The sequence below is a fragment of the Perca fluviatilis genome, chromosome 16 (genome assembly GCF_010015445.1).
Source record: "Perca fluviatilis chromosome 16, GENO_Pfluv_1.0, whole genome shotgun sequence".
In the NCBI taxonomy this organism is placed as follows: domain Eukaryota; kingdom Metazoa; phylum Chordata; class Actinopteri; order Perciformes; family Percidae; genus Perca; species Perca fluviatilis.
Genome location: NC_053127.1, coordinates 13,262,571 through 13,779,746, shown reverse-complemented (window position 1 = coordinate 13,779,746; position 517,176 = coordinate 13,262,571). Strand labels below are relative to the sequence as shown.

At 39.3% G+C, this 517,176-nt stretch overlaps 3 protein-coding genes and 1 long non-coding RNA gene across 6 annotated transcripts; all 4 read right to left on the bottom strand.

Annotated features, from left to right (window-relative positions):
• Window positions 1-36,997: 36,997 nt before the first annotated feature.
• Window positions 36,998-280,669, bottom strand: fstl4 (follistatin-like 4). 3 transcript variants are annotated; one of them, XM_039778070.1, is made up of 16 exons: window positions 280,375-280,669; window positions 265,653-265,812; window positions 241,463-241,496; window positions 181,904-182,146; window positions 120,774-120,964; window positions 116,650-116,770; window positions 77,210-77,376; window positions 72,724-72,844; window positions 65,900-66,061; window positions 59,960-60,094; window positions 59,210-59,236; window positions 57,824-57,942; window positions 55,710-55,859; window positions 47,399-47,506; window positions 40,856-40,965; window positions 36,998-40,680 (listed from the first exon to the last, which is right to left on the bottom strand). In XM_039778070.1, exons 2-16 carry the CDS (start codon window positions 265,800-265,802, stop codon window positions 39,978-39,980), a joined length of 2,541 nt encoding a protein of 846 aa, XP_039634004.1. In that variant the 5' UTR covers window positions 265,803-265,812; window positions 280,375-280,669; the 3' UTR covers window positions 36,998-39,977. The 3 variants fall into 3 exon arrangements, with proteins under 3 accessions (XP_039634004.1, XP_039634005.1, XP_039634006.1); XM_039778071.1 differs by having other exon boundaries at window positions 265,653-265,808; XM_039778072.1 differs by lacking the exon at window positions 59,210-59,236.
• A 111,987-nt stretch (window positions 280,670-392,656) lies between these two features.
• LOC120544692 lies at window positions 392,657-458,805 on the bottom strand. Its single transcript, XR_005636538.1, has 3 exons — window positions 458,642-458,805; window positions 409,107-409,232; window positions 392,657-392,912 (listed from the first exon to the last, which is right to left on the bottom strand). It is a non-coding gene; the product is annotated as an uncharacterized LOC120544692 (long non-coding RNA).
• A 17,562-nt stretch (window positions 458,806-476,367) lies between these two features.
• On the bottom strand, window positions 476,368-485,457 carry c16h5orf15 (chromosome 16 C5orf15 homolog). The gene is made up of 3 exons (XM_039777825.1): window positions 485,301-485,457; window positions 480,351-481,186; window positions 476,368-478,174 (listed from the first exon to the last, which is right to left on the bottom strand). Exons 1-3 carry the CDS (start codon window positions 485,419-485,421, stop codon window positions 478,040-478,042), a joined length of 1,092 nt encoding a protein of 363 aa, XP_039633759.1. The 5' UTR covers window positions 485,422-485,457; the 3' UTR covers window positions 476,368-478,039.
• A 1,279-nt stretch (window positions 485,458-486,736) lies between these two features.
• vdac1 (voltage-dependent anion channel 1) lies at window positions 486,737-497,852 on the bottom strand. The gene is made up of 9 exons (XM_039777981.1): window positions 497,729-497,852; window positions 494,614-494,683; window positions 492,672-492,721; window positions 492,217-492,369; window positions 491,922-491,974; window positions 490,172-490,399; window positions 489,115-489,265; window positions 488,385-488,442; window positions 486,737-487,813 (listed from the first exon to the last, which is right to left on the bottom strand). The coding sequence occupies exons 2-9, from the start codon at window positions 494,678-494,680 to the stop codon at window positions 487,722-487,724; spliced, it is 852 nt and encodes a 283-aa protein (XP_039633915.1). The 5' UTR covers window positions 494,681-494,683; window positions 497,729-497,852; the 3' UTR covers window positions 486,737-487,721.
• Window positions 497,853-517,176: the final 19,324 nt, after the last annotated feature.

The following is a 517,176-nucleotide window of genomic DNA, read 5'->3' as shown; positions in this document are numbered from 1 at the left end:
TCTGAAAATTTCAATGCTGTAATTTGATTGGTGTGTTATGTGTGTTACATCACTTCATTGTTAGCTGTTAGCTGTTGCTTAATCTCATCTGTTGTTTGAGCGCTAACTACATTACCCCGCAACTCTGCACATAACTCTGTGTAGTGATTCAAATGATGTGTAAGTAAAAGTACTAATACAACACTGTAAAAATACTCTTGTTACAAGTAAAAGTCCTGCATCGAAAATGTTGCTTAAGTAAAAGTATGTCAGTATCATCAGGAAAATGTACTTAAATTATTAGAAGTAAAAGAAAAAGTAAAAGAAAAATCCTCACATTTTAGAAACTGGAAACAATCAAAACAGTTATGTCAATCAACTAAGTGTTTATTCGGCTAATCATTTCAGCTGGACTTGTAGGCCTCTATATTGTTGGGTAGTTTAATTTATAATAAAACATTGTATTTTATAAACTACTACTGTGTTTTGTGAGCAAAAATCTTAATTTTTAAAGTAACAAGTAACTAAAACTGTCAGATTAATGTTGTGGAGTAAAAAGTACAATATTTCCTTCTGAAATGTAGCAGAGTAGAAGTAGAAAAGAAAAGGACTCAAGTAAAGTAAATGTACTTGGTTACATTCCACCACTGCCTGTTGCTGTGAATTTTGACAGCCTGATCATTTGCCATCACCTCAACGACGGCTAATACCAGAAAGACATACATCTTTTAATGACAATGGTGTTGAAATACAATGAACAAAAAATATTGTAGTGGGAATCAGTGCTATATACAAACGGCACAGTCCTCCAAATATTGAATGTTATAAGCTGATAGTTCCACTCCATTGATGGGCTCTCTAAAAATAAAAATAAAATTCCTTTTATAACTGTAGGATATAGAGATATGGTAATGCCAGCTTTTAGATGTCAACCACAATGGAAACATCCACCCAAAAGCATGAAACATGTTTAAACATTCGTCATGAAAATTTAAATTTCACTTTGACTTTAAAACAATGAGATTTGTTACCCTTTACCTTGACCCCTTGGGCATTTTTACAGCCTTAATTTAATTACAAAGGAAGATGCACTGTATTCTGTTATTTAATTAACAAATTACTAATTACAGTTTGTATTGTAAGTAAAAAAAAAACAAAAAAAAGATTGCGATTGCTCATGTTGTTTCTTTTACTTGTCCACATGAGTAAGTAATTACGAATTATTATTAGCCATAATTGTTTAATCATTAATCTTATTTTTCTATACAGAACATCTGGCCCACTGACATCTAATCTAATCTTTTTCCTCGTGTAGACACCATGTTTTCCAGAACGAGAAGAGTGATTTATAATGTTTCCTATCATCTCCTGACTCCAAAAACTATTCTAAGAATCAATACCGGACTAAATGACTGACGATGGTGCGGTGTAGTGAAGTGGCGGGTGCACTTGTTTTTTTGTATTTTTTTGTGTGAAGTGATGCCTCATCAACTGTCCTGACCTTATCCTACGTGCTGATTTGACATTTCCTCTTAAAAGGCCACAGATAGATCATGTGTTTGTTGACTGTTGCATGAAGACTCTGCTATACAAAGAGTAATGAGCATTGTCATACTGGGAGGCAAGCTGCTGCAGGTCTGTTTGTGTTCTAGTTTAGGAGCAAGCTGATGTGGGAGTGCTAGATATTACTTGTGATATTATGGTTTGCAAAAAAATAAATTCATGGTAGGGGTGAAATAGATTAGACACTACAATGGCATGTTTATGATATCTGTTGCATTTATTGTGTTAGATAGTAAAAAAAACAGGATGTCGAAATTAGTGAATAAATGGGATGTCATTCTGTTTTTATTTAATCATTTCTGACAATATTTATTTTATTAATGTTATTTTTGTTCAAATGGAAATACATTTACTTCATGCTTTGTAAAAGTAATTACAGGATCTCATAGATTACATTTCTACTACAGACAAAGTAAATTAATTTCTTTAAACAACAGGCAGTAATAATTATCAGTAATCAGTAAGTGATTGCATTTTGAAGATAACCTCCACCACTCTGGAAAACACAGATTTTCATGATACTGGAAGTGTTTTCACGCACAGTAGGGAAGGCATATAAACTTTTGAAGCCTGCAGAGATTCCATTCAATTTTCTCAATTCCGTTAGCTCTAATCTCATAGACTGCAATCTTTTCTATAATAAGCACCCCCCCCCACCACCACCACCACCACCACCAAACAAAACAGGGGAGAGCTCTGTTTAAGATCAAAGCAAAGATTAACCACTGCAGCTTTGTTGATTTTTATACCAGTAACGTCGAATCATTTGGTTTAAAAAATGAAAAAAAACACCATCTACAGATGCACATCTCTGTATTGACCTTGGCTCCAGTGGAGTGTGTACCAGTGTGAGAGAGAGTGGAGGAGTAATGAGGGTGAAACGGCAACTGTAAGAGAGTGGTGAAGTAGACTGTAACATAGCAAAACTGACTCTCTCTCAAACCAAACATGAATTGAGTTTTACTGGTTTGGTTCTGAACTTTAAACAGATAAGCCATTAACTAAGCTAAACTAGCACCTCACCGTTACAAAAGAGAAAACCAAAAAGCAGCAAACATAAAAAAGGCGTTCGTGATAAATTGGAAATACCCCAGACTCAATCAAAGATGTCAGGGCTAACCCCCTGATCTCCACTAACCCTAGAACCGCCCAGGATAAAATGAAACTACAATAATATAGCAATTATTTTTTAAGCCTAAAATTCTATTAAGGTTTTCCTCAGTAGATTCCGAATCTGAAAAAAGACCAATTAGTTGATTGAGCTACAAACTGAAAATGTGTTTAAAATATAAACGTATACAAAAATAAACAGAAATCTTCTATCCCTATACATCCCCCAGTGAGAAATGTTTATGGCCAGGGAGCTTATAACTTTGGTCAATCAGGGCCATCATTTAAAATCCCTAATTTTCAACAGTGCCTATACATGTATATTTTTCCATTAATTAAAGGAACTGCATGCATGACCCATCTATCAACGCTGGAAAAATGTAAATTGTCACTTGCCTCGCTGCTTGTTACAGGCAACAGGTCTAATTGCTGGTGTTGGAGACTGTAGGTGCTTTATTGGGTTATGATTATTTATTTGATAAACTTCTTAGCATGTCCTGTTAGCACAGGTCTGTCTCATCTATCAATTCTACTTAAAAAAAAAAAAAACTCTTCTTGTAGTGTTATTTTTGTAATTTTAGGTTTTAATTTGTAATGTGATCTCTCTTCTGTGTGATGTAAAGCACTTTGTAGATGTGCTGAATGAATAATCACTGTTTTAATTAGATAACAAGAGCAACTGCAGCCGGCTAAAAGATAGAATATGTCCCATGCTGTTTTAATGTGTCCTATTATTTTAAGGTCTTATTATTAGTTTTTAACAATTGTGGTAATTGTTTTCATGATTTCATAATTGCTTGACATCACTGTGGACTCACCTGCCAAAAAAGGTAGGGAACCACTAAAGAAACCATGCAGAGGTCTGCACAGAGGCAGACTTGGCCCTGCGGCTCAGAGCATCTACCAATGCACACACACACACACACACACACACACACACACACACACACACACACACACACACACACACACACACACACACACATACACACACACACACTGGCGCACACACACACACTGGCACACACCCTGGCACACAAGTGAGGCAGGCTGTCTGCCTGTGAGTTCAGTTCAGCCCCCTCCCTTCAGCCTCTCCAGCTCTCTGCTCTCTTATACAGCTATGCCACCTTAAAAGAAAGTGGGATATAGTGGGGAAGACAAAAACATCATCGGACGAAAAGTGAAAGACTACTCTTAAGTGGCACACTGATTGAAAAATCTGAGAAAGGGTTAGAATTAAAAAGAGAAATTAAAGATGGAGTCAGATAAAGTGACAGAGGAAGAGGGAAACCTGTCTGTTTGCTTGGTTCAATTGGAGCGGATGAGGGATTTTGAGTTTTGGGGAAGTGCTGGGGATTTGGACACAGACCATGGATCGTCCCTCACAGATTTCTCAATCATGCTGCGGCTGACAGATTTCAACAGATGCTTTTATATAGAAAATAAATCGACCCAGAAAATGCTCAGATTTGGGGTTTTGCCTGCTCACGACGCAATACTTAAAATGCATGGAGGAAGTAGCTTTGTGCCTCGCACACCTCAAGAGACCTGTGAGCTTTGGATTGGTATCTAAATTTATACAGTGGAAGTTCTGTCTGTTACATCAGTATGCCAATTAAGGTTAAGCTTGCGAGGATGCCAGCGATAACAATAAGGAAGACGGCTTTTTCAAACTTCCGATGTGTTAATCCAAAAGATTTGCCCTCAAGGCCTCAAACAGGAATCTTGTGATGGGAAAGAAAAACGTCCCAATCAATCCATCTTGTGCTTTTACAGAAGTGCATTCTTACTTTATGTCTTTGACTTTTAAGAACATTATTTGCCATTCAAAGATTGTGTCATTCATTAACTGATGTTCTCACAGTATTCATTATTCTGCAGTATAATTGTTATAGGCTGATTGTAATTAGCAGCCTTTGTGAGGGCTTTTCAAAGGAAAGAAAACTCAGTTTTGAATGATTGAAATCTCATTAGATATGGTGTGACTATGAACATATCCTGTTAAATCCATAACACACATGCTATCGATGTGTCATGTGTATGTAATACATATAATTATATTTCTGCATGTGTTTTGTTATGTTGCTTTTATAATTAAATTTTTTTCATCGAGGAAAATTACATTCCTTTTCAAGTCATGGTCGTTAAAGCCTGCCATTATGACATTCCTGGAGTGTCTACTTCCATATAACACTTGCTGACATAGTTCTGTTCGAGGTCGGTAAATATTATGTATATTATTTGGAGAGATGGGTTTAATCCCATCTTTTCAACATCTGCGTAGAATGTCTCTCAAACCACTATTTGAGATGCATTAGAAATGAAAGCTATTCATTTCTAAAAACATCTTGGTCACATTTCCATTTTACTTTTTCAACGGGTGTCCGATCTGCCCAAGACAGAAAGTTACCAAGTGCAAATGGAAATTAAATAGACATCAAGTAATTTATGGACTATACATGATCACTGGGTAGGCTGTTAATTCTTGTCATTTTGTGCTTTGCGGCAGTAAAAAGCTAACATGTCTCCCCTTTAACAGGAACACAGGCAGACAAATGTTGGTGAATAATATCCAAGGAATCTGTGCTTGTGAAGATAACATACATACTTGCATTGACACAGTTACATCAATCTCTGTCTCTGTTTGTGTGTTTTACAACTTCCTCTTTGACGTGTGGCGAATTGTTTCTTTCCCATCATCTTTGCCTTTTGATAACTAAATGGCATTAGCTTGTCTTGACAACACCCAGAGCGTCGGCACGGATTGTTGTGATGCAGTCTCAACATACATCATTCAGTAAAACCTGTTAAAGGCCCAAAGAAATCATCAGGGGAAGGAAATCGGATAACAGGCACATAACTACATTCATCATTCAGCCCCCCAGACAAGGCAGATGACATCTGTTTTATACCTTGTTGTGAGAAGCCATACAACTACGGAATGTTTTTCTAGCCATATGGGTTTGACGATATCAAACCTTTCCCTGTCGCTGAGTAAAACAGTGATTCAAGGTAATATGGCAAGCCTTGTCTCAAGGCCAGAAATCGCCGTCCACCTGCGGAGGGTGTGGACAGGCTTTCCACCAGGCAGGATCATTTAAAAGGCAACCAGGACTACTGTACCTTGTGCGTCTGCCCTATTTCTGATACCATGGCGGCAGAAATCTTGCCATGGCGGGCCGCCATTTTCAAATCAACATAGAGGAAACACTGCAATCAATGAATTGTTCAGTCTATAATAACATGTCAACAAAATAATAAAAATAGGCCCTTCACAATTTATTAAGAGCCTATGGTGACATCTGTAAATAGTTTGTTTTGTCTGACCAACAGTCCACAACACAAAGATACACAGCAAAATGATTTAAAACAGAGAGAAGCAGCAAGTCCTCAAAATTTGAAACAACAAATGTTTTCCTTTTATAAAGTATTCAACAAATGTCAACAAATGTAACATTTAAACTGTACTCCAGCACTAAAGTGAGTAATTTTTTATAGAAATATAATAGTTTAAAGGTGGCAATATGTAATACTGACAGCTAGTGTTTAAAATAGTTACTGCAGTACAAATTCAAAATATTGGAGAGAGTCATCTTCCCCCGCCTCCTCCTCCCCAGACTCAAAGTTCACGGCGGTTGCCAGGCTGAGACCGCAGCATCCACAACAATGTTGCTAGACGCTTGTTTCACATAGCCAGACATTACTTAACAGCACAGTGGAGTAGCTAACGTTAAATGCTGGCTATATTGACAGTCATAAAAGCCCGTGCTCACGCGGAGCTCTGTACCCAACTGACAGAAACATTTTTTTCGGCTTAGAATTACGGTATGAGTATGGAGCTAGATTTGCGCCTTTATTACATGCAAGAAAATAAATGATCTGAGACACAAAAAAAAAAGTTATCACACTAATAGCAAAACAGCATTTTATGAAAGAAAAAAAAAATATTTGATAGAAAAAGTTTTCATACCAACATCCATCCATCCATCTTCCTCCGCTTATCCGGTGTCGGGTCGTGGGGGGAGCAGCTCCAGCAGGGGACCCCAAACTTCCCTTTCCCGAGCAACATTAACCAGCTCCGACTGGGGGATCCCGAGGCGTTCCCAGGCCAGGTTGGAGATATAATCCCTCCACCTAGTCCTGGGTCTTCCCCGAGGCCTCCTCCCAGCTGGACGTGCCTGGAACACCTCCCTAGGGAGGCGCCCAGGGGGCATCCTTACCAGATGCCCGAACATACCAACAGCAAAAAATAATATTTGAGACTTAAAAAAGTTTTGAGAAAAAGTATTTTCTCATAGAACATAAAATATAAATTTGAAATTTTTTAAATTATTTCTGAGAAAAAAAATCTCTCTCAAAATTCTTTTTTAAACTCTCAAATCAGTGTGAAAACATTTTCTCTCAAAAAAATGTGTTTCTCTCAAAATGTTTTTCTTCTCGCTCTCAAAACCTAAGTCTGATGCAATTTCTTGTTCTCGTGTCAGGATTTTGCTCTCGCTGTGAAAATAATGTTATGGGCGGGGCCACGTTCCTATTGGCCAGTCGGGTGAGTTATAATACACATTCGTGAATATGAGTGCTCATCATACAACGTGCCAAACATAACGTGCCTCCTCACACAAACTTCCTTCTCCCAATCTCTCTCTTTACTACCACACACACACACACACACACACACACACACACACACACACACACACGGCACCGAGTGGGGCTCTCCGATGCTCGGAGGCGAGCCGTAGCTGGCTCGGAGCCCTGCCGCTGGAGGAGATGCGACAGCGAGGACCGGTTCAACGGCTTGGTCAGCGACATGAACTCGTAGCGGCCGTTGGAGCTTCCGAGCACCGGGCTTCCGCCACTGCAAACAGGGTTTTTAGCTTTAGGAGAAGGCATTTTATCTGTTAATCCTACCGACATAGACACTTTGGCGTTATGTAGTTGACCCGCGGTGAATTGTCCGCAGTTCTGGGCAGGTTGTTGCCGTGTTCTGATTGTTCTCATCTCAGCTCCGCCGAGACAAAATAGACATGCCATTTCAAACATCTTTCATTTATTGTCAGAAATATCATGTTTTCAAAAGTATCACTTTCATCAAATTGTATGTGACATATTTAGACTGCAAGCAGGCACATCCGGACAAACGAGCAGGCTTATGTGCCGGGGCTGAGCCCTGGAGAGCCCCGGCCCAATTTAACCCCTGCATGTGATAGATAATTAATGACGGCACTTCCCAGAGTTGGGATGCGTTCAGGCATCCATTAGGAAGTTGCATTGGCACACCCAGTGAACAATGGTATGTGAGTAGCCACGACCGACCATGTCCTCTAAAAACATGGGCTACATGTAAACCTTTACTTAAGTAAAGAATAGATGTTAATACAAAATAAACCCTAGATTGATGTCTTACATTTGCCTTTATGAGGTACCTCCCCTCGCGGTTAGCGTAACATCGCGTACCTGTAACCCAGGCAGCCACAAAGATCTGGTAAGCATCCAGACTTTTAAAAGCTTTGAGATCAGCACCAGTATATGGGGATACCCCGTTTACCACATAGTGGTACAGATTGTGTGACTGAAGTCAGGCAGACTCTGCAATTTAATGAGGTCCGTGAAAACGGAGGAGAATTAAGGGTCAGTATCCAATCCTGCTATCTCCACCTTCTCCAAATACTGCTCTTTGTGAGCACCTACCAGATGCCCTACCTTGACCGATAACGGCACGACAACTTGTTGTTCAATAGAAGAAGTCATTAAGCCATAAATACAGTTTATTTAGTGTTATGTATTTCAAACTGATTGACACTATGAAACTTTCCGCTCGTCTACTACGCTGTTTAGCTTGTTGTCGGTGATTTTGCCATCCATCATGGTGTCGTCACGTCGTCGTGGTCACGTGTTTGCAAAGGGTGAATTCCCCCAACGGACAGACGCACTTCCTAGGCTTAGAATTACGGTAGGAACTGCTAAAAACACAACAATCTCGCTATCCTCTCCATCCGACGGACAGGCACACTTCCTCGGCTTAGAATTAGCTACACTACTCAGTTGGATAAACCTACAACCAGTCAGAGCAATGGAACTCAACTGTCAACAGAACTCAACACCAATGAGATGAGACGGTGTATCGTCTCCATAGCAACCACTCTTTGCACTTCCATCTTAACCTCAGACTTTTAGACTTTTTTTGTAGCTGGATATATCATTTGTTGCATCTAAATATGAATGTGGATAACGTTAGTGATAGTGAGATGCTTGCTACAGTTGCATTTCTAGTGATGAATCAGCGAAAACACGTTTTATTTCTCTGATTCACGGCTTTGTTCTAACGCCGCTGGGTGATCTCTCTCTTCAGTCACTCTCTATCTCTCTCCACCATATAACTTTACCGTGCTTTCGGGCGGTCATTGATAGCCTGGTCCTACCAGACTCTGGTACATTTCATTTGTACAGAGAGTCTGGCCTCTCTCCATTGACAAGTGTTAACTTCCTTGAAGGAGGGTACTTTGTTGAAGTTTTTAAACTATTGGATCTGCCCAGAGCCACTCTGGATCTGCCATAACCAATCGCTAACGTTTGGTCGTGACGTACTGTATGTCATGCGCATGTGCAACAAGAGGGGAGACCGTCAAGGCTATTAGCATTAGCATCGCTAGCGTTAGCCTTAGCCAACTCCGTCACCACTAACCGAGCGAGCTGGAAAATCAAACTTTTCTCGAACCCCGTGGGGAGGAGGACATCATGCCCACCAACAAAACTCAACAAAGATTGTTCTTGCTCGGGCTTTAAATTCTGGATCTTCGGCGGCGTTTCCACAACGGACCGAATGGCTCACTCGCATCTTTCTCCGCCGCAACTCTAGCGCACCTCCTCAACGTCATCATTCTCAGCCACTCCCTCTGTTCACTGATTGGACTGCCAAAAATTTTGAAGGAGAAAACCCAAGAATATACCGCAAACCCAGATGTAGTACTGAAGGGAAATGATAATTGAGCGTAAGTACATAGGAGGGCGGAGCCAGGCTAGGTCATTGAGGCTCCGTCTAAAACTCTGCCATCTCAGTCGAGCTGAGACGGGCTGGTTGAGGATAAAATGAATGCGCTGTCAATATCTTCTACAACAGACGCGATGGCGGAATCTACACATCTCAATTCTCCAGCGGCAGCCACCTTTGTTGTAAATAAATTCAACCCAAGCGCTCTTTGGTGACGTGGTTGATTACGTTACTGTTGATCATCTGTCCATCATCGTATATATAAAGCCCGCCCTGACAATTTGATTGGTCCGAACACCTCTGGTTGGAGCATAGTTGCTCCACAACGGATCAAGTCCAGACCGAACTTCCCAACCTCAAATGTTGTGGGTGGGGTTAAGTTCGAGGATTTAAGTGGTATATGTGGCCATGTGTATCTACTGTAGGTTTGTGTGTGTGTGAGAAGGTGTGTAATTATCAGAGGTGTCAAAAGTATTCACATTCATTACTCAAGTAGATGTATAGATACTAGGGTTTGAAAAGACTTTTGTAGAAGTTGAAGTATCAACTCAAGCTTTTTACTTAAGTAAAAGTGTAAAAGTACTGGTTTCAAAACTACTTAAAGTATAAAAGTAATTTAAGGCAGAGATCTTCGACAGGGGGTCCTCAGAGTCATTGCAGGGGGGCCTCCAAATTATTGTAAATTTTTGAGTCTTTAAAAAAAAAAAATTAAAATGCCTTAACATAATTCCAACATATTATTAGCAAATATAAATTCCCACTGATGATAGGCTTACTGGCCTATAGGTAAGGTAGTCACTAAGATACCAGCCCACAGATACAGTTAATCCTAGATTTACTGTGCCACATATGTAACATTAAAATATGATTTATAAAATCATGCCAACAATTAATATTTTAATAGCTTATGAATAAAGGGTATGTAAGAAGGCTTTAGGTTGCCCTAACAGTTATGGTAGGCACAGTTTAATATGCAACTTAATTTCATACAGTATGTAGTAGGGGGTCCCTGCTACATCTCACTTTAAGTTAAGGGGTCTAAAAAACGTTGAAGACGAAGATGAAAACAAGCCGAACTGAAATATGAGTAACGAGGCTATTTTTAAAATGTAAGGAGTAGAAAGTACAGATAATTGCGTGAAAATGTAAGGAGTAGAAGTAAAAAGTATGCTGTAAAATAATTACTCCAGTAAAGTATAGATACCCCAAATTTCTACTTAAGTAAATCAAATCAAATCAAATCAAACTTTATTTCTATAGCACATTTCATATAAGTTAATATAACACAATGTGCTTCGTACAAAAAAGTACACTTACAAATAAAACACTTTATACATAGTATACAGAGGATATTAGGCACACGCACACAAACACACACACTTAAAGTGATGGTTCGGAGTAATTCACCCTAGGGTCCTTTGCACCATGACCTCGAGCCAAACACCCCCCCAGAAGCTTTTTTCACCTGGGTCTAACATTAGGAGAGTTAGCTAGAGTAGCGTTATCAGCTGAATAGATTAGCGCAGGGGCTAATGGACCCACGTTTGTATCTTGTAAGTTACCCCACTAATAATGCCCGAAATGATACCAAACGTCTACAAGTAGTACAAATAGGTTATGCTCTCATAAAAGGATGGATTGGAAAGTTTGTAAGTACACCAGAAGTTTATGAACACTTGCCTGCTCTCTTCAGCTCTCTGTTGCTGCTGCTGCTACCTGCAGTTAGACGAGTGCTTAGGGCCGTCTACAAATTACTACACCGAAAAGAGTTACAACAAAAATATTTATTAATTCAATGATTAAATAAGGTAATGTCTCCAAACTTACCTCAATTATTACTTGTCTCCTGCTAGTTATACTACAGCACTTATACTACAAATTTTTTTAATTAATAAATATTTTTGTTGCATCTCTTTTCGGTGTTGTAATTTGTAGACAGCCCTAAGCACTCGTCTTACAGCGTAACAACAACAACAGAAGCAAGAGCCAGCAGCCAAGTGTTATATACATAAACTTCTGGTGTACTAACTTTATGAAATAACTCTACTTGTAGAAGTTTGGTATCATTTCGGTTATTAGTGGGGATAATCTGAATATAAAGTGGTCCATTAGCCCATTCAGCTGATACACGCTACTCTACTAACTCTATCCGACCAGGTGAAAACACTCTGGAGTGTTGTTCATCTGAGACTGGTCAAAGGACTCAGTACCCCACTTAAAAAGATCAACATTGAACAGCGACAAGTAAGGTAACAAAGTATTTGTACTTCGTTACTTGACACCTCTGGTAATTATATTGGGAGGTAAGGTGTGTGTCACTGTGAAAGGGTGTGCAGCTGTGCTCCTGTTTACAGATGACTGCCTGTTTGTGTTTGTGCTCTTGTCATTGCTGATGAGTTATTGACTGCTGTATTCAAAGCCATATAAGCTGACACATCCTCTCTCTGGAAAGCACCCAGGATCATAAGCCCTTGTAATTACAAGGCAGGCCGGACAACATGGATTGTCTTTGCTCTAATTAAATCACAGAGGTCAATTCTGAAGAAAAGGTACATTAAACACGGCCAACACACTTTGTAGTCAACTCAATGCATTTTGCTCCTGTTCTGTTTAGGTACGTTGTCTTTTTTCTTTCTTCTTTCTCATCAAGCACTTTTGACTCCTTGTTCTCACATCAATAAACCAATAAGGGCAATTTAGGGTTTTTCTGGTCACGTAAGTTTTTCCATTTTCTCCCTGGACTTGTAGAGAAGTGACAGATGGGCTGATTGTTCAAAACGATCAAGGATGAATGTAGGTAATTATACAGACACCCTGGTCAAATTTGCAATAACAGATGTTTTTATTTTTTGCTTGTTATTTGTTCCACCCTGGGAGTGTGTCGAGGTTTACTTCCTCCTCAGATATCAGCACACAAATTATTTTCACTGCTAAAACCTGAGAGACACAACATTTGGGCCAAACAGCAATTATTGAAAAACAGTAACATAACATCAGCTTTACTGGTATAGTCTGTAAAAGACAAAATGTACATTTTAAGTAGTAAATAACTTGGTTTTAGAGTTACATCAATGGTAATAGTCTACAGTCGATCAGATGATTTGCTGCAACTACCCGATCGTGTAGATACATGCTGCATAACATCAGAAGGATACGTCCCCTTCTAACGCAGAAGCGGCTAAGGTTCTGGTTCAGGCTCTAGTCATCTCACGTCTAGACTACTGCAACTCCCTCCTGATTGGCCTGCCTGCATGTGCCATCCGACCCCTACAGCTCATTCAGAACGCAGCCGCTCGGCTTGTCTTCAACCTCCCCAAGTTCTCTCACACTACACCGCTCCTCCGCTCTCTTCACTGGTTACCAATTGCTGCCCACATCCGCTTCAAGACACTAATACTTACATACAGGGCCACGAACGGATCAGCCCCAGCTTACATCCAGGACATGGTCAAACCATATACCCCAGCCCGCCCACTTCGCTCTGCATCAGCCAAACTGCTTGCTGCCCCCTCACAGCGAGGGACAACTAATCACTCAACGAAATCCCGACTGTTCACTGTCCTGGCTCCCAAATGGTGGAACGAGCTCCTTATCGACATCAGGATGGCCGAAAGCCTACGCATCTTCCGCCGAAGGCTAAAAACACATCTCTTCCGACTACACCTCGGATAAAAAAAAAAAAATAAGTTGTAGCTTTGCTTATTTAAAGCTAATGTACTTGCACTTACTACTTTTTGTCTGGAGTTTGAACCTTCACAGTTGAAAGCACTTAATTGTAAGTCGCTTTGGATAAAAGCGTCAGCTAAATGACATGTAATGTAATGGCGCTAGATTAGAGGCCGTAAAGGGTTCACCAAAGTTATTACAATTCATTGTGAGATTTCAAGGCAATCCATCCGATAGTTGTTGAAATCTTTCACTCAAAACCACAAATATGGATCTAATGGTGGCGCTAGAAGAGAAGTCAGGGGAGCACCGAAGTCAGTATCCTTTAGTAGCCATTCATTTTCAAAATATTCAACCCATGGCCACTGCAGTTGAGAGGGCAGCACATGTCTGGTGTACCTAAGCAGTCTCTTCCTTTTTTCCCAGATGTGTTGTTCACTTTTTGTGCCGCTGATATCAGGCAACTCCTGGTCTGGACCACTGAGTGAAGAAGGAAGCTTGAGACACAGAACCAACTGTGCCTGTTCAGGGTAAATAATGCACACAGTCAGTGTGATTTCTTGACTAAGCTCTTGGAGTACATTGCCACAGCCGTCTCCTCAGGCTCTTCCCTGCCTGGTCACCTCGGCTAGTGACAGATTCAATCTATCCTCACACTGTGCTGTCCTGGCAGACCAGTACTCTTGGCTTGCTTTTTATCTTGTCAGCACACATTCTTCACTTTTCTCCCATCTTTAACTGGCGTGGTTCTGTCTTCCCATCCTCCATAACACATTCTTGGGGTGGACATCGCCCTCTCGTTGTCCCACTTTATTGTGCCCACAATTGTTGTCGTCATTGTCGTGCTCCATCAGTGTGGCACTCAACTGTTAGGCCTACGGCATTCTCATTGGCCTCAGCCTTGTTGTCCTTTCCCGCTTTCTTAGTTCCCTTTCTTCCACTCACAGGTCCTCAGGCATTTATGGGAGGGTTATGGCCAAATAATACAGGGGGTGGGTTGACCTTTAGTTGAAAGCTGGTGTAAGCAATAGGAAAACATACAGTACAATGACTTAACAACTTAACAGGACATAACAGAAACACATGACACACAGCTTAAAAAGAACTAAATAACAACAACATGCAAAGCAAAATAAGTTAATTATGAACCTATTGAAGTCACACACAGGATCAGGTCTTCATATTCATTGTTGTACAAGACACTTATAAAATAAACTATAATTAATTCCTGTCGTCAGCTAACTGTTTAGCAGCTGTGTATTATTAGATTGTTTCGCAGTAACCCCTAGAAAATACTATATGACAGGTTTATTAAAAATGTCAGTTTTGTCACGAATAGTACATTAAGAACACGGGAGAGATTAAAACATATTCTGGGGATAGAAATCACTGAGAAGAATGCACACTTGTGGAATAACCCATCCATCACCATACAGAAGGAGGAACTGAAGTGGAGATCATGGAGTGACAAAGGAATAACAACTATTGGAGATATTATTTCTCATACCAGTATAAAGCCATTTGAACAATTAGTAATAGAATTCAATTTAACTAATAAGGAACTTTTTAGATATCTTCAATTAAAGAGCTGGATAACGGATAACTTTGACTTGAACTATAATAGGTCTACAGAACTCTCAGCTACTCAGAGGCTATTCCTAAACTCAGGAGAAAATAAGATTAATAAGAATTAATAGGGAAAGTGTACAACACCTTATAGAAGCACAGGCAGATAATTATTCACTCCAAAATATATGAGGGTTGGAACAAAGATCTTAAAATAAATAACTCTGATATAAACTGGAAAGATTGCCTAAATATAACCAACGCCATTACCACCAATGATAATCTGCGTCTTATACAATACAAGCTCATGACAAGAATATACTACACTAAATCAAAAATAAATAAATTTGTGTTTGTGTAAAATGTGGTATACACAAGGAGACAATAATACATGCTTTCTGGGAATGTGAGAAGGTTCGTAAGGGTTGGTTAGAGATCCAAAAATGGATGACCAACACTTGTAAAATCTAAATTGAATTCAAAGTCTTGAGCAGTATATTTCAAAACACAGACCAGCTAAAGTACCCCATTGGATGGATGGTCCTTTTCTCCTTTTTGGTATATACATTTTTTTTTTTACAATACTGGAAGGATACAGAGGCCCCATCGCTACAGCAATGGAAGGGACTAATGAAATATTTTTTAAGTATAGAAAAATCAATGTTTGAAGACTGGAACAAAAGACAACAATTCAACAAGGTGTGACAGGACATATATGAAGCCCTGTAAATGAAATGGCTAAGAAATAAGGACTAGGTATGTTGACTGAGAGCTGGAAACCGTGTGTGTGTGTGTGTGTGTGTGTGTGTGTGTGTGTGTGTGTGTGTGTGTGTGTGTGTGTGTGTGTGTGTGTGTGTGTGCGTGGGTGGGTGGGTGGGTGGCTGGGTTTGTGTGGCAAACTGTGTGGGGTGGTTTGTATGTAAAAGTGGAGTAGAGGAATACTGTTACTAGTAGATGTATTCTGATTGGAGTATGAAATTACACAGTTTGCTTATATGTATTACTTGTTGATGGAAATAATAAAAAGAATTATAAAAAGAATAAAAAATATGAGAGATTGTTCTATTAGAGATCTCCAAATGAATCATGGCTATACTGTATTTTACTGTATGAAGTCATTCCATGCAGATATGATGAGATGTCCTTCAGCTGAGGAAAACCTGCAGTAAAAAGCAAACTATTGGAAGCAGAAATGGGAAACACCTGTCTAGTTGTGAATAGATAACTGTTGAAGAACAGGTTAATGTGACAACACACTCTTCAACACACCTGTCAAGCAGATAGACTCGAGGCTAATTGATTGTCAGTGGCACTGAATAGGCACTATAAGACCTTAAAAATTAACATAAGCTGACAGTGATAGCTTACTGGACCAGTCTAACTCTGTGCAACAAGAAAATGAACCTGTCAATATAATAACTCGTCGTTCTTCCAATATCGTGCAAACATGAAATACCTGCCCCTCCGTAACAAATTATACTCTTGGCAGCAACATAGCACAGGAAGGATGCACTTTCTACCCATTAATTAATTCCTGTTGTCAGCTAACTGTTTAGCAGCTGTTTATTATTAGATTTTTTCGCAGTAACCCCTAGAAAATGCCACATCTGTGGCTCGTTTTTTGTACGTGTAAGGTAATAATACGCTTCTTTCTGAGAAACGTTCAAGTCTTTAAATACCTGTCAGAGCTGAATGTGGGCAGGTGAGGGTTTCAGTGCTACAAAGTGAAGTTAACTCTTTACCATAAGATGAGCACAGAGCTCTATTGTTACCAGGAGACTGTTTGACAGAGTAATTATCATTTTTCACGTGTCTGACATCTATTTCTGGCCCACATACTGTATGTGTTCAAGTGATTGAATAGTGTTAGGTCCACTACATTGAATAGACACGAACATGCTAAACCATTTGGCCATCACTATACTGATGCTTTGAAACCAATATCAAGTTGTTGCACATTTGTAGTAAAGACCTACGAATCAATTACTCGCGATAGCTGAGGCTAAAAGTGATACATTTTCATTTTCTTTTCTGAGATTTTGTGTAAAAAAAAAGACTTGGGGGTGCAATTGCAGAAGGATTCACTTTGGAGATTACGCATGCTTATGCAGAGATGTCTGAACAGAAACATGTGGAGTAGATGATCTTGACAGGGAGATGCACCACAGCTTTTCTTGGCTGCTAATTCTGCCGGGGAGATGGAACACAATGTTTCTATTTGGCAGCTTTGAGTGTTTTTGTTGCAGAGCTTCTGACAAACTCAGGGGTGCTTAAGCACCACTTTATCCTCACTATTTTAGACGTTTTTCCAGCTGCTGTGGAGAGTCCCTGTCTAGGGACTACATCATAATCTATTAACTACAGTTTTTTTTTTCAGTATAACTCTTTGAGGAATCTTATCTGGTACACTTCAGCATATCCTTTTGAGCATCCTGGTACTGAGTGTGGAGAACAAATATGAAATATGAAATATGGAATGTTGTGTGTAAGAATATATTAAACATCATGCACTTACTTGCACCCAATTAAGTACTTCTAATTCAAATAATTTTATTTTACACAGTTCATCAAATGTGGGCTAAATTTCAAATTACACCTGGTTTTACCTTTCATGCATCTCATTATATCCCTAACTTGGGTCTGATTTCCCTAATGCCACATGTAATTGATCATGACAATGTTCCTCAAATGGATTTCAGACTTGTGTCTATACACCATTTGAGAATAATTTCTTTAATTTCCTTTCTTGACAACACTCATACATGACTAAAATTTCCAGCCTCAGTAGAAAGCGAGAGTAGGTCAAGGTTTTCAATTGTTGTGCAGACCTTCTGAGCTTACCTGCATCAACCTGCTCAAGCATACACCTCAGCGGGCCCAAAATGCAATTCTTTACACAAAATTCATTAGTGGACAGCGCTCTCCCCTGCCTCCCTCTTCTCAGCTCTCCCCTCTTTTGCTGTTGTGCCTTGTTCCTCTCTCAGAACTGGTGAGATTAAATTTGAAAATGCATTTTTCAATTTCTTTAACTCTCAAATGGTGTCAAAGAATTTGAAAGTTGTTTGACAAAATCTATGTGACCAAAAACGTGTGACATTGATTACTTCTGCCATGTGTAGCTTTTTTCTACTCATTCTGTTTTATTCCACTGTGTATCAGATTTCTCTTTATCTTACTTCCTTTGCTTCTACCACATCTACCTCAGATGTATTTTTTATCTCAAATTACCGCTTTAGTCTCTTCATTACCCGCTAACATTTTAGCCAGTTCCATTATAGATACTCTGCAGGTGTATTACCAATCAGCAATTCCTAGTGCCATCACATAGTTCTTATAGAGAACTAGAAGCTGTGTACAAGAGGTTAATACTGTAAATAACAACCACTGTAAAAACAGCATGATGGAGTGCAATTATAGGACTGAATAGCTGAAAAAAGTATTTAAACTATTGACTTGTAGTCCCTTTGTGGTCATGTTTAAGATCCAACAAACAGATTTTTAGAGATTGTCCCCATATCACGATCTTTCTGTAACTTTATTCAGGTAGAATTAATTTTCTAAACCATATAATCTCTCCCCATTTAGACAAAGGCTATTTTTGTGCAATTTATATTCCCCCCCATCGGTCCATGTCTTCAAATCGCTTCCCCTTCTGTTTTCTCTTTTACTCATCCCATGAGGCTAAGACAGGAGGTACAGCTGGGAGAATGCCATGCTGTCAGCACATCAGCAAAAACATTACTTTCATTAGGCCCCATTATATCACCACAGACATCCTTGTTAAAATGTCATTTGCTAATTCCTTTCGATACTCATTTCCACCCGGCTGTCCCAGCAGGATTAACGTTGTCATTTCTTGGGATGTGGAAAAAAACAAGCTGAAAGTTGATTAGCAAAAGTAAAGAGAGAGAGAGAGAGAGAGAGAGAGAGAGAGAGAGAGAGAGAGAGAAAGAGAGAGATTCTTCATTGATTATATCCATGACAGCCATATCTTGTTAAGCTGTCAATACATGACACACTAAAATGCCAACCCCTGTTTTTGTTTATTCATATTATTCAGACATGCTTTGTTTTTTTTATCCAACATGATGAATTGTTTCAGTCACAGTTAAGTAATCACATGAATTTGAGTAATCAGAATCATTCTAATTAAATCATTTAAATTAATTTAAATTAGAGTTTTATTCATTGTGAAGGCATATTGACAAGTGGGATAAGATGAGCTTGTCAAAAGCATTCATCATGTTGACAAAAGTTGTGTTCCGTGTTTTGTCTTTGGTATGTGAAGTAGGTGGGTTGTGTTCAGTTATGATAAACATGCACTGTATGGCATCCGCTAGGAGCTATTACGAATATGAGTATTTCTGCTACCAACTAAAGAGTGTTGGAAGTGTCAAAACCACCAATACATAGCACATTAAAATGTATGATTTTCTGCTCTAAAAATAATGTAATATTCAATTGTTCACATCCCACTGCAACTCACAGAACAGACATCATCAAAGTCAGTCGGATTCATCCTAAGGGCACTGTGGATATCTGGACCAAACTTAATGTTAATCCATTGGGTAGCTGTTGAGATATTTTGGTCTGGAGCATGTGGTGAACCCATAAAAAGTATAAACTCAGACTTAAAAAAAAAAAATCTAATCAAACACCACATATTTTAAAAGCTAAAGAAGGAAGTGAAATTGCCTTAATATTTTTGCTTTGATAGCAAGGAGGTGTTACAGGAGAATATGAGAATATTTTTAAACACAGTGCTGTTTTGAAACGCAGCAGCACCGAAAAACTTGTGAAGTCTGGATTTGAATGAAGAATAATTTAATTGACTTAAGTACTGGGTTAAAATATGGAAACCGCTCTAAATTCAAATCAACACCATTAATTCCTTCTTTAAAACTATAGCGGACTAGATTTGTCTATTCTGGGTTTTAGGATGCTTCTCATGGATCTACCAGTTTTTCAAGTAGCTCTGTGTGTATGCATTAAGCCCAATGTGTCTACTCTTTCCTGCCTACGAAGCACATAGTAGACTGCTGTGTAAAAAGAAGCCCTCCTTCTGGATGGCTGCTTATTGAAGTGGGATAAGCCAGAAGCCTCAGTAGTTCTAAATAGGTTTGGGCCCCAGCGACAGCAAAGTACATTTCTGTGTCTGCAGGAGACTGTATTGTTACAGTTCTATGGGACTGTTTTGCATCATCTGCAGAACACATGGGAAGACGTTTCTTTCTCAGAAAATAAATCAATCAAACACATTTCAGTTGAAATGAATAAAGTGCATTGGCTTGTTTTGGTGACAAGCCATAGATTATATGTACCTGCATAATACTTTATAACATAATGCATAAAAAGAGTATTTTTAAACCTTAATAATACGTGTCAATTCTTGTAACAACGGTCGTAAGGTATGATAATAATGCTTTACAAGATCAAGTGTAACAATTGATCACATTTTTTTCCACTTATTTTGCATGTGATGAGTGTCCTGGTTGCTTAGAGCATAAGACATTGTCAGTGTAATGTAATTGGTTCAAGTCTGGCTGGGGATGTTTGTTGCATGTTGTACCAACAGACACTACATTCTTATGTGCCTCAGACAGTGGCAAGTGATGTAACAATTTGTTGTAGGACAATATATTGTGTTGCTGTGAGTACACCTAATAAATAAGTCATTTTGTACTATTATGTCCCTATTGTGTCTAGGGGCAGAGGACAAACAATTAAACAAAACCCGGGGGAAAACCAAGGGGAAGACAGAAACAGTTCAAGGATAAATCAAATAATTTATTGTTAAACTGAACACAAACAACTAAAAGGGATCTTCAAATAGAAGACGGGTAGTTAGTTACCACAAAAATTAAAACTAAACAGCTAAGTCTTCAAACTAAGACACAACACAAAAGAGGCGGTTCACACAACCACAATCGCAGTATTGCTTCACACAGCAACTCCCACATGGCTTCCTCAGTGAATTTCAGAACCTTTCTGGCTACATTAGAGCTGTTTAGTACGTGCACAGTACGAACAAATCTTCAACACAGAGCCTTCAAAGTGAACTGACTGAACTGAACTGAATCACCTTTGTCACTGACTGACTGAATCAGTAGCTTTTAGAGCTCCACTTCCCGGTGACTTAGCACTGTTGTCAGCTGTGATACTTTGCTTTGTGTTACTTCCTTGGTAAAAGCTTATTAAAAGACTGCGAAAACCAAAAAAACAACCATGATGTGATAACAGTCAGCAGCTAAGCTATAAATCACATAAACAATGCTAATAGAGCCCTGGCTTTGTACTGAAATTATTGTAAAAGCTTGAATAACTGAACTTACACCGGACTGAAGACAGTCTGAATCAGCGCCGAATGTCGCAGCGGTATGAACGTTGATCAGATCGCTTATTAGCTTAAAAAAATTGACATACGGTATAGTTATTGATTATGAATCTTTGATCTGAACAACTTGAATCATCTCTTTATCCATTATGGTTACAGAAAGCAACCTAATGCTCATAATAAAACCTCATAACGTTTTTAATGTAACTCAATGAATGATTACAAGAATTTGTAAAATTCATTATGCATGTATTTGTGTGTAGGTATCTACAGTACGGCCCTCATGGAAATGTAAATAGGCTATAAAGCCTTGCTTTACACTACATTTACATTGTGTCACTTAGATATTGTCCCACTAGCTATTGACATAATGGAAAGAAATTAGTTTTAGATGTAAGGCTGTGAGGGAATAATGGATGCAATTTAGTTTGCAATTATTGTAAATGGTTCTTGACAAGAACATTAGGTACATGCCTAAAAAGTAAATGCAATGTTTTCATCATAACCCCACTTCAGCTCCAAGTGCTGAAACATGCAGTTAAGTAATCTGTGCTATTGTGAAACAGAATCAAGGCGTTGGATTTGACAAAAAACCTCTCTGCCTCTACTGCAAAAAGGGAAAAAGCATGCTGTTTTCCTGTAATTTAACAGCTATTAGTTATTGTTGCCTCTGAAGACAGACTTAAAGATAAACATAACGCTGCAATCCACCACTATAAAAACGTGTGTTATCATGTAGGGAAAAGGAATTGCAGTTTCAGTGGTTGCACAGGTTCATCGGTGCAAATTTCATCTGTATTCCCTTCAGTCGGCTCGAGGGCCCAGCACAAGGAGGTTGGCTTCTGCCTGCTGCTGCTGCTGAATGATTTCTAACTGAAGTCAAGTGTTGCATGTATTCACATGGAGACACACACAATGGCACAAGATAACATATCAATTATCCATGTCCCCCTCTGGAATATCAGACTCAGGAGATCTGAAAAATCTGAAAGGAGGAGAAGTTACATGCTAAAGCGGTCTTAAAAGGCACCAAATGTTCAAACACAGAAAATGGTGGTATTGTTTTAGAAAGGTGGAAAATTAAAATTACAGTTAGAGTTTAAAGATACAAATGTCTAGCCACATGAGCTTGAATTTTCATATATATATATATATATATATATATATTTATGTATATGTATATCTTTTTTTTCAGTTTTGGAGGATTTTGTCTCACTCCACGAATCATGTATGTCCAGCACATTAGTGACTGAACACACTCTCTTCATCATAACCATCATCACATCGAGCACTAATACCTGTCATTATTACTAACATCTCTGCTGTAATGATAGTGATTCGGTCTCACGGTGTCACATCAGCCATAAACAGACACCGACCACACTGCACTATAGACTTCCCTGTGACATTTCATATTTATGGCCATTGTTACTTTTTACTTCAGCTCTAATGGCTGACATATTCTTGACAAATTCCTGTCAGAAGATACCTGGTTTTGTTATAAGCACCAGCCCCTGTGATGAAGGCATCACCGCTGTATCTTATAATGATTTGATGTCACATCAGCAACCAACAGAAACAAAACTATCCCGATGTGTTGGATTTCTTTTTCTACTACAATGAAATATACATTCATCACAGACTCCTGTGAGAATCTGTCTGAATTTTGATCCTGACTGTATTAGAGGTAAAACTTGTCCTACTTTATTCCTGGATCAACCACAAACTCAACGTGACTTTACAGAAGATGTTTTGTGCTTTCATTTGTGCTCAATGTTGTGCTGTTATTCGGTCAAGACTGAAATAGCTCAACAGATATTGGATGGATTGCCATGAAATGTTGAACAGAGATGTATGGGGGATGAATCCTACTGACTGACTGACTGGTGATCCCCTGACTTTTCTAGTGCCACCATAAGGTTCACATTTGTTGCTTTGAGTGAAATGTATATTGGATGGATTGTTATGAAATTTGGTACAAACATTCATTCATTATACTGTTGACACCCCACTTATAATGGACGCCAGTGTTTGGTTTTGGCCCCTGCACACCTGGGAGGAGAGTCAGTTTCCGTTAATGCTAAGCCTTGTCTGGACAAGCGACTGTCCTCTCCAGATAAAAGACAGCTCGTTTGCTTGTTCAAACAGCTTACTGTCTTGATAGTTGAGTGTGTCCAACTTAGATAATGAAAAACAGTTGCATCTTGTCTTGTACAAATAGTCAATGTCGATCTTTGTTTAACACAATCATGATCTTTGCTGACATGCCTATTTATATGCATTGCTGTTTGGTCATTTTTGTAGTCTGGTTTTCTAATACAAATATTCCTGGTAGACTTTGAATAGAATATACTGTACCTGGATATGTGACACTCAGTAAATGAAATCCATACAGGCACATTAATTATTAACTATTTTTGCATCTGCTCTAATCATTGTGGCTATGTCTTTATATCTGTCATCACTTCTTTTTTTTTCAGTCGCAATAAATGATGCATTGGTGACAGATTCCTGGCAGAACATGCCTGGATTTTTGATGCTCTGCACTGTGAGAGGAAGCCCTAATGATGAAAACATCACTCTTGTTTTTCTTTCGGAATGTTTCCAGTGTGTCCACATACCACAGCATCAGCGCACAGAAACTGACTGTGACGCAGCTCCCCTTGTCCTTACTTGTTACTGTACCATGGTTTTTCTTCTGGATGCTGTGAATGATACTTGACAAGGTATTCTGGTTATGTGTTTACAACAGTCAGTCTGAAGTATCAGACTTGATGCTGAGGACACCGTCTCCTCTACTTTATTCTTGGTCGGTTTGCTCACTGCTTTCATCAAGACTAAAATATCTCAACACTATTGGATGGATTACAATGGCATGTGGTACAGATATGGATGATGCCTGAAGGACCCTAAGTTTTCACTTATCCATTAGAATAATTCAACATCCAGTATTTTGTATGGACATTCATCGGTCAAACTTAAAATTTGTCCCGTATATACATTCCCATTAGCCTCTGTCACACTTTATGTTTAGTGTTAATTACACGATGTCAGCAAGCATGCTAACATGCTAAAGTGAGATGGTAAACATGGTCAACAAAACCTGCCTCAAATCAGCATGTTAACATTGCATGCAGACATTGGCATTTAGCTCAAAGCACTGTTGTCTTTAATTACAGCCTCACACAGCTACCAGCATGGCTGTAAGACTCTATTTTAACGACCTAAGCGCACATCGTGAAGCGCCTGGCGCAGGTGCGTTTAGGGCGTGTACAAATCCACTTTTGCTAGTTTAATGGCGGAAAAAAGGGTCTGTGCGCCAGGCGCATGGTTCAAAAGGGTTGTACTTAGTGTCTTAATTAATCATAGGTGTGTTTTGGGCGTAACATGCAATAAACCAATCAGAGTGTCATCTCCCATTCCCTTTAAGCCAGGCATGTTTGTACCTTGGCACATTGCTTTTATGATGGCGGATTTCCTAAGCAGGAAGGAGAGATTTTCAGGAGAAGAAACTGATCTGCTCATGCGTGAAGTGAAAGCACATGAGCAGATCATAATACTATTTCACATTGTAATATTTTTATTTTTTATCTTCTGCATGTTTGTGTGCTGCTGCGCGTCCCCGTGTGTGTAACAAGCATAGTGTGCGCGCGCTGTGCACGAGCCTAGGTGCATTTTACTAATGTGCTGTTAAAATAACAATGAAATGCTGCGTTATTGACTTTAGATCAGGTTTTTGTTGGTCAGTGCTGCGATCACTTTCCGCTGCCTCAAGATAGCAATACACCAAGAATGCACCTGACAACTGCGTCAGTCTTAAACTAGCAAAGACACTTGCGTCGGGCTTTGCGATGAGCCGGGTGCAAGATACGGCCCTTAGTCTTGGCTAAGGGCCGTATAAGGTTGGCTCTTGGTCTGCTTAAATGTCATTAAAGAAATTGTTAAGAAAAGATCCCACACACCTGTCGATACTAACTGCAGATAATTCTGCAGGTAGTATCAGGTAGTATTCTATTGATAATCAGAAGTTTAGATTTTTCTCATGTCTTTTGAGCTATTCATACATAGTGCAACAATAAATCTTGTATGTATTTTAGTCCTCCAGTTTTTTTCTTTAAAAGTATCTTTAACAATCACAGATGGTCTTGATAAAATGAAAACATTATCTGTGCAGTGAGAGAGCTGTTCTTCCACCACAACCAAACAAGCAGCTGATTATGATCCGCATTGCCAATGTATGTTTTAGTCGTTTGATTCTTAGCTAATACCAAGACAATTTCTCCTCTGGGTAAAATAAGCATTTTAGAGCTTCTTTATTTAACCAAAACCAAAGCCTTTCCACATTAGTTGCCCAACTGTAATCCAGACTTTAATCCTGTTTTCACTAAAACCATTTACTTGCCTAAACTTCACGGAATCTTTTATGCCTTACTTCAAGGAAATTTTGATGTGCCAAACAAGTGACAGTGGCACGTCCAGCTTGCTGTTATCCCATTTGTTGAGTAATTTAATTATTATTTAATCCACAACACATAATCCCTCTCTGGATTTGTGTTTATTTACTGGTAATGTAGGACAGTTGTGGTACACAAAACTGAGTTTTGAAATAAAACGTGTAAAAATGGTTAAACAGTCAACACTTACATTTTTATTACATATTATAATATGACTTTGTTATGACATTTTAAACTAACATGACTTTTTATGACTTTTTTATGACATATTAAACTATGACTTTTATGACATATTTATGACATACTATACTATGACTTTTTATGACATACTATACTATGACTTTTTATGACATTTTTATGACATACTATACTATGACTTTTTGCAACATATTTATGACATATTATACTATGACTTTTTATGACTTATTATACTAGCCCTTTTCAAATTTTTATGACATTCTCTGTATACTATGATGTTCTTATGACATACTATACTATAACTTTTAGATTTTTTTATGACATACTATGCTATGACTTTTTGCAACATATTTATGACATATTATACTATGACTTTTTATGACATACTATATGACTTTTTTATCACAATCATCACTATGACGTTTTTGACATTTTTATTACATACTATACTATGACTTTTTGCAACATATTTATGACATATTATACTATGACTTTTTATGACATACTATATGACTTTTTATCACAATCATCACTATGATGTTTTTGACATTTTTATTACATACTATGACTTTGTATGAAATTTTTATGACATACTACACAATAACTTTTTATGACATTTCTATGACATACTAGACTTTTCATGACATATTTATGGCATACTATACTATGACTTTTTATGACAACTATTGATATTGATTACGTGTCTATCGCGATACATATCGTTATCGTTTTATCGCCCAGCCCTACATACTATATGACTTTTTTTATCACATACTATACTATGACTTTTTATGACATACTATACTATGACTTTTTATGACATATTTATGACATACTATACTATGACTTTTTTTTACTTTTTATGACATACTATACTATGACTTTTTATGACATAATATAGTTTGACTTTTTGAACTTTTTATGACATGTTATACTATGACTTTTTATGAAATACTATACTATGACTTTTTATGACATATTTATGACATACTATACTATGACTTTTTTACTTTTTATGACATACTATACTATGACTTTTTATGACATAATATAGTTTGACTTTTTGAACTTTTTATGACATATATACTATGACTTTTTATGACATACTATACTATGACTTTTTGCAACGTATTTATGACATATTATACTGACTTTTTATGTTATATATGACTTTTTTATCATAATCATCACTATGACGTTTTTGACATTTTTATTACATACTATGACTTTGTATGAAATTTTTATGACATACTACACAATAACTTTTTATGACATTTCTATGACATACTAGACTTTTCATGACATATTTATGGCATACTATACTATGACTTTTTATGACATACTTTACTATGACTTTTTGACATTTTATGACATACTATACTATGACTTTTTATGACATACTATATGACTTTTTTTATCACATACTATAATATGACTTTTTTGATATTTTTATGACATATTATACAATGACTTTTTATGGCATTTCTATGACATACTAAACTTTTTATGACATACTATACTATGACTTTTTATGACATACTATACTATGACTTTTTATGACATATTTATGACATACTATACTATGACTTTTTTAAAGTTTTTATGACATACTATACTATGACTTTTTATGACATAATATAGTTTGACTTTTTGAACTTTTATGACATTCTCTGTATACTATGATGTTCTTATGACATACTATACTATGACTTTTGGAATTTTTTATGACATACTATACTATGACTTTTTGCAACATATTTATGACATATTATACTATGACCTTTTATGACATACTATGACTTTTTTATCACAAATATCACTATGACGTTTTTGACATTTTTATTACATACTATTACTTTTTCTGACATTTTTCTGACACATTATACTATGACTTTATGACACTTTACTATGACTTTTTGACATTTTATGACATACTATACTATGACTTTTTATGACATACTATACTATGACTTTTTATGACATATTTATGACATACTATACTATGACTTTTTATGACATAATATAGTTTGACTTTTTTAACTTTTTATGACATGTTATACTATGACTTTTTATGACTTATTATATTAGCCCTTTTCACATTTTTATGACATTCTATACCATGATGTTCTTATGACATACTATACAATGACTTTTGGACATTTTTTATGACATACTATACTATGACTTTTGCAACGTATTTATGACATATTATACTATGACTTTTTATGACATACTATATGACTTTATCACAATCATCACTATGACGTTTTTGACATTTTTATGACATACTATGACTTTGTATGACATTTTTATGACATACTACACAATTACTTTTTATGACATTTCTATGACATACTAGACTTTTCATGACATATTTATGGCATACTATACTAAGACTTTTTATGACATACTTTACTATGACTTTTTGACATTTTATGACATACTATACTATGACTTTTTATGACATACTATACTATGATTTTTTATGACATATTTATGACATACTATACTATCACTTTTTATGACATACTATATGACTTTTTTTATCACATACTATACTATGACTTTTTTGATATTTTTATGACATATTATACAATGACTTTTTATGGCATTTCTATGACATACTAGACTTTTTATGACATACTATACTATGACTTTTTATGACATATTTATGACATACTATACTATGACTTTTTTAACTTTTTATGACATACTATACTATGAGTTTTTATAACATATTTATGACATACTATACTATGACTTTTTTAACTTTTTATGACATACTATACTATGACTTTTTATGACAATATAGTTTGACTTTTTTAACTTTTTATGACATTCTCTGTATACTATGATGTTCTTATGACATACTATACTATGACTTTTGGATTTTTTTATGACATACTATGCTATGACTTTTTGCAACATATTTATGACATATTATATGACTTTTTTATCACAATCATCACTATGACGTTTTTGACATTTTTATTACATACTATGACTTTGTATGAAATTTTTACTACACAATAACTTTTTATGACATTTCTATGACATACTAGACTTTTCATGACATATTTATGGCATACTATACTATGACTTTTTATGACATACTTTACTATGACTTTTTTACATTTTATGACATACTATACTATGACTTTTTATGACATACTATACTATGACTTTTTATGACATATTTATGACATACTATACTATGACTTTTTATGACATACTTTACTATGACTTTTTTACATTTTATGACATACTATACTATGACTTTTTATGACATATTTATGACATACTATACTATGACTTTTTATGACATATTTATGACATACTATACTATGACTTTTTATGACATACTATTAGGGCTGGGCGATATGGCTGAAAACTATATCACGATATAAGTGTTTCATATCGGTCGATATCGATAATTATTGATATTTTTTATGACCTATTTAAAATAAGGACCAGGAGAAAAATATATTAAATTTAAACATTTTTATTTTAAACTTAACCTTCCTCTGTAAAAGCAGAAATGTCAACACAACCATGGAAACCACTCAAATAATTAAAATGTAAACATAAGTCTAAAATCACAGTGAAGCAAGAATAAGTAAGAACTGCTTAATAAGGTGTAATAAACTATTTGCTGCAGGTTTAGTGCTAGGTTGGTAACCTGGCTTCTGGACAGTGCTCAGCACGTCTGCCTCCGTTATTTCTTTGTAGCGTTTAGTAAGGCGCTGATGCAGAGTACCTCTCCATGGCGGTCTGCTGCTTGTGCGGTGTAGCAGCTGCAGATGTTGTTGGACGTTACTGGCGAATACGGCTGTGCTCCAAAGTGTGAGCGCGGCTAAGGTGGTAAAACAAGTTTGCGGTAGTGTTGGTGGGAACGACGGTCAGACTTATAAAATCCCCAAAACTGCCATACTGACTTTTCCTGTTTTATCAACAATTTCCTCGCTCGCTGCGGCACTCACTTTCCACTTATCGCTCCACGCCGCCGGTTCTGTTATTGTAGAATGGTAGAATCCAACACGAGACAGCGATGTGGCGCAAACCAAACTTGATACTGTTACATGATTGGCTGTTAGAGTGTCACTCCACGTTGCTAGGTTACCAGAGAGTGAGTGCCTTTGTTCATGCAACCAAACTTGCTTCGCAACTTCTGGTTTCTTCCGAAGAAGAAAAACAAGTTATCGAACGTTTTATCGAACGCATTTTCTATTGATATTGATTACATGTCTATCGCGATACATATCGTTATCGTTTTATCGCCCAGCGATATGACTTTTTTTATCATATACTATACTATGACTTTTTATGACATACTATACTATGACTTTTTATGACATATTTATGACATACTATACTATGACTTTTTTAACTTTTTATGACATACTATACTATGACTTTTTATGACATAATATAGTTTGACTTTTTGAACTTTTTATGACATAATATAGTTTGACTTTTTGAACTTTTTATGACATGTTATACTATGACTTTTTATGACTTATTATATTAGCCCTTTTCACATTTTTATGACATTCTATACCATGATGTTCTTATGACATACTATACTATGACTTTTGGACATTTTTATGACATACTATACTATGACTTTTTGCAACGTATTTATGACATATTATACTATGACTTTTTATGACATACTATACTATGACTTTTTATGACATATTTATGACATACTATACTATGACTTTTTTAACCTTTTATGACATACTATACTATGACTTTTTATGACATAATATAGTTTGACTTTTTTCAACATACTATACTATTACTTTTTTATGACTTTTTCGACATACTATACTATGATTTTTTAATGACATACTATGACACTTTTTTATGAAATTTTTATGACATACTAGACTATGACCTTTTTCAACATACTATACTATGACTTTTTTAAGACTTTTTTCAACATACTATACTATGACTTTTTTAAGACCTTTTTCGACATACTATACTATGACTTTTTTGACATTTTTATGACATACTATACTATGACCTTTTTCAACATACTATACTATTACTTTTTTAAGACTTTTTTCGACATACTATACTATGACTTGTTTACGAAGTTTTTTCGACATATTATACTATGACTTTTGGACATTTTTATGACATACTATACTATGACTTTTTGCAACGTATTTATGACATATTATACTATGACTTTTTATAACATACTATACTATGACTTTTTTTGACATATTTATGACATACTATACTATGACTTTTTTAAGACTTTTTTTCAACATACTATACTATGACTTTTTTAAGACTTTTTTCAACATACTATACTATGACTTTTTTGACATTTTTATGACATACTATACTATGACCTTTTTCAACATACTATACTATGACTTTTTTAAGACTTTTTTCAACATACTATACTATGACGTTTTTAAGACTTTTTTCGACATACTATACTATGACTTTTTATGACTTTTTTCGACATACTATACTATGATTTTTTAATGACATACTATACTATGACTTTTTTATGACATTTTTATGACATAGTATACTATGACCTTTTTCAACATACTATACTATGACTTTTTTAAGACTTTTTTCGACATACTATATTATGACATTTTTATGAATTACTATACCATAGGCTACTAGTAACGCTGCTGGCGGAGCAGGCTGGGTAGCGGTATGTCGGCAATGGCAGGCCCGCTAGCTGAGAAAGCTAAAGTTAATGTTTGGGCATTCCAGCTCTCATGGACAGAAGAGGGGGGGTTGTGCTTCAGAAGGACCATGCTTTGTGCACTTTGTCTTGAAAATGTTGTTTGCCGAACATCGAGTGTTAAACTCCATTTTGTACCAGAGACGTTTTGCTGTCTCAGGAACATCGCATTGGCTTTGCTGACAGTCTTTGGATCAACATATCTCCGTGAGCAGATATTCTCACATACGAAGAGTGTGCTCAGCCCCTCCCGCAGTCGTTTGACAACTGACCACTCCTAAGCTTTGTTCAACTTAAAGTTTCTAAGTACGAAGCCCAGATTATGGATCTCAGCAAAGAAAAGCAGGGACAGGGATCACATTGACTGGTAGGCATCTGTTTAATGTAGAACATATGACTTTACATACAAGGGCTCTGTCCCAGTCTCTTTTTTAATCTCAGATCTGGATGTTTTTCTGGCAGCATTCTTGTATAGTGTTTGTTACACTTAATTCTCCCTTTATGACATTTGCTGCCATTGCAACCTTTTTTGAAATGAGGGAATATCATTGCAAGCAGTATGCGAAATGGGAACTGTGCATATAAATCTGTAAAAAATAAAAGTATTAAGTGTATTGCTGACTAAAGATTAATGATTTCAACTCAGATGTGGATGTTTCATAAGGATGGCAGCATTATTGTATAGTTCTCATATTTCTGTTTGTTACTCTTAATTCTCCTGTTTTGACATTTACTGCCATTATAACTGAGTTAATTATAAGATGATAAACAAGATTGTTGTAATGTTGGTAAGGTTAACAATCCATAAGGATGTATCAGCCTTGTATCATACTCCAGATATAATTACAATGTTCTGATTATGGAAAATAAATGTTATCAAATGTTGCTATGGAATAAAATTACAGATTTCCTGGATATTACATTTTGATGTGATGTCATAATTAAACTTAATGTTGACATGGCACACTAATAAACAAGAAATTTTGAAAAGGGCACCGCATATCAAAAAGGTTGCTGACCTCTGTAGTATGACTTTTTTTTAACATACTATGCTATGACTTTTTTCGACACGCTATACTATGGCTTTTTTATGACTTTTTTCAACGTATTCTACTATGACTTTTTTAAGTCTTTTTTCAACATACTATATTATGACTTTTTTATGACTATTTTCGAATACTGTACTATGACTATTTTCGAATACTATACTATGACGTTTTACGACTTTTTTCGACATACTATACTATGCCATTTTATGACTTTTTCTGACATACTATACTATTACTTTTTTTGACATACTGTACTAAGACATTTTTGGGCATACTATATTATGACTTTCTATTACTTTTTTATGACTTTTTCGATATACACTATATGATTTTTTTCATCATACTATACTATGACTTTTTTCGACACAGTATACTATATTTTTACGACTTTTTCGACACACTATACAATGACTTTTTTACGACTTTTTTCAACATATACTATGACTTTTGAATGACTTTTTTCAATATACTATACTATGACGTTTTATGACTTTTTCTGACATACTATATTATTACTTTTTTCGATATACTATACTCTGACTTTTTTAAGACATATTATGTTATGACTTTTTCATGACATACTATACCAGGACTTTTTATGAAATTTTTATGACATACTATAATATGACTTTTTTACGCCATACTATACTATGACTTTTTTCTACCTACTATACTATGACTTTTCTATGACTTCTTTTACATACTATACTATGGCATTTTTCCGACATACTATACTATAACTTTTTTCATCATACTATACTATGACCCTTTTCGACACATTATACTATATTTTTACAACTTTTTCGACACACTATACAATTACTTTTTTACGACTTTTTTCAATATACTATACTATGACTTTTTACGACATACTATACTATGACGTTTTATGATTTTTTACGACATTCTATGACTTTTTTGACATAATATATGATTACTTTTTTAACATACTGTACTAAGACATTTTTTGACATACTATACTATGACTTTTGTAGTACTTTTTTCAACATACTATATTATGACTATTTTCGAATACTGTTCTATGACTTTTTATGACTTTTTTCAGCATACTATACTATGAGGTTTATGACTTTTTTATGACATACTATACTATTACTTTTTTGACATACTATACTAAGACATTTTTTGACATACTATAACATTTGTACGACTTTTTTTCGACATACTATACTATGATTTTTTTGTGTCTTTTTTCGTTTATTATCCAATAGTACAATATTATAACAAAGAAAGTAGCTATTCTGCATTAGTTCTAAGTACTTTTACTTTTGATACTTTCACTACATTTTGTTCCTCATACTTTCTTACTTTTACTGAAGTGAAATTCTGAATGCAGGACCTTTACTTGCAATTTTACTTGATTTCAATACTTCGTCCACCACTGCAAAGGTCAAACTAGCCCCGATGATGAAAATATCACAGGTGTGTCTCTGCTTAAACATGGCTGGTTTAGCTCCAGTCATGCTCTACATAGATATTGTTCATTAGAGGTATAAAGTAGCAAATGCACAGCAGTACTGCAGTATGAATGGCAGTCAGATAGTATGTAGCTGCACATGTCTGAGTATTACATTAATGCAGTATAAATTAATATACAGTTTTTTTCATACTGAATTTCTTACATTTCTTGGATTTCCTGTTAATTTCTAACATTGGCAGATATAGTCAAACTCCACATCTGTTCCACAAGAGTAAGAAAAAAAAAACACATTTGCAAGTAATATTTGACCCAGGTCTGCTTTCCAGTGGGTTTGGGGCTGGATGTTAGCAACCTTGTTAGTCAGAGAGTAAGATTTACCCAAATGAGCCTGCTGAGGCAATTTAAGCCTCATTGGCACTCACATGCTGGTGAGGGTGCACTGTGGATTCACACTCTGCCACACAGAAGAACACAACAAGGCTTTCTCTTTTTTCTCTTTAGCTAAAGTGACAGTGAATGAGATGCATCATGGCAATAAATAACTGCAGTACAATTTCAACATCTGCATGAGGTTGACTTGATTTGTGGCTTTCAGAACTCACTTTCTAGTTTGTTTTTGCCAATATTAACGATAAACTCTTTCTGCGCCAGTAACAATTCACTTTCTAGCACCATAATTATCCCTTTTTGTTATACTGAAGAGGGAAGTGATATTTTAAGGCTGATTTAGTTCCAATTACAGCCTATTGGATGGTACATGAATATAATTAAAATTATTTAATTACTGTTTTCCCCTGTTAGTGTGGCAAAAGAAACTGTCGAATGAAAAAAATAAAACCTGATGGTAACAGATGCAGCCTTTGTTGTTGAAGCTCTTTTTCATCCCAACATGGACAGTTTCCCAGAATGCTCCATCTGATCAGAATGGCATTCCATCTCATTGTCTTGTTCCCTATTGTGATTATCAACGCACTTATGTTTTTTTTAAGTCAGAAGTGACCTATATGTGATGAGGTTTTATACCATGGTGATGGAAAATACTTGTTTGTCTGATTGACTGGCAAATGTCCCTTCAGTTGTACTGTATAACTTAATGCCTCAGTCAAACGTCTCTCCACCTTTGTTAAAAAACCTCTGACATACCTATTTCTTGGTCGTTTGATGACCATGTAAGATTTCTTTAGAAGTGTTAGTCGCTTGTGTAATCAGGCACATGAAAAACCCCATTTAAACTTGCGTTTCAGGTGAATTATGTATATATCGGATTTTAAAAAGCAAAGTGTGACGGATTAAAATGTATTTGTTCAATGCTCTAGTTTAGCACACTAGTTTATTATGTTTTTCTTTTTTCAGGCACCATGTACAAAAAAAACATGACTCTCAGACTGTGATTCATTGGTAGCTACTTGCTAATTTTCATCTGCAGGACAGATAGACACAAACACTACTTTTGTACTGCATCCATATACGTGGCTTTGTGTAGACAAAAATGTATTTAATCTCATCTGGACTGTATCTAAATATGAGACACTTGTAAAGATGTGTAAATGGGGCCAATGTGAGTATTTCTCCTCAAAGTTTGAGTTCTGAATGAACTGTTGTCAGTACAAGAATGCAAGGAAAAGCAGCAACAAACTTGATTTGTTTTAGGGAGGTAGGCTACATTCATTCATGGTTAGAATTAAAATGTAGTGAAGATATATATGATGACTTGAAGTTCGATGAACGCTGATGTCTTCCCTTCTCTACTCCGTTCTGATTCATAGGAAATTGAAGAAGGTGTAGACAGGACGGTGTGATCAGATTTCCCTACCTCACTAATGTCTGGCTCCAGGAAGTCTTCTATTCTGCATTTCACCCCTTTCTGTCACTCTGACACTGACGGATATTGTATTGACTGCGTCCCTCAGTCGAGCAAGTAATGGTCATGGATTGTCGGAGCGTGTTGAGCACAGAAAGACAATAGATTACATTAACTTATACAGGAGTGAAGGCCAGCTCATCAGTGGACTGGGACCATAGATGACAATGTCTGCCAGGTGGGCAGGGACAGGGGATGGATGTCACATCGCGTAATGTCCAGTAATTCTCGAGATGCTGAAATTGTTACTTTGTCTCACCTTGTCAGCTATAACACCTCCAAGGTGGATTGACAAGTGGTAAGTGTGTGTTTTTGGAGGTCTTGTTGGAAGAATGTGATTAAATACCATGAACTCTAGTCGTCTGCGAGGTGGGCAGACGGGGACTTGTCACAAATGTCCAGTAAATGTCCTACGGTTTTCTATTTTTTAAAATTAAAAACTACACATTTTGCCTGTTTTTTACATATAGGTCAGGTTTTGTTCCTAGTTTCTTTTCAGTAATGTCTTGGAGACAGGCTTTCTGAGCACAGTAGCCTAGCTACTGTTTTGAAACTGAATGGTAGGTTGTCTACTTGTGATATTTTTGGATGTTTAAGTTATCGAATAACCTGCCAATTATTTTTTTGATTGGTCTTATATAATGTCAGAAAATAGTCACAATTTTCTAAAGCTCAAGTCGATGTCTTGTTTTGTCCAACTAGCAGTCTAAAGCCCAAAGATATTCAGTTTACGATCATATAAGAAATATAAACAAAAAAAAAGATAATCGGTTATCAAAATTGTTGCTGATTATTTTTCTGTCAAGTTGTTTCAGCACGAGAGAATTGTTTCAGTTTTCAAGCAAAATTGCCAAAGTTTCTCTGTTTCTGTTTCTCAAATGTGAGGATTTGTTGCATTTCTTTGGGTTTGGACTGAGAAATTGTTAAAAGCATTTAATTTTTAGACTTTTTTGTGACATTTAAATACAAAACTATAATTCAAGAAGGTAATTCACAGATTAAATCGATATTGAAAACAATCTTTAGTTGCAATCAATACATTTTAAAGACAGGAAACGACTGATTTTTACAATATATTTAATTCAATTTTTTCTTACAAAACAATTCCCTCATAAACCAGAACACACAAAATGCATAAAGAAAACTGTACAGTCAGTTTTGTCATGTCAGAACATGTTCTAAACATGAACAATGTTATCTACAACAGTGTTTCCTATCAATGTCTATCATACCAAGCAGTTCAGCTCTGCAGCCCCCTTACTTGAGGAGAGGTACGGATGTGACACTGACGGTAGATCCAAACAAACAACATGAGCTAGCCAATAACATAGTTCTATCAGCAAGCGCAGGTGCAGTCTCTTTATTCGTGCTCTCCTTGGCTCTAGTAGCAATGTCACACTGCTGAATCAACCTTAAGAGATAAGCTGACGGACGTGACGATGAGAGGGCGGAAAAGTGACTTTTTTCACAAGCAACTGTAAACTGTGTGTGACTGTGAGAGATCAATGATGATCTGGTCAAAGGTCTATTTTCATTACATGCATGTCTCAGAGCTGTCCGACACTGTAGATGACTCAGTTCGAGCCACTGGGGAGTGACTTTGGATTGGATAGTGACTTTAGGAAGCATCAGAGCCTATTTAATATTATTTTTTTCATTGATACAGTGAGAAAACTGGGCTACCAATTTGACAAATTTCCATTCAGTAATCATACATCTGATAGTACATTTCTCTCCTCAGTGCAACAGTGGTCTATCATTAAGCCATTGCTTTCAAAAAGTTCAAACGGGCTTTCTTGCCAGAACATATTTTCATGGCAGATTAGCAGCAAATACCTAAATCACAAACAAGAACAACAAATTTGCTTCACTCCTGTATTTACTTTATTCTTTTCTCACACAGCTTGGTTTCTACCCTACACATTGTATTGAGGGAGTTACAGGCACAACTACGTATTAGGAGATGATGATTAATATTTATTTTGGGCTGCTGTTTGTTTCTGGGAAAAACAGATATACTTCATTCACAAGACTCCAGTTGGATCTGCAGTTATTTCTGATCTGTGTATGGCCTTCAGAGATAAGTATGAGTTTAATCTCACATCTTTCGAACATGTTTGGCGCGGCAAAAAAGGTCAACAACTGCAAAATCCTAAAGGCTGTGAGTATTTGTACAAGAGAGCTTCCCAAGATCATCCTCGTTCCATGAAGGGACTGAGCGTTAGTGCTAATGTTTCTGTAGTCTGCTGTTTTAGTTGATTTCATTTAACAGTAAATTGACATTGTTTTTGTTTTGGTATACTTCTTTGCTTCTAGCTAATTTGTGCTGGCTACAAAAAAACATTTTAACCCAATATCTATGAGCCATTAAGTGTGACATCCGAGCTAAGTATTCACTACTGTCAACAAGCAGAGATGTTAAAAAGACTATGATTCCAGTAATTTCCATATTGCTGCTATGATTCCAGTAATTTCCATATTGCTGCTATGATTCCAGTAATTTCCATATTGCTGCTATGATTCCAGTAATTTCCATCTTGCTGCTATGATTCCAGTAATTCCCATCTTGCTGCTAATGGATCATCATGATGATTTGTGTAAATGGCAAAAGCAAATTACACAGAAGACAAGTCAACCACAGAGTGACCATATCTGTTATTTTGAAAGACAGAGTTGCTGGTGTTTATTAGGTTAATGCCTTAAGACTGGACTATTACTGGGTTTTTCAAAGGTAGGTATACAATTTAGAATAATAATGACAAAGAAACCTCTTTTTTAGTAATTTAACAATCAATACGTATTCCTGAAAAAGGAATAATGTTTAAAATAGCACCTATTGCTTAATATCTGTATAAAGTATCCCTAGTTTTGAAACAGGCTGCTAGGTTTAAAGATACAGCATATTCATTTCCTGTGCATATGTGGTTCTTATGCAGATACATATGACAAATCCGGAAAAAAAAACAAGTTTTGTTCGCCGACTAGACAGAAACCAATAAAAATATATTGTGTTACGGTCCTTTAAGTGGAGCTGAATAACTACCACGTGGTAAGTATAGTCTACCTGCCTTGGAGTTTGATCTTGATGCATGGCTCTCTGGGAGGAAGTATAAATGCTCACAGCCAGTCAGATAGTGGAGTTGATGACACGTTGGCACAGCCTCAGCATATGGGGTCAGCGTCAACCGGAGTTATAACCCTGAGGGAATCTACTAAGTGGCATTTTCAGGCTCTGCAGCACAGAGGTGTGCTGCAGGTACAGAATGAATGTGAGAGACAGCGGGGGATAGATTATACCATCGCAAGAGACCACAAGATGTACTGGGCATTTCTGTTTAGGCTTCCTCTGTGAGCGAAACATCCATTGACGACTAATGGACCAATCAGGCTCTTTGGATAGACAATGTTAAACAGAGGGTAACACACTTATGCATAAAGCCAACCTCTGCCGGCATGAGGAGAATGAAAGCTTTCAAAGGGAGGATACAGTACAATACCATCACAAAGGCGAATAAACGGATGGGTTGGTTGGTAGCTTTTAAAAGGACTCAGATCACACAACACTAAGGACAGACGGACAGTTTGTGGTGATTATATGCAGCACTGGTGAAAACGACAAACATTGTTGAGATGAACAAAATCGGAAAGCTTTTTACTCTAAAAAAAGTGAGCATTGTGCATAGTTCATAGTTCGTTAATAACCCCTCTTCAGGTACCTATTTGCTGTGATAACATGGAAGGAAGTGCAATAATGTACAATTCTGTATAGTTAAGTGCACATAGATCACTGTTGCACTGAACGGCATTGACACTTTCTCCCAACAGAAATATCACAACAGGGTTTCTTTATGTTTTCTCAATTACTCTATTTTTAAGTGTACTTTTGTTACAATAAACCCAGGCATGTATCCCTCTCGCTCAGTCCCAGGGTTGAGTCCACAACTTATGTTCACATAAATCTTTATATTAGGTAATTTAGCCTGATCTTTCATTTCCGTCTGGCCCTAATCCTACGTCTCCGGCTTTCTTTTTTTCTAGTTTACTCATACCTCACCGACCCAGACAACTGTGTTACCTCTCTTGATGTCTGACACCTCGCAGTGCGGCGTTCTCTGTTTGCCGTTCAGGACAAACAGGGACTCGGCTGACGGTGTCACCAGGTACTGTCCGAACAAACCGCTGGAGACCACTACTCTGTTGGGGCCTCCCCAGGGCCAGGCTTGGGGGTCCAGGGGCTCCTTGAGGCTCCGGAGAACCTCAGTGACGCCTGAGGACAGATCGGCAAATAGCAGGTCCGTGCCTGAGCCTGAGGTGGCGACTACCACGTGCTGGTTGGACTCTGTAAAGGAAGGCTGGAAAGCCAGATCAGAGACAGCTACAGGCTCGCCCAGTTCCTGGTTCAGACCCAGCTCTCCCTGGAATGACACTGTCTGTACTATCAGCTTTGAGCTCTGCTGGTCAGGTGTCACAATGTAGCGGCCATCCGGCGACACAAACGGCTGCCCTGTGATGTTTAGATTTGGACCAATCACTGCGTCCGTCACGCTGTCGATGAGGAGCTGGGGCGGGGCTTGCAGGTGACTCTTGCTCTGGCACTGGACGAAGTAGAAGCCGCTCAGATGTGTGTAGGCCATGCTGACCGGTATGCAGCTGTAGTTCTTCAGGCTGATGGTCTTGACGCGGTGGAGGGTCTCCAGGTCAATCTTGTGTACCGCAGGTTCGTTTTTGAGGAAGACGAAGGCAAACCTAAATCGACAAAGTTCAAAGGAAAGGTTAATAGCCTTTCTAGTTTTGAGGGGGGCAGTGATTAACACACATTGAGATTCTCATTAGGGATTCTCATTTGCTCTTTACTCCTTCACTGCAGAAGGTTTTGAGGTTGGAGGTGGCCGAATGTGTGCAGGTGTGTGTGCTCTTTTACCTAACGTGGGTGATGATGAGGTTGGTTGGAGGAATGAAGAAATCGTTGACCCTCTGGAAAGTTGTGCGGATAGCATGATGTACTTCTCCCACACTGGCTTGAGGAATGACCTGGTAACAATGTATAGAGCAGAATGAATACTAAATACCTATGAAAAAGATTATAACCATGATATAGATAGCGACGTCTGTTGGCAGCAGAGACCGTCAATACAATTAACTATATACAGGGAACATTTCTACCAAAAAAGAATTTTTGTCTCCATTGACCACTTTTTAGAAAACAATTACAGATTATTATGAAAATAGTTACTACAATTTTGGCCATTTTAGAATAAATGTAGCACTGAACTATGAATCTCAGAGTTAAAGTTAAATTGTGCTGTCCCAATGCTGTAATATTGTCTCAGAGCTCTTCTGCCTGCATAGAGAATAAAAGTCATTCTACCACAATACTAAAGCCAGACCGATACTGGATTAAGTCAGATATTTTTGAGACTTTTAAAAATTTGATGATATTGTTACATAAACAGATAATAAACAACAAAATATGTTATAGAAATGTGACCAAGATATATACCGATTTTACAGTTGGAAAATGAACTCTCTAGTACTTTCCGCTATGTAACAGTAACATTGTTTCTGAATAACCTCATACAAGTCTTTGGCATCTAGTTACTTATAAGCTAATTTAACCACACATTTGTTGTCAATAGGAAAATACAGAGGAAGAATCTACACTTTAGCTGCATTGAATGTAGTGCCTCTTATTAATAGGACCAATATAATAGATTGGATGAATCTTAAGGGGTTCAATTATAAGGATACAGTCTTTGTTATAACAGTGAGTTTATATATCTGAATATTTATTATCTGAACAATGCACAATCCTTTCCTTCATTCTAATCAATAAATGAGACATACTTTCTGTACATTGTGAGAACCACTGTTACATAAGGATTAAAGTTTAGTGTATAAAGCTAGACTGATCAGTCGGCCAGGCTGACATTTATCCGCAATGAATTGTATTGGTGAATATGCCAATATGAAGTAAGAAATTACAGTGCATAAATGTCAAAGAAATGTTAATTGAATGTTAATTTAGAAAAAAGGTATCTCAACTATATGGTCTGTCCATCACAGAGTACTGACAAATTAATGTTTCAGCTGTTCAACAATTAATTATAGGGATCCTTATGAAAAACTCTTAATTTTTAAATTCTCAACTATCAATATCGGTATCAGTGTCAAAACTCCAGTATTGGTTAGGCTATAGTTAAGTGTCCTGCTCAAATTAAATCTGACTGTTGTGTTAAACCTGTGACCTTTTTTGCTTCATCAGAATAAAGGCTCATATCTCAGGTCTTAACAGCCGGAGCTTGTGCAAGTGACATGCCCATATATCCTAGAACAGATAAACATCTACAGTATATGACTTGAGCTGATGAAACGTGGCCCCGCCTCAGTTCTCTGATAAAGCATCTTATTCAAAGATGGTTGTCTTAGAAGCACACAGCACAATATAAGCCCCATCTCTCATGGCATACACCTGGCACTGAATCAGCAGGTTTGTAAAGTGCAAGTGGGGAGTGCATATACTTTTGATGGACTCCCGATGCACCGCCTCGTCCATGACACATGCTTCATCAGGCATGCCTGCATGATCAGGTCACAGTCAAGGACAAGTGGTGTTGTTTATGGGACCGACACATGTAAGGGAAGCATTTATTGAAAGCAACCAGTCAACTTCTGCTCCTGCTTCCAGAGTAAAACTAGCTCTTTTCCTTCTGATTTTACAGACTTTATAATCTCAGAGGAACTTGGCTTATTGAAGCGGCTCTACGTTTAGACACCTAGACAAATGTTGCTGGAGAGCATATAGAATATTATTTTAAAAAGGAAGGAACTAAGCATAAAATCTATTTTGATGTCTACGCCTACACCACTAAAGCTGAACCTCTACCTGATGCCCAGTGGGGGGGCCAGACTCCACACTCCTTCCTCAGAACTATCAAATGCAAGGAAATAAAAATAGCAGTTTAAGTTGCAGAGTTGTTGTGTTGCTACACCACTGCAATACTCCTCAAAAGCACCCTCTCTTTCTCCATCTTCCTGACTATCTCATCCATTTTTTAACAAAATAGATCTGCCAGTTTTTCACTGCTCGTCAGACATGAAAAGAATCCTCATTAAAAAAAACAAGTCATTACAACAGAATACAATGACGGCAGTTAATGAGGTTCAATGTAGTATCGCTCATGTATTATTAGGCAGCTGCTGTGGTCTCCAGGGCTGCAGGTGCTCTCAACTTAATGCCACTGGCTTCTCTTTGTCATCGCTCATGCTTGGATTTCATATCCACACACTCAGCAACGAGGCCCAATTGAGTTTTACTTGCCCTTGCCTCGCTGGCTGCCCTAATACCTGAGGGGGATTTGGTTCTGACTGAGTAGCTTTTGCTTTTCAACAACATTCACTCTACAGAAGCCTTGAGTAGCTTTTTCTTTTTTTTTTTTGCTTTCCCATCTAACTACAGAGCACCCATATAAAATGAGACTCCTCAAATGCTCCAGTGTATTTGTGTAATTTAGGAAATTCAATAAATCTTACAAGGCACACACGTATTCTTTTTTATTTTATTTTCATACACTGTCAGAATTACTCATCTTGTTGCTCCTGGTGGAGCAATAAAACACATTATGGATTCCCTGGAAGACTGATCAATGTTAAGATCAATGCAGAATTTAAAAACCTAAACTAATACTTTGTGTTTTACTCCTCCATGTTTATGTCACAAGATTATTGATGGCATGAATAAGAAATACAGGAGGAGACAGATGTTTGCTGACATGCAGATCAGCTATTCATGTATTATACTCTAACACTAAATACTTTATTAGTTGCCATCCAATGTCTGCAGATTCATAGTCTTGTTAACTTGTTCTTTCATCAGATATTTATTGTTTTAAGTCATGTTATTTTTTTATATTCTTGCTTTATTGAACAGCTTACAGTACAGATGCAACAAAGGACCAGGGAGATTGCAGTTATATGGTCTTATCAGATGCCCCTGATCTGTAAAATACATTTGCTATTATTAGACTGTTTATTAAGGTAAAGTTATAGCAGAAAAAAAAATTAATTGGAGAAGTTCATTTGTTTTAAGTTTTTGTAGAAAAACATGTTTAAATTTCTCAAAGTAAAACAAAACTGTTTTGTATCAGTCCAGATATTCAGGTATTGCATAACCGCTCATTTCAACTTCAACTAAAATAATGTGTAAATAATATGGCATTTTGCAAAACAAAGTAACAATGTCTTTCACACAAAAGAGAGATAAGACTGACAAGTGACAGGTCAATGAAATGGAAAAACCCCAAAAAACATGAGGAAATAGGGATAAACCAATTTTTTTTTAAAAAGACTGAATTTGACAACATAAATGTATTATTATAATCAGCCTTAAACATATTTAGCAAACCTCATAGAGAGATAAATGGGGAGAAAACAGATGGGAAATACTGTGTCCTTGTGTGCACAAAAAAAGAAAAGAAAAAGAAAAACAAAGTGCCCGTGAGTTAAATGTCTTCTTGGCACGTAGAAGCAGACTGGACTGACAGTCTGAAAGGCCACGCTTCTCTCTGCCCGGCAGAGATTCCTCCATTTGTCTTCTCTAATGAATTGACAATCACACTCCCTCCGATGTTTACACAAAGATATTGAGCCATCCTAAAACTTAGCTGCTTAAAAATACCACAAACACCAAGGTGATCACACACGCACACACAAACGCACACATCATGAGCACACAAATTGAAATGCGCAAACATAGACACACACACACACACACACACACACTCATACACATACACATGCGATTTGCTGAAGCGAAGCCGTGCTGCTGGTAGTGACAGGCTGGTGCTGAACAGGTCAATTACTTTCAGTCCAAATGATAATGACATGATCAGACCATTTATTTGTGGTGTGATCCACATGGCCTCCAATCCATTATGCGGTTTCCCCGCAATTGCATTTTTGAGTGATTCATCCCCTGCTCACTAATTATTCATTACTCCCGAAGAACTGCAGGAAGTGGGGAAATGAATAAAATGAAAAAACACAAAAATGTGTTTTCTGCAGTTCAAGCAGCAACCACAAAATGGAGAAATGTTATGCAAAGCTGCTCTCTGCTACTCTGATTGTTTTAAATTATATGAGGAGTGAATGTTTTTGCCTGTGATGAAAAAAATGTTTTTTATGGAATTTTCTGCTTCATTTAAGACAATAACCTCTGAGAGAAGTTTAAAAAAACAACTCCAACATAAACACCATGAGTGTGCACCTTAACTGAGACAGCTACACAGAAAGAAATCCCCTGCTAGTACATTTACACTCCATAAAGAAAAGGTGCAAAACTGAATGCACACACACATGCGGTCCACTTGGCCATATAGATTGTAAATCCGTAAAAAACTGTTAAAACCCACACACACAGGTGGTTATCTTTTCACTACTTTTTGTTCCCACACCATAGTGGCACCATGAGATCCAAAACAATCTATAATTAGTCTCTTAAAACTCTGGAAATAACAGTACAAACTTAAAGCTATAGTGCATAGTTTCTGTCGCCCCCATGAGGAATTCTAAGTGAAGACAACAACACTGTTGGCGCCTCCACATGATACAAGCCTTTTAGTGACCGTGCGCCCCCCCCTCCAAGCAGTTGCTACGTAGCCAAGGAGGACACGGTGGATTAAAAAAACATGACGGACTCTTCAGAAGAGGTAATTATCTTTACTCGAGTTTCTGCACACAGCCATACTGGGTCGAGCTGATAGTCTTAATTAGCTTTGTAGCAACTCATTTAGCAATGGCTTGAATGTAACGGACGTTCATTAATATCAAAAATGTACTCACTAAAGCTTTAAGCGTTACATAGGACCATTTGACAAACAACTACAGTACCGCAAAACAACTACAGTAATGCAAAACAACTACAGTAATGCAAACAGCACCAGAAGAATAATCATTTATGCATACAAGTGATTTTCTGAATTTAAAATGAGTAATTTCACTCCAAAGAGCCTCTGAATAATCAGACATTTGAGAGTGTTTCATCCCTCTGAAATCCCCATAATGAATAGACACTGCACATCCCCAAACAGTAAAGACTGAACACAACACCTCATATGATTATAAGGGGATTCGTCGCTCCAATGGGACAAAGCAGAACAATAAACATGTTTGTGTCTATTACAGAGATTACAATGGGATCCCTTGGTGACTTCACTCATGGCACTGTCCACACACACACACACACACACACACACACACACACACACACACACACACACACACACACACACACACACACACACACACACACACACACACACACACACACACACACACACACACACACACACACAGTTCTCTTTCCCCTCCACCTCCTCGACCCTCTCTGCATCCTCCTCTCTCTTGCCTCGCCTCACCCAATCCCCCCGAGGTGGATTAAATACAACCACACCTGTGATCATTTCTCATTTGTGAAGCCTCCAACACCAGTGGTCCAAAGGGACACCAGGTACAAGCAGACAGCATCGCAGCTGTGAATTGCTGTTTTGCTTGCTTGGAAAATGCTCTAAAACATACATAGATTAGCTGTTGTCACACAAATACTTATCACATAAACAGGGAACGCTGGTACACAACGGAGCTCAATTAATTATGGGGCTCCGTTTTCCTCGCTTGGTGAACTTTCGACAGTTTAGATAGATTATATTCTTCCAGGAATATAATCGCTCATCAGAGTTCACAAATACACACAGCAAAAGTAGGTGTGAGGTGATTTAGTAATAAAAGATTAATAAATAAGAGTTTTTTGTACTTTAAAAGCTGCACTGAATTTTATGTAAATAATCACCAGTTTGATTTTAAATTGAGGCTACAATAGCGATTAACTTCCTGTACTTTAATAAACTGTTTCATTATGGTTCACGGTTTCACATGTTTTGTGTACGGGAAGGGACAAAACAAAACTCAAGACATAGGATACAAAAGTATATCCTAAACAGTAGGGGTGGGGGGAAAAATGTATACAGCATAGTATCGCAATGTTTTCTGTGGCAATACTGTATCGATAAACAGGCGCCAAGTATCAATCTTTTATTAAACTGTATGTGTTGGTCAGTTTGTCTGCTTGACAATCCCATTTTGCTGCAATAAAATTGAAGTGAGATGAACAAACACAGAAATGTATCTTTTTAGATAAAACAGATGTTGCCAAAGTTTCCTTTTGGGGACATCATTTGAAATTAGGGAAAATTTGAAGTTGGGAAAAAAATATTGCAATATGTTAAAAATTGCAATAATATCCTATCGTGACATAAGTATCGTGATGATATCGTATCATGAGGCATCTGGTGATTCCCGCCCCTACTAAACAGCCTACTAAACACGTAAGCACTCAACAAAAACTACAGCAAAACTAAAACTGCTATTAGCTGAGAGAGCTCTTAGCATTACACAGACAAAACATTCTTACCTGTAGGGTTGGGTGTGTTCTGTCCATATCCCCCCATGTTAGGACCCACACCTGGTCATGCGACTTGTCATAGAGCATCTTAACTGGAAATGGATCTGTTGTTACTGCCTAGAAGAGATGGACAGAGCAAGGAAATGTTTAAATTAATTGTTCTTTGGTCAAAATAATTGAAGTTCTGTCTATTGGTGCTAAAAAGTCACAAAAGCCCAGTTGATATTTATGTAAAAGTCACAGAAACATGTCCACTACTCATTAAAATACCAAAGGCATAGTGGAATCGGGCAAAATTTGCTTATCACAGATACTGTGTACTGTATTTCTATTGCCGGCCATGTTGGCCAATAAATGCCATTAAATATATGTCTTCCACCAGAGGTCCCTGACAAGTTTATTTTTAAACTGTAAAATATTCTGCTCAGTACATATATCAGTCACAATTCCTTGATAACAAAACTTCAGCAATCCTAGTTAACAATAAGAAAAAAAACTGCTAATTTCTCATTCATCTTTTTAAACTCTTTGTGCTGGCCTCAAAAATCCAATATCAGTTGGGGTGTAGTCCCTAATACCTTAATACCATTGCTAACCTAAGGCTTGGCAACTGGGAGACCAGGGTTTGCGTCATCGTCGGACTACCCCACCAGTAAGAGTCCTTTTGCAAGACCCGTAATGCTTTGTTTGCCTACCACAAATATAAAAAAGAGGTAAATGCAAAAAACTCATGTAAGGACTGCAGATATGTAAAAGACCACAGACCAGTTTCCCAATATCTATTTGCGAATGCTGCTTACACACAGATTTTAAAACGGTGCCATTTCACAACTCGGAAATGTATCTGCAATTTGCTACAGTCCTCGTGCATGCTCACAAATGGTTCGCAAGTATGGTGCTTGTTTTAATTAGTTAAATGTGTCAAAATTAAGAGGAAGTTGAAAGTTGTTGCAAATTTGGTGAAACAGGCCCCAGCACACTACCTATCAATCCTTTACCCAACAATGAAAAATACTCAGTACTTTCAAGATGTGATAACAGCTCACCCCTAAGTAGGTGTAAATGCCAGAAAGTGAAGGAAAAAGTTGACAGCATGTGCACTTTTACAGACTTACTGCTGGAGAGCTTTTTTTAGTGAGGATATCTGACACACATCAGGTGAAATAACAGAAAGAATACAGAATAACTTGCAGAAATAGTAAAAGGAAAGAATAGAACAGGCAGACAAGAACAAAGGACAGATGTGGGGGTGGGGTGTATTCAACCTCAGGACTGCTGCAATGTCAACAACACGGAATAACACAATCCATTACCCTGCTTCTGGCTGGATGAACAGGGAGCTGCTGACACCCTCACCAGTGGAGCGAGACCACGAGCTCTGTGTTCAGTAATGGGAGGTCCAGCCCTCTACTCTGCACTGGTCAGCTAAGTGTCAACTCAGCATGTGTGTATGTACAGTAAGTGGAGATGGTGGACTGCATGTCTGAATTTGCCTTTGCGTGCATTTAGCTTCCTACATGATGGGAGCAGAGGTAAAGCTGAGGTCAGGCTGCTATGCAGCAGACTGGGAGGCAATGGGCTAGATGTTCACCTCTAAAAGTCCAAGTTGGAATTAAGGATATATTTGTAACGAATAAATGTTGATGTGATATTAGACAATATGAGCAACCTTTAGGTTTCATAAACGGTTTTGACGAGAGTTGTGTGTTTGCTTGTTTGCAGTAAACTGAGCAGCTATCAAGAGAAGTGATGGCTAGAATGATGTCTTAATAGCTGGTTTAATTTTAAATCTGGTTTGTTGTTGGTAAATATACCCACATTAGCAAAATTCTAACACATACAAATCTGTTATCCAACTTTTTTTTCAAAGCTCACTGCGGGAAGACTTCGTTTTTAGCTGGTGCTGACCGTCGCTTTTGCCTGTTACAATGACAAACCTCATCAGTGGCAGATAACATCAGCTGTAGCACTGATTCTGTAAAGGCGGAGGTTTAACTTTTGGTGTTGTCTGGTTAATGTGCTCTTTGCAAAGCAGGCAGGTGTCTGTACTCAACCAAGCAATGTTTTTTGTGAAGTAAAAGAATCATCTTTCTCTAACACCAATGAATGGTGTTTTTGATACAGAGTAACTCAATCCATTGCAAATACATCCTTAAAAGAAAAAAAAAAAAGACTCCATTTAACACATTTAGCCTATCTCACTTAATCCATGATGACATTATAATTCCTGTTGACATTCCCCAAAGCCTTTTGGAAACTGTAGTTACAAAACTACAAAGTAAGACAAGAAACAATAATAAATGGCATTTCCGAGGAACTCATTCTAAAAATAACAATATATAAGACATATAGTGACTCTGCTAACAGTCTGCAACTAAATACAAGAAAAAACAAAAGCCTAGGTTTCAAAGGGTTAACATGATCAACAGAGAAACAATCTAGCTCATTGTGTCCCATCAATTTCAGGGGAATCTCCAAATATAAACATTCACGCAGACGATCGTATCAATGATTTAAGCCCATCAACTTCTGAATCAGGACTTTGTTTTACTTTACCGACTTGCAAATGTTAAAAGCTTTATGAGATTTGATTAAGGATTTGAGAAGTTTCAGATTCAATAAAATGCTATCAAACCTCAACTCTTGTGACTGTTCATAGGTTAACTGATAAAGTAAAACTCCAGCTACAGAAACTCAACAGAAAATCCAATGTGATAGATGTTAAAGTTTGCTTGTCAGGAGGTCCGGAACAGAAAACTCCCAGCAATAAGGGTATTACCAAAACAGAAGTTAGTACACAGGGGTGCCACACATTAACAATTTCATCCTTCAGGAAACCAGAATATCTTTTTACTTCAAAGAACGCGTTTCTGAAACTGTTTGCAACAACATGCTCATTTGGGCTAAGAGGAGAAAAAAAAAAAAGCACAACTGAAACCTAGGTGAAAACTGCATGCCGCCTCCCACCGATTTACAAAAGAAACTGCCATAGTGTGTTGAAGTGACTATATAACCATAGGTCATTACCATCTGGCTTTCTTTTCAATTAGCCAATGTGCCATTTGTTTTCATACCCAGTGGGAGGTTTAGCTGGCACAGGTCTGACACATCAGAGTCAAGGTTAAATCCCTTTGTTGAAAAAGATAACAAAAGGTGCCATTTACTTTCGTGCAACACCATGAAAGCCTTTATTAGTGCAGCTTCTCCACATATTTACGGCTGCAAACAAAGACAAGTTTTCACTATAGTGAGCAAAAGCATGTTGATAAAGGACCCAAGAGTAGTAATGGATCAGCAATCTGTGCTCCTCTAGGATCTAAATTTCTGCTTTTTTCTAGATTGAGTTACTATTTAGGAGACATATATTGGGTTTTACACCAGCAGCAACACTTTCTACTTTGTTACAGTCCAAGTTTATGAGTACAGACACTTAAGTTGTGTGTATTTCTAGGAATAAATAGTGCTGCTTTAATCTCACACTTGTAAAGGAAAGTGTTGATCACCGTCTTTTTTTGTAAATATGGCAATCTCGTGTTCGTACATGATTGTGCTTCCTGATTACTGTGTTTTGTCAAATCTGTGAGGATAATAAATGCACCATTCTGACGTGACCATTAAAAAAATTAAAGCGATTGTTTTGTTCCTGCATTCCTTCTGTCAGTAGATACAGTACATTCATTGTTATCTGTTATCTTCTCTCTTGCTTTGAAGGCCATTGTTGAAAGCAAGCTACCAATGTGCACTGGAAGATGCACTAACCTTCTGCACCCAGGGCAGGGAGGGTCTTCAAGAAAGAGAGAGGGGCAATATTGAGCCTCGACGCAGAAAAAGCCTTTGATAGGCTAGAATGGGATTACCTGTGGATGGTTTTACAGCGCTTTAAATTGGGTTCAACTTTTATTAATTTAACTAAAATACTATACAATAACCCATCTGCAATGATAAACACGAATGGCATCATATCGAACAAGTCTAATTTATCACGCTCGTGCCGACAGGGATGCCCATTAAGCCCTTTTCTTTTTATTTTGTCATTAGAACTCCTCGCCCAGAAAATTCGTCAACACCCGATTATTTCCCCCATAACTTTTAACAACACCTCTCACTCTGTATCGCTGTATGCTGATGATATTTTACTATTTTTTGACAGAGCAGCCATATCATTACTGCATATTTTGGATACTTTTCACGAATTTAGCTCTCTATCTGGTTATAAAATCAATTGGACCAAATCGGCGCTTCTCCCTTTAAACTCTAAATTGAACCTGAGCTCATTACCTCAGCACATCCCAGTGGTCAAACACTTTAAATACTTGGGGGTGGACATTTTTCCTTCATTACCCAGTATTGCCAATAAGAATTTCGAGGGCATCTATAATAAAGTTGAGGCGGATCTTAGTAGATGGTCTCACTTGCCAAATTCATTACAAGCTTGTGTGTCAATTGTTAAAATGGATATTTTACCACGCATACATTTCTTTTCCTCAATGTTGCCCTTACCACCCCCAATTGATTACTGGAAAAGAATCCACTCTTTGGTCTCTAAATTTATTTGGGAGGGAAACAGCCACGGGTGAAATTAGCAACACTTCAATGGCTTAAAACAAAGGGTGGTCTTTCTGTGCCTAACTTTAAATATTACTTTTGGTCATTTGTACTGAGACCACTCTCAGATTGGCTTAACTCTAATTCTGATCCCTGTTGGAAATCTATAGAAAAGAACCTAGCATCCCCACACAGACTGGAGGATCTGATTTACTCCGCTGTCCCTTTGAAGCGTGCTAAACTGCGGCTTGGTCACGTATTGAGTTTCCTCTTATCAACATGGGTTATTGCTGAGAAGGAATCTAAGAGCACATGTAAATGGCACCTAAATAGTCCACTCTTCAATAACTATTCCCTTCTAACTAGGGGGGTCCCATTCTCATCCCCGGATTGGAGGTCTAGGGGTATTTATGTTTTAGCTGATGTATATAACGAGAGCGGGCTACGTGACTGATCTGAGGCTGTCTTACCAATTGCCTGGAACATCTTTATTTCTGTACCTTCAACTACGGTCATCTATGAAAGCATATGGAGTACCATGGAGTTCTCCTCTTACTACCCACCCTTTGCACTCCATTCTGTACAATAAAGGCCGAAAAAGAGGTTTGGTCTCTCGAATATATTCACTTATCCGAGATGCCTCTTATAAAACCCTCCCCATCTTAAGTGTATGGTCTAGTGATCTGGAGCACTACATCGGAGGTGATTCACTGGACTGGGAAAAGATTTGGTCCTCGATTGTCTTTGCTTCTAAAAACCCGGACCATCAACAGATTCATTTCAATTATTTTCACAGGACTTACCTCACTCCTAGGAGGAACTTTCTCATGAAACGTTTAACATCTCAAGTCTGCACCCTGTGCTCTGATGGACTTATAGGCTCATTCATGCATATGTATTGGGAATGCAAGGATGTGAGGCTTTTTTGGGGTGAAGTCTGTGCTACCTTATCTAATGTTCTGGATGTCACTGTACCATGTTCTCCCGCTGTGCTACTCTTAAATGATACCTCCCCACTAAAGTTGACATGTGGGAAGAGACGTATGCTCTTAACAGGCATTACTGCTGCCAAGAAGTTGCTGGCTTTACGCTGGAAACCTCCACATACAATCACTAAGTCCCACTGGATTAACACATACATTGACATAGTTAATATGGAGCTATCAGTGGCAAGAATGCACAGTGCTGGAGTTGATACTATTCTAGCGTGGCAAACAATGGCAGATAAGATTAAGGAATTGCTATAATCAATACCTGTAGGTTCCTCTTTCTTTTCTTTTTTGTTACGTGGTCTCTCGTGTCCTGTAAGAGTTTTACAGAGATCCAGGGTTAAGTGGGTGGGAGGGGGATGGGAGGTCGCCACATTACCCTTTTTTTTTTTTTCTCTCCTCTTCTTTCTTTTTGTTTTTGTTTACTACTTGCCTGTACTGCTGTTTGAAGGATATATATGTTTACTTTCAAAATAATAAAAACTTGTTCACAAAAAAAAAGAAAGAGAGAGGGGGAGAGGCAAGCGAGCGACAGGGTGATCGAGGGAGGCAAAGACATTTTACAGTGTTGGAGGGAGAAAGAGAGAAAAGGGGCAACTGGTGAACCTGAACTTTAAATGTTGTGAGAACATCTTATGCGCAAAAACACACCTCCGTTTTTCCTCTTATTAAGCCTATATCACATCACATTCTTTTCCTTTGCTTGTGATTATATTTTTGACTGGAAAAAAAAGAACTATTATCAGTCCTAGTGCATTTGGTCTGGTTGTAATTAAAACAAGTGGAGCTGATCTTGTCATTTTTAAAACAAAACCTCTCAAATAAGTGGCATTATTGATAAAAGTGGAGTGTTAAATAACATCACTTTTTGGGGCGCCCTGGTAGCTCACCTGGTTGAGCGTGCACCCAATGTACCAAGGCTCAGTCCTTACCGCAGTGGCCCAGGTTTGAGTCTGACCCGCAATCCTTTGCTGCATGTCATCCCCCATCTCTCTAACCCTCTTTCCTGTCTTCATCTTTCCTATGAATTAAAGGCCAAAAAGCCCCCCAAAAAAATCAACAAAAAAAAAATATATATATCACTTTAAACCTTAAACTGATAACAAGGTCAAGTCACAGGTTTATAATGACAGTTTTCCCCTGCTACCTGGTGTCTCTCTCATTCTCTCTACTCAAACTTTCACTTATCTCCATTCTTCCCTCCCACCTCCTTCTCCTTGAGTTAGGCCTATTTCCTCTCATCCCGTACCTCAATATAAATGATGTTGACCCTGGGAAGAACCCCTTAGGGGTTCAGTCTCTAAACAGCCGTTACAGACAAGATGAATGGCGAGGCAGCGAGCACCCACCTGGGCACCATATTGTATCAGGCGCTTGAGGTGCATTTGATTTATTTTACCTTGCATGTGGTCTTCTTACATTGGTGGCAGTTCAATAGCGTGGCAAGTTAAATCGAATGCACCTCACACTGGTGATGCTGTTTGAAATGTAGCCAAACATTGGCTGCATGGATGTATATCGACTGGATGTGTATACTTCGAGTTTCGAATGTATGCTTTGTGTAGAAAAACAAACTTGGACCAGTAACGCAGAAGTCACATTCATGCCTCACTGTTTCGATCTTCAAATAATATGTTTCACTTTTACCAGAAAAAGACGGAGGATGAGAACCAACTAATGTGTAAACATAATCCTGTCCCAGATAAAGAGTTTGGCTGCAGTTGCAAGAGTGTAAACCTCCCAAAATCCAATAAAGAGCAGAACAGAGCCACTAATGTTACCCTAAAGCCTGGTATAGTAGCATCCATGACAAGCTTTCACAGTAAGGGAAAACTACACAGTGGATGTGCACCAGCACACTCGTCCAATACCATTGTCAAATTCGCGGATGACACAACCATCATCGGGCTTATCTCGGGGGGAGATGAGTCTGCGTATAGGGACGAGGTACAGAGGCTATGTGAATAACCTTACACTGAGTAATCACTGCCATACTGCAATCCACTAAGCACTTGCTGCCCTTTAAATACTTTTATATTTATCTATTTCTTGTATTTGTATACCACTGAATGTCCTTTTTCTTATTGTTTTGTTAAAAACTTTTTTTTTTTTATGTTTGATGCATCACCTGAGTGCCACAACTAATTTCGTTGCATTCCTATGCAAGGACAATAAAAGCTTTCTGATTCTGATGTGCCAGTTTGAGCAGAGTTTTTTCTAATGTAACCTATAATCTGATAACGCTCACGTAGTTTTTTTGGAGATAGTCAAAAAAAAATTAATACTGGGTATCTGCCAATACAGGGTACATAAATAGCACTTATTTACGTTATGTTAATTAAATTTGTATCTACTGAATTAACAACTGTAGCCTACTTCAACATATTGTTCATTAGCTACTTGATAAAAAGCTCAAATTATTGATATGATATGAATGAAAGTTTAACTGGGAGAATGAGACTCCTGAAACTGATGTAAAACTGCTAGAGTGGAGGTTCTTCCCTCAAATGATCTTTGGATGAGCACAGACACCGGCAGCAGAGAGCACTTTAAACAGACAACAGACACGTGTAACGTCCTGTCATCAAGTTACTCGCAGAACTGATGGTTGATATGGTTTCTCATTTTAACCAGTGAAAGCTACTTCTGTCAACACTTAACTTTGCCAGTATACAAAGTTTTCTACATAAGTTTCATAGCATCAGTCATTAATTTAAAGATTAATAATTTCTCAGATGTTCTGGGACTTTGGTGTGTTTGACAGGCCTGATATCTGCTCCACCCACCTGCACCACCTTCTGTGCTTGAATATCGACAACCAGCAGTCGGCTCAGGAGGGGCTGCGTCACGTAGATGTACTTATCCCTGATGTTAACTGCTGAGGACCACACGCAGTGCTGAGGTGACACCCCCTCACCTTTAGGGCACATCTCCTCCTGAGAAGAACCAACAGAGAACAGAGAGGATGATGGGAGGAGGATGAGAGCAACCGAGGGAGGAAGAGGTTGGCAAGATTTCCTGGTGTGTCATAGATCAGCAGTATGATGCGTTTTACTCTGGGCAATGATTCAAAAATGTTGGGTTATCTACGTTCATTTGAATCGCATTGTGATGATGAAATCATCGTCTCAGTTTACAAAATGCTTCAACATGGTATGTGGGTAACAGCTGGAAGTCGCAGCTTTTTTCATTATTGCTTTATCTGTTAACTATGTATTCAATTAAAGATTAATTGTTTAGTCCATATAATTCAAAACAAAAAAATAGAATTTCTTGTTTTGTAAAACCAACAGTCCAAAAGCCAAAGATGAATAATATAAATAATAGTATAAAACAAAAACAAAAAAACTACAAATCCTCACCTTTACTTGATAAATGACAAAAAAAAAACTTTCAAATCTTTCAAAATTGTTGATTAATTTTCTGTCAATAGACTAATTTGATTACTAAATGCACTTATTGTGATATATATTTATATTGGAAAAATATTCTTGTTAATGCAAGGCAAGTTTATTTGTACCTTTCAACAACAAGGCAATTCAAAGGGCAGAAAAGAAAGACAAGATAATGTAAAGTGACATATATATAGGATTTAAAAATAGCAAAGTAAAGTAGAAGATACAAATAAGATGAAAAAGAATAAGACAGGTTAAGCAGGAGAATAAAAAATACAGCGCAGCTACAGTGCAGTGCACGATATGAATAAATAGTCCCAATTACATTTAATAAAAGTTTTAAGTTCATGTGTTAAGCCTTGATTTAAAAGAACTTAACTATTGATACAATAATATTGATTTCAACAATACAACGCAGTCGTACCAAAGGTGCGTACAGATGTCTTTAGCACTGTATGCCTCATTCCAATGATACTGTTCTTATAGATGCTACTAATAATAAGTCATAATGAGATTTTGCATCAGTTTGAAAACCACCAAATTCATAAACCACAACTGACTCAAGTTACAAATCACTTCTACAGGCCCTGCAGCCTGCCGTCTTTGCTGACAACACATTTATGCACACTCCCTCACACACACTACATATACTGGTGTGTTATTACCAATACACGAACGCGCGCGCACACACACACACACACACACGTACACAGGTTATGTTAGAGTTTCCACCTCACAAAAGTGGAGAAAGTGCTGTTTACAGCAGGAACTGGCTAACACATGGCTTATTGAGTTTGTATTGATCTCTAATACAATTACAGGGCCCTGTAAAACCCAAATCCCTCAGAGAAACAAGCAACTTTTACAATCCAAAGCCCATTGCTCTGTGAGGGGGATGTTCTCCAGTGGATTAAAAACCTCAGGGTCTGTAGTATAGACTCTATACAGTCTATTGGTCCGAGCTGTTGACTAATGGACACAAGTAATCCCATTACATTAGTAAGGTGAGGAGCACCATTATGAGAATTCCACACTGAAATTCTACTGAATAACTATAGAATATAATAAGATAGGAAAAAGCCTTAAGATTCTAATGGATAATTGTCCCATTGAGGAACACAACACCTGGTACCTAACAGTGCTTGTTTGGATTATGGTACAACAACCTAATTAAGACTTGTTACTGAATGGGGAGTAAGATGCTCTTTGCGGTGTACCTGATGTGTCATGACTGTGTGAGTGCCTGCCTTAATGTAAAAACTAAGTGACATCATTCTGCCTTGCACATAATTTGATTTTGAAATGCATCAGCTTAGCAGTTACAAACGCTGCCATCCTGAAATGTATTTAGTAATATATGGAGGAAATTTGAAACTAAAATATAGGCTACTCTTTACCTGACATGGCCATTTTTTTATGTACTTTAATCGTGTTAAATCTATTACATCATTAAATCACGAGAGCAAAAAAAAAAAATAATAAAAATAAAGACAAAGTGCACTTACATAGGTAGCAACAATTCTCTCTGTCCGCTTCATGTGTCTGCGTATCTCACATTCACTTGGCTGAAGAACAGTGATGCCCTCATCAGAAAACACATAGAACATATTCCCCACACTCAACCCTGGAAGAAAAGACAGGAAGACAGAAAAGGGTTGACAAACGTGCTTTAAAAAACAAAAACAATTAAAAACAATTAAAAACAGCAGAAAATCCTGCTCCCATTTTATCTGACATTTGTGATGGCCATTTCAATTTTCCTGCTGGAGGACTCCTGTTAGCATGCTATTGCTTTGTGTGTGGATATGGGTAGTGTGTGGCTGCGAGCCTTTTTGACAATGCCTACAAAGAGCCCTGTCAGCAACATATCCACAACATACAGTCGCAAGAAGCATCACATTAAAGGCACTGTCTGTAAGAAGAAACATTTCACATCTTGTCATGTAAACAGCTGCTGATGAGTTAGCAAGTACCTGCCTGACGTTGAGCCATTTGGATAAATAACAAGCTATTACTGCTGTCAGGAATACATCACATGAGCAGAGATGATAAGCATAGGCACATAAACACACTTGCAGTATGCACAAAATATGATAATGATTGATTTGTCAGGCTGGTGGGACATCAGTTTTGCACTTAATGCTGTGAGACAAACATAGTCCACCAGAGAAACACACTGTCAGAAAAACACAAAACATACTGTATATATGCATGCAATCCATGTATGAACACAGACACACAAACATACACTTGCTCACACACAAAACACACTGTGTTAATGATGCAACTATGCTGTTATCTTTTGGTTCTGTGGTAAACCTGATGTGGTGATGATGTATATATAACAGATTGTGTTTGTATTGCACTCTAAACCACAGCAGGTTTCCCAGTGCAGTAGTACAACTGTACTTGTGGCCGTGCTGATGTGGTTATAAAAATATATATATATATATATATATATATATATATATATATATATATATATATATATATATATATATATATTATAAAGACAGGATGGATTTGTATACTGCTGAAAACCACAATGTTGTTTTCCTTGTAGCCACCACACTGGGTTTGGGGTATTATCTGCAAAATGCATAAAAATGCATGCTTCTGTGTAAGTGTTTACTCCCCAGGTGATCTAAGAAACAGATTAGAAAGCACTCCAACAAAAGGATAAAACACCTTGGGCATGCATGGAAGAAAGCAAGATTTTTAAATTAAAGTTTTGCTGGCGAGAAAACAACTTTGTGATTCTTCTAGACAGTACCACAAACATCTTGGAAAGTGTAGTAATCCAGCTACAGGCCCCGAAGAGCTACATAACATGCCCCCCATTTCCTTATTCACAAGAGCACAACAGCCTTTTGAGTAATGTCATGTATTACCTTCTTCTCTCCACAGAATGTTTGCAACTGCAGATTCAGCCAACGAGCAATAGAAAGGAAAAAAAGGGGGAGGGGGTGGGGGGGTGTAACAGGGGTAAAACATTAAATCACCTTGTGAAAAAAAGATAAATATCTTTCAAGAAACAGAAGCGGTGATTTCTCTCATGCCATGCCAAGACAAAACAAAACTAAACATATTTGACAGGTACAAAGTGTTCCTCACTGCTGTTGACAGGAGCATATTTCCTCCTAAATCAAGAGATTACTCAGAAGTAATTGATTATTCTGTTTAATTTCAACTGGTCCAAAAAGCTCTTCCTAGGTGGCGATGGTTAACTCTTCACAATGATGCAATCTAATGAAAGACCAAATATCAAAGAAACCTAAAATATGTGATTTTAGTGCTTGTCCCCCCGCTATAAAATATGGCATAAAATGAGCAACTGTGCTGCCTGACTTTCATTTTTGGTTCTGAACTGCCCACCTCAGTTGGGATGGGACAATATCAAGCTGATATTGTGTCCTCTGATCTCAGCATTACTATAAAAGAGTTATGTCTTTGCGAACTTATATCACTTAAATACTGCTTACAATTGTGTCTAACAGGCAGCCATGCCATTAGGATTTACGCCAGCATACAAAATGTCTTTCTGCAAACAGAGGTGTGAGGACTTCTTTTTGGCATAATCTTTGACAAGGATTTTTGTTAAAACTTTGTGCAGTAAAAGTTGAAATTTGACAATGACTTACGGGTCTTCTTGGCCGAGTCTTCAACAAACAGAGAGGAAATATCCTCGTCCACTCCCACCTCGTTCTTGGCAATGCAGGTATAGGCTCCGGTGTCCTCGTACCGGACGCTGCCAAGAAAGAGCTCACTACCATTTGCTACAGGAAGAGAGGAAACAAAAGGAAAGTTTGTTGTTGCATTGAATTCTTTTAAATCTTTATGGAGTACACTACATATACATTTGGAAAAAATGCATTAATAATACAAAGCTTCCCAACAACCATTTCTGGTGTGGATTCTTCCAGACTCTAGACTGATAAACGTATTATCACCCTCAGATGCACACGAAATATCTGGACTAGACTAACTGAAAATTGAATTGAGAATTGGTGTGGGAGAAAATTGCTGCTTGAGTCTATGCGTAAGCTCTAATATGGTGTATTAATTTGATATTTAATCACTGGTAGCTTATAATATTACTGGAGAAAACTGGAATGGTATTACACCTATAATTTCATTTTGGTGCAATCCTGCTGGCGACAAAGTAAGCTACTACTAATCCCATTCTGAGGTTGCAGCACCATCATTAAAAGAATTATGATTTACAATCATTTATTTCTTTTGAATGTCTCTTACTGGTTTGTGTCCAGGGAACTCTACAAAAACGTTTAAAAAAAAGTTTCAGAGCGAGTCACACTCTTCTGATGGCGCTTTGCCACAGTGGCTTTATATGCTACAGTGGCTTTATATGCTCCGCATCACCAATGCTGTAAAGAAAACTGCCATTTGCAAAAAAAACGTAATGTGACACAAAGAATGTGCTGGGATGTAAGACCATGTCCACGATGGGTGACGTTATATATGAGGACAGGTAAGGTTATGTAGGCTACATAACTGAGAGACTGTGAAGAAAAACGATACCGTTCAAATAGGTAGGCTAGTATCTGGTAATGAAAATACATCTATAGTCGGGGACTCAATATCATCTCCCGACTTATGTTTAACTAACAAAGAAATACAGCTTCTTCATCAATGGGATCATTGACAAAAGGAAATGCCATGTTCGGAACAAAAACGTTTCAAGCCTAACATGGTTAATAAACCAACACGTTTTTTTATTCATGCAGATAAACTGCACTAAAATGCGCCTGATACAGAATGAATGAATGAATGAATGAATGAGGAAATGAAAGTGTTGTGTTGTGTTGAGTGCTGTGTCAGAGGGAGGAGACTGAGAGAAATTCAAGGTTTATGGAAGAAAACCTGCTCCCGACCAGGTTAGGTTCACAGACTCGGTTACCATAGTAACTGACTGAGGTTAAGTTATCTCTCTTTCTCAAACAGAAAACTCTGAGTTTCCCTCATCTCAGGGTTAACAAACTCAGAGTTTTCACTACACCTGCTTTCTGAAACGGACCCCAGTTAAGCAAAGCATAAGAGGTTACAACACAGCTGTGGGTTCATAGACAGAGACTAAGTTTCCCTAGCAATCAGACATCAAGTCAGAGCTGGTCCACCAAGATGTCCTCCGAATTATGAGCTCTGATCTGTTCTCTCCCTCAAGCTTTTATCCATTCCTCATAGGGGGGGGGTCTTCTTGTTTCTAGACAGAAACTGGTATCTCCACAGACACACATGCCAAGGTCGGGGCCTCGTGTGGTGCAACTTCCTCTTCCGTTCTCACAACCTTCAAACAATGCACCTCTATGCCATAAAAGCCTCAACTATTTTTATGACTTAAGCTTAACTTTCTGTGCATCAGAGGTCATCTGGAATACTTCTAACCACTTCCTCAATGACTAACACAGCTCTTTTGCAATGAGCACATACACACATTTTGTTAATAAAATATTTCTACAAACCCCAGTCCTGTATGTGTGTAGGAGTAATCTGACAGAAACTGCTAAATGTATGCCAAACTGTGTTTGTATATCCATAGGATGCCACACACAAAACAACAAAAACATTTCATAACAAAACCAAGCAATGTAAAAAGCTTGTGTGGATATGTTATAAACATCTGAGAAAGTAAAAAACGGCAAGGGCACACGCACATGTTTTGCTTAAGGTACATTTCAGATTGGTTTTGGGTGCAAATAATGCTTAATCTTGTGTCATCAAGTATCAACATCTTTTACTTCAACATGACAATTAATGCTTTAAATGTCTTACATTCTACTTCAATAGCCTTGCTTCACACATATTTCCCCCACATACTATTCAATGCTACATTGTTTGCCTCAAGTGGCAGCTGCAAGTGACATAAGATGGAAGTGACAGGTGATGTCGGATGTTAAGACACAGAGGTTATCGTTGGAGGCAGACTCTTTGATGTTTGCTGCAGCATCAAGCTCTGTGATGTACAGCTGCACTCTGATCCTTCCTGTACTGTATAGAGCTCTAGATTGAACAACACACACTCTACAGTATGGGGGGAGTGAATGATGTTGGGTGTCACAGTGGTGCTCTAACAGGCCATGTTGTGCAAGAACATAAAAGGAAGCTTCAGATTGTATCCCTTTCTGTACATCTCTTGAAGTATCAATAGCAGCTATGAACTTCTAGAACATTCACACTCTGCCACTCTCAGTCTTTTCATCCTGTTAAATGTCTTCTTTCCTACCTGTTAAAACTTAAAGCTAACATACTGTAATTGATTGTCGTCCTGCAGGAACAATAATTATAAAACAGCAATAAAACCGAAGCTTGCAAAAAACAACAACAGGTTGTTCCCTTTTTTATGTTTAAAATGATCTCTAACTTCTAATTAATGACTACTGGGTTGTAAAATAACAAGACTTTAAAAGGAGTTGACGCAAAGCTTTTCACATAAATGTCTTTTGGATTCTGATAATAATTCTCTTTTATCAGGGAAAACTGTGAAACTCTTTCAAGTGAAAAGTGCCTTAAAGCAGGCCTTCATAGAATGAGACACCACTTTAATTACTTCTAATTCATAATTATGTTCTGATCAATTCTTATTAAAAACCACTGAATCAACCACTCATTAAATTAGCTTTTTTATCCTTATTTTTGCAAGCTTCTAGCAGTTTGTGATGATAGGGATTTTGAATGTTTTTTTTCCCCTCATTGAGGACTTTAAGTCTTCCTAACTCCTACCCATGGGCTTATTACTGCAAGGGCAAATGTAGCATGTGCCTGTGCCCAGGAGTCAATGGGGCTATAATCAATATTTTTTTATTAACAATGGATCACAAGACTATTTGCATGTGAAAAGGATTAAACCAGCAGGTAATTTACTTTCATTTAAAACTATAAAGTTTGTCATAGCACTACAACGGTTTATAGCATCTTTCAGCTAATTGTTTTAGTTTTTCGGCCTGCAAGTGTTTGGTTCACACACAGTTCACACTCAGCATTGTTTTTGGCTACAACAGGCAGCTGTTTTCAGCTCTAAAAGCTTTGTGCACGCACTGTAGACTACCTGCTTTACACCAAACAAAGACAGATTTAGCAACTAGCTGGTGAATGTAGTGGGGCATTTAGCAGCTACAGTGAAGAGCCAGATATTTAGAAGAATTAGAAGAATCTATCTAATCTATTATTGCAGCCTAAACGTTAGCCAATGAAATTGTGTGGAGATGAAGTAACATGGAGTCAAGTTTCAACAAACATCCTGAGCAGCTTAGCTAAAAAGTGATTTGACTTTTACATTATTTGATGCTTCATGTCAGCAATGCAATGCACCAAAATAATCATCAAATGTGTACTATTATATACATGGTGTGTGTAGGTTACTGGAACCTGTGCTATTGTGCGCCCAATTCCTTTGTGCTGGCAGAGACTGCTCACCGCACCCTGGGGCCATAGTCATGACAATCCGTCTATGATCCTATTTGACATGTTGTAAGTTGCCTTCATGACACTTCATATGTTTTCCTCTGTGGCCTACTAAACCAGTCAAAATGCATTTAGCTCACAGTTTTCACTCAACACAGCCACAAATGTAGCTTGCACCCATTGCCCTTGATTAACAAGGTATTTGATTCTAGTGATAAGGAAAATGTGTCGAGCTTCCTTCCCACAATGCATCTGGGTCAGAAAAATGATCTATAATGTCACATGTCAAGGTACAGTATCCCTGTAGCTGTGTTAAGAGGTTTGTTCTATGACAATCTAAACAACGGAATATCAAGCAGAGAACAGGCTTGAGTGGTTTAACGGTCAGTGTAACGCTTATCAGTTAAATTTCAGTTCAAATATCATATTTTTCACCTTCACCTTTTCCACCTTGACAAATTAAAAAATTTGATCTTTAACATGTTTTTCCAATTTTCTGTTTTTATTCAGAGGATCAGAAATTTAGAAAATTACAAAATTGATTCTGGGCTCCAATTATTCAATACTGCAATGGTATTCTCTTCCTCTACTTTGTGGAATATGCAGGTTATTAACTGCATATGGACCAAAAAAAACTAAAACTGATAGACTTTGTGGTCAGAGGTGCTTGCAACTGATGGTTTCGAGTGGGGGGCGGGGCGTAGCTAGGCGGAACGAGGGAGAGAATACCATTGCAGTATTGAATAATTGGATCTCAGATGCAATTTTGTAATTTTCTAAATTTCTGATCCTCTGAATAAAAACTGAAAATTGGAAAAACAGTTTAAAGATCCAATTTTTTAATTTGTCAAGGCAGAAAAAAAATGAAAAATTGGATATTGGAACCCATTTTTCTGTTTTTCCAAATGTCCGTTTGTGCTTAGAAAATTGAACTGATAAGCGTTACACTGACCGTTAAGCACCGTGGACAGCTTCAGTTTCATTCACTCAGCAAAAAAAAGCAGTTTCTCCTTTTACTGTCCAACTGTGGATTACAATCAATACTTCTATCCTATCAACGGTCAGTGTGTGGTTCAAATTTTACAGAAGCCAAATATAAGAATAGAGGAAACACTTTTACAGTGTCTTTATTACACTGACATTACATGTGAATGGAAATGAAATAGCAAATCACATCTTCTTTGTGCTTTGATCCCTTTTTTGAAGCATGGCTAGATAAAAATGGTAACTACTTAATCTACTTTTGTCTTTTCACTTAACGAAATGTTTTTAATAAAACGCAAATAACTGTAAATAGGACTCTTGCCCCTTGCGATTGCCCAAATTAGGCAAATCTGAAACCGTAACCTCTGTAGTGTTTATATGTTGGTGAACCTTGCAGAACCTCCCATGTTTGAGTGTCTGAGGGCTATTACTACAGGTAATGACCCACACACAGCCAATAAACTCTTCCTTAATGAGAACTAGGCCATAAAAAGAAAAGTCATGCTCCACTCTGCTCCTTCTTTCTTATATTGAGTGGGTCTTTAAAAAAAACCTTCTAGACAGGATAAGTAGCTGCCATCTCCTCACACAGTCAATTTCATTTTATTTTCTTAATCTCCCTTTTCATTCACTTCTAAAGAATAACATTTATTTTGTCAAAGTGCAAAAAAAAGGTTACAGTCTGCAATCTTGGTTTTATCACCTTGGTATGGAATGCAAATGAATGGAAAGCACAACAAAACATTACAGCTGAGGTTTTAATAAAAAATGTGTGTGTTTGCGTGGCCGGGTTGGCTTAGTGGGTAGAGTAGGCACACATTTACTTTGAGGTTTATGCCTCGACGCAGAGGTCCAGCGTTCAAATCCGACCTGTGATGTTTTCCTGCATGTCTTCCCCATCTCTCTCCCCTTTCTCACCTAGCTATCCTGTCCTGTCAATTAAAGGCGGAAAAGCCCCCCCCCCAAGAAATGACTGAGTTTGACAGAATGTGTTTTTCATTGTCTAACATGCATTGTCTTGGTTTAAAAAGGTTTCCTGCAGTGCTGGTATACTGCAGTGCTGTTGGTACATAACACTGCAATTAAAAAACACTGCACCAATGAGATGTAACATAACACAATATTTGCTAAAACGCATACTATGCTGACAACACCCAAAATAATGAAAAACTCCTCACCTATGAGAGAGAGCTGTTTGGAGGATCTGGGCAGCAGGTCCATGCCATTCTTCAGCCAGAGGAGTTTGGGATTTGGGATGCCGTCAGCGTGGCAGTGGAGGCTGGCAGATACGCCGGGCTCCTGGGCCTGCGTCTCTGGATAGACCAGGATCACTGGAGGGACTGGACGCACAAACACAAACAAAACCGAAGACACAAACAGGGAGAGGGGCGAGTGAAAACCTAATTACACACTGTTTCATGGTAACTCCTGGGGGAATATAGCACAAACACCCACACATGCAGTGGGCAGAGAGGAATTTGTCTCACCCCAGCATGGAATATATTCACACATAACAAGAATGAAAGCGCTCTGGGGCTGCTTTATTACAGTTTGAGACGAGTCCTGCATGAAATAGATGTTGGACGTATCTACCACTTACCACCTCCTCTGGGGAGAAGACCGCAAATTAATGTGAAGGAATCGAAGGGGGAAAATGAAGTATGAGGTAATAGTTTACAGGAACAGGTAAGATGTCATTTTCTGATTTCGATGCTTGGCAGCCCCTCCCTTCAGGAGTTCAATCACATCTCGCATTTAATTTACAACCCTCCCCCTAAACCCTAATTAATTTGGCATCTGTTGCTTACTACCTACTTATTTTTGTTTTTCCTAATGTTTCTCTTTCATCTTATTATATAGTTTTATTATATTTTTAAGTACTATCAGTGGTGCAATTTGAGTGGAGTGTATTTACTCAAATACTGTCCTTGAATACAATTAAGAGGTACTCTTACTTTACCTAAGTAATTCCATTTCATCTTACTTTATACTTCTACTCTCTACATTTCACAGATATATTTATTTTTACTCCATAACATACAGCTATATTTATGGGTTAACATTAAAATCATGTTAAGTTCATATAATATAATGTATTGTTAAAGATTAATCAGAATCAGAATACTTCATTGATCCCCTCAGGGAAATTATTTAATTGCAGTTGCTCACAGTCAAATTCAAGCTAAAATAAGAGTAAGAAAAGTCAATAAGTGTATAGGGTAACTTATTGACTTTTCTTACTCTTATTTTAAGAATAAACAGTGGTTTCCAACCTGTATGACCTACTCTTACAAACAGCAGCTGGGGGCCTTATCAGGTTTCAGATATCTGAGTTGTAAGCAGTTTCACCAAAGAGTAGGGCTGGGCAATATATCGATATTATATCGATATCGTGATATGACATTGTCTTTTCCTGGTTTTAAAGGCTGCATTACAGTAAAGCGATGTACTTTCTGAACTTACCAGACTGTTCTAGCTGTTCTATTATTTGCCTTTACCCACTTAGTCATTATATCCACATTACTGATGATTATTTATCAAAAATCTAAGTGTGAAGATATTTTGTGAAAGCATCAATTGTCAACCCTAGAATATCACCGCAATATTGATATCGAGGTATTTGGTCAAGAATATCGTGATATCTGATTTTCTCCATATCGCCCAGCCCTACCAAAGAGACATTTCTCCTGTAAACGTCTCACATGCTTTCATAACTGTTTGAGGCTCATAGAGTTCAAGTTATCCAATATTTCACAGAGAAGCAAAGATTAGCAAGAAGTCAAAAACATGAAAACAAATTTGTGTACCAGTACTTACTTTTTCTTCTCTCTTTTCCCCATTAAACATCTCACAACCTCCCAGATTTAGAATATTTGGAGGGGCTTGACCCCTACGTTTGGAACCACTGGACAAACTACCTTACTGTAGAGTAGTTAAAACTAGCTCCACCTCCACAAGCTAAAGTAGATATAGATAATACTTTTGCACTTTTACTTAAGTAAATTTTGAATTTTTGAAACACAAGTACTTCTACTCGCACCTACAGTATGCCTCACCTTTGGCCTGTCTGTATTGGAATCTGTGTTCTGTCAAGTCTGTTATCATCTGATCTTTTTTCTATCAAAACAGTACAGCAACTCTTATTTTCTTCCATTTTTTAATAAGTACATACTAGACAGAAACATTCTTCAACAGCATTGATACCATTATCTAGGGTATGATAATACCTTTAAAAAAAAAAAAAAAAAAGAGTACTAGACTGCGACTATGGGTACTGCAGTGCTGTCATTTCTCTCATAAGCATGTGTGTTATCCCTTTAATACAACAATGCAAAACATCCACTTAGTTTAATGTGGCACTTGGCTCCCTTCCATTCCACCTTAACGCACCTTGTCCTATCTCGCTTGAATTACCTTGAATCCCCCACACAAACATTTGGTAATTGCCCTCTCCTGATAACTTGCCCTTCAGACTCCCTTCCAATCAACCCCTCTCCCTCTTTAGTTAAAGGTCTAAAATTCAGCTGCATTTCTTTTCAATTAGCATCTTAGAAAAACAAAACAATCACCCCTATTGTCTCTCTTAAAAAAGATTTACTTGACTACATTATCCTCCTCCTTTGAGAAATAAGCGCAGAAATTAGGAAGGCTGTAGTTGCTGCTGTCTTTGAATTGTTAAGTTACAGGTAGGGGTACCTCCCTTGATGTTTTTTGGAGCCATGCCTAGTAATAACTCTCAAGTCTAAAGTTAGGGGAGAGGAAGACCCTTAAGCAGATAATTAATATGAGCAAGACAATGCTTTAATATGGTCAGCCTGCCAAAATCAGTGTGAGTGTAGTTTTCAGATGTATTTTAGCTCAAGTAGCTTGTCCCCACTGCATTGGATCAAGTGAATGTGCTGCATGCACGCATATTTAGTTTACAGCCTCAGGTATGATTTTCTTTTTCATGGCAAAAGAGTCACTTTGATTCAATACTTGACAGTTGTGATCGTGTGAGCCTTGTGTATGAACACCACAGCTGCATTGGGGTTTTTTTACCTGTAGGGAACCTAATCATTTTTACAACCAACTTCTCATATACTAAAGCATAGCTTCATTATAGAGGAACATCTACATAACATGGTGAAACTGTGTAATAATAATAAAACAAGTGCTGAATTGATTAATCAATTAGTTGATTGACAGAAAAAAATGAATCTGCAACCATTTTGATAATCGAATAAAAATAGATTTTCAAGCAAAAATGCTCAAGATTCACTGGTTCAAGCTTTTCAAATGTGAGAATTTGATGCTTTTCTTTGTCATGTATGATAGTTTACTTAATATCTTTGTTTTTTTTAGTGTTGGTCAAACAAAACAAGACTTTTAAGACATCATCTGTCGGGTTTACATGGACTTTCAGTTGGTTTTCATGGACTTTCAGTTGGTTGTCATGGACTTTCAGTTTCTTTTCCCATTCACCGTCATCAGCCCTCATCATTTACACCTGCACTCCATCAGACCACTGATCACTCACACCTGCACTTCATTATGCCATGTCATCAGTTCACCACCTGCACCTCATCAGTCCACCTTCTTTATAAGTAGCACAGGCACATTCACTCTTTGTCTGGTCTTGTATGTTAATGTCATGACAATAAGACTCGCTCTCAGTAACTACTTGTTATACCTGTCGGAGTGCTGCCTGTAGACCTGCTCTCTGTTCCTCTTGTTGGATTTTGTGTAATAAAGTTCAGCTTCACTTACCTCCATCCTGACTCCTGTGCCTTCCATGACATCATCTCAATATAATGGGCATTAAAAAAAAAAAAATTCTGACATTATATAGGCAAAACCAATAATCAATTATTCAGGAAAATATTGGGAAATGAATAAAGTAAAAGTAAACCTGACTAATCAAAGACTCAAGAATAAAAGTCAACTCTCATAATCTTTGAGTTAAGACACAAGACAATATCTGCTACTAATTGTAAACCAGTATTTTGTTTACTTACTTTCTATGTTAATGTCCATACAATGCATTAACACTGCAGTTCATTTGACAGCCCCAGTAAGTCCGTTCACTGCATGAAGGGTAACAAATAGTGTTTTCATGGTAACATGTAATAGCTGAAGAAGTGTAGCAGAGAGACAGATTATCGTCCCTGGCCGATTATCGGGCTGTTTTTTGGCAGTTTACAGATTATGTGAATCGGCTTTTTATTAGCCTGATAACCAATAAAGTTAAATAATTAAAAGTGCGCTACTTTGGCTCCGGTACAGCTCTTTTTCTGTCCCTCTGCTTCAGTTTCAGTCACCACTGAGTCTGACTTAATGTCTTACAACACTATCTGACTCTCTTTTACTGTGTATTAGGTTGAAAGTTTCTAATTTATTAAATAATTGCTTAAAGCATTTGAACAAAGTTTTGTGTTGGAGTTTCTAACATTCCAAAATCTTAATTTTGACTTCATTTTTACTGTAAATGCAGTTTGGTTCCAAATATTGGTTATAGGTTTCATTAACTACTAATAATCTGTATCGGCCTTGAAAAACCAGTATCGGTCAATCCCTAATCTGTAGTGGTCGAGAAGCCCGTTTGATCCATTTGCTTTGGTTGCTCTTTGTCTTCAAAAAAAAGTCTCCCAGGAAGTCTCAAAGAAGCTAAATTCAAACTTGTCTGTGTATTCTTAATGTTATGACCTTTTATTTTGTGGTTTGTCTTTTACTTATCAGTTGTTTTGTCTGTCTCATTTTTTTTCTTCTCTTTTCTCCCTGCTGTAAACAACTTTGTAACTACTGTGTTAACAAGTGCTTTTTAAAGATAGTTTACTTACTTAACTTATTATTAGAAAATACAAAATAGAAATTATTTTTTGGTAATTTGTGTTTAGGAAGAAAACAAACAAATAGGATTACACATTTATTTGAGACTGATCTTTAGTACTTTTACTGTCTTCAAGATAAAATGTGTAACTTTTTTATAATAATGAACGTCCGTTACATTCAAGCCCTTGCCAAATGAGTTGATACAAAGCTAATTAAGACTATCAGCTCCACACAACACTCTCTGTATTTGTCAGTATGGCTATGTATAGAAATTGGTATTGTCCAGCAACTTTCGCACGCAGAACTCGAGTAAAGATAATTACCTCTTCTGAAGATCCCATCATGTTTTTTCAATCCTCCTTGTCCTCCTTGGCTATGTAGCAACTGTGTGGCGGAGGGGTGGGGGTGAAGCGCGTTCATGGAAGGCTTGTGTCGTGGATGCACCGACAGAATTGTCATTACTTAGAATTCCTCATGGGGGAGACAGAAACTACGCACTATAGCTTAAAGCTACATTGTGTCAGAATTCCTCCCATCTAGCGGTGAAATTGTATATGACAACCAACTGAATATTACTTTCTAGCTCCTCCCATTCCGAGTGCGTTTTAACTCCTATGGTGGCCATATTATTCCAAGAAGTACGACTTCGTCCGTGAGTGTTCCTTCCAGTGTAATAATAGTTTTACGTTATTTTGGAACCATTTCATTGCTAACATCAGCTATCAGGTTCCCAAACGTATGCAAGCTACTGTTAGTAAAGTATCAGTGCTATTGTTATTCTGTATATTGTACGATATTAATAGTGTAAGGCAATGTTTACAGCGTAGGAGAGAAGCAATGGAGGTTTGTGTTTTTAATATATTTCTCTGAGCAGTATGAACAATGTCAATAAAACCGAAATTAGATCTTAGTAGCTCCATCATTTACACGCAGCTGTTCTAGCTGTAGCTAGTCTGTGTTACTACTGCACATGACGTGAGTTGTCTGCCAGGGAAATCACGACACATATGATTAGGTTTATGTTACAAGGTAGACAATCCTTTAGCATCATTGACACGAGGAAAAGTATCCTAGACGTCGTTCTAGCGTTATGCACAACCATGCTATAGTTAGCCAAGCAACTATAAAACTTTGAATTTACACAAATAGGCAGAAATACCTTTTGAGAAGAAAGCAGGCAACCTTTTTAAAAAACCTTTAAAATCCTTGCTCCTTATGAGCTCTTTCCATCCTGGAAAAGCCACTTCAATATTAACTTTGCTCTTGTTGCTTTGCCTGTCGCGTTGATGTTTTAATTCTCTTTTTAACTTCCTTGGCAACTCCGTTACACTTCCTCCATCTTCAACAGGCTTTCAAATCTGCTGGCAGTGAGTTGCGAGTAATCTTCTCCCCCTCCCTGGCATTCGTCACAGTGCCACTGAGTGTAAAAGCGTGAAAGGCGGAGGTATGTCCCTCTTTGGGTAATGTATTTTAAAGATAGAGGTGCAACATGGCGGCCGTCATTCAAGTGAGTCGCTCGTATGTATTCTGAATGATTCAAAATGGCAAATTCTACGCTTACGAGAATACTTTGATTAGTTGGTGGAAGTAATTACACATGAATGAGCACTTATTTGTGAAAGAACAAAGTTTTTTTTGCTAAGAATCAACTCAAAAAATTACACAATGGAGCTTTAAATAACTAATATGAAACGCGGATAAATGGTAAAATGTCCAGCTTTTGCCACTCAAAGTGGTAGTAATACGAAGGCACAATCTACTGAAAAAAGACAAAGACCAAGCCTAAACATTGCCATTTACAGAACCACTTTGTGTGGGTGTAACATGTGTCAAGAATCCACCACAGCGACTGTGTTCTCTTGCTTCTTGTCTTTTAAATATGGATAGGGCACACTGAGGGGTACTTGAGACCTTATGAAAAGGCTGTGGGAGTATACTGGACAAAAAAGGTTGGCAACCACATACAGTATGACAATGCTGCACTCAATGTGCTGTATCTATGGTATCCTTTGTTTCCAGACATTTCAATCAACAGCATGTTGGCTTAATTGTCTTTGAGACTGTTCTTAAACTGTAAGCAGGGAAAGCAATACTGAAATTCCTCTCACTGGGTAACCACAGAGTTGCACAAACAAAATTAAAGCATTAAGTCCACCACTGTACTGTAAGTAAGAAATGAGCCACTACTGACCATTCACCTGCAGCACATGTGTCTGATAGAGGTCTTCATAGCCGTAGGCATGGCAACTGTAGTTCCCCATGTGGATGGTTGTCACCTTGGTGATGTATAGGGAGCCATCATCCCCAAAGTCCTGTAATACAGGAAATAGATGTAAGAGGAACATTAACTAAAGAAAGAACAGGCGGGGGTTGTGGTGAAAAAGCACAACATAGGAAGAAGAAGAGGATGAGGGAGGGAGGAAGAACTTGAGGAAAGAAGGGAGAGGAAGAACAGGAGGTGTAGGAGAGGGAATAGTGGTGAAGAATGGGGTGCAGGAAATAGCCACAGGGAGTGAGGGGGAAATGAAGGTAGCTTGATAGAATACATAAGGATGCTTGGAGAGAGCAGGGAGAGGAGAGATAAGGCAGTCAACAGCAGGGAGTGATGGGAAAAGACAAGAGAGAAAAAGAGTGATGTGAAAGGGAAGAGAGACCATGAATCAATGGTTTCCCTGTTGAGTTGAAGCAGGCATTTGGGAATTTGATCCTCCTCTCTCCCCTCATCACAGTGCCTCAGCCTGATAAATGGCAAGGGTTAAAAATATAAAGCCCATTAGGTTGATGAATGGAGCTGGTTGTTGTTGGTGCAGTATGCAGCAGTCATCAGGGGGTTCCAGCCACAGCTTAGGGCGGATTAAGGCATTAAATAGTTTGCTGTCCCACCAAGTGGCAGAGCAGATGCCCTGATGCAGCTCTGTAGTGACATGTAAACCACAAACGGCTGCTTTCGTTCTCAGGGCTTTAGAAATGAATGTGACCTGACAGAGGGTTGCTTTGTGACACGGAAATGTGAAATGACTTTGTTGTACTGTCAGATAGATGGGGGAGTTTAGGCAGCCTTTAAAGTTCCAAATTTACAATTAAGGTGAGAGATACAACTACACCAGTGAGAGCAATAAAACTGAATGGGCCATTTGGGTTAAAAAGTATAACTTTAATATATCTGGCAGGTTATGCCAAATATCTTTTAGTTTAAATTTCTAAGTTTCAGTTGTGGTTCCTGTGAGAAAAGGGGCATCGAGTAGGGCTGCCTCCTGAAAAGCAATTATTCGATCAATCAATCGAGGTACCCCTGAATCCAACTTCCTATTGTGAGCTGAATCACTAGACTTTGTTGTTAACTAAATTAAACTCTATGTTAAAATGTCTCGGACTGTCTCTCTGCTCACTCGCTTGAGTTGAATTGTGGAGTTGTCGTTGCCTACGAAATTGTAAGTTATTAAGCTTTTGGTAGCTAAGATGTCTAGGAATAGTAGTAGCTAATGTTGCAAGAGGTTTGTGTGTGGCCCTGTTATCATTTTAGATTGAATTGTAGTAGGACTCAACTGACCCAACTTAATGATACTAGAGACTAGCGATTCATGAGTCAATTTAAAGACTCTGGTGAAAGACTGAAAAACTCTGAGTAAATCACGACTCAAACATGTTTACTAACAATAGGTGTAACACTAACGTTAATTAGAAATAGAGTTTGCTAACGCCAACAAACGGCCGCGGCCCCAGCCACAAAGAGTCCACATATGCTTTGGACCTTCAGCAGCAGCTGCAGCAACTCAAACCCAGCCAGACCGGGGCTGCTGCTGCCCGTTCTCCTCCTTCGCCAGGAGCTAGCTAGTAATATTGGCGTAAAAATGAAAACCGGAAATGACGAACGCATCACGTTGTTCTGGCTTCTCCAACCGATAGTAATGGCGGCGTGTTTGAAATACGATCTCTTATTTTTACGAAAATTGTTCACTGAAACGTGTTTCTGAAAACATTTTAAGCTAGAAATAAGCCATACAGTTGCTGAACCTGTCTTCATTTCAGATCAACAAAAGTCAGTTAAAAAGATTTCCGTCAGATTCTGAGAGACGTTCGTCACTCATCCCGCTCGTTATTTTCTGGTTAGCACTCCACCAATCAGATTGGTGGAGTGAATCCAAATGCCCGCCCTCTGACCCAGCATAAACATGGCTTTTGTTTGAATAGAATAAGTTTAATTTAAATATCTGATATTTGCCTGATCAGCATGTCTTGTCTTTATAACATTTCGGCAAATTAGCTATGTTGCATAATTTAAGAACAATAATTAATATAAAGCCTACCAAAACCATATCAAAAAAGTTTCTCTTTGAAAAATGATTGCTCTTTTTTACCCAAAATACACACTATTGATTGATGATAACAATCATCCATACTGGGAGTTTACAAAGAGGGATGGAAGGCAGCAGTGAAACTATAGCATCACTCTAGCCTTTCAAAGTAAATTAAAACAAGCATTACTGTAGGATAACTACAGTCCATTCCAACTAAATAGACTGAACTCATATTTGTAGATGCATTGGCACTGGCATTACAACTGGAGTTGGTCCACGAGCATTAGACTATGGCTGCCTGCTTGGTTAGGATGGGTAAAATGCAGACAAATTATATAGGACGATGGCCTGTGGCTACATTAAATTTAATAAAATTCAAGTCACTCATAGAAGTTTTGCATTTCAGATGCAGCACTCTCCAATGGGGACGCAATAAACATCAGCTTGCAAATGAAGAGCCACATTCAGTTTATGTTTACCAAGTGATAGCAATGTACATGCAAATAAAAGTAGCTTTGTGGTAATTGTTTTTAATAAAAGAAAAATACATTATTCATTTTATTTCTGAAGAATTAGTTTCCAATCTCACTTTTGTCTTTTTGCTTTCATGCAATCAAATGTGAAACAGGTCTAAACTCAATATACACAGTGCAGTTACTTTTTGGAGAACACAGCTCTACTGAAAATGTAAAATACCTATTTTTGATTTAGAGTAAAAAAAAAAGAAAGAAAAACAATACAGTGGATAGGAAGGTGGGCAGAGAGACCGACGGAGAACAAAGACCTGAAAGAGACAGAGAGCAGACAAATGACACTGATTGTAATGGAAGCTCAGCTCTCCGGTTTTTCGAGGGTTATATGCCAGAATGCAAAAAGATGTCCATCACTGTTGAATTACACTTCTGAAGACAAGCCTGTTTGCTTCAACACAATTCAACAGAGGAAAATTGTGGGCTGAAAGGACTTTGACAGGAAAGTAAGAAAAGCTCATAAAGAAAAACAAAACATTTCTCCTTCACTGTTTTTTGTCATTTCTTTCTGTCACCCTCTTCCTTCTCTTATTGCGCTAAGCTTTTACTATTCTAACAGATGAGTTTTCAAAGATTCGTCATATTAATGTAGTGTAGTAGTGTATGTGAGTGAGAACGCTGTCAACTGTATAATTTGCTGTCTGGTCAACTTCTCTGTTAAGTTCATATATATATATATATATATATATATATATATATATATATATATATCATTCATGTGCTATAGATCCAGTGCTTCATATTAACATGACATATGCTTCATGACAAATTATTAATGTACTGTATATATGGAATGCACATTAACACCTTTCTAAAATTAAACTTCCTTCCTTCATCCATATGAAATACAGATCCAAGCACCCCCTTGGATGTTTAACTTTTCCCCTTCACAGAGTTTGGGTAATTTATTTGGATGTCTACATTCTCATTAGTTAATGGCTTATTTATCTTTATTTAGCCAGAAAGTCTATTAAAATACAATATCCTTTGTACAAGAGAAAGCTGGCTAAATTGACCAACTGGCCACAAAAACTTGACATATTCCTTTAAATATGTTTTTCCTCTTGCACACATAAAAGTACTGAGGTTATCTCTCTCATTTAATTTAGGGATTTTTGTTTATTTTTTGATTTAGAAAGTCAAACACAGATGGGGCTCCTCTCTCCCTCCTCCACACAAATCACTGTGCTCTGTAAAAATTCATTATGCACGGTCAAGGGCCTCAAGGACCTCTGTTGCCATCACCTCAGCTCCAGTCTCCACCTTAACACTTGACATTGTTTATCGGCTCATCATCACAGCAGACCAACAAGGCCGCTCATTAACATGCAATTAGTGAATTGTGATGTGGTGGTGAGTAAAGCAACGCCAGCGCTGTGCTGTCACCTGTGCAGATGTGTCTAAACAGGAGCATGGCCACATAGTTCATTAAGCACTGAGCAAGCTATAATTCTATTGTTTCATGGAGAGAGCCGGGGAGTAAAACTGTTCTTTTTTTGTCTGATTTCCTTCTTTGAATTTAGATTTTTTTTTGTTCTCTTGTTACTATTTTCCTTCTTCATGGTTTCTGTGCAGCACATTTTTTTATCTGCCCAAGTCCATGAAGAATCGTGCGGACATCTGTGTGGACGTCCATGTGCAGCCCAAAATTTTTTATTTTCAATCGCACAGACTGCGTGTGTGCTAGAAGAGCAAACTGGCCACGGGCGCTTCTTTGGTGCACTTTATGTTCAACTGTGTTCCCTGTCGAATTCTGTAGCCATCGCCATCAACTCCAGTCCCACCATCATCACAACAGTGACAAACTACAGCATCAACCAAGATAAAGAAAACAACAATATGCACTCACGTTAATATCCTCCAGGTCCAAGAAGTTAAGTATGATGCCGTTCCTCTTCCAGATGATTGGTGGGCGCAGCGTACCCTGGATGGCACAGGTAAGGACGGCACTGAGGCCCACTGTTACCGTGGAGACACTGATCCACTGGTCCTCTGCCAGGCTCAACTGGACAACCTCTGTTAGAATAGTAAAGAGTATGAAGGATAGTGAATGTTGGAGAGAGAAAAATGGATGACAGAGAGGCAAAAAAGAGAGGATAGTAAGAAGAAAAGATTTTGAAAAATTTGAAGATGTAAAAAAGAAGGAGAAAAAAAGGAAGCAGAGAAAATCACAAATCAGAACGAGTGTGCTGATGTAGTGGAACTGTAGCCAAGCTGCAAGCATCCATCTCATTACTAGTGGACCAGGGAGGATAAACAGCTGTCCGGGAGTGAAGGATATTCAGTATGAAAAAAGACCACGTGTCAGAGGACTCAGGCTAGCCAAATATCATTCTTCTCATTAAGGGAAATTTATGTTCATTGAAATGGCCATCCAATTCAATTCACCTTTACGGCAAATTAAGAATTATTTTTCACTGGTTCCCCTTGGAGACATAAATAGTGACTGTCGCCAAGCTGTGTGGCCGGGCACAAAATCTACAGTCACGGTTACAGTCTGGAAACTTTGTCAGCTGCTGAACATTTATTATTGTGAGTTTTAAGTAGACATAAAACTGTTTGAAAAGTTTTGCAAACTGGATTATGCAAGATATACAGTATGTGCAATCTATTCTAACAGTTAAATCTTTTCTCATGACCTTGCATTGCATTACAACACCAACTAATTCTTTGTCTTCTTCTCATTTTTCCTTTCATTTTCTCTGTACACTCTATGCCAAAAAAGGTGACAAAATATGTTCAATAGTTTTTGTCTTAATTTAGTAAAAAAAACTAATTGGTACAGTATACAATTGGGAAAGGAGCATACATATGCTGATGACAGTGAGATATTATATGAATGTGGAGTTCAGGTACGCCAACACTGACATTACATATGTCAGTGTGTGACCCTGGGGCAATATTGGCTGGGGACAGGATATACTTGGCTCAATAAATAAAGAGACACAGTCACCTGATAGAAATCTAAATGGAGCCATCCAAGTAAACAGGGCATTTACTGGACTGATACTATAAACTGCCCTTGCTGCATGACTTTTCAGTACATTTAGAGAAGAAAAAGAGAATGTACTGATCATTATGGTTTTTCAAAAGAATGTAGTCATTCCATTCTAAATAAAATTAGCTTCTACTCAACAATATAAAATCTGCATGGAGTATGGTCATTGTGATGGAATCATTTTACTGATGTGGTTTCAGATGTTGTAAAGAAATATAGCATAATTATACCACATTTCCTGCGCTTTAAACTCAATCAGCTTATTAGGGTGCTCCTGCTATTTTCTGAAATCAATCGTTTTTCCAAAAACTAATCATCTTGTTACCATCTGACTTAAAAACTGTCCTTCCACAGCGTGGGTTGTTTATTACTTTTAGCTCCTATGATTAACAAAGCAGTGGACAATGAGCTGCTCTTACAGTAGATCACAAATTAAGTTGCAGAGTTGTTTCAGAATAAACTACACTAAATTTACATTAATCTACCCTGGTGGTGTTTGTGCTGAAAACATTTGACAACTCTATCAAATCTAACCTATAATGACACAAGATCTATAAGTACAAATAAAATCTAAACATAAAGATTGGCCTTGAAGAGTTGACGACTGAAAGGCAGTGATAAAGCCAGTATCACAACAAGGTTTCATTTCAACACCCACATACAGTAGAAAACTATTTCACTGTCCTTTGAAATGTTTGTGAGGAACTTCCTGTCCAGATCCGGACTTTGACAAACGCTGTTGTGAAAGACCCCTTGCTATTAGCTGTCTGTTTCACATAGCTCTCCAGGTGATAGATATATCCGGGTTGACAGCTCGGTCTGTCAGTGATATTTCAGAATGCCTTGGGTACAGTACACTGCCAGGTCCAACAAAGTTATAATTCAGCAGAGCAGTAATTTGGGTGGCAGAACAGGCTTTGAGTGCCATGTTGACAGATGAGGGATGAAGCACATTGATCTGACATGGCTTGGAGGGGTGGTTCCAGGGTGGTACTGTGCATTGCGACTAGACCACATCTCACGTTAAATTGAATAATACAGTACAATGGAAGCAAGACGTCAGGTTTGCTATGTATTTCTGCAGCAGTTCACTGTTCAGATGGACATCTAGTATGACTTAATATTGATTCTTTTTAGGTATAAAAGTAGGTATACAGCTTTAAAGGTTTGCTGGCGAGAACTGTCTTCAAATTTCAGTCAAAGCAGAAGTAGAAACAGAAGCTAATTAATAGATTTTGGCAGATAAAACACTGACTACTGTGAAGGATGGTGGTGCTTTTAACAGCTACAGCAAATAAGCAAGTGTTAAAGTTGGGATGTTTATCTTGAGCAAAAATATTGTTTTTTTTATTTATCTAAAACCTTTATTTTACTACATTGACAACAGTGAAAAGATTACATCAGCTCAAAGCCCCCAATGCAGGGCTGTAACACTGCTGTACATACCAAATTTAAATAGGAAATGTTCCATCAATTCAAAATGGGCAGCTGTGTTTAAATATTTTCTGCAACAGTCTGCCAACCATTCACATGAGGTCAGTCTAAACTTTTTGCTGATGTATTAGTCCTCACTTTTAAAGCTTGGCAGAAAGGCCATAGTTATAATAAAAAAACAACCTTCATGAAAGATGGACTAGTACTGAAATGAATACTGACACCATGAAATTAATCTTGATGCCATCCAAACGTAACCCACTGAGGTACGAGACCAAGAAAAGAGAGAAAAATGTGATGAAAAATAAGCTTGTTATATTAGTTAGAAAATGTGTTGATTGCTGTTCATGGTCACTTTTCTTGGTCTATGTCATTAAGGGATGTTTCAAATGTTAAGACTTCCAGTTGTATAATTCAGAGGGCTCTAGAGTGCGACAAATTTGGTCGCAAAATTTGTAAGGGTGCGACAAAAATTTTTTTGTTCTCCTTTGACAGAACTAACACTCATGGTTGGATCTGTAGGCCTACACTGCTCTGTGCTGTGTGATTGAAATTGCCTGTGTTGTTTATATCGATATGGTTTAATGTTGCGTTACATGACCCATTTCTTCTGTAAAGTCGGGCCTGTGATTTGATCTCTCCTCCGCTCAGCCCTGCCCCCATTCACTCACACATGGCTCCCCTGCAACATGAGAGACACAGCGCCGGTCCACTGCTGACATTTGTCTACAGTTTTAATTGTTATTAACACAGCTGTATATTGTTAATATTTACAATTTTACTGTTTTATATACAGTATAATTGTGCTTCAAATAAAAAAAAAGTATTTACCTACACCTTAAGGAAAAATTTGGGTGCACCTAAATTTTGTGCTGGTGCACCTAAATAAAAAAGGTTTAATAAGGTTTAGGAGGCTTTAATGAGGCTTAGTTTTAAGTTCACAGACAGAGCAGACTATTCAACACTCCTTTTAAAAAGAGGCAACAATGTTTTCTCGTTTTTTTTTTTTTTTAGGTTGTAGGAATTTTAAGTCAGATGTGCACTCCCATGCCTGTAACCTTTTAAGGTATTCTTTTTAGATTTGGGTTTTAGAATCTTAATAATTTTAAGACCGTGTTTGCAAATGTGTTTTTATTTATTAAGTCTAATTTTATTGTGACACGTCTGCAGCAATCCTGTTGGTGCAGGAGAATTTTCTTTTACAATGAGCCTAACTTTTCAAATGCATCAGAGTTGAATCTTGTCTTAACAAGCCAAAGAAGAACATTGCCTACATAAAATACTGATCAAAATTGGCAAAGTCAGGCAGTCATCACTGAATGAATAAAGACGACTATGAATCTGACCAAGCATTCAGATTTTGTTACTTAGTACTATAAACACATTTTAGGCGGTTCTCAAAAAGTAGCAACAACCACAAAGATTACTTCCAGTTCATGTGAGAGCAACTCTAAATATGTTCAAACATCCTCCCATGTTCTGTGCCATTCTCAGATGACCCAGACTAATTGCATATCCACAGGCAGGGCGTGCTCTGCTCTGGCTGGCTGGGGAAGGTTGTCATGACATTATCTAGTTAATGATTCCTACAGTTCCCCCCCCTTTCCCAAAATAGCTCCAATGTGTAAGTTAGTAATTGACTTTCAGGGGAATTCAGGAGCTCCAATGATCGATCAGCCCTGCTAAGTGAGCTATGGGCGGGCTGACAGGGCCAACACGGAGGTTTCTGTATCCAGCTCTGAAGGGATTTACAGTACAGTGTGAGTAAAGAGAGGAAGAGAGATGAAGAAAGAGAAATGAAATTAATCTTGATGCCATCCAAACGTAACCCACTGAGGTACGAGACCAAGAAAAGAGAGAAAAATGTGATGAAAAATAAGCTTGTTATATTAGTTAGAAAATGTGTTGATTGCTGTTCATGGTCACTTTTCTTGGTCTATGTCATTAAGGGATGTTTCAAATGTTAAGATTTTCCAGTTGTATAATTCAGAGGGCTCTAGAGTGCGACAAATTTGGTCTCAAAATTTGTAAGGGTGCGACAAAAAAATGTTTTGTTCTCCTTTGACAGAACTAACACTCATGGTTGGATCTGTAGGCCTACACTGCTCTGTGCTGTGTGATTGAAATTGCCTGTGTGTGAAAAGAGAGGGAGCAAGGTAAATATTGGTAGAAGGATATGAAGACAGAGAAAAAAAGTTATATAAAAAAAGTACTTCATAAAGTAAAGTAAAATAGGATGAATAAAACCAGTGCATGCAAGGAGAAAAGAAAGACAAAAAGGGAAAAGAGGAACACAACATCAGATGGAGGAAAAAAAGAGAGCAAATTAGCAGACGAAAGAAAGAAAGACATGCCGAAAGATGGACGAGAAGACACAGGGGCATAAGAGAAGGAGTAAAAATGTGTGTGCATGTGGGACAGGAAGAGAGACAAAATTGATGCAGAGCACGTAGAAGATCTCCCAGGGAATAACTAAAGCCTGGTTCACACGGGACGATTTTAAAATTGTCGGCCGATTTTCCAATCCTGAGAGACCCCACACGGCGATAAAAAATCACGGGTCTAACAGTTTTGATTGTACAGTGTGTGGTGCGCAGCACACGGCAAAATCAACACATCACACACGAACCAATTTGACTGCCGAGCATTCCCAGGTCAGACGGGAAATCTCGCAAAATCCCTCGAGATCAAACGCGACTTCAGAGTAAACAATCATGGCGGATGCAGTGGCGATAGTTTGTAGTTTGTTTTTAACCGAAAAAAAAAACGTTACCAAAAGAAAAGGCGATGGTCAAAGAAGTGGAGACAACGCGAGCATGGACTATACTCAGCTACATCATGATATGGAGGTGAGTTGTTGTTTTTTCTCATAGAAATGTCGTTACGTACTACACAGATTAATTACCGTTGAAATACACGTTCATATATTCGTTTCCATGTACTCTGGTGGACTGCAGTTGTGGATGTAGTTATGCCCATCGACTTTATTGTATGCCACAGTCCACAGGCTGCGTGCTCGTTTGTCCCCGGGGGACACCACACACGAGGAGAAATCAGGCCAAAAAAATCCAACATGTTGGATATCCCCGATTTGAGATCGGAGCGGTCCCGACGTCCTTCCGAGCAGACGAGAGCAGTCTTAACACACCACACACGGCAGGAATATCTGATCAGATTATTTTACGATAATCAGAGCATCCATAAGATTGTCGGGAGGGGTGAATCGGGGCTAAAATCGGCCTAATTATCCTGCCGTCTGAACCAGGCTTATTATGCGGTGAGCTCAGGACTGCAGCTAAGAGAGTTGTCCCTTTCCACTTTCATGAGACCAGCCCCTCGCGAGCTGGAGTAAGACATCAAGCCACAAAGCAGAGGAGCAGAACACCATGACTTTTTTTTTAGAGGGTAGGACAGATAACATCCTGACTGTAGACTAGAAGAGAGAAAGAAATATGTAGGAAGAAGAGGGGCAGAGAGTGAGGAGGAGCTAGAGAGAGAAATACAGATGGAAAGAGAGGAGTAGTGAGGGGCAGAGAGCGAGGACGAGCATCAAGCATCGAGAATGCTTGATTGAGGAATGGTAAAACTGAAAATCATTTACTCTTTTGATTGAATCTCCCTGTATGGGTTCTTCGCAAACTTTAAGATAATATCCGATATGACACATAGAAATTGTGATGCAAATTGAAATGAAAAATGAAAGTGCCTTTACATTTTACCAGAAATACAGGAAAGGTGTGCAACTGGTTATGACGAGCTTTGGGAGAAAAATACTTGTTAACATTTGATAGAATATGATTGCTAGTCAACAAATTTGCAATTCATGACTTATGTATTTTTTAACAACTGAAACCCACAATTTAATAAAAATCGGAACCATATAAAATTGTTAAAGACGCTCTTCTTTGTGCCTGTAGTCTATGTAGAGTATGATTTCAGACAGAACATGAGGATTTCATGGAGCCAAGGCCTGCAGATTTTGCATCCCCTTTTTAGTGTTTCAAAAGTTAATGTTTGCCACTAATTGGAGCTACTTATATTAGGGATGCACCGATCCGATACTGATATTGGGCCATACAGAACTTAACAGCTGGATTGGCTATGGTGACAATATAGTGACAATCTATTTTATTCAATTCTGTTTATGTATTTTTTTTTTCACCCCCACCTCCTTCTGCACACACGCGAAGAAAAAAAAAAAACACACAGACGAGCATAGCATGCACCTTAACTTACCAGTAGCCTGCAGCTGCATGGTTCAAGACACCATGGCTACTGTCGGAGATGACGGATAAACAGCATGACTAGGGATTTCCACCTGCTTCCCTAAAGTCACTGGCGTGGCAACATTTTGCCTTCCCCATGAGTTATGTAACGTTAGGGCTAAACCAGTGTTTCTCAACGGGGGCGGTACCGCCCCCAAGGGGGCGTTCAGAAGATGATGGGGGGCGTTAGAAGCAATATTTTGGAAAGGGGGGCGTTGAGGTGCCCTTGGGGGGCGTTTGTTTGAAAGCTAGTTTAAACCAAAGATTCACAATAACAATACATGTTTACACTTAAACTACTTGCAAAAAACAGTTTTCTGCAACATTAAAAACCTGCCAGTTCACGGCACTGCAACTGGACGAGACGGTGGATCATTGTTCGGCGCAGCTCCGTGCTGCCTTCATGGAAACGGGAAGTCAGAGCATCGTCTTAAATGAGCTCCGTATTTCAGCGTGAAGCTGCGTTCAGAAAAAATAGCAATCGCCGCAGGGTGGTGCGACGTCCTGATGTATTCTTTAATCCCCCCAATGTAGCACAAGTAGACTTTATATTTCACAGTAACAGTTTTTCGTCAGATCTTTTATAGAACCCAACGTTTCCTACTGTACCTGAAGGCAGCTTAATTTCACGAAGAAAAAGAGAAAAGAGACGAGCGAGAGATTTTTTTTTTTTTTTTTACGAGCGAGAGATATCGACTGTGCTTTGTTGTTTGGCAAACATTTAGCTGTCCCCCAAACTCCCGGGCAATTCAGGGCTTGTGTTTGCTGTTTTAAAACTTTCTTGTTGAAGCGATAGAGGAAGAGATGTCGCTGTTTACTGTACGGGACTCCACCTCCTCAAAACGCAGCGCGATGTGGGGTTGCGCTTCTCCAAACGTTTTTTTCTGCTATTTACTCGCAAGACAGGCGATAGCAAACCTAGACTTTCAAACCTAGACTCTTCAAACCTAGACTCTTCAAACCTAGACTCTTCAAACCTAGACTCTTCAATCCTAGACTCTTCAATCCTAGACTCTTCTAACCTAGACTCTTCTAACTTATACTCTTCTAAGCATCAACAAAGGGCTCTCACTAACTTTCAAAGGTTGTAAACTTATTTCCATTCGGCAGTAGGTGTCGTTCTTCAAGTCGTTTGTCATCACCAAAATGAAAACCTTGTTTCTGTGTGTGTGTGTGTGTGTGTGTGTGTGTGTGTGTGTGTGTGTGTGTGTGTGTGTGTGTGTGTGTGTGTGTGTGTGTGTAATCCTGCTTTTACCCCATGATAAGTGCAAGCTTGTTTTCCGTTGGAACAATTTAAATGAAAAATAGATTTGAATGTTAAATTGCTAGCTGTTTCTGATTGGCTACTGTTAGTGTTTGTAATAATAATAATAATAATAATAATAATAATACATTTTATTTAAAGCGCCTTTCATGACACCCAAGGTCACTTCACAACCAAAAAAGGACATTCAAATTATAGTCATCTTATAAAGGTGCTGAGGTTCACACCATGCAGCAGGCCTTTTGATAATACCTAATTATAGTTTGAATGTTACATATCTAGTAGTTCTGATTGGCTGCTGTTATTTAATTTGAATGTCAAATGGTTGCATTTAAAAAAAAAACTGTAAATATTTCTATTCACATGGCTTTTTTGATACCTGGGAAAACTAATACATGTGTTGTTTGTCATTCAATGATTTGATTTATTGATTATTTTTAATAACAATAGTAACGACAATAATAGGCCTATATTAGGGCGTAATCATTAATATCCAGGGCAATTAGCCTACATAATATTTGATGGGGGTGTAGGGACCTGGATAATGGATAGGGGCGCTGGCACAAAAAAGGTTGAGAACCACTGGGCTAAACAAACAAAAGCTCCAACTGGAGTTTGCGGTGCTTTCAGGCGACGCTCGTAAACTGATGCTGCATTCAGGTGCTTCACGTAATGATGGTGTCTTACACATAAAAGAATGATCCCAGTCACTTCCACACAGTGAGTCATACAGCTTATTAATTAAACAATAGTATTGGATCGGTACTCATAATTGGTCGATGCAACAATGTTTCATCAGCATTTTAGTGACTACATATCAACATGCAACAGGTTCTACAGGAAGACTTGGACATATTGTCAATTAGTGAAAGCAGTGGAAATGCAAAATACACACGTTTACAAGAGAAATGCCACCAAAGCAGTGAATGCTTGTCAACTTCCACCTTCTTGTCTGGATTAGTCTGTAAATTCATCAGAATGCTAGATGAGTGATTCAGCCCAACTGATGCTTCTTACTACAACTGAAAGGACGCACACACCCAAACATGTACGCACAGATATACATACAGAAAGAGCCACACACATACATCCCACATTACAAAACAACAGTGCTCTCTCTCTCCTTTTGTTTCTTGTTCTCTCTCTCTCTCATTGTATGTAGAGGGGTTGTGTGTCACTCACACGACAAGCACATTCTCCTCCCTTCATGTGTCATGTATGCAAATATATGCACGGCACACTTGATTATTCATATTTGACCCTCATGAAAAACAATGTCCTCATTTGGTTTTGTTTGGTAAATTAAGATTCAGGCATTAATCATTAAGTTCATCACTGAGTGAAAAGCATCTGCTACAGTAAATGGCCTTCATTTGCTAGCCTGGCAAACTACTTAGCAATTGAGACTTGTAGGATTCAGAGTAGTCTATATCCTTGACGTTCCACTTCTGGGATTGCTCCGTTGCTGCCGGAAAATCCGCAGGATTTCACTCATTTAGGCCGGATATCTGCTGCCTTGGACTTCCTTTGTGTTGGCATTTTAAACTCAGGTCGAGGACTATGGTTAACATTTTCTCAGATCTCTGCAGAGTAAATCCAGAAAGCTAGCTAGAGTATCTGTCCAATCAGAGTTGCATGACTAAAACAACTTTTAAACTTACACATTCAATCAAAACAAGTTCCTTCGGAGCCTATTTTGCAGCGGCACCGTGGCTTTTCTCCGATGCTTAGCACCGCCCAAGACGATTGTGATTGGTTTAAAGAAATGGCAATAAACGAGAGCACGTTTTCCTCCCATCCCCGTATGCTGTGTGGACTAGACAGACTCCCCTCCAGCACGCTTTGGAGGAGGGTCTGGCAAAGCGAGACTAGATTCAGAGTAACCTCATGCTGGTGTCATGCTTGCACTTGGGTTAGCCCTCAACTAAAGGCACGTTTTAACAGGCAGCAAAATGGATTTTCTCATTGTTGCTATGCAACCACCAAAAAGTCATAACAACAGGCAATCTTAGACCACCAGGCAATGTAGCACAAAATAGTACTGTGTGTCAGGCTGTGGTTAAACACAGGTTCCTCACCACAGAGTGCACTTCCAATCACAGGGACACATGCTGGCTCCTGTCATCACCTTTCTCTGTGTTGTAACATCAGGAAAAGTGCTTGGAAGCCAAAAGCAATAAATGCAACAAGGTAGTATACAGTGAAACATGGTGATGCTTAAAGAATGTAGGTTGTGTTTGTGCACTAAAGGTGTGCTTATATATGTGCACCAATGTATCTTTGACATGTGCACAACATAAAGAAAAATAAAGCAGGTATACATGTGCATACATAATGGAAAACCTTGTCCAACATGTCCAACAAAAAAAATTTGGTTATTTATGAATGCATCATGGTACATGTCTTTTGTGTAGAGAAGGCCGAGGGAGTTAGCCTCGTGAGACCGTCCTGATCTCTCGAGCTCCAGTTTCTACTCGCAGATCAGTCTGGCATCTTGAGATAGAGAAAATTTGGAGCCATTCGCCAAACGACCGACCAATCAGCGTTGGTTTTGAGGCGGGTTTAGGTGTGACGCAACGAGAAGCGACTATTAGTCTAAACAACATGGCAGCTATCACGGATGAGATGAGTGTAGCTATCGCGCAAGTTTAGAAAGTATTCCTTCACTGAAAGAGGAGCAAAAAACGGCACTGGAGGCTTTTCTTTGAGGAAAAGATGTTTTTGCTCTTCTCCCGACTGGTTTCGGCAAGAGTTTGATCTGATTGGTTGAGTTGGCCCATCTATCACCAACATAGGTGGTGATAGACAGATGGTTTATCCAATCAGCTAAGCAGTATTTTTGCCCCTTCCCAAAAGTTCTCCAACAGAAAGTTCCCAGATGGATATGCCGAGCAAATGCAAAGCAATCCATCTGGTGGAGTAAGGTTATGAGGGAGTAGGTAATATGTATAAAATCTTATGGTAAACTGACTGCACTTATACGGTATGGTGCTTTTAATGGACAAAGTGCTTTACAATTTGCAACTTTCTCACACACACACACACACACACACACACACACACACACACACACACACACACACACACACACACACACACACACACACACACACACACACACACACACACACTTCATCACATTGAGCAAAAATCCTCAAAATCCAATAATACCATTAGGCAGTCCAGTTTACTGATTTGCAACATTGTTCATATTGGTCTAATACAATCACATATATTAAAAGGTTAGCAACCTCAAAAGTAAAACAAAATCTTTGCCGTTCTGCTCAGAAAGAGGCCAACTCAATCTAAAGATGCTCTGTTTACACATTGTTTTACTGATTTATGCTGAGAATGTAATCTCTTTGAAATGGTAGAAACTACTGCATGTCTTACTACACGACTGCTTGTGATAATGTCCTCTGTGAACACACTGACACTGGTGAGTTTGTAAAGTACATGTAGGGAGTCAGGACTCCCACTGGGAGCTCACAGTTAGTACAAATGATCTTGGTGTGTCACTGTGCATTCAGTAAGAGGACTGCTCTCTGCAGGTGGGCTGCAGCTATTAGGAAATATATCATCCATGTTTCAAACACACTGACATGTTAAACATATTCATATTCATATATATATACTGTATAGAACAATATTTATGGTGTCTTGTTGTCTTCTGTCTGTAAAGTTTAATCTTTACTGCTATGCTGTTTCCTGTTGCTCTGGTTTGAAAATATCTTGCAAAAGGTTAGAAATTAGCAGGCTGTGTAACACTGACATATTTACAGTAAATGTTAAAAACATGTGCATTGTCCTAAATAAATAAATTAAATACAATGTTATGTTGTATATCATACTGTATACGCACACCCATTTTCTAAGTAAATCAATAACTATGTACTCTCGGGCAGTTATTTCTATGCATACACTGTATATCACATTACATATTTTATTTACTGTCTCTCACACACACACACACACACACAAAAACACAACGCACACACATACACACACACAAAAACACAACGCACACACACACACACACACACACACACACACACAAACTTGAGCTGTCTGCTCTCTCTTTGACAGTGCAGGGGTGGTGATTATTCATGGGAGGGAGATGGGGATGAGCAATCAGCGGCCAGCTCATTAATCACACTGGATGCAGACCCTTAATCTCCTCCACAGGTACAGATGAATCCTCTGCTGCCGCTCCTCATTGCTTCTCAAACTTCGCTCCTTCTCTCTTTCACCCACCGTATCATTTTCTCTTTGATGCTTTGTTTGCATCCTTGGCTATTTCTCTCTGTGTTTGTCCTTCACAGAGTCTCTCACCATCTTTTCTTTATTTCTGTGACTCAATGACTGCCTATAAAGTCTTTTTTTGTCTCACACTTTCCTTTTCTTTCTGGTTTTAATCTGCCTCTCTCTCTTCCCTGTCATGCTACTTAAAGTGCCTCCTTGCGTGGCTGCCTCTCAACTTGCCAGCAAAGCCGCAATGGTGCTTTTTCTCCAGTAGGGCCCCTTAACTAGGCAGTGAACAAGACTTGTTAGGATCACAAAAAGAAGCCAAAGAGTGAGCCAGTGGAGGAAGTGTATAGTAGGAGTGTGTGCAGAAAGGAGTATTTTAAAAAGTGTTCCATGCTGTATTAATCAGCCAGGAGCACCAGTTTGGCAGGAGATCTGGCTCTGCTTGCTCTCCTTCTGCTGCCGAAAAAGCATTTATAAAATAAGGTTGAGAATACTTCCCTTCACAGCAGCTAGATGCATATTTTTGAAACAATGGGTGAATTGTTTTGGTTAAAAGTTGGTTAGAAGCACTGCTGTTCTACCACTAAATAAAAATAACTGTGATTGCATGATAATATAAAAAAATTGCCACCTCATTTTATGAAAAACAACTTCAAACATTTCCCAAAACAGAACCCACAAGGACCCACAAGGACCCCCAACAGCTACATTATATTATACTTTTCTTTAAGATATATATAAGATACTTCAGCACACTGATGTGAGAGTCACTAGTGGAGTTAATGCTTACAAAAAAAACATTAAAGGGTTATATTATACTCCTGTTAAGATATACATATATATTTTATATAATAAGATACTTCTCCAGCACACTGATGTGAGAGCTACTAGTGGAGTTAATACTTATAAAAAAACCCACTAAAACTTCTGTTGTCAACAATATGTATTACTGAAGATATCTACCACAGTTGTCCTGGAACTGCAGAGTTCCCAGGTCATTCAAAGGGAACAATTGTCTCCCTCGCATTACTTTATGACAGGAACAGGCTGCTGACAACAGAGCCCATTTCTAAGCTGGGTGTTGCTGCTAAGGACCGGACCTCATTGCAAGGTGGATTTACAGAGGATGAGGCTAAAAAATGAACCGGCATCAGCTGGGTAATGACAGGACAGAACACTATTTACTGTGTCATTCAATCCCTAAGGGCAGGAGTAACCTGTCAGGAAAATGAACAGATTAATTGCCTATCTGGAGGGTTCACAGACCAGTAGTACACCTTCAAATTTTGCAAATACTAACTTTTATCTCGTTACTATACACTGAGTGTCATTTTGCAGCTTAGAGCCAGGTTCGTCATTTGAAACAATCATTAACCTTTTCTTCAAAGTCCCTTAAATGCCAAGCCTGTAAATGACCACATGCTAATACAGTTAAAAGGAAAATTACACCAATATTGGCTTCTAAGCATGTCACTCTCTGGCAATATTAAATTGCATTGACTGAGATGAAAGAAATCTTCAGTCTTCTCTCTTTTCTGACCCTTAAATGTTGTTATGATGTTGTATAGTTATGTTAAACAATACCAAAGTGTCAACTAATGAAGTAAATGCATTAAGCCGTGAGCCCTGCAGGCAGCTTGGGTTACATCCATCCATCCATCTTCGTCCGCTTATCCGGTGTCGGGTCGCGGGGGGAGCAGCTCCAGCAGGGGACCCCAAACTTCCCTTTCCCGAGCAACATTAACCAGCTCCGACTGGGGGATCCCGAGGCGTTCCCAGGCCAGGTTGGAGATATAATCCCTCCACCTAGTCCTGGGTCTTCCCCCGGCGGCCTCCTCCCAGCTGGACGTGCCTGGAACACCTCCCTCAGGGAGGCGCCCAGGGGCATCCTCACCAGATGCCCGAACCACCTCAACTGGCTCCTTTTTTTCGGCGCGCAGCAGGTGGCGTCTACTCCCGAGCTCCTCACGGATGACTGAGCTTCTCACCCTATCTCTAAGGGAGACGCCAGCCACCCTGCGGAAAACCCATTTCGGCGCTTGCACCCTGGATCTCGTTCTTTCGGTCATGACCCAGCCTTCATGACCATAGGTGAGGGTAGGAACGAAAACTGACCGGTAGATCGAGAGCTTTGCCTTCTGGCTCAGCTCTCTTTCGCCACAACGGTCGCGATAGATGGAATGTAATACCGCAATTCTCCGACCAATCTCCCGCTCCATTGTCCCCTCACTTCGCGAACAAAACCCCCAAGGTACTTGAACTCCTTCACTTGGGGTATAGGGACTCATTCCCTACCTGGAGAAGGCATTCCATCGGTTTCCTGCTGAGAACCATGGCCTCCGATTTAGAGGTGCTGATCCTCATCCCAACCGCTTCACACCGGCTGCGAAACCGATCCAGTGAGTGCTGAAGGTCGTAGGCCGATGATGCCATCAGGACCACATCATCTGCAAAAGCAGCGATGAGATCCCCAGCCCACAGAACCGCAACCCCTCCCCACCCCGAATTACTCGATATCCTGTCCATAAATATTACAAACAGGATTGAAAACTGGGGCGGCCCTGGCGGAGGCCAACCCTCACCTGAAACGAGTCCGACTTACTGCCGGAACCCGGACACAGCTCTCACTTTGGTCGCAGAGATTGGATGGCCCTGAGTAGAACCCCCTCACCCCATACTCCCGCGCACACCTCCCACAGTAGCTCCCGGGGACCCGGTCATAGCCTTCTCCAAATCCACAAAACACATGTAGACCGGTTGGGCATACTCCCAGGCCCCCTCCAGGATCCTTGCGAGAGTGAAGAGCTGGTCCGTTGTTCCACCGACCAGGACGGAATCCGCATTGTTCCTCCTCAACCTGAGGTTCGACTATCGGCCGAACCCTCCTTTCCAGCACCTTGGAGTAGACTTTACCAGGGAGGCTGAGAAGTGTGATACCCCTGTAATTGGCACACACCCTCTGGTCCCCCTTTTTTTAAAGGGGAACCACCACCCCAGTCTGCCACTCCTTTGGCACTGTTCCAGACTTCCACGCAATGTTGAAGAGACGTGTCAACCAGGACAGCCCCTCCACACCCAGAGCCTTGAGCATTTCTGGACGGGATCTCATCAATCCCCGGGCTTTGCCACTGTGGAGTTGTTTGACTACATCAGTGACTTCCGCCCGGAAATCGACGACAACCCCCGTCATCCTCCAGCTCTGCCTCTAACATAGAGGGCGTATTAGTCGGATTCAGGAGTTCCTCAAAATGCTCCTTCCACCGCCCTTATTACCTCCTCAGTTGAGGTCAACAGTGTCCCATCCTTACTGTACACAGCTTGGATGGTTCCCCCCCCCTCCTGAGGTGGCGAACAGTTTTCCAGAAGCGCTGTTCCTTGGGCCGACAAGTCCTTCTCCATGTCTTCTCCAAACTTCTCCCACACCCGCTGCTTTGCCTCTTTCACGGCAGAGGCTGCAGCCCTTCGGGCCCTTCGGTACTCCCTGCAACTGCCTCCGGAGTCCTCTGGGATAACATATCCCGGAAAGACTCCTTCTTTTCAGTCGGACGGCTTCCCTGACCGCCCGGTGTCCACCACGGTTTTGTGTGTTACCGCGCGCCTTGAGGCACCTTAAGACCCTAAGACCACAGCTCCTCGCCCCCGCGCCGCTTCAGCAATGGAAACTTTGAACATTGTCCACTCTGGTTCAATGCCCCCAGCCTCCACAGGGATGCACGAAAAAGCTCCGCCGGAGGCGCAAGTTGAAAGTCCGTTGGACAGGGGCCTCCTCCAGACGTTCCCAATTTACCCGCACCACACGTTTGGGCTTACCAGGTCTGTCCAGAGTCTTCCCCACCCCTGACCCAACTCACCACCAGATGGTGATCGGTTGACAGCTCTGCCCCTCTCTTCACCCGAAGTGTCCAAAACATACGGCCCTCAGATCAGATGAAACGATTATAAAATTGATCATTGACCTCGGCCTAGGGTGCTCTGGTACCAGGTACACTTATGAGCATCCTTTTTCGAACATGGTGTTCGTATAGACAATCCATGACTACCACAGAAGTCCAACAACAAACAACCACTCTGGTTTTGATTCAGGGAGGCCGTTCCTCCCAATCACGCCCTCCAGGTGTCTCCATCATTGCCCACGTGCGTTGAAGTCCCCCGCAGCAGAACAATGGATTCCCCCACTGGTGCCCCCTGCAGGACTCCACTCAAGGTCTCCAAGAAGGCGCCGAATACTCCGAACTCCTGTTTGGTGCATATGCACAAACAACAGTCAGAGTTTTCCCCCCCACAACCCGCAGGCGTAGGGAGGCGACCCTCTCGTCCACCGGGGTAAACTCCAATGCAGCGGCGCTCAGCAGGGGGCTTGTTAGTATCCCCACACCCGCCCGGGCGCCGCACCCTGAGCAACTCCCGAGAAGAAAAGAGTCCAACCCCTATCCAGGAGTACAGTTCCAGAACCGAGACTGTGCGTAGAGGTAAGCCCCACCAGATCTAACCGGTAGCGCTCCACCTCCCGCACCAGTTCCGGCTCCTTCCCCCACAGAGAGGTGACGTTCCACGTCCCCAGAGCCAGCGTCTGCTGCCCGGGTCTGGTCCGTCGAGGCCCCTGACCTTCACTGCCACCCATGTGGCAGTGAAGCTTGGGTTACAGTGCCTTGCAAAAGTATTCACCCCCCTTTTTACCTATTTTGTTACAAAATGAAGCCCATAAAAAGCTGTGGTGCAACCAATTACCTTCAGAAGTCACATAATTAGTGAAATGATGTCCACCTGTGTGCAATCTAAGTGTCACATGATCTGTCGTTACATAAACACACCTTTTATTTTTATTTTTTTTAAAGGCCCCAGAGGCTGCAACACCTAAGCAAGAGGCACCACTAACCAAACACTGCAATGAAGACCAAGGAACTCTCCAAACAAGTAAGGGACAATGTTGTTGAGAAGTACAAGTCAGGGTTAGGTTATAAAAAAATATGCAAATCTTTAATGATCCCCAGGAGCACCATCAAATCTATCATAACCAAATGGAAAGAACGTGGCACAACAGCAAACCTGCCAAGAGACAGCCGCCCACCAAAACTCACGGACCGGGCAAGGAGGGCATTAATCAGAGACGCAGCACAGAGACCTAAGGTAACCCTGGAGGAGCTGCAGAGTTCCACAGCAGAGACTGGAGTATCTGTACATAGGATGACAATAAGCCGTATGCTCCATAGAGTTGGGCTTTATGGCAGAGTGGCCAGAAGAAAGCCATTACTTTCAGCAAAAAACAAAACGGCACGTTTTGAGTTTGCGAAAAGGCATGTGGGAGACTCCCAAAATGTATGGTGGAAAGTGCTCTGGTCTGATGAGACTAAAATTGAACTTTTCGGCCATCCAAGAAAACGCTATGTCTGGCGCAAACCCATCACATCACCCAAAGAACACCATGTTTTTCAGCAGCCGGGACTGGGAAACCGGTCACAGTTGGGGGAACATGGATGGTGCAAAATACAGGGATATTCTTGAGCAAAACATGTACCACTCTGTGCGTGATTTGAGGCTAGGATGGAGGTTCACCTTCCAGCAGGACAATGACCCCAAACACACTGCTAAAGCAACACTTGAGTTGTTTAAGGGGAAACATGTAAAGGTGTTGGAATGGCCTAGTCAAAGCCCAGACCTCAATCCAATAGAAAATCTGTGGTCAGACTTAAAGATTGCTGTTCACAAGCGTAAACCATCCAACTGGAAGGAGCTGGAGCAGTTTTGCAAGTAGGAATGGGTAAAAACCCCAGTGGTAAGATGTGGCAAGCTCATAGAGACTTATCCAAAGCGACTTGGAGCTATGATTGCCGCAAAAGGTGGCTCTACAAAGTATTGACTTTAGGGGGGTGAATAGTTATGCACATTAACTTTTTATGTTATTTTTGTCCTATTTGTTGTTTGCTTCACAATTTATAAAAAAAAACTCCTCAAAGTTGTGGGCATGTTCTGTAAATTAAATGATGCAAATCCTCAAGCAATCCATGTTGTTTCCAGGTTGTGAGGCAACAAAACACAAAAAATGCCAAGGGGGGTGGATACTTTTGCAAGGCACTGTAGCTCTGCCCAGCTCTGAATGCTCGGATGTCATTGGGTCTCCGTGGGGTCTTTGAATTTCCTGGATTTGAGAAAGAACCTAAATCAAGCTTTCAGAGGAGCTGCAGAAAGTGCACCGATAACTGTAAGTTTCTCAACGATCTACATAGTTTATTGTGCGGTAACTCATGTCAGGCTGCTCTATAGGTGTCCTGAATCAAAAACTAAGGTGTGTGTGTGTGTGTGTGTGTGTGTGTGTATGTGTGTGTGTGTGTGTGTGTGTGTGTGTGTGTGTGTGTGTGTGTGTGTGTGTGTGTGTGTGTGTGTCCAAAATGAAGTAAATTTCATATACTGTAACACAAAAAATAAATGAAATGTATAACAATGACCTTCCTTTCATTTTAATCTGTATTAGCTTTTAAAATAAATAAATCTGACTACGAGCTTCCTGGGAACTTGTCCATGCTCCAACCTAATACATATAATTATTCTAAATGCAGTCTGGGACGCGGGCTACGAGTGGCAGTTGTTTAGCCGCCAATAGGTTTCTGCGAGCCTGCTACAGGCACTGCCAGATGAGGGTCCTTTCAGAGGCCATGGAAGTTGAGCACCACGTCGTGCTATTTCATTTTGAGATTATTTTCCATTGGATATTGAAGTTCATAAGTGTTTTGGCATGGCCTGCCGAGTGGCATTATCTCCATGGTATTGAAAATGGGATTTAATTCTTGCACATTTTATTTTTGTTGTGCATGATCAACTCTCCCCCCCCACCACACATATACACACACACACACACACAGCTTGGATAACATTTTATCTTCACAGCCTTGGGTTTAATAAAACTGACATTTTAAGTCTCAAAGGCCAAAAGAGTCATCCTGCTCTGAGAGGCTTAATGGTAACAAGCTGACAGTCTGGAGCTAATCTCCCATACTTCATTTGGCCGGATGGGACCCAATTCATTAAAGCGATACTCTCATCTGATAGCAGCATAAGATCTCTGACAATCTGAATAATCTTTCATCTTTATGGAAACAAAAAAAAAACACCCTCCTCTCTCTCTCTCCCTAGCTAAATCTCCTACTGTAAACTGCAAAGGCATTTCCTGACAGGGTTGGCTAAGTGGACTTTCTCGTTTCAAAGCCCTTACAGCCTTGGGGAGGATGAGGGTAAAAGAGATTAGTGGCCTGTAGCAGAACTCTGCACTGCAGGAGCCACAACTTGACCTGACCTGAGGGTCCACCTCAATGAAGACAGAATGCACAAAGAGATGTACCGAGAGCTGTATGTGTGTGTTTGGGTCGATGCATCTGAACAGGATTGTATGTGTTAACATGCAAGCAGCTCGATTTATGTGCGGGGAAGAATACAATCTATCTAGGTTTTTTTGATGCAGACACATGCACACATTAACCAACAATAATCTAATTGGAGCTGCAGGACAGAGGAATAGAAAGACATTTTTTTTTTCTTCAAAAAAGCACCCCAAGAGGTCAATAGACTCTTATATTCCAAACTGGTAAAGTGGTGAGAGCAAAACACTTGATACTGTATTTTAAATGTGTTAGAGTACAATTTAGAAAGGGTTACGTTTTTTGTTCTTCAGAGAGAAAGAGCCTAAATGTGAGGAAAAAACAGAAGCTAATGAGACTACATCAACAGACACAAAGGAAACATAAATTGTTTCTCTTTTATTTACTCTCAAATAAAATACTCGAACAAAGTTATATGCTCTGTTTTTGCATTGATAATACACCATTGTATTCTGTCAGAACAAAAGAGTGCTATTTTACACAGTGATAAATTAAAAACACTTTTTGAGCATTAGACTTTACATTAATTGTTATTAGACTTTTTAAGATCACTAAGCAGGTTTTCTATAAAGTATAGACACTAGGTTGTCCATGTTTCAACATAGGATTCCAATGGTTCTTAACCCTTGTGTGGTCCTTTGGGTCACTGGGACCCGAAGGACCACACAAGGATGATGTACTTCCGTTTTATTTTGTTGAGAATTGCTCTCTAAACCCTGTCTCTTGTAAAGTAAGTAAGTAAAGTTTGTTTCCTAGCACATTTAAACACCGTTTAAGCTGACCAAAATGCTGTACAAACGAGCACCAAGGTGCTGCATTAACTTTTGTTTTGTCCTTGGGGTCACCGGGACCCGAAGGACCACACAAGGGTTAAAGAAGTGACCAAAGTCCTACAAAGTCCTATTCTGCATGGGATAGGACAGGAACTGCCCTACCAAAACAGATGTGATAAATAAATGGAGTGATAAGTAAAACCGGCATATTTGCCGCAATCTACTGAGCAGCTTCACAGGATCAGTTGGGTAAAGACACCCCACTGAATGGCATCTTGCCAAATTCAGGTAGATTTTTGATTATACAAATTTGCTTTCTAAACATTGAGGAGATGCCTGTGGCAAGCAAGTATATCTGAGTCACTTATGATCAAAACTAAAGGATCTCTGATATAACCACCTTTGCAACTTAGTAGTGTTGGGTGATATAATATATACTGTGAGACGATAAGACATTTGTCAACCAAGCTATCATGTGGATGTACTAGGTTATTATGGGTAAGGTTACAATATTTGATTTTCAATAGCAAAACCAATCTAATTAGACCCTTCCTGCCTTATAAAATACTCATATATTTTCTATTCCACACTCTTAGTTTGAAACACAGACTTTCTATTAAGAATTTATAGTCTTCAAGCCAAGATACTCAACTGATATTCACACTATTTTCTCAAGAATTGACAAACCTGATCTAAAGGCATGGATTGTTCAACTATTTTCATAGGAAGCAACAACAGCTTTTAGGAGTGTAACTTAAAGTGGCAACATTTAAAAGTTAATATAAGCCAAACTTTTGAGCATGGACCAGATCGAGCAGTTACAAATAATTACAACTGACTTATGTTAAAACCTCTGAATACATACAGTACACCAGTAGGTATGATGTAAAACATCACCAATGTGGCCTTGTTCTTGCTTTCAAATGCTGGCCCACATTACATCCGTTCATAAAGTCTGTGTCTCTGAACTAATTTAATTAAACTAATTCTCTCATAACAGAAACCTTCATTAAATCTTAAAAGACATTTTATCTGATAAAGATCAGTGTATTGAAACAACCCGATTTGGAAAAATAAATATTCTTTTTTTTTTGTATCTCCACACTCCTTTTCTCCACACTCTCACATTATCAATAGATCAGTGTAAAATAAATTTTCGTCTTTCTTTTACACCTTGGTAAAATGTAGGCTAATTAATTAGCAGAAACGTGAACTAAATGGGCATTGTAACAAGGCACCATTATAACCACTAGCAGGGTATTAAAAAAAGATGCTGATGAGATGATGAAGTTGATTAATTGCTCCATATTTTCCCCTAGAGTCTCGCTCTACTGTGCAATAAATTATGCGAGAATAAAGTTTTTCTACATCATGCATGCACCACACTACCAAATTATTATGGATCCTCCAAGCATGACAGCACTTTTATAAATAATTATGAAAGTTTCAGGCAAATGCATGCTTAATGATTAAACTATGCAGCACAGAGGCTGAAGGGCAGAACTGTCGGCTTAAAAAGTGATTTGATCCCCAACTGGACTCTGTCCATACGGATCTGACCTCAAGTAACAAGTAACCTGTGTGTTCACAGAAGATAGTATATGCTAATGTTTGTCATACACTGGCTGTCACATGCATGTGTGAGAAAATTGACCAAAGGTACAGTACAGGCCAAAAGTTTGGACACACCTTCTCATTCAAATGTGTTTCCTTTTATTTTCATGACTATTTACATTGTAGATTCTCACTGAAGGCATCAAAACTATGAATGAACACATATGGAATTATGTACTTAACAAAAACGTGTGAAATAACTGAAAACATGTCTTATATTTTAGATTCTTCAAAGTAGCCACCCTTTGCTTTTTTATTAATAAGGGAAAAAATTCCACTAATTAACACTGACAAGGCACACCTGTGAAGTGAAAACCATTTCAGGTGACTACCTCATGAAGCTCATCGAGAGAACACCAAGGGTTTGCAGAGTTATCAAAAAAGCAAAGGGTGGCTACTTTGAGGAATCTAAAATATAAGACATGTTTTCAGTTATTTCACACTTTTTTGTTAAGTACATAATTCCATATGTGTTAATTCATAGTTTTGATGCCTTCAGTGAGAATCTACAATGTAAATAGTCATGAAAATAAAGAAACACATTGAATGAGAAGGTGTGTCCAAACTTTTGGACTGTACTGTATATTTTCTGCATGCAGCTGTAAACAAAGTTTTTGAGAAGGCATGACACGTCCAAATGGTGATATTCTCTTTCTGGCTCTTCTTTATGGTTTTAGGCCTCTGCTCTTTGTTTGAATGAGTGGAAGAAGTGGTTGACCCACATGTTTTCAACACATCATGTACTAAAGAAGCAGCTTAGTTTTTGTCAAAGACCTTTATCAGACAATCAACAATGCAATAAGCAGCATCTTTATATAAAATCCCAGGCTGCAATAGCTAATCACATTGTTATTGTGTTCATTGTCTGGCCACACAGGTATACATGTGCCCCCCTTCTGTCTCTTTGTCAGCCATCTCAGTGTGTTCACTGCTCATGCGTGTAGCATAATTTCTGATTTGGACCTTAGTTTATAGGAGCTGCATTATTTTGCCCAGTTAACTATTAAAATGTGTTCATATTCAAGTGACTTGTTTTACACAGACATTGAAATTTGGGTAAATTAAACCCTTAATCCCACTCTCTTGTGCCTAATTTTCTAGGTCCCTCACAGGGGGGAATCACAAAAATGTGTGAAGTAGCAAAGGTGAAAATACAACCATCTCAGGGAGTCCACCATCATTAGGCCGGCAAAATAGGCTACAGAATATTTCGTTTTGTATTGACAGCTGCAATATTTGAAAATCAATTTTATTTTTTATTATTACATTTATATATCTGCATTTATGTCAAAACCTAGAGACTTTCAAACATCAAAATGTCATTTATTAATATGTAATTTTGTCCAAATGACATATAAACATCTTTTCCTATTCTATTTTGCCTGGGAATGCTTCCAACACGCTCGCGTGTCGCGTGAAAAATAGGCGTCGGTTCTATTTCTAGCATGCACGCGTTTTCGGCGCCTGAGACGTGGCAGTGTGTAAGCTCTAACCTGTTAATATGGGAGCCGAAATAAAAACCGACACGCCACGCAGCTGACATGCTCAGTGTGTAGCCGGCCTTAGATGTCAACATCTTGCACACGTTTAACAGAATCACATTAGATTATGTGCAATTTATTCAGAAATGTTTGTCAGACCAAGACGTGGCTGTCTCTCTGCCTCCAAACCAGTGTAGTCTACAGCCCACTGCAATCCTGATTGTCATAGCTGTGTTCAAGACATCGGGGCATTAAACTTAAAACGCTTCTGAATTGTTTTCTAGATTTTTGATGTGTAGTACACCATCACATTGAGGTGTTCCACATGCATGTAGCTCGTTACTGGGATTTAGCCTGGCAGAAAAACTAAAAACTGCATTATCTTGGTACCAAAAAAAAAAAGCCTCTGAGCTTTTAACCTTCAAGCCAGCTCAGCAACTGTTGTTTTAGAAGGCTGGGTTGAATAGAAGCTTGTTGCCAAAGGAGATAGGGAGTAACAATAACACGCTGCTGGGAGCGTGCAACATTGAGCTGAGCCGCAGAATCAGACCTCACCTCTGAGAATGAAGACTTTAGAGATTTGGGATTAGCTGCTCTATCATCACCTTCTCTCTCTCTCTCTCTCTCTCTCTCTCTCTCTCTCTCTGTCTGTCTGTCTCTCTCTCTCTCTCTCTCGTACACACTCGCACTTCAAAATGTTTGACTGTCAGCTTCTGACGCTGTCAATGCACTTTCAAGGTCTACTAAACAAAAAACTGTCTATTGAAATTCTTGCAGTATATATATATGATATACAGTAATTCTAAGATGGAAGGCTCAAGCTTACTGTATGGAAACTGTAAGAAAACCAATCGAAACTTCTCTCTCAAATGAAAAACTAATCTGTCAGGTTGATATTTAGTTTGGTTTTCCACGAAATCACCTTTAACTCAAAGGATCTTACACACAAGCGTTCTGTTTTCACTTCAGATCCATCTCAATGACAAAGATGATATGCATAAATAAGATCAATAAAAAATGTTATCAGTAAATCTTTGCTTTTTGCAGTTTATTTGTGCTTGGTGTTGTGTCATGCTGCGCAGCTGTTTTTTGTGGATTTATTTCCCTAAAAATGACACATTTGGATACCTGCAGTGCGCCACAGATGCGACTACAAATTATTGGCTTTTGTTATAGCATCTGGAACCTTAGTGATCAAGATAAACATGACTAAAAGGCCTTCCTGCATGCTTTTTGGAGTGCAAAATGTACTAAATTACCTAAATTCACAACAGCCCAAAGCTGCCAAACTCTTGTAACTCTTGTACCCTTCATCCTTCCTCTTCCCCTCCCAGTACCAGCTTTGTGTTTCAGCCTTACCCACTCTTCATCCTCACTTCTACCTTCCTCTGTCCTTGTCATCTCTCATACCCTCCACATCTCCCCCCACAGTCTTTACTGCTGCACCAAACTACACATGCAACTGTGTATTACCTACTCTTGTTTTCTCCTCCCTTTTCGCTCCACCCTCCTTCTCTTCCTCAGAGTCCCTGATTACTCCTTACCCTGCTGCTCTACCCCACCACTGTAGTCCTCTTTACCTTGACAAACATGTGGAAACATGTCATTATGCATCACCTGCTGTTTTAAATCCATTCCATCTCTCGGTCTGTCTCCTTTCTCCACACTTTTGGCCCCATCCCAAATCCCTTTCTCTCATTCCTCTCTGGTAAACACATGAAAACAGGCAGCATCAACAGGAAACCATGAGAGTCTTTTTGCAACTCCTCCGCATTTGTAGTCCTTATTCTGATGAAACACGGTTTCGTCCTTTTGAATATGGAGGAACTGAAATGAATAGCCCCTAAGGTGCTTGTTTGGGTTTTGGATGTGTGCTATTGAGCTATTTGCAAAATAAGCGTTTCAGCTGAGAGCCACCACATCTACTCACTTGTGCTCTCTCATTCTTTTCCTCCTTTACCCAGTTCCACTCTCTTTCAACCAATTATGAGATCTGAGTGTTTGTTGTCTTGTTTGTCTAGTTCAGCTTAGCGAAGTCAGGGCTGGCCTCTGTTCAGTTCCACCGTACAAACAGTGGAGAAAACAACTCCTATTAAAACATAACCATATCACTATAACCAAGCCATCTGGACCAACTCGCTGATGATTTACACAGAACAGATGTTTGCCTGAAGAAAACAACACTCCTTCTGAGTGCATCTATGGGAAACATTTCTTACTTTCTCACACAGAAATGTTGCAACAGCAGCGTACCCAAAACAACTGAGGTTATCCAGCCATAACGGATTATGTGGTTGTTCTCTAACATTGTTGGGATGTTTTGTTTTTATGAATCTGCAGCTATATTCTTTTTTCCCCTTTTGCTTTCCATTTTTCTGCTGTTTATCTCCTTTGTTCTGAAAGAACATTTTCAAAGCTGATGAAGGTGAATGCTGGAGGGGATTTTGTTGAGGAGATGAGAGAAGAAAAAGGAGGAAGAGTACCACTCACATTCAAGCACACACACGTGCGCGCGCACACGCGCACACACACACACACACACACACACACACACACACACAGAAGCAAACTCACATCCATATGGACACACACTTGTTTGAAATTGCAATAAGAAAAAAAGAGGGAGAAAGGGGGGATTGTTCCACCAAAGAGGCAAGAGAAAGAGCAAATCAATGGAGGCATGATAATGAATTATTTCCACGCCAGAGAGGGAGTTAGAGGAGAGAGATAAAAGAAGACCACATGCTGCGCCACTAACAGCCTGGGGGCTGCTGCCTGTGAATTATTGCTGCCCTCGGGACCAGTCGGTTGCAAAGGAAAGAGGAAGGGGAAAAATAGAAATAAGAAAGCTGCAAAGAGATGGGGACCAGAAAAGAAATGTCGGAAAGGGGAATAGGTCAAAGCAAAGCCCCTCAAGTCCCTGCAAAGCATGGATTTACATCTCTATTGCTAATTAGAGACGTAAAGATGAAATTAAAGTGGTGGAAATGAAAGAAGGATAGATAGATGAGGATAATGGAGAAGCAAGGGTATTGGGGGGCAGTGTTGGATGGGATTATTCAGCATGTGTTATTATGAGAGATATTAGATATCTGGTGAAACAGTAAGTGTGTCACCAATGAGAAGTCATGTCTTAATGAGCCTTATATGATGTTCCAGATGTAGCGTGACATTTTCCCCCATTACAAAATGATCTGCACTTAGAAGGCCCAGATTACTCAGCTACTGTGAGTCTTAGGGACGAATGAATTAGAAGTGCAATTTGTACTTTATTGCACCATGTTTAACATGCCCAAGGCAGACATTTGTCTAACTCCTCTCTTTGTTCTTCCTCAACAAAGACATCCTGCTGAGATTGTCCCAATTTAAGTGCTTGATTCAGATTAAGCCTTTACAACTTAATACAAAAGTTGTGGGAAGTATATCAATATATACTTGAGATATTCAAACACAATGTTGGTGACTACATAATGGTTAAAATATAAATATGGGATACATTAAGACCCAATCCGTGGATATAATCTGCTGATAATTTTAATGTTACCAAACTTCTTATTTAATTAATATACTTTTTAAAAAGGGAACATTTGTCTGCAACTGTTACAGTTTCATCCATCATCCATCTGTGACGTTAAATACTTTTTGCTTTACTCACTGTTGTAATTTATATTAAGGGTGCACTGACTTTGCTTCAACTTGCCTCATCTACTTCATTTATTAATTCACTGTTTCCTAAAATTAGTTTTAATATCGCTCAGAGAACATGTCTAAATTCAACACATTTAGCGGTTGTTTTTTAGGTCTAGGTGGAGAGAGCAAATGCAATAGTGCAGTAAGAGCAACAGAAGTAAGTACTTTTTACCAATTTAGCAGATATCAGGCTATAATTGCCCCCTGATTGTATTTGGTTTTGTTAGGCTGACACAAAAACCTTTATGTTGACAGCTAGCTAGTTTGTTTTTTTCTGCTATAAAACTCAAAATGTAAGTCTAAAGAAGTTGACCATGCAACAACAGAATCAGAAATCACACCTTTAAAAGGCAAGGTACATCACCAAAAGTGTTTCATTTCTTACTAAGATGATGTGTTCAAGGAGTATTTTCAGTACCTGCGAGTTTTGTGTAATTGGTCACTGGGAGAGCTCTCTCTGTATTACATGCTAATTAACAGATCCATATTAGCGCTAGCACAAACAAGTGTATACTAGTTAGTAGTGTGGTAGTGTGGTTTGAGGTACTGTCCCCTCACAGGTTTGGCTGATGTATGTCTAGCAGCAGCTATTTTCAAATGTTACTGAGCAAGACTTTGAATCACTGACTGCTAACAAACAATTAGTAGAAACAATTCGACTATCAAGGAACATCAGCTCAATGGTATAAATATAAATGCCATGGTGTGGACTAGGGATTTGTTGAGATTCTGAACTGAGGAGTGTCCACTCCTTCAGTTTTTAAAAACATAATCACAAAAAAGCACAATATTTTTTGGGTATAAGGATAGCCGGTCCGGGCCGCTCATACATGTGGCCGTGAAAAAAAAGTAGATATTTCATGTATTGTGGAACGGTCTGTGAGAGCTGTGTGGAGGCAATCCCAGCCCACTGTTCTTTTCAGTAATTCGAGTAAAGCCCCATTAACGACTCTATATTTCTCTGTTTTTAGTTATTTATTTATTTTGTTGTTGTCAGTAAACTTTAAAAAAACAAGGAATAAACGCCATGTAGGAAAATTAGTTAATTTATTTACTTGCGAGAGTTAGATGAGAAGTTTGATATTGCTGTGTGTTACCACTAAGCACAGAGATGGAGCCAGAGGGGATTAGATCAACTCAAGAGTTTCTGCTGGTTGCCTGGCAACCTCACAGTGATGACGAGATTTCAGGGAGTAGCTGCCCTGTAATTCCACGTAAAATTACATATGTTGTGTTTACATTTCTGTTTGTGTACAAATTAAACAAACAAAATATTCATTAATAAGCTTTAGAGGTAGTAGTTATACTTTTTTTTTTTTACCTTAGAGTGAACCAGGCTGGCTATGCTAAGCTAAATTAAATCAATCGACTCCTTTCGCCAGCTCCATAGTGAATGCACAGACATGAGTGTGGCATTGATCTCCTCCTCTAACTCATGGAAAGCAAGCAAATAAGCGTGTTTCCCAAACTATTGCTTTACTAATATAAAAACCCAAGGATCACATTTATTTTCCACGTTAACTGAGACTAAAGGCCTGTTCACACCGGGACGAATTTCGCGTGCGATATTCGCCGATGTTTAACGTCTTGTTAAACAAAGGGCGCCAATGTGAGTGTGCACACAGACGCGAAAAAAAATGCCACGTGTAAAAGCGTCATTTTTTTAAAAACGCCTTGGGTTTGTTTTTTTGGTTTGACGCGCCGCGTCAAAAACTATCTGACCAATGAGATTGGCGCTTTTGCTCACGTGTGTGGAGCTTCTGAAGTTACAGTAAACACAACTTGGCGGAGCTCAAACACAAAACGGTCTTGCCGAGCACACATACGTAACGGCGAAGAAGATATACGCCAAGTAGCGTCTACACTGCCGGGAAGAAATAAGACGAGGAAGATGCAAGGCAAGATGAATGTAGAGCTGCTGGTCTCGTTGGGGTCGGAACATAAAGCACTTTATGACAAACGCAACAGCGACTACAAAAATCTTGACAAAAGAGAACTGCTATGGAGTGGTATTGCAGAGCAAATGGGCCTTGATGGTGAGTTTCATTTCACTTAATTGTCTTTCATGTACATAGGCTTGTAACTTTTTCCCACAAACGTTTGACAATCGCCATCGTTTGTGTGCTGTAGTGGAGGAGGTAAAACAGAAATGGAAAAGCCTGCGAGATACATATACAAGAAAAAGCGCCATGTAATGTCAGGGAATGAATTTGCATGTTTACTTGGCTCATCGTCTGCGAAAATCGCTTGGGTGTGAACACAAAAAACGCGTTGGAAAAACGCTGGCGAATAACGCGCGCCGATATTCGTCCCGGTGTGTACGGGCTTTAAGACTCCAATAATGACTGCAACAAAGTAAACCTTTCCTCTGCAGTTTCTGGGACTACACCCAGACATACTACACTTTGTTGTTCTATCACTTTGTTGCACACACAATAAGTCTAGCATGACAGAGGTTTACAAAGCATGGATGTCTCAGTTGAGGGTTTCACTTAACAGTGCTTCATAGTACCTCTGATGCTGGACACATTAAGTGTATTTGTAATATAAAATACATTTATGGCCCACTGTCTCTTGATATCCTTTAAGGAGCACTTATGGTTTGTCATTTAGATGCAGACAGTAAATCATTGCTTCGTTGCTTATCAAGGGCTAGACACTGTCCGAATGTCCTCTTATCTTTTCATTTTTGCTTTCCCTTTCTTTATATAGTTCCCCCTTGTACGTACTAAAGATTTCCATCTGACTGCAGTGTTTACCCTCCAGGATAATAAAGTCTATATCTCACACCACACTAATACATCATCAATTGTTGATTGTGTGCAGGGTTCATATGGCTTCCTTTACTCTACCTCTTATTTACCATTACTGTTCTGTACCTCCTCTCCTCTCCTTTCTGGCTTTATGCTCCTCTCCTCTACTTCAGGGAATTAGATGGATCAGCTAAGTGTTGTACTAAATGAATGATTCAGACATTAAAGAGACAGCCACAGTTGCCATGACGACTCACTGGGCATCTCTCACTATTGTATTCAGAACCGATATCTGGATGACTACTGGCTGTAAGGTGTTATGTGAGTATGTGAAATGCATGCATACATAAGTGAGTGCATAAGTGCCTGTATATGTGAGGTATGCAGTACTGGCAAGATACAGAACAGGAAGTGGCTAAACATAAATGATGAAAGCTGAGAGATGAAGCCATAACACATATATCATAATACAGTTCTCCAATTATAAGTAATAATCCAATATATCAGCATATGAAATAAGTGTACATTGTGCCACTTTCTACTGATTGATGTAACCTTGAATTGATTCAAACTATAATGAAAACTGTTTATTTGCTGCTTTACACAGATGGCAAAAAACTATTCATTTTGATTAATGTGTTCCTAAAGGGCAGGTTCTTTTTCACTTTCTCTGATCGAAAATAGCTTTACTTTTATTTCCTTTAAAACAATAATGCAAACAATGCTGCCCCTCTGACTCAACCGACTAAAATCTGCCTAACTGATATGTTACTGGTTTGCAGTTTGCTTTATGTGCCATCAGAATATCTAATTTCCACAGGAAATCGATCTAGTTAAAGATGCAAGATACTGTTAATATGCTGATTCATTACAACTTTGATGAGCATAGGCAAACCAACCATAGATCTCATGAAACATGGGTCACTTAATTTAACAACAAACAGCAGTACACCTTATCAGATACACAACATTTGGTAAAAAAACAATCCCTCTCATAAAGCAGAATGGGAAAGTGCGACCAAAGCTTCAACAGTCCCTTACCTGTTACTGCAGCTACCTGACACTGGGTAATTACCCAGGAGCAGAGACGACACTGGTGGCAGGAAGTCCCATACTCACACGCACACACACACACACACGCACGCCGGCAATTAGCTGTAAAGGTCCATTGAACAGTAATGAGGCATCAGACACTATCTAGGGGAGAGTGGGCAGGGGGGAGAAAAGGAAATGAAATAAAGGAAAATGAAAAGTAAAAAGAGTCGGTTGAGGAAATGTTACTGTGTGGGTGCAGAGGGAACCTCTAAGACCTCCAGTTCAAGTCACTTTGTTGTTAAGAGCTTAGCTGGAGGTCTCTCACCCACTTGGCTGTCAGAGAACGACAGGCTCCCCTTGTAAAAACGATATCTGATCTCAGCAAGATCATTTGTGCAGATTAAGGGCAAACTTGAGAAACATGAAAGATCAAACCTTGACAGGAGCTGCCAGGCAGCAAGCATCAGGGCTCTCTTAGAGCTTCATTGGATGCATGCAAGGTGTAAAATGGAGACAGAGCTCAACGGGAATAATATTTATCCAGCTGCATTTCTGCATTGTGCGTAATGCGCAGTGTTATACAATTCAAATGAAATGTTTCAAATGTGATTTCAGTTTTTCTGCAAGTGTGTTGCTGAAATGACAACCCCTGCCTTCTACAAATGTATGTACAAATGTTTTATATGCAGTTAATTTGCAACAGTAACCACATTTGTGTACTAAACGGAATGCCGTCCGGATTTCTTAATACAAAAAAGTCTGCAGTGACTTGAAGCATGAGCTTTACTTTATTAACATTTTAAAGAAACCACAATCTTTTCTTTACATTAACCAAAGTGCTATTATTGCCTAAACCTAACCACACAAGGGATTCAGAATGTGAACCCTGGTATTTCAGGAGCACCCAACTCCCTGCAACTTCTATGCGAACTAAATCGTTGCACTGCCTGTGAACATAATTGAGGCGGCAATTATGTTTCTTTCCACAATTGTTTTGGTAAAACAGATTAGTACTATATGATTTCTATGAGACAGGGTTGGAAGTGAATAAGTGATTAGTTGATTCAACGAAACAATACAACTCAAAAATGGAAAACTAAATAGAAGAAGTTCCCCTCTGCCATAGCAACTCTGAATACCCCACTAATTACAGGGATGCACTTACCCATAAGTCCATCTATCATATGTACTTTATATGTAAGGATGTTGAGGGGTGCTTTTACATGGGTGTCTCTAAGTGTAGTGTTCAGGTACATATGATCCTGAGGCATGAGTAATGCATGCAAATGTCCCCCTTGGGATTAATACACTTTAACTATGACAATATTATCTATTATTGTCCTTAGTCTGTTAATACCATGCCATGTGTGAATAAAATAATTTGCTCATAATGTGGTCACAGTTCCATTAATCTATATCGACAATGTTTCACTTCCGGGATTGTCCCTCATTTCGGCCGGGTGTTCGTCACCTTCCACTTTCTTTGTGTTGTCATTTTAAACTCTGGTGGATTAATGAGGACTATGGTTAACTGCTCCTCAGATCTCTGCAGGGTAAATCCAGACAGCTACATAGACTATCTGTCCAATCAGAGTTTTCACTTAAACAACTAAAACAACCTTTGAACGTGCACGTTCCACCAAAACAAGTTCCTGCCCAAGGTTATTTTGCAGAGGCACCGTTGCTCCGACCGTCCCTTAACGCTGCCCCAGAGATTGGGATTGGTTTAAAGAAATGCCAATAAACCAGAGCAGGTTTTTCTGCCATCCCAGAATGCTGTGTGGACTAGCCAGTCCCTCCTCCCCAGTGCTGTAGAGGTAGGTCTGGCAATGAGAGACTACAGTTCCATAAATGCAAAGATTTGCTTGCTTTTCTCTGTTCATTTTTGATGGCTTTGTGTTAAGCATTACCGGTGCACCTCGAAAAACTGTATTGGCCCCATACAGTGTTGGGGAAGTTACTTTTAAAAAGTAGTGTTTGCTCGTTACTCCTTAAAAAGTAATGTTACTTTACTTAGTTACCCCCTACGGAGTTTTTACTTTACTTGTTACTTTTATGTTACTTTTAAAAGCAGGCGCCTCTGGCAGAGACTGAAGTTAACTGTATAAAAACTATCTTTGACCATAAAGCCAATCTATGGTTTATCAGTGAAGTGTCTGAACTACACTGCAGACTGGATTCTCTACTCACAGAGTGACGGCTGATTGATTATGAACGAGTCCAGGGTGGGTTGAATGCACATCAGCAGGTCATCGGCGTTACACGGTGTTAGTGTATGTAGGCTAATGCCTGTGCCGGTCGCGCAACCACGATGGTCCGTGCATTGTCGTAGACACATGCAGCCTCTTTTCTGGAAATCCTTGCATGTCCGTGCAACCGACACAAGTCCACAGCGGTCCGCTGCGTGTATGTATGAGGCCATCTCCACCGCATCCATCTGTGAGGTACTCAGCTTTGTGTCTGCCTGGCTCAGAGCCCCGTCCAGCAAAAAGCCACAAAGCTTAAAAGGCTCTCAAAAGTTAGCTTTGTTTGCCAGCCTCTGTCACGTCCCGTGTGGATCTTGTGAGCTGAGAAGGCAGTGTCGCTGTCAAATCTGTCCCTGGGAAAAGTAACGTTGCGCCGAATTGAAAAAGGAAATACGTTTCATTACGAAAATTTGCAGTAGTAGCGCGTTACACTACTTTTTACCCGAAAAAAAAGTAGTTACGTTACTGTAACACGTTACACCCAACACTGGCCCCATAACACTTCACTCTCTACACCTCTTCCGGTTCGTAAAATTACGAATCCCACTATGGCCATGCCAAGACCCGCCCTACGAAGCAGCTCGATTGGTTGGGGTTAGGCATTTGACCTATTTACCATTTACCATTACCATTTGAGTAAAGTTTTCCCATAGATGTATATATCTATGAAGTTTTCCAATGACTTCTCAGGAGAACTATAAAGGACTGATAAGATTGCTTTGTCGCATGGTACAACAACAATCACCTGAAGCTCAATATCAGCAGGATCAAAAAGCTGGCATTGGACTACTAGAGGAACAGGAGGTCCTGGTTACCATCCAGGGAGATGAAGTGGAGAGGTTGGACTCATATACAGGTACCTTGGGGTCCAAATCAACAAAAAGCCAGCTCTGTGGTCAGGCTGGAACTGGATAGTCTAGAATCAGCGGCAGAGAGGAGGCTGAAGGACAAAATCAAAGCCATCCTGGATAACCCCTCCATGACGAGCTGTAGCAGATGGGCAGCTCATTCAGCCACTGCATCATCCGACTCAGGTCCAAAACGGAGTGCTTCAGGCACTCCTTTGTGCCCACTCCCATCAGATTATACAACAGCAGTGGAAACCACAGACTGCCATCACTCTGAAAATTAATGATTTAAATAGAAAGAAAATAACTCATAGTTGTGGATAGATTAAATGTTTTTCTGATTCAGACATTTCCTGATGTTATAGAGCCATGCTTCATTTTAAACAAAAGTGTACTACTCAGCATTTCTATGTACAGTAGTTTCATGTAATTTTTTTTTTTACATGTAAAATCCCAATTCCATGTGTGATGTTCAAGTGATTATATATTCACATCACCAATACCATCAACATTATCCAGAATTGGTGGTGTGAATATATAATTACTTAAAAATAATTACTCCTTCAATAGATTGTTTTATTGATCCCAACCCATTTCTTCAACTACTTGTCAAACATAAAATGCATTGAGAAACACGGCCCAGAACCCCGCAGGCAGGCCTGTACACTGTAGGTAGCCAAAGACTCATACACACCTGTATACATCCTTCTCTTCAAACAACAAACCTGTTGACCTCTATCTGACACTGGTTGCTCTTTGTCTCTCACCAGCAGACCAATTAAAACCATCTCATTTTCTTTCCTCCATTTCCACTTTCTCTCAGAGAGGCAGAAAAGTATCTTCTCCCTTCTTCCACCACTGGCTTTTATCTAATCTTCCTCCATTTTATTCACTCTCCTCCTCCTCCTCCTCCTCCTCTTTCCTGACCACTCTACTTCACTCTCTTGATTAATCAGACCTGCTGAGTGGCCCTGCTAGTGCAGCCCAGCATCTCCATATAATTCCACTATTAATAGGACTCATGGAAAACAAATAAGACTCACAGTGGGAGGGGGAAGATAAAGAGAACAAGCTTGGAAGGGGAGAACTGCATGTGGGAGAAAGATGGAGGAACAGGAACAAGAAAGAACTAGCCTGGTCCAAATTAGATGCTCACCAGCTGTGTGTTTTTGCAGGTAATTAAAAGCAGGACCACTGGCTCATTGCGCGCCACCTTAACAACTAATAGTTCTGTTAACATACACTAACAAGGTCTGCAACTGTATAGTTAGGTGCTCAAGTAAATCGCTATTAGTCCAATAAACATGGTTAACTTTAGAAATCACTCTGAGGAGGATATCAGCAATCGACATCAATTTTAAAGCTATCAAAATACAATTTTGTTTTTTAGAGAAAACTTGCAGTTGTAAGATCGGTTTTTTGACTATAATAACAAAATGAGGCCTCTAGTTTCATAGCGATAAAATTGAAGGGTAACAGCCGATAACGCTGCTTTGGTGTATCGATCCTTACATTGGTGTGTAATGACTTCACTTAAAGTGTTTAGACTTGTGTAGTCGCACCTGCGGTACACAACTACTGTAGCAGACAAAATCTCTTCCCAATTCTTCTGAAGAGCCTCTAGATAGGGCACACAGACTAACATATAAATATGTTATCTATATAACATTAAACCTGTATCATATCAGAAAGATATGAGCACATGGTTGTGCAGCTACAACAGTAGTACTGCACTGTCAGCCCATGTGTGCTATAACATGTAATTAAAACTATTAATTCATTCATACAGTCATGTATTCAAGTTTCACATCAGATACAAAAATATAAAAAACAAAACTTCCAATAAGAGATTCTTCTAGTTTGTAATTGAATTTGTCTAGGTATCTTTTCATTTGAACAGCTAAATGTTGTACAATTATACAAACATATCATCGCAATACAATACCACAGAAAGTCAATTAGCAACCCTGAATTATCACCCTGCTCTACGACCAGTGTTTTCCCGTTTCTAACTGTATAATCTGTATTGCTTTCCAATTGGACTGGCACCATCCACTTTGTAGCCATAAGGATGTTTCCATGATGTGCTAAACATTTATTCAATAAATACACAAACACAGAACAACTCCAGATATGGTGTAAAAGCCAATATTATGAAGTCTAGCGCTGATATGTCAGACTTCACATTTACAAGAGGTTACTTGCCATACATAATGCATGCGCAGTCCATGTATCACAACAGGGCACCTTTATATATACGACACTTGTATCCACAAAGGAGCTCTGACCTTGTGTGACCGTATATATTATATCTGCAGGCTTGAGACATATCTTAATGTGCATGCTCACCTATCAGCTTCAGTGCTAATGCACTGTTGTCTTTTACCAAATGGTTAATGTGAATCATCTCGGCTCTGGCATCAGTGCCAACGTCCGCGAGGCAAATTCCTGCACATTTATTATAGTGTAATTACAGTGGTTCTAATTCGGCTACAAAGGGCACATGTACAAGCCATGCACTCCTACACAATGCTGACACTGTAATAAATATTAGGAAACAGAGCCCTGTGAAACCATACACCAGGACACTACAGAGCTGATTTAAAGTCATTATGGTTTTATCTCTGTCCTGCAATATGCTCTATGGCCGAGAGAAGGTTGATTATTGTCATAGAGCATAGAACACGAGGTAATTCTCTCTGGGGGTTTTTAAATCACTGTAAACCAAATACCATTTGGGTCTGGTAGGACAAAACTAGCAATCACAGGATGTTACATTATGTTCTGGAAACTTGTGATGGACATTTGTCACTAATTTCTAACAAAATAAAAGATAAAAAAAAAACAACAACAAATTAATCGATAATATAATCATTGGTTGCAGCTCAAGTAGAATTCGAATTTTAGCGTTATATATTGTGAATTTAATTGTGAAGTCACTTTAGCACTCTGACAAGCACTATTAAGAAACGATTTATCAATACACGGTTTAGTAGTTAGTGGTTAGTAGTAATGTGAGTCATCAGTGTTTTTTTCAAGACTTATGAATTATGAATTAATATGAATTAAACACACTGTAAAGTCATACAATGGTTAGTTTTTTCTTCAGTGTACTCCAATTAGCCTCAAGAGCTGATCTGATAACTGCTGCTAATTAGTTGGCTGAGCACAACTATGATTCGCTTATTAGGATAGGGAAATCAACTCACCAGTCTCCTGCTCACTCTGCTAGTCTGGCCGGTCAAGGTTTTTCAAATGTAAACATCAGAGATAACACAGAGGAAAGGTGAAGATGGCTATCGGCTACGATCCCGACTACGTGGGCAAGCAAGACCATCTATGGTCCATCTCCATCTCTACAAAGGGGCACCGAGGCAAGCATGGAGGAATTGAGCATCGACTGTGGCTTCTCTGCTGCGCATCCTGATAGCCAGACACTTTTTCAGTGTGCTGATCTGACGCCCATATTCTGCTTTAAGATGAATCATGCACAAGCTGAAGGAGTTGATGGGATAACATTTCACTGGGAGTGTACCTTGTACGATTTATGTGACAAATAAAAATTGATTGATAGATTTGGGTGGCAACAGAACAGACCTTGAGCGTTGTGGTTGTTAAGGTGTATACATTAAATAAAGCAAAGACAACAAAGCGAACAAGACAACACAATCACCGTTTCTTAACAGCACAAGTTCAGTGACTAGGAGCAACAATGAAGCTGGAGTTGTCTTTTGGGGTTTTGTTTCTTACATCAAAGCCGCCGAAAAGAAAGAAAGTATCAACAGAGGAGGATTCCTTTTTTTTTTCTCCAACATATTATAGGGTCTCCAAAACATGGCCAAAGCTTACATTTCAAATGCATTTCACCTCAGATCAGACAATTGGCCTGACAATAGAATATCAACCAGGGAAAAATACCTTATCACATCATTAAGGTCTATTGTTATTAGTATTCTATTTTCCAAGCTGATGAACATATTGTAAATTTCCACCCTGCTAAACACACCTGTGATTCCTGGCTGGCTGCTCGGAGAGCACCAACTGCATCCCAGGAACGAACACACACACACACACACACACACACACACAAACACACACACACACACACACACACACACACAAACACACACACACACACACATAATCAACATTATCCAGAACACCAGATGCGCCACTCAAAAATAACTACTCCCAATTGGTGTTGCCTTTCTCCAGCCTAATAGTTAACCTTGAGGGTCATCTGATCAATAGCTTGTTTTATTGGTCCCAACCCATTTCTTCAACTGCTTGTCAAACATAAAATGCATTGACAAACACGGCCCAGAACCCTGCAGGCAGGCCTGTAACCTGTAGGTAGATAAATACCATGCAATGTCTGCTCACTGCCCATCTGGAAGGTGAGGGGAGTGTAACGGAATAATAACAGGATGGTTCCCACTAAAACCAGTCATTAGGAGGCTAAATTAGTGGTGGGGCTTAATGGACCCACACAAGCTGAAGGTAGCATCTTAGAAATGGCCACCTGCCACAGCTAACTGCTGGATTCATCAACTTTACTGGATTTTATCACCGCTTTGGATTCAGATCTAGGTTTATTTTACTGCAGTTTAATGTGAGATATGGAAGAGAAAAAGAAGAAAATACAAAGTGTGAGTTTGAAAGAAGCAGCTGAAGCAGGTTGCCATTGCGCAATTTTGATGCTGATGCTACGGTAAAATTTGTGGTGGAATTGCGATTATTGGTCTTAATAAGGTGGAACCTGCCTGTGCTCTCAGCTGCTGCTCCGCCCAAACCCCAAAGGCTATTATGGCTTTTCCAGATGCTATAGTCATGGCTGGGTCTGGGCACATGGGCTATTGTGCAATTATCAATTTATCTGTGGCTGAAACACTTTTATCCTGATGGCTGCTGTGGAGAGGCTGACTGGATGGGAGGTCATCAGGTTGTAAACAGTGGTAACAGGAAGCTGTGTGTTTTGAGTTGTTAAAAGCATGGGTGACATATGTATTGCAGGGTTTTTCAACTAAAGCTAACTAATTTACTACAGTGTGCAAACTGGCCATGTAGCTTAAGCAGAAAATGTACATAGGCAGATAGGATTTAAGTATGTACAATTATAAGGAAATGTATTGGCAAACTGCACCATTTTCCATTTTTCAAGCAGACAGATTTTAAAGACAGGATAACATGGTCTCTGGGACAAATACTTTGTATCTCTGTTTTCTCACAGTAAAGAAAAATTGAAGAAAATAAGAATGATAAAGACTCACGGAAAGCTGTGTAGAACTCATGCAGACTGAGGTGTGCATCGTTGTTGTAGTCGTCGTAGCGCAGCAGGTCCTGCATTGTGCACTCCAGCAGGCTGTCCTCCAGGTGCTCTTTCATAGAGATCTACACACACAAACATGCATGCTGTGTTCAATCATACAGCTGAAGAAAAAAAACTGTACGGAGAACTTGTGGGAAAGTGAGGTGACATAGGTAACTATCATTCACAGCTACACAATTCTCACACCTTATCATAGCCTTTACTTATCTATTCTCTCTTGCTTTCATTTTTATTCTAAGCTATCTGCTGTGAGATAGAACCACATCATGCACATTCGGTATAAATGTAAATCTGACATTTTTAAAGGGAGAGATACTACACACATTTAAAATGTCAGTGTTATTCTAATAGGGTTGCCATGACGTTTTGTATGAATATAAACAGCTGCGCTCAGCCTGTTTCTTAAATTACCGAAGTGAAGAATAATTGAATCGGCCTGTAATGAAAACCTCACATTTGCCTACATTCTGCGTTTAACATATTTTAGTTATTGTATTTTATCTAAATTGTGACTTTGCTGTTTTCTTTTAGAAAACAATACAACATAATAGTGATTAAACCTACAGCTCAACTGTAGGTTTAATCACCTTCTCATGAAAGCTTTCAAATGTTGCGGCTCCAAGTGCTACAAGAAGAGATCATTTGCGTTTCCAGCAGAAGCAGTAGTGATTTGAAATAAACGCCAACCTGAATACCCCAATAATCAGAATAAGATTTCCATCAGATGGAAAATGCCTTATTGTACATAAACAACCAAATCACAGAAACAGACTCATTCTGAGAATAATTGTATTCTGTTTGAAAGTTAAATATGCAATATGTCATGAAAGTGCTGTTTCTGATTGCATTCCATTTTAAGAAAATCTCTACTTTTACTGCTTACACACATGTATACACTGCACTTGAGTTAATTCAAAGATTTTTCTCTGGGAAGACGCACCACTTACTCCTCCATGGTTTGTCATTTACGAGCCATCTCTTCCACTGTAGCGGTGCGTCCTTCTCAGGGGAACCATCTTTGAATAGGTGATGTGAAGCAGTTTTAGGGAGATAAACAAAAGGCTCAGCTTCTGCTCAATAACACCAGTAGCACTTTATTCTATTAAAGCTGCTGCTTTTGTAAAAAAAAAAAAAGATTCCTCGTGCTGGAAAGCTGAATGTCCTTACTGAGGATCATTTTATTAAAGTGCTCAGCCTGGGGAATTTTCCAATCCAGCTCATTACATTTGCAGGTAAAAAAAAACCTGAACAAAAACAGAAGAGATCTCTGCAAAGTTAATGAATGTGTTTGTACAGCAAAGATACAGACTGATGTTACTATATAAAAGCAAAAGACAATAAATGTGTTTGGCCTTCACGAAAGGAAATTTGGGGAATACTGTACTATCCCAGTAAACCATTTAGGGATTTGCAGGTCAAAATACTTTTAGTCATCTTTAAACAGAGCTTCATTTGTTTATAAAGGAGAAGAGCGAGGGAGCTGTTTGTGTTCATTTGAATTTGTGAATCATTATATTGACCTAATATTGTTAACTATGGTACATTTAGTTGAGGCTTGATTGATTCATATATATTTAGCAACATGTGCTGAAAGTGAACTTATAGCTGTACTGAGCTTGACTTTTGGAAAACAGTTTTTTTTCCCCCTACTGATGTTTTTAGTAAGCCATAGATACGGATTTAGTTTCAGGGTTATTTGATTGATTGATTTAATTGATTTGGTGATTGTTTGCCTTTGACCTATTTTCTCAATATTTCCCATTTTCTTTCTACTCTCTAAACAAAGGCTAAATCTCAGGAAGAAAACAGTTCTGAGTCAGCAGTTGAGTCACTAAGGAGTTTTGCAAGCAGACAGCAAACAAGGCAGGTGTATCGAAATTAAATGCACAAACTAGACCAGTGGTAACTCATCTGAGACACGAGATGCTGACTTGTATGACTAGTGATGCCACACTACAAAGCTGTTTTTATTACTTTAAGATTTTTTTATTTTAAGAAATGCAATTAAATAATTTTCTGTTACTTTTTTATTTTTTTTAACATAATGGGTCATTTTACACCAAAATGCTAATAAGACTTTCACAACGTGCTGTTAGTTCAATGTTTAATTCCTTCGGCTATGATTTCAAAGCCTTAAAAAGTAGCCTGCGTGCTTGTTCATCTCCTCCAATTGATTCTAAATGGTGCTGCATATGTGACATGGCAGATTAAGGGATGTGACAAACTTTTTCTCCTCTTGCTGCCTACAGCAGACTGCAGTCATGTGTTCACTGACAGACTGATCTGACCTTAAGCATTTGGTAAAATATTTCAAACCCAAAGTACAGAACTTTACCCTCTAAGACCATCTGTGACAATAGATGAATCCCAAAATGGAGACAGTCTGGATGGATGACTGAAATCCGGCTTTGAATTAATTTGGTTCTTAAAAGCATTATCTCTGTGAAACTGTATTTATGAATTCCTACAGCATAAGAATGTGATATCTAAAGATTTCCTGGCAACATGTCAGCATTAGTAATTTGCCAGCTGTGATTGATCAAAATCATTTGCTTGATCTTTTAGTGCAGCTCTGCCAGAGAGAGATTTTATTATGTATTTATGCCGCTAGAACTAGGCCAGAAATCACTCAAATCTTTTAATTTTAAAAGGGGACAAAGCATGTTGTCATTTACAACCGCAGAGAGATGACACATGATTAATTACTGTGGCATTTTTGAGACTACATTTAGTTGCACTTATTAATCTTCAGCTTCTAATAAGCTTGTTTTTCGGTGTCATCATAGAGCCATTCTCTTTCAATTTCTATGTAACGAGGAAAAGCTACAGCACATTTTAAATGTTAGACATTAAGAATGTTAAAGCATTTGACAATGTATTAATCCGGTTGCAGTCTGCAGTCAGCATTGACTGTAACATGGTTCACTGCATTCTGGCAGAAGTCGCTGAGATCATAGCATTGGTTGGGAGGAGTCTAATTAACACCCATCTCTGATGGCCATTTCCTGACACCAGATGATGCCCACACTAATTTAATTTTTCTCACCCTCCAAATATCAATGCCAATCCTGTCTAATGTTCCCCCACTGTCACAGACCCTTGTGGGAAGCCCACCTCAGTAAACATTTTTCATTGTTAAACAGGATGATTAAATGTTCCAGACACATGTCACTCACTCCATAGTCTGCCAAAACCACATGGTCAGACTATTGGTTGCAAAGCCAATCTAGCGCTCCATAAACCACTGTCTGATCATGTGCCTCCATGAGCCAATCAGAGTTGTTCCCTGCACCGCGCAGCTTAGTTTCTAGATGTAGACAGTCACAGAGGACAGAGTAACGTGAGGAAAATTCCACAACAGGTAGCAGTCGGTCATCATAAGCCGGTCACAATGTTTACCAGTTTACCAGTAAACGCAACATTTTGTCCCGTCTGTGTTGTTTTTCATACAACAGCAGTGACCAGTGCTAGTTTGTGTCTTTTAGCTCATAGCTTTAGCAGCAGACTGTTTGATGTCCTGCTGTTGGAATCCTGTCACACTACACCGTTTAGCTGTCAGCATTTTAGCCGCGTTTAATCCAGTTACTACTGTGGCTAACGGTAGGCTAACGTTACCTGCTGTGTAACGTGTTATTAGGGTTTACTAGCGTGACATGCAGCGATGTTTATGTTGCCTCTAATGTGGGTTTCGGAGCATCAGAGCGCAACGCAGACATGTTAGTAGCAGTGTAATGAGCCACCGCTAATTATAACTGTAAAAGCAGTTATAATTAGCCTATGTGACAATAACATTTGTTTTGGTTAAAATCTACAAATAATCGTGATAATTAATCGTGATCTCAATATTGATCAAAATAATCGTGATTATCATTTTGGCCATAATCGTGCAGCCCTACTCTTATGTTCAGAAAAACTGACAAACATTGATGGAAGACAGCAACCATCCCACAGTCCAGGCATATACCTCCCTTATTCAAATGCATTCTTTCTCAATCAGTCCTAAACATTTCTTTGTCAATCCATACAGCTATCCCATTAATCAGGCCATCTCAGCTTGATGCCCACCTTTTCCAGCTCATCACTGACCAGCCGGCCGTCCTGGTCCACATCCAGGTATTTAAACATGGTGTCCACAAGTGCTCTCTTCTCCTCCATATTTCTCTGCTGGCTCTGCTCTCCCGATTTCAGCACTTTTGGTTGCATATCCAGCAGCATGCTCTTCAGCCGGTTGTACTCTGACATGGTGCACGCATTGCCTGCAAGAGCAAACACACAGATATAAAAGAAAAGAAATTTGATTAACCTCAATTATACAAGCTGAAGCCTTTGGATTGTAGCTGTAAATTGGATTGAATGTGTTTGTGTGTTTTATAGAGGGAGGAGAAGAAAGAGGGCAAGAGGGATAGATAATAGGTGTAATTGTACATACAGTATATGCATGTGTGTGTGTGTGTGTGTGTGTGTGTGTGTGTGTGTGTGTGTGTGTGTTTACTCATTTAAAAAAAAAAAAAGTTTTTTGTTTGCATAATTTGTCTGACAGCTTTTTTTGGTGCAGGGGGTCCAATTAATTACAAGTAATCCTTGAATCCACATGAAAACAAAAGGTAAACATCCTCATTTAGACCCTATCAAGCTTCTGTTCCTCCTTTGCTAAGGGATTAGAGCTCATGTTTCATACCAGACTGGTCCTCTAGCTCCTGAGTCTCTGCAAGGCTTTGCCAGATGAGGATGTGAGGGGAAATGAGAGACCACAAATTAATCACGGGCCAATAATAATGCAAAACACATCTGTGCCATGCAGTGAGGGACTTGATACCAATGGAGAGCAGGGAATCAGGTTTTCCTTTGCTTTTTTCTACAGTGTCCTTCTTCTGCTTTAGTCTGATAACAGCACGAGGAACACTGACAGGATGGTTGGAGGTTGCGAGGCCTACGTGCAAGTCAGATGCATAAGAGCGAAAATGTGAAAAAAAACTCTCCCATATGAATAAATCATTAGGTGATGTCCTTGCCCAATCACTGCAGAGCAGGACACCCCCCTCTGAGAGTACACAGGAATGGATCTTATTGTCTAATCTCCTCCGACTACACAACTATCAAAGCTAATGAATGCAAAATGAGGAAACAGAATGCACCTAAAAGAAAGACTGTTCCTAACTTCTGGTTCACCAACTCTAGTAGCAATGTGGAGTGCTGGCAAAGCAGATCTACAGTTGTTAGTACAACTGTCACTGCAGCAAAGTCAACAAGGGTTCAACTAGACTACAGCAGAAAGGAAATATCTCCTGCTGTGGTACTCTATGTTAAAGTGCATATTAAAGATGAACATATGTTCATACTTATGCATATGTAAACACACACACACACACACACACACACACACACACACACACACACACACACACACACACACACACACACACACACACACACAGTTTCCTTCTTATCTCATAAAAAAGCTCAGGGTGACCCATGATTAAGTCCTCATGCTGCTCTCCATCTATGAAAATTGGCTGTCTAAAGTCTAAAATAATTTCACTAACTTCTAATTCACTGTTTTTATTCTGACTTGATATTTTTATGTATATGTTGTTTTTGTGTATTTGGGTATGCACGTATTTTTGTGTTAGCACTTTGGGGAACAACCTTTTTTTTTTCAAAATACTTGGTATAAATACTTGGTATGGTTTTTGTCATTGGAAATGACAAAAACTACTTAACTTGATATTAAAGGAAAACCCAACATAAAGCAACATAAAGCCGCCAGAACCCGTTTAATGTGCCTTATTCCCTAACTTTGACCAAGTGGTTCACCAGAACTTAGCCTCAGTGGTGGACGATTACAAACTCATGTGGGTCATTTTGGAAGGTAGTGACATACAGTACGACCTACTTTGTTGACTTAGTGAGATCTCTGCCATCAAGCTCCTTTTCAGCTTTAAGGAGGAGGATGGCATTGTTCCACATTTTTCTTATTGTCAAATACCATGAAAAGAACCAACAAATTAGTTCATCTCTAAACGTTTTCTGAATTCTCTACAGTCTGCGACACTGAGCCCCGAGCCTATTGGTTACTACTAAAGACAAAAATTTGGGTCACAAATATATAGTTTAATTTTTAATACAGGCAGAATGATTTCCGAAAACAGTTGGGCACTGTGATTTCTAGGGAAATGTCACTCAAACAGGAGTAAATAATGACTTTGTTGGGGACTATTTTGAGCTTTGGATTAATATACATTGGTCCACAGCAGCTTTCCATTGGTTCATGATGGGTTTAAAAGAAAATTTCAAGGCCGTTGGGAAAAAAAAAAAATTTGCGTTGATGAATTGCATACAGGAGTGAATGACAGCATATATGTAATTATGAAACTGGAGCTCCTTTAGTTTAGGTTAGGACAGCCTCTAATTTGTCGTACTGAGACTTGGTAATGAAGTACATCTATCAAAGTGTTGTGTGATATTTTGCTTGGTTGTGGAGTTCAAAACAGCAAGTTATAAAAGGTAGTCATCAATCCAATAAATCTCAGTTATCTCCTGTTTATTTCTGGGAGGATTACATGAACTTTGACATGTATTCACAGTCACACATGAATACACAAGCAAAGACAAAAGCCAAAGAAACACACAATGACACACACAGGTCTCACTAATGGCTACCCTTCTACTTATTACAACACACTTACAAACCCACACAACAAAGACGAAGTGCACTCTTCTCTGCAAACAGGCAGTCAAGTCAAGGTCTTGGCTAAATCCCTGTTCAATGTTATTACTGCAGGAGGAATGAGGCATGAGATGGATCAGACATGAGGGATCATCACCTAGCTTTCATCCCTGAACCTTCTCTGGAAGGACAGAAACAAATTAACAACCCCACGCTGTTTTACATCTTGTCATATATGGAGAGAACAATCCCCTCTTTGCTCAGACTTACTCTTCCCCTACAACAATTTCTATACAAAGTGAAAAATATCATGAAAAGATATTTAAAAGCTAAATCTACCTTCAAAGAAAATAATATTTTAAAAGGCAATTAAGACTTGTGTTAGAGGAGACATGTTCCTCCAATGTTGACGCAATGACAGAGGTTGATAAATAATGCCCTAATGACCTCCTTACCACTCCATGTACACTTTCTATCCTTTGGCCATGGTGAGAAAGTTATGTTACAAATGTTGCAGTGGATGTTATAGTGAATCACACTCTCTTTCTTTGCTGGTGTGAATGTCCTTTGTGTCAGTCTCTCTTATACTGCTGAGTGCAGCAGCTGCAGCAGTGGCAGAGAAATATCTGTCTGTATTACAGTGCATCCACCCCTGACTCTAACACTGTTTTATTGTTCTAGAGGGACCAGGACTCTCTTTATTGCCAGTTTGAAATGTTAGCTGCTTAAGTGAGTGATCCGAAGCTGCTCGCACCATGGATGCCCAATGTCCCGGAGACGGAGCTCCTCTTCACCACTCAGAGCTTCCTTCAAGCTCACACTTTATAAATGTCAGGTAGGGGGAAACAAACAGAAGGAGGGAGAACCAGAGAAGAAGTCCCTGTCATGCTAAAGGAAATTAAATGTATGAGAGGACAAAACGTCATGGACATTAAAGAGGTTCAAGTCTCTCAATGGTGAAACATCTCACTTAGAAATTTCCATTCCACTCCATTACAGACAGAATACCAGCTGAGATCATTTGCATTGTTTTTTTTAATCAGGGCAGCAATTTTCAGATTACATGATGTGCTTACATAATTGCAAAAGGGTTCTCAACTGTTGTAGAAAGAAGCGGCTGATCTTTAATGCAATATCTACATTGCCCATTATCAGCAACCATTCATCCAATGTTCCAAAGGCACATTCTTACTAATCTGATTTTAAAGGGCTAACTGAGAAAACATTGGAGAACCCTTTTAGCAATTATGTAAACACATAATGTAATCTGAAAACTGCTGCCCTGGTTAAAAAACAACTGCAACTGATCTCAGCTGGTATTCTGAAATTTCAAAGTGACCCCAAACTTTTGACCAGTAGTATATGTATATATATATATATTAATTTATTTAAAGACAATGTGAGCAACACATTGTGAGTAGGAAATACAGTAGGAGGCAGGAAATACGACATTTTTTCATTCAAATTGTTAAATAAACAAAAATAATGAGCCTTTAAAACATGTTTTTTTTTTTTCTTACTGAAAATCATATGGGTGCACCAAAAAGGCATTTCTTAATAGCAGAGCATGGTGCAAGTAAGGCATCAAAGCTGATTTGTTGCTGGTCAGCTGTAAATTGTTGCCCGCCAGAACAATTTCTTAAGAATCCAAGTATAGAAATTAAAACGGTACAAAGCAGTCATACATCTTCTAGAATTCAGATGTGTACTTATTGGATAAGTTCTTGGCTATGGCTAATAGACAGAGGGAGGACAAGGGGAATCAAAGGCACCAATCCATCAGATGATGAAACCTCCCTACAATGCCCTCCAGGATGTAAAAGTGTTCTGTGTTAAATTTATGTCTGCCTGAACTCCTCTGGCTGAAATGATGGGATTATTTACTGCCATGGTGTCTGTGTGCTGCTAATATGCGATGGTGATGGACCTCCCTTACAGATAATTATGAATATGATGGACACTCTTTGCTCCTGAGGGCAGCAAGGTCTAAGAGAGCTGAACCAATCTGGGAAGGGTGACACAAGTCACAGGAGAACCTCATATTGCATAATCGCTGTTGGCAGCTGTTTTAATCGGCTTACTGTGGGCTTCATTGTCTATCCCGAATTTCTTCTGTGACTGAAAACACTTTAACTTTATCATTTCAATATTTAGCATACTGTATATTCAGTATGGTTAACTTGTAGGGGAAATTCCTGCATGTTACAGTCTTTTGTATGACAAGTGAGAAAGACAAGTCACTGAAAATACTAAAGGTTAATGATGAATAAAATCGCATTACCCTCCAACATTAGCAGGCAATGAGTAAATTCAGATAATGCTGAAACAATTATGATGATCGATCAACTGGTCAAGTGATTTAGAAAGCAGAAATGCCAAACAATTGTCGGTTCAAGCTTCTCAAGTGTGAGGATTTGCTGCTTTATTCTTTTTTATATCACTGAAATAAATAATAAATGTAATACTTTTGGATTTCAGGCTACTGGTTAGGCAAAATAAATTAAATTAATTTTGAGTTCGGTGATCTTCTGTGACATTTTATAGACTAAATTAGTAATCAAAAAACATGAACTGCAGATGCAGTTTAAGTGATCGATGGCAGTTAGGGTTACCTTTGTTATTTTCATGTCTTAAGGCTGCTTCACAATGAAAGCCACCTCATGGTTCATGAATGTCTTTAATGTGGAGCAACAGCAGTAACATAACACAGCTTTGATACGACTGTATGACTGATATCAATGATCAGGGAAGCTTCTATCAGTGAGATAAAACTAGAAACAGTAACTGGAACTTGAATCATGCAAAGGAAAGGCGGACTCTTTCAGTAACAATGAAAGATAATTGCAGGAAATATGCCAACCATAACCAACTTTAAGTTAATCTTTAGTTGCATCCTAAAATTCAAAAGTAGTAGTACTGTACTGTAGTAGCATTTATTACAGCAGTATTGCACAGAAAAGACTGATGACACATCCCAGATGAATCCAAGTAGCATTTGAGATATTCTGCAGGAAGTGCAATAAAAAAAAAAACATAGATATACTGTATATTTTCATAAATATGAAACCATGGCACAAAACCAACCAACCAGCCATTATCCAAAAAAAGCTTGCACAGCATCCATCTACAAAGAACAGCAGGAGGAGGCTGGGGAGGTGGAGGGAATTTGCAGCAACCTGGGTCAACAGCAGCAGTAGCAGCGGTGGCATGAATGATCAGCAGAGTAAGAGTATGAGCTGTCAAGTTATTAAGACCTCAATGGCTGTGGGAATGTGGTTAGGGAATAGAGGAGTCAGCTGATAGGACCAGCTGTAAGCTGTCAAAGCTGACCATGAGTGAAATACCATGGTCAGAATGATGGGTTAAACAACATTCTCGCTTTCTAAATTAATATCCCACATGAAACTGTTCTTGGGAGCTTGTTATCTGTAGTGTGAGCAATAATTCCATGTCATCAAAGCATGATGATGATTCATAGTTTAAAAGAGACTCCCACATTTCTAAGCTAATACATAACTCCCAGTGATTTAAAATGACGTCTCTAGATTTCCTGAGTACAGGCAAAGCTGTCTGCCAGTTTGCCTCACCATACATTCAGCAGAGTGGATCAGTGTGTGCTCGGGAAGCCTTATCAGAGTCTGTGCAGCTTGGCACTGACTAAATGAGAAACTCATTGCAACACCAAAGCTATTGGCAAAGCAGTAAAGGAGAAATACGTAGTACAGTAGCATTCACTCCCCGCCTGCCTGTCTGTCTGCAAGCCTATCGTTTAGAACTGACTTCTCAAACTGCACATCAGCACTATGCGCATCAGCCATATATCTCTCTCTCTCTCTCTCTCTCTCTCACACTTGCTCTAACAGAGAATCCAGTCAGTCTGACGAGAAGTGTAACTTACAGGGACATGCAAAGTTTAGTAGCTACTGTACACAAGCTCCAGTGACTGCCCTGTTGCCTTCTTTGGATGAAGTTCCCATCTGAACCAAGTAAATATTTACTATTGTAAAAATGACTAGAATTATTGTTATTGTTAAAACTGCTGCTGCTGTTCTTTTGATAATTAGTGCTGTAAAAACACTGTTTACAGTGTCAATACATTTTACACCTTTTTTTCCACTGCTTTTCTTGTTCCTAATCATTTCTAATGAATCACTTAATTATCATAAATTGCACAGCATGGAGGCTGTATTGGTGTTGGTTATGTGTTATGTGAGTTGTACCTGTTTGTTTTAAAGAATTTCAGTGATTATTTCAATAGAGGTATTCATGCCCATGATGTAGAAATGCTTTAATACTGATTTCAACTCATTGTATTAGATATCTTGAAGCTCATAGATCAGGCTTCATATTTGGTTTTGCATATTGTTGACAGTAACAGTGGCCTCTAAAAAGAGATGGCAGAAGCTGGGACAGAAAGAGCTGAGAGAGCCGATTTGAAAGCAGCAAGCACCCACAGCTGAATCACTAGGATTGTAATATCAGCATCACACTTTCTTTTCAATAACTGTTTTAGTCTCCATGCATGAAGGGGTTATTTGCCTCTATAAAAATTAGGGAACACACACCTCAAAACCAAAATCAAAAGTGTATATCTATAGTATAGTTTGTGGATTGGCTCTCATAACAGGCCGGATGGGTGGTGCAGGGCACACTGCCATGAGTCTATGAATGAGACAAATGTCTGTGATTACAGATTACAGTGATTAGCAGCAGGACAGTTGAGTGTTTAGTGTTATCTAAACTGCTAAAGTCAGTTGTGAATTGAGGATAAAGTTAACAGTAGACACCTGTGTGTGATGAAAGATATATCAGATAAAACCTTATGTGAAATAAGTTTCACTAAAATGAAACAATTATTGGTTTTTGGTAGCCTAGATCAGCTGAAATGTTCAATATAATTATATATAATGATTTGGGGGCCCCAGGAAAGAGCTTCTTGATTTACTTTTCACCCTTTCTCTAACTGGCAATGTTGGTATTGGCAGTAAAACTATTAATACCGCACAGTACAAGTCCTGCATTCAAATGTTTACTTTAAGTGAAAGTCAAGGTGGAGCTTCCAACTTTGATATAATGCTGGACAGTTTAATGAATAAAAATGTATTATATTTTACTTTTTTTTTTTTTTACTTACTTTATTTTGTAAGTATAATCTGAATCTGCAACGTAACCAGTAACATGTCTGTCAGGTAAATGTAGTAGTACAATGTTTTCCTCTGAAGTACACAGTCAGTCAGTAGTATTATGTATAGTTGTGCATATTAAATGCTTTGGGGGCCTTCTGTAAGTTATTTTGGGGTACAATGGTTCTGGAGAAAGTTGCCAGCAACAATACCAGAGGCCAAGCAATCGTTCCTTTCCGAACAGGCATGTTTTCAACTGGCACTGAACTAGTACATTTAATTAAATAAAAACCAATTTAAAACAAGTAAACACTCCAAACATGCTTAGTGCAAATGAACCTTAGTTTAAAAACAAACAAACAAACAAAAAAAAAACTGATTTCCTCTCATTTCCACCAGACTTTTAGCAGTACTGGAGAATGAAGAATATACAGTCCCATCCAACAGCCTCCATTAGCTTCATCCTGGACATTTTGCAAGCTATTTCCTGCAGAAATGTACAATACTATATATACAGTCAATGTAATTTATTTTTTCCTGCTATACATTTTTCATGCTCACTAATACAATATGTGGTTTCTAACAAATTGCAGTCCGGTAAAAAAGCAAATCACCTCCTACCTGCATGTGGTTTTGGCAGTAATAGCAACAGAGTACTGACTAATGGAGATTCAAGTGGCTCTCAGAGTTGTGGACTATATGACGACCTTAAAGACCCATAAAGCAAATAATAACAGGGTTTATTCTGTGCAGGGTCAACAAAAATAAAAAAATAAAAATCTGACCCAGAATATAAATACAGTTGCACTTGCACCCTCAGCTCTAGCGAAGCGGATTTACAGAAAGAAAATAATTACCAAGCGTGCACTCCCGCTAACAGATTGAGACTTGGAACTAGCTCAGGCGTTGATTACATTTTTAGCATCCATCCTCCTCTCTCCCCTACACCTGCAGTGTAAGTTACAGCAATCTCATAGCCTTTCACAGCCCTTGCTGAGGCCTGCAAGCTGCTGCCTGATGATCCCAAGAGTATACAGCTTTTAAATTGCCTGGGTGTGGGGACCGAAGGAGACGGCTACCTCGGGCTGTATGTGGCCTAACTGAACCCCACTGACGACCGAGAAACCTGGACTAACATCCAACATTACCCTGCCCAAATACCGCAGTGACCTTGCGGGGAAAGTTTCAGAGACAAAGAAAGAATGGCCGATTTTAAGTAACTCAAAGTGGGAGGTAGACTAAAACAAGTAAACTCTTTCTGTTCGTCTCAATTGGCAGATATATTTTTCGATTTAAGGTTAGGCTTTGGCTTTAGGTAAGAAAGTGTAAATATTTCTGTCAATGCCCTTCATACATGAAAGTTTCAAGTCAGTTTCACCTCTGACCACTGGTCAGAAGTGTGTAACCACACCCACACGACATCTCATGCTTTGCTAAGGTTAGGAAAAGTTAAGCTTAGGCACAAAACTCGATTGGTTAGGGTTAGGGAAAGGCCACAATCATGGTTAAAAGAAAACAACTTTGATTATAAGAAACAGGAAATAGTGATCTCCTGTGTCCAAGACACGTTTAAGCACTTAAAGGTTTGCGAGAATAGTAACACCATCACGCTACTTTATCCTTTATTCCTGAAAGACAGAAGTCATAATTTCACATGGCTGCTGGGAATTCTTGTCAGGGGAACATCCATGTGTTTCAGGCATCTAAAAAATGCTGTTTGTGGTTTTTCTTGTGAGGAAAGTAGCTGAATTTGACAGACATAGAGCTCTCTTAACCACTACACCATAATGTTTGATTCTAGTGATGGGGTTGGGAAAGTTGAGCTGTTATTACTTAAGTCATATTTTATATATGTATACTGCATGTTGTGTTGAAAAGTAATGTACATATGGTGTTTCCTTTATATGGATGTGTGTAGTTCAATGCATGGCTGGATTAACCTGCGAGTTGCCCCCAGAGCAAATATTTGCTGTTGAGCCCCTACTGACCTCCCCACCCGCACCTGCAATGTGTCTGTATCCTGTCACCTCAAGTTCCCTTAAGTCCAATGCAACCAGTACGCTGGAATAATATTTTAAACTTTGTTTGAATACAACTTTATTAGGAATATGGTCTATTTGAGCATAAATACAAACTCTTACAACTAGATTTTGACACAGGGTCCCTCTACATAACACAGCAACAGAAATACCTAATAATGTGAGCTCAACTGTAGTAGGTTATTAGTACTTTAGTAATGAAAATTCCCTGTCACATTTTCAATTAATTAAATTATCAAAACCAACTGCCATTGAGCAAACTTTTGGGGAGCTCCAGGGCTCTGACAAAACTCTTCTAAACTCCAAGATGGTATCTCAGCCTTGGCTCCATAGATACATATTTGCATTAATAAAAGTAATTAAAAACAAGTCATGTCTCTACTAAACTTGGACACTGATATCACTTGACCTCATTACAAAGATCTGAAAACATTTCCAAGACAATTCTTGAAATGACAAATCATGTTGGGCAGTTAAGGGATAATTAGGTATTAAGTACAAGAAACTAGAAACACTTCCACATAAATCTGAGGACCACGGAGGACTAAAAACCTGCAGCAAGTAGAAAGTAGAAACCCTTCAAATGACAATCACCATGAGTAAAATAATGATGATGTATGCGGTCCTCACAGTTTCACTGAGAATGATCACATAGTTCGAACGTGTGAGGATTTTTTTTCCCACATATGTATGTGGAGATCAATAATGCAGAGTACCGACACTTGAAAAACAACAAAAAAGGAACAAGAGGAAGACAGGGATGTAGGCTGAGAACACTTTTATTCCTTCTCCTCAGTGAAAGGTTCATCCCTTTTATCTGAGAGTTTTATCTTTCATCTAAATTATGTCTGTGAACGTATGCCTTAAGAAGACTCTTCATCTTTCATTCTTTTTTTTCTGAATAGGTCACAACTTTGCTTTAGTGGCAAAGGCTATGAGTAAGTATTTTGCGTGGGAGTCTCGTTCAACAGGGGAGATTCTTTTTCTTTGCATAAAAGTAGCAGCTTCAACATCTAACTACACAACCAATGCTGAAAGTGCAACTAACCCTGGACACCGACGTGTGATGTCATTCATACATGTAGTTTACCAGACTTTTTTTTTTAGATGTCTCTTTGTCAAAGCAAGGGAAGCTCTTAATTGGTGGGGGTTTGCAAGGGGTTCCAGTTTTGGGTTAATACAAAAATGTATATTGTTGCCAGGGGCTGGAGGCAGGCACATAATGCCAGGCAAAACATTGAAAAGAGAGATAGATGAGACAGCAAGCTTGATGAACAAGAATAATGCAATCAAATATTTCAAACAGAAAAAGCATACAGGAAGTCTGCTATTTTTCTTTAATTTTGACCTCATTTTCATTGTACCACTGCTTAAAAAGGGAAATTAATTTGGTCTCTGATGATTCTCAAGAGATGAGATGAATTGGTCTGCATTTTTTGAGTCGCTACAATCATGCAATAGCAATGGTGTTTTCATTACCATTAGACGGAGTAAACATAGGAAGCTAATTTCAAATTTGATGACAGCTCTCAATTATAATGAGTATGTTTTCCCCCTGAGCTAATGAGCGGCAATGCAATCAGTTGATAATGTGATCATTAATTTCCCTCCCAATAATTACAGTAGATGTATTTACTTGGTGGTACATAAAGGTTAATTAATTTTGTCCCCTCTTTTCATTCTTTAAGTTCATTATTCGGTCATTGGGGACAGGTGATTGCATGTTCAATTGAGAGACAAATGGTTGTAGGTTAGACATTGTTCAGTTTATCTGTGTTGCAAAATGAAGGTACTTATGAATATGTTGGTGTGTTGCATTTTATTGTTTGATGTGCTGTCATATTGTACTTTATTGAATGTTAAGTTTTAAATGTATATTTGGTTAAGGTTAGGGAAAGCTTGTGGTCTTGCTTGAATATTGAAAAAATTCAGTGCAGACCCTAAATGGTGTTTTAGTAGCTGAAGGGACTGTGGGGTGCAGTAGGTGCATACAAAAGTCCCGTCAAAGTTGTGTGTTTTGTATGCCTTACCATCCAACCTCAACTTCCTACCTAGGACTTCTGTGCTGTATAAGGAAACATTCTCTGGACTGTAAAACTGTTGCCAATGAATGTAATCCAGGCAAAATTTACATTCCTAAATTAGTCAATTAGTAGAATATAAAAAAAATATTTGTAGACGACATGGTTAGCCGAAAAAAAAAAGACTGTAAAGAAACACATTTGCAATATTGCTACCATGAGGTTACAGGCTTTTCTGCGACCAGTGCAGTTGAGTTTAGCTGACAAAAGATGACTGTGAGCCGGGTACAGGGCACCGTTGGGGTCGCAGTTAAGTTTAGCCGGCAAACGGTGACTGTCCTGCGGGGACGACAGTTCAGTTTAGACACCAAATCAACTTCTTATAGTTAAGATTAGAAAAAATATTGTGGATTGGGTTAAAAGACCAATCCCCTTAACCCTTGTGTTATTCTCGGGTCAAATTTGACCCGTTTTTGAAGTTTTTTATATCAGAAATATGGGTTTCTTTCAACCAAATTGCCCCAAATTAACATGGATGCATGGCTGTACGTTATATAGATACAACTTTCTTCGCATTTGAATTTTTTTTTTTAAATGGTTTCAAAACAGTATCCTGACCTTAAACTTTGACATATACCAGTCTGTGATCCATTCAAAATCCTCTGATCTTAAATATTAGTCAAAATAATAAATTTCTGTTTTTTTAAACTCAAAAATTAGGTTGATTGACCATTAATAAAAAAAAGCGTTGAAAAAAGTGACAAAACATTGTTAAAGTGATGGTTCGGAGTAATTCACCCAAGGGTCCTTTGCACCATGACCTCGAGCCAAACACCCCCCCAGAAGCTTTTTTCACCTGGGTCGAACATTGGGAGAGTTAGCTAGAGTAGCGTTATCAGCTGAATAGCTTAGCGCAGGGGCTAATGGACCCATGTTTGTATCTTGTAAGTTACCCCACTAATAATGCCCGAAATGATACCAAACGTCTACAAGTAGTACAAATAGGTTATGCTCTCATAAAACGATGGATTGCAAAGTTTGTAAGTACACAAGAAGTTTATGAACACTTGCCTGCTCTCTTCAGCTCTCTGTTGCTGCTGCTGCTACCTGCAGTTAGACGAGTGCTTAGGGACGTCTACAAATTACTACACCGAAAAGAGATACAACAAAAATACTTATTAATTTAATGATTAAATAAGGTAATGTCTCCAAACTTACCTCAATTATTACTTGTCTCCTGCTAGTTATACTACAGCACTTACTTTAAAAAAAAAGTTAAATAAAAAAATATTTTTGTTGCATCTCTTTTCGGTGTTGTAATTTGTAGACGGCCCTAAGCACTCCTCTTACAGCAGCAACAACAGCAGAGAGCAGAAGCCAGCAGGCAAGTGTTACTTACATAAACTTCTGGTGTACTTACAAACTTTCCAATCCATCGTTTTATGAGAGCATAACCTTACTCCGAACCATCACTTTAAGTAGTACTTCCAGGGGCCGTTTCAGATAGCAGGTTTAGTGAAAACTCTGAGTTTGTTAAACCTGAGATGAGGGAAACTGAGTTTTCTGTTTCAGAAAGGCAGGTTAACCAAACCTGAGAGAGAGGGGTAACTCCAGCCCATTTTAGAAAGAGAGGTAACTCATGCTGCGTTCCAGACACAGTTTTTAGCCCGTAAGTTACGGCTTCAAGTCACGACTCACGACTTGGTAGCGTTCCAAGCAAAGTCACAACAAACCCTTCTAGCTAGCGTTAGATAGTGGCTCCCTAACGTTGACGTTAGCTATCTAGGTTACTTTACGTTGCCTATTTATGTCTATTTATTTCTACTTATCACTGTTAATAAACGGCGTCTGTACAGCATCAAATTGTTGTTTATGTGTGTGTGACGTCAAAAACTGTAACTGGGAGTACAACGATCTGGTACGAGTTCACGGGTAGTATGTTACAGGTTTGACTGCCGTTCCAGGGTTCTTTCACGAGTAGAAGGTTGTGAAAACACGAGCTACGGGTTGCCTGGAACGCAGCATTAACCTTAGAGTCAGTTACTATGGTAACAGAGTCTGTGAACCTAACCTGGGGTCTCATTTATAAAACTGTGCGTAGGATCCTTACTATAAGTGTACGTACGCCAAAAAAAAGTCAGATTTATAAAACCGTGTGTACACACACCTGTAAGCAATGTTCCCTTTATAAATCAGAGATTACTGACAAGCGTGCGTACGTGGATCAGCCTCTTATCCTGCCCTGTACACGCCCATTTTTAACAATAAATAGTCAATGCAAAGCACCTCGTGAATGTTGATCAGTATATGAATGACACTGGCAGTTGTTACACCGAATCATGATGAGTGGCGGAGAAAAAGCAAAAAACTTCTCAGACTTTCAGGAATTGCTGCAAATTGAATTATAATTTCGGCCTGTTCTTGCACAGAGTAGGAACCCTGATCTATAACTACATGTATTAATAATACGTCCAAAACGGCACGCATTACGGCACTCGGGGACAGCTTCGATATACCAGACGTATTAACAGAACTATACATTATATCCAAACAAGCCTTAGTGATAAAATTGAAGATTATATATATATATATTTTTTAAAACACTTAGCTGTCTGACATTTCCCTCTGGAAACAGCCGGTTGCCCCCAGAGTGGCGATGGGTATTTGGACCGGGATGGCATGGTTCCGGCGCGTTGCCCTCTCCACTGGATCCAATTCAGTACATAGATCCAAGAGCTCAGCTTTAGAAAATCTAAATCGGCATATTAGCCAGTCATCGTCATGGTCCCTGAAGTCTCTTTCTCTCCTGATTCTTCCATTGGGGGTTAGTCCTCCTGCAGGGCCAGCAGTGCCATCATGCAGCATTACGCACGGGGGTCACCGCAGTATTTATATGTTTACAACATATTGTGATTGTTAACACCTTGCCAACACAGCATCAACTAGTGGTATCCCTCACCCCGAGATACAATTTGAAGACGAAATAAAGTCTAATAGGCAAACACACTTTTCTTCATGCAGGTTTTGTCACAAACAGTAGTTCGGACTGATAACAAGGGCATTAAGGGTAACGATTGCGCGATTGTACTCCCTCAGAGCCCTACGGGATCGTCCACGACGTCACACGGCACCTCCGATTACTATTTAGATTATTTAATGAAACTTTTATCAATCTTCTTACCGTTTTTTCCAGTTAGAAGCTAAGAAGCTAGCCGTCATGGGGCTGTCTTTGTTGTCTTCATAGCCTTTCCAGAAGGTTTTCTATCCAGCCTGGAACTTGTGCCTCTTTTCGGAGTTGTTCAGCAATAAATCCAAACGCTTACATCCAAGATTTATCCACTCGATGTCTGTAATTTATAAATTTTCCGTCATTTCTGCAGCTAGCTCTGTGCTACCGGCTGTTACAGTCTAGTATAAATCTCCCATGATGCTTTGCAAGACTGTTTTGACGTTTTTCAACCAATGGGAAGGCAGGTCCATCACACAAAGAGTATATAGTCGAAAAAAGAGTTCACTCCAGGAAATAGGAGCGAGAACAAAGAGTAAAGTGAAAAAGAGAGATAACTACGGTCTATGACCGTTCTACAGAGAAGAATGGCATCACTGTTTAGATATTTGGGATACATTTGGGCCTTTTTTTGAAGAAATGTAAATAGTTTGCCATTTATATGAGTTATAATGTTCATTATGTTTATTTTTGCACTGGATGACTCCAAATATATAGGATAACTGTTTTAGACAACACAAATGCTTGCTCTGTGTGTGATATCAATACATTTGAACATTATTATTTTGATTATTGGCAAAAGCGTCTGGACCTTTTTTGAAAAATTGTATATATTTTGTCAACTATATAAGTTATAATGTTTATTTCTTCACAGTTTGACACCCAAGACATATGGGAACTGATTTGGACAGGAGATTGGCTTAGCTTTTATTGTTCTGTGTGTGATATCAATAAATATCTGTGAGATTAATTTTCCGTTTTATTTATTTATTTGTTTTTAAGGTCATACAACCTTTTTTCTACCGTCAAGTTTGTTTTTTATAAATCACAACCTTTGCGTGGGAAGTGGCATACGCACATTTTCAGCCCCGTTTTGTGCGTACGGCACATTTATAAATGAGAACCCAGGTCGGGAGCAGGTTTTCTTCAATAAACCTTGAGTTTCTCTAGGTCTCCTCCCATCATTCATTCAGTCTGTAGCAGGCATGTTTTAGTGCAGATTTGTCATCTGCATGAATACAAAAATCAGGGTTGGTTTATTAACTATGTAAGACAGACTATAAAACGTTTTTTTTTCTTTACAACATTGGTGATGCAGAGCATATTAGTAAAGCCACTGTATGCAGAGCCGTCAGAAAAGTGTGCCTTGCTCTGAAACGTTTTTAAAATGTTTTGTAGTGTTCCCTGGACACAAACCAGTGAGATCCATTAAAAAGAAATAAAGGCTTATAAATTATAATTCTGTTAATGACATGGTGCTGCAACCTCAGAATGGGATTAGTAGTAGCTTACTTTTTCGCCAGCAGGATTGCACCTAAATAAAATTATAGGTGTAATACCATTCCAGTTTTCACCAGTAATATTATAGGCTACCTGTGATTAAATATCAAATTAATACACCATACTAGAGCTTACGCATTGACTCAAGCAGCAATTTTCTCCCACACCAATTCTCGCTCTTTTGCAGCAGCAGCCGTGTTGCTTTTTTAACAAAATATATATGTTCAAACTCGCTGTATGTGCGCATGAGTAGTTCCAGTTCCAGAGGGGTAAAGTATGCTGACCGATTTGTTTGTGGTTGTTGCCATGGTGAATCGTAGTATCATGGCTTCATTCAGGCTGCCTTTTTATAGTGGTGGTGCACGTGCTTAACTCTGAGTCAACCTACTCTGAGTTGAACCAACTCAAATCAGCTGTTCTGGAACCAAAAAATCTGAGTTTCCCATCTCAGGGTAAATCAACTCAAACCTCCATCTTGAAACGGGCCCCAGGATACAAACACACATTTTGTGGGTGAAAGTCTTGTGTTTTCCCCTCAACTTCTTCCGGGACACAAACTCCACTCCCCATCTTGAAAGCCCTGTTTTAGGACACATCCAACTACCCCGACTTCCTCCATACGCCTTTGCACTCTTATACAGAGACAGTCAATGTGGTGCATACAGTGATAAATACGTGGAATACATGGATTACAGTGCATTACTTTTCGTAGTTGCAAAAATGAGAACAGCCTGCTATTTTTTCAGTGTTTCACAGTATTTTACAATGGCCATTGGAACGTTTTCTGTGTTGTAATACTACCCAAAACTGTTGGGATGAGCGTTGAGATTGTTAGATTTTCACAAATCAAATTCCTTTCTTTTTAATGACTTAGTGTTTTGACCAAATTGTGTTCCATGTCCTGTTTTTTTTTTTTTTTTTTTTTTTAGGAAAAAGAAAATGAATAAATCAAATGGAACAAGAAGTCAGAGTGCCTTTGATTGCACTGCATACCACATTGCCCCAAGGTACATTGACAGCAGTGGACTGATATTGACTCAGAGGTTTACAACTGAAGTCCTTCTCTCTGCCATCAGGTAGAAATAGTAGCAGAGCAGGCCATTAACCAGAAAACAGAACTAATGAAGGGGGAAATTAACAAAACTACAAATAACACATGTATTTCTGAATTCCCTGCCTGGCTTCTGTCGATATGGCTTTCCTGTTTGAACGTCGTCTCCTCAGTTCATTATGTGACACTATCTGGGTCACACACATCTGCCACCGTTGTGGAAAAAATATACAAGAAATGTGTTTTGTCAAAGTAGCAGTTTACCATTAATAATGAGGTGACCTGGATGGACAATGAGTTATTTGGACCTTTCTGCCTTCAGGTTATTTATAGAAATGACCACAGTACAAACGCAGAACAGGTACATTTATCATTGGGGCTGGGCGATTAAGAAACCCATTTCAACTCTGTGTGCCTTCAGAGAATTGCTTCTAAAAAGAATTGTTGACTTTTGGTCTGGTTGTGATATTTCTTTCGTTTTTCCCCCCCATTCAACCCTTTCTTTACTGTACTCTTTATGAATTCGTACTGTATCCCTATCAGGGATGCAGGGCTTTCCGACAAAACAATTTCATTACGGTGGGAGCCAGTCCTTCAGTCAGCAGCTTGTCAATAGGAATGACATGTTTCAAAGCCTTGGATCTACAGCTATTTAAATACCAATTGGCTTTCTGCCTCCTCAGGATCCTGGACCAAGTCTCCATATCCCTCCGCTCATGCCAGAGACTCACTCACTGCACAGAAATCCAAGACAAGCTGTCTTTGAGATCCGCTGTGTTGATTTATTTCATGGCATACCATGCAATTCTCTATATAAATTGCTACAGTACTCCAGTCCAGTGATGTTGTGTTTTTTTTTCTGTTACACCTAACTGAATACATGATAATATATTTGAGACAGAGGGACAGAAAGAGAGAGAGGGTTAAGATTTGCTCATAATATAGGCATTCATGTTCACTGCTACTTACGGCCCAAGGACTGAAAATGTAATATATATACAGGCTTTTGCTTCTCACATTGATAAGGAAAAAACAATGACAGTTTAGAAGGCACCTACAGTAGGACATTCATTAGTGCAGTGGTGAGTGAGTGACATGCTCTTAATGGCTACTAAACAACAGACGACTTAAGCTTCATGGTGTTATTAAATTAATGTATATGTATGTAAGTACTTTTCCAAATCCATGCGTCATCTGTAAAATAGAGTTGCGAGTTCATGTTAATTGTGAAAAAATAGCTTAAGAGAGAAATGGGAGAATTAACTGGCAGGGTATATTAAAATATGGGGAAGCAGTGGAGCAGATTTAGGCCAGTCGGTCACATGTACAGTACAGTATAGTGTAACACAATGTACCCTGGAGTACTCCTGCTTGCAGCAGTGACTAATTTGAGAGCATGAGGGAAACACAGTTCAGCACTGTACTTTTTTAATTATCAAAGCCCGTGTGCAGGATGAAAGATGGTGGGTAAGCTCAATTTCTTTATTCTCATGTTGGCGTTTACATTGAATAACTTTGGTCGGACAAAACAAGCAATTTGAAGACATGCAGCATCATGCTACTTTTTCGGTTTCATTCTTCCTTCATTGTATTTCCTTCCTTCTGTTCTTTCCTTCCTTCGTTCCTTCCTTCCTATATCCTTCCGTTCTTACGTCATCTTTTTTTTCTTCTCTCATTTGTCTTTCTTCCGTGCCTTCCTTATCCTTCTTTCTTTCCGTTTTCTTCCTTTTCTTACCCTCTCTCTTTCATTTCTTTAACCAATCTGAACGAATGAAAATGCTAAAACTAAACACTTTTTCACAATGAATACTTTCACTTTGGATACCTACACACATTTTGCTATCTACTTTACGTCTGCTTAATCAAAACTTTTCTTGTATTGGAGGGTTTTTACATCATGGTAGTCATCCTTTAGTGAAGGATCTGAGTACTCCCTCTACCACCATGTGCAGAATTTCAGGGATAGTTATTTTGGTGTTTAATTTGGCATATTATACCAGCAGACACACTAATCGTAATTATACCATAAAATCAACTCTCTCTGAACCTAAACTAGGACTACAGGCAGAGAGACATTATGAAAAGAGGTCTCATTAAAAATGGTTAGTGGCACTCTGGCACTTACAGTAACTCACACTGCAGCAGCAGGGAGCTGTCTTTGTTTTGGGAGCTGCTTTGGTGTCTGTATAGAGAGGCAAGATGTGTGTTCACAGCAAATTCTTGTGTCTCTGGAGCTTTTTCATCATCTGGAATAATTAATCGACAGGGAGCAATTAATGAATAATGAAGAAGGAAAATCTGAGCAATTACTATCCCAAACAGTGGATTAACTACTATTGTCTCTAGGGGTGGAAGACAGAAGTAACTTAACTTAATCCTCTTGCTCCCGGATGGGACATAAAGCTTTGACGATCTGCCTCCATCGAGACATGTCTTGTGCTGCATGCTGTGCCTCGCCCCGTGTTAGGTCCATCTCCTTTAACTCAGCTGTCACAGTTCCCCACCATGTGGTTTTGGGCAGACCTTGCTTCCTTTTCCCTTCCTTGTCCATCCTAATGCAACCTTTGGGATTCAGTCATGGGCCAATCTGAAGACATGCCCTAGCAATCGAATTTGGCGGTTTCATTGTTGCACTTAGTCATCTTGTATAGCTGTTTATTTGAGATGTTCTCAGGCCAGAAGATGCGGCAGATTTTCCTGAGACATCTATTGTGAAAAGCATTGATCTTTTTCATGTCAAATGTCGTCACTCTTGTGAACACACTTTGGGGCCATTATTTCAGAGAAAATAGAGCCAACAGGTAAATGTTGCCACATTTAGTTTCCCTTCTAATTAAAACAAATTGAAGGTATCTGTCAGCTTTTCTTTCTTAGCAGCATCCATCTTGATATTGCTTTAATTAGGTACCCAAAATTGCATTAAAGTGCTGCTCCAATTTTGATCTAATTTCGACCGTATCCTAAACAGACATACATTTATAGATTATGCTAATCCAACGCTCAGGGCGATACTTAGGTGTTCTCAGCCGCTCTAATCAAATTAGTCTTATCAGACAAGCTTTAATTGCCAGTGTCAATACAAATTAAGTCTACAGCTTAGAAGTTATGATATTTTGGTTCAAGACAAATGTTATTAATTTATTCATGCTCTCAATTGAATGAACTGATTAATTCAATGATACTATAAAGAAACAATGAATTCTACTCTGTATCCAATCTTTGTTTAATAACAATGTTGTGGGAGGTTTGGCTTTCATTTTCTTAAATCAGATTTAAAATGCCTCAGCAGATGAGTGTCAGGCATTTTTTTATGCTAGATAAATTAAAGAAGTGAAGTTCACAGTTGGACAGACTTAATATTTTAAGATTAGAGCAAAATACTTTTTAGATGAGACAGAGGAGGAAGTGAGAAAAGTTAAAAGAACGTGAGAAAATCTTATTTCCTAAGATCACAAAAAAACTAGCTGACACCAGTTAAAACCTAATTGGCTGTACTCTGCCTCCCGAACCATATTTTACACAAGATGTGAAGTCAAATGTGTAATTTAGTTGCATATCAATTTAGCTTCCTGTTGAGAAGCTTCTCATCCTTCTAAATGAGTGGAACAGTGGTAACTAAAGGATAGCACAGTAACAACACTGAATAATGTACTGTAGTCTAACCTCAGTAAAAATCACACAGACACACACAGACAGACACACAGACACACAGACACACACACACACACACACACACACACAGTCAGGGCTGAGATCAAGAGGAGGTAATATTGTAAGTGCCATGAAACAGATGTTTTCAGAACAGGGAGGGTTAGATCGGGACAACCAATAGGTGACCACATGAGACTAATGTACAAACTAGACCTCTTAACATAACTGTCAGTAACATTTTCACATAAAAAAACATAACATTTGCTGGCATGGTCTCTGGTGTACACTCACCTAAAGGATTATTAGGAACAGGTTAAATTTCACGTTAATGAAATGATCTAATCAACCAATCACATGACAGCTGCTTTAATGCATTTAGGGGTGTGGTCCAAGTCTAGACAATCTCCTGAACTCCAAACTGAATGTCAGAATGGGAAAGAAAGGTGATCTAAGCAACTTTGAGCGTGGCATGGTTGTTGGTGCCAGACGGGCTGGTTTGAGTATTTCACAATCTGCTCAGTTACTGGGATTTTCACGCACAACCATTTCTAGGGTTTACAAAGAATGGTCTGAAAAAGGAAAAACATCCAGTATGCTGCAGTCCTGGGGGGTCGAAAATGCCTTGTTGATGCTAGAGGTCAGAGGAGAATGGGCCGACTGATTCACGCTGATAGAAGATCAACTTTGACTCAAATAACCACTCGTTACAACCGAGGTATGCAGCAAAGCATTTGTGAAACCACAACACGCACAACCTTGAGGCGGATGGGCTACACCAGCAGAAGACCCCACCGGGTACCACTCATCTCCACAAAAAATTGGAAAATGAGGCTACAATTTGCACGAGCTCATCAAAATTGGACAGTTGAAGACTGGAAAAATTTTGCCTGGTCTGATGAGCCTCGATTTCTGTTGAGACATTCAGATGGTAGAGTCAGAATTTGGCATAAACAGAATGAGAACATGGATCCATTATGCCTTGGTACCCCTAGGCAGGCTGGTGCTGGTGCTGGTGTAATGGTGTGGGTGATCCCTTTTGCCTTCAGAACTGCCTTACTTATTTGTGTCATTGATTCAACAAGGTGCTGGAAGCTTTCTTTATAAATGTTGGCCCATATTGATAGGATAGGGTCAAACACGGTATTAGTATGGTGTTCCTAATAATCCTTTAGGTGAGTGTATATAGTAAGGGAGAAGTATGTTACCATTGCTAATCTCCATCATCCTTTGACACAGTAGTTATTCAGCCTGCACCCAGCCATCACGCTTTTGCATTTGTTTTTGCGCACCTTCTGAGGAATCTGCCACAGGAAATGATGCATTTAATAGTTTTTTCTGCAGCGTTTTGTTTGGAATGAATACAAAAACTGGTTGCTAGCAAGAGCAGAGAGAGCCATCGCTGTTAGCATGACACAGATTGGGAGTGGAGAACCCCATAAACAGAAAAAACAAACAAAAAAACATGTCACAGTACTGCACGACCAAATTATTTGACAAAAATAATAAATAAAAAAAAGAAGTAATCTGAAAGGTGCAGTGCAACAATAATGTGGCAATTCTGGATTAATCGGTGCTGTAATCCTCTACTAATAATTCATTGTAAACTGTGCTATATAACATTTTAGTAACATTAAATCTGTTTGATGCCATATGAAGTTAGAAATAACTAAATCTGGGTTTAATGCAAAACTACAGAAGTTGAAATGGAGCCATTTGTATTTCCTGAATTAAGTCCAGTATGACAAATGAAAACTGCTTTGTTTTATATAAATTGGGCAGACAAAAGCTCCTTAGAAAACAGATGGGTGATGTTTGAGGATTACAACTGTAACAGGATGAGATCTGCATGTCAGCCTGTCTGTGTTGCTGGCCACCGCTATCATGGGTCATTTATAAACTGCTTCTGGGGATGCAGTCTGTAAAACTTGCAGTATAGCCTGCTGCTAATTTCGCAGCAGTGAGAAATTTGCTTGATCCTGGGTTTGCATGGAGAGTTTTAGTCCCTGTGATAGTTTATATGCAGTTCTTATCTGACCAAACAGGAGGGATAAAAAGAGAGACATAGATGGCTTTATAAAATATTGCCAGGTTTAACAAAAATAAAAAAATGATTAAAAAAAATTAAAAATACTATCTATATCCTTCAAAAACACAGTGGTTCAAACTAATTTGTAGCAGAGTTAAGAAGTTGACGGAACTCACTAAACTACGATATATTGTTAATACTGTACTGTAAAACTGTGGACTAAATAGACGGATGTTTTGGCAACAACCTGAGTCGACCCGCTAGAACAACATTGACGCGTGATGCCTACAATAAACTTCATCAAATGCTCTTCAGTTTACTTTTCCTTGAATATACTGAAACCTCAAATGACCTTTGCATTCCCTACACACGCTCTCTCACAAGTTTAAAACTGTATCCACACCAAATGCTTTCTACCATCAAAACAAACTGAAACGTCAGTCATCGTCAACAGTTCACAGCCATTTTTTTCGGTTTCATCAAGCCTGTAGACCTGTGTTTTAGCTCATTAACTACAAATCAAGTATGTTTCGCATTACCTCTGGCTGTTTTTTTCAAAATAAGCCTTTTGTTTTTTCAGATTGGTTTCCTTCCTTCCAGGCAGAGTATTGGTTTCAGTACGTTGCAGTACAGTGCAGTATGACAATCAACTTGCAGTTACTCCATTTTGTTGATTTAATTTTTTTCAAAAGTACATAATCATTGTCTATTTATGCTGTTGATGCATTCAACGGAAGAATCATACACAAAAAAACAAAAACAAACAACCTATAACATAGTTTGCTGTTCCGCAGCACACTCCCAAGGCTCTGGTTCCATAGTGTCCTTGATTGCACCAACAAGGACAGTTTGTTTACTACAGGATCAAGGACAGGACTTTTAAACACCTGTTGCCATTTTCAGCACCCTCCTCCCCATAACCAGCAGGAGGGTAAACATATGTCTGGTTAATATGTGTTTCAAGTTGGGGCCAGATGATGTATTGCTGTGGTACTTGCAGCATTAGCAGAGTTAGAGTTACCTTGGTTTTTATAAGCACACTGTCCTCACATGGGCAAAGCGGCAGGAGAATTAAGGTTATAGAAACATGGCTGCTGGTGCAAATCCCCAATGTGGCTAGGAAAATCTGAAGAGGAGACCAAATGATAAACATTGTGACAAGAAGGTTTTCAGTTTAAATTCCCTTGACAGAGCAGGAAAGAAACACTCTCCCCTTTCTTCAACCAGTGCTGTGAAGGTGTCCTTTTGCAAGGCGCCAAACCACCAACCTGTTGCCGAATGCTGCTCCTTCCTGAAACAATCTCCTGAATGAATCTCATCTTTCCCACCTGCCGGTTAGGCCGGGTTAAAACAGCATCACACAAACACGCACCCCTAATGTGTCACGTGTCAGTACTGACCATACTGGCACTAACTACATTCACTGAAAGACCTGTCGTAACATGACAAATAAACAATAAAAAGAAAATGTGTCCATGTTCAAAGGGCCACAAAGTCCAGAGATGTGAGCTAATAAAGACGCATCGTTATTAGTGCATCCTCACTATTCTGTCACTAATCCCTCAAAATCAATTTCTTCTATGCCAATTTCTTTGTTAAAGGTTTAGCTGAAAAGTTCACTGTGTGAGGACAATCTATCGGAAAAATGATTCAGGATCCCTCTGAATAATACAAAAGGTACACAACCTTTTTAAACTACGCCCAGATTCAATTACCACCACAAAAACTAAAAGTGTAATTCAATTACAGGAGTAGAGGACAAAATAAAACTGTGATTTTTATTAAATGTCTAGTCAAAATGGAAATGTGCAACAGTGTGTACAGGTTTTGGGACGCGTGTGAGATGAGATAGATAATAAATCAGCTTTTGTTTGTTTGCTTTTGATGGAGTGCAACTTGAACAGATGAGAGACTGAATATGGTAGAAATCACACGTATAAAAAAACACAAACACAAACACACACACACACACACACACACACACACACACACACACACACACACACACACACACACACACACACACACACACAAATCTCTCTATTTATCGGTCTACCTCCCACCTCTAATTTCAATTATGTGTGATTTCTTTCCTCTCAGAGTGTTGCATGAGTTGGCATATGACTGTGACTGCCGCTGCTACTGCAGCCACTTCATGATTTAATCAGGATGAGACAAACTTCGACTTTGCCATTGTTTCTCTGTGTGGTCCTCCCTTGCTGCTTTCCTTCCTGCACTTCCCTCCCCTCTGTTATTTCTTCATCCTAACGCCCCCTCCCCAAATTCCATCTGTGTGCTTTAGTACTGAGGCTACTGGCAGAACCATTCTCAGTGGGATCATGTAAACAACACAAGTCACTCAAGTAGGGGCGCACGCACACACACACACACACACACACACACACACACACACACACACACACACACACACACACACACACACACACACACACACACACACACACACACACACACACACACACAGTTGTAATCCGTAAGGGAATCACACAGATGTCTAGGCACCTGGTGATCCATTCTGAATGTTGCCAGTTGTCATGCCCAAGATCTAATTTATAGCCCAGGTAAACACTTTAAAACCCACTTTGTTGGGCGGAACTGACATCAATCTTGGGTTAATTACTTGCTCTTTCCTCAAGGAGTACAGCGTCATGTTTAGTGACCGTCTGTGTTCTCCACTAAAAAACAGTGTGACTGTGATGCCTGTACTATCACTCAGCTTACAATGACAGGTACACTACACTACACGTATGTTGTCATTGACCACTGTTCCTTTTTCTTCTTTTTTTTATGAAGTGCTTATTTCTTTAATTGTTGACTTGTTGATTTGTATTGCTTTTTCCCTTACTCGAAGGGTGAAGAAAAGGATTATAGCAATTTTGTGCTTTGAAAGCAAATTAGCGATTTGAAAAAAATATATACCTGGATCGTCACAAGAAAGACAGAACAAGCCATACAAGTGATGAATTTAAATCCCAAAAAGTAAATGTGTCTTTATTTGAGTAAACTCTGTATACATTTCATGACTTTACCAGTTGAATCCATGTTTTGTGGATAGCCATGCACTTTGTAAGTAGGCCATCTGCATCACATGTTCTTCTACTATGCAAGAATCTGAATTTTAAATGTGGCATTGTGATTGATGAGAAGTATTCATGAATGCAAGGCTTCCCTCTTAAATTACCATATAATTGCCATGAATATATGCAGATTGATCCGTCCGAGAATCCCAGATCTAACCTCTTCCAAGGAAACATTAATACTAAATGTCATCAAATGGTGCTTTCATGCTCATTTTCCATGTACAATTCAGGCTCAATTGTCAGCTATTAAAAGGAAAAGGGGGTAGCTTTTGGCCCAGGAGGAACGCACTGATAGCGGGAACACTAAAAAGGTGGCAGTGATAATGAAAGTTTGTCTTGACTTCAACATGACATATTTTTTGAATAATTTCTTAGACAGGTTAATGCTTTTCTCAATCAGCCGTCTGTAGAAAATGTCTGCTCTTGGTCCAAGTCATAATTGATTCTTCGGAAAGTAACTTCAAGAAACCAACAGATTATGAATTACTAAAGTGAAAATTCTAAAAACACTGCTTTAATATTTTATTTTGTAGTTACTCATTACATTGTTTTAGCAAGAGTTCCATGTTGCTTTCATCTTATTTAGGAGGCCACGATTTGTAATTAGTGCAGCTTACAGTAAAAACAACAGTACAAACATGTCTATGATTAGTTCACCAAATTTCAAACAATCATTAATGAGAAAATCTGAACCTTAGCAAATGTATTCAACTCTTGGACCACCGAATAATTAACTAATGAAGAGGAAACAAAGTGCTAAGGAAGGGAATAGATTCATTAGGAGCAATTTGAGTTTGAAGGGGAAAAGAGATATGATGTAGCTCGTGGTTGTGATGGTGATATGAAAACCTTTCAGCCTACAACAGAGGATGCGGAGTGACTCTGCAGTTTTAATGGAGTTGGAAGGTCATTTCACCGTTGGGGACCGAGTGGCGTGGCCTTTGTACTGATGGGAGGGATAAACTGCCAGTGGTGACAGAACTTAAATTAGAGGGTGGCAACACATTACCAATAACCATTAGCAAGCAAGGCTATTTACTTTTACAGACTGACTTAAGCCCAGTTCAGACCACAGATTTGCGTTATATGGTCAAGCGAGATAGAGAGTGACTGAAGAGAGGGAGCCCAGCGGCGTTAGAACAAAGCAGTGAATCAGAGAAATAAAACGTGTTTTCACCAATTCATCACTAGAAATGCAACTGTGGCAAGCATCTCAATATCACTAACGTTATCCACATTCATATTTAGATGAAACAAATGATATATCCAGCTACAAAAAAGCCTAAAAGTTGGAAGTTGGAACAGAAGTACAAAGAGGCGTCGTTATGGAGATGATACACCGTCGCGTTGCATTGGTGTGAACTGGCAGGTTTTACAACGCTGCACACCGGCCTGTTGCAAGAAGTTGCTAGTTTCAACTCATCTCGAATCTTTGGTCCGAATTGGGCTTAAAAGGGGACCTTTTATGGTCCAATGTTTGCTCCTTTATGCTGGTTAATTTAAGGAAGTGAAAACAATGCAGTTTGAAATTTACCAAATTACTGTTTTAAATCACAGAAACTGCAGGTTTTGGTCGTGTTCAAATCTGGACCAACTACAGGAAGCTATCCCATAGAGCAACAGTTAAAAGGGCCGCATACCGATACTATAAATAAAATAAATAAAATTGAATTGCATAAAAACCTGAACTGAAGGCAAACTTAGTTAAAGGTGCTCTAAGTGATGTGACGCGTTTTTTAGGCTACAACATTTTTTGTCACATAAAGCAAACATCTCCTCACTATCTGCTAGCTGCCTGTCCCCTGAACACACTGTAAAAAAATGTGGTCTCTGTAGACAGCCCAGGGTCCAAACCGCGCCAACCTGCCCCACAATACATAACAAACAGTGTTCCAGCCAATAACCGACAAGAAGGAGCTGGTTGAGCCATCACTGCAGCAGCGTTAGCACGTAGGCTACTTCCACAATGTGTATTCATGACTCAACCAGCTGCCTCTTGTCGGTTATTGGCTGGAACACTGTTTGTTATGGTTCATTGTGCAGGTTGGCGCGGTTTGTTTTTGTTGCCGTTTGTGGAGCCTGGGCTCTCTACAGAGACCGTGTTATTTTTACAGTGTGTTCAGGGGACAGGCAGCTAGCGGAGAGTGAGGAGACGTTTGCTGTATGTGACAACAAATGTTGTTGCCTAAAAAATGCGTCACATCACTTAGGGCACCTTTAAGATGAAAACCCTACTAACAAACTGAAAGCACACAGTCACATTATGTTGAGATTCAGCTTTATTGGTTCAGATTTTACATAGTTAATCATGCTGGGTGAAGGTTACAGGTGTGGAATTTGACACACACACACACACACACACACACACACACACACACACACACACACACACACACACACACACACACACACACACACACACACACACACACACACACACACACACACACACACACACAAACGCTTTCCAAATATTGTCCCAGTGCTCTATGAGCCTGCCAGCGGGTGTATCATGATGAACGCTGTTTGCCTAGTTGGAGGCCGCCATTAGCTACCTGGGGAAGTGTTCAGAGCTCAGAGAGGCTGCGTCCTGGAGTTCCACCTGCTCTTTAGGAAGGAACATCCTCAGGCGGAAACCACCACTGCCTCCTCTTCCACCCAAGCGGAAATCTATTCATCAACTGCTGTAATGAGCTCACGGCACTACTGTACATGTGGGTGAACACACACATGCACACTTTTGGCTAAGAACAGTTGGTCACAGCTGGTTTTTTCCAGTCAGCAGCCATGCTTCCTTACACAATTTTGTTTTATGTCAAGAGAAAGTTGAAAAAGAATCTTACGAGGTGTAGACAAGCATGGCTATCCTTGGCTATATGTGCATTGCAAAAACTGTATTTCTAATAGATGTCTCAATGTAATATTTAGATTCAAAATCTAGTCTGACTGGATTGCATTATGCAAAACAGTTTGACTTAATTCAAGCACATCTTTTTTTAATTCGACATTGCATCTTTTACCTGGGAGTTATTTTTAGCTAGATCCAAGGGACATGCATGTTACACATCCTCAAGTTTTCTTTTTGTGTTTATTTTAAACTCTGAAGTGTCAAAACAGTCTTTTATTGTGCACAAGTTACATTTTTCACTGATAACAATAGTGTATTCATAAGGTTTATACGGATTTGGTTATACAATGAACAAAGCTATAGAAGCCAAAAAACAAAAAAACATTGGACCTAACATCCTTCTCTGATGATGAAAATATTTACCAGAATAACAGCAACCTATCCAATAGTGGTTGAGATATTTGGTGGTGGACTGACAACTAACCTTGCCATCCCTAGAGCCGCTCTGCAAATGGGGGTTAGAAAACAACAAATTCATCCATTTGGATTGGCTTTTGCTCCTGTATGCACACTGGCAAAAATATTTCTCTACTTTCTATTTTAAAACAAATAAATGCACATATTCATCGTCCACAATATGATTTGTCTTTGGACAGTTTTAAGCAGCTTTTAAAAAAACCTTTTTAGAGATTTCCATCTTTGTCTGTTTTGGTTTGTTTTCATTTTGTCCATTTGTTATTGTGCTGTTTTATTGTAACAGGCTATATTTTACTTTATGTAATACTACATACGTACAAGATCAAAGGAATGTCACCAGAAATTTCTTCTGCTTTATAAACAGCGCTGTCCCAATGGACACATTTCAAACTACCTACATCTCCTTCAGAGAGGTTTGCTGTAGAGTTAAAGACAAGGGAGTTTATTTTGCAATAGAAACCTACATTTTGAAAAAGGAATATTTATACATTATTTTTTAATAATAATGGTCTGTATGGGATGTGGCAGGACATAATGAGAAAGGCAGTTCAAAAGCAGTCAAACAGATAAATAAGGAATCAATGGATGGTTAGATTCAAAGGAAGAAAAAGTGACAAAGTGAGCAACCCCAGGTCAAGAAAAACTGCCAAAGCAGTCTCAAAAAGTAAAGGACCTCATGAGAGAGCCATAAATAAGGCAATCGTCATACTTTAGAGACTTCACATTATTTAGTCTGAACATTGTTCTTCTGAGTATCCCTTCATGCTGTGAGAACTCAGTCCACTATTGTCTCATAGATCTGTCTGTCACACGTTGCTCCACATGTGATGCTGAGGGCTTTTGTGGAGTAGGTCCCACCCCACTCAGTCCCCTTCCCAGGCAGGGGACCGATAGATACAGTAGCCTGGCATGGCTGACGCTGAGAGGTTGTTCCCTGTATGAAGTGTCAACTGAAATTCTGGGGCCCAAACTGTTTTGAAATATATATTTTTTCAATAGTAATGGCTACTTAAAAACATGTTTTGCTATAAAGTTCTAAAAACTTTTCTGTATTTGACACTCATTTTAAACCCTCCACAGGGGTCTTCAACAACAGGCCGCACAGAGGCTGACTTTCAGATAAACCCAGTATCTCTGGACTCCTGCAGAGATAGATTTAACGCGATTACGCAGCTGCAGCATATGAAAAAGTCTTGGCCTAATGTGGGACCCACACATTTGGTTGAAAACTTAGCACTGCAAAGTGCATAGAAGTCAAGTTTAATGTGATCCATTTTCGATTTTCTTTCACCCACCAGCAAGATTTTTCTTTCATATTTTCAATCTTGGGTGCCTCCAGAAATTACATACTTTGCAGAGTTTAAATGCAATATATTTGATCTACACTGCAGAAATGGGTTAAACTTATTTGGCATGTCTTAAATGGTCTGCACACTAATGCTTGTCTCTTGTCCTTACATCTTTCTCTTCCTCTTAAGGCCTTGATAAATCAGCATTTTAAATGCAATGTTTCATACAACAATCTACCATTTATGAGGGAAAATGAATATTCCTTCCTAATGACAAGCTTGCCATTTTGCAGTAAGGCTTTAGGGACGGTAATGGAGGAGAAAAGAAGTCCCCATAGATGTTCAGTAAGAGCATTTAGACAAGTTATCTTTGAAACATGTAAAACTGTAGTGGTATGAAATGCAGAGCAATTATTCTAGCATGCTATTAGAAGGTATTCAATGATATAAGAATATGCTCCTAGAACTGGAAAAGACAGATTAGCATACAGGCTATGATACGTTTTGCAGTATAATGTGTGTGTGTGTGTGTGTGTGTGTGGTGTCTGTGTGTTTTGGTTTCTTTAAAGTAAAGTGTTCAAAACTAAATGTTTCTTAACATCGAAAATAATCAATGAGGGAACAAGGGATTTGGACACAGCAAATGTTGTGTCTCACTTTTTAAATTCAGTGTACAGTCAACTAACATGTCAAACACCTTTTTGTACTTCTGTGTCTCTACAACTTACTGTACATTACCTGCAAGTTCTAAATAGTATAGCCAGTTACATGTTACAATACAATGCTGAATTAGTAAATAAATTCTCTCCCAAGAATGATATATTTCCATATTCACATGAGTGAAATACCACACTTGCTGTTTTTTCCCACACAGACAAACACAAAATGTACTGTATGGTGCATATGCTCTCTTTATTTGCTTCTACCATACACCAGGTGTGCATTAATAGATACCATATTTGTGGCGTGCTTTAAAGAAAATGCAAGGTGTTCCTTCCTTTTTGTCATTGGCATCTGTTCCCATGGCAACAAACCTAAAGTTGCAAAGGAGCATGTTGACTGTTAATATGTTAATATCTTCCCATGCAGGGAACCATTTTATCATTGCCCTTAAACTCTGTCTGCATATAGCAGAAGTACTAATTCTACATCATTACTGTCATAACAGCTGTGACTTGAGGTCAATGAGCTGTGAAGTAGAATGCAGTGTCTGTGATTATTTGAAGGATGGAAATGATTTTCCTGAGTGGCTGTTACGGGTTTTTATTTTCAGTGTGAACTCCATTCATGAATTTTCTGCCTACTTATCACAGTCCAGGTGGGAGCAGGCTAAGCAAAGTCGCTCAAGTGTCCTACCCAAACATGTCCTCAAGCTCTTTCTAGGGGATTGCAAAGCATCCCCAGACCACATGAGCGTTCCTAGTCCTCCCAAGGGTCTTCTCACATTTGAACATGCCCAAAATACCTCAGCAGGAACATATCTGGGATGCATCCTGATCAGATGCCCGAACCATCTCATCTAGCTGATTCCAACGCAAAAGAGCAGTGGTTCTAGCCCAGCCCCTAAGGATAAGCTCAACAATCTCATTTTGGCAGCTTGAATCTACAATCCCATTCTTTTGGTCACTATTTAGATCTCATGACCAGAGATGATAGATGGAATGTAGAGCAACTGGTAAATCTTCAGGCTCAGTTCCTACTTAACCTAGTCTAGTACAATAACCCTTGGTCCGATGGATGATGTCTTCGTCCATCACAGACAACCCCCATCCCTGGTTTAAACAAATGGTGCTAATGGCATTAATTGCGTGCTTGAAAAGTAAAAATTCTTTGATTTTTTTTTTAATTCTTTGATTAAATTCATTGATTTATCAACAGTGCAGAGATTGATTTTGTGTGTGCAACTGCAGGCAGACACTTTTCCCAAAATTATCAGTTTGAATAGTTTTAATAATTAATAATTTAATTAAACGGTTGCCTCTGGACATGATGCACCTGAGAGAGAGAGAGAGAGAGAGAGAGAGAGAGAAACAGAGGTTGTGTGTGTGTGTGTGTGTGTGTGTTTGAGAGAGATTTTATTATAATTTTTTTTTATATAATTATATTTGAGCTATATTTGAGCTAGCAGTCATTGAATTGAATTGGTTAGTTAGTTGTGTCCTCTATAAGAAAAACAGTATAATATTAAATTTTGTATGTATGCCATCCCTTGTTATACATTTGTCTGATGACTCATTTTACAACAGCATTCTCCAAACAAAGAAGATAAGGAAACAAGTGTTGTTTTGAGAAAAAAAAAAAAAACATATGAGGTGAAAGCTCCGGATCTGTCAGCCAGCTGGTCTATGGTTCACACCAGCGGGGGAGCCGCACCATAAAGCCAGACTTCTCCAGAAGGGGGTCCAGCGGCAGTCAAAAGCAGGGCTTTAGGTTGCTCTTGGCTCAGCTGATCAAAGACCTAGAGCTAAAGGGGCTCTGCAGGTCCTCTGCAGGGGTGGTGATGGGTTAAGAGATTGACTTTTTGGGGAGGCTTCAAGGTCTTATTCAGTGAAGAATCAGGTTTTATCTGCAATGAAGGCAGAGGTATATATTATTGCTATTGATTTATATTCTATAAATACTGTATATGCTTATTTTGTCTTCTCATTACCTTGTTTTGCGCTTTTTTGCCCCACTTTTGCCTTGCTTGTCTGTCAAAGCACTTTGTAAACTTAGTTTTTTTAAAGGTTATTTTTGGGCCTTATTTTCATGGGACAGCTGGAGACATGAAAGGGGATAGAGAGGGGGAATGACATGCAGCAAAGGGCCACAGGTCAGAGTCGAACAAGTGGCCGCTGCTTCCCAGAGTAGGCCTCTATATATGGGCGTGTGCTCTACCAGGTGCCCAGGCATCCTGTAAACTTTGTTTTTAAAGGTGCAATATAAATAAAGTTATTAGTAACTGTAGTTTTTGTAATATGCTAATTAATAAATATAAACCACAATAATCCAGGTAAAAGCTATTGCATTATATTACAAACAGTCACACCGCCAAGTAATCTGTAGATTCCAATGCAATGAATGTCTATGGACCTTGAGAAAACCCAAGAATAACATAGGGAGAAATTGAACATAGGATCCTATTGCTCTGAGGTATCCTAAAAGAGCTACAGTATATCCACTGAGCCACTGGCACGGTGATATTGAATAGTTAATAATATGGAGCCTGGAGAGCACTTAGCTTTACCTCTATTAGTTTTTTAGCCTAAGAAAGAGTGACTGCAGGCTGTCAGGCAGAGCGGCACTTCCTACACATAAATCTGACAAATGTCAGGAGCAGTGTATTGCACCCATGCTGCCATGTACGCTTACCAGGAGATTTGTATATCTGGGTTTTATTTTGGTTAGAGATTTCATGGAGAAAAGGGTTGTTTAAAGGTTGCTTCTGCATTTTATCTCCTTCTGGAGTAATTGGTTTAGAAAATGAGTTTGTCCACAGCCCAGGTTTAATTGGAATTAAACACAAATATATGGAATGGTGCACTGCTCTTGGTGTTAGATTAACTGGGTCTATAAATGTCTGCCGAGGTAATCGCATTAGAAGAAATTGTGCATTTGTTCGACTGTGTGCAAGCACTGATATGTATATGTGTGTCCAAGTCTGTATTTGCCTGCTGTAGTGCCGTGTGTGCACATCAGTTCCAGGTTAACCCATCTCACACAAGGTCAGTGCAAACATGCAATTAGCAAGAACAGAGAACGGCATCAACTCATTTTCCTTCACCCCTGCTAATGTCTATCCATGTCTATCTAGTGTGTGCTCTCTCAAGAAAACCATGAAATATATTACGTGTATGATATGCATAGATCATTTAAGCCTCAGCCGCGGACCAGGAAGTGAGTAAAAGTGCATGGAGTCTTCGTTCGGAGTACCAGATGTTCACAATTATTTATGATGCCCCTACCTTCTTGTAAATCTCTAATTAACACTGTTGATCCTTGTGTGTTGCTAAATTAAATCAGAGGAAGATCTAAGGGATCATTCATGCCTGTTATTGATAATGGGCTTCAATTAATTGAGTGCTCTTGAAGCATCAATCCTGCCTCAGTGGCAGGCACCTGTTTGAGTAATTAAGCATCTTGTGCATTCAGTCAGTAGCACATTTCCCCTGACTGAATGCATCTGCGATGAGAATAAACACTGTGTGCAGTGCAGGTCGGATTAATGCCTTTTGGAATAAAGAAAAAAAATAATCATACGAAGAAGCCGCCATGGCACAGTCAATGCAACTTTAAAAACAAAAAAAGCATAATGCAGCTTTAATCGAAATACTAGGGGTGTGTAGATTAACCTTTTCCATATCCTTTCATAACCTTTCCACAGTATTACCATATCGCCAAACAGAAATACCAGACAGAGACACAGCTACATTAATATACAACCACAGATTCAATCCAAAATTGATGTGCAATTTGTGGTGGGGGGCAGATTTTCCAATCACAGACCTACTACAAGCAATTCTCTTCTAGAAAAAATGGACACGCTGAAAAAAATCTACTGTGACCCTACAGTGTTCATGGCCCGTTTTAAAAACATGGAGTGCTTGGTAAAGCCATCAACAGAAACAATCACCCCAAGGAGAACAAAGCTAGCATAGGCAAAGATACAGCACACTGACTCCTGCAATTACTGAAGTTAGCTGTTGTATTTAGAACCATGTGGTGCATCCTTATAGCCTGGTCCTACCAGACTCTGGTACATTTCATTTGTACAGAGAGTCTGACCACTCTCCATTGACTAGTGTTAACTTCTTTGAAGGTGGGTACTCTGTTGAAGTTTAAAACTATTGGATCTGCCCAGAGCCACTCTGGTAGCCTGGCTTCGCCCTCCTACGTACTGGCCCAGGCTAACAAGAGGGGAGACGACAACAACTATCGGCTTAGCATTGCTAGCATTAGCCTTAGCCAACTCCTTCACCACTAACGGAGCGAGCTGGAAAATCAAACTGTTCCCGAACCCCGTGGGGAGGAGGACATCATGCCCACCAACAAAACTCAGCAAAGGTTGTTCTTGCTCGGGCTTTAACTTCTGGATATTCTGTGGCGTTGCCACAGTGGACCACATCTTTCTCCGCCGCCATTACAGAACTACAACTCAAACTACCGCACGTCACGACCTCAACGTCATCGTTCTCAGCCACTCCCTCTGTTCGCTGACTGGACCACCAAATATTTGGTCAGAGAAAACCCAAGAATATACCGCAAACCCAGACGGAGTACTGAAGGAAAATTAAAATTGAGCGGAAGTACGTAGGAGGGCGGAGTCAGGCTAGCATCCTTATGGCGCTGTTGAAATTACAAAGTTTGGAAAGATGACTGACCCAGAAACCGAGGTAAACAATACTAAACTCACCATCCGGCAGCATAATGCACTTTAATTTATGAACAATAATTCAAATGACAAGTGTCAATAGTACACCTTTAAAATTAAAATTAAAAAAATTGCTAGTACTTTATGTTTTCTTATGCCTTTGAGTTCTGTTCTGCAGATTGACATTCATATTCACATTTATAGTGAGGTGTATTGTCATCCTATTTTATCTGATTCCTCTCTACACAGCAACACATCATCGATACCATATAAACAACAATAGTTTAATGACTTAATACATGACTCAAAGATAGATATTTGAGGTTAATGTCAATACACTGTTCTCAGCAGCTATGAACCATTTGGGGAAGCAACGCAGTGGCCTGAATCGCTGTCACAGAGCTCGGGAGACGGAAAGCGTCTCTTTGTATTAGACAGATTATTGCAGGCTCATTGGAGGATGGATTGGTATGTAACAGAAGGACAGTCATTTTAAACAGGGTTGGAACATGAGGGAAGGGGGGAGCACTCAATGCACTGACTGACTACAGAGGGCTCGCCTTCAGGGTGTGAGGAGATGAAGAAAAAGGGGAAGGTGAGGCCAGGAGAACAATAAAGTCAGGAAAAAGAGGAGGAAAAGAGAAACGTAGAGCTGAAATACTGTAGGATAAGAGTAGAAATGTGAGTGAAGGGATGACAGAGGTCGAAACCTACAGGACATAGTGAATGCCAAAGAGTAGTGTAAAAATCAAAGGATGAGAGATTTCTTGAGGCCGATTACAGTTTTAGTAATACAAACAGTTCATGGAGGCAGGGCAGCTCTAAAGGCAGAAACAATCTCTATGGGTGTAGCGAGAAATTCCTTTTTTTTCTGGATATGTAAAGCTAGACTAATGCCTGATTAAAAAAGGCACAGGAGAAAAACAAGCCCTGAATAAATGAAGAAACAAGTTGTTGCCATTTGACCGGAGTTCCAACTTTACGTTTTAAGTTGGCCCGTTAGCCAACTTGTAAATCAAGACACTGCACAGCGAGGTTTAACCCTCCCTAATAAAACGAAAAGGACTGAGAGAAGGACTGAGGTGGGATGGCTGGGTAAAGAGGAGAGAAAAGGAGAACATGGACAAGCAGGATGGGGCCTCAGGGATGGAGAGTGAAGTGGATGAGTGGATGAGTGAATAGCTAGCGAGGACAGAATGAGGGAGGAGTGGGGACGAGAAGAGGATAAAGGCATAGAGCAGTGGGGAAAGAAGAGGAAAGAGAGGAGGGTTTGGAGAGCTAGGTTGGGGCTCCAGGGACACGACGAGTGAAGAGGCTGAAAGAGACATAGGTGTAGCTGCAGGGATGGTTGCTCCATTGCTCCGTTTGCGCTAAAAGGAAGTCAGAGACGGAAGTCACTCTGTGAGCTCAGGGGCCTGGATGCCAGTGTGTGTGTGTGTGCGTGAAAAGTGTATTTGCCCTGTCATTGAAGCTCCCAGGCCAACCACTAGTGCAGCGTTCCATGGCAAATGACCCTGCAGGAAAGAGCTGCTTTTGGGACTTTCTTTTTTCATGTGTATTTAGTGTGTGTGCGCTTTTGCAAGTGTGTTTGCATTTACCCAGACTACTGCTGTAGCCGCTCTTCAAAAGCAATTACTGAAGCTAAAGTATGCAGTGTTTGTTTACTATGAAAGTGACCTGCCACTCAGGATTTCAATTATCATCCTCTCTGCTGGTGAACTTGAGCTTACACACGGAGCGAAAGGCAGACACCGAGAAGAATAACATCCTGCGTCTCGCACAGATAAGGTTGCAGACACCAGCTCTGGCCACAATGGATACGACTACATCTTACTAGATAACAGGACCATTCAAACAAGTTAAGTGTTCACGTAGACAGGGATCTCAAGTTTTGAAGACAGGCAAGAGTAACACCACCCCCCCCCCCGGACGAGTCGCAGGAGTAGGGGTGTTTCATTAATATTATTATTATTAGTGTTTTTGTTGTTATTATTAATAATTGCTCAGATTTACAAAAGAAAAGATTTGACACATGGCACTGACAATTCAACCAAATACAAAGTATTTATTCAATTTCCGCATGGCATGGTGACTTATGATAAGGGCGGGTATGGGGGTCCTCCCCCAGAAAATTTTGAGCATTAAACTCTTCATTTCCTGCATTCTGGTGAATTTTTATGCACCTATTTATACCTTTTTCTGAATCAATTCATGCTGGAAATCTTTATGTAATGGTAAACATAGATTATTATCCAAATATAAAAACATAATGGAATATATGGCAGTAAGGCTCTCAGGCATTCTGTATTGCTTTCATCTATTTATTCTCCTGTAGATCAGCTTTCCTAATTAAATCTGAGTCAGCACACATGTAGCCTAGCATCATTTACTCTTCCCTTTTCTTTTGCATCTTTTGTTGAGGATTTAACCTCCTTAAATGTGCATATGACAATTATTCACATCAATGATACATTAATTCATTTTAATGAATTGATAAACAGAATTGTTTGAGCAAGATTTCTGCTCATGTTCAAAACGTTGTGCACATTCAAAATATATCTGTTTTATCTGAGTTTTGGAGGAGTCGTGATATTTTGAGAAAAATAAAGTTATAATAGTCAATATATTTCAGAAAATAATCTGCTGTGCATTAACGTGATTGCTCTGCTGAGACGGTAGATCTCAGACCGTCTGACAGACACAGAGCCCTGTTTGGGTCTCTGGTCTCTGAATGAGCGAATGTTTAGGGAAGTGTCTGTACGCTGCTCTATGCTTTTTTTTTCATTGGCTGTTGCATTAAATCTTACCCAGATACAATAGTGCTATTTTCTGATTGGCTATTGTGTAGCCCCTTTCTTTTTTTTGATTGGCTGATAAGTGGCAGGCTCGACTAAGAACTCCAGGGGAGACGCGCTTGGTTCCTGCCGGTTCCATAGTGAGAGCGGCGCGGCCAGAGAAATTTTGGGTGCTGCGGCATATTCAATTTATTTTAAATAGTTTTTCCGCATGAGAAATACAATGTGTGGCGGGAGTGCGTGACAAAAGACCGAAATGAGTGACTGTAACGCTCAATGCGTGACACTTGAGAGACCTGCGTAGAGTTGCGGTTATCATCTGCCAGGGGAGGTACAATCAATGTCAATATAAACAAAGAATGGGATGGGCAAAGAGGTTTCGTAGGAGACAGTATGGTCAGGTACTTAGTTATATTCCTGTGCTAATACTGGGTAAGATCAATAGGAGTTTCTTAATGCTGATACTGATATTTTTTGATTTGAAGATATTTAATTGAAGCTGATATTTCAAGCCAGTATTCAGTACAATGAACATTTTGAACCATAAAATACTACCTCTATTAACAATACTTATTGTTATCATTATAGAAAAGCAGAGCACTGTGCTACATACCAGTAACAGTTATTCACTTATCACACTTAATTATAACCCATGCATTATAAACTTTATCAATATTATCATTCGGTTTCTCTATATTGTAATTCTACTACTTCTTTCTAGTCTGTACATGATGTGTGCTAGGGTTGGGCCAGTGGACGATGCCATTGGACGGCTGACAGTCATCGACCACTGAGACCAACAAACATGTCATCATCCATCGTGATGCTTCACTATAAACATCGACATATGCCAATTCGGTTGGCATCGCCCAACCCTAGTGTATGCACACTGCATGTCTGCCTGTCCTGTAAGAGAAATCCCTCCTTTGTAGCTTTTGCTGAGATTTTTGCAAGTCGTTTATTATTCTTTCTTATGAATTTCTGTTATCCATAACAAGGATCTGAGAGTAGATAGTCTTTTATGTTGCTTGGACTATAAAGCACTCTGATACAATGTTTTACTTTGGACTGTTTCAATCAAATTGACATTGACAATCAAACTCCAACACTGGACCACACACAGAAAGATATGCAATTGGGAATCAATTAATGTGCAACACAACTGTCATCTTAAAAATCAGACATTAACCACCGATGACGCAGAAAGATAAAAGGTTAGGTGATCGAATGAAAACGCTGTCAGTGTCTCATATTTAATCAGTTATATGTCGACAACAAATTCCTGAACATGCAAATACACTGCTGTATTTTGTGTTCTCTGATAACCAAACAGCATCATTAATTGTGTGCTTTAAATTGTGTTAAGAATTTTAATTAAATCAAGCAAGTGAAGCAGCACCTGTACAAACATACAGAGTGAATTTTAAAATTCTTTCAAGTTTCCTTGACATGGTTTGTGAACACTACAACCACTCCATTAAAGTTGGGGATTACAACTGCCTTCTTGCACTAGATGTAGGCCATGTTTTCAAGAAATGGCAATAATACCAATACCAATTAACCATTTAGCTATTAATTACATGCACAGACACCCACTCACGGATAAACATGTGGATCTGTGTTAAGTCTTAACTAAGGGTCTGCAACAAACTAATTGTTTAGCAGTGAGTTGTATGGAACAGCAGTAGTCATTTACTAATTAGAGTTTAGTTTAGAGTCATTTGTCACAGTAAGGTCACGGGTTTGACCACTTGAGTAAACAAATGTTCTATTAAATGGCTTTCAGTAAGACACAAAGCCTCTAATCACTTGCTCAGACAAATGCTTAAAATGTAGAAAATGAATGCAGATGAGTGAGCAGCAAAAGTAGTGAAGCAAACAAACTGCAGCATTACTATCATGAGTATTAAGCAACCATTGCCTTCCACCCAGCTTTAAGTAATTCACTTGAAGTGCAATGACTAATTCATATGAAATAGTATCCATCACTGAAAAGCTTTCACATCACCATGCAGCACACATGAATAATGCAACTGTTTTGCATGATAATGAGCGAGGCCAGGGATCACACTTCAATCCCCTGCAAACTAAATATCTAATGTTACGTAAAGAATGTAGACAATTTGGACTGCACAAGATGAATGTAACTACAGCAGGAGAGTCAAGTCTTCACCAGGCCTGCTCAACAAAATAACATCGTTTTAATCCACCCTCACTTTATGTAGTACAAACAGTATTTTTAAACAGATTTTTTTTTTTTTTAACCAAGAGCTCTAAGGAAATTCTGAGATTTGGAAGTGCTATAAAAAATGAAATGAGTGTGTTTTATTCAACCAAGTGGAGTGTTCCATAATAAAACATTGTGAGTAGCAATACTGTATCGATACACGGATGCCAAGTATCAAACATTTATTATATAAATTGCACATGACAATTTAACTTTTTGGTAATATAATAATATAATAAAATCTATTGTTTTGTCAGTCCACTAGATGGACTGGACAATAAAGTTGAAGTGAGAGGAAAAAACAGATGTTGAAAAAATTTCCTTCGTGGACATAATTTGAAGTTCGAAAAAAAGTAATAAATTGCAATATTTGCAGAAAATCGCAATGTGTTTAAAATTGTAATAATATCGTATTGTGAATAAGCATCGTATCATGGGGCCTCTGGTGATTCCCACCTCTACAGTTAACCCACCAGTAATTGCTTTGAATGGTAATTTGGCTGCTGAAATGTTAGTTTCCACATCATCTAAAAAAGCTAACACTGCCTAAAGAGGCTGCTTCAACCGTCAATGTTTAAAAGGTTTCAGTGTCAGGCTTTTACATGTATAACAAAATATTTTAGAGGAAAAACTGGTGCAGTGAAATGCCAAACCATCTCCTACAAGCCACAAGTATGAACCCTGACAATGAGACAAGTTTTCAACTAACAATATACTGCCAAACTAAAAGAAAAATTGTTCCCTGATATACTGTCAGTTAGTTATATTGTACAATGAATGCATTCTTAGAAAAAACACTTTTAGTCAAATGTGAGAATATTTTTTACACCATGACGAGGTGTAGCGGTCAACAGTAACGAGCACAAGTAATAAAGGTAATCAAAGTCACCCATGATCTAAACGTTATCATGTATAGAAAATAATTTGTGATTTATCACAGGTATTGAAAAAAGTAAAAATGTTTGCCAGAGAAAAATAATAATAATTGATTTTTTCCGAGGATCTTTATCATGTTACTGCCAATCTATGTAGTTAGAATTGTTGGATGTTGCCAGAAAGAAATAAGTGTTTATTTTACTTTTTTCCATCCTTGCAAGGCACATAAAATATAAAGAATCAATGGAATACTTTATGTAACATTATAAGACAATATGAAAACACTCAGTCCTCAGGTACAAATGCTCAATCTAATTAAAGAGTGAATTGTAAATTACATTAGCTGAATTGGCAGCATTACTCTGCATCACGCCAGCAGGCACACAGCAATGGGACTGTGACCAGATGGAGTCTCAGCTCAAGAGAAAACCATTGTTCCCTGGTAGCACTAGTGACACCTGTAACATAGGCGTTAAAACAAAAAGGTCAGCAGCATCCATCCATACTGCTCCTTTTCTCTGAGGAAATCATGTAGGATGAGCTTGAAAATAATAACATGGACTGATAACTTCCCTGAGGCAGCTGTTGGGGTTGTTACTCCCTCTGGGTCTTAGAATTACAGCACTCTCCATACTCAGCGACTTATGGTACAATGGCGACTCGATGATGCAAATAGGCCCTGCGGTACGAAGATGCTGTACGAGCTAATCATGAGCACCAAGGGCACAGTGTCACTCAATATATTGGAGCTATAGTAGCTTCTAGTGTTGATGGTATGAAATAAACATGAAACGTGAAAAACGGAAAATGCCTGTTCCTCCCACAGGAGAATATCATGTGATGCCGTCATGCTTTTTTAAACAGTGTGTGTATTTTTCCACCATTGCTGTAAAACTCAGCTAAGTTGTTCATATACACAAACAACGTGTCAGCAATTCAGAACTGCTGTTTATTGAGCACAGCAAAAGCCAAATAAAGATGCTCTCATTACAGATGGCCTCTGATGTTGCTCCACGTTAGTGTGTGCCATCAGCCATTAAATCAACCATTCATATCGGAAGACTGACCTTTGTCAAATGGAAAGAGACACTATTTAGAGCCATTTCATATGAACAGCCAATAAAACAACCACATAAAATCTGAGCTTCCCAAAGCCAGTAGTATGGAAACATGCACACATTAGCTTGTAGTTTTCAAAGGTTGTAAAACAAGACAGGGATCGTATTTGAAAATACCTTTAGTATAGTAAAGTTTTAAATAATGCTTTCATGGCTAAAATGGGGAACTTTTGTGTGAGGTTTCCATTAAGACATTGAAAATGAAAACAATATGTGCAGATTATACTTAATTTTTTTGATTAGCAATGTGAGGTTCTCTATAAAGAAGAAAATAAGGAACCCATTTTCCAAGAAAAAAAACTTCTGGCAAGGAGCACATTTCTTAAATTTCTGTACCCACATTTTGGAACTTCACATTCCTTTATTGTTGTTTTAAGTGTAAGTAGCTCAAGTGCTTTGGTCAAATAAAAAGGGCTACGTATGAAGCTGGGCAGTCACTGAATTGATCATTCATTAGTCAAAATTGCACCCAGTTCAGACAAACTTTATGAGACTCGAATCCCAGTGTGATAACCTACGACCATGCACAAAGGCATGAAAGCAAATGACTAAAACTGTGAATTAAAAGTGCCGACTGTGATTTTCTGTTATTATAATCGAAATTAGCCAACTAATTGCAAACATAGCTGGAAGGCTGGCTGAAATGATTTCTTTGGAAAGGCTATGATAAGTAAATTGATGTGCTGATTATAGGGCACTCTTAGTATTATAATGTTTCCTGGGCTCTCTTTGCTAAGAATGTTTCTGTGAAAAGTCCAATTCCTGGGGACAATCCTGCCAAATTATAACTGAGTGGAATATTCTTTGGAATGTTCTTTTGATCAGTTTTGTGTGCAGGTACTATTTAAAAGTTTCAAAGGGTTAGATAAGAACTACTGTAATGTAGCCTAAGACATGTGGCGTTGCATGAAAAGGTGACCGCTCTCATTTCTGCTTCAGTAACTGTAGTTCATGTGGTGAAAATTGGTGAGCTAGGCCACAGTCGCATCAAATCTTTCAGTGCATTTCTTCTGCATTGCCATAATTAAATTACCACTTTGAACTGCATTTTGTAATTTATTGAATGCTCTCTAGAAGATAGGAAGGTACCTAATTCATAAACTGCATTGCATATCAAGGGTCTTGTAAGTTGGGGCCCCAAACGTTTTCATACCTTGCCTAATGGTAAAGTCGGCTCCGTCATTTGTGCCTTTTCTGTCTCCACTCTCTCTGTGCAGGGACGGACTGACAATCTGTGCGTTCTGGAAAAGTCCAGAACGGCCGTCCAAGCGACGGCCGTTGGCACAAAAAAAGTCTATTAAAGTGATATTAACAGCCAACAGCAGGGGGCGCAAATACAATCACTTATATGCTAAGTGTAAAAATAAAACTGAAGAAGAAGAGTTGGCCTACATCAGTAGACGTGAGTTAATTTCACATCAGCATTACTGGTTAAGTGCGATGAGCAGGAAACTTATAGGCTGCCTTTATCCATATCTTAGCGAATTGCATGTTGTCAGCTCAACATGAGTGTGCATCATGATTATGTAAATGATCGTGCCATTTAGTGCTGTCAAACTTAACGTATTTAATAATTTCTGTTAGGTTAATTTGAAACATTAAACGCGTTAGAAATGAATCGCGGGTTGACCACGATTTCAGTTGGTTGTATATGAGAGGTAGTGAACTCAGTTTTGCTGCTAGGATGAAGACTATGGTATTAAATTAAACGGGAAAACATCAGGCATACATTGGTACCACTCTAAACGTGCTAACAAACAGGGAAGGGGGCTAAATAATTCACCAAATGTAACCACAAGTTTAACCAAAAACTCCTAGCTTGCACTTTCTGTCTGTCTTCCATCAGAGTGCAGTTTTTCCTTGTCTTTCATATTTGCGTTTACTATTGTGGAACTGGCAAAGACCTGGTGGTTGGTTGTGAAAGCTTCACAGACAACATTGATAGGGCCTCGTCATTTTCATCATTTCACAGCCTTAATATGAATCAAAAGTGTAATATGACTTTGAGAAAATGTTAAATAGGTTATTCAATGCTAATTCTTTAACACAAAGTAACACATGTTATATACATTTATATTTGAATAGTTATAGTATATAATAACTAACACTCTCAGTGTAGTTTTGGTATAGGCCTACAATAAATCTAATCCCCATGTTCAGGTACAGCAAGTAGCCTACTTTATCTCTGAAAGTGTTGTCAGTAGTACTCTGTACTGTTTACAAGTTTGTGTAATTTGGGGTTTTTGTAGCCAGTGACATTTCATTATTTGTATTTTATTTTCAATGCAGATGTAACGGCATTGTACATTTTTTGTTTTTATTTGAAGGCTGAGGCTTCATTAATAAACACAACCCCATGTCCAGGGCTGTTTTTTAGCCCCAGTCCGTCCCTGTCTCTGTGTGTATGTATACCAATGTCAAGATCCAAGTTGGCTAAAAATAACACATTTTCTACACATAAGGGGGCTGCATACAAAGCAACACATTGGCAATACAAATTTTACTATATAAAATTGCAGCATCTACACATACACTTCAGCGCTGAAGCAAGGATCTTTAAGGACGCTCTGATAGATTAAGAGTGAACGCAGTAAAACATTTTAGCCTCAGAGCCTGTGTGTGTGTGTGTGTGTGTGTGTGTGTGTTTTCCCAGGGTCACTTTGCCTCGAGGTAATGCTTGTATCTTTATTTTTTATTTTTCCAGGCTCACACTCTACTTAAGCTCTGAACCAATTTAACACAGACCGGGGAATGTAGAGAGAATCTTGACAGAGTCACTCAAATCCCCGTCTGCACCACATTGGGGGCATAGTGAGAGAAAAATGAGGGCGAAAGGAAGTGGTCTATAAGGAGGGAGCGAAAGGGGGAGGGTGGGGGGGGTGTAAAGGGAAAGAAAAGGATCTGCATGAAGACAGCGCGATGAGTTTCCATCTTGTAGAAAAGGATGTTTATTACTAAGCAAGAGTTGCCTGGCAAACAGTAAATGCATTACTTATTGCTGTCTAAAATGCTGTTGCAGTGAGATATGTTAATAATCTCACTTGTTACTAATTGGATCCCAATTTGACAAAACACATCTGATAAGCAAAGTTTTTAAATTTGGGTTCCGGAGCACTGGCAGCCATATGTATTTTCCTTTTATGCAGCCATTAAAATGATGAAAGAATTGTGAAATGAAAGGGGATTGGCCAAATTAATTCATCTGCCACTTTTACATTTCTCAGTTGTTCCGAGGTGTTTGCCAACAGCTTTTAAAGATAGGTGTAATGAACGGTAATAAAAGCAGACCATGTAGATAGAGAGCTCCAAAAATGATGCAGTACCACCTGTTAACTCAACAAGAGATGAGTAAGTGTGCCAAAATGGCTTCCCCCGAACAGAGTTAACATTAGGGATCTGTTAATTACTTCAACAACAGAGAGAATGAGGAAGCAAGTGTGTGTGCGTGTGTGTGTGTGTGTGTGTGTGTGTGTGTGTGTGTGTGTGTGTGTTAGAGAGACAGAAAGAGAAATATGGAAATTCAATTCTAAATGGCACAGCAATTTATTCACTCACATCTCACATTTCAATTATCAATAAAAGCTGTATGCGCCAGGCTGGGCATCATGCAGCAAAAGCTAAAGCTGAACAGCGGATCCAAGGCACCCATTGTGGTGCCGCGGAGAACAGCTCACCACCGAGAATGCAAAGTGATAGGGAATGCCAGTGTAGTGACAAACATGTCAAACATTCTTTTTCAGAGGAGATTATTTTTGTTTTTGTCATGAAGTGATGTGTCTTCATTCCTGTCAACACACACACACAGACCAAGAAAAAGATGAGTAGGCAGACTTAGTTAGATGTTAGAAAGAAAAGAAAAAAGTTAAATGTTAGAAAGGTGAAGAATAAAAGAACAAATAGTGTGCAGTGAGAAAGATACTGGGATGTGAATTAGGATCAGGACAAAGACAAAGCTTCTGCAACTTCTATTATATAAGGCCTATAGATTAAAGATGCAGCTTATAAAAAATTAAATGCTTTAAAAGGTGTTCATGAAAATACTCTATTATCATAGAAACATTTCCAAAAACTTCTGTATTGGTCAGAATATAGATAGTCTACACGACTATACAAAAAAAGCTTTGACTTCTCCATCACTGCTAGAGATTGCTTACTAATTGTAGTCATCTGTAATTTGGTAACGCTCAGCCAAAAGATGACAAAGAATGCCAAATAGGATTTTATTCTGTTTTCTTTCATCGGTCATTTGGGTTTAATTCTTGTTTAGTGAGGAAGCCAGAGTGGGAGAAAACCAATTCAAACAATATAAATATGTCACTTATCAGTGACAACAAACCACAATGTTTTCATATAAAGATCAATTCAGCAGGGGAAACATGGTCCCATAATTCCAGAAAGGTTCTGCTCTTATACCACAAGTGTAGAAAGATTTACATCAGCAAAATACCCCTAAAAGCAAAAAGACTATTTAGGGGTTTTTGTATGTTGATGTACTATAGTGAATCTGCATGTGGGCAGTTAAAAAGGTTGAATTAAACATCCTAAATGATTCCTGCATAAGCATAAGGTTAAGAAAAATAACTTAATCAGGAGGTTTGTAATCGTAATCCAAAATGCATCACTAAAATCCGAACAAATGTTTTTGTCTGATTAAAAGTGAAATTACTTTAGGCTGTCTTATCAGCCTGTGGTCATATGTTTGTGGGAGAGGAAAAAATGGTGGAAGCTGAATATAAGGAGGTATAAATAGGTGAAATGACTCACAGTCAGTCAGACTGCTCTCTCTCTCACAGACTCTCACATCAAGGCTCGACTAGAGCCAACACCGCTGGACACCCTGCAGAAGTCACAGGAGATGGTCAACTATGGATGCACCAGCTGTCGGCATAGTATCAGGGCCTTTAAAGCGGCACTGCTACATTAATCTTATTAGCCTACAGGCTCCAATAAAGAACTGTGCCCTAACTGAGACTAGATTTTTTATTTTTTTTTCTCCCAGATAAAATCCTGATGTCATCATTGGGAGAAATCTTACACACAAAAAACTTTAAAATACAAACTTGTGTTTTACCATTAGCACCGTTCAGAAAAGGGCTTACCTAAATATCTGACATCTTGCTGTCATTTAGTGCTGCCAACAAGTGAGGCACCTTTACTAATTTGCTTTCATCAAGTAATAATAGAGAGAAGTTTCTCTTCACTAATATGCTAAATAAATGCAGGACATATACTGTGACACAATTGTAGCCTGTTCAACATACAGGGTATTGCCTTATCCATGGCTGATAGGAAAACACCGTTCTTTTGGTGCAGTATCCTTGACAATGTCCCACAACCAGAACAGCAGGGGACATTAGTGGACAGAGAGCTTTCTATTTTCATAGGGGAGACTGATGTGTATGAGGCAGGGGACCAGAACTGGATCAGGGGACATCTCTATCTGGCACAGGGCATCCATTTCATATAGCAAATAGTTCCACTGTAATGAATCTGTGGGGAGGAAACCAACTTAATGAGTTAAGACCCACGTGACCGCTGAGGAGAAAAAATGAGGAGGAAGGTGTTGGGGGGGAAAAAAAACATGAAAAGAAAGATGGGGATAGTTGGACTGCTCGTTAATAAGCCCGCTGTAACAAATAAAGGGCTGTCAGGGGAGTGTGTGTGTGTGTGTGTGTGTGTGTGTGTGTGTGTGTGTGTGAGAGACACCTGGTAGCCCAGCCCGGCTTTACTCCTTATTAACCTAACAAAGAGTTGCACGGCAACTTCTGATCCAATGCTGCGTTATGTGACCTGGACAACTTTGCAGCCTTGCGGTTTAGTTCAATTGTAAGCATTCATAAAAAATTGTCATTGTGATGTAGCACTGAATGGTGTCACTTAATAGGGTGCAGCAAAATGAAAGAGGGTAATTTTCCATGAATTAAGGAGGCCGCACAACTGAAGCAGGTGATGCTCTGAACACACAGCACACATCAAACTATCTAATCATCTAGTCATTTTATAGCAAAGAAATACAGAGTAATGTTGAATGCAGTTCATTTTACTTTCACAAAAAGTGATATAGCAGAACTGCAACCCACTTTTGTGGCATGGTGTGTAAAAAAAGTGTATTTTTTACTGTAGCAGCTCTCACAGTTTCTCTCTCTCAGTTTTGAGAGAAACACAGTCAAATCCAACAAGGTTTTGGCACAAAATGAGCATGAAACAACAACAAAAAAGAGATCATGAACATCCTGCACCCACACATGGTTGGTATATTTGACACCTTTAAAAGCATCTTGCTGTGACCCTATTCTGCCTTTGTGTACACAACTAAAGCTGCAGGGCTAAAGCTCACGGCGAAGTGGACCCTCCTTATGAGAGCCATGTGTAATGGCCTCAGTCACAGGACAGGGAAGAGCGTTAGCGAGCAATAAGATGGATGGCAGAGGCAGAACGCTGCCACGGGCTGCAGAGAGGGCAGAGAGAGAAAGACGAGGAGGGCAGCTTTGATGGCTATGCAATAACCACAGCTGCCACAGAAGGAGGGTGGGATGATAAAGACTAATCAGAATGGTAGAGGAGGCTCTTCAAGTGAGAGACACGGCAAACATTAATAGATGATGGATGACTAAAAGGGAAGGATAGATTGAGGAAAAAGTAAGGAATTCATAGTGTTAAGAATGCTGTACCTGTCATGTTTGTTGAAATTTGGCTAAGTTTTTGGGATCCCAAGAAGCCCAACGATGGCTAAGACATCAATTAATCAGGATCCTTATAAATATCCTTATATATTAGCTGGTTAATAAACCAGGGTTACAACTAGGGGTGTCATGATTCCTCAAATAGATGATTCAATTTGACTTTTGATTTTAAGGATTTCAATTTAAACAATTTCTTTGGGACAACAATGCCTATAATAAGGGTTACTGCAAAAGGTTTGGAAAAAAAACAGTTTGAGTTTCTTAGAGATTCTTTTATTGGCGCTATTGAATGCACCATTAGTTTAACGACTTGTACCTGAAGGCACCATGGAGTCCTGTCAGAGCTCACATGCTTAATCTTCGTTGTTTGTTAACATAACTCACTCAAAATCTTGCCAGACCGGTGACTTCAGGAAAGCAGGAGGATTTTACAGTTCTGTTGTTTCTCGGTCATCTCTGACTCCGGCTGTAGGCATGGTGTCTAGAATAGTCTGCAGGCTACCGTAAGCTAACGTTACCCTGTGTCTTTAGCTGCATGCTGCAAGCCTGTAAGCTGCGCTGTGTCTGTAGTTGTTATTTACCGTAAGCTAACTACTGAAGGATTAGCTCTATAAACAATGGGCGGAATGGCAAGATAAATCTAAATGATTAACCGCATAGAAAAGCAGAAAAGAAAAAAAGAAAAATCTTTATTTTACAGAATAACAAGGCAAAAAGGTTGGGAATGGGCTTCAATGATGGATGGCCAGATGGATGGTAGAGTAGTTCAGTGCCCTGTCCTAACTGAAGCACAGCTCACTGTGACCCTGGTTAGACTCGTGACTATATTACTGTCTGGTGGATGGCAGCACATCACCCATCTGATCTGGGAGTCAACAGCATCACAACCAAGTGCTACCACTTGTCCCTAATGAAGTGGCTATAGCAGGATACATTAAAGAGTCCCTGGTGAGCGCTTGCATGACCGAATGGAAACAGATGTCTGTGTAGCCTTTGCTGGAGCTTCCTACTCATCAGGAAGATGAAAGTGATTCATCAACTGTGTTAGTTCTTTTTAAAAGGTTTCAAAAGGAATGGTGTTGTAATCAAAGCCAGGGTCAGAAGTGAAGCATCGGTGCTTGTCATGCTAATCTCACGAATTAGCAGAGTGATTTACTCACAATACCAGAAATTTAGTTGCCAATACCAATACCCGTGAAATTCCATGACTGTAAAAACAAAAACAAAACAAATCCCACGTACTCCATTATAATGTGCATTTCAGGATAAGGATAACAAGAATAACACTTGGAGGGGTTTGAGGGGGGAGCGTGATTTACATGTAATCTGGACAGAACGTTAGTCTTTGGACCCACTGCCCGCTGCTTCGAAGCCTGGCATCACCACACAGCTAGCATACTGTAATGTCTTTATGAGTTCACGTGCAACAGCAACAGCAAATTGGTTGTGTGTTTCTGTCTGCCGTTGTTTTGTTCACTTAGAACTGGGCTGTTTAAAGTTAACTTAACTGTATGCTGGTCAGAGGTCTGTTGGAACAAGCGCAAACGTTAGCTAATGTCAGCTATAGTAGCTAATGTTAAGCTCTATGTGAAAAACAACAGTAGAGAGAAACAGACTTACTTGAGGTTTGGGAGTTCCAGGTGAAGTCGTGAAAGCTGTTGCTATAGATTAACATTAAAGCCAGAGGCTTACTCCAGTCCACCAGTCAGTTTGCACCGTGCACAGAAATGATGCGCTATTCGCTGTTTTTCCTTGCTGGTAGGCGTTCTTCTTCGGCATGTAGCAACAGACTACACTAGACTAACACTTGTAGGTGGACAGTATATGCTGCCCCATTATTGTATGCATGTTTAAGTTTTAAATGTCAATGGGTGGCACTATCTCTCTATTAAAAAGGTATTTCTATGGCATCAAATGTTTTTGTGTGACGGGGTGTCATTTTTTACACAGTGGAAAAAACAGATGACATCCTCAAGGAAAACCATTTTTATGACTTTTGGCAATTACAATCTAAATGGGTTATTAGGTTTGAGTGCAGCTGGCACATCAGTCTTTTTTATTGATGATGTCTCCCTTCTGAAGTCAATTGGGGGTCAAATAACTTTAAAGCTGTTTATCAATTTGCCAATCTTGAGAAGACATGGTGACTTAACTAGTGTGTGTTAGATATTTATAGTTTCTGTGCTGTATATCTTTAGCAGAGTCTTTGTAAAGTGGATAGCTTAAAGGTCCCATTTTGTAAAAGTCTTTTTTTGATTATGAAGCAGGTCCAGGTGCTGTATAGATACTGTGAAAATATCAACATGCTCAATCCACAAAGAAATGCACACAGTCCCTATTCAAATATGGTGCCTTTAAACTAACCTAAGGACTTCCGTACAGTTGTGATTTCACAACGATACTATACATAGGTAGAAAGTGCTGTTCCAGTCTTTCCCTGGCTGCAGTGATGGTACAGAGACGCAGAAAGCACAGATGTGGAAGACCTGGAGACACTGACCAATCAGAGCAGACAGGGCTTTTTCGATAGGGGGGCCTAAAGAGACATACTGGTATATTCAGACAGACAGTATGAGAAAAAGAATGGCTGCGGTCGAAAAGTCAAACAAATTACCTCCTAAGTCCTTTACTAATGGTAAACGTCATGAGGTCGTATTCTGCATTATGTATGTTCATGTGAAGCACTCACTGCATGGCATTTCGTCATTATAAAGCACTGAGCTGTAGGCTGTTTCTTGTATAGGTGTTTTGCGAATAAAGTTTCCTATCATTATTGGTTGCTCAAACTCACCCTCCTGTCCACTCATATTTCTCCACATGAATCCCGATTAGGATGATTGTAGGAAAATGTTGCATGTATGCTAGATAAGCAGAACGTGTAAGGCCTACGAGCCTACTGTGCATATTTTTTGTTATAAGGGTTAGATGGTTGTGGTTGGGTAAAAGAAATACATTACTAATGAGGACAATATTCTCTAAACTGTAAATAGAGCAGAGCTGTCCGCTACTGCTCTGCACATTTACGCACAAGGACAGCTTTGATTATTTCAGAAGCTAAACGTTGAGTTATGTTTTCTCTGTGAAGTTTATAACTACAGGTTTTAGTTTTGCTGTTTAACTATTCCACGATAGGCCTATTAGCTGCAGGGACATTACTGTGCGCATAGAAACGTTTAGTTACTGAAAGCAGCCTCTCTCTTATTAAAGTAAATCTTTAAAGAAAACACTGATACATCACTACAATACAGCATTTAAAAAGCAATAGCCTACAGAGACTGTAGAGAGGGAGTGAAAGTAATTCATTTGGGTGGATGATTTATGCGCAATTGATTTTAATGCCGTCAGAGCCGATCAGCGCATTCTCACGTAATATTACTACTTTCACACATGGTCAAAATAATGTGGTCATATCTTATATCATTACTTTTAACAAAACATAGCCTATATTGAAATAAGCCATGAGAGGCGAACAGGTGAACTTGTTTCAGACGCTGCTGTGGGCTAAAAAAAAAAAAAAAAATCTTTGGTGCGCTGTATAACTTTGGATTCAGCGATTCAGTCATTTACAGTTCTGTAAACGCATGCTCACTGTGATGTTACACGTCGGGGACGAGAGTAAAGTTTTCGCATTAGCCGGTTTATTTAACCAATCAAACAGTGCCATAAAGTAGGCTACATTATTATTATTATTATTATTATTAGATGGGTGGCTATGTCTCACAGAAAATAAAACGTGCAGGATTACTGCTGGCACCTTAATATTCTGAATATGAATGGCAAAATGGTGATGTGTCGCTTTACATTTTGCTGCTGCAAGGACTTGCGGGATGGCATTAACTCCTTTCCTTTTGTAAAGGATGGTCCAGTGTATCCTATGCTAAAGGAGGTAACAAAGGAAGCACTGAAGCACCTTTCCTTATCACTTAGACAATTCGAACGGCTCTTATCATGGCAGCTACTTAACTACTTCTGGGTCATTTCACTCCGTTAGGAACCTTTCTAAGCAAAATGTAATATTCAACCATTTTTTTTTAACATAAAAGCATGTAAACATGTTCTAGTAGAAACCCAATATACAAGTATGCTATTTTAGAGAAAAGTGTCGCAATGAAAACAGAATTCAACTTCTTGAAAAGGTGCAATAACAAAAAGCTGTTTATCCTGTTTTGGTTCCTAATACTTCACTAGTGTGTAATACTTAACTATTACTTGAATATGGAATTGTATAAGTGTTTCTTCTTCTTCCTTTGTTATTCTAATGTTCTTCAACTATATGCACTCATTCTCAAGTCAATATAGATTAAAGTACTAGCTAAACGGATTATGTGTATATACAAAGAAGCCAGTGACAGGGCAGAATAGAACAAAGAGCCCCATCCAGAGGATTAGAATCATCCTTTTCACCATATATGCAATCACTCTCCTGTCTGTCACAAACCAGAAATCCATTTCCAAACACTTAGGGCCTTTCCCAATTCCTAATTTTGTACCTCCTCGGCAGTGTTGGGAAAGTTCACTTTCTACATGAACTAGTTCAAAGTTCAGTTCACAAATTTTAAAATGAACTAGTTCAGTTCATACTTGAAAATTTTGAACTAAGTTCACAGTTCCAAAAATTAACTAGTTCATAGTTCTTTTTTTTCCATATATTGCTGCGAGCTATTATTTTTCAAAATTATTGCTACAGCCCATATAGAACCACAGACAGCAATTATTGTATCAGTTTTAACACTGAAACTATGCGTCAGATTTCATCTTCATATCCAATCAGTTCAACGTGCCGTTTCTGGTTTGCTGTGGATGTGTCTGAAGTACGGATTTTCTTTTTGAAAGCCGGCGGGAAAAGTTTGCACAGAAATGGAAGATTTTTCGCATCCTCACCGACCTTGTCATAAAACTCGTTTAAATGATCATACAACGCCTCCTTGCTGCTTCATCGCTTCCATGCTGCTGTTGCCTCCATGCTGCTTTTTGTTTTCATGACGCATGTGGCAGTGAGACACTGGTGGCTGGTGTTGCCAGATTGGGTGTTTTTTTCCGCTACATATTAAGGCCTGTTTACGGTGTGTTTTAGCCGGGTTTTCGCCTAACTGAGAGAGCGTGCCGTTCACAGACACCAGAATGAACGAGTTCACAGTAACGTTCATCAGGCAGTAATACAGTACGTTCAGTTCACGTTCGCCCAAAATATGAACGAGTTCATAAACAATCGTTCAATGAACGCGTTCAGGCACAACACTGTTCCTCAGCTCCTCGCTCTTCCAGCTTGTGACCCAGAAATCGATGTCAGTGCTCCATCATGAAAGACGTCCCAATTCCTAAAATGCGTCTCGAGGAGAGGTTTGAGGAGCAAGAGGCTTGCCGGAGAAGCTATAATCGAGGATAAATGGATGAATCCTCTGTGGAAGTCTATTCACCCGTGGCATACAAACAAAGATTTGTTTGTAAGTAGGTTGTTAGGAGAAACGCTTGAGAAAAAGCAGCATAATTGCATTATTATTATGATTTTTTATTATTTCAGAAGCTCAAGGTTTAGTTTCCTATGTCAAGTTTATAACTATAGTTGGTTTTGCTCCTTACATCGGTTACATTTGCTGCAGTGTCATTACTGCACGCATGGAAACGTTTACAATTACTGAAAGCAGCCTCTCTATACATGATTTAAAAAGCAACATACAGGGACTGGTGAGGAAGTGGAATGACCATGCAGGCCTCTAAGTCAGAAAAATAATAATGAATTCTGCTGGGAGGAAGGTTGATGATTTTAAGCACACACACGGATTCAGACAGAATCAGAGCCGAATTATGCATCACTAATAGATAGATAGTGTTTGTGGGTATATTATAATATATATATATATATATATATATGTGTGTGTGTCTGCGATGGACTGGCGACCTGTCCAGGGTGTACCCCGCCTTTCGCCCGACGTATGCTGGGATTGGCTCCAGCCCCCCCACGACCCTGTGCGCGGGATAAGTGGTTGACGATGGATGGATGGATGGATGTGTGTGTGTGTGTGTGTGTGTGTGTGTGTATGTGTGTGTGTGTTAAATACAAAAAAGAATAATGTATGACATCTGTACATTCTTGTCACATTATGCCACATTGTGAATTGAATTAAAAGTAAATATAAAAGTGAGGAATACTGTTCTGCTCCTCTGACAGAGATCATAAAATACAGAACATGGCTACACAATGGACAGCTAAGGCAGCTGTGCCGCAGGTAATATTTAATTGATGTTGCTTTAAAATGAAGGCACCGAAGCAAAGATGTCTTATGTAGTTAAATGCCTGTTGCCTCGACTTCTCCGCTCGAATCTCCTGTAGGCGGGACTTAGACACAAGAGGGGAGATGAGAAATCAGGGATGCACCAACTGGGAATTGGGAAAGGCCTTTAAAGTACACCAGTGCTACCAGGTCAGAAGCAGGTATATGCATACCCACAGATAGTTGAGCGGTAAATTCCTTTGCTTCTGCGACTATGTTTGCCTCAACATGTCAACAGTTGTTTGAACCATTAAACCTTCTTACTTGTTTCTCCCTCTTATAGAATTTTCTTTATTATTTTTTTTAAAAGGTCCCATGGCATGAAAATATCACTTTATGAGGTTTTTTAATATTAATATGCGTTCCCCCAGCCTGCTTATGGTCCCCCAGTGGCTAGAAATGGTGATAGGTGTAAACTGAGCCCTGGGTATCCTGCTCTGCCTTTGAGAAAATGAAAGCTCAGATGGGCCGATCTAGAATCTTGCTCCTTATGAGCTCATAAGGAGCAAGGTTACCTCCCCTTTCTCTACTTTGCCCGCCCATTTCAGGAAAGAGACTTCAGATACAGTATTAGAGGACCACTAAGGTCTATATAAAAGCATCCAAAGAGCACCATGTCATGGTAATGGTAGTTAAAGTAATAATAATAAAAAAATCAAATGAAAAACATACAAATTAAGCAGAGCCGCCCTCTCTCCTTTAAAAAAAGTCAACTTTGAAGAATGGTATTGTGTAGCCTTGAGGCAGCAACAACAAGATGTTCTAAGTCAGATGTCCTAAGTGAGCTGGTGGTGGAACAGTGACAGAGAAGGGTGATTGTGATTATGTGTCGACCCATTTAAAGCTTTATGAATAAACAAAACCTTAAATCAACTCTGTAAGTGGGAGCCAGTGAAGGGGGGTCAGCACAAAACAGATTCCTCTTTCTTTTGCCAAAGTGAAGAGTTTTGGACTAGCACACAGTGAATCACAATAATCCAGATAAGATGAGACGAAAGCCTGCATAAGTACATGCTGAATTTCAGACTGTGACTTTGACCATCGCCCTAAGCTGACGGAAATTGGTTTTAACAGCAGAGCTTTTAGGTTTATCACATTTGAAAGCAAAATTCCCCCCAAAAAAAACCTAAAACATTCGCCACGTGGCTTAATGCATCGCTGTGGGGACCAAAGTGATCCATTTACGTCCATCAGGATCTTGTTCTCAGTCTGAGTAAAATAAAATATTTTTGCCATCTAGCATTTCATAAGCTCTACGCTCGCTAAAATAGGCCCAGAAATATATAATAAAAAATAAAATAAAAAACAGAAGAAAGAATCAATGTGTTCAAAAAGAGGGGGGAAATGTAGTTTCATCTGCTCTTTACTCAATTTGCTCCATAGAAACACCACACTGCAAGGGAACAACAATACACCACTCAGTGAGTAATACCAGTTTGCCGATACAATATGGTTGTGTTATGCCAGTGCAATGACTGAAGTGTTTCCCACACATAGACTATTGTGTGGCAGTGCGCCTCACTATCAACACCGGCCGGCACACATTACGTTTCGTTATTATAATTCTTTTTAAACGCTATTTTAAATACATTCTTCTGCATTTCCTTTCCCTGCTCTCCTCCGTCTCTCTGTCACTTGTGTCTCGCTCACATACACACACACACACATAGCTCCTCCCACCGTGCGGTGTTGGGTTCTTTTTTAAGCCCCCAATGTCACCTTCCAGGCAGCGCAGCAATGATTATGTTTAAGGTTACGGTGAGGGTTAGCTACCTGTAAGGCAACGTTGGAGGCTTAAAACACCATCGATCCCACCGTGAACATAGCGTCTGTCTCCATAAAGGAGAGAAGATGGCTGGCGAAATTCACAAGTTCACGAAAGGTTGGTATCTATCTCGTGAACACCTTTACACAGTCACACATTCACAATCACCAACCCATAGCCTTAGCAAACAAGCGATTGCGCCTGCTTTAGAAAAGTTAACTAGTTGCAAGTTTGCGGTAAAAGGCAGTTGGGTTGTCGAGGTCAAAACACTCTATGTAGCAGCTGTGAATCAAATAAACATATTATAAATAATGTAATGTCATTTTTTACTCTTCCACTGAATGTTTGCCACCACCGGCACACCACGCCACCGCCACAAGTTGCTTCCTAATCTGTGGGAAACACTGGATTGTGCCAGACACATTTTCTAATCTTTTTATGTTGACTTATTTGATAATTATTCACCTAAATACTAGAGCCCCTGCTAAGTGAAATGACAGCACAAACTCCATTCATAGGGCAATGAGGATAAGGCATCACGTTTGCTCATTCTGCAGTGACCGATATCAATGTTTGGATGAGTAAGGCAGGCTTTAACCAGGATCTGTTGTTATTTTCAAGAGTTGTAAGTCAGACACAACAGATGAAGTCAGGCAAGCAAAGTGGAACAAGGCCACCTGCAGGCCAGTGGCCAGAGACAGTCCAGAGACAACTTAACCACCACGCCACCTTTCTAATTCCTCAAAACAAAATAGTGTATAATGACATGCATTCCTATGATGTCTTTGTACCTCAGGAATAATAATAATTATTTCCCAATTTTACACACACACACACACACACACACACACACACACACACACACACACACACACACACACACACACACACACACACACACACACACGTCCTGTGACATCTGACTGATTTCCAACATTTTCTATCTGCTGCTGGTTTGCATTCAGACATCTCGAGTTTAAGCCTAATGTGCTGACTGAACATCCCTAATGTGGATTAGCTATGCATGGTGGTGTCTGCCAGGAATCCTTACCTCTCTAACGTGATATGACTAAAAGTGCTGCGATGTTTGTGTGTGTGAGCGCGTGTTTTTGCACTGCGTTGACATGAAACCATGCATTTACTATTTTAACATCCACACTGTGAGGGATTATGAAAGACGCTTAATACTAGTCTGACCTGGAAAACTTAATTTAGAAAGGAGGAGATGCCAACAGATATACTGTACATATGCATGCAGTAATTGAAAGTGACTTGATTAGATTAGTTTGTGTGTGTGTGAATAAAACTAGTAAAAGCCTTACCCAGACCGGTTACCTTTAAATCGAAGTCATGATAAAGGGACTGGAAGTTTGTTGGATAAGAATGTTGACTGTTCATGCTGAGAGTGCACTTTTGCTAATGAGTGATAGCCAAGAATGGAAAATTCTTCTTTCAGGAAGACGTCAAATAACCGAATCACTACTCTTTCTTCTTAAATCAAATCAGCTGTTTAGAGGCGATACTTTTTAGTTGAACCAATCAGACTTGGCCATGAAATTCAAGGACCAATCACAGCATTACAACTCTGCTTTAAATATGTTCTCTCCCTGTGCAGTCAGCTGTCATTTCAGGCAAGGCGCTCAACCCTCCACCTCCCCTGCTGCCTCCGGTCATCGTTTTTCTTCCAGCTGACTGCTCCTTTGCCTCCTTCAGTCTGGTCTCTGGACTTCTTCTCCGCCGCCACCAGTGTCTAGACTCCATCGGGGGATAATGTCCTATTCTCTACCCCTTTAAAATATTATTAATACGATGGAGCCTAATCTCCAAAAGACTCTGTACATTTTATTATGCAGTTGTACAATACATCTCTTTTGCATATCTGCAAACGAAGTCTCTCCTGATTGAAATGATTTACTATAGAGAACTAGTGATCCACAGTAACCCAGTGGTAATTTGTGAGTGCCAGGATATTAATGTAGTTAAGGTAGTAGAGGGCAGGAGTGTCTCAAAAGTTAGGTGTGTATGTGGACATACTATATGAATGTATATGTACACATGAATGTACATGTACACATGTAAGTGTGATTGCATTAGCACTGTATACAAATATGGTTTATGACAGAATACTGTATGTAAATTCGGGATTAAATATCAGCATGAAAGTCCTGTTAATGACGTCTGTACACACTGATCTAACATTGTTTACCTTCTCAATGAAAACACACCATTAAAATTCCACAATTAGATTGACCATTAAATCAACTTTAAGGCTGCCACTATAAAGGATTTAGATGCTCAGTGTTTGTGATTAGGACCAACTGCCAAGTAAGTATGCTGACTTTAATTGTAAGGAGCGTAATTGCAGCAGCAGAGCACACAGAGGAGGTGAATATAGCGCATGATAAAAATGCATACTGTCTGAGTGCCAATGTCAGTGCTTAGCTAAGGTTTCCCAGACAAACTTGACCCTGAGCCACAGCCTTCAGTGCCAAATTACAAATTACTTCATTCTTTCATATCGACTGAATCGGTGGCTGACAGACACAGCATGATTTCCACAGTGATTGATGCTTGTGAGAAGAGCTTGACAGATGGAAACATGTTACAAAACAATAGCTTTGTTAGTTTGTCTGTACAACTCTATTCCTGTTTCAACATCAAACTATAGTCAAAGTCACACTGCAGCCTTTAAATGTATGCCTCACAGGTATCAGAACATAATTTGAGGGCACTCACAGAAAGCATCAAAAGTGTATAACCTATACCTATAACCTATACCACACTCAGTGATGCAGTCAGACATCAAAGACAACTGCCCCTGCACAGCATCGCTGTGTTCCTGTGTTATAGCAGCAGTTGCTCTGCAAAAAAGAAGATCTTAACAACCTAAATGAGCTCCTAATATCGTTTAATTTATTTTTTAGAAAAGAAAACTGTTCCAGAGGCATGTAATGCTTTCACTAGATATATCAGTCCATCTCACATTTTATGTAATTAAATAAATATGTATGTTTTTATTCATTTGAAATAAAGATTTCATTTATTCATCTCAAATTCAAACATTATCTTAAATTACATGCAGCATTTCTTTCATGAAAAAGCTGGAGTTATTTCATATCAAGATATTGGTATCAAATAAATACAGAAATGTGAATTAATTTATATGATTTTTTTCAACTGATTGGATTAAAACTTCCAGTTAACTTTTTAAACATGCTGTTTCTGGTATGTTTACATATTTTGAACAAACTCACAGTGTGTAGCAGCCTGCTGCAGTGTCAGTGTATCAGTGTAACAGTCAAGCTGTACCTTTGAAGAAGCAGTCCTTGCTGTGCACCACATAGATCCGTCTTCTCTCCAGGCAGGCGGTGCGGTAAACCTCACAGTGGTTCTCGTAGAACCTGCCGTCTGAGCCACAAACTGGCACAAAGGAGGGCCGGCATTTTTCCTGGCAAACACACTCAGCACGGCCAGTTTCTGCCATCAGCACACACTGTCGACCGCGTCCACAGTAAGTCCTACGACAGGGACCTCCGTCTGGATCAGAAAGGGCTGGAAGAGTGAGAGAGAAAAGGGTTTATTTAGGAAAGGAGCAAGAGTAAATAAGCAAGTTAGTTCATAGAATCTTATGAGAAAAAAACCATTCTATATCCACAATGTTTTACTTGTCTTTATTACTCCCTGATACTTACTTACTTAAAACTTAATTAGGACCTTGACAGGAAGAATGAAATGCTGAATATCAATATTATCCCACTACGATAGCATCAAGGGGCAATTCGAAATGTTCAAATGATGTTATGTCATCATAAAAATAAACAACAACTGTGATCCAGTAAGGAGGACCATATCTTTCTGTAGAAGCACTTAAATAATATATCTGACAATAAATCCACTGCAAGTACAAAAACCGTATTTTCAGATAAATATCTCCTGGTTTATGGAAAATCAAACAAGGATTCCATCATTCTGAAAACATTCTGCATTAGATATGTATGTAAACAAAAGAAAACATATACATTACAAGACATATTATTAGTAAAAGTATACACCAGAAATTGTAAAAGTCAAACACCTCCAGTCCTGATCGCAGTTATTAGACAGTGCTAACAAGGAAAAAACTTTTTTTGAAATGAAACCTAACTACTTAAAAATCAAACCAGCCAGGTGTCCTTATTAACACCTCTCAGCACTTACTCACACATACATGTGTATACAAACACAAAATGATATGCATACCTGAGTGTGTAGGTGCACTCAAAATGCAGGTAGAGCTCACACCCTCGGCCTTACTTACTAGGCACACACACACACACATACACACACACCCACACACACACACACACACACACACACACACACACACACACACACACACACACACACTTCGTAACAACCACTGTGCTTGTGCCAGCTCCTGCCCTACACACGCACAAATGCACACGCCAGCATCCCATCATCACCACTCACTGCCTGGGACACTTCACTTCTTCCCCGATTTAATCTAATTGCACTTAAAGCGAGCTGATCAAGCCAGACGCTCTACCTCGGATTGATCTTTCCTGACTCCATGAGCCTGGCCGGGACCCCCCCCCCCCCTCTCTTGTTGTGATCCGACGGTTGGATTCATGGTTCCCATGCGCCTTGAGGTCATCGCAGTAAAAACTACATGCTCAAACAGGTGCAAGCAAGGCATCTGGTGCCTCTTAAACCAAGCTGGCAAATGTCAATGGTAATACATTAGAAATAAACATTACGTTGAAAACCTTCCCCAAGTTTACACATTATTCACAATGATTGTGAGAAATCTCACTTCATATTAAAAAACCAAACAACTCCTACGCAGGCACCCTCATAGTGCTGATTTCATTGGTAGAGGAGCAACTTCAGTTCAGAGTTTATTTGATTAGAGATTAAAGATGTATATTTATTAAGGGTGTCACGATTTCTATTTTAATTCGAAATTATTGACCGAAAGTAAGTCACAATCTCGAACTTCGAATAAAAAAATGGAATCGTCGATGCTGCCACACCCCCATGTCACAAACCCCACAATTTAAATTTCAATAGATCCTTTTCGTCTCAAAATCACAACCGTTCTCTTCGAGATCTCTAGCAAAACCAACAAACAAAAAAGAACAGTCAGGTTCCCCGCGGGACATAGTGAAGCCTCTTGCTTTTAGTTGATAATCTTTGATTGCCTCCTTAGCAGAGTTACTGCCGGCTACAGCCAATACTCTGACGAAGACTGTACAGCTGTGAGTGTGGGGTTGGGGTTTTCCGGTAGAATCACAGAGGAAGAAAGGAAGACGAGTAATCCGCTTAGAAGGAGGCTAAAAAAAATAAAAACGGGACCTTTTACTCGTTGCCGAGGGCTGGCAAGCTACTGGAGCCACTGGATGGAATCGGCCTCTTCCACAGGGTTGAGTGTTAGCGTCATTTTAGTTTGCAACTGTCGGCGTAATTATCGAGGCGGAGTGGGGGTGTGTGTGTGATGCAGGACGTGTAGGACCAAAAAGCGGCGATCGCTACAAGTCGCAGTCAGTGTCCAATTCCACCACGCTTGCGTCTGTGCCTCCTTCTGGTGTAGAAATGGAGAAGGACACAGAGGGCCTAATTTAATAACACTAGCGCAGTTTGCGCTGCGTCTGTTTATGCGAGTTCGGTAATAGCGCACGCTATGCTTCCACATTTTGCGTAGTATTTATCAAACCTGACACCCATCAGGCAATCAGCGTCTTTCTCCGCCCACTATACGTAAATTGCGCTGTAGCAAAGCGGTACTCATTTGACAATGTAGTGTGGTACATTGCGAACAAAGGTCAGATATTATATTGCATAAAAGTCTATTCTGAAAATGGCATAGCAACCTATGCTTTCAAAATAAACAAATGTAAAAATCGAGAATCAAACCGTGACCTTAGAATCGAAAATGTAATTCAAGATTTGGAGGATCGTGACACCCCTAATTTTTATATCTGTAAATAAATACATTTTCAAATGCAAATAAATTAATTCTAATGACTACTTAAGTCAATTGAGTTCTCACCTTATATATACATATACAAATGTCAAAAAACAAAGACTTTTTTTAGGACTGAAGCCATTACAGGCCGGTAGCTGGGTGTTTATCTTTTTAAAATGTACTTTTCTAAGATTATATAAAAAAAAATTGGTGTAAAAGAAAATCTTCACCCCTAATTGGCCCAGTTGAGTTTCATCTTATACAATTTCAAGCACTCTGTCTCTTTTTTACCTTTGATGTAAGGAAGCTTTGTCATTTGCCATGGAAACAAGGGTAAATGTAAAACGGAGGTGACTGTTGGCTGCAGTGCTGGGAGAAACAAGACACCACATGAATAAACTCCAAGTCAAGGTAGAGGGAAAACAACACTAAAATTGTGAAAATTAAAGCATAATTATAACAGCTAAAGAAATAGACACATAAAAGAAAATCTAAAGTTGCTGCTGGTAATATTACATTTCCGTCATGGGACACTGTGAAGGACGTTTTCCTTTTACAAGAAAATGAATACAATTCCAAAAGAGACTTGCTGGCCATTGTGTTGATGCGGTTTTGAGGTTGAGTTGGTTAAGAGAAGGGGGTTACTCTGAGAAGGGGTCAGCTCTACTATCCCTCTGCAGAATAAGGCTAAAACCATATTGGCTTCACTTAAAAAAGCCCAGTCTAGGCTTTTATAATCAAAGTGCTGAAAACTGAAATTGAATTTGCCTGTATTATAATCATATCTCAACTCTCAGCATATTCAATAATAGAGGTAATGCGCTGTTGTCAGAGAACAAATACCCCTAATTACATGAGGGCTATTCCAGGGCTGACGCACAGACACAAACAATCACAAGCCAACATGGCATCATGACTTTGCGTAAACATACACGCCGCTTTCCTAAAGCCAAATGGCGTGTTATCTGTAGGCATTTTCAGCTATCCACGTGTATGTCTACGCTGTATACAGCAGATGTAAACATACACACCACGTGGCGTTGCCACGTTGCGTTATCGCGAGAACGCGACGTACTATCGCGAGAACGTCACACGCCTGTTAAAAAAAAAAAAAATAAAATAAAAAAAATGGTTGGGTTTAGGAAAAGAACACAGGGAAAGGCTTTAGTAACAAAACATTGACAAAAACACGGAAAATAGCAACAAAAACACGCTTAGGAAAACAATAAACGGTTGGGTTTAGGAAAGAGATATTGGGTAAGGCTTAAAAAAAAAAAAATTCGAAAAAAAATCACCACACACAGGACGCAAACCCTGCTCTCCTGGGTGAAAGTCCTGTGTTTGACCCATCCGCCACCCCAACCTACCTCTTGCAATCCCCCGTTCCTTTATACTACTCGCTACGGCGGAAATTCACTTGCAATGTAGGTAGGTCAGTGGCGGCTGATTTGCGTTGATATACACGCTAAAATGTGATTATGCGTCTTGATAACACGCCAAAACGGCATACAAATTGGCATGTCATAAATACGCCAATTCATGAGATCAGCACAAAAGAACACACATTATTACACTAGCACCCTCCTACTTACTTTGAGGTATCGGTTGCAGGCAAGCCTACACTCTTTTGTTCAGTCACTGTCTAATACACAAGATCTGAGCTTTCACACACACAGGAACATTGGTCAAATACAAACACACACTGATACTGCTGAAGGAATTCCATCTATTCAGTCCATCTATCAATTGTCAATCAACATAATGATTCACTGACAAACGATTTCAATCATCGATCAACCATTGAAGTCATTTATCAAGCAAAAACATTTTCTGGGTCCAGCTTCTTATTTTCTTCTTTATTCTGTTTCCTATAATTAAAAATTCTGACAAGACAAGCAGTTTGAAGATGTAGGATGAGCATTTTCGCTATAGTTGTTGTCGTGGAAATTTTGTAATCCCACTCTGACAATGAGGAATGAGACAAACATCTCTCCATGCTCGGAGCATTAAAAGCGTGACAATACTGTACGAGATTATTGTCTCATTCCTCACTGTCAGAGTGGGATTACAAAATGTCCACGTTATATACATTTTATAGACTAAATGTTAAATTGATTAAACTAATCAATTGTTGCAGTGCTACACAGAAAAAAGAAAACACAAGCACAGGCCACAAGTACGTGTTGTCTAACCTGACCTGGTAGTATTGACTACTTCTTTATCAGAATTAAGTATTAGGAACCTGCTAGAGGAAGCTGTAGGGTTGTGGGGGTGCCAGGTAACTACCCCGAAGGGAGCATGCAGGGGGAAGGAGGAGGAGTGGAGTAAGACAGACTCAATTCCTTTTTATCCAGTTTACTAATTGTTCTGTGTGTTTGGGCAAAGCATCTGTGGGAAATGCAAAATAGCCCGGCTCCCTTGCGACCTTGCTGTTCATGTCAAGGTCGGGGACGATTACAAGATGGTTTGTATTCTCCAAGCGTGAGAGATTAAACGCTTAGCAACAACCGTCCAGGAGCAGTTACCCCACTTGTGGCTGTAACGTCCTTCTTTCTCTTGTTTTCCCCCTCCCTGCCTCTCCTTTCACTCCATCAGCCCCCTCGCCCTTTCCCATTTTGCTCAGAGAAAAGAATACATGAACAGCAGCCATTCGAACAGCACAAACAATAGCGCATACAAGTTCCATCTACAATACGCAAGCTGCCTGACATTTAGTTAAGTCCTACTGCTCCAGTTCATCCTTATTGTAAGTCCTTTGTCTTGTGTTCTCTAGGACCATGTTGGCTGCAATTGTGGCTTGCTTAAGAGGCTAAACGTGTTGTTTGATAATCCTCCCTGTCTAAGCTGAAGACCCAGTGCAGTCTTACAAGTTCAGATGCTCTGCAGGGCCAAGACAATGCCAGGCTGACCATCCAGAGTCAAAGCTTTGCATTCTGTCAGTCTAGTCCTTTCGCTTTTATTCTTTATTGGGTCTGCTGTCTTCCGCTGTCTTTTTACCCCTTATTTAGCTGGGCATGTGTAAACTCTCTGTCTCTTTTCTCTATTTGTCAATACCCGTCTGGTGCTGAGCTCTGCTGGGCTTCAGGGAAACTGAGACCAAGTATTGTCCACTATAATCAGAGAACGTTTTGCAAAGAACACTGTCAATAATTGCATGGCAACAAAAGCGATTTGCAAAAAGTGTAAAGACCATTTTGCCTTATCTTTCTGACATTTTTCGACAGACAAAGATAAGTGCCCCATTCATTTCCTTGTATGCAAGCCTAAGTGGATGAGAGCATAACTGGAGGCACAGCATGACAGTCTGCCTCACTGACTGCCTTTTTCATTGGTTGGGAGAAGCTACAATCTTGTAGGTCTTGGTCCTGGCTGAATCATTGTGATGAAGCCATCGGTAATTGAAAGGCTACAGTCTGTCCACAATCACATATGCACTGTACAGCACGCTCGCATAAAGAACACAGACACAGCCAGAGAAAAAGAGCGAGTCAATATATGTCACTTCACTCTTGAAGCAACTTATGTCTAAACCCTTGCTCTATTTACAGCTAAAATATGCCGCAATATATTTATACCTGAGGCTAGACTCCCACGCTCTTTAAATCCCTTTAACATTTAAAGGCAATCACAACAAAGTATATTTATTTTGTATTTAATCCATCTCCACAGAGGGGGAGTTTATTGCTTTTGATACATTCTCCTCAGAGACAGAGGGACACTGCCGAGCTTCTTACTAATTAGACTGGAAGAAAATTTTTGCCATGCCTGCAGCACTACCACATTATAAACTGCCCCATGGAAACACAGAAGACGCATTCACAAACCCTTCAGGATATCAATGTGTGACATTTACAGAAGCGAAGAGTGGACATTTCTTGCCAGCGGACAGCTTTTCTTAGATGAAGTTCAACCCCAAAAGTGTCATTGTGTTGTCTTTTCATTTCACTCGTGTGAGTATAGATGTATGTGTATGCATAGTGTGCATAAATGGGACACTTGTGTTATGCAGCCAAAGAAAAGCTCTGTCACATCTGCTGATGCTTCAGATCATTCTATTTGCTCTAAAGCAGCTGTAGGTAATTAAATTCAGAGACGCGCCGTCAAACACTGTCTCCCCTGTGCCGCGCAGTCGAACAAAGCACTTCTGACATGCACACTGAGCTGGAATATCAATGGACAACAACAGCCCTCAGTGCGAGGTGAGATATGCTGTGGCACAGACACAGATAAGAACAAACTGTCCATTTTGCTGCATTGTACCCAAAATGATGTTACTTTCCTGAGCAAACAAACAGAATGGAAACTGGAACACAAATAAACAGAGATAAGATGTACTGCAGAGTTTATTTTTTCTTAGGGCTGGGCCATGTGGCCAAAATCTTTTATTACGATATTGGTCATTCCATATCTCGATAACGAGATATATATATATAGTCTTTATGAAATGGTATAGCCTACTTTTATTATTAAATACTCGACAAATGAGAAGTACTCATATGTTCTCATTTTATTAAGAACTTTGGTGCAAAATGAACATAACCTCTAAAGATCAAAACATAAAGCGACATCCAAATTACATAAATATTGCTTACGGGTTAATGCAGATCGGCCGCTGGTTTTACTACATTGTGCTAGAACCAATATAGAAAAGTATATATGATAGACATGTTTATATTGTTTTGATGATGTATCATCATTTCGCCGAGCACTTTAAAATGTTTAAATAGTAACTATTTAACACTGAATCCATTTTTTTTAGTTAGTAAATGACATGTACATTTACTCTACTACATTATCTGTCGATCCTGGCCCCATTTATAATGTTTATTGCAACAGAAGTTATATTCATCTTTCTGGAGAGAAATTAGTAATTCTGTCCACTTGACCTCAACAAAATCTGTGACACTCTGCTCCAAAAAGGCAATGTCACGTTTCCCCCAAACCCACAAATGTCAACCTCATGGTGGCGCTTGAGGAAAAGTCTTTGGAACGACAAAGTCATTAGGATTCCTCTGGGCACCATGAATGCCTATATAAAATTGAATGGTTTGTTGATATTTCAGTCTGGACCAAAGGATAAACTGATAGACAAGACAGAAAGTAAACCTGACTTTGAAACTCTGCGTCTCTTCCTGAGTCACTCTGGACGCTAGAGATGACTACTGCAACACCACTACAAAAAGTAACTTTGGAAGATAATTACATTTAATATAAACTTTGTACCAGAGTCATTTTTCTCTATTAGTGCTGCAAATTGCCCATTACCTCCATGACCTCTGTCTTAATGGCAGGTCAGCCAGTACCTTGGTGAATGAATTGATGGACACTGAAGCCATTTAAGTCAGCCCAAGTTTTGGTTTTACTGGTATGTGTATAAAGACAAATGTACTGTTAATGACTGGCATCTAGGCCTGCACATACTCCGTTCCTACAGCAAACAGACACTGCCACACACACTAAGGAAACTAGAATCCAAGCCTACCGGGTGGAGGCTGAAATTGTGACTGTAATGTGGCAAACAAAACACTGGCAGTGGAGAAGCTTTCACTGATTTCTGAAGAGGCATGACTGATGGTTGAAGTGGAATACTAAAGGAAGTAGTCATAGCTGATTAGGTGTACTTCTCACGTCCCTTATTAACACATGCTGACTCTGTTTCCTCCCATGTCTTGATGTTTCTCCTGCTCTCCCCCTCCCCTCCAGATTATCGATCGTGAAGGATGCAAATGGAAGAAGTTATCAAGTGAAATGACAAGCTGTTCACTGCTGCCGTTTATGAGGTGTTACTGTGTGCTGGGACACATGTAATGTAGTTACTTCTTCAGTAATGAGGAGAGTAAAATGGGGAATTTACTTTGCATTGATGTTTCTACCATGACAACGTACCCACTATGTGATACTCTATATTACTTTAGCAGTGTAGAACTAAATATCTCACGTGTGTCTGTTTAATCTGGTGATGCTGAAGAGTTAAATTATGACACATCTGTTTAAGAAGTATAATGTAAAGGTAGAGGGTGGTCAGTTGAATAAGAGAAAGCAGAAGATAACACACTGGGATTATAAAGGTCAGATATATTAAAAAGGAAAATTAAAGTAATGGGGGAACAGAAAAAGACGAAAAAAACTGAAGACTGAGGCATTGAGAGAGGTAAAAGACAGCAAAATAAAAGAAACAACACAAAATATGACAATTCATTTAAAAATTCAGTTATGGATTAAAATTGGGTTATGGAGAGGGGCAGAGAGAACGGCTGACTTGGCCTCTGTAGAGCAGAGATACTTGGTGTGTGTGCCTCAGACAAAATGTCACTGGGCTCATCTGGCTGGTTCAGCTGATAGACAGGGATCACAAGATCAATACAAGCCTATCTGTAGCCACTGCACCGAGAGGCTCAGCTCTATCGAAAGAGCGACCTGGGAGAGCCGGGCTGCTGCTGTTACTTCTACCCGGGGTTCCCACATTATCCACTACATACCAGACAGTTTGGGATATTTTAAGGGTTTCTGGATAGGTTTTTGTTTGTGATTAGCAAGAGGCTAGGTCACAGACCATGGCAGGCCCAGAAGATAAAATGTCATAATACACTGTTGCATATTGCTTATTTGGAATCTATCTGACTCGCTGAACCACGTTTGATACTTCCAATCTCAGCACATATTGTGTGGCTGAATGTCAAAATCTTTGAACTTGATTATATGACCGTCCTCTGCCCCTCACTCCAACTTGTCTTATAGAGCTTTTTCCTATTGGATCAACTCTAAAACTAAATGCCGTTTTCTTTACTCCTGGCAATACAAGCTTTTCACCCACAAACTTTGAAGTGACAGATGTGCTGTTGCGAAGAATCATGCTGGCCGTGAGCTACGCCCTATTTCATACAAATATTAATTCATTTATTTCTAACCGCTGAGTCTTTTTCAGGGTCAATATGGGGACTGGAGCCAATCCAAGAACTCGCTGAGCAGAATGTTAAAAAAAAAAAAATTGTCAAAAAATCAATTATATTAATGAAATTTAGGAATGAAAAGAGTGTTTATGCAAGAAAACAGCTAATTTAGATGGTGGAATGACCCAACATGTTTTCTCTGGGAAACTTGGGAGTGTGACTGCCTACAGAGTATGAAAATGAGAGCAGAAAAAAAGGCAAAAAAGAATTGGTGAACCATCTGGGAGTACAAAGCTTTGACAGCATGGGGAAACCACTGCGAGACCAACGTGAGCTGGAATTCACACTAGGTAGCCGTCAGTCACATGGTCACATTGGTAATGGTATGACAGGTACCTGTTTCTCACTCTGTGTGCTGCACTCCCCAGGGGACTGAACATGATTTGGGAGGGTGGCAGGACGTCCTCTTGTGAAATAATTAATTTTTGATGCAGCCTCTGGGCTTTCCACAATAATTAAGTACGAAGAAAAGCTGGAAATAATCATTTGGTGTTAGAGTCTGACAAACTCGGTGAGCTCAAGTCTCATTGGAAGCTGCAAGGGCATGCCTTTCTTTCTGTATTTATTTCTCTGTCTTTCCTTCTTTCCTTTCCTTCTTTCCTTTCTTTCTTTCTTTCTTTCTTTCTTTTCTTTCTTTCTTTCTTTCTTTCTTTCTTTCTTTCTTTCTTTCTTTCTTTCAGTTAGATTGAAGTGTTAACCCGTCTTTACTGGAATCAAGCTAAATCTACCTAAATTGTGAAACAGAACTTATTTCATCCTCCTGTTTTAATGAAAAGACTTATTTCAGATTCAGAATTACTTAATTAAATTACATGCTAAGATGTATGCAAGAGGTTGTTTTGTCATTTGCATAGATCCAAACATTCATACAGTATAAATCCACACTCACACTGAATACAAAGTAACCTGAGTTGCATGCTTTGTTCATTAAAACTGTACATTTTAAGCAAGTGTAAATTACACACCATCTGCTCCAACTCCAGAGGGATCAAAGTTCTAGTGTGCTTTGCTGTTCCTTAGCTGACTTTGTGTAGGTTTGTATGCTAGGGTGTCTACATGTATAAAAGTACACTTAAAAAAGACTAACACAGCTGCCTGTGATTGATCTCTGAGACTCAGAGAAGCTGGATCACACAGTCTGTGTTATTATTTTCTACAATTTTACTGCTACTGCAGCTACAACTAAGGCTACAGTAATACAGGGCTTGAGCATCATTCCTCTTCAGCTGCCACCCTCATATTTTCACATTAATGCCAGCACAGCCAAGGATGAAATAAGCTCTCGAATGTATTTTCTGCAGTAGGTTTGAGCGAGCATGTGAGTGTGGAAAATATCGTCTCTACTGGAGAAAAAAAATCCCTTCTCATTTCAAGAGTCTGTAGTGTACAAATAGAAAGTGTTTGGAATGAAGAAATGTCCCTCTCGTGTCCTATACACAAGTCTTTGGAGCCATATGATCTCAATCTTCAAGGCCTTAATTAAATTTTGATCTGTGTTTGTGTGTCTGCAAATGGGCATGTATGTGCGTGAGACAGACTGGAACACACGACAGAATGTAGAACAGAATCTCATTTTTTGTGTAAAAATGTTTGTTTTCCCTTATTAAAAAATATAGTTCTTCCTTAGCTGTAAAACCTTCCCATATTATGCTCCCACTACGCTCCATCCCTGTTTATTATGAACAACATCTTAATCCCTTCGATCCAACCGCAGCCTCATCTTGCGCTCCCATCTCGCTATTTATCTCTCTATTTATACATCTCTCTAGAGTATATACTGTATTTCTGCTGACACCACACCTGCACCTCCCTCCCTGCAGGGCTCTGGAAGAACAGAGACCAAGTGCCCCCGATGGCCCTGCTCCCACAGCCAAGATGACTAATAGCCCCCGCAGAGCGAGAGGCTGCAGAGGTGAGGCGCAAAGGTGAGAGAGAGAAGATCAAGAGGCTATGTTGTCTCACACAGCTTGTAAAAGCTTCCTCTGTTGGGTGGGCTTTGGCTGATTAATGCTCTATTCACAAATATTGTTGTGAATCAAATCCTTTGTGTCCATTTAGAGGGGCAGAATATTACTGGCCACAACAGGATGCTTATCAAAGAGTCTTATCACTGAGGTATCAGATTAAGAAAAGAAGAAAAAAAATATTGTCTTTACTCAGTGTTATACAATAAATGGACTGCAGCATCGTTCCATACTGTACATGGTTCTGTTGTGTGTTGGAGATGAGTTAATTTAGGACTTACTCATTATATATCAAATAACAAGAATGCATCTGTGTATTGCACAACAACACTATTTTCTGTCAAGACTCGGCTGTTGCAAGCTCGATAATGGAGATCAGTTCTTTCAAAAGGAAGCTGATAAGTCTTGGCTGGGCACTCTATAGTTATTTAACAAACATTACTCAAACAAGAGTACAACAGTGTATTATTGAGGGGCTATTTTCAGTAACAGAGTAATACACATTTACTGCTGTAGTGTTTACGGAAGGACCTACACCTAAAATAGAAAGCTCATTGATGTGTTTTTAACAACAGTGGAGCTCTATAGCACAGAGGAATAAGATATATCAGGCTTTGGATGTACAGTCAATACTTGCTGTTAGGATCAATTCATTGTTGATTTTGGTCTTTTCATGGTATTTGTTGATTTGGTATTGCGTAGCTTATGTGCTGTATGCTTTAATAACACATTGCTGTTGTATGTTTGTGGATCTAGGTTCTTTTAGCAAATACTTTTTAGGTCGATATACTCAATTGGTTCTCAGGCTGCAATAAGCTTTAAAAGACAATCTAGGTGATGATGGATTATATGCACATCCAACCAGGGTTCAAAATTAACTTTTTCGTCCAGCAGCCAAATGGCTAGTGAATGTTCAAATTCTACCAGCCACTCAACATATTACCATTGTTTTTTTGGCTGGTGAGTGAAGCAAATGTACCAGCCACTTGCATATTTTGGTGCTAATTTTGAACCCTGCATCCAACGCACTGCTGTACAGTATGTCAGCTGCAGTTTACGCGTAACCTAAAGTGAAGCCGACAGGCTCCTTTCTTAGAAGTGACTTTACTTCCTGTAGTCTGGCAATGTCAATTGCAACAAAAGGAATTATGAAAATCCGATATCTGCACATTACAGTAAAAGTGTGGTTGATAGGAGATAGATAATTGTAGTTAAATATTTTTTTAATTAATTAAATTAATGGTAAGATACAGCCACAAAGTACATTAAAAGCTTCAACACACTTCCTGCATTGGCATGGTTGTTGGTGTCAGAGGAATATATTCCCCAGGGACCGTGGTCTTGGAGTTTGCCGTGAAGGTGTTTTCAAAAGCTTCTATGCAAGAAAAAACATAATTTTGTATCTACAAGATAAAAAAGATTAAGAAACTCTGACTGAGAAATACATTCTGTTTGAGACCACCATTAGCATAAGATTATTATTATCAAGGGGAGGTCTTGGCAGGCATGGAAGATTCAAACAAGATTAAAATCCCAGATGATCTGCACTATTATTACAAATCACTGGGCGTCCCCCAGGTAATATTAGTTGTTATGAATGCAGCTTTTCACTTCACTTCATCTCGAGCTTTGCACTTACACTGACAGTTGAGGATATATGCATGCTGAATTACTGTGTGATAAATGTGTGCAGATATAACGTAGTACATCCCCTATTGATATTTTAGATGCCTTTGTGCTTGCATAAATATACGATGAATATACAGTATCTCACAAAAGTGAGTACACCCCTCACATTTTTGTAAATATTTCATTATATCTTTTCATGGGACAACACTGAAGATGACACGTTGCTACAATGTAAAGTAGTGAGTGTACAGCTTGTATAATGTGTAAATGTGCTGTCCCCTCAAAATAACTCAACACACAGCCATTAATGTCTAAACCGCTAGCAACAAAAGTGAGTACACCCATAAGTGAAAATGTCCAAATTGGGCCCAATTAGCCATTTTCCCTCCCCAGTGTCATGTGAGTTGTTAGTGTTACAAGGTCTCAGGTGTGAATGGGGAGCAGGTATGTTAAATTTGGTGTTATTGCTCTCACACTCTCTCATACTGGTCAATGGAAGTTCAACATGGCACCTCATGGCAAAGAACTCTGAGGATCTGAAAAAAAGAATTGTTGCTCTACATAAAGATGGCCTAGGCTATAAGAAGATTACCAACACCCTGAAACTGAGCTGCAGCACAGTGGCCAAGACCATACAGCGGTTTAACAGGACAGGTTCCACTCAGGCCTCGCCATGGTCGACCGAAGAAGTTGAGTGTGCATGCTCAGCGTCATATCCAGTGGTCGTCTTTGGGAAATAGACATATGAGTGCTGCCAGCATTGCTCCTGAGGTTGAAGGGGTGGGGGGGGTCAGCCTGTCAGTGCTCAGACCATACACCGCACACTGCTTCAAATTGGTCTACATGACTGTCGTCCCAGAAGGAAGCTTCTTCTAAAGATGATGCACAAGAAAGCCCGCAAACAGTTTGCTGGAGACAAGCAGACTAAGGACATGGATTACTGGAACCATGTCCTGTGGTCTGATGAGACCAAGATTAACTTATTTGGTTCCGATGGTGTCAAGCGTGTGTGGCGGTAACCAGGTGAGGAGTACAAAGACATGTGTCTCTTGCCTACAGTCAAGCATAGTGGTGGGAGTGTCATGGTCTGGGGCTGCATGAGTGCTGCCGGCACTGGGGAGCTAGAGTTCAATGAGGGAACCATGAATGCCACCGTGTACTGTGACATACTGAAGCAGAGCACGATCCCCTCCCTTCGGAGACTGGGCCGCAGGGCAGTATTCCAACACGATAACGACCCCAAACACACTTTCAAGTCGACCACTGCCTTGCTAAAGAAACCGAGGGTAAATGTGATGGACTGGCCAAGCATGTCTCCAGACCTAAACCCTATTGAGCATCCGTGGGGTATCCTCAAACGGAAGGTGGAGATGCGCAAGGTCTCTAACATCCACCAGCTCCGTGATGTCAGCATGGAAGAGTAAAAGAGGATTCCAGTGGCAACCTGCGAAGCTCTGGTGAACTCCAAGCCCAAGAGGGTTAAGGCAGTGCTGGAAAATAATGGTGGCCAAATAGCTAATTGGGCCCAATTTGGACATTTTCACTTAGGGGTGTACTCACTTTTAGACATTAATGGCTGTGTGTTGAGTTATTTTGAGGGGACAGCAAATGTACACTGTTATACAAGCTGTACACTCATTACTCTACATTGTAGCAACATGTCATTTCTTCAGTGTTGTCCCATGAAAAGATATAATGAAATATTTACAAAAAATGTGAGGGGTGTACTCACTTTTGTGATATACTGTATCTCCAACTACAAAGGACTAATATTTTTACACAATGTTCATCAACTTGTTGGTGTTTCGTCATTCGTCATCGGGGTTTGAGATACAGTTATACATTGCAGTGGAGCAAGATTGACTCAGATAATAAGTGACTGACTGATATATAAAAAGTGGGACTTGATTCTTGTTTGGCTACCTTGCCAGTGTATTGTTAAAGAAATGTTTTCAGAGTTGTTACGCAGTACTTTCAATTGCCTGCAGTTTTACACTCTTAAGGACTCAAGGACAGAAACAGCTTGTGTGGCCTTATATAAATCTCTATCAGCAACAATGTTGTAACTTCGATTTTCCAATCACACCATGCTGAAACAAACTAAAGAATGTTCAAGGATGTGATAACGTTGTGCATTCAGTAATGTGATATCTTAGTTTAGTCGACTGATTTTGCTGAAGTCAGGCAGTGTTCCCTATCTGTGTACTTGTTATGTCCGTTTTATTGCAGAAGAAAGAGAAAAATCCAATTATATGAATAATGAGTCAGAGCTTATACCACAAGGAGGTTTAATCAGCCTGATCCAATTAAGCACAGACAAATTTGGCTCTGTGAAACTGAGGTGAGGATGTTGCAAAGTGATGTAAAGAGACAATGACTAATTTCTGGGAAAAAAGAGAAAAGCAACTTTCCATTGCCTTTGCATAAGCCAACATTTTTTAAATAAATATGATGGTAGACTTTTATTAAATTCTGTGGGGTTATAAAAAGGCTCACTGTGAGGGTTTCCTCAGAAATAAATACCACTGAGATGTGTTTTTTCAGTTATGATGAAACTGGTGGTACACAGACTATTTCCAGTAAGAAAAATAAGAGATGGATGGCATAAAAGGAGAGATACAAAGGGTGTAAGAAGATAAAGACAAAACCACAGGATGACACAGAGAGAGAGGATTCAATATGGAAATATAAGCCCTTCAAGCAAGGTGAGGGGGAATCTGGATGGCTGCGTAGGCCTTCATAAACTCTCTGTGAAACATAAAATAAGGTTAAAAAATACACTGTACCCCACAGTGCTAATAGCTGGACTAAAATCTGCTAGAGCGTTCATTTTTGAAAGCAGAGTTCTGCAAGCCTTTGAACACTGAGGTCCAGGAGAAAGCATTGATTTCTGCTTATTGGGTTTGTTATGAACAAATCATCACTTTATTGAACAAATAGTGTTGCCAGAAAAGTAAACTAAGGCTAACGTATTAACAAAGGATAAATAACTGAAACAAAAAAACATGTAAAAGGCCATTTACATAAAATCCATTCTGAAACTTTTCCCTAAAAGTTGGGAATTCCAATACCGTTTGTGAAGTCAGCTTAAAAGAAATCTATTAATTAAATGACCAGTGTATTAGGGCTGACCCTAATGCTTCAAAGCCTTGACCGTTGCAATGGCAATCAACATCCAAATCAGTATTCAAATGCTTCGTTGTTGTTTTTTTGTTTTTGAAGTAGGCTATATATTACATATTATTTACTCCAAAAATCGCCCATGTAATAAAGAATAGTAATCCAACATTATTAAAGGTGCTCTAAGTGATTTTGGGTGACGGCACTTCTTGTTAACGTTCAAAGTATTTTCAAACAAAACGAGGCTAGCTCGCCACTCCCTCCTCCTCATCCCGCCCCCTCTCCCTCCCTTCAGTGCTTCCGTGTTCTATTCCCGCAACCCCCACCCCCGAATCCTTCTTGTCGGTTATTGGCTGGAACGCTGGAAGACTGTTTGTTATGGTTCGTGGTGCAGGTTAGCACAGTTTGTTTTTCTTGCAGTTTGTGGAGCCCGGGCTGTCTACAGAGACCACGTTTTTTTACAGTGTGTTCAGGGGATAGTGCTGTATGTGACAAAAAATGTTGTAGCCTAAAAAAAACGTGTGACATCGCTTAGAGCACCTTTAATTATGCATCAACATTATTAATTATTAGTTAAAATTATAAGACGGATAACACTGTTTGTTGTGTGTGCCGAGGGGGCATGTGTAAGTGCGGCAGTGTGTGTGTGTGTGTGTGTGTGTGTGTGTGTGTGTGTGTTACTTAAAGGGAGCGGAGGAGATCAATAGACCTACAGAACATGTCACTTTCTGTTTCTTGCCTGACTGCTTTTTTATGATGGATCAATCCAAAAAATATTTAGGCTCTGCTATGTTCTTATGTGAGTGCTCTTATTAGCGCCCGGAGCTCCTCACTTAGCTGCTGGCAAAAGCAAAAGTCCACCGGATGACGCGAGACATGTTTTTGCATCATAAAATCAAGTATAGGTAAACCAAATCAAAAGAGCACAGTTTCTAAAGATGATACACTTTTGACTGCACTTTGACTGTGATATTTAATGCACACCTGATGCCAAGAGAATAGTCCATGACCAGCACTAACCCCAGCTCACACCTGATAAAGACAATGCCAAACCAGACAGGTTAAGACAGAGACACAAAAAGGAACAGCCCAGAATTAGAAGCTCTGAATAATACATTAACACGTTTTCCCTTATAAAACTGACAGGCCTAATGTTTAAATGATGGTATGCCTCAAGGTACCAAAAAGGCATCATGAACAAAAAAAGTCTGATTTTCTTTTTTGGTTTAGATCATCAGGAGAAATTTTTCTTTCCTTTTTAAGATCCAGGCATGCACACATGAACACACATAAACAGAAAACACCCACCAGACACAACCACGACAATAAAGGAAGCTAATGCATAAATAAAAAAGAGCAACCGCCATCGAAAATAGCTCTGACAGATGTCTGCCCAGAGAGAGACGTTCAATGAGCGATCTCATCAGTGCTGCTGTCGGGTCTCTTCAGTGGTCAGCAGAGCTGCTGTGGTGTTGACAGCTGGCTGTCATTACTCCAGAAGTGTGGAGAGACAGCAGGACAGGAGGAAGAAAGAGACAGCAAACAAAAGGAAGGGAGCAGAGAGGTGGCAGAGGAGGGACGAGATGATGGGCCTGGGGAAGAACAAGTGAAACGAAGAGAAGGAGAAAAAGAGAAACGTAAAGTGACCTCTTGACCTTCTTGGATTTGGGCCAAAAGTTCTAGTCTAGTTCTGTGATGGGTTCATTTTTTGTCGGTTCCGCTTTTTATTTCTCCTTAAATTAAAGGACGTGACATATGCCTCGTCTACTACCGTTCCTAATTTAGGCCTCAATACTTTGTTCCAACAGATTTTAACCAAATTTAATTGTGCACATGGCTGGGTTGGCTCAGTGGGTAGAGCAGGCACACATATTTAGAGGTTTATGCCTCGATGCAGAGGTCCAGGGTTTGACTCCGACCTGTGACGATATCCTACATGTCTTCCCCCTCTCTCTCTCCCCTTTCTCACCTGTCCTGGGGGGGGGAAGATGAGGAGGACACAGAGCTGAAGTGACATAGGTGAGAGGTGGGAGAAAGGTGGATAAAAAAACAGAGGCTGAGGGGAGGCTGAGATGAATTACAAAGCAGTAGGAAAAGAAAGACAAAGAGTTGAGGACGGAGGGAGAAAAAGATGAGACTAGAGAGTGACAGGCAGGTGGAAGGGAGGTGTGTGAGATGACAGGAAGGATGGAGGACGAAAAGAGAAAGGCTGGAGAGAGAGGGAGCAGGGACAATGAGACGGGGAGAAAGTGGAATGGGGGAGGGGTGACTTGTGGGCAGCTGGAGAAATGACTAAAGGCCAAGCATCTGAGGGGCCACCACTGAGTGGTCAATGTGTGCGTTTGTGTGTGTTTTGACCATGTTTGCGAAGCTAGTTGAGGCAGTAATGTGGTAAGACAGAAATAGATAATGTGCAAAAGAGAGTTTGAGAGTTAAGAGAAGTAAAGAGAAGAGAAAAAAGAGAAAAAGAAGAATTTGAAAAGAGAAAACGTAGAAAAAGAGACAGAGAGAAGAGAGAGAGAAAAAAAGAGAAAAAAAAAGAGAGAGAGAGAGAGAGAGAGAGAGAGAGAGAGAGAGAGAGGTGGATCTGGTCCAATGTGTTGAGGATTAGGGATTTAGGGCTTGTTGGAACAGCCAGTGTGTTTACATGAAGCCAGAAATATGCCTCTTGCCTGGAGATATGGGTATTCTGTGAATCTAAGTTGGGTTTAGATTTAGCAGTAAATTTTAGTGAGGGAATACTGTTAACACAAGCAGAATACTCCATATGACTTGTTTTGGTGGAAATGCCAAGGGCATTGTTTGTGCTGATTTAAAACTGTGTGACTGCAAATTCTAAACCATAAAAGAAAGAATACAATAGTTATTTTGAGACAGATTTTTTTTTTAACAGACATTTACGCATATTCACCAATGGAGAAAATATGTCAAACGCGACACAGGATGCACAAGAAAAGAAAAGTTTAAAATAAAGTATGAAATGCCAAAGCCTTTACTTGTGCTTCGGTTTGCTTTGGAGACCAAAATGAGGCTGAATTTAGTTTCTTTAAAACCTGGTGCTTGTGTGATGAGTTCACAGAGGGGGCATGATGGGAACACTCAGCTTCAATCAGATCACAATCCATAATAGATAGCCATGTAAATATCTTATGAGGGATGAGCTATGGAGAATATGACTTTATAGCTCAGGAACACACACAAGCATGGACAGATATGCACACACAAAGAACCACAAGCGCAGACAGCAGAACCACAGAGAGCAGACATCCCTCACTGTCATGCAAGAAAAAAAAAGTGTAAAAGAGTGTATTTATCTAATATTCATGCCCTATCTTAATGGATCTTTTGTCTGAATGCTGTCTTGTTTTTTGCTGTTGTCTGCTTAACAAAAATAGGACAACTTGTAAAAGACCCATGTTCGCTTCTGAATGCGATTTTCTTGAAAAAACACATAAAAATAGCAATTGTTCCATGGGTCTTACTTTATCAGTGTTGGTATTGAAAAGTAAATATTGTTGGCAAAAACGCAATAAATTCTTCTTCTGTAAACTCAGCAAACTGTAACAGCAAACACTGTATTGTTTAGGAAAGAACACAAATGTACGAGTTCACAAATGATCTGCTTGAATCCTTAAGAAGTTTGCTTGCACTTGAACAGTTCCACTCTTTTGCAGAGCTCTGACACAGACATTGTTACTGTCATGGTCCTGCGGTTTTACTGGCAGAGCCATTGTTAGAGTTTAGGATATCCCGTGTTTGATATTCAAGTTGTAAATGAGGCATACTGGTCGAAATGTCAATACTGAAAAACAATATCTTGGACCTAAACAAAAGGAACAAGGCCAGCTTTGATATTCAATAGCGTTATAGACATAAAGTTCCTTTGTGCGTGTAAATTGGGTGGAACTGAATATCTAGAGGCATTGTGAAGCCATTTTTGATCTGGTGATTTCTTCAAAAACTATTCTTTTCGGCAATCACACAACTAACAGTCTAAATCAATTAATTTCCTCTAGTTTTCACCATTTGTCTATATGCATTCGGGGAAAAACAAAAGCGACAAAAAGCATGTTAATTTAATAATGGAATCAGCTGTTCTGAACCAGAGACAAATATGGAAAAATGGCAGTTACAAAGAAAATTCATTCAAATGTCGACCATACATGCAAACTTTAAATATAGACACATGCACACCGTCACACACACTGTCCATCTTTTCACTTACAAGCCCATTACTTTGTAACATGGAAGTTTGGCTCCTTTGAGAGTCTGTTCTGTGCTGTCTGGGTGGTGATGATATTATGAGTGCAGATGCAGCGCTAAGCCCTGCAACGCCCCACAGGGGAGCACTAAAAGCAGACCCTGACCCTGTTGATTATCAATAATTCAACAGAAATCAGGGTTAGAATAAGTGCAGCACCGAACGACACATCATGCAGCGTGCAGACGAGACGACGGCCTGCACCATCATAAAGTTTGCATAAGGCCCAAGCCTCCCTGTTAGCAGTACACAATGCTGAACATTAGCTCCATTACGTTGAAAAAGTGAAAGCTGATGGGACGAGTATGGGGGGATAAAGTGGTGGTGAGTCATCAACCACTCTGGGTCTCCACTGAGACCCACGTGGCATTTAAAAAATGGAGCTAGACTCCACCATAGTGGGTACAGGAGGCCATCAGTGGCTGGTGGCCCAGCCGTCTGACTGGCCTGCTGGGAACAGAGCCATGTCTGTATGGAGCCAAACATTAGACTCAGAAAGAAAAGGACTGCTTTGGGGAAATTAGGAGATTAGTCTGAGAACGATGGAAGGGGGGGTGAGGGGGGAGTTATATATGAAAAAAGATGGTTTATAAATTAAACTACCTCCGAACTGTGATTGTAGGGAATACATGATGCTGGAGGATTATCCCACTGGTCAACTTACTTTTCTTCATATTTCAGTAAACACTGTAGTAAGAAGCAAACCAACACAGTTTATGACCCACTACTGTGTGGAACAACCTGTTGTTCTTACACATTGTGCATTGTCAGCATGAAGTTAATTTTTGACAATGAGATGCCGTTTGAGTTCCAAAAAGATAGTAAGTAGAACTTTGAGTTGGGATGTCAGACTCAGAAATACTGTACATTTTTGAATTCTAACAGATCATTATAGATCAAATATTTATTTGTATCCCATGTTCAAAAGGTAGTAGAATTTAACATAAAATTAATGACCCTATTACATACAGTATCAAGTAAGATTGCTCCTCCAAGTATTGGAATAATGCTTACACAGCGTATGCCAAAATGTTTGCATTAAGCATTTGAGCAAAAAAAACAAAACAATCAACAGGGCAAACCTGCAAGGGTTTGCTGTATATCATAAAAAAAGACTTCACATATAAAATATCAATAGATGATGTTGAGCCTTTGACTCTGTGTTTGTCAACTATGTAACATGAAGTCATTTTTCTCTTAACAAGGCAAACTATAGCAAGTGAGTAAAAAATGAATGCCTATTTTGTGTGAGCAAGTTAGTTTAAATCAAACTGGATTCAAGTTGACCTCTGCGGTGATTTACATTAAACAGGTGACTGAGATTTGCATTTTTATGGGGTTCCCATGGCCTTCTTTTGCCCTTTACTCTCTTTGAACAGGGAGGCAGGAGATAGGGATGTTAATTATGGGCCACGAGGACCACAATGGGAATGATCTCAATGGCTTTATTGTGTTATCCCAGATAGGTTTTAATTGAATTATGGACATACTGTAATGGTGGGAGCCTGTGTAAAGGGGAATGGTGAATGTGAATGTGTTCCCCTTTTTAAACAGTCAAATGAACCCAATCAATTATATTAACAATGTTAAAATTATTTTCAAAAAAATGCAATCATTACTGATTTCATGTACAGTAGAACATTGTTTGTGTGGCAAAACCGATACAGTGAGGTCACCATTCAAGGTCATGGGTGTTTCTTAGCATCATAATGCAAAGACTAATGTTGGATACATGGAAAAAGACTCAAATAATGCAGCATTAACAGCATGAAAAGGGTCAAACTTATAGGTCAGTAAAAAAGTAGCCTTGCTTTCCCAGACTTTGCTCCACAGCGCTGCGGAGGAGGGTCTGTCGAGTCCACACAGCATTCAGGGATAGAAGAAAAACGTGCTCTGGTTTATTGGCATTTCTTTAAACCAATCACAATCGTCTTGAGCGGCGTCAAGCGCCGGACGGAGCAACTGTGCCTCAGCAAAATAACCTCGGGAAGGAACTTGTTTTGGTGGAACGTGTACGTTCAAAAGTTATTTTAGTCATGCAACAGAAAACTCAGATTGGACAGATAGTCTAGCTAGCTGTCTGGATTTACCCTGCAGAGATCTGAGGAGCAGTTAAAGCGTAACTCTCGCCAAAATGCAGCCTAGGGTCTTTTTGTGAATGTACCCCAGTCAAACTTTTGTTTGAAAGCATAATTAGGACGGAAACACCACTTTTAAGATTTACCGTATTCTCGTTTTCGGTCAAATGGCCTTTTGAATGGGAGTGCTAGGGGCACTACTATGATCGCATCAAAATCGCTATTTTTAAAACACTAAGAAGGCTCGACACAACATGAAACTTTGCCCCAAGTATAACCAGGGGCTCTACACATGAACTCCAACATTGAGAACATTGTTTGTGTACACAGAGTTTACTAAAAAGAAAGGTTTTGAAAGACTCACTTTAGCAGTTGTTTTTTACGTTATCCGCCATCTTGTCAGTCAAAAAGTGTCAATCTCCGAATGCGAATGAACGGACTCCATAGGAGGAAATGTCATTCTAATATGAGGCTCCTTTTTCAACTACAAGGTCAATATTGTTTTTCATTAAATGACAAAACAAATTATCCGTGCATTAATATGGAACTAAGCTTTAGGAGCTTTCCATCTTTACTCTCCTCCCTGTTAGGTTGCATTCTGAGATCGACTATTTTTGACTGGCTAGATGGACGGCGACTGGAAAACCAACAGCTACAGTGAGTTGTTAAAACTTTTCTTTTTAGTAAACTCTGGGTACACAAACAATGTTCTCAATGCTGGAGTTCATGTGTAGAGCCCCTGGTGATACTTGGGGCAAAGTTTCATGTTGTTTCAAGCCTTCTTAGTGTTTTAAAAATAGTGATTTTGATGCGATCATAGTAGTGCCCCTAACACTCCCATTCAAAAGGCCATTTGACCGAAAACAAGAATACGGTAAATCTTAAAAGTGTCGATTCCGTCCTAATTATGCTTTTAAAAGAAAGTTTGACTCTGGTACATTCACAAAAAGACCCTAGGTTGCATTTTGGTGAGAGTTACGCTTTAACCATAGTCCTCATAAATCAACCAGAGTTTAAAATTTTAACACAAAGAAAGTGGAAGGTGACAACGTCCGGCCGAAATGAAAGACATCCGTTGGAATATCCGGCAATATAGACTAGTAAAAAAGTGGACGAGGGGAAATAGTTTAGGAACCAACCATAGACGTAATTTTCCTTCTGACAGCAAAAACTAACACTATTATTTCTGAAAAAGGTCTAAAATATAAATAAATATACTCTTGTATTATGAAAGAGACCAAAATACAGCCTTACTTTGCATGCAGTTAAGTCTTTTAGATGTGTAAAACTTTTTTTCTATCACCAATGCCAACTGGGTTCTTTGAAAAGTTAATCAAAAGTAGATGCAGAAATATTAATTAAAAAATGTATAAAAACTTGTATCATTCGAGACATTTTTGCAGCTTCAAGTCCCCTAAAGTGCTTGGTCATGTTCTATATCACTGACAAATGTGTTGCAATAACTGTTATTAATATTCATTAGTGCAACTTTGTAGCTGGCAAGGCTTCAAACTGACAGCAGTGAGATGATCCACTTATCTGCCTCAATTTCGTCAATGTTTTTATCATCTGTTTGGGAGGTAAAAATTGTCCTCAAAGGAACTCTTAACTCATAACAATGTAAATGAGTTAAAGGATAGAGTCTGAAGTAGCACTTGGCGATATGGAGAAAATCAAATATCACAATATTGTAGGGTTGACAATTGGTGCTTTCAGAAAATATGCACACAATGAGATTTTTGATAAATAATCATCAGTTATGTTTATATAATAACTATGTGGGTAAAGGCAAATAATAGAACAGCTAGTCTGGTGTGTTCAGAAAATGTCATCACTCTACTGTAATGCAGCCTTTAAAACCAAGAAAATATCGATATAATATCGATATATTGCCCAGCCCTAGTCTGAAGGCATTTAGTTGTTATTTTTGAACTTCCACAAATGCTGTCAGATGATGATCATCCCGACATTCTCCTGCAAATCATGAAGAAAAAGACAAAAGGGAAGAAAGAAAGGGAATAGAGCAGGCATAGCCGTGTGCATGCAAAATCCTGTCACTTGAGGCTGCACTGATACAGCATACAGGGCCTGGGGAACATACACACATACCATCACACATACATTCTTAAACATAACAAAACAAGGCATAAACAAAAACAGTGATACATATTAAGACTACAAAACACAAATGCAGCCACGCACACACAGGAGCTCATAAACATATGGAAAATGCAGAAACATAAACCAAGATTTTCATTTCTCACCACCACAGAGTCCCTGGGCCCCTGGCAGAGAGAGACAGGGGTCCCAGAGGACAGCGGTGGGAGGAAAGAAAGAGGATTACAGGAGTAAACAACACCATCACATGACATTTTAATGAAGTCCCCTTTCTCTTTCTTCCTTCTCCTCCTCCTCCTCCTCCTCCTACTCCTCCTCCTCCGTGTCTACAATCTCCTTCTCATTGCATACTTCACTATGTCCATTCGCTTGCCACTGCTTTCCCCATTCAAGTTGTGCCTTTCAATAATTGTTGCCACATGTAATACAGTAGAATATACTGATGCATGCATGCATATTATATATAAATAGTTTTTAGCATCAATTGACAACACTAACACTAAGAGAGGGAGATTGCTCATGGTGGTAGGAAATCACTCAGTACTTGAAATTAAATCAAATTGACATGATAGTCAATTGGAATCAAAAGAATGATGGTTGTTGATTGATGGTGACAGTTTTATTCACTCTCTCACAGGCACAGCAACTGATTAAAAAATTCTGGCATTGCAAGAATAAAATCACAAATACCTGCCTACCTATCTACCTACCTTCTCTAATATATACTTTTGTATTTAGCCTCCTGTAGGTTCTATTACATACTTTCAGGGCTTTTCTCATGTTACTGCACAACAATAAGAACATAAAGCCTTGATCATATTTCTGTACAGAAGCAGACATTTCAGGGAGGGGGACTAAATTATTCTGACATCGCCATATCAAATCGCAAATGCAAATTAGCCTGGAACCTCTCAGTTCCTTTTCAATTTCCAAGAGTCCTTGACAACGGCCGCAGAGCAAAGTGCCTCTGGACGCAATTGGATAGAGCAGAGCAAAGAAACGTGACGTAACGCTGACGGACAAATGTAAACAGACTACAGGGACAGCTGTGATAATGTTTATGACAGCATCTGAACCCCGCCCTATATGATATAAACGGTTGTGATTGGCCCGACCATGGCCTGGTCGGCAGGATTTCTGTCTGAATGGGAAGGGGACCATACGTGTCTGCCAGAGAAATTAAAGCATGAGTTCACAGATTTGTCTGGTTCCCGCACTAGTACTAAGAGATACAGCAACACAAACAACTACAGTACCAATGAAAAAAGATCACAAATGCACACAAATGAAATGTTTAAGAAGGAAATAACGTGGTATGCGTCGAAAGTTGAGTCTGATTCATGAGGAAACAATTCCCAAGGAGGAGTGTTCATGCTGGATTCAGGTTGTCAAAATGTTTTCAGACAGCAAAACGATATGAAGTACAAGATGGACAGGTTTGAACGGGTGATGCTCGTCGAGCAAACATCTTAATCTCAAATCTGTAATATGACAGAGGAAATTTTGCTCTCAGGTTTATGTGAATATATTGGGAGAGATTTGTGCCGGATTGGGTCACTAACATCTCTGCGGTGACAAAATGCATAACATCTCCAGATTTTAACAAGAGCTGAGTGGTGAAGTAGCAGTTATGGCCATTCAAATATTAAAATCAAAAAATTATATCTGCACCTGAACAATCTGGGAAATACTGGTGCATTGTTGATGGCATTTAGAATAACCCTGAATCACTTCCGATTCCTACCACACGTGCGTTATTAAAACTTTCAGAAAATGGCACATACTGAATAAAGACAGATATTTTGGGCATAAAGTGATGTTATTATTCAGAGTGACTTACAATGGGTGAGTGAGTGGAGTTCATTTTTTGGCTTTTTGGCTATGGCAGGGACAAAACGTCTAACCTCGTAGTTCCCATCCCATAAATAAAAAAGGCACATAGAGAAGGAGACAGGCATACGGTATCTGAGCCTACAAAGTACACTTTACAACAATTCACATATCTACGGAACCACAACCAAATATATAGTGCATCTGCTCACTCTCTCAAACTCTACTCAGTCTACTCAGCAAAACCACACACAAACAGTATAATGTACAAAATTGAAACACAGAACTCATTTATAATATTGCGGAAAATTCATAAATTCACAGACACCATACACTCAACATGCATAGCTACAACTTTCTGCTCTCTTATACATTATATGAGGCTTTCCTGTGTACATACAAACACACAAAATATTTTATTACCTAATTGCATCAACACACCTACACAATGTTTTTCTCTGTGGCTTTATATTAACCGGCAAAGCCACACACACACGCATGCAGGAAGATGTAATTGTAATATTCAATTACAGAATATGCAACACACACACACGCACGCACAGCGTTCATAACTTCTCTCTCTTCAACAGTATCATTTCTTTTGCTGGCTGATATATTTTGCGATACAATGGCCCCAACATCCAGGGAGAATAATTAAGTGACTCCCAGCACTTTTGCTCCTCATAATGGCTAATCTAAAGATCATTAGTAACAGTATACGCTTGACTTGTGTTATTTATTATGCTGTTCTGTTTCCTATTAAAAACTCTGGCTGGTTTATGATTGATGCCGAGGTTCCCTATGCAGTCATGTGTCCATGCAGGCTTGCCGTTAACAGCGACATGTGTGACTTCAGCCAGGATGTCGCTCGAGAATGAAATTGTTTTCATGTCGTGGATAGCCATCATCATTGGCACATTATGAAACCTCAAGGTTGAGTTTCAGCCACTTGGAGAAAAACAAGATTTCTTCTCACAGTGGGCACATTTATCTTCAGTGCTGGTATAAGTGTGCTTTATTTATTGTTGCCACATTTATGGCCATTCAATCTCGGGGATATGATACCTGTGCTGGCTCTGTTTACCTCCACTTAATTGAGGAGTTATTTTATTTTAAATCACAGTATTTCCAGATCATCAGTGGACTAAAATATAATCTCTGGTAAACAGGTCATCATTCATTTGTTTGGAATAAACTGATGGAGTGGTCAGCTATAATTGGATAGCAATGCCAACCATTGCTGAACAAACATAACTGTGCCATTAGCAAAAACTCCAACGGAAATTGAACTATAAAGACATCACATCACCAGATCACTTACAGTATCACCCAGTAGTGCCTCAAATAAACTCAGGTCTTTTGGGCATAGCTCTTTGTTGGCAAGTTATATGCTAAACAAACACAACTTTTCTCTCTGTAGATGTAGATGTGGTATTTTAACAATCCCATTGGAGAGAATTGGGCAAGTCGAGAGAGAAACTGCAATAGCAACAGCTATTCTCAAAAAGGTAAATGGCCAACCAAATCACCCTGACATTTCATGCTGATACTTTACCCCTGATCCACAGAGCCGCCTACTGAATGAAAGCCAATGGAGATGGATGGGTCTGCCTGTCCCTGAACAATATAGGATGCAGTCAACCATACAACTAGTGATAAAAGACGATGTTATCACCCTCCAGACTTTTCCCCTGGGTGAAGCTTTACAGTGCTGACTTTTCTTTGGCATCCAAGACCACCTCAATCAGCTTGTTATACCTAAAAATCTTGGCACTTTTCCTATGTATTTTATCTTGATGCAAATTTGTATTTTTTTATTTGACTTTTATTTATACAGGTAATCTCATTGACACACATGATCTCATTCTCAAGAGAGACCTGTTTAAATGTCAAAGGGTAGAGTAACGTTCATAATGCCATTTACAGTAGTCACTTTAATTATGCCCAGAAGAAAGTATGCCACAAATATGTACCGCATCAATACACTCTGGCTACTATCATATTTTTTCATTTGGATGTTTTTGTTTATGTGAAACTGGGTCACTGTGGGAATCTATTGTAAATGACAAATACAAGTCAACTACAGCTGCTGCCTTCACACAGGAGAACGCTAGCAAGTTTTTAAGGGAGGTGAGTGTGTGGCCCTTTGTAGTTTGGCCATTGAAGCTAATTTGAAGCTTGCTGTTCCGAGTTTGTACCTTCATGGTTGAATGCACTTATTAGAAGTCGCTTTGGATAAAAGAGTCAGCTAAATGATATGTAATGTAATAATCTAATGGATTCCTCCTTGCTTAGCCATATGACAGATACTGTTTACTAGACTCCACTGTCTGCCATGCTGTAAGCTGTTGGTGGTTTGTTTTCTTGCCCCACAAGCTGTCAGTTGAGGTCAACACTAATGGTATGTGTCCTTTTGTGGAGAAAAACTACTGTACAATGACAAATTCAAGTACAAAACAACTGGTTTCAACTACTGCCAGAAAACGCTTGGTTACGTTGTAACCTTGGTTCTCTGAGTGAAGAGACTCTCTCTCCACCGTACATATGGAATAAGTAACGGTGTAACTGTTAGTTATATAAGAGAGAAGCTAGTCATTTGAGTTTGTGGCAAAACCTTTCAGTTCTCGTTTTTCATTTTGTGACTTTTGATTGAATAAAAGGACTAGGTCTTATTTCTTCATTGAAGTTTTCTGTAAAATAATGTTAAAATCACGTCTCGTCTTGATCTCGTGAACCCAATCTCGTGTCTTGTCTCATGAGCTGGGTGTCTCGTCACACCCCCAATAGAGGTAATGTCTTTTGTGCACCAACTTCAAAAGCCAAGGCCCGTTTGGGCCCCTTGGGTGAAAGTACATCTTTCTTTTTCTACTGATGTAGCCAATTAAAACGCACAGCACAGTAGAGAGTGTATGTTTGCTATATCGTCTGTCTGGGCCCTGCAGCTTAAGCCTCACAACCCATAACTAATAATTCCTAATTGTGGGTCATATTGAAGATTGCTCTACAATTGCAGTCATTTCTCTGAATAAGTGTGTCTTGGGTTCTAAACTGTGTGAAATATGAAAGCTCAACCAATTGTTTAGGTATCAGGCAGCTGAGTCTAACATGAAACCACTGGAAATGAATACCATGTGCTGTGTAATGGAGCTTTATAGTATCTCACTTTTCACGAAGCATTTCCCTTTCATCTGCCACAACATTAAAACAAATTAATGCATTAAAAACATATTTTCTAATGTCTCACTCTTTTTGCTCAACTGACATACCAATGTGGAATGTCGTTAAATAATCGATTCTCAGTGAGGCTAGGCATACTTTGAAAATAAAATGAGGTTTCAAGGGTTTGTTTTAGCCAAGCCTTCTCTTCTCATTCTGCGCCATGGCTAGCTGCACACCTGATAATGAAACCCAGCAAAAAGTAATGCTGTGTAAGCAGATAGAGAAGGGCTGGAAATACAAATAGGATCAGGAGTGAAATTGATTATAAATGGGAAATGGACCACTCTCAGGCACTAGTGAAGCCAAACATTACCAATGTTATTAAGCTAAATTATTGACAGAGTTAGAGACAGTGGCTGTGTAAAAAAGATATCGGTAGTGTAGGATGCAGGAAAATAAAGTCTGTGTACAGTGAAAATGATGGTCGAATGAAGGCTTACGGCAACACTTAAAATGTTAAGTATCCCTCAGTACTTTTAAAATGTAGATATATGTTCATAGATGTTATTCCGAATTTTTAAAAAACAACAGATGTACAATTAGTAGCATGCTTTTAAATGGTGGCTCGGTCATTTTAGAATGAAATGGTTCATAGTTTCACCACTAATAAATCACAGGGAGGTCACACAAATTCCCTCAATTTCTTTCATTTTTCATTTTGACCTGAGCACTTGAGGCCGCTCCAACATATAGTTCTCTTTGTAAAACCATCACTCTTTGGCTTCTGGTTCAATTGGCTGCACTGAGACATTTTAAACCATTTGGTGCTTCTAGGTGTTTCAGGTGATCAAAGGTGAGCTAACAGTGGTGCAGCACCACAGGAACCAAAGCCATTGTCATTATTAGACCCTCGGTCATCAGGGTTTGACCATCATCACAGGTGATTTATCATCTCAATCAAGTCTTATGATTGCCGCTGATTAGAGGTGAAGCCAGCCAATCAGTTGCTCTCAGAAATCAAGGTAGCCAGATGGCTTTTGCCTCCCTTGACCTTAAAAATATCAACCCTCTTAACTCCCAGAGAAAATACCATACTGGCAGTGAAAACACATTTCTTCAATATTTTCCACAGAGAGAATGTTTCAGAGAAAAGTGATAACAGCAGTCTGCCACATATTTGTCCTTCAAGCCAGAACTGAGTTTGTATGAGACAGAGAGAGACAGTGACAAAGAAAGAGAGACAGAGAGAGAGAGAGAGATACAGTGACAGAGAGAGAGAGAGATAGATACAGAGAGAGAGAGAGAGAGAGAGAGAGAGAGAAAGAGAGAGAGAGAGAGAGAGAGAGAACGACGAAAGCAATTAATGAAAACAAAGCCACAATTCCCAGATGCCTTTGAATCGTCCAGTCTCCTGATATGTCCCTGCCTTGCTATGCTGTGCTTGTCTCCCGAGCTGCCATCATGGCTATAAATATCACTTATCACACTAACTGACTTCTCTCTTGAGAGCGAGGAAGAGAGAGAGAATAAAGGGGACAAAAATACCGGTGCAGGTATGATTGCTTGCCAAGACAAATGGCATCCATCAACTTAAGCTGAGCACCATATTCATCCGCGATTGGAATCCAGCCATGCATATACAGTGAGGGAAGGGAGATGATAGTTGGTCAGACTTGGTCATGCGTGCTCTGCAAGCCTCCAACGACCTTGCTGGTTCTATAAAACAGCATATTTTCCACTATTATTATGTGTTGATTTTAATGTCACAATCCCTTCGAGGTGACCGGCGTCGAGCGGAAAGTTGTCTTCCCCCAGGATCATGTGGCTCTCAGGCAGATTTTCTTTTACTTTAAAAGTTCAAAAACAGTTTAAATAGCTCTGACATATGTGGAATTATGGAAATTATTTTGTATATTATGTTGATTTCAACATCCTCAAAAGTTAAATTATCATTGTTGATTTTGCTGTGTAGCACAGCCCATGCTGTTATAATCAATGCAAGTGGTGAGAAAGCCAGAGGCATGGTGTGTATGTGCTAAGGCATATACTGCATGCGTTACTGTGTGTAAATGAAGCTATGCCCTTTAACACAATGTGGCAATTTGGGATCCATCCGTGTACACAACTCTATAATGCATGTGCCTGATTATGACTCCGGTGTTTGGAGTTTCTGTAAACATACAAGCTGCAATACTGTGCATTATAGAGCTATTCAATGTTTTCTGGGAGTCTATACATTTACTTCAGTTTTGGCCATTAGAGGAGATATGCAATTGGAATCAAACATCAGACATAAATGTCAAATGTTTAATTAAAATATTTAATTGGGACTTTTTGCATGGTCATCCCTGGGCTAATGAGTTGAAATCGTATCCCTTTATTTTCCAGAACTGGTTACTTTGTGATAATAGGAGAGAAGGAGCAAAATGTTTCTTATTGGAGACAAATGGTGCATTGATATATTGTGTAAACCTAAACTACGAACTTATTGTCTTCAATGGAATAATTATCAATGTATAACTATATGTGATGTATAATTTAAACAAAAGACAGCGATCCTTATGTGCACATAATGAATACATGCACACTTATGCTCAGGAACATTACCATTAGCCCTAGATACTGGCATGTTTTAGGCCACTCTAGAGAAGGAGTGATTGATTATTTAAGATAGCTGAAATTGAGAATGGAGGTTCATTTTCTTTTTTTTTATTGTCGTGTTTACGAGGACATAAGGGATGTACGTTTTACTAAAACAACCTTTATTTATGCTGATTTCTTATGGCTGGATGATTATGAAATTATGAAAATTTGAGTTGTGCTTCAAGAAAGCAACCTTTTCTGTAGCAGATTTTACTTGCCAAGCTTGGGAGAGAAGACAGTACTTGAACTAGCTTTAAAATAATCTTTCATTTTGTGAAATGTAATAAAATGTTTTAACACTTTAACTGAAATGTTGGTGTCTTATAGGGTTGGGCACTTTGTGCGCATGACACAAAAAAAGTAAATCGTTAGATCAACACACCCATGGAGGCAGCATGAGTGTGTCAACACAAACATTCAGCAAAGTTTGTGAATCGTTTTCTGTGCTGTGTGTGACTCCATTAACTTTAGCTACAGAGCAGTGCCTGGTCTCCGGCTTCTCTGGCTCATCTCAGTGTGAACAAAGTCTGTCTGCAGAGTCACCTACCCTGGTCCATCTAGAATGGCTCAGCAGGGCACAGCTGGACCTGGCAACTCTGCTGAGCCCTAAAGGTAAGCGTGCCTCTGCATGAGTTCAGCGATACACCGAGCTGTGAATCTGGCTTCAGCCTCTGCATCGCAGGTAGCCATCAGTGGAGGATTGAGCTACACCCGTGGTTCTACTGTCCATCCACCTTTGTACCCCAAAAAATAGAGAATTAGCTGTTCAGTCTGCAGTTCGGTCATTTGGAGGCCTAAATTATTCTCTGCTCGCTTCATGTCATAAAGAGACATGCAAGTAGTAGAAAGTAGAAAAGTAATTAGAAGCCCAATCCAATCGCACCGCCAGAAACTATCAATGCAACAGTAATGTTATTCTATTCTTATTGCTTTGTTTTGAGGGCTGTTTCTCAAACTTAGAATTTTTCATTAAACCCAGTATCATTGTTTTTATGGTTTTTGTATTACACTTCATAGAAGAATTCGCCCTAAGAATAATAGAAAAATGGGAGCCAGTACTTTGGAAGTAGTGCGCTGTGATTTAGCTAGACTGAAGTTACCTTTAGGCACTGAATGAGCCATACCTCATTCATTCTCCTGGCCTGGCAGAGTCCCTATAAACTTCAGAGTCTTTAAGGTGCCTTTGGGGGTTAACCTCAAAGTTAGGTTAGAGTATGTTGTGGACCAAATCCAATAGAGATCAATATAGCTTAGCAATAGAGCTGAAGTAATGAGCTGTTCTTTTCTCATCTGTGGCCAGGCCACCACAATCATCACTGAAGGAAGGGTTTTTCAAGTGCTAACACTTAAAGGTCCAGTGTGTAACGTGTTTAGTTGTTCATTATCATAATCTGTGTTGCCCGTTCACAAACTTGTCCTTTTCATGAATATTTACCTCCACCATCAATTCCAAGTATTCCTTTTAGCTTGAAATTTTACATTTGCATTCGCATGAACTGGGGTAGACACTCCATATTCATGCGCCATCTTGAAATACGTTAGCCGGTAAGGGACATACAGGACATACTGCTCCGCCTTTCGCGTTTTTTGCTGTCACATGATAAACTCACAGGTGCTGCTAATGCTGCTAATGAGTATCATAGCTTCCCGGCCCCCGGCAAGTTTGAAGAAGGAAACATGGGAGGACAACACGTATTCAAAATCCAAATTTCAGGAACAGGAGTATTCTTCGCCCAGAAAAAGAAAAAGGATATTGAAAAAAGCAAGAGACTGGCTTTTTGAAGTATGAAGGCTACCATAGCAGTAATACGTACTTTGAACTGCGTGGTGCGAGAGAGTTGATTGCAATATATGATCTCAACGCTAGATGGGAGAAACTCCTACACATTGGACCTTTAAAGGTGCTCTAAGTGATGTGACGCGTTTTTTAGGCTACAACATTTTTTGTCACATACAGCAAACATCTCCTCACTATCCGCTAGCTGCCTGTCCCCTGAACCTCACTGTAAAAAAAAAACTGTAGACAGCCTACGCTCCACAAACGGCAATAAAAACAAACTGCACCAACCTGCACCACGAACCATAACAGTGTTCCAGCCAATAACAGATGAGAAGGAGTTGGTTGAGTCATGAACGCGCATTGTGGAAGTAGCCTACGTGCTAACGCTGCTGCAGTGATGGCTCAACCAGCTCCTTCTTGTCGGTTTGCTGTATGTGAAGAAAAATGTTGTAGCCTAAAAAAACGCGTCACATCACTTAGAGCACCTTTAACCAATGCATAATCATAATATAAGGGGTGTTCAGGTGTCTGCATACCATGGCCATATTAGGTAAGCTCTTTGGTTAGTTAAAGTGAAAATATGAAGTAAAGTTTCTAATGCCCATACACCAACAAAAGCGCACACAGAGCGGAAAACAAACAGTGTCTGTAACAAAACATGCACGCATGATACCTAACAAACATATCCCAGGTTCAGTGCTCTTCTTTTATTGATCCCCAGGCAGCAATAAAAAGCTTTTTAAAAGTATTTTCATTTTTGCAACCAAGGAGCTTCTAATTGCCTTTTTTTGTTTGTCCAGAGCCAGTTTCAAAGCCCTTTTCCACACTACATTTGATTTGTATAACATGTTGGCATACATAGTTTACACTTCACCAAAAGAAACAGATTTTTCTGAGTTCTATGCTGCATTGAGTTTTTAAATATGACGAGTCATGCTCAGTGTGGAAATAGATATGCTGTTTAGCTTTATATAACAGCAGAGTTTCTTATTAATTATTTAACTTCACATCTTATTAATGTATTTTGATCACAAAGAGAAAGCAGAAATATTGTGGTTAAAAGAAAGTGCTTCTTCATTGGTATTCCATAGAAAATAATGAAAAGACAGGGACAGCAGACATATTTTAGACAGACTCTATTCCATACTAACGATCACAGGGTACTGCTTGCATAGTGATGCTAAATCTATGAAAAAGTGATACTGCCAAAAAAAAGTCTTCTGAATATTAAATATAAAATCAGCATAGATATGAATGCACACATATCCTATAATCCTTGATAAGAATGACTTCACTAGAATAAAACAAGGTTGTCTTTTTTAAATGCAAATAATGAAAAATGTTATTCCGTTATCTTCCACAGCTTAGGGCACCACTATCTTCCTTCTCAAATACTTTAAGTATATATAACTTTATTGAAAGCATATGTGTGTAAGACATTTGCAATCTATCGGTAAAACGTGCAGTGGGGCACAAGTCCATAATTCAGTTTCCCATCTGAATAACACCGAGATATGCTATTAATGATACATGAATGTAATTACATCTCTCAGAGCATTTTGCCCTAATATGCCAACCAAATGAATTGGGTAGGAGAATGATGAGAACACAGCAGGCGGTAATTAGCCTCATTCATGAGCAAAAGAGCTTCTATTTTGCAGAGAGGCAAAGTTATTACATCAAGTTGATACAAATTGAGATCAGTGCAAATAAATTGCTTCAAATGCATTTTGGCCTCCGGATTTAATAGAGGTCAGAATTTAATGTGTCTTCCCACTGCAGGAAAAAGGGGGAAATCATTACATCATTTAACTTTCTGTCACACTCTGACTGAGTGGCGAGTAGCTGGCGTAAACTAGTGCTTCTTTTAAACTGGAGGGTTTTTATGAGTAGACCTACTGTATGTGATGACAGCATGGGATGATCATTCAATGTCCAAAACTGCAATGTACACTGATGTTACAGTAACTTGTTGCAGGAGGGATTACTGGTACAATTAGCCAAAAAGTCACACTCTGCACTGACAGGGATTGCTCAAATGCTCTGATGAAATGAAGATATACACAGGGCGAGGTAAGGACAGTTTTAACTTGATATTAAAGCATTCTTCCTCTTTCGTCAGTAATGAAGAATAAAATCACAATGACCAGTAAAGTGGAAACTCATTATCCAAATTTTTAATTTCAGAGGGTAGTTTTTTACAAACGTTATTGTCCCCAGCAGTAAATAAGTGAACTAGTACCAACGATGGTATAAAATATGGACGTAGTCACCCATATGTTTCTGAAGAGCAATAATGAAGCTCAATGTGGGCGGCTCCGGCTGTCCCCATCTTGGCAGAGCCTGAAGCCGCCTGCTCACAGATAATCCAAAAATGGGCAATGAGGTGGAGCATGGACACATATTTGTTTTTATATTTCTGCAATCTGCACTTTAGTTTGTGTGATTTGTTTCTGACTTTCTTATGAATGTTTACACCAGGCTTGGTCAGTGCTCAGTATACTACTGTGATTGAAGTAGTTAAATAAAAGATTCATATAAATTCATGCATCAGCTAATTTCATTATCACATACAGGCCTGGCCTCCAGGAAAGAAAAGTTTGTTTAATCCATCTAATCTTGTGCTGTTCATGCTATACAATGATTTATTGCTTGTCTTTGTTGAATAACACAGAAGACAAAGAGCTTAAAAAATAATTGCATATTAAATCGCAATCAGATTATTTTCTAAAATCGTTCAGCCCTACTATGTACCAAGTTATTTTTATCTGCCTGATCAGAGTTGGCGGGAAGATTTGTAATGTGGTGCAGTGTTTGTTGGTAGCTCACTCATTTGTTAATGCTGGAGTTTGATGCTCCACCCAATGGGTCTACCCAACCAAGGCTCAAGGGACAAAAGGCAGTACATAGAGTGATGTCAACCATCGTCACACAGTTCTGCCTTTTATGTTCAATGTTATCAACAACGGAATCGTTAATTACAATACAATTGGAATCTTCAAAGTGATTAAGAATTGTAGAGAATAACAAATCATACAATGATCTATTGTTCCCCCAACCATTGTGGCATTCATGCTTCTATAGTCACTGTGGATATTTGTGTATTTTGTTAATAAATATATAAAAAGACACTATGTGGTCACAGTTTTCCACCATAATCTTTCAAGCGTGAGTTGGCATTCTTGATACAGCTCTGCATATCTCAAAGGAGGACTTAGAGAGATTCATATATATTTTTCATCAGTTCAACCCCCATTCTCCATACATGTGCACTAACGCACACAAAAGCACATGCTACCACTCACAAGATAGCAACATTTCCATGCATGAGTAATTATACAATCCTCCAAAGACATAGATTAGAAGACTGCAACTCTAAACCTATCAGACAGGATAGTGTAGGGTGGTATGACCTAAAATTTGTATCACAGTATTTCTTTTAGATTCCGGTGGTTTCACAGTATATTAGTTTTTTTTTTTTTTGCATGGCTGGGCCTTTCATAGGTTTATAGTGGCTTATTCTACTGTGAGGGGCACATATAATATAAAATGTGCCTACAGCAGTGTAGTTTTGTAAATGTACAATTATTTTTCACAAATTGTTTGTGTGTCACAAATTGTTGTGTGCCATTGGATTTTACCCTGTTAAAAGAGTAAGTTGTGGGTTACCAATTACTGTAATAAAAGTTATAACCGTTAGTAAGAAGGGTGCAATTAATAGGGTCCCCTCTCAATACACTCACAGCTTTCCCCAACCATAGCTCTCTTATTTTGCTGCCCATTGAAGAGTTATCTCAATTGTTTCAGCTATGCATCATTAGGGCGGTATATATAAAAGTATATATATACTGTATATATCTTACAAGAAATAAAAAACAGTTAACAGCTCATCCAGTATAAGACCCAGCACTTAGACAGGAGTATAAATATTTAATATTCCCCTAAAAATCACTTTATTGGAATCAGACTAAACAATGTACCTGTATTTATATTAATCTCTGTCACCAGATTTTTAAAGCCCATGCATCTTTCTCACTGGTTGATTAGACAATGGGTTTCTTGGACTTTCCACATCAAATGTCCTTAGATCCCTCTTTTAAATGCTGCGCACTTGTAATTCATATTTTTTTCAGAATGATATCAAAGGTTGGATTGGTAACATCCCATTAAAATATTTGGACAAAATAATTTGCTTGATTATCTACAGTTGCTGGTGCTACTATGAATGCATATGTTATCATCAAAGCCATCTGAAAATGATGGTAAACTGATTAAGGTCAGTGCTCTGGAACACCCACTGTGAATAATAAAGGCTTGCATGCTAAGGTTTTTATATATATTTTTTTTAAGTGTACGGCAATGTGGGTTGTCTTGTGTGGGTACGAACCTTGAGTAGATGACTTTCATTCCTACTGCTGGTCATTACACATTACACACATTTAAAATAGATGCAAATTAGAATGTCTGCCTCCACCAAAGTACTGCTTTACATCAAATTATTGAATTAACATACACAAAGACCAAGGAAGAAGGGCATCATTTTGAAATGAATATACTTAACGTCAATGTGCTAATAATTGTTTTAAATGTTCTCCAAAGACCAGGTGGAATGGGTTTGCCTCAGTCAATTCAAATCAGCCAAACATTCCTAATTAGAAAATACAGATGTAAAAGTCAATTCAATACAGGTCAGTCCATATGTGAATGTAGAATATGTTTTGACCTGGTAAAATTCCAGATGAATAAATAAAATTTAAGATCATCATCTATCAGCCAGACCTTGCAAAGCTTGAATACTAAATTCTGAGGCTGATGAATTGACATGGGTCTAAAACAATGTCAACCCAGTGTTGAAAGGAGAAAGTTCAAATGCGAAAAGTCATTTTAGTGTTTAGCCTTTTAGCTTTAAAAACCTGAAAAATGTTTAAATGACGATTTTTTTTCAATGTGCTTATGAGAAAAAGGTAGATTAGGAAGGAAATTAAAAACTGCAATATAATAGAGTTTACAGTGCATCTTTAATATATAGAATTTCTAGAGTTATTTAGAAATAAATATGACTTAAATATGATTCCTCTCCAAACACAATAGAATTTTAATCAGATACTGATGCTTTCAGAGCTGGCTTGTAGGTGTGAGTCTGACGTTAATTTTTCTGTACTTGGTGTAATCAGAAAGCAAGGTTGGGTTGCTTACTCTGATCCCTGCCCTCTTTTAACCATCTCGGAAATGTGTTATTTCTCGCCTCCCACTCAGAATGACAGCTGAATTATCACTTAGCTCACTGAGTCAAAATAACCATGCTAGCCACAGCCAGCTCCATCTGATTTCACACTATACTTCCTGCTTCTGCTAGTAAGGCTAGTAGCAATTTTATCATGAATCTGTCTCTCTCTGTGTCTGCCTCTCTTTCTTCTCACTGATGTCCTTAACCAATGACACCCTAATTCATTCACTGCCCTATTTCCGTTGCTGATGCATTTGGGGTGAAGAGCGTCTCCTCCAGGGCCCGGCCGTCGCTCACACACCTGGGAGTCTGTCCCACTATTACGCATGCTATTTGCACAAATTGCTCCATTTGTGTTTGAATATGACTGGAGACTGTATCTATGCCCTAAGAGAGCAGTTGAGGTATGAGGGATATTTTATTCTTCAGTGTGATTGCCTCTTCATCTCCTCTTTGCCATTATCTTTAAGGGAAGTTTGAGGAATTCTGTGTGTGAAATTGTATGGAAAACCAAAAATCCATTTGCTGATGCTGGTTTTTTATTGTTCAAATGGATCTCAATTTGTTGTGTGTAAGTGATAGGAAAAAAGAAATCCCTAAATACTATGAAAGAGCCCACAGAGCACTCAATTTAATGGCCGGACTGAAATACTAAAGCTGCTGCATTTCTTGTTTCAAATCAAGACTGGTATATCAGTGATAGTGGCTCTAAAATTAGGTTACTTATGGGCAACTGAGCTGTGTAACTGTTGCATATATATTTTGAGGGAATGATGACATATTTTCATAGTGCTATCAATTTGTATCAGCTTTTGTTCCATAATATTATTTACTAAAAAGAAAAATAGGAAAAAGAATCATAGAGATTGTTAAAATCTAGGACTGGGTAGTGTCTTATAATTGTTTTGTTATTGACTTGAGGTGAAATATTGTAAGGATATGATCTTATATTGTATATTAATAATGTACATATAAATTGATAAGATATAACAATGATACAGATGCATTTCAAACGAAAAAATGCAGTGTGATTCAAGGCTTAAAGCACATAATGTAATATTATTTCAACTTGTATTTTATTGTATTATTACTTGATATTGAGTTACTTTTAATTGAGCACATAAAAGATTAGGTAGCACTGACCAACAACTAAGCACTGATGTTCTAACCCCGGATTTCCACTGGATGCGTAACGGCTCCGGAACGGCGGCGGAGTCATTACGTTTCCATTAAAGTCAATGTGTGTATTTCCACTGGCTGCATAACGGCTGCGTTCTTTTTTTTGCTGGACGCCGGAGAGCTCCGCAGCAATTCAGCACACGGCAGATAGTGCGGGAGAGGAAAGTCGAGCACAGAAGCAAAATAAAACATCCGGTTAATTTTCAAAATAAAATACACCGTGCTCACGGCGGATCATATTTCCCTGCACTACACCTTGAAAACCCAGGACAGAGCTGTTTCCCCTCTACTCCTCTGGATGGAAACTAACTGTTGTTGGTTTTGTGGATCTACTCTACGTGAATTCTCGAGAACTTGTGGGTCCCCGTGAATACAGCTGTCAGTCGTTCTCGCGATAACACGCAACGTGGCGACGCCACGTGGTGTGTATGTTTACATCTGCTGTATACAGCATAGACATACATGTGGATAGCTCAAAATGCGTACAGATAACACGCCATTTGGCTTTAGGAAAGTGGCGTGTATGTTTATGCAAAGTCATGATGCCATGTTGACGCAGCAGACATGCAGCGGAGCCGGTCCGCAGCCGTTATGCATCCAGTGGAAATCCGGAGTAAGTCCAACTTTGAATACATGACAGTCCCCTGCAGATAAATCTAAATGTGGGCATTCAAATTAATGCCTTACCTGACCTGAAGCCCCAAGTGTTTCCAACCAAACTTCACGCCCAAACAGTGTAGCTTCATCAGGCCAAGAATCAATGCTGGGGGACAGTTAGTCAACAGCTAAATAATAATAATCAGTCCCTCCAAGATTTCACGGCCTTCTTCTGAGATTGTTGCAGCCCAAAATGCCTTATTTTGCAGGAGCTTTTGTAAAAAATTGTGATAAAAGTTGTGATGTCTTTTGTTTGTTGCAATGAAGTTGCGGGAGACAGTGAAAGCTTTTTTTTTATAGTTCTTTAAAAATAAAAAAGGAAACTTGTTTCGGGGAGAATAAAAGTACTCTGGGCGGAGCTTTCCTAGTAACCTTACCAAAAAGGCTCAGGATGCTGCAAATGTTGGTAGGATATGAAAATGGCTGGTGGAATTAAGACAAAAAATAATAATTTATTGAATGAATCAAATTTGAACATATGTGTCAGTGGCTTGTTGATCTTTACATTGTTAGTTGATTTCCTAACCTGGCCTGGGACTCCCATTCATACGGTTTGATAAAGTACTTATTGGACTTTAACTTATCATTGCACTTACAATAACGAGCGTAGCTGTCCTCACTTTAGGTCATCGTGTCGTCTCATCTCCGGTTTTTCCGGCATCCACCGTGTGTGTTTGTGTGTGTGCGTGCGTCAGTATTGGGGGGAACTGTATGAGCAGCAACCCCTCCCCCAGCCGCCGCAGACAGCTGACAGGATTGAAACAGCAGCCGCTAAGGCGACTTTAAAGTGAAAAAAACCTTACAGTGTACTTGATGTTAAAATGTATACAGGTTGGCAGGACGGTCTGACATGTTTTGCACGGTCTTTTGCTGTACGTTTTGTTGGTAAATGTTAGATGTTTGATTCTCGTCTTCATATCGGAAACGAGCTCTCTCTAACTCCTGCTTGGTCAGTGGCACTCAGAGTCACATTATACTGACGTAAAGTCTGGCACGTGGGACTGCTGGGATTGGTTGAAGTTGCAGGAAACTCCGGTTATTGGTCAAATTTGCGGAAAAGTTGCGGTGATGGGTCAAAATTGCGAGTCGCACCAAATTCACGGTGATTGGTTGAATTTGCGTGGATTCGCGAAATCCTGAAAGGACTGAATAATGTATTTTCAGCAAAACAGCAGAAGTTAATCCGGACCTTTTAGAAGAATGTCGACCTCTCCGGCCCTGTGGGGGCTTTAATTATGAGTAAAAGCCTGATAATATGAGGTGATTTAACAATCTGACATTAATGTTGGGATTCTGACAATATACCACAAATGGCGTATGACCATAGACCCGTTTTCTATTTCATCAGACCCCATGACCTTATCACATTACATATGCATGATTCTAGTCACCTTTTTGGACACCGGTGCAATCCTCGGCTCACCATAAGAACAAAAGAGTTGTGGGGAAAAAACCTGCTTGTTATATTTGCCATTATTGCAGCTGCTGTACTGCTCTCCCTGGTAGCTGGCTGCCCGAGCCATTTTAAATTTGTTAAATGATAAATTATTCAGTGATTTAATTCCAAAGAAAGTGACAAATATTTCTAAGAACAAGCAACCCACCTGCCTAGCAGCCACGTGTACCATTTCCTTACGGACTTGTTTTTAAATTATATCCACGATAGGATTCTCATTAATCTTCATGCATTTCAAAAGGCTTCAGGGATCAAAACAAATTGTATAAATAGATTCCTGTATATATGCCATGGCAATGATCAGACAATCTTGGAAGTCTATGAGTTTATTTCTGAAGACTCTTCTCTGTGGAATATGGGTATACAGTACAGTAGTTTGTTGAGATCACAATGTCTGTCACAGCAGCTACGGTGCTATTATGTGCTGTCTTGTCACTGACAAAAAAGGAATGGATGTGGACAAAGAGCTTTAGAGAAATCTTAAATTGCATATTGAATTCTAAAAGCACATCCTCAAAGGCAGAATCCTGGCAGAGCATGTTTGCTCATGCTGCCAAAACCCGGACAATTGTAATTGCTTGTCATATTTAGGAAAATGATGTAGGAAATAAAAATGTCACATTAAAATATTTTTTAAATTCAAAGCCCATTTCATTAATTTCATCTCACTCTGTCCTGGCAAGGTGCAACGGTGTGATCGCTGTCTCGATTCCTTACTGACTCACTGTCTCATTTATTTTATCTTAGCCCCAAGCTCTTTGCCCTACGCTTGAGTATCTCAAATTCAATTTTTGTCATTTGAAGATCTTTCTTCCAAACTGACAAATCATCCATTTCAAAACAGTGATACCAACTCTTACAAACTGCTAAAAAAGCCGATATGAAAATACAACTCACTGATGGGACTCACAGATGGGGCGTAAAGGGCACTATAATACACCATTAAGTCTTTCTCGGAGATCTGCCATACTTGTTGCACTGCAATCTTTCTCGGCTGCGCGTTGCCTTACTTCTGGTTCTTACCCTCTCTGTACAACCTGTGCTGATACCCAAGGCTAAGTGCCACACTTTTGCATAGATAAATACTCTGGCAAGCAGGGTTCAAAATTAACTTATAGTCCACCAGCCAAATGGCTAGTGAATGTTCAAATTTTACCAGCCAATCAAAAGGTTAGAGGGTTTTTCCTGAATAGAGAAAGTTTTGGCCTCCCAAAGAGGTTTTAGCCACCGCCAAATAGGCCTGTAACAATTCCAATTTTTGCTGGACAATTGATTGTCTCAGAAATAATTGCGATGAAAAATATAATTGTCTTTTTTAGTGAAATAATACATTATTTATTTATTACGTTTTCAAACAAAATAATGTTTAAAAAGGTGCCCTGCCACACAAAACCGTTTTTACTTGTATTTTTTTTAAATACGTTAGGTCCATATGTGTTTGTGTTATGTTGTGAATGTGAAAATGAACTGCTACCTCCTCTGTCAGCTCTAGCCACTGAAAAGAAATAAGCGGAGAAATCAGGCCAATTACAAAAGCTTGTCAGTCTGACGTGGTGTTGCCTGAGCTCATTACTATTCATGAGCTCACCCAGTTGCGCTGGGTAAAGGATGCCGATAGCCAGGCTCTCATTGGCTAGCTGTTATCCAATCAGAGTCAAGCAGTTTAGCTCGTTGAATATTAACGAGAACTGGCACAAATCGAGTCTTCCTGCAGGCTTTCTATACCACGCTAGAATGGCTTGAAACAAGGTAACCAAGGCATTTTTTCCACAAAAAAATGTTACAGAGTCCATGGTAGAACTTCAGACATTACAACAAAGTAATGGAATACGTGTGGCAGGGCACCTTTAAATGAATCCCAGGATACATCTTTTGTTATACATTACTGTTGTGTGACCCAGATACGCAGGTTCACAGCCTACGAAGTAAACCACGCCACTTTATTATCATAAAACATTGTAGGTCTTTGCTTAAATGAACAAAAAATTGAAAATAGAACATTTATTCCCATCAAGCATTAATCATAAACAAAACCTAGAGCGTGTTTAATTTCTCTGGCTTTAGACGGCTACAGCCCAGGATGTTTGGAGTTGCTATGGCAACAAGTGACAGTTGCCGCTAGCATAGCTTTTGCTAAACAGTCTGATCAATAATCACTTATATACAGTATGTTCCCGGATTTCAAAACAGACCATACTGGCGGCTCATTTGGAAGACAATCTCTTATTTTACGAAAACAATTCACCAAAATGTGTTTCTGAAAACATTTTAGGCAAGAAATAGGCTATGCAGTTGCTGAATCTGTCTTCATTTCAGATCAACAACGGTCAGTTTAAAAGATTTTTTATGGGCTTTTTTTTTTTTTTAAGAGGCGGAAACCCCGCTTCTCCAAAGTCCCTGCAACGCTACCAGAATGCATTGCACGGCTGCTCCCATAGAAATGAATGGGACTCCCCAGGCGGGTGGGTGGGAGAAGACAAAGAGAGCAGAGGCAGAGAGAAAAGACAAGGGTTCTTGGGGAAAGAACCTAAGTTACCAGGACTTTGTGAAAACATGTGGTTTTGCTCCCAGTAAGTTTTTGAGTTGGAGTTACTGTTTTTCGTTGGAATATTTGCTGAAAAAAAACTGCCTCTGTTTACTTGCAACCGCGTTTTGGCTGGTCTCTGCCCTACACCCCACCTGCTGAAAAGAAAAACCTCTGACGACATCACAGTGTGTAGTAGTTTAGAAGATATTAATGCCAAGCACCCGATCACACGTTATTAGTAACAGTGTTTCCTTTAGGATTTTTTTTAGCAGTGGGGGCAAGTCTGTCCGAACAACAACCTCCCACCCCCAGCCGCCGCCAAAATGTTTTACGTATGAAACAGAACTTCGCTGCAACACAAACAAATACATTTATTCACCACTATTCACACACAATGAGGCATATTTTCAGTTATGATTGAACTGTATTTTTTGAGAAACTATAGGGCACTTAACATCTACAACAGGTCTACACTTAGAACGGACCCACCACGGTGACGTTTTTGGTGGAGCTGTTCGTTTGATAGTTGACTCGAAAGAAAGCAAACGTTTTGACAATAAACTACATCAACACAACAGTATGTGGAGTTAAACTGGACGGGCCCAATAACCTCTGAATAGTTCTACTTGTTAAATTGCAATGTAAGCAGCAGAATAATTTAAAAGGCAAGCCCTATTTCTGATACCGTGGTGGCAGAAATTTTGCCATGGTGGGCCGTCACTACAAAATCAACATAGAGGAAACGCTGAGTAAATATCGACCTATAAAGATCGGCGGTCAATAGGGGCATCCCTATATGAAATGCATGGGTCTCATCCAGATTGGAGACCATCATTGCTCTTGGGTACAATAGAGTCACCACTACAGACACTAAGCCGTTTTCCAGATGGTCAAAGAGTGTGGCTACAGAGAGAGACTGCACAGATGACAACTCAACAGATAGAGGTAGCAAGTGTGGACGAGACTGCACAGACCGGGGCAGAACCAGGAGCACAGTAAGAAGCTGGAGAAAGTCCACACAGAAGCAAAAATGCATAGGACTGACTTCAGTGACCCAGCTCAAATGGTCTACAAACAAATAGGATTTATGTGAGGTTATGAAAGCTGAAAAAAATTTGGCACTACAAATAAAAGCTGAGGCTAGAAAGAGGGTTGAATGTGATTTTTAACAGAATGCTAAGATAACACTTGGCATGCAATGCGAGTCTGGACTGCCATGCTTTTTATATCCTGTGTATACATGCAGCAGGTATTCAGATTTATCTGCTGCCCACAACCTCATTTTGGAGGAATTATTGGCTAATTGTATCTGTAGTAGAGATGTAATAATTCTTTTGGCTGACGGCACAGTGAGGACAGGCAGGCACAGTGTGAATTTTGAACATTCAAATGTTTAACAGTGGTTACCGACTTTCTTTTACTTTCAGAAGCAACTTGGTCATTCTTAGTCAGAGTAAAACTTTATATATTATCTTGAATATCAAGATTTATCATTACGTCTAACGATCTCTATATTAGGTAGCTGCAAAAAGACAACTGTAAACCGGTTACTTAAGTGCATATTACCCACACTGAGTGATGAATTTGTGAGTGAGTGAGTTTTTCTTGTTACTGTTGCCCGTCCCCTGAGCGCCCTGGTTGAGCAATCAATCTTTCATTTACTTTCTGCCTGATTGCATCTGTCCCCTCAGATGACCGGTTGCCTGCTAATTTTACAGTCCACTACGTGGTGGCGTGGCATTTATGGTTCAGGTTCATACTCACTGTTGAGCAAAGGAGTTATTTTTTTCACTGAGGGATGCAAATCATTTTGAGTCGAAAATAACCCCCCCCCCCCCAAAAAAAATCGAATTGAAGTATAAAGCCTCTTTTTGACTAAATACAAGTACAAATTGGGTACAGCTTTAAGACTTATACAGTATAGTACCTTTATATGTTTTATAATTGTAAGCTGTCTCTGATCCAATTTGAGATTCTAGGACAGAGGGCCATCTTGTCCACTTGCCTAAGTTCCTGGCAATAATGCCCCTGACTTGTTCATGTTCTGTTATACTGACTCAGTCAATCTGAATGATAAACTATTTCCCTAAACTCTTTTTTTGCCACTTTTAAAAAGGATGTCAACAACTTTGGGGGGTAGAGAGAATTGTACACAACCCTAGTTTGCATGCCCTCATCTTAGAATATTAAATCTGATCACATGTGTCTTCTTTCTGCCCAGGGGCACCTGGATAGCTCACCTGGTTGAAAAAATAATCCAACTACCTTAGGAACAAATCAGGAACACTTGACAAATGAACAGCATTCTCTTATATCTCCTATAAACAAATATTATGTGATTGATAATACAGTATAAACTTAAAAATGCCACTGATGACATCTGAGGTATATGAAAGTATTTAAGAGTGAATGTGTTTACTCAGTCATAGAAATGTGACCTGGCAGCGGCTTATTAATATTTCCACTTCCCTGGAGGTATGCAAATACACCTTGTCCTCTGCAAAGTCCTACTGAAGACTTTGCTGGTTGAGATCCAAATCACAATAACTTATCCTCAAACTCCAGCAGGCATATAAAGTGTACTGTATGTAAATGTGTATGTGGGGCTGTATGTGCACCACTGTATGTGTGTGTGTGTGTGTGTACACAGAAATAGAGAGACAGGAAAAGAAAGAGTTGAGCGCAGAGGCATGTGTAATCTGAAAGCAATCATTTTTGTTCTCAGCTCATAAAGCCGTCTTCTGTCGATGGGTAAGGCAGTAAAAATCATGGTGATGAAGGTAAAGAATGGATCTGAAAGGGTTTGCAGTTTGCTTGCACTCACACAGCAGCATCTGGTATCATCCAGGGGTTGACCTCCAGGGAGTTATACGTAAAACATAAGCAGAATTACAGATAATTACAGTAATCAGATGATACCAAATGGTAAACAGTAATTTGGTTCCTGTCGTTTAAAGAAAAAACCCTTAAGTCAGACAACAAATAAATATTAAATTTAAATGAGATTTTGGACACGACAAGCGTAATTTGTAGTACACAAAAGATTAGTTCATTAATTGATAAGCAGAAAATTAATCAGTTGGACAAAACACGCCACTCATGATGTCACCTTGGGCTGTGAGAAACCGAAAAACACTTTTTTGACATTTTAGAGACTAATGGATTTATCAATTAATCCAAAAAAATTAATTGTTAATGAAAGTCATCATTAGTTCCAGGCCTTTCAGCATGATATTGAAAGCTGCTTACGCAGTATAGGCAAACAGCAGGCTACTGCAGGAACAAACAATAACTGGGAGAGAGACAGAGAGAGAAAAACAGCACTATTCTTTATCAGGACACCATAACTCAACCACTTACTAATTTTGAAAGGCTGTAAAAATATATCATCACAGGTTAAAGAGGTGTAAAAAAAGAGGGTCAGAATTTTTGGTGAAAAATCTGTGGAACCATATGCCATATTTTTTTCTCTCTCTCTCTTTAGAGGTATGCAAATAGCTGTCACATTAGCTGTTTTCCTGTGCCGAATAGGAAAGCATTATAATACAGTGATATATATCAAATTCATTAAAAACCAAAATGAATCTGTGAGGATGCTCTTATCCCCTGTAAATAAATGTCTATCTTCGCCTGCTGATTCCTCCAGCACAGCTTTCTCCACATAACCTGTGTTTGTTTTTAGTCCCTGTATCTGTACTTCAGCATGTGTTTGCATTTGTGTGTGCATCCAAGTAGGCCCACTGGTGCAGATTGCCCCAGTGAGAGTAAAGTGTTATTCAGAGTGCCACTGTCAGTCCCTCTTAGTCCCTGGAGAGGCTCTGTGCCCTCCTTAAGCCCTTCAGCAGTATCTGCAGGCACGCTTAACATGGAGCTTACACTTCTGCTGCTGCTGCTGCTATTCCCTTTGTCTTTGACTTTCAGACTTTTTGGCAAAAATTATCACAGCGGGAAACTGTGGCTGTCCGTGAATTAGATCAGAGAGAAATTCAATCAAATTTAGGTTCATTACGATGTGAAAATTGTGAGATTTATGTTGCAAATCATAACTTCACTTGAAGATATTCTAACTTTGTAACCACGTCTATAAAAAAAAAAAAGGTGGGTCGATTTTAGCAAAGCCTGTTTCATTTTACTATTTTGATTAAGTCCTCAATGACTCAATGAATGTTTCGCTTGGTAATCTTTATTGCTGTACAGCTTAATGAAATCACATTTCACAGAGATTTACGATGACACTGAGATAGTGACTTACAACTTTCAGCAATGAACATTTTTTTTTCTTTTTTGCACATTCTAATTATGCAGGATGTCTCGAGGTGAGTAATCTGCATGACATTCTTACGTACGACAGCTCCCTGGTTAGACCTAGTGTGAACAATATACAGGAGAGAACATGCATAAGCTCAACTCTCTTTGATACACAGCATGCTCAAACTGATTAAGAATCTCAGAGAGGGAGAAAAATGTGCAAATGAAGTGATTCAAGTTTAAAACATTTAGAACATTGTTCCCACCACGGTTTCCCCCCCCACATGGTGTCAGAGGTGGGCAAAGGTGCAAAGTATCGCTTATCTGGTTTGAGGTTGAGGTAAAAAAAAAATATTTGCACATTTTACGATAATACACTAGAATATATAATGTATACAAAAGTCGGTATAAAAACTATATATTTTTGTTCTCGCTTAAAATTGTAGGCAGGCTACTTAGTAGGCCAAACCTCCGGGACCTCTTAACCTTTGCCCTTGCTGTCATCAGGTCAGCTGTTAGCTGCTATCATTCTCGTCTTTCCTGCCGCCAAGGCATCACTATTTTATGAATGAAACATAACGTAAAAGTGCTGATAACTCCTCTGTATCAAAAAAGAAAGTAAGGCTCTATCTCGAGAGTTACCTCCACTTTGGTTTTGGCAGGGGGGGGGGGCTCAGCTTTTCTTAGACATGAGTTGGGGGGGCGCCAAGGAAAAAAGGTTGGGAACCACTGATTTAGACCAACATGTACAGCAGAGTAATGTATTGCTTTACATTCCAGTGTTGTTCATTTAATTTATGTTGCTTCTATAAGTTAGAAATCCATGACAGAAAAAATTTAAATGTGAGTGGGTTTTGTTTCTCACCTAGTGATTTAATGATTTCCTCCTCAACCTTGAATACAGTTTGAGGTGATAGCATCACCCTTCCCCCGTGCATTATACAGTATAATCCCTCAAACTCTATCACTTCTCCAACTATACATCTGCTCTGTAATCTTGTTTCGTCATCACATCTTCCCTTACACAGTCTAAAAACCTGCAAACCTTGTAAAAGAAGTTATGAAGTACCACCTTGAGAGTTTATGTGGTATACAACTCATTTTCTCACCTCATGTATGCAGTATGGACTAGATGCTTAAATAAATATTGACACATACTAGGGACTTACTGAATAAGAATGTCATGCTATCCAGATAAACAGTTAAAAACAATATTAAAACAAAAATAAAAAAGTTATTAAAAAATGATTTTTGCTTGCTAAAAAGGAAAACAGGCTATACAATCAATTTCTTAACTGCTAGTTGACTTGATAGTGCTAACTTTGTACTAGCATGTGCGTTCTAAGCTGCTCTTCTTTTCTGCTTGTGGCTCTCTGCTGACAGCTCTCCGCTGAGAGCTATGTGACACATGCCACTAGATCAATGAAAACTATGAACTATGAATGATTCTAAAAAACTTCCTAAGTATCGAGAGGCAGACTAGAAGTCATCAAGTAAAACAAATTACAAATTACAAGACACTAGAGCTATCTTTAGTTTAAACAGGATATTTATTCATCTGTGGAGGTTTATGTCTGGCAGTCCAGTTAAATTTGTTGGCATGAACGTAGATTGGACTCCAGCACACTGAACTGGGTCACTGCCTTTTATTAAATTAAATTTGGGACTATTCATTCCTATTTTGCATGGCACTGCAACTTTTTACTATTTTTTTACTGTTTTAATCAATTTTAGCTCATTTTCTTCTTGAATCATTGCTTTTATTTGACTCTTAAAATCCTATTTACATTTTGTATTATATTGTATAATATATTTATATTGTATACAGTTTTCTACAGTATAATCTGTTGTCTCTTTTATATATTGTCTTAATGTCTCTATGTCTTATGTAAAGCAAAGATTTTAATCAAAACAGTCTTTCATATTTTGTATTACTGCGACTCCCTGGCTATTACACACACTTACACTTCCATCACTTTAAGACTGCTTAACACATAACAATCCCATAAACACCAACAGCCGTCATACAACAGATACCTGCAATAGACTGCTGAAGACATTAGCTGTTCTATTTAATTAGTAACTGGCCAACATCCATCTTTTACTCACAAGAGCATTCATCAACATGTCAACAAATCTTTAAAGGAACACGCCGACTTATTGGGAATGTAGCTTATTCACCGTAACCCCCAGAGTTAGACAAGTCGATACATACCCTTCTCATCTCCGTGCGTGCTGTAAGGCTGTCTGATGTCTCCAGGTGAATGGTTCCAGTAATCCTACTGCTCCGAATAAGTGACAAAATAACGCCAACATGTTGTAATTTACATGTTGTGATTTGTAAAAACAACGTAACATGAGACACAGCCATCTTCTAACCGTAAACAAACCGGGAACTATATTCTCAGGTGGAAGAATATAGTACTTGGGCGGAGTGATATGCTCGCAGCAAGCCTGTCTGAGAATATAGTTCCCGGTTTGTTTACAGATAGAAGATGGCTGTGTCTCATGTTACGTTGTTTTTTCTACACGCTGTGACTCTACAAATCACAACATGTAAATAGGAACATGTTGGCGTTATTTTGTCACTTTTGTCACAATTCGGAGCAGTAGGCTAGTTGGAACCAGTTACCTGCAGGATCTGTGCTGGGCTAAGTTAATGCTGGAGCCGTCAGACAGCGTTACAGCACGCACGGAGATGAGAAGGGTATGTATCCACTTGTCTAACTCTGGGGGTTATGGTGAATAAGCTAAATTCACAATAAGTCGGCGTGTTCTTTTAAGAGTACATTTTAATTTTCACAGCAAATTCACAAGTTTGTCTTCCCACATTTTCTATGTTTACTTGGGAAATGGCAGGTAAATGTCTGCAGCGAGGCAGCAGGAGAAAATAATTAAAACTTCATACCGTCTCTCGCCATTTTAATCCCGTCTTCCATAACTGTACCATTTTCTGCTCTGCACTGTCACCCCCCTGTTCCCCCTGCCTCCTATTCTTCTCTTTAATTATTTGACAGTAGAGCTATCAGGAAGTGGTTTGACTATGAAGGCATCAGCAACTGTGGGCAGAACGTTGCTAGGCAGTGTGGTCACACAGTTGAAGCAATTCTTTATGATATAGATACTGTATATGTGGAAAATCCAGATACATTTCTTCCAGGTCATAATGACTTCAGGAAAATGTCCCCAAAGACAATGTTGGAAGTCTTGGGAATCTCAAACTCCAAATAGTAAAATAAAACATAACTTATTTTTTGAGCTGAAAACAAGGTATTCCATCCTATCCTGTTATTTCGTGCCTTGCTTTTATCATTTGGTCCCATTTTCCTCTCCACTACTTCTTTTGGAATTTTTGTAAAGTATCAACCTTCTGCTTTTCCTTCTTCATGTCTCTCCAAATCTTTTTTTAATTTTTTTTTTTATATAATTTTTTTTTACAAATATCTCACAGGACATCCTCTGACACAAACACACTGGCCATCTGGCCATTTTTTTGGACACTACAAAGTAGAGATGCTGCGACTGTCCGTTGATTTCAGTTAGCGTTATAAACCTAAAAAATATTCTTATATTGTATTGTATTGACAGTGAAGCAGACAGGCACAATATGTAAGTCAATATGGCAATAGGTCACACAATGCAAAAAAAAAAAAAAGACAATTAAAACATCTGATTTAATTGAGTAGTGAAGCCAAGAGATGACTTTCAAAACATATTTCCCTGTCCCTTCCCCCTTATTTCTGCTTATCTGAACTTCCTCTCCTCTTTTCCTCCTTCCAGCTTTCTCCCCAGTCATTTGCTGCTTATTAGAGAGTCTCTCTGTCAACCTTGTCCCATCTAATCCTCACCCAATTACAATCTAAATGATCCACAGGACTGCTTAACTTGCTTTTGCCTCTTCCTATTGTTTAATTTGTGACGGTTACAAACTCTGATTAGGCCTCCGCAAAGGTTCATAAATTAAGCACTCAAGGCCGGATTAATCACCATTCCCTGGGAAGACAAATGGGCAGTATTCAATTTTTCTATATGGATCCCAATGACAACAATAACACACTGTGAGAAGAAGAACACTCTGTGACAATGACTGCATATTTTCCAGACTGTGGCATTTTGACCAAGAATGTCTGTGCATCACCAGCCAGTAAAATGTCACTTACTGAGATTTTTTGTCTAGCTAGCTTAAAACCGTCAAATACAATATTTGCACGAAAGCAATTTTCACGAGTACCATCTGCTTTCCGGAGGTAAAACTGGGCCAAATTGATTAATGTCATTGTCTCAAAGTGAGGAGCGTAGACGCCACAATAAAAGGTTTGCCAAAGATGGAGAGGATGAGTGAAAATAAGGGATGGACCAAATGAAAGGAAAGGTAGAGTAAAAGGTAAAGACAGAATATAGGAAGAAAGAAAAAGGGTAAAGTGAAAAATTAAAAAAAAATTGAAAGGAGGAGAATCAACCAGCCAATGGCCGTGAAAGCAGACAATCCCAAAGAGCTATACTGATCATCATCCAAGGAAAAGGAGAGCAAAACAAGAAAATGAAATCCAATTGCCTGATTTTGCCAGTGGATCTAGTTTAGCATACAAACAGGCAGTGGATAATTAGTCTCAAGAGGGAAATCAGCACACACTAAGTGGGGAAAAAAGCTCACAATATGAAAGCGGATGTCCTCAAATGACAGGGCAGACACATTACAGGCCTAACTGTTGGCTGGTGGAAATTGTTCCCCTTCCCCGACTTTACTACTGCATCACTTTTATCTCTGGTATACGTACATATGGGGTGACACACACATTTTATATATATATATATATAAAGTATCAATTATTAAAACCTTCAAGAAGCTTACATCATTTTGTTGCTGTGTGCATTACAAACAGCAGATTTTAATCCAAGTCAATATGCCCTATATATATATATATATATATATATATATATATATATATATATATATATATATATATAACACATCAAATGTAATCTAAAACATATTTGATCCTGTAGCAGTAGTTGTGATAGATTACTAACTAATGGGAGGCAGGCAGTAGGTGCCAGTCATGTAGACTTCATATTTTCTTATATGTTTGACCAGTGAATACAGTGGCGACAGACTACATTGCGAGGCTCCCAGCTCCCAAGGTGTGTGTGTGTGTGTGTGTGTGTGTGTGTGTGTGTGTGTGTGTGTGTGTGTGTGTGTGTGTGTGTGTGTGTGTGTGTGTGTGTGTGTGTATGTGTGTGTGTGTACTCCCGGCAGTAAGCATGATCGGTCTGCCTACAGTCAATGTACGTATTTGACAATTTGATAAACAAAAATGTATATTTTGCTTGAATAAATAAAACACCAATTAACAAAACTGGTTAAAAATAATAATATTTAAATGAATCACCAGGAGAGTCCGGTACAGCCCAACTCTGGAGATAAAAGTGAGATTAGCTCTCATCTCATACGGTTTATGTTCAATGGTTGTTTGGTAAATTGCTAGTTGACTTAAACACATTTAGAGAGGATTTGAATTGCTATTTTCATTCTCAATTCTTACCATTTTGGTGCTGGTGATTTTCCTTTGGGGCTGGCTAAAACCTTTTGGGGGGGCGCCAAAATATTCCTCCATGCAGGAAAAACCCTGATTACTATGTACTAAAGAAGCGCATCAGTGCTTGGCAAGACATCTCTATGAAAACATGAAATTAAAAATAGCCACTGTCAAAGCCTACAAAACCATAGGCTCATCCCCTTACCATCAGAAAAACCTGTAAAATCCAAATATAAAGCAACAACCTTCTCTACCACAGTCCAAAGACAACATCATGATAGGTGACATTAGGGAGATATAGCACTGCATCTTGCTGATTCCCCAGTTGTGATTAATCTTCTTGTCAATTATAGCATGTTCTGTCAGCAGTGCTGTGGAGCCTTTCACTAAGCAATAGCACCTTTTCTTGGTATGCTGATGCTGTCACCCAGACAAAAACAGGAACACACAAATATGTTCACACACATGACATGCAGAGAATAAATAATATACCACGACAGGCACAACCAATTCTGAACATGCAAATACATTAGCACATGATATGTACTGTACTGTACATGCATAGTACATGTACAGTATACAATACATCCTATAAAATCTGTTTACATAAAGAATATTCATAGCGTGATACTGTTTTGGACCAAGCAAAGTAGAAGTTCACAGTAAAAAGAGACTGAGCTCTTACATTAATGCTGGTGTCTGTGGGGTCTGATGTGGCCATGGTGAATATCAATAAATACTGTTTATGCACAGAATTGTATCTTTTGAACCACATAGGCTTCCATACTGGTATTACAACCTATACTATTATTGTTCATTCAATTAAGCAAATTCAGCAATCTGAATTTATATATTTGACACTAATGCATTCTAACTGATCTCAAAGTCACAATACAACAAAGAGCACTGGTTGCTGTTCCATGCTGATGCCTGGAACACATTTGTCTTAGACATCATTAACACAGTCAAACACACTGCTGATGTAAAGAAGTGACTGTCAGCCGCAATCACCTTGTCCATTGCACTGACTCACTCTGAGAACTGACTCGCATCAGTGAGCAGGAAGTGAAACGTCCTAACAGAAAAAAAACGCCCTGGGAAGTTACTGGTTTGAACACCCTAAAATCAAGATGGTGAAAGAAAGACACTCTCTCCACTCTTGACAGCAATCAAGGGGCTCTAGAGAGGCACCTCAACCCTAATTATTGTTGTTCAATGGTCATCAGTAGAAGACATGTTGTACAAGGGCAGTTTCCACAGACTGTATTAAACCTTCACATTGACAGCACAGAAGATAACCCACACCGACACAGGGAGTACCAAAATATTTAGCACAGAAAGACCCCAGTCGACTCCAGGGCATTACAACTGTGTACAAATCCAGGACAAAATTACTTTGTTACTTGGACTTTAAGCTCTGAAGACAAATATTAAAATTACATAGGTCCAGTGTATTTAAATCCAAATCGATGGTGCTCAATCCATCATTTCTCCCTCTGGTGTTCCCATAATCGTCCTGTGACTGCATACTTAATATGTGTTCTGCCAACACATGCTAAAAAGCATTTGCAGTTTATAGAGAAGAGATACAGAGGTACATTTCTGTTTGTTTTTATCAGCCCCATTCCCATCAATATTGGTGTCCATTTTTTCTATATGCACATGTCAGGATCAACATCAGTGGGGAGTGGGGCAGAATATAATGAAAACACCGGTCATAGAACCACCTCACATTGCGTTTTCCATCAGGATGTGTGTTACTGCAGCTGAATTATAACAGGCAGGTCAGGAAAGCAGACATAGCTAGAAAAGCAATTATAAATTAGAAAGCTACATTTCTACACATACTACAATGTAAAAAAGTAAAAAATAAAATAAATCGAAATCTAGAGGTAAAAACAAAAAGCACATGATGCATTAGATGCTGAATACTAAACATGAACTAAAGAAATCCTCTGGGGTCATGTTTAGGTCGAATAGAAGCAGGCACAGAAAACTCTGCACTGCAAGCAGAGAAACAGCGCTTTACTGTGAAGATAAAGACAACACATCATAATGGGCCTAATGCTTACAGAGGAAGTCACTTGTCAAATAGGAAGCAGTCAGCCTTGGAAATATTGCTGTTACAGTTACTTGCACACAAACTGCTCAATCTCACTGTCATGCACTACAATACAGAAAAATACACAAAAGAGCAGGCAAAGAAAAACGTAGCCTACACAACATGGAAAAAAAAGACTTAATCTTAAAGTGATGGTTCAGAGTAATTTCACCCTAGGGTCCTTTGCCCCACGACCTCGAGCCAAACAACTCTCCAGAAGCTTTTTTCAGCTGGGTCTAACATTGAACGAGTTAACATATTCAGCTGAATAGCTTAGTGCAGGCGCTAATGGATCCAACTCTGTATCTCGTAAAGTACCCCACTAATAATGCCCGAAATGATACCAAACTTCTCTTCCATTCTCATAAAACGATGGATTGGAAAGTTTCTAAGTACACTAGGAGTTTATTTAAATAACACTTGCCTTAGGGACGTCTACAAATTACAACACCGAAAAGAGATACAACAAAAATATTTATTAATTTAATGATTAAATAAGGTAGTGTCTCCAAACTTACCTCAATTATAATGTGTCTCCTGCTAGTTGTACTACAGCACTTACTTTAAAAAAATTAAATTAAATTAAAGTTCAGTTAATAAATATTTTTGTTGTATCTCTTTTCGGTGTTGTAATTTGTAGACGTCCCTAAGCACTCGTGTGTGTTATTTAAATAAACTCCTGGTGTACTTACAAACTTTCCAATCCATCGTTTTATGAGTACATAACCTATTTGTACTAGTGTAGAAGTTTGGTATCATTTTGGGCATTATTAGTGGGGTCATTTACGAGATACAGAGTTGGATCCATTAGCGCCTGCACTAAGCTATTCAGCTGAATACGCTAACTCGTCCAATGTTCGACCCAGCTGAAAAAAGCTTCTGGAGGGTTGTTTGGCTCGAGGTCAAGGTGCAAAGGACCCTAGAGTGAAATTACTCCGAACCATCACTTAATAATATAGTGGTGCCAATGCAGCTCTATGACAATACCTTTCGCTCAAACTAATAAACAGTTGAAGTGGATGGAAAAGCCACCAGGAGTGAAAAACCAAAGGATATAACATTGCTGGTTGCCATTAAATGTAACTGTTGAGACCAACTTCTCTGCAACAACATGAACCTGTACTAACCAAGGACTGAATGACACCATAGCCCTTGATTGCATTGATGACAATAATTTCAAGATTGTTGTGAAAGCTTGCATTCAATACTGAACTGAAATTCTTTTTCATCATCACTTTTAGTGGGCATTTATGTACACCTGGAGCTTGAATAAAAATACAAGAAAAAGACTGAAAAACACACAGCTCTTGGATGTGAACTGCAGCAGAGCAGATTATTTATCATTACTTTTATATGGTCTAAAATCAATACCTGAGATACCAGATAAAAATAACCAAGCACAAAGTGATAGCATAAAAAAGTCCAACACAAAGTTTGGAAATTCACCTCGGTGAAGTCCAATAATTGTTAAAAGTCTGCAAGATACTAAACATGGCGGGTTGCTTTAACATCACTAAGCATAACAACATTTTCAAGGCAAACACACTGCTTGGTTGGTTGTTTTGGTGTTACTACTTGGCAGAATTGGGAGTTTAAACATTTTAGATTTATATATTGGTACTGGTATCATAATTCTGGTGGTGGCAGCTGTAGCTCACATGGTGGAGCGGATTAGCCATTATTCGTCAAGTTATTGGCGTGATGTCCTGCTACTTTCCTCTACTAATGTCTCAACAGCCAGACTAAGTATGTGGGGCTTGGGAATCAAGAATGTGCCTTCTAAAGGGCATCAACTATCTAAGCAATCACTGCCACATAAAAGAGCTTGAGGCCCAACCAAAACAAACATTACTTAATAATTTCTGACAGGGGACTGAAGATGGTTGACAGCTAAATAATTATTCACCTGACAAATATATTTTCCAACTTATAGAAGGGTTGTCAGTTGGAATGAGGTGATTCTACTTGAAGTCTGTTGAGTAGAGGAAGAATGACAGGACATGTTGGAGTTGAGTTTCACACTAATGAAAATCTTCCTTTTTTTAAACTATATTATTATTTTCTCTCTGATGGTGTAAAATGCAGCTGAATAGACAAACTACTGCCTGTCAGTCCCACAACTGATTTGTAGAATATCTCTTGGCATCCACTGGCAACTGATATGTTTTTAAATTTTAAATTTGTCATGCTTTCAAACATTTCCTCCGAGGAGAGTAGAGCAATACATGTGATGCGGTAACAAGTGGGAATTTTCAGATTGTCACATTTATATCATCATCAGAGATCTTATCCATAACAGGCGTCATGGTCCGTTTCATGAGAGCAATTTAGATTTGAAAAATAAAAGTGTATGCCCAATAACAGCAGAAAAAAAAATGGAACACAACATTGCATATTTTGAAAAATTCTGTTTGGTTTGAACACAGTAAGAGTACTCACATTGATCGATGTTCCCGTCTGCTTTCCCCTTCTCCTGCAAACAGAGAGCAAACATAAAAGTGGTTATTACAGGCTTTGAGGAGTCAGACAAAACAGGCCTTTCTGCAGCTTTCCGTGCTCCATTCGTTACTGTGGCTCTTCCTCTTTTCTAGGTTCAGGGAAAGATGATGACAGAAAACACACGCTGAATAGACGGAAAGAGAATGAAAAAGAAAAGAATAGAGAGACAGAGAGGGAGTGAGAGAGGATATGGATGACAGCAGAGAAACGCAAAGACCTGTACAAAGGCAGATCCAAGAGTCAATTAAATTACCCTAATTGGAAATACACTTCCCAACAGGCTGCAAGACGGCAGTTGTCACTATATTGTGCTGGAATGTTTATCAGGATGTCAAACAATGGATACCCCTACAAGGATAAACCGATTTATTTGTCAGTCCTAACTGTATGATACTGACATGCAGCTTTAAATGTATCTTAATAAATGTCACTCATGACTTTCCAAATACTTTGTGTGGATGTGATTGTATGATGACATGGAGGACAATCATGTCCAGCTGTGAGGTACATAAATATGAACATTCAAAGTTAAACAAAATACATTTTCTGTATCAAAAGGTAGTCTACAATCAGACTTTTATACATCCACTTGAAATAAGGATGCACAATACATAGGTGACCATTATACTATTGGCTAATAAGTAAAGACTAAGAAATTAATTGATTAATTAATGGAATTTCCGCCAATAATTATTTCTGCAAAGCATGGCTGCGGACTAGGAACGGCACTTAAAACCCGGTTTTGAATGGTGATTTTTGCCTCTGCCTTTCTCTCCTCGGTTTAGTATTGGTATGTGGACAGCAGTGAGACTTCAGAGCAGAGGCCACAGTACAGAGAATCAAACAGACTTGAGGTTATGTTTTACTAAAGTCAACAAGGAAAATGCTCGTTATCCATAAGTGCAACACAATCCATCAGTAAGGAAGACCGTACCCATAGGCTACCCTGCCCCCCTCTATCCACACAGTTTTTTTTTTTTTTACACAGCCATACAGAAGCTGTGTTCGAAACCGTTCACTTATTCATTCACTCACTCACTCACTCACTCACTCACTATTCCCTATATAGTGTTCTTTAAATAGTGAACTATATAGGGAACGACCAAACGAGATTTCGGACACTGTCTGAAAATATTGTTGCGCCAGTAGATGCGCGTGTGACGGAGAGGCCCGTGCGCCCAGCATCATACAAAGCGAAACAAAATTACCAGGGCTCTAGATTGCGACCAAAATTTGTAAGGGTGCGACTAAGATTTTTCCTAGGTTGCACCGGTGCACCTAACGTCCTCACATCCGCTGCCTCTCCACGAACGAAGCGATGTCGTTTATATCGATATCGGTGGCCGACAGGGGCAAACGCCCTGCAAGTTCAGAAAACACATGCAAATAGACAAAACACAAGCAAATTAAGAAAACAACTTCATTAATTTGACAACACGTGCAGCATTCAGCAAACACGCTGCATATACACACAACACAATCAAATACATAAACGCCATGCAAATAAAAAACGATGCAAAAAGAAAAACAACTTCATTAATTTGACAACACATGTGCAGCAAACGCGCTGCATATACACACAACGCAACCAAATACATAAACGTGATGCAAATACACACAACACAACCAAATACACAAACGCGATGCAAATACACACAACACAACCAAATACACAAACGCGATGCAAATACACACAACACAACCAAATACGCGCTGCGAATAAAAAACGATGCAAAAAAAAAAGCACACAAACCCCGAAAACAAATGCAACAAAAAAACGCTGCATCCAGATTCCACAACGGAAGTTCTCCAGGCCTCTAGAGAGAACAACTAAGTGGAACAGCTGGATTTTCGACCCCACGGGGGAGAGAGAGAGAGAGAGAGAGAGAGAGAGAGAGAGAGAGAGAGAGAGAGAGAGACGTTCAATCTCAGAACGGTGTGCAACGGTGAGATCATAGACTGTAAATATTAAGTCTATGTTTGAGATATGTTTTCTCTCGTTTGGTGGGTGTGTCTCGGCTCAGGTAACAGGTGGTAGCAGAGACGTCTGTAAACTCGTGGTAATAAAACATTTAAAACTGCATCAGCGTTTAACGTTGATGTTTGTTTAAGCCATATTACATGAGAGGGTTTAATTTCCAGGTCCGAAGGCGCATCACTGAAGTGTAGGCCTCCTCAAGTGTAATATTGTGATTATACAACAAAATAAGTGACCAATCTGTATTCATATTGTGGAGCATTTCGCTCTTGAAATACAAAAAACAGACTATTTATAATCCCTCCCTGTTTAATAATCCAGCCAATTTATCGTGGGATTTATCAAACTGAATAAATCCCACCCGCACATAGGCTAAACACAAAACTGCTTTGCTTCCTCCATCGTGTTGTAAGTAAGACATCTGCTGAAAAAGTTATTGTATTCATTAGCATGATTGCCGTACTGTTTAGTTAAAAAACATCCAAAACACCAAAGGAAGAAGAGCGGACCAGACACAAGCTTTTATTTTGAAAAGTCGAAGCTCGAGCACGGCACCAGCCGGGAGAGCATGAGACGGGAGCATAAACTGTATGTTACTAATATATTATATTATGTTATTAATAATAATAATATGAATTTAATATACAGTCTATGGACAGGAGGGCATGAGACAGGAGTACTCTTTTTACTATGCAGCCATACCCGACTCTAATAAAAAGGCAGAGTGCTCTCTCCCCGTGGGGTCGAAAATCCAGCTGTTCCACTTAGCTGCTCCCTCTAGAGGCCTGGAGAACTTCCGTTGGGAATCTGGATGCAGCGTTTTTTTGTTGCATTTGTTTTCGGGGTTTGTGTGCTTTTCTTTTTGCATGGTTTTTTATTCGCATCGCGTTTGTGTATTTGGTTGTGTTGTGTGTATTTGCATCGCGTTTATGTATTTGGTTGCGTTGTGTGTATATACAGCGCGTTTGCTGAATGCTGCGCATGTGTTGTAAAATTAATGAAGTTGTTTTTCTTTTTGCATCGTTTTTTATTTGCATGGCGTTTGTGTATTTGGTTGTGTTGTGTGTGTATGCAGCGCGTTTGCTGAATGCTGCACATGTGTTGTCAAATTAATGAAGTTGTTTTCTTAATTTGCTTGTGTTTTGTCTATTTGCATGTGTTTTATGAACTGGCAGGGCGTTTGCCCCTGTCGGCCACCGTACGATATGGTTTAATGTTACATGACCCATTCCTTCGGTAAAGCCGTGCCTGTGTTATGATTGCTCCTCCGCGCAGCCCCGCCCCCATTCACTCACAAACGGGCCGGCTCACCTGCAACATGGAGAGACACAGCGCCGCCGGTCCACATGCTGACATTTGTCTACAGTTTTAATTGTTATTAACACAGCTGTATATTAAGTATGAGAGGGAAACCTGTATTGGTACCAGCGTTTCCGCTGGTAACTATCTGTTATTGCAGCCGCCACGGCAATTATTGAATGGAACTAACTTCAGTTGGTTGAGTAATAGCATGTGAGATGGAGCCTGCTGGACCTGGGCAAGAGATGTGACCCATGGCCATATTATCATAGTTCATAAAAATGCAGCGCAGCCAGGGACGATACAGACATTTCATAGCCTACACAAGACGTGTGTAACGCCACTGACCCGCATTCGACCCATTCTATAATGAGTCAGCCGTCACTCTGTGAGTAGCATACGCTTCAGTCCATCATACTACCCCTCTCTCCCTATGAGCTACTGGGCTATCCAGGTCTGTTGTTTTCGTCTTGTTTTTCCACCGGGAAAACATGACTGCGTTGCATTGTGGTATACAGGAGTACATCATCTACTCAAATTAGCAGTGCATTGTGGGTATTTTATAGTGGACTATATAGTTAATGAAATTAACTGTGGAGAATTCCAACACCACTACAAAATGGCGAACACACTATATAGTGCGCTATTTCCGTGATAGGGAACGGTTTCGAACACAGCTATTGCTACAAACTACCGCTAATTGCAGGTAACGGTTGACTCTAATTAGCTATTTATCTGAAAATGAGTTATACCTGCCCACAGTTAGTTAGTGTCTTTACAGTAGCAGTAGATGGAGCATGACAGAGGAGAGGATGAATGATGCCACAGGAATGTTTGTTGTAAAAGGCTTGAGGTAAAAAGTAATTGGTCCAACAGTAAAGTTATTCTAGTGTTTTTTGTAGAATTTACATGTTTGTCAAATAAAATATTTAAGGTCTGGTATTAATTAGTTAACCTAATAAAAAGATAAACTATGGATATTACAAACAGTTTTACAATTTTATCCTCTTCACATTTGCAAAGATTAATATAATTGGTTATCCTATCGGCCTCAAAATAATGCAAGCAGAACTGATGATAAAGCCAAGCAACAGTTTTACAAGTGACATACAGAAAGTGCTGAGGATGTCAGAAGAGAGTAGAGTTGTCTTGCCACATCACTGAGCAGTGACAGGGGCAGATAAGAAATTGTGAGACAATATTCGGACCCCCTCTGAATACTAAGATGTCAGATTAAGTCATTATGTGGCAGACAACGGGAGTGTGGATATAAAAGTAAAAAGGTGACTGGAGGTAAGAAAAGTGATGACAAGGTGTCTTGCATTATGAATTAATAATTGAAATTCACTGCAACTCACTGGACAGTGGACATCAAGTTTTATTTTTGTTGATACCTTTAGAGCAGTGGTTCTCAACCTTTTTTGTGCCAGCGCCCCCCTATCCATTATCCAGGTCCCTAACGCCCCCCATCAAATATTATGTAGGCTAATTGCCCTGGATATTAATGATTACGCCCTAATATAGGCCTATTATTGTCGTTACTATTGTTATTAAAAATAATCAATAAATCAAATCATTGAATGACAAACAACACATGTATTAGTTTCCCAGGTATCAAAAAAGCCATGTGAATAGAAATATTTACAGTTTTTTTTTTTAAATGCAACCATTTGACATTCAAATTAAATAACAGCAGCCAATCAGAACTACTAGACATGTAACATTCAAACTATAATTAGGTATTATCAAAAGGCCTGCTGCATGGTGTGAACCTCAGCACCTTTATAAGATGACTATAATTTGAATGTCCTTTTTTGGTTGTGAAGTGACCTTGGGTGTCATGAAAGGCGCTTTAAATAAAATGTATTATTATTATTATTATTATTATTATTACAAACACTAACAGTAGCCAATCAGAAACAGCTAGCAATTTAACATTCAAATCTATTTTTCATTCAAATTGTTCCAACGGAAAACAAGCTTGCACTTATCATGGGGTAAAAGCAGGATTACACGCACGCACACACACACACACACACACACGCACACACACACACACGCACACACACACACACAGAAACAAGGTTTTCATTTTGGTGATGACAAACGACTTGAAGAACGACACCTACTGCCGCATGGAAATAAGTTTACAACCTTTGAAAGTTAGTGAGAGCCCTTTGTTAATGCTTAGAAGAGTATAAGTTAGAAGAGTCTAGGTTAGAAGAGTCTAGGATTGAAGAGTCTAGGTTTGAAGAGTCTAGGTTTGAAGAGTCTAGGTTTGAAGAGTCTAGGTTTGAAGAGTCTAGGTTTGAAAGTCTAGGTTTGAAAGTCTAGGTTTGCTATCGCCTGTCTTGCGAGTAAATAGCAGAAAAAAACGTTTGGAGAAGCGCAACCCCACATCGCGCTGCGTTTTGAGGAGGTGGAGTCCCGTACAGTAAACAGTGACATCTCTGCCTCTATCGCTTCAACAAGAAAGTTTTAAAACAGCAAACACAAGCCCTGAATTGCCCGGGAGTTTGGGGGACAGCTAAATGTTTGCCAAACAACAAAGCACAGTCGATATCTCTCGCTCGTAAAAAAAATAAAAAAATCTCTCGCTCGTCTCTTTTCTCTTTTTCTTCGTGAAATTAAGCTGCCTTCAGGTACAGTAGGAAACGTTGGGTTCTATAAAAGATCTGACGAAAAACTGTTACTGTGAAATATAAAGTCTACTTGTGCTACATTGGGGGGATTAAAGAATACATCAGGACGTCGCACCACCCTGCGGCGATTGCTATTTTTTCTGAACGCAGCTTCACGCTGAAATACGGAGCTCATTTAAGACGATGCTCTGACTTCCCGTTTCCTTGAAGGCAGCACGGAGCTGCGCCGAACAATGATCCACCGTCTCGTCCAGTTGCAGTGCCGTGAACTGGCAGGTTTTTAATGTTGCAGAAAACAGTTTTTTGCAAGTAGTTTAAGTGTAAACATGTATTGTTATTGTGAATCTTTGGTTTAAACTAGCTTTCAAACAAACGCCCCCCAAGGGCACCTCAACGCCCCCCTTTCCAAAATATTGCTTCCAACGCCCCCCATCATCTTCTGAACGCCCCCTGGGGGGCGGTACCGCCCCCGTTGAGAAACACTGCTTTAGAGTTTAAGTCCAGCTGACCTATGGTATGTTTTTGTGCGCAAAAATCGTAAGCATTTTGGTGTGCCTTAGGGAAGCACGATATTGGAAAAAACTGACATTGCAATATTTTTTTCCCTGCGATATATAATGTGATATGAAAAAAAAGAGGACATAAATGGCTCTATTTGGAAATAATAAATGAAGCGGACGAAGATGGATGGATGGAAATGATTCTTGACTGTTCTTAAACAGCAGAATTGTTCGAAGATGTGTTCTTAGAATGATGAATCCTAATGTCTTCGTAAACTGAAAGCTTGTGCCCGTTGCTCCCATTTAGCATAGGTAAACGCCCCGTTAATTCCCTTAAAAGGGCATGAGATGGCAGGGCCGTGTGCACACTGTAACACGGCGCACAAGAGAAATGTTGGAAAGACATGGTAAAGACAGTGAAGGCCTCGACTCCAAAAGAAAGAAAAACTTTAAGTGGAGGTACTGCTGCAAGAAGTTAGCGAAAAACAACATTTTAAATTAGAACGGACGAAAACGGTATTACTACTTATTTTGCACAAACATGTCAGCTCTCAATAGTGTGTAAAAGTGCTCTTGTCACACACTAGCAACAAACTCTGTATCCAAGAACCCTTAAATCAGTGTAAATCACATTATATCAGACACAGACTTCTGTTGTAGATTTGTGTTACGTTTCCAGCTTCGCGGCTCCGAACCTTAACGTTAGTTGGGACAGGCCCCTTGTTTCTTTAGGCTTACTATTAGGGGTGTTACGGTTCATGAAAAACCATCGGAACCGTTCGGTTCACTTGTCTCGGTTCGGAGTGTGTGTGCGTCGCACGGTTCGTCAGTACACTGTTTATTGTTAACGGTTACTAACCACTTACTGCCGTAGTGCCCACTTTCGACACCTACGTTAAAACACTTGCCAGAAATGACGAGCGGGATGAGCGTGACGAAAGCAACACATGGCAGCTGATTGGACGAACGCGTCACGTGGGTCTTGCTGCTCCCAAATTTCAAAACAGACTCTAATGGCGTCTCGTTTTGAATACGATCTCGTATTTTACGAAAATAGTTAAAAAATAACAAGAACCATTCAGAACCGAAAACCGTGACCCTAAAAGAGTGATACGAACCGAACCGTGGGTTTTGTGAATCGTGCCACCCCTACTAACTATATTAGCTTTAGCCTGGCTGGTAGCAGCTTTCTGGCAACTCTGCGGTGATAAATGGCCGGGAGACGTTGTGATAACGTTGCATTAATCAGGTGATTTTGCGTCTTTGCAGCAAACATAAAATACTGACTACTGTAGTTTCACTACCCATGGAAAATCATGTGCACCACTGTGTCTGCGGCAGCTGTCGCTTACAGTTCTTTTCTACACACTGCAGAGCCTCACTTCCAATAGCAAACCCCTGTCGGACTAACGTTACGTCACATACACACGTTGCCCACGTGGTCACCTGTCTTAAAGGGGAAGGCTCGGCCGGTCATGTCAAAGGAGAAGGGTGACACTTTACTTTTCTATCAAGCAGAAAAAAAGTTGTAGCGTTAACATCACACGTTCTGCGATGTGACTATCGCAACGTAGACAATGAAACAAAATATTTTGCAGCCTTAGTGTGCACTGTGTGCTTGTTAGCTACTGGTCACTTGTACTTGTTGCAGAACTGTGAATATTGCTCTGCATGAATGGATCTGAACAATTTAACTTAGAAAACTGTAAAACAAGGGAGCGACATGCCGTTTAAAAATATAACAGAAGCAGGTCTTTCAATGCAACATCGCTTCTGAAGCAGCCAATATGTGGCACCAATTCAAGTGTAGTGACATTTGGCATTCTTGTCCCTGAGTGTGGATGTCACTGGTAATGAGGCTCAGTGATAAAACATGCGTGAGTCTGCGAGGCCCTATTGGCTTCCCAGAAGACTGAGAGCCTCACCAAAAACACAGTAGTGTTAGTGCCTCCTGTCATTGCTTCCTCCTTTGTCTCTACATTTCTATCCCTCTCTCTTTCTGCCATCTGTCCATCTTAATTGCAGACGTGCTTCCTCATGATGGCAGGATAAAATTGAGTGTGCTCATCAGCACCGCCTTCCATCATCTGGAGTGCCGCTGTTTGATCAATTGATTAGAGAATCAAACCAAGCATAGAGGTGAAAGAAAGGCTATGTGCTTCTTTCCAAAAATACTGTCATCTCTTTACCATGACTCTAGAGGGTTATTTTTGTCGCTTTCTTTTATACATTCAGGGTTCACCAATAATGGTTGCCCAAAGTAAAACGCCACGTCAGGCAAGTACATATAACAACCCACTTGCCCATTCAGTATAGATAGAAACCACTGTGTCCCCAGTAATAATAATAATAATAATAATAATAATAATAATAATAATAATAATAATAATAATAATAATAATAATAATAACTTTATTTGTATAGCACCTTTAAAAACAGAGTTTACAAAGTGCTTTGACAGACAAGCAAGGTAAAAGAGGTGAAATGACAGTTCAACAGTGTGGCCAAACATTTGCAAGACAAAACCGGGTAAATAAAAATAAGAGGCAAAAGACGCAAAACAGTAATTCAAGTAATGACAAAAAGTTATTACAATTAGATTTGACAGTTTTTTTTAAATTGATAGCCTCCACTTTCAGTATGAACTCATCTATGACACTGTTCATGATGTGTTTATGGTCAATTAAGATGAAATATAACAATTTACTTGAGTTTTTGGCGTTATTTGATAACCACTAATAAAAACAAATTGTATAGGGGCCAGTAAAATTTGAGTTTCGGCAAATATAATTTGACAGTGACATTTAGCTTTAGGGGATTTTTATGGTGTAAAATAGTTTAGTAGTAATTGAAGGCAACTACTATCGTGTAACTTTATATGCAAAGTAGATGCGTTCACAGAGTTAATTTAGGAAGCAGTTTGCATTTTTCTCTTGCAATACAACACTTGCATTGACACTTTCAGTGAGTGGAGGAATAAAGTAAATAGGTAAATAGGCAAACTCACTGGGTTTCAATTAGGGGGAATCAGATTGTTTTCTCTACCACAATTGCCGTTTATGATAGAAGCTGATTAGATGGGCGTATTTTTACATACAACCTAGTCTCACATTGCCAGACCTTCCTCCACAGCGCTGTGGAGGAGGGTCTGGCTAGTCCACACAGCATTCCGGGATGACATGAAAACATGCTCTGGTTTATTGGCATTTCTTTAAACAAATCACAATAGTCTTTGGCGGCGCTAAGTGCACAACGGAGCCCCGGTGTTGCTGCAAAATAGCCTCGGGAAGGAACTTGTTTTGGTGCAACGTGTACGTTCAAAGGTTGTTTTAGTCATGCAACAGGAAACTCAGATTGGACAGATATCTGAGAAGCAGTTAACCATAGCCCTTATAAATCAACCGCAGTTTAAAATTCCAACACAAAGAAAGCGGAAGGTAACAGACACCCGGACGAAAAGAGTCACATCCGGCCATGGCCATCTACCACAGAAATACAAGACATGGTGTGCTAAAATCGTTATCTAGTTTTTAAAGTTTTCTTGCATTTGGTTTATCTCATGGATAGGTCTGTATCACGCAGCACTACTGTTGCTATGGTTACCTGCCGTTTTACCTTGCATAATAATTTAAAGCAGTAGTGAATTAAATGTTGTACTGTTACAGGATTTTAACATGCCAGCGCGTCAGAAACTAATATTTTCCAGGGCTGTGGCATATATTGGCAAGAGTTGATGAATCTAAATTTGTACCTCTACTGTGGCTTCACGTACTTAAGAAGCAGTCATGGTATCCAAATCCTCGATTCAATTACATTTTCACGGTTCGATTCTCAATTTTTACATTGATTTTTTTTAAAGCACAGGTTGCTATGCCATTTTTAGACTAGACTTTTAAGCAATATAATATCTGACCTTTCAATATAATATTTGACCTCAAATTTAAAACATTTATTAACAACATAATGTAACAATAACTTACACTACTGGTCAAAAGTTTTAGAACACAACAGTTTTTTATTGAAATTTTAGCAGTTCAAGTCCAATGAATAGCTTGAAATGGTACAAAAGTTCAGTGGTGAACTGCCTGAGGTTAAAAAAAAAAAGTAAGGTTACCCAAAACTGAAAAATAATGTACATTTCAGTATTTTACAAAAAGGCCTTTTTCAGGGAACAAGAAATGGGTTAACATTGTAAAGCCGTTCTGCAGCAATGGAGGTTGATCAAGCTTTGAAAGTTGGTGCTACCAATTCCCACAGGTGTTCCAACAAAAGTATTGTTGGAACATACTGTGGTACCGTACCCTCGTGAGCATTATTCGAACACTATTGTACTGCAGAAAGTAGTGTGTTGCTGTAAAAATGGCAGGAAAAAGGCAATTAACAATGGAAGAGAGACAGACCATCATAACACTTAAGAATGTTGGTCTTTTCTACAGAGAAATTGCGAAGAAAGTCAAGGTGTCAGTGAGTACAGTATTCTTCACCATCAAAAGGCACTTAGAAACTGGGGGAAACTCTGACAGGAAGAGGTCTGGCAGACCCAAAGCCACAACTTAATCAGAAGACAAGTTTCTGAGAGTCAACAGCTTGCGTGATAGGCGGCTCACAGGACAACAGCTTCAAGCAGAGCTTAATAGTGGTCGTAATAAGCAAGTCTCAGTTTCAACTGTATAGAGAAGACTTCGAGCTGCAGGTTTGATAGGTCGAGTTGCAGCAAGACAGCCATTGCTAAGACGTCAGAATAAGAAAAAGAGGCTTGCCTAACCCAGCACAGTACAATCAGAGTACAATAATAATAATAATAATAATAATGAAACTGCATGAATTTCAATAAAAACCTGGACAAATTGGGGTGTTCTAAAACTTTTAACCAGTAGTGTATATCTATAACCTGCCATCTAGTTTTAGTTAGCAATAATTAGCCTGTGCCTATGTTATCTCCTTACATACTGTATACCTACGCTCTCCGTCTCTGCAAGATTGGGAATGATTGAGATTTCTCTTGGCACAGCTACCAGAAGACTTACAACTTTCAGACAGGTTGCTCACGTCACATATACGTCTTCAAGCTCAGTTGGAGGCTGCACAGCAACGCTCCACCATCACCGGAAGGGTGCTTTTCGTATCCTTCACTGTTCTCCGTCCAGAGCAACAGGATCTGTTGGTCCATTTACTGTCTATGGGACACATGTGTGTTTTTTTTACGCTTGGCAAGCCAACCGGATGTGACATGGGGGCGTGGCAGCATCGACGATTCCATTTTTTAATTCGAGATTGTGACTTAATTTCGGTGACACCCTTAGAGCTAAATTAAAATAAATACACAGTCCAAATCTCCCGGTAGTGTAATTTCATTGATGTCATGGTCTGCTTCAAGTTTGCATACTTTATTCAGGTTTTGTGGTAGCAACAGAGTGTACAAACTCAAAAAGATTGTTATAGCCTCTAAAAACTAGTATAAACAAATGTCTGAGTGCTACATTCCTCCATCTTGGAGGCCATTTAAACACCCAAGAACAAAACAAGACAAGAATCTGACATCGCTGCCACAGAGACTGACATTTTGTGGGAATGCAATTTGAACAGCAGGGCAATTCTAGCCAAGATGTGTCTGTTACAAAGTGTGCTTGAATATGCTTTCCACCCCCTTGCTCTCTTATATGTGCTGCTATGCCCTCTTCATTCAAGGACCCATATGTTTTTATGTGCCCACTTACTCTCTCTCCATCTCTCTCTGACTCTTAATCCCAGTCAACAACCAAACTCTCTGCACGACTTAGCTTCCTGTATGCAAACACAGCGTTGCAGTTTCAATATTTTTGTTAAAGTACGTGTATTTTTGCTTCAGTTTTTGTTTGATATGTGGAGCATGTTGATACGTTGACCTTTTTCAAGATGCTGCCTGATTAGGATGAAGAGGCGGCCAGAGAGGGCGCAGGAATGGAAAGCTGAATCTATCAGTGTCTGTGTTTTAACAAGAGTTCAGCTTTCTACATTCAATATGTATTCCCTGATGTCTGTTGCTTAGAAAGAAGGGACCTGTCTTATCAAACAGTAATTCATCAGTGCACCAACTAACTTAATGAGCTAAATTAAAAAAGGAGCCAAAAGAAAAAGACAAACTTGGCAATGGATGTAGTAATACATTTACAGGCATACTGTCACTTTGATGAATCCCATAATAGAACTAAAACCTAACAAATTCCATCTTTTTCCAGCATCATTAGCGGGAGTGATTCATGTTGTCAGTGATGCTCACTGGCACGATCTCTCCTCTAAACATCTTCAAATCATAAACAGCTTCACAAAGTTTTACACATATTATATGCTACCAAATACAGCACTTATAATGTGCTAATCACCTCCCTACAGAAAGCACACAAGGGTAGGTGGAAACAATTCTATCAACATTCTGTTATCTTTACTACCTTGAAACAGCATATATATAGTGGTTGCTTTGGCATACCAGTTAGATTATATTTTAGGTTTTATGTACTCCAAGATCTATTTACCCACCTTTCACCCTACTGCTACTACCCAGGTTTTTGTTTCTTATTTATTTTTCAAATCTGGATTTTACGACCAGATCATCTCACATTGTACTGCTTCACCAACTACAAGTAAGCTAAGGACTAATTTAGCAAACATTACTTTCTGTGTCCACCTTTATTACATGCCAACTTACGGTGTTACCGTAACGTACGTTGGTCCCCTTGGCCTAAATGACTGATGCTCCTTACTGTGTTTAACAGATAGTAGGTATCTCAGTATCAGAAAGCAGTTTCTGATACGTAGGGCTGGGACGGTTACCGCATTACCGCAATAACGCGGTCACCTGGAGCGCAATGTTCCATGACACATAATAACATTCCATTCGTGTTGACTATTAGGCCTATATGCGAGAGTACCTGTGTAATGTATTGTATCAGAGAAATTATATTTCTCCTTTCTCAGCTGAGGTAAACACAATAACTAGCTTAACAAGCTGCATTGTTTACCATTGCACATTAGCCTACCAGCTAGCGGAGTTTCTTTCTGTTTATAGCTTTATCCCGATAAAACGGCACGGTTGAATTTCAGCCTGTGCATTTCGTAGCCTAAAACAGAGCGGCTTATATTGGTAGAGAGAGCAAAACGTTAGGGAACTGCCAAGTCGCCCTCTCTGCTCAGCTGCACTCGGCAATGTCAGCAAACTATTTTATTTATATTTTACTTTATTGACAAAAGAGCTTGTGGAATGGATCAACGGAGATGAGAGAAACAATTGTGGCCCTAAATGATAGCAAACCTCAATAAAGACTCTCACATTGAGCTGAAATGGAAACACTGTGCTGCAATCTTTTTATACCGTCTACGGCTGCAACATATGTTGTAAGGTTTAAGACAATGTTTTTTCGGGGGTAACGCCATTCACTTTACCGGCAGTATTGACAATAGATAAAGCCACCGTGTCTTGAGAAGCTGTAGCTTGTTGTTTCATTGTTCACTTTTAACTCACTTCACATCAACTTTGCTAACTCTTTTTCCTCTCCCTTTTCCTATGAGCGGCACTCATACGCTACTCTCCGTTACCGCTCGCTCTCCTTGCATGACCACACGGGCACTGACGTCACTTACTTAAGGCCAGAGGTGTATAGTCCAGGTGCCAGAAAGTAAAAATCCTGCCATGTTTTTGGATCTGCCTCTACATCTAGAACAGGTGTTTTCACTAACGAGCTCATCTACCTGGTAGAGGAGCTGGTTTAGTGATGGTTGGGACAGCTGCTGGACAGGATTTCTACTTTCTGGCACCTGGACTATACACCTCTGCTTAAGGCACCCTGCCATTCCCGCAATACCGTGAGAATGTCTTGCTTTTCAAGCCATACCGTCCCAGCCCTACTGACACGTACCAGAGGGTTTTGCTGAGCACAGAAAGTATCACCTACCACGCTGTTCTAGTAGAAAGTATTATTAGAGAGTAATATTGCTTCATATAATGATAACCATTGCACATGCTTTGTATGCCTGTTTTCTTCAGCTTTAAGTAACATAAAGCATAAAAGATTGTGAAATAACCCTCTGGGACTGTAACAAAAATAAAAAATAAAGCTCAAGTCATAATCACATCATGTAAATGTGGTGGAGGGTGGTTTAAACACAAGAAAGTTTTCAGTTTTTTTTTACTGTTCCTGCATTTATTCTCGATTCAGTCAATGCTTACTTCTAAACCGTTCATCCAACGAGCACCATTACCTCTTTCTGTGTTATTGCAAAACCACTAAACAACTCCACTCTTTTCCCTATTCATAGAGACCACTCTCAAACCAAGTTACAATCTCACTGTCAAATATGCAGTGTATAGAGCGTTTCATGCTCATCAGTGTTGGCTGTCAGTATGCTGGGGCAATTCTCACCACCAACACAAGAACTCCAGTACCATGCCTGCTGCAGCATCAGCACATCATCGCAGATACACCTGTACCATCACAGTTCAATGTTAAGACAATATTTATGCGTAGATGTCTAGAGAAGCATTAAGGTAGGTATATGGTATAAAATGGTATATATCAGTGTTTCTCCTATATGCAGTCCTGCTGCTAAAATTTCACATGATGAATATCCTCTGCTCTCGCATTTCACACGGACGGACGCGGGAACGGACGAAATACATGGGTATGGACATGGCCCAACATATTTTTGCGCATTATGTCCACAAGAGGTGCAATCCAATACAACGACAGACATAACTACTTGTACAGGTATATTTATTTCAACACTATATGTCTTTTAAAAGATCTACATACCGACACATCACAAAATGAATAGACCTTGGAGACATGTTGACATGTCATAGTAGGAAAAGCACAAGTGTATTCAAAACCATTAATGATGGCTGCATTCCACTTAGGAGAGGCCCTGGTATTGTTCATGCTGACTCACTGAAATAGCTCACTGGGACACTTGATGGAATTGAGCCATCGTTAAGGTTAACAATTTCAGCTGTGCTTTTCCTACTATGACAAGTCAAAATGTCTGCTGTGAAAAAGGTCCATACCGTAATACAGGAGCCAGGACATGACGCGATTAACACCGCAGGGTTAGTAATTTAGTCATAAACAATCAAGTCTCTTGTGGTTCCCTGAATTTGTCTAACGATTTCGGCATCAGCCCTTACCAACAGAAGCTCCTAAATCTATTTAATCCTGAAGGTTAATATCAAAAGGCTTTCATCTAGACTTTTTTGCCACATTTCTCACTCTTCTTTTTTCAGTCTGTTACACTCCTAAGATATTCTTTTGTTCCTCTGTTTACATGTTTTGTATTGGGTTTCTTTTGGGGGGGGGAGAAAATTAGGCAGAATGTATTCATTCCCAAAGGCTTTGAGAATGCATCCTGCACAGTCTTGTAAATTCACGGATTCGAATTATTCTCCCCAGGGTCGACTTTAAATTTTGGTGCCAATTGACAGCTTTTTGAGTTCCAATTCTGGCCAGATGAATTGAAGGGAGGGGGTGCCTTGGAATTTGTTTTTTTGTGTCAAGGGATTTCAGGGGACAGAACCACTAGGGCAAAATTAAATTCCACAGCCTGCTGCCAACTTGGCAAAGCCCAAAGTGAGTCTGACTTAGAACAAACCAGGGGGTTTACATGCTTAATTTCACAAAGAATTAGGACAACCGCAGGGCTGTGTAGTAGCCTATGTGTCTGTCTGTGCAAATGTCTTTTTGAGAACCTGTTAGGGCTTTATCTTTCTGTTATGCAGAGAACATTTGTTAAAGGCATCATTCTTGCTGGCAAGGACCTATTTGTTTACAGGGCAAGTCTTTTTTTTTTTTATTCTTGCCATTCATGATAGATGCCACCAGACACACTCATTCAGAAATCTGCCCATTGAGTGTTTAAGCAATTATTTCAAAACTGTTGTAAATATATGAACAACCAGAAGCAGAGTTTAAAAATTAAACGCACAAAAAAAGTGACATTAGAATATGTAAAGCTACTTGCTTGGTGTTGTTAGTTTTTACATTAACAAAAGTACAATAAAACCCTAATCAAATAGAGCCGAGTTAGGTGTAGAATGTATGCCACAACATACATCCTTCTGCGTGCATTCGTCCACCATTGTAGGCTACTTTAATTAAGCCGAATGTCCCAACCGAAAAGAAAGTTTTTGTCCAAAGTTGAGAGCTAAGTTGGCTAGCTCTTTAGCTAACATTAGTTAGCTAGCTAGCTAGCCTGTTGGACCTCAGAAAACTGAGTTAGCATAACATGTATAGCTAGATGGATAACGCTTAGCTAGCTCATTACTCCACTGTGCAGTGGAGTAGACCCAGGTGGTGTCACATAATTTCAAGTCGACTGTAGTCATGTACACATAGATAACGTAAGGCATAGTTATACGTAGTTTAGGTTAACGCTATGAGAAATTAGCTAACGTTAAAGTGCCCATATTATGAAAAAAACACTTTTTCTGGGATTTGCTGGCTAACCGCAACCGTTAGCTCATAGCGTCGGGTTCCGGCAAGATGGCAGGTTGAGCAGTGGTGTTTTTTTCTGAGCTCTTCACAAGTAGTCCCAAAGTATAGTTAGAAGTTGTTGAATGTCCACTCTGAAGTGTGAAAATGGAGCCAAAACGTGTCATTAAACCAGCAACACTTAAAATAGATCCTAAAGGAAGGAAATCCTCGCCTAACGAATAGAAAACGTGCGTAAAGAGGAGGATGACTATGCTATGGATGTATCTCTGCTAAATAAAAGGGACCGCCGACACCTACCAAGCAACCCATGGAAAAGAAGGCCAAGTCTAATGAAGTTGGTGAGAGTGATGAGGTTTCTAATAAGACTATTTTGGAGGCAATACTGGCCCTGGAAAAGAGAGTGGATGTAAAGCTAGCTGACTTAAGTGGGCGAACAAAACAAAGTAGCGCCATGATTGCTAGCTTAGCGAAGACTGTCCAGTTTAACACGGAGGTACTGACAGAATGTAAAAAGAAAGTAGAAGATCTGGAGAAACAAAACGACCTTCTTTGCAAAGAGAATAGTGAGCTTAAGGATAGAGTCAAAGAACAAGAAAGGTACAGGATGAGGTGGTGCCTCCGGATAAAAGGTTTGGAAGAGAAAAAAGATGAAGATATCCGTACGCAGGTCACCCAAATCCTGGTTATGATCGCTCCGGATATGGGGTCGAAGCTGGAAGAAGCAGTGGACATTGTCCACAGAGTCGGAAAGAAGATTGAAAACAAGATCAGGCATATCATCGTTCTTTTCACTAAAAGATGGGTGAAGGAAGAAATGTGGCGTCGGACCAAAATCTCTTTGGTCTGTAAAGAGCAGGGCATTCGTTTTGGCGAGGTGCTTCCACGGGAGGATTGGGAAGAAAGACGGAGGTTGTGGCCTCTAATTGAACAAGCAAGGCGGTCCGGGAAACTTGCTTTCTTTCGAGGTCCACATGGATACATCGACGGACGGCGGATTAGTGATGACAGATTAAGCTGAAGGAACTGCTGAAGGTCTCTGGTCTTAAAGCAGTGGAAACTTTTGGAGGGATGAAACTTTCCCCATAATCCTACGCGTTTTTTTTTTCCTTCTTGGTCTGAGTGAATTAAGCTAACTACTGTTAAACTAGCTTTTTTTGTTTTCTCATTTCTGGTGTTCATGGTAAATGAGAAAATTTGTTTGGGTTCTTTGAATGTTAGGGGCTTGAAAGACATTGTTAAAAGAAAAGCACTTTTTTTTGTTTTGTAAAGGGCAAAAATCTCGCTGTTTGTTTTTACAAGAGACTCATTCTTCTGAAGTTGATGCAGCTTTTTGGACTAATCAGTGGGTGGACAAAATCTTATTTAGTCATGGCTCTAACCGATCTGGAGGGGTGGAGATATGCTTCAACAAGTTCCCTGGAGAAATATTGACTCATCGAGCCGATGGAGAGGGACATTATTTGACAGTGGTATTGAAGGTGGAAAGTTTATTCTTTATAATAACCAATGTTTATGGCTATAATATTGATGCTCAAAACAGAATACTGTATTGTACCCTACCGATTACATCTTAGCAGGGGGTGACTGGAATATGGTACCAGATGGATGGGTTGATAGAATGCCTCCTAGTTTATGGAAAGTAAAGCAAAATGACATTGTAGAAAGTTTTATAGCAGACAACAGTTTGATTGATGTGTGGAGATTCCTTAATCCTGAGGTTAAAACCTTTTCTTGGTTTAAACTTAATGGAGAAAGTAAATCTAGGATTGATTACTGGTTAGTAAGTGATAACATTCTGACATATGTTAAACAAACTCAAATTTCTAAAGCACCACTATCTGATGATTGTTTCATAGATCTCATTTTAGAACCCACAGTGAGGGAAACCAGAAACAAAGGATATTGGAAGTTTAATTCTAAGATGTTACAAAATGAGGATTGTTGCATTAAGGTTAGGGAAATCATTAGAGCTAATGAAAAGGATGATTCAATTGAAGGTTATATTGGTATGTGGGAATTTACTAAATTTATGATTAGAGAATTCACAATAAAATTTTGCAAGGAATTAAATAGGGAAAAAAGACAATATGAAAGTAATTTATTGCGGGAAATTAACCAGTGTTGTAGAAATTTGGACCTAAATTATCAAACAAATTAATGGAGTTACAAGTCCGGTTAGATGAGCTTTACCTTGAAAGAGCACAGGGGGCCTTTATTAGGTCAAGAGCAAAATGGATCGAGGCAGGTGAAAAGAACTCCTCATATTTTAGCAGTTTGGAAAAAAATAGACAGCAGCGAAACTCAATTACTAGTTTAATAATAAATGGGGTAGAAAGTAAAGATTTTAGAAGTATAGATAAGGAAGTGTTCTCATTTTACTCCAACTTGTACTCCTCAAATTATTCTGGTGCAGAGGCTGATTATTTGTTTGATAAAATCAAGAATGCTATCCCATGCATTGATGATCCCTTTAAAGATATTTGCGAGTCAGATTTGACAATCGAGGAGTTGGATTCAGTTATTCTCAAGATGAAGTTGAACAAATCTCCGGGGACGGACGGGCTCACATCAAATTTCTATCAATTCTTTTGGAATGATGGAGAAATGTACTATTTAAAGCGTTGCAAGAATGTATAGGGAAGAAAGAACTTATTTCATCTATGAAACAAGGTTTAATTTACTTTGATTCCTAAATCTGGCAAGGACAAGAGAATTTTAGATAATGAGACCAATTACACTGTTGAATACTGACTACAAGTTACTCTCTGGAGTTGTGGCTACTAGGCTAAAGGGAGGTATGTCGACCATCATTGGTGAGACACAATCAGGTTTTTGACTTGAGTACAGCGATATTATTCATGATAGTGGGTTTATTTTATTCTTAGATTTTTACAAAGCATTTGATTCTGTTGAACATCCTTTTATTTTGAAAACTTTACATCACTTGAGATTTGGGGAAAAATGTATGAATATAATTGGGATGCTTTATGATGGAATCAATAGCTCGGTAGCTCTAGGGCATGGCACCTGTCCTCGATTTGAGATTAAGAAGGGAATTCTACGGTGGCCGGGAAGTGCAATGCAACATTACAAAGAATGAAACACTTTTACAAAGCTCGAGACAAATTTACATTTTGGAAAACAAATTTACATTTTGGAAAACAAATTTACATTTTGGAAAACAAAATAACATTTTAGAAAACAAATTTACATTTTGGAAAACAAAAATTTTATAATAACATTTTTGAAAAACAAAATTTACGTTTTAGAAAACAAATTTACATTTTGGAAAACAAAATAAACATTTTCGAAAACAAATTTACGTTTTAGAAAACAAATTTACATTTTGGAAAAACAAAATAACATTTTCGAAAACAAATTTACGCTTTTAGAAAAACAAATTTACATTTTGGAAAACAAAATAACATTTTAGAAAACAAATTTACCTTTTTGAAAACAAATTTACATTTTCGAAAACAAATTTACATTTTAGAAAACAAATTAACAAGATGCAAAACACTTTTACCAGTCCCAGACAAATTTACAAATGACAGATTCTTCACGGAAAGGGAATGTACCACATACCGGAAGTGATGAGGTGTTGTTGGTGAGCGAGTCAATTTGTGTTGTTGTGAGTGAGTATGCGTGGAATGAAGTTTATGGTGACTTTGCGTGGTCGGGTTGTTTTTTTTATATGACGCGGACCTGACGGAAACATTGGAAAAACAGGGACGTTATCGACAGGCCGGCCGGATCGAAGCTACAGCAGGGGGCAGCTGAGTCCGTCTGCAGCTGCAGGACCTGGAGCTCACTGCCCATTCCTGGGAGCCAAAACCGACACCACGCAGCTGGAAACCCAGGCCGTATGTGCTGGGCCCGCTGGAGGGAAGGGAAAAAAGCCCGGAAGATCAGATCCAGGACTAAACGGAGCGGACTGTCACAGCCGGCTGAAGTTTAAATCACAGGTTTCCTAAAGGGAGTCTGGCGGGACTGCGGGACTGGGCGAACACACGACTTAAAATCCCGTTAAATAAATAAATACATGCAGAAATAAATGAATCATTAGTGGGGGTGTAGCCTGGACATTTCAGTCTGTTTAAACTTCACTTTGAAGCAGAACCTCTTAGTTCAGAAGGGTGAAGTTTCCGTTTGTACTCATATCTGTGAACTGATTATAATAAATATTCTTTGTATTAACACATTAATTGCGCTCTGTCTTTTGTTTTAAAAAAAACAAGAACATCGCATGAGATTTTGACGAATTTATAGTGATTTTATTTCCGTTAGACCTTTGCCTACATTGACGCTGATGCATTAAGGAGGCCCATAGACGGTATATAAGGCAGTGCCTCCCTGTTCCAAGATGGCGGCTCTATTGACGCATTCGATCCATAACTGCCGTAGTCAAGGCGACATGTATACAAAACCTCATCACTTCCGGTATGTGGTACATAATTCCTTTCCGTGAAGAATCTGTCATTTGTAAATTTGTTTCGGGACTGGTAAAAGTGTTTTGCATCTTGTTAATTTGTTTTCAAAAATGTAAATTTGTTTTCTAAAATTATTGTTTTTCCAAAATGTAAATTTGTTTTCGAAAATGTAAATTTGTTTTCGAAAATGTTATTTTGTTTTCCAAAATGTAAATTTGTTTTCTAAAATGTTATTTTGTTTTCCAAAATGTAAATTTGTTTTCGAAAATGTTATTTTGTTTTCCAAAATGTAAATTTGTTTTCCAAAATGTAAATTTGTTTTCTAAAATGTAAATTTGTTTTCTAAAATGTTATTTTGTTTTCCAAAATGTAAATTTGTTTTCTAAAATGTTATTTTGTTTTCCAAAATGTAAATTTGTTTTCCAAAATGTTATTTTGTTTTCCAAAATGTAAATTTGTTTTCCAAAATGTTATTTTGTTTTCCAAAATGTAAATTTGTTTTCCAAAATGTAAAAGTGTTTCATTCTTTGTAATGTTGCATTGCACTTCCCGGCCACCGTAGAATTCGTCAGGGTTGCAGCAGCTCTCCACTTCTATTCATTATGGTAGCAGAAATGTTGTCCATTTTGATTCAGAATAGTTGTACTGAAGGGTTAGTTGTAAGTGACAGACAAATTACCACAAATCAATTGGCTGACGACACAACTTTGTTTCTAAAAAATTAAAATCAAATTCCTTTAGCCTTACAAATTATTGACCACTTCTCAAGAGCTTCAGGTTTACAAGTGAATTTAGATAAATGTGAAATTTTAGCACTACATGATTATCCCTTGCAATCTCTAACATAAAGGTCAAGTCAGAAGTTAAATACTTGGGGATTGTTATTTCCAAGGATAAGACAACATCAGACAAAACAAATATATGGAACAATATATAAAAGTGTAAATCAATCTTAAATATGTGGCTGCAGAGAGATACCACAATTTTTGGGAGAGTTTTATTATCCAAAATGGACAGCTTATCCAGACTTATATACCCGGCTTTCTCCTTACCCATCTCTACAAACATGATCAAAGCCATAAACAAGATCAATTTTAATTTCATATGGAGAAACAAATGTCAGTACATAAGGAAAATCGACATGGTTAAAAACTTTGAAGATGGAGGTGCGAATGTGATTGATTTTGACATAATGAAAAAAAAAAATCTTTTATTACTAACAGGCAGTCCTTTTGGTTTACTTTCCCCAATTTAATATTTTCAAAAATGGGTCGAATAGACTTTCTTCTGCAATGTGATTTTGAATGCATTTGTTACCAGTCAAACTTTCTGATTTCCATCAACAGGTCCTTCTTTATTGGAAGTTAATCTACAAACATAATTTCACACCTCATAATACTCCAGTTTAGAATAATAGATACATATTGATAAGCAGAAAATCTGTGTACATGGAGGAAGGGAAATCCAAGGGAATCTGGGCAATTGCTCATTTTATGGACAGTAATGGACTCTTGTTACAGCATGAGGAGTTTTGTGAGAAATATCAACTTCAATGCAATGTCAAGCGTTATGATAGATGGTTGAAAGCTATACCAATGTCTCTGAAATCAATGGTGAGAGAAGACGTTAGGTATTCCAAGGTTTCTCCTGGTCTGAGGCAGCTCTGTATCCAAGGAATTGATTTCTGTGATTATAAATGTACCAACAAAGTTATTAGAAATATTCTATTGAAGGAATATTATCCCAATCCAGTAAAAAGACAATATATGTTGAGTCGGTGCATTCCTTCTGGAGAGATTTGCAGAGCTGGTTACAGACCAGGGAAACCTCTTACAGTGAAGAATATAAAGTTTGGTGTTTTTGTTGAAGATAAGAAGGTAGATTTTGTTCTCAACAACTTGGTGCTGCTAGCAAAATATTTTATACATAAATGTAGATATGTTAAGACCAAACCCTCCCTGATCCATTGGAAGAATGAGTTCAATCTTTTGTGCAAGTCATTGAAATGTGTTAAAGATAAAAAAGCCCTTGAATTGATCTATTTATTTGAAAATCTTAATTTAATTTGAGATAGCCCCTTCTCTTTATTCATTTATTTATTTATTTTCTTTTATATCTTTCCTTATGTTGTTTTTGTAAGGTATAAGCTCCTAGGTTTTGTTTTATATGCTCGACCCGAGGCAATAGCTTTGTTTTTTGAGAAGGATTCATGATTGTGCCTTGTTTGTTTGTATATCTTTGTTCTGAATAAATGAACAATAAAAGAAAAAAAAAAAAGCTTGTAGCGTTAGCATGCTAACGCTAATGCTAACGCTAGCATGTTACCTCGTTCTCAATAGCAAAGCCCTGCTACAACACACACAAGTTCACCATAATCTACAAAAGAACTACTTACATGTGAAAAAAAAATGGATCTTAAAAAAAAAAAAATGTCAGTGTTTTTCTGTGTTTACACCTCAAAGTAACATTCAGAGTGCTTTACAATGATCCCATGGACATCCATCTGTTCTTCATGGTCTTGGGATTGGAATTTAACAATTTAAAATGGGTATACCAATAAGTTAAAATGCATCAGACTTCTCCCATGCCCCCAGTAATAGCATATGAGATACCAAGACAGGAGTTGGTATTGGTTGATATGATTGATTCATATCACTGTAAGTGTTTCTCCAGCTTGATAGAGAGTGAAGGTGATGTCCTCAGTGGGAAGCAGTACTGTGTGTGTGTGTGTGTGTGTGTGTGTGTGTGTGTGTGTGTGTGTGTGTGTGTGTGTGTGTGTGTGTGTGTGTGTGAGAGAGAGAGAGTTGTACAGGATATTTACCATGGAGTGTGGTTCCTGGGAGGAGGTACGTGGCATTGTGGCTGTATCAACGCTGCCTCGTCTGCTGCTCTTGCGCCCTTCAGCCAGCCAGCACCCTGAGGTTCCCAGCAGAGCGGCCACAGCCACGGCCCAAACACCCAGGTTGCCCATGAGTGTCTACCTGGGTGGAAGAGTAAAACACATTGCACTCAAAGCCTTAAGACTCTCTTTGTTGTCCCCACTGCAGTTTCCAAAAATAAAACAAGTTACACAGCATTATAATCCTCTTCATATTCATCAGGGGAATGGAAAAGTTTACTGGTCTATAACAGACATACCTAAGAACTATAAAACTTAGATATAATCTATATGTTCTGTTATCAATGTTATTGAATGAACAATGTGAAAGTTGTGTTGTTGTTCGTTACTATGTAACTTTAATTGTAAATCTGCAGGCCTAATTTGTGATTTTCAATCTCCCGTAATCCTATTTGTATTCAAATGCATTTCAATGTCTTTTTTTAACTTGCGATTTAATTGTGGGTTTAACAGTTCTTTCATTCCAAAGCAAGCAAAAATAACATCATTGTATTGTCTACAGAGAAGATAAAGACAGATTAGCTGAAATCACGTTCAGCTAAACTAATTATGTGCATAGGAGTGTATGTGATTGTAACCATTGTATTGTATAGAATTGGTTGCAAAAATGTCTGCAGGATAAATGTGACAGAGGAGAGCAAATTTCAGAGAGTTCAGAAAGCCTTATTTTTGTCGCTATTTCAAGGCATGACATGACGAGAAGATGTGTTGTTGGCTTAAAGAAGGAAAATAGGCTTTCAATAACTCTGTGTTAAGGGCAAAACTAAAACCTGAAATGATGTTCATGAATGCACACATTTTACACACAATGGAACAAAAGCTATACACTGATCATGCACACACAGCATTATACAGCCACATGAACATCAAAGGCCACACTGATGGGGATAATTATCTGTATTACAAAGGACACAGAAAATCTTTTGATGTCAACAAAGAGACAACCCTCTGAAGTCGCAAATGGTGGAGTGTGTATTAACTCAGAAGATCAGTTTCACTGCTGTGACACATACACACTAACACACTGACACAAACCTTCTGGAAAAAATACCCAAAGCATCCCGACTAATACTTTATACTAATACTGTGCTGTTGTTTAAAACACTAGAGAGTAAAAAGCACACCTGAAGTAGCTGCACCTAAACAAGTTTTTTCAGATAATGACTAGTTCCTTTGGTAAATCATATTAGAAATGGCAAGCAGGAATTTAATAATAAATGTTGAAATGGTACTGCTGGTACTGCTTTGGAGGACCTAATCTCAGGAGTCAATGAAACATCATTTCAATTGGAATAATATCACTAACTCATGTACATAGGGGGAAATACTGGAATAGTAGGACAACTTCACATTAAATTGTGATCCAATACACCAAGAACACAAACTACAGACACATTAAGCAGCAAAGTGTTGAATTAGCTCGACTTTCTGATACAGTGGCAAAACAAAATGAATACTATGAGCTTTACAAAAGTAGTATTTATTGCAGGGTCATTGTACTGGTGTTTCTGTTATTGTGTCCACCCCCTGTAGTGTCTAACGCCTTCCAGAAGAACTTGGCATTTTGCACTGATAAGAAATATTTATTGGACTCCATCAAAGCACTGACTTCTTGTGTGGTCTTATCAGCTGATGCGGGCCTTTATGGTTACACTGTGTGACACGGCAGTTTGTGATGTGTGTGTATTATTGTACTTTCAGGTAATGTGTTTATTGTTTTTACTGTGGTCTTATATTTTATTATGAGACTTTATTGTGTGTTTTACTGCAGAACCAGTCTGGAAACAAATTTCCATTAGGTGGCCATAAAGTTTGCGACTGAACTAAACAAGGGCACAACAACATGTGATGCATCTTAAACGGTGCAGGCGTTTATGGCTTAAAATGTCTGCAGAAGCTCTTCACTAGAATATTGAATATTAAAAGGGTGATTCACCTTGACCTGTAAATACCCTGGTCCTGCTAGCTGAGAATGTGCTGCTCTGCTGATCTGCTTTACATATCTATTTTTGCAAAAGGATACATTTGATATATTTTAAAACATTTTTTATCAAAATTTACTTTACATTTATTTGCACCATTTTACCATCATTTAACCACCATGTAATAAAGTAATTTTGTTGACAAAATAATCTTGTTCTTGTTTTGACTTGTTTATTGACTTTTTTAACTTTTTTTTAATAATTTCTGCATTGCAATAACAGTAAAATGAAACCATTTTTGATACGAATCAGCAGAAGTATTCAGATCTTGTCTTAAGTACAGTAAAAGTAGCAATACCACAATGTGAAAACACTTAATAAATTTAAATCCTGTATTCACATACTTTTTTAATGTACTTTAACTTAAAGCTGTATTCATTGATTTCTTTGGCCACTAGTGGGCAGCAGCAAAAGCTGTAAACACGCAACACATTCTCACTCCCATCTCGTAAAATACGGACGCTTGGGTGCCTTTGTCGTTGTTGTTAACGCTAAAAGTCTCCTTTAGCGTCATATAACGCACTTTAACTAAATGCGCTTGGTCGGGACTATTGGCGTCCCTTTTGATGCAGTTAGGTTAAGGAAAAGCTTGTGGGTTGGCTTACGTTTCCGTGACTCGCGGGAATAACGGGACGGTTAAAGACACGCGGGACGCGAACCCCGGTCTCCTGGGTGAAAGTCCTGTGTTTGACCCATCCACCACCCCAACCAGCCTCCCTACACGGAATTTATCCCTTTTATATACTCGCTAAACTCTGTGTAGATGCTGCTCTCCCTGGTACGTTCTACAAACACGCTGAAGGGCGTTTTTTTCGTCGCTTCAGACACTGACAGCCACTGTCCAAACGTCCGTATCTTACAAGTTCGGAGTGAGAACGGGTTGAAACACAACACTGATATATTATCATATCATAAAATTTATACTGTGAACATCTCAGAAAACAGTTGCCTATTTACATAGCAGGAGATATACAGATTATACAGATTACAGACACCCCACTCAGAAAGAAAGCTAGTAAGAGGACGCATGAGTTGAGGATATTTTTGTCACACATACCGATTGCAGTTGGTCAAGAATAAACTTCTGTGCCTAGATGCTCATTTTAGGTTTCTAAAATCATTATATGCAAACTAACAAGAAGTGTCAAATAAATGTAGTGGTGTAAAAAGCACGATATTGATGAAAAATGAAATACTGTACTGAAATGTAGGCTACCCAATTATAGTATTTAAGTAAATGCACTTTCCACCACTGCAAACCATACAGAAAGTCAGGTCCTGTCAGTGTAAACATCTCTCGATAAGGAACCACCAACATTATTCAGCTAGCTAGCCCGAGGCTAATGGGCCCTCACAGATGAGAGCTCACCCTTGTGAAATTAAACACCAAATGAGATCTGCCAGTCACTGTCTTAATGTGCTGCCTGGCCCCCTGGCATTGGCGCACACACAGCTACTAGACACATCCATACATGAGTACACATGAACACACACAACACACACACACACACACACACACAATGGTCCATTTTGAAATTCATCAGGAGGGAGAAAATCTATGTGGAAGCCATTATTTGACCAGCATATTAAAAAGCTTAAAGAGACAGACTCTTTAAAGCCTGTGCACCATTTGGCAGCATTGCTCAGATCAGACTTCTTCAGTGAGGGACTTGCATTTTAAGCAGACTCAATGTGCTAAAAGTTAAATACAATCTATTCCAATCTCAGCTACCTTCTATCCCTATCTATCATTTTTCATGTTTCTTTCTTCAGAACTTTCAATTTTCGGGACAAAAAAGTATTGTTATGGGCCAGAGGAGCCCTGTAGAGCTGCCTACAGCCAGTCTGTCTCCCCTTTCATTCACTTACTTTCTGTAAATGTCACTCAAATTTTCTTCATATATGTAGCAGAGAAATTAGTTTGAAGGCTTTTTAAATTGTTAACCGAACCATCCAGTTATTAGTTGAATCACAAGCTTGTAATAATAGGTTTAAAAATGAAAAAAAAGTGAAAAATGAAAAATGTCGGGGGGAAAAAGGCGAGGGGATCACTTTACGGTTTGTATGGACCTGAAGAATGATTACAGCAACACATAACTCAATGTCTCAATGTGCATATTGGCTGTGATTATTGTATTATGTAAGATAGAGTTGTGTCCAATAAGGAATAATAAATATAAAATGTTTACTATTAAACCAGGTTTTGAGTTCCATTATTTGTTTTTTGGGATGCTAAAACTCCAGGAACTGAAGTGTTCTTATATAACCCTGAAGGAAATATTCAGCTAAATGCCTATAATGTGCAGCGCTCAGGTACAGTAAAGCACCATCTGCTAGCCGTCACATTTTAAGATGAGGCATTCAGAGGAAGGGGACATCTCACACACCTTTGAGACGCATCAGCTATATTCAGCAGGAGCTGCTTTTTTTCTGGGTCGAGGTAAAATATTAATTTTCACCCACTGCTTTATTTTAAATGGCTGCAAAGATTTCTTAATGAATGCATGGATGGACACATGAAACACACATGCAAACGTCAAAAGCAAAGATCATTGCTCACTGCAAAGTCTGAAAAGCCTGGTCTTTAATCTGAAATAAAGTTACAAATAGAGATACTGTATTCATGCAAATGTTTCCTAACAGTTCAAAGTTACCAGTTGACCAAACAATATACAACAAGGAAAACTAAATGTTTATCTCAATAGTATTTTAAAAGACTAATTTCTAACCAAATTACAAAAGTAATCCCACAGCTTCATGCCGCCTACCTATCATATGACCTAGAGAATTTCTGCATCCAGCAGTTTTCTCAATATAAGAATATGTCTATTAATTTGAGTATCAACACACGAGCTGGTGAACTCGAATTAGCGGTTCATTTCAAGAAAATATGATTACACACACGTAAAGCAGACATCAAGACACCAAATTGGACTAAATTAGAACCGATTTGACCTTGAGCCAGGGGGGGAGTTAGTCTGTCTTTTGGTAGGAAATGAAAATTGCATGATTATTATAGGACTAATTCTGAGTCTTCTAAACACAAAACCCATTTCTTCCTCAGCGTGAGAAACTACAAAACATCTAGCTCTGCTCTGAAGAGAACACACAAACTGTCAGGCTGCAGCTAATGGTGATATACGTCGGCAATATCATGTATGGATCCTCGTGAGCATAATGGCCCCCGGCAGAGATGTCGACTAATGTTTCTTGTTTCTTTCGTGGCAAGCATTTTCAAGCATTTTTACAATTTCAGTGTTTTGTTTTATATGTTTATACTTATGTTAAGCACTTTGAATTGCCTCTGTGTCTGAAAAGTGCTATATAAATAAACTTGACTTGATTTGCCTATGGTGTAGAATGTAGATCAAATCATCTATTGATTAAACTGATCCTAATCTATGGCCAAGATTCCCCTCAGCCAGCCATTACAAGAACCATAGACTGTTAATATTAATGGACAACACATCCGGTTCAGCAAAGTGCTGCAAATGTGGAGGTGCCTTAAACCTGCATTCTATCTGAATTCCAGCAGGGGGCGACACGTGTGGTTGCAAAAGGAGGTCGGTTTCTGTAGAAGTCTATGAGAAAGAGACCCACTTCTCACTTGATTTATTACCTCAGTAAACATTTTCATAATTAGTTTATGGTCTCAATTGCTAGTTTTAAGTCTTCTGCAATACAGAATGATGTTCATTTTTTGAATTATGGTCTTGTTGATTTTAAAATCAACAATAAAGCAGGGGTGTTTTAGGGCGTGGCTGTGATGTGATTGACAATTCGTGGCCTGTCTTATATGTAATATAACTATTGGCCAAAGATATATTTAAAACCTAGCGAATCTAAATGTTACCTCAAATTATGTAGGCTAGCTTTGAGCAGCAGTTGCATCCAGATTGCCGGTGAAATTGTGTAATGTAACGTAGAGTGTAAGCAGCATTGCCAACTCTCAGCTAACGTCACAGTCAGATACCACCCAACAGTCTATGGCTCCTCCCTCACGTCTAAAATCGTCACATCTGCAACCAAGATGGCTGCGCTCGTAACGGCAAACTCGACGACTCATAGCAGATCTCCACAAACCAATGGGTGACGTCACTCATGCTCTGTCCATTAATATTTACAGTCAATGCTTACAACGCAGTCACTAGTTCCAGACAGCATTTGTCATCTCCTAAATCCTCATGTCCACTATTACTATAAAGTGTATATACTAATCTTATGCTATATACCAATCTTTATAGTATGCTGTTTTACAAGATAGTCTAGAAGTAATTAGTGTAATTTACCATTTGGTACTACCAGAAAATGATGAAAGATGTGCACCACAGCACATCAATCTAATTGGGACTTTGGAAAGTTAACAAAGAGAAAACAAATCTTGTTTTGCCCCTAAGATTTCCTGTTTCATACTCAACATTGTTCTTTTAAACATGACCATGAGAGTTCCCTATTTCCTGGATATTTTTAAGCCTTTATCTGGAAAGGACAGTTTAGGCTTGAAAGGGGAGAGAGAAGGGGAATGACCTGCAGCAAAGGGCTGCAGGTTGGAGTTGAACCTGTGGCCGCTGCATCGAGGAGTAAACCTCTAAATATGGGCACCTGCTCTACCAGGTGAGCTAACCAGGGGCCAAAACTCCACTAATCTTAACACTAAGTAGTAATTTTGAGTAGTAACCCCACAAAGCACTTATTCAATCCAAACCACGATCTTACCCTAAACTTAACCAAGTTTTTTTGTGCCTAAACCTATCAAAACTTTAACCATAGCATTGTCACATCATTAAATTATTTATATTATTTTAACAATGATATGAAACTGTTTTGGAAGGAACTGACAAATGATGTGGTCCTTCCAATGGGGGGCAACGCTTTTTGTCAAGAGACTGAGTCTGTAAGTAAAAATTGACAAGTAAATGATCACTGCATGCAACCCTACAGCCTAATGGCAGCAAGGGAAGGTCTCTAACTGAGCTCTGAGACAAATTCCAAGTGATCAGGCTGAGTTCTCCTTCCTGTTTTCTGTTCCGCCTCTGCACTCTAGGTAGGTTTGCTGTCACAGTTACAAATGACACATGCAGTTCCAGTATGACAATCAGTCCCCACTCAGCATGCTTCCTCCCTGCAAGTTGCTGAGTATTTAAAAAGATTAAAAAGGAGGGCGGGAGAAAATAACATCTGTGAACGCTGAACACCACACGCTCACTGCTCTAAAGTAAAATGCATATGAAGCATTGTATTGAGCTACTTACATCTATGTACTTTTAGAAAATATTCCTCAATTAATGAGAAAAAGCGCTGTTTTTGAAAGAGTTATGCGTTTTGTCAGCCTGGTTAACCTGCCACCCTTTAAAAGTAGAAGGTTAAGATTTTCTGCTGTCAATCATTTTGTAAAAAGTAGGTGTCACTTTTCCCCCAAATGGTGCATGGCCCATTTTGGAACAAACCTCTCTACATGCTGTTACTCTGAGTGCTGCCTCTAACTGATGCTCCTCTTCAGTAAAATTTCTGCTATCATCGTGAGGCTGCCGGCCTATCTGCCTGCACTCAGGTTTCAAACAGCCCCTTCCTCAGAAAGATTTCTATGTAGCATGAAATAGAGCCACCAAGGGGATCGCCTTTGCCCAAAATCTTGTCACGACGCTTAGATGCGGCAGCAATTCATTCGTCTATATTTCACTCTTGTTCCTGTGTGGTTGGGGAAGATACTGAAGAGACCAGGGGTGTCAATCTGTCTGTCAGCTATGCATCTGGATCACACGCTCTAACCCTTGTTATCTTCCAGACACTCCAGGTGAACATGATACACATCCTTTCAGGTTTTTTCCCCCTTTAATTATTTATCTTTATGACAAGATATGTGATAAATCTCTGATTTCCAAAGGATGTTCTGAAGCGGTGTTTCCCAAAGAGGATTGATACAGCACAGTCACCCGGAAAGATAAGGTTATGAACTGTCATTCACTCTAATGTAAAAGACTCATAAGCAATGCCCCTTGGAAAGGAGACAGGGTTGACACCTCACTAGTTAAAAGCTGACAGGCCTTATCAGCCAAGGAGCCAGACAGCTCACATTAATAGGATTTTACTCAGACATTTGGAACTAATTAAGAAAGAAAAGATCTAATTAATGATGACTGTTAGCAGTTTGAACTAGAAAGGGAATATCCAGACATGTTTAACCTTTATCAGTATGGTTTATTTCAACAATCGTCCTGTTCACTTGGCCCACAGGTTTCCATAATAATAATAAGAAAAATATTGAATATCACTATTATTTAAGACAATTTCAAGAGTCTGCTGTTTGCTTATTTTCATATCGTAATGAAATGAATGGAAACCAAGGGCTGCTTGGAATGGCAGTTAATCATACATTTAAAAAGCACTGTGGTTTGTAAAATGGTTAGCTGTGAGGTAAAGCATTTCTGATTTGTAGTAATCGGACTAATAAAAAAGTGCAAAACACTGGCATGGTTCTTTAATTTAATTTAACAGTAGGGAAATGGGTGAAAAAAAATTGACAAAAATTTAGAAAAACGTGAGAAAAGTTCAGCAATTTGTAGAAGAAAAAAGGCACAATAAAACTAACACCAGGCGTAAGCCAGAGGGATACACACAAAGACTAGTAAACAGTGGAGCAAATAATTGTGAGCAACAACAAGGACGCCATTAAAGCAATTAAAATGTGACAAAAAACATATGGCAGCAGTGATAGAAAAAATTATGTATTGTTTTTGCAGAGAAATAACTGCACGTGTGCATTTTCAGATTGAGGTAAGATGTACTTTTAAGAGAGAAAAATAATGCGTCTCCCTCCCAGACAAGGCACTGGGACCTCGGAAAGAGCACATTGCAGGTTGTGGTGCTTTAGCAAGACCAGGTATCTTTATCAGCTTGGGATATTCTGCATTACCTCAGGATTAATTGCTGTCTGACACTTTCCCTTTACCACTTTCTGTCTCTATAGAAGAGACGTAGCTTCAGGCTGTATGGAAGTAATAAGAAGCCATCTCGAGACTGGAGAGAGAGAATAAGAGGCCCCTCCTTTCTGTGTCATACTCTATTTTCTTCCTCTGCTCTGCCTCTTTACCTTTCTTACTCAACACTGATATTGACTTTTGGCTTTTTCTCTGACAAGTTTCCGTGACCAGATCGGCAGCCCTTGGGTGTTAAATCCCACATCCTGCTTGTCAGGTGGGGCTGAAAGACACAAACAGCAAGTGACTTGTTAAATCCGGAAATTCCCCCGTAGGCTGTATGACATGGCTGCAAGAGCAAAAAGGATATCAGAAGGATCAGCAGAGCCAAAACAGGTTGGTCTGCCTGACTAACAGGACTGTTTGCTAATTATAGAGCAACAAGTGTTAGCAAACAACATGAAAGAGGTCCGCATTGGAATGAAGAAAAAAAACACTCTTTAAAGCATCAATGGCTCTTCAGAGGCACTTCGTGGTGAAAAATGTGGTTTGTACGTATAATCATCGCTGACTGAAGAACCACCAGAAGCCATCAATAGCTGCGTGCTGTTCTTTGAAGCCTCATTTGTGGCTGTAGAAGACAGAAATCAATGCATGTGAAGAGGCAAAGAATCCCTCTCTGATAACACATTCTGAAATATCAAGATACATCCGTACACCATGATCAAATTCACTGTTTCCTTTGTCGACGTTGCCCTAAATGCTCACTGGATGCTGGCTACAAGATAACTCCAACTGTACACAAGTAAGTGCAAATTATCCTCCAAAAACCCACAAATGATCTCTAACAGATTCAAAGTTAATACATTTAGAATTTGTAGCTAGGTATTAAAATGTTTTGTGGCGTGTTTGCTTCGTTGACAGGCTCTCACACTCAGCCCTGGTGTTTGTCATGTGTGTCTTACTGTAGCTCCACCACAAGCTTCACATTAATTCAGAAATCACATTATTTTTTGTTCAAAATAACAGCAAAGCTGTTTGCAAGGGGTAAAACCAAACGGAACTTTTAAAGCCTGCTTCAATAACTTTTATATCATTAGTCAGAACTTCTGAATATGGAGCGCATATGGAGAACGGAAAAGAGATTTTTAGATATTTAAAATTCACTCGTCACTTGTTCTAATTAACGAGGCTCAGTGCGTGGATATGCCACTCCACCCAAAATATTTTTTATAACATATCAGTTCTGATAGTAAGTTAGTTAAAATTGTATACGATCCAATTGCCAATCGGCACAAGCAAATACAACGGAAGCTGATCATTAATGACTTCTCAATTTTAGAATTTCTCCATCTGACATGTTGAATGTTTTCAGAGAACAGGAGGAATTAGACAGTAGGTTATGTACTGATATGAGTGAAGTAACATTTCAAGACATTCTTGAATCACACCACCTATCCAAATGTGATATGACAAAACAACTCAAAGCAAAAGAAACCACGATAAAGTTTTAAGATGAGGAATGAGAACTGACTGCATAAAAGGGACAGACAGATGGCTGACTAAATTCAATGCAGAAAACAGATATGCCAGATGACCTTTCCGTAACCCCTCTACGCATTTATCCCTCTCAGCTGACTCTTTCGTCAGTTTCCTCCATTCAGGCAGAGGAGGCATCAAGCACTCTTTGCTCAGAGCTGCGCTGCTGATGCTCTGAGCTCAGCCGCTGTGTTCATATGGGATGCGGCGGTAAAGGTCATTTCTAGAAGTTCAACATTAGTGATCAGAATTTCAAGTGAACCGTGTTGCCCACATTTTGTGGCCTTGCTCTCTACAGGGAGTACAGTGGACTCATCAGGTGAGTCTGGCGGCCACAGTAATATGTCTGTGGAATAAAAAGGATACAGAATCTAATGGTGCAAGTTAGTGGTCCCCCTCAGTTTCAGTGTCATTCATATTAAGTGCTTCTCATTGTCATAGGCCTCATGCTAATCATGTTATATTTCTCTGGGTGTGAGCGTGTGTGAGTGCCAGTGTGCCCCCGCTAAACCCATGAGAAAGAGTTTCATCAGTTCAATTTAAAACTAATCTTGTCAGCCCCATCGGGATGCGAGTGTATGGCAAAAGAGGCAGCTCATAAGAGTGTGACTCACCATCTGTAATGCATTTTTACCTTTGTTTTGGAGTACGGCTGATTATACTTCTTCGAAAAATTTGCAAAGCCAAACAAATCAAAGTCACCAGGCATAAAGAGAATAAAAAAGGAGGAAGAAGTGGGTTTGGTTTACTCGAGGGGGATAGCTTTGTTGTGTGGAAATAAATCCTGCTCCTGATTAGACAAGCTCTGCATGGGGTTCAGGCGATGTTATGCCAAGCATTTCAACAGTTCACAAGCGGGGCATTATATTTTATATGAAACATGTAATTTATTCTACTTAAAACTTATATGGACTTGTCATACAAGGACAATAAATTGTTCAGAGCCTGAAGCACCTACCTTTAATTTATTAGGCTATTTGCATGTGTACACTCCACCTGAAACTCCAACTATCTACCACAGTAATAATAATTCATGCGTTCTGAATGTTTTAAATAAACCTGGCTCTATCCTCTCTTGCATTGAAGATTTTCAGTAACAAACACTTTTTGGTTTGACATCTGGCCCGTGTGTGCAAAACACAAGTAAAGTAGATTCACTTGAAACTGGCACAAGAAAGCGCCAAGTTTCTGCTGCCATTCCTTGCTATGAAATACATGTAGAGAAACAGAATCCTACTTAATCGAACTTAATCAAAATACTGTAGAACACCACTTTAACCTTTCATCTATCTGCTGGACCTTTGTTTTGCAAACAAAAATCCTTCAAATTACAACTTCAAAATAGTCCTTCTCATTTGGACCAACACTACGGCAGCAGTGCAGCAAGAAAGCAGTAGCATGTGGTATATCTCTGATGGCTACATATCTTCGTGTTGCTTGAATTTGAAGTTTTGTATTGAAGAAGACCGTGAATCTTTTTCTGCATCTATCACCAGCGCTCAAGCTTTCCTCTGTTTTAGCATTTGGGAATGTGAGCAGCCGGGAAGTCAAGTGTGTAGAGAGACTGCAAAACGACCTGTTTTCAGCCTCTCAGCTAAAATGTCCCGGCGCAAGATACTGAATTCCTATCTGCTGTTCTGTCGCTGAGTCTGATCTCTGACCTCTGACCTTTCAGAAGCAGGACAAAGACAATTTCCATCCTAGGATCAATATAAGTATAACAATCATCATATTATAAAATTTATTTCAGACTAAGCTGGGAGTTGGGTCACTTTGTATGTGCATACATTATTTTGCATCAACACTGCAACTCTTACAAAAAACTACTCAATCCAGGTATCCTTTATGAATTGAACAACCACAAAACAAAAGAAGTATTGACACTGTTAAACAGTTTATTAGAGAGGGAAGGCTGACTACAGCTTATATTTCGCCAGCGTCACTCAAAAAGTCAAATATATGCTTATGCTCATATGTCTAAATCCAGCCTAAAGACATAGTTAAACAGACTGCTGCACTAAGAATAGCCTATCATGCAAGACCCGTGGAAGCGTGTGAAACCTCTTCCTCAGCCCGGATACAGAGCAGAAGATTAGACCTTTATTGCCATCCTTGAAATTTTAGCTTTATCCAACTAACATGCATGACATACTGTACACATGCATTTATACACATACGCTGCTTCAAGCGGGTTCTGGCTTTTGCAAGGTTTTAGGTGCTTAGCGAGGTACATAGGAGGTACATAATGTTACAGTGAATGCTTTCTTGTTTTGTGTGTTTGTGGTCTTCAGTGTCAATCTGTAAGTGTGTGAGTCATCCCACTATTAGGCTGTCTCTAAAGCACTACAAGCAGCCATAATCTGCTGGACACTGCATTGTAAAGGCTCTCTCTTAGACAGCTAATAAGTTACACACCAGATTGCAAACTGTAATAAGCCCGACTGAGTCACTATTCTGGGCTACATCATCATTTCTCAACCAGCTGACTGTGAACCCAGGGTGGGCTGCAGAACTGCTCTGACAGGGTTCAGGACATGATGTGGCTCCAAAAAAAACTAAAACCTGCAGTAGTCATTTAAAAAACAAAAAAATAAAAACTCACTTCATCTGTGAACTTGTTCATATATAACTATATATTGGTATTGTGCTGATATAATGCTCTTTGCCTGTGGGATATGTAGTGGCTTCAACCCTGTTCTCAGCTATAAAAAAATGCAATAAAGCCAACTTTTGAATCCAAGGCAAATTAATCCATGAACACAAAATGTCCCTTTCTCAGCCTGAAATCATATGTGACATTAGGTGTCTATGCTTGCTTTTCCCCCTGCAATGATATAGGCTAATGCCTAAAGGTTCTATGTTCCTGTAAATTACCAGTTCAGACCCAGTACAAACAGATCCAGCTGAGAACCGCTGCCATTAATATTCTCACTCAGGTGCCAGGGCAATGTATTGATCCAAAGCTCTGCATGTGCCTGCTGTATGTAAGTGCGTATGTGTGTTTGTGAGTGAGACTACGTGCCTGAGTTAAGAGTTGGAGGAGCTGTTGGCTCCCATAAAGCTGGAGGGCTAGAATTTACAAACGGTTTTTCACAGATAGCACATTGATGAATGGCCGTAATTCTGTTGCTAGATGTTGACTCCATATCTGGTTCCAAGTAGAGAAGAAATCCAACAGACCCAGAAAGAAAGGCTGGTGCGCGAGGGGAAAGCAATGAGTGGAGCATAAGGGACCAAGAGGCTGGAGCGTTTTCAGCACCACGGAGAGCTCCGGCGCAATACACTATATCACGGCGGCGTGCGCGCCGACCAATCCTCATTTCCCACTCCGCTGGCCGTCACGGAGGCTTTTGCTACCGCTGTGCTGGCTCTCTGGTGACACTGATAAGCTTTTCCCATGAGAGCGCTGAAGCAGCTCATTTAACACAATCAGACAAGAAAATCTCGTCTTGTTTAGGAATTTCCCTCCCCTCATTCTTGAGAGTTTTTGCATGCTTGGTGAGTAGATGAGGGGTGTATGGGCTTTATAAGACACTGATCGTTAAAAGATTAAGTCTTTCCAGCGTCCTGCCGAAGAAATTGGCTGACAGCAAGAGGACCTGGTGAGGAGGGGTGGTTAGGTGGGGGTTGTTCGGACCGGTGATCCATGCCAGAGAGCCCAGCGAGGGATGTCCGTGGCTCACTATGTTTTCATTTCAGTCCCTCTGCTGCTTGAGCAAACCTGGCGCATCCGGGCAGAGGAGTCCTACTGAAGCCATTTATCAAACACTAGCCTGTTGTTTTCGAGCAGGTAGAGCCACTGCACTGTTATACGGGGTTACCAAAAGCTGGCATCTGGTCATATTGAATGATTAATCACACATCGTGTTGCGCCAGACAATAAGCTACATAGCAGTCAGTGTAGTTAAACACTGTCACAGTTTGTCATTGACATCGCCCTGCGCTATACGGCTGCCTGTACATTCCGGAGCTCTCTCTATTATTGATGCATTTCTCCTCAGCTACTCACAAACTAATTTAAAATGAAAGCACGCCGCTGCCATCATCTTTACAGTTTCCATTCACTCACACTCCCAATAAAAATAGTGACGGATACAGCAGCGTCATATGCACCCAAAACAACCAAACTTGTAAAACACAATAAATACGCCCTTAAGCAACCTTGGAGCCCCTATCCCGCATTAGTAAATACAGCTTCCACCTTACCTGTGGTATCCCGAGGCAAGAAGGCAGAAAGGAAGGAAATTTGAGCAAATGTGCCACAGATTTCCTCGCTGCGACGAGAACAAACTGCGCTCTTTTAGTTCCACTCCTCTCCTCCCGCCCAGCAGGGTTTAAAGGGTTAGATTAATTATGGGCTGGTGTATTAGCAGCAGCTGCGTTCGTAGCGACGGGTAGCGCGTCCCAACTCTCAGCAGCGACTTGCCATCCTTCAGCTCCTCCGGCAGGTTTCCTCTCAGCGCTCCGCTCCTGCTCTGCCCTATTTCAACTCCTCTCACTCCGCTCTTCTCCTGACGTCAGCTGCTGCACGCCACATGCGGTGCGGCTGCATCTGCAGATTCGTCGCACTGGAAAGCGACACCTGTGTGTGCATGCGTGCATGTCTAAGTATGTGTTTAGACATTCGTGAGGACCACAGAATAGTCAAGAACCCAAAAAAATCTGAAGCTTATTTGCAAATGTTTTTCTTCATTTATTTCTTAATGTCAGGGTTGGTAACCTCTTTGAATGTAGGATCTAAAATTGGGATTTGGGAACGATTTAGGTTTGGGTTAAAGTTATGCTTGAATTGAGTTTTTTAAGTTACAGGGATTAATGTTGTCTGTGAGTGCATAGTGTAATACGACAAAAACATACAAACAAATAAAGCCACACAGATAATGTGTTGTCACAACTCAGCAGTTAAAAATGATTTTAAAATACTAAAAATGATTTTACAATACTTAAAATACATTGCCTGATAATGTTCACATTTAGAGCACCTTGTTTATTTAAAAGAGCCAAGATAAAGGTAAGAATTAAAGAGGAGAACATGGTGACAGATGATATCGATGTTGTTGTTTTCTGGGTTCATCCAGCGAGGACTATAAACACTCAAATGTTGTCAAAAGTATCAAATGCATATTTTATTTTGTTTTTCATGGATTGTCTTCCACTCAGACCCCATAGAGCATTCTTATACAGCGACTGATGGCTATATGACAAACACACACAAAGCATCACTAATCAACAAGGCAATGATGTTCACAGAGAAATTAGACATGCAGAGGACAGGCAGGTATGTCAGAATCACTTTCACAGATGAGCAAGTTTACAGCGGATTACCTGCTTATATTAAGGTTCAAACGTTGAAACACACACACACACACACACACACACACACACACACACACACACACACACACAGAGTACTGTTTGCAGGGTTAGGGTTAGACAACATTTAGGATGTGTGCACATATCCCAGTGACCCCAACTTCTGACATTATCACATCACACATATTCTTTCTCTCTTTATCCTTCTCTTTACCCCTTTGTATTAAAGCCAGAAAGGGGATAACTGCACATGGCACAATTAGGTCTACATGCTGTATTCCAAAAAGATACGAGAATGGTGGCGTCCCCATCAAAATTGCATGTGGCAGTAAAATATTTATGCTTGATGTAACATTTATCAAGGAAGTTAAAAAAAGAGGGTTGGAAAAATAAGAAGCAAAGAAAAGGGAAAAAAGGGAGGGGGAATAAAGGGGAGGAAGAGAAAAGTAAAGAAAGGAACTTTAGTCATGATGTTGCAATACTTGATTCCTTACAATACCGTGGGCTTCAATGGAAAGAACACATACCACATACATCACATGTGTCAAACTCAAGGCCCGAGGGCCAAATCCGACCCCTTGCTGATTTAGATCCGGCCCGTATATCAATTTCACAAAAAGAAAATGAGGAATAAAGCTAATAAAATGTAAAAAAAAAAAAAGAAAAAAAAAGTGACACGCAGTAACAAAAGCATGTCAATAAACTCTACATGTCTTAGTAAAATTGAGTTTGACACCCCTGACATACATTGAGTGCATATTATCTACAGATAATATGTGTATAGCAGCACAACCTGCAGTAACAGGTGATGTCTGATAAGATGGAAAATGGCCTTGTAGCACAATGCTGCAACAATGTTTTCTTTTCATGCCTTTTATTACAGTAAGTAACACATCTCTTCCTCTTTCATCAACGAATGAAAGAAATCAGTTTTCTTTGGGGGGATTTTAAAATCTTCTTATAGGATTTCTACTTGAATTGATAAATTACAAACTGATTGGCAGGGAGGTAGTCAGAGGGGAGTCAGTTACGTTGATGTGGGTCAAGTAAGAGGAGGTAGGCTAGCTGTTTGAATTGAGCTGCAGCATCTAGCATGTGCATCCAAAGAAATAAGTAATTTTGCTAGGTGCAAAACAGTAACAGACAAAAAATATTCTAATGAATTATTTGAGGCAAGGGGTCGGCAACCTTTTTAATATGAAGTGCCATTTTAAAATGATGTTGTTAATCAGTGTGCCATATCAGCATTAAGCCTGTGATCATCTATGGAGCCCACTCCGTGCCTCATTCTGTGAAGAAGGCAACGAGTACTAGCCAATCAGAGGCAGAGTAGGGCGGGTCTTTGTGGAACGCGGATGGTAACAAAGTCAATCAAACTACCATCAATAACAGGCTGTGCTTCTGCCAATGGCTGTGAAAGAGGTCATTTGGCATGCAGATTGGAACATTTCAAAAAAACTCTCTTTACCATTTACATTAATAGCTATGGAGTTGGAATAAAGCATATGTTTAAATGTTTCAGCACTATGGTCAGAGACATTAGGATTGACTGTTTCCTCGCAGTAGAGAGAGCTCAGTGAAGCTGGTTTGCATGTCTGTCTCACTCTCCAGCAATTAAATGTAGCAATGAAAGGAATGATGTAGAGATATTTTTACTCATCCTAGAGTGTTTCATTATTCCTGCTAAATACAAGTCATTTTAACATAGACCACTGAGAACAAGGTCATTCTTTTATCGTTTTCAAACATACAGCAGTGGCCCTTCTAAATAAAAGATTAGTTGAATTTAGTGCCTATTAAAGCATGACAATGTAGCAGGGATACATAAAGGAGTGGGTTTGAGCATTATTCCTTCCAACTCTATCACATTATTTTCCATGAGTCAAAAAAGATTACACTATTTCATTGCTGATTGATCTGCACGTTCGGATGTAATGTGCTTGTGGTGCCCATACTGTCTTTGCAACCACAGAAGGGCAACAAAGTGGAATAATGGTATTGACTATGCAAGATTACAGACTCATGTTGCCAAGTAGGCACAGCAGCAAGCTGGCCATTTTTGCAAAATAAGACTCACAACTTCATATTAACATATAGCTGTTAAAGGGATGTGTATTCTGTTGATGTTTTGCATAAGCACACAATTTACTATTATAGCCTACAAACGTTTTTCAAAAATACAGAAATGTTGTTTTGTAGAAAAATCATACATGTTGCGTTACTCTTATTATGGTCACATACATACACTAAATTTTACCTAACTCAAAATTGTTAGGTCAAATTATTGGATTAAGGTTAAGGTTTGGTTTTGATCATGGTTTATAGCATGTGAAAACAATAAAATGTCATGCTAGTCCACACAATCTGCAATTTTTTATATAAATGTCCATTACAACAACATGAAACACCGCATTTGAACATGTCTATAATATTTTTCACAACACCAGCAATTTTTGTAATTGCAGCAATTTCCCCCCACCCCTAATGCTTTTCAGGGCATTTGGTGATTTCTGTCCACTAATTGTCTGAGCATGAGTCCTCAGCGTTTTTTTGTGCAGCCTTCTCTGAGTGCTTTACGTTACAATCCGTGCAACTCTCCTTAACTTTTTTCTGGCCATGGCAGTGGAAATGTTTGGATCCACATTATTGACAAATGCATATCAGGTCTATTCATAAAACCAACAGCTCTCTTGACAATGCAGAGACGATCTCAGACTGCTGTAGGCACACTCTGAGTGGCAAATCAATCATGCCTAAATGGTGCAAATATGAATCGACCCTCCAGGGGCTCATATAGACGACAGCCCGTGCATGGCATTACAAGAGGATCATCATATGCATTTTACCCACAGCTACACCCAAGGGTGAACAAATTAAGTTTCAGACTAGCATGTTAGGATTGAGCAGCTACAGCAGTCATCATTATCTCTGCCACCATTTGCTCAGTAGTGTTTGTACTTGCAGTCATACGTCAGAAACATAATATCTTCTCCCCTCAACCTTAAAGGCACTCATGCATGTGTCAGCACTAAAAGGTCTCTCTCACTCTCGCGTAGCTGCACCCTAAGAGACAGAAACACCAGGAGATAGAGCCATAACTCTTCTTTATGTCCTTTTCTTCCAGCTCACCACTGCAAGTATTGATGTGATTCACACACACACACACACACACACACACACACACACACACACACACACACACACACACACACACACACACACACACACACACACACACACACACACACATACACGTCGGCATCACTTACAGTAGAATGGACTCTTATGCTACACCTATCTGAACTGTAATATGAACATTTTGTTTATGTTCATTATTTATAAAAAGTTATGCAGATATATTTTTAAATGTTTAAAAAAAAGAGTGATGATATTGGTCAAACCTATAATTAAGGTGTGATTTTGGGCAAGCCAATGAAAACATCATCATCCCTCTGCTGTTGCTATTTACTCTGTAATAAGGGCTTTGAAATGACCACTAAAAAGGATACCATGGTATCTGAAAAAGAAAAAAATGTTCTCATTTAAATTCAGTTCAGATTTTGAATGTTTGGTTTTCAATTACCAAGACACAGACACACACATACAGGCCTGGAACAATGCGATCAAAAACCACCCATATAAATAAAAGTCAACACAAACGTTTTCTTTTTTGTGCTGTAAAGCATATAACTTAACTAAAACTGGACACACTCAACACAATATCATGGTGGCTTGACTTGGAACGGGAGATGTACACTGTTTGCCTGTAACCAGAGCCTTTAACGTCGACACTTGTGGCTGCCAGACAGTGGCAAGCAGCTGTAGTATGAGCACACAGTTTTAATGCCAGACTGCAAGTAAATGAATAACTATATACATATAATATATATAATAAATAAAGAGCAGCATTGTAACAATCAAAATATAAATTGGCTCAAATATTTTCTGCCATGTTTATAATTTTTTTACTCAAGTCCTGGTATGATCTTGACTGGGAATGCAGAGATGCACAACATTTACTTTTCCACCATTGCTCTCTACGTTACAATTGTAGTGTAGTGATGTTGTAAATAATGTAACGTCTCCGCCAAGGCCTGAATCAGCACATTTGGGGTCAAAGGTCAATTTAGTTTAGTTTTTGCCCCACAACTTGGCAGAAAATAACTTTCAGTAGTGTGCTGCTCTGGGTCTCTCATGCAGCTGCATAAGAGAGCCCAGCAGCTCCCTCCTTTGGAAATAATGTCCGTCTCTCAAGCCCCAACAAGAGTCGACTGTTACTCAACACCGCTTTAGTTTCTGAAAATTGGAAAGTAAAGCAAATGTTCTCACTTAAAAAAGTTTTTATTGTCACACAAACAAGCAGCCACACTCTGCCAAACTTGTGCACCCACATACTGTATGTCAACACCAATGACACAAATACCCACTAAAACAATTCGCTGTTAATACAAATTGTCACACACACACACACACACACACACACACACACACACACATACACACACACACATACACACACGTGTTCTTACGCAAAAACACAAAGACATAAAAAACAGTTACTTCATCCTTTACTTTATTGAATAGAGCTGTCAGAGAAACCTGCATGGTATCAGTTGCAGCGCTGCTGTTCAATGAAATTACCTGCCAATGGAGAGAGAGAGGCAGTGCAGACAAAGTGTTGCACTAGCTTCTCTTTGCACCCTGCAGCCATGAGGCTTTTTATGGACAAACCAGGGCTTTTGATTTGTTATGCAGCCTTTCCTCTTTCTCACACACTCTTACTGTGCACACGCAGTGGCTCACAGACAGAAATGCATTTGTGCACCCACATGCAGGCACTTGCACAGAACTACATTTCTCAGTCTTGGTCCCACGCCTATGCCCCCACACACACACACACACACACACACACACACACACACACACACACACACACACACACACACACACACACACACACACACACACACACACACACACACACACACACACCCTGTATAATGGTCTACGCTTCCTCCTCCTGCCCAGCTCCAATTTGATGGCAGTGCGGCCGCCAGGTTCCCCAGATGACCATTGCGATAGAGCTAACAGATGAAAGCAGCAGTAAGACGCTGGCGGTAATGGTGCTACAGCTCCGGCTTACAGCCCATATTTCTCCCTGATGGCTCTGCTGCCCTACCTCCCTCTGACACCTGCAGGAGTGAGCTGCTTGGAGGAGTTGTTAGTATTAGAGAGGCAGGGACACATATAGAGAAACAGGAGTTTGTACTGTATAGGACATGCACACATACTTACAAAGAGTATGTTTTCATGCCCTTTCCATTCATGCAGTTTCACATTTTCATTGTCTATGTGAAGCAAGCAACTGTGCATGTACAGTAGGATGTGGTGGGGTGCAAACATGGCCTAATATGCATTAACAAACTTGAAAAAAGTAAGTTATGCTAATGCAAGTCTAACTGCAAATGGCAGAACAGAACCAATCACAGTGAAAAAAAAAAAGAAGTGTTTTGGTTTTCTGGTTATGTTCCAAATGGGACTGTACAAAAATGACATGTTTCCGTTGAAGTGACAAAGCCCTCTACTGGTCAAGAATTATGACTCTTGACCAAATGCAAAAAGGAAGGAATAGAGTGACGTTACAGAGCGACAAAGTCCACAGAGAGAGAGGTAGTTGACCGTTCCCTAACCTTAACCAAGCAGTTATTTTAACCCAAACCACAATCTTTCCTCAACCCTAACAAAGCCATTTGTTTGTGCCTAAGCCTAAAAAAACCTTAGCCATTGCAGAGTCGGATCAGAAAATGTTTTTATTTTTGCAATCTTGATTTGTAACGGATTTGAAAGACACTGACAAATGATGCCATGATGCCGGCAGGGTTGTCAGATCCGAACACTTTTAAATGTGTTACTCAAGAAGGCAATTACAAAAAATGCATTTTGTCATTTACAGTTTTTGCCGATTTCTTACACACTGAAATCAAACGTTTTACACAATTATCAAAACCTTACACTCAAGGAGCAAAACATTGGCCCAGATGTGCACCACTATAGGCACAATGTCAGCCTCACAGTTTTTGAAAAACAATACACAGTGATTTTTCAAAACACTAAACACACTTGTATACATTAGACACAGAAGTATGTCATGATGCACTTCCTTGCAATTTCCAAAACACTGACTGTCAAATGACCACACCTATGAGCCAATCTGCGAAACACAGCCATCAGGTGCGCAAACACATGATTGCTTAACTGTAGACACACTGTCCCCTTCATTTACAGTACTCTAATCACTAAGAAGTAGAGTTGCTAAAAGTGTTTTAGGATAGCAACAGCAGCGTGTAAATGGTTCAAAACAGAATGAAGTCGTATGAAACGTGTGTGACTGACTTGCATTTTGTTTAGAATGTTTGGCACAGCTTTGGCACAATTTTGTTATGCATGCCATTTGCTACTGGTAATTCCACTTCTAATGTGTGATTTAGCTGCTATGTGAAAATACACTTTTTAGTTTAATGGCACACGGATTTTTGCCACCTTAATGCTGTTATTCCTTTTTGAGAGTCCCTCCCCCTCCAAAAAAGAAAAAGAAAAGAATAATATTCGGAAGGCTCTTGCTCTTTAAAAAAGTAAAAGACATGGTTCAGCCTCCCCACCCACCTCAACAACATGAAGTCCCTAAAGCAGCCTACAATGCTTCAGCTGCTGACCGGCTCTCAGAGTGATGTGAGCCTGCAAGCCTGACTATGCACCTCAAACACATTTATGGATCACTTAGACAGCTTTGCAGTAATAAATCTCAAACACAGTCCTTATCTGAGGTGAGTTATGATCTCAATGTCTCTCTCTATCACTATGCATCGTCATGTGTCACTTTTGTTTCCAGGCATTTCATTTAGCTTACAAACTATTTCTGTGTATTTTATTTTCAGTTTGCAAATATCCACCTCAGACATGATCCTGCATTGTATGACATAACATAAATGTGTGTATTTTACTTTATTTACTTTTTAATTTACTTTAGCGGAAGTCACACTTTCCCGTAGAAAAAACTGTAATATCAGGTATGAACTAAAATCTCTCACACTGATCTATCAGTCATGATGACGTATAGCTAGATACAACTCCTCTAAAGCTTCTGTCTGCTTTTTCAAGTTTGGCACATTTGTTTACTAGGTTTTGGTTCGGTTAAAAGAGTAAGAGCGCAATGTGCATGTATTATTTTTTTTATGACACTTAAAGTGATGGTTCGGAGTAATTTCACCCTAGGCTGCTTTGCACCTTGACCTCGAGCCAAACAACCCCCAATAAGCTTTATCCCTTGTTATAACGTTGGTTGAGTTAGCGTTATCAGCTGGTTAGCTTAGTGCAGGCGCTAATGGATCCACGTTTGTATCTCATAAAGTACCTCACTAATAATGCCCAGAATGATACCAAACGTCTACAGTAGTACAAATAGTTTCTGTATTTATAAAACGAGGCATTAGAAAATGTGTAACTACACCAGAAGTATATTTAAATAACACTTGCCTAATGGATAGTCCTCTTGGCTGCTATCGCGCTATCGCGCAAGATCACGGACAGAGCACAACATCTATTGCCGGAAAAGACTACTGGAGAAGAAGATCCAAGAAGCGAGTGAACAGCAGAAGCAGGTACTGCAGCGTGAGGCGATAGGACAAGACGCCACACAGTTGGATATATCCCAGCTGCGGTTTAAAAGCAATAGATGTTGTGCTCTGTGCGTGATCTCGCGAGTATCCATCAGGCAAGTGTTATTTAAATATACTTCTGGTGTAGTTACAAACTTTCTAATGCCTCGTTTCATAAGTACAGAAACTATTTGTACTACTGTAGACGTTTGGTATCATTCCAGGCATTATTAGTGGGGTACTTTACGAGATACAAACGTGGATCCATTAACGCACTATCCATTAACCTGCACTAAGCTAGCCAGCTGATAACGCTAACTCGACCAACGTTATAACAAGGGAAAAAAGCTTATGAGGGGTTGTTTGGCTCGAGGTCAAGGTGCAAAGCAGCATAGGGTGAAATTACTCTGAACCATCACTTTAATATTCTCCACAGGTCTAACTTAAGGTGACACGTTTTACAGTAATGTGTGTGTGTGTGTGTGTGTGTGTGTGTGTGTTTGCCCATATACAACAGCATTTAATGCTACCATCTTTTGATGGAGTTGAGCCACACAAATGATCCTGTTTGGGCATTTTTTGGTGTGCACAGCCCTGTTTAACCCAGAAAGGCTGTAAACCCTCGTGTAATTTTCCCTCTTTTACTTGTTGTTTTTAGGTCTCTCTGTCTGAAGCCAGCAGACACAAATCATCTCCACTACTTGGCAAGGTGTAGAAAAGTGTCATTTGTTTCATCCAGTTTATTAAGAATACTTTTTAGGATCTTACATTTGGTGCAAATTTACAATCTTAAATTTTTGGGGTTTTGGGCATTTTAACCCTAAATAGACAGGACAGCTGTAGACAGAAAAGGGGGGAGAGAGAGGAGGAAGACATGCAGCAAATGGCCGCAGGTCGTACCCAAACCCTGAGCTGCTTCTTAACATTTCTTAACCCATTAATTGCCACTTATTTAATGAAAATCGGGCTGATTTTGCTCAGTTTCATCTGCTGTACCTGAACTGGTTGTATAAAAAATACCAATGGGGGAGATCACAGTGGCCTACAGGTCTGAGACAAGTACCATGTAACCACAATGTCCCTCTAACAAAAATGCATTGCACTGTACTTACTTCTGAATTGCCTTTTTGCTAAAACCTGAATATGCTTCATCATCATCATCATCATCGTCGTCGTCGCCATCATCATCGTAGGAATCAAACCGAACTGACTATTCATTCATTCATTGGATACTGGAATATGATTACAGAAACAGAACCTGTGACTCATTACACCATTTGTTAGTGTAAAAAGTAATAATATAGCTGTAATAAATCACCAACCAACACTGACTAATAAAATGGATTTCCCAGTAAAATACATTTAAAAAAAAGCACCACAGTCCTTGTGGACAGCTGAAATAACATGGTCACTATAAGGATTATGAGTCCCAGTGGCGTATGACTGCTTTCCCGTCATTTAGCTGCGTAATTCCCAGACAGGGACGATCTGTCTGAGAGGATTTGTCACATAAAAAAGTGAGATCATAATCCCAGACACTAAGGGCAGAGCATGGTAGAGGATGAAAACCCAAATTATAGACATACAAACGTAAACCTCACCAAACCTTACCCTAGCGTTGTCAGATCATAAAACAAACATATTTTTCAGGTAACGGTTTTAGAAGGCACAGACAAATGATGCCAAGCAAGGTTGTCAGATCAGAAAATGTTGCTATGAGTCGTTCCAAAAAGGCATGACCAAAGTTTTGGGATATTTGATTTGGAGAACTTCTTGTGTAATATGATTGAAAGCTTCAGAATAGCTACTACCTTGAGGGGACCTTGTGGTTTTCTCCATTGCTGTTTCTAAGGTCAAGGTTCACATGTATACAGAATATACAGAATACATAAATGCAGTGTGGAAATGTGTTTTTTGGACATTTCTCACGTCAAATATGTCACATGCGAAAACATGATTTCACATGAGCTTCTTTTTGTATGGGTGCAATTTAAAACTTTGGGTTATTTTGTAACTATGTGTCTGTCATAATCTTATAGAGGCTTACATTTTAGCTTCTGTGTGTTTGTGTGCCAATGTGGCTTGTGTTTACACTTCTAAATGAATGTATGTATTCTTATGTTTTTTCATCATGTTAGAATTGGCAGGCTTGCTCCATCTCTACAAAAACTAATGTTTCTTCTAATCTACATGTAGGTATCAAAAGTCATACATATACCAAGTCATACCTTATACCTTCAAGTATGAGGAGCATGTTTGTTTAAAATTTTATTTAAAGAGAACATTTTGTTGAGTGTGCGCCCAATGTATAAAGGCTCGGTCCTTACTGCAGCGGCCTCTGGTTTGATTCCAACCCACAGCTTTGCTGTTCGTCATTCTCCCTCTCTCTCCCATTTACTGTCTTCAACTATCCTGTCAAATGAAGGCCTAAAATGCCCAAAACAAATCTTTCAAAAAAGGGCACTTTGTACTGTTTCATATTGTCACTGATGCAAGCCCACAAATCACTGGATACAACCATTTTTGTTAAGTGAAGTAACATTAAATGTATACTTACAACCAGCTGATGAAAAGCTGACTGTCACTGGTGGCCTCGCAGTCTTTCAGTCGATAACTTCTGATCAAGATCAGTCCTAATGAGCTCTGAACAGAACACATAGCACACTGCTGACTTGTTCAAATGAGCAAAAAACTCACAACGCCTGATTTTTCTGCGTAACTGTGAGCTATGATCTCTTAATTATTTCACTAATCAAATATGCTTCATTCATAATTGCAGCATGTAGTGAACGGGAGGAGAGAAACCATTGGGAGGTTTTTAAGCCTTAAAGTGACTACTTTGTGGATTGCACAGAGGGTTGTGGCTTTCAAAATCAAGGAGTCAGTAGGGTAAGTAAAATTGAACTAATGGTCAATGTAGTAGAGAGCTATGGAAGAGTAAATGAATAATCCCTGTCCCAGGCTCATACAAACAGAATAAAGAGCTGACAGTACAATAAGGATTACAATTAAGAAAGGCCATGAGTCAGATAGACAGACAGATACCTAGAGACTAGCCCATGCAAAGCCTTGAAAGAAATCAATACAATTTTAAAATAAATTCCTGACAGGCAACAGGTTTTGTATGCTTTATAGTAATTGCGCTGCCTATTTTTGTCTTAATCCCCATGTTTAGGGAGCTTTTTTGATTGATCATGACTGATATCGAAACCGTAACCTGTTTAATAGTATATTACTATAATACATTATTCACTATACTGCAAATATCAGGGTCAGCTTAAAGCCAAAACATTCCTAAAACAAACCCAGTTCATGATTTGTTAGATAATGCAAATATTAGCACATTAAAACCTTTCTTTTAAGTAGATACTGTAGCTGATTGTCTCATACAAGGCACATTTTTCATGAGAGCAAATACAGAAGTACTTAAAATGTTCATATTTTCATAGACGTACACAAGAAGCCTGTAGGTAATTTAAAACAATCTGTGACACAACAAAGATAGGTTGGTGTTAGGAACAGTGTGAATTTAGTTGTAATGTGTGATTAATAGTGGCCGGTGTTTTGGCAAATAGGCAGACAAAACTCAATAGGTATAATACATTCTGCTCCTAAGATAGTAAACCATCATTTCCCAATTGTCACTCTGATTTGCATATCAAACTTCAAATTAAAAACAGAATAAAGAGGAAGTAGATATTATGTTCTTTCACTCCTACACACACACACACACACACGCACACGCACAGACTCTCTTATATTCTCTCCATGATCCATTGCAGAATGTAGCAGTTCTACTATTGTATGATTTCTTTACGATATATATGCAGACACAACCCTTTAACTGCAGTCCCAATAGCCTACTATTAACATTTTTGCCTCAGATTGTGGAGAGACAATTTAACCGAGAAGAGTGAGTGATCAGGAGCAGCTGGGGGAAGGGATTATAAATGACTGGTGACCCTGCCAAAGCATGAGCCCGGTCAATACTGTGGATGTGAATCTTTGTCATTATGGTTAACTGAGAGCCAGTTTGGAACAAAGGGATTGGGTTCAGTCACCCCCTAAGTATAATTAATAAGCTAAAATGAAAAACAACTGTTCTGCATTCACTTGTCAATTCAATATCATTTGCAAAATCTAATCAAAGTACCAAATGACATTAGATTCCTTCAGTGTGGTGCCACACTCAAACACCACCTATGTAGAAATTTGTCATTCATAAAACAGGGCTTACACCTGGAGGGACTTGGGCTTTGGAGGTTGAATCAATAAGAGTTAAAGAGTCCAAAGTGGACACAATAACAGATGCATAAAAACAGTTTGCTGTCATCTGATTTGCTGGAATTCCCAAAGCCATCCATCAGTGCACCAACACTTAGTTACTATAAAGGGAATCAGTGTTGCCAGGTCTGCTTACTATTATTACTTCTATATAACAATACATTTGGCAATGCTAGCAATGCTGTTGCACTTTAAAAGCAGTGTATATGGTTTGGCAGGGGCACATTTTGAATATTGGCATTGGGCTGGTTTTGTCACACAGACCTGGCAACAGGGAAAGGAATGATGGCACCTGCATCCTTGGTTCTTGACAACGCAAATACACTTAGCAAATGGGTACTCGCAGGCTAACAGCTGACAGTTGTGGGATTTAAAGAGGTTGCTGCGATATAAAAGCCAAAATTATTGTTAGCAAATGTAAACATGTCTTAATTAGCCAGTAGGCTAACTAGCGAGGGATTGAGTCATTGAGCTAAATAGCTAGCAAACTTGCTTTCATGCTAAGACGCTAGCTGATCAGCTGCTCTAAGAGAGTCTCTTTCTTTTTTCGCCGGTTGAGTATTTACTTAAAATGAGCTGGTCACCTTATAAACTGCTATAAATTCAGGGTTTCATACTTACAGGGCTCTGAAGTTTTGAACAGAGTTCAGAGTGAGATTTTGGCGGCAGTGGTTTGGGTGGGGACTGAGTCTGATCTGATAAATGACACATAAATTCGTACAAATATTTTTTTTTTTATTTAATTCAGTATTTCTTTGTGTGTGTGTGTGTGTGTGTGTGTGTGTGTGTGTGTGTGTGTGTGTGTGTGTGTGTGTGTGTGTGCAATAATTAATACTATGCATTGTCTGGATAAAATATAATGAAATAGCCTAGGCCAAAGGTTTTCACAATGGGGGCCGGGAGGTTGTGCAGTAAAAATAAAAGGAAAGAAAAAACTAAAAATATTCAAAATTATTATGGGTACTGTTATAAAAGTATCATGGGTAGGCCTATTATAAAATGGGTATCTTTATAAAAATATAAAACTGTCAGAGTAGCCATGCAGCCAATTCAACATGTAGCTATAATAATAATAATAATAATAATAATAATAATAATAATAATAATAATAATAAGTGCAAAAGCTACCCAGTGTTTCCTCTATGTTGATTTCTGCCGCCACAGTATCAGAAATAGGGCAGACACACAACAGGGTTTCCGCTATGTACATGTAGTATATAAAGTCATAATTACACGACTCTACAGAGCCGTGTGCTCTGCTGAACTCAAGCGAACTGTCATCTGCTCTCTCTCCCCTCAACTGGAACAGTGACAGGACGTCATCACTCGCGAAGTCATGGCAACCAAATAAACAACAGGGCGAGTACACTTGTCACTCAATCTTAGGCAAAGTCACAAACAACGCTGAAAGCCGCAACTTGAAATCCGCACTCACTCAGCTGGTGCGTGGCAGGCACTAGCGGCGCCAGGATTTTGATTGTAGTGCCTCCAGAAAACTGGATGGGCCAATTAAAATAAGCCCAAAAAAATGTATTCAGGTTCCCCCTGCATTCAGACAGCCAGACACTAATAACGTTAAGACACTACTTGCCTTGCTGGTGAGAGGGGGTGGCTACGGGAGGACTTGATGGGGAGAGGGCGGCCGAGCAGGATGGTAACTCGTCACTTGTAACCACGTTACTTAAACTTTCCTCCTCCTGCTCCTCGGAGAGTTTCTTGCTGAATTTAAATGAAAACAAGCTGCTTTGCTTCGCTTTGCATTTCATATTAGCTAATAGCTACACGCTGGGCTAGATTTATCTAGCCGTTTTCGCCTGATTCCAGGCGCTAATTGGTCGCAAAGACGGACGTAACCGATGCGGGCTATTTACAAACAGGGCGCACTTGGGTAAAATCGCAGATTGCCTGCCACATGAGCGAGAAGAGACAAGTTGCGCTTTCAATATGCGTTCGTGGGAGGGTCATGGGGAAAGTGGGAGTTCCACCCAAAAAGGTGGGAGGATACGCGTAAAGTGTGCCTAATTATATATTCCGTGGTATTTACAAAGACTGCCAGTAAGAGCGCGCCTCTATTCTGCGGGGGGAATTCTCCGCCTCTTAAAAGCAGGTGTAACGGAGTTAAAAATGCACTTTATTAATTCTAATTTCCAATTTATGTTTAATTTAATTGTAATCATATTTTAATCATTATTTAATGATTTGTTGGGTATTTGTGAATTTTATCTTATTGAGTTTAATTTATTTATCAAATGCTATTGTTTCCGGCGGAGATGTTGTTGCTCATTGCGCCTCTTTTGTACCTGCGAAGTTGCCGTAGCTTCAGTCTTCTCCTCACAATACCATCCTGTATTGCTGAGGTAGGTTGTGTGTGAAGTGCTGCTGTGCTATATTGTTGTTTTCTTTGAGAATTGTGTTGTGACCCTTTACTATTTAGTGCCTCTAAGCTAATACAATATTAATTAAGCTGTTTAGTGCCGTTGTGCGGTTAGATATGGGTTTTAATGATGCATTGTTTAACGTTTTCTTTTCGCGCCATTTTTGCGCTGTTTCTGTGCAGTGTAAGTAACGGAGGCTCAGCGGTCCAGTTTGAGTGTTTAAATTCTGTTATTTAATGTTTAGGAGCAGAGGTGCAGATACAGAGGAAACAATAGACCAGAAGCCAATCATTGTTTTATTGTCTTCTGCAGGTATGTGTATTTCTTTGTTAGATGTTATACTCTTTTTGTTATCTGTGCAGTCCTAAAACCCACGTACTGTTTAATTTTGCCCACTGAAACTGTTAAAGTATAAAATGTTGGTTCTCATGTTTGTCATATTGACTACTGTTACAATTCAAGTAAGGTTTTCTAAGTGTATTTTGGTTGCTCCTGTTGGCTGGCGGTGTACATGCTGGGAGTTGAGTGAGATGTTATACCATGTGGTTATTGTGTATGTGTCAGCCTGACAATACCGTCCTGTATTGCTGAGGAGCAGAGGTGCAGATACAGAGGAAACAATAGACCAGAAGCCAATCAGTGTTTTATTGTCTTCTGCAGAATAAATCTTGGAAAATCGTCAGCTGAGGTTGTCTTTCTCTTCACACCCTGACCACATCTGTTACACAGTTCTACCAGAGAGCGCGTTTTCCTGTGTGTTCAAATTTACCTCAATGGCAGCAATGATCCGAGCAAGGCGAAGACATAGGCCAAGACGGTGAGCAGACAGGATTTATGCCACGAGAATCACTCTTTTCCAATTAAGCGAACAACAAATCATCTGACGTTACAGATTAAGCAGTGATGCAATAATTCAGTTACTGGACGAAATCAAAGATGACCTGGAACCTCTCACTCAACGTTCACATTCCATCCCAGCACACGTTAAACTCCTGGCACCATTACAAATATTGGCATCAGGATCATTTCAAACGGTCATTGCATCAGCTGTGGGAATATCGCAGCCTTCACTCAGCCACATACTCACCCAGGTACTCAACGCATTACTACGGCGCACTGGTCAATACATACATTTCCCTACTACTGACGCCAAAATAAGACGCATCAAAGAAGATTTCTTTCACATTGCAAACTTTCCGAACTTTATAGGAGCCATTGATTGCACTGATATCCCTATACTCCCACCTTCAATCAACGAGCACGTTTACAGAAATAGGAAGCATACATACTCAATGAATGTTCAAGTCATATGTGATGCCAACATGTCAATCACCAACGTCGTCGCCAAATTCCCTGGGTCTGTCCATGACAGCTTCATTTTCTGTCATAGTGCTATCTACCAAAGATTGAGCAACCGGGCTTTTGGAGAGGCATGGCTACTTGGTAAGCATTGTTTGGAGATGTTTTACAGTGAACCTTGTGAAAATAATTTGTCCAGCCATATATACCAGTATTATCCAACTGCTCATGCATTAATACCAGATCATTATTTTCTTAGAATGTGCTATATCTGTACATCGTGCCGGCAGAGGACATCGCATTCCCCCCCCAACAATATGACATGGCCGAAGGCAGACGTCTACGACAAGAAATTATTGGCAGATACTTCGGTTAATCTTTGTTAGGTATAAATTGAAAATAAAAAAATGGAGTAAATAAATCAAGCCAGACTGGAATGATTGCTTGTGTTCTTTTTTATTTGTTTGACAATGTTTTAACTGAGACTGTTTGCTTAGTTAGGCCTTTTTCTTTTTCTTAGAACACGTGTGGGCGTAGATGTGGGTGGAAGAGGCTCAGGTGTCACTGGGGTGCACGGAGCGGATTGTGCCATGCTGGATGGCACAGGTTTAGGTGGCGCAGACGTGGAGGCTGCACATGTGGATGCTGCAGGTGTGGATAAGACGTCAGAGGTCCTCTGCAGACCACTGACCATGCCTGCAGCAATGGTCCTTAGGCAGTCGTTGGTCTGTTGCTGGTGGCGACATAATCTGTTTACTGCCCTGGCCAATCCATTCATTGCACTAACCAGTTCCTTTACCTGCCCGTTATTCTGTCTCATTTCACGGTTCATCTGCAGCACATTACCAGATATATGTTGAAGGGCCTTTGTCTGGGCGCATTGCTCAGTCAACAGCATTTCATCAATATTATCTATCCTGCGTGCAGGATGCTGAGACGAGGCAGGTTGCACAGGAGGCTGAGACAGGCCAGGTGGTTCAAGTGGTTCCCCAAACGCTGTGAAAGGACAAGTTACAAACATACCATCAAATACACTTATTTAACTATATAACACTCTTTAACTACTTAACCCCATCGGTTGGGATGACATATTAATGATATAGGCTAAACATATGCATATATACCCAACGCCAACACAACAGTATCATAACAAACCACACATACCTTCATTCTCTACAGAGATCTCAGCAGTATCTATGCCGTCCACACCTTCCACCTGTTCGGCAACGAGTGTTTGCTGCACCACCTCTTCAGTAGAAGTTAGCGTGTCTATTTCTGGTGGACCTGAACCGGTTCTCCTCGATTGTGCCCGCTTGAGCTTGCATGCAAACGTCATTCATTTCATTGTATCACTTGCTGGTGACGATGCAGCCTGTGGGCAGGCTTAATAGTCCACACGTGGGGTAGAAGCCGCTGATTGGCTGAGAAGCTTTCACTCAAAGCTTTCCTCGGGCTGCTTATTGGATGAACTGCTAGAATTAAAATCACTCACTACTCATGGCGCGTTCATGCCACCTCGGAATAACAGGGACCGTCCCCATGATTACGTTGTTTTTCCGACTGGTAGCGTTCACATGGTCGGAATGCGTGTTCTTCTTCTTCTGTTATATTGGCATTTGGCATAACAACTTTTTGCATGACTGCCACCAATGGTTGGCCGTAGCCTAGAGCATCAGGTGGGTGAAAATATGGAGGCCACAATAACAAAAGATTTGCTGCTGTTTTCTTATGCGAGCATCCAAACAGCACATCGCCAGGTGTTTGTGTTATCTGCAGGACAACCAACGGGAAAAGACACGGATAATGTGTTGTTTTTTCTGTCTGTGTATGTTTATTGGCAGAGGCATTTGTCCACAATAAACAGTTTATTGTCATTAAAATATGTTCAGTGAACCAAAGTCGCCTACATCAAACGTCAGTTGTCAACAACGCGTCACCAACTGGGAAACTCGGTTAGCAAAATCCAGCCCGAGTTTCCCACCTCTGATTCCCACAGGAAGGTCCATGAATGGTGACATTTTCACTGGGAAAAACGTTTTTTTCGATGTCCATGAACACACGGTCACTATAGGCCTGGGTCAAAATGGGCGGGCCCAGACCTAAAATGCCCAATGGTAGCACCGCGGGCAGGGCGTTCTGGACTCTATTGGGGAACTCACTTGATTCTCTACCTGTTCCACTGTTTAAAAAATAGCGGCGCAACTTGGTGGGCGTTATCCTGGTAATTTCTCTGCGTGAGAAATACAAGGTGTGGAGTGTGAACGGGTTGAAATGCGTGTGTCTCACGCCCAATGCGTGAGACTTGAGAGCCCTGTGGCAGGGAGAGTTATAACACACTGTTCTGAATAGAACTAGATACTTTATCCAACACGGAACAAATGTAACCATTAACAGTGGCATGTAAATGCCACTGTCAATATCATAGATGGAATATGGAAATTTAAGACAAGATACGGAGGCTTGACACAATTGTACTGCTTATGCTTTTGTGATGTGCGTGAGTACTTTTTCCATTATAATTATCTGAATAATGAATAATCTTGTTATACGTTGGTGTTGTTTGTGATTAGCACAGGAAGAAGCACATAAACAACTCATTTTGAACATCACCTTAACAGATATGTGCTTTTATTCTGAATATTTTGTGCAGGCAAACAAGTCCGATGTCATCATCTCTGTCAGTTTCTGAGATTTTGGTTGCACCGTGTTGTCTGTTCTCTGTCGCTATTTCAGGAACAAAGACAGACCTCCATGAAAGAAGCAGAAGAGGGAATGACATAGAAAGAGAAAGCGAGAAAGAGACAGAGACAGAGAGAGTATGTGCAAATTTACATCATGCCTTTATGTCCCCCACTCGCACATGTACTTGTTTGTGTTTCTCTTCTCGTCTTGAATTTTTGAACAAGGTTATGTGTGAGTCGCAGCTGCTATCCTTGGCCTTCAGCACTTTCACCCGTCACGTTTGGATACAATGTTATAATGTTTGTCCCGTCTCATCTATCATGCTTGCTGCTTGACGTGATATACATAGTTAACTCCAAAAGAAGCACCACAAACCCTGGAACTGTTTATGATGATCATTTTGCTTCTGATAATCTCAGGATTCACTTTATATGCAGGATTTTAGGAATTGATGAGCAGCTAAAGATTCCCTACCATTAACTTTATGTTGACACGTTGAGTCCCTGCAGCGAACAGTAAATCTATCCTTTCATATCCATCAACAGCAGGTATCCTGTCAAAAATGTCCTTGAGCTTCTGAGCCTCTAACTAAATGTAGAAAACTGAAAAATTCCTGACGAAAGAAGAATCAAGCCATCTTTTGTAAAATCCATTACATAAAAAATCCCTTCTTTAATCGCTTATCCCTCAACTTCATTTATATCCCTCCCTTCATTAATGAAGCACATTTAATAGGGTCAGCACTCTAACACATATTAGAACGGTCAGTCCATTAGAAGGGAGAAACAGGTATGCAGTCAGTGTATTATCCACTGTGCTGTAAAATGAAGGATTTTATCAAATAGCAGTGATTGGTCGTTCTCTGAAAATGACCCTTCCTCCCTCAATGGGTGGGCAGATGTTTGTCGCTAAAAACTTAAGCTATGGGTTATTTTCACTTCTCCTATGAAGACATAGTTTATATCATTACTACTTTGTCATTCACTCATTTTACTTTATTTTCATTAATTATCAGTTCATAAGCAGCCACTTATGGGTGCAAGCAGGAGGAGTTAGAGTTGTTGGCAAATACTTATATAAAACTTATAAATACAAATCTTTTTACAGACAGTACAACTACATCACAGTGTTATAAACAGTTAATTCAATGTTTATATACTGTATTTAAATTCTAAGTAGGGGGACTTAAATTAAAATGTTACTGGTGTTTTTAATATGTCATTTAAATATTGTAATGTTATAAAATGGGTGAAAATGGGATTAAAAGAAAGTAAAAAATAAAAATATGTAAAGGTCCAGGAAAAAAATTAAATTTTACAAGATCTACACCTTTTTGTTGGTTGTTTTTCTCATGTTATCTTTCTTAGCAGAACTGTGGAGCATAATCAGCATCTAAATTGCATCTTCTTCTCATTTTCTGTTCACTTTCTATACCAGAATATGAGCACCTTGTGTTTGCTTTTGGTTTAAATTGTTCTCTTCCCTTTTAAAACCTTTATATTTTTTTGTGAAAATTGGTAACAACTGAAAACAGTGAACCTTAAATCTATGCAAGCATGCATGCCTATACACAGATCCCCACCCTAACCCCTCCCACACACAAACACTCACACTACCAACCCTCCAGAAACCAACTGCAGTGTATTCACAGTGAAGAGACAGACGAGAAGCCATCCATTGCGTCATGTCGCCCTATATCATTGGAAGTGTACAATCCAATCAAGAGTTGGAAGGGTGGGTAGGTGACAGTGCCTGTACTTCAGCTACATGTCTCACATATTTCCTGTATCTGGGGAGTAAAGAGGAGCAGCGGGCAAGAAAGGCGAGGCTCTTTAAATCTAACACAGGTTATTTGGGCTTTATTGGAGATTGGTAAAAGGCCTGTGTGAGAGGTATTTCCACCACTCGTCTTCCCCTTACATCAGTGCTGTGGTATTGGTGGATACAATGTGCTGCAGAATGCCGTGCACTGTGTCATATAAAAGATACAGGCTTGATAGTGGGAAAAAAATGCAAGAACTGTGGAGTAAAAATTCTCCTTTGTAACTAGGACGGAAGGACATTTTGTGGAGGCAGTGATACAAGTATGTGTTATTACTCTCACATTGTCCTGGAAGAGACAGGGAAGAATAATGTGAGGGAACATTTATTTTAGAGAAAGTTATGTACACATGTAATCATACTTCCAACATTACATTATGAGGGAACATGAATGCTACCTGGATTTCAGTTTTCCTCTACATATCACCAAAATAATTAAATTAATTTTCCTCAGCTGTCATGGAGACGGAGAGCTCAGCATTGTTTTAATCCGTAAGGACTGTGTGATATGGTTGAAAGCTCCAGCCAAAACATAATAAGTGGATCTTGGAATTGTTTTGACAAACTGCTATTTCTAAGGGCTAAGGATGAACTGGGAAATTTCGAAAGGTTGAGTTTTACATCGCTCATGCATAATATGTACTTTAAGTTCAAAGCATGTGTAAGTGAGGCTGCTACTAAAAAAATTGTCCGATAATACACGTTTGAAGATTGTCCTTGTGTATTTATGTAAACCTTGTGAAAGTTCGTATTTATTCCAATAAATGTTCAAACATAGAGATGCAATGTTTTCACTTGAGAGCAGAGAACAAATCTAATTGCTATTTAGACACTATTTTCTGAAAGTCCAAAAAAAAAAGGTGATCACTCGTACCAATCTCTCATAAAGACAGTCATAAATCAAGATTGCTTTATACAAAATTATATGACAGCAATCAATGTCACTTTGTTGATGGATATCCTGAGTGAAAGAGGAAACTCTCATCTCCAGAAGGCAATAACATTAAAACTAAAGTCGTTAAGTTGTGATAAATGACAAAACAGCGTAGAGCTCGAGAAGGCATTCACATGCCAGCTCTCCTGCCTCTCACACTGCTTCCCACCAGTAGTTGGGTTTATTTTCAGGGTAAAGCAGCCAGCTGGCTCTCTCAATACAGCTTTAAACCTGTGTCAGCTGCAGAGTTGACATAAATCTTTGAGGTCATTCTTTGAGGTAATAGGAACCAGAGACAAGTCCAACAGGTGAAGCATTACCTGTAAGAGATTGATCCACATGGGAGTTGTTTTTTAGCTGGCAGTAAACATTGACTCAAAAGGAATGAGAGAATAGAAGATAACAAAACCACCGTTCATGACCTCAGGTAGAAAAAGAGGGCTGCGTGGAGGGAGGGGAGACAAAGTGTGAGAGGATAAGTGGAGGCTGAAAAAAGGGAGAAAAAGAGGGTGGCAAGGCATAAAGGATATTTTCCATGAATAGTTAAAACTAGAGGACTAACTATAGGAAGAAAGGATGAAGATAGTGTTATTAGGTGGACAACCTAGAAACCTTAAAATGGTTTGGTGGTAAAGTTTAGGCAAGTAGAACAAATGTGGTAATGGTTAAGGTAACTTAATGGGGTCATCCAGCTTTCTTTTTTCATGCTTACTGATCAATGCTTTTTATCAGAAGTCTAGTTGTCTCTCAGACCACACAAATTACAATATGCTGAAAGATTATCATTGAATTTTTGCCCAACAACGCAAAAAATAACTAGCCTGGCTCCGCTCTCCTACATACTTCCGCTCAATTTTCATTTTCCTTCAGTGCTACGTCTGGGTTTGCGGTATATTCTTGTGTTTTCTCTGGTCAAATTTTACCGGTCCAATCAGCGAACAGAGGGAGTGGCTGAAAACGATGATGTTGAGGTTCGGTAACCTTCGGTGAGTGGAGAAAGATGCGAGCGAAGCCATTCGGTCCGTTGTGGCAACGCTGCCGAATATCCAGAAGTTAAAGCCCGAGCAAGAACAATCTTTGTTGAGTTTTGTTGGTGGCCATGATGTTGTGGTCCTCCTCCCCACGGGGTTCGGGAAAAGTTTGATTTTCCAGCTCGCTCCGTTAGTGGTGAAGGAGTTGGCTAAGGCGAACGCTAGCGATGCTAAGCCGACGTCATGACATTAGCGATTGGTTATGGCAGATCCAGAGTGGCTCTGGGCAGATCCAATAGATTTAAACTTCAATAGAGTACCTGCCTTCAAGGAAGTTAACACCTGTCAATGGAGAGAGGCCAGACTCTCTGTACAAATGAAATGTACCAGAGTCTGGTAGGACCAGGCTAAAAAATAAATGTGCCTACCACAGCTTTAATTGCCTCAAAGAGCTGCGTGTCATATGCACTACTGCAGCTCCAGCTGCTGACCAAAGATGCCAAGTCAACAGGCCGAACTTCAATAACAAACTTTTCCATTGTTTTAAGAACACCATCATGCAGCGGTCCTTTTCATCTCACACATTGCTTCACATCTCTCCCTCTTCACATCTCTCCCTCTATGCCCCCAATTCAACAGCACCTGAACAAGTTTAAGAAGGTTGCAAATGTTTAATAAATATAAGCATGCTACTAATCCCATATACTTATTGATTAAATATTGGCAACCTCCAAAAAACATCCATAACTAGAGGAAAAAAAATGCATTATTCCCTAAAATTGAATCATATGCCGCTGCTGATTGCCCACAGATTCCTGGTGAAAATGTGATTACTTTTATGAGCACTTCATGAAATTACATTACAGTTGAGATCTGGAAGTATTGCTGTAGGTACAGAGAAGATAAAGAAAACTGAAGCATTATAGCTTTTATGATAGAATAATCCAATGACTGACAAACTGACGTTTCAAGAGGTTTACTGAATCTATGACACTTCACAGCTCACATTAAAATGTACCTCTGCCTTAAGCACTGAAATCTGATTTCTCATTCCCTTGGCTGTCATGCACATTATGTCCTCATAATATTTACATCCTTCAAAATTGACAGTAAACATCAGGTCTCGCTTATTCCCCATCTGCCAGCGCCCTGCTAATGCAGGCTGCATGCTGCCTGGTGAGGTGTGAGAGCTCTGTTGGATCCACAAAGAAAACTCCATGTCAAAGTCGCTCTGATTTGTTGAGTGGACACACATTGCTTTACTCTTAGTTGTTAAATTGGCCATACGCATCACTGACCCCCACCTCCAGAGATTGTTTACATTATTGGATCTTTACTGTATCCTGGGTGCATTTTAATGCATTTTTGCACTTTGCGATTAAAATGCATCATCTATGCTAATGCTAGTCTATAAAAGGACTTTGTATACCGACGGTATTTCACCTCCGGGATTGTGCTGGTGTTGCCGGTAATTCCCCCCGATGTCCCTTATTTTTGGCCGAAAGTCCGCCACCTTCCGCTTTCTTTGTGTTGGCATTCTAAACTACGGTCGATTCATGAGGACTATGGTTAACTGCTCCTCAGATCTCTGCAGGGTAAATCCAGACAGCTAGCTAGACTATCTGTCCAATCTGAGTGTTCTGTTGCACGACTAAAACAACCTTTGAATGAGCACATGTTCCACCAAAACAAGTTCCTTCCCGAGGTTATTTTGCAGAGGCACCGTCATTGTGTCCGGGGCTTAGCGCCACCCAAGATGATTGTGATTGGTTTAAAGAAATACCAATAAACCAGAGCATGTTTTCCTCCAATCCCGGAATGCTGTGTTTTTATTGATTAATTGAGGGAGACATGTAACCAAAGACAAAAAGAGTAAGACTAAGAAGAGATTGAGGTAAGTAAAGCATGTACTGTGGAAATATAAAGGATGCAATTCAGTGTATACACATGATCAAAAACACAACAACACACACAAGCTGTGTTCAGGTAGAAAGTAATTTACGTAGAAAGTAATTTAACATTGCGATGAGTGATTTTTCAACATCTCACCATGTAACCACAGATGACTTCTTTCAACCACGAAATGATGGAATTACAGCCCGAGATAGCCACCGCTTGACTCTGAAATCATCCAGCTCTCTATGCAGCAGAGTATTTCTGATGCTGGAAAGTGTTTGTGGGAATCACTGTAGCATGGGATGACCTTGGAATGGAAGGTATCGCATCATTTCCTCTACACCAATGAGATGAGATGGTGCCCACCTAAGCTCAGCTGGTGTCCTTAAGCACTCCCTCCTCTACCATGACAAACTCCCCCCACTTGATATTTGGTGGTCCAAAGTGACCTTACATCCCGTTTGGCAGCACAATTTCATTGTGATACCAAACACAATCAGTGGGTTCTTTCAGGCTCCAGTTGCTACGATAAAAACTCCCTCACCTGAATATTTATGGGATGGTAGTTAGAGAACTTCCTGCTGAAAGGTCATGGGTGTCAAGCCAAAGTGACCGTCATGCAAGGTTTGATGGAGATTGATGGAGATCATGCAAGATTTGGCTGTATGAAAATAAGGTCTCCATCTATGTAGACGGATACTGAAACTGTATTCTACGGTGGCCGACAGGGGCAAACGCCCTGCAACTGAAGAAAACACATGCAAATAGACAAAACACAAGCAAATTAAGAAAACAACTTCATTAATTTGACAACATACGCGAAGCATTCAGCAAATGCGCTGCAAGTACACACAACACAACCAAACACATAAACGCGCTGCAAATATAGAAACGATGCAAAAAGAAAAGCACACAAACCCCGAAAAAAGAAACGATGCAAAAAGAAAAGCAGACAAACCCTGAAAACAAACGCAATAAAAAAAACGCTGCATCCAGATTACACAACGGAAGTTCTCCAGGCCTCTAGAAGGAGCGCTAAGTGGAACAGCTGGATTTTTGACCCCACGGGGAGAGAGCGCTCTGCCTTTTTATTAGAGTCAGGTATGCTGCAGCCTGGAGACCTCCCGTCTCATGCTGCCGTCCATAGACTGTATATTAAATACATTAATAATATACAGTCTATGCTCCCATCTCATGCCCTCCTGGCTGGTGCCGCAAGAGAAGTGATTTACAGCAACATGTACAATTTTTGCATATTAAAATGTAGCATTTTCAAAAATGTCAGTGAATGTAGGAAAATATGACATAACATATGGAACTAAACTTTAACACTTATAAATGAAGTGTAAAAAGTCTGGCTGTTTGTTTGCATCATTTCACCCAACATTACATCACAGTGCATTCATGTATTATGTTGTTTAGTATAAAACATCCGCCTTTCTATCACTCTGCTTTCAGTCGTCAAACTCATTAGTAATCTTTTCAGAGAGAAAGTAACTTTCAACATTACATCACAACAACAAAAGTGTTTTGAATAGATGCTGCCTCAGAAGTGCCATTCAAGGCACTTTCATCATTACCTTGAGACATTTAGCTGAGATGATGAGGGCCTAATTTAAAGTGATGGGAGGAAGAACACGGAGACAATTCAGCTAACCGAAACACGCCTCATAGATTTGATGGAAATTCATTCCTGACCTCCCTGACAGAATATGTAGTAAATTTTGTTGTTGTGATATAAATGATCCAAGCTCAGGTGGCATTACTACTAACTACTATATTAACAGGGCTGAATGCAAGTCACGTGACAAATTCTGTTAATAAATCTGTTTCTTGCATATTTGGATTATTGGTTGTTGGATTGTCGTCCTGTATCTGTCCCGCTCCCCTGTAGGCTACAAGCAATGTCCATCATTGCCCTTATGCACTAAATTGCATTGGACTTAAGCGGTCAGTATAGGCCATCAGAATTTGTTGTCAAACGGTCGAGATCATGTGAACACTATGAAAGTGAGGAGAGTCTATCTGAAAATGTGCACCATTATCCCCATATTTGAACAATAATCCACCCCTCTCGATGACAGCCAACCTTTCACAAACCAAACAGAAACACAGTTAGAGTGCAGTAAAAGTGCTGTAATAAGTTGTAAGTTGTCCCAAATGCAACAAAGGAAATAAAAGGGCAGCAGCCAATACTACAATGTGAGGTTTGTTAATTACGAAAAGAGTGGAGACTTGTAATCATTATAATTAAACATGAACATGTATAGACCTATAACAAAGAGAGAAATATAAGCACTGTGAAAGATTACAGTATATTAACTACAGCCTACAGGAGCCCAGATAGTATAAGCACACGTCTTGTGTGTTGAGACAGCAATACACTTTGCAGCTACTCTAACTTGTAATATGTCCCAACATGTGCATTTGCAGATGGAGAAATCCTGTGCACATGACATAGTCCAAGGCAGATTAATCGTTGAATCTGACAGTGGATAGGCATGAAAGGGGGAGAGAGATGTTGGGTACCGAGAGTCTGGTTAAACCCGATTTTAACCAAAAGGCCTCAGATTAAACTGACCTCTGGATACAAGACACATATGTGCTCAGAGACAAGGGGACATGTGGCCAAGACAAAGGAATTGGCCTGTATGTAAACTTCAAAGCCTGGTTAATTCACACCTCTATGTGAAAATGCCAGCCAGAAGGGAAACGCCTCACAACTGGCAGGAAGGCAAAGGACTACAGAACTGTAGTTTTTCACCCTGTCAAGAGTTTCGAGTCTTCCTATTGGTTCAGCGGGACCATAAAAACAGCAGGGGGCCTTAACCTATAAATAACCTGACCCTACGAAAATCTTCGTCTTCCATTGCAACTCCCGTTGCTGAGGGTAGCACGCAAGCGTTTGTGCTCAACTTCCATTTTCTGGAGAAAGTGGAGTTTATTTCGGTGGATCCTTGAAAAACGCACCAGTGTTTTTCATAACTGCAGTGAGAAGGAAACAACGTTTTTCTTCTCAAAGTCGACCAAACTTTCCCCCCCTCGCTGCCTTTTTTGGAGGGAAGTTTCTCAGTGGTTGCTGACGAGCACCCGAGACCCGTTTTGTTTCATCTCTGTGGAATCGATGGACAGGAATAAACGGACTGAACACACCGTAAGAAGGCTTACGTCTGGGCAGAGATAAGTAGTGTGTTTATTAATGAGCAAAGGGTTCGCTACCACTTGTTGCCATTAATGTGATCTGATTTAATCATGTACTGATCCATATGTGATTATTAATCTGTTCTGTGAATGTATAAATTGATCATTATACTCGTTGATTTATGTCGTGTTAAGTAGCTGGGTTAAAACCGTAATTGCTATCTGCTAACTCCTTTCATGGAGTTTTAATTACTGTCTGCGATAGAATCGCGAAAATCAGCTGTGAGCTACTGGAGTGGGTATAGTGACGTTTTCCTCAGCAAAACCAGAAGTCTCAGTCCGTCCTAACTAAACGTTAGCCCAGACCTGAGTAGCTGAGGGGAACTGGGTCATTATCGATAACTGAGATCATAGTGCTTCTTTTCTTTACTCTTCTCCTCTTTCTTCTTACTAACACACACACACACACGACACAGGCTAGCCGCGCAATTACCAAGCTAACGCTGTAGCTTCACACGTGGGATCTCCCTACGTTCGTACAGGGCTTCAGCCCTCTCCGCGCACGCAGCACCACTACCGCCCTCTGGAGGCTAAATAGTTTTGTGCAGCTCACAGGAGTAGCCATCTTTGGAGTTGTTTTGGTGTTTAGAACTACACTCCGACACCACCCCCTCCTTTGTCACTCACTCTCTCTCACACACACACACACATACACAGACACAGACGTGTCCATGACACATGCTGCTTTGTTTTTGCTTTGTTTTTTGGTTGTGATATTATAAAAAGGTATATGAGTTTATTATTGAAGGATTATTGTTTAGCTAGTGATAATTGTCAAGTTAATAAATCTTATTATACTTAATTAGCAGTTGCTTGTGATTGTTTGTGTACTTGTTGTAATAATTGCTGGTCGATCAGGTCCGTGCTTGGATTCACCCCTTCCTTTATTTCCTTTTGAAAGGATTTACACAGAAATGAGACTGATCCACAGTTTGATTATTGGTCCCTGACTAGCAGGGTGGTGCCCCGTTTTGATTGTTTGTCGATTTGATAAAGTTATTAATAACCATATTCATAACTTTATTAATATTGATAAAACATCTTTGATAATTTGCCAATGATCAAATCTGTACCCTAAGGGAATCCTACAGAGAGATGGGGGATGACACGCAGCAAAGGGCAGCAGGTCGGATTCAAACCCTCGCCGCTGCAGGACTCAGCCAACATGGGGCGAACGCTCTTACTGGGAGAGCCGCCCCTTCACTGTTAATTTTAAGAGCACAATTCCATCAATTACAGTCCCAGGGGTTAGATAAGATTAAACAACTCACTAACTCACTTTCTAATGCAGAACTTTGAACAAAGCAGCTACACTTGTATCCTCCTACGAAAAGGATCGATATCTGAATCAGATGAAGAATCACTTTATTCACAGCATGTAGGGGACCAGGATGGATTTGTTTTCGTAACATCAGCCTAGGGACACTTTGACAACTTGCGAGGAAAGATAAATATGTGCAGACAAACCAGTTATAAGGGCACAAGCTGATAGGTGCAAAACTATATATATATAGGCAATCGACTATGTACAGCTATGAAAAATGTACATTGTGCATTCAAGCAGCAGGGTAGCATATAATATGACTGCAGTAATGGAGAAAGGTCCACTTGTTCATCGATCTTACACTGAATAAAAACACAGAGTAAACATGAATTTACGAGCACCAAACAACACTGTTAGAGAGCTTGAAAAGTGTCAAGGTGTATGAAGGCTGAGGTCACAAAGACTTGCACAGACGTTGAGGGTCTGACTCTTCCCTGCAGTGAGCGTTCCTATTACTCCAGTCTGGTCTCAGGGCCACTTAGCTCTAATTACTGCACCCTTATGGCAGGGCCAATCACTAGCAGGTTAATTGTTTGATCTCTGCCATATGTACAGCCTGCCGTCATGTTAATCCACCTCTCCACACATACATGAGCCCACCATGCAGCTGCTCCTGTCATGGAAACAGTGTGTTGGTACAGAGCAAGGAAGTGTGTCAAGGTCAGTTTAGATGGCAGGTCAAATCTAACCTTCGTGGAAAAGTCTCAAACTGAAAAATAAAGGAATCAGCAACATTGATGAATGAGTGACAACTACATCTCTTCAGACAATGTATGCCTGAGTTGCGTGGGAAATTGTGGCAGGTGGATTTTTGAAGTGTGTAAACATCAGGAACTGCCATTAGCACTAAAAGTATGTTCTGCTTTTAAGCTTTTCGTTAGTCTCTGGTAACATCTATTTTACACCAATTTGGTGAATCAATAAATTTGACCAATTTAAAAAGAATAAAATACTTTTAGGGGATGTTCAGATGTAGCTGTGATCAGAAATGAAACTCCATCTTATAATTAGGATGAATACACTTTTGCTTAAACCTTTTTTGGGTAAATGGAGGTGCTGAAAACAAGCTGTAAACATGGACATATTAACAACTTTAAAAGTTGATTATGGTGAATTTGTTAATGAACTGTTGCTTATTTACAGTATTCGCCTTGATCCTTAACTTTGGAACTCCCTCCCACTGGACCTAAGATCTATGGACACTGAGGACACTTTTAAAAAGTAGCTAAAGAACCATCTATTTAGACTCTTTTTTTCAGCATGATGTCTACATTCATGTCATTTTGTTCTGCTTTTTACTTGCTATTTTTTCTTCTGTTGTGAAGCACTTTATGACGTCTGCTCTCCACTTTACAGAAAGATACGTAGACCTTTTTCACAAAAACATTTTGACATTTCATTGTCGGAAAAGCACAGTTGTATTTAATAACATTAATGATAGCTGCTATTCACTTAGGGGAGGCCCTGGAATTGTGCATCCTGGCTCACTGGAATACAGTTACTGCGACAATTAATGGAACTGAGCCATCATTAGTATTATCCCTTTCACCCGTTTTCCTACGTTTTAATAAAAACATTGAAATGTTTGCAAGCCTGTGAGTATTTTGCTTTGTTCAAAGCAAAGAGATTGTGTCCTTGTTCCCAAGATTGTGTAGTTGTTTGTAAGGGTCATTCATATTATTTGAAAAATAGATCTCACACACACACACACACACACACACACAAATTCCAAATAGCCTTGCCTTGATGGAAAACAGCACATCCGGGGGGAAAGGACAGATATTACACGGATCATTAGCTGCAAATATAAAAAGGGAGCATCACAGCGGCCTAATGACGCTTTGATAAGCTCTGTTCTGGAAGTAAACATAATCTGTTGACTTTCAATTCTTTTGTCACACCACCAATGATAGTTGAGGCAGAATGAAGCATTCTGCTTTAAATGGGCTGCTGTCGTGCGGAGCGAGGCAATGTGGGACCCTCTTGAAGAAAATAGGAGCCGGTGGGGATGAGAAGTTAGAGATGTAAATATCTTGTTTTATGTAACATTTTTCGAGATGATGAACTTGGCCAAGCGTCTACACTTGTTTTGTTTTTTCATCTGGCTTGACATAAATGTCTACTGTCTTCCGGCCTTCCCATTACCAGTGATCACTGAGTCACTGTGACTCATAGCGCCTTTTGGCAGGACCAGCAGTATTTACCAGACACCCGCAAAATAATGCTGCACTACAGAGATGCAGACAGAAATGTCCCTCCTCCTAAGAGGTAAAAAAAAAAAAAACAGAGACAGGCCCATTAAGGCTGAAGATGCAAATTCCAAGTCATCTTCCCAGATGCAGTTATCTGAGGACATGTCAGCATGGCAGAGAAATGTTACCCAGCAGTACTGTGTGCACTTGTTCATAACCAAAAAACACAAAAACCCTATTTGCTTTACACGTCCATAAATAAAAACACCTTTTGCAGGTTTAATAAGATCAAACGTGAACCTGTGTAAATGTACAGTTGTTAACATTCTCAATGAGTGAATGAATGAAACTAACCCGTCCCCTTTAATCTGATTAAATTTTGACACACTGTGCAATGTCCAGTTGGTTTGAGAGAGCGTGGGATTAGCGCGTTATTATGGATCCCACACAATTTCTAGGCAAGTTAGGGTTAGGCATTGACCTTGAGTAGTTAAGGTTAGGATAGCCGACTGTTCAGAGGATAGGACCTGAACAAATTGGGTTACGTTACCTTGCGTAAGCATGGACGCCTGGACAATAGTAGCATGTGAATGCCATTGAAGGGCAGGTCTTGCCTAGAAGTTGCGTGGATTGACCTCTTATTCAGGAAATATTTTTGTTTATATTTTTGTTTTATAACTGCATGGTGAAAAAACACAAGCACCAGAGAAGGAAGAGAACTGCTTGGTTACTATCAGTGCAAGAACACAGTCTTTAGACTGCTTGCCATGCTAGCTGCTCCAGGTTATGTTTACAACCCTAGCCATGCCATTTCCTGTTCCCTTCTGCTTTTTGCCAAACCCCCACACAAGTAAATTTCACCCAGCAAAAAACAAGGTTCGCCCTTAACAACAAGTAGCCAGTGAGGAAATGTAAATATGTCAAACTAATCTAGCCAGGCAGACAGGAAACACAACAGCTGTGAGGCTCAACACATAACATGTCAGAAAACTAAAGAAGCTGCCTAGCTTTATATACTCTGGGACTAAGTGGGTAATGTGGAGCAGGTGTGCAGGCTGCTGTGGAATCAGGTAACTGGAAAAAGGTGCATGGGAGAGGACAACTAGTGGGCAGAAGAGGAAGGGTGGGTGTAAAATGACGAGAAATATGTCATGCATGAAAATTACACAGATGATCGTGATGATAAAGCTGTAGCCGTCATGACAAAAGTAGGATTAAAACAATAGTTTGTTGAAATATTTGGGGATCATAACTTTAGCCATAACATTAAGCAAGACACATACCCATCTGACACAGCAGTAAAACACTGCAGCCATAGTGCCCCTCCCTGGTGCATTTGTGCGTAACTGAAGCAATGTGAGGCAGAGTATTGCCTGAAAGAGCAAAACGCTTAGTCAATCTACCCTGAATAAATAAATGGAGATGCATTATTGGAAAATGACTAGTTTGGTCACAGAGAATTGAGGTCATAAAGCACCGACCACATTACTTGGAGGGCAGATAGTTGTCATCATTTATTCCTCTCTACCATCAGTATAGTATACGAGTCATAAAATTGAAACTTTTGAAAGCAGCACATTAATTGTTGTGCCTCTCGATCCCTCTTCACCTCATTACTCAAAATGCAAATCATCCTCAGGATCATTCAGGAAAACTGCCTTGTGGTGAGAGGATGCTTGCACTAGGAGAGGTAAGGTCAAGTAAGGCATCCCTGGTTCCTCTATATTCATTTCCTTTATAATAGCTCAAATCCTCAACAGCATTTAGAAAGTAATCCTCGCCCAGAGCAGTGTTTGCACACAATCTGGAAAGTCTGGTGAGCAGAGAGGAGGCATAAATACTGACGGCCCTGCTTCATATTCAGATCTCTCTTCTGCTTTTGGAGGGACCTTATGAATCCTAATATAGCAGTAAAAGGCCTATACACATGGGAGGTGTGGTCAGTATTGTATGTATCGATCCACACAACTGTGAATAAAGTCAACATACTTGTCTTGACATTATTTATTAATGTAGCGATACTTTAATACAGCAAAAATTCATGGTCCCGCATACAGCAGTACTTCCTTACTCTTTATGTCATCAACAGAAGTAACAGCAGGTAGGTTTTGCCTTCACTGCTTTGTTTGCTTAAATTAGATTGATGTTTGGTTTCCATAGTTACATTGTGCAATACCATGCGTGCAAATGCATGCATGGCTTTCCACAACAAAGTAACCAATGGACTTCTCTTTAAAAAGTGTGTGACAATGTGGAGAGATGAATGGGATATAATGGGATAGAAACTGGGATATCTTCAGTTAGTAAAGTTAACCCAAACTATAATATACTAATATTTATTTATTTATTTATTCATTTTCCTCACGAGATCTCCTTGTACCAAAAACACTACAACAGGAACAAACAGTAAGTGTAAAGGTTTCATAAATTGGGTAGAAGTGAATGGTTAGTAGATCTCCATGTGAACGAGAGGTCTTTACATGTTCATTTGGTTAGGGGTACCTGCAACAAGTACTGCAAACCATACAACGATATAGGTAGTTTATTCCCGCTAATACCACCCATAGGAGAGTTTTATAAATTGGTGACCCTAGCGTTGGTAGACAATACGACCCACAGGAGCATTTTCCGTCCCCATATCTAAACCAGAGAACGTAACTGTAACGGTTTTAAGCACATCGTTAATATTGTGAAATGGTCGCAGTTTGGTGAGGTTTAGGCACAAAAAGTACTTGGTTAGGTTTAGGCAAAAATCGTGGTTTGGGTTAAATTCAGACGTTACTTCCGGTTCCTCACATGACACAGAGTGTGATGTAGCTCCGTTGTGTTCTGTAAAGCTTAAAAAAAACTCACCATTTACTTTTATTTTCAAACAGGACACGAACCCTAGCCTCCAAGGTGAAAGTCCTGTTTGTTCACCCATCCATCACCCCAACCTGCTTCCTTATGCAGAATTTATCATTCTTGTACTTTGTTACTTACTTTTTGCTTTGCTCCAACTGTAATTACTACAGCCACTAGAAGGCGCCGCCACTGTAAACATTAATATAGGTCTGGTTGCTGCTTGAACAAACGATTAATGTCTGTTTTTTTCGGTGGAGGACAGTCTCAGTATCCGAAACCTGAACCCAAGTCAGGTTGGGTTGGCCCAGATCAAAGCTTCCCACAACAAGTTTCCCTTGTGATGTAATCTTATCTGATTTTCCTTAGGTAATTTAGTGCTTTCATTCCCTTTGTGTGAAAAAAAGGTTGGCCCTGTGAACCTAAATATGTGAATATTTCTTATTGGAACTACTTTATACAAAAGAAATAGTCTCAAAACGGTTGATTATCCAGGGGCTCGTATCACCAAGTTTGCAACATGCAAGATAGATTCCTCTTGGGTCAATTTTGACACATTTCACTACTTAATATAAACGGCATAGTTTCAACTGATGCACAAAGCATACGAAAGCCCCGTGGAACTCACAAATGTAGCTGCAATTTGCAAGTGACAATTTGTGAAAAGTCACGGTGCCACCATTTACGACCTGCATGTAATGTAAGCAGTGCTCGCAAAACACTTGTGTGAGATGGGCCCCAGAGTAACAGGGACATATTATCTGGAACTCTTTAAAAATAATGTATAAATGCTTTGAGCAGTATAATTGAAATTAAAGATACCTCAAAATTTTAGCAAAATTAAACCAAAACTATCTGCATAAATATTACTAAAGTGAGAAAAAGTTTTTTTTACTGACTCTTTAAAACCCAATTGTCATCAATAATAGATAATACATTCATGAATTATGAGTGTAAGTTGTTTTGTAAAGTAGGACACCTCTCATTCCCTATGTCTCTGTCCAAAGTCAAAGCTGAAGCACTGCACCGCCTCAGTGCTCAGTGTATGCTTCAGTTAACCTGGACTGTGTTGTACACGCCCTGAGGCATGCTGTCAAAAAACCTTGCCCGATGACAACCTGACAACTCCATCCATCTTATTTACCCGCTGGACAGCGCAGATCTGCGGTGGCAATCAATAACGCTCACAATTAGTTTCCCTCCTGGGGGTGGAGGCAGAGGGAGTTACACGGGGGTGCAGGGGTTGGCCGACAGTCCCCGACACAGCTGGACAGAGTGTACGTGTGGCCCGGGTCCATGCCAGCCACATGTCCTGACATTAGCGAACATCTCTTGGGAGGTGCTGACATTTACATACGTACAGTAGAAAAGAGGGAGAAGTGTGTGTGACACAGTTTGTCCGCAAGCATGCATGTCTGTGAGTGTGTGTTTTCTCAGTTACGTGTGAGCAATCATGCATTGTTTTGTTTTTCACCTTGGCTCTGTGACCTGGAAAATCTCCTCCAAAGGGGAGTGAGACACTGAGGAGGGCTCTCCGGAGGAAGCTGATGGATCTATATCAAGCCGTAAAAATAGATAACTGTCATTCGTCATCGAGGTGTCTGGACGTTAACCCTGACCAACAGGGCTTAGCCAAACAGAGCAACAACAGAGCATACAAGTCCCAGCATGCTTCAGTGTCATTTGGATGCCCTTAGCAACCTGGCATGACTACAGGCAGGTGATTGATACCAGGTTTCCTCTTTGTGATTACCTTTTTATGTGATACAATAGATTAGATCAGGAACAATATAAGGAGAAAAAAAATCTAATAAGAAAGACATATTGCCAGAATTCATGTGATTTATGTTTTCTGAGCAGGGGATATATGCTAAATATGACCTGTCATTCAGGCATGACTGAGATGAAATGATTGAAAAACTATTTATTACCCTTTTGGCCAATGACATGTCATTTAAGAATGTTGCTTTTTCCTCTGACTAAAGGCAACATCTTGGATTGATCCCTGTTGAAGGTCAACAAATTAGTTTTTTAGAAATACTTTGGATATATTTTCTTTTTCTGTTCTGTTTCCAGATCCCCACACTTGGCTCAGTTACCCATCATGATGTCTTAAGTGCTACACACTACCTTTCTTCAACCTCTCCCACTCAAACTTCTGAACTCATCCAAATGCTTATCTGGCAGAAGTACTTGCGACACATTAAAAAAAAAAAAAAAAAAAACATTTCCTCTTTTATGTTTTGAGAAATTATTAATGTTGCTAAACCCTTTTAAAATCCTAAGAGAATGGCAAATACATATTCGATTTCCCCAGAGGGCAGTGAAGAAAGTCTGCACAAGCAAGTTGTTCTGCAGGAATACTGCACCGCGGTGAAATATGTATTAACTCAGCATTGCAAAAACGCTAAACAAATAAGAGATGAACCCCCCTTTTAATAAATGAGGCTTCAGCAATGAGAAACCTGAGAATTTTTTTTTCTTAAGGCAGAGGCTGTACTCCAGGCAGGAGTAAGAATGTGCTGTTTTGTAGTATTTAAAAAAGAAGTCTAATTTATCCATGTTCACTAAAGAAAAAAAGTATCTTGATTGTTATTAAAAAGAATACATTTCCCTTTCCATGCTCCAGTAAAAGATTAAAAGAATGCTGAAAAAGTGGAATAATGCATGAAACCAGCTGAAGGATATAACCCCCAAACTGAAGCTGTGTCAGTTTAACTGTACAACTTGTATATCTCATCAACCCGGATGTCCTTGAAGGTTAAAGACAGGGGTATCGGCAGCCTGTGGCGCCATTAAATCACTGTGTGTCAGCGTTAAACTTTGATCATGACAAATAATGGTGTTTTCATGTGAGCCCACACATTGGACATCAATAAAGCCTAATGGCGTGTCAGCCCTATTAATGGATTACTGCACAGAGCTCATAAAAACACAATATCCCATCAAGTCTAAAGGCCCTAATGATCCCACAGTGTCTAGTAAAGTCACTGTAGGTCCCATCCCCTGATGGATATCAGCTCTTAGTCCATTTCATCTTACTGCTGTTTAAGAGAACAGAGAATGTAAAGGGAGGACAAGCCAGTATGATTACCTGCTGCGGTATGCAAGATAGAAGACTCCCAGTGTAGTCTTAAGGGCAGTAGAAAAATGTACTGAATATTAAACTGGTAATAAAGGTGAAGACAAATGTGTTGGTTTATGTGATCTGAAGGGAAAATTAAGGTTTTAACACCACTACATTTTCAAATCAGATCCATAGTGGCTTTAAAGAAAAAGTTCAACATTTTGGGAAATTTGCTTTCTTGCTGAGAGTTAGATGGGAAGATTAACACCACTGTGAGCAGGCAATATGCATACAATTAAGACTAGAAACGGGAACAGCTGGCCTGGCTCCGTCCAAGGGTAACAAAATTTGCCTTAGTTTGCCTACCAACGATGATAGGGAGTGAAGGTCACTGTGAGCAGAAGGTTTGCTGATTGTGTGTCACTGAAAAGGAGATTACTGATTTAATAGTGTCTTCCCTATTAACAGTCTCCACTGGGATCTGACACTCGTAGGAGAAAACACAATCAGGCTTCTCGTGGTATCTTGGTGCGTGGTAACACTGTAGTTCCAAATTTGTAGCTGCATTTTAATGATGCGCACCACTACAAATCCTCCTATTCACCTCCATGTGAAGCTCCCTGGCAGGTAAAAACCTCCTCAGGCCAACAGTTAGATTAAGCAGTGAGAAAAGGGTACTGCCTAACATTTCTAAATGTGTGCATGAGTGTGTGTATAAGTGTACAAATGCTTGCAATAAAACTGCATTATTTGTAGCAGACATGTATGGGTGTGGGAGCATTTTTCCTGACACCAGCTTCAATAGGCTTTATAGGTAAGTTTAAACCCTCTAAGGCTGTGAAGCTCTGATCTTAAATTAGCACTTATTCATTGGGCAGGGATATCTCTATTTTGGGAAAATACTGTTGGTGCTCAGTTTAAAGTGTTCTTCATATATCTGTCTGTATCCTGTTAAAGTAAGGTGAAATATCACTGCCTGATCTTCATTATTGCATCCTGAACATCACATTCACGTTTCTTCTGTGGTTCTTTGCAGCACAGAAATATGATGATGATTGTTCAACGATCTGTTCTAGCTGTGATGAATGCACACTTTGCTGCATTTTTTTGTATTGAATCATACTGTAGTTGCTCTGCATCCCTTGTAGTGGCAGAAGTGAAACGCAGTGTTTTCCCTTAATTTCTCCTTTTTCATATTTATGCTGTTTTTTTATCCATTAGATTAGGCATGGATCATGCTTTCATTCATTCTATCTTACATTCTATATTTAATTTAACTTTTGATATAATCCCACCTGTGACAAAAAAAAAAACATCAGTTAATAAAGTTTAAGTGTTTTTTATCCCTTTTTACTGGAATATGCCTATAGGTGTAGTACAGCAGCATTTGTAGCAGGGAAGAGGTTTTGATTTGTTTTCTATTTGTTAATTTCAAAATATTGGTCTATGTATAATACTTGCAAAGTGAGCGACTCACAGGTGGAGCTTTTCTATTGCTCGCGAACACACTGGGGTATTTTGGAGAGTTCTTCAAGTGAATCAACCTAACCAAAGATACCAAGGCACTGATCCTCATTTTCAGACAGACCCCTGGAGAGAGTTTAATCCAGTCGCTTCACCTAGAGTATGTAAGCTAACTGTACTGTATTTACGTGCTGATATACATTGACTTTGTACAATAGAATAGAATAGAATTTGTGATTTGGTTATACTGTACAGTGCCTTGCGAAAGTATTCGGCCCCCTTGAACGTTTCGACCTTTTGCCACATTTCAGGCCTCAAACATAAAGATATAAAACTGTAATTTTTTGTGAAGAATCAACAACAAGTGGGTCCCAATTATGAAGTGGAACGAAATTCATTGGCTATTTCAAACTTTTTTAACAAATAAAAAACTGAAAAAGTGGGCGTGCAAAATTATTCAGCCCCTTTTACTTTCAGTGCAGCAAACTCTCTCCAGAAGTTCAGTGAGGATCTCTGAATGATCCAATGTTGACCTAAATGACTAATGATGATAAATAGAATCCAGCTGTGTGTAATCAAGTCTCCGTATAAATGCACCTGCTCTGTGATAGTCTCAGAGGTCCGTTAAAGCGCAGAGAGCATCATGAAGAACAAGGAACACACCAGGCAGGTCCGAGATACTGTTGTGGAGAAGTTTAAAGCCGGATTTGGATACAAAAAGATTTCCCAAGCTTTAAACATCCCAAGGAGCACTGTGCAAGCGATAATATTGAAATGGAAGGAGTATCAGACCACTACAAATCTACGAAGACCCGGCGTCCCTCTAAACTTTCAGCTCATACAATGAGAAGACTGATCAGAGATGCAGCCAAGAGGCCCATGATCACTCTGGATGAACTGCAGAGATCTACAGCTGAGGTGGGAGACTCTGTCCATAGGACAACAATCAGTCGTATACTGCACAAATCTGGCCTTTATGGAAGAGTGGCAAGAAGAAAGCCATTTCTTAAAGATATCCATAAAAGTGTCGTTTAAAGTTTGCCAAAAGCCACCTGGGAGACACACCAAACATGTGGAAGAAGGTGCTGTGGTCAGATGAAACCAAAATCGAACTTTTTGGCAACAATGCAAAACGTTATGTTTTGTGAAACAGCAACACAGCTCATCACCCTGAACACACCATCCCCACTGTCAAACATGGTGGTGGCAGCATCATGGTTTGGGCCTGCTTTTCTTCAGCAGGGACACGGGAAGATGGTTAAAATTGATGGGAAGATGGATGGAGCCAAATACAGGACCATTCTGGAAGAAAACCTGATGGAGTCTGCAAAAGACCTGAGACTGGGACGGAGATTTGTCTTCCAACAAGACAATGATCCAGAACATAAAGCAAAATCTACAATGGAATGGTTCACAAATAAACATATCCAGGTGTTAGAATGGCCAAGTCAAAGTCCAGACCTGAATCCAATCGAGAATCTGTGGAAAGAACTGAAAACTGCTGTTCACAAACGCTCTACATCCAACCTCACTGAGCTCGAGCTGTTTTGCAAGGAGGAATGGGCAAAAATGTCAGTCTCTTGATGTGCAAAACTGATAGAGACATACCCCAAGCGACCTTACAGCTGTAATCGCAGCAAAAGGTGGCGCTACAAAGTATTAACTTAAGGGGGCTGAATAATTTTGCACGCCCAATATTTCAGTTTTTTATTTGTTTAAAAGGTTTGAAATATCCAATAAATTTCGTTCCACTTCATGATTGTGTCCCACTTGTTGTTGATTCTTCACAAAAAATTACAGTTTTATATCTTTATGTTTGAGGCCTGAAATGTGGCAAAAGGTCGAAACGTTCAAGGGGGCCGAATACTTTCGCAAGGCACTGTAGCTCTTGATTACACAGTAAAATAGATCTCCTTTCCTTGTTCGCAGTTGCATGCTTGACTACAGATTTCTTGACAGTGTAGTGGCTGTGGCTGCTTTGACATACATATGTTGGTGTTATTTTGCTGTCTGTTGTAGTGTAAAACTACTTTAACTGTTGTCAATAACTATTTGATATAAATCACTCTGGCTATTCAAATCAATGCAAAAACCGTGAATGTCTTGCGGCATTTAGAATGAAGTCATTAAATAAAAAAAGACTGACTTTCTCTCAGCACACCTAACTTTGATTGACTTCCAGCCTCCCTGTCTGGAAATATCAGACAAAGTTAAAAATGTCACCACTTTTAACTAATGATCTGCACTCTGAGGTTGACACCAGGCGAAATCCCCAAACTTATTCCCAGTGACACAGATGGAAAGGTGGCTATATGACTACTCCACAAGAATTCCCACTCTACACAGGTATCAAATGACAGACGAGCACATTGTTAAGAGCAGCATTAACACAGTTGACAGTTGACCCCAAAATCAAAAATACATGTTTTCTTCTTGCCTGTAGTGCTATTTATCAATCTAAATTGTTTTGGTGCGAGTTGCCCAGTGTTATACAGTATATATCGGCCGTAGAGATATATGCATTCTCTTGAATATAATGGAACTACACGGCACTCGGCTTGTGGTGCTCAAAGTGGCAAAGATACTTTTGAAAAAACAGCAATGTCTCTTTCAGAATTCATGACCCAGTTAATCAAGATAACCCACAGACCTGGTTGTGAGCAGTTTCATTTAGGAACTAATTTCTTTCTACCAAACTACAAACACCAACCGTATCACCGCGCAGAAGAAAGTGTACTCATGGACGCACAGCTCGTGACAGTGCAAGATGTAATCGTCCTTGTCGGCTGAGCTAGCTAGCTCGTACGTTAGCTAGCTCAGGTGAGCTAGCAGTATCGGTTAAATTTGAACTAATTTCCACGAGCTAGCACGAGCCTCTCTTCTATGAGGATGCTTCCTTCTGTGTGGTGATACGGTTAGAAAGTGTAGTTCGATAGAAATAAAATAGTTTGTTTTTTTAGTTATTTTGGATTTTGGGGTGAACTGTCCCTTTAAAACAGAAGCCATGCATTGCATCAGCTACGTGGCTACAGGCTGGTCATTGGTGAGGGGGGAAACAACCCTCCTCTACTCAACTGCATCGTAATTATGCTTTAGGTGGCTAACACGCCTGACACCACTCAAGGAAGGTAAAGATAAGGACAGGAACAAGAAATACCAATGTCATTCTCAGGCTTCTATGAACATAATGTTCATAACATTATGTAGAAAAAGCTCAACATTTATACATTTGCAATCATCCACACATATTTCCGCAGAGCCTCAAGACACAAACACATGGAAATAGCATCTTTCCTTTATGGTCAGTAAATGCTGGCGCTTAATTAATCCTTTAATAGAATTATAGAAAATAGCTTTCTTTCCTCTGCCCACCTGTGTCGATCTACCTGTTTTGTGTAATTGACATGCACAGCTTCACTCGCCAGAGTTCATATCCTTTTATCACTTTCTATGATTACAAACTTATCTGATCATAATTAATCAAGCCAGAATCACCTCGCTGCCCTCCCCCCCTGTTCCCTCACGTCTCACTGCTACGGTTGCTGCGGTAATCCTGTTGTGAGATACAGACCGGGGATTTGAACTGATGTCGGTAAATGTTAGCCTAAATGACAATTTGCGTTGCCATGATTGTGTCTGTGTAGTCTTCATACACGGGGGCCTGCAGCCAGAGTGGTTAACATGTGTTATGATAACTTCCCTTGTGCTTGTTTCACAGGGAGGCCGTTTCATTCAGCCACCAGTGTCAGCTAATTATTTCTGGCCCCCTGTTGTTCAACACGTTCAGTCTCTCCCCGGTCGGACCCCATGCTGCGCTGCTCTCCGAGTCTTCCCCGACTTGTTTCTCATTAGAGACGGCGGTTACGCTCCCTGTCTTGTATCTTCTACTCTCTCTCTCTTTCTCCCAGTCTTTTATTTTATTTATTTTGTATCTCTCTCTCTCTCTCTGTTTGTTTCTCTTGCCACTTTCTAGTGCCTCTCCAAACACTCTCTTAAATGAAGATTTCACTCCAGGCAGAACAAACCCTAAAATTCAATCATAGGTGTATACACAAGCCTGACTAATGCCTGCATGCACGGCCACACACTCAGACAGAACATGTTTACAAAACGCATACTGGTACACATGCATAAGCAGGACCTCATTAACACGCACACACAGCGTGAGTTGAATGAATGGTTCTTGTTGTATTTCACAGGGATATTCCCCACTGTGGGTTTATTAAAGACAGATCATGTTTACTATGTTGTTTTTGCTAAATCATCCAGTGATACTTTATGTTTTACCATAAATAATACTCTGGATGCTAATTAAAAAAGCTCATTTACATTTTTGTTGCTGAGCTGAAAAGCTGCTAATCATGTACCTTCTCAAAGCTCATTATTCAAAAAAATGTCTAATTTATTAATGAGGATAGCAAATAACCAATCAATGCATACTCCATATTCTTAGAATTGTTGCCAGTGTAAAAGCAGTCTTTGTAATACAGAAAGGGATGTATCATTATTAGGCTGTTTATTAAATATTGTTAATGTTGCCTATGGCTGAGTGCCTAGAGCCCGTCTGTTATGCTGCAGGCTTTTCTGTTCTTTTTTTTTACTGTTACTCTGAAAGCCTCAAGAACACTGATAGGCTCAATAATTAAATACATTTTGGGAAATGCAAGCATTTACTTTCTTTCCAAGTGTCACGTATAAACCTTGTGACAGTATATGGTTAGCCCAGCTTAGCATATAGACTGGAAGTATCTTTGAATGCAGTACTCCTCCTGAAATCACATTGTCATTTTCACAGTTCTGTTCATACGGACGAAGAGAAGATAACGTTCTGTGAATTAATGAGCTTTTGAGATGTTCGTAGGTTTTTGTTTAACTTTGGACAGAACCAAGCTAGCTGTTTCACCCTGCTTCCAGTATTTATGCTAAGCTAGGCTAAAGAAATCCAGAATACAGCTCCATACAGACATTAGATGATATTAATCATCCTCACTAAAAAAAGAAGAAGCAAATAAGCATAATTCTAAAAATGTTTCCATAGAGGCGAAATGCAAATTGGACTTTTTAATGCAAATTCTGTTCACACTTTCCATGAAACATCGTCAAGATAGCAGCAGCATTTAGCCCAGGGGCGATTCTAGGATCAGAGCTTTAAGGGTGCCTGGCACCCTTTTAACGTAAAACATTTTTACGTTTTTCTACTGTGCTAACTGTTAATTTTAACATAATTTTGGACCATCATTGTAGGGGAAACACTGAATTATTAACTAGAAAGACACCAACAATTCTGAGAAAACTTACACTAATGCTGAGCCACAGGGCCATTACTAAAAAGGTGAGGTGGTATTAAAAATGAAATGGTATTATGCAAATATTGAATAAATTGGGCTCTTAGGACCAGTATTAAATCAACACTATGTAACTTTTCCCGCTTCGGTCCCCCTACAGGTTGGAAGCGGAATTGTCCATTGCATTACATTATGCAAGTTTGCCAGATCGGGTAGCAGATCTGTAGTTCGAATGAACTGGACAATGTAATGTAATGGACAACTCCGCTTCCAACCTATAGGTGGACCGAAGCGGGAAAAGTTACATAGTGTTGCTTTAAGTCACATCCAATGTCTACAATGCCAAGACATATAGGTAGGCTACCACAGTATGCAGAAACAGGGAAGGGAAATGTGATGATAATATTACATTCAATCATTATTATTTCCACTTCATGCAGAACTCTGAACCTAACTTACCTAGAATGTAGTTAGCTGACATGTGTCAGACATAGAGGTGGGAATCACCAGAGGCCTTACAATACGATGTCATCACGATACTTATGTCACGATACGATATTATTGCGATTTAAAACATGTTGCAATATTCTGCCATATATTGCAGTTTATTACCTCTTTTCCAACTTACATTTTTTTCCCCAATTTCAAATGATGTCCCCAAAAGGGAAACTTTGTCAACATCTGTTTTATCTAAAAAGGTAAATTTAATTTAATTTGTTCATCTCATTTCAATTTATTGCTGCAAAATGGGATTGTCAAGCAGACAAACTGACCAACACATAGATAATAAAAGATCAGTAATTGGCGTCTGTCTGAGTATTGCCACGGAAAATATCGCGATACTATGCTGTATCGATTTTTTCCCCCTCCCCTAGTCAGACATGGCTGTAAATGACTCTCACCAAAGCCTTTTTGCCAGTCTTGATGCCAGAGTTTAATAGACCCGTTTAAAATAATCATGTTCCATAGTCAATTTGTTTAACAGCCTCCATGACTTTTAGGGTGCCCCAACAGCACCAAATGTTGTGGAAACGTCTTGTGGACCACGTTAAAGCACTTTTCAAACTTAAATTTTTTTACAATTGTTTTTTGGGGTGCCGGGAAATGAAGTTACCCATAAAAGGACTCAAACGGGGCAGTGGTGTGGCAGATGGATTCAAAGCAACAGCAGCTCTTGTAGGATGGATCAGCTGCAGCCATAATGCCTTTGAACTGTATGAGACACTAGCTGTGCAACTTCCTGCAGGCTTTTACACTGAGAGATTTCAGAGAACATTAAAGCTTTTATTTTATTTTTTCCTCACCCATGTTGAACCTACAGCGACAGTCAAAAGAACAATAGATGTATTTTGAGGCTTTAAATGGTTTGTTTGCATTTGTGTTGTTTCTGTATCTGAAACAAACCAAAGACAACTCTTCTGAGAAATCTTTCTTCTGAATATAAAATCAGAAAACATGCGGTTGTATTTTGACGAGTAATGTTCCCACCTTCCATGCTGTGCTGAGGAATTTTATGTCTGTGTTTATATACTGTCTGTTTATAGAAGGGTGTTTATTGTGTAAATATGTTTGATTTATTACTACTATTATTATAACAAATTTCTTATACTTAATGTATTTTTTTCTGCCTATGTCTACTTAATGTGTATTTGTGTTATTTAGATGTGTCTAAATTTTCTCTTTTGAGCTGCTGTAGCACAGGAATTTCCCCAGTGCGGGATTAATAAAGTCTATCTTATCTTATGTGCCGATTAACAGAGTCAAAGAATACAATTTTAACTGCCTTAACCAACCCTGCACTTAGTGATACCAGATATACCTCCCATCTCTGGAAACACTGGAACACGCATCTCTGTTTTAATTAATATGCATAGCTATTTGTATGTATGTATGTATGTATGTATGTTTTGTATGTTCCCTTTATGTAATATTTGGTTGTCAGTATATCTGTATGTATTTATGTTTTATTATGTTTTTTGTATTGTTGTTATGTTATGTTTGTGTGTACCCTATTATGTTAGGTGTACTTTTCTATCTGGACCATGAGTCTGTAAACACAGTTATATATATTCTTTTCTCAGATGAATATAGCTTTAAAATATTGTTTTTAAATCAAATTATCTTCTTTTCAGAATTCATATCAAGGCTCCTGATAGAATGATTTGTTGAACTTTTGAATCCAGTCCATGACCAAAGGCAAGGTTTTGATGGTCTCCTCTCTGCCTGTTTCTAAGGTGAAGAAATGATAAGAAGAAACAAAATGTCAGCTGTCAGTTGCCATGTCAACCATGAATGTTTGCATTTCATGTGGGAGGCTCGCTTTCTACACTATAACTTTCATTATAAAGTCTTTGCATTTACAGGCTGGATGATTAATAAACGATGATTCAATACACTGGCTTGAAAAGTTGACATCTTGAATGAATTGTATGCATGATCCTAGTGCTGGGCAGTATACCGTCTTGGCTGGTATAATCTTAATAATTAATATCCCGAATTATATTAATTTTTCACATACCATTATACTGGGGCATATTGCCGCAAATAGTGAACTGAGAACAGGATCTGTGTTAACTGCCTAAGCTTCTGGTTGTAACTTTATAACAGAAGAATTAATAACCCACAATTAACTATCTTTAACAGGGTAAACACCATGGCACACAACTATTTGTGACATTAACAATTTGTAACACTAATAATAATAAATTTTTCAAATTTACACCGCCAAATGGCATGCTGGGTACCGTTATAGCTGCTAGCTAGCCAGGTAGCATAACAATTTGTTAACAGCTATGAGAGACTTCGGTCGCCACTGCACATTCAAGAACAGAGAAGAAATATAGAGGATGAAGAAAGAGAGACCAGAAATACACCAGAATAACGTGTGGCCAAGAGATGAGCCATGTGCTGTTCAGAAGTTTTTTGTTTTTAAAAAGTCCGAAATAATTTTGCCACTGTTGTTGCCAGTCATGCTAACGTTACTCTATCACCTCAAGCAAATGGCGGAGCAACATTACCAACGCAACAACAATCCAGCTCCCGCTGCAGACTGTCGAGAAAGACGATTTCAGAGCAATAATTAAAACGCTGGATTTTTTATATGTCTTGCAGCGGCCAAAATACTTTTGCCAAACTACTTTTCAAACGTTATACCAACAACATGGAAGCAAGCTGGAAGCAGAGCTAGGTTCAGTCACCCACTTGTCTACAACAACATACCTGTGGTCAAGGTAGTGTTTATAGAACTATCTTACAATATTTTGTTTCAAACTTTTTTTTTTTTAAGATTATTTTTGGGCCATTTTAGGCCTTTATTTGTTATATTCTTTGTACTCCTGATAGCAGAATAAGCCATTATAAACATACAAAGGCCAAGTCATGCTAAAGAAAAAATAATACTTTCATATACCATGAAACCCCTCAGAATCTTAATATTACATTACATGTTATTTAGCTGATGCTTTTATCCAAAGCGACTTCCAATTGCTATCTATGTCAGAGGTCACATGCCTCAGGAGCAACTAGGGGTTAAGTGTCTTGCTCAGGGACACCTTGGTTGATGTATCGCAGTGGGAATTGAACCCAGGTCTCCCACACCAAAGGTATGTGTTATATCCACTGCTCCATCACCCCCTGTGATATAAATTTTTGGTCATATCGACCAGCACTACATTATCCTCTATAATAGATAATATTGCTTTCCCCAAAAAACTGTTTACACAGGAAGGAGTCACATGATATTATGATATTTTTTTATTTTTCATTTTTAAATTATGGTGCACCTCCAATATCCATTGCTGCTAGTAATTTACAGCATAACTGGAGTGTTTAATCCCAGAGATAATGCAACACTTAATCCGAATACACTTATTCATAGACATCTCTTAAGATATTTTAAGCCAAACTCTTTGATGATGGCCAGCCACGAGTTTCAATGTATTCAACCATTATTCTTTTTTAAATATTTTTAAAGTTACATTATCACATTACATTATTGTGTGCGAGTGTTTACTGTTGGCTACTGGCAACATCAATGGAGCAACTGGGGATTTCGAATAGAGAGATGATTCTCATTGCATTTTCTGCTATTCAGAAACCTTTCTTCAGTCTGGCATTTAAAAGGGACAGTCAATCAAAAATACATATTTATCCTCTTACTTGTAGTGCTATTTATCAATGTAGATTGTCTTGATGTGAGTTGTAACTGACTCTTGTTAATGCAAAGCAGCAGCCACCCTGCAGAAAAACCACATATCAGCCACTTGTATCTCAAAAGTCATTCTTTCAGTCAGCAGGAGCTTGTGACCATACAGGTGATGAGGAAGAGTATGATTGACCTGTATGAGATCTGTGTGTGTTTTCATGAAGGTGAGGCTGCAGGCAACGAGATGTCTGGTCTGAATAGCTGTGCTTTTGTTCAAAGACATTGCTTCAGGTATACACAACCTGTTATTCTCTCTGTCTCACACACACACACACACACACACACACACACAATCTGTGTTATGAGAGCCATAGGGGTCTTTGCCATAATTCATGTGAATAAATGGAATGTTTAAACGGGGCGATATTTGATTTAGTGTAGATGGAGGTTTCTGCAGCACAGACAATGCCTAATGCAGGCATTCTCTCACTCTCATCATTCATCATTGCATGGCTTTTTACGACAGAACATATTCCAGGGTACAAAACAAGATGTCCCTTTAAAGATTAGTGCTGAGTGTTTGCTGCTATCATGAAAACAAAAAAGAATTCTCAAAAGACGGAAATTATACGTCTGCATCTGCCAAATCTTTTTAAAGCTGTCTGGCTGTCGTACCTCTAACAGCAGACAGACTGTATTATGTGATCACCATGAAAGGGTGATTTTTTTAAATACGGAGAAGAAAGGGTTATAAAAATATATTATGTCCCTTTCTTAAATAACAAACAGGCAGATGTGTTTTATTTTACAACATATTTGAGAAACAACATTGCTCACAATTTAGATTTGGGAGGTTTGCGAATCTCTTATTTTCCAGAGACATCAACCACATTCACAGATGATTGATTGCGGATTTATGATAGTGATCAAATATCAGTGATGCTAATTTTATAGACCATTTTTATAGCTGATGAATTAAGTTTAAAGGCTTTCAACAGCTGCAAGCCTTTCCTGCAAGTGGCATGTTTGCCATGAGTTACAGGTTGAGGTGGCGTGCATCAGTTAGATATAGAACATACCAAGCTCACACGGTCAACATGTGTCCTCATAGTGTGGCCACTAAGCAGGATGTTTATCCACAGCTACACATTAAAACATATTTACACACACACTATTGATGTTATCTTCTCAATCAATTGACTTTCTGCTCAACAGAGATTCATAATGGTGGATTCTGAAATCATTTTTCCATCCTTAACGACCAGCTCAGGGCCAAGGCTACCGTTGAGGACACTGGGATTATGTCCTTTATTCTGGGATTTGGAGGAGTTTTCATCCTACAATTAAAAACTCTGTAATTTCCTAATAAATTGTTAAATAAAAAGTTTCATGAAAATAACTATGTCTCATATATCTCATATGTTACTAATGACGATGATGAAGATAGACACATAGCCTATATAAATACAAATATAGTTAGTTGTTACTACATTTACATAAACAATGCAGGGAAACATAATTGAGCATCTTAATATAAAAAAATCCAAATAAACAATTTGAAGACTTTCTGTTTGGGGGACCTCAGTATTTCCATGCCAAGTACAGCCATACTGAGTCTTGCATCTAGTTTAAATAGACATTTTGAAATGATCTACATCTGAACATCTGTTTTTTTAAGTTTTCAGAAAGTAAGGGCTTCTCATATTCATACAGGGAAACTAGTAGAAGCAGCAGAGATACAAATTACTCCACTGACAGAAGTCTCAATAGGCCAGAAATCAGTACATTCAGCTCTTTATTTGTCTACCTGTCTGTGTGTTGAAACACTTGCTTTGCCATCCATGCTTTTCCTATTGATCAATAGGAAAAGCAGTTCAATCACATACAGTATCCTTGGGGCTGTTGAACATCACTCTGCAAAGTGCAGCAAATCACGATGCAAATCAGAAATAGATGAGGCAGTTCAAGGGAAAGTAGGTACCAATATTTCAACAAAATAAATCCCACTAAGCTTCACAGATAAATGACATAATATTGAACCACAGGGTGGAATTTTTCCCTTGCAAGCCCACACTCATACTTTAGAAACTCTGCCCTTAAGTACCGTAATCTAAAAGTATAGCACTGGTGCCTAATACATGACAGTGCACACACAACACGCATGCATTTTTCAATTCGTCGCATAGGGGAAGATGCTGTTAGTTTGGAGCAAGACAGACAATGTGTGAGAAAACAAACAAAAGCCTCAGAGCATGTGAAGGAGGAAGTGTGGTGCATTGCATACTGTACAGTAAGTGCATTATAGTCTGGAATGACATGCATCTCTAACTCTATTCATCCCCTCGCTTCTGTGTGTTTGCTGCCAAGAGACTCAGATACTATAGTGAAACAAACACACAAGAAAGCACAAAAGTACAGTAACAGATACAGACAGGCTAAAACAAATCACACACATCGAAGCACATTACGACACACACACACACACACACACACACACAAAAGGGAAAGACAGTCAAAGACCATTTTGATCAGACTGCACACACATACATACACACTCTCTAAGCGCTAACTGACTCAGACAGTCTGTGTAACAGCCTGCCTGATCCCAGCCAGAGCTCATCTCGCCCGAGCTGCTCGCTCACCTCTAAATGAGGGCTGTCAAGCGGAGCCACAGTGACGGCTGCCACCTCTTATTGGCAGTGTATTAACAATCAAATCAGGCTAATTAGCCAGAGCATGGCAACGAGGAATAATATTCTCACTGTGTGTGATTGTGGCATGACTACTGTGCCACCGACGTCCTATTTGCATATTCTAATTCCCCGGGAACAATAGAAGCAAATTAGAAGACTGGAAGAGTGAGAGAAGAAGAGATCTGACGAAGAATGTGACAGGAAGTGAGAGAAAGTAAGCTTAGCTAAGACTGACTATTGCTACCAAGATTGGGGGTTTCTTCGCTTTCAATTCACTCAATTGAACAGTGGAGAGCAGCAATACTTTCGTGACAAAAACAGCACGAAAGCAACAAATATATTAGAATCACATTTCCAGTATCTACTTGTACACATTTCCCATGGTTGGCACTTTAGATACAGAGCTTTGTGACTGAATACAAGACTCTTTTGTTGAAGAAAATAGCACAATGGCAAACATCAAGCAATGTCATAATGAATCTAGAGCTAAGGCAACTAGCAAAACATGAAACATTTGCTCTTTTGGTGATTGTGGGCATTAGGATTAAATCTCTTCACTGATATTTTGTTGATTTAGGCCCATGACACATCAAGACACCTATCTTTATATGTATATATGTATGTTTAAGAATACTGGAATACCAACTGTACACCCACACAGATGTTAGTAGTTATTCTGACTTGCAAGCATTCACATTACCCAATAACTCAAGACAGTTGTTGGTCATGTGAGGGTGAAAAAATACTGTTTATTTCCCTTGAACCATTTTGGCTGATATGATGCATCCATATTTATTTGCCTTCTTAGGCACTGTATTTTATGCCTTTTCACTGCAGAAATGTAAAGTCATACAGCACATCTATAGTTTACCAACTTAACTTGAACATTGCCTAAATACAAAATGTTTATCAAAAATGATACAGATGCTCCATTATGTGGGTCCCCAGTTTTAAAATATATTCCAAGTATATGCTGATAACAGATAGGCACAGTTTACAAGTACAGTAATAAATAACTACCAAACAATTATATCTCAATATAACACAAGGCTACCCAGTTATGTTAAAGAACTGGCCCTTGATTGGGATACCTGATCCAGAAATATTAACAAAATTCAGCTTTTTTAAAGTTTTAAAACATGGAAAAGCTTCTCAAGTTGCTACTAAGCACAACCTGACAAAATGTACACATTAGGACGACAACAGCTGCTGTGATTATGAAAAAATGTGTCACTTCTCATTATCTTCGTGACAAATGATACGTGGGCCATAAGATAAAGCAATTGAGTCCTCTTTCTCCCAGTTGTGTATTAAGTCCACCCGCACCCAGAACATGAGCCAGCTTGGAGTGCCTTGCATAACCTATTCTAAATCACTTTAAGGAGGATCGATTGGCCACACTAGATAAAAAGTCCATCCTTAAACAGGCTCAGGGGAGCCGTGGCATCGGGTTTTGAAAGAGGGAGCAGCCCGAAGACAGTCGAGCAGAGAGCAGAATGAGTAATGAACAGAAAAAAGACATTACAATGAGCAACATGATAGACTACAGTCTTTGAGTCAGAGATTCAAATGTGTGACCCCTTAGTGAAAGCCATGGTAGTGGGTGTGTGTGTTTGTGTTATTCAAATGTATTTACAGAATTTTAAAATGCAATATGTGTATGTGTGTGTATATTTCTAGTACTTCTATTTGTATAGCCCCTTTTACACATGTACTGCAAACCTGAAATTATCTAGACATTACCCAGCTGAGCTGCATGTGAGAACCCAAATATCTGAATCAGTTGGATCGGACATCAAACGTCAAGCTCCTTGGTACAAAATCGGCAAGGGTCGTCGCCAAAATCATCAGACTAATTCAAGGAACGTTCTACCCAGCCTGAAAAAATGACTAAAAACTGGTGAGAGATTAGTTAACCAGGAAACCAAAGAAACTAAACCAAACCATTTGCTTGGCTAGATGCCACTAATAGTGAGAACATGTAGTTGTCCTTTTCAAATTCAACATTTCGGGAAATACACTTATTCCAAAATGTCCAAGATGTCGAACTATTCCGTTAGATTTAGGATAAGATTTTGATTAGAGACAAGGGAATACACGGTGTCATGGGTCTTCTTAATTTTAGAAATCCAAATTTATGTGTGTTTGCATGTATGAGTGAGGCAGAGATGTGTTAATCTTTACAGGAACAAATGCTGATGCAGCTTTACGACCCCCCCACACACACACACACACACACACACACACACACACACACACACACACACACACACACTCCGACACAGACTCACACAAAAACCTGTCCACATTTGTACAATGTACAATAAATTGCATACACACACACATCACAAACACACACAAACACAAACACATTATTTATACCAGGCTTCTCAGAGTGCCCAAGATGGATGTGTTGTTTGCACTGATGTTATGCGGGAAATTTTCTGCCCTCCATTTTATTCGTGTTTGGCCTGTAAACTGTGAGAGGCTGTGCTTTCAAATGAGTAATTAGAGAGCTGTAATGCAGTGCTTTGTTTTATTTGTTTTTCCCTAAAGAGTCTAATAAAGAACTGAAAGAGAAATGGGAGAGGGTGAAGTAGAAGGAGGGTGGAAGAGAAGGGGGCATGTGGGGGTAAGATGAACATATTAGATAGATAGATAGATAGATAGTCTAGCCATGTCACACTGAACACTCACTTATTACCCCAACCAGGCATTGATTGCTTTTCTCTCCTCTCAGGTTCACTAAACATGTTCGGCCTGGAACTTTCAAATCCTTTTAATATCTAAAAGAAAAACAGCCCTGACATACCATTAGCTTATCAAGTCATTATGGCTGACATGGCATAGCAAGCAGTTGCTTATCGGGACCACATTTAGCATTAATTTAGAGCTACTTGCCTGGTAACTTGCCTCGCATTAGATTTTGCAGTCTTTAACTGTTAGATGCTCTAGTTTCCTCACTAGTAGTCTCACATTGCCAGACCTTCCTCCACTGTGCTGCGGAGGAGGGTCTGGCTAGTCCACACAGCATTTTGGGATAAGAGAAAAACGTGCTCTGGTTTATTAGCATTTCTTTAAACCAATAGTCTTTGGCGGAATAATGCCCGAAATGAAACATCGTCAATATAGACTACATCACTAGTGACTCATTTCCTTCGTACAAGGTAGGTCACTCATCTTTGTGTCAGTCATGATACAATTAATTATGTATAAAATGTAGCTGAAATCAATCAATCAATCAATCAATCAATCAATATATATATATATATATATATATATATATATATATATATATATATATATATATTTTTTAAAAAAAAAAAAAAACAACAACCCAACCAACTGTTTGTGGGCGTGAGGGGGGGCGGGGGGGCCCACCAAACACCCCCCACCCCCCCGCTTTCCCTCCGTTCTTTGCAGAGCTTTATAGCATAACTCAGCTCAGTTTGGGTTTTCCAGCCCACAACTTTAGTCAAGTGAGGTCAACTTTGTTGTCAATTCTGCAATATGTGCCAGACATACAGAGCAATTGAAAATACGTTTCTCTCCGACCCACGGTGCAATAAGGACACGTACAACAAGTATAATAAAAAATAAATAAGTAATATATATATTAAAAAGATAAGTAATATGTACAATACAGTAATACATTCTAAATAGTGCAAATGTAAGGCAAAACCACACAGTATAGGAAACCAAAGATATTGAAAATGTGCAAGAAGGAAGAGTTCCTGACTGTTTTCTATTATAAAGTGGCTGGTGCTGATCCTGATGGGGGGGGGGAGCTGTTTGCCAGTCTGGTGGGAACAGGCTCCAGTACCGTCTCCCATATGGCAAGAGGCTGAAGAGGCTGTGTGAGGGGTGGCTGAGGTCACCCATAATGCTGGTTGCGGGTGAGGCGGTTTGGTAGATATTTAGAAGTGAGGGTGTGGGACACCATTGAAGATTAAAATTACTGTTTTAATTCACTCCTACTGCTCTCAGTGTATTTTTTAGTTTTCAGCTAAAAAAAACTCTAAAAGCAATCTGCTACCTGCTTAGCACCAAATGGCATACAGTGTTAACAACTAGCTGGTGAACATAGTGGAGCATTTAGCAGCTCAAGAGCAAGATATTTCCCTCAGGAGTTAAAATGAGAGTGAATATTGGAATCAAATCAGTGTCGATATCCAGCCCTAGCTATCAAGTTTGCCTTATCAACTTAAAAGGTGATGAAATGTCAGTGGCCAAAAAAGTCAGTTACAGGATATGGTGGATGGTTATTTCAACAGTTGCCTTATGCCACGTTTCCACATCATGGTCTGGCACAGCTTTACAGAACTCGACTTGCTCTTTTATGGTTTTCCATTAGCAAAAGTTGTGTGTAGTACCTGGTACTTTTTTTGTATACCACCTCAGTCGAGGTTCCAAGCGAGCTGAGCCGATAATAGAAGGTGGAGTTAAAACACTGCAGACCGCTGATTGGTCAGAGAGAATTGCCACGAGCACTACACAGGACATTCTGCTTGAACCCGACATTTTTTTTTAAAGTTAAGCTACTGTCAACAGCGATCACAATTTTTTATTCACTTAACCCTGATTTTAAAAAGTGTCAGCAATCGACAAATGCAGACGTGCTTTGTTTGGTTGCCGATGAAAGGATTCAGCGAGTGTTGCGTTGAGGATGATCTCACAGCAGTTTCACGCAGCTTCGCTATGGCAATCAGCTGGGATTCTCAGTGGAAATGAGGCAGTAGTGTAGCGGCGTCATTTTTATTGTGTAACCCTCAGCCTAATTCTACCCTAACATTAACTTAATCGTAGTTCATTTTTCCCATGCTTTTTTTGTAGGAACACAAAATATTGAAAAAAGGATTAGTAAATGTACAATAAATGTTTAAAGTAAACATTTAATGAATAATATTTATGATACCCCCATAACATATTCTGCAAGTAGCTCACTGAAAGATAAAGTAAATAAAGTAAAAATGATCACAGTAATTTGTGAGGGATAAGGTAACAGATTACTTACGGTCACTTTCTGTGCCATGCTGAAAACGTTTACAGTAGGTATTAAAATTCTTCTTCTGGTTAGTAATCTTTAATTTACACCGCAATGCACTGCTGTGAGAAATACTGCAATATATAGGCTACTGTTAATCTTTAACAAACATTGAACATTGTTTTGTCTACACTAAATTTAAGGGAAAAATAAACTTTATTTTGTCTCTACAACATTTATAATAATAGGTGCAACTTTTGAAAATAAAATTAAATATGGCAGGCACTATAGCATATGAGATCATAAAAACTATAACTACTTTGAATACCAATTATTGTGACAAATGTACTAATCTACAACATACACAGATCTGAATGCACACACACACCTTACCATTTTTAGTTTGCACACACACTTTATTCTGACATACAAATTGACAAATATGTTTACCATCATTACCAGAAGCTTGCCTGCGACTTGGTCTGCTCATCAGCACAATTAGCAACATGAGAGTAATCACAGCTCTTTACACAGCTGTGAGCGGATAGAACACTGAACACAATTAACAGCACATAAATCCAATTAGCAAACAATGAAAGGTAACATCCTGATGGTGCTAGTTAAGCACAGAGGAGCTCACAGCTGATGGCATGTTAGAAGAGAGGTGGGGCCGGTGCAACGACGTGCAAGTAAAGACTGGTGAGAGATGGATCAGGAAGCCAGGATGCAGACTTTGCAGGACTTGGGGTGTTATTTTCACAATTTTTTGTAGAAATACATTAGACACATCTTATCAGCATCAACCAAAAGATGAGGCTGCAACAAAGAGGAGCAGTGTGCCCTCCTGCTCTCCTCAGAGTTCTGGTGTTGGCTATCCTGTCCGCACGCAGGATAGGATGAATTGTGTAATGTATGTGTCATTATATTAATTAAACTTCCCGTTTGATTCCCAGTTGGTGGATTCATGTTTTATTTTATTTTCACTGTTAACACTTCTGCCAGCATCACACATTAAGAAGAGGCAGTCACAGAGGACTGTGCTGCTTACTGACAGCACAGGATATTGAATTCCTCACACAGTTAAAACAAACTGTTAATCGTTTACTGTTGTTAAGTTAAAGTAGGCAGATCCAGTAGTGATCTCAGAAAGAGTCACTGTCAAAGCTGTGATTTCGTATATTTTGTGTTACAGAATACACAATGTTATTTGTTTAAAATTTGACAAATGGATTTAAGGCAGTCACTTTTTTATTTCGAGCTTTCGTTCAAAACACACAAAAAAAATTAAAACATTGAAACTGGTTTGGAACTCTCAGCTGCTTCTCTTTCTTTTCTACTATTTTGTACAATTGGTTGCTTGTAAAGTTGGAGACCTTAGAAATGTACTTTCTCACTACACTTAGGCTAAATGTATTGCTCTTATTGCCATCTGAATGAACTTGTGCATAGCCGTGCCATCAACGTTTCAGTTCCCCCAGTTGCATTTCAACTGTCTGTTCACTGTTTGACTGACAGAAACCATCCAGCATGCACCCCTGAATCTGCCTCTCACCTCCAAGACATCCTGATTGGCACTTCAAATCTATGATGTGGGAAATTAGCAGAGCTCATCTTTTGAATGTAGGGGGGGTGAAGGTCAGACCCATATTGAGGCTACTAAATGCCTAAAATGTGATATCAGTTTGTAAAAAAATTATTTTTGTATTTTAAAATTACAAATTACTTGTATATATTTTCTGTTACCAGTATTTTGTATTTATTTTGATACATTTTATGGGATCAAGCATTTGAAATTTGTAACAACATACTTTCTGATGTATTTAAGTATATTATAAGTCCAAGAGAACATTTAAAGTAGTTTGCCTTGTGGTCCAGCATAGGGTGTTCCTAAAATCCATCAGTCTTGAGTTGCATTACGCTATACAAGGAATTATGTGGTAGTTGTAATTCGTTTGAATTTGACTTCTTGGAGAAGTGACAGCCCTAGTATTTATCGTCATGCAGACTGTTGTCACTGTTGAGGTTAAATTACAGATATTAAATTCTAATTTGGGGTAAATCTTCTCGTTAGGCCCGATTTGGTGTAATGCAGCAAAGTATCCCCACACTGCCAGTAATCAATATACTGTAGGTACACAAGACATAAAATAGTAAGGAGCCCAGCTTTGACCAACTGACACTAGGTAAAAGCTCCAGACATTTAGATGAGACAAAAGATAGCATTCAACAGGACAGACACTCGTACAGATATCAGATGAGTGTGGAGATGAGGTAGCTCGATTTCCATCTGCAGATTTCTGTGTCATACTGCCTCAGCTAATGTGCTTCGGTAGCTAGATGGTGCTGTGGTTGGTTGTATGACTATGTGGATGCTGAGACAAGGAAGAGGGAAAGGGAGAGGATGGGAGGGAAGTTGATAAGATCAGAAAAGAGAAAGGAGAGGAGGATAATGAAGGACTGGAAAAGAAGGGATTTAGAAGGAAGCTAATGGGACAGAAAAAAGGGAGATAGAGAGAATCCAAGAGGATAAGTGAGGAATGCACAGAGAGGTAAGGTGGACAGGTAATTTGCGAGGAAGAGCAAAATTCAGTGATTCAATGGAGGAGGGGTAAAAGGGATTGTAAGGGGTTTGGCACAAAGATGGTTCATTGGCTACGGGGCTATATACGGTGCAAGCTCTCCCTGATGGTAAATGTGCACACATTAAGATACACTACATTCAGATCCAGATTGTTTGTAATGAGGCTCATTTTACAGATCCAGATTGTTTGTAATGAGGCTCATTTCACACACACACACACACACACACACACACACACACACACACACACACACACACACACACACACACACACACACACACACACACACACACACACACACACACACACACACAGAGCTGTAACCACACCCCCAAAGAAAAATACATGAAAATACCATGACCCATCACAACAAACCAGGAGGGACTGGGGAATGTACAGTATTTCATGACCAGATGTTGTTGAAGCTGCATTTGTTTGCAAACAATAACCTATCTAGCAGACACAGAGCAACTGCATATATGTGGAGTTGTGGTTATGGCCACCTGATGACTGCAGTCCAATATTCACTTTCCTTAAGAATTTAGATCAGCAATGGTTTCCACCAACTCTGAAAAAGGAAATCTGGCTCTTTAGTTGCTAAATGCTCCACTTTTCTAACCACCTCATCGTAAATTTTAATGTTGCCGTTCGGTGCTTGGCATGTACATTACAGATAGCGTTATAGGTTTGGGCAGGGATATGGTAGAACACACAAAAAGTAGAATACCTAATCATTTCATATCAGACCATCCAGTGTGTTTTTGTAAAGCAGATAATGATAATTGTTCACAAACACACCACACTCTACAGGGTCTTAACAAGTATTTAACCGAGTTGTTAACTGCATAATGGAAAAACCCCACTGATATAATATCGTAAGTTGCGAAGCAGAACACAGGCTTTTACAGTAGCTTTTCTGCAGTGCAACCAGCCATGGAGAGCTATGTAATATGAACAGCAGGAATCCTCCCAGAGGGGGCAAGCTGCCTTCCTGTAGCCTGTGTATTCATGGTGGTCAAACAGCCCAGAAGCATGTGTGAACGCTCTCAAGCACACAGACAAAACCATCACTTGAAACTATGAAATAATAATTGCTACCCATACCCAACTACCCATAATTAATCCCCAATTTACCCCTAAAAACACACCAAACACTTAAATCAAAAGATCAATTTTAAATACAAAATGATCATAGCCTAGAAATCTAGACGCACCCTAGCGGCAGCAAATGTAATTTGCAGGCAGGGTCAGTCTAGCAACTCTCCGTTGGCTTGTGAGCTGGAAAAACCTAATTCTGGTCAGGCCAATCACATCGTGTATAGAGTCAATAGGCGGGCTTCACATAAGGACAGCAGAGTTGTGACGGTTCCTCGTGAATTCCCCGCTACTTGAAAACAAAGAAGATGGCTGCTGCTGCTGGCGAACAGCGGTCTTTCGAATCGGCTTTGGCTGCAACTCTGGAAGACTTGGAGTTAAACACTGAAGTCATTCTTAAAAAAGGAAGATGTGTTCGGAGTTTTGCCGATCGGATACGGCAAAAGTTTAATCTATCAACTAGCGTTGCTCTGCCTGGTTGTCACACTATCCTATTGCGTGCAGCGGGAATTTGAAAGACAACCGTTTATCCCGACCCTCAGATTGAGCCCTGCCAATGGTGAGTTCCCAGACCCAACATCTTGATGTGGGTCTGGCTTGTCAGGCTAAAATGTATCAGATTTTGAGGGGCAAATTAATTCCCCATTAATTTTAAGGGATTTTAATTAAAGGTGTTTTTAAGGTTGTGAATTTGGTTTTTATTAGGGGTCTAATTATATTTTATTCAGTATTCAGGTATTTAGGTTTACCCCACATTTGAGCTAAATTGATAAATAAATGGATTGTAATATTTTAAGGGTTTCTTAATCGTTTTTTGTAGGCCACTGAATTAAGGTTTTTTTAAGGGATAAAAAAATACAAATTAATATTACACGTACCTCTTAATTTGGAATTGAAGTGCAAATTCAGTGTTTGCCCCATATTTGAGGTTAATTAATGAATAAATTAATGGATTACGATATATTAATGTTACAGTTTAACAGGTAAAAAGTAACCAATCCCCTAATGATTCCCTTCAATGAAAAATGTTCCCTTTCAATATAGGATGGCTTTCATGTTTTTTTATTATGTAAGGGGTTTTACCCTCTTAAAAAACTATTAAACCATGGACACCCATTGAAAATACCTTAATCTATTAAAATAAATTAATTTATAGATTCATTATTCCCTTGAAATCGTATTAAAAATAACGTCACATAATTATTAATAGGAAAATAAGTGGAATTTTAATCATTTTAATAACTACATACAGTAGCTTTGACACACTATAAGCTTTATACAACTGAGGGGTTAAATAGTGGCTTGTGCCTCGTCAAAGCCCCCCAACCCTGTCAAACACACAAACATAAACAGACGCCATGCTGGTTCTTCATCTTTCCATGCCCTAATGGCATTGTTATGGTTCCTGCTGTGCATACATAGAGAGCCTAATCTAATCCCTTTTATACATTGGATATGGTATATCTAGCATATCTGTATAGAAATGCATGCTGTGGCCACCTGAACATTGACATGTAAACAGACCTGTTTCTCCATCCTCAGCCTCGGGCTCTGCTCTCTAATCACATTTCCAGAGAAAAGACGCTGGAACGGGAGGAGCCTTTATCTGTGGCAGACGTCTGATAAATGTTTCTGTCTGTTCTGGGTTGTTTTGAAGGGAAATGATCTGTGTTTGTGTGAAACGTCACACATGTGGAGCATGGACAGAATGATGGACCGGGGAGTAGGCAAGAGCAGAATTGGCTCTCTATGGTTCTGTGTGCAATAGATTAAGCTATAAAGTATTGTCCCTTGTTGAGGATACAGGCTGCTCCAAGTAACCTCTCACATCACTATTCCCAAACAAAAGTGCAAATACAAATATTGCAGACTTCAAAACCCAGAAATCAGTTAACATGACATAATCTGTACACAGCTTTCTCATTAACTATAAGTTCATCTGTACAATAAATGGAGAGCAGAGTGGGAAAGTAATGAATTACAATTACTCGCATTACTGTAATTGGGTAGTTTGTTTGTGTACTTTTACTTTTTAAAGTAGTTTTTAAAATGAGAAATTTTACTTGAACCTACATTGTGTAATTTTTTGAGTTAATTCTTAGCAAAAACACCTTTGTTCTTTCACAAATATGTACTCATTCATGTGTAATTACTTCCACCAACTAATCAAAGTATTCTCGTAAGCGTAGAATCTGCCATTCAGAATCATTCAGAATACATACGAGCGACTCACTCGAATGACGGCAGCCATGTAGCACCTCCATCTTTAAAATACATTAGCCAAAGAGGGACATACCTCCGCCTTTCGCCCTCTTTCACCTATTGACACCGTGACGAAAGCAAGGGGGAGATTAGTCGCCAGGGAAGCGAAAAAGAGAATTAAAACGACAATGCAACAGGCAAAGCAACAAGACCAAAGTTAATATTGGAGTGGCTAGAACAGCTGCGTGTAAACAATGGAGAGAGTTAATTTCGTGTTCGGCCAACGTAGGAGGAAGGGCTAGAAAGTAATATTCAGTTGGTTGTCATATACAATTTCACCGCTCGATGGGAGAAATTCTCACACAATGTAGCTTTAAGTACGTTTTGTTTAAAGAATTATACACTGCTGCATTTCAAATCACATCCGTTACGGAGTAAAAATAAATCAATAAAAAAGCTCTTAAACGTTGTTTTAGCAAATTATCTGTCAACAAACAATCAATATGGCTTTGTCCATCCATCCATCTTCGTCCGCTTATCCGGTGTCGGGTCGCGGGGGGAGCAGTATGGTACAATATGGCTTTGTGCCCTTATCAAATCGCAAAAGACTGAAATTTAATTAAAGAAGTAAAAATAATGTATTAAATAAGTATAAATATAAATAAGTACTGTTTAAAAGTAACTAAGTAGTACATTTTAAATGAATGAACTACTTTTTAATTTGACTTGAGTAGATTTTTATACACGTAGTTTCACTTGTGCTTAAGTAAAAGTTCATCAAAGTAACAGTACTTTTACTTAAGTAGAATATTTTTGTACTCTTTCCACCTCTACTGGAGAGGTTGTTGTTCAAGATACATGATTATATTTCACTACTAATGTTTTCATTAGCAGCAGCTTTAAGGCAATTTCTGGCAAAAAAAAAAAAAGAAAAGTAAATCAGTGTGTTTCTATTAACTGTATTTCTGCTAGTATGTGAAAAGCAGGGGTGGGTTGCAAGGGGTTGTCCAAGCAAAAAAAACCCTCATAAAATATGTGAAGAAATTAAGTTAACTGTTCATACAAAACAGTAAGGTTAGCTATTAAAATTAGCTGGATACATGGTTAGATGAAATTTGCTCTTACCAGTGTATCGCCTTATGTACTTAGTCCACAGCAATCCCCGCCAATCGGTCCCGAGCTGTTGGCATTTGCAGGATGGCTCTCCATCTATCATTGTCAACAAATGTTTCTGGTGATCCATATACAATCAGATAGACAACTGGCCAGCAGCTTTGTTTTTGTCTGGGTCTTTAGTAAGTAATTATCGTGACCAAGGAGGACACAACCAAAACCTGTGTTTACTGTTACCCTCGCTAGCTCACTGCAGACAATAGGCCATGCATTTCCATAACCGGTGGGCAAACATGCAATCACGTCCCTATTAGATAGTAAATGTCGTAAACATGTTCTTTGTAAAGCTTAACAATCATTCACCAAAAAAAAACAAGCAGGCCTGCACAGTCCAATTTTTTTTAAAAATTTGATATTTTCAGCGTGTAGCTTGTTACGCGGAGCCACCGCCGGATGTCAGGCTTTATCCTCGTAATGTACATCCTTTGTGCCAGACTAGTCGGGTACAGGTCCAGGGGCTCTGGACCACAGTCTTTGTATTAAGTGACTGTTTACTGTTCTAGTTGGAAAGTCAATCAAACAACAACAAAGAGACACAAAATGGATTCAAATAGACCCAAAACAAGGTGTAAAATAAAAGGAGACACAAAACAACTGCAGAGACACACCACCACCACAGAGACACCAAACGACCAGAAAAAGATGCAAACATTTCTTTCGGTCTGGGTGTCTTGATCCTATTGGAAGGGTGGGATGCCTTTTACATGTATGTGTCCTGATATTTTACACCATTTTGTTGCTGCTTACAACCCAATATGGCATTATCATGGCATGATTAGACATTCTGATGTTTGTGGTGTTTTTATCAACTGCAATGGAGATAAAAAAAAAAAAAAACTGTCAAGTCTTCAACCTGAATGGTTATGTACATTTAAAGACATGATACTGTAAATGAATGCAGCTGTCACCATCCATCCTCCAGAGTTTATGGAGAGAGCTACATTCACACCAGGGGAGGTGGTAAACACCTAATTAGTATGACGCTGACTCAGTAATTGTTTCTGTAGCATCAAGGTCAGCGGACTAATCAGCATAAGTTTAAGTGTGTGTGTGTGTGTGTGTGTGTGTTAGAGAGAGGGAGGCAATTACAGTTGAAAGAAAATACATTGAGGCAGCAAGCTGATGAGATGACAAGCTGCAACACTGGAACTTTTTTTATATTATTGGAGGAAAAATATGTGAGAGGAAACAAGAAATATACGTGTAAAGGAAATAGAAAAGGAAAAAGGAGAATACAGTCAGAGAATGGAAGGAAAAAAACTAAAACAGATAAAGACACAGAGAGTGGGGAGTGTAGCAGCGGGCGTCTAATGGCACTGCATGTCTGTTATGTGATATAATGGCCAGCTATAGTGCCAGTGGAAGAGAGAGGGAGGAGAGTCAGCTAACAGATGTTAGCTAAATCTAGTCCAGACGGAACCCAATGCTTTACCTCCTGAGCACAGCCCAGCATGAGGCCTGATGGGAGGTAGAGGGACGAAGATAACGAGAGAATTAAGAAAATGATGATAGGTAAAAATGGCAGGGGAAGAAAAGAGAGACCAAAGTTCCAAAAAAGAGGGAAAAAAGACAGCAAAGTGGAATGAGGCAAGAATGAGAGGAAAAGGGAGTCAAGTGGTGCATGTCCCTCTTTCCCAGTAATGCCAAGTAAAGATTTAGCAGTGCCAGGCTCTCAGCCTGCTCGACAGTCTCTTCAATCTGTTTTGCAGAACTGGGGTCAATACGCTTTTCATTTATTCAATTGAGCATCCCTACAGGAACTGCAATTGTCCTCTGGAATAGTTTCTTTTGGTAGAGTGGTCAAATCTATCTAAATTACATTTGCAATTTAAAGTGTTTTTAGACTAAATAAACAGTGAAGAGAGGTTTGCTATAAACTCACTTAGTTTAGTCACTTAAGTTAGTATTAGTAGTTTTGACATCTCATTTTAATATCAATGTTCCACTTTCAGATAGTGTTTAGTAAGTTAATTTCTAGTTGGTTGCCTGTAGTTAGCCCAGGTGAGTAGTGATGGTACTGCACCAAAGAATACCTCCCTGAGAAGCAGGATTAGGCTACTTAATTGTGGACGGTAGTGGTGGGTGGATCGATCCAAATATTGATACCAACATTGGTATTGATATTGATCAATACCAGTGTAATGAGATCAATACTTTAGTTTTAGTTTCTCTCCAGTATGCACCGATGCGGTTTCATCAAAGAGGCGACCTGGCTGTCTGTGTAAGTGTAAGTGCTGCTGCTTTCAAGTGCTGCTCCTGTCACAGCGCAGAGCAGGCACACTTTGCTCCTCCTTTCCCCTCTTGTGATTTGATGTTGTACCGTCACGTGACTCGGCAGTGCCAGGCAAGCAAGCAAGCAATCAGCCTGGTCTGGCGGCGGCCAGCAGCACACACACACATGCAGGACAGAGACGGAGCAGAAGGATGGCAGAGTGGAAGAGGAGCGCTTTGTGGCTATATTTTCAGGCCAAAAATGAAGCAACGGCAAGCTGTATAATTTGTAAAAAGGCTGTAAGATACAGTGTTAACACAACAAATTTATACAAGCATATGAAAACTCTGTCCTGGGTTTTAACTTATTAATAATCCAAAGGAAAAATCACTAAAACACTTAAAAGGTCATGAAAATTCATTCAGATTTAGCAACTTGATGATTTCACGGTATCGGCGATACTGGCCCTGTATTTACTTGGTATCGGATCGTTAGCAAATTTTGCAGTATCGCACACCACTAGTGGACCGCATGGCAGAGTGTCATAAACTGACACAAGGGAAAGACAAAAAAAAAAGCTTATCGTTAGAGCCCTCAGAAAGCATAATCTGTAAATAGATTTTTGGATAGGTTTTATAGGTCTATTGTTTATTAGTGACACATTATTTTTGTATTATTTGTTAAATGCAATAGTTTGAGTAGTTTTATTATCCTAACTACAGTATATGATGTCCGTTGGCCAAACTGTTTAGTATAACATCTGGAGGATTGTAAGTTTATCTTTGTTGTTACCACTGGACATTTAAGAATATATAGATTAGCAATTGTATACACAATAATTTTTTTTCCCAGTTGTACTCCTTATTCAATAAAACATGGAGCTTGGACACCATGTCCTGACTCCAGCCTCTTTCAGAGTGAAAGAGTTATTCTGGCTGTCAGCTTGTAAACACTCTAACACAAGGACGGTATAATCATTGGAAATGTTCAGCAGATTAATTTGGCTGTCAATAGGAGACTCAGTGGAATATTTAAAATAATCAGTGTGTTAGTGTTTATTGTAATCATGCGTTAGGGTATAATTCACGTCTGCACCACCTCTTTGAACCATAGTAGAGGTTTAAAAATGTAACCCTACATATATGACAACCTTGTAAACCAAGCCCACATGCTGGTTACATGAGCCACCTGAGCCAGCTCCATCCACTGAATGAAGACCCTCGGATGTAGTTGAAAGCTCAGAGAAAGTTTGTACGTGGACCGTTGAATTTAACATTCTCTTTACGATAGAAAAACGATGCAAAAACAGTTTCTGTATTGAAGCACCAATACTCTCTGATCTTCAAACCTGCTTCACTGAGAGACAGCCTGACAAACTCAAGCTCAAAATGCCACTTACTTGCTGACATGTACTGTAATATTCGTTTGTTACATAGATAATCCTAAGCAATATGCTTTGAATTGTTGAATGTGTAAATGTAAATGTTCTTCCAGAATTTAAATGTTACAAACTTAATCAGGATTGCGGTTGAACAGAACAATTAATTTATTTATTTATCAATCAAGCATGCAGAAATGATCATAATTTAGTATGCATGGTGTATAGGACAAAAATTATATGATTTATTGATGCATGCTGTGCCTCTGTCACAGAGGGACAGAAGGAAATTAAACTACATAAATATATTTTAATGAAATTAAATAAATGAATCAAAATTACAGTTATTTCTTTATCATCAAACTGGCCGACACAGACTTCAACACCATGCAGCCTAAACATACTTTGACTTAACTTGAACTTGACTGGGTTTTCGTATAAATGCACTTTGTAATAAACCTATACAAAGGAACATTTTTAGTGGTAACAATAATACACAAAAATTATAATACATGAGATTAGAACGAATCCCGCCTATTTTCTGCTAGCATGCCAACAATCTGCACACAATCTATAATTTATAATGCAGACATGTCTGTAATGCTTTGTCCTTTGGTTTTTCTGCTTTACCGCATGCTTTGTCTTTCATTTCCCTTTTGTATAACACGCAGCAAAAATGTTTACCCCCATAAATGTCTCAGCTATTGTTCTACAGCGGGAAGCTAGAAAAAAAGATGATGCACAGGGAACATTTGGTCTCTCTTTCTTGGAGGAAAAGCTGCATAGGAAGCACAGAATGGAACACTTGTCAGTGACTGCTGGTTGGCCTGTAATATCCCAGATTATAAATCTGCTTTCTTCCCCAGCTCAGGCAGACAGACAGGACCTTAAAGCAAATATCAGTCTTTTGACCAAAACTGTGCTGGACTGTGCTCTTTGTAAGGTATAGTACACTTAGTGACCACTTCATGGTGCAACATATATTAATGGCTATAGTCAGCAACACTGTCCTGGCACTAACTCAACATACATCAACTCTGATGTGAACTGAACTGGGCTGTAATCACCTTAATATATACAGTAGTTATCTTTCTTCTAGTTAGCTAAGCTACTCACGTACCCCCTTGTAACTGATTAGGTACCCCCTGCACACACGTGTTCATCATAGTTTATTGTCTAGAGGAACAATACCTTTTTTCCTTAAACCTACAAGGCCCTTGGTTCGAAAATTACAACATCACTTTTTGGCATAAAGTGTAAAACAAAAAATCTGTCAATGTTTTTGTGTCCTACTGTTCTAATAGCTTACAGGGTTAACTGTACATCTAGATCTTTGGTTTCTGGTAAAGTGTGATAAACCAATTCAGGGCCATATTTAGCTAAATATGTATATGTTCTTAATTTGGTAAAATCAGAGAATCTCTAAAAAAAAGAAAAACAAAAAAAAAAAAAATAGTATCAATTTGTATTACTGTAGATGTCAATTAAGTCCAAACAACTGTAGTAGAGCTGCTTATTAGCCAACAACACCTATGGTTAATTACCGGATGGAAATGTGTGTTACATTAATTGAAAAAGAAGCAAAGAGGTGCTGAAAAATGCCTGTTTTCTAAACAATGAAAATAAATATAGTCATAAATAACATTGGCTAGTTGATGAGATTGAAGATCCACACGTTTTCTTTAATTTGTGGGATAGTTACTACATCCAGAGATCAAGGGTCAAAATGATAACCTGCATCATCTTTTTAATCTCAGCAGACTTTTTAACGTGAGCCTGCAGCACAGATGGAAGGTTCCACTTTCTTCCTGTGAAATTGAGATTTTATTTCCCTTTAAGCTGCCAACCTCACAATTTCATGGTCAATGAATAACCCTCACAAACAGCCCAATTCCTTTTTAATATTTCATATTTTAAAATTTCCATCTATACCATGACCTTTTTATTTGATGTTTCTTCCAGCAGCCAGAGGCCTACTATTTATCTACACTACAACCAAGATATAATCATTTTTGACACTTTAATACAGAGTATAGCAGCCTACCATGAGTGGGGGATTATTTAGGAGTTAAACTTTAGCATGACCTGCTCTGTGCTCAAAGTAAGAGTGAAAAATAATGGGTGGCAGGCATTCTACATTATTAAAGAGTTAAAAAAAAAAAAAATCATACTTTACTTTCAAAATATAGATTTATCAAAAACTGAATTCAGCTCTGTTTAGCTCCGGTGTTCAGACGGCAAGATGAGTGCTTAGGCACAAGGGTAAGTAAGAGTAAGTGCTGTAGTACAACTAGCAGGATACAAGTTATAATTGAGGTAAGTTTGGAGACACTACCTTATTTAATCATTAAATTAATAAATATTTGTGTATCTCTTTTGGTGTTGTACTTTGTAGACTAAGCACTCTGAAGCACGTCTGAACACCGGAACTAATCAGAGCTGAATTAGCACAACATTTATGCATTTCTTTCACATCTACTGCAGTCAGATTCACTGTGTTCACTCGGAAGGAATCACTTCACATGGGTAGGCACTTGTAATGACATTTCGAACATGTTAAGAGGCTCAAAGCATGTTTAAAACTTGCCTGGTTTCAATCTCCTGGGTGCTAACGCTAGCAGGAGGATAACACGGTGTAGGCAGCACCGATTGTTTTATCGTTTTTTTTGCTACTGACAGCACTCGAAACAACAGAGCTACGTGTTGAAATCAACCAAAATTCTCCTTTAATAAATCCAGTAGAAATTATTTATTTAAGGGGACATTTTATCTCCTAGTCTAGCGTGTCTCCTTCACTGGGCTCCATTGTATGGCCCTGCTGAAAAGTTTCAGGAAAAGAAAATGTGCAGGGAACCAAACAGTGGACAGACTCTGCAAGAAAGAAAAAAAACTGGGTCACACCTGAATCTTAATCCAAGTGGAATAAAAGACTTCATGAATCATGTAGATACTGTAGAGGCCTTACAGTACATGCACTGTGTGACAGACAGTAATTGTTTGTGTGTGCATGTGTGTCTGGAGGGAGTCTCCTTTGTACTTTTATACATGGCCCATGTCTGTGTGTGTTTGTGCATTCATGTGTGCCCAACATTTTCACACAGTGGCCATGTTCTCTTTAATGCCTGAAAAAGGATTTTGAAGCAACATTACTGCCAAAACCTGAGGAATATAAATGGTTATATCAAAGTTTTCTTTTTAAACATTTGTTATTTTTAGCATTTGCACCTCAAATTAATTTCATGATGTATGAGTAGTCACTGTATTTTATCTTTGCAATTCCTTTTTGGGGTAATGTTACACCAGAAACATTTACATAGACCTAATCTGCAGCCCTCAAGTATGGCTGAATGACTAATAATTATATTTATATCAAAACTGTGATTTGAAAGAACCACTAGTCAAAACCTTGTCAGACGTGTTATTATTAACCATGCAGCTAGAAACACTACAAGTAACACCAGTTTTGAGGTCATGATTATATTTAAATAGTATTGAATATTGTTATGTATTAAAAAACAAAAACAAAAAAAACATCTAAATTCTTGGAGTCTTGTCGCCATCACGAGGATGCTAGTCAACCAGCGGAGACTACACAAAGTCACCGTGCCCGGCCACAGTGGCGCCGGCAGGATTCTTTGTTATAGGTAGTTTTCCACATGTGCACATACAGTCTCAGTGCTCAGCTCTCAGTGAGCGAGCAAGACTGAGAGAGATTAATGTTTTCTTTTTTGTTTTGTTTTTGCACTAATGTTACAATAAAACTCTGATTAGCCTACCGCACACATTTCAAATATGAGCCAACAGGCCGTGTTTACACAGTCATCATTGCAGCTCTCATAAAGTTGCTAATATTTGCAAAAAAAGTAATGCAAGTCATCAGATGACCAAATACACACACACAATCAGACAGCCACACAGAAATAAACACACACACACACACACACACACACACATACACACACACACACACACACACACACACACACACACACACACACAGTCAAAATAATTTAATGTCATATCTGAAGTTGTCTCGCATTGCCAGACCTTACTCCACAGTGCTGCGGAGGAGGGTCTGGCTAGTCCACACAACATTCTGGGATGGGAGAAAAACATGCTCTGGTTTATTGGCATTTCTTTAAACCAATCACAATCGTCTTGGGCAGCGCTAGGGGCTGCATGGAGCAATGGTGCCTCTTCAAAATAGCCTCGGGAAGGAACTTGTTTGGGTGGAACCTGTACGTTCAAAGGTTGTTTTAGTCATGCAACAACAAATCTCACATTGGACCGATAGTCTAGCTAGCTGTCTGGATTTACGCTGCAGAGATCTGAGGAGCAGTTAACCATAAGTCCTCATAAATCCACCGGAGTTTAAAATGCGAACCTAAAGAAAGGGGAAGGTAAAGGACATCAGGCTGAAATGAAAGCCATCCAGCGGAATTTCTGGAGACACCTGAACAATCCCGGAAGTGGAACGTCGTGGATATAGACTATATCTTAATTGAATTAGTATTAGTAAAACTAATACATCTAAATAAGCCACTGAGGGACGAACGGCTGAAATTTTCTTACACATTTTCTGGGCACTGCGCTGTATAACTTTGGATTTGGAAATCCATTTACTCACAGTTCTTTATGCACTGTAATGTTCCACTCATCCCAAAAAAAGAAGATAAAAGATGAAGACTGGTAGATGCTGTCAAAAGCTATGACACAGCTGGTACATAAGTACTTGAGTTAAGATTGTTTGTATAAAAAAAACAACAATAAAAGACCAGAGTTTGACCAGCTAGAACAGCTGAGAAAGAGAAATATAAAAAATGCCAAACTGAACATATCGGCAGGTTTAATTCTACAGGTCAACAAGGGTACATATGATAGCATCTGAGCACATGCTGATAAAACCTTCAGGAGTGACCCACCCTTATGTCTCACTTTAAAGTCTTTGTCCTCATAGTACGCTCCATTCAAATTCCTGACATGGGGGTGATGCACATTAATGCAAACACGAATTCCTGAACTGCCTCTGCAGAGGTTAAGTCCCCTCAGTCTGTTCATCCCATTATCTGTCACACAATCCTGGAGGATGAACTAAGCCGGATGGAGCGAGGCATGAACACGAGTCAGTGGAGGTGTGATGTATCAAAGAGATTAAGATTACAATCTCACTTCATCCCCCTGAGTTAGAGAGAATTCACAGACCAACCATTCTCGCGTTCACGTATGTGAGAGTGTGCACATAAAAGCATAAAAGAAAAAAGATGAAATCTTTTTGAATATCTGTTCCATGAGTTACTTAATCCCAGCCACAACAGCATAATTTTCAGATGATGACTGTGAGCACAGAGATAGTGAAGCATAAAGGAAGCACTTTATTCTCATTTTGTTCAGAACAAACATATTTACCAGAGCTAAGTCCCAATGAGCAGCAGAAATGCTGTAGTCAACAGCACAAAAAATCTCATCTCACACATCAACACAAGTAAATAGTAAAAAGGTTGTCCTTTAAAAGTTTAAAGGTAATACAAGGTGGCTCATGTTTGATAGCTACACATCAATGGTATCCATCTAATTTAATCGTGCTACTCTGACAAAAGCCTCTGGCAATGTAATTAAGTCTCTCTGTATGTCCATGCTGTGACTGACAGATTGTTGACTGTTGCTTAACAGTGCAGAGTCACAGGAAATGAGGCAAAATAGCGCGAGACATGAGTTATTGATAACTATAATTATCTGAGACCCATGCAAGCCGTCTGTGGTGATTCAAGTAATTTGGAAGCAAGCAACCCTTGATTAGAACACATTAAGGTTGTTTCAGGTGACCATGTTTAAGTACCGTAAGTCATAGGGGTGCATTTTTACAAGTACTGGTGAAAACTGGTTAAATCAGGATATTTTAGCAATGGCAATGACGTGTATACAGTGGATTAAATGTAGATAGAAATTTCAGAAATCTAAAACATGAATGTCAAGTTTAGCTGTCAGTCCCAATTACTGTAGAGTAGCGCTGTGAATAACCAAAGCAAAAATGTTTTCTACTGACACATTGTCAAGTTTGGTATACACTGGATCTGCTTTGGCACCTACTGCTTCCAGGAAATAGCCACAGCCCTAAACTCTGGGTGGGAAACTATTACATCCTCCTGCCTACTTGGGATTAAGCCAACTGCCAGCAATCATGAGAGCAGCATTACAAACTTGAAACAGTGTTACAAACTTAATCAAGTAGCTACTGTAACAAAGTGTAACTTACTTACAGCAGTGTAGATGGTGACTGACATATTTTTTCCTCTGGGGAAAAACCTCCCTCCTTGCAGGTTTTCTCAATACCTGACTCGACTCACCTGCTAGTGACAAAGCTCCTGCACATATATTCCAGGCCCCCAGGAAGTGCAATCAACCTTGAAGCCAATTTTGTCCAGAGGCCACTTACGGTATTGCAACAGAAAATCCCCCTGCAGCACAAAAATGAGTTTCCCAAGGGGGTAAGGGAGCGTCTGGCAAGCATAGCTCCTATGGCTCCATTTTGATGCAAACAAGCACTCACACCCGTTAGCATCCCATTGACTGCCATTCATTTTGATGTCACTTTGACAGCGAATAACTTTATATCTGAAGCGTTTAAAGACTCTATTTGTCCATTGTTTATTTCTAAAGAAACACGACAATGTATAAAAGGCTCCATTACCTTGTATCTCATGTTATGGCTCCGTAGCAGACGTTTTTGTAAAAATAGGCTAACGATTGTGTCATAACCACGATTTTCCCTATAGGCCACCATTGTTAAAGAAGACTGACTGACTCTCTTTATTCTGATTTTTTAATCCATGGACTTTTTGTATTTGAAAAACTTCCCACTAGTTGACAAAAGTGATTTAAAAACCTGTGATGTCACCACAATGTAAAGTCTATAGCATACCTGTCAAGTATCCCGTTTTGGCCGGAAAAGTCCCGTATTTTACCCTTCTTTCCCGCTGTCCTCCCGTATTAGTATTTTCCGGTATATCTCCCGTACTTTAACCTGCGTTATTAAAAAATAATACCCTGGGCCCAAGCGGAGTAAAAAAAAAAAACATTCCCAATCTGAGCTCTGTCACTAGCCTCGCAATAACTGCCACCTGCAGTAGCCTACTACAGGTACTGTAGGTGGCAGTTGTCGCAAGGTTAGTGTGTGAGGTCAGATGATGAGTGACAACCTGTCTATGGTGACAACGCGGGAAAAACAAATAAAAAAAACAGAGACGGATGATGGACGCTACGACAGAGACGGTGCGCTGCCAAAACTTATGAAGGCTTTACTATGCATTCCCCATAGCAATGCAAGTTGAGAAAGGGTGTTTAGCATGGTACGAAAGATTGTTACAGAGAATAGGATGACGTTAGACAACAGAACTGTCTGCGCTCTACTCTCATGTAAAATTAACCACTCTGCAAACCACTCTGGCCCAGCCCACAAATACACTCCTTCCAAAACAGTCTTAAAGAATGCAAAGTCTGAAACAAATTTGTACAATAACTCACTAAAAGAGTAAAGAAAAGTTATGTGAAATGAAAAGAAAAACTGTAAAAAAAAAAACAATAGAAAAGAATTGAAAAAATGATGTGGAATGAAAATAAAATGTAAAGACAAGCAATGTTATAAATTGTAAATGTTTTCAGCATTCTGCATCAAGTGGTAATTTTAGCTTTCTTGTACACCTGTCTTAAAATGTAAGGGATACTGGAGCTTGGTTGGGGTGGTGGGACTGCCGGAAAATTTCCCTTATTTTCAAATCCAAAACTTGACAGGTATGGTCTATAGGCCTCACAGGTGGGGCCAGCAGGAGAAACATATTCAGTGGGCCACATATCACGGAAGTAAAACCAGGTAGCTTAGAAACTTTTTTTACGTATGCGCCGGGCGAGCAACTCCATTGAACTGAATAGGCGCCATTTTGGACTCCGGTATCCAGTTAATAAAATACATCCATGATATATTTGCTGCATTCAACACTTCCTGTTCATGCTAACCTACACTTATGCAGAAGAACATGAAAGATTGCTTCTAAGTTCATATACCAGTCTCAGACACGAGAACACTCGTCGCCTGTGGATACTTTTCCTGCTGTCTATTTGGAGCGACTCACTGCTGCAGTTGTGTTAATTGTTAGATACTTAAAGTGCCTATTAATGTTATTAATTACTTTTTTGTACTGATTTGAATACTTTTTTTGTTTGTCCCCATTCAATCCTTATTTCCTCTACTTTCACAAAACAGCATACATATCTGTAGAGTTTTACTGAAAAAAATAATACAAAAGTAGAATCAAGGCAGTTTTAGACAATCTGTTCTGCAGAGAAGTTCAGTTTTATATCACAGCACAGTTTCAGTCACTACTGTACAGTAAAATACTACACTGACAATATTAAAAACAAGCTCACAACAGTTTTGACAGCAAGAAACCAGACACGTGGAACTGCTCAAACTGCACGACAGCCAACCAAAATTTCTGTCATGCCATAAATCCAACTGATTGTCAAACAGCCAGATCGTTGATCATTCAGGCAAATTAATGAAAGCACATGTCAAATGAAAACTGATCTGGCAGAAATTTGGCATCACAACAAAAACTATTAAAACATTTTTTCCCCCATGTTTCATCTTGTGACTTAAAAAATGGGTAAAACATGAAGGAAAAAACAGGAAGACCTGCTGTTGGCGAATAAAAGCTACAGATGGTCCATTTAGCACAGTTCATTGTGAAGTCGAGTTTTTTTTTTATTGTGACTGAACGGTCTTGAAGAAAGCTTGTTTTCCTGAGTCTGCACTTCAGACCATTCCTGTATGACCTCTATCTCAGCCATACAGAATAACAAGGCTCTGTTTAATTCAAAATGCATATGAGGACACAGTATCTGCAGCTCTCTAAAGAGACACACGAGCTGACTAATAAAAACTGATATTTTAAAATGAAAGTTCATTTCTGCTATGAGGATTAATGGCCATCCCAGTGGTGGTCACTTTACATGCTAACTCAACAATGAGTTCAGAAAAGTCTCCCTTGGCAGTACTTGTATTTTCTGTTTTTTCTGTTTTAATTTTTCTTGTCAATTATCTGACTTGATATTTTTTCTTCCTTTTTGGGGGGGGGCATTTCCGCCTTTAATGGATAGGAAAGTTATGAAAGGGGTAGAGAGAGAGGGAAGACATGCAGGAAATCATCCCAGGTCGGACTCAAACCCTGGACCTTCTGCGTTGAGGCATAAACCCATGAATATGTGCACCCGCTCTACCAACTGAGCTATCCTGGCCACCTGACTTGATATTTTGATGAACGAGACATAAAGATGTGAGGATGTGTTTGCCTTCTGTACGCATCCTTTGATAACACAGTGTGCTTTCAGTTAGGAAATCCAATCTGCAGATCTCAGGAAGAGATTAATTACCTGTGGAAGTCTGTACGCCTCACCTGTTTTCATCTAAACACATCCAGTTAATTCTTCAGCAAGTGAACTTGGCTGAAGCCCAGATCATTATCTAACTATCCATTCCGCTGTGTCACAGTCTTATTTAAAGAAATGGCCCCTTACTGAACCTTTGGCTTTGCTCCAGTTCACTTGTCAGGAGTCAAACTCTGGGAAGAGAAAGCAGTTCAGCAGCTGTGTTTACGGCTGTGGTCCCATGACAAATCTGTTCTACAAATATGTTTTCAAAACTTTAGTGAAAGGCTCCAACAAGGATATCAACAGAGCAGAAAATTTAGTGTTTAAATTCAGAAACACGACATTTGAAAAATGACTCCGAACATGACACGTTTTGCGTGGAAGTACCTTTAAGCTACACAGTGATGAAAAAGGAAAAATACGCACATCTCTGATGTACATAAACATGCTAACATAAGCAAAGCACCCCTAAGAGGCAGTGGGAGGTTAAACGTAATTCATAAACCCATAGAGAAAGGCAGATTATTACTGATATGACTGATCTGGACCACTCCTACATTTATTTTATGCAAAACAAAGAATTCTGAAAACATTTTAAAATTGGTGAATGCAACAAGTTATCCTACATTACTTGTACATGCCACTTGAAAAAGGACTCTGTTCTTACAAGTGCTTCTTGCATAAGGCCCATTATGTGTAGTGTGAATACTTTGACAAATAAGGACCTAGAAGTAAAATCAATAACATTGAAACAAGCCTATCATAAATCCCCCTGACCTTCCTGACCTTTTGGCTAGCTGGAGACTCTAGAGACCAGTAAATAAACCCCACAGCATTTGAACACTTCTCCCCAAATGTCCATCACATCATAAAATTTACAACTGTACAACTGTGGTGTTAAAGCAACCTGAATGTTCACCACACACACCAATCCTCATTCACCTCCAAAGTGACTCATTAACTTCGTATTGATTGGGCCCTGCTGGGACCAGGGTGGGCCATGTTCTGCTTTCAGAAACCAGCAAGATAAGAGAGAGATAGGGAGGGGAGAGAGAGAGAGAGAGAGAGAGAGAGAGAGAGAGAGAGGGAAAAAAAAAAAAAAAAAAAAAAAAAAAAAAAAAAAAATAAAAGTGATTCAGCCAATGACACGGAGAGAGAGGAAAAGACAAGGAAAGTGGCCTCACATACACATATATGTATAGAAACATTTACTGTATTTGTTGGATAATTAGAACAATAAGTTTAGCACCTCACTAGCGTTTGTGTGTGATTATGTATGTGGGTCCATCGGTCAGTCCACCTCTTTGGTCCTGACAGAACTATCTCAACACCTACTTGGGGATTTCCATAAAATTTTGAACAGACATTCATTGTCCCCAGTGGATGAAGCCTAAAGACTTTAGTGATCCTTTCACTTCTCCTTTAGCACCACCATAAGGTTTTTGTTTTTTAGTGAATTATCTCAACAATTATTGAATGGATTGCCAAAAAATTGGACTTTCATGTTCCCCTCATAATGAGCTGTAAAAACGTTTTTGTTCCCTTGACGTTTTGTCTAGCACCATCCTCAAATTTTGTCCAGTTCTTTGGTTTATGACCAATTACATGCAAAACTAATGTCATTACCATCAGACTCAGCTGCACTGTTTAGTGCTAATTAGCCAATGCTAGCATGCTAAACTACGATGGTGAACATGGTTAATATTATCCCTGCTAAACATCAGCACCTTAGCATTGTCAGCGTGGCTATCGGCTGTCATTACGATGTAAGGAATTTAACATTTCTGACATTGGTGACTCCAATCAGTCCATCAGAGTTGGGGTGTCTCAGTTCTAAACGGTCTCCGGTAAAGCTTAAAATCTGAGAGACTACCACCAGGTTCACATGCCCTTGAAGAGACCAAAAATTGAAGAACATATGTAGCAAGGTCACATTTTCAGTTGCTTGTCTTCAACACATCAGCTGGGCATCCAAAGGAATTACATTCATGTTGGATAATTCCGCACAATACCAAGTGCCAATCAAAAACATGCAAACGCATATCACTTTGCGTTTGCACTTTGTAACTTGAATGCCATATTTATACTGTTTAGCACAAAAGATTATATAGTTGCCGCCATGATAACTTTCCATAGTTGTAAAAGTTAAGTATAACAAACCCCTGTTTAGTTTGGCGTCATTGTCATTCATTGTCTCGATCAATGGTACCTGAACCAACCAGCCACTACCAATAAAGCCCTTGCATTGTTTTAACACAGGGCTGCTTTCACTCTGAATCCCTGCAAGGGTGTGGAGGTCAAAGTGTGTATGTATCATGTCTGAATTCATGAAGAAGACTAGTTTGCATCCTGTCACAAACCCACCGTTAGTGTAGCCACATTTTTACCTTCTTTATCTAACTAACCATAGTTAACAGATGAACAGTGTCAGGGTGGAGAGAAGGTTTGGACCCAAATTCAGTAAAACAGAGACTTATTTCAGCCAGGAAAATACTTCAGGCAGGACACAACATGACAAGAGCCACACAAACAGAAAGTAAGAATCCAACAACAGACAAAGACAACACAGAGACTAAATAAACCAGGTAACGAGGACTAACAATGGACAGGTGACACTAGGCTCGGCAAACAGGTGAAACACATTAGGGCAATCACAAGGGAGGGAAAACTAAAGACAGGAAGTAAACGAGACAAGACAAGGGAGACAATAAGGACTTCAAAATAAAACAGGAAACAGAACATAACAGAACCCACAATCATGACAAACAGATATTGCTGAAAGATAGTTTAATTAAAAAAATTATCCCTGACCTAAGAATCCACAATTACACACTCACATCTACAAATGTCATTCTCCATTCTTGCCCTCCATCACACGTTCTTCATAATAGGAAGGACAAATGTGTCTGTTTGTTTGCTCCTCAGCTCCTCATTGCTCGCTCTTCATTATTGAAGCATTTTGCTCGAGTGGCTGTGCAGACACTCTGGATTGGCTCCAGTCTTAAAACTCACTGGCCCAATCTCCCCTACATGATTGAATGGGCTAAGCCTTATCTCCCCCCCAGTCAATATCATATACCTGCCGGTGCTTAGCAATTGCCTTTCTCCCCATGTAGATGATTGTCAAATTGAATGTGAGCCAGTTTATTGATTGGGTGATAACAGAGGTGGCAGTTGAGGGATTGGTTGAATTTAGGTCGGTCTGGGCGATCCTGGGGGGGAGGCGGGGGGGGGGGGGGTCGACTGGGTCCTTGAGCAGCTCGGTATACAGTAGTGTGTGTGTCAACATCTTTGACCATCATAAAGTGTCTTTTGTGTGTCTGTGCGCATGCACGGAAAATGATCATACTGTAAGTCCGTGGTTACAGCACGTTTGTAGCTCCATATTTGTCCGTTATCACAGCTCTTTCAGTGGCTGCAGCCTCTAATATCTGTAATCATATTGTGTCAGTATCATTTTACCCCCCCACCCCCCACCCCCACCCCGTAGCTTCTTGTGTGGTAGTCTTCCTGTGATTACTCTTTTCGAGCAAAAGATAAGATGAGCCAGTTTGATTATTTTCCAAAATGAGTAACCAGTTTCATTAAAAACCCTCTCCCATCAATCCATCATGTTCAAATAGCAATCTATTAGATTGAAAAAGAAATGAACAGCTGCAAAATTATTAACTTGGTGTCAGTGATTTTAGCTGCATTTTAGTGTATTCTGTACATTATATGTGACATGATTAAACCAAATTGCAGGTTTATGTACATGCTAAACTTTAGTACTAATACTTATTCCCTTAACTATGACACCTGAAAGGTGCTATAAACAGGTAGCAACCATATGCTATCTGCCATTGTTCTGTACATGCTTACAGGTACTCGGGTTGTAAATGAAACTGTATGACATGCGAAAAACAATACAATCACTGCAAATTTTATTCATTGGAATGCATGACCAGGCCGGAGGTACAAGCTGCTGGGAACTGAATCTGGAATTGATTTATCTTGTTCTAATCATTTCACCTAACAAATGTGAAAATAATGTGCACACAAGTCTACATGTGGAAACTCCAACTGTTAACATGACATTGCTAAGTAATTGCAGGACACAATTGATCAAGGGTTGAATAACAAAACTGTTCTGACTGGCCATTAGGATTTCGTACAATGCAGCCAAATACTTTTTAATTGTATACTGCCTGCTTAATTCAGCACCATGAGAGAGCGTAAGCAGTGCTGCTGGTCAAGTACTGTACTGACGTTTGATAATCACCAGCTGGATGAACATTTTACGTAAAGCATTGGGGAGAAGTTAGTAGTACTAAAGAGTTTCACAGCTCTTCCTCTGTGTTTTCTGTGGATGGACTCTCCAAACAGAACACAGAGCTAGAATACTGTAATGGCTTACAATAAAACAGAACACCAACCGAAAAACATGTTGACATTTTCATTACATCCAATCATATTGTAGACTCTACAGGACACACAGGCAGAGGGTAAACTGTAAATTAAGGAACATCTGAGAGACCCTTTCTTGTGTTTTTCGCCCATGGATAAATCCCAATCGTGTCATTTTAGTCAGTGAATTATTGTACTGTGGGGACATATTGTGTGTGTAGGACACAAAGGGCAGACAAAGCTCTTTTCTTTCATACTTACACTTACCACCGACCTTACCAATTTTCAGTGGTAAAAAATAGTTGTCATGCAATTTGTCAACACCAAATAAACTGCTTGTGCTTCTGTCTTCTAAGTTACTCTGTTTATGTCTTAATTGTGAAAACATTAAACAAAGCACCATTGAAATGCACCTAATAAAAATGTTAAATATATTAACACAACTCTGACTACCCTCACTAATTTTATTTCCCTTGCGCAATTGTTCAATAGATTTAATAAATACTCAACAAAATAATCAGTTCACACAGATACTTTTGAGTATTCATCAGGTTAATAAGAAACCGCAAAGGAAACTCTGCCACAATGTGCATATTTTCTATGCTACTAGTTTCAAGTATACACTACCGGTCAAAGGTTTGGGGTCACTTAGAAATTTCCATTCCACTCCATTACAGACAGAATAGCATCTGAGATCAGTTGCATTGTTTTTTTAACCAGGGCTGCAGTTTTCAGATTATGTGTACATAATTGCAAAAGGGCCTTTTAAAATGATATCAGATTAGTAAACAGAATGTGCCTTTGGAGCATTGGATGAATGGTTGCTGATAATGGGCAATGTAGATATTGCATTAAAGATCAGCCACCCACTCAGATCAGCTGGTATTCTGTCTATAATGGTATGAATATAGGCTATATTCATTAATAAAAAATAAAAAACATACATCCACAAAAAAGGGCACTATCTCTCGAGGAAGAAAAAGGGCAGGTGTGTGTGTGTGTGTGTGTGTGTGGTGTGTAAAAAATAACAACAGAATGAAAAAATGTATTTCCCACAGGGGACAAATAAAGAACATTATTACCTAATGTTGAAAATTTCCGAGCTGCTCAGTTGTCAGCACTAGACTTTGGTCAAATTAATGTCCCAGACTGGAATGAATGTAAAACAGGACCAAGCTGAAAAAGGATGCATGGTCAGCAAAAACCTCCTCAAGGTAAATTAAGGTTAAAGAAATAGAGCAGAGGGCAGCCAAACACCTGCACTGGCCTGGTGCCCAACATCCTCAAGATCCAATCCTGTTCCCTTTAGGAGCAGGATTTGATTGGAAAGCCTACACATATGAGTTATTTTGCATCAATACAGTCAATTGTAAATGTAATCTAAATGAATGCTTTTGCTACTGATTCATTCACATGACAATATTATGTGGTTATAATTACCGGTCTTTAATTTTCTCTTTGTGAAAACACATCAAAATGATGAGAGCAAAAAAAAAAAAGATAATTTAGTTCATCATTCTGCTGCTGACATCCATTACTGTAAGGCTCAGTGTACTGTGACAGACAGTATCTTTTCATAGTGATTCAAAGAGTCTAATAATGTCCCTGCCATTACTGAGACAAAATATTGAAACATTTTAACAGCCTGTCTGGAAAACTACGATTTCAGCATCACAGGATCAGTGCTCTATAAAAAGGAAGACCAATAACGTTCTTCCTCTGCTGCCGTGTTGTTCATTGTTGCAGGTCAATTTCATATATCAAAACACTTCACCTGTTTTTCTCTTTGAAGATACAGGCAGATATTAAATTTTTGCATCGACAAAAGGAGACTACAAACGGTAAAGTTTTGATTTTTCATTTCAGCGATGACCACACACCTACTTAAAAGGTGAACTTGATAGAATTTCATTCTTGTTTGCCATTCTTTCCTCACATCCTTTACATTACACTTAAAGCATTGAAACAATAACCCAGAATATGTCTGTCTTTCTTCTCATTTTTCTCACTGCCCTTCATTTTTCGTGCCTCATAAAGCTCTTGCCCTAAAAGCTCCTCTTTTTGTTTTAGCACTGCAGACTGCTTAAACATCACCAGAAAGAGGAGAGTGCACATGATGTGAAGAAAGGACTTAGAAAGAAATATCCTAGTCAGGTAGAGTGAAGATGGCATTAAAGAGATGGTAAGTAAGGGGAGAGGGAGACAGAAAGAGCGAAAAAGACAAAGCAATAGAATGACAGAGATAAAAGAAAGAGAAAGAAAGGGATGGCATGAAAGAAAATGAGGGAGGTTTTAAAGAAGAGAGACTCCTCCCAGGGTTAATAGAAAGGCTCCTGTGTAAATGAGTGCACAGCGCCGGGGCAGCTAACTGAAAACGAGAGGAACATGAAAAGAAAAGGAAGGTGAATCAATGTAACAAACAGGGTGAAAGAAGGAGCAATGAACTATTAATGAGAACCCATTTTGCCTGATGGGGGGAAAGACAGGAGAGAAAGGTCAGTGAATTGCCGGGCTGGGGTGGTTTGCTGCAGAAACACACCAGAACACTGATGAGCGTTGTATGAGAGGGAACATTGACCAGTAGCCTGCGGGCACAACCGAGCTAGAACTGTGCAGAAATTATGGCTTAGAGTGGAGACGGAGACAGGAGGGGAGAGATGGAAGTGAGCAAGGACGTATGGGTCAATGCAGCAGCAGACAGCACACGCTTCATGCTGCAGTCGGCCCTTCATTCAGTGCAGTGATGGTCAGGTGAAGGTGCAGGGACGCTGAAAACTGCTGAGAGGGGAGGAATCTCCATCTTAAAGTTGTCAGGTGAAGCATATTGAAACAGATGACTCATCACCACATGTGACAAATTATAATTACTTTAAAGTGGTGCCAATCAATATTTCTTTAGGCCTGATTTATCAAAACAATGTGACAATGTGAAAGGGGCTTTACTAAGCTTTACAGCGATTTTCTTTAGCAGTCTTGTTCGCTATTTCACTGTTTTGGTTCACAGCTGCTCTTAGCTGAAGCTCTAAAAATCCATTGTACGCTACCTTCTCTGCATCACATGGCAGACAGACACAATTAGCACATACCTGCCAACATTTGGTTTTCAAACTCCGGGAGATTTGTGCGGGGGCATGGCGGTGCGACCGGGGGAGGGGAAGAGGGGAGGGGGCGGCAGTTAAGTATACTTACAAAAAGCGTGGTGGTTTTTGATATGACTAGGTAAGATGCATGTAAATTGTTGCGCCCAACACTGTTGAAATTTACAGCTATATTTCGATTTCTTTGCAGGGACACCGCCTTCACCTTCCTTCATCGGCTCGCTTTCGGGTCTGACTCTGAACTTTCCGTGATGCTTGCACAGAGATCAACTGCACAACAGTGTTGCCAGATCTCGCGAGACAAATAAGCAACCAAGCCTGGGAAAACAAGCGACTTTTTCTACAGAGCCCCCCTAGGTTCCAGGATGAGAAAAATAAATAAACTGTGTGCACGGTTTTACAATCTGTGGGGACGGATTTTAAACTGTGGGTACACCTTTTAACATTATTTAACATTAGAAAACTGATGGGATATCAAATATAGACTGATGTACCAAGTACATTATATACACAGTAAACCTCTGATAATTTAAATGTTTACACACAAATAAATATCATCCTGAATTCACAAATTCTTTATTATTGCAGGGACTGCATAATATCCCATTTTCAACCCACGAAGGGTTGAATCCATTCTTTTACTCCTTTCTCTTTCTCCCAGTCTTTGTTATATTTCTTCCTGTATTTCGCTCACTTTGCCCCGGGCATTTGTTCCTCCAAAAACTCTCCTACAGTTCAGTCACCATCAGTTGCGACTCGCACGTACTTTCATTTAAACATCACTCATTGACGTTTTCCTAAACAGAAAAAACAGATTGCCCTGCTCTGCCTCTGACTGGCTAGTACTCGTTGCCATCTGGGTCAGAGCCAATTAGAAGCAGGATGTGGGTGGGAAAAGACTCTGCTGTCTCCTGTGTGTATGGGGAAAGGGGAGGGATAGAGGGAACAGGCAAGACTGCTTGACAACTTATTATGCAGCTGGGAACAAGCCCAAATAAGCAACTACACTTTAGAAACAAGCCCAAAAAAAACACAACCCGCGACTACCAATATTTGTAAGCGACTTTACAGAAAAACAAGCCCAAAGTCACTTATAATAAGAGTACTTGGCAACACTGCTGCGCAACTGGGTTATTGGTTGCCAGGTTGAGGTGACAAATGGGTTGAACATTGTATATGGTGTGTGGATTGTGTGAATAGGATTCGTTAACTGGCAACTGGTCTACATTAGACAAACATATTGGTCCGATTATTTATAAAGGAGTTTGGGCCATGCAAATTACGGGAGAAACCCGGGAAAAACGGGAGTGTTGGCAGCTATGAATTAGCAACTACCTGGTGAATGGTGTCGCATTTAGCAGCTCGAGAGCCAGATATTGTTCTCAGGAGTTGCACCCAAAAACAGAACCAAAAGAGAGTTATTATTGGACTTAAATTCGGCATGTGAACAGAAACAGGACTCCAAATAGATCATACTGTTTCTTTGTTACTGCTGGATGTGTAAATAAGCAACTGTTTGTTCACCATATCAACTTAAGAGATGATGATGTCAGTGTTGTATTCACAACTTGTTTCCACTGGACCACAGTGACGCCCAAAAAAAGTTATTTTAAAGAAAGAAATAAACAAGGCAATTGTCAGATGAGGTTATTTTACTGAAAATATATCTTTAAAATATTCACTGCCTGTTGGCTTGAAAGGTGGCACTAAAAAGGTTGTAGCTTGCTCCCTCTTGGCTCCTTCAGCTAAGCCATAAGTTGTCATAATTAATTTAAATAATAATAAATCGACAATTAACAATGTTCTTAAAAGCATCGGTCTCTGGAGAGCTTTGATCACATTTCTGCTAAAGGATTCTTCTCAATGCCTCAATCCTTGAAAGAAACTTAGAATTCATATTGTAATTAAAGTCGGAGATGAAGAAACTGAAGGGTTTCCTTCCCCAGAGTTTGAATTATCTCTTTGGTTCAAAGGTGCTTCATATCCTCGGGCCATGTTTCTTTATTCATTCAAATACATATAGAAATCTTGTCAATTAGACATTTTTGTCAAAGGTTTAATCTTTTGCCCTTGCTCTGGGTCTTATGTTCACAGGAAACTGTTTAAAAGGGAGCAAATACCCCTGGTGTAAAGGATCACATTTAAATAGATCTTCAAGATTAGATCAGGGAAGGATTGAAAGGATTATACGTCATTATCCAATCCTGTTTTTATTGATGGAAACAGAGGAAAGTGGCTAAAAGAGGACACCCGTTTCCTGTCAGGGGAGGGGAGAATTGAGTGGCAGAACGCTGCCGCAGGTCTTTCTGAAAAATATAATAATGCAATTGTCCGTTGGCGGAGAGTTAAAGGACTTTTGCTGAATGGGAAATCCTGTTGTCGGGCCAAGTGAAAAGAAAAGCTTTTAAAAACATATTATGTCTAACAATGGATCCACCCAGGGCAATGTGTGATACATGAGAAGGATTGCACAGACCTGAAAGATATCACCGCCTTTCTCTATGCAGGTGAAATGTAAAGGAACCCCACTGCAATTCTCTCCTCCCAGTCCTCTCATATTCAATAAGCCCACTTCTGGCGAATGAGATGTGAAATTGCCTGCTATCAATATGAGGCCCTTTGGTAAAAGGCATTTTCAGATCTCTCTGAATTGGATTGTTCCACCATTCATTTTTGGTGCCTGAGTTAATGACCATTATGAATGCAAAGCTAGCCAGGCAGTGATGATGACTCCAGAGGTGTTTAATAGGCCTGCAGGGAAAGCCAGGTAAGTAATCCAGAACTAGCCATGTGAAAGAAAGGACATCGTTTGATAATTCAGAAGGAGTTTAACAGAGAGGAAGGGAGGAGACAGAGGAGCAGAGTGAGGGCAAGATGGAGCGAGAAAATCCTTGTTTTCAATTTTTCTAAGAGTGCAGTCTTTGGAAAGAAACTTTTAGCTGTTTTTAAATTACTACATGAATGAGACTTTTCATGAAAATAATAATAATAATAATAATAAAAGATACGTTTTTTTGAATAGTTGGATTCTGCGTTTTAAAAATATTAGTGTTGTTGTCTGTGGCACTTTTAGACAGAGAGAACATGGGTAGGAATGAGCAAAAAGTGAATCTGTATGACTCCTAGAAGCAAATACAGTTGAATGCTGCACTTAACTGACTCAAAACCACTTAAATCCACTGCCGTGATTCACCAACAATAGCCAGTCCAATGCTTCAATTCAGCAGGTAAACTGATGATACGTGTTAAAGGAAACAAAACTGCAGTAGCCTTTTATGTTTCCCAGCCTTTACACTGTTTGCTGTATGTAAAGATATAGTGGATTAATGGTGTCCTGAGCAGAGAATGAAATCTCACTCCCTGTGTGTGTTGTAATCCAATCTTCTATTTTCTTTGTTTTGATTACTGGTCCGGCCACATGTGCATGTAGCATGTAGTATTTCGAGTACAGTACCTTTAAGGTAAAAAAAAAAAAGAACAAAGAAAAACAATTGTGGTCATGCCTTAAAAAAATAAAAATATTGGTCAGAAGACGGAAGATCATTCTCAGTAATGTAATTCTGTAACCTGACAGCACCTAAACACATAACAACGTCGACGTCATCCACAAGTGACAGCAGCCGGCGGGAAAGCAAAGGGGGTAAGCTTCGCTTCAGAACTCGAACCTCCTATGGCGCCATTTTGACGCTACAAAGAGATCACCTCCCGTTAGCATTCCACTGACTAGCATACATTTTGGCGCCACTTTGACAGCGAATAACTTTACATCAGAAATGTTTAAAGACTCTATTTGTCCATTGTTTATTTCAAAAGAAACACGACAAGGTATAAAAGGTTCCATTACCTTGTACCTCACGTTATGGCTCCGTAGCAGACGTTTTTGTAAAAATAGGCTAACGATTGTGTCATAACCAAGTGACTTACTGTCGCACAGTAGAGGAATTACCGTATAGTACAGGAGAAGCTCGCAGGCAGTTTCGACTTACGTTAGCTGTTTAGTTTTAATTACTAATGTTAACTAGCATGTTAGTTAGCAATAATTAGCCTGTGCTTATGTTATCTCCTTTCATATACCTACGCTCTCCGTCTCTGTAAGATTGGGGATGATTGAGATTTCTCTTGGCACAGCTACCAGAAGACTTACAACTTTCAGACACGTTGCTCACGTCACATTTACGTTGTCTCTGTCAGTTGGAGGCTGCGCATTAAATCAAGAGATCACCGGAAAGGTGCTTCTAATAGCCTTCACTGGTCTCCGTCCAGAGCAACAGGGTCTATTGGTCCATTATATATATGTCAATGGGGAAAACAGGGAGCCGGCAGCTGCCTTCACTCTCCTACCCATTGGCTCTATAGCCTAGTTTCTATAACATTAATATAGTGTTTTTAAAAAAACAAAGATACATTTGTACATGTAGTAAGCATTACTAGCTTCACGCTAATCTACTAAGACTAGACCAACCTGCTAAACCAACACTAGCCCCATGGCTGCCTCTACACCTAGCGAGTCACCACTCCCCCACAAAATTTCCTCATTTTTTAAGAACGCAAACAAAGAAATTGCTGACCTCAAGGAAGATGTTCGTCGACTTTCCGAGGACTTAAAGACCAAAGATGATTTGTTTACCGCCTGCTTGGACGTGGCTCATAACCAGTCGCTCTGGATCTCATCGCTCACGGCGGCCTTTCAGGATACCACGCTATGGGACCCAACCGCCAGCCAACACCGATCTCCCTGCTCGACACCGATCATTAAGCCACCCTGGACTGAGGTGGTTCGCAGCCAAAAGAGAGCCTCGAGTAGGGCTCCATCGCCTCCTGCCCTCAGCCTCTACAACCGTTTCAGTGCCCTGTCGGAGTTGGACCTAGCAGCGGCCGATGCGGTTCACCGGCCTCGCCCCGCTTCAAAGCAGACTGACCAGCCACCATCACAGAAGAGGACCGCTACCCCACGGCTACAGCTTCTGATGGACGCGGTGGCCAGACGATCCGGTGGTCTACACTGCCTGGACCGGCCAAACGACAACGTTCCTCAAAAACAACCTCCCCAACCGAACGGTAAGCAATCGTCCTCTTCTTTCTCTTGTCAAATTGTAACCGACACTGACTGTTTTGCTCCCGTCACCGGCCATCCACACCCCTCACCCGGCCCCGCCTTTTCCCCAACCACAGTAATTATTGGTGACTCCATCACCAGAGATTTAACGTTCATAATATTGTCACACACTGCTTTCCTGGAGCCAAAGTTGCAGACATCCTGGCTAAAGTTGTGGCTCTGACACCCTCATTCCCGACCTCTATTAAACGCATCGTGGTCCACTGTGAACACAACGACATGTCCTATCAGGAATCCGAACGCACAAAGAAAGAGTTTATCACTCTCATTGAGGCTTTAAAAAGCACTGGGAAGTCGTTTTTTATCTCGGGCCCACTTCCATCTCTAGGTCGCGGATCACGCCTTTTTAGCAGGCTACTCTCCCTTAACACCTGGCTCCAGCTTACATGCAGCATTCACAAGCTAGGTTTTATTGACAATTTTAATCTGTTTTGGAAACGTGGCTCCCTGTACAGCAGGGATGGGACCCATCCCAATACACGCGGAAACCAGGTGCTCCGTGAGAATTTGCACCACGCTTTGCATACTCAGAACTATGATTGACTGTGCTCCTCTGTGCTTGCTCCTTTGGAACAACCACCCGTTCATAATCCCATAACCACGGTGTCTGTTCCCTGACTGAGATCGATTAACAAACAAAAGAGGTGCTATACTCAACAACCTAATTGGAATTAAAACAACCACTGCACTGACAGAACAGAATAGGAAAATCAAATGTGGACTATTAAGCATTAGATCTCTGTCTTCTAAAGCAATATTGGTAAACAAATTGATATCAGATAACCAAATTGATTTATTTTTTCTCACCGAAACATGGCTGAGCCACGATGAATACTTTAGTCTAAATGAAGCCACTCCTCCTAGTCATAATAATACTCAAATTCCAGAAGGCTCCGGCCGAGGAGGGGGAGTTGCAGCCATATTCAACTCAAGCCTGTTAATTAATCCTAAACCTAAACTAAATTATAACTCGTTTGAAAGCCTTGTTCTTAACCTTCAACACCCAACGTGGAAAACAGTACAGCCAATTATATTTGTTGTTGTTTACCGCCCACCAGGTCCATATTCTGAATTTTTAGAGTTCTTATCAAGCATAGTCCTTCAATCAGACAAAGTACTTATTGTAGGTGATTTTAATATTCATGTGGACGATGACAGCAATAGCCTTAGTACTGCTTTCAATTCACTACTAGATTCAATTGGTTTCAGTCAGAATGTGCATGAGGCCACGCACTGTTTTAACCACACCCTCGACCTTGTGCTAGAATATGGAATCAAAATTGAAGATTTAATAGTATTTCCACAGAATCCTTTATTATCAGATCATTTTTTAATAACTTTTGAATTCCTATTACCAGACCATAAGAAATTAAATAAAAGTTTCTACACTAAATGCCTATCTGACAGTGCTATAACTAAATGTAAGGAAGATATAACAACAGCACTTAACTCAATGTCGTGCTTTAATATAACAGAGGACCTTTATGTTAACTTTAGTCCCTCCCAACTTGATAATTTCGTAGACGCTGCTACGGCCTGCCTACGGACAACTTTAGACTCGGTCGCTCCTCTCAAAAAGAAGACGATGAAGCAAAGGAAATTAGCACCTTGGTATAACTCCCAAACTCGCAAATTAAAACAAATCTCACGAAAACTTGAAAGTAAATGGCGTTCCACTAAACTGGAAGAATCTCGTGTAGATTGGCAAGATAATCTGAAAACCTATAGGAAGGCCCTCAGAATTGTCAGATCAGACTATTACTATTACTATATACTTAAGCTGCTTTTATCCTATGGACCTTCAACAATTAATGTTAAAGGTCTCTTCAGCCAAGCCAACTACCTGTCTCTAATGGCCGGGACACATATAGCCGACGGCCGACCGTTGACAGAAAACCCCGTCGATATGATCAGTCGCGTCCCCGAGGTCCAAAAAACTGCCACAGAACAGACCAAAAAGACGAGAGGAGACGAGACATAATACATCTCTATAACAGCAGGCGGCGCTAATCTGTAATGTTGCCCAAGAAATGAAAACCGGCAGCTGATTGGACGAACGCGTCACATGGGTTTGTTTTCTCCGGAAATTGAAAGCCAGACTGTCATGGCGGCCGTTCAGAATACGATCTCATATTGTACTAAAATAGTTCACTGAAACGTGTTTCTGAAAACATTTTAAGCGAGAAATAGGCCATGCAGTTGCTGAATCTGTCTTCATTTCAGCTCAACAAAGGTCAGTTTAAAAGATTTTCATCAGCTTTTGAGAGACTCTAGTCACCTCATTCCGGGTGAGTCCCGACTTCCCTGCCGCCGACCGAACATGTCAGGTCGGCCAAAATGAACGCCGACAGCCCCCAGACGGACGACGGCACGGGACACACCGAACAGATTTGAGTCACTGACCTCGCCAGACTGTCCCACGGCCGATAATCGGCCTGATGTGTCCCGGCCCTTAGACCCTATTCCAACGAGGCTACTTAAAGAAGCACTACCTGTGGTCAACACCACAATACTAAACACGATCAATTTGTCTTTATTAACAGGTCATGTACCGCAGTCATTTAAAATAGCTGTGATAAAACCTATTCTGAAAAAACCTACCCTCGATCCTGAAGTCTTAGCCAACTATAGACCTATATCTAACCTTCCCTTTCTCTCCAAAATCCTTGAGAAGGTAGTCGCTAACCAACTATGTGACTTTCTACATAGGAACAATCTATTTGAAGACTTCCAGTCAGGATTTAGAATGCATCATAGCACAGAGACGGCACTGGTGAAAATTACTAATGACCTTCTAACTGCTGCTGACAAAGGACTTGTCTCCATACTTGTTTTATTAGATCTTGGTGCTGCATTCGACACTATTGACCATACCATCCTTTTACAGAGACTGGAACACTTAGTTGGCATTAAAGGAATCGCACTAAGCTGGTTTAAGTCCTATTTCTCTGAGAGATGCCAATTTGTTAACATTAACGGTAAACCCTCCAAGTACGCTAAAGTTAGCCATGGCGTTCCTCAAGGCTCAGTGCTTGGACCAATTCTATTTTCCTTATATATGCTTCCTCTAGGTAATATTATTAGGAAACACTCAATTAACTTCCACTGTTATGCAGACGACTCCCAATTATATCTGTCAATTAAGCCAGACGAAAGTGGTCAGTTAGATAAACTTCAAGCGTGTATTAAAGATATAAAATCCTGGAAATCCCAAACAAAACGGAAGTTATTGTGATGGGACCAAAGCACCTCCAAACTTCATTATCTAAAGATATAGCTACTCTGGATGGCATTGCCCTGGCCTCAGAAATTTAAGAGTTATTTTTGATCAGGATATATCCTTCAATGCCAACTTAAAACAAACCTCAATAACAGCCTTTTTCCATTTTCGTAACAAAATTAGGAATATCCTGTCTCAAAACGATGCTAAAAAACTAGTCCATGCATTCGTTACTTCTAGGCTAGACTACTGCAATTCCTTACTATCAGGTTGCTCAAATAAGTCCCTTAAGACTCTCCAGCTGATCCAGAATGCTGCAGCGCGTGTTCTGACGAGAACTAAGAGATCATATTTCTCCTGTATTGGCTTCTCTGCACTGGCTTCCTGTGAAATCTATGATTGAATTTAAAATCCTCCTCCTGACCTACAAAGCTCTAAATGGTCAAGCACCATCATACCTAGAAGAGCTCCTAGTACCTTATTGTCCTAGTAGAGCACTATGCTCCCAGAATGCAGAGCTACTTGTGGTTCCAGGGCGTTCCCATCCCGCAACGCCCTGCTGTGATGCTCATTTGCACAGAGTAGTGAGGATCCGGTATAGGAGACTGCACTACTCAGTATGACACGATGTGCCCTGCTATGACATGAACTTCCACGATGACCTTTGAAGTCACTGTTCCATTATCTTTAATGTGACTATTATTTGCCACTGTTCATCACACCCCCAACCGGCCCCGTCAGACACCGCCTATCAAGAGTCTGGGTCTGCCGAGGTTTCTTCCTAAAAGGGAGTTTTTCCTAGCCACTGTCACAATAGCCACTGCTAATGCTTGCTCTTGAGGGAATTACTGTAATTGTTGGGGTTTTGGAATTTATAGAGTGTGGTCTAGACATACTCTATCTGTAAAGTGTCTCGAGATAACTCTTATGATTTTATACTATAAATAAAATTGAACTGAATTGAATTGAAACGAACAGATGTCTTCTGTGTTAAAGTCCAATGTTTTGTTGACCCATCCATCCACACCGACCTTCTAACACAGAGAGCAGGGCACTTGCTGAAACAACAGTTTGTCGTGCTTTCGTTTCTCTGTTAGTTTTTCACAACTCTGAATTATTTTAACATATATCTTCAGTCAAAAACTCATCGCTGGGGCGATTACTAGCTCACCTAGTAAGAGCGTACGACCCCATGTTGGCTGAGTCCTGCAGCGTCCTGGGTTCGAATCTGACCTGGGCCCTTTGCTGCGTGTCATCCCCCATCCCTCTCCCCCTTTCGTGTCTATCCACTGTCACTATAATAAAGGGAAAAGCCCCAAAAATGTATCTTAAAAAAAAAAAAACCTCATCGCTGCTTACATCTTTAATCGTGCCGTCCAGTTTGGTAAAATAAATTGACTTCTACTGCTTACAGACATGCATTCAGGGCAATGGCTCTTGTGATTATGATCCCTTCTACTGCATTTATTGTAAATATTCCTATCTATAACAGCTTTAGCTTTTTGTCTAATATGAAAATAATGTAATGATGGAAATAATCGAGTTACATTCCTGCACGTTTTTCTTACCTTCTTCCCTTTTATAAAAGTATGATCCTCTACTGCCTGTTGATATATCATTGCACGCACAAAGAAAATATCACAGTCCTTACTAATTTAAAGCATTCAAACTTCTATCTTAAAAGAAAATGTGCCCATGATTGCATTGCAAATGATTTGTGCAAAAACCTGAAATCAGCAACCTCAGACGAAGAGGATGGGGAAACAGATAATGAATAAATTAAACTGAGGCAGCTGACAAACGAACAACTGAACAAAAAACATCAGGGACTAAGATAAGAAAGTGCATTTATAAGATGAAATTAATGAAATGTTTATGTGCAGTGGGCTTAATATGGACAGAGTGGGATAATTCATGCTGTCGCCTCTGGCTCGGCCCCACATAAACAACACAATAAAAAAAGAGAATATAAAAATTAAATTAGTCGCTTTCTTTGTTGACCATAAGCTTGAGATGAAAGCCGGCGTTTGCCTCAGCACATATTTGCTTAAAGAAATAAACGCTGGCACAAGCACAACTTCCTCGTTTAATTAAACTGGTGAAGAAAAGTCAATATCATCAATATTTGCATACTATTTTGGAATGATGCGTATTGAAGAACAATGAACAGTTTTTGTCTAGCTTTCTGGCACCTCATTTCTATCTGCAGCACATTTCATTTTCACAAACCAACAATATAATAGTACTACTATATATGCTCTCCTTTGATATATGGTCACATCCTAATTATGCTGTGATGTGTTCATTATGTCTGTTTATGTGAGCGGATGCATTCGTTTACAGAACCAAAGCTTTTTTCTGTGCAGCCGTATGCTGTGCATTGGCACACGGGACACTGAGTGAGTTAAATTCCTGCTGGAGGTGGTGGCATTTATCTGTCAGCATGACCACACAGCTTGCTCTAGTATTCCACGCAGCTCGGGGGATTGATTCGCCTCAGTCCTGCTCTGCTTTGGCAGCATTGATTGGGACAAACAAATCCATTTTTATGCATTACTCAAAAGTTGATTCAGGTGCATCATTTACATTCAAAAGGCAGCCTGCCACATGGTCATATCTTCCAACTTATATAATCACTTTGTTTTTTGTTAAGTTGTCAACCACTTCAATGTGCCATATTGCTGCTGGCATTCAGAAATGTGGAGGATAATACCACAGCTTGTTTACTCTTTTAAGGGCTATGTGGTAAATATCTTTTATGACCTTAATAAGGACAGTAAGTTTGACACTAATTGTTCTTATGTAACCTGCTGTTCTACATACTCTTTACTTGAGATGCTGCCCAAAATAGCTTCATGAACTCAAGTTACTCTGAGAAGGAAGACGAGAGTTTTCCCAAGCAGTGCATCTAAAATGATGGTCGGTCATTCAGGCAACACCACAGTTAAGCAGAATAGCAGACATACTATCCAAAGTGTGGACAGGAAAATACTGCCACTAAACAGAGGTTCATGTTTTCACAAAAAGCGAAGGCAAGGTGAAGCCTCAATCTCCAGCACACAAGGTAGTCTAGTATCACAGTTTTGCCCGACTGAAGAGAAACACACACAAAACAATAGTCAGAGGTGGAAAGTAACAAAATACATTTACTCACGTTACTGTATTGAGTAGTTTTGTTGTGTATTTTGTATTGTGGCGAGTGGGACTCTTTGGTGTGGAGCGCCTTTTTGGCCCGCTCAACACCCAGACCCAAGGAAGACACCGGCAACGCCACCCGGGGAATTTCACCCCGAGAATAGGATTTGACTAGTAAAATAGTTAAACCACCAAAATACAGAAAGCACACAGATTCAATTTATGCATGAAGCCAGAGACGTAGTTCCGTCAAAAACAATGATTTTATTAATACAATTACTAAAACATCAAATATAAAATACTATTTAAAATACCAGACACACTAAATGTGGGAAATACAGTAAGTGCTGAGGCCTTACCGGTGGAGGGACAGGGTCAAAGGGTGTGGGGTCTCAGGGAAGGATCACCCCAGTCACACGTGACCACACACACACACACACACACACACACACACACACACACACACACACACACACACACACACACACACACACACACACACACACACACACACACACACACACAGGTGAAAAACTCAAAATAAACCAAGGGGAAAACACAGCACACAGGAATGAGACACCACCACCAGGGACACCGACACCACGACCTTCGGCACTCAGCACCTATGGGAGAAGAACATTCAGTTATTGGGGGGAGGGAAAATGAATCAAACCAAAAATAAATGACAAACAACTTCAATCTAAGGCAAATCTAGGCCGCAACGCTGTCTAAATAGCTGCCTAGAGCCTAACAAATAATCAAAATTAACAGATAAATCATAAAGTTTCAACAGAAATGAGTCTTTTATCAGAACTTAAACAAAAAGAAATATTAATTAACCAAAAATCACTTAATCATAATTTAACAAATAAACCCATAAACATAAACCCCAATCTCCATACACATTAGTAAGCACGGGCAAGCCAAAGAAAGGCAAAGCTATTGTCCGTGTCACGATCACTCAAATACAGCCCTGTCGGACACTTTGGGCAACAGATCCTGGCGCTGAAAGGTGCGTAGAGGTGTTCAAAGCCTGGAGTGAGCTTGTGTGGTTACAACCCGTTGACAGTGGTTGAAACAAAAGTCAGTTGAGACAAACAGCAGTGTGGCAGGGAAGGGAGGGGCTAGTGCAGATACCAGGGCAAGCAAAGCAATTTTACAACCCTGGCGTGCACAAACAAACCGAATTCAGTAACTGTTTAGGATTAAAGAAAATACACGCGATGCCACTGGTATACATACATACCCATCAGGGGGCTTCGCACCAATACACCGTGCTGATAGTACAGCTACACAGAGCCTACAATAAAACGGCCGATTACTTACGAAAACACTCATTCATTAAAATATTCAAAGAGGAGAAAGATTTGTCCAACCTACCAGCAGCAACACTCAACCCGTTTCCGTTACAGGAAGGATCGGGTTTGTAACAGGGAGAAACTGCAAAAGACAATACACGCTGTAATGCCCATCTTAACACAAACGAGGCCTTTAGGTAACAAACAAATAAGCACGCTGCATTACCTGTTGCACAACCGTGACTGCACCATGCAAAAGGACCCAATGCAGAAATGTGCTTTCAGCAACAAAGAGTAAAAGAGTGTCAAGAGGTCAAACCCCTTGCCTATATAGCATGCAGTTACTTCCTGATTGGTCCAGAGAGAGTGAGTGTGATTGAAATCACCTGCGACCAATCAACCTGCTACAGTATTTTTCAAGTAGTTTTTAAAATCGGTATTTTAAAATGTACTTGATTACATGAAGGATTGTATGTCGCTACATTACAAATCCCAGCTGTTACTGAGTAGAAAATAAAAAAAACAAAAAGGAAGAAAAGAAATCGAGCCCGGAATGACTACACCAGACCATAGATTGTAATGCACCCTGAATGCACTAGCATTCTTTATTTTGCGCGAACGTATGCAGCTTCTTCTTCTTTGGTTGCAAGTCGCAATTAAAAAGAAGTAGAAGAAGAACTGCAAAGTGTCGCACCAGTCGCACCGTCGGACGGTCGGACCTGGAACCGAGCGGGAGATGTTAGCATGGACGTAAACGAGCTGTTATCCCTCAAAAATTACTTGACTGATGCAGAGTGCACACCGATATCTGAAGCTTTGCTAGTTAAGCTGCAAAAGCAACAAGGCATCCAGGGATGCAGCAGTCAAGACCAGCTTTGTGATATCCCACAAAATTGCCAAAAACAGTAACGGTACGGATCCAATTTTGCGACACGACTGACGCGTGGTGTTGCGACGCCTCCCCTCATTTGTACGTTGATGGACGTTCCTCAATTTACAGCATTTTTGCAACGTCTAGCAGAAAAAGGATCCCACGTTCTCCCCGTCTCCTCTGTGCTCTACTTCTATTGGATAGTTGCGTCGCGTTCAACGGATTCATTTGCATAAAGTTGGGCATCGGCCAGCTTTTTGACGCGCAACATTTTCTCAAATGTAGCGCCGCCTTCCCGGAATGCTTTGCATGCACGTTGAAGTCGCTTGACGTCACCCATAGGAATATAGTGGAGCGCGGTGCGACAGAAGCGTCGCACGGACAAATGGATCTGTACCAAGCTATTTTCTGAAGGGGAGTTTATGAAAGAGTGTTTGGTGAACTCTGCTGCGCTAATATGCCCAGAGAAAAAAAGAGACGTTTGAGAATGTGTCGCCGGACATAAAATTTATATTGAGCAGAATTGAGTTTAGCCTATTGGTCCGGTCCTCTGCAACAGTCCCTGTTTCTCATGTGGCCCCTTGGGAAAATGAATTGCACACTCCTGCCAGGACAACGTATGTAGGAGACATTAAATAAATTAATAAATTAATTCACATACATCTAATTAGCTCATATGGGCTACTTAGGTGTGTAGAAGCTAGCTGCTAGTCTGGGCTGTAAACATTAGGGTCTGTTTATATTAATATAATTAACAGTCTATGGGTCTAACCCATTTATGGAGTCAAAACACGTTATTTGGCCTTGATTTGCATTATAACTGTTGTTTGTTTGTGAAGAAAAGAAGGATGGCCCTCAGAACTAACAATGTATGGTACTTTTACTTTCAATTGATTGTTTGAAAACATTTTATGGGATGGTCCGAACTAAAATTGCACATTATACCTTTCTAAGGGTCTTAAATCACATGTGTGACATGTGTTATGTTGTTATTACATGTGTATACATTTGTATAGATGTTTATATCTTTTGTATAGATTTTTTTTCAATTAAAAACAAACAAAAAAATGTTATGTAACTAAGTAACTTTTGCTTAAAGTTCATTTTAAATGAACTACTTATTACTTTTACTTGAGCAGTTTTTCAGATAGGTATTTTTACTTGTACTTGAGTAATATTTAATCAAAGTATTGGTACTTTTACTTGAGTACAATATTTTAGTACTTTTTCCACCTCTGACAATAGTACAGATCCTGTTGTCTACAGTCCACCTACAGTCCTACAGTCTTTCTCTGCACAAGTCTTAAGTTGAGGCTCATCAGGGAGAATTCTGTTCACCTCAGTTTGCTAAGTTGTGTTCATGTCATATGGGAGTTCTGACTTGTTATGTTCATGTAAACATCCAAGCTGTAGTAGACTTTTTTCACAGTGGATATGGTGACTTCTTATAGCAGGAAAAGTACAGGTGTTACTAATAACATAAACCATGTCCCAGTAAACCAGCCAGCATGCACAATAGACATGTCAAAGCAGGAAAAGCACAGGTGTAATTGATAGCCTTAATTAAGACAGGGAGCCAGTTTAAGGGTTTAGTATATTTAGAGGCTTCCTTGATGCTTTTAACAGAGCAATCATTTATGTTAATAGTTCCATCAGTAATTTTCCTGCTATGGGAAGTCAAAATGTCTGCTGTGAAAAAGGTCATCATCATGCTGGAAAACTCAGATTTTTCAGAAAGCTCTGATGTATTCCCTCAATAATATGGTGCCTTAAAAGACAAACAAATATACCTCACGTGTAACGCTTATCAATATCACTTCCCCATCAGTCAGGCACAATATCTGACCATAATTACACTTGTCCTTTCCATAAACTGCCATTGCTTTAGCCTATTATATTATCAGTTGCAACCCTGGCAGTGGTAAGCGATCGTGAGAGAAAATAAAAAATATAAAAACATAATTCAAACTGATGTGTGGCATAGACAACACACGGCTCAAGAAGCCAACAAATAGCCTATACGTAATTCCCTCCACTGAAAATATATATCTTTCATTAAAACACCCATCAGGGAATGTTAACGGCGTTGTCGGTCTCTAAATGTATTAACTTTTCTGAGCACACCTCTCTCCGCGCACCGAGCTCCACCAGATCTTCAAAGAACGGCAATGCCATTATCAATCGAGTATTGATTGGTCAGTAGGCGGTGCTTTTACACCGGTTGATCTCTAATCTCCAACAGAACCTGCTCCCGACCAGGTTAGGTGTTCAGCATAAGTTACCACGGCGATTAAACCACCGTAACAAGTGATCCACCATCTTGATACACAAAACCCTGGGTTGAACCTGAAGTTACCTCGTCAACGCCAAATCTTGCTTCGTAATACAGGCCTCTGGAAAACCTCCCGATTGTTTATTCCGATTTGGAAGTGTTAACACATTATTCCATGAAGTTTACATTAAATAGTGTAACATGTACTAAGCTTCTTTTAAATTGGCTAAATCATTTATTGTTGGTTTGTTGATACTTCTGTTGTTCTTTTTACCAAATGGGGGATATCGTCACAGTCAGAAATGCATGATATCTCGGTCTTGAAATTACAAATAGGAGGCTACTCGTTACTCGTAATTACGTGTGAACGATATGACATGAATACAGGAAAAGCTGTGTACAAAACCACTCCCCCGTTTGCCTCCCATTTTTAAAGGCCAGTTATTTCATGGATCCAGAACACTATGCATCCTGATAAAGTTCCCTTGGCATTTAGAATTAAAATAGCCCCACGTCATCACATACCCTTCACCATACCTAGAGATTGGCATGGGGTACTTTCCATAAGATCATCTCTCAATGCAAATCAAACCATCTATTAGCCTAACTGAAATTAAACCATGCCAATCTCTAGGTATGGTGAAGGGTATGTGATGATGTGGGGCTATTTGAATTCCAAAGGCCAAGGGAACTTTATCAGGATGCATAGTATCCTGGATCCATGAAATAACTGGCCTTTAAACATAAAAATCTGCCCGCCTCTATGGGAATTTAACATAGGGGTGTACTTACTTATGTCCCCTGTATTTTAAGGGAGAACGTTTATTTATTTATGATACATTATTCATTCACAAAGAAAATTGGTGTCCTTAAAGGTTGGATTTTTACTAATTTTTTAATTAAGGCATTAAGATCAACTTCCAAAAGATGATTTTTTTATTCCTCTTTTTAGTCAACTACCATGGGTGTATTCACTTATGCTTAGCACTGTATATCTGTATTCCATGTCTTTCTTGTTGCACCTTCCCCCTCTGTTGCCATTGATGAAAACAATTAGAGGTGATTAAGGGGCTGAGAAAGATAATTTGTGGATTGAGTCAAGATTAATGAACAGAAGGAAGGATGAATAGAAAAACAAAGAGCAGGGAACACAAGAAGGTGTCGAAAGGGGTTAAAAGCAACACTGATTGACAACAAGAAAAGGCAAAAAAAAAATTAAGGTTGCAGAGAAGGAGAGACACAAGAAAAGGATGCAGAACAGCTGGAGAAGATGTCGAGTGAGAGAGAAGAAGAGACCAAGAAGGAAAGTAGATAAAGGATGTGAGAAAATGAGATAACAAAGGAGGAATGAGAGCAGGGAAGAAACAGAAAGAAAACATGGGTGTGAAAGTCAGCCAGAGAGTAAAATAAGAGCAGTTCTGTGTTACACAGAGATGGAGGGAGTGAGAAAGAGAGAGAGTGGTACTGGGGTCACCATCCCTCCCAGTTTTAGAGAACCATTAGCAGTGTCTGCCTCAGATTTCTGCCCATTCCTATTATCATCACAGCTGGATGCATCCAAGTGTGATGGATGCTCCTTACTCTGAGGAGACGTTCTCTTCCTCTCCTACTGTACTCGCTCACATGCTGAATCTACCACACACACACACACACACACATAATACGTACTTATGCATACAAACACATCCACACGGTATAGAAACGCTCTGTACAAACATTTTAATGCTTCTGCCCACGCTTTTTTTGCAGGTATGTGTTACATATAAGACACAACTTCCTCTTGCTTGCCCAGCAACCCTTCCATCCCAGCTGCTCACTACATCCTGCTTCATCAAGCGCAATGTCTTATTAAGTGACACGACAAACAAATTAAAACAGAAAAAATAGAGGGCAGGAGCAGAATCTTTCCACAAAGCAGGGCTGTGTGACTGGTGGGTTGTTGCGCGTGACCAACTGCCTTATGAATGATTTGCGAGTACTCAATTATTGACGAGGCTTCAGAGATCTGATGAGGTGCTCAGAGCCACTCAGTCGGACAATCGGCTGGTGGGTTGGACGGTTTCCAGAAAACCAGACGGTAACGCACAAATGTTTCCCCTTGCCGTGGCTGATGCATGATGAGCTCATAGCTGGTAATAGGATGTGATGAAAGTGTGTGTGTGTGTGTGTGTGTGTGTGTGTGTGTGTGTGTGTGTGTGTGTGTGTGTGTGTGTGTGTGTGTGTGTGTGCTTGCTAGCGTGCGTGCATGCGTGTGCATGCATGCGTGCGTGCGTGCGTGCGTGCGTGTCAAACCATCACTCCGGGGTCTAGAATATAGCTCAAGGCAAAGGGATTGTACCACTCTACTAAACGTGATTAATTAAAGAAATTCTGTGCATATGATTAGCATCAAGATGTGTGAGTTTGCACGGAGATCATTATAACCATGCTGTGCCTCGACCGCTCTACATAAAGTTGTCTAATTGGTTTACATCATAACCTGTGGGTTTAAACTCTGTGCCCCATATATCTGTAGTGATTGTGAATTCTATTCATAAATAAAATAAGGTGCCTCTGTTCAATACCTTCGGGGTCTTTTATTATATTTGCGGACTTTGATGTTTCCACTAACATTCTGAAGGGTCTTTATTAGATCAACAGCTGCAACGAGAGCTCCAACAGATTCCCCCTCAGCCGTTTAAAGAGGTTTGAATGCCTGGATGACACAAGGGAAAAGAAACAGAGAAGGGAGGATGAAAGGAAGATGAAGAAGAAAAGTGGAAGCAGTAGTAAGAGATGCTTTTTAGTTGCCAATCGCACAAGCGGAATGAGAAGAACGAAAGTAAGAAAATGCCTGAAAGACAGAAGAGAGAAAGGCGAAGAGTCGTAGGCAGAGGGAGGAGGCGAGGAGAGCAACAAACACTGCGTCCTATTTCTTCCCTTCACCCTCGACCTCAACCTCCACCCTGTCACGCTTGACTGCACGTGCAACAAAGTGATGTCCCAATTTAAGAACGGACTGCTTTTGTATAGTCCTCAAGTCCAGCAGTCACTTCACACAGTTTGCAAATGTTAGAGCTCAAAAAAAGGAAAGATGAAAAGAACAATTAACAGTAGAGGACGTAAATGCAACACTAAACTGGATTAGATTGTACATTAAACAACACGAGAAGAAGAATACAAGGCTTCCTACATTTAGAGTATGCAGTGTCTTCACACTGGCAACGTGACAAAATTCAAAATGAAGTCTTCAATTACAGACATAACGACAAATGTGTTACTGTGTTTAGTTAGCAAGTTTATTTTGAAATAGGCTGCATTTGTATGCTATCTCTCATATGCAGTGTTGTTTTTGAGGTTGTTATGGGATAGCATAAGTAAAATGCCACACATTCTGTAGTTTTAATAAAATATTAATACAGTGAACAGCAGTGTTAGTTTTATTTGCTCAATAAATCTCTATAATTCCATCTGGCAATGCTAATGCAGATGTCTACTCTATCAGAACATGACTGATACAAGCTTGTTTTGTTTTCATTACACCTGCCTACATAAACAGTGGGGCAACAGACATTGCTGTCAATCTCAGTAATCAAAATATGATCACGAATCCCCGATTTGATGATGGGCTGGATTTAGAAAAATGAGACACAGGCACTGACATAGAGAGGAACATCAAGACAAGAGAGACAAAGACAGAAGAAGGCGAGACCGCAACGGCAAGAGGCTTTTCAATTTGATAAGGGATGCTGCAGAGAAACAGCGCGAGACAGAGAAATAAAACAGTAACAAAGTGACAGAAAGCTAGAGTGTCGTTTCAGTTTTCTCTATGAGGAGCCGGTCAGGGCACAGAGCTGCTCTGCCAGATTAGCCAGAGCTGGAGTATTCACCTCAGAGAGTCAAGTAAAACTCGTCCCGGAGCTTCGCATCCTGTCCCCGACAAATAAACCTCATAGTGAAACCCTATCAGGCTCCAAGTGGGAACATTCATTTTCATTACCGCAGGTTTATCTGTCCCCACATGCTCTAACGCCGCAGTGCAGAGGTGTTCTCAGGTAGCGGATCAGAAGGGGGCTGAAGAAAAAGGATACAAATAAGAGTGAGAGAGGAGGCATAGAAGTGGGAGGACAGGCAAGGGGCGCTGGCTCATCTTTCAACAAGCCTTTTCTCTGTTTTTCCTCTCTTAATGCTGTTTTCTACTCCATGTGTGTTATTCATCTTAATCACAGGACGGGAAAGCATAATTCCATTTTTTTTTTGGGTCAGGCAGATGGTACCTTTGTTAAGGAGATTAATTACCATGCTGCACGACATTAATAAAAAAACAAACATTTGAAGGGGAAATGCAATTTGCCCTGAGTGCAAGGCTAGTGTAAATAGGTGAGTCAGGGCCGGAGAAGGCAGATAGCCCGTGGGTGGATCATAATTTATTCTCTCTGCAGCGCCTGTTGAGCCAGAGCTGGCAGAGCAGAGCAGACAGGGAGACTAATGGCCATTCAACCACCTGGCAGCAAACTGGGGATCACAGCACACACCAGGCCAAGACAGGCAGGAGTTAAGCTTTTTTCCCTTTTTTGTGGTGTATTTTAACTCATTTGTACATCTTTTTTGCCTTCAAGGCTACTTTTTGAAGTTTTCAGAATAGGTTTTCGAAGAAATTTCTCATCTTTATATCTTTGCAATGCAGACTATTGTGTGTGTCTCTGTTTGTATTGGTATGCTGTGTGTACATGTATGAACGTTTATATACCCTATATGTATGAATATATGCATTTATCAAAATACTGACATCATTGTCCAGAAAGTTTCTACAAAACTTAATACATAATGGAAAGACAGGCTTTATTGTTCTATTTAAAATTTTCTTTCACCATGAAAACAATTATCTGCACTTAATACATGACAGAGGGAGTAGTATACAAATATGTATTAGACACTACAAACTGATTAGGACAAAGCCAATGTGCATAACATATATTTTTCAGGGCAACGATTTTTTGGGCAAGAAAATGAAAAAGTCTGCACATCAAAAAAGAAAAAAAAGCTTTCAAGTTTTTTTTTCTATTTTTACTTTTAAAGCTCAGGGGATAGGTTACGTGAGCATAAAATTAAAAATAGCAAAAGGCGTTTGAAGCTTTTTATCTTTTTTGATGTGCAGATCTTTTTTAAGTCACGCCAAAAACACATTGTTTTATTTTGCAGGGGATGGGAGATCAATGGCACAACTCTTTATTTAGCCAAAAATTACAAATGAATCCCATCAAGAAGTCATCCTTACGGCTGTCCCCGACTCACAAATATCAATTCCGAAACACAGGCAACATCAGGAAGCAGAGCACGAACGCTTGTCGTGGAGTCATGCCAGACAAATTGCCATCAGCAGGACGGGTGGTAATTTTGCTGAAATCCGGAACATATCAGGGAAATGAAAGGAGAAGAGCAGCACCTGAGCAGCACCCTGGAGACACAGGGGGACTATCACTTCAAAGATGAGTGCTTTCAGGGAGATTTCCTATTCCCATCAGGACATATGGATAGATAGAAGACGGGGCAAAACAATCTGCACCTTTATTACTGGGTGGTTACAAAAACGGTATATAAAGGCCAAAAAAGAGAACATAAAATGGAATCAGAAGAGCTTTCGTAGCAGCAATATACCAGCCTGTTATGAGTGTGTCGGTCTCTGTCTGTGCTTGCTTGCACAGGCCTAAATGTCACTGTGAAAGTACTCAGATCTTTCCTTAAGTAAAAGTAGTAGTACCAAAGTGTAGAAATAGTCTGTTACAACTACAAATCATACATTTTAAATTGTATTGAAGTCAAAATACAACAGTATAAGCATAAATATACTTTAAATACCAAAAGTACTCCTAATGCAGAATGGCTATTATTGTATAATAATGTATTTTTTAAGCCATAATGTTTAATTACTTTATATACTGCTGGGTAGCTTGTGGATTCCCACATGGTTCAATAAAGTGCTATCTTAACCTAGGATAATACATCATAATTTATTTGTTGATTATATTTTGTATAATTGATCTGTCTCTGCAAAAGTAACTGGTTACTTAAGTAATCTTAAAATTGTACTTAAATATAGTATACTTGAGTAAATGTACTTTGTTACTTTCCACCACTGCCTAAATGCCTAAATCATGAGATTTCCTGTCGTAAAGGATGTTCCTGACATTCTGCAGTGTGCAAGATGTTTTATGTTGCTGTAAAGTCACAATGACAACAAAAATGTCAGAAAGAGGTAAGAAATGAAATAAATATGAAGTGAAACCACACACATTAAAAAAAGAGAACACCTGTGCTGGCTATACAGATGCTGTTTACCTCATTTCAAGGCTGACAGCTCATCAGCAGTTGAGCCGAGGGCAATGACTATGTCAATATTGAACATATTCTGTTGTAAAGCATTAAGACAGACAAAGACTATATGAAGGACGTATGATTTCAGATATTTAATTGGAATCAACCCAACCAGTGTCACCAAGATGGTAAAGCTGGTCAGTCATAGACGTGGGAGGGTGCATGAGAAGAAGAGCTCACGTCAGTCCTTATGTCTCCTCTCTTCAGGCGATTTTTAATGGACTTTCAGCGTAAGTCATATGCAAAGATGAGGACTCTTCTCTTTCCCACTATGTGAATGACAATTGTTCTTAATCTTTTATTTTCCCCTTTTGCTTATATTTTGAGATTAAGACTGAAAAAAGGCAATCCTTTATACAGTTTAAGCTACAATCTTTATGTTTTTATGGGGATTTAATAGTCAAAAAATGCTTACATATGAATTGTAATGTTCTATTAATTTTAATAAAAGTTGTGTTTTGTTGCAGCTCTGACTCTGGTGAACAGGTGAAGAGAATCTAATGCAATGGTGTAATTCAAAACACTTCATAATATGCATAATTTGCATGGCTGTTAATGTAAAAAACAAAAATGAACTGTAAAAATGTTCTACAACAACATATTGTATTGTGTACTATTGACAGCTATGTACTGGCAACTCGAGTTGCCAGGTAACTTCTGTAATTTTAATAGCATACAAGATCATGCTGTAAACAAGATTACAATTAATTGTTGTTTTTCTTTTAACAAGTAATTGCTGTAATTTACATAAAACAAAAACCTGTAAAAAGGTATCCTGTAATATACTGTAAGTTTTTTTCTACAGTAATTAAAGGTCCAATATGTAATATTTGTACTGTAATAAATCCAAAAATGACACCAATGCCTCATCAGATATTAAGGAAACATGTTAAGCTGAAATACTATCTTTTCGGACAACAATGCTAATGTCAGTATTTGTTCTTTTTGAAATTTACATTCCGTGACGGAATTTATGTTTATGTTTTGATCTGTGTGTTGTTATCAACGGCCCAGTATGACAGCCAGGCCGGGTTGCCAGATATACCTGTAAAAACGTAAACCCAGCGCGCTACAGCTGTAACGGTAGTACAGCCATGAAAGCAGCACACAAACGAACAGGATAAATGGAGATAGATTCTACCCGACCTAAAAAAACAGTTGCGTGACCAGAGACGTAACAACCCCCTGGTAAATACTGGAGATGTATTTGAAAGATGGAGACAGCTTAGATCCCAAAAGGACGCAGAATTGGCTTATTTCCTCCTGAACAGGTAAGCATAGCTTCAGGCTAATTTATCACAGCCACTAGGGACGGGCATTTTATGTCATTTCAACATTTGTGTACTCAAATTGAATTATATAGCTACAGTACCCGAGTTGGTTACTCGCAAAAACAATTGAGACACAGCCAGTAAAGTGATCCCGACTGGTCCTGGCTAACGCCGCCATGCTAACCCTGTTAACTGCTAACGTTACCGGGAGGACCAGGCAAGCAGCCCATGGCTGTTTACAACGTGTAGTTCAGTGGCTGGAGCCGACAACGGTGAGTTATTTTAAGCCACGAGAGGGGGGCTGAAAATCAGGAAGAGAGGACTGTGAGTTTGCAGTGTGTTTAGCGATTGTTGCCGTAATTCTAAGCCAATGAAGTGTGTTCCGTCGGCAAGGTAGTGGTATTTTTAGCGTTTCGTATTGTAATTCTAAGCCGAGGAAGTGTGCCTGACTGGCGTGTGGAGAGGACGGTGAGGTTGTTGTGTTTTTAGCGGTTCATACTGTAATTTTAAGCCGAAAAAGTGTGTCTGTCAGTTGGTTACAGAGCTCCGCGTGAGCACGGGCTTTTATGACTGTCAATATAGCCAGCATCTAACGTTAGCTACTCTGCTCATTGACATATATAAGACTCCGCTGTGCTGTGGAGTAATGTCTGGCTATGTGAGACTAGCCTCTAACGTTAGCTACTCTGCTGTGCTGTGGTGTAATGTCTGGCTATGTGAGACTAGCATCTAACGTTAGCTACTCTATTGTGCTGTGAAGTAATGTCTGGCTATGTGAGAAAAGCGTCTAGCAACATTGTTGTGAATGCTGCGGTCTCAGCCTGGCAACCCCCGTGAACTTCGAGTCTGGGCAGGAGGGGGCAGGGGAAACGACTCTCCAGTATTTTGAATTGGTAGTGCAGTAACTATTTTAACCGCTAGCTGCCAGTATTACATACAACATTACATATTGCACCTTTAACAGAACTTTTACAACTTTTTTTGCCAGGTATTGACTGTAAAATCTACACTCAAATTCGTTACAAAGTTTCCTGGTCTGAATTGTTCAATTTAATGACTAATGATTGCAGTTGTTGCAGGGAATGGAAGATGAAACGACAATGTGATTAAATGAGTTCACCTGTAGAATTTGTATGGGTTGGACATTGATTGCTTCAAAGAATACAACCCAGATTGAACCCGCGATTCAGTTTGACTTGATTGGTTGCTGATACAGAGGGTTCATCTCCGGAGGTAGGCCTCTCTCCCTGTTGCCTTTGCGGTCATCAAAAGGAAGAGATTGCAACTGCATTGTGAAAACTCATGACAAATCAACTGAAAGATCCAATCAAATTAATGTCTGGCAATAGACACGCTGAATATTTCAGTGATTGGACTGCATTATTTAAGTTCTTTCAAGCACGAGTCCCTGTAAATGTTGGAGAAATGGTTAATGTTTTTACTTCCATTTTGTCATTTCTTTTTGTTAAGATTGGCCATAACAATAGCTCATTTTTTTTCTCTGAGGAATAATAGTCCTCAGAGAAAAAATGGAAACCTATTCCCAGTATGCTATCTTCACAGAGATGATTGTGATTACACTGATGGACAGAGTTACATGTCAATTACTGTAGGTAAATAAGTAAGCAAGTAAGAAAGTGAAAATTGAGATAAGCAAGCAATAATTTCAAAGTAAGCCAAGATGTAAAATCCAGATTGGATGCTTTGCTGACTAACTCACCAAATACTACCGTACATGTTTGCCTCTGCAAAAAAACATTTCAAGTGTAAACACAATGTATTGTACATCTCTTTAATACAAAAAAGGAAGGCTACAATTTTCTCAACAATTGCTAGCCCAGGTGTCAAATTGCCTAATGTGATTTTAAAATAAACTGGCATTCACCTCAACTTTTCAAACAAAATGGTGGTGGTGGTGACCATGGGTGTAAACAATGCAGTTTTCAAAATATCAAAATAATCTGCTTTGTGTTCTAATGGAAAGGAAATGCTATTAAAATGTTTGTAAGGTCTCAAGGATCATTTCTAACTTTGAGGTGCAGACCAGTATGAGCCTCAATGCAGGTCCATTGGTGAGAAACACGGAATGTAAGCATACCTTTGTTTACAAGAAAACTGAGGAGCTATAATCCCATACAGTGACTTAATAGTAATACATTATTACCAGAACAAAAATGAGACTTGTATTGATGTTTATTGATTGTGCCAAACTAAACATAAAAAATGCTGGACAGGCAACTTAAATCCTCTTAGCAGTTTAATTTGACGCACTTGAGCCTGGAGTGTGGGTTTTGGTTTTTTTCCCCTCATGTCTTTAAGCAGACAGCATCCTCTCATCCTCATTGATTAACTCGTCAGACTGGCCAGCTGTGTTTCGCCAGAGATAATGTTTTAATTAACGGACTTCAATATCTAATTAAGATTAGATGTAGATGCTTTATAGAGGTCATTTAAATGAAGGCAGACAGACCGGCAGGGGAAGGTCTTGGCTGATGATGGGATCAATATACTGCTGTTGGGGAGTACCTGCCTGTGGTCCTGAGGTACTTAGAAGGGAACGGTTCACTGCCATGTTTTAGCAAGGCCTCTAAGTCAGGGTGAGTGAACACAAAAGGTAGGCATTTCTGCTCTGTTTGGCAGATATAAAGACTGACCTGAATTCCTGAGGGTGCACTAATCATTATAAGGTCTCTTAGATGGATATTCTAACAGAATAAAACAAAAATAATATCCTTGTTTTACTTTATTAGAGTATAGTGGCTGAGTCGATGGGGCTGTTGTGAGTGCTCCTACTTCTTTTTGAATCTCTATTTTCTCTCTGTGGAGATCACAGATTACAGGTCATGGTCTTAAAAATGTTTTATCTGGTGATGGCAACAGTGCAACGGCCATGTATGTATTACAATCTAAAGGAGGTCCTTCCCCTTGGGAGCACAAATTAACTTAGCAAATGGCAATTTGGTTATTAGATTATTGTCTATTTTGTGTGAAAAGTTGCACTGACCATATTGCAGTTTTAAAGCTCAACTAGTCTCCAAAATGGAAAAGATTTATCCTCTGAGGAGCATGAATGTGCTCAGTAAAGGTCATCAACAATCTACCCATTTATTTAGGTAATTCTTGTGGAGGAATGTGGACACCTTGGCCTTATAATGGTGCTAGAGGAAGGGCCAGATTAACAATTAGTCAGACATGTGGATAAACCTGCAGACATCATCATATTTTAAATTAATTTCTAAATTCATTACACTTCAGAATGCCCCAAAAATGATTAATGTGCTACTTAATATCCAAATCCAACATCCAAGATAACTATACAAGATATTACCATATACCACAACTGCTATTGTGCATGTTTGAGAGACAACAAGACATTTAATATAAAGGTAAATAGGGACACTAAATGACGTATCAAAGAAAACTGTGCATAGCGCTGCACATACAGCATTTCTAGGACAATGCTGATGACATTATGCCATGTTAAACAGAGCAAGACCAAGTAAGATAAATGGAGATAATCATGAATGGTGTTCATAGTATTCCAGTACCTAAATCTTTTTACACCTTTCGACATGACTGTTTTAATCAATAGAAAGCAATTTCTTCAGTGCTCATTATTTAGTTTATGTATCTCCAAACACTACTGGACTGAGACACTATTGGTGTATACAATGAGAATTGAAGGCTGGAGTATTTTATCTTGAAATGGTTCAAGGGCCTACAAGCCCTTGTTTGTTCATGCCTTTCTAAAATAACTTTTATCATGGTTAAACAATTGATTTAAAGCTTTAGTGAGTAACCTTTTTATAATAATGAAAATCCCTTACATTCAAGCCATTTCCAAATGAGTTGATAGAAAGCTAAACAAGACTATCAGCTCCACAAAATCACAATTATAAGTAAGTTTTGACTGAACCTAAAAAATGATCATGAACAACCTGGTTCATTAATTTCTGGGGCAACAGGACAAATGTATCTCGGAGATGAGATGGCAAAGGCCAGCATGTTCTATTCTTTCAGCCTAATGAGGGGTCAGACCTCCACAAGGTGACTTTGATTCATCACCACAGGACTTCCTTTCACTTTCTAACTCTTTTCTCATCACTTTTCTTTCTCAGCCGCCATGTCCTCCACACCTCCTGTGGGCTAGCCAGTCATACCCCAACACTCCAAGCATTAAGGCACAGCCCTAATTAAAGCCAGTGTTTAAATACCTTCTCTAATCCATAGACCATTGTAGTGTATTAAGACTCCCATCATTGATTAGACACGCCAATTCAAAGAGCCAGGAAAGAAAAACTCATTAGAGGAGATTTGAGCGATGCCCTCTGTTGATAGCTAGAGAGGGAACTTTACCCTGTTTGTTTACTTGACTCAAAATGTAATTTCCTTAATAGCTGATATATAAATGTAACTTTCAGAGAGTGGATCATCAGACAAATGGGCATGCAGTGTACGGTCAGATTAGTGTCATCAGCTCCAGGAAATATTAATATTCTTTGAAGGACCGTAAAGAAAGCCAATTTAATGTGTTATGAATGTAGTTATTACAGAAATTACAGGTAAGACCGTAACCTGTGACCAAGGCAGCTGTTTAAATCACCTCTGTTTTAATCAGTTCTATTTAACGTAACGGTCGCAGTTTTAAACACATAGTTTTAACGTTGTGAAATGGAACTAGTTAAGTTTAGGCAACAAAAATACTTGGTTAGGGTTAGGAAAACATCAGGGATTGGCTTAAAAGGAGTCACATAAAACTGCTACAATGAGGACGTAACTACATCACAGACTTAGGTGCGTAAAAGTTTATTAATTTAAAAATGTGTCTATTGACTTTTAGTTTCACACAAACCCTGGTCTTGGTAACCTGGTAAAAGTCCTGTTTGTTTGACCCATCCGTTACGCCAGCCTGATTTCTTATGCAGAGTTTGGCGCCCTTACGCTTTGCCACTTAACTTCCTCGTTTGCTCTCGCGATAATAACTACGGCCTCTAGAGGTCGCCGCATAACAACAAATGTGAATATGGGTTGTTATAAGCTGCTTAACATTTCATAGGAAATTATTTATGTGTTGCGGTCAACGAGTAAATACAGGGCGTTTTTTGTCAAGAGAAAGAAATAGTCCCAAAACTTGCTTTATTCCCTTCTCAGGAGCAGATTTCTTTCAGCCAGGGGACTTCTCACAGGGGCCACCATGGTTCTGAGATCCATCAGAGACTTGCCTGGATGCAGCCTTGGAAAACATAAAAAAAGTGAAAAACTATTGCCTTGTGTAGAGAAAGAGAAAAAAATTCCCAGTCTCCTATTCCCCTGTGTGGTCATTGATCTACAGGCTCTGATTCAAGCTCCGTATTAAATCACTCTGGGGTGCGGAGCCAACCTGTTCTCCATACCTCTTTGTTCAGACCAGCACCAAAGATAACAGAAAGCATTTTGTGGCGGGAATGCCAGGGGCCCCAATCTTGCCTCTAGCTTTTTCTTTCTTTATCCCTTCTTTCCCCTCACTTTTTCTGCACCCTTTCTTTGCCTCTGTTTCTCTTTGGCTCTTTTTCTTCAGTTTTTTCCCCTTAAATTTCCGTCTATCTTCTATACCTCATTGTAAAGGAGTCTTTTGTACAACCCTGATGGAAAGACCACTTTCAAACAAAGACTACTCACATTGTGGAACAGGGACAATAAATAGGATCTTTTGTGGGCTGTCTGAAGGTGCTCTTTCATCACCAGCAGACAGAGAGGGAGAAAAGAAAGGAAAAGAGAGAAAGAAAAAGAGTTTGAGTCAGATTATCCATCGCAACACCTACAGCCTTCAAAGGAAAGTTGGGTGTGTGTTCTTCAGAGCCTGTGTTGTTTCACATTACGGTAGCTCTATTGCAATTAGACTAGAGGCATTTAATATTAGCCTGATGATTAGAGGTAACTGCCATTTTATTTTCATTCATCCTGATGATCCTCATGTTCATGTTTGCTGATTTCTAGTTGGGCAAGGGGTTATTTTGTTTTGAATTGCCCTAACCAATCAGTGGCAAGTCCCGTATCCATCTTGCTGTAGTCAATTGCAGTTGAAATGGCAGTGAGCATGCTAATACATTTTTGCAAACCATCATAAAATGGTTAAAATATTTGTTCATAAAGGCCAAATGTAGCTTTTTTACAACCCAGTTGTGTTTCTTTTCATTTGTATCTTTGCGACTACAATTTTACGTGTACGTTTTGTGGGTTTAAACTGTAGACCTATATAAAGATGGATGATGAGTCTCCTCATCCTCCCACTGTACAAAAGTGAAGTCAAAATATCCCAGATACGGACGCTGACATCTTGTAATTTTGCAACCAGAGTCTGCTCTGAAGTGAGCAGGCAGTATCGAAGTCCCGCTCATTCACCCGTCCAATCACAAGTCAATCACAGCTGTCAATCACAACGTTTCAACCCATTTGTATAGCATCAAATAACAAATTAAAACCAAACTTGTAAAAAAAAAGATCACTTGAACATACATGCGTGTGAAGAACGCATAAAAAAAAAATCCCATGTCCCTTTAGGGGCTCCATAGCTTATATATTGTTGGTTAGTTTAATTTATAATACAACATCGTATTTTATAAACTACATGTGTGTTGTGTGCAAAAATCTGTATTTGTAAAGCAACTGATAACTAAAACTGTCAGATTATTGTAGTGGAGTAAAAAGTACAATATTTCTCTCTGAAATGTAGTGGAGTAGAAGAAAGTAGAAACTGGCATGCAAAGAAAATAATCTTTTGCTGAACAACATGACTTTGTAAAGATGAAGCACCTGTGGTCCAGCAGAGTTTAGAAGGTTAAAGTTAAAGTGCTCATATTATGCTTTTGGGCTTTTCCCCTTTCCTTTATTGTGTTATATATCTTTTTGTGCACGTTATAGGTTTACAAAGTCAAAAAGCCCAAAGTACAGCCCAAAGGGCCTTACCATCTTCCAGAGAAAACACTGTTCACAAACTGCTCCAAACAGCTCTATTGTAGTCCAGCCTTTACTTCCGTGATGAACGTGCGTCACTTTGTAACACATGTTATAACGCTCGCCTAGCTGCTAGCGTGGCGCGCCCTCAGATTAGCTAGCAGTACTTACTGCGCATGTGCGACTCCCAAGAAAGATGGTACAGAAGTGAGATGCCTCACTCTGTAGCTTAAACAGAGAGCTCAACACACAGGGTGAAAAGAGGAGCTGCAGCAATGTGCAGTACAACAAATATATGGTGTTTTCTGAAAATTAAACCACATAAATCTATTCTGGTACAACCTCTGAATACAATTATGAACCTGAAAATGAGCATAATATGAGCACTTTAATTAAGTGAAGATGAGAACTGAGGTCCTCAGAAAGAAAGAGGAAGAGACCAACAAAACCAACAAAAGCACTAATAACCCCTGTAATCTTGCTGTACTTCTAATGTATGCTCAAGCATTAAACAGATGATGGGCTGTGTGCATGTTTGTGTGACTGTGTTATTTTTTCATCACATTATAGAGACAAAACTCTGTTCACCTTATCACATTGTACGGAATCACCTCTCATCATCAGTTCCCACAACTTTAACATTTATTTCAGGGTTAAGATTTAAGAATTATATTAGGTTTAGTCTGGATAAGGTTGCAAAACAATGCATCACACATCAAACTAGTCATCCCAATGATTTCTATGTAAAACTTAACAGAACAATGTGATAAAATATTCCTCTCCATCAATACCAGTCAACCCTCTAAAAGATTTTGCTTCTCTGTCCCCTACTTGGCTCATCCAGGCTACTGTACCTAGACTTCTTATCTTGTCAGGTGATAGCACGTTTTCTCCTGTGGTCTTGTAACTGTCACAACGGATGAGGAGAAAGCCGTTGGTTAGGTTTAAAAATATCTGGACCTCTACTGGTTTCCTGGTGAGTCAAACAGGACATGAACCCCATGTCTCCTGAGTGAAAGTCCTGTGTTTGTGGGTTAAAGTAATGGCGGACTCCACCACTAACAATAAAAAACTACTACATAGAGAGATAATTACAGAATGTAAATACATTTAAAAAAAACATTATCATAAATATTTAAAAATATATATAAACTTAATAAATGGTTCAAATTTGTAACTGGTAAACCACTGTCCAGTTTTGATGAATCCTAGAGAGATTATGCATAACTGATGGTGCAAATCTAAACCTGAAATCCAGCCTTAGTCCAGACATTTTGTAAGTTGTCTACTTTTTTGACTATAGTTAAGATAAATATCAATACGGGACTATGAGAATTGTGTTTATTTTGGGATCATGTCATGTTGTGTGTTTTAATGTATCATATGATGGTGTTGAGGTTAGGTGTTTGTCCGTTTCCCTATCTCTCCCTGATAGGCTGCAGGCAATATATCTTATCGTAAACTGTTTAAAAAAAGCTGCTGATGATGCTTGATAACACCATATCACCAAAACAGGCAAAGAGCATGCGAGTGAGGATGTGTGTGTGTGTATGTGTTTGTGTGTGTGTGTGTGTGTGTGTGTGTGTGTGTGTGTGTGTGTGTGTGTGTGTGTGTGTGTGTGTGTGTGTGTGTGTGTGCGCGCAAGGCCAATGAAGCTTTGTGTTGTCAATCTGTGACCTGACACAATCCTGATGACAGTGGTTGTAAATTTCCCTCCATCACAGGGAGGCCGGAACCGCTTGTTGACTCGTGCTTCTGTTCTTTTCGGGAGGCTGGCGGCTTGCAACACGGCGGGGTGGAGATAAGAGTGGGGTTATTATCCACCTTCACCCTGTACACAAACCATTTTTACCTCTTACTTCTCTACTCTCTTCTCTTTATCCCTCTCTCAGCATTTCTCAATAGTCTTTGTGTCTATCAACCTGCTGCACTTTCTCACAAGCACGCAGAAACAATGCTTAAATCTCATAAACGCACACATAATGGTATAATGAACAGATGTAATCCTGCATGGATGAGCCTGCTTTTTATCACACGATACATACTGTACAGTGGATGGACAGGAGCATGCCTGTGTGTGTGCATGCATGTAAACGCTATGCGAGTGACAGCTTCTCTTTTAGATTAAGACTGACAGAAGCAGATGACTAAATTAGCAACATGTGGATTTGATGTTTGACTCAGTGATTGATGGTTGACATTTCTTGTAAATGTGCCCGTTTTTAAGTTACAGCATGTAAATGTAAATGATTCATCTGCAGTGGAATATTGCAAACATTTGGATGTTTGGAATGAGGAAAAGTTACAACTACATAGGATGCTATCCCATCAAAAGTTAATTGTGTTTTAAATCAAACTAAAAAACATAAAATCTCTTGAATTTTCTTTCTAGTTATGTAAGGTATGACTGCTTTTTTTTGTAAACAAACTAAAATTGAGAAATGTAAGACACATGGACTGATATTGCACAACTTTTAAAATGTATCGATAAGCAGATGCATCACCATTCAGTAAAGTTATGTTACAGCACTGTCTTTAGTTCAGTCTTGGATCTACTTTGAGTGCCATTCAGTTCAGTACAAAACTAGGTCTATATACACACAGTTTACTGCATCATGGTTGCTTCTGTGGCTTTCAGAGTCTATAAGTAAGCTTGTAACCAGGAATTAATGTACTGTACAGTATATCACAGCTAAGCTATTTTCAGTCACCAGGGAGGAGAGCTCCAATTTGGTCACTGACAATGCTCATCTTAAGTATTTGGTGTTAAAGAATTCTCTCCAAAAGACATACTAAACCCCAGACCCCAGCTGCCTGCTACACAGTTGTGGTGAGTTTTGTGGTGAGGAGCTAAATTGGCCCATAGAGAGACAGAGAGGGGGTGAGAGAGATTGGATGGACAGCTCCAGCCTTTAATTCTTCAGGGGTCACTTGAGACAAAAAGTTGTTAAGATGACCACCACCGTAGCTGAGTGTCAGTCACACTGGCCCTTCAAATGCTGGGGCAACAGTGAGGGACTGATAGGGCCAAAGGAGTGAGAAGTGAAAAAAAAATGGCAGGAGTGTGTGTGTGTGTGTGTGTGTGTGTGTGTGTGTGTGTGTGTGTGTGTGTGTGTGTGTGTGTGTGTGTGTGTGTGTGTGTGTGTGTGTGTGTGTGTGTGTGTGTTTGAGCACAGAGGTGGAGAGGAGTAAAAAGCGAGAGCACAAAAGTGTGTGTTTGAGAGAGAAAGTGAGATTGAGACAGTATGATAAAACTGGAGAATTAATGAGCGACTGAGGCAGAGCGATTGTGTGAGGGGGAGGAACAGAGGGGGAGTGGTGGGAATGAGGGAAAGGAAAAGGTCAGTGTGTGTATTGTGTCCTCTGAAGAATTTATGAGTGGTGTTAAGACTCATCTGCAGCGTCATGCAGCCTCCGATGTCTCTGTGTTGATCAAAGACATGCCGTGTCTGAATCTGGCTGAGTTCACAAAAACTTGTGATTTCTCTCCCTCTGCTCGCCTTTCATGCATCTTATCTGCCCCATTTAATTTTTTTACAATACTATATGTGCTATAAACTAATGAGATGGCTCTTAGTGTGAGACTTTAAGTGAACCTATATTTATATTTTAAAACAATTCAAAGCAAATAATGTAAATAGTGGGCACATCCAACCCCAGTTGGATAGAGGTGCATGACAAATAACAGCAACAAGGGGAAAGGAGAGTCCTGAAAGACATTTGACATTGCAGGTCAAAACGTTGCATGAATAACATTTGTAAATTCCAGTGTGTAAACTCTCCTTCTCCTTAAAGGCATACTATGCGGTTTCCGTTTTTTGTCAAACAGCCACCCCTAGAGTCGCTGTGGACTACTTGTATTTAACGTTACCGTCATAAATATCACTCACGCAGAGCTTTCTCGTAAATTAGATTAGATTCAACTTTATTGTCATTGTGCAGAGTACAAGTACAAAGACAACAAAATGCAGTTTGCGTCCAACCAGAAGGGCAAAAAAAGCAGAAAAGTGCAATGTAATACAAAGTATAGGCAGGTGGTGGTAAAAACTGACATACAACATCAAGCGTAACAACATAGAACGCAAGCAAGTTTACTTGACATGTTGATAAAACGTCAGGAGTACAGTCTTCAAGTTGGCCCTATTAAAGTCTCCTGCGATTATGTGAACACCGTCGGGGTGGGCCCGCGGCTGTGTTTATGGTGTCCAGCAGGAGAGAGAGCGCCGTGTTTACATTGGCGTTGGTGGAATATACACAGCCGTAACGATCACTACTTTTAGCTGTCTCGGTAGAAAAAAAGGCCGGCATCTTACAGACATGTACTTGAGGTCAGGGGAACAGTGTTTATCTATAATTGTCCCGTTATTACACCAGTTCTCGTGCACGTACATACAGAGCCCACTCCTCTGCTCTTACCGGAGTCTCAGTCCTGTGCCCAGCGGAGCGGAGTGCGGCCTGCTAGCTGCATGCTAGTATCGGGTATCCCCGGGTGAAGCCAGGTTTCAGTGATAATCAAAACACTGCAGTCACGAACATAGCGATTTCCAGCGAGTTGTAATTCCAAGTCGTCCGTTTTATGCACCCAGGGATCTGGCATTGGAGCGATACAGGCTCAGCAGGGGTGGCTAGAGGTGGCTACTAGCCTTAGCATAACACCGGACATGCGGCCCCGCTCTGCTTCCTCTCCCTCCTCCGTCTGCGCCGCCTCTTAGACCCGAAAACAATCAACAGAGAGCCCGGCAGTCTCGCTAGGTCGTCTGGGATGTTGTGCGTAAAATGAAAGACACTCGAAATAGATATCTGGTGCTGGTCACCGATGTCCAAAAGGTTCTGGCGGATGTTCACAGAACTGATAGCAGTAAAGCAATTCATGATTCTCGCGAGATTTGGCTGGGTGCCACCTCCCAAACTTGCATCGCTGGTTTCCCGATCGGCATTCCTCCCCTGCTTTGCTGTCAGCATGATTTGCCCTACTAAGAGTTTGTTTACCATCGAAATTACTTTGAAGCTGTTATATTAAAAGGTACAAATCTTGCATAGTATGCCTTTAAAAAACTTTCTTCCAGAAAATGTGAGACAGAATTCTAAAGATTATTGAAAAAAATACTGCCACCCTACATATATTTCAGCTCTTAAATATATAAAATAAAAACAGAGTGACAGACAAATGTCTTCAGGTTCTTAAAGGTGCTGTCTTTACACAAAGTCTTTATAGGAGTAGGGAAGTACTACCGCATATGTGAAAAAGTTGCCTTTTGTGGCTCCACAGGGAGCTGCGCAAAATGTGATTAATCACTTATGTCAAAAGTATTGGGTTTCACTAGATCTTTCAACATATGTGTCAGAGAAAAGAATAAGAATATGTCTAAAGTTGTGTGCATTTCAGTCTTTATAAACTTTTGTGCTTTTGAGGAAGCGATATAGAGAGAGAGATGGAGGCACTCAATACATGCTTCCTTTTTTCACCTAAACAAGAGGCATGGGGCATAGTTTTGTGTGCATCAAACTGTGTCATTACGTGGGTATAATTACTGGAATTGCTGTAAATAAATGAGACCATTGTTAATCTCACAATGGTATTGTTGTTGTTGGGTTTTCACTTCCCAACTGCTTCCTGTAACAAAGAAGACGCTGCTACATGTGTGTCGCAAGGAAAACAATGTTGCTGGTTTGTGCAACTGAGGAAGCTGCAGTTTTCAGGTGTCATTTTGACACATTGTGTAAAAATGTAGTGTCAATCTTTTCAACAACCCTTAAAACTAATAGTAAAATGGGATTTAGTCTCAATAGCAGTAGAAGAAATAGGGGTATTCTGTAGTGAGGTATCTAACCTACTCGTTGAGCACTGCACTGTGTAAAGAATTTCAGGTGACACACTCAACCTCCTTGTCAACAGTCTGAACAACAGCTTCACATTGAGTACTTTTGACAGTTTTTTTCATAAAAGGCGGAACAAAGAAACCTTCTTCAGTGTGGTAAAATGCTTAAACTCTAGCAGTCTGTATTCATATGGTTGACCCCACCCACAATCTCACAGCTGCAGGCGCTCAATCATTAGGTGATTCTATTAGATGAGTCAAAACATCGGAACAAAAATCCCCTGAAAACTATACAAAATCAGACAAGAAGTCAGTAATGTAGAACCAGAGACATTCTGCTTGTTTATCCAATAAATTAACCACCAAATAGCATGTCAACAAAGCATATGAAATATTGTATATAGATGACTCCAAATGGAAATAAACACTTAGGCTAATTAGGTAACCGATTTGTAGTCTGCATTAAAACAACAACAAGATGTCTCACATTCTGCAGCAGAATCAGAGAAAATGCGCCCTAACAAAAACATGATATATGGAAGGATATTTCAGAGCAGATGAACGCCATTACATCTTCTCAGAGAACAAGCTAAAAGAGAGCAGTTTGACGTAAAACTGTTAACTAAAAGCTTGTTACACTCAACCAATGGAATAGCAAGACTGCCGCTAGAGCTCCCCAAAGCAATTAACACATCGCTGCCATTGCTGGAACTGGTTTCTGTCTCTGGCTTTGGTCCAGACGGGAACACATGCACCACGGAAACCATTTACAGGGCAACAGATTCAAAGGAATTGACTTTATCAGACAATGACGGTGTTTTATTATTAAAAACATCATTATCTTTAATTCAATAATTATGGGGAAATCCATACAGTTTTCCGTTTGATGCCATGCCATTAATTCAGTATTAAGCATTCAGTTTCATAACAAAAGGGAGACATCATATTACAAAGTGTGTAGTTTACACATACAGTATGTGGAACCAACTGCCACCTGACATCAGAAATGCCCCTTCAATTACAATATTCAAAACCAGGCTCAAAACTCACCTATTTACATCGGCCTTCCATTGTCTTACCCTGTTATGTCTGTAATTATGTGTTTGTCTCTTGATGTCGTCATAGCTTAAATCACTGATCTGTAAGTGTATTTATTTTATTTTATTTTATTATTCTGTGGCTAATGCGCTCTGTACAGCACTTTTGTCAGTGCGAGCTGTGTTTAAATGTGCTATAAAAATAAACTTTACTTACTTACTACATACTTTACACCTGCAGTGGTTCAGATACAGCAGAAACTGGAGACACTTAAGTCTGACAAATCCTCAAATGTAAGTAAAAGCTGGGAAAACAGTGTCTGATAGATTTTTAAATAAGTCAGTCAAGTACAACAGTGTCAGATGAAGGAACTTTAAATTTGTGTTGCTGTTTTGCTGTGGATTGTGCCTTTAGGTGTGTAGATGAGTTGATCTTTCATCTTCAGTGGAACAAAACAAGAACTCCTACTTAAACACAGTGGACTGGTATTACTTTAAGCAAACCCTGGTAATCTTGCCTGAGAACTTGACATTTTCTTAATGGCAGAATGGATTGATTGTGTTTTTGTTGATATTTTGTAGGGTGTTTTCCCATGTATCAGAGGATATACTGTATTGACATGATGGGACTTACTTTAAACTCCCTAGAAAGTATTCAGTCTGCTTATTAATTCAGCACCAGAAACTTTGGGTCAGTTTTTAAAGGTCTAAGATTTGCGTCATTCTTACAATTAAAGGAGCCACGAGGGGAGTTCATTTAGTATTTGCAATTGACAGATGGAGAGACTGATGAAGATGAAGACAAAAACGACACTTCTGACACAGAGTTGCTTACAGCAAACTATGCAAGGAATAAAGTGGAAAGTCACACTCAAAGTACTTAATGAAAGGCAAACAAGTTTTATCGACAATCTCTTCTTTGGCAAAGGTTTTCAAACAAGCACTGCCGAATGAATGTAGGATGCAAAGCATCTGCACACTACACAGAACAATTTCTAAACACTGTATTTGGATTAGAAATACAAAAATAAATAAATAAAACAGTAGAAAAACAATTTGCCTCCCAAAACAACCAACGTAAGTAAAAAGGTTTGCACTAACCGTGTTTGTGTGGAGCAGAACTCAGCTGCATCACCAGATCTCAGCATTTACTTTTTTTTTTATTTCAAGTAAAACGCTTGGATTTAATGAGTAAAATATTTAAGATGTCTTGACAGTTTTCATGGCAGTAAACACGCTGACAGGTTGATGTCACCAATTTTCAGACAGTATCTCCTTTGGATAGGCAAATGCACTTCCAAATGTGTGTTGTGATTCAAAAGCAGCATCTTCACTAACTGGTGTCTGAAAGCTAAAGAAAGTCATCCGTTGAGCAGATTTAATGTAACATGTCTGGCTAGCTGGATTTGTCCATACAGGAACAATAGATTTTCCTTTACACTGCTCAGGTTGGATATATTGGTTTGCACTCTCCACTCTACTCTGGATCCATCTCTTCTTCTGCCCACAGGGATTTCATGGTGGAAATGTTGAGATTGCGCACTAATGCAGGTTTCCACGCATCACATGCCTCTTGTTTATTTATTTATTTTTGTCAAGGTTATTTTTGGGGCATTTTAGGCCTTTATTTGATAGGACAACTTACGACATGAAAGGGTAGAGAGAGGGGGAATGACCTGCAGCAAAGGGCTGCAGGTCGTAATCGGACCCGCGGCTGCTGGAGCAAGGACTGAGTCTCCATACATGGGGCACATCCTCAACCAGGTGAGCTACACAGGCACCCCATGCCTCTTGTTTAGGTGAAAAAAGGAAGCATATATTGAGTGCCTCCATCTCTCTCTATATCACTTCCTTTTTTTACACACTTAAAAGCACAAATGTTTATAAAGACTGAAATGCACACAACTTTAGACAGATTGTTATTCTTTTCTCTGACACACATACAGAAATTTCTTATGTCTCTTTCCTTCACACACAGACATACAAGTTCACATAGAGGTGAAAATACACAAATAAAGACACCTCTCTCGCCTCATCTATCTCACACGTTTTGTCTCTTCGAGAAGCAAACAAATACACACGGAGACCGGAATGCACAAGCATAAAGACTTGAAAAACTAGGTAGCAGTCAGAGTTTATATATATCCACCAAGGCTGCACGAATCTCTAAATGTGTTGTGTGATTAATAATAGGAAATGTTTTGAAGATTCTGATCGGCCTCAAAAGGCCTATAGTGACAGACAATCATGCTCATTTTTGGAGGATATGTGACTTTTAGGTCTTTGTACGAAGATAAATTGTGCAAAATGTCATCAGTCAGACTTATGACCACTGGGTTAAGGCCATTTTAATTAATTATGTTGCTGTAGCGCCACCTATGGTTAGTGTGGAATTTTGTGGTAACGCTGGGCATGGATATGTGCTAAATTAAGCTGAAATTGAACAATACATTCAAAAGTTATGGTAGTTTATATATAGGGAGTGTCTACAAGAATTAAAAAATGTCTATGTACTTAATCTGGTGAAGAACAGGGTTGTAGGTAAAGCGCCAAATTCCCATCAGAACTGCAGCAGGAAGAGGCAATGCTGTGGTATCACTGCTCTTTAAAGGGTTGACTTGAGTACATTTTAAACTACAAATAGATAACTATAATGAAAAGACATACACATGCATGCTCTTGGGGGAATTGTTGGGTCTCTGTAAATTATAGAGTGTGGTCTAGACCAACTCTATCTGTAAAGTGTCCTGAGATAACTTGACACTATAAATACAATTACATTGAACTGAAATAAACCACTGTGGATGCCATCTTTGCAGCTATCATGGTTGCTAAATTGTCAATTTGATGTTCTGTTCTTTAAAGTGTTGGCAGAGATCTATGTTGGGATGTGTTACATGCATTGCAGGCCTGCACTGAAAGGTGCAGGTAGAACAAAGGGAAACTTCAGGGGAACAATAATTCAATTTGACATATGACCACTTGTTGGTGCTGTCCACCCCAAACACTAATCACTTGTTATTCGACACATAGCAGAACTTTTTTCCAAACGTCAGTGAAGTATATGACTAAACCATGTTATGTGGTTTCTGAGATCTCTTGCCAACTATCAGACCAAACAATACTTTTGTTCTTTCTGTCTCACTTCCAATGATGCATACATGTACTGTATGTAGACACACACAGGTTAACACAAACACACAGGGGTTCACACACACACACACACACACACACACACACACACACACACACACACACACACACACACACACACACACACACACACACACACACACACACACACACACAACACAACACAAAACAATGCGTATCAATCAAACTATTCCCGGAAGCCAGAGAAGAGAGAGGAGATAGGCAGTCCTGCTCTCAGATGCAGGTCTGCCAGTGAAAAGCTGTTGGCTGCTGCCAAGGTTGAGGGAACATATTGCCTCGTAATGAAAAAAGAATGGAGAAGCAGACACTCCACATTGTCTGAATCTCTATCATCTCCCTGCACAGCAACTGTGACACAGTGTCTGATAATGGTGGGACTGTGTACCTGTGTGTGTGTGTGTGTGTGTGTGTGTGTGTGTGTGTGTGTGTGTGTGTGTGTGTGTGTGTGTGTGTGTGTGTGTGTGTGTGTGAGAGAGAGAGAGAGAGAGAGAGAGAGAGAGAGAGAGAGAGAGAGAGAGAGAGAAAGAGAGAGAGCTGTGTTTGTCAAGTGTGTGAAAGAATGTATGTGTTCAGTCATTTGGCATTCCTGCCTGTGTGTTTCTGTGTGCGATTGGTCTGACACCAAATGGTTGTTGTCGGAGCATCTGTTGATCACCGATAAAGACATTTTTCATTTTGCCAAACACAAACACACAGCATAAGAACACTGGCAATGCCTGTATAGCATCTATCTTCTCACAGCTGCACTCACACCTCTTTCCTAGAGACGAAAATAAACATTCATCTGTCAGAGAGGGAGAAATGGACCAAATCAAAAAAAATATGTCTAAATGGGTTTATGTCCAAATTCAATTTTAATAACACTTTTTGTGGATGAAAAAGAAAAGCAGAGTTGTAGATGTCATGAATAATAGAACTTGCTGCACATAATTGGGAGTTGAGGAGCATCTTAAGGGGATTTTATTTGTTTATTTATTATCTTCTGTGGAAAGGTTTAATAAAAAGTGTGCATTTGTTAGCAGTGTACTGGTGGAGATATTCACACCAGACGGATGCCAAGTGCATTTACAGATTTCGACTGCCTGCTCCTCGGAAAAAGCTGGAGGTTAAGTGCTTTTCCCAAGGGTAGTAAAACGAGCTCTTTATGGAAGACCAAGAGCACGGATTCAGTTTCTCGTGTAACTGCATTTAAATATGGATACTGGAATACAGCTGCATCAACAGAAAGAGATTAGGAAATAGCATACGTATTCTATTTCATTTCAAAAATGCATTAGTATATTGTCAAAAACTGGCTCAATGTCTGTTATAAGCACGGGAAACATTGCCATATTGTTTGAATTAAATTTTAATTAAATTGAATCTTGAATTAATTTCCTTATGAGAAACCCAGGGATACAAATATATCTGTATTTTTCTGTAAAAAATATTTTCAAATTGTTTCTTGCAAGGCTGCCTCAGTGTATGAATCGTATGACTTCCCTGTATGTGTATAACAGTGTGATTCCACACCTGTTTTAATGTCATCTTTGAAATTGCAGGTATTGCAGGTATATTTTTTTTTAGCAGCAACAATAACCTGGAACCTTAGTTGTAAAAAATATCTCAGAAATAGAATGGGAAAGAAGAAGATTGTTTCTGTCTCGCTGTGTAAACGTGTCAATCACTTGAACTGGGCTCTAACTCATATTAAAAATCTTTTCAGTTTTACACGCCGTCGAACTGCTGACTTGCCTTTGTCATTGACATTTGTTAACCCTGTTGAGCCCTTTTATCAGGTGCTGACAGGTGCTATGCTATTAGTATCCTCTCATCTCAGTCTCATTCACACTATAGTCACTGTGCCTCAGTGTGTGCGTTTGTGTGTTTGAGAGTGTGTGTGCATATTGGTGTCAGTTGAGATGTGGGTGTCAGTGTCACAGCATTGGTGTGGGTGGAATTGCCTGTATGTTTGGAGACTAGCTCAAGTGTGTGTGTGTGTGTGTGTGTGTGTGTGTGTGTGTGTGTGTGTGTGTGTGTGTGTGTGTGTGTGTGTGTGTGTGTGTGTGTGTGTGTGTGTGTGTGTGTGTGTGTGTGTGTGTGTGTGTGTGTGTGCTTGACTGAGCCCTAAAGAGAAAAACATATTAAGCTGATGCTGTCATCTCCTTTCTCAACTTTCTTCTTCTGCCAACAAACAATACCCACCTGGGCCAGTCGCCATCACTCATGTCTGTCCCTTCATCTCAGCGCAGAGAGAGACAGAGAAAGAGAACAACAAAGAAAGAAAGAGAGAGCTCTCTGTGCTTCGCAACACACACAGACAAGGCTCAAACATGCCATGACATTTCATTAGAGAAGATTTTCAACACAATTTTCAATTCTCAAATGTCAACACTACTGCACCTGTCTGCACCTGTGGTTTTGTCTGACATTTGTTGTGTCAATCCTGTATTGTCTAACTGTCTCGTAATGTGTCAGCACCTATTAACCAAAAAAAAAACATGTTGCACCAGGCAGAAAAGAGCAGCCTTCTCCTTCGGACAAGCATACCAACATGCATTTATCTGTTAGTTGTAAATGCCATATTCAAAGCCTTGGTGGCTTTGCAAACAGAAAGACCATGTAACAGAGGAACACTCAGATGAGAAGAAAAACTAAAATGTATATTGGAAATGTATCTATTCTGGACATGGCTTCAATCCATGTAAGCTAATAAAATAGCTCTGGGAAGGGTCTACATGTACAACAATGCTAGCAGCTCTGTGAGGCTGAATGCACAGCGGTGCATTGAGCTCAATGCTAATGTCATTATTCTAACATACTCACGAAGAAAATTGTAACATGCTGATGACAACCTGTAACGTTTAATGTTACTGTGTTCAACATCTTTGTTTAGACTGATAAAAGTCAGAGGATCACCAACGTTTTTACATTTCATCCTAAGAGGGATCTTAATGGCTGAACCAAATTTCACGACAATCCATCCAATTGTATAGAAATTTCACTTGGAAACACAAATTTGAACCTCATGGTGGTGCAAGAGGAAAAGTCAATGGGATCACCTCGAGAGGAAAAGTTGAGGGATCACCCACCCCCATCCATCTAGTAGATGTTAAGATATTTAACTGGATACGATGCATGTTTGACTTGCTGGTGGCCATAAACAAGTCTCTAGGATTCATCCACTGGGAACCATGAATGTGTGCACCAAATTCCATTTTAATCCAACAAATGGTCGTTGAGATATCAGTCAAGACCAAAGTGTTGACCAAGAGACAGAAAGGCAGACAGACAGACAGATACCTCTAATGTGGCTAAAAGTGCAACAGTACTTTCAACCACAAAGGCCAGATTTACAATGACCAGTAAATCATTTTCAGAAAATGTTGCAGAGGAAAGTTGCAGCAGTGTGAATTATCAGATGCCCCCTGGCTGTAAAGACCAAATTAGAATTTTCTTTCAGTAACTTGAAATACACACATTAAAGAGACAAAGAATGGTGCATCCCCAGTTTATATACTGTATATGCACCCTGGCTTTATTCTTTTTAACATCCAAAATCCCCTCTTAATCCTTGTTGCTTGTTTGTGGTTATTGCAATAAGCACAACAATAAAAACTCTCACTAAAAAAACATCTTCTTAATTGTATCACCCATTTTCTTTTTTTAAGATAATATGCTTTTAACTGCACAATGTGAAGAACCTCCAACAAGGAAGTAACATGAAGCAGAAATAGCAACACTTAAGTGTCCTCTACTGTACTTCCATAAGGTTGTCACCAGCGTCATGTTTTATTTGAACAGGCCTTGAGGAGCACAAATCTTTGAGCATGACTGGAGGCATGTTCACAGGATTTCTAAGTCAATATGAACCATAAATCACAGCATGAAAAGATAATAACATACCGTATAAGGAGTCTCAATCTCCGCTGAGACTCAAATAATGAGCCGTAATGTTGAATGCAAGTGAAATTAGGCCAGAAATAGATAGCGGGGAATTAAATTAAGTGTGCAGCTATGCAAATAATTATATCACACATCTTTCTGAAATGCATCACGTTAGAGAAACCTTTTTTGCTTGCTCATTTTTGTCTTGTTTATCCTTCATGGTTTATTTGACTAATCCACAACAAGCCTGCCAGATATTCTGTTACTGTAGACTTCTTTACAGTTTTATAGCTGTCCTGCAGAAATAATTCTCATTAGCGTAAATACTTCTGTTTTATATTCGTCATGGCCATTTAAGTTTGAGTTCCTATACTGTACTCCAGATTCATCTCCATCTATCTATCACTGGCCTTTTTAGAATAACCCTGCAGGGCACTGTAGACAAAATTCAATCTGACTGTGGACTCACTGCTCTTACACTCAACGCTATAAACAAGTGTTGCTCATTAGATGCTTTGGCTCTTGTTTATAGCTGTTTGGCTTCATCTTTTTCAAGGGTGCCCACAACTCTGGAGGACACAGTACAACTTGACTCACCTCTCTATGATTCAAGATCACCGTTGGGTGGCGGCCTTTTCTCTATGAAAATCTCAGGTTGTGCCAGCCTCTTCCCCCCCAGTGGCAGGCCTGACTGGAGAAGTGAATGGTGGTGCAGGGGAGACACTGAAAAGGAGAAGAAAGGTTAATTGGTTTTGTTGACCATCTGTCTTCGGAGGAGGAGGCGGGAGACGGCACACCTCAAGTTGAATAGTAAAGAGGATTTACAGGCACTGATTGGCAGTGACCAGTGTGGTCACCTGTCCTATTAATAGAGCAGGTTCATCTCTCAGATTAATTCATTCTTCCCTTTTATTGCCTCAGTCCTTTCTTTGTCTGCTTTTTTTGTGCTGGCTGCATTTTCCAACCATCTATTTCTTCTGCTCTTTGTGTACCTCTCACAGGTAGACTGGCTGACAAAGTATCTTTCCGTCTTGCTCTCCCACCATCTCTCTCTCTCTGTGCCCTACCCTCTCAACAAGGTGAATGAGCCACAGATATCCAGCTGAGAGAAAAGAAGAAGTAGCTGAGCGATGCATTCAACCAGTCTAAAGGCATAGCCGGGCTGATTCCCCCAGGGGGTCGGCTGTACCTGCGAAAATCTGGGAATCTCTTTGTCTGTACTGCTGGGCTCGAAAGTGGGCATTTCTATCAAATAAGAGCACCCACTCAGAAACAGAGACAGAGAGCTGCAGAGAGAAATATAGAGACAGCCATCACCTACTGTAACGGCCTATGACTCTTTTATGTGCGAGCTGGGACATAAACAAGTCACTTCTCTTTGATAAACTCTGGTTATTTCTGTCAAGCAAGTTGATATAACATACCTTAAGGCAGAAGACTAAATGTCACAAATAGAAAGTGAATTACAGAGCTGCAGCTTTTAGCTATTGAATTATGGTTGGGAATGAAAACCTGTTTGTTGCAATCCTGATAAAACTGGATTACCTGCTTATAGCTGCTCACGATGACCTTGATGGTTTCAGGTTGTAAGGCGCTGTGCACCTGAGAGAGTGAAGTGAGTGACTTCACTTTCTGCTGAATCTTTTAACCCTCTGAGGACGAAAGACACACCGGCACGTCCAAACGATGTTTGACAAAACTTCTACTCAAAAAGCTGTATTACAAAATTTCATTTCAGAAATTAATTTACTACTTTAATCATATAACCTAAGACTTTGGTAAACTCATTTCAAGCACCGGAAACAATTCGTACAACACATAAGTTAAGGTTTGTTTTGAAAGAGATTTGAGGAATTTCAAAAAGCCAACACCATTGTTTTAGCTTTAGCGCCAAATTATCTCTTTACACATTGCTCTAGAAAAAATGTGGGCATCACTATACGGAAAGTTGAGTTTGTTCTGAGAATTTTGATATGAAACACATGGGGATCAGTTCCATGCAAATTCCCTAAAAAGAAGATTTATGTGAAAATGCCCTTAGACCTCAGAGGGTTAATGCTGTTCCCCTCCATGTTGATGTGGAGTAACATTTTAAGGGTGTTGTGCAGTGGTGAACTATAACTAAGTACATTAAAAGGAAAAAGCTAAACAGCACAATATAAGCACTTGAAGTCTTTTCTTTTCATGCCATTTTCTACTTCTACTTCACTACATTTCAGAGAGAACAATTGTACTGTACTTTTTACTCCACTACAATAATCGGGAAGCTTTAGTTACTAGTTACTTTACAGATTAAGATTTTGTGCACTCAAAACACACGTAGCTTATAAAATACGATGCTTTATTGTAAATTAAATTACCCAACAATATAGAGGCCTACAAGTCTAGCTGAAATGATTAGCCGATTAAACACTTAGTTGGTTGACAGAACTGTTTTGATCATGTTGATCAAGTTTCTAAAATGTGAGGATTTTTTTGCATTGAGTACTTTTACTTTTAATACTTTAAGTACATTTTCCTGATGACACGTACATACTTTTACTTAACTAACATTTTCAATGCAGGAGTTTTACTTGTAACCTAGTATTTTTACAGTGTGGTATAGTACTTTTACTTAAGTTAAGGAATCCTTCTTCCACCACTGGTGTTGTGCTATGCCCTCTGTCCTTAAACAGGTGGTAGTGCAGGAAATGGGTTTTGAAACACAAATGAGATAGCTATGAATTTACCCTTTTATCACTTGTACACGCCAGCGTGTCAGTACTCCTCAACATTATCATAAAGTAATTAATTGATGTAATGATATGGCCCGTTGTTAACAGTTTCCACATCAAACTTTCCTGCTGAAGTCTCAAAAATGCCAGACTCAAAATGCTTTCTTCACAGAACTGGAAGAGAAACACTAAAGGGAAAACTGTTCTTCATGGGAGACCAGACAGTTTATAAAACACCACAGGAATCAACGCTGCTAAATTAGCACCTACTGTACAAGCTTAATTTAGTGAATTTGTGTTTCAACAAAGGGGAGCCAGGCCTCACGACATTAATTCCGTCAAGGCTTTACAACATAATATAATAAAGCTGACATCTGACTCATGCTGCAAACCCCATTGTATGCCCAAACTTTTTCAACTCAGTCCTTGTGTGCGTTATTTAAAAAAAGAAGAGTTTTACTAATTAAAAAAAGATACATTCATCTTTTACCAAGTTCATTTATTAGACTAAAAATACCCAATTCATGCTCTTTTCATAACCCAATTTATATTGTCACAAAATTGTGTTAGTTATTAAAGCCGCAATAATCCATATTTCATTGTTAACAATGGGTCAAAGGACTGTGTGTAATGTGAAAGGGGTCACTCGAATTATCCCCCCAACGCTGCAGTTCCCCTCAGCTCTGCGAGTTTTCAGGTCCCTGTTTGGATTTTTGAGTAGTGGCTCTCACCACTCTATCAACCTTGTTTCCTGGAGCTGTTTTCAGTGATAAGATTTAAAAAATTTAAAAAGTTTAAAAATAAAAATCTGTATGCTATTTGCCCAGCACTTAATGGCAGACAGACAAAGTTAGTGACTAGTTTTTGAAGGAGCATTTAGCAGGTAAAGAGCCAAATATGTTTCTATGAGTTGGAGGAGACATAAACTAGCTATAGGACCTAGGCTCCATTCCTAAGGTGGAGATAGTAATGTTGCTCTATGCCTGCTGGATTGGTAAATAGGCAATTGTTGGCTTACATATTCACCAAAAGTCAGTTATTACTGCTTCAGGAAATGTTTTTTCATAATCTGAGAGAAAGTGTTGTAGAGGAAGATTGGACACCTTAAAGAATTCTTCTTGCATCACCTTTTATGTATTATCTTGCCCAGCAGTATAAAAGATAGTGTCTAAACTGTAATTTGTTATCTAACATCACTTTCAGAAGGAATTCTTTGTCCTGCTGCAGAAACCCTCTCAGTGAAAAGGTCAAACATAATTTACATTTGTACATGTCAATGTTAAATGATTAACCTGCTGGTAGGGAGTCTTTGATTTAAAGTGTTTGCCATTTTAAATAATATATTCACATACATACTGCAGAACACAAATATGGTATTTTTGCAGAATAGATTTAAAATAGATTTTATAAGTCTTATATTACTTTAAAACCTTGATGATTTTGGAGACTACATTTACTTTGTAGTAACAAATCCTGTTATCAGGTATTTTGTTGTGGAGGAGCCAATAAATGCTTCTGGATAAACACTTTATCCGTATCGTTTGTTGAGAACACTAATCAATAATGCATTACACATTTCAGACTTAAGAAAAACACCACAGGGAAGATTCTGCAGTTTTAAACTGTCAAGGGTGACATACACTTTTAATATCGCCCATTTTCTGAATTACGGAATGCTGTTGGACAAACGCTCAACGAACACTGCACAGCTTTATTTTCTGCAAATATCTGGCCTTGTTCTGCTCTCTCCCAGAGTGGGAACACAGTAAGCAAGTACATTTTGACATAATTAACACGGTTTAAACAGAAGTGTGTTATTGTCAATCCGTAAAAACTTTGGGATGTGTTAATTTGCCTCTGAGCATTATGTACAGTAAGAGGACTTGTTAAAATATTTAGAAATGAAATGTAAATTCACTGCAGAATAATTTAACCCATGCACCACATCTGATTACTGAAGTGAACTGTTTCAAGCTAAAGTAGGTTATTGAGTTATATAGCTAAATATGATAGCTAAATGTACATTCTACATTTTCTGCATTATTTTAGTCTGCAAACACACAAAGAATGCTACTAAAAAAACAATATACTTTGCCATTTCCCCACTAGTATGATGACTGATGTCAACCCCGCTCTCTCAGGTGTACATGAACAGTGACTCATTGACATGGAGGATGTTCTTATAAAAGGTATATAATGTAATAATATAATGTAGTAGGAAATATGAATACTCTTCACCAGTACATTGCCTACAACAGAAAACCCTGTTTATTATGAGCTGCATTTATATATAAAATATTAAACTTTCTAATTAACTGCTGTCAGTGTCAAAGTCTGTGCAATGTATTTCGTGATCAACAGCCTGAAGGCAGAAAATAAAGAAAGAGTGTGCATGAAAAACTGTCTGACAAATGCAATCCTAATGCTCTTGTCCGTTAAGGAGCATATTAGCAATTGGTCATCAGCGAAAGACAAAAGGAGTCAAATGACTTAAAGAGAGAAACAACAGTAGCCATAAAGAGTGGAGGAAGTGAATAGTTAGGCATAGCTGTAGCCATCAAGAACTCTGCTGTAATTGGCCATTTGCTAAGCTCCGTCCCCTTAGTTACTGTTGCTACGCATGCCAAGTTTTCTAATCTAGCATTCAAACACTTTACAATGACAAAAGTGGCAGGTTTACTGCATGAAAAATGGATCGGCGTCATTTTTGAAAAAGTCTTGAGATAATAGTATTTAATAGTGGGAGATGATGGCACTAAAATGTCAAAGCAGGTCCGCTTATATTCAGGTTGGACCTCTAATTGCAATTATTGTACCTCACACAGAACGCAATCAAGTAATCTACTTAAAAGTCATTTAGAAATAATAGACATGAAAAAAAAACAGTGTTCTGAGAGATGAAAAATTAAGATGAGAACAACAGACAGACAGACAGACAGAAAGTCCACAGAAGAGACTTCAGTGATATCAGTCTCTGGAATCTCCCTGTGACTCTAGCACCATAATCAGGTCCAAATCTCAATTTGTCCAATCCTTTGGTTTATGACCAAATACTTGCAAAACTAATCACATTCCCATCAGCCTCAGGCAGCTGTACTTGTTTTAAATTAAGAACACAGCAAACATTACACCTTCTTAGTATCAGCATGTTTTCATTACTATTGTAAGCATGTTAGGCATACTGCTGAGAGCACCATGCCTATACAATATATAATCGGCGTGGTGATTGCGCAGCAGATATTACGCATGGCTTTGGTGTGGGAGATCTGGGTTCCATTCCCACTGCAATACATCAACCAATGTGTCCCTGAGCAAGACACCCCATGGTTGCTCCTGAGGCGTGTGCCCTCTAAAATATATATAGCAATTGTAAGTCGTTTTGGATAAAAGCATCAGCTAAATGACATGTAACAATGTATATACAGCATCACAGCATGGCTGTAGGCCCCTAATCAACATAACAAGGACAAGCTTTTAATGAACATATCTGCACACAGAAGTCACAAGAGATATACAGGACATATCTGCAGATTGTTCACTGGCAACTAGGGATGCACCGAATATTCGGCCACCGAAAATTTTCGGCCGAAAATGGCCCAAAAGGGCATTTTCGGTTTTCGGCCGAAATACCTTTATCACCGAAACAATACGGCCGAAAATGTTGTGATGACGCAAACAGAAAACGCGACCTGCACGTGTGTCAGTACCCGATCCGTTCCACCTGCAAAGCGTCTCCTAAGCAAAGAGGTTGAGACGGACCACGGAGTGAAAACAATGAAAAGTGCTCTTAGAGTCTGTCAACACACGTTTCAGTGAGATCTGTTCGGATCCTCTGCACTTCATCGCGACTGTACTTGATCCGCGTTATAAAGACCATTACTTGGATGCGGAAATAAAGCAGAGCGAGAAATGATCCAGGCCGCGATGGATGCGGAGAACCCGCGTGGAGACGGAGACGGAGCAGCGCCCAGCGCAGGAGGAGATCAGAGCGCAGAAAAAAAGACTTGTCTCGCTGCACCAGATGAGGGGCATGCACCCTCGTTGTCTGATATGTTCAGTGAAATCCTGCAAGAAAGTGCCTCAATTAATAATAATAATAATAATAATAATAATAATAATAATAATAATAATAATAATAATAATAATAATAATAACAATAGGTAAGCTATTCTGTTCTTAGGATACTGTATACTGTATGTGACTATCAGATTGTAGCCATATTTCTGCTAGATATTTTTTTAATTAAACTTTAATATTAATTTATACAATTGCAATGCCTTGATTTTAGTAAAGTTAGTACACAGTCATAGCCATAAATGCAATGGTACTAATAATTGGCTTAATTTCTTTCGGTGTTTCGGTTTCGGTTTTCGGTCTTGGTTTCCTCTTTTTTCGGTTTTCGGTTTCGGCCAAGAATTTTCATTTCGGTGCATCACTACTGGCAACGTATTTCATTTGTTTTCCCTACAATATCAGTTCTTGCAATACAATATCCACTCATAGCAACTAAACACATTTGTTTTAATGGTTATGTTTGGACGATCAAAGCTCTTGGTTAAGGTTAGGGAAAGATTGTGGTGTTGGTTATTAAATATATAACAAAGTCAAAACTGAGACGGAAAGAGTTTACCTAATCAACATTTTACCAAAACTACAATATTTCTCTTACCTTAACCAAAGTGCTTTTGTTGCCTAACCTAACCACTAATACAAACCCCAGTCTTCATTATCACTTTCACTCCCAGCCACCTTAAAGTGATGGTTCGGAGTAATTTTACCCTAGGCTGCTTTGCACCTTGACCTCGAGCCAAACAACCCCCCCTAAGCTTTTTTTCCCTTGTTATAACGTTGGTCGAGTTAGCATTATCAGCTGGTTAGCTTAGTGCAGGCGCTAATGGATCCACATCAGGCAAGTGTTATTTAAATATACTTCTGGTGTAGTTACAAACTTTCTAATGCCTCATTTTATAAGTACAGAAACCATTTGTAATACTTTAGACGTTTGGTATCATTCTGGGCATTATTAGTGAGGTACTTTACGAGAAAACATGGATCCATTAGCGCCTGCACTAAGGTAACCAGCTGATAACGCTAACTCGACCAACGTTATAACAAGGGAAAAAAAGCTTCTTGGGGGTTGTTTGGCTCAAGGTCAAGGTTCAAAGCAGCCTAGGGTGAAATTACTCCGAACCATCACTTTAAGTAAAAGCACTGACTTTCAATATGTCAGCTGTTGTTTCTTAGCTATTCTTGATACTTGCCAAAGTTGTCTTTTGAAGTAAGAGAAACTGTGAATGCAAATGTCTAACATAATGTACAGTATATGACATATTTCTATTAAAAGAGATATGAAGAGAATCATTTGGCAATAACAGACTGGAAAGCTGTCAAACTTGAAACACTCACACCCTCCACCCACACATACTTTTTCCTCATGATCACTGACAAAAAATATCTTCTTATATCTGACTATTTTTTGCAATCAGATAAAAAGGAAATCTTGGCAGCATCTATGATTCAATTTTAATAATCCCAACTAAATATCAGATAGAGCCGTGAGCATTTGATTTAAATGCCACATCCTACAATGGCCACTGACTCTGGGGATTTAAACATTGAAATATAAATAATAGTACGCTGCCATTAAGCCAGATGTATGATTTAGATAAATGTACCTATTAAACAGTAGTTTAATGAAGTGTCTTTTTCTGTTCCCCAAAAGGTTCAGCAATAAAGTAAAATTAAGATCCATTACTTTTCGTTTATTACGATAAATTATTCATTCAATTTCTCCCTCTTTCTTCTTCTCCAAGGATCAAATGAGCTTTCAGTGGATAATTAAGACACTGATAAGTCTGTGTTGAGTCTGGGTCAGATACACCCTAGGGACCACAGTGTTTATTGTGTTTTTTATTAAGATTGCTGTTGACTTGTTTACATCCGGCTTTCCAGTAATGACTATTTAGTGTTGCTGCAGCTGTCAATAACTCTGTTGAGCAAATTTCATCCTACTGTCAATATAACCACCGGTTTTCTTATTTCCGTCATTAGATGTGTTTTTGTTTGTACCCATGTGTTTTAACATTAGTATTCGGTCTGTCGGTGCTTTGATTAATATGTATTTATTTTTATTAAAACTTGGAAAAAAAGTGACTGAATAATAACAATAATACTTCTATATACGAGTTGATGCAAAGGCAACCCCTGTTGTCCCTATGTGTGGGTTTATTGTTGACCATACAACTGGACAAAACATTTGATTTTGAAAAAGTGAACTGAACTATATATTGATTAAATTGAAGCTGAAGTAATTGTTAGCCTACCGAGCCACAATTACTGTATATATACAGCTGTTACTGACCAGTGTGTTATTAAAGTGAATGGTTTTATAATCCTCATCTCTAAAATAGATTTTTTACTGTGGTATATAAACATTATGCTTTTCCGCATTTACTAGCAAGACAGGACGGCGAAAGGTCGCTTGTTAGTTGAACCTAAACACAAGTCATCTTAACCATGAGAAGAGACGCTGTCAGGTTTGCTGCACATGCTCTAGCTCTCGCCTATAGAAACCACAGTAAATGCATGACCTCCCAATCTGAAAGCATGTTGATCTACACAAGCACCATCTAGCAGTAACCCAAAGCAATCACATAAAACACATAAAAACGAAACAGGTAAATAATTTCATCAAGTGCTAAGATGCCCGAGCTCCTCTTACAGACGTGGATTAAGACTAATCCTTGACCAGAGCATCGCTTTAAACAGAGATCTCCTCTCAAAAGGAGCTAAATCCACATGTGACATCATGCTTTACATCACATTTACAATGCTTACAAATATTATTCACAGATTATTCTCTCTCTGTGGCAGGTCAGGTCCATGTTACATGACTGGTATGGCAAACACTGGACACAGACATACGGTCTTCATTTTGTGGTCTGCACACACCATGCAGTACACACACTAAACTAGCACACAAACACACACAAGGTCATATTAAAGTGAGTAAAAGCCAAAGTGATGCATAAATAAATACCATATGTGTTTCTTTGGTTACTTTCTGTCATGAGGAGCCATAAAGTTGGATATTTGCTGTGTGAGTGTGCATATACTGTATGAGAGTGGGATTCACTTCACAGAGTGCAGACTCTGTGGTTTGAGAAGAGAAGCAAGAAGAGTGGGTCCTGATAAAAATGGATTTTACTTGCAGGGTTTGACCTGTCACACCATGTTAGTGTTTGAAGGAATCAGTTTCATTTTGTTGTACTGTAGTTCATGTATGTCCATTTGGTGGGGAGATTTAGTTTGGTGATATTGAGTGTAATATATTAACATACAAAATTACTTTCATATACTGAACTGGACATGCTGATTGTAACTTTTGTTTGTCTTTATTTAGCTCTATTTTTTATGCGACATCTTACATGTTTTACAAAAAGTGACTATATTTAACTTTTAAATGTTTCTTTAAACATTAAACGAAGAACAACTAAAATCTTAAAGTGAAAGTGGAAGACAACGGGTGAAACCCGAGTCAATTTCGGTCGGGCTTTCAACAGATGGAGACAATTACGGGATTGTAAATAATTCAAAAATGTCCCTGAATTGGCCCTTAGGTATGTTTAATGTCTATTTAATTCATAAAATAACTCTACAATGCGCCATGTGGTTGTACGCCAGTAGCCTAGATTACATTACGTCCTACTTCCATGTCACATTCTACGCAGACTTTCGGATTTGGCCAAATATTGGGCTTTTTGACGGGGTTTGGTTTCTGCCAAACCTTCTTCCTTCTACCACCGAACCGAACCCTACACTTGCACTACGCGCACTAAGCTGGTCGACGTAATGACGCCGCCGTTGATTACGGGAAGGTGTTTACGTAGGTGGACCGTTCAATGCAGTAGGCTGTGAGAAAGTGAAAATGGAACTCGCGAGCAGAAAAAGCGCCACCCCAGGTACAGCAAAGGAAGGACAGTCATAGCTAAAAACTTGTGTTAACCAGACAGGGCCTCTCCCGGGCTGTCAGCTGTTCTCTCTGCAAATGAGTCTCCCTACAGTGGGAGCAGAGCGACCGAACAGCCGGCTGGTGCTCGTTAGCTATCTAATTTCACCCACCCAACATGCCTTCATCTTGCGATAGCGATGTGCTTTCCTACGATGTGAAAAGAGCGTGTGAATTCAACATTAAGTTGTTACATTTAACTATTTTAGAGCCTTTAGACATTTTTTACTTCATTAATGTGTTTACTGTGTTAATGGACTGAGGATGGGAGTAGGATTCGGTATTTGGTTTCGGAATCGGCAGAATCTTAACCAGCGGATTCGGTATTCGGCCGAACCCCAAAAATCTGGATTCGGTGCATCTAGTAAACACTACCACTTTTGTCCAAAGTGGCCGCTAGAATCAACATAAACTGAAAGTTACATATAGCCATGAGTTTATGAGTTTTTGTAGCCTGGCATGGGTTCTAGCCTAATTCGCAAAATGCAAATTAGTCTGGAACCTCTCAGCTCATTTGCATTTTCCAAGGGGAATTATCAACGGTGCCGACCGAAATGCCTCTGGACGGATGTAATTGACTAGACCTACAACCAATCAGACAAAAAGGACGTAGCACTGAGAGATACATGCAAGTTGGGTTGGGTTACAAACTCTCTCTAATTACACCTTTCTGAAAGCGTTTTAGGCGAGAAATAGGCAACACAGTAACAGAATCTTGATTCGTATTTGATCAACAGCGCCTTAGCTTTGAGTATTGTGAGCCTGCTCCACTCCCCTGGACAGAGAATGGCAGATAATGTTTAGTAAGTACGGTCATATTCTTAAACCCGCCCCATATTAGATAAACGATTGTGATTAGTCTGTCTAGGTTCTGGGTGGCTGGAAATCTGTTTGAATGGGTGGGGGTCCAGACATAGCCGATCTGCCAGAGCAAATGAGCAGGCAAATTCAGTTCTTCCCTTTTTCATGTGGAGCTTTGCCTCTACATTGCCAAAGATAGCTGCTGTGTGTTTAAACCCTTATTTAACCAGGTACATGAGTATGTTAAACATACTCAGGGAGCCTTTTACCTGGTCCACTAGTACACCACCTTTAAGTCTTATACTAATGTTGATGATTTTCAGGATATGATGTTGACATGGAAACGTGTGTTGTTATTCATATCTCATAACAGAATCCAGGTTTCTAATTGTCTTGAGTTGCCTCAAAATTTGAGTATGAACTAATTTGGTTTCTGGCTGTGTGACCTCTGCTGGATTTGACTTCTCCATCTGATCACTGGTAATAGAAAACAAGAGCACCAATACAATTTATCCTCTGAATTACCCAATTCATATGCTCACTTAACCCTTTCACCATTTTGTTTTACCAACGACTGCATAACTTGGGTTGATGAAGCCCTTGCTCACATTGCACAGGATGATCAGAAACCATGCTGAAGGCTTTACACGGCACAGAGATCTCCTGAGACCAGCATAAAGGATTTTCCCGGTTTCTGAAACCTGAATATGTACATGCCCAGCAAAACAAACAGGATATAAGAGCGCATGTAAAAGCACTCACTGATAGTAAAATGTAATTTTCTGGACACGAAAGCAGCATAAAACCAACACGACAATAACAAAAAGAAATCAACATAAACAGATGAAGAATGCAGTCATAAACAGTTTATAGAGTTGATAATCTCTACATAACTGTAGCTGTTCATCATGTCAGGGTTTTCCTGGAGAAAACGACATAAAAGAAAATGAGCACTTTGCTCCTGAAGTGCTCAGTGGTTAACTACCTCTGTCAGAAACATAAGACTGAGGGGAAGTTGAGCGCTTGATGTCAGACTAACATGGAAGCGGAGGAACGTATTCCAGCTGATGAAAGGGAATGCTTTAATACCTAATGGTGCTAACTCTCTGTAATTTAACCCTTATGGCAGCCCTCCATAAGAGGATAATCTCCAGCGAATTGTAAGCGCTAACTTTTCTGGAATGATATGTGGATTGGCAGAACTCAATTTGAGGGGAAATTTGGTTAGTGTGTCTGTTTGTGTGACGGAAAGAGAGAAAGAGGGATTTTTTAGAGCTTGTGGCTGCCTGTATAAGAGCATCAGCTATGTAACTCACGTCAGTACAATTGTCATGCATTTAGGGATTTATTTTACCAAGACAAATTACAAAATTCACTTTATGAACATGAGCATGTGTGCTGCAACATTTGAAACTTTCCAAACTGCATTGCAGATACAATCTCTATAAGACGACAAGCAATGTGAAATGCTACAGAGAGATTTTAGCTTTGGCCACTACAGCTCAGCAAGCTACTGAAACTACCAAATATTCTCTCCAGCGCCATGTGTTTGATTACATCAACAACCACTTTTTGTTTACCATTTTTATTTTCTGTAAGTATACTTAAAAAACTTGATTGATACATTTTCTTTCTTTTTTCTTTTTACAATAACCATATCAGATGGTCTTACCGTATTTGACTATAAGTCGCACTTTTTTTCCTACTTTGGCTGGTCCTGCAACTTATAGTCAGGTGCGACTTATAGATCAAAATATATATATTTTAACATGTTTTTAAATGTTATTTCATACTGAAAACATTACCGTCTACAGTCGTGAGAGGGCGCTCTAGGCATGTGACAATTACAATGCTGCTCCTAAAGACAACTGAGAAAGAAAAGAAAATCCTATTTTGCAGATAACAAACTGCAGGTAGTAAAATATGCAGCCGAAAACGGTAATCAAGCAGCGAAAGAAAGTTTGAAATGAGGGAGAAACTTGTGAGGGACTGGCGAAAAGCTTACTCTTACTGCAATGAAGAACACAAAGAAAGCTAATCGCGGGGTTAAAGCAAGATGGCCAGAGCTGGAGGAGCGAGTCCACAGATGGGTGCTTGAACAACAGGCTTGTCAACAGTGCAGTTATTCTGTGTGCTAATGTGTAGTTGACAGATGAAAAAGGCTGTTTTTGGTCTTGGATTTTGTGAAATACATTTCTAAATAAATGCGACTTATAGTCCAGTGCGACTTATATATGTTGTTTTCCTCTAGTGGCTGTAGTTATTGACTGGAGACTGGAGCAAAGCAGGAAGTAAGGTGACGAAGTCGGCAAAACTCCACGTAAGGACGCAGATTGGGGTGATGGATGAGTCAAACAAACACAGGACTTTCACCCAGGAGACCGAGATTTGTGTCCCGAAAATAAAAGTAAATAGCAAGTTTCTTTTTTTTTTTTTACTTTACGGATCGTACGGAACTACGTTACGTTCTGTGTCACGTGCGTAACCAGAAGTGAAGTAAAGTAACAAATGCACTGATTTAAACCCAAACCACAACCTTTTTTTTTTTTAAACTTAGCCAAGTATTTTTGTTGCCTTAACCTCACCAACCTGTGACCATTTTACAATGTTAACGACGTGTTTAAAACGGCGACGGCTACGTTCTCTGGTTCAGACATGAGGATGGAAAGTGCTTCTGGGGGTGGTATTTCCTGCCACCACTAGGAGTGCTAATTTATGGAACGCTCTGGGTGGTATTAGATGGTTGGAATAAACTACCTACATGTTTACGTACTGTATGGTTTGGAGGACTTGTTGAGCCGTACGTGAAGATGTGAGACTTGTCGTGAAGTTCACTGATATTGATAGAAATCCACACTGAGCCTGAGCACTTCTTCTCCACAGTTAATGTCTGATCTTGTGAGCCACGATGACAGAAACTTGCAGCTATAAGAGTCAATTAAATCACGATTATTTGATTTTCTTTTTTTTTTTCTGGCAAGGTTGTAGTCTCAATATCCTAATTGACATATGCTATTGAAATTGATACCCTCTTTAATAAATGCCAGATAAGCTCTTAAGGATTTATGAACCTGCAGATGCAAATGTCAACGCGATCCCTCCTTGTTACCACTTCACTCCGAGTTGAAAACGAGGTGAGAGGTCTCATCGGGTTGTCAAAAAGATGACGAATAGGACAAAAATAGAACAACTGTAAATTAGTCACCTCGTTAAAGCAAGACAGAGAGAAAAAATATTACTCCTCATAATTTCATCCTCGCCAAGCAACATTCTTTTTTTTTTTAAATGGTAATAATAATGTGTTGGTTATGTGCAATTACTTAGTTGACATTGAATAAGACAGTGAAGCAATTAACAGGCTTTGTGTTAATCCAAGATTAATTCTCAGGAATATTAGTGTAAGGAGGGGGATTTCATATTGGGAAGATGTAAAATACTCACTTGAGATTCATCACCAAGTAAATAAAGCTCATTAGAGGAGGCTGTGCAGCTCCATCTCTTTGTGGGTGTTGCAGGATGCTCAGGATGCCATGATCACTGTTGCATTTTCTGGTCGTACAGCTTAAGGGGCTTCTTTTAAATTTCATTTAGTAGAAAAAAAACAAACATATTTGACAGATTTTGACAGATAAATTCATTGATTAAGAATCCAAAAGAGTGTTCTGGTTCCGATAGAAGTGAGAGGAGAGGAGAGGAAGGAAAATACGTAAAAAGGACAAGAATGAAGAGCAAGATAGAGAGAGATTAAATACACCGCAAAGTGTGCTCTCTCTGACACCACTTGGTGATTTATGCTGCTACCTCCACTCTCCCAACCAAACACATCACACTTACAGCAGCCTCTTGTGCGAGATCATCATCACATAATTGATTTTAAATCAAGAGGAAGAGCCTGATGCCCAGCGGGGGCCAGGATCAATCATGGGAATCATTGACAGAACACTAAGATAATGCGTCCCAAATCACATTTCTCAGCCAGAAGGGGGCCCCGATGGGGCAGACCCCCGCAAGCCCGGGACAGTGAAGGGTGTTTTCTCTGTCACATGCCTTAATTGGTTTATGTGTGATTTACTGATGTGGCTATTTATTGCATTCCCAGTCACAATATAATTATATATATATATATATATATATATATATATATATATATATATATATATATATATAAAATTATATATATATAAGCAAAAGGAAAGTGTTATGGTACATGAAACATTTCTGTCATCATATACAGGAGTGATGTTACAGCATGTAATAAAAACAGAGAGTACAAGTCAGAGTGTAGCACATGTACTGCAAGTGCTGCTAGTTTTGTGGTAACAGCTAATTACAGTCATTCACCATACAAACACTTGGCCACTGGCCAAGATCAACATAAAGCTAAAGGAGCATCAGAATAATACATTTTCCAAGACTGAAGTGTATATAACAGGCTGAATATGTATTTTGGCAGACACAAGGAAAACCTATAAAGGGCCGATGAGCAATGCAACAACTGCAGGCTGGGGTCCATGCCAAAGAAAGAGGAGTTTTACCAACGGAAATGTTAATGAAACTGAGGGGGAAAACAAACAACTTAACTTAAAGCTGAAGTAAAATAAACAAATGAAAAGTCTCTCAGTTAGCTGTCCTCCTACCAGAGACCAGTTACTGGCATTTTAACCTTTTTAGCTTCAGCTCAACTGGAACCTACCATCTGCTCAAATAAGCATAGGGTGAGCTAAACAGGTAAAAATATAAAAATAAAAATACTAACTTACAAAAAAAAAAACTTTATCTAGGATACCAAGATATTGCTGACTTTTTACTTTTTCTACACAAGTACACAAAGATGCTTTCTAACTAATACATTTTAACTAATTTTTCATTTTAAGCTGTGTTCAAAACCATTCCCTCATTCACTGACTTACTATTTCCTATATAGTAAATAGTGAACTATATAGGGAATGACCAAACGACATTTCGGACACTACACTGAAAACACATTGTTGCGTGACTTGCGTCAGTAGATGCGCCGGTTATGTGTGTGACGGAGGCGGGTGTGCCCAGCATCATGTGAACAAACCGAAACAAAAATACTTCTAATACGTCCTTGAAACAAACCGAGCACTCAGGACTCAGGAGGATAGTAAAAGGTTGTATATACAGCATGTTGTATGTTACATTTCTACTGTTTAGAAACAAAAGCACGCTTTATTTTTCCTTTTCAGTTTTCGCGGGTGCTTCTGCTTCTTCTTCTCCCGTGGGAAAACATGACCACTCTGCATACGGGAGTTAAATGTAGGGTACATCTTATGTTCTCTTAATACATCTGTGATGTACACTCAAATTAGCTGTGCATTGTGGGTATTTTATGGTGGACTAGTAAATGAAATTAACAGCGGAGAATTCAAACACCACTACAAAATGGCGAAGACGCTATATAGTGCGCTATTTCCGTGATAGGGAACTGTTTTGAACACAGCGCTTGTCTTGGACAACTTGAGTGTTCAGTCAGTGGCTCAACGACTGTAATGATGCACACTTGTTCAACGGCTGAGCAGATGATCTGCACCAACATCACTAGCAATAAAAACACCATACTTCACTTCATGTAAGGTTGACTCTTAACGGATATTACCCTGTGTAACACAGTACAACAAACAACTTAAACAAGTTGGTGTGCACTTATTTGAGACTGCACCTGTTGTTTTAACTGTTGGTTTGCTAATACAATAGTTAAATAGTGTTGTAAGATGCATGTTTTATCCTCTGTTTGAAATAAAATGAGTGGATGAGGGTTTCTTGGATTTCATGGATCATTCTTGCCACTGTTAGTAACTCTTCTGTGTTTATTTGAAACTGAAACAAAGGTATTTTCTGTTTATGTGGGGCAATAATAATACAGGTTTCCAACTACAAACACTTTTGTAGCACACGTCATCATTGTAAAATCTGGCATGGCAAACATATCCCCCACAGTTTATGCGAACATTCGTGATAAGTTTTACCCAGAACTTTTTTCCATGATAAGTTATAAATGGTGACCTTTGAAAAGAGCATTCAGCCTCAACGAAATACTCGAATAAAACAGCTGGGAAAGAAGAAGAAACTTTCCACAATGGCCAGTTGTGACATGAGGTGACATTCATCTTGTCCTTTAAATGGGTCAAAAACCAACTTTAGGTCTTAGATCACCAAACTACACTGAAAAAAAGATCCCTGTGAAGCATCCAGGTGTATAATTTCATCTGTCCTTGTTCTGTCAGTGGTCCCAGCTGACGGTGCGACTGGTCAGCATGTCCTGTCCCAATTACTCGGCTAGCAGGAAGGACCACAGGCCCAGATGCACTGGGACCCTCCAAACGTTGGAGAAAAGGTCCCTGGCTGCTATTCGCACAAACACACACACACACACACACACACCGCAAACACTCAACAATCTGAGCGGAGAGGGGTGGACTCATCCAAGTTGAAGGTGCACAAATATGTATATCTGCACATGTGTACACATACACCCATACACAGAACACAGATCCACACAGGCAGTGAGGCCCATATGTAGTGGGACTGTGTATCCTTCCAGGTCATTAGCCCCTGACTGTCAGGGCGAGCTGAGGAAGCGGAGGTGACATGACGTCTCCAGCTCTGCCAGATGTGCTGCTGACACTGAAGTCAGACAGTGGCACTTTTCAAACCAAAAGTTTGTACTGAAGGAATCTCAGGCACTGTAATGAACCTCTTTCTTTGATGTAAAGAGGCTCTGAAGATGTAGCCTTCAGTAGAGAGTGGTTAACGCTTCATGGAAGAAAGTCATGAAAGGTATTTTTGGCAAATGCAAAGATAAGTGCAGAGATAATGGGGCCTGTAGAAGAAAGGTCTTTGTCACTCCTTAGAAGCATTTATTAATTAACATTAAATGTACTGAAGATAATTTGTGCTCTAAATTGATTAATTGAGTTTAGCTTATTTACAACTGCGTCACTGTTGTTTCTGCCCTGTCTCTGTACGTTTTCTCTGCAGAACAGTCAGTATTTAGCAAAATTGTAGAAATGAATACTGTGTCAGTGTTTATGGATGTTTACACCCTTTTGATAGTTTTCAACAGCTGAACCTCAGAGCCACTTCAGTTCCACGAGGGGACAAACAACACCCAATCCACACTTGTCATGCCTAAACAATTGCTACTGAAAAATACTGTTAATGAAAAATCAACACCTACATTTTAACACTGGATAATTTGTCATGTTGTGTGGATGTGGTCACATATTGAAATTCAGTCATAATATTAAATTGAGGTTGTAAGGACTCCAATAAGTCATTTACACAGAATACTTTCCAATGTAAATTTTTTTGTCCATGGATAAACAAATGTGCTACTGCTGGCTAAGTCTCTTTTTAAAACAGATCTGTCACCTGAAAGTGACTAAGCAGGGTAACTAAACATTGATAATGAAACAAAATTCACTGTTTTAACTTCAGGTCTTAAATTAAACAAACAATAGCAGTTTGTGTATTTTTGGTTTGATGTGCATGCAGCACACTCTGCTCCCCCACTCACTACAGGTTTGCTAACATGCAAAATGGCCCTTTCACTTGATGAGACCTTTTGTTCAAAGATGGCATGGACTAATGCAAATAAACAAAAGGTGCAACACTCTCAAGGCCAAAAAATCGAGGCATGGTGTCTCGGGTTGTGACCTTTATCATATTTGCACTGGAGTGTGTGAAAGCATTGACTCGGTCAGTCAGTTACGTTTGGATCCAAAAACTTTAAAAATAGACAGAACAATGCAACCTGCTTTGTGATCGTCATGTAAAGCATGTCAAATGACGTGACGCTACTTGACACCGCCATCATGTGTTGCTCTTTACACTTACATATACACACACACACACAATTGCACAAAGCCCTCTCCTAAACGTCAAAGCAAGATGAATAAATTCTACGAATTATTTACAGATCCTGTGAAACAGTCTAAATGTGAAATAAAGATTTCTCCTGCCTAAATGGTCAAAATATACAGCCTCTAAACACCTGTTATAGTAGAGTGTATTCATGAGTTTGCAAATGTCTGTATATGGCACATTACCTACTGAGAAAGCTCGCCCAGCTTTTGGCACATTTCACCATGTGTATTGTGCATCCTTTTCTAATGTCCTGTGAAATGTATCTGAATATTCATCCTCTGGTGTGTAGTATCTCAGCTAAAAGATGAGGGCTTTGTTCCCAAGTAGTGAGGACAAGAGTTAAAATCTTCATTTTCGGTCCTGAAATTAAACTGGAGAATGCTCCAATTATGAACACTTCAGGGTGTTGTGGTGCCAGACTTGGTGGATAGCAGCTTAGGTACGCAGTTTGCGTTTTCAGTTGGTGACGGACAGGTTTTGTAATTAATAAAATTCACAGGAAAGTTTGTCACACCTGCAATGTTTTTGACGCCGAACCAATACTGCAGCACATTTAGAAAAAGATAGACGCGTGTGCCCAAAAAGTTGGCATGCTCCTGGTGCAGGACAGTGTAGAAAATGAGAGGAGGCTGCATGGGGGAAACAACACTACTGGTGGAGGAAATTTGGCAACGTTGTACTCTGGGCTTCATGCTGCTGCCTCTGCTCTGGAGCTAGGTTGGCTGGTGTGAAGGGAAGGACAGCCAAATCTCCTAACCCAGAACAAATATGTCTAGCTAACTGCACTACACTACAAAAAGTGTCCACATCAACCATTCATTTTAGCTTGAGTTCAGGCTTATAGCCGAAGGAAATTAAATTCTTTATTAACAAAATACTCCAATACTTTTGAAGTGGGTACAGTAAAATAAATGTGTCTAATGCATTAGAAATTGCCTATTCAACTGACATATTTTTCAATCATATATTTGATGTCCTTTCGCAACTGATAGATGGTATAAAGTTTGGATCCGTTTTAAAACTATGGTCAAAATAAACTAACTTAAGAGAAGAAGCTGTTTTCATTTTTTAGTTCTGCTCCTATTTCAAGAAGTTGTATTTACAATGTGATTTCGCCTAGGGTGAGTTTTTAAATGAAGGTAGTATGTCATACTTCTTTATAGATATGCTATGTTAAAGTGAACAGATGGGACAGTTGATTGGCAGTGTCAGATTCATGATATGCCTCTAACTTTTGTTACACCTTTAGTTTTGCACCATTTGAGGCAGATCATTAACTCTTGAGGGGAAGCAACACATTTGCCGAATTGTACGTGATACATCTGTTTAAACTGATCAGATGCAAAAAAGGTTCCTGTTTCGTATACTTTAATGACTCATACTGTCCATAGTTGTACTTTATTTTTTGTTGCAAAGTTGTACTCGTGATTTCACTGCACATCTTGAGGAAAATCAGCAGGTTTTTAATTACTGTTGGTAAACATCACTCAGAAGTAATACACTTTGTAATTTTAGATGCATTACATGTGAAAGTTTCACAGCCGCCAAGTTTCATTTTTCCTGTGCTGTGAACCGTGCCAACTGTGAGATATTATCATAGGCTTGTTGATTTTCCAATCCCAAGGCCACAATTAGAAACTTCTTGAAAAAAGGCGTAATGACAGAAGCATGAGATTGAGAGTGTAAAAGAGCAACACCTTCGAAATTTGTTGTGTAACACACCCTGCATGCAAAAACAGAAATCACATTGAACTCATGCACACACACACACTAGACAGAAAGACAAGAGGCTGTTTTTACAGTTGTTACAGACGAACACACACAATATGTTCTGCAGAGACCCTCATAAAAAACTGAGTAGAAGTCCCCCTCCCCACCAAAACACACACACACACACACACACACACACACACACACACACACACAATCCCCAACTGCACCTCCCCAGTCTCACACACACACCTGTACATTTGTACACAAACCAGTGAGGTGTGTGTCTGTCTCCCTGGCATTCGTCAGGTCTAATTAAAGAAAGAGCTGCTCACCTGAGGGGTTGATGACACATAAGGGTGTTTAATTAATATTAGAAAGAAGCTACATGCTGTGGCAGTGATACAGGATGGGACAGGCTGCTGGAGAACAGAGGGAAGAAAGAAGAGAAGAGGGAAAGTGAGGGTAAGTTATCTGAGGGTGTTTACCTAACAGAGGACAGAGGGGACTGAAAGATTTGTGCTGCATTTGATTAAAAAGCCAGTCGTCGGGGTGCCTGGATAGCTCACCTGGTAGAGCGTGCGCCCAATGTACTGTACATAGGCGTAGTCCTTGACCTGTGGCCCTTTGCTGCACGAAGGGTTCAAAATTAGCACCATCTACTAGCCAAATGCTGGTTAAAATATGCAAGCGGCTGGTAGATTTCACTCACCAGCCAAAAAAACAATGGTAATCTATTGAGTGGCTGGTAAAATTTGAACATTCACTAGCCATTTGGCTGGTGGACGAAAAAGTTAATTTTGAACCCTGGCTTCATGTCATTCCCCCTCTCTCCCCCCCCTTTTGCATCTTCAGCTGTCCTGAATAATAAATACCCCAAAAAAAATCTTAAAAAAGCCAGTCGTAACAAGAGTAAGGCATGCTAGCAGCTCCTTAAAGCTGTACTTAGGGACAGCTGTAATGTGAGCTAAATGCTAACGTCAGCATGCTATCATGCTCACAATTACAATGTCAACATGCTCATGTTGACCATCTTAGTTTATCATATTAGCATGCCAACATTTGCTAATTAGCACTAAACACAACAACTGTGGAGCTAATGCAGGGTCTGGCCTGTGACCGGTACTTTCTTTGGTTTAGCTATAAGGTCGTATTTCCTAATTCGCTTATTTATGAAGCTCTCCTATGGCTCGTATTAGAGGGTAGGAATAAATAATCTATGTCGTCGTATAGTTTAGATGACTTGTTGCATTCAGTTAAGTTGTTAAAGAGCTCAGTAGAGCTGCAGGTTTGTGATTTCTCTGGGTTTGTAATAACAAGTGACCCCTTTCACAATATGTGTTATTTGATTCATTGTAATCTGAATATTAGGCTATTGATTTGTGGAGTTTTAAGGTGTAATACTGAGCTGATGTTAACATTTGGCATCAGATACAACAGTGAGACCTCAAGAAACCATGTTGAATTTACTATTTGGAATTTTGATTAAAATGTCTGTTCCGTTATTGTTTTCTTGCTGGGAATTTCCAGCTTCATCGATGCAGCAAAAGGAAAAAATTTAAATGAGGAAAATGGAGAATAAAATGTAGGGAGAGAGCAAACAGAGAGGTAAGGGAACGAAAAAAAGGAAGCAGAAGGATTGAATTAAAGGAAAAACAAGAAATGAAAAAGAGAGGGGATAAAAGAAAAAGAAAAAGAGAGAGAGTGTATAAAATCATTCATGACCAGCAGTGCAGTAGAGGAAGCTGTGTGGTGTGGCAAATGAATTGTTCTGCGGGAAGCATTTTCATTTGTGTGCTCACACGGCACAGAGCTACTGGAGGGGAGCTGGAGCTGCTCGCTGTGTTTCTCTATGTGTGTGTGTGTGTGTTGGAGTGCTGTGCTGCTGCGGTTGCATATAGCTCATGATGAAGGGGCTGACCTAACATTTTAAAGCCACCAACCTTCATTAATGCATTGTTGTTTCCGAGAAGCAGCATGAGCTTAAGTTCTACTTACTGAATGATTTGTGATTACCAAAATGTGCGGTTAAGTATCATTAATACTGAATTATACTATACATTATACAGTGTGTGTGCACATTATTAAAGGCAGTCATTTCCTTCTAAACATAATTGGCAGAATTAATTAGTAGTAGGCTATATACACCTACAGTATATAAACCCACCCTAGCAGCATGGCCAGCGGGAATGGCAATTTCAGCCAGATTGGTTGATCCACCACTTCAGTCAACTCTGCTTCTCTGGTCAGGTGATTGCATGTTTTCTCTTGAGGCCACAACAGAAAAAGAGAAACTCTCTGTAACTCGCTCTACATGCCAGATTCTTGTTTTGGTGCTGGTGAGACCAATTCCTCAGGTGAAAAATTAAGTCATGTAAAGTAGTGAAATCCTATAAAGACTCCTGAATTAGGGCTGTGCGATTATGGACCAAAAATCATATTTCTGTAGTTTTCCACTGAATGGCGATACACGATATAACAGACCTATCTCTGAAATTGCACCTTCAGTCCAGGCGCCATCTCACTCGCTCTTACTCATAAAACTTAAGTTAGGTTACATCCAGTAACTACTGTTCTTCAGTGTTTTTTGCCTTGGCGGCTGCCACAACAGCATATTGGAAACACTGGTGCAATTACAGGTTTTCATCTTCAGCTTAATAAATAGACAGCTTTGCAAATAATAAAAAATGTGGGCAAATGTCAGCAGTGTGGGCCGGGGCTGTTGCAAGAGAGCCTGTGTGGGGGCTGGGTGCCTGGAGAGCGGGAGAGAGGAGAGATGCAAACATAGACACGGCTTTCCAGAAGAAATGTGTTATGCAAACTAAATCGATATAAACGGTAATCGGTAGTCTCATCTCATATCTTGTTTAAAAATATGTCGATATACCTTAAAAAGTTGATGTACCGCCCTGCCCTATCCTGAATCAAGGGCTACACCCCATATTCCTTTTTTGTGCTTTTTATTACACTCCATATGTAATACATGCTCTGTGCTCCTGTTGATGACATGCCAATTTGTATGCCATTATGGTCTCCATTGACTTACATTACCTTGCAATTGTGTGTGAATTGATGCCATAGCAAGCAGTGTGAAAGGCCAAATATCCATGTAGGGAGGTTGGTTGGGATGGAGAATGGGTAAAACACATGACTTTCACCCAGGAGAGCGGGGATTGCGTCCCACATGTGACTTTGTGTCCCACGTGTGATGTTTCCTGTCCACGTTTGTTTTCCTAAACCCAACCAGTTCTTCTTTTCCTAAACCCAACCCGTGTGTGACGTTTCCTAAACCCAACCGTAGCCACGCGATAACACGCCACGTGGCTTTAGAAAGTTTAAAAATGTTTATGCTGTGATGTTGCAGACTGCCGTCCACTGTATAGAGCATAGACATACACGCGGATAGCTCAAAATGCATACAGCTAACACGCCACTTGGCTTTAGGAAAGCGCCGTGTATGTTTACGCGAAGTCATATCACGTTGGTTGATTTGTGTTTTGTGCTTTATTCTTTCCACTTTTCATCGCTCTTAAGCACAGAGCAGTTAATTAACTTTTCCAAAAACAATCTTAGATTACCGTGGATAGGTCAGATGGGAATGTACATGCAGTGTTTTACACAGCAGTGTGTTGTTTCTGCTTAGCCTTGTCTCTGTCTGACCCAAGGCCTTTAACTCTGATCAGGCCAGAATGCAACGCTGATGATTAAATGCTGAAAGGATCCTCGATCCATTTCGATTTCCAATGGCTGTGCCTTTTCTCCCTGTCTTGCAAGATGAAATGTAAACAGGTACAGATACAGTCGTCTACAGCTCAAGAAATACGCTTCATACCTTCAAGCATTTCCTATGCCATTATGCTTAACAAAGCTTCATGGGATATTAAAGACAAGAAATAATGTTTAACTCTCTTCCAGGCCAACATCATATTCAATAAATGTTTGCTGTTTTTTCCAGAACTAGATCTTTCACAACAAAATCATGTCAATGTTATTCTTGGTAATCAGTGCAAATAAAAACTCCTTAAAATATGTTTACTATGCCTCTAATGTACATTCAATACTGATTGACACACACTGCACATATAGACTATGGACAATGCATTACACCTACGCATAAATGCTTAAAAGTTTCTCTTGCAGCAACTGTCTTGCACACACACACACACACACACACACACACTTGGCAGCTCTGCCAGGAGGCTTTGAGTCGCTCCATCCTCCTGTATAGCTTTATTTGTTTTGTCATGAAAGCAAATTTTTGAAAACTGACACTTGCCGTAACGAGCATCTGTTTCCGCCATCTGTGGGCTATGCAAATTAAGCCAATGAATATTCAGACAGGGCTCAGTTTAGAGGCACAAGTCCTCAGGCTTGCTTACAGTTGGTGGAGGGAATCATGTGGACCATCGGGACGAGGGCTTAAAAAAAAAAAAAAAAAGGAAGTAAGTCTTTGTACCCCTGCTCTCTATCTCCCCATCCTTTCTTTTTCAGTTTAAGCGGGCATATGCTAAATGAAAGCTCTGCTAATTTGGAACAATTTATGAGCTGACAGACGTGTCTGCTTTCATCCACTCCTGGGGACATCTCATCTACCTGTCCTGCGTGCAGAAAACTGTTTTCCTGTTTCCTTCCACCGGTGGTCTGCCGCTCCTCTTCTTCTCCATATCATCTCCTATTTATCCCTTCACTCTCTGACTGTCCTCTATATATGTTGTCTTTCCTCGACTATCCACCTTGATCTTCTCTCTGTTGCCTGTGGTCTGTGTTTTCTCATTTCCCCCTGTGTGCGTACTTGTTTTTTTCATCAACTCTTGTTTCCACTGTTTTTTATCACCTCTAATTCTGTCTTTCCGCTTCTCTTCCTCTTACCCTCCCATTTCATTTCCATTTTTCCACTTCTCCTCCTCTCTTCACTTTCTCCCTACAGTGAGGACATAACATGAATAATTCAAAAGTGTTGCAGGATGATAATGGGAAATTAGAGGTGAGACTGTACGTAGCTTGCGTGTGTGTGTGTGTGTGTGTGTGTGTGTGTGTGTGTGTGTGTGTGTGTGTGTGTGTGTGTGTGTGTGTGTGTGTGTGTGTGTGTGTGTAAGATCAGTTGATTCATTCCAGCCAGGAGGCAACTGTAAGGGGCTCTTTATCCATATAAATTATGTCAATAAAGTGACACTTCTGTTTAAAGTTGCAAAGTGAAGACGAGTGACAGCCGATTTAGTCGTCCCAGGATCATGGAGTAATGATTACCGTTTAGTTGTTCTGTCAACATTATTGCCGACTGCAATTAGGGCTATCAGTCAAAGCAGGTTTCTGGGGAAGTTCAGCAAAAAAAGACTTTGCTGTCTTCTGGTGCAAGCCAGTCTCACGGCAGTTCGTGAAATCGTCACGTTATTCAATCTATTGATTCGTGTAAACGGACACGTTTATGTCGGTTGTGGCGGTTCCTTTCCCCATTCTTCTTTTCCTAAACACAACCGTCCCGCTGTTGTTGCGTGTCCGCCAGAGACGTCTCCCGCGTGTGACGTTTCCTTTCCTTTGTCATGTCTCTCAGCCAAGTCACGGCATACATTTGTGACTCTATAATTGCCTAAGCTGACACAGCGACGCTGACACAGTGACAATTGTAACAGACACAAATATTGTGTAGTCTGAAACCAGCTTAAAACTCCCCAAACTTCCACTTATGTAGATACAAAATTATAACTGTTTACAGCAGTCTTGACCCATGGCCAATTCAGAGGCTTCTTCTATCGTTTACCCTGCAGCATATCATCTTCAAATCAATATTATAGGAAATTCACAGTCAAACTCTACGACTTCTAAGTCTTCGCTGCTTTATGAACATGTGAGATACAGAGGTCCCATCATCTCTGCAAAACAGCTGCTAAATAAAAAAAATAAAAAAATATTTAATAATATTCACTGATTACAGATTTCTGTAACTGGATTTCAGTTTACCTTTATCAGATTTACTGAATGTACAGTATGCACATCTTTCTGGCTCTGGGGTCGTTGATGCTCACTGATTGTCTCCCTTCTGTCAGCACTGAATCTAAACGGTTTTATTTACATGACGAAAGTCTTGTTTTGCTTTCTTTGCTACCCCACTCAGTACCCAGAACATTTGAGTGAAGCAGTAAGCATTTTGTTTAATTGTGTGTTTGAATCAAATCACCGTGCAACCCTGTCCCAAAAACTGACAAGAGAAATCTATTTCTGTTTGTTTTATCAATTGAAGGTAAGTCTCTTTAAATAGCTGCTCTGAAGTGTTGCCTTTGAAATGTTTTCTTTTGTTACCGTGCATACAGGTGTGTGTGCTACCCTGCTCCTGCATTCCCAGAGGTGACAGCAGAAAGCATCTCTATCTGTTTTTACTCTCTGAATGGAATATAACTTTCCTCTATTGGCTGCTTTGGAGAGCTGCTGCTGCAGGCGAGCACATTCACGCTCCTTCAGGGCTTGATTTAACTAACTAACGCTTTAGGACCCGCTAATCCATCCAGCTGGAGGTGAACAGCAGCACAACCAGCTGTCATGCTGAATCCCAGGGCAGCAGCAGACAGAGAGGGACTGTCACAGAGAAGAAACTGACCAGGGGGGGGTAGAGGAGAAGATCACTATTCTTGCAGGAAATTAATTTAAAAAAAGAAGCATCAGCCTGTCCTGTAGTATTGCAATCAGTGGGTGCTCAAATGTAAACAATAGCTGGACTGAGACAAACAACACCACAGATTGAAACAATACACCAACATTTCTTATTCATATTAAAGACACACGAACAACTTTTCTACTAACATTACTGCAGGCAAGTTCAGATGCAACACTGATAGAGAAGCAGTTTATGATTTTATACCCAAAAGCCAAAAACTGTGATTTCAGCTGAAATACTTCCACTTTACTGTGTGAATGCTCAACACTGAACACAGGCAAATAGACGTTTGCACCTGCACATGAAAGATGTACATACACAGTCATCACACGAAGCAATGATTTCCGACAAGCTGCTCACATCTATCATGTATCTCCGTCCTGCTCCACACATCTTCTGTCTTCTTAATACGCTTTTGGTTTTCTTTCTACTAACCTCAGAGAGGTCAAACAAAGATTTAACGGCTGTGACGACATCACGCGTCTGTCACGCTGAAGCAGATGAGACAGAGACATCTGTCAACATCCAAGGCTTTGGGGTAGGAACACACGCGCGCACGCACACACACGCGCGCACTCGCACACACTCGTGTCCTCAGAGGTTCAGCCCTTAGTTGATGGAAAGAGAGTATTACTTCCTACTGCACTGTCTCAGAGCCAGAGCCTCATCCATTCTGGCATAAAGACTGCACACACACACACACACACACACACACACACACACACACACACACACACACACACACACACACACACACACACACACACACACACACACACACACACATTTTCTCTTTTCCTGTTTCACACTAGCTTTTTCTCACATCCAATTTGTGTCCTCAGGGGGAAGGAGTTCCTATATGATGTCCATAACGACTCCTGGATGAGCCTCTCAGGCTTCCATATCTACCTCTGTCACATAAAGCTGTGTGGACAGCACTGACAGAGAGTCGGTAGTCACCACAGGACTGCTGGCTGCACTCGTAAAGAAACCTGGCAGTCACAAAGCTACACATGCAGCCATTATTTAAGGTCTCTTTTTGTATACGTGCAATACTACTGCTGTCATAAACATTTAGCATCACAGGAGATGCCAAGATGAACATCAAACTGATTAAAATGCACGTTATAGATTTAATGACTTCAAGTTCTGGAATGAAAGAAAGTGAGTAATTAAATGTAGTTTTATGTGTTTAATTGTAAGGAACATATTTTGTATGAGTCCAATGCTTGTTTTCTATTTTCCCCTTTTATTTTGTAGTTGTAGTGACCCAATTTTGCCACAAAATCTGAAAAAAAACTTTTGATGAATTTTTTTTTTAAATAATCAATGAAAAATAAGATGAAAATTCCTCCATAATGTGTCCATTTTTCATACTGGGGAGAGGTTTTTGTCAGTGGGGAAAGACAGCCGGCTGCATGATGTGTCTCTTCCCTTATTAAATATCCTACTGAACTACACAAACAATATAAAATGATGAGCTCAGGCTGGCTGCATGCATTAAAACATGACTTCTGTGAGAGATAAGAACAGAGCTGAGAGAATAAAAGAGAACACACACCAAGGTGTACTACAATCATTGCCACTCAAATGTACATTGATGGTCCTCTCTTCCGACCACCCTTCAGTGTTCATGTACCAAAGCTTTCAAAGTGCATCAATACTGACCTCTGAACTCACCGTGGGGACAGGCAACAGAGACTGCCAAAAACCAGATTCACTCAGATTTTTATCTCTTTCACAGTCATGATTTAAACATAAAACCCCCACATGAGGATATTTCTGTACCAGAATAGAGATGAATATTCATGCATCCTTGGTCTAGCTGTTGGAGTGGAGCTCATCAAAATGTGTCAGTAATTAATCTAATCAGCTAAAACATGATTTTACTGGACAGTACATTAATTCTTTCTTCCTATCTTTTTTTTTTTTTTTTAACTGAGTGAAGCAGCGGCCGGGGCCTGATTATTATTATTCAGAAGAATATTATTCATCATTTTAAATCATTAAAGCTTTTAGATGAATATAGATGAGGAGATCCCTGTGAAACTGCAGTCAAATGCTGCCAGTTCTGACAGGGATGCAATACACTGCAAAAAATAAAACATCCCCATCTTGACAACTAATTTACTGGTACTTACTGCACTTTAAAGAAATGTCCAACATATGTAAAGACTGGCTTGTTTTGTTTCCAAAGAAAACTGACTTTGCAAATGTAAAAGTCTTAACAAGTCCCAGAGTATCTGGTGCAATTTTTATGGACACATTAGATTATATTGCTTGTAAAAATTTATTTTTTTGCAGTGTAGTTCCTTTCCCCAGTTGCTCGTTCAGGGGTAGGGTGCATGTGTCATATGTCCCACTTAATACTTTTAATTAATGATGCAAACATCATTAGCACTTAGGTGTTTAAATAGAAAGCTTTGCCTCTAGCGTCCAATGAAGTTAGACAAATATCCCCAGTTAACTCCTGAAGGAATTCTTTCTCTTGTTCTTTAAATAATTCTCTTTGTTTCCTCCCTTTTACTTCTTCCTCTTACCACCTACTGCTTCACTGTAAAGTATCATAATGGGAATGATTGAAATCAAGCAATGTTTCATCATTCATTTGATGTAAAAGGTTTGTCAAATTTCATGTAGCCTAAAAAAATTACTAAAAAAAAGGACTAAAAAAAAATAAATAAATACATCCTAAAACCAACAATGACTTGATCCTTGTTGTCTTAGTCCTCCTGTACAATATACCTCCATTGGTGTCATAAAATATTCAACATACAACAGTAAGTACCTCCATTATGATGAACCTGGCCACTGCATTTTGAGATACTTTCATATACACCATTAGTGCTGAATATTGTCCCCAATAAATATGCGATTTACTTCTGTTTGGATACCGTTTACTAAACACTACTATTGTATTAGAAAATGACTTGATGAAACTAAATATCTGTGAACCATTTTAAAGATGTATGTCTTCATAATGAAAACAATCCAAACCATGATGAAGGTTAATATCCACTTCTTCATTTTCTACCCTCACATGTTGGGTATTGGCCTTGCCTGTGTATTTGCACTGAAATGAAAATGGCTTTTGACCTGAACAAAATCTATAAGGTGCGTTACCAGATCTGTGGTGTTAAATGAAGAACTGGCCCTGAAACTCATTTCAAACTGAGGCGATGTGACTGGAGAGCACTAGAGATGCTAAAATTCCAATTGGTTTGACAACAACAACTAACGAGCGGACTTTGAGCAGACTATTCAATACTAGTTCCATTAATTCACATTTTAAGACAAAGAGAAAGTGTAGCTATGTTTTGAAGATGAACTCACTCAAAATGTTTTAAAGTGTATTTCTCTCCTCCCCTGCTCTTATCTTCCTCCCCCCACACTACTATTTATGTGGGACTGCAGCAGCTCCATTACTACAGGTCAAGACACTATGCAGGGAAAGAGAGATTAACTCTGGGCAATTAGAGAAGTGAAATTCCCTGGCAATGTTTATCATCCTGCCCTCAGTCTTGTTATGGGGCCCAGCTAGTGAAATATGGATGTACATTCAATATTTAACATAAGGACATCAAAGTGGGTCAAAAACTAAGAAAAATTAGACTTTTTCCAGTGGTGGGAGCAGACATTACTTATGGGGGAGCCAAAAATCTGCAATTTGCTCGACATTTCCTGTCAGTGGCTCAGTTTTTCTCACTGCATCAGCATTAGGAAAAACTGAAAATCTGGGATTCATAAATATTTCCTTTAACATTTTTCTTGGAGAAACTTTTTTAAACAGATAACTGTCAATCTGGCAAACATGTACACGATAATATACAAAGAGTTTTCCGATATACAAGCTGCCTGGGTATATGTTCAGAGACAAAAAATTATTTTGTGTAGGAAGTGCAATCTCTCCCTAACCTTAATCAAGTGCTATGGGTGCCTAAACATAACTGTAAAAATGTCAAAGAATGCTTCAGTTGCTATGAGCGAAATAGTGAAAGTTTTATTGATACAGTCAGTATAAACATTTTACAACTTCCTAGATACGTACTCCGGGCAGCATTATGTTTCTTTCAAAACACATTTGCTGCTGAAAAGTTACATAAACATCCTTTTTCTAATGTTCCAATCAGAAATCAGAAATTATCTGTATTATAGTTTGGTATGAGCCCCAAAACTATACACCTGATTAAGACACTACTTTGACAATGCATTGCGGGATAACTTCAGTTTCCCGATTAGGATATGATAATTCTTAATAGACCTTTGGAAACAACCTGATTATTAGTTACAGTAACTGATTGGTTAACCACAGCTCATTTAGTTAATTATATCACCTGAATGAGATGATCAAGTGTGGGTCCTGGGAGAGATAGGACATATTGAGGGTATTTTACAATAACTTTGAATGCACCACGAGGCTACCAGTTTCAAGTGAAGGCACCATCTGTGTTGTTTTTCCGACAACGGCAGCTGCACACTGTTACGTCCCGCTGTTGGAATCCTCTACAGTGAAATACAGTCACACTTTACACTGTTTAGCTGTCAGCATTTAACCGTGTTTAATCCAGCTACTAGCTAGCGGTAGGCTAACGTTACCTGCTGTAGAGTGTAGTGTTAACTAGCGTCACGTGCAGCGATGCTTCGGTCGTCCATTTCGGAGCATCAGAGAGAAGCGCAGGCTTATCAGTGGCACCGAAATGAGGCCCCAAAATCCCCATTACTATTCAGTCCGGTAGATACTGGTTGTTAAGGCACCGGTGCCATATTAGCACTGGGTCTCGGTACCCAACCCTAGTCACAACTGAAACCACATGTACAAAACTCTAACTACAGTCTGCACTGCCTACAGTCACCTGAGCTAAACAGATCACATCAACTGCAAAACTCATTCCAAGCTACACAACTCTTCACACGTCTCAAAACAGGCTCAGTGCAGCGAAACACTTTGAACAATCCTCATCGAGACAACACACACTGTCACTCAGAACACAAAGTAAAAACATTAACATCAAACACAAATATACAAATAAGAAAGTTTTCATCTTTAAAGTTTGAATAATTTAAGTGACTTCACACCAATCAATATTGTCTTTGAAGAGTGAAATTCTTTACATATATTTGTTATTTTATAACATACCAGTATTTATGTATTCAATAGATGTATCATTTTATTTTGTCTGTAGTAAATTATAAAATTACTAGAAAAACCTACAGGTACATAATAGTAACAAATAATTTTGTGACTAATCCTGCCTCTCTCCAGCATCAAGCGACAAGTTTTCGTCATCACATTGGATGTCCTGACTTGCCATGCACCTGCATCATCTCTAAATACAATTGAATGTGGTGTTTCCATTGCTTCCACCTCCATTACTTTGTGAAAAACAGTAAGTAAGTAAGTGTGCAGTTTTATGGTAGTAAAGGTAGTGTTTTTCACATTTTTTTCATAGCTGTGTATGTGTATCTGGACATGTTGGTATCTTTGCTCTTTTACCTGTTTACCGTTTCTCTCAAACGGTACAGTGGATAACTGTTTCATTCTTATTTGGTGTTTATTTACAAAAAAAAACGGTTTTCTGAGCTATATATATATATATACACATACACACTAACAAGTCTAAAACAAGACAAGACTGCTTAGGCTTTAAGCTGAAATTGCAATCAGCAGTGTTTGAAATTGACTAGACTGAAATCCATTGTTTTGAATGCGTGGTTAACAGTTTTGACAGCAGTTTGTTAGCATTTGAACAAAGTGCTGTCAATCCACAGTGCTGTGCAGGTTATGGTTAAAGCCATGGGATAAGTGTGTAGAGTTTTGAAAACTGCGTTCAAGCAATGACAAACGAACTAGAGTTTGGTTGACATGAACTGCTGCTGTGCAGACTGTAGTTAAAGTTTTGTGGCTCCAGTTGCGCCCACTGTCGTTTAGCAAAAAGAACTGTAAAAGCCATGGTGATTGACTCTCAACCCTGTGTTTCATTTCTAATGATTTGCTGAAGGTTGGTGCCACATCCTGAAATTGGATAGAATTTACTATGCTGTAAGCTGTCACAGGTTTAATGTTTTTATGTCTTGTTTATTTGTGGATCACTTACACTGCAGGGGTTTTCTCTGCCACTCTCTTTCCCTGTTCTCTCTTTCTCCCCCTCATTCTTTCTCTTGTCCTCAGCAATTATTTTGACTCCTTTGAAAGTGTTATGATGAAACAGTTCTTGGAGTGACGACATGACAGGGAATGCTTAAAGGCAATACTCTCCGATGCATAAAGGCCAATTCTTACGCTGCTATGTGTACTGTGTGTGTGTGTGTGTGTGTGTGTGTGTGTGTGTGTGTGTGTGTGTGTGTGTGTGTGTGTGTGTGTGTGTGTGTGTGTGTGTGTGTGTGTGTGTGTGTGTGTGTGTGTGTGTGTGTGTGTGTGCATACTCAACAATACATTTGTTTTACTGTTTTCCAGTAAGAATACCCAACCATAAATCTGAGCAAACTGCAGCTGGTGCGAAGAGTTCTTTTCACTGCAGTTGTAATACTTTGACATGTCACAGCAGGGAAAGCCAAGTGTTACTAATAACATTAATTATGATTCAGTTCTAATTATGGTGTGTCAATCATGTCAGTGAACCAGAATACCATTACTAACATTATTACGAGCACCTGTGCTTGTCAAAATTCCGTCTGTGAGAAAAGATAGGAAACAAGTAAATATTTTTTTTTTCCTGTAAAGCAAGGGGGTACTTCTGTAGTTGCCGGGGGTACGTGGAAAGATTGGAGAGTAACTCAACAAATTTAAAAAAATAGAAATTATGATTTGATTTAAAAAAAATATATCCACATATTAACATTAGGTCAGTGGTAACACCATTATGTGTTGCAGTTATGTAACAGTTTGTAAAAGAAATACAATTAAAAAAAGACTAGTTAGCAAGCGAGCACAGACATTTAAACGGGTAACTAAAAGTAATGAATCAACGGTTTAAATGATTAGCTAAAAGTAATGTTAATGGATAAATGGTTGAAACATTCAGCTTCACTCCAAGTAGGCTAATATTAGTACGATTGTTGACCAAACCAACCTAAATAGTGACAGTTCAGTTGTATAAAAAATTAACAATATCCACTATAAAATTAATGTGTCATTTATTTGGAACATACATTGGGAATCAATGAAGGGGTGCATTCATCTGACAGGGCTGTTGGGGTTCCCTTAATCAAAAAGGTTGGGAACCACTGCTGTAAAGCAATTTGAACTGCAACAGTGCTATAAATAAACTTGAACTCGATGTAAGTAGCCATTTAAAAATATGTATAACTGCATCTGGTGATGCAGTTTAATGTTATCACATTGTATCAATACCAGATCTGTGGTACTTGAGAAAATGACCAACACTGCCTTCCACCAGATAAATGTTTGAACCTTGTGCAGTGAATTTGTTTGTGTTTGTATATCAAGGGGAGTGGGTATGATCCATGTTTGTGTAACCTCAAGTAACGTTTCCTTGCAGTTGCTAAATTATATGCATCCTGTTTAAAGTAATACATATTTCAGCATGCTAGGAAGTTTTGTGATTTGTGTCTGTAAGGTTGGGAGCCCCTGCCACCCAATCCCCGGCAAGCACAACCTGAAACCAATTTTCTTGATTACCTCTGTGTTCCTGCAGCTTTTTCTGCTGTGGCTTGTATGGGCATTTTGAGTATGTGAGTCCAAACATTCTGCAGGCAGCTACAACAATCAGAAGCAATGTCAAGCTACTGTCAAGTGTAAGAGTACAAAAAGCTGCTTGCACTTGAAAAGTGTGAAAAAGCAGCTGTAATGACAGCTCAAAACAGAAATAAATCAATCCTCGGAAACATTGAAGGCTTTGGGCCGGTTTGACATCCATCTGTAAAACAATATTATTTTCTTATGCGTTATGCACAACCGTGCTATAGTTAGCCAAGCAAATATAAAACTTTGAATTTACACAAAGGCTGAATTACCTGTCCAGAAGAAAGCAGGCAACTTTGGCATCCCTTTAAAATCCTTGCTCCTTAGGAGCTCTTTTCATCTTGGAAAAGCCACTCCAACATTAACTTTGGTCTTGTTGCTTTGCCTGTCACGTTGTCGTTTTTAATTCTCTTTTTCGCTTCCTTGGCGACTCTGACCCTGAATCTTCAACAGGCTTTCAAATCTCCCGGCTGGCATTCGTCACGGTGCCACTGAGTGTAAAAGCGCAAAAGGCGGAGGTATGTCCCTCTTTGGCTAATGTATTTGAAAGATGGAGGCACAACATGGCGGCCGTCATTCGAGTGACTCCCTCGTATGTATTCTGAATGGCAGATTCTACGCTTACGAGAATACTTTGATTAGTTGGTGGAAGTAATTATACATGAATGAGCACATATTTGTGAAAGAACAAAGGGGATTTTGCTAAGAATCAACTCAAAACATTACACAATGGAGCTTTAAAATATGGTTCATATGATACACCAGCACACCCCACAGAGAACTTATGCAAAATAACCTGTTAAACATATACATTATGAAAATGTTTTGTAATGACATTATTTGACAGTTATGTACTGCACTCTGTTCCACCATGTGTATAACATGTTCCATCCTTCCCTGCCAGTCTAATCCTTTTAGCTCTCTGAACTTCTTACCCACTGGAACAGATCATTTCTTGCCCCCAACATGTAGGCAACATGCAGCGGCGCACTATCTGCCCATATTCGTGTAAGCTCACATAGTCGTCCATGGCAGGTACCCCACGCTGTTTGCCCCAGAAGATGGAATTACGCAGACAGCCATGGAGCGCTCCAAATGTGGGAAGAGGTGAATCATAATGCTGTTTACACCAATACTACACTGCTGCTGCTTCTGCTGCCGCTGCTGCCACCACCGCCTCACCACACTAAAGATGAACTTAATCTCATGTCACAACTGCAGTGGAAATGTAGTTTCCAGAAAGCTTATTCCCACAGAAGTTTTTCAAAAAGAAGAGGGGTGGGAGGAAGAAAAAGTGCATGGCACCTTTTTTAAGTAACTGTATCCAAGGGTAAAGTGAATTCCCTCCCAAAATAAAAAGCATGTAGATAGTGCTGCACAGAGGGGAATGGGGGGACATGCTGGGTAAATGCATGAGGTTTTCTTTGTGTGCACCTGTCTTTGTCTCACTGTGTCTCTTTTGTTCAGTGGAGATATAGACTCCCGTTTCCTGAATTAGCATTTATATTTCTACATCCCAGAAGCCTAAATCCGAGTCGCTGGCCGTTGGCCTCTTGAGGGCACCATGCTTCCGGACCGTGAATTATCTAATCACTGCTGGGTAATGATACAGTGATTGTTTACTGGTCTGTCTTCTTTGCTTGTCCACCATAGTGCACTTCCCAAAAGTCGTCTTCTTCTTTTCCTCTCACATATTTCTTTTATGTTGAATTCCTCTCAGTTTAAAAATACTCCTGCTCCATGCTCCTTTACTTTCTCCCAACTTTGCTTCCATATCCTTCCTTTTCTCTTTACTCTCCATAACCTTCCATTTCTAAATTCACCTTCTATCCTACAGCTAGAGCTCCTTTACTTTCTCTTCCTTTTACCATCACCGATTTCACCTCCTTCACCACTTCACCTCTCCCTCTATTGCCTTCACCCTGCCTTACAGATGAAAACACTACTCCCAGGTGTCCTTTCCCACCCATGATTTCTGCTTGCCTTTTACCGAACTCCAGGACGTCGAAAGGCAGCCATTTATCAAGGCTGCGGAGTTAAACCACGTAGCCTGAAAGTATTGAGGCGGTTATAAATCTGGAACGTGTGGGGGGCATGTTTCAGTCTGTGAAGGAAAGGGTCTGAAAACATTCACCACCATGTTCATCGTGACAGGACTGCAGATGGCATACAGAGTTTGGCTCAAATCCAGAGCTAATTAGTGGGATGTGATTTTTACCAAAGCATAAGCAGGAATCTGATCTTCAGCTGCTGTGTTGGAAAGCTTGCCATACGATGACACACATATACATATATATATATATATACACACACATACATACATATATATATATATATACATACATATATATATATATATACATATAATTAATATATACACATATATATATATATATATATATATATATATATACATATATATATATATATATATATATATATATATACATACATATACAATATACATATATATATATACATATATATATACACATATATACATATATACATACATTATATATAATAATATATACATACATATATACACATATACATATATATGAATATATATATATATATATACATATATAATATATAATAATACACATATATATATACATATATATATACACACATATATATACACATATATATACACATACATACACACATATACACACACATACATACACATATACAATATACAATAACATACATATATACATATATACATACACACATTACACATAGCATATACATATATGTATGTGTGTGTGTGTATATATATATATATATACACATACATACATATATATATATATATATATATATACATACATATATATATGTATTATACATGCGTGAGAGTATGTTACGTTTGTTATATATATTTTTTCGTTATACTATGTATGTATATAATAATAATATAGTTGTTGATGTATACGTATGTGATATGTTAATATATTGTATATTGTATTTTATATGCGTAATATAATGCTAATTAGCACGTATACCTATGTATTGGTCTTATCGTAGTATGTACTATGCATGCTATTGTATGTTAATTGTTGATGTTTTTGTCGTAATAATATAATATTAATATGTATTCCGTTTATATAGTTTCTATATATGCATGGTTTATTTCTATAATATATATAATATGCGTTTATGTATATATCAACTATGTATATTTTGTATGTGTTACCCCACCCCTGTATTATGTATGTGTATGTAATGCGCACTTTTCATATATATATACTTTTTATTTATGTTGTACTATGTTAATATATGTGTATAGTATAATAATATGGTATATTACACACGTATATAATAATGTATTTGTCATATATATCTATATGTATGTGTATATTATTTATACTTTTTTATGTATATGTGTATGTATACAATATAATATAGCTATGTGTATTTTACTATAATAATATAACTATATGTATGTCTATGTAATAATGCATACTGTATATACACCATATACAAAAAATATATATAATAGTTATATATTATGTATGTTAATAATAATGGTAATATACTATGTGTAATATGCATATGTATATATACATCATGTATATATATGGCTCATATACATATACTATGTATAATAATATGTAATATGCGTAATAATACGTAATAATATGTAATACGTATATAATATATGCATATGTATATATGCATAATAATATATACATATATAATACAATATGTATATGTATATATAATATGTATACTTTCTTTCCACACATATATATATATAATAATAATATTATATATATGTATATTATATTATATATTCCTATCATATAATATATATATATATATATATATATATATATATATATTTTCAGTTTCGCCATTTTTATTTATCAGTTGAACCTTAAAAAGGTACCCCGCACCCCGATGGAGCAATGCTTTTTATGAGTGGGCTCCCCATGCTGTTTGTGTTGTGCACTAGATTGCGACATATTGCTTTCCAAACCCAACCTGTGTCTGAGAGAGTAGTAACTGAGTTGGACCCACACCTGACAGGCATTCTGTTTTTTTTATGTCCTGACCAGGGGTCAATGCATGAACTTTATAAGTGAAGCCAAAACATCTTGATCGCCCCCTGGTGGCTGGCTGCAGTATAGGTCACAAATCCCTCCCCATCCATGTTAGCAGATAGAACATTATCCAAACTAACCTGATGCAGTTAATGTAAGCTGAAGCACTGAATTTGTGTTACATGAATATTTACTGCCTGAAATAGCCTAGCCTATGTGCTTAAAAAACAAACCCCAGCATTGAACAAGAAGTAGCCCAACACAGACAGTAGGTCAATCATTTTTATATTTCACTATATTTTCACTAAAAAGAACATCATATCAAGGCCAAACCCAGCCCAAATCCGAATATCATTTGTAAAAAACTGCAAAGGCAGTGAAGAAGACTGTTAGCGTGAACGTAAACAATGCACAATTTAAAACATAAAAAATCTGTTAATGTAACTTCTCAATCGGGGCACCTTTAACTGTTAACTCCTCATCCAGCCATTTTTAGCTTTCATTTTTGCCTCTTCCTTGCATGTCTCAACCAAACCATGCAACTACTGTATAATCAGGATATGCTCACAAAGTCATTTGCACAAAACCTGAAGGCTGCTTCTCTTTAATAACACAAAATCACTGCTTACAGGGATGTAATGCAGGATAGAACAACCATAACTTAGTGTACCATTATGTATATTGTTCATAATAGAGTTTCCCAAAAAAACCTGCTGTTTCACAGATCAGATTCAGAATGAACTAATTAATAATTAGAATTCCAATGTGTGGTTACATACAAACACTATGGTCAAGTGTGTAATAAAGACAACTTTGAGCATCAGGGCAGTGTAGAGTTCATCATTCATCAAGTGACCCGGTCTCGCACTCATCCATGTGTCCTTGACCTCCAGAGCTGCTGCTCTTTAAGGCTCCGACATACCAACCCGATTATCGGCCATCGGACAGTCTGGCGAGGTCAGCAGCGGTAGCATGTTAGCACTGACAAACCTAAGTTAGTACGGTCGGAGAACTCAAGTTGCAATCAAGTTTTTGAACTCTTCATTTGCCAGCACTGCCACAAAACATGCTTTAAAAAGCTACAACAGCTCATATAGCATTCTCCAGAAGCCCCACCTCCGTCTACCATTCACCTGTACAACCCTGTCTCCTAGAAATTACATTTATATAGTAAATTATACTAAATTTGTATAGTAAGTTTTTGAATATTAAATTATGCTGTGCTGGCAAACAATCAGTGCCTGGATTAAGTTCACAGGTATATTTTTTTAAGTAAACAAAGTGTTTATGTGTAGCACCAGAGTCGTGGAGAGGTTGGTTGTATTCCTGTTCAGTGTCAACATTTTTATGAATTGCTATAATAATTACAGACATTTCCTCATTAAGTTGATAGAGAATGTAATCTTTCACTGGCTCGTCCTCCTTGTTGAGCTTGCTTGCAGCAAGTAAATAGGTCAGAACCAGTATTAAATACAGTTTTCACATACAAAACACTGAAAATCAATTTACAGAGAATTCATATGGATAGTTTGCATATAGTCCTAAAAAATGTTTAAACTTTCCTTTTATGTATAGCAAACACTTTGCCATATTATTGTCATTTATGTTACTTCACCACATCACCTAATGTTTGTAAATATGTTTTCTGTACTATTATATCTACTCAGCTTTTAATTATTTCCATCACCATAACAACATAATGTAAATGGTAAAGAACGCTGAACCCTGATGCCAGTTCTGTGGTTAGATATCTTCTCCCAATATTAGCTCCTGCCCAGCGTGTGTCCTCTTCATTATTCTTCATTATGTGTCTCAGTTTACTTCTCCATCCTGAGTACTTAAGCCGAAGTGAGCGCTCTCACGTTACGCTGAGAGAACAGGAATGAGAGTCAGCAGATGAATGCCAACCACTGGATTAAAAATGACAATCATGTTAGAGCTGGGACCAGCATCTGAAGTGAGTGCTGGTGATCATTAAACCATGTGGTTAGTTAGGATACTGGTATCCCCTCAGTGTCGGCCTATATCACCTACAAAAGTAATACACACATTGTAAAATGTGTGTTTTCATTCAGTTGACGAAGTGACAGCTAATCAGTTTACAGCTATATTGCGTTTTCTTTTTTTAATTCTATCACAGCAGAAGTGGAAGTTATTAAATTACATTTACTCTTGTTACTGTAACAAAGTCAGTTTTTTTGTGTACTTACATATTTTTAATCTTAAGTATATTTATATTTTGAAAATTGATAATCGGTTGCATGTAAAAGGCTGCCAATGTCCGTCTAAAGACACTCCGTCACTTAATTTTTTTAAAAAGGTGTTAATTGAACAGTTCTATCTTATAACATTATCATCATTAACTGACCTACTTTTTACTTTTACTTTTGCTTCAGTAAAATATTGTAGAACTCTTTTCATCCCTGTTACTCAGTATTTGTTTTGGGTATTTACACTTTTTCTCCCTCTCACAAACGCACATGTTGTAAATAATCATATCTGAAGGACTTTGTGTGTGTGTGTGTGTGTGTGTGTGTGCATCTGCCATTCTCACAAAGCCACCTCACTATAAACAATTGGCTCCTTTCTCAACGAGGCTACATCTGCCAGCTATTGCTGGTGTAGTTGCTAGCATTGGTTGTGTACGCAGTGTGATGAGTGAGGGGCCTTCAAATGATGAATTTGCAGAAGAAACAAGCCAATCAGCTGCCAGATACTGTGTATCTGTGTAACTGTGTGTCACATATTACTGGCAACTGGAAGTATGGAAGTGGCAAAGCTTTCCCAATTGTTTGTGCTCACCGGGATTACAGACTGAGTATGTGTGACTGGAATTTACAAGCAAGGCTTTTCTGAAAGGTATACTTTTCAGAAAGGAAAAACTTTCTGAAAGGAACATTTTTATGACTGTACTTGTTTTATGATATGCACATAAATAATATATATTGGTCACATCAGTATTTCACATTTTATCAATACAAATACATGTGTACAATAAAACCACCAATGTTGGTGATATTTAGGGGCAGAGCACGGGAGGGGGGGGGAGGAGGAGGGGGCGAGGGGTGGCCAGGGGGAGGGGTCTTCTGGCATCTGATATTGGTAGTCTTTGTTAAGACGGAGAAATTACTGGGCAGATGAGGAATGGAGGGGGCCCTCAAATAAAAATGTATCAGACAACTATGTAACAACACACTTGACAGCCAATGGAAAGGTAAAATCGTCAAATCTGCTAGTATGGTCTATTAGGGCAATGATGTTTAACCTGGGGGTCAGGACAAAATCAGACGGGGGTCAGGACAAAATCAGAGGGGTCGCAAAATTATCGACATGACAGAAAGAAGAAAAACATACTTTTGCTCCACAAATATTTATTATTGTAAACTTTCCTCTGCTGTTTTTCTCTGAAAACAGTTGCTTAATGCGGCTGGAAACAATGCTGTGAGAGCGGTGAGAGTGAACCAAAACAGAAAAGTTGCGGACAAGAAACCCAGAACAACTGTAGAGCTGAAGGGAACCGAAGAGTCGGGTGACCATTTTCTGTGGGTTATTCACTTAGCGACCCCCCCCCGGGTTAACACATCAATGCATGTATCAAAGTAAATCCCTTTGTCTTTCTTGTTGTGTGTATATGTTTCATGCCAGACAAATTGAAAGAGTAGTACTCAAGAAAATAAACACACAGTGTCTACACACACAAGACACACATGCAGACATATAATAAGCAGCAGGCTGCTGTCATAACAGGAGTCAAGAGCGCAATAATGGATGGGAACAAATAGAGACAATTACTTAACAGCTTGTCAATTCAATTAGCCTACTGTTTTAATGGCTTAATCACAGCCATCCCAATCCTTGTCTCTCTCATTTGCCTGTCTCATTTCCTTCCTCTGCTTCTCCTCCCCTTTTTTCTATTTGAAGAAGATGACAAGAGTGAGGAGGACGGAGGAATAAATCAAGCAGTGCCTCCCGAGAAGCTATAAATGAAGGGGGAGGAAGGCATAGAGAGGAATGAAGGACAGAAAGAAGTACAGAAAGTGAGGGAAGAAGATTTGAGATTTGAGAAGAATAGAGATGGATGAATGAAGGAGGAAGAAGAATGGAAGACAGAGCGAGGGAAAGGAAAGAATGAAATGGAGGAAGAAGGTAGTACCAGCAATTAGTCCCTAACAAAATAAAAAATATTGTATTGGAAAAGGGTACATACAGAAAAGGAAGGCCAATGTGGATAGACAGGCGAAGGGATAGAAAAAGAACCAAAGCATGGCTTTGGTTGTATAAGGACAGGTTGTGCAACACATTCTCACTCCCATCGCGTAAAATATGGACGCTTGGTCAGGTGCCTTTGGCGTTGTTATTGACGCTAAAAGTCTCTTTTAGCGTAATATCTAAACACGCTTTATCTAAACGTGCTTGGTCGGGACTATTGTTATGTGTCACTTTTGATGCAGTTAGGTTAAGGAAAAGATGGTGGGTGGGCTTACAAAATGTACGTTTCCGTAACACACATGACAGTTGGGTCTAGGACCAGAAGAACGGGACAGTTGGGTTTAGGAAATGTGACGCACGGGACACAAACCCCAGTCTCCTGGGTGAAAGTCCTGTGTTTGACCTATCTACCACCCCAACCAACCTTCCTATGCGGAATTTCGGGCGTTGATACTAGTCGCTACCGTTGTCGTTCTTAATACTACGTCATCTTCAAGCGCTGCGTAGCTGCTGCTCTGCCCGGCAAGTTCTACACACACACCGAATGGTGCTTTTTGCGCCACATCTGACGCTGACAGCCACTGCCCAAGCGTCCAAATTTTACGAGAACGGGTTTATAAGGAATATAGGTAGGAAAGTTGGAAGAATAAGAGAGATAAAAGAAAAAGTGTTTGGCATGGGGCAGCTGTTAGTGAGCAGTTAGGAAGGCAGACAGACAGTAAGACGAGGCTGGTGGCGGAAGACTGTCAACACCCCACTAGTCAGCTCTGCCTGGATGAGCAACTAAAGGGACATAACTCCCTCTACCCTCCTTCTGTCTTTCCCAAACACACACACACACACACACACACACACACACACACACACACACACACACACACACACACACACACACACACACACACACACACACACACACACACACACACACACACACACACACACACACAGTGGGGTTTTTAAAATAAAAAAATAAAAACACCTGCAGACATTCAGATGTGTCATGAGCACATGTATACCCATGCTTATACCTGTCAGGGTAAAGAACTTTTTTCTACAGGGCATTTGTCCCAAGTTGATGCAATTCTTGCTGCATTTTGGGACTTTACAGCTGTAGCTTTAACGAAATTTATATAATGCTTTATTTATACAGCACCTGTATCCAAAAAAGGTGCTTTATAAATAACTACATGGCATTGGCCTGACTCTTGACAGTTCAGTGTCTTGCTCAAGGACACTTCTACATGTAGCCAGGAGGAGCCAGGGATTTAACCACCAAGCTTGCAATAAGTGGAAGCCCCCTCTATCCGATCGGATATAATATGGCACACACTGTATGTTCATTAAAAATATTTCCTCCTCACGTTGATGTTGCAGGTCATAACTCTCTTTGTACCCATGTTTCCTGTCTGCCTGCCACATACTAATAACTATCTGTGAACATCTATCTAATCTAATAAAAAATTGTAGAATATAAAAGGTTATTTCTAGGTTGCTAATACCCATGTAGAGTCACACATTCATGGCTAGCAACAAGGATGCATTTACAGCCACTACACACAGCGCACAGTCACAGCTGCTATCCCATGCTTCTCTCACCCAGCAGCCCCAGCAGGGTTTGACAACAGCAGACTGGAACACGGAAACATGCAGTTGCCTGGTGTTTCAATACCAGAGAGAGAGAGAGAGCACACACACACACACACACACACACACACACACACACACACACACACACACACACACACACACACACACACACACACACACACACACACACACACACACACACACACACACACACACACACACACTTTTCTCCAGCTTCCTTCCAGCAATTTCTCTTCTTTCGTTTATCCCCACAGTTACATCTTTATACCTGCTTGAGAGTCAGTCCCAACCTCTCCTATCGCCTTTTCTACCCTTGTTCTTTTCCTCTCTGTCTCCTTCTATTCTTGTTCTTTTTGCCTAAACGACCGCTCTACTTTACAATTCCCTTTGTTTTACTCCATATCCATGTTGGGCTGTTAGTGGTGGTCTAGAAGACAGAAAGTCATGCTTGTTATAAGTGTTGCCAGCGGCAGTGGGCAATATAATTGCTTTTCTTTTCGCTCCGATCCCATATACTTCCATCTTATACAATTATTTCAATACGTCCTTTGACAATTGTCAATGACTCCCAAAACGACACATATGACAGTTCTATTTACTGCTGCACTGTGGCCATTATAAACATGTGACAGATCATTTTAAACACGTAGTTAATGTTGTAAAACAGAACTAGTTACATTTAGCCAACAAAAATAGTAATGGTTGGTTAAACATCAGGGATTGGCTTTAAATTAGTCACATAAAACTACTGAAATGAGGATGTAACGTGACATAGGTAAGGTCCGTAAAACTGTTAGTTTCACAAAGTGACAGTTGATTTTTGGTTTCACACGGGACACGTACCCTGGTCTCCTGAGCTGAAAGTCCCGTTTGTTTGATTCATCCACCATCCTAACCTGCCTCCTTACGCAGAATTTGGCATTCTTGTACTTTGTCACTTCTCTTACTTGTTTGCCCTTGCGGTAATTACTTCAGTCACTAGAGGACACCACCCAACAAGAAACGTAATTATGGGTCATTATGAGCTGCTTGCACGATCGATCTATACAGTTGTTTTCTCATTCAGGCCGGTCTAAATTATTTGCACGTTTCCAATTATCACTGCTGCTTTTCTGCTAAAACTTTAACATTTGCATTATTTAATCAAATATACTTGCTGTTAATATTTCTACATGAGGATTGGTTCTCCAAATAAGTACCAGTATTTCTGCATTAACATCTCTTACATCTCTCATCTCTTTCTAGCAGCCCCTTCAAGTCCTGGAACCTGATCAAAAAACCTGGGAATTGTAGCGTTTGTCCTTAATGTTCCTGTAGGTCAATTTACTTCATAACCACAAACAAGATGCAATTGAGTTGACTAATGTCCTGCCATAATCACTGTTACATATAACCAGTTATTCTAATGAGGCCATTCATTGAGCTAAATACAGCATTAATTAGCAAATATTCTACGGGAGTGTGTGTGTGTGTCTTCACATGGCGTACATGGATATGTGATCTCCATATTTAAAAAGGCATCATTGTTTTTGTCTCATTTAATGTGCAGATTTATGTAGCAACATTCTCAAAGGTCTAATCAGCTATAATAGGTATGTTTTAGCAGATGATATTGTGTTACTGGCTTGTTTACAGAGTGGTTTCACACAGGAAGACACAAGGATGATGCTATGATGACACAATTCCCTGCAATCTACTGTTGTTGTGGGGGTTAAACTCACAAATAAATGCAGCAACAACATCATTAACTTACAACTGAACGTGCAGTCAGTTAGTGGGGGCTGGAAATTAAAAGGTTGAAGGAAATGCTGTAAGTTGAGTAACAAAAAAAAAAGGGACCCATCTGCTGAGATGCTCTTCCGCTGAGCTCGGAGCTCAGTTGTTTTGGTGGTCACCCAGATGTAGGGTTTTGGACTGTCTTTGCTCTTAACATGAATTCTCAAGAAGTACACAATATTTTAAAAATGCTTGTTGAATGCAATACAGTTTAATCAAGTTAGTAAGTTTAACAGTGTGATGAACTGTTTAAAAAAGGTAAAGGCAACAATGTTCTGATGTATACACTAATGTGAGGAAATAGGAAAGATGCACAGTGTTAAACTCCATACATATTTCTTTTTTTTTTATAATTTTGGATACTTCTTTGCTTCACCACCAGCATCGGGTCTCAACCACTGAAGAAGGTCAAATAAGTGATTCCCTTAGCATTGGAAATTCCCTCACATTGACAAAAAAAATAGTGTAACACCCTGCACTGCAAGTGAGCACCCAGTCCCTGAGGCTGGAACACAAGGTGGCTCTAATAAGCAATAACACATTAATGCCTCCATTTTAAGCCACTGTCTGAACAGATTTAAAGGCTGCCATTTAGCTGGCTGCCTTTAATATACCTGTCCTTATGAAGCTAATTCCTGGCTCCATTCCTGCCTCCGACCTGCCTCAGGTGACTGCCTTTGTACAGCTCAGAAAATGTCCACCCCCTCTCACTGTGTATTTTTCTTATTAACATCTGTTGGTCACCAGTTGAAAGTGATGCTGGCACTGCACATGATGCCACCACAACAGCTGCCGTGTTGAAGTGGAAACCAGAAGTAGTCAAAATCTCAGGGGGAGTGGCGTGCCCTCTAGCTGACACCAACTTCTCTGGAGTGGCTTTTTACAGATCTCCTAGCAACCACAGCTGGCATCATAATGGAGGTCATGTGGAGAACTGGAGTTCACTAATGGCTAAACACAGAGATGTCTCCAAAGCACTTCATGGCATGAGGGTAGAGGTGGAGTTACTTTTAGATTTATTTATTAAACAAAAAAAGTCATGTTTTTCACCCGTTTTTTGATATATGAAAAAGATGGATTTCCTTTCTGATCTTGTTTTCTTAGATTCAGAAGAAGATTTTGGATGTCATTCATACAACAATGTTATTGAGCGATATAAAACCCCAGATTACATCAAATGTCAACTGATGTTTTTAAAGTTCTTGCTTTCTGCAATGTCTGCACATGAAAACTTAGGTAAGACGGTGGTTTTGGTCAATAAAAATGTTAATGTCAATTGCACATCTGTGCAGAATGCAAACTCCATTCTTCTGTACATATACATGTAGGTCACACTACTACCGTGAGGTACAGAATTGTCCAATACGGACATAGTTCCTAGGAATATTTCTGTCTTTTATTTGACACTTGTTATGTGCCGGCATTTAAACCGTTGACAGTAGAAAATAACTGAAATAAACTTGGTGTAACGTAACTTGATGATGTGTGCATTATCTGCAGGAACCCACGCAACTTCTAGGCAAGACCAGCCCTTCAATAGCATTCACACACTACTATTGGCCAGGCGTCCATGCTAACGCAAGGTAACGTAACCCGATTTGTTCAGGTCCTATCCCCTGACCGATCGGCTATCCTAACCTTAACCACTCAAGGTCAATGCCTAACCCCAACCAATCGAGCTGCTTCATAGGGCGGGTCTTGCCTTGAAGTTACGTGGGAGCCATAATAACGCCTCACTGAGGGGTCATTTTGGATACAATTCTTTCTTCTCGTGGAGCTTCAAATTTGGTTTATTTCTTCATTTTGTTTCTTTGGTTTGATAAGTGTTTCACAAAAGGATTTTCTCTTTTTAATGAAACACTCAAGCTGATATAGAGCTTAATAACTTTCATTGTGTCCAGAATTGTGAATACTATCAGCTGATATCATGTCACATGAAAATACACTTCTCCTATTTTTCATTGTTTTCTTTGTGTGTGTGGATAATCTGCATTATCCTTGTTATCTAATGCTATCCTGCATCATTCCGTAGCATATTTACATCTCCTTGACCATCCCGCTATTTTCAGTTTCCTCTCTCCTTTTAATCCTTCTGACAAGAACTCACTTAACATATAACATAGCATCTGTGAGCCATGCAGCTGGCCCTTAAATTGCTTCTTAACAGGACTGCAAAGCGACCGTTAGGTCAACGGCACCCAGATCAGTGAAAAAAAAGAGTAGAAACGCATATAGACACATATGAGGACTTGCGGCTCGATGAGAACCATTACGTAATGGCAGCTACACACTACGACTTTCAAAGTGGTCAGATTGCTATCCCATTACACGACTGTCTCTTATAATGGGGTATAGTGAAGTTACTGTGGTTTGCACATTACCAGAGTGATATATAGCGATCGTTGCTCACAGGAGCAAGCGCTTATTTGCCTCAGATCTGGGGCTTTTGTCTGCGATTTCCAAAAAACTGCTGGGGTGGAAAATCAGGGCTAAAATCATATGGTGTAAACTTGCTTAAGTGTTAGGAAATGAGAGGAAATTGGAATATTTTTGCATTAACTATTTTCCTTTGCGGTAAATTGTAATTAAGAATGACCAGTTGCCATACAAACAGCACTACCAGTCTGACAAAGCAAGTGAACTGCTGAATGAACTGAAGAAACAAATCACAAACATGTGTTCTTGGTTTTTTCCCCCAAATGGGGAACACTACCTTAATGCCAAACCAATTAAGTTCAAATTTGACTTCTACAGAGAACTGAAGTCGTGGAGTCAAGTCCAGGCTCTGCCTCTGTTACACTACGCTTCAAAAGCAATATCTTATTCAGCATTTTTTTTCATGCATCTTTCTAAGGAAATAAAGTGCATTCCTGGGTTTACTTTCCATATTTGCTTTTCCATATTCAAATTGGTATCCACTACAGCACTTGCTTTTACAAACTGGAACATTTGTGAAATAAACAAATTGAAATGTTACTTTGTGATGAGTGGTAGCGTGGGTACTTACGTCATTGTAACTTTGTTTCATTCATATCCATATTCCTCACCAACGCTCTCTTTTAAAGTCACTTTTTCTTAAATCTTCAGCATTCATGTATGAGCTATAGCCACGTTAAAGTAATTGCAGAACTGTTATTATATAGATTCTTTGCACAAATCTGCACTGGAAGGCCAACACAATACATTTCACCCATCACTATATTACCGATTACACCTTTGTTCCCTTTTTAAGAGCGTCATGGTAGAATCCCGAGACAGATAGGTATTAGTTAAAATTGCCTTCAAGTCTCTGCAAACCTATACAGGTGTATTCACTTTCTCTGCCTGATTAGACCTCTCTTTTTTTCCTTTTTTTCAATTCTTTATTGTACAAAAAGTTCATATACAAAAGGTACACAGAAAAATGGAATAGACATTAGAAAACAGGAACAAAAGAAAAGACAATTAAAAAAAAATACATTTGCATTTTATAATGCCAGAGCATGTGTATCATTTCATATTATATTAATTTGATAACTTAGGTCTTAATGTTTTGTTTTGTTTTTTAATATTAATTATATTAATATTAAAAACAACTATATTGCTGAAATAATAAAGTTCAGGAAAGTTTGCTTGGTTCTGGACTATTTTTTCTTATGGATATGGAAATGAAAAAAAATAAAAATAGTTATTTTCAATCTTATCTTGACAAAAATATAGCATCACATCAAACATATTTATTTCAATATTTATCTTAAGTTTCTTTTTTAGAAATGTGTCTACCTCCATCCAGAACATTCTTGTATATACAGTGAAAAAAATAGATGGGAAATACTCCCTTCTTTTACTCTACAGACATCACACATATAATCGATATTTAGTTTGAATCCTGATTAGACCTCTCTGCTCAGGCTGAAGATGAGTTACATGATGTCACCACTGTGTTTGTGAAATGTTTGATTGTGTGCTTGGTGACATACAGGGACTATTCCAACAAGTCCTCCAAACCCTACCACATAGGTTGTCTGTTCCTTCCCCTTTCATATGACCCATAGTAGCATTTCATAAATTAGCGCCCCTAGCAGTGGCAGGACATACAACGCACAGGAGAGGCCAGTCTCGACTATTCACAGGGCAAGTCAGGGAACTACTGTAGCTACTAACGCTAGCACATGCTAGTGTTAGTAGCTCCTCAAGCTTCTATTTACGCTGTACTGTGACATTTACTTCTCCTGGCATTTCGTTTTCAGGTTTGTACATAATTTCATTGAACAAAGAGTCTCCGCACTAAAGTGACAATTCACATAATTGTAAACATTGACTCCTGCAAACTATTCCTCTGTTGAGGAGTATACGGTAGTTTATACTCTGACAGAGGAAGCTACCCCAAAGTTGATGGGACAACAGAACTAATTGTAATCCAAGTTTTTTCAATAGATAAACAACATAATTGATGATGACCATTAATAAATCAGCAGAGACACATCAGCTATCTGCACATAACAAAACTTGGTTTCTGTAGAGAACCAGAAATGATGATTTGGTGTTAACAAGACCAACAGCTAATTTAAACACAAGTGTAGTCCGAACACAGCTGATATTTAAACACGTACTTCTGCTGGCAAATGAGTTAATTAGTTCATTTTAAAGTATCATTAAAATAATGATTCTTTTGGAATCCACCACTACTAAGATGTGAACTAATGGCGAGTGAGGGAATAGTGTTAGCAGGCACTTCCTCTATGGGCTGTGGATGAAATGAGAAAGCTGGACAGAATAATAACAGTGATGTTAGAGCTGTGCTACACTAAGGGTCAGAGAGTAAGTAATTACTTGGAGAGGGAATAATCTCATTATTAAAAAATCTTAGTCATTGTAAAATCTCAGTCAGGTCTTAAAAAAATTGTAAATTACTTGTTAAATACTGCAAAAGGTTATAAGGGAAAAAAGAAGAATGTAAGATTAGGAACAGTGATATAATGACAATGGTGATTCGAAATTACAGTCTATTTAATGCCTGGAGCAGCTGTCTGAGACTGGGAGCAGATTACCGAAACATTAACATCTTTCTAGAAGCAATTTATCTTACAGCACAAGTTAAGAATACATTGTGATTAAGGCTGCAGTCAGACATGCAATCAGGGACGGTGCAGAAGTGAGTTGCCTCGACTCAATTCCAATATATTCTGATATGTGGTAATTAAGGACGCAAAGATAAATGGGATGTTTGGAGGACTAAATGTGCACCACAGCATTAACAGAAAATATCTTTTTTGCAACATCCCAGCGTGCTGCTGTGTGTTGTAATGCTGTGGTGTGTTTGGTGTGTGTGGTATTTTATCAGTCGCAGCAGGTCAGACAGTGACTCCTCAGATCTGATTTGCTTTGACCCTGAGTGTCCAGGCTTCCCTTCAGAGAGACACTGGCCCTCATTTATCAACCTAACGCAGAAACCAGCGCAGATATGAGCGCAGAAATCGTCTTACGACAGGCTTCACGTGTGATTCATGAAACGTTCGTATCACACCAATCAGAGCGTAAGAATGGTCGTACATTGATAAATGCAGCGGCTGGAAACGATCGTAATTTAAATATCACGCCCCAATATATTCACCGCAATATAGCACCGCAAGGCCACACTGACTCGGAAACTCGCGTACACAAGTTCAGACCAGACGTGAGATTTTATTGCAGCCTACGCTCACGTTCAAATTGATAAATGCCGAGCTTTACATAGGAATCGGCGTACGCCCGTCCTACGCCTGTTTTAGGTCGTACGCACGTTTCATAAATGAGGGCTATTGGCCATTGGCCCTCATTTATCATTCTTGCGTAGAAACGGGCGTATATGTTGGCGTAAGATTATGCTTACACTCCTCTCACCGCCCAAGCTGTGCGTACCTTTGAAATCCAGGTGTACGCAATACCTGCCCTTGATAAATGCCGCAGCTAAAAACAATCGTCATTAGAATAACACGCCCCAATATATTCTCGGTTTTGAGGCCTCGCCCCTACAATTTACGACATGGCGAGTAATCCGGCCGAGAAGCGGCACTTTTCAGAGGTGGAGATTGAAACCCTCTCGGTGTTGGTGTGGCCGGGAATCTAAATCTAGATTAATTTAAAATTAACAGACTTCCAATCTGTTACAAAAACGGTGTCATTTGGGGGAGTTTGCCTTTCTGCGGTGTTTCTTCCTTTCGTTGAAGCAAAGGCTAGAAATAAAAAACGAAGCAGCCGACAGAGGTTCATTACAGCACAGGGAACCAATTGGCCACACTATCGTTTTTCCGATAGAGTCTGCTAACAGCTGCTTTAGGTGATTATAGATTTATCCATCTCTGCTTCCTCTTCACACATCACAGACTCTTGCTAAATGTTTCCCTTTGGGGATGAATTGAGAGAGCTTGATAAATTGTGCTCATGTGTGCGAGGCTTTCAACTGATCTCTGTGAGCAGGCCACTGAGAGTCACTGGGGCATTTCCATTGTTTTTTTCCAATATGTTTATGTCAATCCCGTTTTTTTTATTTTAATATTTTTGATGTAGCATCTTCTAAACTAGGTAGTTCCATGAAGATTAAATATTTCGTTTTCAACTGAGACATGGCAAAGAGCATTCACAAACATAAAAGCTGCTGCCAAAAACCTAAATAATGAACAAAACTAAACGGCACATAAAAGGCCACTGTAAGAATAGAGAGCTTAAAGCAGCATTAATCATTTTATTAACAAATGACTTATGTGAAATGTGTCCCCTCTGCAGTTCCCTTCAGCAGTACAGAATGTTGTGCATCTTTAAGAATGATTACATTTTGAAATGAGACATGAAATATCAAAATATCAGGATTTATACAAACGGTATCTAGAAAAAAGTCAAATTGAGTCATGGGTTTGGTTCCAACTGTTTTAAACAAGAGTGAAGAAAGCGCTCCATTCCCTTAAAGCTAGTGACCACTGACTGTTAAATATTTTAAACGTACAATCATCTCTTATGTTACTATTTTGAATGATAATTAAGGGTAATAACTTTCACTTTAATTCCAAAACCCAAGTGAAATAATGAAAACCTCATTTTAGAATTCACACCCTTCATTCTGTCTTTGAATTTTTTTTCCTGCAGCAGAAAGACTCAACCCTCCTTCTGCTCCCACACTGCCGTCGCCTCCATTATGAAAATTACCCCACCTCCTCCGCCTCTACTTACCCCTGTCTCCCCCACTTTTCTCCCCACGCTGCTGGCTGCCACGACACCTCTCTCATAATTCCTCCTGCTATATGGCTGCTGTCAGGTGATGAAATGGTTTCCTTGACCAGAGCGGGGGCCTGGCAGTTGTTTTAATGTTTGAGTTTTAGCAGAGCGATAAAGCATCGCTGGCTAACCCCGTTTGACAGAGAGCGATATCTAATAGGCCTGTCGCTCTCGTGCCAAATCGCTTGCTGCATTTCAATTAAGGGCTCTTCGGGGGCGAAAAAGGCAATATCAGACATGGAGTGTGTGCAAAGTGGTATAAATGTGTGCATGCACATATTGTTACTTCAATGTTTTGACCTGGCACAGAATGATGTAAGTGCAAAGTTTGACACTAGAATGTTGTGACAAAAAAAACTTTTTCCTTGAACAAGAAGTAACCTCACCTATCGAACAGTGACCACATATTCAGTTTTCTTTTGGTTGCCATGCTTCTTTGTGTCCTATTTTTTTCGATTTCCAGTTTGTTACTGAGCCTGTACTTGGTTAGGATCTGTTTTTGCATTCTATTTCTGACAGCAGAGAGATAATCTGCTAATTCATAATCTCTTTTTAGGGTTAGATAACAACACTCCAATCTACTTTGGCTTTTAGTTTCTTATAATTTGCTTTAATCTGATTGGTGTTTGGAGAGCAGTGTTGTTGTGAGGCTGTTAGCCTCAGTACCAACCATTGACTGTAAAATGTACCAACTGACATAGGGGACCCTAATCTGGGCTCAGCTCTTGAGTTTGGAGGGTTTTGGAGAGGAGTGTGTCTTGTGGGCTGGATTTTCAGATGTTAATTATCAGTATGTGCCTAATTCTGCTCTACATGCAGTTGTTGTTGTGTTTCTGTGTACTATAAAATGTATCTGCAGAATTCGACCCACAGAATGTAAAGATTCTGTGGGTCTTTCTCTCTCTGTGCTTCTCTTTCTTTTCTCTCTCTCAACCTCACTTCACAGTTTTTCTCTCTTTTCTCCTGCTCCAGAAACGCTTTATTCTCTGTACCTTCTGTTCTATTGAACAGCGACGGTGCCCTCATCAAAGTGAAGCAAAAGGGCGAGGAAAGGTTTCAGCACGCTGTACAAAGAAGTGTGTGTGTGTGTGTGTGTGTGTGTGTGTGTGTGTGTGTGTGTGTGTGTGTGTGTGTGTGTGTGTGTGTGTGTGTGTGTGTGTGAGATTGAGACTCCCTTTGTTTCCTTTACATGTCTCAGCCTCATTTCTAATCATAATAAGCTTCATGTGAACAAAACTGTTCTCAACATATTTTTCTCAACAAACATGCAACACAATCAATACCATGGCAAAACAAACAAATACCAGCAGTCAGAATAAAGCAAGCTACACAGGTAACAGTTGGAAAAGGACACAAACCGTGTGATATTTGTTTTTGCTTATGATTATTATACTTTACATTGATGTAGCAACGATTTATAGATAATAAAATACCTCTGAGCATCTAATAACATACAAGATGGATTGGATGAAAGCATTATGGGCAGTGTGTCAGTGGGAGCAATGCCTTTCTTGAGTTATGGAAGACATTTGTTGTTACTGTTACGGTTACAAATGTTCACTTGAAAGTGGGGTCAGTTGGTCTTATGTCAGGGTTGATGCAGCTTGAGGTTTAACCTTTACATACAGTTTTCTTTATTTTAATAGGCATTAACTCTGTGTGCCTCTATCTTGTTTGTTTACTTATTAATTCCCCTTGCCTTTCACATTTATTGGAAGGTGTGATGGGAGTGAGAATGTGTTGGAATAAACACCAAATACAGACTGAAATGGCTGCAAACCTCATAGTTGAGTGACAAGGTGATCATACCTCTCAAAAACATGAACTCTCTTTAAACCTGCAGTGAGTTTGAAAAAAAAAGAGACACAAATTCAATCCAACCAAGCTGAATGGATTTGCCAACACTGAATGCAAGGTCACTGTTCCCCACATAAGAAAAAAAGTTTGGAGGAGAGGAGAGGATTAGATCGTGAAGGAGGAAGCCATTATGCCATTGTGGGTTTTTTTAAGCATTCAAGTCTTTGAAAGTCTTTGTAGGTTTACTTAATTATCCTGAATCACACATGCTGAGGGTTAAAGGAGCATAACCCTCAGTATGTGCATTTTTATTTCATTCTCCTCACAGTCCACCATGGCCTATTTATTGAGGGTCTTATCAGGGCTATTAGGTCAGATGTCTAATTTTGGTCAATTAACTTGTTAAAGGAAAAATCAGAAAACAGGACTGAAAGTCTTTTCAGAAACGTTGTTTAAAAAGGGGTTGGTTTTGTAATGTAATGGATGCTGATGTTCTTGTTGACGATGGTCTTTGTTGATTATATTGTGTCAACTTTGTAGGCTGATATGCACTTTTTCCTACCCTATGTAGGTTACTTTGACGCTGCTATCCATGCACCTTGTACTGGTATTTATTTGTACTTGTACTGTTACGGTTGTGTTCCAGTTGGACTGTGTGTAGAACTTGTATGTATTTATGTGTCTTGTATGTGTTTATACTAGCTGCACACCTAATCGCCCTTCGGGGGGACACAAATAAAGTTGAAGTTGAAGTCTAAAGTCAGGCTTAGTATTGTTAGCTTTTTGTAAGAGCTGAACAATGGAGCTGAATCAGAGCAAGGGCAATTTAAATAGAAAGGGTGCATCCTCTTGGGTGTGAACTGTTAACCTGTGTGCATGTTTCTCTGTATGTTAATGACACCAACTGCCAACAAGTAGAATAGCGTGTAACCTGGCGGGGGAAATCTGTTTGGCACATGTGTGTATATGTGAGCGTCCTGGTGCATGTGCAAAAGATGCAAACAACACAGGGGCCACACATTAAATCATTGCTGCATAACGCTACTGGTGGTCAAACACTCCAGAGGATGCCGTTAATACAGAACACCTGAAACCAGTTTGGCCTACACAGGCTGCAAACCCCATTGTGTTTTTGAGAAACAATGGACTTCACCTTTAAAGAGTGCTGTCAACAGGTTTGCTTCATAAAAAAAAAACATGTTGCTGCACTACATTCAGACACCAAGGCTCCAACACATGCAAAAGAATAACAAACCTGAACTGGATGATTATTATTCATATCTGATTTTTTTGTTTGGCCTTCCTGTCTCTTACACATACACGCATGAGTCCACATATCCTCATTTGATTATTTTATGCCTTTGTTGATTTCGTTGTGCAAAATAAACAAATTCAAACTCTAAGCCAAAAGGGCTCTGTCAGCCAATCTTTACATCCTCAAAACTTCCCTCAGCCAATAGTTTTCAACTACACTGATAAATCATGAACCACTCTTAAGACTTCGATATAGCTATGTGTATTTAGGGTAAACGGCTTTGTAAAGCTAGGAAACCCGGACGGAGTTTAGTTGACATTAATTAGATGCCACAACGACATTTCATTTTTGTTCTTTTATTCCAAGGGATCAAATTTTTATTATTAAAAATAATTATACAAATAAATGAGTCAAAAAATCACGGCTAACCAGGTTCTTTACATAAATCCACACTAATTAAAATCTTGCTGGACAGAGAAATCAGTGTAAGCGTATGTGCCTAATTACAGAGAACTATAGAACTATTACAGCTAACTAGCTAATTATCTACATGTCAAATCTCCCAACAACAACAAAAATCACCCTCGGCAAATACTCAGCCCCTCGACTCATCTCGCTCTGTTTAAAACTGGGATCAGTGTTATAAAAGCCCTCAGGCAAAAATCTCTTATAGCCAGAAGATAACAGGATGAGAATGTTTCCTCCATAGCTGAGAAATACTGTGGCGAGCTAGACAAATACAGCAGGGCAAATGAATGCAAAAGAGACATACCTAAAAATACACACACATACACTTACACTCACCGAACAGGCTGCTTATCAGAGGCTGGGAGAGGAAGATCAAAGTAGCAAAAGCGTGGAAGGGGGGGTATGAGTTGAGACGGAGCTGAGAGGTATGATGCATGATGTGAAAGAAGAGAGAGAATGGAGGATAAAGAATGGAGGAGAGACAATAGAACAAGAGGAAGATTGATAGAGAAAAGAGAAGAAGAGAACGAGACAGAGAGGCAGAAATGAGACAGATATGAAATGCTCAGATCCGAACCATCTGAGAGGAAGGCAGTCATAGTTACAGATTTAAAAGCAAGTCTTCGGATCTTGGTTTGATGGATAGAATAACTTCCTCCAGGAGAGAAAAGATACAGATAAAAAGACAAATGGCATGAAATGTTCAGAGTGCACAGAGAAGTAAAAAGGAGAAAAAAAACAGCGTGAGGTGGATTGTGACAAGAACTTTGATGAAGACTTAAAACAGGCGGCATAATGAAGGATCTGATACAGAGAAAAAGCATTTAGACATTAACTCTTTAAACTGCAGGTTTGAGTCTATTGCTGGAAGGGACAGGTGCACTTTAAACATCTGTTATGAAGATACTTAAAATGATTTTTCTTACAACTTCATTGTGTTGGCTCACCCAGAAAAGTCCAGCCTTTTTTAGCCACTAGCCTGCTAACTATCAATGAACCTGGTATGTGAAAACCATGGCCGTGTTTCAACCACTAGAGGGCCCTGGGGCAAAATGAACTCTAGGCACCCACTGACCTTTTGTTGGGATATGGCGCTTCACAATACAAGGCCTCCAGATTAGGTAATGAATGATTATTGGCCACATGTCTCTTTAGCTAGCCTCGTGAGACCATCCTGATCTCGCGAGCTCCAGTTTTCCACTCGCAGATCAGTCTGGCATCTTGAGATAGAGAACATTTTGAGCCGTTCGCCAAACGATCGACCAATAAGCATTGGTTTTGAGGCAGATTTAGGTGTGACGCAACGACCGTTCAGTCTAAACAACATGGCGGCTTCTACGGATGAGTGAGTCAGGTTACTCTTTAGCTGCTAGATGTTAAAAATGTCCTCAACAGCTAGTCACTGAAGTCTGTGGATTACGCCGACACAGGTACAGTACAGTGTGTTCATCAGAGATTTTTCACAGCTGAACAGTTGAAACTATTGATTAGAGCAGAATTTGCAAGCCACAAAACCAAAAAAAATGAGCTCCATAGTATTTGCCTAAAACATATTGCATGTCTCTTATTTAATGCATTGTTTACATAAAAAAAAATCTAAAGTTTATTTTGCCATTTTCACAACTTAAAACTTATATTTTATGGTTTCGTAACTGTTGTATAATGAAGTTTACTTACGAAGTGGTGTATTTCTCCAAACAAATATGCATTTAATCTACTATTAAAAACCAAGTGACAAAGAGTGAACAACACATTTGTCTTGTCAAAAACATATAGTAACAACAAAAGTTGCAAAAGAGATAAAACAAAATCTCCTCTGAGAGGCCACAATTTTGAATTAAATGTCGATATTGTATAGTTAGATACGTACATTTCTAGATCCCAGAAAGGCACAGTTTATTGAAATAACAGTTTTGTCCAGTTGCCACTTGGGGCCTCCAAAGTGCAACATTTCCCTGTGTGGCATTAACAAGTCATAAATAGGACCTACTAGAGAAAGACAGATAAAGAAAGAGGGAGACGTGATGAAGGACACACACATATTATACACACCATAGCTACATATATTTTCAAGCTTTATTCCTTCTCTTTCCCCTCACAATACTGCCCTGTATGTGCAGCACAATATATTTTTCTAACAGAATCCCTCTGCTTGATCCAAACTGCTCTTTTTGGGTTTTCTCCGTTCCCCCGCGGTCATTTCTCTGCCTCTCTGGCATGTTGCTGAGCCTCCCCCCCTCCAAACCATAAAGATGATGGGCCCTGTATTTTCTTCTGAGTAAAGAGAGAAAAACAAGAGGCTCCACTCTTAATGCCAGCCAAGCAGAAGATAAAGAACAAGGGCGATTAAGCTTTGTCAACACAGAGACACAAAACTCTAAGAGATAAAATAGAATGGAGAAAACATAAAGCCTTGACTGTGGATATTATGTGCAGTGCCTGGGAGACATGGGGCCAGTGGCGATTGTAGATCCTTTTTAGGGGGGCTCAAGCAACAAAAAATAAAAAGGAATATAAAATAAATAAATTAAAAAAACACAAAGCCCTGGGTGCCGCAGCACTGGCTGTAACACCCCTTGGAAATTATTTTCTTGGTATTTTTGTCATATAACCTACAGATATGCAATGATTGCTGGGTAATTTGTAGGTTGATGTTGTCCAATGTCAAGTCTCTATTTGATTAAGTGATGAGGGCCCTAGCCCCTGTCATAATAGCGTGCACTGGGGCCCGTTGTAACTACCTTACGCCACTGGGTTATTAGATGAGTGTTGAGGCGTGTAGGTTTGGTGAGGCACCTTCAGATGTGAGAGCAGATAGTCTGATGCTTTGCTTATGCTCCCCTCTGAGACACTAATAGAGTCTTCTATTGAAGCTGTAACTCGCTGAGTTCTTCTGACTCGCCACAATATGTACGCAACATGACTCATGGGTCTTGTTAGACCTTGGACTCAGGTAACACCTTGCACTGGGTGCTAAAACACAGGATATTGAAAAACTCCAGCAACACTTGCAGTATGAGACAAACTTCATTATTAGACAGTGTTGTTGGCGTTTTTATCCTTCAAGAGTGCTTCCTATCGTTATGCACCTTGCAAGTAGTTGAAGTTGAGCCAGAACACTATACTCTACACACAATATTGCACTCAATATTTTAAATATACCTCCCATCAGCAGCCTTGATGTTTTACCAAAGTTATTTAAAATAGCCGGAAAGCTTAAAGTGATGGTTCGGAGTAATTTCACCCTAGGGTCCTTTGCACCGTGACCTCAAGCCAAACACCCCCCCAGAAGCTTTTTTCAGCTGGGTCAAACGTAGGGAGAGTTAGCGTAGAGTAGCGTTATCAGCTGAATAGCTTAGCGCAGGGGCTAATGGACCCACGTTTGTATCTCGTAAATGACCCCACTAATAATGCCCGAAATGATACCAAACTTCTACACTAGTACAAATAGGTTATGCATTCATAAAACGATGGATTGGAAAGTTTGTAAGTACACCAGAAGTTTATGTAAATAACACTTGCCTGTTGGCTTCTTGTCTCTGCTGCTGCTGCTGCTGCTGCTAGAGTGCTTAGGGCTGTCTAAAAATTACAACACCGAAAAGAGATACAACAAAAATATTTATTAATTTAATGATTAAATAAGGTAATGTCTCCACACTTACCTCAATTATAACTTGTCTCCTGCTAGTTATCCTACAGCACTTACTTAAAAAAAAAAAGTTAAATTAATAAATATTTTTGTTGTATCTCTTTTCGGTGTTGTAATTTGTAGACGTCCCTAAGCACTCGTCTTACTGCCTGCAGCAGCAGCAACAACAATAGCAGAGAGCAGAAGCCAGCAGGCAAGTGTTATTTACATAAACTTCTGGTGTATTTACAAACTTTACAATCCATCATTTTATGAGTGCATAACCTATTTGTACTACTGTAGAAGTTTGGTATTATTTCGGGCATTATTAGTGGGTCATTTAGATACAACGGGTCCGGTACCAACCTAATACTTCAGCCAACTCACTCAGCCGACCAGCTGGCTACGCTTCTAATAACTATACTATTACAGTGTAAATGTTTCGGGTGCAGCTGTTTGGCTTGAGGTCATGGTGCAAAGGACCCTAGGGTGAAATTACTCCGAACCATCACTTTAAGTAATATACTGTACATGTAAATGTTTTGGTTGCACCTCGTTCAAGAACTCAAGAACGTGTTACTCATGTTTAAGTAATGATTTGAATGGACGTGGTACACATAACACAATGAATATATCTAGCCATAGGTAAATTGTTAGAAATAAAAAATTATCTTTTGGCTATTCAGAAAGTTTCATATGATGTCAGATTATTTATCTTATTATATAATCCTATTTTTTTATTTTAAAAATGTTTTAATCAATCCAGAGTTTAGAAGAGATTGTGTTTTTCAAAATCTCCTGACACACACGCGCACACACACACACACACACACACACACACAAAAATGTCCCAGAGTCCCCATAAACAACATTGTTACATTTCTTCCTGTTGTAATATGATGATATATATATATATATATATATATATATATATATATATATATATATATATATATATATATATATCTTTCAAAAATACCATTGACAGCCCAATATCTTTTATTAGGGATGCACGATCCACATTTTTTCATTTACGATCCGATCCTGATACCTGAATTTGGATATCGGACGATACCGATACTATTCCGATACCAAAGCTGTATTTGCTTTAATATTATTATTATCATTATTGTTGATTTTATATGATGAAATAAACTCCTCTCAACAGGCAAGTATGATATGTACGTATGTATGCATGTATGTCCCAAAAGGCAACTTGAGGTAAGTTCAGGGTTAAGGTCAGAAAAGGAAGTCAAAAAACAGGAAATCCTATTAACAGGAAAAATCCCATTCTGAAAACAAATATGCAACTGTAAGGGTTTCATATTGATTGTCAAGTCAATATTTATTAAATTCCCCAAATGTCAAATACTTGAGTCTTGAAATATAAGAAAAGTGTGTGTGTGTGTGTGTGTGTGTGTGTGTGTGTGTGTGTGTGTGTGTGTGTGTGTGTGTGTGTGTGTGTGTGGGGGAGTATTGGACATCAGTGTATGGGCTTAAATTGCTAATGTAAACTGCCGAATGTTACCTTGAAACCATCCAGCAAATAGACGGTCATTTTACACACAGTTTAACAAAACAAAACGCTGAGTGAACATTACTAGCTACGTTTTTCATGTTGGTTTTGAGCGGTATGCACCCCCACTAACCTGGAAAACGGTTTTAAAACAGTAACGTTAATACAGCGTGTCGGAGGAATACAGCGTTCTCCTGCAACGGGAATCAGAGGCAGAGGGGCCGTCACAGCTAACGTTAGCTTCTTGTCTCATCTGGGGTCTGATAAACAGTAAATTCATCAAAGTCAGCGTGCCCAACACTATTTTCCAATAAACTGGAGCTGTCAGATTTCACGGGACCCGCGTGAGTACGGATTTCATGTCGCGGCTTTCGTCACCGTTTATCACTTATTGAGTGAAGTAGTACTCACCCTGTTGTTTATTTGGTTGCCATGACTTCGCGAGTGATGACGTCCTGTCACTGTTCCAGTTGCTCTGCTCACCCTAGGGGGACAGAGAGGTCACCCTAGGGGGAGAGAGAGAGCTCACCCTAGGGGGAGAGAGAGAGCTCACCCTAGGGGGAGAGAGAGCGAATGACTTCAGTAGCGCAGACGGCTCTACGACTTTATCACTTTTCATAAACAGCCGAAGGAACGGTGGTGCGTGGTGTACATAGCGGAAACCCTGTTGTGCATCTCCCCTATTTCTGATACCGTGGCGCACCGCCACTATGCTACCAACATAGAGGAAACACTGCTGCCTGGAGTTTACCTTGTTTTTGGAATGTCTCCAGAAGTGATTCGCTCCTTTTGTCTTTCTGCCCCCTGGCTAAAAAATCCTCGTGCTCTTTCGTGTGGTGCTTTTTTTAAATGTTTGATTGCGTTCGTAGTGTTGTACGACGCGAGGGAGCTTCCTCCTCTCTGAATTACGGCTTTTCAAACATTGCATTTTGCTGTCTTGCTCTGCGGTGTTTCCAATGTACAGCTGGCTGCAAACTGCGGAATGGATTTCCTGAGCGGGGGCGTGCCTCATAACTCTGTGTCTCATTGAGCCACGCCTCCGTTCAGGAAATCCATTCCACAGTTTGCAGCCAGCTAGCAGACTAGCCGGCAGGAATCACCTGTGGAGTCATTTCAGCAGACAACATTAAAGCGCAGACATGGCTCATGGATATCAAATATCTCCCCAGGTTGGATCGGGAAAATCCGATACGTGAATAACGCTGGTATCGGTCCCGATACCGATACTGGATCGGATTGGCCCCATCCTTATCTTTTATATAAATGTCCAGTTGCTGTATTGACTTAGTTGCACTGTTCCATACTTTGACTGCTATACCTTATACCAACAGACACTCTGGTGAGGGTTGATGTTGACACTACCGAAACCCTTTCTGGAGTTGGACTTGTCAGTGTAAATCTTCACGACCGTTGAGCTCTCCCATTGAGGAGGCAGCTAATGGGTCAGACCACATGATCAGATCGCTACAGCATGTCCTGATAAGCTCTGGCCTCAACCCAGCTGTTGTATCTGCTATACTTTCAGGTCTCCTGACACTCGATATATTGACGTCTCTGTGAAAAGTAGATACCTGCTGGAATGGGGTAAAAAAAAAAAATTGGCCAAATTGGTCAATAACTGTCAAAGTTGCCCTTGATGGATAGTTTCACAGAAGCAATCTGATTGGTTAAAAGATGTATTCCAGCTGTGTGAATAAAGCTGCCGGTGCTTCAGGTTGCTTTTCCAGTTTGTTCCTGCATGGTTTCCATGGGAAGAAGTTACCGATCAGGCTTACTACTGAAAAAATTAAACTTTTAGACAGCAGATCTGTAGCAGTTAAAGCCATTATGAGTTGTTTGGTGATGCCCATACTTGCCTGCCTCTTGTAGCTACCTGAATTACTCTCAATGAAGAAACTCAATGCAGCAGTATAAGACATTCAATTGTCTCTTCAACATGAGACAAAAAACAATAAAATAATTTCATGAAGCCACGATCAAAAATCTGTGACGTTTGTAGTCGACCACAATGACACCTTTCATCATTCAGAATATTGAATTATGTATATCTCCTCCCAAGCCAGAGGATGAGAGTATGGGCCTCATTTCTTAGTATTTTTGTGTGATCACTGAAAGAAAACATAATGTGCAAAATACTTTATTAATTATCATTTTAATTATCATTACCAGGCTCTAAAGAGAGTTTTACCCTTAATAATTGTCAGGAACCTCGACGAAAGGATGTTGATCACTTGAGAAATTCCTTATGAAAGTTAGAAAACCCTTTTCAAATGCTACAAGATAACCATTGTCAAGACTTTCACCCTCCAGTGATCAAAAGTAGTTGTGAGTTTTTCCGGCTGGTAGGTTTCATTTGCTGCTGTCTCTCAGATAGATTCGCCTGGCATAACTTTGAACAAATATCCACAAAGCCTGGTTATCTTATCTGTTGATGACACGCACCCAGCAGCCATCACTTCCTGCTTTTTCATCTACAGGGTTTTTACATTTTAGGCACCTGGCAGATGCTTTTATGTGGCGCAGCTTGCGACGAATAAGCAGGTATAGGAGTTCAGTGTCTTGGAAAGGATGTTTTTGTATGACACAAAGGGGTTGAACCTGTCACACACCTTGCTCCCCAACCAGCAGAAACAGAAGGGCCATTTTAAAAAGGTTCATATATACATGTACTAATTGTGTGCAAGTCTCAGATTATATCATTATACCAAATTAAAGGTGCTCTAAGCGATGTTGGGTGATGCCACTTCTTGTTGACGTTCGAAGTATTGTCAAACAAAACGGAGGCTAGTTGTCACCAAATGACTGCTAGCTGGGAGATAAAATTGTTTGTGGAATACATTTTTAGCTATGCATTATGGAGATTCTGTAACAAAATAGTTAACTTTAAAGTAAGAAACTTTGGATTAATTACTTTATGTCGTGCTGCAGTTTAAAGTACATGTAAAAGATTTAAAGGACAAATCCGGCGCCTCGACCGTACTCTGGGATATGTTTTCATGCTAATCGAATGTGACCAGTTTTAGCACAAACCGCTAATTAGCTTATAACGCTAGTCGTCAGGACACAGGTAAAGTAATAAGAAATCGCTATTCCTATACTTATATCGCTATTCCTATACCACTAATAAGGTTCAAAATAGCACCACGCTTCCACGGTAGCATAATGAGGGTCCCTACATGTAAACTGAAGCATTGAGAACTTTGTAAGTGTACAGACTTATTAAAAAGATAGTTTATAAAGACAGTACCAATCACGTATACAAGCAGGCGCCATCTTGTGGAAACAGTCACGACCAGTCGAACGACGAACGCCGTGCAACCAGTAACCAGCAACGTAGCTCAAGCAGGGCGTTCGTGGTTCGACTGGTTGTGACTAATTAGTGGTTTGCGCTAAAACTGGTCACATTTGATTAGCATGAAAACAAATTCCAGTGAACGGTCGACTCGGTACACACGTGTTATTAACCCATAGGTTCATTTTGCGCCGGATTTGTCCTTTAAGAGGGCTTTGTTGGATCTGACCAGGTAATATGTAACAGTGTAGGTTTGTCGTCCCACAGCCCGTGGCAGCCATTAATGAAAACTAGACTAGTCAAAGATACGCATGTCCAACTTGGTCTGTCTTTCTTTCTCTCTGCTGTTTGCCAGCTTTAAAAGACAGACATGCCACGATAAACTTTTTATTCTTTTGGCTGTCCTGAAAATCCATCTCACTTGTGTTGTGTTACATTAAAGATTCACGAACAGTTTTTGTTCCTTTGGTGTTACTCAGAGATTCTGGGTAATCGTGGCACATAATGGTTCCCAGCACACATTATTACAAAAAGTATAAGTGTCGAAAAAAAATTCAGCTCAAATTACCCTTTATTATGCTGACATAATGTGTATCACACAAAGAGTAGAGCAGTCGAAAACCAATTGCATTTTCTCGGGCAACATTTGGATGTGGAGCCAGTAACACACGCTTGCTTCCTTGTCTCTTACACAGTATGTGGTACCACTCTGCCATCATTCAATTTGTTAAAGGACACAGCAGAATAATCTGACAACGGAAACACACACAGGTTTGTCTGATCAGATATTTGTGTGTGCATACTGCCTCCTTGTGGTAGAGTGACTTATTATTCTTTTTAGCAGTCCTAATACTGGAGTCTGCTGTAGGCCTTTTTTTCATAGATATTTAGACAAGTCACAGTAGGAAAAGCACAAGTGTAAATAATGAAATTAATGAGGGCTGAATTCCTTTTAGCTGCTTTCTGATTTCAGGGTCCTGGTGCTGTGCATGCTGACTCACTGTCCCTCTCACTGGGACACTTGAACATAACGGAGCCACCACGTGTTATTAGTAACACCTGTTTTTGCCTGCTGTGAAAGGTATTTTGGATGTCAGTTCATCTCAACTACATGCAGCTAATAACAGCATCCAATAGAAAACTACAACTTGTCACACTGCAGCAGCTGCTTTTTCTTTTATTACATCATTAAACACATCTAATGTAGATACAATGCTCTTTTGCAGATGCAGTACGCCTCAACTGTTTGCTAAATGTAGATTTGTATGCTCTAAAATCTACACCCTTTCCATTTTTAGCCTATAAATATATATAATTGCTTTTAACCAGAAAATTGGAGCTTGTTCTGGGACTGTCATAGCGAGCCTATTACGATCAAAGGAGATCAAAGTGTTAAGCTGAAGTTAAGTTGGGTTTCTCCAAAAGAGTAGAAATAAAGTGTAACTCGTAAATAATTTCTTCTTAATCAGACAAATAAAGTAGAATATGTGAGATAATGCACAGTCAAACGTGGAAGCATCAATCACAAAAATGAAAGCGACAGGTAGGACTTTGTACACAATTTGTGCTTTATTGACAGAAAAAAAGAGATTATACAGTTTCTACTGTTGATTGCAAGAGCAGTGTTGATCCATAACCTTTACGCAGGACACCTCCTCCCCTCATATTCTAGCTAATATGACTGAACAGTACAGTGCAAATCACGTTATCAATCTAACCACTGTGTAGCTTTATATACGGGCAGGACAGCTGAAAACAACTGGCAGAAGGCGACAAGAGATTGATAAACAATATGTGGATTCATGTGGAAGTTATGGCATTTTAATTGAAGGCATGAGACGGCAATAGACAGAAAAACGCGACTGAGAGGAATAAGAAATAGACACTACAAATGTGGTCTGTTCTTGTTTTTCTTGTGGTTTTTGCTCACAGTCCACGGTTTGGACTGTATCTGGACACCATATTCTGGTAATGAATGGTATAAAAGTTACCATCAGGCCACACAGAGCAGACAACATGTCTGATGAACAGAGATACCAGTCCAAACTGTACTCCGACAGGAGGCAACTAAAAAATTAAACGTTCTGGGTGAGTCTTATTTTGCCACAATGAAGACCATAAATGATTGATAGAGACTTCACCGAAGTCATAAAACAAAGAGGGCCAGCCCCGGGATTTTCTGCATAGCAAAATCTGGGCGGTAGAACAGGTACCGTAGACAAGTAAAATGACGAACAAGGAAAAAGTCTTCTTCCATACATTATATTAGTACATTCTAACCTGAACAATATTCAGTATCAGTCTTCATTTAAATGGCTTAAACATGTCGACAGACCCCTCACCTGAAGTGTAGTCCCCCTCCTTGACTTAATGTGCAGCTTAATTTCCCAACATGTAATAGGGATTTTACATCCCTTATATGATGTAAAATCTAAATAGAACGTATATAAAGACATTTTTTGCAAAGGTGTGACAGGAAACATAGGTGATGGTTAAACAGTTGAAAAATAAATGTTAACTACATTTGAAATTTCGGTGAAAAATCTTTCTATGCTAAATAAAGAAAAATTACATCAAATTAATTTCATATAAACACTAAGGAATATTTTGACTTTGTAAATTTAAATCAATTTTCCCAGTGTATAATTCTTTTTTTTATAGTTTACACTACTTTCTTATAGCAAGATCTATGGCAAATCAGCCAGGTTTTTTTTAATGACTGCATTTATGTATCAGCGAGAGAAATCAGAGAGAAATCTATTAATAATCTTGGGGTAAATAATCTGTTATAATTAAGCATTATATTATGACCTCAATTCTTCCTATTCCTAAAGTGAGGATTTAACGTTAAGACAGTATGCAAGAGGGGAAACTGGTGTAGAGGGACCATAAGGTTGAAACACTCCCAAAAAAGACAAATAAGATCCTAATAAACCAAAATATTAAATCCCAATAAATCATTAATTGCGGGGGGGGTGGGGGGGGGAATACAAATAACATAACAAATAAGAAGAACATATAAAAATCTCTCTATGCAGACAACAGAAAAGTCCTGAATAAACAGAATTCAATCCCAAAGACATAATGTTCTCCAAGAGTAAAGCAAGTGAAAGCATCAATCAGGCTCCATGACAAAGCACAGCATCTCAACAATGTGACCAGGCAGGAAGGCCAACTGGCTCTGTGCAGGTCTGGACATATTGTTCTTCTCAACGTGGATCAGAAAATGTAGTCTCGGGTCATCTTGAGGGATGGCATGGCCTCGTTGACGTTCTGGTCCAGGCGGTGATACTCCACGGTGTTGCGGGAACACAGACTGTCCTTCCAGCGCCGACTCTGAGCCAGAAGGAAGATCTGAAAAGAAAAGGAGAAAAAAAAATAAGGTAATAAAATAAGCTAAATGCTGATAGAAATCTAATTAATCTGATAGATGTATAAGTGCTAATCAAGTAACCATATTTCTTGGTTGACAGGCTAGAAGAAAAGATTAAAGACTACATAATTGGAATCCTTAGTTCAGCTGTAAAACCCAAATTAACATGGAGCCAGCGTAATACCTTTCTCTGCTGATTTGACAGGGAGAACTTGTTCCTCTAGAAATGCTGTGGTGCTACGTATGATCACATTGTGTCACGTTTGAAATTCAGTGCGTGGTTTGTTTAGCGGAGGATAGCTACTGTTTTTGTCACATCTGTTTTTGTTATTTTTGTGAGGTTGTGCAGTTGAGGAAACTGCTCTAAATGGCTCAGGAAAATTCTCATTGTTTCACTCCCGAGTTTAATAAAATCATACCTGCAAACTCAGAAGGGCTGAAAAAGGTGACACATCATCATCAACATATACACGTGTGTGTGTGTGTGTGTGTGTGTGTGTGTGTGTGTGTGTGTGTGTGTGTGTGTGTGTGTGTATTGCTAAGGCCACAGGTAGAGCTGGGCAATATATCGATATTATATCGATATCGTGATATGAGACTAGATATAGTCTTAGATTTTGGATATCGTAATATGGAATAAGTGTTGTCTTTTCCTGGTTTTAAAGGCTACATGACAATAAAGTGATGTCATTTTCTGAACTTACCAGACTGTTGTAACTGTTCTATTATTTGCCTTTACCCACTTAGTCATTATATCCACATTACTGATGATCATTTATCAAAAATCTCATTGTGTAAATGTTTTGTGAAAGCACCAATAGTCAACACTACAATATCGTTGCGGTATCGATAGAGGTATTTGGTCAAAAATATTGTGATATTTGATTTTCTCCATCTCGCCCAGCCCTAGCTACAGGCTCAAAATTAAATGATTTATTAAAAATGCAATAACAATAACTTATAACAATAACTTATTTCACCAGTAAATTCCAGTTAAACAACAAAAACAACCACTGGATGGGTAAAGGGTATTTTACAACAACTTTGAATGCAGCACAAGGCTGGCGAGGCAAATTTCAAGTGAATGCAACATCTGTGTTGTTTTTCAGACGACAGCTACAGTCTGGTGTTAGAATCCTCTCCAGTGAAATACAGACACACTTTTATACAGTTTAGCTGTCAGCATTTCAACCGTGTTTACTCCAGCTGCTAGCTAACGCTAGGCTAACGTTACCTGCTGTCGAGTGTAGTGTTAACTAGCGTCCCGTGCGGCGAGGTTTCAGTTGCCTCGAAACGTCCGTTTTCGGAGCATCAGAGAGAAGCACAGGCATTTAAGTGGCACCTAAATAAGGCACCAAAATCCACGTTGCTATTCGGTCCGGTAGATAACGGTCGTTAAGGCAACGGTGCCATCTAATCACTGGGTCTCGGACCCCCCCCCAAAATAAAAACTCTTGGATCTACACGATTCATGTGGATGACATTTTCCCCATTCAAAACAGCGATTTTCGCCGAAAAGCAACTAATTTGCAGGTATGTAAAATAATGTTACAATAAATGGAAAAATAAGGCAAATACTTTAGGCATTGAAAGTGTAATTCAAGACACAAGAAGACACTACTGTATCTGATCAAGCTACACATTTGGTGAATTTTAACCCTAATCAAGTACAGCAGTATTTTATAGGACCGTGTGATTGTATTTTTTATTTTTATTTTTTATCTATAAACCTACAGATTATTTTTTCAATTAATGAACTGTTATAATAGGTCGATGTGAAAAATGTTCAGTGCAAGGTCCCGAGCCAAAGGTGAAATCTTAGGCTATGGATATCAAAAGGCTTAATTTGTCTGAACAATTGTCTAATGCAATTCAACTCACACTAATTAATATATATATATATATATAGAAAGAAAGCATGCAAAAAGAAAGCATGCAAAACCTCAGATTTGAAAAGCTCTTATCTAAATTGTTGGTGATTAATTTTGTCTATCAATCATTAATAGTTTCAACAACACGTTAAAATGTAAACTTTGCACTTTACAGAAGCTAAATGCTGAGGTAACACCAGTCCGGTGCAAACAAGACCTATGTTGCATCATCATCTCGGGCATGTACATCCTGAGCAGTTGCCCCGGCTGTCATGCCAACACTCACCTTCCTCTTGTTGTGATAGGTGATGTAAACGATTGCCACCAGGAAAGCCAGAATGACCAGATGAAAGAAGAAGTGGGAGTCCTCATCCTCTGTGTTGTAGCTGTCTGCTCCCTTGTAACGGGTCACCTCCATCCCGTCTGGCTGCTGCCTGCTCACAGTCTGGTCTTTGACATCATTTTCAAATGCGCCGCCAATGTTGTCCTCATCGTCGTTGGTCATGTAGGTGTCATCGTCCTCGTCGTTGCCCTCATCTGAGTAACCATCCAGATCATTCTGCGGTGCCGGTGCTTTGTCAGTGGTCTCCAGCAGGTCTGCATCAGTGTCCGGCAGTGTGAACAGGTCCAGAGTGTTGGCGGGTTTGGAGGCGGAGACGGGTGCTTCTACCGCTTCCGTGACAGGTTTGGCTGGTTCCGGGGCTTTGGCAGAGGTGTTGGGAACTTCAGGACTAGAAGCTTGGGTGGGTTTGGAATCAGCAGGTCCATCTGTTGCATTATTGTTGTCTGGTTTCTTTCCAGCCGCATCTGTTTGTGTGTCGCCATTGCCACCAGCTCCTTGCTGTTGTGTATTATCAGAGCTATCAATGATGGTGACTGGATTTGTTTCCTTACGCATTGTAGACATTTTTGGTTCAATGGCTGTTGTGTGGTTGTCTTTAGGAGCATCTTCCTTTGTTGTTTCGGAGACATTGCCAGCAGGTGTCATTGGATCCTTGGAATCTGTTAAATTCATTGAATCCATTGGAGATGGCGAAGGCTCTGCTTCACCTGTGTTGTTGCTCACAATGGTCAAATTTAGATTTTGAGATGTGGTTCCCACCGGTTTCTCCTGGCTTGTTGCTGTCAGGTTAGAGGAAATAACAATGCAAGACAATATACATTAGGTTACAAAAGTAAGGTTTATGAATAACTCCTTAAAACACTTCAATCAAAAAGGGGTTTCTTTATTTACTGACCACTTTCTGAGAGAGACGCGTGAGTGACAGAGAGAGCAGGGAAAGGAAATGCAGCTGAACGAATACACTGCATGTTTTAAATAGCGTTAAAAAAAAACAATATGTGGCGGCCGGTGTTGATTGTGTGGCACACTGGCACAAATTAGTCTATGTGTGGTAAACGCTGGAAAGGGACAACCGGCACGGTGGGAATACATGCAGTACGAAGCACGAGTCGACCCACAAGCAGGTCAAAATGTGACAAAGCAGCTTTCCCGAGTAGCCAAAGTTATTAAAAACGTACAGAAACATTGCATGCACTAGTCCACCTGCTCTACCAGTCGTACTCTCCCTTTCTCACACACACACACACACACACACACACACACACACACACACACACACACACACACACACACACACACACACACACACACTCGTGCTCCTATAATGCATAAAGTTGGCGGTTTGTGGGTCGTGTCGGGTTTGCGTAGTTGATTAACTGTGCAGCTAACACACACTTGATGCCGACGCTGTTGTTTTACACGTCATGCCTCTTTTGCTCCCGGAATGCCGGCATGCTATGTGAAATCCCACACTGCGGGCGGCATTATGTCGCCTCTGCATGGTTCGGTGTGAATCAACAAAGCCGGCATAACTACTGACCTTTATTGCTGCACTATTGCAGAACCTTTGTGTGAAACGAGCTAAAGAGAGATTGGGCATAAAAAAAAATATAATAATTGTTTGGTTCTGGTTGGTTGTCAGTTGAGGTCATGGGTCGATAGGGAATTTATTTTATTTTTTATTATTTTTTTCCCCAGTGGCAGCAAGGGTTAGGTAGGAATAATTTTTTTTTTTTCTTTACAGTAACGATGGATACTCTATTTTTTATAACCTAGCCTACCTGTTACTACATGTAGCTACAGTTACTACTACTACTTAGTAAATTGAAAACTTGAGGTGTCATTCACGTGCATATTAAGTAGCCACATGTATCCGTTTGTCTTATACATAACAGGTTTACCGCTCCAGCGGAGAGGATGTTCGTTTAGACAGCAGCTAAGTTTACAAGACTTTGTCCAAAATTCGTTGCAAACTAAGATAAACAGTTAGACTACAAACTGACATCTTTCATTTTAGCTTGTTTGTAAAAAGTCGCCATTTGCAGAGTAGAGCTGTGTTTGCAGAGTAGAGCTGTGTTTGCACAGCGCGGTGGACAAGAGTGGACAGCGCAGACAGAGCAGACTGAAATATCGGTTTCTACACGCTTATGCATGTAGAACAGGTAGGTGGGTATACTGATAAGTATTGACTTTTTAATCATGGAGGGTTTATTGTGGGCTATTTACAGTAACGAGTGTAGCGTTAGTTCATCTGCGCCAGCGGCAGTAAATAATGTAGGCTATAATCTGTATCGTTTCCAATCAGTTACATGTGCTGCGTCAAGAAACGCACACACATTGGCTCTGCTGCATATGTGCGCGCGCATCGCTGTTCAGAATACCGTCTATCTTCCATAATGCAATGCTTGTATTGTGAAGTTGTGATTAGCTTCACTGTTTAGCCACCTCCATTGAGCCACAGGGACTTGCTGTAACATTAGAGCACTCTAAAGGGCGTTTACCTTTCATTTGATCGTGTTTGCTTGCTACGTTGCCATCCTCTTGAACGACATTGAACACAACATATAGTTCATGAGTGGTTTCATCGGCCCTGTTTAACGTGTTGAAGCTCCCCGGCGGCGCAGTAGCGCTGTAGCTGGCCGGTGAGGGCTGCTTGAAGGCGCCGTCCGCACGCTGCTGCCATAAAACTGGACACAGCAACGTTAAGTGCTGTCCTCTTCCAGCATTGCTGGAGGACAACAGGCATCTTGCATCGCATGAGTGCTGTACAAAAATGTAATTATAGTTTGCCTCTAACTTTTTATTTGTGTATTTATTTAATTCGTATCATTTCTTCCCCAAGCTCATAAAATAAATTTGGGTTGCACATAAAGTGACAGGGTCGGTCGGAAACCAGAACCAAACAATTATTTTTGTTAGGCCTTGTTAACGTCAATGTTAGCCAGGTTTTCCAATAAAAAATAAATAAAAAGTAAGTACTTTCATTTTAACAATCTCAACAGTTACATCAGCCTCTGACTGTGTCTTTAAATTAGACCTTAACTCAGTCTCATGCATCTGGCCAGTCTTCCTGAATCAATGACACCATTTGATTTAACCAACAAGTGTCAACATTATTTCATCCTGTGGGACTAGGAGGCGTTGCCTAGGAAGGGACGGGAGGAGAACACTAGGGACTTGAAGCACGGGGTAAGACGTCTCCAAGAGAAGAAAGGGACTATTCATGCACATGGGCCATGGCCAGCATTAATAATCACTGAACAGGAGATCTTTGTGGCAGCAACAGTTATAGGCTTTGCTCCATAAAACAGCATGTAGGAAAGTCAGCCTTAAAGACTGAGCAGCTGGGTCACTTAATATTTAAGTATGCTTATAATATTTCCTTAAAATCATACATCTCATTAACAAGTAATGAGGGAACTTCCTCCACTCTTGCTAAAGTTTTACTTGGACCAGTTTTAGATTCAGATTAAACCCATATACAAGGATGATTGAAAATTAATGAAAAAAAAAAAAATGTATGAAGCCACTGGTTTAATGCAAAGCCAAAGGGTCATCCACAGTATAATGACAGCACATTAATGATATGTTATGATCTGATTTCATGAACCAATAAAAATTATAGTTTATGTAACTCCAAATGCTTCAAAAGAGGATGAAATGTGAAATCCATGAATGTTGCAACTCGTTACTGATGTGATATTTTTTGTTCCTAACTAACAGACTAGGTCTATGTATTTTTGTTTCAGTTATTCTTTAGCACAGTAATACATTTCAGAGATAGGCTGTTTGAGTGAGTATGGTGGAGTGGCATAGTCATATTTTTAAAAAAGGAAATCGGCCTAAGATTTTTCCAAGCAAAAACAATGCTGCAACCTGACAGCCGCCCAAGCATGTAGTGAACATGACATACAGTCTTCATTTGAAAGAACAAATCAATGCCACTGACCTCTCTTTGCTTAAATCTCAACAGATTTAAATAAATAAACCACACGCAGTAAAAGTCAATCTGGTGCAAGACAGAGCCTTCCAATGAGCCTTTACTGTGGTCCTAGATCCTTGATGGTAAACTTCAAAAGGTATTCTTTAATAAGCTGTAGCGTTAACTGACTGGACTGACAGGGGTTATTTAACAGCTCAGATATATGACAAGGACATCTGGACCAAGTTACTTTATCTGACCACCACAAATCATTACTGCTAAGGAGTCCCCGCGGGGCACCACAAAGTAGACCCTTCGACTACAATGTCATTTTCACTGGGCAAAACAGACATTTAAGTTAACTGGTCGAACTAAACGTTTTATCCAAAATACGCTGGCCGTAACATTAAGTGACCGATCTTGAAGTTTGATAGAAAAATATGACTTCCCTTTTCCTGGTTTCGAGGGTTATTATTCCCCTCTTGTGTCAGTAGCCTTTATAGAGTTATTATTGCTATTTAGCTAAAGCCAAGCCAGGGAACGTTATGCAAATTTTACATTTAATTAAATGTAGAATTAACATCTCAACGACTTGACGTTACTTTCAACTTACAATCTCGCGACCGATACATTTCAAAACGGTTCACGGGGACGTCACATTTACAGCCTTGTAACGTTATAACTCTTTACATTTGGGAAATTACTTTGTTGAACTGTACTGTAAAACTTTCAGAAGAACTCGATTCAAAAGAGCTATTTTAAATCACTTTTGCGGGACATACAGACTGCCTATAATCGTCCCTTCTCACCTGAAATCATGGTTGCTAGCATGACGTACTAGCCAACTAGCTAGCTACAGTAACGTCGCAGTAACGTTAGCTACCTGACACTGGTTAGCTAACGTTAGCAGTGCTGTTAGTTGGTTAAAAAAACAGTCATTATCTCAGGTACTTCATAAAAGTATTACATACCTTCCGTTACGTTATTCACTGGAGCTGACAGGCAGCCGCTGGCTAACAGTTGGAGGGAAATAACCAGAGAAAGAGCACACATATTTCTTCCGCTTCGTCCCATCTTTCTGCACGTCGCCATGTTGATACGTGAGTAACTGAAGAGGCGTGGTTTCGCATGGCCACATATGTGAGAGAGTGAAATGTGTTCAGGGGGATCATGAAAAGTGGATGCATGAGGTCTGGTGTAATCGGTCGGTATATTTGTGGTATGGAACTAGAATTGTTTTGATTCCATTGGATTTGCCTCTCATCGTTTGCTATTTGAGGGGGGTAATGCTTCGTATAAAACTTCCAACATCAATCACAGACATAGAGCATATCAAACTTCAATGACTATAACAATGATTTACATCTCGGGTCTCTGGCATAGGTCTCTGGTCTCTGAGACCCCGAACAGAAATGCATTATTTCCTGTTCCGGCTTCTATAACATGTCATCATTTCAAAATCATGTTTATAAGCAATTTTTTTTATTAACTTCATTTCGTTTATAACTTCGTTTATAAAGTCATAAGTCATGAAATAATTGAGATCATGAAACAATAATAAGTATGTTCAACCAGAACATCATAACAATCTATCCATAGATAGAGTCTAGTGTGAACCTACACAATACAGATAGTAGCTGGTTGGTATTCAGGGTTTTCACCCAAACATCAAGTTCAATAGCTATTTATTCATTCTACACCTTGTTTGGAGAAACCATATGTCAGAACAAAAGATTGTTCAGAATCAGCTGTCCTTGATTCAGTTTTCACTTCTGATCATGTCAATTAATGATAAAATAATTAAACAATCATGGACTATTCATACCAGCCAATGCCAAACATGCCAAGATCAAATATCCAATCCATAATTTGGTTTCCTTTAGGATTTGTGGGAAACAGTGATGCTGTAGTCCTCCTAAACCAAGGTCAGTCATCCAATTATCTACAGATTCTCTCTAAAAATGTTCAAACACCAGTTTTCCTACAATTCAATCGACTAATTGTTTATCAAGCAAAAATGTGAAGATTTGCTAGTTTTATTTCATATCACTGTAAATCTTTGGGTTTTAACTTTAATGTAAAGTTGTCACCATGGGCTATGGTAAATTGTGGTAAGACTTCTTCACTATTTTGATATTTAATAGACAAGGATTAACAGACAATCAGATTAATCAATAAACTGTTAGTGGCCACTGTAGATTGACTTTAAAATAAACCTTGTGATCCCAATGAATATCAAAATCAGACAGTAAGTTACTATATAATCTCCTGCTTCTTAACACTTTAAATTATCCTAAGCTATCACAAATGGCCAACTTATTTGTTCAAATAAACATGGGTTGAAATGAGTCATCACTAGATGCAGGTCATTATATGACAAAGGCAGAAGAACAAATGCAATCACAAACTGGTTCAAGGTGTTCTTTATTTAATTCAGGGATTGACATTACTGTCAAACACACCTAAGCATGTTTTTTCCATAACCAGTTGTGGAAGACTACCATTTCCTGTCCACTGTAATTATTTTCATCCCCCCCCCCCTCAAAGAAATACTGTAACTCTTATCCAGAGAAGAGTAACTGTGTGCATGACAGGTTTCCCTTCCTTCGCTCAACCAGGAAGAATTGACAGTTCTTTGCCTTCGTAAGACTTCACAGGTGGATTAAACTATGCAACAATGTCAATAAAATAATATTTTACTATATGTAACAAAAGACATTTTTCACACCAAATGCACAGACACAAAAACAAGTGAGACAAAAACACAGAATGTCCACATTGGAGTGTAGTGTCTCTAAGAGCTAACGACAGCTTCATACCTCAGGGACAACTAACCCTTCCCATTGTATAATATATCAAGACAGACATAAGAGCTCTCCAGTGCAGAAGCGTGGAAATAAAACCGTTATTTCACCACTACAACTTTTAAGAAAGGAGTGCTTGATGGTGCTATGCAACAGCACCATCTGGAGGTGTAACTACTCAAATGTACGCTGACTGCCCTTTCCCTTTGATCTGCATTGGAAAGTAGAGAGACAAGTTAAAGCATTGTGTATGAACGTAGTGAAATGACAAACATGACTGTACTCAATGTTAAATTTTCTTTGCAAGCTACACAATTCAAGATAAAACTTTCTGTTAAACTGTAATCGTTTTGTTCTGAACTCAGCTTCTTATTTTCAAAATGTTCCCTTAAAGTGGTCCTTTAAAATTGGTAGATCGTTGCAAGAACGATTTGACCTTTATGCTGTCTTGCCTCCAGCGGTAGCATGTCTAGGGGACACAGGTTTTGTGAGGATTGGCTAATCAATAAAGGATTTGGATTTATTTATTTTTTTTGGTGGGGAGTACGTGTGTGCTGGGAGGACTGAACGGGCGTCTGCCTCATCCTCCTACGCCTGGAACTCGAGGCCGAGACCAAGCTTGTGGCCACCAGCGTTGATGTTCTTGCCATCAAGGAGAGCAGAGAGCGTCAGCTTGATTCCTGCAGAAACAAACATGTGTCAATGTATATTTTTGCAAATAATCCTCCAGTCTGAAACTGTATTTAGATTATACAGGCTTAATGAACTATTCCATCGTTGATTTATCGAAGAACTCAACTCTACACTCCATTATTGTCAGTTCCCCTTTCAGCATTTAACCTCAAAGCCCATCTTTCTGTTATGTTGCTATTGTTGTTTATCAGTGAGAGATTGTAGTTGTTGGCTACTGTTGGCTATTCTAATAACCGTTCTATTTTTCAGGTTTTCAGTTTGGTGTCTTTATCGAAAAAAATTAAATAAATAAAAAGTCACAAAAACTCTGCTATGGAGCAATATTATGATCAAGGTGTACTCTGTACATGTCTAGTACAGTAAGTAGTAGTTAATTTGGAATAATCCACATACACATCAAAATTCCACTGCTCAGATTCTGACTTAATTCTATTTATAAAAAAACAAACAAAAAAACAACTGGTTAAATTGTGCTTTGTCTTAATTGAGTAAATGTTGCAATATTGTGGTCTTTGTAAACATGGTTATTGTTTTTGCCTATTTAAAGACTGCCCTCACCTGGCTTCAGAGTCTGAGTGTAGCCCAGGCCCACAAGGCTGGAGTTGTTCACCTTGGCCTGTGTGGGAACCACAATTGAAAATCATGCAAAGAACACATTAACAGATAAAAGGCATCATGCCAATGCTGTGCAATATATTGCCTGCTCTGAGCAAAATAAATAATAAAATCTAAAAATTGCAATTCATAGGTGCTACCACTTAGTCTCACATTGGAATGGCGTGTTGGCCACGTTATTAACATGTAATAATAGTTAGAAAAAAACATAATTACACTAACAACCATTCACAATAATTGGCTCTGCGGAGTGAGATTTAAGGATGTATGTGATAGACATTAGTATTGGCCTTTCTGCAGCATTCAGACTCGTCCCATAGAGCATTTCGGCTTGGATGAGGCTTCTCTCAGGCCCAACTAACTATGATGTATTCACATGGAATTGCACCCATCCTTCCAGGTTGGTCTGCTAGGCAGGACATGCAGCAAAGATTATGACCCAGATTTGAATGGAACAACATCATGACTAGTCGTGGTTCATATCGTAGAGACCCAGAATGTCTCTGTAGTCAAAGTAGGTTTATGAATCTGACCCTTCACTATGGATTCCATGTGAAGGGTGAGTAGGTTAACAAACAGGTATTCCTAATTAGGGACCCATAAAGGGACATTGTCATCATATACCATGTGACACTACTACTACTACTACTACTACTACTAACACACTACTCACAGAGAAGGATGCATCAGGGTCAATCTGATACTTGGCAGCAATGCCAAAGCGGGTGTTGCTGTTTCCGGCAGTCCAGGCCAGGTTGACGGCTGTCTCCAGCTGGTCATTTACCTTCTGGTAGATGGAACCACCAAACTCTGTGCCATCATTTCTGAAGACAAATAGCAGATTGAAATATATATATGTAAAATGGGGATGCAGCACAAATAGAGTTTCCCTACAGGTGATATTTTCCCCTTGAAGGGATAAATTATGCTAATTAAAAGAGAATACCTTACTTGGTTTATTGCATGTAATATTAAAGAGTTCCACAGGGGGGTGTTCTGTCACTAATGTAAAGTCAACATTATACTGTGTCTGACCTCACATAACCACTTCAGCTGTAGACTGAAACAGACAGGCTTGGTCAGGGGCACAGCGGGAAACAAGACTAACACTGTGCCCTTTCCCTCCCTCTATCTCACTGTCCGACACTACCTCACTCTGCCTTTTCACTGGGGCCCTTTATGCCTGCCAACCACTCCCTCCGCCTCACTTGCAATATAGTAAATCCCATCACCCTGGGTGTAAAAATAACTGGCAGGCACCTGGGTGCCCGGCAGACAGCCAAATGGGCGACTAGTTATTCAGCCAGACAAGGACAAGAAACCAGGCTTCTGTTCAGTCGTCTGGACTCAGTTCTTCACTTAAAACGAGAACTTTTAGCCTGTGAATTATGTTCATTCAAGTAACAGGACAGAAACACTAACCTAATATCAGAATGTATAGTTTTATGCATTGTTAGGTTAGTTTAGGTTCAAGCATCAGAGCAGCATCAGGGCAATATACATTCACTCTCTTTGCAACCTTACATTTAAATGAGCATGAACTGCACCAAATTCACAGCACCATGGTCATGCCATCAGCCATGGTCATCGTACGCCATTACAATTCATAACATAACTATAATACTAAGGAGAAGCCACATTGGTTAAATAGCACATTATTGTGTGTGGTACAATGGAAGGATGCATGCTTGCACAATAATGACCATATCTGCTGCTTCATGTAGTCTTACACATTCGTATGTAGCTGGAACTCGTCCGTCTTGAATCCAACGGCAAAGTTGCTCTGGGTGATCCTGTTCCGGCCAGCCTCAAAGGTCATCTGGTAGCCGGCCAGCCAGCCCTCGTAGCCCACTACTGCTGCGCCGTGGATGGCTGTACCATTGATGTCGTAGTTAACGTCACAGCCAAGGTTGATGTGGTCGCACTTGTAGCCCGTCTTGACCTTGCCGCTCTTTTTGCTGGCAGAGAGAACAGGTTGTTAATGTCAGAGGCCAAGGTGTCCCAGAGCTAGAAACATTAAATTTGCTATGACAATTAAAATAAAAAGAAGTGCCATTTATCAGGGCTACAGACTGCAACCATTTATTCACATACTTACAGCCTTTTTAGGGGACAAAAATGTCTAAAACCATTGCTCTTTGCAATGTGCTCTTTATCCATTTACCCAATTTTAAAAGCAGGGTTCCTTCATGACTTTAACCAGCAGTGACACTGTTGCAGTGACCCTAGTGTGACAAGTCAGCTAGCTGGCTAAAGTTAGCTAGTTGGCACTTGTGCAACTGCTGTAGCTCACTGGTGCACCGATTTAAACAAACCCCTGTTACGTTACTGTACGTTAGCCAAATATTGTTTCTGTGTATTCTAGTTTTACCTTAGTAAATATAGTGTACTAGTTTAGCAGTTGAAACGCAACCTTTTTTTAATTGCCAGGTAGCTTACATGTTGTCTTACATGTCTTTCTAGATAAATACTAAACAAATGTTTGTGTCTTTCCCTCATGTGTAACCAGCAGACATCAACCTGAGGCCTGTACTACAAAGCAAGATTTGGCGTTAACGAGGTAACTTCATTGGGATTGGGAAACCCTGAATTGATTGATCTAGTTGTTAACCTCCGTCGTGACACAGCTTATGCGGGACCGCTGTTGTTAGGTTAGGTGAAGCCGGGTAACTGAAATAAATCCAGGGCATGTTGATCTCGATTTGTAGTACAGGCCTCTGCTCACATCGGTAAAGGGCAAAAAATGACCCAGAAAAAAAAACAAAAAAAACAAACAGTTACCACCAAAAACATTTCAGATAATCTGCTGACTCAACCTGCTGTAAGACATAAAAAAAGTTCCTTATTGTAAAGGCCATTTTACAGTTATGCGTAGGCTCCATGCAGAGCTCTCGCCATAGCCTACGTTTATACTTGTGCGCTGGTGTGTGCGTCGAGCCGGCGCGCGCGCGTGTGTGTGTGTGTGGTAGAGCGAGGGAGAAGTCAGAGTGACGCCGATTATCTTTAGAGCGAGTTCCGACTCTAGAGTCATAGTGAGAGAAACAAAGTGTCTGTTCTTTCTGACCACGGTGGGAAATCTGTAGCAGGAAAAGTTAACCCTCTCCTTGATTTCACATTGTTTATGGAGAAGGAGAACCAGGAAATGAGCCGGGGGAAATGCGACGCTACCAAGCCACGGCCGAGCGACGTGCGTCGCTGCGACGTGTAGTTAAATTTTTCGAGAGGTGCGCGTCAGGCTACGCCGTAGGGTCCGGCATAGACGCAGAGGGGTCTGCGAGGCTACCCCGTCGATTTCACGCACGACTATGAAATGGCCTTAAGGCTTGAGTTTTATTTTGCAATGAATTGTATATACCTATTCACCGTAGCTATAAAAACGCATAAAAGAAATACTTTACTTCATTCCACTGAACTCTTGACTTGAACTTGATTTCTCACTGAAATTAACTCAATTGACAGTTCTCATTAAGCGGTTCCTACCCGGTGTTTGGCGAGAAGGAGGAATCAAACGTCAGCTTCAGTCCCTTAGCCAACTGTGGAATAGGTAAGAAAGATATAGCAAACAAAAATAAAACGAGTTTTGCATTAATTGTTCATCAGATTAAACCAAAGTCTAAATTTACAACAAGGCAAATAACACCCAACTACTTGAGTGACAGGCCTCAGTAAATTTCAAAAGGAATATACGTTACTGCCAATAGCAACCAAAATCCCATTTTTTTTTTTTTTTTTTAAACATTTTGGATTGTCTTGGTCCCCACACCCCATCACCAACCTGGTCTTCAATGGTGATCTCGGTCCCCAGGGTGTTGTCGGTGTTCCACTTCTCTGTGAAGGTCAGTCCGTGCTCCGCCCACTTGTACTTGGTCTCCAGGGATCCAGCGACCTTGCTGGTCTCAGTGTTGGCGGAGCCTGTGCTGGTGAACTCCTGCAGATGAGTATTGGCGTCAGAGGCAAATCGGAATAAGAAAAGGACGCATTTACAGACAGGTTAACAACTGTTATTGTTAAAGTCTTAATATGATATATATTTTAAATAGGTTTACATATGGTTTTAGACAGTGATCTATCTATCCATCCATCCATCTATAAAAAAGTCAGATAGCACATGCCAAGGTGTCCTGACAACATTTGCATTAAGGAGATCAGATAACCAGCCACTCAATTATCAGCCAGGAGCCTCTAAAGCTATGATAGGACAGCTGCAGTCACAATCTGACAACGACTTACAAGTCCATTCTCAGACTTTGTTTTCAAGTCCAGCTTGATGACCCCAAAGCCTGAAACAGACAATAGTGAATAAAAGATTAAAATGATGTTGGGATGAAAATACAGATATAACATCCAACAATAGCCACATTATTGAAGTGGAACAAGCTTCTTAAAAACGCAAGCACCGGATAGCCATCTAAACAAGTACTACTATAATGCCAATATTATTAGTCCTAACAATGCAAAATTCTATTCAGTATTAATTCTCTACATTAATTACATAATCCAGCAGCCTTGCTGTCCATCCTTAACCAAAGCTGCAGTTTCCACCCTATGGAATGGTCACCTTATTTACAATTACTCAAATAATCTCAGTTTTGAAGCTTTTCTGCGAAGGTGATGGACCACAGCCTAAACCCACAGTCATTAATTAATGTCACTGCCAAACCTGCATTGAATCAGCCTTCATGGCTGAAATTAAATCAGTCTGCTGCAACAACTTGGAATTCCCTAGATATTAAGTGGACACAATTGAGACATAATTCAGTAACCCCTGGGAGCATCCACTCTAACTGCGGGGTCTGTACTACTCGTCAACATGTGTTCAGCTAGTGGTAAGCTCTAAATAGTACAGTAACTGGTTTGAATCATTTACTTCCATTTGGCATTGTGGTAAACATTATGCAGGGGCTGGATATGTGCAATGCCTGAGAGGAAGTGTTGCATCAAATCTTGCAAGAAATGTACTTAATTACTATACAGCACAATATAGGAAGAAGGTATTGTTCTTCTAGTTAATAGAGATACAGATATCCTGTACTTAAAATGTGCACTCCACAGTACACATCACAGGTAGTACTACACAGCCTCAAACAGTTGTTGAGGCGTGTCTCATCTCTTCAGTTACACAGGTATCATGATGATTCATAAGGATTATTTTGTAAAATATTCTCAGGCCAGCTGACAGTCTTGCCTGGGCCCAGGACGAGATCATCTTAGATGGGCCGCCCCCCCCCCCGCGCCCAGATCTCTCCTTTTCCCTTGCTCTTCCTCTCCTCTCCTCTCCTCTCTCGCTGAAATTTATTGTGATCAGTCTCTGATCCATCCTGCTCAGACTCTCCGATGGGGCAGCGGGCCCCTCCCGCATCATTGTGACTCTCTCTCTCTCTCTCTCGCCTCTGTCACCGGTAGCCTGAATCTCCGTTGCGGGGCAGTGGGCCCCTCCTGCATCACTCTCTGTCACCTGACTGTAGCTGTCTCTCTCTCCTCTCTGTCTCATCCTCTCTGATGGAGCTACCAAACTCAAATGTTTCTGTCAAAGAGAACGTGTTGTGTCAGGCTTTATACAAGCTAATATACGTTAACATTAGAGCTGGCCTGTTAGGTTACGTTACAAGGCTCGTAAACGTTGGCTGCGCTGTTTCTTACCTTGCTCTACGTTGACTTTACTAGTTCCAGCTTCACTGTCACCACCTTTTTTTAAATATGTGTTTAGAAAATCTCTAAGGCCTCTATTTTCTTCTTCTCTGTTCTTTTCTGAGCACAGGACTTGTGCTGACCGGACATTTTGAGCATACCGAACTTCATATCAAGTGACAACATCAAATTTTGATCAGTGTCCAAACCATTTTTTGTGTTGGGGGTGGGAGGGTTCTTGACCACTATTTCAAGGACAATTAGGAATGAAACAAATAAAAAGCTTTTATGTAATTAAAATATTAAATATTTTTTTCACTTTTAAAAATTATTCCATAATTTAATGAGGGTCCAGTTCTGGGCCCAGGACAACAGACCCGTTTGTCCCCCCCCTATCGGCGGGCGTGCATCTCAGAATCACCTTCATGATACAATCCTCATTGTCGTAAGCTACACATCACGGCAGTATTTTATTGTGCGTCTATATCACACTGCTGTAAATGTTGATGAAATTAGTGAGTATGGTTGGCTGCTTGGTGCTTACCGTATCCCTTGGTAAAAACATCCCTGGCAGACTTGCCAAGGTCAACGTAGGTGGGAGGTACAGCCATTATCTACAAAAAGAAAGCAGATGATCAAGGCTGAGACTAAAAACAAGGCAGAAAACAAAAAACATACAACAGTCTCTCTAAAAATGACATCCCTGCTTTCATCTCTCTGTTACAGCTTTAGGACAACCAAAGCTCACAGTCCCACAGCAGAGGGAAAGACACTGTAACCACACTGTAGCAGAAGAGCAGGCTGACAGATCAGATGTGAAGTGCTGCTGAAAGAGGAAGGCGGGAGCAACTGGAGGTCAATGATGGATAGGAAAAGTACAAATCTGATGTAATGAAGTTAGTGGCTTACATGAGCTACACAAACAGGAACAGAGCGATTCTCACCCTTGCACACACATATTTGTTCAAACTTGCATTCCTGTCAGTACAGAGGCCTGAGCTTGTATGCAGGTGCCACATTCTGGCATTAGCCAGTTTGGGTATTTTAAATACATAAATATTAAAAGCTTTGCCAATACATTGTCAATGCATTCATCGATTCCCAGAGGTGGGTAGTAACAAGTTAAATTTACTCAGTTACATTTACTTGAGTACGTTTTTGAAAAAAAAGGAGGAGTAGTTTTAAATCACTACACTTTTACTTGAGTAGATTTGTGAAGAAGAAACCGTACTCTAACTCCGCTACATGAGCTCGTTACTTTTCTTTTTACCTCTTTGGTATTCTACGAGTCATTGTTTTTATCCCCCCCCCGCACGCCTCATTTTAATGTTTTATTTTTATATATATATATATATATATATATATATATATATATATATATATATATATATATATATATATATATATAATATATATATATATATATATATATATATATATATATATATATATATATATATATATATATATATATATAGATAGAGAGAGAGAGAGAGAGAGAGAGAGAGAGAGATCCTTGTTCTAGTTCTGCCTGCAGAGCCTGGTAAAAAAGTATAAAAGGTTTGGAAATTTGTGTTACTTGTGCTTATTCATTTATTATTTTATTGATTTTATTTTTTAAGTACTTGAATTTACCTGGATTATTTTAATTGAAGCTATTTTGTAATTCATTTTAATTAATTTTATTGATTGGATAAAATTTAATTTGCCTAAAGATGATAATTTTGTATTTTTGTCTGTCTGAATGCTTGTGTTAAAAAATAAATTAGACGTTACTCAACAGTTACTCAGTACTTGAGTAGTTTTTTCACCAAGCACTTTTTTACTCTTACTCAAGTAATTATTTGGATGACTACTTTTTACTTGAGTCATATTATTCTTAAGTAACAGTACTTTTACTTGAGTACAATTTTTGGCTACTCTACCCACCTCTGTCGATTCCTTCCCCCATTCCCAGTCTGTTTCCCACTACTTTACAATTTAGGGAAAGTGACTTTTGACACTGTAGTCAATTTCCTGAATCAAATTTGAAAGTCAATTTCCTGAATCAAAAATTTGATATTTCAAAGTGGAAGAAACCAAGTTTAGAAAAAGGACAATGAGGGCCAAAGACTGAAGCACAAAGCAGACTTATTTGCCAACCCTCTGGATTGGCTGCACCCATGTAAAGTATGTGAACTTCTTTGTCCTTCATTTGGCTGAACAGCCTGTTGCGCAAGACATGTCTATTTCGTCATTATGTATTAGGGATAGATGTAGGTTCCATTTTTCATTAGCACAACAGTTATCAAGGTACATTTGTTACGCAGGCCTATTGATAACATACATGTGCATTGTGCATATTGATAGTAGATAGAACAGGAATTTGAACAGTTTACCAGATTTAACAGAACAATTAAGCAATGTTTCTCAAAATTATTGTTAGAAAAATTTTCATTTGTACGCAATTATAGAGAGAACACATGAAGTTTCTATTAAAATTACATGAGCTACGACTTGCTCTACCTCAAAGAGACGCCATAACATAAAAAAAAAAAAAAAATCTTTCAATTCTGTCCTTCAAACTACCAATTCTTTCATTCAAGCAACTCCACAACTCCCCACAACTCCACCTCTAGCCCCAGTGACTAATTTAGGATGTCCCCGTGGACAGCCCTCACAGGTGTACGGTGATAATACAGAAGCACTTGGACAGGAAGAGTGACTAATGTCAGGCATATGCAGTTAACACATACACAAATGGCAAGCTCACTAAGCCATCCACGCTGTGCTAACACACGTACAAAGCCTGCCAACACACCCCACTGCGCCTGAGTAGTTTTATGGCTTTTACACATGGCTACAGGCAGAAATGTCAGAGGCGGTAGAGGACAACCCTGTATATATGATAGCCTGCAAAGTCTTGTCGCTCAGGTATACTGGGGTAATCCTGAATGACTTTAAGTTGAAGATGGCCAATATTTTTTATAGAACAGTCACTCCAAATAACTTTACAAAAGAAAAAGGGCATCTATCCCATTGCGTGATGAGGAAAACTCATGAAATGTTACACTTGACCTAGCATGTCAAGGATGTTATCACTGCCCTCCAGCACCACATTAGATGTAACGTTAGTTTAATTCAGTGAAATTCAAGAATAGGGACAAAAGGGACACAAGTACGGTCCCTTTCTCTGAAGTGAATACAGCAGTGGCCACTTGACTCAGACAAAGAGGTTAAGAAGGCAGCATCTCCCTGCCCTCGCCTGCTAATATATTAGCATTACTGTAGCTAGCTATCAAGGTGGACAGCGGGCAACTGTCTCCAGTGAGTAACCTTATGACCGGCTGACAGACAGGGAGCCCGTAAAGTGTCAAAAAGGTAGCTCAGCTTCTTTATTTTTAGCTACCGGAATAACTGCGGACTACTGCCTCCTGTACTGTCAAATGACCGCACCGCAAGGTATTAGCCACCAAGCTAACCCGTTTGCTTGGAGAAAGCAGCAGGCCTAGCATCGCTGCTGCACGTCGAGCTGCATCCCACTCCGGTTAAAAGTCAATGGATGAGACGGACAGCTCCGGGCTCCGGAGGTCGGAATCCACCGGTTACTAGCATTGGCAGAGCCGTGCACTAAAGAAATGTCCGCTGTGTTGCATTTCAATATTAGATACATAACGTACCTCTGCTTGTTTCTGTCCTGGCTGAGAACGGGCTTGTCAACTGCACAAAGGGAGGAGAGAAGAGGGAGGTCGTGCCGTGGTGCGGCGTCACGTTCTCTTAATACATCCATGCGTCACGTACGTCACAAGTCACGCAAGCTGCAGAGGCCTGTATGGAAAGCCAAACAGTTCAAATACACGTCACTTCTCACACGTAAACAACACGTTGATTTTTCACACGTAGACAACAAGTTAACAACACGTTGGCAATACGTAAACAATAATAACGCGCATGAGTGGCATCGGCGGGGAAAAAGGTACAAGGGTACTATTCCCACACAAGCCTGATCATTTTTTCTATAGTAACAAGTTTCTTCGGATTTTATTTTGTAGTAATGAGTAACCATGATGCTAGGGGAAATGTAGTGGAGTAAAAGTATACATTTTATTTAGGAAATGTAGTGGAGTAAAAGTAAAAGTTTACGGAAATATAAAAAACAAAGTAAAGTACAGAAAAGTGAAAATGAAGTACATTCTGACACTGAAAAACTGTGTGCTCATCCATTTCCAATCACCTGGCTGCACATGTGCTCATATGGCTGCCAACGCACCACCTTGTGTACAAAAAAGTATTGACACACACATAATTGGAATGGCTTAAATACCCGCTCTGTAGTTTTGTTGGTTTATGTAAACCAACAACATCATCTGGCTCAAACATAAAGTTTATGTCTTTGAGATGTTACCTGTACATCATGCCAACGTACTGCCACAACCTAATCCATCCATTTGTTGTTGTGTGTAATGCAGAGTACGTGTGTGTGTGTGTGTGTGTGTGTGTGTGTGTGTGTGTGTGTGTGTGTGTGTGTGTGTGTGTGTGTGTGTGTGTGTGTGTGTGTGTGTGTGTGTGTGTGTGTGTATAGCCTATATACAGTATGTATATACAGTACAGGCCAAAAGTTTGGACACACCTTCTCATTCAATGCGTTTCCTTTATTTTCATGACTATTTACATTGTAGATTCTCACTGAAGGCATCACAACTATGAATGAACACAATTGTGTACTTAACAAAAAAATGTGAAATAACTGAAAACATGTTTTATATTCTAGTTTCTTGAAAGTAGCCACCCTTTGCTCTGATTACTGCTTTGCACACTCTTGGCATTCTCTTTATGAGCTTCAAGAGGTAGTCACCTGAAATGGTTTTCCAACAGTCTTGAAGGAGTTCCCAGGGATGCTTAGCACCTTTTGCCTTCACTCTGCGGTCCAACTCACCCCAAACCATCTCGATTGGGTTCAGGTCCGGTGACTGTGGAGGCCAGGAATATCTGGCGCAGCACTCCATCACTCTCTTTCTTGGTCAAATAGCCCTTACACAGCCTGGAGGTGAGTTTGGGGTCATTGTCCTGTTAAAAAAATAATGGTCCAACTAAACGCAAACCGGATGGGATGGCATGTCGCTGCAGGATGCTGTGGTAGCCATGCTGGTTCAGTATGCCTTCAATTTTGAATAAATCCCCAACAGTGTCACCAGCAAAGCATCCCCACACCATCACACCTCCTCCTCCATGCTTCACGGTGGGAACCAGGCATGTAGAATCCATCCGTTCACCTTTTCTGCATCGCACAAAGACACGGCGGTTGGAACTAAAGATCTCAAATTTGGACTCATCAGACCAAAGCACTGATTTCCACTGGTCTAATGCCTCTCCTTAGCAGTGGTTTCCTAGCAGCTACTTGACCATGAAGGCCTGATTCACGCAGTCTCCTCTTAACAGTTGTTCTAGAGATGTGTCTGCTGCTAGAACTCTGTGTGGCATTCATCTGGTCTCTAATCTGAGCTGCTGTTATCTTGCGATTTCTGAGGCTGGTGACTCGGATGGAGAGGCAGAGGTGACTCTTGGTCTTCCTTTCCTGGGGCAGTCCTCATGTGAGCCAGTTTTGTTGTAGCGCTTGATGGTTTTGCGCTGCACGCGCTTGGGGGACACATTCAAAGTTTTCGCAATTTTCCAGACTGCCCTGTTAAAGTTACCCCCAAAAACACCCAACACCAAACAACACCAATTACTCCCCCCCCCACACAACCAAACAAAGTAAAAAAAAAAAGGGAAATTTTTTTTTTTTTTTTTTTTTTTTTTTTTTTTTTTTTTTTCTTTTTTTCCTCCCCCCCCCCCCCTTTTGTTTTTTTCGGGTGGGAGTCAACTCAGTGAAAGAAAAATTTCACAGTGAAGTGGAGCAGATGGACAGACATAGAGCTGCTACTTTCTATGAAGCAGAAGTATTTCTTATCCGATACACGATTAATAGATCACCTAAGCGGTACTTGATTACTTAAATAATCGATAGCTGCAGCCCTATTGCAGACAGATGTATCTACTTAACACTGTGTAAGCAGTGGCGGCTGGTGAAAAATATTCTAGGTGGGGCTGTTTGTGCGGATAGTCTGGGGGGTCCTCCCCCAGAAGAGTTTAAATTTCGTAGATGTGATTTCCTGCATTCTGGTGCATTTTAGGGTGACCAACTGGAGATCCCAAATCATTCACAATGATCAATTCGTGTGTGGGTAAATTTCCATGTTTCACACATAGACTCATATTTGTTATTCACTATTATGTAGGCCAATAAATTAAAAACGAGACCCTGTGAGCTGTTGATGCAGAGGCCTGTTTTAAAACAGCCACACAGGTGACGCACAGGTAGTTAGGCCTACAATTAGACTAGGCTACACGGGTACTGTCATTTAATGATCATAAATGTAGCCTTCATCAGAGAAAGCGAGGACGAAAAATGGCCGTGATGAAAGGCATGTGTGGCGTGTGAGATTGGTCAATTGCGTCCCCCTAAATATATGATGGCGACGCCCATGTCCCTTGCCTATACCAATAAAATAACTCAAACCAGTCAATACCAATGGTCTAAAAAGACAATATTAATTTAACTGCCATGTAGAAATCAACAGTTTCACAGGTAATGATAATGAACAAGCTGCATGTTTATTATGCTCCGTGTCCAGATAGAAAGTGCAAACGCATAACAATTAATTATAATAGGGAATACAACAATCTAGTTCTTTAATCAATCCCCAGCTGTAGACTTCATGTCTTTGAAGTTAACTGCAGACAAATTGACAATTGGATAATGGATAACAGTCTGTGTTGATACTAGAGAAAGAGAGAGAGAAGGCTCTCAAAGAGAGGGTGGGACAACATTCTTGAAGTGAACACCAAGTATGAGAAGAAAGATGATTTTAACATTTTAACTAGTATGAATCACTAATACAGCTCAGAACTTAGAAACAACAAAAGAAGCGTGAGTGAGTGAAGGGGATGGAGAACTCTTATTTGTACAGGAACTTTGCTCGTCTATCTTTCTGAGTGGCAAATCTCTCAATGACCCTTGTGTTGAAATCTGGAATGTTCCGTGTGAGTTTTTTCTCTATAGAGAGCAAAGCCAGAGCGATTTCGTGCCATATTGTTCCTAAGGAAAGTTTTTATCCTCTTTAAAGTAGAGAAGCACCTCTCTGATTCTGCTGTTGTCATTGGTGTGGTGATGAGGATCTTGAAAAGACTTACAGTTTCAGCGAATGTGTCTTGAAGGTTATTTTCCATTAGAACCTGAAAGAGAGCCAGTGCACCACTGCAACCCTTGAAGTCCTCATTTTCGAAGATCAGGGACAGTTCTGTTTTAAGCCTGGCTTTGTCCAACATGGGATAGGCATCCACCGTGGTTTCTAGTGCTGAATCTGGGAACTTTCTGCTGTGTTGTGGGAACAAGTCTCCTTGCAACAGAGTGGCACTGATGAGATGCTTGGTGAAAGAAAACCTCTCCTTGGCATGGCTCATAATGGTGTCACATACCTCTGAAATGATACATAATTGTAGAAAAGTAAACACAGAAGACATTACGTTTTCACATTTCTCAGTTCAATACAATAAAATCAGCATATTCATAGCAATTACAATTTTGTTATGAGCAAGTAAGGGTAATTATTAAAAGCATAAATGTGAAAAAAAATTCATATCATTTCTGCATTCTCCAGTAGATAGATATGTCTAATAATGACAATTCAGAATACAAAAATGTGCAAACAAACACAAATACATATAGGCTAATAGAATACAGAAATAGAATTTCTGTTACTGCTTACCTCTATTGCCAGATGCTGTTGCGTTTCTTCACCCATTGCCCTCCGTTTCTTCACGGCATCAATGATCTTTGACAAAATATGCAGATTCCTGTCCACCTCCTCATTGTGCCTTCTTATGGCAATGCGGTGTCCTTCGCCTAGCTCTGTGGCTATGCTAATTCTGCCTAGCATGGCTAGCTTCACAGGGTTGTCCACATGCACTCTTGCCCGCTCAGGTTTCTTAATGTGTTCTGACATATGTTTCAGGTCTGTCACCCCTGTCTGTGTCCACGAGCTATCACAAGCACTTGTTTTAAACAGTAAGCAAGGGAAGCAGAAGATTGCATTGGCGTACCCATAGCTAGTTAGCCAAGTCTTTCGATCGAACCAACCTCGGGAAAATGTTCTCTTGTAGCTTTTTTTCCTTTTCTCGCGCCTGTTGGGTTATATTCACTTCTGGCTTGTCTGGTCCGAGTCTGGCCGAGTCTCATTCTTCAATGAGTTTTTCCGCTAATGTTCTTCTTTCGAAGGGATACAGGTGTAGAGATTTAACTGAATTTGGGGCTAGCTGAACTCCCATGACTACATAAGTGCTACTCGACGTCGCCATGCTGCACTCACACTCTGAGGTAAATGTACCGTGGTGCACTGCTCTAATGTTGGTACTACGGGCGATATTTTCATTCAATCATTATTAGCATGTAATTAACACAGATTATTTTTCAAAATGAGAGATTATAAAAAAATAGAAAACAGGCAGGCAGGTCGGTGGGAGGTCGGCGCCCCAGCGCCCTCTATGGGCGAGCCGCCGCTGTGTGTAAGTGTGTGTCTTGAGTTGAGCTAGTAAATCAGATTCTTACAACTTGAATATGATCATAGGATCAAAACAAAAGTCTTTCATCTGAAAATGATGTCACATGTAATCTTAGATAAAGGAAAAACAGTTCCAACAGGAAGTGAAGTGGAGCAGATGGACAGACACAGACCTGCAGCGGAGCCAAAGTAGCGCACTTTTTCATAAATTAACTTTAGCGGTTACCAGTCAAATAAAACGCTGATACAGATAATCTGCAAACTGCCAAAAAACAGACCGATAATTGGCCAGGTCTTTGTTGACTGAGCTACACCCTCCATAGTTACTGCCGCTATGCCTGTCAGGAAGGGAGGAAGGGATAGAACTTTCAAATAAATTTCAAATAAAAACATGACTCTTTTTTTTTTTTATATCAATGTGACTCCCACAAGGTGTGTGAATAACTATCTAAAAATATTTACAGAAATACAAAAAAAACTATTAGCACAGAAAGTATTTTTTCTTTTGTAGCAAAAAGTCTAACCATAGTGTTTAAAGTGATGGTTTGGAGTAATTTCACCCTAGGGTCCTTTGCACCATGACCTCGAGCCAAACACCCCCCCAGAAGCTTTTTTCACCTGGGTCAAACATTGGATGAGTTAGCGTTATCAGCTGAATAGCTTAGCACAGGGGCTAACGGATCCAGGTTTGTATGTCGTAAGTTACCCCACTAATAATGCCCGAAATGATACCAAACTTCTACACTAGTACAAATAGGTTATGCACTCATAAAACGATGGATTGGAAAGTTTGTAAGTACACCAGAAGTTTATGTAAATAACACTTGCCTGTTGGCATCTCATCTCTACTGCTGCTGCTGCTGCTAGAGTGCTTAGGGCCGTCTATAAATTAGCTACAACACCGAAAAGAGATACAACAAAAATATTTATTAATTTAATCACTAAATAAAGTAATGTCTCCAAACTTACCTCAATTATAACTTGTCTCCTGCTAGTTATACTACAGCACTTACTTTAAAAAAAAGTTAAATTAATAAATATTTTTGTTGTATCTCTTTTCGGTGTTGTAATTTGTAGACGTCCCTAAGCACTCGTCTTACTGCTGGCAGCAGCAGCAACAACAACAGCAGAGAGCAGAAGCCAGCAGGCGAAGTGTTATTACTATAAACTTCTGGTGTACAAACTTTCCAATCCATTATGTTTTACTACATAAACTATTGTAGTATAGTGGTATCATTTCGGCATTATTAGTGGGAGTCATTACGAGATACAAGCCTGGATCCATTAGCCCGCTAAGCTATTCAGCTGTACGCTAACTAACTCAATATTCAACCCAGGTGAAAAAAGCTTCGCGAGTGTTCTGTCGAAAAGATATCAGGTGCAACTAGTATTCACTTTAAGTAGTGGGGAAAAACAGCAGTGAAATTGTCCTTTTTTCACAAATAGGGCTTACTAACTTAAATCTTGGAACTTTAATGTGTGTACACATGTTTACCTGTAACACAGTGTGGGAACTTAACATTTCTCAGTTTTCTGCCTTGAACCAGCTGTTCACTTAAGCAGTTTTTTTTCTCAGTATCTTTGTGTAACCTTACTGTTGATATCATTTGTGCACAAGCTTTAATGTCAGTGTAATTTTGTGTTGGTTTCAGTTCAGACTTGAAAAAGGAAGATCCTGCACTCTGCTTTTGCTACAGCATCACCATTTATTGAAGAAACTAAAGTTTCAGCCCGTCTGGAACTTCGTCAGGAGTATTTTAGAGAAAATAAAGTACCTCAGATCAAAAAGGTTGGGAACTACTGTTTTAAACTGATTGCACACTGCCAGTTTGATCATGGACACCAGATGGAGCCATTTACCCATAAAGACACACTGTCCAATGTCCTCGGAGGTACTGCAAAATGCTGTGGGTAGAGGGAGACCCTCATTTTCAAGGGTAGGGCTGGGGGCCGAGTTCACAGAAACAATTTTTAAAAGAATCAAATAAAACAGATACGAACATACACAGAAGTCAATAATCAAGGCCTTAAATTGATTGGTAGATGGGGGGCTTTATGACGCATTTCAGGAATGTGGATGCAAACGTAAAAGCAGTCTTGCCAAGGTCAGTCGGAGTATAAGCGACCTCGAGTGAAAGCCATTCACTAGAGCGAGTGGAATATGGACTTGTATCTTTGGCAGCTAAAAGTGAGGATGTGATGGTTTTGCTTTAGGTTAAGGTTCATTTAGTTATTGTTTATAGAATGTGTTGCATATGTGATGGCCTTCACTGTGGATGGACACTTTATTTTAACCCCCCTAAATAACATACATATTTATAACACACATAATTTGGATGAAAGCTCCAGAGGAAATCTGATAAGTCAAGATATTTCTTTGTCAAACTTGAGAGAACGAACCTTCAGCTTTAAAGCTGCATGTGAACGATTTGTGCATGTGTATAAACAGTTAATGAATGTGTTATCAGATGCTGTGAGGAGCATTTATCATTTATTAATAAGATTACAGCTGTGTTTTACAGTGTTATTCATTAACTGTTTATGCACCACTTGAGGAGTTATATAACTTTTGACATCTGTCACATACAAAAGAGGTAGCTGGTTGTTGACTTTGGTGTTTTAAAGGGTTAGTTCGGATTCACCAAAGTCACACAATAACACAAACTAACTAACCAATGGAGGCAGCGGTAGAGAAGCAACTCCCGGGGAAACACAAAGCTTTCACCCAAGAAAGCGCGTGTTCGTTCCCCTGTGGTGTTTTAATCCAAACCACGATCTTTACCATAAACTTAAGTAGTCGTTTTGGTGCCTAAACTTAACTTAACATCGCTGGATGACTGTCCCTGTTTGTCTTTAGTTGGCTAAACTAAACTTTCACGGCCGCTAAAAAGGGCCCACAGCTCACAGAGCTTTGTAGCCGGCGTCACGTGACCATCATACAAATTTGTGTGCATAATGTTTCGTACGATATCATACAAACCCGTTCATGAGAATACGTTTGAAAGGAGTCTGGTGGCTGTGAAGAGAGCAGAGATAACGGCTAAAGTTCCCTGCCCTACAGGGCTGTCTGACAGTAAGTTAAAGCTGTGAAAATATTCTAAATAAAGGGTCCACTTGAAATGATATAGATGTTTTTAGCTGTCTAAAATGCTAGCTGCTGCATCCATCCAAAGCACTACATTGCTTAGCTTCCGTGATGCACGGATCTTCTTCAGAGCTCTGTGTGTTTGAGCCTGAACCAAAGACTGTAAACATCATGGGAACTTCAAACATGATGTAGCAATATTAATGCGCACCTAAACTTTGTACTACCTGCATTTAAAATTACATTCGGGGCTGAAGCTCCGGAAAAATGTGAATTGAATTGTTTCTTTTTAGTTCTGGTCCAATTTATGTTTACACTGACTTATTATCAACAAACCAAGAGGAGTAAATATTCCTCTGACTGACAGCAGGTCAGATTGTTCATGAGTTCTGCAGCTCGAGTCTGAAGTCTTTTGAGGACGAGTCTTGATTCAAGTAGTCTATGTCCACGATGTTTCACTTCTGGGATTGGTCAGGTGCCGCCGGAAATTCCGCCGGATTTCCCTAATTTTCGGCCAGATGTCCGTTACCTTCCGCTTTCCTTTGTGTCGACATTTTAAACTCCGGGGGATTTATTAGGGTTATGGTTAACTGCTCCTCAGATCTGTGCAGGGTGAATCCAGACAGTTAGCTAGACTATCTGACCGATCTGAGTTTTCTGTTACACGACTAAAACAACCTTTGAACGTACACATGTTCCACCAAAACAAGTAATATTTATTCATAGTTACTAAATAACTAAAACACTAAATCTTTTTGATGAGGAAGTGAGCAAACAACGGGATGACACAAACTGTTTTAACTAATTTCCACTCTCTGATCAGGAGAATCTCTGCACAATCAGCAAATGGCTGGAATAGTTTAGTTTAAGATTATGCTAAAGTCACATATCTATTATCACACAGTGCTGCAGTTGGTCTGGCAACCCAAAGGCATGGGATTTAGCTAAGATAGAGAATGATGCTAAGTCTCTGGTATTGGTTGGGTATCGGCTGTATACCTTGACGCAGGCGCAGTTAACTCCAGGCAGCACGCAACTCCTCCCACCCTCCCGAAGCATCACTGAAAAAATGTCATGGTAACAGCTGACTGGAGATCAGCTTTCTGCACCTTTACCGAAAACCTTGCCACATCATGCAGTTTATATAAAATGTCCTGGGACAGATGAGATAACTCAGCAGTTGTAATGTTACATCACATCTGTACAGGACAGGATGACAGGAGGGCAGGATGAGCTTATAGTTGACCTCTGCTGTAGCCTACATAATAAAAGTCATTCACAGTCATCACATTTGTAGGCTACTATGGTATACCCCCACCCAGTTCCACTTTAGGGTATAATAATAATAATAACTTTATTTGATATAGCACCTTTTAGGTAAGTGCTTCACATGATAAACATTTGGAAAAATACAGTACAATTCAACAGAAAATAAACAAGGGAAAAAAAGAAAATAATTATTGAATGAGCAATGAAAATCATTTCAACAATTAAAACCTAAAACCCAAAGTTTACAAACAAGAGTCAAAAGCGAATTTAAATCTTCAAATGTGTCTTCAGCTGCTTTTTAAAAGCTTCAACAGAGACTGCAGAATGTGAGACAATAGGAAGTATCAATGTCTACATAACATAATTGAATCACTACATTGTAGGCCTAGGCTACACTGCCCGTTAGAGCCTGGGGTTTGATTCTATGAGGAGTCTGGGTTAAGATGAAGATGAATTCCAGTGAAAGACCATAATGGCATCTCCTTATTGACCCACATTCATATGTTTATATAAACTGTTATCTGACTTTAGTGGTGGAAAAGTATTTACTCAAGTCCTACTTCAGGCTACTTAAATATAGTTTTCAGGTACTTTGCTTGAGTTTTTGAATTTTCTGATACTTTCTACATTTCAGAGCCAAATAATATATGCCTACCTACTTTTTACTCCACTACACACGTAGTTACTGGTTACTTTTTAGATTAATATTTTACATAAATTGGGTGTTGTGTTTATTCAATATGATGCTGTTGTTACATATCAAATACATATATTAAACTACCCATCAGTATATATATATATATATATATATATATATATATATATATATAATGAGTACTTTTCTTATGATACTTGAAGTACATTTTGTTGATACTGATGTAGCCTACTTTTACTTAAGTAAGATTTTGAATGCAATACTTTTACTTGCAACAGTGTTTTTAAATTAGTTGCGTTGAACTAAACCAGATCAGAGCATTTTCACATTTCCATGTTTTATTTTATCATATTACGTTATTTTAAATTACGCTTAAATTACAGTGACAACATTACAAAAATATTTGATTGTAAAGGTAGATGAGTCGTATATTCACAAGTAAAATAGTGACTTGCTTTACCCTCCCTGTTCTGAATGCAGAGCTGGGTGATGATATGTTTTTGCAGTTTTGTCTAATTTTGTGTGCAGGATTTCGCAGAAACACGGCAGTGTGGTTGAGTTTCGGGAACATTGCCAAAACCTAAAGGCACTTCCTTTGCAACCGGTACAGCTGGCAGCAAAAAAAGCTAAAACTGAAACACCTCCAATTGCACCTCTTTCACCCATAAATCATTTAGAATTTCTTTCTTTGTTTCTAATTTGACATATGCTTATGCTCACCTCTGATATTTCTTTCTTTGTTGGTTCTATACACTATTACGGATTGTAGATATCTATTTATCATACCGAGTATCTGTATTTAAACATAAAAAAAAAAACACACACAACTGATAGAGTGAGTTTATTATGTTTATTATGAGAGAGGTTGTGATCAGTTTGAGCCAATAGATGTCAGTGTTGGTAACAATGTGAAAAAAGCGTCAGTGAGTTGGGTGTTTCAGAGAAATGAATGCACTGTGGCTGAGCAGCAGCAGACTGAATCACATTTCAATTTGGTGCATTGTCTGCAGTGTCAGTTATGAACTGTTTAACATTTTAAATGTAATTCTTTAACTTTTATTTTTATTTTCATCGATTTGTGGGTTAAGATTAATTTGCAAACCTTTAAAAAAATTTTTTTTTAATCAAAACAGCATTTTGCCAATGAAAACCATGTATCTCCAAAACACCAAATTTTCACGAGTGAAGAAAAACAGCCCCGTTTTTAGCTTTGTCCAGATAATCCAATGTTTTTTTTTAAATGGTTTGTTCAATTTAATAAATGAGAGAATTTAAAAAAAGAAGAATCATATCTGAAAAGCTCAAAAATGACCAAATTTGGAGATACATGGTTTACACTGGACAGCGACAAAATATGTTTAAAATGTATAGATGAAAACAACACTCGGATTCACTTTAATGTTTAACTCAAGCTATACATGACACATTGTTGTCCCTCCCATTATGTATAATTGTCATAATTAACTAAAATGTTCTGTAATGTTTTTTTTTCTCCCACGTACATGAACACATACTGAACACCCTTTTTTGTGAAGTACTATATTTCATTGGTTTTTGCTTTACTTTGTGTAAAGTGTTTCCAATTTATGTAGTTTAAGACTCAGCAAGCAAAATCTTCTGCTCAGAAACATTTGTCGAAGAGCCTGCGTTTACTTGATTCTTTATGGAAAAGGATTAACATGCAAAACATTTAATTTAAAGCATTAACTAGTAGAGAAAAGTCAAAGCCAAACTTGCAAGGAAGAAGTAGATTGAATATTAAATATGGATTAATTCAATTCAATTCAATTCAATTTTATTTATAGTATCAAATCATAACAAGAGTTATCTCGAGACACTTTACAGATAGAGTAGGTCTAGACCACACTCTATAATTTACAAAGACCAAACAATTCCAGTAATTCCCCCAAGAGCAAGCATTTGGTGTGACAGTGGTGAGGAAAATCTCCCTTTTAGGAAGAAACCTGGGACAGACCCAGGCTCTTGGTAGGCGGTGTCGGACGGTGCCGGTTGGGGGCGTGATGAACAGTGGCAATAATAGTCACAATAAAGATAATGGAACTATGACTAGAAATAAATAGTGTATATTTGGTCACTAAACTATTGACTTACTTCTACCTGTGACAAGCTGCAGCAGATCTGCTTCTTTAAACAGTGCCAGCTGGCTTTACTTCAAACGTTTTAGTTGTTTCTTATGACAGCAGTTTTTGTCACATTTTGATGCAATATTGTTTTGGAGAATTTTATGTTTTCCAAGCTATGATGGGAAACAGTGATTAATGACATTAATTAAAGTCGCAATTGTAAACGGCGTGGCTCGTAAATAAAAGAAACTGTCTCATGACGGATGAGAAGAGATGGCTCATTCTTTACTCATTCACCAACAGGCACAGCTTGTTGTCATTAAACACACACATTTAACTTATTTCCTGATGTGTATTTAGAAGTTTCCATCTCTGTTTTATGTCCCTGCATCACTGAATCTCAAGAAACATTTAATCAACAACTAGTAACATGTTTGTCGCCTGTCGGTCGCCTTCAGAGGCAAGCCAAAATTCATTTCTAGATTATCCTCGAGTCATATCTGGATGCTCTGCTTTCATCCCCCAAGCTTCAAAGCCAACGCTATACGCTCACTTCAAACAGCCGTCACCGAGTGCCAATCAAATCCCGCTCCAGAAGGCAACAAACACTACAGAAAATGTTAATCAACCCGGACCAAGCATCACCAAAGTAAATAAAATAAATGGTAAACAGATGCCATAATTTGCAACATATGGATAACAGTATGTCATCTTTCTGTATCTTTCTTTTTCAATTCAGTGGTTCACACAGGGTCCAAACTCCTCTACCTCTCCCACTTCCCTCCATCCATCCATCCATCCATCCATCCATCCCAAATCCTCTCTTATGAGTCAGTGACTTCACTGCATGCTGTTGATTTTTCCAGCCCGGAGTGGAAGTCCATAACCCAGCGTCTGGTTAATACGGGGGTATAAATCACTTCCCTCGTGTTCCTGTATTTAAACAATCCGAAACCAGTAACCTTTTTACCTTCGTCTCTGTGGGTTAAAATGCAACATTCAGCGGGCTTAAATGTTTTTTGTAAATGGTTTCATGGTTCAAAGTTTCCACTTTCTCAAATTTGGAGGGATATCTGCCATCAAATGGGACGGTGAAAGGGATGACAGGTCCAAGTGGATCAATAAAATTACTCATTCAGTCATTGGGCGCAGTCCAAAAGTATCAAAATAAAAACTACTGATGCAAAGCTATTTGGTTTTAGAGACAGAAACAATATGAATGTGTTTTACCAAACAATAAAGATCTGTCGGCTTTCGGTATGTCTTCCTCTTCACATTGTTGAGAGTGGTATCAGTGAGGCATTGTTCTGTGATAATGAATCAAAAACAATATGAGACTTCAGGTTTCTCTCTTGTATTGAATTCTTTTGAAACCCCCTTAATGGCATGGGAGTCCATGGGGAAAGCAGCTGGTTGCTCAGTTACTAAAGTTCACTTCAATGTGAAAAACAAGTTGGAAACCAGCAGTTTGTTGTTGTGGGTTTCAATTAACACAACCTAAAAAACTCATATATTTGTTTGCCTTGTTTTGATTTGATCAGCCTGGCTGTTTATAAGTGGTTGACATGATAGGAAAAGTGAGAGATGCGTCCTTCCTGCCTAAACCTTGGTAAATAGATTGGAGGCATGAGAAAATGTCAAGGCTCGACTGCGGTCAGAGCTCTGCTGTGGAGCAGTGACTCACTCTCACTGTGTGTGTGTGTGTGTGTGTGTGTGTGTGTGTGTGTGTGTGTGTGTGTGTGTGTGTGTGTGTGTGTGTGTGTGTGTGTGTGTGTGTGTGTGTGTGTGAACATGAATGTGTGTGAGTGTGAGTGTATGAGAGAGAGATGTAGCGTTGTGTGTGTGTGTGTGTGTGTGTGTGTGTGTGTGTGTGTGTGTGTGTGTGTGTGTGTGTGTGTGTGTGTGTGTGTGACGCGTTGTATGTAGCAGATGCAGCGATCTTTATCTGTCATTCATGGCGTCCAAGGAAATGTAGCGTAAGTTGGTTAACAGTCATTTTCTCAGTAGCTGCCTGACAGAGATATGCTGATAATCACTGCCACGTCGCTCATGCAGACACCTGCCGCCTTGTTCTGTGGAAACTGAGGTGATGCTGCAGCATTGCCCAATACTGCTCAGTGCATTGATTGCCTTTTAAATGTTAAACAGTTGCTTTGTGAAAGCAGGATTACCCAATAGGGATGCAACGCAGGCTAAACCCACAGCAGCTTTTAGTTGAGTGAAATAACTTGTATTCACTCATAAAAACTCAATTTATAGTTAAAGTAAGCAATTGACTTACAAATGTGGGCATTTTGCAAGAACACAATTTGACACCATACTAAAATGAAAACATTATACATTTGCTAATATGAAAAATATGTCATCTTCCTCACTCAACTTGCAACCAAGTGTTGACTTAAAGTACACTGTGTAGGAATTTCTCCCATCTAGCGGTGAAATTGTATTTTGCATTCAAACGAATAGTGCTCTCTAGCGCCTCGCTTTTTCAAATGCGTGTTGCAACTACGGTAGCTGTTATGTACCAAGAAGCTATGACAACATGTCTTCCAATTTCGCTTTTTTGGCGATGAGGATTCCTGCTCCTGTGGCTCGGCATAAGTATGATCCTCCATTATGAACTAAAGTGCAGTGCAGGCTTTCAAATTTGCCGGGGCAGTGACAAGCGCCTCTCACTGATCTCCTTCTCCGTTTCAGCTGGTTTCAGTCACGTGACGCTGGCTCTGAACGAAAACGCGTTGTGGATTAGCTAGACAGGTAGGCTAGTGCTTTATGTCCCTCTCAGCGATTATAGTTTTTCAAAATGGCAGAACGACATGGAAACCTCCTTGGAGTTGCCCGTCCATTGAAAACACAGATAAGAAATTCTTCGCTTACGAAGATAAGTCAGATCATTGGCAGAGGTAATTTTACACCAATGAGGACATATTTATGAATGAAGACATTGATTTTAGCTAATAAGATACTTAAAACACGACACAGTGTACTTTTAACAGTTTGTGCGCTCACATTGGGTTCTGTTTTAAACTAAATGTGGACTTCAATTATAAACCGTGGCACAGTGCTAACTGTGACACTGTCAGAGCTAAATGAACACTAACAGCTTTGCTTTGTAGTCACAAACCTGTAGACAAACCTGTTGTAAGTAATGACAGAGCTCTGCTATGAGGGGGGCTGGGTATCACCCATGGTTGTTGAAGGCACTTTGGATAAAAGCATTCACCAACAGACACACAAAACTCCAAATTAGCCTATATTTTTGGCCACATTGATCAGGAAAAGCATATATTCAGATTCACATCTGTCGTCGATAATCACAATAAGCAACCACAGGCTTGGCAGAGAGAGGGGAGCTGTGGCCCTGCCAGCACTTTTACCACAAACTATCAAAACTGCCACGCCGCCCGAACCTCTTGCTATACACTACCTCACTGCACTCCAGCATCTATGTGTGTACTGAATACAGGACCCTGTAATCAACAAATTCTCCATATTCTCCCCCTCAGGTGCCTCGCCAACATCAAAGGAGGTAAAGGATGGTGTGGTATCTCTGTGTGCCTGTGCCTTCTACTGTATAAAACAGCCCCGAGACACAGGCGGGGAGCAGCCGAGGAAATTTAATTTCATGACTACCACGTTGCTACCTGGCAGGTAGGGCTGTGGTTCATTTTGTTTGGAGTTTTGTAGGTTTCGCCTGCACCTGGTTAAGACCTGATCACACCAAACGCCAGGATCAGATATGAAAATCTGTACGCAGCAGAGTGGAAAAAAGTACCAAAATGATTTTGAGTGCTACTTTAATGAAAGAACAGGGCATTGACTGTTACCTCAAATTCAATTTACTAGTAGTAAAATGTACAGATTACCCAAGAAACAAAACATGCATATACAGTACATTACAACAACACAAAGCCTAATCCAAGCAATTAACACATTTACAAAATATAGTGAATTGTAAATGGAGATTACTTTTTCACATCTCAGATGTCTGACAGTTCATTGATAATGACGCCACAACTGGAACATTTCGGCTCTTATGAAAAGATGTACTCTACATTGGAATTGATGCCATTCAAAATCTAGAACATTTTGACTTGAGTCAACCTACTTAAGTGAAATGTATTGAAAACAAAAATGCTTCCTCCAGCTGTTCAAGTGCACAAAGGCTTCAAATTTTTCAGTGTATGACTACATTTTACTTCTGCTGAATAGGGTTGTTGTGGGTGTTTTGTTATGTTATTTGGTTTCTTTCATTCTGAATACTCAAGTATTTGTCTTTCACACTTGGCAATTAAAACAACTTGAACTTCATTTTCATTAACTTATTAATTAACTCTCAGGTGTTTGAAATCCCTCAGCAGTTGAGTGTAAGTAGATCAGAGTATAGGTTTAATGACTTGGAACGCACTCTTTAATATGAAATAATTGAACTCAAATGTAAAATAATTTTTTGAGTCATTCGTATTGTTTCTCATCAGTGTGGTTCACTGAATGATCGCTGTTGCTCTTCGAAACTTTAATCAAACATTTACGTTATTGGGGTAGATCACTGGAGCAAAGGCCCAGAGAGAGAAGATGTGCACCAAATGAAAATCCCTGGCACTGAACGTTGAGCCCCGAGCCAGTAACCTTGGTGTGCCTTTTGATCCTGACTTGAATTTCACATCAGAAAATATACCAAAACTGCCTTTTATCTTCTCCGAAGTACAGCCAGATACTGAAAGGCAGATGAATGCTTTTATCACCATCTGACTACTGTAATTCTTTCTCTTCTGGAAAACTCTAGATAAACTGCAAGTGTGCAGGCGCAGCTGTTTCATTGGTCGCTCGTACATTTAGATTTCAAGGATCTGTAATTGGTTTTCAATCACACGATGGACGTCTAAACTTTACCAATGTTCTCCCTTGGGCCATTCCACTGGATCTGTAAGTTCTGTTTAAGATTTGTTTTGAACGTTCATCAGACTGGTTTTGTAACAGTTTTAACTGAGTTTATTTTAAGCAATCTAGCTGCTTCAATGCACTTTATCTAATTTGTTCTACTATTATTTCTTTATTTTGTTATGTCTCCATTGATCTTTTAGTAATTTCTCTATGAAGAACTTTGTTGTGCAATCTTGCACAAAATGCATGATTAATTTGACCTGATTATGTTAAAACCATGTTGAGCTATTTTTGATGGTCTGAACTGTAGTATTTTGCCAATCAGCAAGTACAGTATGTTGTCAGCGTTGTCTAGATTTGGTAGCAAATGTAAAATAATTCATGTCGTGCTCTGAGGTTGAGCAGATTAAGATTTTGTTGTTTTTGTGCGTCTGTACAAAAGTAACCTATATTAAATGTAACAATTGCATTTAACTGAATGCATTGATGTCACTGGTTTGAAGAATTGGTATAAGATGCCTACCTGTTAATCATTTAAGTTGGTTTTATTTTAAAAGCAGAGCTTTCCCTGCTGCCTTAAAACAAAAATATTATGAGTTTAGTGAACTCTCAGCAGTTGATATTTTCAACTCATCATTGCAAGTCAAAAGACTTCAAAGTATGAATTGATCTGACAATAGAAATGTTAAAAAAAAAAAAAAAAAATAAAAAAAAAAAGTTGGATTAACTAGTATGATGTTTTACAGTGCAGAATGCCTATTTAAATTAGTTTTGTGAAATCACTTGTGCAATTTTTAACCTTAAACCTCAAAATCAGTTCCATTGACAGACCACAGCTGTGAGTAGGTTACAGTTTGCGATACTCAAATGGTAAAAAGACATTTTCCATAGGAGGAGGAGGGGGGGTGGGTCGGATCTTTCACTGGTTGTGTAAGTCCTTAAGAAAAGACGCCTCAGTGTCTTCACTAAGCATCTAGACGTGAAGAGCGCTTTCAACTGAAGGAGATGTGAAGAAATCAGACAGAACTGTTGTCTGGGCGTAAACAATGCTGTTTTTTTTGAGATACTGACGGTTAAATCTAAATGCCAGGCTCACCTCAAGCTAACGTACTTACAGCCACACACACACACACACACACACACACACACACACACACACACACACACACTCACACACAAGAAAGAACAAACCCCTCACACACATACAGATAAACATACACACATGCTTACAACCACTCACACAGCATATTGTCTCTCTGACTGTGGTTGACCTCTCTAACTATGTCTACATTTTTTCTTTCAATACCAGAAAGTTCTCCATAAAACAATACACAAACTTCTTTTCTTCAGATATCTGTCCGTTGGTCACTTCATAAACCAAATCATAAACCATTCATGTGTGGTCACATCCTTTCCTTGATATCATTTCATCAAACATTCTGTTCATCATCAAGTCAATCAAATTACTTCATTCAAGGCTCGAAAACCTCGATGATTACTACTACAATGCCATTCAAAGTGAGTGATTACAGAGAAAGCTAGATGCAACAAAAAGAAGCATAAATACATTTGCAAACAAGAACACAATTAAAACCTTAAAATGAAAAAAAGGCCAAACATTTTAATTAATAGCCAACCAACACTGTCAGCTCCTCCAATGTAGTATAATGCAATGTCCAAATCAATGTAAAGACTTAAAAATGGGTATAAACCGTGGGGTTGTTTTTTGGGGTTGTTTTCCTTCTTCTTCTTTTTTAATTAGTTAAAGTTGGTCCACCAGTCTGTTTAACTGATGAGAACTGCATGAAATCTAAGTATGTTCCTATGCAATGCATATAGAAGAAGAAGAATATAAATAATAAGCCTTTATTTATTTTTTTATTCACATTTTCATTCTGTTGATACATATTACACTGCCCATGGATGAGCGCCCCGAGGAGTTTGATGCCTTGCTCAAGGGCACCTTGGTAGGTCCACATTCCCACTCGTACGGGGACTTGAACTTGCGACTCTCAGTTCCCAACCCAACTACCTACGGACTAAGCTACTGCCACCCACATGTAAAATAATTTTACAAACATTTTACAACATTGTTTACAGTACTGGAGCCAGCACCGCTGGATGATTATGATGTCTATATGTTTGTACAAACCAAATCATTTAAGAAGTTTGGGGTCTGTGTAAACTTTTCTATCCTATTTATCGTCACTTTCAAACATCCTGCATCCAGAAATATTCCTCTTTAAAGAAGCTTTCTAAATGCCTTAAAAACAGCAAAACTACAGAAACATAAAAGAAATTATTTAAAACAAAGAGTTTATAAAATGAGTTATATAAGAATATATTACTCATCCTGATGTTTTCCCAGGGCAAAAACAAACCAGTTATTTATCTGCTTCTTTTTTAATCAATATGGTTTCATCTATCTCAGCGAAACTTTAATTACATGTTATGGCAGATGTAATTCGTACAGTCAAAGTCACATCTCCATTCAGTCAGTCTTCGTTAGCTGCGATGAAGGACATTATTATCTTTCAGCTCAGTCAATGAG

Excerpts from the sequence above, each read along its gene's own strand:
- fstl4 (XM_039778070.1), bottom strand. The coding sequence starts at position 265,802 with ATGGGCAACCTGGGTGTTTGGGCCGTGGCTGTGGCCGCTCTGCTGGGA. Across the intron at positions 59,237-59,959 it reads AGACTCGGCCAAGAAGACCC|TTGCAAACATTCTGTGGAGA; the intron begins GTAAGTCATTGT and ends CTGAATCTGCAG. Across the intron at positions 40,966-47,398 it reads GAACACACCCAACCCTACAG|GTCATTCCTCAAGCCAGTGT; the intron begins GTAAGAATGTTT and ends CATTGTTACCAG.
- c16h5orf15 (XM_039777825.1), bottom strand. The coding sequence starts at position 485,421 with ATGGCGACGTGCAGAAAGATGGGACGAAGCGGAAGAAATATGTGTGCT. Across the intron at positions 481,187-485,300 it reads AGTGAATAACGTAACGGAAG|CAACAAGCCAGGAGAAACCG; the intron begins GTATGTAATACT and ends CTAACCTGACAG. Across the intron at positions 478,175-480,350 it reads CCTATCACAACAAGAGGAAG|ATCTTCCTTCTGGCTCAGAG; the intron begins GTGAGTGTTGGC and ends TTTTCTTTTCAG.
- vdac1 (XM_039777981.1), bottom strand. The coding sequence starts at position 494,680 with ATGGCTGTACCTCCCACCTACGTTGACCTTGGCAAGTCTGCCAGGGAT. Across the intron at positions 492,722-494,613 it reads TGTTTTTACCAAGGGATACG|GCTTTGGGGTCATCAAGCTG; the intron begins GTAAGCACCAAG and ends TGTCTGTTTCAG. Across the intron at positions 490,400-491,921 it reads TCCTTCTCGCCAAACACCGG|CAAAAAGAGCGGCAAGGTCA; the intron begins GTAGGAACCGCT and ends TCTCTCTGCCAG.